This window comes from Salmo salar, chromosome 16, assembly GCF_965601325.2.
Source record: "Salmo salar chromosome 16, fSalSal1, whole genome shotgun sequence".
Lineage (NCBI taxonomy): Eukaryota > Metazoa > Chordata > Actinopteri > Salmoniformes > Salmonidae > Salmo > Salmo salar.
The window spans coordinates 24177340-24681488 of NC_138306.1; the positions used below are offsets into that span (position 1 = coordinate 24177340).

The 504149-nt window shown below is 45.0% G+C and overlaps 6 protein-coding genes and 1 long non-coding RNA gene across 12 annotated transcripts; 4 read left to right on the forward strand and 3 right to left on the reverse strand.

Annotated features, from left to right (window-relative positions):
- Window positions 1-5230: 5230 nt before the first annotated feature.
- On the reverse strand, window positions 5231-20621 carry LOC106573385 (dynein light chain roadblock-type 2). 2 transcript variants are annotated; one of them, XM_014148399.2, is made up of 4 exons: window positions 20503-20621; window positions 6124-6199; window positions 5668-5835; window positions 5231-5496 (listed from the first exon to the last, which is right to left on the reverse strand). In XM_014148399.2, the coding sequence occupies exons 1-4, from the start codon at window positions 20503-20505 to the stop codon at window positions 5453-5455; spliced, it is 291 nt and encodes a 96-aa protein (XP_014003874.1). In that variant the 5' UTR covers window positions 20506-20621; the 3' UTR covers window positions 5231-5452. The 2 variants fall into 2 exon arrangements, with proteins under 2 accessions (XP_014003874.1, XP_014003876.1); XM_014148401.2 differs by lacking the exon at window positions 6124-6199 and having other exon boundaries at window positions 20503-20620.
- Window positions 20622-20684: 63 nt separating this feature from the next.
- LOC100196677 (26S proteasome non-ATPase regulatory subunit 7 like 2) lies at window positions 20685-23541 on the forward strand. The gene is made up of 8 exons (NM_001141706.1): window positions 20685-20797; window positions 21251-21342; window positions 21500-21592; window positions 21701-21798; window positions 21949-22029; window positions 22169-22260; window positions 22440-22638; window positions 22757-23541. Exons 1-8 carry the CDS (start codon window positions 20724-20726, stop codon window positions 23009-23011), a joined length of 984 nt encoding a protein of 327 aa, NP_001135178.1. The 5' UTR covers window positions 20685-20723; the 3' UTR covers window positions 23012-23541.
- Window positions 23542-23725: 184 nt separating this feature from the next.
- Window positions 23726-34185, forward strand: LOC106573384 (hypoxanthine-guanine phosphoribosyltransferase). Its single transcript, XM_082962615.1, has 9 exons — window positions 23726-24551; window positions 26187-26293; window positions 28374-28557; window positions 28965-29030; window positions 29208-29225; window positions 29502-29584; window positions 30081-30127; window positions 32559-32635; window positions 32805-34185. The coding sequence occupies exons 1-9, from the start codon at window positions 24534-24536 to the stop codon at window positions 32850-32852; spliced, it is 648 nt and encodes a 215-aa protein (XP_082818741.1). The 5' UTR covers window positions 23726-24533; the 3' UTR covers window positions 32853-34185.
- Window positions 34186-52653: 18468 nt separating this feature from the next.
- On the reverse strand, window positions 52654-74445 carry LOC106573386 (nuclear factor of activated T-cells 5). Of its 3 annotated transcripts, none has more exons than XM_082962618.1 (12): window positions 74046-74445; window positions 65777-65905; window positions 63042-63678; window positions 62693-62876; window positions 60856-61046; window positions 60586-60758; window positions 60242-60376; window positions 60042-60094; window positions 59824-59956; window positions 59489-59670; window positions 57185-59276; window positions 52654-56901 (listed from the first exon to the last, which is right to left on the reverse strand). In XM_082962618.1, the coding sequence occupies exons 1-12, from the start codon at window positions 74116-74118 to the stop codon at window positions 56564-56566; spliced, it is 4320 nt and encodes a 1439-aa protein (XP_082818744.1). In that variant the 5' UTR covers window positions 74119-74445; the 3' UTR covers window positions 52654-56563. The 3 variants fall into 3 exon arrangements, with proteins under 3 accessions (XP_082818744.1, XP_082818743.1, XP_082818745.1); XM_082962617.1 differs by having other exon boundaries at window positions 59489-59673; XM_082962619.1 differs by lacking the exon at window positions 74046-74445 and having other exon boundaries at window positions 59489-59673; window positions 63042-64333; window positions 65777-65865.
- A 12599-nt stretch (window positions 74446-87044) lies between these two features.
- LOC106573387 (WW domain-containing oxidoreductase) lies at window positions 87045-343839 on the forward strand. The gene is made up of 11 exons (XR_006759697.2): window positions 87045-87577; window positions 89052-89764; window positions 90388-91034; window positions 93320-97896; window positions 101658-101760; window positions 123326-123338; window positions 133305-133361; window positions 149041-149075; window positions 151077-151251; window positions 160949-161198; window positions 343648-343839. It is a non-coding gene; the product is annotated as a WW domain-containing oxidoreductase (long non-coding RNA).
- On the reverse strand, window positions 338552-404596 carry LOC106573401 (transcription factor Maf). The gene is made up of 3 exons (XM_014148413.3): window positions 403165-404596; window positions 393210-393284; window positions 338552-344900 (listed from the first exon to the last, which is right to left on the reverse strand). Exons 1-2 carry the CDS (start codon window positions 404139-404141, stop codon window positions 393257-393259), a joined length of 1005 nt encoding a protein of 334 aa, XP_014003888.1. The 5' UTR covers window positions 404142-404596; the 3' UTR covers window positions 338552-344900; window positions 393210-393256.
- Window positions 404597-480769: 76173 nt separating this feature from the next.
- Window positions 480770-483930, forward strand: LOC106573404 (CD209 antigen-like protein A). 3 transcript variants are annotated; one of them, XM_014148421.3, is made up of 6 exons: window positions 480774-481016; window positions 481102-481191; window positions 481277-481384; window positions 481554-481696; window positions 483141-483241; window positions 483371-483930. In XM_014148421.3, exons 1-6 carry the CDS (start codon window positions 480905-480907, stop codon window positions 483519-483521), a joined length of 705 nt encoding a protein of 234 aa, XP_014003896.1. In that variant the 5' UTR covers window positions 480774-480904; the 3' UTR covers window positions 483522-483930. The 3 variants fall into 3 exon arrangements, with proteins under 3 accessions (XP_082818746.1, XP_014003896.1, XP_014003899.1); XM_082962620.1 differs by lacking the exon at window positions 481102-481191 and having other exon boundaries at window positions 480770-481016; XM_014148424.3 differs by lacking the exon at window positions 483141-483241 and having other exon boundaries at window positions 480780-481016.
- Window positions 483931-504149: the final 20219 nt, after the last annotated feature.

Genomic DNA, 504149 nt, shown 5'->3' on the forward strand with positions numbered 1-504149 from the left:
GTCTTTTCCTACTAGCACTGACTTTGCTGATAACTTCTTTATTGAGGGAAAATGTACTTACTACAACATGTGATATATGGTTGTCTCACTTACCTATCTTAAAATTAATACACTAACTCGGGATGGAGTGAAATGACTAAATGACTAAAATGTAATGTACTACTCGTGTCTACTCTACTGAACTAAACTCTACCATACCATATTGTACTGTACTCTACTGTGATGTGCTGTCCAAACTTGTGAAACATAGACGTCTATGATTGGTTCAGACTTGGACCAGGCTGGACTGACCAATTTGGGTCGTGTTCCCCTGCTCAGACGTTGCATGCATCAACCAATGTTTGCGTGCAACGTCATCGACTGTGCCGTCTAGCACCAGATTGCTATAACATAAACGTATGATGTGATTAGCTGAAACGTAAAGTTCTATCCAGGTGTTGTAAGATCTGGAATGCGTCAGCAACGTCTGAGCAAGGGGACACGATCTGTCTTGTTTGGGACGGAGCTCATTATAATAATACCCACCCAGTGTGCTTAGCGAGTGTTCATTTTTTAAGTTTACATTTTGGGCTTTTAGCAGACGCTCTTATCCAGAGCGATTTAGTCTGTGTATTCAACTAAGGTAGATAAACAACCAAATCACTCTCATAGCAAGAAAAATATTTCTGTAACTGCTAGCGAGACAACAGGACGTATGGTCCATCTCTAAAGGTATAGAGGCATGCATGCAGGTCAAAACCAAACAGAAGTATAAAAGCTTAGCAAACATTATACAAACAATACTCACTGTTGAATGGACTCACACATCACTCATCAACTTGACTAGGCCATCTCTGCTGCCGAAGTCTATACCCATTATTTCCCACTCTCTTTTGGAAACTCACCTGGCTGACGCACAAGAAAAGGTCGCAAGGGAGGTGATTGGCCAACATACGGGAGCAGAGATTGGATGACTGGCAGTGGCTTGTCAATAAATTACCTTAAAAGGCAATTGGCCTTTTTGACACGCTTTATTTGTGCTAGCTTACATTGGATCCCAGCACAGCAAATCAACTACTGCTTCTGTCTGAGGGAAACAAAGGTGAGCAGAAGTGATAAGGTTCAGCCTTATCCTTACCATCAACAGATTTAGCCACTGGTGTTTTGTAGAGGGTCTGGAGCCTGCTACTGGGAGGTAAGAGTGGAGCGGGGATGGCATTGATGTAGCCGTCTCATATAAAGGGATCAGCAGGAGAGGAAGTGGTAATGAGTGTTGGTTTGGAGGTAATGATCTGTCCTGGAGGTCGTACTGCTCTGCATCCAGATGCATTTTCTACCACAATAGTAGAGACTGGTATACCTACCATCCGTTGCTCCTGAGTAGGAGTATACCTGGTCCACAGGGCATGAACTCTGTCTTTTTACAGTGTCTCTGACACAAGGACCCTCCTCCAGAGTCCAGACCACATTCACTCAGCCCCTCTATCCAGGGTTTGGTTCATCTGTGATGATACTGACACCTATTGAGTGGTAACTAACAAGCACTTTGTAAAAAAAGCATGAACCTACAATGCGATTAAACTGTACTTGCCTATGTAACTGCTATGTAAATGCATAAGTATTGTGGAAACATTTTATTATTTACATTTGGAAAATGCCCTGATGACTTGGAAATAAGATTCCTCTACAAGGATGTAGACTTGACCACCTTGTGTCCTCATTAAAAATCTCCCACATATATCATACTCCCTACACCGGCAATATGCAGTGGTGGAAAAAGTACTCATACTTGAGTAAAAGTAAAGATACCGTAATAGAAAATACTAAAGTAAAATTGAGTCACCCAGTAAAATACTACTTGCATAAAAGTCTAAATGTATTTGGTTTTAAATGTACTTAAGTATCAAAAGTAAAAGTTTAAACTATTTCAAATTCCTTATTAAGCAAACCAGACGGCACAATTACATATTTTTTTTAATTGATGGAGAGCCAGGGGCACACTCCAACACTCAGACATCATTTAGAAATTAACAATTTGTGTTTAGTGAGTCTGCCAGATCAGAGGCAGTAGGGATGACCAGGGATGTTCTCTTGATAAGTGTGTGAATTGGACCATTTTCCTGTCAAAATATAACTTGCACTTTTGGGAGTCAGGGGAATGTAGTGAAGTAAAAATAGGCAAAATAATAAAAAGTAAAAAATACTTTAAAGTACTAATTAAGTACTTTACATCACTGGCAATATGTACAGCGAAGGATAAGTTCAGATGCTTTACAACTTACTCTATGCCAACATCTGGCCAAGGTTACCTTTTGCTGCCAAAACAAACCATAAATCTACCTTATCATATTACCTTGATTGTAATCATGTCACATATGAAATATCCTTCTATATAAGTCTAATAAAAATGAGACAAAGATTTGTTGTGAGCTTTCTGCATATCTATTCTCAGTCCAGTGACGGACCACATCCCTGACATCACGGACAGAACTAGGAAGCCACTACTACTCCTCAGCACAAACAGGAAAAGAAGGAAACTATGTGTCTGTTATTCTGCTACACACACTGTCCGTTAGTGCAGTGTTGTCAATTCCTTATTAAAACTGGATCCTGGTTCTCTTCGGTGGGGCACTAGATATTGTGTACTGTGCTTTCCACACAGTACACAGGGGGTGGCTAATTTCAAGAATCTGAAATATAAAATATATTTTGATTTGTTTAACACTTTTGGGGTTGCTACATGATTCCATGTGTTATTTAATAGTTTTGATGTCGTCACTATTCTACAAAGTAGAAAATAGTCAAAAATTAAGAAAAACACTTGAATGAGTAGGTGTCCAAACTTTTGACTGGTACTGTATATATTCCCATTTTTATTTGCATGCTGTCTGGGGTCCTAGTGAGAGCTGAGTCAATGGGCTGGTTAAAATTGCCCATACCCTCTAGGCCAGTGTTTCCCAACTCCAGTCCTCCAGTACCCCGAACAGCACACATTTTGTTGTAGCCCCGGACAAGCACACCTGATAAACTTCGTCAACTAATCATCAAGCGCTCAATGAGTTGAAGCAGGTGAGTTTGTCTGGGACCGGAACTAAAATATGTGCTGTTGGCGGTACTCAAGGACTGAATTTGGGAAACACAGGCCTAGGTGTTTGTGTAGATCAGAGAGGATTGGATAGGTACCGCAATATGGTAGTACACCGTACTATTTTACTCCTGTGCACGTGGCAAATAAACTTTGAATCTCGCTCCATCTGGTCTGAAAGGCCATGTGGAATTGATGTCATTGTGGGACACCTATCCAATTCTACCAGATCTCAAAAAGTTGCAGATGCTAAATGCCTTTACTTCTCAATCTTTTTCTACAGTTTTTTTTCTCTCTGTCCCCCCTGGATCTGAGGCCTTACCCAGGATCTCTGTCAACCAATTTATTTCATCATACTGTAAGTATAAACAAATTATGTCACAACTTCTGCCGAAGTCGTGCCCCTCCTTGTTCGGGTGGTGCTCGGCGGTCGACGTCACCGGTCTTCTAGCCATCATTGATCAGTTTTTCATTTTCCATTGGTTTTGTCTTGTCTTCCTACACACCTGGTTCCAATCCCATTCATTACATGTTGTCTATTTAACCCTCTGTTTCCCCTCATGTCCTTGTCGGTGATTGTTTGTGATGTTATGTTACGTGTGTTTTTGTATCGGTGTGCGACGGGTATATCTTACTCATGTTATTTTGTACTTTGGCTTTGGATTTGTTTTTTCATTAAATGCTCCAGATTAACCAATTTGGTTTCTCCTGCACCTGACTTCCCTGCCACCTACATACACGAATATGACAAATTAGGCATACATGCACTTCAATGGTGGAGGGAATGATTGTGAAGTGAAAGACTATTCAATGTCAGAGTGCAATACGGCTGAACTATTCCAGGGTAGTAATCAATTATACTTGATTATTAAGTATTTTGGCTTGGCTGTTGCTCTAATCAAAATGTGTGTATTTGGGACATTAGCAAAGCTTTAATGAAACTAGTACTTTATACTGTATGTTTGTGTGCCATAATGAATATAAGATTGTATTTTATATAATGGTTGTCAAATGAAGTAGAAGAACCATTTCATGAAGTGGAGGTACTTTGGTTCACATTCAGTGTCATCTATTTTGATTTCTATGTTAAATTGTTAGGTTTATCAATATCACTATACAAGATACTCTAATCTAAAGAACAATCTGTCTTAAAGGGATAGTTCAGCTAAATGACAAAATTACAGTTTCCTTAACCTATAATCCAGGGGTGTCAACTCACTCCATGCAGGGCCTAGTGTCTTCAGGTTTTTGGTTTTGCCTTTCAATTAGCCCTAGACAATCCAGTGTGGAGAGATCCTTACTAATTAGTGACCATTTATCAATCAAGTACAGGGTAGGAGTGAAAACCTGCAGCCACTTGGCCCTCCGTGGCATGAGTTTGACACCTGTGCTGTGTCATGAACTGGCTCATAGCACATAACAGAGGGAGACAACATGGAGATAAGGAATAACAAAAATATATTAACTAAAGTAAACTATATATAATTAATTGGTGTGTGTAGTCAGTATTCAATCTTTGAGTGGTTATATGCATAGATGGTGATAATGAGGGGTGTTGCAGTGCCAAAACAAACAAAAATAAGTGTCTGCACTGAGAGTCTAAATGAATGGGGGAAAGGTGTATTTATCCCCGGGACACACCCTAGCCCAGGTGTGTCCCATTTCTCTGACAACCCTCCCGGCTCCGCCCACCGACATCCTATTAAGGAAAACGAGAGCAGAGAGAATTCGGCAGACAGTAGGTGGGTCGTCACAGCTGTAAGGTACACTGTAAGACATTTCTGTAATTTCAACAGTAAAACACTCTAGAATGCACAGTAAAATACCATAAATGTGTTAATGCTGTAGATTGCAATGCATTATGGGTGAAATGCAGAAAAATACTGGTATTAACTGTAATTGGAAGTTTGCTAGCGAACTCAATCAGGCCCCAGGAAGCTCTTTAGAACAAACAGTTGAATGAAAATGAAACATGTCTGATACGGCTGCTCAGTGGTTACTCTGACCATACACCACAGCTCTGTCTCTGACACATTGACCTTCCTCAGTTCCTCTACATTAACGCAGACTGAATCTGAATGACTTTATTCTATCTACCCTCCTTACATAGACTATATTCATATCAACATACAGGGGTGGGCACGGGACATAGGACATACACAATGCTCCAATTGTTATGACGTCCTTGTTTCTTTATTTTTATTTTTTATTAATGACAATGGCTAAGAAGGAGAATGAATAGAATAAGGAAAACATATTGCAGAGTGGAAAAAGAAGAAAATGCACAAAGCAAAATATGTGGTCCAGTCTAACAAAACATATATTCTTAAGAGACAAAGATCAGTGTGTGAGGAGCTACTGCCTGACTCTCACAGGAACCTCCTGGGGCTATTCACTAGGGTTCTGGATGACTATCAATAGATACTCCTTGTCTGGAAAAGAGAGGGGAGGAGAAACTGTAAAATCCCTAAATGTGTTTCATTACATTTTAAATATTAACAATGAATCAAATGATAAGCACAACATCAACATGTCAGATACATAGATGATCTTCATGTGGCTGGGCCTCCCTTGAGAACCTAAACCACCTCTGCTACACTCACCAGGTGCCACCATGATCTCATGCTTCTTGGAGCGGATGCGGAGGAAGGTCAGGTCGTTCTGAGGGTCGATGTCTCGGACTGTGCTCCTGGCTTTCATAGTGAGCTGGTGCAGCAGGCCAGCATACTGCACCGTGGTGGAGTTGTCTAAGGTAGTTCTGATTGGGATACCTAAGAAAGACCAAAACACAGCATCAACTTTATAACAGAGAAGTGATGAGACTCTTACTAATTAATTAGCTTGCTACATAAATTCAAATAGTATGTCTTTGACGCCCAGGGGCTACAGATGAAAATTATCAATCTAGCTAAATCTGGTACAATGGCATGTTGTACATGGTCCCTGACAAATAAAAGTAATCCTCATGTTGTGGCTATAGGTACAGCTCCTATAAGAGGATGTAAACATGGGATTGTAGAGAGGGAGGGATGCTGTTACTTCAGTGTTGTCTTGCTTACCCTCGGCATTAACAACTATTGTTCCAATTACACCTTTGTGAGTTTGAATTCTCTTTAGTGTCTCTTCGACTTCTGCCTGTTTATGGAAGAAAATAAAGTGTGTCAGTACAGCAGCTTTGCCTCACTTGGGCTCCCGAGTGGCACAGTGGTCTGAGGCACTGCATCTCAGTGCAAGAGGCGTCACTACAGTTCCTGGTTCGTATCCAGGCTGTATCACATCCGGCCGTGATTGGGAGTCCCATAGGGCTGCGCACAATTGGCTCAGCGTCGTCCGGGGTAGGCAGTCATTGTAAATAAGAATTTGTTCTTAACTGACTCACCTAGTTAAATAAAATGTTTTAAAAAGTCTGACCAAGACAGCAAAGCAGCTGATTAGCTCACATTAACTAGCTATTCCTACTGACAGCCAATAGCATAACTAACATTAGCTAGCTACACTATATTTACAAAGGTATGTGGACTTAGTGGATTCAAATGAGTGGATTTAGCTATTTCAGCCACACTAGTTGCTGAAAGGTGTAAAACATAGAGCACACAGCCATGCAATCTCCAGAGACAAACATTGGCAGTAGAACGGCATTACTGATAAGCTGTGACATTCAACGTGGCACCGTCATAGGATGCCACCTTTCCAACAAGTCAGTTCATCAAATTTCTGCCATGCTAAAGCTGCCCCAGTCAACTGTAAGTGCTGTTATTGTCATGTGGAAATGTCTAAGAGCAACAACGGCTCAGCCGCAAAGTGGTAGGCCACACAAGCTCACAGAACGGGACTGCCGAGTGCTGAAGTGCGTAGCGCGTAAAAATCATCTGTCCTCGGTTGCAACACTCACTACCGAGTTCCAAACTGCCTCAGCACAAGAACTGTTCGGGAGTTTCATGAAATGGGTTTCCGTGACCAAGTAGCCACACACAAGCCTAAGATCACCATGCACAATTCCAAGCGTCGGCTGGAGTGATGTAAAGCTTGAGGCCATTGGACTCTGGAACAGTGGAAACGTTTTCTCTGGAGTGATAAATCATGCTTCACCATCTGGCAGACCGACTGACAAGTCTGGGTTTGGCGCAAGCCAGGAGAATGCTACCTGTCTGAATGCATAGGGCCAACTGTAAAGCTTGGTGGAGGAGGAATAATGGTCTGAGGCTGTTTTCAAGGTTCGGGCTAGGCCCCTTAGTCCCAGTGAAGGGAAATCTTAAATGCTACAGCATACAATGACATTATCTACGATTCTGTGCTTCCAACTTTGTGGCAACAGTTTGGGGAAGGCCCTCTCCTGTTTCAGCATGACAATACCTGGGTGCACAAAGCGAGGTCCATACAGAAATGGTTTGTTGAGATCAGTGTGGAAGAACTTGAGTGGCCTGTACAGAGCCCTGACCTCAACCCCATCGAACACCTTTGGGATGAATTGGAACGCAGACTGCGAGCCAGGCCTAATCGCCCAACCTCACTAATGCTCTTCGGGCTGAATGGAAGCAAGTAACGCAGCAATGTTCCAACATCTAGTGGAAAGCCTTCCCAGAAGAGTGGAGACTGTTATAGCAGCAAAGGGGGGACCAACTCCATATTGATGCCCATGATTTTGGAATGAGATGTTCGACAAGCAGGTGTCCACACTTTTGGTCATGTAGTGTAGTTACTAACATTTATCTATCAAGCTATCGTTAAAGCGGCAATCAGCAGTTGAAACGATAACAAAGCAAATAGTTGAAAACCTCTCAAGCTCCTGTTCACCTGTCCTGAAGTTTCTGTTGCTGAAATACCCCACTATATGCCGAGGGAATTCACATGTGTTATTACCACAGTTGTTTGCATAACGCCACAATCACACACCAAGGCGGCACTCATCGAACTGTACAAGATCATTAGCCAGCAGAATCCTCTCCCCCGGGTTTCCCAAGTGGCCTAAGGCACTGCATATCAGTGCTAGAGGTGTCACTACAGACCCTGGTTCGATCCCGGGCTGTATCACAAACGGCCATGATCGGGAGTCCCATAGGGCGGTGCACAATTGGCCCAGTGTCGTTCGTGTTAGGGGCGGGTTTGGCCGGGGTAGGCCGTCATTTTGTAAAATAACAATTTGTTCTTAACTGACTAAAATAAAACCCTGCATCTTGTCGTGGGTGACTTTAACCAAGCCCGTTTTCTTCCTATCGCCAACGTGTATCCTTCCCTACAAGAGGATCCGCTGTGCTTGACCATGTATACATAAACATCTGTGACGCGTACAAAGCCATCCCCGACTTCGGCAAATCAGATCACGTCTCTCTCTTCCTACTCCCCGCCTACAAGCAGCAACGAGAGAGAGAGAGAGGAGAGAGAGGAGAGAGAGAGAGAGAGAGAGAGTAGTGAGGCGCTGGACAGGGGTAGACTCAATTCCGCAGGATTGTTTGGAGAATACTGATTGGAATATGTTCAAAGATTCATCCACCCAGGACTCATCCATCAACATTGAGGAATATATACTGCTCAAAAAAATAAAGGGAACACTTAAACAACACAATGTAACTCCAAGTCAATCACACTTCTGTGAAATCAAACTGTCCACTTAGGAAGCAACACTGATTGACAATACATTTCACATGCTGTTGTGCAAATGGAATAGACAACAGGTGGAAATTATAGGCAATTAGCAAGACACCCCCAATAATGGAGTGGTTCTGCAGGTGGTGACCACAGACCACTTCTCAGTTCCTATGCTTCCTGGCTGATGTTTTGGTCACTTTTGAATGCTGGCGGTGCTTTCACTCTAGTGGTAGCATGAGACGGAGTCTACAACCCACACAAGTGGCTCAGGTAGTGCAGCTCATCCAGGATGGCACATCAATGCGAGCTGTGGCAAGAAGGTTTGCTGTGTCTGTCAGCATAGTGTCCAGAGCATGGAGGCGCTACAAGGAGACAGGCCAGTACATCAGGAGACGTGGAGGAGGCCGTAGGAGGGCAACAACCCAGCAGCAGGACCGCTACCTCCGCCTTTGTGCAAGGAGGAGCAGGAGGAGCACTGCCAGAGCCCTGCAAAATGACCTCCAGCAGGCCACAAATGTGCACGTGTCTGCTCAAATGGTCAGAAACAGACTCCATGAGGGTGGTATGAGGGTCCGACGTCCACAGGTGTGGGTTGTGCTTACAGCCCAACACCGAGATTGGCAAATTTGCCACTGGCGCCCTGTGCTCTTCACAGATGAAAGCAGGTTCACACTGAGCACATGTGACAGACGTGACAGTCTGGAGACGCCGTGGAGAACGTTCTGCTGCCTGCAACAGCCTCCAGCATGACCGGTTTGGCGGTGGGTCAGTCATGGTGTGGGGTGGCATTTCTTTGGGGGGCCGCACAGCCCTCCATGTGCTCGCCAGAGGTAGCCTGACTGCCATTAGGTACCGAGATGAGATCCTCAGACCCCTTGTGAGACCAAATGCTGGTGCGGTTGGCCCTGGGTTCCTCTTAATGCAAGACAATGCTAGACCTCATGTGGCTGGAGTGTGTCAGCAGTTCCTGCAAGACGAAGGCATTGATGCTATGGACTGGCCCGCCCGTTCCCCAGACCTGAATCCAATTGAGCACATCTGGGACATCATGTCTCGCTCCATCCACCAATGCCACGTTGCACCACAGACTGTCCAGGAGTTGGCGGATGCTTTAGTTCAGGTCTGGGAGGAGATCCCTCAGGAGACCATCCGCCACCTCATCAGGAGCATGCCCAGGCGTTGTAGGGAGGTCATACAGGCACGTGGAGGCCACACACACTACTGAGCCTCATTTTGACTTGTTTTAAGGACATTACATCAAAGTTGGATCAGCTTGTAGTGTGGTTTTCCACTTTAATTTTGAGTGCGACTCCAAATCCAGACCTCCATGGGTTGATAAATTGGATTTACATTGATTATTTTTGTGTGATTTTGTTGTCAGCTCATTCAACTATGTAAGGAAAAAAGTATTTAATAAGATTATTTCTTTCATTCAGATCTAGGATGTGTTATTTTAGTGTTCCCTTTATTTTTTTGAGCAGTGTACATTGTCAGTCGCAGGCTTCATTAGAAAATATGTTGATGGCGTTGTACCCACAATAACAATCCAGACATACCAAAAACCCTGGATGAACGGAGCTATACGTACAATGCTGAGAGTCAGTACCGCAACATTCAATGTCAGTGAAACAAACTCGGATAACTTGGTGGCATGTGACGCATAAAAGGCAAGCAGGTACACGCTCTGCAAATCCATTAGGGACGCAAAAAGACAATACAGACTGATCGACAACTCCGACTTAAGTCGCATGTGGAAAGGAAAATCCCTCCCAGAAGAGCTTGGCCGCGTTCTCTGAGTGTGTGCTGGCGGTAAACTTCTCTGACATATTCAACCCGTCTCAGGCTGTAGTCCCCACCTGCTTAAGGAGACCACCATCGTCCCAGTGCCCAGGAAAAAGGTGACATGCCCAAATGACTATCGCCCCGTCACGCTCACCTCTGTCATCATGAAGTGCTTTGATAGGCTGGTCATGGCCCACCTCAAGGCCAGTATGCCAGGCACACTGGACCCACTCCAATTTGCCTACCGCTCCAACAGATCCACGGAAGATGCCATTTCCATCGCTATTCACACAGCAGTAACACATCTGGACAAGAGGAACATCTATGTGAGAGTGCTGTTCATTGACTACAGTTCAGAATTCAACACTACTGTTCCCTCCAAGCTCGACACCAAGCTCAGAGCCCTGGTTCTGGACACCATCCTCTGCAACTGGATCCTGGACTTCCAGACAGGCAGACCACAGTATGTGAGGACTGGCAACAACACCACCTCCAGACTGACTCTTAACATGCCGCCCCCCCCCCCCCAGGGGTGTGTCCTCAGCCTTCTGCTGTACTCCCTGTTCACCCATGACTGTGTGGCTTTGCACGACACCAACTCCATTATCAACTTTGCTGACGACACCCCGGTTGTAGGCCTGATAACCAACAACGATGAATCAGCCTACAGGGACTGGCATTGTCATAACAACCTCTCCCTCAACATCAGCAAAACAAAGGAGTTGAATGTTGACTTCAGGAAGCAGAGGGAACATGCCCTGATCCACATCAATGGGACTGTAGTAGAGAGTCACGAGATTTAAGTTCCTTGGAATTCACTTTACCGAGGACTTGTCATGGACCAACAACACCACCACTCTTGTCAAGAGGGTGCAACAGCATCTCTACTTTCTAAGGCGGCTGAAGAAATCCAGCATGTCGCCCCGGGTCCTCTCCAAATAGTACCACTGCACCATCGAGTGCGTCCTGACCGGTTGCATCACAGCCTGGTACGGGTATTGCTCCGTCCACGACCGCAAGATCCTCCAGCGGTTGGTGAAAATGGCCCAGAACATAACCACCCATCCAGGACCTCTACTTGAAACAGTATTTGAGGAAGGCACACAGCATTATCAAGGACACCACACCCCAGCCACGAGCTGTTCTCTCCCTTACCACCAGGCATACGGTATTGGAGCATGAGGTCTGATACCAACAGGCTGAGACAGTTTCTATTTACATGCCATCAGACTGCTGAACACTTGAACTGGACTGATCACCTGCTCTGATTTCCCGCACCTTAGCACACATCACAACTGCTGCTACTAGACTCGTTATACTGCTCAATTTATACACCTGCCCCCATCTCCCCCTTCCCAAATACATGTGTAAATATTGTACTATAAATTATACCTTCCTGTATTCAGACCCCTTTACTTTTTCCACATTTTGTTACGTTACAACCTGTTACACACAACACCCCATGATGACAAAGCAAAAACAGGTTTCGAAATTTTGGCTAATTTATAAAAATAAAACTGATTACATTTACTTAAGTATTCAGACCCTTTACTCTGTATTTTGTTGAAGCACCTTCGGCAACATTGCAGCCTCAACATTACAGCCTCAAGCTTGGCATGTCTGTATTTGGGGAGTTTCTCCAATTCTTCTCTGCAGATCCTCTCAAGCTCTGTCAGGTTGGATGGGGAGCATTGCTGCACAGATATTTTCAGTTCTCTCTAGCGATGTTCGATCGGGTTCAAGTCCGGGCTCTGGCTGGGCCACTCAAGGACATTCAGAGACGTGTCCTGAAGCCACTCCTGCGTTGTCTTGGCATTGTGCTTAGGGTTGTTGTCCTTTTGGAAGGTGAACTTTCACCTCAGTCTGAGCTCTCTGGAACTGGTTTTCATCAAGGACCTCTCTGTGTACTTTACTCTGTTCATCTTTGCCTCGATTGTGACTAGTCTCCCAGTCCCTGCCGTTGAAAAACATCCCCACAGCATGCCACCATCATGCTTCACCGTAGGGATGGTGCCAGGTTTCCTCCAGACGCGACACTTGGCATTCAGGCCAAAGAGTTCAATCTTGGTTTAATCAGACCAGATTATCTTGTTTCTCATGGTCTGAGAGTGTTTAGGTGCCTTTTGGCAAACTCAAGCGGTCTGCTCTGACATGCACTGTCAACTGTGGGACCTTATATAGACAGGTGTTAGCCTTTCCAAATCATGTCCAATCAATACCACAGGTGGACTCCAAGTTGTAGAAACACCAAGGAAGATCAATGGAAACAGGATGCACGTGAGGTCAATTTCAAGTCTCATAGCAAAGGGGTTGAATATTTATGTAAGTAAGGTATTTTTTATTTTCATAAATTTGCAAAAAAAATCTAACCTGTTTTCGCTTTGTCATTATGGTGTAGATTGCTTTAAAAAAAAGGCTGTAACATAACAAAATGTGGAAAAAGTCAAGGGGCCTGAATACTTTCCCAAGGCACTGTACATGCTAAAAATGTGTTATTCTACTGCAATTATGTTTATTCTTCTTTTTACTATTTCTTACTGTTGCATTCTTGTGAAGGAACCTGCAAGTAAACATTTTGTTGGACCATGTATACCATGTGTATTTCATACAAGGAGGCTAAACAGTGTTTGTTGACATTTACCTTCTTTACAAACATTGGCGTAAAACAATGTATTTTGGGCACTGGTGGGGGCGGCAGCATAGCCTAGTGGTTAGAGTGTTGGACTAGTGACAGAAAGGTTGCAAGTTCAAATATCCATGACAAGGTAGAAATCTGTCGTTCTAAATTGTCAGTTGAACTAAGCTCATGAGGCACTTAAGTCATATTCTTCAAAAATCAATAGGTACATTTAATTAATTTTTGTACAAAAATTGATGTAGCAACTGCTGATTTGCCTCTTTTTAAAGTGCAATGGGTTCATAGCCACGAGAAGTACAGGTACTGAAGGTGCTGCAACACCTCCTGGTAGTGTGATGGCAAAATTGCAAGAATTTGTGTTGCAATAAACTATTAAACCATTTTTCAATTGCATTATTGATATAAATTATACTATATTTATATATGGGCCCCATTCTGCTAGGAGAGCTCTCAGCTTTGTTTTTGTTTGTGATACGCTCTTATCTGTTGTGGGGGTTTGGCGCCGGACACAAGCTCTGCTGTATGATAGACAGTTTGCGTTAAGTCGGTTCTTTCTCGCTCCCTCTTCCCTCACCCTTGTGGTGGATATCAAGTGATCTAGAGTAATGCTCGCAAGTTCTCCACATAATTTTCTATTAGTTCAGAATTCTAAACTTGGTAAAAAGGGAATGGGAACAATATCAAATAAGGAACATGGCATTCTCTCGCCCTCGGTTCGCAGGCCTGCTCTTGCCTATGTCAAACATGTAGGTGTACTAGCCCATTAGTCTAGCAAGCAACACAGTGAGTGGTGCGTTCCACCAGCTGGTGCTGGATCGAGGTGAGTGCTTTTCTCCGCGATGGATCGCATTGCTGTCCATTTGCTCAGTTTTAATAGGCACAATCTTGGTAACAACACTCCTCTCGTTATTTCTCTCACACACCTGTTGTAATTATGCAATACAAAGAAATGTGCGCTCTGTTGACGATGGTATATTACTAGCTGGCGCGCAAGTTTAGTTTGGGGAAGCTTACAATTTATCCTACCGATCTGCGTGGCAATTTTGATTTTCATATGTGCATTCATTTAAATATTTTTTTGTCAAGTGGTTACAAATACAAATCGGAATTAAAATGATACATCTAAAAGTAAAAATTCCACTAATGCTAGAGGACCAGCCTCTGCTATATGGACACAATGATTGGTGGCTAAAGAAATGAACGCATGAAACAAAGAGAGAGAGCCTACGTCAATGTATCAGTAGGCCTATAATTGCCAACTAAGTAAAAATACATAAAGCCGACAAATAAAAACAGAAAATATCCTGATGAATGAAATGATTTGTGGACTACAGGAAAAGGAGAAAGACACAGCATTCTGCAGCGATACGCCATCCCATCTGGTTTGCACTTAGTCCCACTATCATTTGTTTTCAACAGGACAATGACCCAATACACTTCCAAGCTGCGTAAGGGCTATTTGACCAAGAAGGAGAGTGATGGAGTGCTGCATCAGATGACCTGGTCTCAACCCAATTGAGATGGTTTGGAATGAGTAAATACTTTAACACTTTTTTTTCTTAACTGCATTGTTGGTTAAGGGCTTGTAAGCATTTCACTGTTTAACAGTGAGAACGGTAGAATGGTGAACTTACTAAATGAAATGAGAGTTTGACTGTGTGATAATAGGTTGCTTCTTGTGTAAATATTTTCTGTCTGGATTTTAATGATTTGTATACCTGTTGTATTCAGCACGTGACAAATAAAATGCAGGTTCTTTCAAATAGCATTCATCTCTACTATTCATCTCCCTAGGCCTGTCTGCCTTTTCTATCGGTCTTGAGCTATCCCTAGTGAAGTCAACCATTGTAGCCTATCAAATCTGGGTCCAGCCCAATGACTGTATATATGAAGGTCCGGCCCGACGCTGTCGCTAGAGAACTTGCAACGTTGTATCAACGAGCCTGTTCCGAGCTCTGTTTCCAGCACCAGTGAGCTCGCGACAGACATAGCTGTTTTTGCACAAAGGGAAATGTGTTCATGTATTTTAAGACATCACCATTCGATATAGGCCTATGGGATCCTCAGAACATGACATTTTGCTCTTTCACACCGATGCCTGGTGATTATGAAGGGGGATAGTGTACAGTCATGGCCAAAAGTTTTGAGAATGACACAAATATTAATTTCCACAAAGTTTGCTGCTTCAGTGTCTTTAGATATTTTTGTTAGATGTTACTATGGAATACCCCCTCCCGGATACGCACCAGGTTGTAAGCGCTCCTGAGATCACAATTTTGTGAAGAAGCGCGCCCCGTGCATTGACTCGATCGCACTGGCGATGAGAGGCAGCGGGTAGCTGTACCTCACAGTGATCTGATTGATACCCCGATAGTCAATACACGGGTGCAGACCTCCATCCTTCTTCTTCACAAAAAAGAAACTTGGAGGCAGGTGAAGTGGAGGGCCGAATGTATCCCTGCCCCAGGGATTGGGAGACATATGTTTCCATAGCCTCCGTCTCCTCCTGTGAGAGCGGATACATGTGACTCCTGGAAAGTGCTGGGGTGGTAATTGAGTCGCCCTCTTCTTACAGAAGAGCGAGAGCCAAATCGGCATATTCTGAGGAGATGCGCACGGTGGAGACCTGGTCTGGACTTTCCACCGTAGTCGCACCGATGGAAACCCCTACACACCTCCCTGAGCACTTTTGTGACCACCCCTTGAGAGCCCTCTGTTGCCACGAAACGGTCAATAAAATTCCCAGCTGCGCCTGAATCTACGAGCGCCTTATCCTGGGAATGCGGGGAAAACTCAGGAAATGTAATAAACATATACATGTGAGCAACAAGGGGCTCTGGGTGAGCCTGGTGCCGACTCACCTGGGGTGACACGATAGTGCCCTGCCTGCTGCCTTGACTCCCTGAGGAACCCCCCCCCCCCCCCAGCACCGACCAGCAGTGTGCCCTCTGCGGCCACAGACGGTGCAGGGAATGACCCCTCCTCCGGTCACCCTAATCACACCACTTCCCAGCTCCATGGGCGTTGGAGCGGAGTTGCTGGGGGATGGAACTGACAGGCCCCGATCCGGACATCAGCGGGTAGCCAGCAGGTTGTCCAGCCGGATGGACAGGTCCACCAGCTGGTCCAACGTGAGGGTGATGTCTCAGCAGGCCAACTCCCGACGGATATCCTCGCAAAGTCTGCACCGGTAGTGATCGATCAGGGCCCTGTCGTTCCATCCCGCGCGGGCGGCCAGGATCCGGAAGTCCAAAGCGAAATCCTGCGCGCTCCTCGTCCCCTGCCTCAGGTGGAACAGACGTTCACCTGCCGCTCGACCCTCAGGCGGGTGGTCGAAAACTGCCCGAAAGCGGCGGGTGAACTCTGCGTAATGGTCCAAAGCCGCGTCTCCCACACTCCATACGGCATTGGCCCCCTCCATGGCTTTGCCTGAAGGAGCCGGGTGGACGGCCGCCAGGTAGAGTTCCAGCTGGAGTAGGAACCCCTGGCATCCGGCAGCCGTCCCATCATACTCCCTCGGGAGCGCGAGCCGAATCCCGCTGGAACCGGGTGAAGGAGGGGTGGACAGTGGGGCCTGCTGTAATGAGGCTGGTGGAGGCGTTGGAAGACCTCCTTCTCTGTCCCATCTATCCATCGTCTGCAGCACGCGATTCATGGCGGTGCCCAGACGTTGCAACATGGTCGCGTGCTGCTGGACGCGCTCCTCGACTGCCAAAGGGGGGCCGTCTGCTCCTGCTGACTCCATTTGGTGGTGAGTGATTCTGTAATGCGTCTGTGTGTAGCTGGTGTAGATGAGTCAGGCAAAGGACAGCAGATATGAGTAATGTACGCAATTTTACTCAACAATAATCACAATACACGTCAAATAAATCCAAGGCCACAATAACGGACCGCAATATAATCACTCACAAACAAACATGGGGGAACAGAGGGTTAAATAATGAACAAGTAATTGGGGGATTGAAACCAGGTGTGTAAGACAAGGACAAAACAAATGGAAAATAAAAAGTGGATCGGCGATGGCTAGAAGGCCGGTGACGTCGACCACTGAACACCGCCCGAACAAGGAGAGGGACCGACTTCGGCGGAAGTCGTGACAGCAGTGTTGACCCTTCTTTTTCAAGACCTCTGCAATCCACCCTGGCATGCTGTCAATTAACTTCTGGGCCACATCCTGACTGATGGCAGCCCATTCTTGCATAATCAATGCTTGGAGTTTGTCAGAATTTGTGGGGTTTTGTTTGTCCACCCGCCTCTTGAGGATTGACTACAAGTTCTCAATGGGATTAAGGTCTGGGGAGTTTCCTGGCCATGGACCCAAAATATCGATGTTTTGTTCCCCGAGCCACTTAGTTATCACTTTTGCATTATGGCAAGGTGCTCCATCATGCTGGAAAAGGTATTGTTTGTCACCAAACTGTTCCTGGATGGTTGGGAGAAGTTGCTCTCAGAGGATGTGTTGGTACCATTCTTTATTAATAGCTGTGTTCTTAGGCAAAATTGTGAGTGAGCCCACTCCCTTGGCTGAGAAGCAACCCCACACATGAATGGCCTCAGGATGCTTTACTGTTGGCATGACACAGGACTGATGGTAGCTCTCACTTTGTCTTCTCCGGACAAGCTTTTTTCTGGATTCCCCAAACAATCGGACAAGGGATTCATCAGAGAAAATGACTTTACCCCAGTCCTCAGCAGTCCAATCCCTGTACCTTTTGCAGAATATCAGTCTGTCCCTGATGTTTTTCCTGGAGAGAAGTGGCTTCTTTGCTGACCTTCTTGACACCAGGCCATCCTCAAAGTCTTCACCTCACTGTGCGTGCAGATGCACTCACACCTGCCTGCTGCCATTTCTGAGCAAGCTCTGTACTGGTGGTGCCCCGATCCCGCAGCTGAATCAACTTTAGGAGACGGTCCTGGCGCATGCTGGACTTTCTTGGGCGCCCTGAAGCCTTCTTCACAACAATTGAACCGCTCTCCTTGAAGTTCTTGATGATCCGATAAATGGTTGCTTTAGGTGCAATCTTACTGGCAGCAATATCCTTGCCTGTGAAGCCCTTTTTGTGCAAAGCAATGATGACGGCACGTTTCCTTGCAGTTAACCATGATTGACAGAGGAAGAACAATGATTCCAAGCACCACCCTCCTTTTGAAGCTTCCAGTATGTTATTCGAACTCAATCAGCATGACAGAGTGATCTCCAGCCTTGTCCTCGTCAACACTCACACCTGTGTTAATGAGAGAATCACTGACATGTCAGCTGGTCCTTTTGTGGCAGGGCTGAAATGCAGTGGAAATGTTTTTGGGGGATTCAGTTCATTTGGATGGCAAAGAGGGACTTTGTAATTAATTGCAAATCATCTGATCACTCTTCATAACATTCTGGAGTATATGCAAATTGCCATCATACAAACTGAGGCAGCAGACTTTGTGAAAATTTATATTTGTGTCATTCTCAAAACTTTTGGCCACGACTATATGAAAGATTTTTCAAATACTGGGAGGAACTATTATCATTCACAATGGATTAAAAAAGGTAGAGGAAAAATTGACTGAAGTTCACCTTATTACTGGTGATAAGACAACAAGAAATCCCCAAATGGGCACTTTCCTACATTTGTGTGCAGCAGGCCAGTTAGCCTTCTATGCATGCTCAGGTGTAGAAGTAGGACAGAGAAACCACACATTCTCATTTGGAGTGCTCAAAAGAAAATACAATGAAAAAAATTGATGGTGTGAAATAAACCAAAACAAGTTTCTCACAAGTGTAACAGGTTGTGTACTCTGCGAACACTGTTTCCACTCTGAGAATGGTAAATGACTATAGGCCTAATTAATCCATGCATTAACAAATGTATGTAACCAAATGGGGATTAAGGGTAAATGTACTATTGTTGACATATGTAACGGGGAATTGACAAAAATAAAGGGCAAACAAGACAAAACAATGAATTTTCGAGAATTAGTGGGAGACAGCTCAGCGCATTGTGTAGGGTGTTCACTCACTGCTGTACAATGTAGAGAAAAACAGTGTAGAGAAAAACAGGGCAAATTCAAGAGGTTGCTACAAAATTAATGTCAAGTTAGTTTTCTTTGCCCCATGTCATTATAAATTACATAATTGTTCTCTACAATATTATAGCCTTAATGTACTTGACAGTGTTGATTAAATAAGAACGTTAATTTGCTAGTTTAGACTGCACTGCTCTTGGTTGTATCTCTTCTATATTTGGCATTGTGAGGTGGTACCGTTTAGGAGGTGTTTCCGCTCAGTGGACCAAACAAAATCAACTTGATACCTTCGTAATTTCCACCTCCAGATCTTGGCTTTCATTGCCTATATTGGTAATCAATCTACATGGATAGACATTTCTATGACGATTATAAAGGGAAAGACTCAAAATACACAAAGAAAACAGGAACAGATTGTCTTCGGGTAGGATGGATACTGAAATTCAGTCTCTTAGCATTGTAAAGAAATATATTTAGTCCCCATTTAGTTTTGTATTCAACGGATTTCATTTAGAAAAAGCCCATGTTTTTACTCACGAACCTGTGATGACATTACATTCACATGCTAAATTCTCAGAGTAAATCGTCTAACATTTTAACCATATATGGTAGAGGCATGGGGTTTGGACTATTGTTTTTCTGATGGAATTCTCTATTGGATGGATAAACCATTTGTATAAACCTTCAATCATTTTATGGGTGAACGCCGTACATTCTGGAGAGCTGAGAGCATTCTGGAGAGAGACATGCCAATATATTCGCCACACACCCCTCCCCTTCTTGTCTCAACATTTAAAAAAAAAAAAAAGTGTTCTTATTAAACTGACTTGCCTAGTTAAATAAAGGTTAAATTTAAGAACAAATTCTTATTTACAATGTCAGCCTACCCCGGCCAAACCCAGACAACGCTGGGCCAATTGTGCACCTCCCGATGGGACTTGCAATCACAGCCAGATACAGCCTGGATTCGAACCCGGGACTGTAGTGACGCCTCTTGCACTGAGATGCAGTGCCTTAGACCGCTGCGCTACTCGGGAGCCCAAGAGGCATTTTCACTGACAGCCACATCTCAATAATCAGCTTGGCCTATTGACATGCCCTCTGCCCAAATTGAGGTCTTCACAACTAGGCATATAGACCTACATGCTTGTGATTTAAAACAAGCCACAGCTTTAAAATAAGCTAATGATCCTCTGTGGCTAAGTCACACTCTCTGGTGACATACTTTCTGTGATTGTATTTACTTCCTCGGCACCCTACTCAAAACATCTTCCTGCGGCTATGAATGGATTGGTAATGACATCAGTCATCACTATTTGGTGTTCGGCCTGCCTGCACGTAACACTCCCTTTACATAACTATTATTGAACTAGCTAACTACATGAGACAAAACATTTCATGTTAATGAAATAATTATTTTTACCATATTTGCAGGTGCTGACTAACATTAGCTGTCAAATCAATGTTGTTGTAGTCTAGCAAACAGCTTCCAAAGTTATTCCTTCTACACTACCGTCGCGTTTTATTCAGTTGTTATGTTGCTACGTAGAAACGGAAGTAGCTACGATTCGACAGGAAGTAGCTACCTAGCTAGACAGCTAGCATCACAGAATTTGGTTGCATCCTCAAACACTTCACATAAAAATGCCGGAGTTAGCGGTAGAAAATGTGGTTGTCCATCCACTGGTGTTGCTCAGCGTGGTGGATCATTTTAATAGGTATGTCATTAATAATATAACTGTTTCCAAATCCTAGCAATTCGTTACATCTTTACTAACTTGCTACTTTTTGTACTAGATGATGTTGCAGCCAGGCCTAGCTAGGTTAGCTGGCCAGCTAACCCTGCTGAGTCAGAAACTCATATGAAGCTGTGTATTTGTTAGCCATGACAGTAGCATAGCTAACTAGTTCATTTTGGCTAGTAAATTGTATGTACAGGCCACTCACTACCTATTAGTATTAGCAAGTAACAACTGATTTCTAAATAATGGAACAATTGAAAAACAATCAGTCAGTTTCGTAGAGCACAACGTCATTATGTATCAGGGTAGCTAACTTATCTAGTGTCGGGGTAAAAGTAGTTATTTTGACTTTAGTCTTAGAGGAAATGTTAGATTTCCTCCAAGACATCCTATGGTATTGATTGTGTAAATGTTATGATGTTTTTACAGAATAGGGAAAGTAGGCAACCAGAAGCGAGTAGTGGGTGTTCTCCTCGGCTCTTGGCATAAGAAAGTCCTTGATGTGTCCAACAGCTTTGCAGGTGAGTTCTTCTCCTTTAATCTTGTAACGTTACTAAAATAACCTGTTATGTCATGTGGCTAGTTTATAACATTTGTGACGGCAGTGTAATTATGATGACAAAATGTTTAGCTATATAAGCCTGTAGTTGGAGCCAATATTGATTGGATTTTTTCCAGTGCCATTTGATGAGGATGACAAGGATGATTCAGTGTGGTTCCTGGATCATGACTACTTGGAGAATATGTACAGCATGTTCAAGAAAGTCAATGGTGAGAACACACTATACATTGGTACATTTTAACTATATAAATTCAGTCTCATTGACTTCTACAGTCATCCTATAAGATTATCAAACCTTTCCCTTCTCTTCTATCCAGCCAGAGAGAGGATAGTGGGCTGGTATCACACAGGTCCTAAACTACATAAGAATGACATTGCCATCAATGAACTCATCAAGCAATACTGCACCAATTCAGTAAGTGCTTTCAACCCTGTCAATATTCCACATTAATAAATACCAGTAAGACATATGTTCCATCTCCTGTTGAAATTATGAAATGGTATTGATAATGCAGCAGAGAATTTAACAATGACTGTGTTTTGTATGGGACTTTCTCCCTCTCAGGTATTAGTGATAATTGATGTGAAGCCTAAGGACCTGGGCCTGCCAACAGAAGCCTACTTTTCTGTGGAGGAAATACATGATGTAAGTGGAGCATAGACTTGTATGAGCCTAACTGACAAAATCAGTCTAACCCTGGACCAGCCAACACTGAGGTCTCTGGGCTGATTTTGGACTAGACATACAAGTGATCACACAAGTTCTTGTTACTTTACTTCTCCAGGACGGCACTCCGACCTCCAAGACGTTTGAACATGTGACCAGTGAGATCGGAGCAGAGGAAGCAGAGGAGGTGGGCGTGGAGCACTTGCTCAGGTAGGCATGATCTTTTAACTGGACCACACACACACACACGTTCCACATACCCATCTTTCTTTCTCTTTTACTCACACGTACAATAAAGCATTTCAGGGAGTCGTCTGACTTCCAGTTTAACGCCACACTGAATTCTACATCCTTTTCTATTCTCCTTTGATATATTCTCGTGTCCACAGAGACATCAAGGACACAACAGTGGGTACTCTGTCTCAGCGGATCACCAACCAGGTACATGGCCTGAAGGGACTCAACTCCAAGCTGCTGGACATCAGGTCTTACCTGGAGAGAGTGGCTGCAGGCAAGCTTCCCATCAACCACCAAATCGTTTACCATTTACAGGACGTCTTCAACCTGCTTCCCGACGTCAACCTACTGGTATGATGGGGTGTGATTCCTTGTTGTGCTGTATACAGATTCCTTGTTGTGCTGATCAAATCCGCTGTTTAGTTAATCATAATTCACAATGCCCTAATCCTGCCACTTCTCCATGCAGGAGTTCACTAAGGCCTTCTACCTAAAGACCAATGACCAGATGCTGGTGGTTTACCTGGCTTCCCTTATCCGCTCAGTGGTGGCTCTCCACAACCTCATCAACAACAAGATCTCCAACCGTGACGCAGAGCGGAAGGAGGGACAGGAGAAAGAAGAGGGCAAGAAGGAGAAGAAAGAGGACAAGGAGAAGAAGGACGAGAAAGAGAAGGAGAAGGGCGACTCCTCATCCAAGAAAGATGAGAAGAAGAAAAAATAACTGCACACTATTTTGGTGTGTGTCTTATAAACCACCCTATTCCCCTGGATAGTGCACTACTTTTGGCCTGAGCTACATGTCTGTGTATATGGTCTAGCAAAAAGTAGTGCTCTATATGGTGTCATTTGAGACTTTGTCATATCTGGCATAATAACTGTAGTGCTGAGGGTGAGAGGATGGTTATGTGTATTGGATGTTCTCTACAATGAGAATGTTTGTTCTGCACTGTCCGGGCTGCGTTCAGTAGGGCACAACGTTAAGGAACGCTCAGATAGAAATGCATATTGTAGAACCGACATGCCTCTGATGTGAGCAATCACATCAGCTCTATTCTGTTACTTCTATCGGTAACGTTCAGTAAATTCCCCCCTCCTGAATGTGACCCTGGTGGTGTGTGTCTCGTATGCGTGTATGTATGTATGTACGTACGTACAGAGACACACAATTGCCTGGGAGCTCTTATCTTTCGTATGGTGAAAAGGAACATTACATTTCTGTATCACTCATTAAAGTGGGGTCCTATTAAATAATTTTATGTTTCCAATTGGCAAATGTATATTTTTTGTTCCTTGGATGTGTTTTGTACTGTATAATATGTAATGTCATAGAAGCACACGGAGGAGAATTGTGATGTTAAGCTGCCTCCTCTGCAGTCATGCCAGGCATTTGTGTGGAAGACATAGGGCTTGTTTTACATTGCAGCCGACAGTGCAGGCGACTGACTAATCTACAAAGAACCTTGCATCATAAATAACAAATTATTATTTGTCAAAGTTTACCAATATACATTATGGTTTTGATCCTAACACAGCCATACATTCAAGGCTGGTGATGTACTACCTATTATGAATCTGTATCTAACAAAACACAGGCTATACCAAGTGAAAAGAGTGATTTGAAGTTTATTTTCCCATTTGGATTCATTGTAGATGAACTATTGATAGAATCTATACTGGGTTAATTGAGGACAAGCTTTCAGACAATGAACTAAATAGTAATGGAAGGCGCTGTATACAGATCATCATTGCGCAGCATGTCACTGACAGCAAGCCTCCCAAATGTACGATAATCCTTCATGGTGCAACTATAGGCGTAGATTTGGATGTGTGAATTTATATTATAACATACGATATAACGGACGGTGGTTTATGACAAAAATGCACTAGGCTACAATTATTTTCAGATTTCAGCTAATTCGACTATTGTACCAGCAATGAATACGGCGGTATTCTACAATGTGCAGCAGCCAGTGCATTAAACGCAGGTTGCGTCCGGTAAATCAGATTATTGGACGGTAAAAGGCTGGCTATGGTAAAATGGATTGTGACGTGATGGTTTAAAATCCCGGGGGAGGGAGAGCATCGCATGTCCTCGCCCACGGTAAAGTAGGTAGTCGGCTGACAGGGCACATACGACAGACTCACCACCTATTGCACTAAATAACATTCTTTCTTCACTATGTATCCAGGCATGGCTCCTCAAATATCACCCTAGTGAGGCGTGAACCAGCACGAGCGGTAACATGGCCACCTATCACCAGGTAAAGTGTACCCTATGTTCTATTTGCAATGTCAGTCAGACAGATTCCTCGTCTTGTCTGGACAGAATGATATTCTGCAGAATGGACGTTTCTGATTTATGTGTCAGTGTGGTTTCATAATAACATCAGGATCACGGGACAGGACCGGTGTGAATACATATCTGGCATTTGTTAGCTACCTTGTCAATTGACATAATTTCACAATTCACGCAGCCTGTCCAGTGGCGGTTCTAGACCATTTCAACAGGGGGGGGGCAAGCTGGGGCCAGTTGTACTGTTAGAGGGACCAGTTACATTAGACGTTATTGTTGTCATATCGTTTTCTTCACTGCATTGCAGACATTAGCAGGCAAAATACCATGTTCATAATCATCGTTGCCACTGTCAAATAACGGATGTAAAAAATAATGATAGCAAAAATTAGCTATGTAAAAATGATTTCATACTCCACATTTAGGGGGGCCACAAGGGGGTCCAAAATTGTTTACACGGGCACTGTCTTGTCCCCCCCCCCCCCCCCCCAGAACCGCTAGTGACCCTGTCAGGCCTAGTATGAAGTCCTGAAAGCGGATCGCACCCTCTATCTCGTTCACCCAGAAACAGGTGGTTGAAAGCAAGCTTAAATGTTGCAAGGATGACGTGTGTGTGCGTGTGTGCTTCAGTTTGCGAAGACATGGTCAACTCAATGAAGACTTGTGCCATTCTGTGCTAACATTTCAAGACCTTGGAACTATAACGTTATTTTTAACGTTTTTGTAAAAAAAAAAAAAAAAAAAAATGTGTTCGTCACATAATTTATCTTTAAATGGTTCTTCGTATGTATTTGATGTGATTTAAAAAATATATATTTTATTTTAAGTGAAACAAAAATGGAAAACGAGTAAATTTTGCATAAATTCATTTCAAATTGGCTGTATAAAGTTCTCTCTGCAATCCAATTACAAGTCTGAACAAATACAGACGGACCAATCAGAAAATGTCTTTGCCATGTCTCTCTAGGAATGGCGGAGTTTGTTTTTGTTGGCCGGGTGCCTCAGGTGGGTGGAGACTTCTCTTTAGGACGGATGGAAAGGTTTAAAATGACTGGGCCATGCAACATGAATTTGACCTGTGTTGTAGACTTGTCTAGCCAGCAATAATGGCACCCAAACAAACCACAACAATGTCAGAAATCTTAAAGTATATGTTGTCACATCGTTCAGTGTTGATAGTAATTCGTCTGATGATCATAATATATTTCTTAATGTATTTGATGTGTTCTGACTATCTTGGTCAAATAGTTATGTCATTTATCTATTCAAAAAGCTACAGTTTTCTTTACTGAATGTCTAATCCAGAAGTGTCAGAACCTTATTACTAAACCTTGATTGCATTTCAGAACTATAAGGTTCTATCTGTGATTGCACCCCCCCTAAAAAAACAGATTTACAAATGTCTCAGGATTTTGATACTCTGCAATTTAGGTACCTTTAAGGCGAGGCCCTTATGAAAGAAGAATTCACTACAAAACAGTTCTGACATCTGGGATGTGAGAACTTTGATGCTCAATATCTCAGAACTATGATTTGCACAGATAGAACCTTATAGAACCCAAGGTCACGATTTACTAAATGTTTTATCGCTTTGCTCCTTCAGATACCAGATGATGAGAAGGGGTATGAGTTGGACCTCTTCTGTGTCCCCAAACACTATGAGGAGGATTTAGACCGGGTCATCATCCCTCATGGACTGATCATGGACAGGTAAGGCAAACCATCACCACTGGACTGGTACTCTTGGAACCTGGGTAGGCTATTGTACTGTAACGTCATCATCAAACCCCAGGGCACTATGCTGCGTCAAGGTTATTATAGTAAACAAAAAATGAAACAAAAGCTAATCATAAAAAAACAATTTAGTAAAATGAAATACAATGATTAAGCAATCTGTTTGATAAACTAAAACTATACTAAAACTTTGACTCCAAAATGAGCTAAAATAAAAACCATCATAAATTGTGTTCAGTTTTAGTTTTTTCTCTTCTAATCTTTGGGCAAAAATCAAATGGGGATTTCAATAATTTTTTCCTCTAATAGGGTATTCAAGCTTCTGAATCTGGCAGGTAAATGCTGCCAGGAGATGGCGATGTTTCAAATAGGCCTAGCTTGTGCATCGCTAGCCATCTGGTCTCACTAGACAGACGGGTTGCCTTCCACAATGTTCCATCAAACAAGTCTGTACAAGTACCTGCGTCAGTTGGGATAGAGCGGAGGAGTAGGAACAGGGAAGCCCGTCACATCACCACCTTAGCCGCTTGTTGCATAAACAACCCCGCCGGACACAAAGTAGTAACTAGCTAGCGAGATGGAGAATGCGGAGGTTATTTTAATGAGTGCATTTTGCATCATCTACCTCCAAGCCAGGTTATGTCTGGCTACAGGCTACGGAAACTCATATTTGTTGAGAGATTTGTCTGAGGCCCCTCCCTGGGAACATTTTTTTTCCGAAATGTCCAAGAGAATCCGACATCCATCCCCAGACCAAGTGCTGTTTCTCTAGGTCTGGGATTTTCGAGACTACTAGCTATCACCAAAGATGAGCTATTATATTGACAAGCTAGTCGAGTGACTGCTCTAACAATGGAAATACAGGTCCACAAAGATGGAATGCAGGCGGGAGGAGGAAAGATCAGGTGGGATCATTCTAGCCGATGAGAGGGCAGATACTCATGTGAACAACAGGCACAACTCAGATAGTCTAATTTTCAAAGTTGCGGAAATGCCACATGTGTCCTCTTATCAGTGCATTCGTAAAAACCTAACCATTAAGAAACTTCTATTCGATCAAATAAGCCTAACGTAGCAAATTACTAATACAATTTTTTGTTGACCAAACTCGACACTCTCATACATTAATTCCTCACTTCCACTAGTTAATGCTTATTTTCACGCAGACAGATTTAGGGTTGGCGTCGACCCTCTCGCTTCGCCTTTTTCCTCTCTGTTATCACTAGCTAACAGAATTACCACCTACAACACATAAATGGCTCCTAGCCTTCCACACATAGGAGGCTACTTTCTGTCCCCAACACTAACACTAAAACTTAAACTAAATCATATAAAAACAAAATAAATGTTTTTATCTAAAACTGAATTTAAAAAAAACGAGTAAGTCAAGTTGGGAAACTAACAAACTGAATTTCAAAGAAAAAAAGAATAATACAAATAAAAACTAATATATAGCTAATAACCTTGTGCCTCATACAATAAATGGAGAGCAGAATATTATAGGTTTAACTCGTCTTATCAAGGTTACAGTGAGTTGTTACCAGAAATAGTCTCTCTCTCTCTCTGACACACACTTTCCTATTCCCTTGTGGAGTAAATCAGGACTCAACATTCTCACCACTCTGTGCCTCCATTGTTTTTTTAATTGACCCATGGTTGAAAGGCATATTGTGTGAAACAGCTCACCAACATATTTGTTAGACAAATCACTGTAAGGCATTCAGACCAGCAGTGATGTAACAGCCACCATCAATTTGCATTGCAGACATTATGAATGAGACCTGGGCAATCGGACTACCTGGTTGTAGAATGCCATGTTAAACCGTGTTCTGAATACTGTAGTAGGACTCCAAACAGAACATTTGGTTTGACCCAGGCAGCAACTTTTCATCAGGTGTCCACCTGGTCAGACTAACCACAAACCATTATTGTTTTCACTGACTAGATCACAAACCAACTGAAGATTGATGAGCCTGCACAGAAATTACAGGTCACGTGCCATTGTATCTTCTCTCTCTCCATGCCTTTTCTCTCTGTCCCTTCTGTCTCTCTCTAGGACTGAGCGCCTGGCTCGTGATATAGTCCGGGACATGGGGGGACACCATATAGTAGCACTGTGTGTTCTCAAAGGAGGTTATAAATTCTTTTCCGACCTGCTGGACTACATCAAGGCCCTAAATCAGAACTGCGATAAGTCTGTCCCGTTGACTGTGGATTTCATTAGACTAAAGAGCTATTGTGTGAGTGAACCATTCCACATTTATCTTCCTCCTTCAATAGCTTCCAAATCAGTTAGATACAGTAGATGGCAATCTTTATGTACAGTAAATGCTGGGTTACATGCTTATTCTGGGTATTGTTGTTGGAGAATTGTGTTGTCTAGGCTGGTCTTAGATCAGTTTGTGCGTTTAGCCAACTCCTTTGTTATCTGTTCTCATGCCAACAAACACGACACGGGTTGGCTAAAGCACAATCGGATCTACCACTAGACTCGGATCTGCTACTGATGCATGAGCAGATAAAACTGCCATTTGCCAACACTGTTATGAGGTATATTTAGATCACCACTAGATCACCTTATGATAGATTTAGACCATCACCCTCATCCTGGGTGAGGTGTAGTTTTACTGGTGTGTATTGTCCCCAGAATGACCAGTCTACAAACAGTGTCAAAGTTATTGGAGGGGATGAGCTCTCTACTCTAACGGGGAAGGTGAGATTTGATTGCTTGCCCTAACCACTGATCAAATATTCTACATCTTAGGAGTGAAATTGTAACCCTTTTACAGGCTCCGTATTTTTTTAAATAAATTATTCAAATGTTCTGATTATGTACATATTCATCAACAGTATATTTGTGTATTCAATTGTTTCCTCATTTCCTTTGCAGAATGTTTTGATAGTTGAGGTAAGACAATTTCCCTCTGTCTTTCTAGCACTTCATCTGAAATATTAAATCTTACTAAATGTTAAAACTGCTGTAAATAAATGTGGAGCATGCTAGCTCTCACATCAACCGTAGCAATATGACCAGGGCACAAATCACATTCACTCTTGGGTGTACCATCGCTATGGCTGTCCACATAAATATTTTATTGCTTGCCTTGAATTGTTGTAAGACTGCTTTGCACGCCTTGAATTGAAACCCCTTATCCAACGGTATCTGTCCTGCTGATTTGTTTAGGACATTGTGGAGACGGGGAGGACTATGGAGACACTGCTATCACTGCTGAGTGAATGCAATCCAAAGATGGTCAAAGTGGTCAGGTGAGAACCATTGTATACAGCAACCAGTACTCTCTTTCCTCCAATATCATGCCTACTGAACATTCTCTACAACTACTGTGTTTCCCTGATTTAGACAGAAGTGTTGCAGCTCAGAATGTCAGTCACTTTGCCAATCCAGACAGCATTGTGAATGACAGCACTCTCTGTCTACCCTAATGCTCTCTCTTCCCCTTAAGCGCTGATTTAGAGATGTTATGTGACTGGAGCAGCTTAAGAGTTCATCTATGTACTGTTAACTGATCTGTGGCAGGACGGGATAACCCTCTGCTATCAAAGGGACTATTTGACTCTAGTTTAGGTTGTAGATGGCAATGTTCTTGAATGCATTGTAGTACACTATATTATTGAGAGGCCATTGAGTGGATTGTATTTTTTGCTGTGTAGACCATGTCATTGAGAACATTCCATGCCATTAAGAGCATGGTTTGCCTAGAGATCCTATTCATTTCTCTGGTTGTATGCTTTGTCATTTCAGCCTTCTAGTCAAGAGAACACCAAGGAGCTCAGGATACAGACCAGACTGTGAGTTTTGCTGTGTGTGTGTTGGGGAAAGGGGATACCTAGTCAGTTGTACAAGTGAATGCATTCAACCAAAATGTGTCGTCCACATTTAACCCAACCCCTCTGAATCAGAGAGATGCAGGAGGCTGCCTTAATCGATGTCCACGGTGCAGTTGTTGGGGTGTGTGTGTGTGTGTGTGTGTGTGTGTGTGTGTGTGTGTGTGTGTGTGTGTGTGTGTGTGTGTGTGTGTGTGTGTGTGTGTGTGTGTGTGTGTGTGTGTGTGTGTGTGTGTGTACGCCCACTGATGTACTAGAAAGAGCCTCAGCCTTAGGCAGGATGACCATATATAATGTAGTTATATTTTCCACATGAGATTAATATGCTTATCTGAAAATCTACTTTAAATGTAATTGAACATGGTACTCTAGTACTAGGATGCTACACACACGGTTAGTGATTATGCAATGCTTTTAAGTCGGACTTAGCTAAGCTTTTAAAGATGGTGCTGCAGGGAAAGCTGTTTGCCTTAGACTTGCTCTATGTCCCTGGCAGCTAAAGGGTCAACCCCAGTCACAGACAACAGGAGTCAACCATCTAGCCTCCAGAGAGAGAAAAGAGCAACATACTTTATATATGTACAGTGAGGGAAAAAAGTATTTGATCCCCTGCTGATTTTGTACGTTTGCCCACTGACAAAGAAATGATCAGTCTATAATTTTAATGGTAGGTTTATTTGAACAGTGAGAGACAGAATAACAACAAAATCCAGAAAAAACGCATGTCAAAAATGTTATAAAATGATTTGCATTTTAATGAGGGAAATAAGTATTTGACCCCTGTGCAAAACATGACTTAGTACTTGGTGGCAAAACCCTTGTTGGCAATCACAGAGGTCAGACGTTTCTTGTTGTTGGCCACCAGGTTTGCACACATCTCAGGAGGGATTTTGTCCCACTCCTCTTTGCAGATCTTCTCCAAGTCATTAAGGTTTCGAGGCTGACGTTTGGCAACTCAAACCTTCAGCTCCCTCCACAGATTTTCTATGGGATTAAGGTCTGGAGACTGGCTAGGCCACTCCAGGACCTTAATGTGCTTCTTCTTGAGCCACTCCTTTGTTGCGTTGGCCTTGTGTTTTGGGTCATTGTCATGCTGGAATACCCTTACACGACCCATTTTCAATACCCTGGCTGAGGAAAGGAGGTTCTCACCCAAGATTTGACGGTATTTGGCCCCGTCCATCGTCCCTTTGATGCGGTGAAGTTGTCCTGTCCCCTTAGCAGAAAAACACCCCCAAAGCATGTTTCCACCTCCATGTTTGACGGTGGGGATGGTGTTCTTGAGGTCATAGGCAGCATTTCTTCCTTCTCCAAACATGGCGAGTTGAGTTGATGCCAAAGAGCTCCATTTTGGTCTCATCTGACCACAACACTTTCACCCAGTTTTCCTCTGAATCATTCAGATGTTCATTGGCAAACTTCAGACGGGCATGTATATGTATTCTTGAGCAGGGGGACCTTGCGGGCGCTGCAGGATTTCAGTCCTTCACGGCATAGTGTGTGACCAATTGTTTTCTTGGTGACTATGGTCCCAGCTGCCTTGAGATCATTGACAAGATCCTCCCGTGTAGTTCTGGGCTGATTCCTCACCATTCTCATGATCATTGCAATCCCACGAGGTGAGATCTTGCATGGAGCCCCAGGCCGAGGGAGATTGACAGTTATTTTGTGTTTCTTCCATTTGCGAATAATCGCACCAACTGTTGTCACCTTCTCACCAAGCTGCTTGGCGATGGTCTTGTAGCCCATTCCAGCCTTGTGTAGGTTTACAATCTTGTCCCTGACATCCTTGGAGGGCTCTTTGGTCTTGTCCATGGTGGAGAGTTTGGAATCTGATTGATTGATTGCTTCTGTGGGCAGGTGTATTTTATACAGGTAACAAGCTGAGATTAGGAGCACTCCCTTTAAGAGTGTGCTCCTAATCTCAGCTCGTTACCTGTATAAAAGACACCTGGGAGCCAGAAATCTTTCTGATTGAGAGGGGGGGCAAATACTTATTTCCCTCATTAAAATGCAAATCAATTTATACAATTTTTGATGTTTTTCTGGATTTTTTTGTTGTTATTCTGTCTCTCACTGTTCAAATAAACCTACCATTAAAATTATAGACTGATCATTTCTTTGTCAGTGGGCAAACGTACAAAATCAGCAGGGGATCAAATACTTTTTTCCCTCACTGTATGTTGTTATGTAATACTAATGCATATAGCTTTAAGGGACAAATGTACACTAAAACACATCCCATAAAGTCATGACATGGATTTCTTGATGTTCAGCATGCCAGGAACTAGAGACTCCTATCAATATGTTAATACGTGTTGCACATAGCTTTTTTGCATGTATTTGTAGAGTGATTTCTGTCTGTTTTGTGTTTCCGTCTCTCTGTATTTCCCAGACATGGGGTTTGAGGTGCCTGATTGGTTTCTGGTGGGATATGCCCTGGACTACAACGAGTACTTCAGAGACCTCAGTGTAAGTTGTCTGGGTTAGACATGATCCTGATATTTGGTCATATTCTCTATCCAAGATTCAGCTCGTTGAGTCTTAGTGAAGGACCTAAATATAAGATCTGTTAAATCAAGTCTGTCATTGGTGTATTCTTTCACACACACTTGTTACCATGTGTTTTTGCTCTGTGCAGCACATCTGTATACTGAACGAGAAAGCAAAGGTGAAGTACAAATTGTGAGCTGAAGAGGAGGCAATGGACAGATGGATGAACCACTTTGGATGAACCACTAGGAAAACTTAGATTTTTGGGCTTCTGAACCAAATGATTTTTTTTACTCATGGATCCTACTTACATATTTAATAGAGCCCCACAGTGGTGGTGTCATAATACCTATATAACCTAGAGGTCAATCAGAGAAATGGTTCCAATCGTTTTTCCACCATTCATTTTTTCCCATAGGGAATTTTAGAAACAATTAAAATAAGGGCTGTGTTTCGTGTAGGCCTACCCTGGCGTGATGTTTTGATAACCATGTAACTCCCTCTCAGACAAGGTGCCTTTTATCAATATATTTGGATCCATTTACTCTCAGAGAAATGCTAATTAGCATCAAAGTAGACATGCAAGATTACAGATCCCTGCAAGCTCGTGCAAGTCGTCTCTAGCTGACACCTTTGCTAACAGCTATTGTGTCCATTTAAAACTTGCACATGACAGTTCACAGAATTGTCCATTTAAAGAAAAGTAGTCAATTTATTAATTACTAAATTTGGCTAACATTAGATAAATTAATTCAGAGATTCTTACCTTTGCCTCAATTGGGCAGTCTCGTCCAGATCTTCATGGCATTTGTAGTTCTTTATGATAGCCACATTAACATCTAATTATCATTTCATTTTGGGGGGGGGGGGGGGGGAAATACTGCAAATATTTTGATGTCACTTTGTACTAGAGAGATTTACATGGTTATCAAAAAGTCAGGACAGGGTAAGCCTACACGAAACACAGCCCTTATTTTAATTGTGTCTAAAATCCCATATGGGAAAAATGAATGTTGGAAAAATGATTGGAACCATTTTTTTGTTTGACCGCTCGATTTTATGGGTATTATGACTCATACATTGGTACTCTATGTGAACACATGGATTGTGAATTCACTTTGCAAGATGCTCTTTGAGAAAACATTCTTATATTTAAAATGATTGTTTCCCTGGAAGGAGTGGGATGAGTAATGTCTTTTAAGTAGAGGAGGACTCTACTTAAAAGATGGTTATGTAAAGATGGTTATGGGAGATATTACACTATTATAATTTCTATTTATTTTATATATTATCTTGGGGCCTTGAATGCCTCTTAGTCTGATTACGTTAGTAATAGTGAACAGTGGTGACCTGTCATTCAGGGCAGGTGTGGCAGAGCCCCACCTGTTTTGAGCCCCACATTTTTAGGGGGGGATTGCCTGTTTTGCATGTTATTTTGTCATTGATATGTGTCACATCAGTTTGCAAACAATGTAAAAAAAAATGTTTTTTGTGAATAATCATTGAGTTAATAAAACCGCATACAAACATGGTCTCTCTTTTGCTTTCTTGAGTAAGGCAGCTCCAAAATGCAGGTGTTTCAGTCTAGCTCAGTGCTTTCTGTGGTGGTGGGGCAGCCAGCGGAAAATACAGAGCATAGGGTTGGTAATGTTCTCTAGTTGCGCTGTGATTGGCTCAGTGCTCTGTCACTCATGGGGACCCTACGTCACCGCAAAATCTACAAGGAGAGCTCGAAAATTCAAGCCCCTTGGGTGCTGCCATAGTTACATTGAAGTGCCCATCCAAGAAGGCTCAAGATCATTGGCCACCGACAAAATGGTGTCAAATCACGTTATATCTACAGTAGCTTTAATTGGACAGGTCAACATCATACTTTCAAAATCTTAGATAGCAGTCATCATGAATCAAGTTGGCAATCTACTGGGAAATCCTTTTTAATCCTTGTCATATCAAGAGAAATTATAGATAAATTGTATCGGTGCTCATTGGACATAAACATTACACAAGTTGGAAATCGCAAATTCAACAATGAGTGGTTTAGAATGAATCAGTGGCTAACTGCAAGCAGTGCAAAGCAATCACTAGCCTGCTATTCAGTGGAGTGGGCGTGTGGTCCAAGTCTGGGTTTAAGGGTCTCTTTTCCAAGCTTAAAAGGATAAACATTCAACATTGAACATGCTGTCAATCCAGCATGACTTCTGCCGAGCTCAAAACAACTGTTAACTCGGAACTGGGAAATCTGACTTCAGTGAGTTCAAGACTGGGAAAATACATTTTGAAAGGTCATCGAACTCGGAATTGTAGGTTGGGAACTCGGGCCTCTTTCTAGAGCTACGACCTGAAGATCACTGACTTCATCATAATTCGACCTTGTTTTTTCCCGAGTTCCCAGTTGTCTTGAAAGAACCATAAATCTAGGGAAAGTCAGACTTTGATGACAAAAGTTGCCCACGAAGGATGGCCGCACTACCATTTTCAAGTGAGCACAGCACAACAAGGTGAGTCCAAAAATGTATTGTATGCAGCTGCATAAATGATGTAATATGCCAAGGAGATATGTATACTGTAGCTAAGAAAGTAATACTAAGTGAATGATGTGTAGTAAGCCATTAGTAGCCCGGGTGCCTCACCCTAATCATTTGGTCAATTTCCCCTCTTAAATTCGCCTCCTGTTTTGACTTGGTGGTGCACATATAGCCTATAACCTGTTTTAGAAAAATGTAATCATTGAATATTGTAAGAACTTTCATTGTCTGCTTATATACCCAGTTTTTTTTATCCTATGGTTCTGATTTGGTGTACAGGGAGAACACTGTAAGAACGGCTCATGTTCAGAATTCTGTCGCTGTACATTTCAAAAGTGCTAAACAAATAGTTATTGACACGCTGACCTAGGAGAGCTGTGTTTTTCTGTTTATTTAGGTCAGGGTGTGATAGATGGGTGGGCATTCTATGTTTTTGTTTTCTATGTTTTGGCCAGGTATGGTTTCCAATCAGAGGCAGCTGTCTATTGTTGTCTCTGATTGGAAGCTGTACTTTGGCAGCCTGTTTTTCCTGTGTTGGTGTTGGTAGTTGTTTTCCGTTTTGTGAGTATCACCTGACGGAACTGTTGGCTGTCGTTTTGTTGTTTTGTTTAAGTGTTATCATTAAAAGTAAAGTATGAGCACTCTACACGCCGCTCCTTGGTCCCCTTTATACGACCCACGTTACAGAACTACCCACCATGATTGGATCAAGCAGTGTGCCCGGGCAGAAATGGACACCTGGTCAAGTGAGGAGTGGATAGAAAGGAGAAACTGGACTTGGGGGCAAGTAATAGAGAGATATCGGAGCCTACCGGGGAAGAACGGGAGGCAGCCCCCAAAATTGTTTTGGGGGGGCACACGGGTAGTTTGGCTGGGCCAGGACTGAGACCTGAGCCAACTCCCCGCGCTTATTGTGGTGAGCATGTGCCTGCCTCTCGCGCTCTCTCTCCAGTGCGCCTCGGTAGCCCAGTACGTCCTGTGCCTGCTCCTCGCGCGCTCCCTCCAGTGCGCCTCCATAATCCAGTATGTCCTGTGCCTGCTCCTCACACTCTCCCTCCAGTTCGCCTCCATAGCCCAGTACGGCCGGTGCCTGCTTTGAGCACTCGGTCCTCAGTGCGTCTTCCTAGTCCGGTGAGACCTGTTTCAGCTCCACGATCTAAGCCCCCAGTGATAAGCGATGGTCCGAAGCCTATAGAGATGATCCATGGCACGAAGCCTATAGAGATGATCCATGGCCCGGAGCCTGTAGGGATGTTCCATGGCACGAAGACTCTAGAGGTAATCCATGGCCCGGAGCCTGTAGAAATAATCCTTGGCAAAAAGCCTGAAGGGATTATAAATGGTCTGGAGCCTGTAGGGATAAACCCTGGCACGAAGCCTGTAGGAATAATCCATGGCCCGGCACCTGTAGAGATCATCCATGGTATGAAGCCTCCAGTGATGATCCATGGCGCGGAACCTGTAGAGATGATCCATGGCATGGAGCCAGCAGCAACGGTCACTAGTCCAGAACCGATAATGACGCTTCCCAGTCCGGAGCCTCCGGTGACGCTCCTCAGTCCAGAGCCTTCAGCGGCGGTCTGCAGCCCAGAGCCTTCAGCGGCAACCTTCAGCTCAGAGTCTTCAGTGGCGGTTGGCGTTTCAGAGCTTCCGGCGATGACCCATGGTCTGGTTCCTCCAGACACACAGAAGCGGGGGGATCAGTGGGCGGGGGGGTGGGGTTCTACGCCCGGAACCAGAGCCGCCGCCAAATATGGATGCCCACCCGGACCCTCCCCAATAGGTTCAGGTTTGCGGCCGGGAGTCCACACCTTTTTTGGGGGGGGGGGGGGGGGGGGGGTACTGTCACGCTCTGACCTAGGAGAGCTGTGTTCTGTTTAGTTAGGTCAGGGTGTGATAGATGGGAGGGCATTCTATGTTTTTGTTTTCTATGTTTTGGCCAGGTATGGTTTCCAATCAGAGGCAGCTGTCTATCGTTGTCTCTGATTGGAAGCCATACTTATGCAGCCTGTTTTTCCTGTGTTGGTGTGGGTAGTTGTTTTGTGAGTATCACCTGACGGAACTGTTGGCTGTCGTTTTGTTTAAGTGTTATCATTAAAAGTAAAGTATGAGCACTCTACATGCCGCGCCTTGGTCCCCTTTATATGACCCACGTTACAGTTATATTGACTACGTCCTAGCTCGCAACTTTTTTGTTGTTGTAATTTAACCTTTTATTTAACTAGGCAAGTCATTAACGTCTTAATCAAAATGACGGATTGCTTCTTATCCGCTTGTTGTCCCCTTATGCCATAGTTTGTACATCTCAATTGTCAGTAGATACCACATCTGTTTAAGCAAGTCAGACATATTAGTTATGTTTTTCAAAAGGCAGTAAATGAGGCTCAATGAACTGTTTCACTGCTAGACAAGGCTCCGCTGATAGTAAGGTGTAGCAGTGGTAAGGTATTGGGACAACTTTATGTAGTCGCTAACAGTTTGTTGGTACCGTTTGTCACCGTTATCGTGCAATGAATGTATTGTTTAGTGTTGTGTTGTGTAGGGACTTTGCTGGCATGCATCCCCCCACCAAAAATGTGTTTGCCCTACCAAGATTTACATGATAAAATCTCCACTGATAGTGAATATTGATTTATGGTCCACAGTGTCTCCACAGTGAACTCTGAGTCTAAAGTCATTGTTACTGGATACAGGTATCCTGTGTATGTATCCGGTGTGTGTTTTCTTGTCTCTCCTTCTCCCCTCACAGGTGACAATCATTACTCCCCAATCAGTCATCAATCAGTCCCCAATCAGAAGACACCTGTTCCTTTTCCCTCAACCTATCACAGCCCCTTTCCCTTGGTTTAAAAACCCAGTCAGTTGTTTTCTCCCCAGATCAATCTTTGTGTTCATTCTCGCTCTCTGTCCCTAGCGCTACATCGCTGTGTTGATCTCTTTTGTTTTGAAACCTCATGTCACATTTGTCCGGTAATCCTGTGAGTATTGTTTTGTTGTTTGTTTGGTGGGAAAAGGGGGTACCAAGACAAGTCGCCCATGGGCATACATTACCGGTAGGAATACTGTGTCTAAGTACCCTAGTTAGAACTGGGCGGACCACCCTCTGTATTTTTGGTTAGTTAACTAGCTGTTGTGGAAATAGGCTACTCTAGTTTAGGGGTGTTTTTGATTATTGTTTCTTTGCTTGGGTCTAGCTCAGCCCCTTTTCTCACACCCCTTTACCGTGTGTTTAAAATAAACCTTTTGAGTTTGACGGTAGATTTCAGTTGCATGTGGTTTTTGGTTCTCACTGTTACATGTCACGATTATAATTTGCATGATTTATGTTACGGGTCTCGTATCCATCCCCCCCTAGACCGCTGGGCCAAAGGGATTCGTAATAGTCATGTATCAAACACTTTTACTGCATTGAACAAACTACAAACCAATAATGGTAGAATGTACTGTAACATAATTTTGTTTAATATATATAATGGAAATGTGATGCCTGGTCTTTCACCACTCATTGACAGCAATATTATTCATCTTGAAACCTTGTGCTGGGGGTGTGTGTGTTTGTCAAAGCTGACTTCATGGTTTGTCTACAAACTCATTCCACGGCGGTAAAACGTAAATTAAACAGGAGTTGTTCAATTTCATAAACTCTTTGGTTAGTGTCAGTTGATCTCAAAAAGTATTTGTTTAGTTAGACAACCTTACATTTAAAAATATGAAATGAAATGATCATCTTCAAAGAATATTTTTGCAGGAATCTCCTTGCGAATGATTTTGCCGAAGATTGTATCTCCGCCGGCCTGGGCAACCTGAGCTTTTGCTATCCGCTCCTCCGTTGTACTTGATTGAGGACTTAAGGTCACTAATTAGTAAGAAACTCCCCTACCTGGTTCTCTAGGTCTTAATTGAAAGGAGAAACCAAAATCCAGCAGACACTAAGCCCTTCATGGAATGAGTTTGACACCTGGCCTACAGGGTTATGTCAGGGCCTGGCTTCCCTTTAGAGATGGAATTTAGGTTTACCAAGTTTTTTTTTTTTTTTAATGATGCATCTTTCCTCCAACTGCCTAATATGTAATGTGCGCTTCCCAAACTACCACGCAGAGAGAGCGGTCGCAAGGTGCGTAGTTGGAACGTGTCGATACTGACAGGATCAAAATAAAGGAAGCTCTTTTGTCAGCTTACACCATTAAATTCTCGTCTTTTTGACGTCATGAAGACATCTTCTTTTGGTTGAGATCTTGTTTTCGGTTGAAATCTGATAACTCCAGCCCAGTTATCTAAATGCTACTCAAGTAATAGAAACCAATTTATATAAACGTGCATAGTGTTTTTGGGCCATGCACCCATTGCACATAAGACACTAGATCCATTACAATTATAAACATACGTGTTAGTTTTCAGCAGGGTATGCATGAGCTCAGCACACTTGGCAAAAAACAGCTGGTAGAGCGTATCAAAGCAAGTTAAGGTCTCGTGGCATACTGTACCCAGTCAACACACTGGGCTCGAGCCTATTCTGTTTGAGACCCGGGCGCGGGTGGCTTCATGCGAGCTATTCCCAAATCCATCAGAATCATATTCCTCTGAGCTCCGGCTAATGGTACTCGGGTCGAGTACACATCAGCTTATCCAGCCAGATTAAACATTTTCAGGAGTAGGGCCATTTGAGGATTTTATTTGGCAGGTGATGAAAAGCCAAAAATCTTAGAAATTTGATATTTCAAGTCATCAAATTTACAAGGTAATTTAAAGCACAAATTTGTGACATCTCTGCGGTCCTGTAGCTATCAGATATGGTCCCTAATTTAGAGAATCTCTGATGCTATAAATGCTTTTACTTTTACTACAGGCTATGCCAGTGTTTTCTGTAGTTTGCCGTCCACCCAACTGAAAAGTGCACATTCACTTTCATAACATTTGTTCTAGGCTACCAGCATGTAAGATAAATATGCACAATAATACAGGATTCCCTTACAAAATGTCACTGCCATTAAAATGCAGTAAAACTGCTGTACAATGAGATAATGGTTGTTTAATTAATGATATCCTGGCTTCTAATCATATTATTTTCTGTTAGCTACTGTAATTGTACTGTTTATTGTGCTGCACATTTTCTTCTGTTCCACTGAATGCTGTTTTGATGTTCTATTATGACTTAACTACATTTGTTTTCAGAATTTAACAAATAACAAGCCTATGTCTTTTATTTCAATATCCTACTACAATCCACCAGGATTTACAAAACCCTATTTTTATCGCATTTATTTCCATCAATAATTAGTCCCAAATTATTGCACCTGAATTTTGCCCAGGATATATGACTTGTATTTTTCCTTAAAAATGTTAAGCAATTAACATAACGTGTGCAGTAATTGTATTTTAATTTCAGTAGATAAATAAGGAAGTAGGAGGTAGGCATATCAGTTCCAGCTAAAGCGAATAAATATTTTTTGTTTCACTAGCCCGCACAGTAGGTGGAGGCAGTACATCAATAGGTGGCGTCTGTGTTTCATGAGCAGCAATAGATCGAGAGCATCCGCCAACATTCTACATGGCAGTTGGGACATGGCTTCCTGTAAGCTACACAACAGCACAGCTGGAAAACAACAGTTTCTCAAAATGTACACTGTCGTGTAAACCAGCAGTTTGTTAGGGAGAAGAATGGTCAAGGAGAGATTTGCTAGCTAGCTAATTTAGCTGGCTAAGCATTGTCATGCAATCTAGCTATGTATCGTGTGTGTGGAGAGAGATGATTGGGATCACAATAACTTATACAAAAGATTGTCATTGTTTGTGTGTGAGAGATGGTGCATGAATACACAAAACACAGTAAGCTAGCCTCATTCTTGACACGTATACCCCCAATATGGATGTGAAGATTTTCTTGATTCATCAGAGGTCATTGTATTTTGTATATGACAATACTATACATTTTGCTTAACCTGCTCCTGCTCAACACATTCTAACGTTACACTTCTCAACTGCCATTTTAAATTCTTGAGTATCTTGTTTTGCAGGAATCTTCTAGCTTGGATGAAGAAGGAGTACAGAAGTTATTCAGCCTGCTGACTAAATGGCCTATGTTTTGCTGTCTAGCTTTCTCTATCTGCCTGACTGCCAGATTGATTGAGGGGCAACATAGTCAAACTGAGCTGGCCACCGGGCCAAGCTGAGCAATCGGGGGAGAAGGGCCTTGGTCAGGGAGGTGACCAAGAACCCGATGGTCACTCTGACAGAGCTCTAGAGTTCCTCTGTGTAGATGGGAGAGCCTTCCAGAAGGACAAACATCTCTGCAGCACTCCACCAATCAGGCATTTACGGTAGAGTGGCCAGACGGAAGCCACTTCTCAGTAAAAGGCACATGACAGCCTGCTTGGAGTTTGCCAAAAGGCACCTAAAGACTCTCAGACCATGAGAAACGAGATTCTCTGGTCTGATGAAACCAAGATTGAAATCTTTGGCCTGAATGCCAAGCATCACATCTGGAGGAAACCTGGCACCATCCCTACAGTGAGACGTGGTGGCAGCATCATGCTATGGGGATATTTTTTAGCGGCAGGGACTGGGAGACTAGTCAGGATCAAGGTAAAGATGAACAGAGCAAAGTACAAAGAGATCCTTGATGAAAACCTGCTCCAGAGGACTCAGGACCACAGACTGGGGCGAAGGTTCACCTTCCAACAGGACAACTTCCCATAGCACACAGCCAAGACAACGCAGGAGTGGCTTCGGGACAAGTCTCTGAATGTCCTTGAGTGGCCCAGCCAGAGCCTGGACTTTAACCCGATCGAACATCTCTGGAGAGACGTGAAAATAGCTGTGCAGCGACGCTCCCCATCCAACCTGACAGAGCTTGAGAGGATCTGCAGAGAAGAATTGGAGAAACTCCCCAAATACAGGTGTGCCAAGATTGTAGCGTCATACCCCAGAAGACTCGAGGCTGTAATCACTGCCAAAGTTGCTTCAACAAAGTACTGAGTAAAGGGTCTGAATACTTGTGATATTTCTTAAAACCTGTTTTTGTTTTGGATTATTGGGTATTTTTGTAGATTGATGAGGGAAATAAAATATTGAATCCATTTTAGAATAAAACTGTAACGGAAAAAAATGTGGGGAAAGTCAAGGGGTCTGAATACTTTCCGAATGCACTGTACTTGCCAGGCTAAATTTAACTTAGTGAAGACCTTAGGTAATGGCTAATCATGATTCGTCTGTCTTCACAGTTCCTGAAAAATGTAAATGACCTTATGCATGGCCTTTACAGCAGTGCTTGCCCACCCACTCAGCTACCAAGTGACCTATTCTGCCACATCCCAGTGAAAGGAGAGTCCAGAACCACCACTCCTTAAATCCATATTGACAGTATGTTGTGTGCAAAATGTTGTTTGATACTCTGATCTTTTAATGTGTATTGATTCCTACTAACCAGCTTGGTAAGAGCTAGGATTGCACTAGCTATGCTGATGATCATAAAAACATTGCCTCTGCATCACATCTCACTGAGACTGGATTCTCCAAGAGACATGCTATTCAGCTGCCCATGATTGATCTTACACTATTAGGAAAAAAGGTGGAACCTAAAAGGGTTAATCGGCTGCCCCCATAAGAGAAACTTTAGAAGAACCCTATTTGGTTCCGGGTAGAACCCTTCGGTTCCATGTAGAACCCTTTCCACAGAGGGTTCTACATGGAACCCATAATTGTTCTACCTTGAACCCAAAATGGTTTTGCTAGGAACAAGAAAGCGTCCTCCTTTGGGGACAACCCGGCAATCCCTTTTGGAACCCTTTTTTCTAAGAGTGGTGTAAGTAGATCCAAATGAAATAGCACCGCTTGTAATAATTTTAGATTGTAAAGCAAATTTAAATCCTATTTTAACTTCCCCCTTTTTTTTTCAGGTGCAAAACCATTGTCCTGATTCAACAGACTCCTCTCTTGGTGAGTTATGTGCCTCCCATGTCTCATGCTCATTCTCTGTCGCTCACTCAAACTCACACTAAGTGCAGTTGCAGAGAAAAGGAAGAGATTTGCAGATTACACCCATTTCTAACACTGTTTGTTGTAGGCATGATATGACAGACACCACTTTTGAACAATATAATATTTTGTCTCTTTATTGCAGTGGTCACCAACTGGGCAATCGACTGGTCGATCTTCAAGGCGTTCCTAGTCACATATCAGTTTGTCTCTGTGAATGGTTTGTCCTCTGACAAATCAATTGTAAATTTCGGTGTTCCTCAAGGTTCCGTTTTAGGACCACTATTGTTTTCACTATATATTTTACCTCTTGGGGATGTCATTCGAAAACATAATGTTAAATTTCACTGCTATGCGGACGACACACAGCTGTACATTTCAATGAAACATGGTGAAGCCCCAAAATTGCCCTCGCTAGAAGCCTGTGTTTCAGACATAAAGAAGTGGATGGCTGCAAACTTTCTACTTTCAAACTCGGACAAAACAGAGATGCTTGTTCTAGGTCCCAAGAAACAAAGAGATCTTCTGTTGAATCTGACAATTAATCTGGATGGTTGTACAGTCGTCTCAAATAAAACTGTGAAGGACCTCGGCGTTACTCTGGACCCTGATCTCTCTTTTGAAGAACATATCAAGACTGTTTCAAGGACAGCTTTTTTCCATCTACGTAACATTGCAAAAATCAGAAATTCTGTCCAAAAATGACGCAGAAAAATTAATCCATGCTTTTGTTACTTCTAGGCTGGACTACTGCAATGCTCTACTTTCCGGCTACCCGGATAAAGCACTAAATAAACTTCAGTTAGTGCTAAATACGGCTGCTAGAATCCTGACTAGAACCAAAAAATTTGATCATATTACTCCAGTGCTAGCCTCCCTACACTGGCTTCCTGTTAAGGCAAGGGTGGATTTCAAGGTTTTACTGCTAACCTACAAAGCATTACATGGGCTTGCTCCTACATATCTTTCCGATTTGGTCCTGCCGTACATACCTACACGTACGCTACGGTCACAAGACGCAGGCCTCCTAATTGTCCCTAGAATTTCTAAGCAAACGGCTGGAGGTAGGGCTTTCTCCTATAGAGCTCCATTTTTATGGAATGGTCTGCCTACCAATGTGAGAGACGCAGACTCAGTCTCAACCTTTAAGTCTTTACTGAAGACTTATCTCTTCAGTAGGTCCTATGATTAAGTATAGTCTGGCCCAGGAGTGTGAAGGTGAACGGAAAGGCTGGAGCAACGAACCGCCCTTGCTGTCTCTGCCTTGCCGGTTCCCCTCTTTCCACTGGGATTCTCTGCCTCTAACCCTTTTACAGGGGCTGAGTCACTGGCCTACTGGTGTTCCATGCCGTCCATGGGAGGGGTGCGTCACTTGAGTGGGTTGAGTCACTGACGTGGTCTTCCTGTCTGGGTTGGCGCCCCCCCCTTGGGTTGTGCCATGGTGGAGATCGTTGTGGGCTATACTCGGCCTTGTCTTAGGACGGTAAGTTGGTGGTTGGAGACATCCCTCTAGTGGTGTGGGGGCTGTGCTTTGGCAAAGTGGGTGGGGTTATATCCTGCCTGTTTGGCCCTGTCCGGGGGTATCATCGGATGGGGCCACAGTGTCTTCTGATCCCTCCTGTCTCAGCCTCCAGTATTTATGCTGCAGTAGTTTGTGTCGGGGGGCTAGGGTCAGTCTGTTACATCTGGAGTATTTCTCTTGTCTTATCCGGTGTCCTGTGTGTATTTAAACATGCTCTCTCTAATTCTCTCTTTCCCTCTTTCTGTCTTTCTCTCGGAGGACCTGAGCCCTAGGACCATGCCTCAGGACTACCTGGTATGATGACTCCTTGCTGTCCCCAGTCCACCTGGCTGTGCTGCTGCTCCAGTTTCAACTGTTCTGCCTGCGGCTATGGAACCCTGACCTGTTCACCGGACGTGCTTGTTGCACCCTCGACAACTACTATGATTATTATTTGACCATGCTGGTCATTTATGAACATTTTAACATTTTAACATCTTGACCATGTTCTGTTATAATATCCACCCTGCACAGCCAGAAGAGGACTGGCCAGCCCTCATAGCCTGGTTCCTCTAGGTTTCTTCCTAGGTTTTTGGCCTTTCTAGGGAGTTTTTCCTAGCCACCGTGCTTCTTTCACATGCTTTGCTTGCTGTTTGGGGTTTTAGGCTGGGTTTCTGTACAGCACTTTCAGAATATCAGCTGATGTACGAAGGGCTATATAAAAATAAATTTGATTTGAATTTGATTCCTAGTCAATCACCAAACATTTGTGTAGAAAACCCAACGATGAATGCTGTGACAAAGGCTTTCTTTTTTTGTGTTGCACTGATGGCTGTAGGTTAACTTGATTCAGAAGCCCTGCGCACTTATCCCACGCTGCTGCTGCAATGAAAGAGTAGCCAAGTATCAAGTGCCCTGCATTTTTATTATTAGCAGCTTGTCACTTTCTCTGGACGTTGGAACAACATGAATTTGTGCATGAGGCAGATGCGGTGTGACTAGAGTTTCCTAATTGGGTAGAAAACTCTGGTCAGTCTCACTGGAGGAAAGGAAGGAGAGAGTAGGAACCGTGAGCAACGTACCCTCTGTTCTTCTCTCCCTCCCTCCTGCTGACACTAATGCCGTGTTCAAAACAACTGGGAACTATGAAATCTTCGACTTCACTGCTTTATTGCCTATTTACGCATACTTACATTTTTGCATTTAACTTTCTTTTAAGACTGCCACACTGTCCTCAATTGGGGACCCTCTGTCCGGGACGTTGTCCTCAGTATTATGGAGCGGTGTGTTTTTATTAAAAGTTGTTTGAATATTACATGTATTAGGTGTGGCATACCGCCGACAAGCCACCAGGGGGAGACTCGTCGAGGCGTGGTGACAGATTCTACATCACGCGGCAGTGGCTCCCTCTGCTGGATGTGCCAGGTCTAGACAGGTCCTACGGCCAGGACTAATTGGGGCTGCTTTAGACTGGTGAGTAATCAAGGGTCTGGGTGGCCAGCTCAAGGAAAAGTCTTGGTGGTTCCAAACTTCTTCCATTTAAGAATGATGGAGGCCACTGTGTTCTTGGGGACCTTCAATGCTCCAGAATTTTTTTGGTACCCTTCCCCAGATCTATGCCTCGACACAATCCTGTCTCGGAGCTCTACTGACAATTCCTTCGACCTCATGGCTTGGTTTTTGCTCTGACATGCACTGTCAACTGTGGGACCTTAGATAAACAGGTGTGTGCCTTTCCAAATCATGTCCAATCAATTGAATTTATCACAGGTGGACTTCCAATCAAGTTGTAGAAACATCTCAAGGATGATCAATGGAAACAGGTTGCACCTGAGCTCAATTTCGAGTCTCATAGCAAAGGGTCTGAATATTTTTGCAAATAAGTTATTTCTGTTTTAATTTAATCCATTTTAGAGTAAAGCTTTAAAGTAACAAAATGGAGTAAAAGGGAAGGAGTCTGAATACTTTCCGAATGCACTGTATAGTGAGACGCAGTATAGGCAGTAGCCAACAAGTAGCAAAATACAACTCAATTGATTGAACATGAAATTCAATATGAGTGAATGGGCCTATAGCCTACTGTTTATATTTTAATGCAGTCATGTTGGTTTTCATTTGACATCTTTTTATACATTTGTTTGTATCAGTTGCAAAGACATTGGCAACTTTGTATTCGTAGGCAACATTGTTCTGAAGTGGTCACGAGAGAGAATCACATGGTTTATCCATGTTTGGTGGAGCTCTTCTGTGTACAAAGTGATGCGGGAGGGCAAAAAAGCATCTTACGTTCTACGTGGTCTGAGGCGTTAGATTACGAGCATTTTCAAGTGCAACATTAACAATGATTTTGGGAAACATTTATGAGATGTGTAACAAGGTTAGTTATGTTTCCACTTGCCACTGCAGAAATGTGTATTTAATGTTTAGGCATTTTAATTGATTGGTTCAAGTCAGATGCCAATAAGGTGTAATTTCATTGGCTACGCTTGCAGATAGCGGGAGATTGCAAACGTAAATTCACCCAAGGCTGATATTGATATGCAAGCGGTAGGTCACATTCTGAAGTGCATTCTATGTAAGTAATAATGCCCGAGAAGCTGGTGTTTGGAGGAAAAATTGGCATGGGGGTTGTTAGGTCCGAGACAAACCTTGTCAATATATCCTCCAAACACTGGCTTCTCGGGCATTATCACTTTTATACAACGGATTACCAACATATTCAAATAATGATTGACATATTTTCATAAATGTTATTTTGATAAATTTATTCATACTATTTCATCCTTCCACAAGATATTGTCCCGACACAAATCTAGGGTTGCTATCCAAGCCGGCTGGTCGTTTGATATATTGGTTCGGTTGCCAGAGACGCGACCCAGTCTTTCAGTCTTTTTGTTCTGTATCTATGGACGCGACCTAGACGTTCGTTCTAAATATTCCATTGCCATACTGGCTGGCAACGTTCTTATCCCTTGCTTGCTAGTTAGCCAACCACGGGTAACTTACAGTCAGAATAACATCAAAGTAGCTGCATTTGCATTTGTTTAAGCTGTTTTCTAGTGACATTTATTTGGATACACAATGATCTAATGAGGTGTGATTTCACCTGGCATAGAAAATGTGCTCACTCGTTAGGACACTGTTTTTCAGAGGAGCTAGCCAACAGCACAGCTACAATAACTTCAAACTGAAGATGGAAAGACTCCAAACTAGTTGCTCTTTGTTTCGTTTTAAATGTCAATTGACATTTCTTTATATATATATCCATAAAAATGATGCCAGCTGATTCATGATTTAGACTGGCTGAGAAACACTGCCTGCCTGTCTGTCTTGTCCCGACTCTCGACCCCTACACATTCATTACTATGGGACAGCTGGAGATCGAATTTGAATATTGAAGCAATGTTGCAAATGACAGGCGGCAAGGTTTATACAAATCTCCGCTGTTGAAAACAAAATGTTAGTCTAAAAAGAAATGTGAGATAATGTCTAGAATATCTAGATGCTTTTTATAGTGGAGATCAAGTTTATAAAGTGACTGGCTGGGCTGATGACAGTAGATTGTCAGATGGAACAGAGTAAATGGGCACTTTAGCAGCATAGATTTAGCTAGTGATCACTTGTGGAGTAGACACTGTCTGGAATGCGGTTTTAACCAATCGGCATTCAGGATTAGACCCACCTGTTGTATAATACCCCATAATGTCAAAGTGGAATTATGTTTTTCATCATTTATACAAATTAATTAAAAATGAAATGCTGAAATGTCTTGAGTCAATAAATATTCAACCCTTTTGTTATGGCAGTCCTAAATAACTTCAGGAGTAAAAAACCTTAGCAAGTCACATAAGTTTGAATGGACTCACTCTTGGTGCAATAATAGTGTTTAACATGGTTGTTGGCTCAACTTACACCAAGTCAAACATTTTGACTATATTAGCCCACACAGCTACAAGGATGTACTTTCATGCTAGGTTTAGGACCTCATACTGAAGCTTATAGAGACCCCAACTGATGTATAGAACAATCTTAAAGTATCTACTTTGGTTTAAATACAAGCATCATGAAACCTCCAACACGATACAATTATTTGGCCTGGACCTAACTTGCTTACCACTTTTTCCATGTGGTGTCTTTCTTCAGACATATTTTTTTACATTTACCGTTCAGCAGACGCTCTTAACCAGAGCGACTTAAAGTGAGTGCATAGATCTTTGTGCTGGTCCCCCATGGGAATCAAAACCACAACCCTTACGTTGCATGCACCATGCTCTACCAACTGAGCCACACGGGACCATTTGGTTAAAGGATACATTTTGTGTATGTTTTCCTACAAACAAGAGTGGCTCAACTTACCCAACTATTTTTCATGTACTTATCCTTTATTTAACCAGGTAAGTCATTGAGAACGCATTCTCTTTTACAATAAATGACCTAAAACATTGATAACAAAAATGGATTCACTTTTTTAATCAATGTTTACAAAACTTCATAGTTGAACTTGAGGATATTTCTTTTTTTTTAATATAAAATACAAGATGTAGGGACATAAGTAGGCCCAATAGTTATACATTTGAATCAACTATCTGCACAGGTATATAAAACGTTTGACACAAATTGTGTTAAAAAGTAGATACATCAGAAATATACTGTATATTTGAACTTTTGAGGGGAATTTCAGTCTCTTTCATGTAATTTTCATTGACTTCAACAGGTTAATTTCAGGTTGATCACAGCCGAGGCTCCTGGGTCAATGTAGCAGAATTCTAGAGAAGGGTTTTAGCCAAACCAGTCACTCTGCAGAGAGAAAGAACTGTTCTTTGACATGCTTTTTGATAGGCTAGTTACTGATAATACATTTTCTTTTGCTCTGTTCATCTTTCCCTCGATCCTGACTAGTCTCCCAGACCCTGCCGCTGAAAAACATCCCCACAGAATGATGCTGTCATCACCATGCTTCACCATAGGGATGGTGTCAGGTTTCCTCCAGACGTGACGCTTGGCATTCATGCTAAAGAGTTCAATCTTGGTTTCATCAGACCAGAGAATCTTTTTCAAGCAAAGTATAAGGGATGTATACTCCAGTCTAGTAGATGGCGGTAATGCAACATTTATTGGATGCCAACAGACATTAAATCTCATCGAAGAAGACAGCGGTTCCCAAACCCACAACCCAACCCCTCCCCGCTTTTCAACTGGTCTTTCAGTACACCGCCGTTTAGAACGTTCCAGGACGTAAAAACGTACTGAATGCAGCCCTGATCTTGTCCACATTTTGATTGTGCCCACATTTGTCAACAGGTGTAGACAATTAAAAGACGCATTGTGAAACAATTGTGACTAGATCTTCCTGACCACCTCCGGTAATGCAGGGATGTCAAACTCATTCCATGGAGGGTCTAGTAGTCTTCTGGTTTTTGTTTTTTCCTTTCAATTAAGACCTAGACAACCAGGGAAGGGGAGTTCCTTACTAATTAGTGACCTTAATTCATCAATCAAGTACAAGCGAGGAGTGAAAACCCGCAGACACTTGGACCTCAGTTGAATGAGATTGACACGTGGGTTAGTGCAACCCTAAACCTTACCTTAACCTTTTTTAAATGTAAATGTTTATGGGGTGACGTCAGAGTTGGGCTGTCCCAAGGATCACATTTATACTTTTCCCTTGTCAAAGACGCATGTTGATGGAGTTGAAGTAGCCTATCAACAAATCCTGACAACACAAGCATCTAAATTTGGCCAAGGTTACGGTTGTCCCGCCCTCTAAAAATAAAAATAAATCATACAGGGATGGTAGTAATTAGGCTATGGACAACTATACCTCTACAATTCCTCCAGAATTAAGATCATGGTCGACATTAAAAACCAAGCACCTACTACTGGCACTGCGGTCAGATGCCATAGTCCAATCGAGATTTGATAGGCTATTTATGAGAGATGTCGTCCCAAATGAGAGAGAAATGGTTCTCCTGATCCCCTGTCCAATGCCAGCGCAAAATAAAATATTTGAAAACATTGTACAGAAAGGCCAAGGACTGTAATAGCAGGCGTGGGAACTGGAAACCCAATGCCCATTGTATTCTGAGCTGGATGCGGTACTGGGTGACAATTCCACCACCTGCTCACCTTCATTCTGGACGACAGGCTGGGGAGCGCTGTGGACGATGGAGATATTGAGCTGCTTAGCGCTTTAGACTTTTTTTGTCATATGAATAGTTGAATTCAGCTGCTATATCAGCTATGAAAGTAATACAGTGGTATTCTATTATTGTCTATGGAAATGTTATACAAATGTACTCTGGTTAGATCTAAAGGTAGGCTACAGGTGGAACATTAGGCCTACACATTATACACACAATCCTTCCCATGCATCCTGATACATTTGTAGTTCAGTTTAAATTCTGTAATGATAGACTGATATACTATCAACCCTTGATGAGTGAAAACCCTTGTTCACACTACATTTAGCATTAAGGCCTGCAATGTTTTTTAAATCAATTTTCGACTACTGACTGTCCAAACAGCAAGTGACTAATTTGGATGTGTGTGTTTTCAGACAGCAGCATCTTCTGACAAGACTACACTAGTTGTCATAGTAACGACATGTGTGTGTGTGTGTGTGTGTGTGCAGTGGTGTAGGCTGATTGGTGCTTGTGCTTATGTAGCAAGCTAAGGTGACAATACTTGCCATGGATGTTTCCCAGTTGCTTTGAATGTTCAAAATCATAGTGTAAGAACACTTTTAAATTCTCAAAGGATAAGATGATCCAACTTTCAAAACAAGTCCTTTTTGGCTAGCTACAGCAGTCAACTACCTTCAGGCTCTGATCAGGCCCTACACCCAAACAAGGGCACTGCGTTCATCCACCTCTGGCCTGCTGGCCTCCCTACCTCTGAGGAAGCACAGTTCCCGCTCAGCCCAGTCAAAACTGTTCGCTGCTCTGGCACCCCAATGGTGGAACAAGCTCCCTCACGACGCCAGGACAGCGGAGTCAATCACCACCTTCCGTAGACACCTGAAACCCCACCTCTTTAAGGAATACCTGGGATAGGATATAGTAATCCTTCTAACCCCCCCCCCCCCCCCACAAAAAAATATATATATAGATGTACTATTGTAAAGTGGTTGTTCCACTGGATATCATAAGGTGAATGCACCAATTTGTAAGTCGCTCTGGATAAGAGCGTCTGCTAAATTATGTAAATGTAATGTAAACGTAACTAGCTATCTAGGTAGCTAGCTGTTTAGCTTTATGGCACATTCACTAATTTGTTTGTAAACAACAAGCTAGTTTTCTACCATATGTTCTTGTCAAACTGTCAACAGGGTAGCTAGCAAGCAACAAGATATGCAAAATAACAGTCTAAAAACCACTTGAGGGCAAATAAATGAGATTAGTAGACCGGTTCAAACCACCTAAGAAGGTGGTTTGAAATGTGGCTTGAAATATCCTATTCCATGTGCTTTTCAGCTGTTCAGACTGCAGGAAAATGAAACCATTCTAATCAGATGTGCAAATAAATAGGATTTGAGGCACTTCAAACTGCCAATGTGAACACGGCTAAAGAGACTCTGGCACTGAATTATCAATGATTTATAGGAAACCTAACATGGTCGTTCACCCAGCACGTCACATTTTTGTTCCTTTGGTAAAACTGTTTAGGCATACTAAATAAGAATTTGGCCCCTGGAATATAATGCAATTCTTTTAGATTTTATTCTATGTAGGTTATGTTATGGGGGGGGGGGGGGGGGGGTAGTGTTAGGACATACAGGTGACACCGACCAAGAGCTCATGACGGTGCTGGCCCTGAACTCAGCCTCGTCTCAGATCAACCCCCCCCCCCCCCAGGGGCACCTGAAATCAGCTATCCCCGGTTAATGCTTGATCTCGATGAATCTAGCCCTAAAGCTCTACAAAGAACAGCTGAACAGAGGAAACGTGAGACACAGGGTGAAATGTGTGAGTAAGCAAACTGACTGATAACACAGCTCACACTGTTCCAATAGCAGTCTTTATTATTACCACCTTTTCATCTCATGTCAAGCTCTTCACAGCAACAACAGTTATGCTGACAAACACACAGTTACGAGAGAATTCCACAACAACTGATCAGAACAATCTCCACCTCTTTTCCCTTTTACCTCACAATTATGAATCTCAACAGGCATGAAGTCGGGATACAAACAGGTATACAGTCGACGGGTTAAGCTGCACAAAGTTCTTGAGCAGTGGTTCCCAACTCCAGTCATTGAGTACCCAACAGCACACATTTTTGTTGTCGCCCCGGACAAAAACCACCGGACTCAACTCAATGAGGGCCTGATGATTAGCTGACAAGTTGATTCAGGTGTGCTTGTCCGGGGCTACAATAAAAATGTGTACTGTCGGGGGGTACTGGAGGACTGGAGTTGGAAACCACCACTCTAGAGTGAAAGTGATCACACTTTAGACTTGCAACCAGGGATGGATGAAATTAAAACACGTTAGGTGGTCATGTAATTAAAAGCAGAACACGGACACTGGCTAGACTGAAGTATGAGAAGTCAGATCATCTAGGGTAGATGAATATTAGACAAGGGACATGAACAGACATGACAAAGGGGATCTGGTAAACGTACTACACTGATGGTCTGTCAAGGCACACTTGAGAAATTCACAATAACTGATAACCCCCATCTCATATTTCAACATGGATATTAATGGGTTAATGACAAATAATGTAATGTGGAGAGCATGTGTCATATTTTGCCACCTTAAAGTTAACATTTTCAACTAGTATTTTCAAATGAATATGTAGTCATTCAAACAGTTAAACTAAGCAATAGATCAAGTCAAATAAGAGCGCTTGACCTTGGAACATGAAACCAGACAGAACCACAATAAAAACAATGTATTTCCACACATGTACAATGCACTGAACGTTCAAGATTAGGCTACCTCAAATATTTCCTCTAAAAACAGTATATATAGTATAAAGTTACATTCATCACACAGAGGAGATACTCAGAGGTTGGCTTTTTCTGTTTGTATGGCTTAGTGAGGCATCATGTGCTCTTAAATCCCCAATAAAAATGGAATGGACCGCTTGGACATCAGTAACGGAGGTAATCATCTATTGAGTTTAGGCCTAATTGATATTTTGAATGCGTGAAACCAAATGGGAGGTTCAAAATAGTCGACGTTTTCTGTGGGTGGTCTCCAAAAGTATGTGCCACCATCTTTGACAGGCTGTATCTCATATGGAATTATCTAGTCTATGCTTGGAACGGTATCCCTTGCATAAATTCCATTTATATGGTTTGCACAGAATGAGAGTATAATCTTGACTATTGGCCCGCGTTCTACATGAAGAGATCTGGTAGTAGACACATCCCAAAACTGTACACTGGATTTCAGTCCAATGCTTGAAAAATTATATACTACATGTATATAAAACTGAACATCTGTTATAAAAATACTATAATCTGACTCATGGGTAAGAAATAAGTAATCCTACTTTTTCAAGCCAGAATGTAAACATGAGCATATAGGAATCTGAGCAACACCCATCCGTTCGTGTCAATGGCTGCATTTAGACAGGCATCCCATTTGATGGTTTTTTTCCCCCACTAATTGGTCTTTTGACCAATCAGATTACCTCTGGAAAAGATTTGGAATGATTGGTCAAAAGACCAATTCGTGTGTGTGTGTGTGGACTCAGAATTGGGCTGCTTGCATCTAAAGCAAAGTAGAGCAACATGGTTTAAAATGCATATTCATTTGGATGGATATGACAGATGCAAAACTGTTGGGAGGAGAGTACCTTACACATGTACAGTGCTTTCCAATATTTGTATTATTTAAAGTTTGTAATTTGTACAAAAACAATGTTAATATTATCCATGAAAGCTGCATGATTTAAAATGAGTAAACAAACATCAGGATATTTAAAAAATGTAACAAATATGACAAGTTTGAAAACAGGACACAGTCCCCTCACACTGCCTGCTCACAGCAATTACTCCAGAAACACAACTCAGACTTTACCACAATATTAATATCAGTACTGTTGATGTGACATGAGTATAAATGTAAGTATAAACATCACATTAGAAGTGTCCATCACTGCTGCACATAGCACCATAGATAACTTGCCATAGAGATGGCTATTCTCATGTTTACACAGGCATCCAATTCTGAAATTTTTCCACTCACATCAGATCTTTTTCAGAGCTGATCTGATTGTTCAAAAGACCAACTACTGAAAAAATAGATCAGAATTGGGCTGCCTGTGTAAACGCAGCCTAAGTAACAGATTTTAGGCCACATTCCAATGTCCATACTACCATATCAGAGTACATGCCCAAAACATTGCTTTATAGTAAGTGGTATGGTCGTGTGGCTATTGTAGCAGAGTTTTTGTGAAGCGGTGAGTCCCTGGTGACAATGCACGGGACAGGTACTGTGTCTATTTCACAAAGCTCTGCCCTGAACGCAGACAGTAGTGGTTCAACATCTGTCAGTACATGAACCAGAAACCAACCACAAGACAAGGTAAAACACCATCTGTTAACTTACACAGATTGTAAAATACAAGGTAAATAGTAGGCTACAGATAGCAATGTGCTGTACATTCTTCATAAAAAAATAACACGCATAAATGTATCAGACCAAAAGAATATTGTGTGTGGGGGTGTAGGCAGAGATATGAAAGCCTATGAATAGTAGCTTGTTACAATCAGAGACACACCAAAACAAACTGTGTTCTCGCTATGGAAATGACGGTATTGACAGAGACTCTGAATGGACCACTCAGTATAAATAGGCTTCAGATGAACACAACACAAACAATCTCATATATAACTCCAAAAATATAGTGAATAAAAAATGTATGAATGCATGGTCAATGTGTTTAAATGTATACCTTGACAACTTAAAAAAAGTATTATTTTTAAATGGACATCAACAAGTACAATGTGACTAACCATAGAAAGCCTATGGATGGATATAAGGATTTGCTGGTCACACAAAACAGTTTATAAAGTGCTTAATGTTTAAAACCACCATTCTATTCACAATGAACTGGAAAGACTTCCAAGTCCAATTCTAAAATCTCCCCAAACGCAAGTCGCACGACATATGCAAATGCTTCAAAAACACGGAAAGCCTCTGTAACCACTTGTAACAATAAGACTAGATACACACTGACTGCTGTATGACCAGATACACACTGACTGCTGTATGACCAGATACACACTGACTGCTGTATGACCAGATACACACTGACTGCTGTATGACCAGATACACACTGACTGCTGTATGACCAGATACACACTGACTGCTGTATGACCAGATACACACTGACTGCTGTATGACCGGACTGAAGCTTTGCCATCACAAACAAGAACAGGGCGAGACACCTTTCTCTGGCCGCCCTTCTTCCGCCCCTTTCCCTCATTAAAATCTCACCATCTCTTCTGTCTTTCTCTCTAGGTCCAACTTTCTGTATCCCTCTCTCCTTCTCCCTCCCTCCACTCTTAGGCCATCAATAACACAGTACAGCATGAAAAAGAAGAACCACTGTATAAGTTAGACTGAGGGATACAGGAGTTACTTTCCTCTGATTGAGCAAAAGGCGCAGTCACTCAACCAACTCATCCCAGCGCCTGTCCGTCTGTATGAATGCATGTGCAATCACATCAAAATATGAGCCAAGGGCACAAGAGTACATTTGATAAAAATCTTAAAAAATATCATGACATGTTCTTAGCCTAGGGGGCTCATAGCATAGTCAGACACCTCTATCCCATTCTCTGCATCTGTGGGGGGTTGTACTGTAAACAGAAGACACAACCTGTCCCAGTCTAAGAGTGGGCAGACGTCACTAGAACCCCCAGCAATGTGTCTGTGGTCCCAGTAGTGATCACTGCTTCTGTAGACTCTCCAGCAGGTCCTCCATCTTCTCCATATTCTGGGAGGTGCTCATGGACGTCTGCATGTTGGTCTGTATGGCGGTCTGTAAGCTGGTCTGCATAAGGGTTGGCAGGCTCGTTTCTATGGCAGTCTGTATATTGGTCTGCATTGCAGTATGAGTGTTTGTCTGCATTGGGGTCTGTAGGTTGGTCTGCATGGGTGTGGCTGTCTGGGCCATGTCTGAGTCCAGTAGAGACTGGATGTGGTTCGCCTGCACAGGGTTGGCGTTCTGGGGTTGGCTCTGGGCTGACAGTGTTGGACCAGAGGACGTCATCAGCTGGGAGGAATCTGAGGAGAAAGTCACAAAGATTATTTTAACATTTAAAACAATTTATACAGTATATACACACACACACACACACATACATACATACATACATGTATGTATGTATACATGTATGTATACATGTATGTTGGATACATACATACATACATACATACATACATACATACATACATACATACATACATACATACATACATACATACATACACATATACACACACATGTAAATATTCCTCCATTACAGTCCATGATGAGTACTGATCCTGTCAGGTAAAGCAGTCTCACCATTCTGGAGGCCAAACACAAACAGGTTGGGTTGTCCTCCTGGCTGGCCAACGTTCCTGCTCACTCCCGTCTGGAACAGCTGCTCTGGGGGTCTCTGACCAGGGGAGGAGGCGGTACTCTGCAGCTCCACCACCCCCAGTCCACTCTGCATCACAAAGATGGTCGCAGCTGCTGCAGCCTGGTTTTCTAGTTCCTGCGTAGCCATGTTGCTCTGCAGACCAGACAGAGAACCCTGTGGCAGGAACAGCTCTACCTGCTGGCTGTCAGGGTCACTGCCTGAGCTGGAGCTCACCTGCATGGGCTGCTGGCCCTGGAACAGGCCCTGCTGAGGGGGATTGATGGAGGCAGTGGTCCTCCCTACTGTGGAGCTCTGGTCCTGGAAGGACATGGGCTCTGCTGGGTCAGACTGGGCCACCCCTACCCTGATCCCGACCATGGTGGGCTGGGAGAACAGGAGGGGAGCAGGGGTGTCCTGGGAGTGAGGGGTGCTGCTGCCCATGGCGGGGCCCTGGGTACTGAAGAGGAGGGTTGGAGGCAGAGCCTGGGGGTTGAGGGAGGCGGTGCAGAGGAGCAGGTCTGTGGGCTGGGGGTGCTGGCTGGAGGACAGAGTGTTAGTCTGGAACAAGGAGCCTTGCTGAGCCATGGGAAGCTGCTGCTGGGTTTGCTGTGGTTGTGTCTGCTGGGGGGACTGCTGTTGGTCCATGGGGGTGCTCTGCTGCTGCTGGGTCTGAGGCTGGAACACTGACACAGTCTGGGGCTCACTGGCTGAAGTCTCCATGGAGGACAGGAATGCTAGTTGCTGCTGACTACCCTGGCTGGAGAGTGTGTTGGGAGAGAGGAACAGCGTGGACCCCGTGACCTGCTGCTCATGATCTAGGCTACCACTGGTCAGCACAGTCAGAGTGTTCTGGAGCAGGGCGGCCTGGACCTGGTGCTGCGGGCTGGGGGTTTCCGACAGAGGCCTGGGGGACTGGAGGAGCTGCTGGGGGGGGGAGGTGTGGGAGGGCGGCTGGTGGGGGAAGCTGGAGGTCTGGATGGTGAGCAGCTCCCCAGCCTGCTGGAGGAGAGACACAGGCTGCTGCTGCTGGGGATGAGACAAGGAGTGTATCTGGGGCTGGAGGAGCTCTGCCTGGAGCTGCTGCTGGAAGTTCTCCAACACCTGCTGCTGCTGCTGTAAGTGTTGCATGTTGCCTACTGCTTGGTTTTGTTGTTGTAGGTTGCCCAGTACTTGTTGTTGTTGCTGAAGTTGTTGATCCTGTAGCTGTATGTTGCCTAGGACCTGCTGCTGTTGAAACTGTTGATGTTGTAGTTGTTGCTGTTGTAGGTTCCCCAGTATCTGTTGTTGATCCTGTGGCTGTATTAATAATTGTGGTTGTAGCTGTATGTTGCCAAGGACTTGTTGCTGCTGTATCTGTTGTTGCTGCTGTTGCTTTATCTGTTGTTGTTGCTGTATCTGTTGCATGTTGCCAAGGATCTGCTGTTGTTGCAACTGCTGTTGTAGCTGCTGTTGTTGTGTGGCCAGAGAGCCCTCAGTGCACCCCAGTCTCAGGCTGTTCATGGTGTCCTGTACGTTTTGCTGCAGGGAGTCAGTGGAGGGCGTGGGGCTGTACAACACCGAGTTGAGTTGCTGCTGAGCCACTGCTGCCTCTAGGACCTGCTGTACCAGGCTTCTGCCCCCAGCCTGGAGCTCCCTTACTGCCCTCTCCAGCTGGGCCACCCCGTCCTGCGGAAACAGGGGAACCTGGGGGGCCTGGGAGGGGGGCGCCATTCCTACTACCATCACCCCGCGGCAGGAGTTGGAGGCCTCTTGAGGCAGGCTCTCCTGGGGGTCCCGGAGGAACTGCTGGGGTACCTCTGGGGGGACAGGGGGGAGGGTGGTAGTATCGCTGGAGACGGGGAAGGAGGTGATGGGGGAGATGTCCTGCTTCTGGATGGTGCTGAAGGGCTCCAGGGAGGGAAAGACAGGGGCACGGGGGAGGTCCACGTCCCCAGGCTGGAGGGGCATGGGGACGGGGAAGGACTCATTCCTAGGCGGGGTGCTGGAGCTCAGCTCAAGGGTCTGCTGGACTAAGATAAGGGCGTCAGAGGGTGGCTGAGGGAGGAGACAAAAAGAGAGTAATTAAATAATTTTAAATAGAGGTATTTTCTAGAATCTACACACTTCCCTGCAAGTTGGCCAATGACTCTGGATCAAGATGTCTTCTTTGATTGATACAACTAATGAGTGATGTCCCAGCCAAACCATCTGATATAAATGTACATACAAGGATCCTTGGTTAAATATGACCTGTATATTGCTCCTACCTTGAAGAGTGCTGTGGATGGGTTATTGCTGGAGACCTCCATAGGGGTGACCTCCTGTCGTTTAACCAGTTCGCCAGCAGACTGGGCAGGGTCTGAGGCCGGATAATTGATCTGGTCATGGAAGGTGCAGGCCTTGGCCAGAGAAGAACCCTCTGTCTTCACAGACATGTTCAGGGACTTATCTGCTGTAGGATAAAACAGAAACACAGTGTACTATATATATATATAACACACACACACACACCATACCATTACTCAAACCCATCCCTCCCTTCTTCAACCCATCTCTTACTCCCTTCGATCCAAACACTGAAGGAAGGTATCAGCACACACACCTGAGTCTGGGGTATACGTGAAGGGCTGGATGTCATGTGACCTCCCGGCGTTAGTAGTGATGTAGACGCCCACGGAGACAGCAGAGGATACAGACAGGCTGTGGTACGGCGGAACCGTCACCACCACATGGTTCTGGAGGAAACAGAACATTGTCAGGATTAGATCAGTCAGCGCAGGGTCCGTATGCATTCCTCATGCACCAATATCAATCTGCTACCTGATGGAACAGCTCCATGTCAATCTCTGCCTCGGCCTGCCACGAGTCATCATCTGGAAAGAAAAGGAATCAATGTCTTCTCAACATGGTCACTGTGAGGAGACGTCACAGACACCACCGAGAGAGGCAGAAAAGGATGCGAACAAAAGGAAAAGAGGACTGGGAAGAAAGGAGGAAGACAGGCAGGTTAGTGCTGGTACCTGCTGGGTTTTCCTGGAAGATGACCTTGGTTCCTTTGAGGAAGTTCTTCCCTATGATGAACAGCTCCTCTCCTCCCCTCACTGAACAGCTGTGGAGACTCTTCTTCAGGATCTCTGGCACCCCTGCTGGCTGGGCTGGGGAAGGTCACGCACACAGCAGAGTGTGAAAAATTACTGTTCTCAAAACCCTACCATTGACACTACGTGGTTGGCCAGCTTTTGTTCCAGCCTGACAAGAATATACGGAATTTAATGAACATCAAACAAGCACATACAAATGTACTGTTGTCTGGGTAACCAGTTATTTGTGTTTGTATGAATAGGGCGATAGTTGGTTGACTCACTGCAGAGGATGGGTGACGAGGTGGTCTGTAGGGTTAGGACAGACCCATCAGGCTGGGGGATGTTGACCCTGAATGCCAGCCTGGCCCGGGTGCTCTTCTTCTTGGACCCGGCCACTCCTATACGAGCCTCCACGTCTGCGTTACGCAGCTTCAGGATCCCCACACAATCAACCCTGTCAAGATTCAACGTTCCAGAACGTTCAGATGATGAAACAAACAACACCACACTGATATTTCAATGTTCCTTAACTCAATGGATGAGTCCCTTACGCAAGTGACATGGCGCTGCTGGGCTCCAGAGGGACCTCTATGACGGTGGTTCCCTCGATGTCCACCTCCTTGCAGGCCGTAGTGTTGCGTCCTGTCACCCTGCAGGCCTGGTAGAACCCATGAGGCTTCACTCTGCCTGTGTCACTGGCCACAAACACCTGCAGCATCACCGGCTCACTGACACCCTCTAACTGGAGAGAGAAATGGGAGAAGATGGTGAGTACAGTCATGGCCAGAAGTTTTGAGAACGACACAAATGTTAATTTTCAAAGTCTACTGCCTCAGTTTGTATGATGGCAATTTGCATATACTCCAGAATGTTATGAAGAGTGATCAGATGAATTCCAATTAATTGCAAAGTCCCTCTTTGCATGCAAATGAACTGAATCCCCCAAAAACATTTCCGCTGCATTTCAGCCCTGCCACAAAAGGACCAGCTGACGTCACGTCAGTGATTCTCTCGTTAACACAGGTGTGAGTGTTGACGAGGACAAGGCTGGAGATCACTCTGTCATGCTGATTGAGTTCGAATAACAGACTGGAAGCTTCAAAAGGAGGGTGGTGCTCGGAATCATTGTTCTTCCTCTGTCAATCATGGTTACCTGCAAGGAAACACGTGCCGTCATCATTGCTTTGCACAAAAAGGGCTTCACAGGCAAGGATATTGCTGCCAGTAAGATTGCACCTAAATCAACCATTTATTGGATCATCAAGAACTTCAAGGAGAGCGGTTCAATTGTTGTGAAGAAGGCTTCAGGGCGCCCAAGAAAGTCCAGCAAGCGCCAGGACCGTCTCCTAAAGTTGGATCGGGGCACCACCAGTACAGAGCTTGCTCAGGAATGGCAGCAGGCAGGTGTGAGTGCATCTGCACGCACAGTGAGGTGAAGACTTTTGGAGGATGGCCTGGCATCAAGAAGGGCAGCAAAGAAGCCACTTCTCTCCAGGAAAAACATCAGGGACAGACTGATATTCTGCAAAAGGTACAGGGATTGGACTGCTGAGGACTGGGGTAAAGTCATTTTCTCTGATGAATCCCCTTTCAAATTGTTTGGGGCATCTGGAAAAAAGCTTGTCCGGAGAAGACAAGGTGAGCGCTACCATCAGTCCTGTGTCATGCCAACAGTAAAGCATCCTGAGACCAGTCATGTGTGAGGTTGCTTGTCAGCCAAGGGAGTGGGCTCACTCACAAATTTGCCTAAGAACACAGCCAAGAATAAAGAATGGTACCAACACATCCTCCGAGAGCAACTTCTCCCAACCATCCAGGAACAGTTTGGTGACGAACAATGCCTTTTCCAGCATGATGGAGCACCTTGCCATAAGGCAAAAGTGATAACTAAGTGGCTCGGGGAACAAAACATCGATATTTTGGTTCCATGGCCAGGGAACTCCCCAGACCTTAATCCCATTGAGAATGTGTGGTCAATCCTCAAGAGGCGGATGGAAAAACTCCAAGCATTGATTATGCAAGAATAGGCTGCCATCAGTCAGGATGTGGCCCGAAGTTAATTGACAGCATGCCAGGGTGGAATGCAGAGGTCTTGAAAAAGGGTAAATATTGACTCGTTGCATCAACTTCATGTAATTGTCAATAAAACCCTTTGACACTTATGAAATGCTTGTAATATACTAATATACTTCGTATTCCATAGTAACATCTGACAAAAATATCTAAAGACACTGAAGCAGCAAACTTTGTGAAAATTAATATTTGTGTCATTCTCAAAACTTTTGGCCACGACTGTAGAGTGCAACACAGCTCAACCCAACATAGCACAATTGTCTACGACTAACCAATGGTATATATTTATTTATTTATTTATTAAGTGTCTCTCACCTTGACCGTGGGGAAGCCCTGTTGGGTGCGGTCTTTGACAGAGCCGCGGCTGCCCTCGGTCAGGTAGCGTGCCCGGTGCTGGGTCTCTGGCTGCACCAGGATCTTCAGCTCCTTGCCCTCACTCTTCTGGGGACACTGACCTGACAGCAGGCCTCCCTTCAGCAGGCACCCAGCCTCCAGAGAACTGAAGAGCACACAACATACTTCACTCAGAGGACCGCTTTACTAGGTCTCCAGGTGATGACGCTGCTTTGCTTTGTGTGCAACAGAGTCAATGGTATGGCAACTTAAATCCTCATGCTCTTAGCAAAGGCACCTAAAAAGGAGACTAGCATTCTATTCAACCAACCTGGGTTTGGGGCTGGCCTTGTCTGGGCCCAGCTGAGACAGGACAAAGTGTGGGGCCGTGGCGCTGTCTGCATCAAACACGTCCATGCTGTCCTCTGGGGGTGCAGGCTTGGCCCCGGGCCGCTGGCGGGGGGTGCGTTTACGGGACTTGCGGGGCACCTCTGTGTTGTCGTTGTAGGAGCTGGAGCTGATCAGGCTGAAGTTGGAGGCCGAGTCGTCAGCCCAGATGCTGCTGCTGTGTTCTGAGTCTGGCCCTGCTGGCCCGGCCGGGGCTGGATCCTCCTGGCAGGACATACTGCTGTCATCAAACAGGTCCTCCGGAGGGGGGGAGATGCTCAACACTGGCCTTCGCTTAGAGGGGGTGTTCTGGGGCTGCTGCTGGGATCCCACCCCCCCTGCCCCTGGGTCTCCTCCTGTTCCAGAGCTGGTCCCACTGCCGCCTCCACCTTCAGGGGCAGACAGAGCTCCCTCCACCCCTTGCCTCTCTGATCCTTCTGGGGCTCCGGACCCCTCTCTGGGGGCCCCACTGGGATGGTGGTGGAGGAGAGGAGGCTGGAACTGGTCCATGGCTGAGGTAGAGGGGTCCGAGCTGGGGCCTCCCGTGGCCAAAGAGGATGGACAAGGGCTGGATGAGGTGGCTGGATGGCGTGTGGACCGATCACATTGTTAGTATGGATGTCAATACAGAGCAGGCTATTCACGCAGCTGAATTTGTGCATGATTTGTCCAGAGTTTTCCCTCTTCCCAACTCTAAATTCATTAGACGTTGTTTGTGTGGCTAAATGCCCTCACTGTGCATGCCAGAGTTCTCTGGTGTCAGGCAAATTTTCTGAAGTTAAAGTTGAGAATGGTACAAATAGGCCCCAATCGAATGCTCCGTAATCAAAACTTGCTCACAAAAGAAATAGTTAAAATCAGTGACAAAACAGACATGCTTTGTTTACTAAAAACTAAAGCAAGCTTTTAAAATTGTTACATACATTGCCCCAAAAAATAAAAACATCTGGTCAGTCAGACTTTCCTCTTAACAGACAAATTTGCAGATTAATGATACGGTGTCAAATTAAATGTAGAGGGGGGCTAGAGCAGTTTGTGCATACAATAGTAGGCCTATACAGCAGCTGGTGCATACAGCATTGGGCCTATACAGCAATCTGAGCATGCCAATTGGAGGATTGGGTTGGGACTGAGCGTAGCCATGGCAACAGAATAAACAAGGCTCTGACCTATGGAGCAGTGACCTGCAGGCCATTTTATATGCAGATGCCCCCTGCCTCAGAGGGAGGGAACTTCCTGCAATACAAATGAGACAGCCAATGAGCAACAAGAGAGCTGATCAGACATGACTCAATTTCCTGGCAATCAGCAAATTGGGTCAATTAAATACTGTGTGAGGATAGCTGATCCTTTTTATTTTAAGTGTCTTTGGATAAAATGATGATGCATGTAGTGCTTGCTCGGGCTAGCATGAAGCCAGCTCTCCAACTATGAAAGTGAGCTTCTGGTAGAAGCTGGCCCTAACCACAGATCTAGAATCAGATTACCCTAGCCTGTACATGTATGGCATGACAAGAGTCAGAGGAGCTGGCTAAAACACATATAGATCTGGGACCAGTCTACCCTACACCCAAATCCTAACAGTTACCATTAAAGGGGTTGAGAATTAACTGAGCCTCTACCAGTGGTTATAGGGTCAACTTCAACCTAATCCTGTGTCATTGTGCACAATGACAGCTGTCACATGACTACTGTGTTCAGTCAGTCAGCTTCCTCTGCTAAATGGTGTGAATACGTTATCTACTTCCTCAGAGTCAGATTAACTTGTGGATACCATTTTTATGCCTCTGTGTCCAGTATGAAGGAAGTTAGAGGTCGTTTTGCAAGCCAATGCTAGCTAACTACTGTTAGAACAATAACTGGAAGTCTATGGTATCTGCTAGCATGCTTGCTAATACCCATGGACTTCCAGTCATTGCGCTAACGCTAGTTAGCAACTTCCTTCAAATCGCATGCTGATGGAACACTACATATTGTTTTTCTGATCTAATATAAATGACATCTCTTGAGATATTTTCTTTATGCTGGTCTACATGGTGTGTGTAATCTCATCTTCACAGAAAGTCTATCGCAGACAGTTCAGATCCAGACAGGCGTGCTAATTCAGAAGTGCTAAAAGGACACAATAATTGCTTTGCTAATTATAGCCTAGCTCTTTTCACCTCTTCTCATCATCTAAGAATAAAATGAAAACTAACAATAGAAACTGACAGTAAAGGTTGTCTCTAGTGCTTGGGCTAATTTACATCGCTCCATCTAAGAGATGAAAATGTAGGACAATGGAAAGAAAACAAAACTATTTTTATTCCAATTTTGATTAGACACAAGAGACAGATTGCAAGCAAATACTAGCCTAATATGACTTTAGCTATAGGCTAATGTAAATAAAATGTTAGATTATATTTATATATAAATAAACCAGGGCCATGTTCGTTCATTCAAACAAAACAATATTTATTCCCAATCTCTCGCACCTGTCCTGACTACAGTAACCATGGCCCACAATTGAAGGCTCAATTTCCCAGAATACACCACCACTAGCACCAACTGCCCCACAGGCACTCAGCAGGAACGGTGGAAGTAGACTAGCGTGAAGTTGTCCACTAGACACTGAACTAAGGTCAGTCTTATGTTCTGCCCCCTAATGATCTAGGTGAGTATACAGAGTGAAGAGCTTACCTGAGGCCATGGCTGCAGAAGGGGGCAGTCCGGCCTCTCCCCCACTCTTCTGGCTCATGGTGGGTGTGTCTGTCTGGGAGGAGGACGACTGCAGCTGGAGCTCCTTAGGGAGGAGGTCATACACAGACTCTGGTGAGGAGGAGAGAAATCAGGGGTTTGTTAGTGCACCAAAAACCACCAGCAACCAACTAGTTACTGTTTTAATAGTGGGAGGTCACCTGGTTGCTAAGAAACACAACCCATAGACACCCTGACATGGATATCTGTCGTGAATGTGCAGTTTATCCATCCATCATATGCAGCCTATCAAGCAGTCATCTAATCTGCCTGTGATACAGTCATCGCCAACAGCATAGTGAGGACAGACACAATCTCTGGCTCTGGGATGTCAGCCCTGCTGCTAGAGAGACACACACACACACAAAGAGCTGCACTACAACCACTGCGGGAGGAGGGGGGGGGGGGGGAAACAAGGACTTCCAGCCAGCATACGGTACAGTACAGCACTCATGTTCTGCTTCATCCAATTAATTTTTCAAATGTCTCGACTACGCTCACGAAACGTACAACGGCCTACATTAGGATTAGCCTGCCTGCTACCGGGCAAGTGTGACTTTCTTGTAACACCACCACCCTCTGTGGTCATGGTCTCTGTTGGTATGTGTCTATTGTGTTCTGTTCCACTGAGTTGGCGTGAGAGAGTGGGCCTTTGTGAATGGTGATGGAGGGATGACCAACTAGCATGACCTCAGCCTTGTGTGAGTCACACTAACGACTGTCAGGTCAGGGCCCAGTGCAGGAGCTGCTCCACTGGCACTCTCTCATTTACTCTCGCCTACACTTCCACACTCCCCTCTCTCATTTACTCTCGCCTACACTTCCACACTCCCCTCTCTCATTTACTCTCGCCTACACTTCCACACTCCCCTCTCTCATTTACTCTCGCCTACACTTCCACACTCCCCTCTCTCATTTACTCTCGCCTACACTTCCACACTCCCCTCTCTCATTTACTCTCGCCTACACTTCCACACTCCCCTCTCTCATTTACTCTCGCCTACACTTCCACACTCACCTCTCTCATTTACTCTCGCCTACACTTCCACACTCACCTCTCTCATTTACTCTCGCCTACACTTCCACACTCACCTCTCTCATTTACTCTCGCCTACACTTCCACACTCACCTCTCTCATTTACTCTCACCTACACTTCCACACTCACCTCTCGTTTTCCATAGTAGCTGGGGTCTGCTAATTTTCTATGGAAATTAGACATTTGCAAAAGCCCTACTGTTTGCATAAGGCTAAGACATCAACAGGAAAAAAATGTGATTGGTGAAGATTTTGAAAGAGAGATCGGCTAAGCCTATTAATACACTACCCTACGTATTTATTTGGACAGTGAAGCTAAAATGTTTAATTTGGCTCTACTCCAGCCTTTTGGATTAGAGGTCAAATTTTTCATGAGGCGACAGTACAGAATGTCATACATATTTTGTTTTACCATTTAGAAATGACATCACTATGTATCTAGTCCACCCATTTGCAAGTGTCTTAAGTATTTTGACAGATTTACTTTGTGTATTAAAAGATCAAAAGGTTAGCATTTGGTCCCATATTCCTAGAACGCAGTGACTACATCAAGCTTGTGACTACAAACCTATTGGATGCATCTGCACTTTGTTTTGGTTGCGTTTTGAATCATCTTGCGCCCAATAGAAATTAAATGGTAAATAATGTATTGTCACATTTTGGGGTCACTTTTATTGTAAATATGAATAGAACAGGTTTTTGAATACTTCTACATTAATGTGCATGCTACCATGACTACAGATAATGATACATGAATCGTGAAAAATGAGTGAGAAGACATGCTAACCTTGCACCATTATCAATAACAGGGGAGGTTAGCAGGTCTTGAGGGTATGATATTTACAGCTGAAGTGGGAAGTTTGCATACACTTAGGTTGGAGTCATTAAAACTCGTTTTTCAACCACTCCACAAATTTCTTGTTAACAAACTATAGTTTTGACAAGTCGGTTAGGACATCTACTTTGTGCATGACAAGTAATTTTTTCATCAATTGTTTACAGACAGATTATTTCACTTATAATTCACTGTATCACAATTCCAGTGGGTCAGAAGTTTACATACACTAAGTTGACTGTGCATTTAAACAGCTTGGAAAATTCCAGAAAATTATGTCAAGGCTTTAGAAGCTTCTGCTAGGCTAATTGACATCATTTGAGTCAATTGGAGGTGTACCTGTGGATGTTTTTCAAGGCCTACCTTCAAACTCAGTGCCTCTTTGCTTGACATCATGGGAAAATCAAAAGAAATCAGCCAAGACCTCAGAAAAGAAATTGTAGACCTTCACAAGTTTGGTTCATCCTTGGGAGCAATTTCCAAACGCCTGAAGGTACCACGTTCATCTGTACAAACAATAGTACGCAAGTATAAACACCATGGGACCACGCAGCCGTCATACCACTCAGGAAGGAGACGCGTTCTGTCTCCTAGAGATGAACGTACTTTGGTGCGAAAAGTGCAAATCAATCCCAAAACAACAGCAAAGGACCTTGTGAAGATGCTGGAGGAAACAGGTTCAAAAGTATCTATATCCACAGTAAAACGAGTCCTATATCAACATAACCTGAAAGGCCGCTCAGCAAGGAATAAGCCACTGCTCCAAAACCACCATAAAAAAGACATACTACAGTTTGCAACTGCACACGGGGACAAAGATCGTACTTTTTGGAGAAATGTTCTCTGGTCTGATGAAAACAAATAACTGTTTGGCCATAATGACCATCGTTATGTTTGGAGGAAAAGGTGGAGGCTTGCAAGCCGAAGAACGCCATCCCAACCGTGAAGCACGGGGGTGGCAGCATCATGTTGTGGGGGTGCTTTGTTGCAGGAGGGACTGGTGTACTTCACAAAATAGATGGCATCATGAGGCAGGAAAATTATGTGAATATATTGAAGCAACATCTCGAAGACATCAGTCAGGAAGTTAAAGCTTGGTCGCAAATGGGTCTTCCAAATGGACAATGACCCCAAGCATACTTCCAAAGTTGTGGCAAAATGGCTTACGGACAACAAACTCAAAGTATTGGAGTGGCCATCACAAAGCCCTGACCTCAATCCCATAGCAAATTTGTGGGCAGAACTGAAAAAGCGTGTGCGAGCAAGGAGGCCTACAAACCTGACTCAGTTACAGCTCTGTCAGGAGGAATGGGACAAAATTCACCCAACTTATTGTAGGAAGCTTGTGGAAGGCTACCTATAACATTTTGACCCAAGTTAAACAATTTAAAGGCAATGCTACCAAATACTAATTGAGTGTATGTAAACTTCTGACCCACTGGGAATGTGATGAAAGAAATAAAAGCTGAAATAAATCACTCTCTACTATTATTCTGACATTTCACATTCTTAAAATAAAGTGGTGATCCTAACTGACCTAAGACAGGGATTTTTTACTAGGATTAAATGTCAGGAATGGTGAAAAACTGAGTTGAAATGTAGTTGGCTAAGGTGTATGTAAACTTCCGACTTCAACTGTGTGTGTCTAAAGTTCTCTAATCCTTATTCACGTTTCATTCATGACTGATTATCTGTAATCATGATAGCATCCACATTATTAATGTAGAAGTGTTCAGGAACATATTCAATTTGTATTTACAATTAAAGTGACTCAAATGACAATACATTACCATTAATTTATATTGGGCACAACAATAAATAAGAAAGTTAGAGGCATAAATATCATAAACCCCCCCCCCCCCCCAAAAACGCTAACCTCCCCTGTTATTGGTAACGTGAAGAGGTTAGCATGTTTTCGGGATATAATCTTTGTGCCTTTAACTTTCTCACTCATCATTATTCACAATTCATTCATGATTATCCATAATCATGGTAGCATCTAGATTAACTTTCAGAAACATATTCTATTACAATAAAAGTGACTCCAAAATGACAATACATTATTACCATTCATGTGTTTTGGGCACAACATAATCCGACACACAACCAAAACAAACTGCATATGCATCCAACAAGTTTGCAGTCACACGCTTGACGTAGTCCTTGTGTGCTAGGAATATGGGACCAAATACTCAACTTTTGACCAAACTTAATACACTATATGTGAATTTGTCCAAATACTTATGACGCCTTGGAGACTAGATACATAAAGTGCTGTCATTTCTAAACGCTTCACCACATAAGAATGAAGATTCCCTCAAATTAAAGCTGACAGTCTGCACTTAATCTCATACTCATTGTATCATTACCAAATCACACTGCTGGAGTACAGAGCCAAAAACAACAAAAACAAGCTGTCCAAATACTTTTGGACCTCAATGTATTTAGGGGAGTGTACTCTATGTGAAGCAGTACATTATAACAATTCTCTTCGATTAGCCTAGGCCTACAAGTCAGCCAAGTCCTGCATCCATCCCCTATTACAATCCGATTACCTCACCACATACTGTATGTTATGTAGCTGGCTACACACTGCTCACATTACGTTAGCTTTGAAGCTGTGCCAAGCCAATGGTCAGACTTATTGTTCGCAGCTGGCCCTTTGCTTTGATGACACAGAAATATGTTGGTCCACAAGCAGACGCCAAGAATCCACCACAGTCTCTTGCAATGCCCTGGCTTCTAACATGCATCCTAAACTCATAGGTAATCTTGCATGCTAGACTTCACAGCTACAGAGTATGCAATATTTAGACACACGTCTGGTTCTATGAGATTAACGCAGAGTAAAGACAAAGATCCCATCCACTCCGCAGTCTATACTTACATGGCAAAATCAAAGCCAGACATTGAAATACAATAGGCTGCCTATGTCATGGATAGCATGTCCTTGATCAATCCATGATGATGATATAAGGATGTAGCCAGTCTACAAACAGTAAACCACTAGAGATGTGTTCATTAGAAGTGTTTATGAAGCAGCAAGACTGTTATCGTCCTCAGCCAATTACTGTCATAAATAGGCTACACACACACGTCATCACGTCAGAGCAGCACCATATGGCCAGCTCCTGTTAGCATGGCATGCCCACTAATACACTGGCTCATTAGTGTAACACACACAGGGTCCGGGCAGATGTCTGAACCATTGTGTCAGGAGGCAGGTAGTCCATGCACAGAGTATCTGTGAACTCTGGTGAGAGACCAAGTTCAGAGAAAACAAAAATAAACATTTTGAGTGAAGCCTAAGTCAGCCTACATGTGGTGAGAAAACAGCAGTAGTGCTTCACTGCAAGCCCAGCTAGGCCTAGATGACTAGCCAACAACGAATAAGAGCGAGGTCCAAAACCACTAGCAAACCTCATGCACCAAGACAGCGCAGTGTACATTTTTACTTTATAGTTTTGCATGGCAGCCATATCTGCCACCTGTAGAAGGTCTTTAAACTGACCCCCCCAGGCTTTAATCACTTCCAGACACAGCTAGACTGAAAGAGTAGTGGACTGAGCAGAGAGGACAATGGAGCCTGTTCATAGCACAGTGTTGTCACAAGAGCAGCCATGACTCAGTCAGCACCAACCAGCCACCACATCAACTGGCCAAGTAGCTAGATAATATAGCTACTGTATCATGTCATATAACTCATTCTGGGTAGATCATGATTTAAACATTCCATCCACTTCACTCTACTTCACTTTTGACAAGGCCTGCCAATGAATTAAGGTGAACTTGGCATAAACACACCCACCCACACAGCATGTGCAAGCACACAAAGATTATTATTTTTTAGATGTGATACGTTTTATGACTGCTGCAAGATTAATTGCATCTCTGATGACATTCAAGTTCTGAATCTAATAAGGCCACTTTCACTCATCTGAAACAATCAGAACCAGCTTATAACCTGCTAAGTGCCCAAATGCTTGCCAAAGTTCTAGTTTGATTCTCAGTATTTGGTTTGCCTAAGGCAATGGGGGTGGCTAAGGATAGCAGCTAGCCAGCAGATCCAACCCGCTTGCTTACAGCTGCACTAGGGTCGGACAGACTTCCTGAGTAGATTAAGACACCTTTAGAGCTGGCGCGAGATGTCTCGGAAAATGTACATCAATCCAGGGATGAAAAATGCATTGTGCTGTAGCATTATCCTAACTGTTACATACTGTCCTTCTCATCCTCATACTAAGCGGGAGAGGCTATATGAACACGCCTGGTTCCCAAAATGAATGGTGTATGTTGCGCAGCTGAAAGTCGAGTTTGGAGACGAATAGATTCAGATCAGTCAATCGTCCTGATAAGCTCTTCCCAAGCTAATGTGTGTTGACTAGCTGACAACAGCAGCAGCATGGCGCTAGTTAAAACTTGCAAAAGAAAGTGATGTTTATTTTGATGGGCGAGGAAGAAATAACTGAAGTCACCATGTGGATTTGGTCACCATCTCCAATGTTCCATCCCACTTGATTTTATTTCAAATAGGATAGCAGCCTACACGAGAAATAACCTGTAATATTGGTAGTAGTCATCTAGAAGTCACCGTGATACAGTCTACACTGCTCAATGGGCAGAGTTTGCGCTGCAAGCCGACAACACGGGGGACAGTGTCCTTCGCTCCCGCTTGTTGCTGTAAGGAGAGGGAAGTTGCTAGATATTGTAGCCAATATCAGGCCAGGGTGACAGGTAAAGCACATTTATTATAGTGATCATCACCGAAAATGTATAACTACGGCATTAATGTCAAACATTGCTGATAAAAATGATTCTGAACACTCCCAAGTCCCAATTTTGGCAGACAAGTTTCAAATTCTTGAAGTTTCTAGACACAAGCCTGAACTAGCTAGCTGGGAAGGGCTCATGAGTATGACTGACTGAACTGACTGGACCGAATCCGTTCGTCTCCACTCTCGCTGTGCAACAAACGCCATCAATCTGGGCACCAAGCATGTCCGTGTAGCGGCAGCCACAGCAGAGATTTTGGAATGGCAGTGTCAGCCAAATCAGCTCCTTTGTTGTTCAACACCATGTGCCATTCAAAATGGCTGCTATGGCTTCTGCTATCTAGTACGAGGACGAAAACGGCAGTTTAATTAAACTAGCAGTCGTTCAGTCTCGGTGTAACAGTTGGGATAATGGGACAATTCAGATTACAATGCATTTCAACTTTTTCCAAGACATATCTCACGCTGGCTCTGTGGTGTCTTGGTGTTTTCACACTTGGTCCTTTTCAGCTAAATCGGTTCCCTTTTTAGTGCAATGTGAACACAAAACTGTCCAGATTCACTTGTCATTATTTCCACACCAAACACTATAGGCTACTGCAGAACCATTTCCCATGCCATAGGCCCTCACATTAGTCCCACAAACTAAAAAGTTCAATTAAAGCATGATTAATTATGCTATTATTCTTCTGCCATTTATCCGATTACCAGTCATTTATACATGTAAATATTATAATTTGATTCTAATTAGTATGTCTTATTTTGCAACTAAATGTAAACTATTACCTTCCAAAATGTATGAAGGTACATCCCTGGCTGTCCGATAACAGGTTCTGATGGTATGGCTTGTCCAGCACTGTGCATTTACCCAGAGTGCATTGAGTGAATGTTGAAAAAAGATCTCAGTTCCTTTCAAAACATAGCAAAGTGAATGCAAAGAGGACTGTCCACAAAAATGTTGAACTGTCAAGAAAATCCTAATTCAAAGGCAAGAGCAGTGTGAATAAAGTTTTTTTTTTCTTTTTTCCCCCCCCACACTCGAGTACACTTTAAAGAGGACTGAGATCAGTTATTTTAAAAAAGAGGACTATACCTGAAAACACCCTTTAATTTACACAGAAAGCCTGTCCGACGCTAGTGCAGCTGTATTCAAGCGGGCCGGATCTGCTGACTAGATGGCTAACTAAAACAGCTTAACTAAAGACTGCTAGCTAAATAGCTAGCGAACAATCGTGACAAATTCAGCAAGCAATCGAGGGGTTTGTGACAATGCAACCTGTACCTAACGTTTAGATACTGTAACCATGGCATAGTCATGGGGGAACCGAACCACGAGTGTACCGGGGGAAAACAATAACACAACACGCCTCCTGCTGCTCCCTAACGTTAGCTGCTAGTTGGTCCATCATGCACTCATTAGTTAACTAGCTAGCTATAAGCAAAACTAGCTGCTAGCTAACGTTAGCTATCTAGCCAACTAACGTGATCTATCCGTTCATCAGTCCTAGTCCAAAACAATGGCAATACAATACAAAGGCAGCCATGTCATAACATGTATAGAAGTCTTACCTTTAGAGTAAAGGGATTTGGGGGAATTAAGGTCGAGATCAGCGCTGAGGAGGGATATAAAATCAGAGGGCATCGCAGCGCTTCATGGAGGGAGGCGTAGCGGACGCCCTCTAACAGTACTATGGATCAAAACGAAGCCAGCCAGCTAACGTTAGTGAGCAATGAATAAAAATAAATAAAAAATGTCTACAAACAGGCAATATTGGGTCTGGGGGGGGGGGGGGGGGCAAATAGTGTTAAGCAATAAAAGTTTAATAGCCCCAGACAGCAAACGTGTTTCGCGCTAATAAACGGTAATGTTGTATTTTATGCCTAGACTCACAGTTGCTATGCTAATGCCGCGTTCACGTGTTATCGGAAATTCTCAGTTCCTACTGAGAAGGGGGAAGCTGAAGCCCAATATGGCGACCGGAGTACAGACACACAAGGCGAGGCGTGGCTTAACATGGCCACGCCCCCAAGATGGGACCAGAGATGGGGTACTCCCTTTACTCCCATGTAATTAATAATGTAATTAACCTAACTTTGGCATCATCCGAAGCAAACTACCAAAACTTTTGTCGTTTCAATAAACGTTTTCAGCAGCATCACGTATCGTTATTAACATAATTGTCTGTCACAACACATTATTTGAATTATACTTATTCTGCCACTCTGTGTTTCCTGACCTGCTGACACTGACAGTACAGCTGTCACATTATACTTGTCACTGTTTGTTTACCCCTAGCTTTTTCACCGGTTAACTTATGTTAGATGGCTGGCTAACGAGGTAAGTTAGTCTCGGATCTAATTCACAAGTCTTAGATATGTGACATAACTACTTCCAGTCTTTGCCTACCGTTGAACAGTCATTTAGAAAACTTGATTCGTGTTGGCATGCCTATATGTCCTTTCAACTTGCCGAAGACCAGTTGTGCAGATAATGTCCAAAGTAGCCTATGGCGATATCTACACCTACTTAGTAGAATCTCCAGGTTTATACGGGCAATTCACATAGCGAGTTAGATATAAACAAGTGTTAGCTTGCAATTTACTCTGAATTCAGTGCTTCGAACACACAAATGTATATTTTATTTATTTTATTTCACCTTTATTTAACCAGGTAGGCTAGTTGAGAACAATTTCTCATTTACAACTGTGACCTGGCCAAGATAAAGCAAAGCAGTGCGACAAACAACACAGAGTTACACATGGAATAAACAAACATACAGTCAATAATACAATAGAGAAAGTCTATATACAGTGTGTGCAAATGAGGTAGGATAAGGGGGGGTAAGGCAATAAATAAGCCATAGTGGTGAAATTATTACAGTATTGCAATTTAAACACTGGAGTGATAGATGTGCAGAAGATAAGTGTGCAAGTAGCGGTACTGGGGTGCAAAGGAGCAAAATAAATAATATGGTGATGAGGTAGTTGGATGGGCTATTTACAGATTGGCTATGTACAGGTGCCGTGATCTGTGAGCTGCTCTGACAGCTGGTGCTTAAAGCTAGTGAGGGAGATATGAGTCTCCAGCTTCAGTGATTTTTGCAGTTCGTTCCAGTCACTGGAAGCAGATAACTGGAAGGAAAGGCGGCCGAAGGAGGAATTGGCTTTGGGGGTGACCAGTGAAATATACCTGCTGGAGCGCATGCTGCGGGTGGGTGCTGCTATGGTGACCAGTGAGCTGAGATAAGGCGGGGCTTTACCTAGCAACGACTTAAATAAACCGGAGCTTTCCATCATCATCACGGGGTATAGCCTGAAACCATGAGGTTCGTTTAACCTGGTCCTTAGGTGGTTTAAACTTAATTTGTCTGTCTTTTCTCCTACTATTGTTCAAACACAGTATGCAACATCTTTTCGGCATCTTGGCTATAAAAGCGGGGTTAGATAGCTAATGTTAGTTAGCTGAAGAAAGTCCATTGGAATCGTCTCTTTGGCTGATAATCGTGACATACATTCTATGCGACAGTCTCAGTTCATTCTAACATTTTTACCTTTAGAATCAAAGTGATTTTAGGTATGATTTTGACTAGAAATAAAGAAATGCAACATGTGAAGTGTTGGTCCCATGTGTCATGAGCTGAAATAGAAGATCCCAGAAATGTTCCATACGCACAAAAAGCTTATTTCTGTCAACTTTTGGGCAAACATTTGTTTACATCCCTGTTAGTGAGCATATCTCCTTAGCCTAAATAATCCATCCACCTGATAGGTGTGGCATAACAAGAAGCTGATTAAACAGCATGATCATTACACAGGAGCACCTTGTGGTGTGAACAATAAAAGGCCACTCTAAAATGTGAAGTTGTCACACAACGCCACAGATGTCTCAAGTTGAGGGAAAGTGAAATTGGCATGCTGACTGCAGGAATGTCCACCATAGCTTTTGCCAGAGAATGTAATGTTAAATTCTCTACCATAAGCCGCCTCCAACGTCATTTTAAGGAATTTGGCAGTTTGTCCAACCGGCCTCACAACCGCAGACCACGTGTAACCACGCCAGCCCAGGACCTCCACATCAGGCTTCTTCACCTGCGGGATCATCTGAGACCAGCCACCCAGACAGCTGATGAAACTGAGGAGTATTTCTGTCTGTAATAAAGCCCTTTTGTGGGAAAAACTCATTCTGATTGGCTGGGCCTGGCTCCCCAGTGGGTAGATCAGGGCCTAATTTATTTATTTCAACTGACTGATTTCCTTATATAAACTAACTCAGTAAAACCGTTGAAATTGTTGCATGTTGTGTTTATATTTTGTTCAGTATAGTTTGTTGATTAAAATGACATGGAAGCATGTTAACGACCAACCAAGCATATCCAAAATGTTTATCAAATGATAAACAAAAGAATACAGCCATTGTCGGGTTATGAGTAAAGTAGGAAATTTAACATTGGAGTAAAAGGAGTACCCTACAGCTGTACCCTACGGCTGTACCCTACTCGTGGTGTGGTCATGTTAAGCCATGTCTTGCCATGTGTATCTATAGACAACTGGGTGTGTCGAAAGGAAAGGAGTGGGTTTGTCAAAAGGAAAGTAATGGGGTGGGGAAAGGAGTGGGTGTGTCAAAAACCACTGCTATTGCCAATGTTTAAAGGGTAGGTAGCATATACTTAACCATATGTAACATATGGATTTGCATTAGTATATGCATCAAAAAGTCAAACGCAAAGTTATACCTCACTTTTGTATCTTTTGAGTTATTACATGAAACTGATCAGAATTCCGAATATTATTATATATTTATTTTCGGGATGTGATGTAATATGGAGGACTCTGCAAGCCAGCCTATTCCCTATAATGTAAACTCCAGATTTTTACTTCAAATACAGTGCATTCGGAGAGTATTCAGACCCCTTCCTTATTACCACATTTTGTTACATTACAGCCTTGTTCTAAAATGGATTATCATCAATTTACACACAATACACCATAATGACAAAGCTAACAGATTTTTAGAAAAGTTTGCAAATTTATATTAAAAAAAATACATTTACATAAGTATTCAGACCCTTTATGAGACTCGAAATTGAGCTCAGGTGCATTCTATTTCCATTGACCAACCTTGAGATGTTTCTACAACTTGATTGGAGTCCACCTGTGGTAAATTCAATTGATTGGACATGATTTGGAAAGGCACACATATGTCTATATAAGGTGCCACAGTTGACAGTGCATGTCAGAGCAAAAACCAAGCCATGAGGTCGAAGGAATTGTCCGTAGAGCTCAGAGATAGGATTGTGTCGAGGCACAGACCTGGGGAAGTGTACCAAAAAATGTCTGCAGCATTGAAGATCCCCAAGAACACAGTGGCCTCCATCATTCTTAAATGAAAGAAGTTTGGAACCACCAAGTCGCTTCCTAGAGCTGGTCGCCCAGCCAAACTGAGCAATCGGGGGAGAAGGGCCTTGGTCAGGGATTTGGCCAAGAACCCAAAGGTTACTCTGACAGAGCTCCAGAGTTCCTCTGTGGAGATGGGAGAACTTTCCAGAATGACAATCATCTCTGCAGCACTCCACCAATCACGCCTTTATTTTAGTGGCCAGACGGAAGCCACATGACAGCCACTTGGAGTTTGCCAAAAGGCACCTAAAGCATAGTGAACCACTAGTTGGCCAAGAGTGTGCAAAGCTGTTGTCATGACGTTGGCCTCTTTTGGTACAGGGAGGACAGTTGACCCCTCCCTTTTCCACACAATCCACCCTGTGTGTAAAGGGTCGTAAAAACTCTAAAATTCCAGGAGAGTCTCTGGCCACATGGCCCATAGAGAGACACAGGCAATTCTTCCAACTCATAGAATTGGAGAGCCAAGCGACATTTTGTGTTCTGGAGAAGGTATGGAAGATTGGTGAAGAATCCAGCTACGAACTGATCCGCTTGGTACCATTTTGTGATACTCAGAAGAGACAATATAGCCATATTACCATAAAACTGTTTATATAATAGACTCAGTTAAGACTTGCATCATATGGGTGTATGGAATGTATTAATAAGGATAAAGCTTTTGTAAGACATTGAGATGCTATGTACTGATGTAATGTGATAGTTTTGCTTACAGAAATACAATTCTAACTCAGTCATAAGCACGCCCCCAGGGACCCATACAGGACCAGGCGTCATTTGACAAGCTGTTCTATGGGCACTATAAAACACCCCAGGATTTACATTTCTTCAGACCAGGCCTACACTCCGTTGGCTAATAGGTTTTACCTTCCAATTCCTCTACTGAAAGTGAACCATACCACGTGGTTAACTTTTAGACTATTGATACTGACAGAATAAGAACAAGTCTTTGATATTAATTATTAGTCTGCAGCTAAGTAAATTATATCATTGAACGCGAAGACCAACGAAACCAGCATTCTATGACGACATTAATGAATGTCGCTCTGAAAGATTCATTCTAACCGAGAGAGAGAGAGAACGCGGACAAAACTCCCCAACAGAACTACTCTCCAACAAGAATCAGAACGACACACTGAGCGTAAATATATATTGATTGCAATTGTTCCCGAATGAGTGAGCCTTCAATTGTCAATTGTTAATATTAATGAACCCTGTGTAACTTCTCAGCCGACCTTTTATGATCCATTGTTCAACAGGCTGACCTGCCTGTTTAGCCAGTAGGGCACATTCCGATACCAATCCTTTGTGACGATAATTACTGTTTGTATGTTTTTCTGTTAATTACTTAGTGTAGTAAATAAATGATTTTAAGACAATTGATGTATGGATGATTTTAGTAAAGACTGGGTTCGTGCAGATACAACAATTTACGACGTTTTGGAATGAGACTGGACTAGAGGTAAATACACCATTTAAACTAGAAGATAATCAACCTATACTATAATAGAATATAATATTATAGTACAGGAAAGTTATATTAGGAAAATTATAGCTTTGTAATCTGAATATTCTCCTTGGTGCCCCGATCTCCTAGTTAATTACAATTAAACGATTAATCAGTTTAATCGCGTGATAATAATTACAGGGAGCTAATTGATAAACATATCTTCAGTTTAATGGTACCCCAAAGACACGACACTGTCAAGGCAAAGGGTGGCTGCTTTGAAGAATATAAAATATATTTTTATTTATTTAACACTTTTTTGGTTACTACATGATTTCATATGTCTTATTTCATAGTTGATGTCTTCACTATTATTCTACAAATGTAGAAAATAGTAAAAATAAAGAAAACCCTTGAATGAGTATTTGTGTCAGAACTTTTGACTGGTACGGTATATATAGAATATGAGCAATGTTGATAAATGGCTAATCACTAACAGTCATGCTAAAAGCTCATGCATTCCAATGCAAAATGCTTACAATAATGCTAACGCTAGCGGGAGCACGAGCTAGCTAACAAGCGCAACATACAGTAATTGTACACAATAATCACAAAACTTAGCTCCACATAATATGACAGAGATCTCAAGGCACTTATGTTTAGATGCACGCAGAATTAAACATCAGACATACAGGGATTCAGTCCACAGGAGGAAAAGTTCAGCAGGAGGGAAACTGGAAGTGTTCATCAGGATGGGGAAAGCACGTTTCTGACCACACCAGCTTGCTGGGGTCATAGACTAACTGAAACTGAAGTCCCGGGAATCAAGGCCACTGATAGGCTGAACGAGATGTGGTGATACGTAGATGGTGTGACCTTGACCAATAAGACACTAACAAAAGTGGGGGTCCTCTGAATGGGAGACTAAACTGCCCGACTAGAACTAATCAGAAGGGATGGCTAGAATCAGCTGACTGAAGCTGGCCGTTTTAACAGCCACCCCCAAATGTGTTGTACAGATTTGTAATCAACAGCAAAGGGCTGCAAAGGCAGACAGTGACAGAGGAATGACGTGAATACTTGTCGTCATCCAGAGAGGCTGAAATGTAGACCAGACGGGCGACTGGTCCAACAGAAGGCCTGTCTTTAACCTGTTATGGCTAGGGGGCAGTATTTTCACGGCTGGATAAAAAACGTACCCGATTTAATCTGATTATTAGTCCTGCCCAGAAACTAGAATATGCATATAATTATTAGCTTTGGATAGAAAACACTCCAAAGTTTCTAAAACTGTTTGAATGGTGTCTGTGAGTATAACAGAACTCATTTGGCAGGCCAAAACGTGAGAAGATTCTGTACAGGAAGTACCCTGTCTGACCATTTCTTGAACTTCTTTGCCATCTCTATTCATTACAAAGGATCTCTGCTCTAACGTGACACTTCCTACGTCTTCCATAGGCTCTCAGAGCCCGGGGAAAACCTGAATGTCGTCATTCCAGCCCCAGGCTGAAACACATTATCGCCTTTCTCAAGTGGCCGATCAAGGGACTGTGGGCTTAGGCGCGTGCACTGGCCGCCCCCGTCTTTGTGATTTTTCCTCTGTTTACCGAAAAGGAGATTGCCGGTCGGAATATTATCGCTTTTTTACGAGATAAATTGCATAAAAATTGATTTTAAACAGCGGTTGACATGCTTCGAAGTACGGTAATGGAATATTTAGAATTTTTTTGTCACGAATTGCGCCATGCGCACGACCCTGATTTACCATTTCGGATAGTTTCTGGAACGCACGAACAAAACGCCGCTATTTGGATATAACGATGGATTATTTTGGACCAAACCAACATTTGTTATTGAAGTAGCAGTCCTGGGAGTGCATTCTGACGAAGACAACAAAAGGTAATCAAACTTTTGTAATAGTAAATCTGATTTTGGTGAAGGCTAAACTTGCCGGGTGTCTAAATAGCTAGCCCGTGATGGCTGGGCTATGTACTTAGAATATTGCAAAATGTGCTTTCACCAAAAAGCTATTTTAAAATCGGACATATCGAGTGCATAGAGGAGTTCTGTATCTATAATTCTTAAAATAATTGTTATGCTTTTTGTGAACGTTTATCGTGAGTAATTTAGTAAATTGTTAGTAAATTCCCCAGAAGTTTGCGGGGGTATGCTAGTTCTGAACGTCACATGCTAATGTAAAAAGCTGTTTTTTTGATATAAATATGAACTTGATTGAACAAAACATGCATGTATTGTATAACATAATGTCCTAGGTGTGTCATCTGATGAAGATCATCAAAGGTTAGTGCTGCATTTAGCTGTCTTCTGGGTTTTTGTGACATTATATGCTAGCTTGAAAAATGGGTGTCTGATTATTTCTGGCTGGGTACTCTGCTGACATAATCTAATGTTTTGCTTTCGCTGTAAAGCCTTTTTGAAATCGGACAGTGTGGTTAGATAAAGGAGAGTCTTGTCTTTAAAATGCTGTGAAATAGTCATATGTTTGAAAAATTGAAGTTTTTGTATTTTTGAGGAATTTGTACCACGCCTATCATTGGATATTGGAGCAGGTGTTCCGCTAGCGGAACGTCTAGATGTAAGAGGTTAATGCACATGGCCGCACCGTCACAAATGTGCTTGAGGTCACCAGACCAGGGCGAGTGATACTGTGGGGCCAGTGCAGGCTGTGAATCAGTTCTGTAAGGGGGAAGCCAACAAGATGCGATGGTGGATCTGGTGGCGGATGCCCCCTCGGCCCAGGAACAGGCAACAGGATTACCTCAACAGTGAGGGCTTGTAAGACCCCCAGGGGAGGAGCAGGAGTCACATTGACCCCTGATACGGTGTCAGCTGAGGACACCAGGACTGGAGACTGCAGAGCCACAGCGGCAGAACTTGACGAGGGTCTCAGGACTGGAGACCGCAGGGCTGCAGCAGAGCTCGACAAGGACCCTAGGACTGGATACTTAGGCGGCTGGAGCAACAAAGCAGCAACGGGCAGTGGCCACCGGACAGGCCGGACCCAGGCAGCGGGACCAGGTGAGGGTACCGGATCAGGAGGTCGGGCAGCAGAGCTCGATGATGGTCTCAGCGCGGCAGACGGCGGATGTTTGGCCGCAGGTCTCCACGAAGCTCTCAGGACTAGTGACCACAGGTCTGCAGCAGCATAGCTCAACGAGGGTCTCTGGACTGTAGATGGTGAGGCCACCCCATCTGCAACAGGAGGCCCAAGGAACAGGAGTTGGGGTTGGCTGGATCTCCACAGCAGCGACAGGCGAAGATCTCAGGACAGGAGACAGCTGCACACCTGAAATAGAGGGAGAAAAAGTCCCAAAGACGGGAGAGAGCTGAACCCTGGATCCAGGAGAGTGCCAGAGCTGTTGACTTGGAGCCTGACAGAGCTAGTGACTTGGGACCTGACTGGGCTACAGATTGTGAGCTAGGGGATGTTCGATCTATCAGGACAGAAAGCTCTGGGCATACTGGGATAGGAAACTGGAGACCTAGCTTAGCAGGAAACTGGGAAGCCCCAGTCCAGAATATCTTAGTCCTCATAAGATACTCTGGACCTACTTGGGCTATAGACTGAGGACCTAGTAGGGTAGAAGGTGAGATGTCTCCTACAAAAGGACATGGAACACCTCGGTCACAAGGGTCCCCCACAGGGATGTCAGGAGGGTCTTCCAAGGCTGGAGCGAGCAAGAACCCCAGGACTGAGACCGGCAGGTTCCACCAGGCAGGGACTGATGGGGCCTGGACAGCAGACACGGACCGAGCCACCGCAGCAGAGACTGGAGGGGGCTCCGAAGAAGGAGCAGGAGCCATCTTTGAACAGCAGCAGGCAGGACGTTGAAGGTAGGACTAGGCAGATCCCGCCAGACAGGGGTCGGAGAGGTCTGAGTTGCAGAACTTGGCGACTTCAGCGACTGGAGACAGGCTCCAGCATTATGGACCAACTGACATTCAGAGATGTCAGCTGGAGTAGGAGTATGGTTCTCCCTCAGGGTGAACTCTGATATCGCCTCCATCCATGGAGAAGGCTGTAGATCTTCCTGCTCGTGAATAGGTAGGGAGTTAAGGATTAACTAGAACAGGGGCCATCAGAACCTCTGTCACTGGAGACGGTGATCGCACCACTGTGGGAACCAGTTGAGACTCTGCGACAGGAGCTGGTTGAAGTACAGCGGTGGGAGTGGTGAGCTGAAGCTCCATGGCAGGGGCCAGTGTAGTAGGCCCCACTACTAACTTGAGCTCCATTGTCAGAACAGGCTGGATTTGCACGGCTGGGGTCGGCTGGAGCACAGTGGCAGGGTGCTCCACCAGGGTGAGCGGTGGTAGCTCCTCTGGCCCTGGAGAAAGCTGTACACCACTGTGAGGGACTCCACAGCACGGGTCAGATTCGAGACTGGGGCTAATGGTGAAGCTGATGTGGAACGGCGCGGCGTATCAAGCATCTTCTGACGTCAATGAGCTGGTCGCACTGGCACCGCAGAACCTCATTCTGGCACTTCTGGTGTAGTATCTGTTGCATGACAATCTCTAGGATGATGTCATCAACTTCTTGGGCAGCTTGGTGGCACAGGTCCCTGTTCTCCCCATCTAAAATGTCTTTCAGTTGTAAGAGGAGAGAACTGTTGAAGAACTGGCTGAGACAGTCAGGTGACAACTGGCAGTGTCCATCAGGTAAGTACTGGCGACGATGGTCGCGTGAACTGTAGGAAGCTTCCATCTTCCGGACTGCTTCAATGATCTCAATCTCGTCACACTGGCTGTGTAAACGCAGTGAGACCTTTCCGGTTGTCACTGGCGATCCACGCTCAGGTCAACGCTGATCACGGTGATCTCTGGTCGAGGTTTGATGCTGATCCTGAGGATCTCCGGTCGAGATTCAACATCGATCTTGGCGATCTCTGGTCGAGGTTAGCTTGAGATGGGAACCCGGTGAATTAGCAACCAATGAAAAGGCTGAGGCTCTGTCATCTATTCTGCTGATCAGCCTAGGTGGTGACTTGGACTGGTGATGAGTAGCTGAAGGGGGAAGAAGGCCACTTTGACTGCAGTATATCCCGTCTCAAGTGCTCAAGAAAACCGTCTTGGTGCGCTCTCTCATAGGAGTGGTATGTGGATGTGTGTGGTAGTCTGTGCCTTGACTCGTAGCCATCGCCATAATTGTCGAGATATTGTGGGAGGTGAGCTGGTCGGCGCGGACGGACCACATCTTGTGGAGAATCTTCTCTGTTAACTGGCATCCTTGGGCTGGAGCTGGATCCGGCTTGTAAGGACCATTAAAAATAGGGGTAGGTTTATAGAGGATCGTAGGACCATGAATATAATAACAAATCTTAGGTGCTGGCTTATGGCAACCATTACAGAACAAGGATAAGGCGGATGTCCCGGTTAAGGGGAGTTTAATGGAAGAAGATGTCCACATTCACACACACACACTAATGGTTCAGATAACTGAGAATCATGTCCAGTGAGAACTGGCATTGACTATGGTTCTGAAAGGAAAGAGGACTGCTATAATATGAATGACATGGCTATATAAGCTAGCACAGGTAAGTATATAACAGCAAGGGCTTTCACTACAGCAGGCATAGGCCTAGTCACATGGCAATAGACTAAACAGCCGATTGTGCTTGTGCACATGAAACTAAGGCAAATGTGCTCAAATAAACATTACAGTAATGTTGAAATGTATACATGATATAAATACAATGAGCGATATATATATATAGTACCATAAATGAGCAATGCTAATAAACGGCTAATCGCTAACAGTCATGCTAAAATGCTCATGCATTCCAATGCAAAATGCTTACAATAGTGCTAACGCTAGCAATTTGTCAGGGCATGGACTCTTCAAGGTGTCGAAAGCATTCCACAGGGATGCTGGCCTATGTTGACTCCAATGCTTCCTCCAGTTGTGTCAAGTTGGCTGGATGTCCTTTGGGTGGTGGACCATTCTTGATACACACGGGAAACTGTTGAGTGTGAAAAACCCAGCAGCATTTCAGTTCTTGACACAAACCGGTGTGCCTGGCACCTACTTCCATACCCCATTCAAAGGCACTTAAATATTTTGTCTTGCCCATTCACCCTCTTAATGGCACATATACACAACCCATGTCTCAGTTGTCTCAAGGCTTAAAAATTCTTATTTAACCTGTCTCCTCCCCTTCATCTACACTGATTGAAGTGGATTTAACAAGTGACATCAATAAGGGATCATAGCTTTCACCTATATTCACCTGGTCAGTCTGTCATGGACAGATGGTAAACGGTAGCAGCAGCGTATGTGATGAGTCAAAATAGTTAGTGCAAAAAGGGTCAATGCAAATAGTTAACCAAATAGCTACCTGGACTAACTATTGTTCAGTCTTATGGCTTAGGGGGTAAAAGCTTTTCAGGGTCCTGCTGGTTCCAGACTTGGTGTATTGGTATGGTTTGTCGTGCGGGAGCAGAGAGAACAGTTATGACTTGGCTGGCTGGAGTCTTGGAACATTTTTGAGCTTGGAGGGCACTATGGTGTTGAACGCTGAGCTGTAGTCAAAGAACAGCATTCTGACGTTGGCGTTCCTTTTGTCCAACTGGGAAAGGGCAGTGTGGAGTGCAATAGAGATTGCGTCATCTGTGCATCTGTTGGAGCGGTATGCGAATTGGACTGGGTCTAGTGTGTCTGGGATGTGGTGTTGATGTGAGCCATGACCAGCCTTTCAAAGCGTTTCATGGCTAGAGATGTGGTGCTACGGGGCAATTGTCATTTACACAGGTTACCTTGGCGTTCTTGGCACAGGGACGATGGTGGTCTGCTTGAAACATGTAGGTATAACAGACTGGGTCAGGGAGAGGTTGAAAATGATCAGTGAAGACAGGCGGCCAGTGCATGGGAGAGGACAACTGCCTGTGTCATTGAAGCCACAGAAGTTCAAGGCCAACCGCGGTACTGCAGGCTTTGTTAGCAGAAAGCAGTGTCCCCATTATAGTGAATGGAAAAAGTGCAATCTTTGATAAAACATTTTTAGAAGACAATTATGGTACCAATAACTGCTTCTAATACACCAGATGTACATCTTTGAACCGATTATTCAGAAGAAGAAAAATATTCACACAGAAGAAGTTATAAGGATAATTAAATTTAGTTGCTAATGGCAGCCTGCATTAACCCGGTCGGCCTTTAACTTGAGTTACTCAATGAGAGGGGGCAGCGCTGAGCTAGCCTGCAACGTCACTTCCTGGAGAAGATCAAACTGTGCATGTTATGGAAGATTCTCAATTGACAAAGACCGTCTTCTCTCCTCCGTGACCCAGAAACCGATGAGTGGTCGGTGAGTTTGTCAATTTGTTAGTAGGTAGACGGAAGTGTCCTCCCCTCCTTGAAAGCCACCTTTCATTGAGGATACTTATCTGTATCCTACCGCAGAAGAGTTTCAAAATCCGCCACACCCCCTTTGAATCAGTGTTTGTTTTGTCAGAGAAAAACATGCACACGTTTAAAAACAATATGCTTTTGTTTTGAGGCTTACTTCCCCGTGGGCTTTGAACGGGTCACCTGGCTCAACCCTAGGAGGCAGCCAATTCCAAAACGAATGCAATCACTTTTCCCCTTAGAAACTCCTCACAAATTGGTAACCCGGGGAAGATAATCGAATCCCCTCACTTTACTCTTGCAGGACTTCATTACCCAAACAACACTTCACAGACATGAGAATCGTCACAGTATTGTTGCGGAAGTGCTGAGGCAGGCTTATAATAACGTGAGTTTCGGTTTAAGGCTCCTTCGCTTCTGCAAAAATATAGATTGCCATTTTTTCTGTAACTCTGTATTCGTAAGAAACACGGGCGATGACAGCTTTAAAGTATGCTGGCATGGATGATAGACAGCGAGGATGAGTTGTCTCCAGGATGGGAAGAGAGATCTTCGAAGGATGGATGGGTTTACTATGCGAAGTAAGCTAAAATGAACTATTGCGCATAGTTTCAATGAACCAGTCCATTTCTACGGTCTCATCCACCACCAGCGCCGCTTGCTTTTATGGCAGTGTTATCCTTGCCATAAACCAGTTCTTGAACATACTAGCCTTATCGATTCAATATCGCCCACAGAGAAGAGCAGAGAAGCTTTGTTTTGATGCTGTTAGTAACTAACAGCAACAGTTAGCTAGTTTGATGGATCCCCCTCTACACAGTCATGAGGAAATGAAGACTGGGATCATCCCAAGACAGGGAAGAAGAGGCGCTGTGCTCTAGGTTTTGGGTAACTAACTGTCCAGTCTGACCCCATTCCCAACTTTTCTCTTTCTCCCACCCACCTCTTACTGTACATCCCCATTCAATAGGCTTTTTTGCAAGCGTGTGTGTAATTGTCATTACTTATGCACATTGGACCCAACTTAAGGGTGTTAACGGTTAACCTATTAGCAGCCGAAAATACATTGACCTGTAATGCTTATCGGTCTATAGGTTAATTTCCACAATTGTGTAGAATCAAATTGGCGCGTGGGTATTTTCGTTAATCATCACGCATTTTAGGTATCACGCGCACAGCATACAGAGCATAGTTTGCTACCATCTGTCAGCGTGAGAGTAACTACTCAAAAAGTCTGTAGGCTACTGGAGTGAAACCTGCTTTTGTAAGACCAGTCATTGCGCAGCAAATAACAATTTCAAATGCCATGATTAAAAAAAGTTATTTTTATTTCTCAACTCGTAAAGCGCGCCTCCCATTCGGATGCATATGCTATAGCCTGCCAACCGTTAACTATCAGCACGTCACCCACCACTTTGCAATGCGAGTTTGAGGCAGTATAATTGTTTGAAACCTGAACGCCTTACCTTGCGAAAATCCATCCATAGAAACGTGGAGGCAATTATTTTATAAAGACTTCTTGCAATTAACCAGCATTTCTCTCCTGTTCTATTGGTTTTCATATCAACTTTCTTTCGTTGTCCAGAAGCCAAAGGCACAATCCTTGTCATATTAGCAACCGATCATAGTAGTTGCTATTAGATTCGCCCTCTTTCTAAATTTAACGGAGATTTTCATCTCTGTCACATATGGAACTGCTCGCATTTGGTGCGCAGTTTAGAACCGTGTTTTCCGCGATTGCATTTGGGCAAATGTTTGAAAATGACGTCTTTTTTAGCGGCTTCATTACAGGAGTTACATCTTCAATTATAGCCTGTTGACAGTAAGACGATAGGCTTACTATTGTTGCATGTTTTCATTAAGCTCTTATTAATGAAAAATGCCCGGTCCTTGTATGCAGCATAGTATCAGAGAGGAAGAGGCGAAGCCAGAGGTTTCACTCGCCAATGCATTTCTATGGGTGTTTTTTGGGCCTACGCCCATTCTTAGGGCGGAAACATAAGCATCTCGTCATTATATACAGATCTCTGATAGTATTTTCTATTGGTGAAGTTATTTTACCGTTTGGTAAAAAAAAAATGTAACCGTTTGTTGACCGGTTAATGAGGATCAGCTAATCGGCAGGAAAATTGACCAACATTTGCATCCCTAGACCCAACCTAATGTGTACAAGACTCACCAGATTTTTCTTATGGAACTGGGTGCACTTGAATGTTCATAGTGAGAGGTTAAAACACTGATAAATATAATTCTGCGATTGTAGAGTTATCCTTCTGTTAGGATGGCACTCAGTAACAGATATTGATTTAATGGTATGACTCTTGCTTCTGAATGACTAACGGGAGGGTTTTCTTCCCCACAGATCTACCATATGGATGGGAGCAGGAGACAGACGATAAAGGACAGATCCTCTCTTCCTGATATCCTGAACAACTAGCAAGCTAAGGGGTGGCAGTAAAAAATGAAAATAAGCACTTTATTTGACAGTACATACATTTACCAGGCATTTACAAATAAATTACAAGGTAACATGATAATTACACAGTGACAACCTAATACTTGTTTGTTTCTTTGGGATTCATTCCAATGAGCACCATTTCATATAGGAATGTACCAGAAAGTAGCAATTGTTTGTGCATTTCCTGTTTAATACCAGGTAAATAGCAGTGGAAACTGCTGTAAAGTCTTTTGACCCATGGCTGTGAGCAGCCTATCTATGCCCCACTGCCTGCCTGCCTGAGACTGTTCATGAGGCCTTGTTTCGGTAGAGAGAGACCTCTCAGAGCATGCTTACAACCACTTAGCGTAATAGTTATCGCAAGTTCATACAACATCAAACTTACTCCCCGCTGCTCTTTCTCTCTCTCCTTCATGCTCCCCTCTCCCTTTGCCCCTTCCCTAACAGTCACATTAACAAGGGGAATACCTACTTTCACCCACGGCAGGCGTTCACGGTGGAGGATGTGCTGGTGAAGCCGACGTGTTACGACAGTAACACAGCAGCCCTGGAGATCCTGCAGGGTTGCAACCTCTCAGACAGGGTGGTCCTCATCACCGGGGGCAACTCTGGCATTGGTGAGTTTAGCACTGTGTGTGTGCAGTGCACATGTGTCTGTGTGTAATTAACTTACTGTATTTGTGCCTTGATAGTTAGGAAGTGCACCTTCATTATTTCACCAGTAGGTGGGGGTATTGCACCACAGTCCTTTTAGTCCAGTCCGGACAGTGCTTCTCTGTCTTCCCCCTGCAAGCCAAAGCTTAATTGTATCCCTTTATAACCAGGCATTCATCAACATTAACCTCCAGAATGATACACTTAGACTGAACAAATCATTCCCAACATGATTACCCAACATGATTGTATTGAAGTTCATTAACTGAGCTGAATTGTATGTCATTGTTAACTGTAATGAATGACGGCCATTTGTGGCGAGCAATTGCATGGCTCACTGTATAATGGCCCTGGAAACAAATGCATTTCCTCTTCATCTCTGTGTAAATTAGCACAAGTAGAAGCTATTCATCCACAGTCGCCGCTTCAGTTGCAGGGAGATAACAACAGAGCAAGGGAAATTAAACAAACATAAAATCGTTAATTGTCTTTATATTCAAATCATTCCTCTTCCTAAAGTTCTGGATTTGTAAATGGAGTGAATATATCACTAGAGATGGTTGTGAAACAGTGTTGTTGTTTTCAGATTTATAATGGTCAAGACTTCAGACTGACTGAACAGGAGAGGTTGAAGACTTTCTCAGCACTTAGCTTCCCACCCTTAATGGCATTTATATATATATATATATATATATATTACTTTGGGCCAGGGGTTCTGCACCACTGTCAAGTTTGTACCCGTTGTTCTAAAGAAGGAACAAAACAACAAGGAAAACATACAGTGCAGAACAAAATACAAAACTCTGGCTATGGTCCAAACACACCAAGACAGTCGTGAAGAGGGCACGACAAAGCCTATTTCCCCCTCAGGAAACTAAAAAGATTTGGCACGGGTCCTGAGATCCTCAAAAGGTTCTACAGCTGCAACATCGAGAGCATCCTGACTGGTTGCATCACTGCCTGGTACGGCAATTGCTCTGCCTCCGACCGCAAGGCACTTCAGAGGGTAGTGCGTACGGCCCAGTACATCACTGAGGCTAAGCTGCCTGCCATCCAGGACCTCTACACCAGGCGGTGTCAGAGGAAGGCCCTGAAAATTGTCAAAGACCCCAGCCACCCCAGTCATAGACTGTTCTCTCTACTACCGCATGGCAAGCAGTACCAGGGTGCCAAGTCTAGGACAAAATGGCTTCTCAACAGTTTTTACCCCCAAGCCATAAGACTCCTGAACAGGTAACCAAATTGTTACCCGGACGATTTGCATTGTGTGCCCTCCCCCTGCCCCCCTGCTACTCTCTGTTTATCTTATATGCATAGTCACTTTAACTATACATTCATGTACATACTACCTCAATTGTCCCGACCAACCAGTGCTCCCGCACATTGGCTAACCGGGCTATCTGCATTGTGTCCCACCACCCGCCAACCCCTCTTTTACGCTACTGCTACTCTCTGTCCATCATATATGCATAGTCACTTTAACCATACCCACATGTACATACTACCTCAATAAGCCTGACTAACCGGTGTCTGTATATAGCCTTGCTGCTCTTATTTTCAAATGTCTTTTTACTGTTGTTTTATTTCTTTTACTTACCTACACACACACACACACACACACACACAAACCTTTTTTTTTCGCACTATTGGTTAGAGCCTGTAAGTAAGCATTTCACTGTAAGGTCTACACCTGTTGTATTCGGTGCACGTGACAAATAAACTTTGATTTGACGTTGAAGTCATTGGAGGGAAACAACTTTTACCACGTAAGAATGGACTAGTCAAATGCAAAAACATATAGGCCTACTGTCACAAAATGCCTATTGTCAACTGGATAAAGCTGATGTACTTTATAGTCCTCTTGCCAAGACACTTTCCAGTGAGTGAGATGGTGTTTGTTTTTTTTCTCCACAAGAGGGCACAGAAGCTCTTTCAGATGGAATGTGGCGATCAGAATAGTACACTGAGCTTTACACACCTCGGTCCTTTTGTTTCTCTTAAAGGGGCAATCTGTGATTGGTACATCCATTTTTTGGACATATGAATTATTGATATATATACCCAGTACCTCTTGATGAATATAACTTATAATGCTTAATGAGCTTAGTTTAACTGTTGTACCCCATCAGAACCCAAAATATAAGCCTGTTTTTATTTGTTTTTGCTTTGTAAACAATTTAAATGTAAACAAACACTGTATGTCCTCAAAACATGGCTAAAACTATCATTTTGATATCATGAATGCTCAGTCCTTGTGTTCGTAGCTCTATCTATGAATTTGAGTGGTTACGTTTCTCTATCCCCATCCCTCAGCTGTTTACCAAATCAGTGGCTGGTGGCCTCATTGTTATTGTTCGAACTGCAGATTGCCACTTTAAGATACAGAATATCTAATTTATCAAAAACACACTTTGATATTTGAACTATAGGTTTCGCTGTTGGTCCATTGATTCTGATTAACTGTGATGCATTGCGCCCTGTCTCTAGTTTATGTTCCTCAGTGACGGAGGTTTTTGTTTTTCAGTTAAAATTATCAGACACAATTATAAACAAAATATCCCATTGATATTATTATTATTATTATTATTATTATTATTATTACTAATATTGTCTACAGTTAAATGTTTTTTCTGAAGTGTCAATGGCTAATGAACACACATTTACATGTACCTTTATCCTCCACTTTTCTCCCAGTGTACTGTATATTAATTAATCTGCTATAATGAACAGTATGCCAATAGTAATTGCCACCAGTAGCGAGCTCTCTTGACATCCCCATGGCCTATGTGTGAAATGTGCTTATGCCAATTGACTAGACACAGTGGGAATTTTAATTGCATCAATAGTGTCCATTCATTTGGTCAAGGGAATTGTTTCAACAGGCAATACAATGACATGTATTTTTCACTATAACGTTACCGGGCTATTATTTAAATGACATGTTTCCATTTTACTGTGTTAATTTAGCTCTTAATGCATGGGGAATGTACATATGAGGCCATTTATGCATGAAATGTAATGCGGTATGGTTTTGTGAACAGGCCTGAATAGGTGCTGGTAATATTGCTGGAAGGTGATACAGGACTGTGGTGCGTCTCATTAATGTGATCACTGTTCTGTATTCACAGCATTAGTCTTCTTTTCTCCCTCCCTCCTTTGTAATTTAAAAACTAGTAAGAACCCCTATTGTGTCTTTAATTGCAGTAATGGAAATGAATGGTCACTGTCTCTCTCTCTCTTTCCCCCTATCTCTCTCTCTCGCTCTCTCTCTCTCTGTCTCTCTCTCTCTCTGTCTCTCTCTCTCTCTCTCTCTCTCTCTCTCTCGTCTCTCTCTCTCTTTCTCTCTCTCTCTCTTTCCCCCTATCTCTCTCTCTCTCTCTCTCTCTCTCTCTCTCTCTCTCTCTCTCTCTCTCTCTCTCTCTCTCTCTCTCTCTCTCTCTCTCTCTCTCTCTCTCTCTCTCTCTCTCTCTCTCTCTCTCTCTCTCTCTCTCTCTCTCTCTCTCTCTCTGTGTGTAAAGGTAGTGTTCTCTAGCCCTCCGGTCCACCTGTATGTGTACCATTGATCCTGTAGTGACTGTGACCCTGACTCAAGCATCCCATCCATCCCCATTAATAGCCCTTGCTCTAGCCTTCATTATCCTCCATTCAACTAACTCTACACAGTTACTGTAATTACAGGCCAAGGCTCCACTGTACTGCTTGTCTTTAAATGCTAGGTAGCATAAACGTAACCACATGTAACATGGATTTGCATAGTATATGTAACATAGTATATCCATCAAAAGTCCCCATGCGAAGTTACACCTCACTTTTCTATTTTTCTAGTTATTACATAAAACCAAAGAATGCCGAAGTCATGCTGGGAAAATGTTTTTTGTTGGTTGTGACGTAATATGGAGGACCCGGCAAGCCAGCCTATTCCCTGTAATGTAAACTCCAACAGAAATAACTTCAAATATATAACTTCAAATTAAACTAAATCATTTGCACTTATTAGTACTAATGCTTTTTCACTTATTGCACTGTTTTCAATCAAATTGTCAGCCAACTTACAAGCGCATACTTTATGAATTTCTTGTTTCAAATCACCTTGCATGGTTGCTAGCCAACTAGCCTGGTAACGTTAGCCCTACTAGCCTGCTAACATTAGTCCTAACAGCATGCTAACGTTACTTTCACACTGCATGGGTCAGCCAGTTGCTTACCACTACATTAACATAAACCAACGTTTTGGAAATACATAACACCATCTACCCAGTTAAAACAAAATAATGCTACCAGTATATGCAGTTATCTTTGCCAGCCAGCTAAACTTAGTTATTTTAGCCTGCTAGCTAGCCTAGCCAGCTAACTAGCCTAGTTGGCCAACTACCATGGTTGACATAGCTACAGTTGAAGTCGGAAGTTTACATACACTTAGGTTGGAGTCATTAAAACTCATTTTTCAACCACTCCACAAATTTCTTATTAACAAACTATAGTTTTGGCAAGTCTGTTAGGACATCTACCTATCTAATTTTCCCAACAATTGTTTACAGACTCATAATTCACTGTATCACAATTCCAGTGTGTCAGAAGTTTACATACACTAAGTTGACTGTGCCTTTAAACAGCTTGGAAAATTCCAGAAAATGATGTCATGGCTTTAGAAGCTTCTGATAGGCTAATTGACATCATTTGAGTCAATTGGAGGTGTACCTGTGGATGTATTTCAAGGCCTACCTTCAAACTCAGTGCCTCTTTTCTTGACATCATGGGAAAATCAAAAGAAATCAGCCAAGACCTCAGGAAAAAAAATTGTAGACCTCCACAAGTCTGGCCTGAAGGTACCACGTTCATCTGTACAAACAATGGTGTGCAAGTATAAACACCATGGGACCACGCAGCCGTCATACCACTCAGGAAGGAGACGCGTTCTGTCTCCTAGAGATGAACGTACTTTGGTGCGAAAAAGTGCAAATCAATCCCAGAACAACAGCAAAGGACCTTGTGAAGATGCTGGAGGAAACGGGTACAAAAGTATCTATATCCACATTAAAACAAGTCCTATATCGACATAACCTGAAAGGCCGCTCAGCAAGGAAGAAGCCACTGCTCCAAAACCTCCATAAAAAAGCCAGACTACTGTTTGCAACTGCACATGGGGACAAAGATCGTACTTTTTGGAGAAATGTCCTCTCGTCTGATGAAACAAAAATAGAACTGTTTGGCCATAATGCAAGCCGAAGAACACCATCCCAACCGTGAAGCACGGGGGTGGCAGCATCATGTTAAGGGGGTGCTTTGCAGCAGGAGGGACTGGTGCACTTCACAAAATAGATGGCACCATGAGGACAGAAAATTGTCAATATATAGAGGCAACGTCTCAAGACATCAGTCAGGAAGTTAAAGCTTGGTCGCAAATGGGTCTTCCAAATGGACAATGACCCCAAGCATACTTCCAAAGTTGTGGCAAAATGGCTTAAGGACAACAAAGTCAAGGTTTTGGAGTGGCCATCACAAAGCCCTGACCTCAATTCTATAGAACATTTGTGGGCGGAACTGAAAAAGCGTGTGCGAGCAAGGAGGCCTACAAGTCTGACTCAGCTACACCAGCTCTGTCAGTAGGAATGGGCCAAAATTCATCCAACTTATTGTGGGAAGCTTGTGGAAGGCTACCTGAAACGTTTGACCCAAGTTAAACAATTTATAGGCAATACTACCAAATACTAATTGAGTGTATGTAAACTTCTGACCCACCAGAAATGTGATGAAAGAAATAAAAGCTGAAATAAATCGTTCTCTCTACTATTATTCTGACATTTCACATTCTTAAAATAAAGTGGTGATCCTAACTGACCTAAGACAGGGAACTTTTACTAGGATTAAATGTCAGGAATTGTAAAAAACTGAGTTTAAATGTATTTGGCTAAGGTGTATGTAAACTTCCGACTTCAACTGTATGTAGTAAGCCAGAGAACAACAGCAACTAGTATAGCACAGGTAGGAACCAACAGAACACACACTAAAAAAGCCAGCAGATAGAAACTATAGAGAGCGGAGACTTACCGATTGACGGCTAAATTAGCTACCAAAGAAGAGCCAAGGAGAGAGGGGTTTCAGAAGGAGAGGCCATTTCATAGGCCGAGGGAGAGTCAGCTAATCCAATATAGTGAGGTAAATCCAAAGTAGATTGATTCCAGAGGCAATAATCCAGAGGCGGCATTGGGCACAGGAAACGAGGGGAAGCATCAACAATAAGACAGAGATTGGAGGAAGGCTCCAGGCAGATGGAAATTATCACAACAGCACAGATAGTCAGCTACTGTAGCACGCCAGTACTAAGCCAAGGTTGAAAAACTCTGGTGGCCTATTTCACAGAGAACAGGCCAAAAAGTTGACCAAACAAATTGGAGGATGAAAAATAATCTAAGAGCAACCGAGTTACTAAACATTTAGAGCAGGCAGGAAAACATTTTCCACGTTCCTTTTGAGGCAAAGGCAAGCTTGCTGGTGCAGGAGAAGTCAGAGCAGCCGAGCAGGATCATGGGGCCTCCACGTGTGGGAAATCTAAATGGTTGTTTACATCACACCTCCTTGTGATTGGTGGATTGAAGCTCACCTCTGCCAACACTCGGTCTGCATGGTTAGTGGCTAACATTACCCAGCTCACTGATTGTTAGCATTATTTGTAGCGGTTCTGCATGGTCCAGGGGAAGGTAGTCTCCTCTGTTCAAATTCTGAGAGCCCATCAATATTGTCACCTTTTAAAAAAAACTTTTATTACAAGTTTTATTGTTAGTTCTTCATAATACCAAACCTGCCAACTGTCAACACTTTGTCCTCTGCATGTTCACACCTGTTAAGGCTATTCTCATCCATACTGAACAATGTGACAGGTTCTGTTTATATCATATCTTCACTACTGACAATAGAACATGTGAATGAGGCGAAGCATATATTTGTATGAAATATCTACATCCATTCAGAGTGTTATATGTGTGCGCTAGATACTCTGTAGGGCCTGTGTGTGCTCACGGGAGGAGTGTAGTTCTCTGGGGTGTCATGTTATTAACTTGATAATATGACATATGGTTTAGTAATGGTTAGTTATGGTCCTAGTGACCCTCTCTGTCTCACTACAGCAGGCCTACATGCAACCCATCCGTATCCATCAGGACGGGCTCCACAAATAAGACTTCTGTAAAAGGATTATTGAATTCTTATTCTTTTTTTTTATCAGTTTGATTCATTTATTTTTTATTAAGATGTACGTTTAATTTCTAACATTTGCTGAACATTTCATTTCACTGGGATAACCTAGATTTTTTTGTGTGCATGATTTGTGGTTTGATTTCAATTGGACATGAATTGTACGATTTTATAGAGGACATTTTAGATTGCTGGTTTACAGTTGTGGTACTTTGTCTAAAGTGTCTGAACAAGCTGAGAATTGTATCTAAATAGCTTTCCCCAGTCGTGTGTGTGTGTGTGTGAGAGAGAGAGAGAGAGAGAGAGAGACCTGGGAAAGCCCCCTGTCTCAGTCATGCTGTGAATTTCACATGGTGTTGGTGGTGGATCAATGTCACAGTAAGAAGCAGAGAAGAGTTAGGAGGGACAACTAGTGAATAACAAGGTATTAGGGACTGAAAGATGTAGCGTATATCTCTATCTCTGAACATCATTCCCTTAGTGTTTTAGGTCTTTAAATGTTATTTGTTATTCATTGTTCAGTGTTTCTGTTGATCCTTGTGTTGTGTGGATTATGAGCTAGGCCTGCTTTCTCCTCTCTCTGGAAGGACATATCACTAAACTGATGCAGCCAGTTGCGTAGCGGAGAGGAGGGAGGCTCAGTGTGCAGATTAAGCCCATAGTCAGGCTTTGTGATGGAGCATTAGATTCAGGCAGATTTGTCAAACATAACTGCCATTAAATTGGCAGCAAAGCCCTGGTATTTATTGCACCACTGCTGTTTGTGAATAAGGAACCCTTTGAGTGGCCCAGCCATGCGTTAAACCAACCGCTTGGTAAGGAGGGGATTCATTATTCATACTGGGATTGACTAGGAGGAAGTAGATGCATAAGAAGATGCTTCTGGAGACGGGGGCATGCAGCGCAAGTTTGTAATGTGTGTGTGTGTGTGTGTGTGTGTGTGTGTGTGTGTGTGTGTGTGTGTGTGTGTGTGTGTGTGTGTGTGTGTGTGTGTGTGTGTATACACTGTGTGTGCAAACAAGCTTGCGTGTATGTATACATCTTCACTGTGGGACAATCTCTTGTGTAAAGTCCTCTGTCTCCTCCTTGGAGATAACTGGTGTTATTCTAACGGAGGAAATGGAGTTTTACAACAGGAATTTCATGTCCTCTCTGAGGAAGATGTTTACTGGCTTCATAATGAGAACCAGTTATGGTTGGTTAGTCAAATTATTCAACTTTATTAACCCTGGACCAAATTCACAATGCAGACCCAAACCGGTGTAACGTGAGGAATTGTGCTGGAGGCCAGGAGGGTTCGATAATGATTACAGCTCTAATATCATTTAACTGGAATGGTTAGAGAGAGGATGGAATACATATATGTGCTTAAAGCCCCTCAGTGGAATCAAATGAAAGGCTACTGGGTTATTGTGTGTAGTCAAGTAGTTTATAGACCCATCGGGTTTACAGTGTGGGGATGATGAGATGAGAGCTACGGGAAGGGGAGGGTGGATTTTGATGACAGTGATGTGTGTGTGTGTGTGTGTGTGTGTGTGTGTGTGTGTGTGTGTGTGTGTGTGTGTGTGTGTGTGTGTGTGTGTAACCCGTTACCGTAGGGACAGGGTTGACCGGTGTTATTGGAGGCCATGATGAAGTCTGTCTGTGTGTGTAAAGGTAAAGGCTGAGGTGACCAGTGTGATGGGAGGCCTTGATGAGAGATTGCGGTGGGAGTTGTAGGTGGTCACAGGGGGAGTGGGGAGGGGGTCATGGAGGTGTGTGTGAAAGGCCATGCAATGTGGAGCATGAGGGGAGTGTGTGGGGCAAGGTGGGGGTTAAGAGGGGTCAGGCCAGGGGTAATAGAAGCACTCCAGGCCTCTCAGTTGGAACAACTCACCCCTGGGCTGTAATTACAAACCATACATCCCACTTTTGGGGTGACACCACCTCCCTGGAACTAATGGAAGTACTGCAGTTGGAATGGAGGAGAATTAGAGCGCTCATAAGAGCAGGTGTGGAGGAGGGGCCATTCTTTTTGAGAGGGAGCGAGAGAATCTGATTTGATTTTAGCTCTCTTTGCCCAAATCAACACAACTAATTTTACTTAAATGCTCCTTTGGACGCAGATGTAGAGTTGTTTTTCCATTTGCCAAATAAACAGGTTTACTGGTAATGATCTCATTAGGCTGAGCCAATACACCTGTGTACGGAGGGAATACGGACAAACAGAGCGTTAAATCACACTCATTATTGGGGATATCAGGATGGCCAGGATCCTAATGTACCATGCAGAGTATCCACCCACTGGTTGATAGAGATTTCACACTGATTATACAGTACAGTAGTAATACAGTATTATAATGATGGAGGCTGTGAATCTGAGCAAAGTTGCTGTAACTCTCTGGTCCTCATTTGCTGGTAGTCTGGATTATAAGCACTTTTAAGGAAACTTCTCCATTGAGAATGCTTTTTAATCCTGGAGTAGGCTTCATCTGGGTCTGGGTAACCAGCCTGAAAAATGTGCTTTGTGTTTCTCTAAACGCTTGCTGAGGAGTATTACATGGCCTCTTTTTATCCCTGAGTAGAACACACCTCAGCCTGACCTCCTGTCATGTTCTACAGTCTGGGTGCCACGCTAAATAACCTCCCCTGTTGTTCACCTGACCAGGAACTAATCTCGGCACCAAGGGAAACACAGGCGTGAGGGCGGGAAGCCTCTGTAAACCAACGTCATTCTCGTTATTTCACAATTAATGTCAAGTCCTTGTTATTTGTCATGAAGAAAACACAACTCCCTCGCCCATGTTGTTGTTGCTGCCAAATTCTCATTTGTACTCCATTATGGAAAACACTGGTGTCGATTAATTTCACTTTCATGCTTGGTACACACAACAAGTGAGTGTGAGGTGGCGTTGTTTACCCAGCTGCCAGTGTTCTTGTTCAATTTAGACAGGATGGAATAATCGTTGTTTAAGCTGTAGCATGCATGCCTGCCTACCCTCCTGTTCTGATTGCTGTTTATAATTTGTAAGTTTAAGTCCAACCTTGGGTTTGTTGCTTTCCGGTTCTTTGTTTAACGTAAATCAGATATTGGTTGAGAAACTTTCACATTTTATGTAATAATTCTCACGTTGTATTTTAACTGCAGGGGGGGGGCGGGCGGGGGGGGGGGGGGCATAGAAATAGAGTACACTTGGTATGTAAGTATGCCTGTTCAAACAAGTGTTTATCTACTATTTTTATCTAAATGTCAGAGTGCAACTCTTCCACTTCTTTCATGTTGTTATTATTGTGAGGGGACCATTAGCACGGACAGCTCTCTCTCTCTCTCTCTCTCTCTCTCTCTCTCTCTCTCTCTCTCTCTCTCTCTCTCTCTCTCTCTCTCTCTCTCTCTCTCTCTCTCTCTCTCTCTCTCTCTCTCTCTCTCTCTCTCTCTCTCTCTCTCTCTCTCTCTCTCTCCTCTCTCAGTAAGGTGTCATATGATTTAATTCCATGCTTCAGTTGTCAGAGAGCCCCTCCAATCCCACTCCAATTTACAGTTTTAATAGATATTACTATTTAACACTCCACTCACAATTAGGCCTCCTAGTTCTCCACTTAATGAAAATCAGATTAAGACCTAATCTAATTACCGGTTGGTTTTAATCCACGCTGGCTGTGATACTGGCTGTCTGCCGTGCCTCCTCTCAGCTCCTCTCCGCCACAACCACTTAGTGTGCACAAACCTGCCCTATCGGTCTGTCACTCACCACTCTACGCGTGTGTGTGTTTCTGTTTATTAAAGATGTGTAAATGAGTGGATACTGAACGGTTTATTGCACGCTGTTAATATCGACTTCTTAACAAGAAATAAATATATGATTTAAGGAAAATGTTATCTTGTAAATGAATTCTACCTCTGGGTTGAAATGACCCATTTAGACCGGCAACTTAGAAAATAACTTCCGTCTCTATCTTGGTTTTTTTGTTAGTTTTATCGTGACTACATGAGTTGGATAAATCCAGTTCCTATCAGAACAACTTTTGATGTCATAAATGTTCTTATCAGTCAGTCTTTGAAGTGCTAGAATATCACACCAAGGTTTGATATGAAAGTTCTTCTCAAGTCATTCGAATGGTTCTGATTTTCTAGTTGTCTTCTCTATAACTTCAGTTGTTAACCATATCATCAACATCATTGTTATTATTGCTAGTGTAATTGATACCGCATTACCACTCCAACCAATATGAATCTCCATGTTTCTCTCAGTACAGTCAGTGGGTAGTGATACCTTCTGAGATGGCTTGTGGTTGGTTTCCTATAACTGTATCGGGGACTAGCGGGTGAAGCCCTGAACCACATTAATTCAATCAGTGTCATCACTTCACAGAGACATGATTAACTTTCCCCAGTAGACCCTTTGGCTCCCTCCTCAGTGATATAAATTATATGCAACATAGATATGGATTCTAACCCATCTTTTACCCCTTCACAGTCAACTGCCCTGAGTATCTCTACATTATCTCCCAAAATAACTCATCTTTAAAGCATTACTCTGTCTCCCTCCTCTCCCTGTCTCTCTCTTTTCTGCCTCCACCCTCTCTATGTTGCTCCCTCCCTCCCTCCCTCCCTCCCTCCCTCCCTCCCTCCCTCCCTCCCTCCCTCCCTCCCTCCCTCCCTCCCTCCCTTCCTCTTCTCCTCTCTGTGTGTATGTTTTGAGACAGCCAAGTCGTTTGCCCTCCATGGGGCCCATGTGATCCTGGCCTGTAGAAACGTCTCCAAGGCCAGCAAGGCTGTCAGCCTCATACAGTACACACTGAGCTTTATTCACCTGCACATACAGTACACACGGAGCTTTATTCACCTGCACATACAGTACACACTGAGCTTTATTCACCTGCACATACAGTACACACTGAGCTTTATTCACCTGCACATACAGTACACACTGAGCTTTATTCACCTGCACATACAGTACACACTGAGCTTTATTCACCTGCACATACAGTACACACTGAGCTTTATTCACCTGCACATACAGTACACACGGAGCTTTATTCACCTGCACATACAGTACACACTGAGCTTTATTCACCTGCACATACAGTACACACTGAGCTTTATTCACCTGCACATACAGTACACACTGCGAGCTTTATTCACCTGCACATACAGTACACACTGAGCTTTATTCACCTGCACATACAGTACACACGGAGCTTTATTCACCTGCACATACAGTACACACGGAGCTTTATTCACCTGCACATACAGTACACACTGAGCTTTATTCACCTGCACATACAGTACACACTGAGCTTTATTCACCTGCACATACAGTACACACTGAGCTTTATTCACCTGCACATACAGTACACACTGAGCTTTATTCACCTGCACATACAGTACACACTGAGCTTTATTCACCTGCACATACAGTACACACTGAGCTTTATTCACCTGCACATACAGTACACACGGAGCTTTATTCACCTGCACATACAGTACACACTGAGCTTTATTCACCTGCACATACAGTACACACTGAGCTTTATTCACCTGCACATACAGTACACACTGAGCTTTATTCACCTGCACATACAGTACACACTGCGAGCTTTATTCACCTGCACATACAGTACACACTGAGCTTTATTCACCTGCACATACAGTACACACGGAGCTTTATTCACCTGCACATACAGTACACACGGAGCTTTATTCACCTGCACATACAGTACACACGGAGCTTTATTCACCTGCACATACAGTACACACTGAGCTTTATTCACCTGCACATACACTACACACTGAGCTTTATTCACCTGCACATACAGTACACACTGAGCTTTATTCACCTGCACATACAGTACACACTGAGCTTTATTCACCTGCACATACAGTACACACTGAGCTTTATTCACCTGCACATACAGTACACACTGAGCTTTATTCACCTGCACATACACTACACACTGAGCTTTATTCACCTGCACATACACTACACACTGAGCTTTATTCACCTGCACATACACTACACACTGAGCTTTATTCACCTGCACATACACTACACACTGAGCTTTATTCACCTGCACATACACTACACACTGAGCTTTATTCACCTGCACATACAGTACACACTGAGCTTTATTCACCTGCACATACAGTACACACTGAGCTTTATTCACCTGCACATACAGTACACACTGCGAGCTTTATTCACCTGCACATACGGTACACACTGCGAGCTTTATTCACCTGCACATACGGTACACACTGAGCTTTATTCACCTGCACATACGGTACACACTGAGCTTTATTCACCTGCACATACAGTACACACTGCGAGCTTTATTCACCTGCACATACGGTACACACTGCGAGCTTTATTCACCTGCACATACGGTACACACTGAGCTTTATTCACCTGCACATACGGTACACACTGAGCTTTATTCACCTGCACATACGGTACACACTGCGAGCTTTATTCACCTGCACATACGGTACACACTGAGCTTTATTCACCTGCACATACAGTACACACTGAGCTTTATTCACCTGCACATACAGTACACACTGAGCTTTATTCACCTGCACATACAGTACACACTGAGCTTTATTCACCTGCACATACAGTACACACGGAGCTTTATTCACCTGCACATACAGTACACACTGCGAGCTTTATTCACCTGCACATACAGTACACACTGAGCTTTATTCACCTGCACATACAGTACACACTGCGAGCTTTATTCACCTGCACATACAGTACACACTGCGAGCTTTATTCACCTGCACATACAGTACACACTGCGAGCTTTATTCACCTGCACATACAGTACACACTGCGAGCTTTATTCACCTGCACATACAGTACACACGGAGCTTTATTCACCTGCACATACAGTACACACTGCGAGCTTTATTCACCTGCACATACAGTACACACTGAGCTTTATTCACCTGCACATACAGTACACACTGCGAGCTTTATTCACCTGCACATACAGTACACACTGCGAGCTTTATTCACCTGCACATACAGTACACACTGAGCTTTATTCACCTGCACATACAGTACACACTGAGCTTTATTCACCTGCACATACAGTACACACTGCGAGCTTTATTCACCTGCACATACAGTACACACTGCAAGCTTTATTCACCTGCACATACAGTACACACTGAGCTTTATTCACCTGCACATACAGTACACACTGCGAGCTTTATTCACCTGCACATACAGTACACACTGCGAGCTTTATTCACCTGCACATACAGTACACACTGCGAGCTTTATTCACCTGCACATACAGTACACACTGCGAGCTTTATTCACCTGCACATACAGTACACACTGCGAGCTTTATTCACCTGCACATACAGTACACACTGAGCTTTATTCACCTGCACATACAGTACACACTGCGAGCTTTATTCACCTGCACATACAGTACACACTGCGAGCTTTATTCACCTGCACATACAGTACACACTGCGAGCTTTATTCACCTGCACATACAGTACACACTGCGAGCTTTATTCACCTGCACATACAGTACACAATGCGAGCTTTATTCACCTGCACATACAGTACACAATGCGAGCTTTATTCACCTGCACATACAGTACACACTGCGAGCTTTATTCACCTGCACATACAGTACACACTGCGAGCTTTATTCACCTGCACATACAGTACACACTGCGAGCTTTATTCACCTGCACATACAGTACACACTGCGAGCTTTATTCACCTGCACATACAGTACACACTGCGAGCTTTATTCACCTGCACATACAGTACAAAAACTGGAAACCCTTGAATCCCACATCAGCTAGAGTTACAGAAAACTCTGCAATGGAATGGCTGTTAGAGAGAGAGATAATTACCTGAGATTATAGCGGTAATATTTTAGCGCCTGTGACGTACCCCCAGATTTACTAGTGGAGGAAAATAAACAAGTGGGATGTGTCTGCTGGAGCAGAAAGAATAAGCCATTAGTACTGGGTTGATTACCGGGAGGGGGGGAGCAAGAGAGGGGGTGAAAGAGAGAGTGGGGAAAGAGCGAGAGAGCTCATTGCAGAAAGTGAGAGACAGAACAAGAGGGAGAGGGAGCATAGTGAGAGAAACTGAGAAGAGAGAGGGAGCGCTGAGAAGAGGGAACGAAAGACTGATAGCAGGATGTCAATCAAATTGTATTTGTCACATGCACCGAATACAACAGGTGTAGACCTTACAGTGAAATGCTTACTTACAAGCCCTTAACCAACAATGCAGTTTTAAGAAAATGTCATTACCAAATAATTAAAGAGCAACAGTAAATAACTATAATGGGGCTATATACAGGGGGTACCAGTACAGAGTCAATGTGTCAATGTGCGGGGGGCAACAGTGTCAATGTAATTATGAACATGTAGTTAGAGTTATTAAAGTGGCTATACATAGATAATAACATAGTAGCAGCAACGTGGGGGGAGGGGGGGGGGGGGAATGCAAATAGTCTGGGTAGCCATTTGATTAGCTGTTCAGGAGTCTTATGGCTTGGGGTTAGAAGCTGTTTAGAAGCCTCTTGGACCTAGACTTGGCGCTCCGGTACCACTTGCCGTGAGGTAGCAGACAGAACAGTCTATGACTAGAGTGGCTGGAGTCTTTGACAAATTTTAGGGCCTTCCTCTTACGCTGCCTGGTATAGAGGTCCTGGATGGCAGGAAGCTTGGCCTCGGTGATGTACTGGGCCGTACGCACTACCCTCTGTAGTGCCTTGCGGTCGGAGGCCGAGCAGTTGCCATACCAGGCAGTGATGCAACCCGTCAGGATGCTCTCGATGGTGCAGCTGTAAAACCTTTTGAGGATCTGAGGACCCATGCCAAATCTTTTCAATCTCCTGAGGGGGAATAGGTTTTGTCGTGCCTTATTCACGATTGTCTTGGTGTGCTTGGACCATGTTAAGACCTGCCATTTCAACTCAACCCAGATCTCTCTTCCTAAGACAGATTTGGACTTATTCACTTGTAGTGTATCAAACTAGGGGACCAAATGCTTAACTTTTGACCACTTTAATACACTATAAGTGAATTTGTCCAAATACTTCTGACTTCTTTCAAATGGGGGGACTAGATGCATAAAGTGCTTTCATTTCTAAACGTTAAAACAAATATTTATGAAAATACCCTCCAATTAAAGATGCCTTTCTGTACTGTTGCCTAATATGAAACAATCTCAAATCTAAAATATAGCCAAATAATAAAAAATAAAAAAAAGATTGTCCAAATACATCAAATACATAATATGGAGAGGAGTGTATACCATCACATTCATGTTTATTTAATATGTTCGTAAACCCTCATTCACAAAGTATTTTTACAATAGGTCAACGAGTACTTGAATTTGCAGTCTAAACAAGCTCAGTCAATGTGCTGAGAATTTGCAGTAAAATATATATTCCTTGCTAAAAGGAAGGCCCGTATTGCAGGTTAATGAATAAAAGTCACGATATCAGAATAAATCTTGGGAGCAAATTCTCCCCTCCGGCGACATTATTAATAGATGGAGCAGAAGAATGGAGAGGAGGATTAATCTGTCCTATGATGGATGTCTCTCCTCCTCTTCCCATGCACCTACGCTAAGGTCGTTGTGATAAGAGGATATATTTTGGGGTCTTTTAGACAAAAGGTCATGAAAAGGTAATCTACTTCCTGAGTTCAGTCAGGACTGGCAGGAGCTGAGCTGCTGTCCCGATAGCAGCTGACCCTGACCCCCCTCCCCACTTCCTGCCTGGACTGCTACACAGATTACAGTAGGAGTCTCTCTCTCTGTCTCTCTCTCTGTCTCTCTCTCTGTCTCTCTTGCTCTTTTTCTCCCCCTACTCTCTCTCTCTCTCTCTCTCTCTCTCTCTCTCTCTGTTCGCTCATAATAGGCTACTTTATCATAAGCCCAGTGTAGTGTTAGTAGTAGCTGTGTGATGAGTGCTGGGTCACGGGGTCCTGACAGTGGGTATAACAGTCAGGTGACAGAAGGATAATACCAGGGGTCAGGACAGACAGGCTGGAACACAGGTCAGGGGTCATATCCTGTTCAGGGAATCACACTCCTCTCTGCTATTCCTACAAACACACCCACACCACTGATTCTTGGAAGACCGGATTTGTGTAATTTTCCTCCTCTTTGTAAAGTTTGGGACGTACAGTATTCTGAAGAAGGCCATGATATCCTAACAATCAAAATGGTATCCGTTTTTGCACTTCAGTATTCTGCAATGCAGCTGGGACATATGTCTGTACCTTGACTGGTTGATGCACTGTCCACTCATCTCCTGTGAACTATACAGCTCCATACCACTGTGCCTCTGAAACAGAATCTGATATTCTACTCACAGTAAAGCAGGTTAAGCTTCTGGTTAAACTGCGTTGGCCCACTGATTTCTTTTTCCTGATTGCCTCTAAAATTCTGCTTATCTTTGGTTCCGCCGCCCCCCATGGAGAGGCGTAATGGACTCCCCTGAGATACCGCCCTCTGATTGGTGGGCCTACCAAGGCCCATGGCCGCTGTGCAGAATGTCACTTACACACTTTCTCCTTCCCCTCTGTAGGAAATGCTAATGAGATGTTTTGTGAGGATGTTAATTAGTCAGCTAGCCACTGATTGTCCTGTTCTTGTTGTTTACAGAGTGTATTTTACAGACGGGTGTGTGTGTGAACATGTGTGTGTCGGGGCATTAACATGGATGTTGGCGGCTGTGGAGGGTTGTGCTCAGGAACCAATTAGGGTAAAGCCTACTGTCCACCGGGGCTGCTGGGAGAAGAAAGCCCTCTGCCTGCAATGTCAAACAACCGCATTAACACCGGCCAGGGCCGGGGAGACAGGCAACAAAATAAGCACACAGACAGAATAGTTAGTCACTGAGGCTGTTAGTGTTGTCCGAGCAAAAGTAGTCCAGAGCAGGTGCAGTGAGAGGCTTCCCTTCAGCCAGGCAGGCAAACATACGTCAGTCATCCACAGACGAAGGCAGATTGAGAGGTACGGAGACGAGGAGAGAGAGGAGACAGTGCAGTAGTGTTGGGTGGTATCCAGATCTTCATACCGTTTCAGTACCATACCGGGGTATACGCTATTACTGAAAGTGCACACAAGGGCCGCTATAAAAAAAAAAAAAATCATATTGAAAATCATACTGACAGAATTTCAAAATACCTCAGTATACGGTATAAACAGTATATCGCCAAAGCCTAAGCAGTAGTAAATACCTCAGTATACGGTATAAACAGTATATCGCCCAAGCCTAAGCAGAGCTCTCCAGTCCTCACACACAGCATCAAAGTTCTACCGGAAAGTGTGTGTTTGTTTCTGTGTGTATGCGTGTGAGAGATCTTGTATGTTGTCATGTGAGGTTATACCTGTATGTCTGTGGTCATTAGTGCATATGTACAGTATGCACGTGCTATAGGCCGGTGTGTATGCCACAAATACTGTCATGGACTTTACTCTCAACTAGACCCTAACTAGTTTGCAGAGAAATGTGTGTGTGTGTGTGTGTGTGTGTGTGTGTGTGTGTGTGTGTGTGTGTGTGTCCCAGTGTGGTAACCTCCTGTGCCAGTCTTCCCCGCTGGCGGCCCTAGTGCCAAGCAACGCTCCTGCCGCACTGGCCAACAGGAAGTGACACATATGAAATGCTGACCTTGACACACACACTCACACACACACACCACCCCACAGGGCCTCAGGATGCCTCTCTTTTAGTTAGCACTCCAAAGACTGTCACCTCTCCCCTCTGTTCTCCTTGTGCCCCTCTCCGTTTTTTTTGTCTTTTCTTTTTAGTTAGTGCTCAAGACTTCCCCCTGTGTTCCTCCGCTACCCCCTCCGTTTCGCTTTCTTTTTCTCCGTTCCTTCCCAGAACTAGCGAGGAAATTGGACCTCATTTCCCAGGTCAGTGAGCAGGCCCATGTGCTCTCTCGTTCTCGCTCTCTTTGTTCATCTTGTTTTACACACTTGAGGTTATGCTTTTGCTTGCAGGTGGTCTTTTTACTCATTTTAGAATCATCAAATTATTGAAGAAAAACTATACTTTATTCTAAACAGCCCTCTTAGCACTTTGAAAATGTATTTTGTTGTCCATTCATAATTCATACACAGGGATAACAGTGTCTACTGTAGCTTTAGATGCATATACATGGGCCTACATAAGCTGGCCCAGAACCCCCTTTCAGATCCTCAAACCCCCATAAATACCCCTTACGTTAAAGCACACGGTCCTCCCTCCTCCTCCTCTCACCTCTCCTCTCGTCTCAGCTACATGAGCAGAATCATTCATGGGCCTCTGTCCTATTCCCACAGCGACACGCACTGCAAATTGGTCTGTTTCCTCACATATTAGTAGCTTGTCTCCTGTTCTCCAGGGACACTTTCACATCTCTCGCTTAATTTATTTACTTCCTGTTTACCCTTCCTGCTCAGCCATAAACACCCACCCATCCATGCATTAGTTTAGTAGAGAGAGAGAGAGAGAGAGAGAGAGAGAGAGAGAGAGAGAGAGAGAGAGAGAGAGAGAGAGAGAGAGAGAGAGAGAGAGAGAGAGAGAGAGAGAGAGAGAGAGAGAGAGAGAGAGAGAAGAGAGAGAGAGAGAGAGAGAGAGAGAGAGAGAGAGAGAGAGAGAGAGAGAGAGAGAGAGAGAGAGAGAGAGAGAGAGAGAGAGAGAGAGAGAGAGAGAGAGAGAGAGAGAGAGAGAGAGAGAGAGAGAGAGAGAGAGGCTTGGGGTGGCGTGATGTAAATGAGATGGGAGAACTCGCCTCGTCCTCTCAGCCCTCTTTCTTTCCCTGATCTCTCCTCAGAGCAGACACACACATTCACTCACCTACACTGGCCTTACCACCGTACTCTGTAGGGGATTTCAGCAGGATATAACACAGGGGCATAATATGGAGGAATATTGTGTAATATAACCAGGCTAGATATTATGGAGGGTTTTACAGAAGGCATTTGGATGATCGTGTGTGTGTGGACAAACATAACTGTGTGTGTGGCTGTGTACGTGTCTGTATTTGCGTGTGTTGTTCCGTATGTGTGTCTGTGTGAGTGTGTGTGTGTGTGACATAAGCGAGAGACTGTGGTGTTTGTTTAAAATGCTTGATTATGCATTTTACTTGGCTTGGGACATACATTCCTCTCTCCAGACTGCTAATAGAGTGGCCAGGGAGAAGAGGAGAGCCTAAATGAACCTTAAAGTGCCTCGCTGGCATTCTTCACTCACTCCCTCCACACAGGAGCGGACTGGACTGCATAGTTATCACGCGCACGCACAGTTAGCCGTCTTACGTCTGTCTAGTAAGAAGCCCCTCTGTCTTCTGAAGAGGAGAGGGCCGGGGTTTTAATTGCACTGACCACACTGAGCTATAGGAAAATGTTCTATGGAAAGAGCCGTAGAGGAATCATTTTGAATAAATCAAATAATATCTTGCTGGATATGCAGTATTTTTTAGGCCTGTCGTGAAGGTGTGTGTTTTAGAGTGATGGGTCACTAGCCAGGGGTCAGATGGGGAGAGTCTGGTTGATTTAGATGACTGACGCTGTCACTGTGGGGCATGGCTCAGACGTTATGGATATTACACCACCTGGCCCTTGTTGTCTGAACCCTATTAGGACTTCAAACTCTCTCTCCATCTGTGCTCGTTCTCTCTGTCTTCCTCCTTTCTCACCCTGGGAGGGTGCTCCTAAAGACGTCTTAGGTGAAAGGTTCCTCACATCTACAGTAGGCTTTTATCAGTAGGCTTTTAACTGCCGGGCCAGTCTTTATTAGTGCTGACTGGAGCAGAGCAGTGAAGATCCAGCCTGTCTTTAGAACACTACAGAGTCTGCTTTAATCCAGGAGGTGTTGGGCTTAGCCTGGCTATGGCTGCCAGTCTGTCTGCCGTTTGTTGTAGTCAACGTAGGGAACAAGGTGCCATCGTAGTGTTGTGGAATATGGAGACAGTCACACACCCACGCCATATTTCAAGTCTAACGGCACCACGACAATATTCTTTAGACATCTTCAAGGTCCGTTATCTTCATCTAAGGACCCAGGACAGACCATTGAAGGTCTACCAAGGACTAACACTATGATGTGTCTACATGTGTTCCAAGCAGTAATTAGACCTAATGAGATGTTTGATGTTAGGATAGTGACTGACTGTCTCTGTGAGCTCCATCCAGTCTGACGTTGTCTCTCCTCATCTCCTATTACCAGCACTGAGTCCCTCCAGACACCATCCCCTTCTCTGTCCTCTACCCTGGGTTTTTATATAGAGGTAAATAGGCTGTGTGTGTGTCAAATCAAATGTTATTTGTCACATTCGCCGAATACAACTGGTGTGGACTTTACCGTGAAATACTTGCTTACGAGCCCTTCCCAACGGTGCAGAGTTTAAAAATAATAATAATACAAATAAAATGGTAACACCAGGAATAAAATAAAAGACACAAGAATGCAGATATCTACAGGTAGTAGCAGGTCAATGTGCAGAGGTACGAGGTATTTGAGGTATGTACATAAAGGCAGGGTGGACTGATGTGTGTTTAAATAATCTTGCAGCAACAGGAAATGTGAATTATTATGTGGGTTATAATCTGAAATGACTGAAATCTGAAATTTCATAGTGGAAATTATAAACTTAAGAAGCCTTTTTAAAACTCGAATACACTACAAGTTTGAATTTCCTGCTGTGCAGGACATTTGTCAGCAAGAAAGGAGTGATTTTAAATGAAGATCTTACATCTGTAGGGTTAAGTGCCTTGCTCAAGGGAACATCGACAGATTCGTTTTCACCTTGTCAGCTCGGAGATTCAAACCAGCGACCTTTTGGTTACTGGCCCAATGCTCTAACCGCTAGGCTACTGACCCTGGCGCCCAGGTGAAAGGAGTTTCAGAGCAGCAGATTTCTACTAGAAGTGATGTATGATAGTACAGTGCATAGCATGATATACTGCTTGTAATAGGGCATTCAGGTATTATTCTAACACAGTAGCTCTGTATCTGCTTGTACAAATCTTAATTTGACCAGTTTCTCACAGCAGGAACATTTTATTTTTATTTTTTTAATTTCACCTTTATTTAAACAGGTAGGCAAGTTCAGAACAAGTTCTCATTTACAATTGCGACCTGGCCAAGATAAAGCATAGCAATTCGGCACATACAACAACACAGAGTTACACATGGAGTAAAACAAACATACAGTCAATAATACAGTAGAAAAATAAGTCTATATACAATGTGAGCAAATGAGGTGAGATAAGGGAGGTAAAGGCAAAAAAGGCCATGGTGGCAAAGTAAATACAATATAGCAAGTAAAACACTGGAATGGTAGATTTGTAGTGGAAGAAAGTGCAAAGTAGAACAAATGGGGTGCAAAGGAGCAAAATAAATAAATAAATAAATACAGTAGGGGAAGAGGAATGTGCTAAATTATAGATGGGCTATGTACAGGTGCAGTGAATAATAATTTGCAACAGGAAATGCTAATTCTTATGTGGATCATAATGAATGGGCATTTTTGTAGGGGTTGATACATTTTTCGTTAAGGCAAATCAAGTCTGACATTTTAAAATAGGCTTCTAAAGTTTGTAATTCCTTTTAAAACTTACTCTACAAGTTTGCATTTCCTGTGACCACCGAGTGATCAAACTAAGATAGCAGATCTGTCATCGGTTGTGTGTGTGTGTGTGTGTGTGTGTGTGTGTGTGTGTGTGTGTGTCTTTAACACACAATTTCTTGTCCACTAAATCTGTTTCAGAATGTGTATGATCCATAGCTGGGGGTTGCGGTGGTATTGCATAACCATGACAACAAAGTACTGTAGCACCATAGTAGCATCTGTATTCCAGTGACCCTGCAGTCACCCTGTGAGGAGATGAGAGCTGTGCAGGCTGTTAGTCTGTTATGGCCGTCAGGGAACCTCATATTTTTTTAGCAGAATCAGGGTTTTAATGGAGTGTGAAGCACCACTATAAAACGTTTTGTTGATCAGTGATGTTGTGGCAGCTAGGGCCTAAATGCAACTACAGTTCACATACACACCTCACCTACACAGTTCAGGATTTAGTATTTTACTGGTGTGTGTGTTTTTGTGATTGTTTTTGTGATTTGTTTGTATGTTTTTGTGATTGTTTTAGTGACTGTTTGTGTTTATATTTGAGAGATGTGTGCCTTGGTTCCCTTGTATCCTGGCTTTGTAATCCAAACTTGTGTGTGTGTGTGTGTTGGTCTCAGATCAGAGAACAGGTGTAATTTCCCCTGTAGTAAAACCCTACAAGCGGCAACATGGGAGCAGGGAAGATATTACAGGTTAAACTCTGCTCTGCTCTGGTCTGTTCCACTACTAGACTACAGAGATTACACAAACTACCCAGCACGCCACGACCTGTGACCACAGCCAGTCCCTCTGTGTGTGTGTGTGTGTGTGTGTGTGTGTGTGTGTGTGTGTGTGTGTGTGTGTGTGTGTGTGTGTGTGTGTGTGTGTGTGTGTGTGTGTGTGTGTGTGTGTGTGTGTGTGTGTGTGTGTGTGTGTGTGTGTGTCAGTGGGTGTGTGTGTGTGTGTGTGTGTGTGCGTGCAGAGGGAGGCTCAGAGGTGTCAGAGCTGTTTCCTTCAGACCGTAAGCCTTTATTAGGGCCCAGGTCTACAGGGGACCACAGGGCAATATTGCTTTATGTGTGCCAGCGGGGAGGTGTGTGTGTTTTGTTAGTGGATGAAACTCCACTAACTCTCCTGTGTAGCTCTTATGTGTTATAACTATGAACTTCTAACTCAGACTCTGTTTATGAATGAGGCATCGGGGGAACCATGTCTCATAAAGATGTCTACATAGGTGTTGACCTATGAACCCCAACATTGCCCTCTACTCTCATCCTGGAACACCAGGCAACAATCTAAAGTAGACCTGTTTTGGGGGACCTTTTTTCCCCTCCCTCTATCTCTGACTTTACGGTACAGGTTAATTGACTCCGCTCTGCCATTCTCAACGCCTGTATATGCATGGCAGTGAACAGTGACTTAATTGGTGACTCATCTCCCCTCTGAAGGGCACTGCTGTCCATACTGAGTCATGATGCATTTGCTGAAATAACACTGTGTGTGTGTCCCTGCAGCCCATTAATACAGTGTCATGATGAATTAGGCCAAATAAACTCTGGCCTGATGAGAGATGACCAGCTAACGCTCCCTCACTGGGATAACACAAAGCCAGAACAAAGGGGGCTTACACCCTGCTGTGTGTGTGTGTGTGTGTGTGTGTGTGTGTGTGTGTGTGTGTGTGTGTGTGTGTGTGTGTGTGTGTGTGTGTGTGTGTGTGTGTGTGTGTGTGTGTGTGTGTGTGTGTGTGTGTGTGTGTGTGTGTGTGTGTGTGTGTGTGTGTGTGTGTGTGTGTGTGTGTGTGTGTGTGTGTGTGTGAGAGAGAGAGATGTGGGATGGGGTGTGTGAACAGAGTGGGATAAGGCCAGGGGTCTAAAAGTGGAGCAGAACAGGGAAGGGGTAGCAGTCGGCCTTGTAACCTTTTTGTTACCAAATCTCCTTCAGGTAAGAACTATATGTTTCAGATCGTGACTCATTAAGCCCTCACATTGATAAAAGAGAGAAGGAGAGAGTGGAGGAGTAGAAGAGCGAGGGGAGGAGGTGAGAAGCAGAGGGAGAAAAGGGGAGGAGGGGTGGAGGCGATGAAGAGGTTCATCTATACATCCTGAGGCGTACTGGCAGACCACAGGTCGTCCTCAGGAAGACTGATGCCTAACCATCAGCTGCAAACTCCATCTCCCATAAATCCCATACATCGCTTGTGTCTGTGTGTGTGTGTGACTGATGGATCTGTGCCATAAAGCTTTGTGGCGTGACATGTGGAGAGCAACAAAGTGAACCCTGAGAACATAATGTACCAGTGCTCCAGGTTAATGTCAACGATCCCTGAAAGGGAGGGAGGAGAGGAGCGGCTTTGACATTACATTGGTTCAGCAGGCTATAAGTGTGAGGCTGACCCAATGTTGCCTGAAGTGCAGTCATTGAATAGTTATTGTCCTGTAGATTTATTGTCCCATGTATCAGAAATGTAGACATAAATGTACCTTTATTATGGCCCATTTGTCATTTGTCTTTTATCATTGCCAAACGTTTGTCAAAGGGTGGATATTAGTAATTTAGCTTCAGGGTGTGTGTGTGTGTGTGTGTGTGTGTGTTTCTGTGTATGTGTCCATGTGCGTGAGCAGTGCAAGACTAAGATGAATGGCGTTCATTACGTGGCCTAATCATAAAGCCCAGAGAGGAAGTGCAGACCTGGCCAGACAGGACCTGAAGACATGTGCACTTCCTCATTAACAGAATCCCATCAGGGTCATAAAGCACCAGCCCAAAATGCTCAATGAAAATGCACCGATAGGGAGGAAACTCCCAAAAGTAATTCAAGATATTAGTATGGCTCGGAGAGAAGATATTTGTATGATTGGGATGGTTTGAATATGGGGGAATATGAACAGTATTGATACTTGATTAAACTCCCAAGATGGGCTTTTGGAAATGGGCTTTAAGAGTGAAAAATAAGCTAATTTAGCACGCAAACGAAAAAGGGGTCAGACACAAGACCGGTGCCCCTCTCTCTTCTCTCCCTCCTCTGTCCCTTCTCCTTCTCCTCTCTCACCCCATGATCTTCTTGAGTCCCTGGAGTCCACTTCATTCATCACCTGTGTTTGATTCCTCCGTTCTCTCCCCCCGTCCTCTCCTCCAGTGCAGCCAGGAGAGGTAATAGTGCTGTGTTACCTGGGATCAGCAGGTTTGCTGTGTTGGCGTGCTGCTCGGCCATATGGTTACCCACTGGGTGAACACTTTGATTAATGTTACCCACAGCACACTTTCTACACTCATATCTGATCCTGAAAACAGAAACCCAACTCTCTCTCTCTGTCTCTCTCGCTAGCTCTATCTTTGTTTATATCCCTCTTAAACTCAATAATTCTGTTTGTTTGTTGGTAAACACTCTACTTTATGTGAGAGAGAGAGAGGCAGAGAGGAAAATACATAGAGAAACTGGTGGTAGATGTAAGTGGCCTGTACAGTACAGTTGATTAGGCCCCTGGTGTGTCGGTGTTATGGTAGATATCTCTATTAGTCGCCTCTCTTCCCTGGCCTCTCCTGTGTGCTGTGACTTCTGTCTGTCCCTGATGTGTACACACACACACACACACACACACACACACACACACACACACACACACACACACACACACACACACAGTCAGATAGGAGGCCGTGCTGTGGGCTAAGCAGTAACGAGGAGGTGAACAGATGCTGGCGTCACAATATCAATACGGCAGAGAGAGAGTGTGTGTGTGTGTGTGTGTGTTACCCTGGCAGAGTTCAGCCATGAGACAGCATTAACGGGACAGAGACCTCTCAGGTGAGCAATTAACTATCTGCAAATGATACTACATAACGCTCTCTGTTACACAGCTGCATAAGGTGTGTGGAGCAGCTTTACGGGGGGAAGTCGTTGCATTTGCTCCTGAGGAGCGGAGGGACGATGTCCCCATTGACACTGAAATGAACCATCCTCTCACAGGGTCAGAAGTTCATACCTGTTCTTCTATTATGGTATAATAAGACATCAACCCAGCAGAAACAATATGCAGACACTGTTATTGTGGCTCATCCTTTATCACCAGACAGATGCTTTGTTCTGCCCTCAGTTTTTTTTCATCTGCTCGATGGTTCTCTATTTTGGTCTTCCTACGTCTTGTTAAGTGCTGCCATTCCCCAGCTCCTGGATGAGGCCCAGAGGGCCCCTAGTGAGACCAGGGGCTGGGAATGGGCTGTCTGCCCCATCCGGAGATGCCCAAGGTGGGCCGTGAGGCTCGGTAAATCTCCCTGATTGTGCTGGGGGTGATACCACGGTGGCCAGCCCTCCACAGAGGCTGTTTGACATGCAAATGGTGACTATAACTCAGAGATAATGTAGACCTGAGAACACTGGTAACACTCTTCCTCCTCCTCCTTGTCCCTCCATCCTTCTGTAATTTACCACAGATTTAGGAGCTGAGAGAGAAGGGTAGAGTCTCATGGTGGTATAATAACTGTTGACCAGAGTATTATATAGGAATAGATTTAAGTGCCAATATGAGTTGCTTCAAAAGAAAGTAGCGCGACCTAAAAGGTGACGCTGCATGTCTAGTAGAAGTAAATCTAATACTTTTAACATTTAGCAGATGCTCTTATCCAGAGTGAGTTCCTTGCTCAAGGAAACATCAATAGATTTTTCACCTAGTCGACACAGGGATTCCAACTAATGACCTTTTGGTTACTGGCCCAACGCTCTTAACCCCTAGGCTACCTGCCACCCCATTCTTTACACCCTTTCTATATCCGTCAAAACAAATGGACACCGTGAAGTGAGGGAGGACGGTGGAGGAGAGGTGGAATGAACAGGGGAGAAGTAGAAGGAGTAATTGTGCAGTCCTTTGCTGAATTGTTCTGTGGAGGCAGTTTTAAATCCCTCCTATTATTTTAATCATCTGCCTTTTACTGCGTCTGCTCGGATCATTTGTTTGCAAACTGGGTTATTTGGAGAGGGAGGCTCACGGGTAATTTCATGCTACGGAGCATCTCTACCTACAAGTTAATGAGGAAAGGACTGTTGTTTCCACTAGTACAGGACGCTGCTAAGAGGAGACCAATTTAGTAGAGATTAGATGGATAGAAAAAAAAAAACTCTACATAACAAAGAACATGCACAATAGGAATCATCGACGATGACAATCAAGTCAGAAATGTTTTCCATTGGGATCCTGTATACTAAAACAGTGATGAGAGGTGTGTGTTAGTGTTTTCCTTGGGGGTGTTCTTTTGGTTAGATTGTGGTTGGGAAAATCAGTTCTGTATCAGGTTAAGAACTACAGTGCTTTCAGAAAGTATTCACACCCGTTGACTTTTTCCACATATTGTTGTGTTCCAAAGTGCGATTTAATATAGATTTAATTGTCATTTTTTGTTAACGATCTATACAAAATACTAGAGAGTGGTACTCAGTAATGTGTTGTATTTGCCTCAAACATAACACTTTGTATTCAGGACAAAAATGTAATTGCTTTGCCACATTTTTTGCAGTATGACTTTAGTGCCTTGTTGCAAACAGGATACATGTTTTGGAATATTTGTATTTTCACTTTGTCATTTAGGTTACTATTGTGGAGTAACTACAATGTTAAACCATCCTCAGTTTTCTCCTATCACAGCCATTAAACCCTGTAACTGTTTAAAAGTCTCCACTGACCTCATGGTGAAATTCCTGAGTGGTTTCCTTCCTCTCCGGCAACTGAGTTAGGAAGGTCACCAGTATCTTTGTAGTGACTGGGTGTATTGATACACTATCCAAAGTGTCATTAATAACTTCATCATGCTCAAAGCGACATTCAATGTCTGCTTTTTTAAATTGACCCATCTACCAATAGGTGCCCTTCTTTGCGAGGCATTGGAAAACCTCCCAGGTATTTGTGGTTGAATCTGTGTTTGAAATTCACTGCTCAACTGAGGGACCTTACAGATACTTGTATGTGTGGGGTACAGAGATGAAGTAGTCATAAAATAATGTTAAACACTATTATTGCCCACTGTGTGAGTCTATGAAACTTACACTACGTGACCAAAAGTATATGGACACCTGATCGTCGAACATCTCATTCCAAAAGTATGGGTGTTAATATGGAATTGGTCCCCCCTTTGCTGCTATAACAGCCTAAACTCTTCTGGGAAGGCTTTCCACTAGATGTTTGAACATTGCTGCAGGGACTTGCTTCCATTCAGCCACAAGAGCATTAGTGAGGTCGGGCACTGATGTTGGGTGATTAGGCCTGGCTAGCAGTCGGCTTTCTAATTCTTCCCAAAGGTGTTCGATGGGGTTGAGATCAGAGCTCTGTGCAGGCCAGTCAAGTTCTTCCACACCAATCTCGACAAACCATTTCTGTATGGACCTCGCTTTATGCACGGGGGCATTGTGATGCTGAAACAGGAAAGGGCCTTCCCCAAACTGGTGACAAAAAGTTGGATGCACAGAATTGTCTAGAATGCCATTGTATGCTGTAGTGTTAAGATTTCCCTTCACTGGAACTAAGGGGCCTAGCCCAAACCATGAAAAACAGCCCCAGACAATTATTCCTACTCCACCAAACTTTATAGTTGGCACTATGCATTCGGGCAGGTAGCGTTCTCCTGGCATCCATTCGTCCGTCGGACTGCCAGATGGTGAAGCAGGATTCATCAATCCAGAGAACGTGTTTCCTTAGGCTTGTGTGCGGCAGCTCGGCAATAGAAACCCATTTCATGAAGCTACCAACGAACAATTCTTGTGCTGATTTTGCTTCCACAGGCAGTTTGAAACTTTGTAGTGTGTTGCAACCAAGGACAGACAATTTTTTACACGCTACACGCTTCAGCACCATTCTGTGAGCTTGTGTGGCCTACCACTTCGCAGCTGAGTCGTTGTTGCTCCTCTAGCAGGGAAGAAATTTGACAAACTGACTTGTTGGAAAAGGTGGCATCCTATGACGGTGCCACGTTGAAAGTCACTGAGCTCTTCAGTAAGGACATTCTACTGCCAATGTTTCTATGGAGATTGCATGGCTGTGTGCACGGGTTCTAAATACCTGTCAGCAACTGGTGTAGCTGAAATAGCCAAATCCACTCAGGGTGTCCACATAGTTTTGTGTATATATAGTGTATTTAACTTTTTTTTACTCCAGAACTTATTTAGGGTTGCCATAACAAAGGGGTTGCGTACTTAATGACTCAAGACATTTTCAGCGTTACATTTGTTATTAATTTAAAAAAAGAAAAATGTAATTCCACTTTGACATTATGCGGTATTGTGTGTAAGCCAGTGACGACAAAAACGAAATTTAATCCATTTTAAATTCAGGCTGTAACAGCAAAATGTGGAAAAAGTCAAGGCATGTGAATTCTTTCTGAAGGCACTGTAGGTTACACTGTGAAATTCCTGTCCACATTTTACCACGGTCAACTAGCTCTAATTTGTGCTTTGCTCTTGGTCATTCTAAAATCAAGAATCGAATATCCTCTTTTAAAACGTTGAAAAGGATACCCGATCTTACCGATCTTTCATTATACAGTAGCAACATTTTTTTCAACATTTGAAAAATTATTTAGGGTAGAGTTCAAAATTGTATGAATACTTTGTTTCAGATCTTACAGATCAAGATGCGTGAATACCTTTACACAATCTCTCTCACTCTCTGTCTGTCTGTCTCCCCCCCTCTCTCCCTACCCCTCTCTCTGGGTATTGTTAGTCAATTCATGGCGTGCGGCCCAGCCCAACTCAATTAACATGGAGCCTGATTACATTTAGATGCAAGACCATAGACAGGCCTATCCAACTCTGCAACGCACCATACTGGGAAATAATAGCCCCTTTTAATGTAATTACACCTCTACTGAGGAGAGAGAGATGGAGGGATAGTGAGATGGAGGGGCAAGGTGTCGGTCTGCCTCTCACCGCCCGTAACCTCTCCTCCCTGTCTGTCATTTGTTCATTCGCTTGTCCCTCTGTTCCCAGGCAAGGTAAATTGAATTCGGGTGCATGAATTAAAACAATAACAAAAATTGTTGACGAGGCATGGCTTGTTCTCTCTCATACTCTGGTCCACTGACAGTCTGGGGCTGCCTGACCCCTGACCTTCGCCTGGGTCATGTGACGCATATATTACATTGTTCCATGAGCTCCTCTGTGGTTCACGACCAGGAGGAACACATGAGGAGAATACTTTTAACAAAAAACTCTATATAGCACAATCAGGTGTTGAGCTGCAATGGCACTAAATCAGGTAAGGAAATAAAGTAAGATTGTTTAACCCAAAGTGAGAGAGAGCGAGAGATTGAGAAAAAAGGAACACTTTTAAAATGTTATTTCCAGGCTAAACCCTTGTGACAATGGAAAGCACTTAGCAGTTTAGTTTAGAACGTTCCTAAACAAAAGAGTTTAATGAAAGTGGTTCCAGAACCCTTCTGAGAACATTCCCTCATCAAAATATAAATTATTACATTATTCAGATCAAAGACCTCCATGCATCATAATGGCCGGATCCTTTTCTTATTCAATTATGCTACACTTGTGTTTTTATGATGCACACGCAAAGCAGAGGAATAAACTAAATCAAAGGGACTTCATTTATCATCTGTGTGTGCGAGCGTGTGTGTGTGTTTGTGTTAGATTGCCAGCCCTTAAGTTACTGAGATGATAAAGTGTATTGGCCGCATCTTTTGGAAGAGGTAAAAAAAGATATAGCAACCCACTAATTCGGAACAAAGCAATCATGCGGCAAAAGAGCACTTGAAAAGAACGCATTATTTTGTATCTTCAGAAAGTGAGCTTATTTGCTGACACTCACAAATAGAAAGTTGTGTGAGTAAAGTGAAGTGGGGTCTTGTAGTTTGTGACTTCTTTGTTATCTAGCCCAGACATAATCAGCATCTAAAGCTGTGTGCCGTCCGCCACCCCATCACCAAAGCTCTCTACAGAATTGCAAAATAAGCTTGGTGTGAATATGTGATTGCTAGTGTTTATTGTGAGATGTGGATATTACAGAGCAATATGGATCACATTAAGACCCTGGTTGTTAGAGTATTGGTAACACAGAAGACATGCACGCCGGGAAAACCTGCACCGTCGGCATATCTTGCGGAAAGGGGAGGGAGAAGGATAAAAGGGAGGAGAGGGGAAAAGGAGGGAGAGAGAGATGGAGGGATACGAGGGCTGTGGGGAGAGGAGGATGAGAGGAGAGTAGAGAGAGATGAGGAGAGAAAAGAGTCAGTCGGGATGTCTGTATGATAACAACAGCACCTTATTTAAATCTCTGTCACTTTCTGATGCACATCTGATGCTGCACTGAAGTAGAAAGATGAATATGAGAGAAGGAGGAATATGAGAGAGGGAGGAGAAGGAGGAATATGAGAGAGGGAGGAGAAGGAGGAATATGAGAGAGGGAGTAGGAGGAATAGAAGAGGAGCAAAGGGCGTCTGTGCGCGTGATCTGTGCCTGAGGCCCCATGGCCCTGCTCTGTCTTCATCTGAAAAGCAAACGCTGCAATTATGATGACCTCTCTGTCCTCTTCATTTCCCATCTCTCTGTCTTTCTTTCTTGTGCTGTACTTTATGTTTTGCTAGAGGATAAAGAAAATCAGAGGTCTCTCCAAAAGACCTCTCTCTACTCAGACCTCCATTCCTTCCTCTGTCCAGAGAGAAAGCAAGACTTCTGTCTATTCTAAGACATACTAATAGCATCTCTCAGTCCTGATGTATCTTTCTCTAAGTGTCCTCTCCGAAGGCCTGTTCTCTTGTTAAAGTGACTGAAACAATTATAATGCGGTCGTATGTCATCTCCTAGTAGACTAGCCTAGGCCTGGTATATAGTGGTGATTATTCACCAGACTAGGAGCTGTAATCACAGGAACAGACACCAGTAAAACACACACTGCTCACACCACTTAACTTCCATGTCAGAGAGAAATAGGAAATATTTTTTTTCTATATCTAACTCTTCCCTTTTCTCTCTCTTCCTGTCTTTCTATTATCTCTCTCTCACCTTCACTCTCCACCTTCACTCTCCCTCGTCTCTCTGAGCACAGTTCACACCACTCGAATTAACACATTGAAGCTTTAATTAATGAATGTGTTTAATTAGTCGTAATTGCAGGGTTTACCAACAGGACCCTGTCTAGCCCTGATGCTAGACAAAATAAATTGGATTGTAGTTTAGGCCAGTGAAACACAAATGACAAAATACTCAAAAGAAATTCAAATGTAATTAAATACATCTTTCAAATACATGGAATAGAAATACTGCCTGTGCGTGTTTGTGTGTGTGTGAGCTGCTCTCCAGTGTTGAAAGTATCAGGATGTACAATATGTGCCTCATTCTCCATGTTCCTCATCTGGAAAATCATCCTGCGTCCATCCCTCATCTTTCCCATATAAGCTCAACAGTCGCTTGATTTGTAACTTGATTTCAGGAAAGGGAAAACCTGTAGATTACCCTGCTTTCATTAGGGGGGAAAACCCTGTCTGTGTCAGACAGAGAAGAAATCAATTTAATACAGACTTAACTGGAGGAAATTGCATATTCTGCCTGTATGTGCTGAACAGGCACTTTTCCCTTCCTACCAGAGACTGGCCTCACAATTAATTGTGGTGTGTGTGTGTGTGTGTGTGTGTGTGTGTGTGTGTAACTGAGAAAGGGAGCTCAGTACTTAGACTCAGATCCTAAGTAGAGACACAGCCAGGTGGAGGTGTGTGTGTGTATCTGTGCGTGTGTGCGTTTGTATGTATGCCTGTGTGACTCAGCCAGGTGGAGAGGAGATTGGTGGGTATTTATGAAGGAATGTCACATTTCTGACAGGATGATTTATGACCAGTTCACACTGCCGTTTCCCTCTTTCCCCTTTTCTCTTTCTACCCCAAATATATACACTGAACAAAATTTTTAAACGCAACATTTAAATTGTTTCATGTTTCATGAGCTGAAATAAAAGATCCCAGAAATGTTTCATACGCACTAAAAGCTTATTTCTATCAAATGTTGTGCACAAATGTGTTTACATTCCTGTTAGTGAGCATTTCTCCTTTGCCAAGATAATCCATCCACCGGACAGGTGTGGCATATCAAGAAGCTGAATAAACAGCATGATCATTACACAGGAGCACCTTGTGCTGGGGACAATAAAAGGCCACTCTAAAATGTGCAGTTTTGTTACACAACACAATCCCACAGATGTCTCAAGTTGTGAGGGAGCGAGCAATGTCCACCAGAGCTGTTGCCAGATAATTTAATATTAATTTCTCTACCATAAACTGCCTCCAACGTTTGGCAGTACATGAGTGCCCCATGGTGGTGATGGGGTTATGGTATGGGCAGGCATAGCTAATGACAACAAACACTATTGCATTTACATTTTAGTCATTTAGCAGACGCTCTTATCCAGAGCGACTTACAGTAGTGAATGCATACATTTCATACATTTTTTTCTCCATACTGGTCACCCGTGGGAATCGAACCCACAACCCTGGCATTGCAAACACCATGCTCTACCAACTGAGCCACACGGGACCAATGACAATTTGAATGCACGGTGACATTGTAACGAGATCCTGGGGCCCATTGTCGTGCCATTCATCCGCCGCCATCACCTCATCTTTCAGCATGATAATGCACGGTCCCATGTTGCAAGGATCTGTACACAATTCCTGGAAGCTGAAAATGTCCCAGTTCTTCCATGGCCTGCATACTCACCAGACATGTCACCCATTGAACATGTTTATGATGCTCTGGATTGACGTGTACGACAGCATGTTCCAGTTCCCGCCAATATCCAGCAACTTCACACAGCCATTGAAGAGGAGTGGGACAACATTCCACAGGCCATAATCACCAGCCTAATCAACTCTGTGAAGATGTGTCGTGCTGCATGAGGCAAATGGTGGTCCCACCAGATGCTGACTGGTTTTCTGATCCATGCCCCTACTTTTTTTTAAGGTATCTGTGACAAACAGATGCATAACTGTTTTCCCAGTAATGTGGTATGGCAACTGCTCGGCTTCCGACCGCAAGGCACTACAGAGGGTAGTGCGTACGGCCCAGTACATCACTAGGGCCAAGCTTCCTGCCATCCAGGACCTCTATACCAGGCGGTGTCAGAGGAAGGCCCTAAAAATTGTCAAAGACTCCAGCCACTCTAGTCATAGACTGTTCTCTCTGCTACCACACATCAAGCGGTACCAGAGCACCAAGTCTAGGTCCAAGAGGCTTCTAAACAGCTTCTACCCCCAAGCAATAAGACTCCTGAAAAGCTTATCAGATGACTACCCAGACTATTTGCATTGCCCCCCCCCACGCTGCTGCTACTCTTATCTATGCATAGTCACTTTAATAACTCTACCTACATGTACATATTACCTCGACTAACTGGTGCCTCCGCACATTGACTCTGTACTGGTACCCCACTGTATATAGCCTCGCTATTGTTATTTTACTGCTGCTCTTTAATTATTTGTTACTTTTATTTATGTATTTTTCTTAACTGCATTGTTGGTTAAGGGCTTGTAAGTAAGCATTTCCCTGTAACCTGTTGTATTCGGCGCATGTGACTGTTACGCACACCTCTTGGAGGGAACGCTACACCCTGCTACACTCAATTCCCCGTGGAGTGAAAGAGGTACGTGACTGTAGGTGGAGTGAAAGAGGTACGTGACTGTAGGTGGAGTGAAAGAGGTACGTGACTGTAGGTGGAGTGAAAGAGGTACGTGACTGTAGGTGGAGTGAAAGAGGTACGTGACTGTAGGTGGAGTGAAAGAGGTACGTGACTGTAGGTGGAGTGAAAGAGGTACGTGACTGTAGGTGGAGTGAAAGAGGTACGTGACTGTAGGTGGAGTGAAAGAGGTACGTGACTGTAGGTGGAGTGAAAGAGGTACGTGACTGTAGGTGCGGGTAAGTATGATAGAGACAGAATATATTACCGTTTACAGGGAATTTATTTCCTTCACATGGTACTTTGGGGAAAAGGGGCTGGATGGAACCAAAGAAAGTAAAAGTTAAAGAGCCCCCCTCTCCTACCTAACTAGCACCAACTGGCACACTAACCAAAATACAGGGGGTGGTCCACCCAGGTCTTACCTAATGTGCATAGACAGAGTACATACTACAGGTATATGTATGCCCACAGGCCTCTTGCCTAAGCACTCCCAAGGTGCCTTCCCCTTCCCCCCTGGGAACAAATGAAACAGAATAATACAAACTTAAAGTGAACAATTTCACTAATCAAAAACACAGTCCTATGGCGTACACAAACATCAGGACCAGCTACAAAATACTTTACAAAAATTCATGCAGACCAACAACAAAACACAGGACATACCAAGAAGCTCTCTCTTTCTAACAAAGGAACACTGACTTTTAAAGATGCAGAAGGAGTCGGTAATTGGAAACAGCTGTTCTCCTGACGAGAGGGCGGGGTCAGAGCGCCAATCTGCACTGGGGACGACCAATCAGCTGCTTTGGACTTCAGGAAGCCATTTCCTGAAATACACACCAACCCACAACAACACAGAAACTGGGGAACATAACAGTGACAAATTAAATTTGATTTGATTTTTGATTTAATGTGAAATCCATTGATCAGAGCCTCATGAATTTATTTCAATTGACTGATTTTCTTACGTGAACTGTAACTCAGTAAAATCTTTGAAATTGTTGCATGTTGCGTTTTATATTTTTGTTCAGTATATCTCTGATCAAATACAGTCTTAAAAGCTGATGACCAAGTGGAGTGGTCAGGAGAAGGTCAGGAAGGTTTTATTCTGGTTTGTTCTCTTCCCTCCAGTCAGGCCTGTTCTAGTCTCAGGCTGTGGCTGACTGAGCTGTTCAAAGCCAGCTCTCTTAATTGCTTTTATAAGGTGCCCTTTTCACATGGGAACTTCTCTGCTCACTCACTTTCACACATAGAACTTGGTATAATTTTACTTTCTGTTAACAGTATTAACACACAACATTACAATTGTTACTGAGAGTTTGCCTGTATGCATATAAACTGCTGATAAAATGTTACAACTACTTTGTTATGATGATTATATAATCCCGCTCCATCTCCCTTTCTCTATATCTCCCTATATTTCTCCTCATCCCCCGTCTGCATCCTTTTCTCCGTTACTCCTGATAGGTTGGGTTGAGGTGGGGGGGGGGGGGGTTTGATCTCGTAAGTGTCCTCAGTCCTGTGGGAGGTGGTTGGTGGGGGCAGGTGAGGTGAGAGGGGCAGTATGGGTGAGGGGGGTGAGAGGGAGCTAGTGCATTAACCCAGTGCATTATTTGGCCGTTCCACTCTTCTAGCTCCATTAGGGCTGGCTTCAACACTATTAAAGGGGTGTGTGTGTGTGTGTGTGTGTGTGTGTGTGTGTGTGTGTGTGTGTGTGTGTGTGTGTGTGTGTGTGTGTGAAGGGAACAGTAGAGTGGTCTAGTGTCTTATTGAACAGGAAGGGGCTCGGTCCCCTCATACCTCTTAATTTGATTGGATTGGATGGCCAAGTTTAGAATGATATTACAGCCGCCACCCCCTTTCCTCTCGCTTTCCTCTCTCTCTCTCCCTCTGTCTCTTAAATCTCTATGCATCTCTCAACACACTTGGGAGGAGGTGTGTGGTACCTGTGTCATTTGTCTCAGGTGTGTGGTACCTGCCTGACTTTACTTTCCTTCTCTGCTCATCTGTGTAATGCAGGAGGGTATGTGATTTTATTTTATAAGAGAGAAAGGATCCCATCATCTTCTTGTTATATTTTTGTGTATTTCCCCATCCTCTTTCTTGCTCTTTCCTCCCGATCTCTCTCTTTCTGTATCTCTCTAGTTCTTTTCTTTCTCACTCCCCCCGTCTCCCCATGCACTCTTTCTCTCTCTCTGTCTGTGGTGAAAGTCAGAAAGGTCACAGTGATGTTACAGACAGCTGTTCTCTGGGGGTGATGGGTGGGGCGGTGTGGGGGCAGGGGGAGGGAGTGGCATCTGAAGCTTGTGTTGTCATCATGGTGACCTTGTGCTTTGAGTCCCCACCATGTGTCTGTTTTTGCCGACAGACAGACAGACGACAGAAAGACCCCAGACCATCTTGCTCAGTCTGCTCCCAAATCCACCCAAAACCTGAGTGGAAGGTGATGCATTGACTTCATGATTCTGTTTTTAGTATTCAGCCAATCAATAGAACAATACTTTCAAAGTCTGAGAATTTAGCCAGAATTTGTATTTCATCAAAGTCAGAGTTAGTATCTGACAGAAGTCCAAGGTGGTATGTAGCCAGTAGCCATGTCACCACTCCACTAGCGTCCCCTGGTATAGACTAGTCAGCGTTAGTGCACTCAGTGTTACCAGAGCAGCTTCACTGGCTCTCACTTCCTCAGCGCCCTTCAGGAGACCACGACTTGTCAGCCTCCTCGTTAAACCCCTGAACAATTGCGTCCGCATGTTCGCTCTTGCTCTTTCTGCCTCTCTCCTTTTTCCCCCTTTTCTCCTTCTGAAACCTGGCCATCTGTCTAATTGTTCACCTCCATCGCTTTAATGCTTTTTACATGCTTTTCCCCCTCTTTCCAGGCAATAAAGTTTATTTTCTTCGCAAGACTTCAATCTGTATGGGGAGGGTTAGGAGGCAGGTGGAGGGAGGGAGGGTTAGGAGGCAGGTGGAGGGAGGGAGGGTTAGGAGGCAGGTGGAGGGAGGGCAGGTTAGGAGGCAGGTGGAGGGAGGGCAGGTTAGGAGGCAGGTGGAGGGAGGGTTAGGAGACAGGTGGAGGGAGGGAGGGTTAGGAGGCAGGTGGAGGGAGGGAGGGTTAGGAGGCAGGTGGAGGGAGGGAGGGTAGGCAGGTGGAGGGAGGGAGGGAGGGTAGGCAGGCAGGTGGAGGGAGGGAGGGTAGGCAGGCAGGCAGGTGGAGGGAGGGTTAGGAGGCAGGCGGAGGGAGGGAGGGCGGGTTAGGAGGCAGGCGGAGGGAGGGCAGGTTAGGAGGCAGGCGGAGGGAGGGAGGGTTAGGAGACAGGCGCAGGGAGGGAGGGTTAGGAGGCAGGTGGAGGGAGGGCAGGTTAGGAGGCAGGTGGAGGGAGGGTTAGGAGGCAGGCGGAGGGAGGGAGGATTAGGAGGCAGGTGGAGGGAGGGTTAGGAGGCAGGTGGAGGGAGGGAGGGCAGGCAGGTGGAGGGAGGGTTAGGAGGCAGGTGGAGGGAGGGAGGGTTAGGAGGCAGGTGGAGGGAGGGAGGGTTAGGAGGCAGGTGGAGGGAGGGCGGGTTAGGAGGCAGGTGGAGGGAGGGCAGGTTAGGAGGCAGGTGGAGGGAGGGAGGGTTAGGAGGCAGGTGGAGGGAGGGAGAGTAGGCAGGCAGGTGGAGGGAGGGAGGGTAGGCAGGCAGGTGGAGGGAGGGAGGGAGGGTTAGGAGGCAGGTGGAGGGAGGGAGGGTTAGGAGGCAGGTGGAGGGAGGGAGGGTTAGGAGGGAGGGAGGGTTAGGAGGCAGGTGGAGGGAGGGCAGGTTAGGAGGCAGGTGGAGGGAGGGAGGGTTAGGAGGCAGGTGGAGGGATTGAGGGTTAGGAGGCAGGTGGAGGGATTGAGGGTTAGGAGGCAGGTGGAGGAAGGGAGGGTTAGGAGGCAGGTGGAGGGAGGGAGGGTAGGCAGGCAGGTGGAGGGAGGGAGGGTAGGCAGGCAGGCAGGTGAGGGTAGGCAGGCAGGTGGAGGGAGGGAGGGAGGGTAGGCAGGCAGGTGGAGGGAGGGTTAGGAGGCAGGTGGAGGGAGGTAGGGAGGGTAGGCAGGCAGGTGGAGTGAGGGAGGGAGGGAGGGCAGGCAGGTGGAGGGAGGGAGTGCAGGCAGGTAGGTGGAAGGAGGGAGGGTAAGGAGGCAGGTGGAGTGAGGGAGGGTTAGGAGGCAGGTGGAGGGAGGGCAGGTGGAGGGAGGGAGGGAGGGTTAGGAGGCATGTGGAGGGAGGGAGGGTTAGGAGGCAGGTGGAGGGAGGGAGGGAGGGAGGGAGGGTTAGGAGGCAGGTGGAGGGAGGGAGGGTTAGGAGGCAGGTGGAGGGAGGTGGAGGGAGGGAGGGTAGGCAGGCAGGTGGAGGGAGGGAGGGTAGGCAGGCAGGTGGAGGGAGGGTTAGGAGGCAGGTGGAGGGAGGGAGGGAGGGAGGGCAGGCAGGTGGAGGGAGGGAGTGCAGGCAGGCAGGTGGAAGGAGGGAGGGTTAGGAGGCAGGTGAAGGAAGGGAGGGTTAGGAGGCAGGTGGAGGGAGGGAGGGTTAGGAGGCAGGTGGAGGGAGGGAGGGATAGGAGGCAGGTGGAGGGAGGGAGGGATAGGAGGGAGGGAGGGATAGGAGGCAGGTGGAGGGAGGGAGGGAGGGAGGGCAGGCAGGCAGGTGGAGGGAGGGAGGGAGGGAGGGCAGGCAGGTGGAGGGAGGGAGGGCGGGCAGGCGGAGGGAGGGAGGGAGGGAGGGCAGGCAGGTGGAAGGAAGGAGGGAGGGAGGGAGGGAGGGAGGGCGGGCGGGCAGGCAGGCGGAGGGAGGGCGGGTGGGCAGGCAGGCGGAGGGAGGGAGGGAGGGCAGGCAGGTGGAGGGAGGGAGGGTTAGGAGGCAGGCTGCTCACCTCCCTCTGCTAGATTTGCTCCAGTACCCCTCTTACCCCATACCCCCTCCATTCCTCCATCTCTCTCTCTCTCTCTCTCTCTCTCTCTCTCTGAGGATCTTCAGACATCTTCTTTGTCACTGAGAAACAGGAGTAGATCCATTTGTCATATTTTATTCATATTGAGCATTTTAATACATGTCCCAAATTGTTTTAACAGCAATCCCGGCCGAAACCCCTATAGATCAAGTAGAAATGAGTGGTCAGGAAAAACTCCCTAGGCAGGAGGAAACCTGTCTGGAGGAAAGCAGTCTCTAGTAAGGGAAGCGAGGGAGGTTTAGACCGTGTGTTTGTTGTGTGCCACTTTTACAGGGTTATTAAAGGAGCTGATCATACTCTCTCACCTGTGATTAATGCTGTGTGTAGATCATACGAAACATCCCCGATCTCCCTATAATCAGACATGTATAATGGCCATCATCACCTCCTTAACTCTGTGTAATAGCAGCCCTGGAATGGTATATCATAACATCAAGAGCACCATTCAGATTAGATCAGTCTACGCTGGCATGGTTTTACCCTTTTAGTCACCGAATTGAATATTTGCGTGTGTGTATTACGTTTGTGAATATGTAAATACTTATAGGGGCAGTAAATGCAATTGTAAACTCCTGAAAAATGGACCTTAAATATGAAGGAGCTGTTAACCCTTGGCGTGTTTGGCTTGGCTGGTGGGTATTGTTCCATGTGTCCTTGCTGTGGTGTCCTGTACAGTTACTCTCTACAGAGACAGCTGCATGAAGGAAAGACGCTCCCTCATGACGTTCCTGGGATAGAGATGAGATGTGGGAAAAGGCTGACGGGGGAGTCGGAAGCGGAGAGCGGAACATTGAACGCTCTTTCCTGGGGTAATGTGAGCTGACAGTGCTCTCCAGGGACAAACAGCGGAGGAAGTGTGTGTGTGTGCGTGCATCAGGAATAGCTGATATTCCCAATCCCAGACGGTGGAATCCCAGGAGTGGTGTTTTTCTCTGGCTTGAGGGATGAGTCTAACGGACCATTGGTCTGAGAGGAACACACGCTTCCCTGGTTCACGCTACACTCACACACAATCACACACTTCACACACCTCACACACCTGCACATGCTGAAGGTAGGGCATGTGCTCAAACCCAAAAAATGGCACCCCACCAAGGTATTGAGCATTTATTAAAAGAAGAGGGTAAGCAGCACAGTCTGATGAGTATAGTATATTGTATAGTATATTCTATTGTGAGTATAGTATATTGCAAAACTATTTTCATCTGGAATAAATGCTGCACTTAGTAACAATGACCACACAAATCCTGTCAAAATAGAAGATTGTCAGAAATACTGTCGCCTGCTATTACTATATTTAACACAACTCCATGCGTTGCCACTAACATGTACCCTAGTGGTTTTCAAACTTTTTAACTGGCTACCCCCAAAAAGGAGTTGTACAAAACTTGCGACCCCATGCATATGTACTGTAGCCTGTCATTACAGCCATAAATGTTGATGAATTTTCTAAAAGTAAGATAGGCTACAGAAATAAACTGCATTTTACACCTGCATTTGGAGCAGAAATGAATTCATGTTAGCATCCAACATCAACTAGCGATATATCATGTCACTTCTCTGGAGTCCAGAGCAAGCTAAATCATACAGTCTATTTGTAGCAGAGGTTGCAGGATCGGAGGGCTGCCTGCTTGCAGAGTGCCTGTTGCCAGCCGTTGTAGCCTTGTTCTTCCTTACCAATATTGTGATACATTCAGAATATGTCACATCTTCATCCTATAGTGTTGAAGGCAGTGCCATCAGCTGCTTATCTTTAGACATATAGCCAGTAGCCACCCAAACTAGGTCTATCTGAAATAGGAAAATGATCAATCAAATTGCCATGTACCCTGTTGTTGTTCTGGAAAAGATGCCTCCATAGTATATTTCTAAACGGTATTTTATATGGATAATATAAACGTAGGACTGCTCTGTTTTCGTCAGGCAAAACTGGAGGAAGTGAAACAAGTTTGTCTGGTCAGTAATCCGGACATGTGCGACAAAGCTGATGACTGGTCATTGGTCAACAATCAAGACACGCAACTTTTTGGTTCTGAAGCACAGATGAGAATTTAATGACAACTTGTGGGCAGTGGGTTCAAAACAACAACCAGAATTTTTTTTTATGCGAAACAAAATCTACCACCACTGAAAAGGCCACTTTGAAGACTGGAAGGGGAAAGGGGCATGTGCTCTGCACAGGTAGAGCCCTATCTGTGCACGTTCTGCCAAATTAATTATATCCAGCTCAGGGAACCAGCTATGCATTTGGTTTGCTAACTTGCTAGCTAAGTGGCTAGATGTCAAGATCAAGCTTCTTGGTTACAGCAGAGACAATCAAACCCCTCCTGGATCGTTTTGAATGATATAACGACCCTTGTGAGCACTGCCTGTAATGACGTATACCCCGGTATGGTACCAGAACGGTATGAAGGTATGGAAATCTGAATAACCCTACTTGTATGTTATATGGAGAGCAGAGGTCCTGAGTTAAAACACTAAGAACAAACGCATGACTGCTATGAGGGGACATGGCTGAGGATTGGGTTCTATACCTGGTCATGATAATACATCTCTGACAGGATCAGCTGTGTATGTAGACTGAATCCAGTCTGATAGAGTAGATGATGAGTAGTCTGTATTCAGTGTGTAAATGCAGCTATGGATTCAGCTCTACAGTAATCTATCTTTCACCGCTTAATCTCCTCTCCACTCTCCTCCTCTCCTGTCTACCGGCATATGGTGTGTGATGAACAACACATGCACGCACACTCTGGCAGCAGACAGACAGAACCGGCAGTACCATGTGAACCTGAGACGACATCCTGAGACATAATAGTGTCTGTCTGCTGTAGTTGGGCTGTGCTTATGATGTCTCATCAGATCTGCAGACATCTGCACACTGTCTGGTCTACCTCAACATCAGCTGATGTCAATCTAAATGTCTGCTTCTGATTTATGGGAGTCAGACCAGGAGCTAGTGTGTGTGTGTGTGTGTGTGTGTGTGTGTGTGTGTGTGTGTGTGTGTGTGTGTGTGTGTGTGTGTGTGTGTGTGTGTGTGTGTGTGTGTGTGACTGAATCTCAATATGCCGTGGAGTCATGATGAGGATGGCCATGATGATGTGTTGTGTTTGTTCTCTTTGCAGCACAAGGCCAGGGTGGAGGCCATGAGGTTGGACCTGGCCTCTCTCCGCAGTGTCAGAGTTCGCTGACTCATTCAAGGCCAAGAAACTGGAAGTACACAACTCGCCACCCCACCGCTCTCACTGTAAACCTGTCTGTCCCATTCTCCTACTCTGTGGTTGTTTTTGTTTATTCCAATACAAATCAGTTATACTGTAGCAATATCATCGTCCCAGGGGTCTTCAAAAACAGAAAGCAGCCTGATCGTCTGGTTTGGACCGCTAAGAAAATAAATCCATACTTAGGTTTTGATTAAATAAGATCATTAGTGTTTTTTTCAGAGCAGTTAACTCCCTCATGCTTGATACAGTATAGTACATGCCCAGATGAGTTAGACATAATGAAGTCTGTCATTTGATGAGGTCTGTGCATATCAGTCATTATTCTCCTACCTTTAGGGGTTTATCTCCCCGATGTTGCTGTCGATACACACGCACACACACAGTCTCCGTTGCCCTAATAACACTTTAATTTGGCATATTCCCTCTGCTCTCAGTGCTCTGATACACTCTGTGTCTGCCTGTCTGTGTGTGTGTGTGTGTCTGTCTGTCTGTGAGTGTGTGTGTGTGTGTGTGTGTGTGTGTGTGTGTGTGTGTCAGAGGAGATTAGAAAAGGATAAGTGTAAACGGAGGTTGTGTAACCTGAGCTACCCACAATGCAAGGCTCTTTGAGACCGAGCCACAGTTGATATTAGTTTGAGTCACCTACTCTCACACACTGTCACACCGACAGTCACACAGGACATCCTGACCATGGGCCTCTGTCGGACACCATATGGGCACGTACGTCCATGCGATGTGTGTGGATGACATTGCTCCACAAGAGACTTTGTAACACTTATTCTGTGGTGGTCAGCGTTTAGGGCGTGTGTGTGTCGTCACTCTGTTGCAGTCTTTGGGTCACGTTCTGTTCTGGCACCCATGCTCATATTCTGTGTGTGTGTCTGTGTGTGTTTACGTTTGTGCACAGGGTGTATTGCTGGTCCTAGGGGAGTTTTAGGGCTGTCATTGCCCCTGGCTGCCCTGGGGCAGGGTATGGCCATCCAGGCCATGTGACTTGGGCTGCAGCCAAACCCTTCCACAGCCTCCCCTTACCCCCTTATCCCCTGCCCACCTCCAGTCTCCTCAAACCCCCTCCTTATACTCTATTCCCAGCAACTCCTCCAACCCACCAAGCCGGTGTCTCCTGTTCCACACACCACATGCCCCCCCCCCCCCCTCCACTTAACCCTTGCCCAAGCACCCCCCTGCTTCCCCAGCTCTCCTGCACCCACAGCCTCTCCTGAAGTGGAGGAATGGGGACCAGACCAGTAGTAGTAGTGAGTGACCTGTCCTTTGCTCTGTGATCAGAGCGTGATGGTGCTTAATGGTAGAGGCAGATTAACCCATAAGTCAGGAGATGTCTGGGACCAGTGATCCATACTAAGAGAGAACCCGTCCCTTTTTCTTCTCTTTTCTCTTTCTCTCTCCTTCTCTTCATACCTCCCTCTATTTCCCTCTATGTAGCCCTTTTCTCTACCTCTTTTCTCTCTTTCTCTCCCCCTCTCCCCATCTCTATATCTTACACTCTCTCCCTCCCTGTACTCCTTCTTTCTCCCCTCCTCTCGTCCTTTCTCTTTGTACTCCCCCCTCTCTCTCCCTCAATCCTCCTCTTATTCTTACCTCTCTCCCTCCGTGTTTTTGGCCAGGCTGTATTTCTTCATTAGGGGTGGTGGTGGGGGTAGTGGGGGAGTCCCCGGGGGACGTCAGAGTACATTAATTCTCATCAGAACAGGAGAGCAGAGGGGAGCGGAGTGAAGCAAAGTGGAGGGTAGAGGAGAGAGAAGAGGAGAGGCTGTGAATGGCACAGTGCAGCTTTCTGAATGTACCAACTCTATTACAGAATGCTAGGCCATTCCAAGACATTTAAATGTTTCCCCTTAAACCACTCGAGTGTTGCTTTAGCAGTATGCTTAGGGTCATTGTCCTGCTGGAAGGTGAACCTCTGTCCCAATCTCAAATCTCTGGAAGACTGAAACAGGTTTCCCTCAAGAATTTCCCTGTATTTAGCCCCATCCATCATTCCTTCAATTCTGACCAGTTTCCCAGTCCCTGCCGATGAAAAACATCCCCACAGCATGATGCTGCCACCAACATGCTTCACTGTGGGCATGGTGTTCTCGGGGTGATGAGAGGTGTTGGGTTTGCGCCAGACATAGCGTTTTCCTTGATGGCCAAAAAGCTCAATTTTAGTCTCATCTGACCAGAGTACCTTCTTCCATATGTTTGGGGAGTCTCCCACATGCCTTTTGGCAAACACCAAAAGTGTTTGCTTATTTTTTTCTTTAAGCAATGGCTTTTTTTCTGGCCACTCTTCCGTAAAGCCCAGCTCTGTGGAGTGTACGGCTTAAAGTGGTCCTATGGACAGATACTCCAATCTGCGCTGTGGAGCTTTGCAGCTCCTTCAGGGTTATCTTTGGTCTCTTTGTTGCCTCTCTGATTAATGCCCTCTTTGCCTGGTCCGTGAGTTTTGGTGGGCGGCCATCTCTTGGCAGGTTTGTTGTGGTGCTATATTCTTAAATTTTTTAATAATGGATTTAATGGTGCTCTGTGGGATGTTCAAAGTTTCCGATATTTTTTTATAACCCAACCCTGATCTGTACTTCTTCGCAACTTTGTCCCTGACCTGTTTGGAGAGATCCTTGGTCTTCATACTGCTGCTTGCTTGGTAGTGCTCCTTCTTAAGTGGTGTTGCAGACTCTGGTGTCTTTCAGAACAGGTGTACAATGGGGCAAAAAAGTATTTAGTCAGCCACCAATTGTGCAAGTTCTCCCACTTAAAAATACCTATGATGAAAATTACAGGCCTCTCTCATCTTTTTAAGTGGGAGAACTTGCACAATTGGTGGCTGACTAAATACTTTTTTGCCCCACTGTATATATATTGAGATCATGTGACAGATCATGTGACACTTAGATTCCACACAGGTGGACTTTGTTTAACTAATTATGTGACTTCTGAAAGTAATTGGTTGCACCAGATCTTATTTAGGGGCTTCATAGCAAAGGGGTGAATACATATGCAGGCACCACTTTTCCATTTTAATTATTTTAGCATTTTTTGAAACAAGTAAATTTTTTTCACTTCACCAATTTGGACTATTTTGTGTATGTCCATCACATGAAATCCAAATAAAAATCTATTTAAATTACAGGTTGTAATGCAACAAAATAAGAAAAACGTGAAGGGGGGTGAATACTTTTGCAAGGCACTGTACACACACACACACACACACACACACACACACACACACACACACACACACACACACACACACACACACACACACACACACACACACACACACACACACACACCAGTAGCAATGCTTGGGTAAAATCATTGGGAAAACCTAGCCAGAAATAAAAAGCCATATTACAACCTATGTGTTCTGAAAATTGCGTTGTTTGCTCTTTAACCTATTAGTTCATATGCCTTGCCACCGTGATATACAGTGCCTTCGGGAAGCGTTCAGACCCCTTCCCTTTTTCCACATTTTGTTATGTTTCAGCCTTATTCTATTTTTTTTATTGTCCTCATCAATCTACACACAATATATTTTAATGACGAAGCGAAAAATAAAAACAGAAATACCTTATTTACGTAAGTATTCAGACCCTTTGCTATGAGATTCGAAATTGAGCTCAGGTGCATCCTGTTTCCATTGATCCTTGAGCTGTTTCTACAACTTGATTGCAGTCTACCTGTAGTAAATTGATTGGACATGATTTGGTAAGGCACACACCTGTCTATATATGGTCCCACAGTTAACAGTGCATGTCAGAGCAAAAACAAAGCCATGAGGTCGAAGGAATTGTCCGTAGAGCTCCGAGACAGGATTAAGTCGAGGCACAGATCTGGGGAAGGGTACCGAAAAATGTCTGCAGCATTGAAAGTCCCTAAGAACACAGGGGCCTCCATCATTATTAAATGTAAGAAGTTTGGAACCACCAAGACTCTTCCTCGATCTTGCCGCCCTGCCAAACTGAGCAACTCCAGAGATCAGAGTTCCTTTGTGGAGATGGGAGAACCTTCCAGAAGGACAACCATCTCTGCAGTACTTCACCAATCAGAGGCAGGGACTGGGAGACTAGTCAGGATCGAGGGAAAGATGAACGGAGCAAAGTACAGAGAGATCCTTGATGAAAACCCTTCCCTCACGACGCCAGGACAGCGGAGTCAATCACCACCTTCCGGAGACACCTGAAACCCCACCTCTTTAAGGAATACCTAGGATAGGATAAAGTAATCCTTCTAATCCCCCCCCCCCCCCTTAAAAGATTTAGGTGCACTATTGTAAAGTGGTTGTTCCACTGGATATCATAAGGTGAATGCACCATTTTATAAGTCGCTCTGGATAAGAGCGTCTGCTAAATGACTTAAATGTAAATGTAAATGTAAAACCTGCTCTAGAGCTCTCAGGATCTCAGACTGGGGCCAAGGTTCACCTTCCAACAGGACAACAACCCTAAGCAAACAGCCAAGACAATGCAGGAGTGGCTTTAGGACAAGTCTCTGCATGTCCTTGAGTGGCCAGCCAGAGCCCGGACTTGAACCGGATCGAACAACTCTGGAGAGACCTGAAAATAGCTGTGGAGCGATGCTGAGAAAGAGGGCCGATGTTTCGCTCACTAGTAGGCTTCATCCAGTGAGATACACTACCGGTAAAAGTTTTAGAACACCTACTCCTTCAAGTGTTTTCTTTATTTTTACTGTTTTCTACATTGTAGAATAATAGTGAAGACATCAAAAATATGAAATAACACATATGGAATCAGGAAGAAACCAAAAAAGTGTACAAAAAATGAAATAAATACTATATTTGAGATTCTTCAAATAGCCACCCTTTGCCTTGATGAAAGCTTTGCACACTCTTGGCATTCTCTCAACCAGCTTCATGAGGTAGCCACCTGGAATGCATTTCAATTAACAGGTGTGCGTTGTTAATTTGTGGAAGTTCTTTCCTTAATGCATTTGCACCAATCAGTTGTTGTGACAAGTTAGGAGAGGTATACAGAAGATAGCTTATTTGGTTAAAACCAAGTCCATATTATGGCAAGAATAGCTCAAATAAGCAAAGAGAAACGACAGTCCGTCATTACTTTGTTGTGTCTGACTATGATTAAATTATATGACATCCTATTTTATCAAATCGATTAACTAACGTTTAATTGATTACGTGATTGAATTAAAGCATGCAACAATTATTGCATTTATAACCTGGGGCACCACGGAAGCATTCATTTATATAGAGCGGTTATCTCCCGAATCCACTCTCTTAAAGATCTGAAGATCTTTTATATCAATAGCAGTCAATTATTAATTGTCCCCTCGATCGGTCTCATTCTGATTGTCGTAAGTACTTGGTTATCTGCATGAACCCTGGCTAATAAGTTCAGAATCAGCAATACACAAATTGACTTAATTATTTATTTACAATATACCTAAATAATCACACAGAATGACTTATATAAACACAGGATAGATCATACATCGATTACTAATCATGTCATGAAAAGCCCCTAGTGGGCTAACCTAATATGATGGCTGGTTACACAAAGGAAGGGGATTGGGTTTGAATGAAAGAGTGGGAAGACTGAAGGACAGAGGGATTGGGTCTCTATCGGACCTTGAGAAACTATACTACCGTAAATACAGTCTTATGCATTCTAATAACCTCCCATTCGGAAAAGGGAAATGCTATATATATATATATTTACTCTGAGCTACGCTTTGGTAGATGGGTCGAAGATGGAAGACTGGTTTACCCAGCAGAGATCGCCATTGTCCTTTGAAGAATCTTTCTGGTCCTAGTGTTGTAGAGTGGATACGTTAGAGTACCCTGTCGTTGTTCTGAGATTATCTGTCCTTTCCTAGGCCGCGTACATTTCCAGCTGCAGCTGATAACTCGACGTCTAGGAGGTATCACTTCTTCTTTAGTGAATAATTGTTCAAAGTTGCCATGGTCAGCTCGTGCTGTATTCTGGCTGGTCTAGTCGAAATTCACCATTCCAGCGTGGTGATCGTCACCTCCACGTTGAAATTCACCATTTTAAACGTTAGGACAGCAGTCCTAACATTTCTGGAACTAAATGTTAATTTCGTTAGGTTGTAGTTGAAATTAGCCCTTTTAAACATATGGACACCAGTCCTCACATCATCGGGAACTGAGTTTGACTTCCGTCAATGGGCTTTTGTACTGGGGAAGAGAAGGGTGTGTTTCATAGTTGTCAACCAATGTCTGTTCACTTGGGCGTGTCCACTGAGTGGGCCTACGTTTTACTATGAAACAATTATCTTATTTAGGAGGCAAAAATTACATTTAATCTTTTCACTAATAGTTTCATATTTAACAGTTTAAATTGCACAACAATTCCATGTGAATCTGATAACTAGAATGTGTCCACTTTCCAAGATACAATTTATGTCTTCCTAACATCAGATATAATGTCCCAGACAACTGATCTGACATCATATTATTTAAGTACCAACGGACACTTTCAACTGGTTGAGAAAGGGAAATATTGTTCCATTCCCCAACCTTTTCATACCATACTTTCTGTGGTAACACAGGGCTTTCCAAGAGTCCATTCTGTAGAGTGGAGAGAAAAGGGGGAAAGGTATTTATGGGGGGGGGGGGGGGGGGGGGATAAACTTCGCCCAACAGGGCAATGTCATGACAACTGTAAGACATGAAAGTCAGTCAATACTGAAAATGTCATGAACTTTGAAAGTTTCTTCAAGTGCAGTCGCAAAAAACGTCAAGCGCTATGATGAAACTGGCTCTCATGAGGACCGCCACAGGAATGCAAGACCCAGAGTTACTTTGCTGCAGAGGATACGTTCATTAGAGTTACCAGCCTTAGAAATTGCAGCCCAAATAAATGCTTCACAGAGTTCAAGTAACTGACACATCTCAACATCAACTGTTCAGAAGAGACTGCGTGAATCAGGCCTTCATGGTCAAATTGCTGCAAAGACACTTCTACTGAAGGACACCAATAATAAGAAGAGACTTGCTTGGGCCAAGAAACATGAGCAATGGACATTAGACCAAATTGGAGATTTTTGGTTCCAACCGCAGTGTCTTTGTGAGATGCAGAGTAGGTGAACGGATGATCTCCACATGTGTATATTCCACCGTAAAGTATGGAGGAGGAGGTGTTATGGTTTGAGGGTGCTTTGCTGGTGACACTGTCTGTGATTTATTTAGAATTCATTCACACTTAACCAGCATGGCTACCACAGCATTTTGCAGCGATACGCCATCCCATCTGGATTGGCCTTAGTGGGACTATCATTTGTTTTTCCAACAAGACAATGACCCAACACACCTCCAGGCTGTGTAAGGGCTATTTTACCAAGGAGGAGAGTGATGGAGTGCTGCATCAGATGACCTGGCCTCCACATTCCCCCGACCTCCACCAAATTGAGATGGTTTGGGATGAGTCGGTGCGCAGAGTGAAGGAAAAGCAGCCAACAAGTGCTCAGCATATGTGGGAACTCCTTCAAGACTGTTGAAAAAAACATTGCCAAGAGTGTGCAAAGCTGTCATCAAGGCAAAGGGTGGCTGTTTGAAGAATCTCAAATATAAAATATATTTTGATTTGTTTTACACTTTTTTGGTTACTACATGATTCCATGTGTGTTATTTCATAGTTTTGATGTCTTCACTATTATTCTACAATGTAGAAAATTGTAAAAATAAAGAGAAACTCTTGAATGAGGAGGTGTTCTAAAACATTTGACTGGTAGTGTACAGCACATTCAGCCTTTTTCGAATTGAAGGACAATTATGAAACACAGAGAGACGAAAGTTACATTATTTCGTTTTTTTCCCCTTTTTTATTGGTACATTTTTGGGGGATACCTTATTGCCCTTTGCATCCATGAGTACATGCCACTGACACACACACAAGCACACGCACATATGCACACACACACAATACACTCTAGTGTTGCACGGTACACCAAAACGTCTGTACTTTTTTGATACTAGAACATGAAATACGGTTCGGTACTAGGATTTTTGTTACTTTCAGAATTATCTGTCTCACGGATCAAGTCTGTCTATCATCACATCTGATGTCCCCTTTATAGCACGAAAGCACTGTGCCAGCTCAACTTAGCCTTATCCTTGGCAGCATCATGTTAGCTCCCCACTCATGCTGTCCCAAATGGAAGGGATTGTTTGTCATCTGTAGCCCCATGAAATCAGCCACTAATTAGCTCAATAACACAGTGCATTCACACACTCCTATTGAATATGCCGTCACCTGTATATAGTGAGTAGGCCTAGGCTACATCTTGATTTACCATACATCTTGATTTACCATTCAAATAAATTATTAACGTTATGTTGTTATGTAGTTAGATTGGTATAAACAAAGTCAAGGTGATTCTATGATTAATTTAATTGATTCATTAAGTTGTACATGGCTGTCTCTGAAAAATATTGATGTAAAAATTCCAATGAGTTAAAGTTCAAGTACCGTTCTGTGACTTTGGCTAATACTGTAAAACCTAAATTAATAGCCCGGGCGTTTATTTGTTTAAATCACTGAACACAACAGGGGCTTATTAGAAACAGGCTTCTATTTCAGCCAGGGGACTATTTCCTTAATGCACATAGCTTTTGCTCATTTGCATGTTTAATTGTTTAATTCCTGCATTCACTTACAGCATTTTAATCAATTTCTTCATTCCATGCACTAATGTGTTATCATTTACACATTGTGTCACATTTATTTTGTCTGAGTATGCCGAAAAAAAAGAAAGAAATTATAATAATCCTTGACAAATATTCCACGCTGTCTGTGTATTTTCTGTAGTCCTTACTTTCGCCACTAGAGGGTGAAAGTAAGTGCTGCCATTTCTAGGGTTCTGTACTCCCAAAGTTGTTGACTATTTTTTGTGCTTTCCTGTTAGCTAGCAGTTCTCAGCTGTTAGCAGCCAATGGCTAGCAGTTTCTTACTGGCGATAAAAATGTATGATTAGTGTAATTTTTTAGAGTCATTACTGAATTATTTAATGTAACAAATCAAACATTAAACCTCGTAACCAGTTCATGGTAATTAATGGTAACCTCATAAACAATTCATTTAGACCCAGCGTTTATTTGAAACAGGCGTTTATTTCCTGAAATGTGTGCCATTGCCCAGCTATTAAAAGGGACAGGCGGCTATTTGAGACTGCGTTTTTAATTGAAGTTTTACTGTATGCCTTTTTTTGCCGTGGTATCATTTTGGTTTCATTTTTTTATTGAGAATTGTGATGGTATCGAGAATCGGGATACTAAACCTAGCATCTGTATCAAAGTCAAAATTCTGGTATCGTGACCACTTACACACATTTCAACTGGTTTGTTCCTTTTTCTGTACCAGTTCCTGTCCCGGTATGGCCAATAAAGACCTAATGACCATTGGATAGAGCCTAGCTGCACCCAGAGCCAATCACCTCCTTCAGGCAGGTTATCATAGAGGTCAGAGGTCAGGCCAGAGGGGGCTAGTTACATTAAACAATTCACTCATCTCTCCCTCTTTGGTACTTAACACCCCCACTTGACAAGAGCTAAGATAGCAGTTAGGGCCAGCAGTAGGCCCATTAAAGACCTTCATTAGGGCTGTGGTTATGAAGATGAGACCCTGGGCTAGGAACTGATGTCTGCTCTTCTGAGGATGAGGGGCCCTGACCACTGAGAGATACTCAATAAGGACCAGTGGTCTCGCCTTAACTGCTCTTTAAAAAACGGAGGTATGGGGCTCCTGACCAATTGTGCTATTTTGTGTATTTTTTGGCGCAGATCTTAACTTTTTTTGTACGTATTGTTTTCGCCGTCGTTTCCTATGACCGAAAATAGCTTCTGGACATTGGATCAGCTATCACTAACCTCCATTTGGATGAGGACTTCTACTTCAATGAGTCGGAGGCAAAATATATTGATTATCATGGACCAGGTCCAAATCCTCAACACTTGGAGGAGACAGCGCTATAAAGTGAGAGGCACTGGAAGGGTTTGGCATCAGCCCAAGTCACATGTTCTGGATACCTGTCGAGACTATGTCAGATAGTGATAAATCACCTCTACCCTCTTCTATTGGCGAACGTGGAGAATCACTGGAGAATAAACTGTATGAGCTCGATTCGATACTATCCTGTCAATGTGATCTGAAGAACTGTAATATCCTATATTTCTCTGAGTTGTGCTGAACAAGGACATGATAAATATAAATCTAGCTGGATTTTCTATACATCGGCAGGACAGAATGGCTGCATCGGGCAAACTCCGGGGGGTATGTCTCTTTGTTAACAACAACTGGTGTGTCTCAAGGTTATGCTTGCCTGAGTTAGAATACCTCATGATAAATTGTAGACCACACTATTTACCAAGAGTTTTCATCTATATTTTTCGTAGCTCTATATTTACAGCACAAACCAATGTTGGCACTAAGTCCGCACTCAAAGAGCTGTATATTGCCATAAGCAAACAAGAAAATGCTCACCCAGAAGCAGTGCTCCTAGTGGCTGGTGACTTCACTGCAGGAAAACGGAAATCCATTTTACCTAATTTCTACCAGCATGTCAGCTGTGCAACTACAGGCAAAAAAAACTCTAGATCACCTTTACTCCATACACAGAGATGCATACAAAACTTTCCCTCGCCCTCCATTTGGCAAATCTGACCATAACTCTATCCTCCTGATTCCTGCTTACAAGCAAAAACTCAAACAGGAAGTACCAGTGACACACTCAATGCGGAAGTGGTCCGATGAAGCAGAGTCTAAGCTACAGACCGTTTCGCAAGCACAGACTGGAATATGTTCCTGGATTCATCCGATGGCATTGAGGAGTTGACCACATCAGTCATTGGCTTCATTAATAAATGCATTGACGACGTCCTCACAGTGACCGTACGTACATATCCCAACCAAAAGCCATTGATTACAGGCAACATCGGCACTGAGCTAAAGGCTAGAGCTGCCGCTTTCAATCCTTACGATTATAATAAATCCCGCTATGCCCTCCGATGAACCATCAAACGAGCAAAGTGTCAATACAGGACCAAGATTGAATCCAACTACACCAGCTCTGACACTCATCGGATGGGACAGGGCTTGCAAACTGTCACGGGTTACAAAGGGAAACCCAGCCACGAGCTGTCCAGTTACGCAAGTCTACCAGACGATCTAAATACCTACTATTCGCACTTTGAGGCTAGCAACACTGAACTATGCATGAGAGAGCACCAGCTGTTCCGGACGACTGTGTGATCACACTCTCTGTATTCAATGTGAGCAAGACCTTTAAAAAGGTTAATATTTATAAGGTCGCCAGACCAGATGGATTACCAGGATGCATACTCTGAGAATGCTCTGACCAGCTGGCAAGTGTCTCACTGACATTTTCAACCTCTCCCTGACCCAGTCTGTAATACCTACATATTTCATGCAGACCACCATAGTCCCTGACCCCAAGAATGCCAAGGTAAAGTGTTGTCGTGACATTACGGTTATTAATCTGATGACTGTTATTAATTTAATCCACTAACTATGTTTAATTGTTACCCGATTTAAATCAATCATGTAACAATTAACTCATTAGGATTTGGGGCACCACGGAATAAGTTGTTTAGAGCGTTACCTTCTCCCGAATTCACCTATAACATCCATAAAACAGTCAACATATTAATCATAACCTCTTATCAATTCTCATTCTGAACATCGTAACCTTCTTCGATCTGCAAAACCCCCAGCTTTGCTCATTATTCAGTAATACACATTGATTTAATGATTTATTTAATAACTAACTAAAAAGTAACAGAATACACATACACCCTTTACATGAGACAAAGGTCCATAGTGGACTGACAAAATATGACCGTTTATTACACTGAGGTGGAGAGGCAGAGACAGACAGGTGGAGGGAGACACCTGGATACAAAGACCAAAATAAATCCAGAGAGAGAGAGAAAAAGGACATTTATCATGGATACATTCTAGAACTGTCCTCACATTAATCATATACCTTGCACATGAACCGCCGCCCGTTTGGAATGAAAAATCATGATTGTATTTACGTGTTTGAATGCCGTTCGCTGTTTCTCTGTCTGAACTAGCCGTCCTTCGGAAGAATGTTTGTTTGGCCTTTCAGTGGCATGCTTGTAAGGCTCTGATTGTCCGAAAGAGGTCTCCCCTTTCCCGTCCTCTACTGTTGTTCACTCTGGAAGATAACCAGCCATGTTGACGGTTCCCATTGGTGATAGTAGGATAGTCGTTTAGATTCTCTTTTCTCGATATCTGACGTAAGACAGCTAATCAGCTGTCCCAGTGATTATCTGAGGTGAGCTTCTCGCCTCTTCCTCCTCATGTTGGTATTCAGGATTCGGACCATGATGGACATGAGCTGCAGCTCTTCATCTCTCTGATCTAAAGGAAGGTGAGTTTATTTCTTCACCTCGTTTTGAGGTTCAAAGCTTTAACCATTTCCAACATAACACTTTTCTGGTCTGAAGGTTGATTCCTCTTCCAAGCCTTTATGCACTCTTGGTAAAAAAAAAAGGTCATTTTGTCATGCTGACAAGCTCTCTGACCTCACTCGGGGCGTGGCTAGTAACTGTGCAAAGGATATCAAAAACGATTATCTCATTAGAAAACTAAAATCACATTCCAATCTTAAAATACTTTCATCATTTTTCACATTGTATTCACATCATATTGGATGAAAACTTGACAGATTAAGGGGTATCCTTTCCAAGTTACATTCATTTTCTACTTCTCCCCACTGACAATTTCCCACATCCCCTATGTTAGAATTATTGTTCCGTTATCCACTTTTGGACGTTAGCATTTTGGGCGGGCAAAAGTGTCTGAACAAAGATATTCCTTAGGTTGCTACTAAAGAGCAGAGAGAGAGAGTTCTCTCCTACTTAAATTTACGACCGAGTGTGTACGGTCGACCATCCAGCAGCTCCCCCTCTCTCCCATCCGATTTGTATACCGCCCTAACAGATCCACAGATGACGCAATCTCTGTTGTACTCCCCTCTCCCCTCTGAGAGAGAGAGAGAGAGAGAGAGAGAGAGAGGCCTGGTTACTGTCACCCACCCATCTGATCTGACCCATTCTGATCCTCACAGGACAGTCATGACACAGTCTAAATGACTATTGCCCCGTAGCACTTACATCTGTAGCCATGAAATCCTTTGAAAGGCTGGTCATGGCTCACATCAACACCATCATCCCAGACAGCCTGGATCCACTCCGATTTGCATACCGCCCTAACAGATCCACAGATGATGCAATCTCTATTGTACTCCACACTGCCCTTTCCCACCCGGACAAAAGGAACACCTACGTGAGAATGCTGTTCTAATGTAAGCATTTCACAATATGGTCTACACTTGTTGTATTCGGCGCATGTGACGAATAAAGTTTGATATGTTCATTGACTACAGCTCAGCGTTCAACACCATTGTGCCCTCCAAGCTCATCACTAAGCTAAGGACCCTGGGATTAAACACCTCCTTCTGCAACTGAATCCTGGACTCCCTGAATGGCTGCCCCCAGGTGGTGAGGGTAGGCAACAAATCATCTGCCATATTGACCCTCAACACGGGGGCCCCTCAGTGGTACCTGCTTAGTCCCCTCCTATGCTCCCTGTTTACCCACGACTGCATGAGGGCGCACGACTCACCATCATTAAGTTTGCAGACGACATGACGGTGGAAGACTTAATCACCGACGACGATGAGACAGCTTACAGGAAGGAAGTCAGAGACATAGCAGTGTGGTGCCAGGACAACAGGAAACGGAGAGCCGAGTACGCCCCATCCACATAGACGGGGCTGTTGTGGAACAGGTCAAGAGCTTCAAGTTCCTCGGTGTCCACATCACTAAGGAACTATCATGGTCCACACACATCAACACAGTTGTGAAGAGGGCACGACAACACCTCTTCCCCCTCAGCAGGCTGAAAAGATTCAGCATGGGCCCTCAGATCCTCAAAAAGTTCTACAGCTGCACCATTGAGAGAATCTTGACTGGCTGCATCACTGCTTGGTATGGGAACGGTTTGGCATCTGACCGCAAGGCGCTACAGAGAGTAGTGCGTATGGCCCAGTACATCACTGGGACCGAGCTCCCTGCCATCCAGGACCTCTATACCAGGTGGTGTCAGAGGAATGCCCTAAAAATTGTCAAAGACCCCAGACACCCAAGTCATAAACTGTTCTCTCTGCAACAGCATAGCAAGCGGAACCGATGCACCATGTATGGAACCAACAGGAGCCTGAACATCATCTACCCCCAAGCTATAAGACTTCTAAATAGTTAACCAATAGCTACCCGGAATATCTGCAATAACCTTTTTTGTACTAATATCTCTTTTGACTCATCACATATGCAGCTGTTACTGTTTATTATCTATCCCGTTGCCTAGTCACTTTATCCCTACCTACATGTACAGTACCAGTCAAAAGTTTGGACACACTTACTCATTCAAGGGTTTTTCTTTATTTTTTACAATTTCCTACATTGTAAAATAATAGGGAAGACATCAAAACTATGAAATAACACATATGGAATCAGGTAGCAACCAAAAAAGTGTTAAACAAATCAAAATATATTTTAGATTTTAGATTCTTCAAAGTATCCACCCTTTAACTTGATGACAGCTTTGCACACTTTTGGCATTCTCTCAACCAGCTTAAACTGGAATGCTTTTCCAACAGTCTTGAAGGAGTTTCCACATATGTTGAGCACTTGTTGGCTGCTTTCCCTTCACTCTGTGGTCCAACTCATCCCAAACCATCTCAATTTGGTTGAGGTTGGGGGATTGTGGAGGCCAGGTCATCTGATACAGCATTCTATCACTCTCCTTCTTGGTCAAATAGCCCTTACACAGCCTGGAGGTGTGTTGGGTGTAATTGCTGCAGAATGCTGTGGTAGCCATGCTGGTAAAGTGTGCCTTGAATTCTAAATAAATCACAGACAGTGTCACCAGCAAAGCACCCCCACACCATCACACTTCCTCCTCCATGCTTCACGGTGGGAACCACACATGCAGAGATCATCCGTTCACCTACTCTGCGTCTCACAAAGACACGGCGGCTGGAACCAAAAATCTCAAATTTGGCCAAATTTCCACCAGTCTAATGTCTGTTGCTCGTGTTTCTTGGCTCAAGCAAGTCTCTTCTTCTTATTGGTGTCCTTTAGTAGTGGTTTCATTGCAGCAATTTGACCATGAAGGCCTGATTCACGCAGTCTCTTCTGAACAGTTGATGTTGAGATGTCTGTTACTTGAACTCTGAAGCATTTATTTGGGCTGCAATCTGAGGTGCAGTTAACTATAATGAACTTATCCTCTGCAGCAGAGGTAACTCTGGTCAACCTTTCCTATGGCGGTCCTCATGAGAGCCAGTTTCATCATTGCGCTTCATGGTTTTTGCGACTGCACTTGAAGAAACTTTCAAAGTTCTTGAAAATGTCCTGATTGACTGACTGTCATGTCTTAAAGTAATGATGGACTGTAATTTATCTTTGCTTATTTGAGCTGTTTTTGCCATAATATGGACTTAGTCTTTTACCAAAGAGGGTTGTCTTCTGTATACCACTCCTACCTTGTCACAACACAACTGATTGGCTGAAATGCATTAAAAAGGAAAGAAATTCCACAAATTAACTTTTAAAAAGGCACATCTGTTCATTCAATTGCATTCCAGGTGACTACCTCATGAAGCTGGTTGAGAGAATGCCAAGAGTGTGTAAAGATGTCATCAAGGCAAAGGGTGGCTACTTTGAAGAATCTCAAATAAAAAAATATATTTTGATTTCTTTAACACTTTTTTGGTTACTTCATGATTCCATATTCTACAATGTAGAGTTTACAATGTAGAAAATAGTGAAAAAAAAGAAAAACCCTTGAATGAGTAAGTGTGTCCAAATTTTTGACTGGTACTGTACATAAGTACCTCAATTACCTCAATCATTACCTCAATCATAAATTACCTCAATCATAAATTCGGTATTGACTTGTACCTTGTGTATATAGCGAAGTTATCATTACTCATTGTGTATTGTATTTGTATTTATTAAGGATCACCATTAGCTGCTGCCACGGCAGCAACATTAAGGCAGTTATGTACAATTAAAAATATTACATGACATTACATTTCATAACACATTTCACAACACATTAAGTGTGTATTTATTCCTTGTTATTTTGTTCTACTTATTCCTTGTTATAATTCTTTATATTTTTCAACAATTTTTCTTTTTTTTCCTCTGCATTTTTGGGAATGGCCCGTAAGTTAGCATTTCACTGTTAGTCTACACCTGTTGTTTACGAAGCATGTGACAAATACAATTTGATTTGAACAGTTAAGACAGGAAAACTGCCTTTCCAAGGTGACTGTGGAATTCCCAGGCTGCAGCAGCAGCAGCAATCAGAGCCAATGTTTCCTGGCTGTGGTGATACAGAGGAACAGAGGCCAGGGCTCTGAACTTCATGCTTTATTAAACAGAGAGGAACACTGCCTTCTTATTTACCACCAACCTGTTCTCTGGCTCTGTTATAAAAGTTTGAATTTAAGGCTTGACTTCTAAGGCAGCGACGCTGGTTACATTTCAGGCAGTGGATTTGGAGTTGAATCTAAAGATGACTTCTTCATTTGTGTTTAAAAACTCTGGGTTCATAATTTTCTAATGATATATAGAAATTACAGTATGTAGTATTTATGAAGTGTATGATTTGCATACGTAGGCATTCGGTAGTTAGTGTGGAGTGAGTGTGACTCTCAGTAATGAACCCTGTGTGCGTGCATGTATGTGTGCGTGTGTGTTTGGAGGCCTGAAGGTGAACGTTCACTCCAGTCCTCTCTAACAGCGTTATGGGGAAGACTCATTAGAGCCAGGGATAACAATTCACACATTAATTTTCCAGCATCCAGTTTTTAATTAATCCAGCAGGCAGTCTTAAACACAGGGTACACAAACTGCCCTGGGCCTCATAATGAATTCTAATGGAAGAAATTAAAAATTGGTGGGGTGTGTTTGGATTGTTCGACTGTGTTACTGTGGTTTCGAGCTCGCTGGAGCGACGCTGTCACCGACAAGGATCTCTCACCGCTCAGGCCGACACGGCAATCTTCACTTGCTCACACAGCACACACACACACACAAGAGGGGGAGGCCCGAAAGACACATTCCCAGATGCGATGTGTATGTGTATATGGTGAGTTTGATTGTATGGAAGTGTGTGAGTGTATGTGTGAGTATGTATTAGATTTTTTCTCTCTCTCTGAGGTTGATATGATGACTATTCAAGGTGTTGGTTGTTTCTGTTGGCTGGTGTCGAAATGTATTCATTATCAGTCAGACCATGGGGGAGTAAGAGAGGAAGCCCTCTATACCGTATCACTAATACTGTATAGAGGGTCAGTAATACCCTGTCAGATCACTAATACCATGTCTCTGTCTTGGCCTACTGAGGCCTAGCAGCTGCACACAGAAATAGCACCCCTCTCTCCTTCCCTCCTTTCCTTCCCTCCTCTCTTTCCCTCTCTGCTCCTTTCCCTCTCCACCACTGTTCCCTTTTCCCTAGATCTCTGGTTACAGTATGGAGAATAGGCCCAGTGCCTATACCTTGTAATACTGGCCCTCAATGTATCATTGCTCTGTATGTCCCTCTCCTCTCCCCGTAGGCCACTCCACATCCTGATATGTAACGCAGCGGTGTGTACCCAGCTCTGGCATCTGACGGAGGATGGCCTGGCAGATCTGCCACCAAGGTCACTTCCTGTTGGTGCAGTGTCTACAGGAAGTGCTGCGATGCTCTGCCCCAGCCCGTGTGGTGGTGGTGTCCTCTGAGTCACACAGGTCCGTATTCACTGACTAAAAAAATATTATTTATAACCAGGGGTTGGAACTGGTTCAGGGAACAGAACCAGGAACGACAGTCATATATACTGTTCCGGAACAGAACCGCTATTTTAAAAGCATAGGAACCGGTTAATAATGTTATTTTACGTTCTGGACATTTTTTTTCAGTCCCACAAAAAACACAACAAAGCACCTATGCAATGCACTCACTGTCACTCAGAAACTTATTCCAGTATCTGCCTGCCAGCTGAAAATCTCTGCCAGTGTGTGCGTGTCGGCTACCTGCCCCTCCCCCTCTGAAGCATAGGCTACTGTAGCATACTGACGTTACAACCGTGATTCAGAAATTAGGGAGAGATTTTTAATTAGAGAAGAATGGATTAACCTTTTCAATGCTAGTTAAGGATACTGAGGTTATCAAGTGTCACATTTGATTTATTAACTACAAAAAGGTAAGACGCATTTTTATTTCTGGTGCCACTCTGCACACACAAGGTTGTTAGCTAGCTAGCTAGCTAGCTCTGGTCCAACATTAAGCAAACTCTCAGACGTTCAAAGACATTCAAAGTTCCTCCATGAAAGCCGCACCTCCGTAGGTATTCTGTGGGCCTAATTAGGATAATGCATGCCCTAAAAAGATGCCTAGAGCAGTAAGCCAATCCTTCTCCTCCACCCTCTCTCGCTTTCTCCCCACCTGCAAAATTTCAGTCACATCTCGCACCCTACACTTGTCTGTCCATCGCGCATGTAAACAACTAGGCTATAGCTTGCCTGCTCCATAGCAAGCTGCTCTATCTGCACTGACTGGTAAAGTAATCGATTTCAGAGGTTTAAAAAGGAACAGAAAGGAACGTTAAAAACTAGGCTGGGGCAATACTCCGGTATACGGTATAAACTTGTCATGCCCTGAACATAGAGAGCCCTTGGTTCTCTATGGTGTTGTAGGTCAGGGCGTGACTAGGGGGTGTTCTAGTCTTTTCATTTCTATGTTGGTGCTCTTGGTATGGTTCCCAATTAGAGGCAGCTGATGTTCGTTGTCTTTAAATGGGGATCATACTTAAGTTCTCCATTGTTCCCACCTGGGTTGTGGGGTATTGTTTTGTTGAGTGCTGATGTGCGCTCTGTTACTTCACGGTCGTTGTTTGTTTATTGTTTTGTTTAAGTCTCACTAATAAAAGATGTGGAACTCGAATCACGCTGCGCCTTGGTCCATCTATCCCAACAAACGTGACAGAATATCCCACCACACATGCACCAAGCAGCGTGCAACGGAGGGAAAAGTGAGTTGGACCTGGGAAGAGATCATGGGAGGACACGAGACCCTTCCTTGGCGGGAGTTGCAGAGGACTCAGGAAGGACAGTGACGACGTCGGGCACCGCAGCCACAGAAACCCCAAGATCTTTTTTTTTGGGGGGGGGGGGGGGGGCACGAGGGGTGGTCGGCCGAGCCAAGGAGAGAGCCAGAGCCCACCTGGGAGTCGATGGAGCAGTGTGAGGAGGGATATCGGAGAATAACTTTGGCGAGGAGTATGCTGCAGCGCAGGCGTGTTGAAGAGCGTGACACCAGTCCGGTGCCATCTGTGCCAACTCCCCGCACTCACCCTGAAGAGCCAGAGACCGTCAGGGAGGCGATGGAGAAGTTGGGGGAGAGAGAGAGGAGAGATGTTGGTCAAGTGTGTTCTGCTCAACATTCAACCTAAAGAGCCTGTCAGCAGTCTGGTGAAGTCTGTGCCGGCTTCACGCATCTGGCCTCCAGTGCGCCTCCCCAGTCTGGTACGTCCTGTGCCAGCTCCCCGCACTCTCCCTGAAGTGCGTGTCAACAGTCCGGTGCCACCTGTACCGGCTCCACGCACTAGGCCTCCAGTGCGCCTCTCCAGCCCGGAGCGTCCTGTGCCGGCTCCCCGCACTCAACCTGAGGAGCTTGTCATCAGTCCGGTGCAACCTGCGCCAATGCCCAGTCCAGGCATGGTGTCCAGTCCCGCTCCAAGGCCGGAGCCTTCCTCTGCACCGATGCCCAGTCCAGGCACGGTGTTCAGTCCCGCTCCATGGCAGGAGCCTTCCTCTGCGCCGGTGCCCAGTCCAGGCACGGCGTCCAGTCCTACTCCATGGCAGGAGCCTTCCTCTGCGCCGGTGTTCAGGCACAGCGTCCAGTCCCGCTCCAAGGCCGGAGCCTTCCTCTGCGCTGGTGCCCAGTCCAGGCACGGTGTCCAGTCCCGCTCCATGGCAGGAGCCTTCCTCTGCGCCGGTGCCCAGTCCAGGCACGGCGGCCAACCCAGCTCCATGGCCGGAGCCTTCCTCTGTGCCGGTGCCCAGTCCAGGCACGGCGTCCAGTCCTACTCCATGGCAGGAGCCTTCCTCTGTGCCAATACCCAGTCCAGGCATGGCGTTCAGCCCGGCGCCATGGCCGGATCCGGGGTCTGGGCGGGGGCGGCGACCCGCACCGGAGCCGCCACCGACACTAGTCACCCCCCCTACCCTCCCCATTTGGTTTCAGGTTTTGCGGCCGGAGTCCGCACATTTGGGGGGGGGGGGGGGGGGGGCGGGGTACTGTCACGCCCCTGGTTCTCTATGGTGTTGTAGGTCAGGGCGTGACTGGGGGTGTTCTAGTCTTTTAATTTCTATGTTGGTGCTCTTGGAATGGTTCCCAATTAGAGGCAGCTGATGTTCATTGTCTCTAATTGGGGATCATACTTAAGTTCTCCATTGTTCCCACCTGGGTTGTGGGATATTGTTTTGCTGAGTGCTGATGTGCGCTCTGTTACTTCACGGTCGTTGTTTGTTTATTGTTTTGTTTAAGTCTCACTAATAAAAGATGTGGAACTCAAATCACGCTGCGCCTTGGTCCATTTATCCCAACAACCGTGACAAAACTGTATATTACAAATTCAACCACAAAGAACAGGGAGATTTTCCAATGTCTCACAAAGAAGGGCACCTATTGGAAGATGGGTAAAAGAAAAAAGAAAAAAGGACATTGAATATCCCTTTGTGCATGGTAAAGTTATTTATTACACTTTGGATGGTGTATCAATACACCTAGTCACTACAAAGATACAGGCGTCCTTCCTAACAGTTGCCAGAGATGAAGCAAACCGCTCAGGGATTTCACCTTGAGGCAAATGGTGACTAAAACAGTTACAGAGTTTAATGGCTGTGATATGAGAAGATTTAAGGGTTTATCAACAACATTGTAGTTACCCCACAATACTAACTTAAATGGCAGAGTGAAAAGAATGAAGCCTGTACAGAATATATATAATATCCCAAAACATGCATCCTGTTTGGAACAAGGCACTTTAGTTATACTGCAAAAAAATTGGCAAAGAAAATGTTAACTTTTTTTTCCCTGAAAAAATCCTAAATCCAATACAACACATTACTGAGTACCACTCTTCATATTTTCAAGCATGGTGGTGGCTGCATCATGATATGGGTATGCTTGTTATCGGCAAGGACTAGGGAGTTTTTTAGGATAAATCATGTTATGGATATGCTGGTCATCGGCAAGGACTAGGGAGTTTTTTAGGATAAAAAGAAACGTCTATAAGCACTGGCAAAGTCCTAGAGAAAAACCTGTCTGCTTTCCAAAAGCAGGACAATAACCTTAAAAAAGGTCAAATCTATACTGAAATTGCTTACCAAGACCACATTGAATGTTCCTGAGTGGCCTAGTTAAAGTTTTGACTTACACTATCGGTCAAAAGTTTTAGAACACCTACTCATTCAAGGGTTTTTCTATATTTTTTAACATTTTCTTCATTGTAGAATAATAGTCAAGACATCAAAGCTATGAAATAACACATGTAGTAACCAAAAACAAATCAAAATATATGTGAGATTCTTCAAATAGCCACCATTTGCCTTGAAGACAGCTTTGCACACTCTTGGCATTCTCTCAGCCAGCTTCATGAGGTAGGTCACCTGGAATGCATTTCAATTAACAGGTGTGCCTTCTTAAAAGTTAATTTGTGGAATTTCTTTCCTTCTTCATGTGTTTGAGCCAATCAGTTATGTTGTGACAAGGTAGGGGGGTATACAGAAGATAGCCCTATTTGGTAAAAGACCAAGTCCATACTATGGCAAAAACAGCTCAAACAAGCAAAGAGAAACGACAGTCCATCATTACTTTAAGACATGACGGTCAGTCAATATGGAACATTTCAAGAACTTTTACATTTTCTTCAAGTGTAGTCACAAAAACCATCAAGCACTATGATGAAACTGGCTCTCATGAGGACCGCCACTGGAATGGAAGACCCAGAGTTACATCTGCTGCAGAGATAAGTTTGTTAGAGTTACTAGCCTCAGAAATTGCAGCCCAAATAAATGCTTCACAGTGTTCAAGTAACAGATACATTTCAAAATCAACTGTTCAGAGGAGACTGTGTGAATCAGACCTTCATGGTGAAATTGCTGCAATGAAACCACTACTAAAGGACACCAATAAGAAGAAGATGCTTGGTCCAAGAAACACGATCAATGGACATTAGACCAAATTGGATATTTTTGGTTCCAACCGCAGAGTCTTTGAGAGACGCGGTGTGGGTGAACGGATGATCTCTGCATGTGTATTTCCAAACATAAAGCATGGAAGAGGAGGTGTTATGGTGTGGGGGTGCTTTGCTGGTGACACTGTGTGTGATTATTTAGATTTCGAGGCACACTTAACCAGCATGGCTACCACAACATTCTGCAGCGATACGGCATCCCATCTGGTTTGAGCTTAGTGGGACTATCCTTTGTTTTTCAACAGGACGATGACCCAACACACCTCCAGGCTGGTTAAGGGCTATTTGACCAAGAAGGAGAGTGATGAAGTGCTGCATCAGATGACCTGGCCTCCACAATCCCCCTACCTCATCCAAATTGAGATGGTTTGGGATGAGTCGGAGCGCAGAGTGAAGGAAAAGCAGCTAACAAGTACTCAGCATATGTGGGAACTCCTTCAAGACTGTTGGAAAAGCATTCCAGGTGAAGCTGGTTGAGAGAATGACAAGAGTGTGCAAAGCTGTCATCAAGGGAAAGGGTGGCTATTTGAAGAATCTCAAATCTAAAATATATTTTGATTTGTTTAACACTTTTTTGGTTACTAGATGATTCCATATGTGTTATTTCATAGTTTTGATGTCTTCACTATTTGTCAACAATGTATAAAATAGTAAAAATAAAGAAAAACCCTTGAATGAGTAGGTGTTCAAAAAATGGACAGGTAGTGTAAATCGGCTTAAAAATGTATGGGAAGACTTGAAAATGGGTGTCTAATCAACAGTCAACTTGACAGCTTTTAGAATTCTAAAAGGAATAATAGGCAAAAATATAGTACAATCCAGGTGTGGAAAGCTCTTAGAGACATACCAAAGAAGACTCACAGCGGTAATCACTGTCAAAGGTGCATCTATAAAGTATTTACTCAGTAGTGTTAATACTTATGTTATTGAGATATTTCTCTATTTCATTTTCAATACATTTGAAAACAATTCTAAAAACATGTTTTCACTTTATTATTATGTGGTATTGCATGTAGATGGGTGAGAAGAACATATTTAATCCATTTTGAATTCAGGCTGTAACACAACAAAATGTGGATTAAGTCAAGGGATATGAATACTTTCTAAATTCACTGTACATCTCCTTTTATCATCAATGTTTATAACATGTCTAGGCCTTCCTCTCTGACCCCCTGACTCTAACTCTCCCTCGCTTTCTCCTCTCTCTCGCTCTCTCTCGGTCTATCTCTCGTCTTTATCAAGCATGTCCGTATGTGTACGGTGATCCCTGGCTGCTACAGTATGCTGTCCCGTGTGTATCCGAGGCAGTCAGTGTGCATGGGACACATTGATCCTGGCTACAGTCAGTCAGTCAGCTAGTCAGCCAATCACAATGATTGATTAGCCCCTAGCTCAGAGGGACTGGAGTTATTCTTGCAGATCAAACAGCAGTCATAGTACAGCCCTGCTCTGCTAGACATAATGTAGTGTAGTAGAGGCTGACGTGCATGAGAGGAGAGCAGTAGACTCATTGACAAGAGGTCAGCCCCCATACACTGACAGGGAGTGAGGAGAGTGAAGTGTGATTTGAAAGAAAAAAAGTGAAAACGACACCATATGATTGATACAGGGCCTATGAAGTTACAATTAGACCAGGCACTTTCCTCTCAAACCTGTTTCTCCTCTTTCCATCCCTCTGATTTCCCCTTCTCCTCCTCTTTTCGCTCCCCTTCTACCTATTTCCCCATATCTTTGTCTCTCCTCATCCACCCCCTCCTCTACCCCTCCCTCCATGTGCTTCCTCCTTAGTTTTGCCCTCCTCTCCCATCCCTAATCAATGGTGCCTAACCACTTCAAAGAGGGCTTAGCAGGCACAGAGAGAGTCAGTTACATACTGGTCCCAGAAGAGGGGATAGAGACCATATCTGATATTACATCTGCCATTCTGCCCGCTCCATTCCACACCTATATTGCATTCGTTGAAGTCGCTTACTTTTCGGTTTGTGTGTTATTTGCTATGACTTCCTGGTTATTTCACTTAGCCTCTCCCTCACAGGCTCTCAGTCTGACCCCTGACCCGGTAGTGGATTATACTCCCTAAGCCCCCTGTTGTAATGAAAAGCTGTGACCTACAGCATATAGCAGACAAGGTGGGAGGGATGGAGAGACGGAAAGGGAGAGGGATGGAGACAGAGGAGGAGGGATGAAAAGATGGAGAGACGGAAAGGGAGAGGGATGGAGACAGAGGAGGAGGGATGAGGGAAAAGGCTGAAAACTGTATCACCCCCCAACACCAGGGCCTGCAGTGTAATTGACACAATACTAATAGGTGAACTGTCTCTTACTGCCTTATACCTGCTCAAAGACCAGGAGAGCAAATGTATTATGAAATCTCTCTGTTACACTGTATCTAAAACCTCCTATTGCATGCTCTCTGAAAGGGTTATGGTTAAGGATGGAAATGTTTCTATTTGTGCTATTTTCGAATCTAAAAAGACAGACATTTTATATTACTAGAAACGTTGACAAAGTGGCATAGGTCACTATGAAATCAGAGTGTAGCTTCATTTACATCTGGACAGGTGCAAGTTAAAACCGAGCATATTGTGTTATCAAACATCAACAAACTTGCTTTGAGAGAAAGATTTGCATATTTCACTCAGCCAATTGATTTATCAACCCCACCACGTGCTAAAGCAGTTTCCTCACATGAAATATAAAGCCTGCAGATGTTGTAATTTAGCCAAGCAAGGATGTAGCCGAGACGGGACGGTAAACAAACGCCAAGCAGGCAGCTTGTAAAATCACAACAAGGAAACCAGGTGACATGTTGATTGGTGGTTTTCTAATGACTGGATTAAGAGGTGTCACACACACACACACACACACACACACACACCACACACACACACACACACACACACACACACACACACACACACACACACACACACACACACACACACACACACACACACACACACACACACACACACACACTTTGAGGGAGAAGGAGGGAGTGTGTTTGACTGCGGTGCGTCTCTGTGTTATTGTGACTGCATAATAACCCAGCGAGCGGTGTAATGTTCAAGGGCCTTGTCAAACATCTGGGCATTAACTGCTCTGTCGCAGGCAATTAAAGAACATCATATCACGCCCTGGATTTGTATTCAGTCAGGACCAAGCTGCTAGAAAAACTCTGCAGAATGTATTCACACACAAGCACACACATACATACACACTTAAATGTTTTACTTAAATGTGTATAGCCAATGGAGATTAACTCATGTGTACTTTCAATAAAGTTATCCTTGACTGGACTTGTTCCTGTAAAATGTAGACTTCTACACTGAACAACAATATAAACGCAATATTCAACATTTTCAAAGGTTTTACTGAGTTATAGTTCATATAAGTAAATCAGTTAATTAGGCCCTAATCTATGGATTTCACATGACTGTCAATACAAATACGCATCTGTTGGTCACAGATACCTTAAAAAAAAAGGTAGGGGTGTGGTTCAGAAAACAAGTCAGTATCCGGTGTGACCACCACTTGCCTCATTCATCGCGACACATCTCCTTCACATAGAGTTGATCAGGCTGTTGATTGTGGCCTGTGGAATGTTGTCCCACTCCTCTTCAATGGCTATGCGAAGTCGCTGGATATTGGCGGGAAGTGGAACACGATGTCGTACACCTCCGTCCAGAGCATCCCAAACATGCTCAATGGGTGACATGTCTGGTGAGTATGCCAGCCGTGGAAGAACTGGGAAATATTCAGCTTCCAGGAATTGTGTACAGATCCTTTGCCACATGGGGCCGTGCGTTGTCGTTCTGTAATGTGAGGTGATGGTGGCGGATGAATGGCACGACAATGGTCCTCAGGATCTCATCACGGTATCTCTGTGAATTCATATTGCCATCAATAAAATTTAATTGTGTTGGTTGTACGAAGCTTATGCCTGCCCATACGATAACCCCGCCGCCACCCTGGGGCACTCTGTTCACAACGTTGACATCAGCAAACTGCTCACCCACACAACGTTGAAAAAGGGATTAATCCGTGAAGAGCACACTTCTCCAGCTTGCCAGTGGCCATCGAAGGTGAGCAATTGACCACTGAAGTCAGGTCAACCCTGGTGAGGACCACAAGCATGCAGATGAGCTTCCCTGAGATGGTTTCTGACAGTTTGTGCAGAAATTCTTTGCTTGTGCAAACCCACAGTTTCATCAGCTGTCCGGGTGGCTGGTCTCAGATGATCCCGCAGATGAAGAAGCTGGATGTGGAGGTCCTGGGCTCATGTGGTTACATGTGGTTGTGAGGCTGATTGGATGTACTGCCAAATTCTCTACAACGACGTTGGATGCGGCTTATGGTAGAGAAATTAACATTCAATTCTCTGGCAACAGCTCTGGTGGACATTCCTGCAGTCATCATGCCAATTGCATGCTCCCTCAAAACTTGAGACATTTGTGGCATTGTGTTGTGTGACAAAACTGCACATTTTAGAGTGGCCTTTTATTGTCCCCAGCACAAGTGCACCTGTGTGATGATCATGCTGTTTAATTAGCTTCTTGATATGCCACACCAGTCAGGTGGATGGATTATCTTGGCAAAGGAGAAATGCTCACTAACAGGGATATAAACACATTTGGGAGCAACATTTGAGAGAAATAAGCTTTTTGTACGTATGTAACATTTCAGGGTGTCACATGGGTCGTCGAAAGGGGACTAAGGCGCAGCATGTAAAGTGCTCATATTTCCTTTATTTATGATGACACTTAAACAAAATAACAAACACGACAGCCAACAGTTCCGTCAGGTACATCGACAAAATGGAAAACAACTACCCACAAACCCCAAAGGAAAACAGGCTGCCTAAGTATGGCTTCCAATCAGAGACAACGAAAGACACCTGCCTCTGATTGGAAACCATACCCGGCCAAAACCTGGAAAACAAAACTTAGAAATAGAATACTAGAAAAAACCCACATATAAACAGAAAACCCCAAACCACCCAACACAACCACCTGTCACGCCCTGACCGCTCTACTATGGCAAATTACCTCTTACAAGGGTCAGGACGTGACACAGGGATATTTTATTTCAGCTCATGAAACATGGGACCAACACTTTACATGTTGTGTTTATATTTTTGTTCTGTGTGGTTAAACAAAGTTCATCTTGGTTCCTCCCTCTCCCAGGTTTACAGACCTGCTGGACCAGTGTGGTAAGATGGACCTGGCTGTGCTGTCTCCTCCTCAGAAGGACTACTGGTCCATGCTGGCCTACAACCGGGCCAAGCTGTGTAACCTCCTGTTCTCCAACGAGCTCCACCGACGCCTCGCGCCCCACGGTGTCACTGCCAACGCAGTGCACCCTGGGAACATGATGTACACGGCCATGTATCGTACGTCGTTCTTCACCCTGGCTTGCCCCTTCACCAAGTCAATGGTAAGGAAGCGGATAATTAAGACTTCTGGTGTTAAAAAGATGGCCATGTAGCGTGGCTGTCACTATGTGGGTTAAACTAGATATGAGTGAGTTATTTGTGTCATTTAATCTTGGCTTCTTGGTTATTGAGTCAGTTGTTTGCTTATGGCTACTGGAACTGACTGGCTGTTTTGGAGAGTGGGATAGATGCTACTGTTCATGGTCCTCATACTTTATTCTGTAGTCTCAACTGTCCCTCATTAGTCCAAATATTAGTCTTGGCATCTATCTGCGAGAGGAGAAGAGAGGGAATGATGGAGGAGAGGAAAGGGAAGGAGCAGATCTCTGGAGCAGTCAGGGTTCAGGGAGAGAGTGTGACTTTCACAGAGATGGCGAGAGAGAGAGAGAGAGATATTCACTGGCTTGTTTTTCTTTTCCTCTTCGTCCTGTCTTTGTTAGTTTAGCTCTGAGAGTGTCTGCTCTTCTCCTCGTGACGGTACATATCATAAACCATTACTGCTTGGAGACTATAGTGTTACGGTATAGTGTAGCTACTGCTCTCTTTTCATACAGTGCTCACATATGGCTTTCCAATCATATATGTTTTATCCATAACCAGCTCCCGAGTGGAGAATGTATTATCATCATTATAGGTTATAATGGCAGATTTGACACACCTCCTGTATATCCTCTCTCTTTATAGATATTATCTCCATATGTTCTATTACAACTCAGTCTCAATGCATGCCTTTCTTTGTGTAATGTTGATATGCACACAGGTGATTTTAAAGGGAAACAATGTATGTACTTACATACTTTTTACTTATTACTGTCATGGATATTTACAATGTCATTACTATGGTGTATGTGAACTATAAAATGTACCACTGTGATTTATCATCAACTACCCTACAGGCCAAACACACACACACTCCTGCTCTTCAAGACTTCTCTACTAATCCTGCTACGCTTGACTGTAGGCCGCAAGCTGCTGTTATATAGACTGTTACATCACTGCATTAGCCCCTCTAGTGTTTTCACTGCAGGCAGGATGGGATGTGGAGAGAAGCAGTGTTTTAGTGAATTGTGGTTGTGATGAATGATGTTCGATAGGCAGAGGGAGTCGGGCAGAGTGAGTCGGGCAGAGGGAGTCTCTCATCAGGTTTTACTAAACACTACTCTGTTCCTCTTGCTCAACTATTATCTGCAGCTACCTGATGGCTTGCTATGGTCCCCAATGAGTCCTGAATATGCAGCCTAGTTTCTCCTCCAGACCAGACCAGGGCGGGGGGTTTTCCTAATTAACTAACTAACAGTGGTGTAGATGTTTGTAAATATTAAAGGACAAAGGTAGCTAGCTAGCACTGGTAATTAAATCCTGGTGTGCTGACACAGCGCTTAGCTTAGCGTCCTGTGTCTGATAAAGACCACGCACACACCATATATACATACACACTACACACCCTTAAGCTAAGCATTTTGCTGTTATTTAAATCAGAGGTTGATAAGGCGTCTGAACGGGTACCCTCTTTAGCGCCCCAGCCTCTCCCCTCTTTCCCCACATTAAGGCTTAATAAAACAGCAATATTATTTCAGTTATTGGGAGCAGGGATATGAGCAGGGATATGAAGATGCTATCGTTTTAATTGCTAGCGTTTGCTTACGGGATCCGTGGAGATTGTTCCAGGATGCAAACATAAACAGAATGTCTACTCAAAAAAAACTATCCAAAAGCCCCTGTGTGTGTCTGTTGTGCAATTAACTGAGGCTTCGTTTAAAACACAGGGCTGATTTATAGGACCACAGGTGGAGTGGTACACACACACACACACACACACACACACACACACACACACACACACACACACACACACACACACAAGGTACAGACAATCACTGAAACACCTGGAGCTACATCTGTCTGAAAATATTTTATTTGATAGTTGTTAAAGCGGGTTAATGTCTTGGATCATTAGATTCTCTCACAGACTACTGTATAGACGGGTTGGTTGTTTAGCAACAAAACCGACTGGTGCGCAACTATGCTGCAACCAGACAGGGTTGGGGTTGGCTTAGATTATTGACAACATGTGAACTACAGTGGCAAGAAAAAGTATGTGAACCCTTTGGTATTACCTGGATTTCTGCATAAATGAGTCATAACATTTGATGTGATCTTCATCTTAGTCACAACAATAGACAAACATAGTGTGCTTAAACTAATAACACACATAATATGGTATTTTTCTTGTCTATATTGAATAAATCATTTAAACATTCACAGTGTAGGTTGGAAAAAGTATGTGAACCCCTAGGCTAATTGAAGTCAGGAGTCAGCTAACCTGGAGTCCAATCAATGAGACGAGATTGGAGATGTTGGTTAGAGCTGCCCTTCTCTTTAAAAAACACTCACAAAATTTGAGTTTGCTATTCACAAGAAGCATTGCCTGATGTGAACAATGCCTTAAACAAAATAGATCGCAGAAGACCTAAGATTAATTGTTGACTTGCATAGAGCTGGAAAGAGTTACAAAAGTATCTCTAAAAGCCTTGATGTTCATCAGTCCACAATAAGACAAATTGACTATAAACGGAGTAAGTTCAGCACTGTTGCTACTTTCCCTAGGAGTGGTCATCCTGCAAAGACGACTGCAAGAGCACAGTACAGAAGGCTCAATGAGGTTAAGAAGAATCCTAGAGTGTCAGCTAAAGACTTACATAAATCTCTGGAACATGCTAACACCTCTGCTGAAGGGTCTACGATACGTAAAACACTAAACAAGAATGGTGTTCATGAGAGGACACCATGGAAGAAGCCACTGCTGTCCAAAAAAAAAACATTGCTGCATGTCAGAAGTTTGCAAAAGAGCACCTGGATGTTCCACAGCGTTTCTGGCAAAATATTCTGTGGACAGATTAAACTAAAGTTGAGTTGTTTGGAAGGAACACACAACACTATGTGTGGGGAAAAAAAGGCACAGCACAACATCAAAACCTCATCACAACTGTAAAGTACGGTGGAGGGAGCATCATGGTTTGGGGCTGCTTGGCTGCCTCAGGGCCTGGACAGCTTGGTATCAGCAACGGACAAATGAATTCCCAAGTTTATCAAGACATTTTGCAGGAGAATGTAAGGCTATCTGTCCGCCAATTGAAGCTCAACAGAAGTTGGGTGATGCAACAGGAAAACGACCCAAAACACAGACGTAAATCAACAACAGAATGGCGTCAACAGAAGAAACTACGCCTTCTGGAGTGGCCCAGTCAGAGTCCTGACCTCAACCCGATTTAAAATGCTGTGGTATGACCTCGAGAGCGGTTCATACGAGACATCCTAAGAGTATTGCTGAACTGAAACAGTTTTGTAAAGACGAATGGTCCAAAATTCCTCCTGAACGTTGTGCAGGTCTGATCTGCAACTACCAAAAACGTTTGGTTGAGGTAATTGCTGCCAAAGAAGGGTCAACCAGTTATTAAATCTAAGGATTCACATACGTTTCCCACCCTACACTGTGAATGTTTCCACGGTGTGTTCAATAAAGACATGAAAACGTAGAATTGTTTGTGTGTTATTAGTTTAAGCAGACTGTGTTTGTCTATTGTTGTGATTTAGATGGGTTCACATCATTTTTCTTGCCACTGTATAATGTTTATTGAAAACATAAATACATGTGCACAATGAATGAGCACTTGTTGCCTCTACAATACAGTGGGGGGAAAAAGTATTTGATCCCCTGCTGATTTTGTACGTTTGCCAACTTACAAAGAAATGATCAGTCTATAATTTTAATGGTAGGTTTATTTGAACAGTGAGAGACAGAATAACAACAAAAAAATCAAGAAAAACGCATGTCAAAAATGTTATAAAATGATTTGCATTTTAATGAGGGAAATAAGAAATTTGACCCCTCTGCAAAACATGACTTAGTACTTGGTGGCAAAACCCTTGTTGGCAATCACAGAGGTCAGACGTTTCTTGTAGTTGGCCACCAGGTTTGCACACATCTCAGGAGGGATTTTGTCCCACTCCTCTTTGCAGATCTTCTCCAAGTCATTAAGGTTTCGAGGCTGACGTTTAGCAACTCGAACCTTCAGCTCCCTCCACAGAATTCCTATGGGATTAAGGTCTGGAGACTGGCTAGGCCACTCCAGGACCTTAATGTGTTTCTTCTTGAGCCACTCCTTTGTTGCCTTGGCCGTGTGTTTTGGGTCATTGTCATGCTGGAATACCCATCCACGACCCATTTTCCCTGGCTGAGGGAAGGAGGTTCTCACCCAAGATTTGACAGTACATGGCCCCGTCAAATGATGCGGTGAATTTGTCCTGTCCCCTTAGCAGAAAAACACCCCCAAAGCATAATGTTTCCACCTCCATGTTTGACGGTGGAGATGGTGTTCTTGGGGTCATAGGCAGCATTCCTCCTCCTCCAAACACAGCGAGTTGAGTTGATGCCAAAGAGCTCCATTTCGGTCTCATCTGACCTCAACACTTTCACCCAGTTGTCCTCTGAATCATTCAGATGTTCATTGGCAAACTTCAGACGGGCATGTATATGTATTCTTGAGCAGGGGGACCTTGCGGGCGCTGCAGGATTTCAGTCTTCACGGCGTAGTGTGTTACCAATTGTTTTCTTGGTGACTATGGTCCCAGCTGCCTTGAGATCATTGACAAGATCCTCCCGTGTAGTTCTGGGCTGATTCCTCACCGTTCTCATGATCATTGCAACCACACGAGGTGAGATCTTGCATGGAGCCCCAGGCCGAGGAATATTGACATTTCTTTTGTGTTTCTTCCATTTGCGAATAATCGCACCAACCGTTGTCACCTTCTCACCAAGCTGCTTGGCGATGGTCTTGTAGCCCATTCCAGCCTTGTGTAGGTCTACAATCTTGTCCCTGACATCCTTGGAGAGCTCTTTGGTCTTGGCCATGGTGGAGAGTTTGGAATCTGATTGATTGATTGCTTCTGTGGACAGGTGTCTTTTTTACAGGTAACAAGCTGAGTTTAGGAGCACTCCCTTTAAGAGTGTGCTCCTAATCTCAGCTCGTTACCTGTATAAAAGACACCTGGGAGCCAGAAATCTTTCTGATTGAGAGGGGGTCAAATACTTATTTCCCTCATTAAAATGCATATCAATTTATAACATTTTTCACATTTTTTGGGATATTTTTGTTGTTATTCTGTCCCTCACTGTTCAAATAAACCTACCATTAAAATGATAGACTGATCCTTTCTTTATCAGTGGGCAAACGTACAAAATCAGCAGGGGATCAAATACTTTTTTCCCCCACTGTACATTGCTACAGTTGCTACAGCAAATTTTTGCAATATTAGCATTGACATGATATCAGTCAAAACAACTCAAATCAAGACATGGTATCAAGAACAAGATAAAACTAGCTGAAACGAGCCACCTACGATTCCCCACATGGCAGCTTCTTGTCATTGTTGCAAGCTATCTAGCCATCCAGAATCACAACAACACACAGAATGCTGCCACACATAACCCATATATACAGTGCATTCGGAAAGTATTCAGACCCCTTGACTTTTTTCATATTTTGTTACGTTACAGCTTTATTCTAAAATGGATTCAATCGTTTTTACCCTTATCAATCTACACACAATACCCCATAATGGCGACGCAAAAACAGATTATTAGACATTTCTGCAAATGTATGAACATTTTAAAATGAAATATCACATTTACATATCGCAAGTATTCAGACCCTTTACTCAGTACTTTGTTGAAGCACCTTTGGCATCGATTAGAGACTCGTGTCTTCTTGGGTATGACGCTACAATGTTGACTCTACAATGTTCTCCCATTCTTCTCTGCAGATCCTCTCAAGCTCTCTCAGGTTGGATGGGGAGCATCGCCGCACAGCTATTTTCAGGTCTCTCCAGAGATTTTCGATCGGGTTCAAGTACTGGCTCTGTCTGGGCCACTCAAGGACATTCAGAGACTTGTCCCGAAGCCACTCCTGCGTTGTCTTGGCTGTGTGCTTAGGGGCGTTGTTCTGTTAGACTGGGGGTGAAGGTTCACCTTCTGAGGTCCTGAGCACTCTGGAGCCGGTTTTCATCAAGGATCTATCTGTACTTTGCTCCATTCATCTTTCCCTTGATCCTGACTAGTCTCCCAATCCCTGCCGCTGAAAAACATTCCCACAGCATGATTCTGCAACCAGCATGCTTCACCGTAGGGATGGTGCCAGGTTTCCATCAGATGTGACGCTTGGCATTCAGGCCAAAGAGTTAAATCTTGGTTTCATCAGACCAGAGAATCTTGGTCTTTAAGTCCCTTTTGGCAAACTCCAAGTGGGCTGTCATGTGCATTTTACTGAGGAGTGGCTTCCGTCTGGCCACTCTACCATAAAGGCCTGATTTGGTGGAGTGCTGCAGAGATGGTTGTCCTTTTGGAAGGTTCTCCGATCTCAACAGAGGAACTCTGGAGCTCTGTCAGAGTGACCATTGGGTTCTGGTCACCTCCCTGACCAAGGCCCTGCTCCCCCTGATTGCTCAGTTTGGCTGGGCGGCAAGCTCTAGGAAGAGTCTTGGTGGTTCCAAACTTCTTCCATTTAACTTTGTTCTTGGGGACCATCAATGCAGCAGAAATGTGTTGGTACCCTTCCCCAGATCTGTACCTTGACACAATCCTATCTCGGAACTCTACGGACAATTCCTTCGACAGCATGGCTTGGTTTTTGCTCTGACAACTGTGGGACCTTATATAGACAGGTGTGTGCTTTTCCAAATCATGTCCGATCAATTGAATTTACCACAGGTGGGCTCCAATCGAGTTGTAGAAACATCTCAAACATGATCAATGGGAACAGGATGCACCTGATCTAAATTTTGAGTCTCATAGCGAAGGGTCTGAATACTTATGTAAATAACATATTTCTGTTTATAAATTTAAAATGTTTTATAAAAACCTGTTTTCGCTTTGTCATCATGGGGTATTGTGTGTAGATTGATGAGAAAAACATTAATTTAATTATTTTTAGAATAATGCTGTAACGTAACAAAATGTGGAAAAAGTCAAAGGGTCTGAATACTTTCCGAATGCACCCTATATAGCCTAGTTCAGTGCACTATATGCACTGTTAGTTGATGTCGGCCCATACACTCAAATTAATGAAGAAATTCAGTGATCGTTTTCATTAAATATACAATATTCTTAATGTTTTCCTTATCAGTCAAGTGTTGTATTTTAGTGGCTTTAATATGTAGAGCAGTCATCTGAGGAGAAAGAATAACTAAATATATTCCTAATATTATCATAGCAGGGTATTGCAGCTCCCTCCCTCACTGTGATCAGAGTGGAGCAAGGCATCTATGAAGAGCCATGACATTTTAATCATCAGCCAGACTATCACTCACTAACATCATGTTCCACTCCCCATGCCTTCATCTGGCTTATCAGAGATTGTACGGCCGTGCCTGGCCCCCTGTTTCCCGCTAGTAGATAATCCAACGCCTTTAAAGTGGGAGTTTCACTCTGTCCTTTAGTGTGGTTATCACAACTGAATACTCTAGCTTGCAGTGGTGTGTATGTGCGAGAGGCTAAACACATCTCTTATCTCTAGCTTTATGATGTGAGGAAAAATGAATGTGGAAATATAGAGCATTCTGGGTGAGTTAAATCTCACACAGCACTCATGTTTACTCTCTAGCTCTATAGTTTAGGTCATATTGTGGTTGTGTGTGTGTGTATACGTAACCAGCGGTGTAAAGTACTTAAGTAAAAATACTTGAATGTACTACTTAAGTAGTTTTTTGGGTATCTGTACTTTGCTATTTATATTTTTGACAACTTTTACTTTTATTCCACTACATTCCTAAAGAAAACAATGTACTTTTTACTCCATTTTCTCAGACACCCAAAAGTACTCTTACATTCTGAATGCTTAGCAGGACAGGAATATTGGCCAATTCATGCGTGTATCAAGAGAACATCCCTGGTCATCCCTACTGCCTCTGATCTGACAGACTCACTAAACACAAATGCTTCGCTTGTAAATGGTGTCTGAGTGTTGGAGTGTTCCTCTGGATATCTGTAAATAAATAAAAACCAAGAAAATCGTGCCGTCTGATTCGCTTAATATAAGGAATTTGAAATTATTTCTATTTTTACTTTTGATACTTAAGTATATTTTAGCAATTACATTTACTTTCGACACTTAAGTATATTTAAAACCAAATACTTTTAGACTTTTACTCAAGTAATATTTTACTAGGTGACTTTTACTTTTACTTGAGTCATTTTCTATTAAGGTATCTTTTTACTTTAACTCAAGTATGACGATTGGGTACTTTTCCCACCACTGTATGCAACCTTTCATTCTTAAGACTTGTCTTGTCAGTCAGCAGTGTTGACATGTTTGCCTGACAATTTCTTGACTAGCATCTTCACTACTACTTCAGGAGCTTCTCTGGGTGGAAGTTGCACTTAGACAATGGTCTAGAATCAGCTTACCCTAATCAGATCCTAACCTCAACCATTAGGCATAAAACACAAGACCGACCTTAGATTAGTATCTAAGGGCAACTTCACTCCACTTTAATGGTCGGAGAAGAGGTGGGTTGTGGGTAGAGGCTCAGAGTCATCTCTCGGGTTCAATGTTCATTCCCTGGGGGGGTGTACATTCAGCACCCACTCCCAGGCTCCCTTAGCGATCAAGCATACTAATAATTACCCAGCATTCAGCCTGGGGTGCCAGCACACCTTTTCACATATGCAGGGCAGAACTTCTGACCAGGCGCCGTCCAGCACTCAGACAGTCGTATACTATTCAGCTCTGTTCTCTGAGTGACGACACAAGACAGGCCCTTTAACTAGCACCTCTGTGCTTTGCTCTCCACCCCACATTATATGAGGGAAAAAGTTTTTCATCCCCTGCTGATTTTGTACGTTTGCCCACTGAAAAAGAAATGATCAGTCTATAATTTTAAGGGTAGGTTTATTTGAACAGTGAGATACAGAATAACAACAAAAAAATCCAGAAAAACACATGTCAAAAATGTTATAAATGTATTTGCATTTTAATGAGGGAAATAAGTATTTGACCCCTCTGCAAAACATGACTTAGTACTTGGTGGCAAAATCCTTGTTGGCAATCACAGAGGTCAGACGTTTCTTGTAGTTGGCCACCAGGTTTGCACACATCTCAGGAGGGATTTTGTCCCACTCCTCTTTATCTGATCTTCTCCAAGTCATTAAGGTTTCGAGGCTGACGTTTAGCAACTTGAACCTTTAGCTCCCTCCACAAATTTTCTATGGGATTAAGGTCTGGAGACTGGCTAGGCCACTCCAGGACCTTAATGTGCTTCTTCTTGAGCCACTCCTTTGTTGCCTTGGCCGTGTGTTTTGGGTCATTGTCATGCTGGAATACCCATCCACGACCCATTTTCAATGCCCTGGCTGAGGGAAGGAGGTTCTCACCCAAGATTTGACAGTACATGGCCCCGTCAAATGATGCGGTGAAGTTGTCCTGTCCCCTTAGCAGAAAAACACCCCCAAAGCATAATGTTTCCACCTCCATGTCTGACGGTGGGGATGTTGTTCTTGGGGTCATAGGCAGCATTCCTCCTCCTCCAAACACAGCGAGTTGAGTTGATGCCAAAGAGCTCTATTTTGGTCTCATCTGACCACAACACTTTCACCCAGTTGTCCTCTGAATCATTCAGATGTTCATTGGCAAACTTCAGATGGTCATGTATATGTGCTTTTTTGAGCAGGGGGACCTTGCGGGCGCTGCAGGATTTCAGTCCTTCACGGCGTAGTGTGTTACCAATTGTTTTCTTGGTGACTATGGTCCCAGCTGCCTTGAGATCACTGACAAGATCCTCCCGTGTAGTTCTGGGCTGATTCCTCACCGTTCTCATGATCATTGCAACTCCACGAGGTGAGATCTTGCATGGAGCCCCAGGCCGAGGGAGATTGACAGTTCTTTTGTGTTTCTTCCATTTGCGAATAATCGCACCAACTGTTGTCACCTTCTCACCAAGCTGCTTGGCGATGGTCTTGTAGCCCATTCCAGCCTTGTGTAGGTCTACCATCTTGTCCCTGACGTCCTTGGAGAGCTCTTTGGTCTTGGCCATGGTGGAGAGTTTGGAATCTGATTGATTGATTGCTTCTGTGGACATGTGTCTTTTATACAGGTAACAAGCTGAGATTAGGAGCACTCCCTTTAAGAGTGTGCTCCTAATCTCAGCTTGTTACCTGTATAAAAGACACCTGGGAGCCAGAAATCTTTCTGATTGAGAGGGGGTCAAATACTTATTTCCCTCATTAAAATGCAAATCAATTTATAACATTTTTGACATGCGTTTTTCAGGATATTTTTGTTGTTATTCTGTCTCTCACTGTTCAAATAAACCTACCATTAAAATTATAGACTGATCATTTCTCTGTCAGTGGGCAAACGTACAAAATCAGCAGGGGATCAAATACTTTTTTCCCTCACTTTATCTCTCTCTCTCTCTCTCTCTCTCTCTCTCTCTCTCTCTCTCTCTCTCTCTCTGTCTTTGTTCAGGGTAACACAGGCTCTGCTCTGCTGCTATTAGGAGATGACTCAACAAGGTGGCCACTGACCACAGAAATACATAATGACCTGTCTGAGACACTCTGAGTGTGCGTGTGAGAGAGAGAATGTATACATCTCTGTGCCGCTACCGTACAGTAGCGCCTCACTGTCAGGTGTAAGGTCACACATACACACAGGCGGAGAGTTTAGCCCCATCACAGTAGCTCTGCTGTGGGCTGTGACAGCCTCTCTGTGCCGGTCTGTGTGGTGCTCAGCCGTGCAGAGAGAGAGAGATGGGGGGAGGGCACAGAGGTCCCTCCAGTCCCAGACCTCTACAGCTGTATTGGGGGTAATGAGCTGCCAGCTCCCTGGGATGAAGTCATTACAGTTGATTAGGAACAGCACAGGTAGAGAGCATCTTCATTCACACTGTAGAGACACTACAGTGATATAGAGCACTGGAATAGAACTACAGGCTCAAAGCAGGCTTACTTTAGCTGTACCTCTCGCCGCCCACCTCTAGCCTTTCTCTAGCTCCAGACACCTCAGGGAGGCCATTAGGACCTGTTGCCCACTAAGGGTGTATGTGTCTGGGCTTGGGCTAGGCTGAGGCTGGCCTAAATTACCCCCGACCTGGAGGTCAGGCCCGGACAGGCTGCTAAGACCCAGGGAGCCACTCTCATAAAGACCCAGATCAGAGAAAAGACCAGGCTATACAGCCCTGACCGCTTATATTTGCTCCTCTCTTCATCCCTCCACCACACTGCCAATATCTCTCCCTTGACCTCTTATATTTACTACTCTCTTCATCCCTCCACCCCACACTGCCAATATCTCTCCCCTGACCTCTTATATTTACTACTCTCTTCATCCCTCCACCCCACACTGCTAATATCTCTCCCCTGACCTCTTATATTTATTACTCTCTTCATCCCTCCACCCCACACTACCAATATCTCTCCCCTGACCTCTTATATTTACTACTCTCTTCATCCCTCCACCCCACACTGCCAATATCTCTCCCCTGACCTCTTATATTTACTCCTCTCTTCATCCCTCCACCCCACACTGCTAATATCTCTCCCCTGACCTCTTATATTTACTACTCTCTTCATCCCTCCACCCCACACTACCAATATCTCTCCCCTGACCTCTTATATTTACTACTCTCTTCATCCCTCCACCCCACACTACCAATATCTCTCCCCTGACCTCTTATATTTACTACTCTCTTCATCCCTCCACCCCACACTACCAATATCTCTCCCCTGACCTCTTATATTTACTACTCTCTTCATCCCTCCACCCCACACTGCCAATATCTCTCCCCTGACCTCTTATATTTACTACTCTCTTCATCCCTCCACCCCACACTGCCAATATCTCTCCCCTGACCCCATAGAGGAGAAAAGAGGAAAATCCTCACCTCTTTCTCTCCCCCCCTCCGTCCTCCATCTCCACCCTCTTTGTTGTGACACGGCGGCTGATGGACTATTCTTCAAATTGATTTCTAAAATGTGCATAAGCAGCGATCCCCCAGCCCAGATTACCTATTGATTTTTAATATGAAAAGCTCATTACAGAAGCAGGAAACTGCAACACAAAAAGCTAGCTAACCTTTGCATAAATCCTTTAATTGAATTTCCAGAGCCTGTGGTTCTACATGTTTTAATTAAATCCATTTCTTTTTTTCCTGCCAGTGTTGCTGTGTGATTTGCATGCTATGAAGTGGAAGCCGGCCCAGATAAAGTGCCATTGATCCTTATTAAGACTCACCTCTGGGCTCGCTCTAAACCACACACACAAATTAAATGTGTTCATGGTGCATACACTTATTGCCCACATGAACGGATTAGGGAGTGAGAAAGAGGGGGGAAAGCGAGGGAGAGAGGTGGGGAGAAGAGGGCGGTATTAATGCTTGTTCATATTAATGTAATATTTCACCTTAGCGTCTGTGGGTGTGTTTATAAAGTGCTTGTTTATAAATACAGTTTGGCCTGGATGCAACATTGGTTTCACATCAAACTCACCAGAGACCCACTGCTGTATTTGAGACTGGGAGAGACTCGTATGTTAAAATGCATAGGCATGCATATGTGATGATGTGTGACCTTTTATAATACACAAGAGTCTGTGTGTGTCCGTGTGTGTGTGCGCGCGTGTCCATGCAGCTCAGTGTGTGTACACGCTTGTACATCCCTGTGTGTGTGTATGTGTGTTAGAGATTTATCCTGTTATTTGTGCTAGGTGATAGCCAGCAGACAGAGAAGGCCTCTCTCCGATGCAGACTGGGAGAAGATCAATAGAGATGAACCTGTAACCTCTTCCACATGCTTCTCCCCTGCTCCTCTCTGTACCTCTGTGTTCCTCTATCTGTCATCAGGTCCTCTAAACACTACCTCACTTTATAAGGCACGCTCTGCTAATTAATAACACACATGTAGAGGCACTGACACACACACACACACACACACACACACACACACACACACACACACACACACACACACACACACACACACACACACACACACACACACACACACACACACACACACACACACACACACACACACACACACACACACACACACACACACACACACACAGGAAATAAAGGGCCAGCAGAGGAGAAGAGAGAGAGGGACTGTATATCTACTTTATAGTACAAGTATTGGAAATAAATCTTTACACTGTTCCACTGACTCTGTTAATATCTCTCTATCTCTCGTTCATGCTTCATTTTTTCCCTTTCTTGCTTCCTGTCCCTCTTTCTTACTCTCTTGCTCTCTTTCTCTCTCATTACAGCATCGACATGGCCTGATCAGTGTGATCTCACACACTTTACTCTGTGTAGTGTATTGTCAGCAGTGTGTGGTGGTATTGACACAGGTCTGTCCTCTCCGGTCCTCTGGTCTGGCATATTGTCTGGACAGGTCTCTAGACCTCCTCCTCTCTCAATCTGACCATGGCCACGGCTCTCCCTCTGTCTTCTCCTCCTCTTCGTCATCCTCCTCTTCTTTATCCATTAGCAACAGACACATACAATAGAGTATTGCCATTTAAACAAACACATCTCTCTATTCGATCTATACCACTTAGTCAGACATATGAATTAGGAGGTTTGTCTCATATCTAATAGGGGTTAGTAATATTGCTTCCCTGTGAGCTGAATAGAGTGGTCTCTGAGAGCTAAATGCTTTTAATGTGCACACACACATTTACATAAGTGTGTGTGTGAGTGGAGGGGTGAAAGGTCAGCAGCCACCTATAGGAGGCAGTCTATTCCCCAGGCTCACCTGGGTGGAATTATCACACCTGACCTCTGACCTCTGATAATACTGCTTATGTAAACAACTGCTAAACAGACAGACAGTGGGATGGATATTATGTGTGGGAATGTATGTGTTCAATTAGTTTGTACCAACTTCTTTTTATTTCTTGGTATCAATGTGTCTCTATCCCGTCTGTATAACTGATCAGTAGCCAGTAGATAGTGCGGAGCTGACCGTCACCTATCCTACCCACTAAGAACTAGGACCCTGTTTCCTCTGGTGGTAAACCACATTGGTTTAATTCTAAATGTTGCATTTTCATGAGCGGATTATAATCTAATACAATTTAAACTGCCCTTGTTTTCCTGCACCATTTCTCCAGTCTCCCCCACACACATTGGGCTCCACACTCCCCTCCTCCCCCCTCCTCCCACTGTAAAGACATGTAGATCAGGTGGTTCAGTATGGGGGACCCCCATGGGGCCAGCAAGCCACTCTATGTCTTATTGATTGTGTTGCTGTTACATGTTGGACTCAATCATGTGTGCAATGCGTCTAGTGCTGTCTGGCTCCCACCTGGGCTATTAGATTAGGCTGATGTATTCACGCATTGATTAGTCATTACACTCAGACATCATTAGCCAATCACCTACCTGGGATCTGCTTTACTTGACCTCTGATCTCCTAACTCTAGAACACACACACACAACACATTGTACTGCACGCATCCAGTCCGTCTGAGTTCACTAGTATCTACGGTACGCTGTTTGATATCAATATGATTTCCCCCCATACTTTTCTCAATCACATGCAACAAAGGACTATTGAGTTGCGATTGTCAAGTCTAGCAGAGCTGAGTCTGGGGCTAGAACTCAGACTTGGGCGTAAAGCTAGGCTGGGGCTGGGTCGACCAAGCTCTCCTGATGGACAATACACTAGGTATGTGTCCAGTCTAATCCAGACTTGGAGACTGTTTAACATGGAGAGTCTGTCTGTCTGTCTCAGAGGTGTGTCTGGCCAGCCAATGTCAGGGCTATCACCTTGAGAGCTGTGCTTAGAAAACAACACCTTTTTGCTTTCGCTCTCCTCCATCGTCCCCTCTCTCCTTCTTTTTTCTCCCCCTCTCTCCCGCTCCATGCTCCATCCCCCCTTTCTCCCCCTCCCCCCATATCGAGCCAGTGTGTGAGGGATAACTGTTTTAGGCACCAAGGCCATTGGTGTGTGTGTGTGTGTGTGTGTGTGTGTGTGTGTGTGTGTGTGTGTGTGTGTGTGTGTGTGTGTGTGTGTGTGTGTGTGTGTGTGTGTGTGTGTGTGTGTGTGTGTGTGTGTGTGTGTGTGTGTGTGTGTGTGTGTGTGTGTGTGTGTGTGTGTGTGGGTGGATTTGATTGAGTGGTATATGATGTTGTTATTGAGTATGATCTGGCTACTCCGTGCCTGTGCATTAAGTCTGTGCATTAAGTGTGTATTGGAGTGTGAACTAATGATTGGATAATGTCATTGATGTTTGTGGTATTAAACATATAAACAGAATGCTACTCTGAAGCATTGTGTGGGTGTTTGCCAGTCCATGTAAAGAGAGAGAAAGAAATCAATGTAATCTTGCTTCTTTAGACCTATGTATTTCTGCCCGATTTTTGTCGTCCCCATATTCATCTTACAAGAGCGCTGACGGATATGGTCTGCATTGCCAACATTGTCATGAAGATATATTTGAATATATCAAACTATTCTCAAATATGAATTTGTACCAGTGTTGTTTAGGTCCTTGGCCACATGGGACTGCAGTTTTAAATACAGTAGATAAGTGGGCTGTTAGATATTCTGAAATTATTTTCATGTGACTGTTTTTGAGTGTTTCCGTTACTTCCAGCACACTTTATGGAACCTTAATAACATTAACACACAGACTTATTCAGAATCAAATAGTTACAACTTTTCTACAACAAGAGGCCTTTGTGTGTCCACTCAAGAGCAGATCAGAGAGATCTGAGATGGAGGGATTCTGAATGGAGAAAATAAAACGAGGAGCACAGAGGAGAGATGTTCTTTGATGCAGGCTCTGGATGGAGGTTATATGCTACAGTATGTGATTATTACACATAGTTATAGTTAGCAGAGTAAAAGAGAGGGAGTGGGGGGAGAAAGGATGTGCTTTGTGATTATCTTACCTTCGGTGCAGAGGAGAATTACTGAATGCCATTTGGGTCAGTGCTTTTTATGAAACGACATCTCCCCCTCCCTTTCTTTCCCTCTCCCCCTTCCTTCTCTTTTCTCATTCCCTCCCCTCCACTCTCTCCCTCTCCCTTTCTTTCCCTCTCCCCTTCCTTCTCTTTTCTCATCCCCCCTCCACTCTCTCTCTCTCCCTTTCTTTCCCTCTCCCCCTTCCTTCTCTTTTCTCATTCCTCCCCTCCACTCTCTCCCTCTCCCTTTCTTTCCCTCTCCCCCTTCCTTCTCTTTTCTCATTCCCTCCCCTCCACTCTCTCCCTCTCCCTTTCTTTCCCTCTCCCCCTTCCTTCTCTTTTCTCATCCCCCCTCCCCTCCACTCTCTCCCTCTCTCTTACTCTTTCTCTCTCTGTCTTTCTCTCTCTCCCTGTCTCTCTCTCTCCCTGTCTCTCCCTCTCCCTGTCTCTCCCTCTCTTTAATTGTATAGCAGTAAAGGAGTGTAGGGTCAGTGGTTCTTCAAGGTGAGGCCCCATGTGTTTCTCTGTCTAATGGCCTCCTACCAGACACACTGAGAGAGACAGTAGGCTGCTGCTACATTCCCCCACACTCCCCATAGCCAACTATACCCTGTGTCTTACACGCACCCACACACAAAACACCAAACCCCTAGATGGCCCCTTTTTTACCTATTACCCCTACCTTCTTCTGTACCCCCCATGTCCACCCTCTCCTACCCTCAAGTCTACCTCTCTTACCTCCATGTCCCCCCTCTTCTACCTCCATGTCCCCCCTCTCCTACCCCCATGTCCCCCTCTCCTACCCCCAGGCCCCCTCTCCTATCCCCATGTCCCCCTCTCCTCCCTGTCCTTGTGCCAGGCTGTACAGCCAAAGGGCATATGGAGGGTGAGTCAGAGACCACAGCTCTGCCAAGAGAACCAGCAGGACACAAGTGCTGAGAGAGAGAGAGAGAGAGAGAGAGAGAGAGAGAGAGAGAGAGAGAGAGAGAGAGAGAGAGAGAGAGAGAGAGAGAGAGAGAGAGAGAGGAGAGAGAGAGAGAGAGAGAGAGAGAGAGAGAGAGAGAGAGAGAGAGAGAGAGAGAGAGAGAGAGAGAGAGAGAGAGAGAGAGAGAGAGAGAGAGAGAGAGAGAGAGAGAGAGAGAGAGAGAGAGAGAGAGATCAACGCTGAGGGTGAAGTCTGTGCCAAAAGACTCACGCTTACAGCTTTCCTACTATACATTTTTGCTGTTGAAAACTACTCTTCCCTGTTAGGGATCTTCTTTATGTTAAACACTCCCATGAATCCCCCTGCTCTTATAACTGGAATTCAAAAAAATATACTAAGTACAAGTCAAGTGTTTGATACCAGTAGGGGGCATTAGAGTTCAACTGAATGAGCTGAGAGAGCTGTGCGCTGACTGAGAGGCGAGCTGGGTCTGTCTCGGCTACGGAACAGGGGTGTTTGGGCTGCGGTCAGGTTTCTGCTCTGTGGTTTAAGCTCATATAGATGTGATGTTTGGTTGTTGTGTAACATAAATGAAAGCTTGAACATGTACTGTTTCTGCACATTAAATCTAGTATCATAATTAATTGATGGATTTATTCATGTATTTAATTGAGCGTTTTCCAGATGCTCAAAATATATTAACAAAAAAAAGAGAGAATAATTTATGATGAAGTTAGGGTTGTCATTATTGCTTCTCAGTTGATTCAGTGTTTGAAGTGAACTGATGAACAAGTTTAAAAAAGCAGTCGATGGCTCTCGACCTTCGCCTCTCCCGAGTCGGGAGTTGCAGAGATGGGACAAGACTGTAACTACCAATTGGATACCACGAAATTGGGGAGAAAAAGGTGTAAAAAAAAAAAATAATAATAACAAATAAAAAAGCCGTTAAGGGCGTTGGGCCAGTAATCGAAAGGTCGCTGGATCGAATCCCTGAGCCAACTAGATGAAAAATTTGTTGATGTGCCCTTGAGCAAGGAACTTAACTCTAATTACTCCTGTAAGTTGCTCTGGATAACAGCGTCTGCTAAATAACTCAAATGTAAATGTACTAGATATTTGTAAGAAGTAGCTGATGGAACGTGTGAAAGGGCTCCACCTTTTATGTATTGACTGTGATACGTGGTTGTCTCACCCAGCTATCTTAAGATGAAAGCACTAACTGTAAGTTGCTCTGGATAAGAGCGTTTCCTAGTTGACTAAAATGTAATTTAGCAGACGTGTTGTGATTGTGACACATCTATCACATCAGTCACCCTGTAGTCACAGAGCTCTGATAACCCAGGCCACTTCTCAGTGAGTTCCAGAGGACAGCAGTGGTTGGTTTAGCAGTGGTATTAGTCTAATGGGAGGGGGGACTGTATTACTGGTAGAAGGCTGTTTGGGGTGTGTATGTAACTGTTTTGATTTAGCTTCCTGTTTCCTTTGATGTGAGACTACAGAGCCTGCTTCTTAAACCCCCATGAGGTGCGTGCGTGCGTGTGTGTGTGCGTACGTGTGTGTGTGTGCGACTGTTTGTGTTTCTTTCTATCACCCTCTTCCTCTCTCTTATACGCACACACACATTCCTCCACTGTTACTAAATTGATTCAGTACATTGGCTGGTAATTCTGTATCCGATATAAAGAGGATTTTCTGTTCATATTCCACTCAGAGAGAGTTTGCCCTGTAGGTATTGTGTGGGACTCCATTGTTCAGGAATTAATTGTAGAGCCTGTTCCCTTTTGAAGGCTTTCCTCTGTGGAGTACCTTTGGAGTGCTGGAGAGAATTACAGCAGTGTGTGTCTGTGTGTGTTTGTGTGTTACTCTAGTGCTGTGTTTCTGCTGTAACTAAATATACTGATTGTTGTGTTTTAGCCTCTTGAGTGATACAGTGCCTGGCAGTTATTTCTGATTATAGTGGGTATTTATATTGGTAATAAGGAATTTTAACCATCAATTAAATAGTTGTAGTGCTATACTTTCATTTTCATATTTCATATTATAAGAAACAAACGAAGAAAAGCATCATCGTGATTTAGAGTGCCGATGAGTTGAGGGAAAATTGACAAATGCTTCCCAGTATAAAATGAGTTATTATAGTATTAGAATAGATGTGTTTTGAAAGTGTAATCCTAGACACATTTTCATGCCTCCCTGGCACACAGCTCAATGAATCTATGATCCATAATAATCTCCATACACAACAACCCAGGGTTTGTTTCTAAACCTATGTTTCTGTGTACAGGACTGGGCTCATCCACTGCCATTGACAGCCATTAGATGTATACTAGATCAAACAACAGCCAATATGGGAATTCAGGCAGGCCACTCAGAGCAGGAAGGATTTTAATGGCAGCTAACAGACATTAAAAGTCTATCTGAAAATAGACCAATTATTTTCCATAGATCATTGATTATGGGAAATCCTTCCCTTTCGGTCTCCCTTCATCTATCTCTCTAATCCATCCCTTTCTCTCACCCTTCATTCATCTCTCTATCGCTACACTCCTTTCTGTTTATTTATCTAGCTACATTTCCGCCCTGTCTCTTTCATTTGTACACTGTATATTTATTTCTCTGTCATCCTTACAGACTGCACTGCACCACACCATAGAGAAGACGTGACCAAGCCAACCCTCCTCCTATGGAGAGCTACCCTTCTGCAGGATTTTGTCCCAAACCTACTCTACCACACCTGATTCTACTAATCAGCTTCTCCTCAGGACCTTGATTAGTCGAATCAGGTGTGTTAGAGCATGGATGGAGCAAAATCCTGCATTACATTAGCTCTTAGCTCCTGCAATGCATGTTTGATTGAATGACACGGCTAATCTGTTTACCATAAGCATCATCCACTATCTGACGTAGCATCCCTCCTCTCATGTTCCTTGTTATTCTAGTTTAGTACTGCAATCAGGCAGGGTTTGCCAATAAAGTTTATTGTACGAAGCTAAGTGTCGATATCACACACACCTGGGGCACAGAGGTCTTTGTAATTAGAGAGAAGGAGAGAGGGAGCGAGATGGAGAAAGGGAGAGACAATAGAGAGAAGGCAGTGTGAAAGAAAACGAGTGAGCACTGTAGAGAATAGAGCGAGGGAAAGAGAGTGAGCCATTTGAATGAGTAGAGCGGGTATGACCAAAAGTGTTGTGTGCGCAATGGGAACTGCTGAGCAACAGGCTCACACAGGACCTCTATCCCTTTATATGATAAACACAGACACTCTGAACACTAAACTCATGCCTGAGGTCTAACTATGAGCATGTGTCTGTTCTCCTCTCGGTCTGAGAAAGAAAGGATTGACGTGTGTCGAAATCACTTACTTCACTCACTTTAAACGCACAACTTCCCTTCCTTTCTTTTCCCTCTTCTGTTCTACCCCTCTTCTCTCCTGAATTCTCCTCTTTATTGATTTGAAATCGTTTATAAAAGGTTGTTTTAGTGAGCTCTGTTGTGAAATCTAAACATCCCCTTTTTTTATTAGACACTCCCTGGAGAAGAGATGCACGCTGCATGCTTCAATCACACACCAAAACACAGAACAATTTCCTATTACAATACCTCCAGCTTACAGCACGATTAAACGTGCAGGAGCACTGGCTGATGGGAACAGGAGATAGTGCATATTCATTATGACAGACTACAGCACAGAGAGGAGAGGGGAGGGGGATAGGTGCGTGACAGAGAGGGAGGGCAGATGGAGGAGTAATTTGCGTGGGATGTCAGAGACAGGGAAACACGGGCGTGTGACAGTGCTGAGCGATGCGTCCCGTTCTGAAAAAAAATCAATTTGGGGCAGTGTGGGGGGGGGGGGGGGGGGGGCGCTGTGAATACAATAATTGAATATTACTGCTTACCGTCTGGTTCATATGCACCACTCCTCTGGCCACGGTAGACTACTGGAGATTAGAGACAGCAGGGGACTTTGGGACTAGAGGTGGGCCTACAGGAGAGGTAAGGGGTTTGGCCATTATATTAAAAAACTCGATGAAGGTTTTCTACAAGATGAAAAAAAATGCACTGCATTCAAAAAGTTTGTGTTTGTGTGCATCCCTGCGTCTCCCAGCCCTGACCTATCAGATCCATCAGTCTGGACCACATGACCTAATCAATGACCCAACTGTTAATCAATGAGGTTTTAAATAATCATCGACCCGGCTCACACGGTTAGCTCTGTCTATTGGTTTACAGTAGGCCAAGCAACACAATCAACCAGTCACAATAGGACTAACGTCCGTCGGTCTGAACAGTCTCTTAACTACAAGACCTACTGTACCTAGTCTAAAGATACATTGAAGAATATCCTCTCTCTTGTTAGCTGAAAGTCTGGAGGGCCCTTCTCTCAATCCCTTTTCTTAAACAACAGCAGCAGGTTGTGATGGAGCAGCGTTTAATAATCCCGGCATGTCATCGTGTACTGTATCATCATGGCTAATTATGAAACACTTCATTATCTTAATTACTATTTAAATGTAGCAGAAAGTTGATCACACAGCTTTATCATGAAACATCTGTTTTGTGTTTATTTTCCTAATAAGGAAGTGTGTGTGTGTGTCCTATCATAGTCGCAGCAGTAGTATTAGTCACTGTCTGATTTAATGTGTGCCATACAGGCTGGGGATCCTCTACATGTGTCTCCATTTCTTAATGGTATTTCATCAGCCCTCACACCACACACCGTTTCTCATTTTAATGACCGCGGAAACGACGTGTGTGTGTGTGTGTTTGGACTAAACAGCGTGGGTTGAGCCAGACTAATAAGCTCTTATTTAAAAACAGAAGTAACAGCTTTTGTGGAGTGGGAGATTGAGGAGGAGAGTATACACACACACATATGCACAGACAGTTCTGTGGTGACTACAAGATCTGACAATTACAAGAGAGGCTTTTAATCAATCTGGAATGTAGCTTAGAGGGGCGGGGGAGGAGGGAAGGGGGAGAAGGAGTGATTACTCTTTCTCTCTGCATCTCTCCCTCTTCTGCAATCTCTTCCAGACTTGTTGAGCACTTAATCTCCTCTCTCTATCCCTCTTTCCTCCTCTGTCTTCTCCCTCTATCCCTCTATCCTTCTCTCCCCCTGTCTTCTCCCTCTCTCCTCCTCTGTCTTCTCCATTTCTCCTCCTCCCTCTATCCCTCTCTCCTCCTCTGTCTTTTCCCTTCTCCCTCTATCCCTCTCTCCTCCTCTCTCTTCTCCCTTCTCCCACTGTCCTCCTCTGTCTTCTCCCTCTCTCCTCCTCTATCTTCTCCCTTCTCCCTCTATCCCTGTCTTCTCCTCTGTCTTCTCCCTTCTCCCTCTTTCCCTCTCTCCTCCTCTCTCCCCCCTTCTCTTCATATAGAATTATAGCAGACATTCTCCTGGGGAGTGTCTCTCTGCCTCGCCTAGTCTCATTCATATTTGATCAGCTTCAGGGAGAAGCTCAGCTCCTTAGCCCCGACCACAACTACACTACACAGCACTAGACTATACTGAACTGGGTTAGGCTGTGCTGGTGCTAGTTGGGCTCAGGCTGGGACTGGACTTGAGGTAGGCTGGGTTTAGTTGCTGTGGCTAGGACTGCAAAGGTTTACTGTTGGTTGTTTCCAGTTTGTTTCGGAGCTTACTTGGCAAACTGAGACGATGTGGTCTTTCAAGTAGAGTTTTGTCATTGAATAGTCTAGATCAGAGAAGCCATGGGGTGAATCCCTTGTGCCCCTCCTTTCTGTACATTGGGTGTTATTGTGAATGACAGACACCCTTAGATTACCCTCAGATTCCTGGCCATAGCCTTGAACTCCTAGGTCAGGGGTCGGCAACAGGCGGGCCACGGCCCAAAACCAACTTTTGTGGAGGGATTATTTTGGGCCCTCCAAAGTTTTTAGTTAAAAAATACTAATTATGTTGTGGCCCCCTGACCAGCCACTCAGCTGAATCTAGTTGTCTGCCCCTCCCTGACCAGCCACTCAGCTGAATCTAGTTGTCTACCCCTCCCTGACCAGCCACTCAGCTGAATCTAGTTGTCTACCCCTCCCTGACCAGCCACTCAGCTGAATCTAGTTGTCTACCCCTCCCTGACCAGCCACTCAGCTGAATCTAGTTGTCTACCCCTCCCTGACCTCAGTCCTGCATGCTCTTTGTGTCCATCCCCATTTCAAATTAAATCAAATTGTATTTGTCACATGCTTTTGTAAACAACAGGTGTGGACTAACAGTGAAATGCTAACTTACAGGCCCTTGCAGAGAGAAAAATACAAAAAAATAATAACGTGAGGAATAAATACAGAATGTGTAATGATAACTTGGCTATATACACGGGTACCAGAGCACTTTCACTATGAACTATTGTGTGTTTGTGTCATCAGGGGTAGCTGGTGTCAGATGAATGTTCACAAAGCCAAATGGTCCCGTTTTCTTTTGTCTGTGTTTGTCTGATGTGTTTAGTTTAGTTGTTGTGTGTTTTTGGCTTTGTGTGACTGTGTGGTCCTGCGTTCCACTGTGAGGGGCTGACAGCTGGTTCAGTCGAGTGGCCAGTCTGTTCTACAGGATTCAACTCCGGTGTTTTAGCAAATTCATAGACAGGCCTTTTATCAGTTTGTGTTCTGTGATCTCCTGCCCTCAGTTACATCACTCCTCTGGAGGACAGCCATGCTCTAGGTTACAAGTTTGGACCTGTTTATTCACTTTTTCTGATGTTTGGCTCAGTTGGTTATAGTTTGTGTGTGTATGCTTGAGGGCAGTGTGCGAGACCGCTGGGCAGACATACCAATGACTCCTGAGTCCTGAAGGACCTGCTGTTTCTCCCAGCAGGCCTAGCGGTGTCCTTGTGGCTCAGGGTTGAGGTGTGGTATGTGTTCTCTCTCTAAGGTGTGTAGAAGCTAATAGCGATGCATGCTAATCATAAGAAACATATTCAAACGTGGCTCTGTTCTGCATGTCATCCCTCACGTTAGTCGTTACACATCCACCACCCATTTAAAGGGCTTGCAGAAGTGTTTGAATTGAGTTGAAGGTATCAGGGACATATACTCTCTGTCCCTCTCCGCTCTCTTTCTGTACAGTGTGTGTGCTCATCTCTAGATGAGGGCTGCTATAGTTAAATCATGATGCATAGTCTACAGCTGCTCTTCCCACTGTCATTAATCAGGAGAGAGGGTGGGGCATGTATCTGCTTTTTATCCATCTCTTAAATCAGTCACTGCTGCTATCGGCAGCCCACACACACACACACATACACACACACACACACACACACACACACACACACACACACACACACACACACACACACACACACACACACACACACACACACACACACACACACACACACACACACACACACACACACATGCACACAGCCTCCCCCAGGGCCGCTGATTGAAGTGGCATTGTTTGGGAGACAAGCAACGCTCAATCAATAGGCAGTCTCACTAAATTACCGTTTGCATGAAAAATGAAAGCCACCCATCGGACTACATTCAGCAGGGAATGTGTGAGGGGCAAAGTTGTGTGTGTGTGTGATATGAAGAGGTGTGTGTGTGTGTGTGCATGCGCACGCCTCCCGCCTCCACAGGCCACCGTTAACATGCATTAGTATTAGTTCAGCCAGCGTCTACTCCTCTTTATGGTAATGGTGTGTGTGTGTGTGTGCGTGCGTGCGTGTGTGCGTGTGCGTACGTGCATGTACATATGGTAATAGATGGTCTCTATACCATGCCAGCCAGCTCATCATGTAAAAGCCTTGTCAACAGGAGAGGCAGAGAGGCATTATACAGTAATGGCCTGTAGGTTTCTATCATGTACTTGACCTAATACAGATGAAGAGGCAGTGTTCATATAAACTCAGCAAAAAAAGAGACATCCTCTCACTATCAACCACGTTTATTTTCAGCAAACTTAACATGTGTAAATATTTGTATGAACATAACAAGATTCAACAACTGAGACATAAACTGAACAAGTTCCACAGTCATGTGACTAACATAAATTGAATAATGTGTCCTTGAACAAAGGGGCGGTCAAAATCAAAAGTAACAGTCAGTATCTGGTGTGGCCACCAGCTGCATTAAGTACTGCAGTCCTCATGGACTGCACCAGCTTTGCCATTTCTTGCTGTGAGATGTTACCCCACTCTTCCACCAAGGCACCTGCAAGTTCCCGGACATTTCTGGGGGGAATGGCCCTAGCCCTCACCCTCTGATCCAACAGGTCCCAGACGTGCTCAATGGGATTGAGATCCGGGCTCTTCGCTGGCCATTCCTGTCTTGCAGGAAATCACTCACAGAACGAGCAGTATGGCTGGTGGCATTGTCATGCTGGAGAGTCATGTCAGGAAGGGTACCACATGAGGGAGGAGGATGTCTTCCCTGTAACGCACAGCGTTGAGATTGCCTGCAATGACAACAAGCTCAGTCCGATGATGCTGTGACACACCGCCCCAGACCATGACGGACCCTCCACCTCCAAATCGATCCCGCTCCAGAGTACAGGCCTCGGTGTAACGCTCATTCCTTCGACGATAAACGCAAATCTGACCATCACCCCTGGTGAGATAAAACCGTGACTTGTCAGTGAAGATAACTTTTTGCCAGTCCTGTCTGGTCCAGCGACGGTGAGTTTGTGCCCATAGGCAACGTTGTTGCCGGTGATGTCTGGTGAGGACCTGCCTTACAACAGGCATACAAGCCCTCAGTCCAGCCACTTTCAGCCTATTGCGGATAGTCTGAGCACTGATGGAGGGATTGTGCGTTCCTGGTGTAACTCGGGCAGTTGTTGTTGCCATCCTGTACCTGTCCCGCAGGTGGGATGTTCGGATGTACCGATCCTGTGCAGGTGTTGTTACACGTGGTCTGCCACTGCGAGGACGATCAGTTGTCCTTCCTGTCTCCCTGTAGCACTGTCTTAGGCGTCTCACAGTACGGACATTGCAATTTATTACCCTGGCCACATCTGCAGTCCTCATGCCTCCTTGCAGCATGCCTAAGGCACATTCACGCAGATGAGCAGGGACCCTGGGCATCTTTCTTTTGGTGTTTTTCAGAGTCGGTAGAAAGGCCTCTTTAGTGTCCTAAGTTTTCATAACTGTGACCTTAATTGCCTACCGTCTGTAAGCTGTTAGTGTCTTAACGACCGTTCCACAGGTACATGTTCATTAATTGTTTATGGTTCATTGAACACGCATTGGAAACAGTGTTTAAACCCTTTACTATGAAGCCTTTACAATGATCTGTGAAGTCATTAGGATTTTTACGAATTCTCTTTGAACGACAGGGGGACATTTATTTTTTTGCTGAGTGTATACGGGCCCAGACAGAGATGCTGAAGTGGTTTGTTCAGTTGAGTATCTCGATAGGGGGAATAGAAGTGATCTGAAAATGGTTTGACTGTTGAACCAGATGTGTTGGTCCTCCCCAGTGCTGATACCTAAATCTCCTCTGTCTCTGTACTGTGTGTGTGTCAGCTTGTTGTACTTTCTGTTTCCCTCTTATTCAGCTGTAGTTAGTGTAGGTCATAAAGGAGACGCAACAATAAGCTACTGTATACCTGGGCTCTGAGGCCACTTCTCTACATGATAGACTACAGTACACAAGCCCACTACGTAGGATTTATCATCCCAATAAAGCTGTCACACAGGCTGTAACACAAACACACAAGCTCAGGTGGGCGCATAGTCTCACAAACACATTTTCCACAGGACAGGAGTACCTTTTAAGATGGATGTTTAAATAAAAGTCAATTTGTTTAAGGAAAATACAACATACTTTGGCAATGAAAGCTTTCTTTAGGGTGTAAATGTAGACCGTGCCTATCTACTGGGGTGGGATCTGTGTATTCACTCACCCTGGCTGTGTTTACCTGTTTCATCAGCAACACCTTACCTCTCTAGTGGCCCTCCCTCTACATCACTGAGAGGAGACTGATGGACATTAGGAGGGGATAAAACAGTCCTTCCATTTGATGGCTGGGCCCGCTATTAGTAAATGACCATAATTTAACACCCACAAAACTGTGCGTAATATATTATGAATATATGTTTGTATGAGGCAGTTAATCGTGTGTGTGTGTGTATTGGTGCATCAGACAGCAGCCAGCTGGACCTTCATGTTACTCTTAATGATTTTCATGTTAAAGATTGGAGATTGTCATGTTTTCTTAGTGTATTTTTTCATAGTTGCCATAGCAACTGAATATAAAATAGTGGAAACACAGATTTGGCCTCTATCTTGATTTTGATAAAAATGTAAATTGGATGTAAATCCCAATATTTAATCTTTCACTTAAAGAGAACAGAATGGAAAAGGGAAAGACTTGATGATGTTTGTATTTTTATGTGCCGTCTGTTTTGGCCTCGATAGTGGCATTGATAAATAAACCGCATAGATAATAATCCAGAGTGTGAATCCCATTTTCATTCCAGGTATTTATTCAGTCCAGAGTATTCAAATATTGATTCAATTTGATGTTTTGGAATAAAATGCAAACAAAACAATGTACATATAATGCTTTTTTTTTTCTTTGCCAGAAAAGGTATTGTGGTTTATGTATGAGCTCTATTCTGCTCTATTCTGGGCCTGCACTGTGTTTCTACCTGCAGATACACAAATAGACTGTCTCTATCTGAGATTGGCAGCACACCACTGTCAGGGCTATAGTGTCTGTTGAAGTCAAACATTGTGCTGGGGATGTTGTTGTTGTCTGTAATGGTTTAAGGGTGAGATCCAGCCTGACAGGGAGGAGGAGCAGGAGGTATTGTTCTGGTGTATTATTAGACCTAGGTGCTTCAGTATCTTGGTGGTGCTAAAGGCATATTGAGTTGTGTACCGAGGCAAACTTTTCCCAGTATGGGATGCTTTTTCATGGTGACTGAATGGGGTGTATTAATATATTATATATATTAATGCTAATGTTCTATTTTCTTTAGTATGTGACTTAAAACTGCTGACACACACACACACACACACACACACACACACACACACACACACACACACACACACACACACACACACACACACACACACACACACACACACACACACACACGTCTGCATGTCTACACTAATTACAGTGCCATGCAAAAGTATTCATTCCCCTTTGTGTTTTTCCTATTTTGTTGCATTACAACCTGTAATTTAAATTGAAATGTAATTAAAATTTATTTGGATTTCATGTAATGGACATACACAAAATAGTCCAAATTGGTGAAGTGAATTTTTTTTTAAACGTGTTAATTATTTTTTTTTAAATGGAAAAGTTATGCGTGCACATATATTCACCTCCTTTGCTAGGAAGCCCCTAAATAAGATCTGGTGCAACCAATTACCTTCAGAAGTCACATAATTAGTTAAAGTCCACCTGTGTGCAATCTAAGTGTCACACGGTCTGTCACATGATCTCACTATATATACACCTGTTCTGAAAGGCCCCAGAGTCTGCAACAGCACTAAGCAATGGGCACTACTAAACAAGCGGCACCATGAAGACCAAGGAGCACTCCAAACAGGTCAGAGACACATTTGTGGTGTACAGATCAGGTTTGGGTTATAAAAAAATATCATAAAATTTGAACATCCCACGGAGCACCATTAAATTCATTATTACATTTTTTCAAGAATATGGCACCAGAACAATCCTGCCAAGAGAGGGCCGCCCACCAAAACTCACGGACCAGGCAAGGAGGGCATTAATCAGAGAGGCAACAAAGAGACCAAAGATAACCCTGAAGGAGCTGCAATGCTCCACAGCGGAGATTGGAGTATCTGTCCATAGGACCACTTTAAGCCATACACACCACAGAGCTGGGCTTTACAGAAGAGTGGCCAGAAAAAAGCCATTGCTCAAAGAAAAAATAAGCAAACATGTTTGGTGTTCACCAAAAGGCATGTGGGAGACTCTCCAAACATATGAAAGAAGGTACTCTGGTCAGATGAGACTAAAATGTAGCTTTTTGGCCATCAAGGAAAACACTATGTCTGGCACAAACCCAACACCTCTCATCACCCCGAGAACACCATCCCCACAGTGAACCATGGTGGTGGCAGCATCATGCTGTGTGGAGGTTTTTCACCGGCAGGGACTGGGAAACTGGTCAGAATTGAAGGAATGATGGATGGCGCTAAATACAGGGAAATTCTTGAGGGAAACCTGTTTCAGGGACAGAGGTTCACCTTCCAGCAGGACAATGACCCTAAGCATACTGCTAAAGCAACACTCAAGTGGTTTAAGGGGAACCATTTAAATATATTGGAATGGCCTAGTCAAAGCCCAGACCTCAATCCAATTGAGAATATGTTGAAATCAGCCCTTGCCTTAACAGGAAGCCAGTGTAGAGAGGCTAGCACTGGAGTAATATGATAAAATGTTTTGGTTCTAGTCAAGATTCTAGCAGCCATATTTAGCACTAACTGAAGTTTATTCATTGCTTTATCCGGGTAGCCGGGTAGTCTAACCTAGAAGTGACAAAAGCATGGATTCATTTTTCTGCATCATTTTTGGACAGAAAGTTTCAGATTTTTGCTATGTGACGTAGATGGAAAAAGCTCTCCTTGCTGTCCAAAGGGCTACACTGCCCCTGATGTGAATGTTAATGAGTGTTGGGCACCAGGCATGTTCTCAATGGGACAGGGTTCAGTGGAGTGGGGGAGACAGGGTTCAGTGGAGTGGGGGAGACAGGGTTCAGTGGAATTGGGGGAGACAGGGTTCAGTGGAGTGGGGGAGACAGGGTTCAGTGGAGTGGGGGAGACAGGGTTCAGTGGAGTGGGGGAGACAGGGTTCAGTGGAGTGGGGGAGACAGGGTTCAGTGGAGTGGGGGAGACAGGGTTCAGTGGAGTGGGGGAGACAGGGTGAGGGGAGTGGGGGAGACAGGGTGAGGGGAGTGGGGGAGACAGGGTTGAGGGGAGTGGGGGAGACAGGGTGAGGGGAGTGCTAGTGAGGAAGAGAGGAGGCACGCTTCATGTAATCTAAATGCAATTACCCCTAACCCCCTCTCTCCTAACCCCCTCTCTCTCTCCTAACCCCTCTCTCTTTCCTAACCCCCTCCCTCCCTCTCTCCTAACCCTCCCTCCCTCTCTCCTAACTCCCTCCCTCCCTTCCTCCCTCCTAACCTCCTCACTCTCACTTAATTAACCCCACTCCCTCTCTCCTAACCCCCTCCCTCTCTCATACCCCCTCCCTCCCTCTCTCCTACCCCCTCCCTCCCTCTCTCCTAACCCCCTCTCTCTCTTCTAACCCCCTCCCTCCCTCTCTCCTAACCCCCCTCCCTCCCTCTCTCCTAACCTCCTCCCTCTCTCCTACCCCCTCCCTCCCTCTCTCCTAACCCCCCTCTCTCTCCCATACCCCCTCCCTCCCTCTCTCCTAACCCCCTCCCTCCCTCTCTCCTAACCCCCTCTTTCCTAATCCCCTCACTCCCTCTCTCCTAATCCCCTCACACCCTCTCTCCGACCCATCCTCCTTATCTCCCAACCCCCTCCCCCCTCCCTCCCTCTCTCCTAACCCCCTCCCTCTCTCTCTCCTAACCCCCTCCCTACCTCTCTCCGACCCACCCTCCTTATCTTCTAACCTCCTCCCTCTCTCCCACCCCTCCTCCCTCTCTCCTAACCCCTCCCTCCTTCTCTCCTAACCCCCCTCCCTCTCTACTAACCCCCCTGCCTCTCTCCTAACCCCCCTGCCTCTCTCCTAACCCCCTGCCTCTCTCCTAACCCCGCTCCCTCTCTCCTAACCCCGCTCCCTCTCTCCTAACCCCGCTCCCTCTCTCCTAACCCCTCTCCCTCTCTCCTAACCCCTCTCCCTCTCTCCTAACCCCTCTCCCTCTCTCCTAACCCCGCTCCCTCTCTCCTAACCCTGCTCCCTCTCTCCTAACCCTGCTCCCTCTCTCCTAACCCTGCTCCCTCTCTTCTAACCCTGCTCCCTCTCTTCTAACCCTGCTCCCTCTCTTCTAACCCTGCTCCCTCTCTTCTAACCCTGCTCCCTCTCTTCTAACCCTGCTCCCTCTCTTCTAACCCTGCTCCCTCTCTTCTAACCCTGCTCCCTCTCTTCTAACCCTGCTCCCTCTCTTCTAACCCCGCTCCCTCTCTCCTAACCTCGCTCCCTCCCTCTCTCGTAACCCCCTCCCTCCCTCTCTCCTAAACCCCTCCCTCCCTCTCTCGTAACCCCCTCCCTCCCTCTCTCCTAACCCTCTCACTCCCTCTCTCCTAACCCCCTCCCTCCCTCTCTCCTAACCCTCTCACTCCCTCTCTCCTAACCCCCTCCCTCTCTCTCTCCTAACCCCACTCCATCTCTCCTAACCCTCCCTCCCTCTCTCCTAACCCCCTCCCTCCCTTCCTCCCTCCTAACCTCCTCACTCTCACTTAATTAACCCCCCTCCCTCTCTCCTACCCCCTCCCTCTCTTTCTCCTAACCCCCTCCCTACCTCTCTCCGACCCACCCTCCTTATCTTCTAACCCCCTCCCTCTCTCCCACCCCTCCTCCCTCTCTCCTAACCCCTCCCTCCTTCTCTCCTAACCTCGTCCTTCTCTCCTAACCCCCCTCCCTCTCTACTAACCCCCCTGCCTCTCTCCTACCCCCTCCCTCTCTCCTAACCCCGCTCCCTCTCTCCTAACCCCGCTCCCTCTCTCCTAACCCCACTCCCTCTCTCCTAACCCCTCTCCCTCTCTCCTAACCCCTCTCCCTCTCTCCTAACCCCTCTCCCTCTCTCCTAACCCCTCTCCCTCTCTCCTAACCCCTCTCCCTCTCTCCTAACCCCTCTCCCTCTCTTCTAACCCTGCTCCCTCTCTTCTAACCCTGCTCCCTCTCTTCTAACCCTGCTCCCTCTCTTCTAACCCTGCTCCCTCTCTTCTAACCCTGCTCCCTCTCTTCTAACCCCGCTCCCTCTCTCCTAACCTCGCTCCCTCCCTCTCTCGTAACCCCCTCCCTCTTTCCCAACCCCCTCCCTCCCTCTCTCCTAACCCTCTCACTCCCTCTCTCCTAACCCTCTCACTCCCTCTCTCCTAACCCCCTCACTCCCTCTCTTCTAATCCCCTCACTCCCTCTCTCCTACCCACCCTCCTAATCTCCTAACCCCCTCCCTCCCTCTCTCCTAACCCCCTCTCTCCCTTACTGCAGCCTGTCCATACTTGCTCTCGTGAAAAACATGGGCCCATTTCTAGATGTTACCCCACTCTGTCTGTCTGTGTCTGACAGGGTCCAGTGAAGATGATATGGGCCTTCTTCCTGTTATTATTGCCCATTATTTCCTTGGCAGAGCAGAGGAGTGGAGAGGGAGGAGGATGAGATGAGGAGGGAAGCTGCTGTACTTTAATAGCACACCTGAATAGGGGCTGTCACATAATCAATGCATACAGACCTGTATTACTGACTGTCACTGAGACTACATCAGAGGGAGAGAGAAAGCCAGAGAGAGGGAGAGGGGGGTAACTGAAAGATGCATAGTAAATGAGTATGTATGTGTTTGTATTATGTGCAATGGCATTCTCTGCTTCCCCCTGTGTCTCTGTTTCATCCTGCATCATGTCATGTCTCCCTCTCACTGGGATAAAGGAATAAAGGAGATGTGGTCCCTCTTATGCTGATGGAGAATCATAAGCCTCTCACTTTCTCTGACCAGTGGTGAGACTGTAACAGGTCTGGAATGTTGGTGGTATAACATATTGAAGGTGGTGTTATGACATATTTTAGGTGGTGATAAGACATACAGTGCCTTCAGAAAGTATTCATACCCCTTAACTTATTCCACATTTTGTTGTTAAAGCCAAAATTCACAATGGATTAAATACATTTTTTCTCTCTCACCAATTACACACAATGCCCCATAATGACCAAGTGAAAACATGTTTTTGAAATTTTAACAAAATTATTGAAAATGAAATACATAAATATCTAATTTACATAATTATTCAAACCCCTGAGTAAATACTTTGTAGAAGCATATTTGGCAGCGATTACAGCTGAGTCTTTCTGGGTAAGTCTCTAAGAGCTTTCCACACCTGAATTGTGCAACATTTTCCGCTGATTTTCTTCTAAATTCTTCAAGCTCTGTCAAATTGGTTTTTGATCATTGCTAGACAACCATTTTCAGATCTTACCATAGATGTTCAAGTAGATTTAAGTCAAAACTGTAACTCGGCCACTCAGGAACATTCACTGTTTTCTTGGTAAGCAACTCCAGTGTGGATTTGGCCTCGTGTTTTCGGTTCTTGGCTTGCTGAAGGTGAATTCATCTTCTGGTGTCTAGTGGACATCAGACTGAACCAGATTTTTCTCGAGGGTTTTGCCTGTGCTTAGCTCCATTCCATTTATTTTTTAATCCTTAACTCCCCAGTCCTTAACGATTACAAACATACCCTTAACATGATGCAGCCACCACTATGCTTGAAAATATGGAAAGTGGTACTCAGTAATATGTTTGGGGCAAATCCAATACAACATAACACTTTGTATTCAGGATTAAAAAGTAGAATTGATTTGCCATTTTTTTTGTGATATAACTTCGATGCCTTGTTGCAAACAGGAAGCATGTTTTGGAATATTCTTATTGTTTACAGGCTTCCTTCTTTTCACTCTGTCAATTAGGTTAGTATTGTGGAGTAACTACAGTGTTGTTGATCCATCCTCAGTTTTCTCCTGTCACAGCCATTAAACTCTTCAACTGTTTTAAAGTCACCATTGGTAACATGGTCAAATCCCTGAGCACTTTCCTTCCTCTCCGGCAACTGAATCAGGAAGGATGCCTGTATCTTTGTAGTGACTGGGTGTATTGATACACCATTCAAAGTGTAATTAATAACTTCACCATGCTCAAAGGGATATTGTGTGTCTGCTTTTAACATTTTTACCCATCCAACAATAGGTGCCCTTCTTTGCAAGGCAATAGATAACCTCCCTGGTCTTTGTGATTGCATCTGTGTTTGAATTCACTACTCGACTGAGGGACCTAACAGATAATTGTATGTGTGGGGTACAGAGATGGGGTAGTCATTCAAAAATCATGTTAACCACTATTATTGCACACAGTGTGAGTGCATGCTACTTATTATAAGCACATTTGTACTACTGAATGTATTTAGGCTTGCCATACTTATTGACTGAAGACATTTCAGCTTTAAAATGTTTAATTAATTTGTAACCATTTCTAAAAACTACGTTCCACTGACATTGTGGGGTGTTGTTCATAGATCAGTGGCATACAATCACAATTTAATCAATTTTAAATTTAGGCTGTAACATAGCCCCAGGAAGTAGGGGTGCTGAGTGTGCTGAAGCACCCAATAAAAAAATTGGGGGGGATAGAAAATGTATACAAAAATTAAAAACATTGATATATTGTTTTTCTTCACAAAAGTAGTGCACTGGGTCTTTAGTAGTACTATATTAGTGGACCGATGTAGCGCGGGCCAAAAATATTTCAGCACCCCACCCTTCAAAATACAATTAAAATATATACAAAAAGAATACAAGATATGCAGCACCCTCAAACTACTGTACTTCCCTTGGCTATAGGCTGGAACGCAACAAAATGTGGTCAAGTCAAGGGGTGTGAATACTTTACATACACTCAATTAGTATTTGGTAGCATTGCCTTTAAATTGTTTAACTTGGGTCAAATGTTTCGGGTAGCCTTCCACAAGCTTCCCACAATAAGTTGGGTGAATTTTGGCCCATTCCTCCTGACAGAGCTGGTGTAACTGAGTCAGGTTTGTAGGCCTCCTTGCTCGCTCATGCTTTTTCAGTTCTGCCCACACATTTTCTACAGGCTTGAGGTCAGGGCTTTGTGATACCTTGACTTTGTTGTCCTTAAGCCATTTTGCCACATCTTTGGAAGTATGCTTGGGGTCATTGTCCATTTGGAAGACCCATTTGCGACCAAGCTTTAACTTCCTAACTGATGTCTTGAGATGTTGCTTCAATATATCCACATATTTTCCTCACTCATGATGCCATCTATTTTGTGAAGTGCACCAGTCGCTCCTGCAGCAAAGCACCCCCACAACATGATTCTGCCACCCCGTGCTTCACGGTTGGGATGGTGTTCTTCGGGCTTGCAAGCCTCCCCCTTTTTCCTCCAAACATAACGATGGTCATTATGGCCAAACAGTTCTATTTTTGTTTCATCAGACCAGAGGATATTTCTCCAAAAAGTACGATCTTTGTCCCCATGTGCAGTTGCAAACCGTAGTCTGGCTGTTTTATGGCGGTTTTGGCGCAGTGGCTTCTTCCTTGCTGAGCGGCCTTTCAGGTTATGTCGATATAGGACTAGTTTTACTGTGGATATAGACACTTTTGTACCTGTTTCCTTCAGCATCTTCACAAGGTCCTTTGCTGTTGTTCTGGGATCGATTTGCATTTTTCGCACCAAAATATGTTAATCTCTAGGAGACAGAACTCGTCTCCTTCCTGAGTGGTATGACGGCTGCGTGGTCCCATGTAGTTTATACTTGCGTACTATTGTTTGTACAGATGAACGTGGTACCTTGAGGCGTTTGGAAATTGCTCCCAAGGATGAACCAGGCTTGTGGAGGTAAAAAAAAAAAATCTCAGGTCTTGGCTGATTTCTTTTGATTTTCCCATGATGTCAAGCAAAGAGGCACTGAGTTTGAAGGTAGGCCTTGAAATACATCCACAGGTACACCTCCAATTGACTCAAATGATGTCACTTAGCCTATCAGAAGCTTCTAAAGCCATGACATAATTTTCTGGATTTTTCCAAGCTATTTAAAGGCACAGTCAACTTAGTGTATGTAAACTTCTGACCCACTGGAATTGTGATACAGTGAATTATAAGTGAAATAATCTGTCTGTAAACAATTGTTGGAAAAATTACTTGTGTCATGCACAAAGTAGATGTCCTAACTGACTTGCCAAAACTATAGTTTGTTAACAAGACATTTGTGGAGTGGTTGAAAAACAAGTTTTAATGACTCCAAGCTAAGTGTATGTAAACTTCCAACTTCAACTGTATATACGTGTAGCCTACTTGGACACTCTGAACAGCCTGAGGCCTCAAGGCTCTTCTCACAGGCCTTATTTCCCAATGTGGGAGCATTACGAACCATAGGTCGGGATTTTTTACTGTTTACATGTACAGTGCCTTCAGAAAGTATTCAGTCCCCTTGATTAAAAAAATAAGAATCCTCAGCAATCTACACACAATATCATATAATGACAAAGCAAAAACAGGTTTTTAGGAATTTTTCTAATGATATCAAATAACTTATAAAAATACCTGTATATTCATACAGTACAAGTCAAAAGTTTTTCTTAATTTTTTTACTATTTTCTACATTGTAGACTAATAGTGAGGATGTCAAAACTGTGAAATAACACATATTGTATCATGTAGTAAACCAAAAAAGTGTTAAATAAATTATTATATATTTTAGGTTTTAGATTCTTCAAAGTAGCCACCCTTTGCCTTGATGACAGCTTTGCAAACTCTTGGCATTCTCTCAACCAACTTCATGATGTACACTTTTCCTTCAATCTTGAAGTATTTCCCACATATGCTGAGCACATGTTGGCTGCTTTTCCTTCACTCTGCGGTCCAACTCATCCCAAACCATCTCAATTGGGTTGAAGTCGGGTGATTTTGGAGGCCAGGTCATCTGATACAGCACTCCATCACTCTCCTTCTTGGTCAAATAACCCTTATACAGCCTGGAGGTTGTTGGAACCGAAACTCTCAAATTTGGACTCATCAGACCAAAGGACAGGTTTCCACCGGTCTAATGTCCATTGCTCGTGTTTCTTGGCCCAAGCAAGTTTCTTCTTCTTATTGGTGTCCTTTAGTAGTGGTTTCTTTGCAGCAACCATGAAATCTTGATTCACTCGGTCTCCTCTGAACAGTTGATGTTGAGATGTGTCTGTTACTTGAACTCTGTTAATCATTTATTTGGGCTGCAATCTGAGGTGCAGTTAACTCTAATGAACTTATCCTCTGCAGCAGAGGTAACTCTGGGTCTTCCTTTCCTGTGGCAGTTTTCCTGTGGCGGTCCTCATGAGAGCCAGTTTCATCATAGCGCTTGATGGTTTTTGCGACTGCACTTAAAGAAACTTTGAAGTTCTTGAAATTTTCCACATTGACTAACCTTCATGTCTTAAAGTAATGATGGACTGTCGTTTTTTCTTTGCTTATTTGAGCTGTTCTTGCCAGATTAAAGACCTGGTCTTTTATCAAATAGGGCTATCTGCTGTATACCAACCCTACCTTGTCACAACACAACTGATTGGCTCAAACGCATTAAGAAGGAAAGAAATTCCACAAATGAACTTTTAACAAGGCACACCTGTTAATTGAAATGCATTCCAGGTAACTACCTCATGGAGCTGGTTGAGAGAATACCAAGAGTGTTTAAAGCTGTCATCAAGGCAAAGGGTGGCTACTTTGAAGAATCTCAAATATAAAATATATTTTGATTGTTTAACAACTTTTTGGTTATTACATGATTCCATATGTGTTATTTCATAGTTTTGATGTCTTCACTATTAATCTACAATGTAGAAAATAGTAAAAATAAAGAAAAACCCTTGAGTGAGTAGGTGTGTCCACACTTTTGACTGGTACTGTATGTATTCAGACCTTTTGCTATGAGATTCGAAATTGATCTCAGGTCCATCCTGTTTCCTTTGATCATCCTTGAGATTTTTCTACAACTTGGGAGGGGGTGGAAAGGGATGGATTTGGTGTGGGGGAGAGAGAAGGAAGAACTTACAATTTTATGTTTTTTGTGACTTGCAAAATGAATGAGTTCTGGACAGTTTAGGAAATGATGTTGAATTATTATTATTCCTTGTTTATCATTATATTTAAGATTCAAAGTGTGGTAATTGGTGAGAATGGAGAGGGGCTTAGTTGGGGGATTGGGATGGGGTGAATGGGAAGGTATCAGACACTTCTGTTAGGTGGCCTCCACTCATCTTATTTCAGTCTCTCTGTGGACCTACTTTACCCAAGTAGACCCCTTCACTATACTTTCATTTAATTGATATGGTAATACAAACTGACCACAGTACTTAAGTTAGTCTTTTTCCAATGCGTATATGTGTATATATATTGAGGTTTTTTGTGGGACATTAGGAGAGGAGTTGGAGATTTAAAAACACCTTAAAAGGCCTCAAGTGCAAAGACGTCCTTTGCTTAGTTTTTTTGTTGTATTTTTGGTTAACTGTCAGCACAGTCCGCATGCCCAGACACACTATACAATGCATTCGGAAAGTGTTCAGACATCTTGACTTTTTCCACATTTTGTTACGTTAAAGCCTTATTCAAAAAATGATTAAATAAAACAATTTCCTCATCAATCTACAGACGATACCCCATAATGACAAACTGAAATTAGGTTTGTAGAAATTTTTGCAAATCTATTAAAAATTAAAAAAACAGATATCACATTTACATATGTATTCATACCCATTTCTATGAGACTCAAAATTGAGCTCAGGTGCATCCTGTTTCCATTGAACATCTTTGATGTTTATACAACGTGTTTGGAGTCCAGCTGTGGTAAATTCAATTGATTGGACATGATTTGGAAAGGCACACACCTGTCTATATAAGGTCCCACAGTTGACAGTGCATATCAGAGCAAAAACCAAGCCATGAGGTCGAAGGAATTGTCTGTAGAGCTCCGAGAGGATTGTGTCGAGGCACAGACCTGGGAGGCTACCAACAACTTTCTGCAGCATTGAAGGTCCCCAAGAACACAGTGGCCTCCATCATTCTTAAATGGAAGCAGTTTGGAACCACCAAGTCTCTTCCTAGAGCTGGCCGCCCAGCCAAGCTGAGCAATCGGGGGAGAAGGGCCTTGGTCAGGGAGGTGACCAAGAACCTGATGGTCACTCTGACAGAGTCATAGCATTCCTCTGTGGAGATGAGGACAACCATCTCTGCAGCACTCCACCAATCAGACCTTTATGGTAGAGTGGCCAGACGGAAGCCATTCCTCAGTAAAAGGCACACAACAGCCTGCTTGGAGTTTGCCGAAAGGCACCTAAAGACTCTCAGATTCTCTGGTCTGATAAAACCAAGATTAAACTATTTGGTATGAATGTCAAGCCTCACGTCTGGAGGAAACCTGGCACCATCCCTACGGTGAAGCATGGTGGTGGTAGCATCAAGCTGTGGGGATGGGACTGGGAGGCTAGTCAGGATTGAGGGAAAGATGAACGGAGCAAAATATAGAGAGATCCTTGATGAAAACCTGCTCTAGAGCGCTCAGGACCTTAGACTGGGGCGAAGGTTCACCTTCCAAGAGAACAATGACCCTAAGCACACAGCCAAGACAATGCAGGAGTGGCTTCGGATGTCTCTGAATGTCCTTGTGTCCCAGCCAGATCCCGGATCTCTGGAGAGACCTGAAAATAGCTGTGCATCAACTTTCCCGGCAGGTAACCTAGTGGTTAGAGCGTTGGGCCAGTAACTGAAAGGTTGCTAGATCGAATCCCAGAGCTGACAAGGTAAAGATCTGTCGCTCTGCCCCTGAACAAGGCAGTTAACCCACTGTTCCTAGGCCGTCGTTGTAAATAAGAATTTGTTCTTGCCTAGTTAAATAAAGGTTAAATAAAAAATCCAACCTGACAGAGCTTGAGAGGATCTCCAGAGAAGAGTGGGAGAAACTCCCCAAATACAGGTGTGCCAAACTTGAAGCGTCATACTGTCACACTCTGACCTAGGAGAGCTGTGTTTTCTCTGTTTAGCTAGGCGAGGGTGTGATAGGTGGGTGGGCATTCTATGTTTTGTTTTCTATGTTTTGGCCGGGTATGGTTTCCAATCAGAGGCAGGTGTCTATCGTTGTCTCTGATTGGAAGCCATACTTAGGCAGCCTGTTTTTCCTTTGATTTTTGTGGGTAGTTGCTTTCTGTTTTGTTGTAAGTACCTGACGGAACTGTCGGCTGTAATTTTTGTTATATTTGTAAAGTGTTCATTTTTGGCATTAAATTACAAGATGAACATATTCCACGCTGCACCTTGGTCTACTCACTTTGACGCCTGTGACAGAACTACCCACCACAAGAAGACCAAGCAGCGTGCATTCTCCAGGAGGATGAGCGGGACCAAGCAGTATGGCTCAGAGGAGTGGACCTGGGAGGAGATCCTAGATGGGGCAGGACCCTGGACAGGGCCTGGGGAGTATCGCCGTCCGCAATGGGAGATAGAGGCAGCGAAGGCGGAACGACGATACTCTGGGAGGCACGGCTAGGCAAGCAACAGGAGGCCGAGAGGCAGCGGCAAAAACATTTTTTGGGGGGGGCACACGGGGAGATTGGCGAAGGCGGGTTTAAGAACTGAGCCAACTCCCCGTGCTTACCGTGGGGAACGAGTGACCGAGCAAGCACCGTGTTATGCGGTGATATGCACTGTGTCGCCAGTGCGTACTCACAGCCCGGAGCGCTCGGTGCAAGCTCCTCACCGTTGCCGTGCTAGAGTTGGCCGGCAGTCAGGGAGAAGTGCACCGGCTCAACGTATCTGGTCTCCAGTGCGTGATCAATGGTCCGAAGCCTCCAGTGATAATCCATTGCACGAAGCCTCCAGTTATGATCCATGGCCCGGAGCCTGTAGGGATGATCCATGGCACGAAGCCTCCAGTGATGATCCATGGCCCGGAGCCTGTAGGGATGATCCGTGGCACGAAGCCTCCAGTGATAATCCATGGCCCGGAGCCTCCAGTGATGATCCATGGCACAAAGCCTCCAGTGATGATCCATGGCGCGGAACCAGTAGTGATGATCCATGGCACGGAGCCTGCAGCGAAGGTCCCCAGTCCGGAACCTACAGAGCCGCTCTTCAGTCCGGAGCCTCCAGCGACGCTCCCCAGTCCGGAGCCTCCAGCGACCCTCCCCAGTCCGGAGCCTCCAGCGACGCTCCCCAGTCCGGAGCCTCCAGCGACGCTCCCCAGTCCGGAGCCTCCAGCGGCAGTCTGCCTCCCGGAGCCTTCAGCGACGGTCCCCAGCCCGGAGTCTTCAGCGACGGTCCCCAGCCCGGAGTCTTCAGCGAGTAGCTGACTGAACTGTCGGCTGTCATTTTTGTTATATTTGTAAAGTGTTCATTTTTGGCATTAAAATACAAGATGAACATATTCCACGCTGCACCTTGGTCTACTCACTTTAACAAAGTACTGAGTAAAGGGTCTGAATACTTATTTAAATGTGAAATTTCAGTTTTTTATTTGTAATAAATTAGCAACAATTTATAAAAAACATTTTATGCTTTAGTCATTATGGGGTATTGTGTGTAGGTTGATGAGGGGAAAATAACAATTTAAACAATTTTAGAATTAAGCTGTAACATAACAAAATGTGTGAAAAGTAATGTGGTCTGAATACTTTCAGAAGGCACTGTGCATATTAACAACACAGCAGCTTTTCAGCATGTTTTTTTTTACTTCTCTATAACCACAAATCTACGACAAAGTTGGCTCTTTTTCACTGGGGGTCAATGGGAAAGAATGTTTGTTTTGAGTGACATTCCTTATTATTAAGTTAATATCGACCTGGAGTATCAGTTGAAAGAACGCAACATTTCTAAATTCCATGGAAGTTATTGCATCACAATACCAGCCAACCATTGAGTTTACCAGTCAAATTGCCAGGGTTAGAGTCTCCATACCTGTTCTATTCATTCTATTTCTATGGGTGAAGAACAGTGTTCTCAGGCTCACCCTCCATAACACTAATAGGCCTACACACCACTAATCCCACACACACACACACACACACACACACACACACACACACACACACACACACACACACACACACACACACACACCACACACACACACACACACACACGCAAATATGTAGTATCAGGAGAGAGAATAGAGACATAGAAGAGATAGAAGGATATACAGTATAGAAGGTATTGGAATATATGAGAGGAAGTCCATACACACCCACACAGTTGGGTAACTGCACCGCCCTTGCTACAGAGGGTGGTGTGGACAGCCCAGTACATCACTGGGGCCGAGCTCCCTGACATCCAGGACCTCTATATCAGGCGGTGTCAGAGGAAGGCCCGAAGAATTGTCAAAGACTCTTCACTCTGCTACTGTCCGACAAATGGTACCGAAGGATCGGCTCTCAGACCAACTGGTCCTGAGTCAACTTCTATCCCCAAGCCACAAGACTGCTAAATCGCCAAATGAATAGTACCCCAACGATCTGCATTGACTCTATCTTGCACTGACCCTATGCACACTCACTAGACGTTATATACACCCTCACTAGACTTTATATACACCCTCACTAGACTTTATATACACCCTCACTAGACTTTATATACACCCTCACTAGACTTTATATACACCCTCACTAGACTATATATACACCCTCACTAGACTATATATATACACTCACTAGACTTTATATATACACTCACTAGACTATATATATACACTCACTAGACTTTATATACACCCTCACTAGACTTTATATATACACTCACTAGACTTTATATATACACTCACTAGACTTCATATACACCCTCACTAGACTTTATATACACCCTCACTAGACTTCATATACACACTCACTAGACTTTATATATACACTCACTAGACTTTATATATACACTCACTAGACTTTATATACACCCTCACTAGACTATATATACACCCTCACTAGACTTTATATACACCCTCACTAGACTATATATACACCCTCACTAGACTTTATATACACCCTCACTAGACTATATATACACCCTCACTAGACTTTATATACACACTCACTAGACTTCATATACACCCTCACTAGACTATATATACACCCTCACTAGACTTTATATACACCCTCACTAGACTTTATATATACACTCACTAGACTTTATATATACACTCACTAGACTTCATATACACCCTCACTAGACTTTATATACACCCTCACTAGACTTCATGTACACACTCACTAGACTTTATATATACACTCACTAGACTTTATATATACACTCACTAGACTTTATATACACCCTCACTAGACTATATATACACCCTCACTAGACTTTATATACACCCTCACTAGACTATATATACACCCTCACTAGACTTTATATACACCCTCACTAGACTATATATATACACTCACTAGACTTTATATATACCCTCACTAGACTTTATATATACACTCACTAGACTTCATATACACCCTCACTAGACTATATATACACCCTCACTAGACTTTATATACACCCTCACTAGACTATATATATACACTCACTAGACTTTATATATACACTCACTAGACTTTATATATACACTCACTAGACTTCATATACACCCTCACTAGACTATATATACACCCTCACTAGACTTTATATACACCCTCACTAGACTATATATATACACTCACTAGACTTTATATACACCCTCACTAGACTATATATACACCCTCACTAGACTTTATATACACCCTCACTAGACTATATATATATATATATATATACACTCACTAGACTTTATATATACACTCACTAGACTTTATATATACACTCACTAGACTTTATATATACACTCACTAGACTTTATATATACCCTCACTAGACTTTATATATACACTCACTAGACTTCATATACACCCTCACTAGACTTTATATACACCCTCACTAGACTTTATATACACCCTCACTAGACTTTATATATACCCTCACTAGACTTTATATATACACTCACTAGACTTTATATATACCCTCACTAGACTTTATATATACACTCAATAGACTTTATATATAAACTCACTAGACTATATATATACACTCACTAGACTATATATACACCCTCACTAGACTTTATATACACCCTCACTAGACTTTATATACACACTCACTAGACTTTATATACACCCTCACTAGACTTTATATACACCCTCACTAGACTTCATATACACACTCACTAGACTTTATATATACACTCACTATACTTTATATACACTCACTAGACTTTATATACACCCTCACTAGACTTCATATACACACTCACTAGACTTTATATATACACTCACTATACTTTATATACACTCACTAGACTTTATATATACACTCACTAGACTTTATATATACACTCACTAGACTTTATATATACACTCACTAGACTTTATATATACACTCACTAGACTTTATATATACACTCACTAGACTTTATGTACACCCTCACTAGACTTTATATACACACTCACTAGACTTCATATACACCCTCACTAGACTTCATATACACCCTCACTAGACTATATATATACACTCACTAGACTTCATATACACCCTCACTAGACTTCATATACACCCTCACTAGACTTCATATACACCCTCACTAGACTTTATATACACACTCACTAGACTTCATATACACCCTCACTAGACTTTATATACACCCTCACTAGACTTTATATACACCCTCACTAGACTTTATATATACACTCACTAGACTTTATATACACCCTCACTAGACTTTATATACACACTCACTAGACTTCATATACACCCTCACTAGACTTCATATACACCCTCACTAGACTTTATATATACACTCACTAGACTTTATATACACCCTCACTAGACTATAAATATAAACTCACTAGACTTTATATATACCCTCACTAGACTATATATATATACACTCACTAGACTTTATATATACCCTCACTAGACTATATATATACACTCACTAGACTTTATATATACCCTCACTAGACTTTATATACACCCTCACTAGACTATATATACACCCTCACTAGACTTTATATATACACTCACTAGACTTCATATACACCCTCACTAGACTATATATACACCCTCACTAGACTTTATATACACCCTCACTAGACTTTATATATACACTCACTAGACTTTATATATACACTCACTAGACTTTATATACACCCTCACTAGACTATATATACACCCTCACTAGACTTCATATACACCCTCACTAGACTTTATATACACCCTCACTAGACTTTATATACACCCTCACTAGACTTTATATACACCCTCACTAGACTTTATATACACCCTCACTAGACTTCATATACACACTCACTAGACTTTATATATACACTCACTATACTTTATATACACTCACTAGACTTTATATACACCCTCACTAGACTTCATATACACACTCACTAGACTTTATATATACACTCACTATACTTTATATACACTCACTAGACTTTATATATACACTCACTAGACTTTATATATACACTCACTAGACTTTATATATACACTCACTAGACTTTATATATACACTCACTAGACTTTATATATACACTCACTAGACTTTATGTACACCCTCACTAGACTTTATATACACACTCACTAGACTTCATATACACCCTCACTAGACTTCATATACACCCTCACTAGACTATATATATACACTCACTAGACTTCATATACACCCTCACTAGACTTCATATACACCCTCACTAGACTTCATATACACCCTCACTAGACTTTATATACACACTCACTAGACTTCATATACACCCTCACTAGACTTTATATACACCCTCACTAGACTTTATATACACCCTCACTAGACTTTATATATACACTCACTAGACTTTATATACACCCTCACTAGACTTTATATACACACTCACTAGACTTCATATACACCCTCACTAGACTTCATATACACCCTCACTAGACTTTATATATACACTCACTAGACTTTATATACACCCTCACTAGACTATAAATATAAACTCACTAGACTTTATATATACCCTCACTAGACTATATATATATACACTCACTAGACTTTATATATACCCTCACTAGACTATATATATACACTCACTAGACTTTATATATACCCTCACTAGACTTTATATACACCCTCACTAGACTATATATACACCCTCACTAGACTTTATATATACACTCACTAGACTTCATATACACCCTCACTAGACTATATATACACCCTCACTAGACTTTATATACACCCTCACTAGACTTTATATATACACTCACTAGACTTTATATATACACTCACTAGACTTTATATACACCCTCACTAGACTATATATACACCCTCACTAGACTTCATATACACCCTCACTAGACTTTATATACACCCTCACTAGACTTTATATACACCCTCACTAGACTATATATACACCCTCACTAGAATTTATATACACACTCACTAGACTTCATATACACCCTCACTAGACTTCATATACACCCTCACTAGACTTTATATACACCCTCACTAGACTTTATATACACCCTCACTAGACTTCATATACACCCTCACTAGACTTTATATATACACTCACTCGACTTCATATACACCCTCACTAGACTTCATATACACACTCACTAGACTTCATATATACCCTCACTAGACTTTATATACACCCTCACTAGACTTCATATACATACTCACTAGACTTTATATATACACTCACTAGACTTTATATACACCCTCACTAGACTATATATATACACTCACTAGACTTTGTATACACCTTCACTAAACACACCCTCACTAAACTTTATATACACCCTCACTAGAATTTATATACACACTCACTAGACTTCATATACACCCTCACTAGACTTCATATACACCCTCACTAGACTTTATATACACCCTCACTAGACTTTATATACACCCTCACTAGACTTCATATACACCCTCACTAGACTTTATATACACCCTCACTAGACTTCATATACACCCTCACTAGACTTTATATATACACTCACTAGACTTTATATATACACTCACTAGACTTCATATACACCCTCACTAGACTTCATATACACACTCACTAGACTTCATATATACCCTCACTAGACTTTATATACACCCTCACTAGACTTTATATACACCCTCACTAGACTTCATATACATACTCACTAGACTTTATATATACACTCACTAGACTTTATATACACCCTCACTAGACTATATATATACACTCACTAGACTTTGTATACACCTTCACTAAACACACCCTCACTAAACTTTATATACACCCTCACTAGACTATATATATACACTCACTAGACTTTATATATACACTCACTCGACTTCATATACACCCTCACTAGACTTCATATACACACTCACTAGACTTCATATATACCCTCACTAGACTTTATATACACCCTCACTAGACTTTATATACACCCTCACTAGACTTCATATACATACTCACTAGACTTTATATATACACTCACTAGACTTTATATACACCCTCACTAGACTATATATATATACACTCACTAGACTTTGTATACACCTTCACTAAACACACCCTCACTAAACTTTATATACACCCTCACTAGAATTTATATACACACTCACTAGACTTCATATACACCCTCACTAGACTTCATATACACCCTCACTAGACTTTATATACACCCTCACTAGACTTTATATACACCCTCACTAGACTTCATATACACCCTCACTAGACTTTATATATACACTCACTAGACTTCATATACACCCTCACTAGACTTCATATACACACTCACTAGACTTCATATATACCCTCACTAGACTTTATATACACCCTCACTAGACTTTATATACACCCTCACTAGACTTCATATACATACTCACTAGACTTTATATATACACTCACTAGACTTTATATACACCCTCACTAGACTATATATATACACTCACTAGACTTTGTATACACCTTCACTAAACACACCCTCACTAAACTTTATATACACCCTCACTAGACTATATATATACACTCACTAGACTTTATATACACCCTCACTAGACTATATATATACACTCACTAGACTTTGTATACACCTTCACTAAACACACCCTCACTAAACTTTATATACACACTCACTAGACTATATATACATTCACTAGACTTTATATACACGCACTACACTGTCACTCCCAAACGAAATCTTCATACATTCACATAGATAGCATAACACATATCCATAACACACACACGCATACTGATGCAACACAAACACTCATACACACACTCACACACACTTTTACATCATTTGCTGCTGTTACTCTGTTCTTTATTTTACTCTTATCATCAATGATGATGCCTAGTCACTTTATCCTGCCTTCATGTTTTATTTTTTAAATGTATTTATTCAACCTTTATTTAACTAGGCAAGTCCGTTAAGAACAAATTCTTATTTACAATGACGGCCTACACCGGCCAAACCCGGATGACGCTGGCCCAATTGAGCGCCACCCTATGGGACTCCCAATCATGGCCAGTTGTGATACAGCCTGGATTTGAACCAGGGTGTCTGTAGTGACGCCTCTAGCACAGAGACGCAGTGCCTTAGACCGCTGCGCCACTCGGGAGCCCTGATGTACAGTAGATATCAATCTCAAATACGTCGTACCTCTGCACATTGATCTGGTACTGGTACTCCCTGTATATAGCTATTACCCCTGCACATTGATCTGGTATTGGTACTCCCTGTATATAGCTATTACCCCTGCACATTGATCTGGTACTGGTACTCCCTGTATATAGCTATTACCCCTGCACATGGATCTGGTACTGGTACTCCCTGTATATAGCTCCACATTGATCTGGTACTGGTACTCCCTGTATATAGCTCCACATTGATCTGGTACTGGTACTCCCTGTATATAGCTATTACCCCTGCACATGGATCTGGTACTGGTACTCCCTGTATATAGCTATTACCCCTGCACATTGATCTGGTACTGGTACTCCCTGTATATAGCCCCACATTGATCTGGTACTGGTACTCCCTGTATATAGCTCCACATTGATCTGGTACTCCCTGTATATAGCTCCACATTGATCTGGTACTGGTACTCCCTGTATATAGCTCCACATTGATCTGGTACTGGTACTCCCTGTATATAGCTCCACATTGATCTAGTACTTCCTGTATATAGCTCCACATTGATCTGGTACTGGTACTCCCTGTATATAGCTCCACATTGATCTGGTACTGGTACTCCCTGTATGTAGCTCCACATTGATCTGGTACTGGTACTCCCTGTATATAGCCCCACATTGATCTGGTACTCCCTGTATATAGCTCCACATTGATCTGGTACTGGTACTCGCTGTATATAGCCCCACATTGATCTGGTACTGGTACTCCCTGTATATAGCCCCACATTGATCTGGTACTCCCTGTATATAGCCCCACATTGATCTGGTACTGGTACTCCCTGTATATAGCCCCACATTGATCTGGTACTCCCTGTATATAGCTCCACATTGATCTGGTACTCCCTGTATATAGCTCCACATTGATCTGGTACTGGTACTCCCTGTATGTAGCTCCACATAGATCTGGTACTGGTACTCCCTGTATATAGCTCCACATTGATCTGGTACTGGTACTCCCTGTATATAGCCTCACATTGATCTGGTACTCCCTGTATATAGCTCCACATTGATCTGGTACTGGTACTCCCTGTATATAGCTCCACATTGATCTGGTACTGGTACTCGCTGTATATAGCTCCACATTGATCTGGTACTGGTACTCCCTGTATATAGCTCCACATTGATCTGGTACTGGTACTTCCTGTATATAGCTCCACATTGATCTGGTACTGGTACTCCCTGTATATAGCTCCACATTGATCTGGTACTGGTACTCCCTGTATATAGCTCCACATTGACCTGGTACAGGTACACCCTGTATATAGCTCCACATTGATCTGGTACTGGTACTCCCTGTATATAGCTCCACATTGATCTGGTACTGGTACTCCCTGTATATAGCTCCACATTGATCTGGTACTCCCTGTATATAGCTCCACATTGATCTGGTACTGGTACTCCCTGTATATAGCTCCACATTGATCTGGTACTGGTACTCCCTGTATATAGCCCCACATTGATCTGGTACTGGTACTCCCTGTATATAGCTCCACATTGATCTGGTACTGGTACTCCCTGTATATAGCTCCACATTGATCTGGTACTGGTACTCCCTGTATATAGCTCCACATTGATCTGGTACTGGTACTCCCTGTATATAGCTCCACATTGATCTGGTACTGGTACTCCCTGTATATAGCTCCACATTGTTCTAGTACTCCCTGTATATAGCTCCACATTGATCTGGTACTGGTACTCCCTGTATATAGCTCCACATTGATCTGGTACTGGTACTCCCTGTATATAGCTCCACATTGATCTGGTACTGGTACTCCCTGTATATAGCTCCACATTGATCTGGTACTCCCTGTATATAGCTCCACATTGATCTGGTACTGGTACTCCCTGTATGTAGCTCCACATTGATCTGGTACTGGTACTCCCTGTATATAGCTCCACATTGATCTGGTACTGGTACTCCCTGTATATAGCTCCACATTGATCTGGTACTGGTACTCCCTGTATATAGCTCCACATTGTTCTGGTACTCCCTGTATATAGCTCCACATTGATCTGGTACTGGTACTCCCTGTATATAGCTCCACATTGATCTGGTACTGGTACTCCCTGTATATAGCTCCACATTGATCTGGTACTGGTACTCCCTGTATATAGCTCCACATTGATCTGGTACTGGTACTCCCTGTATATAGCTCCACATTGATCTGGTACTCCGTGTATATAGCTCCACATTGATCTGGTACTCCGTGTATATAGCTCCACATTGATCTGGTACTGGTACTCCCTGTATATAGCTCCACATTGATCTGGTACTGGTACTCCCTGTATATAGCTCCACATTGATCTGGTACTGGTACTCCCTGTATATAGCTCCACATTGATCTGGTACTGGTACTCCCTGTATATAGCTCCACATTGATCTGGTACTCCCTGTATATAGCTCCACATTGATCTGGTACTGGTACTCCCTGTATATAGCTCCACATTGATCTGGTACTGGTACTCCCTGTATATAGCTCCACATTGATCTGGTTCTGGTACTCCCTGTATATAGCTCCACATTGATCTGGTACTCCCTGTATATAGCTCCACATTGATCTGGTACTGGTACTCCCTGTATATAGCTCCACATCGATCTGGTACTGGTACTCCCTGTATATAGCTCCACATTGATCTGGTACTGGTACTCCCTGTATATAGCCTCACATTGATCTGGTACTGGTACTCCCTGTATATAGCTCCACATTGATCTGGTACTGGTACTCCCTGTATGTAGCTCCACATTGATCTGGTACTGGTACTCCCTGTATATAGCTCCACATTGATCTGGTACTGGTACTCCCTGTATATAGCTCCACATTGATCTGGTACTCCCTGTATATAGCTCCACATTGATCTGGTACTGGTACTCCCTGTATATAGCTCCACATTGATCTGGTACTCCCTGTATATAGCTCCACATTGATCTGGTACTCCCTGTATATAGCTCCACATTGATCTGGTACTCCCTGTATATAGCTCCACATTGATCTGGTACTTCCTGTATATAGCTCCATTCCTGTGTAGTTTTTTTGTTCCTCTTGTGTTAGTTACTATCGTTAAACTCTGCTTTGTTGGGAAAGGTTCGTAAGCAAGCATTTCACTATAAAGTCTACACCAGTTGTATTTGTGTCTGTCTGTGTGTGTGTCTGCTCCATTGAGCCATGTAATACATTTTTTCAAACAAGTTCAGCCTCTCCTCAGTCCCAGAGCTGACCTCACCCTGGCCTGTTCATGGGACAACAGAGCTCCAGCCCCAGGTCACCCTGCCTCTCTGTAATAATGCGTTGTGTTGACTGTGTTGTGTGGAGGAGCTGTTTGTTCAGGGCCATGCCCAGGATAGGAGAGGGGACAACGGATACAGAGAGGCAGGGTGACCTGGGGCTGGAGCTCTGTTGTCCCATGAACAGGCCAGGGTGAGGTCAGCTCTGGGACTGAGGAGAGGCTGAACTCTTTGTGTCTATTGAATCAACTAAGCTCTGACATAGTGTCTCTATTGAGGAAACCTAAACGCATTCTGTGTACTTGTCTATTCCTGATTTGGTCTATGGGTTTATGGTTGTAATACAAATAGTTCTATAAATCTAGGGCGAACCTCTCACTCCAGAGGGAATACTGCAACTGTGCAACTCTCACGCCTGTCTTCAACTTCTGTATGTGTATTGTATTATTCAGTATCTTAGTTGTGATTTCTATGTAGTTCTGCGGAAGACGAGGCTTTATTGGAGATACAGTGGAATTCAAAGGGTGGATTGTGTAAGTGTTTGTTTATTTGGGAGTGAGTGTGTTTTCTCCTCTGCCTCCCATCTCTACACCACAGCACTGATCCCCTCTATCCCCCACCCTGGCCTTTCCTGATCCTGGGGCTAATGGTCCCGGAGGCCCGGTCCAGACAGGGACACTATCCTGCTGTCCTGCCCCAGCCTCCCCCTCTCTCATCTGGGTCAGTCCACTGAGGACAGGGCCTAGTATAAGATTAATGGAGCTCACCACTGGAGCAAGGTGTACAGTACGTGTGTGGGACATGTTTGTTTGTGTGTGTTTGTAGAGAGAATGAGTCTCTCTGTTTAAGGCTTCAGGGGTAAACTCTAATCTCTGGATCAGTGGTGTGGTTTGACCATATTGGACATTTTAGGACTGTGTGTGTGTGTGCGTGGATGTTTGTGTGGGTGTGTGTATATGTAACATATATACAGCTGACACACATGACCTTTATTTAGCAGGTAATTATACGCTCCCATGTGACTCTCTCTCTCTCTCTCTCTCTCTCTCTCTCTCTCTCCCTACTCCTTTCTACTCTCTGACTCTACCCATCTCCTTCTCTCTGCTTCCCCTTTCTCTTTTCTCTCTCTTTCCTCCCCATCTCATTCTCTCTTTACCCACTCTCTCCCTCCCCCCTCATTTTCCCTCCCTCCCTCCCTCTCTGTGTGAAGAGTGCTGTTTCAGCAAGGTCTTCTGTTCATTCTCAAGGTGTCCCCAGTCCGCCTCTCCTCTCCCCAGCTCTCTCTCTTCTTTTTTGAAGGCCCAGTTAATGGATTGGCCTTATATACCTTCCAAATGGAGCTCTCCCAGCCTTAATTCCCTTCCTGATAAAGATCCCCTTTTACCTTCCCTTTCTATAAGTCTCTACCTGATATCAGACACACTGGGAAGGGCAGATGAGCACCACATCCTACCTCTGTGTCCAGACCAGGGGAAAATGGACGTGGGTGAAAGAGAATCAATGTTTTTTCCATTCATGTGTTAGTAGGGGGAATGAGGGGTCTGTATGATGGTAAATAGGAGCTATCTGAGTCTTTACCATATATTGGCTGTATAGACAGACACAGTGTCTGTGGTGGGATTGGAGGCTTTCAGCAGCTTTATGGAGACAGGAGGTTATCAGGAGGATCTGGAGAATGGCAGGTATAGCTGTCAAAGCTGTCAGCTCCTCTGAACCTGCACGACCACAAAAACAAACAAACAAACTGAACCCCCCAGTAGATGATGTCTGGACTCTCTCCATTAGACTGAATACAGGCAGGTTGACCTGATTGGCTACTGAAGCATGTACTATTGTACTATATATGCTGCCTGGTGTATTTGTAAAACAACTGTAAAATACTTTTGGTAAAACTACAAATGAAACAACAGCTTACAACAGAAGTGCTTACATAGGGAGATTTTACTGAATAGAAGCTGGCCTAACATCTACCCCCCCCCCCCCACACACACATTCACACCTCTCTCCATCCTCATATTAACCTCCCCCCACACACACATACACACCTCTCTACATCCTCAAATTAATAACCTGTTATGGCTAGGGGGCAGTATTTTCACAGCCGGATAAAAAACGTACCCGATTTAATCTGATTATTACTCCTGCCCAGAAACTAGAATATGCATATAATTATTAGCTTTGGATAGAAAACACTCCAAAGTTTCTAAAACTGTTTGAATGGTGTCTGTGAGTATAACAGAACTCATTTGACAGGCCAAAACCTGAGAAGATGCCATGCAGGAAGTGCCCTGTCTGACAATTTCTTGCCCTTCTTGATTATCTCTATCCATTACAGGGGATCTCTGCTGTTACGTGACACTTCCTACGGCTCCCATGGGCTCTCAGAAGGCGGCAAAAAGCTGAATCGTGGCTTTGCAGGCTCTGGCTGAAAAAAAGTAGCGCGTTTGGATAGTGGCTGGTCACAGTACTGTGAGACTCAGGCGCGTGCCCGAGTCGACCCCACGCTTTGTTTTCTTTCGTCCGTTTACCTAAACGCAGATTCCCGGTCGGAATATTATCGCTCTTTTACGAGAAAAATGGCATAAAAATTGATTTTTATGATTTTTACGATTGACATGCTTCGAAGTACGGTAATGGAAAATTTTGAAATCTTTGTCACGAAATGCGCCATGCTCGTGACCCTTATTTACACTTTGGATAGTGTCTTGAACGCACGAACAAAACGCCGCTATTTGGATATACCTATGGATTATTTTGAACCAAACCAACATTTGTTATTGAAGTAGCAGTCCTGGGAGTGGATTCTGATGAAGAACACCAAAGGTAATAAACTTTTATAATAGTAAATCGGAGTTTGGTCAGGGCTAAACTTGGTGGGTGTCTAAATAGCTAGCCGTGATGGCTGGGCTATCTACTCAGAATATTGCAAAATGTGCTTTCACCGAAAAGCTATTTTAAAATCGGACACCTCGATTGCACAAAGGACTTCTGTATCTATAATTCTTAAAATAATTGTTGTGTTTTTTGTGAACGTTTATCGTGAGTAATTTAGTAAATTCACCGGAGGTTTGCGGGGGGTATGCTAGTTCTGAATGTCACATGCTAATGTAAAAAGCTGTTTTTTGATATAAATATGAACTTGATTGAGCAAAACATGCATGTATTGTGTAACATAATGTCCTAGGTGTGTCATCTGATGAAGATCATCAAAGGTTAGTGCTGCATTTAGCTGTGGTTTTGTTTTTTGTGACATTATATGCTAGCTTGAAAAATGGGTGTCTGATTATTTCTGGCTGGGTACTCTGCTGACATAATCTAATGTTTTGCTTTCGCTGTAAAGCCTTTTTGAAATCGGACAATGTGGTTAGATAAAGGAGAGTCTTGTCTTTAAAATGCTGTGAAATAGTCATATGTTTGAAAAATTGAAGAACACACACCTCTCTCCATCCTCATATTAACCCCCCCACACACACACACATCTCTCTCCATCCTCATATTAACCTCCCTCCCACACACACACCTTTCTCCATCCTCATATTAACCTCCCTCCCACACACACACCTCTCTCCATCCTCATATTAACCTCCCCCACACACACATACACACCTCTCTCCATCCTCATATTACCCTCCCCCACACACACATACACACCTCTCTCTATCCTCATATTAACCTCCCCCCCACACACACACACACCTCTCTCCATCCTCATATTAACCTCCCCCCCACACACACACACATACACACCTCTCTCTATCCTCATATTAACCTCCCAACCACACACATACACACCTCTCTCCATCCTCATATTAACCTCCCCCACACACACACATACACACCTCTCTCCATCCTCATATTAATCTCCCCCCCACACACACACATACACACCTCTCTCCATCCTCATATTAACCTCCCCCCCACACACACACAACTCTCTCATCCTCATATTAACCTCCCCCCGACACACACACACACACACACCTCTCTCATCCTCATATTAACCTCCCCCCACACATACACATACACATCTCTCTCCATCCTCATATTAACCTCTCCCCCCCACACACATACACACCTCCCTCCATCCTCATATTAACCTCCCCCACACACACACATACACACCTCTCTCATCCTCATATTAACCCCCCCCCACACACACATACACACCTCTCTCCATCCTCATATTAACCTCCCCCCACACAGACATACACACCTCTCTCCATCCTCATATTAACCTTCCCCCCCCACACATACACACCTCTCTCCATCCTCATATTAACCTCCCCCCCACACACACACATACACACCTCTCTAAATCCTCATATTAACCTCCCCCCGACACACACATTCACACCTCTCTCCATCCTCATTTTAACCTCCCCCACACACACATACACACCTCTCTCCATCCTCATATTAACCTCCCCCCACACACACACACACATACACACCTCTCTCCATCCTCATATTAACCTACCCCCCACACACACACACATACACACTTCTCTCCATGCTCATATTAACCTCCCCCCGACACACACATACACACCTCTCTCCATCCTCATATTAACCTCCCCCACACACACATACACACCTCTCTCCATCCTCATATTAACCTCCCCCACACACACACATACAAACCTCTCTCCATCCTCATATTAACCTCCCCCCCACACACACCCCTCTCTCCATCCTCATATTAATCTCCCCCACACACACATTCACACCTCTCTCCATCCTCATATTAACCTCCCCCCCACACACACACCTCTCTCCATCCTCATATTAACCTCCCCCCCACACACACATACACACCTCTCTCCATCCTCATATTAATCTCCCCCACACACACATTCACACCTCTCTCCATCCTCATATTAACCTCCCCCCACACACACATACACACCTCTCTCCATCCTCATATTAACCTCCCCCCACACACACATACACACCTCTCTCCATCCTCATATTAACCTCCCCCCACACACACACCTCTCTCCATCCTCATATTAACCTCCCCCCCACACACACATACACACCTCTCTCCATCCTCATATTAATCTCCCCCCCCACACACACATACACACCTCTCTCCATCCTCATATTAACCTCCCCCCCACATACACCTTTCTCCATCCTCATATTAACCTCCCCCCCACAAACATACACACCTCTCTCCATCCTCATATTAACGTCCCCCACACACACATACACACCTCTCTCCATCCTCATATTAATCTCCCCCACACACACATACACACCTCTCTCCATCCTCATATTATTATCCCCCCCACACACACATTCACACCTCTCTCCATCCTCATATTAACCTCCCCCCACACACACACCTCTCTCCATCCTCATATTACCCTCCCCCACACACACATACACACCTTTCTCCATCCTCATGTTACCTCCCCCCCACACACATACACATCTCTCTCCATCCTCATATTAACCTCCCCCCCACACACACATACACACCTCTCTCCATCCTCATATTAACCTCCCCCCACACACACACACCTCTCTCCATCCTCATATTAACCTCCCCCCCCACACACACATCTCTCTCCATCCTCATATTAACCTCCCCCACACACACACACCTCTCTCCATCCTCATATTACCCTCCCCCACACACACATACACACCTTTCTCCATCCTCATGTTACCTCCCCCCCACACACATACACATCTCTCTCCATCCTCATATTAACCTCCCCCCCACACACACATACACACCTCTCTCCATCCTCATATTAACCTCCCCCCACACACACACACCTCTCTCCATCCTCATATTAACCTCCCCCCCCACACACACACCTCTCTCCATCCTCATATTATTCTCCCCCCACACACACATTCACACCTCCTCCATCCTCATATTAACCTCCCCCCACACACACATCTCTCTCCATCCTCATATTAACCTCCCCCACACACACATACACACCTCTCTCCATCCTCATGTTACCTCCCCCCACACACATACACACCTCTCTCCATCCTCATATTAACCTCCCCCCACACACACATACACCTCTCTCATCCTCATATTAACCTCCCCCCACACACACATACACACCTCTCTCCATTCTCATATTAACCTCCCCCCACACACACATACACACCTCTCTCCATCCACATATTAACCTCCCCCCACACACACAGACATAAACACCTCTCTCATCCTCATATTAACCTCCCCCCACACACACATACACACCTCTCTCCATCCTCATATTAACCTCCCCCCACACACACATACACACCTCTCTCCATTCTCATATTAACCTCCCCCCACACACACATACACACCTCTCTCCATCCACATATTAACCTCCCCCCACACACACAGACATAAACACCTCTCTCATCCTCATATTAACCTCCCCCGCACACACACCTCTCTCCATCCTCATATTAACCTCCCCCCCACACACACACCTCTCTCCATCCTCATATTAACCTCCCCCCACACACACACATCTCTCTCATCCTCATATTAACCTCCCCCCCACACACACACATATACACCTCTCTCATCCTCATAATAACCCCCCCCCACACAGACATACACACCTCTCTCCATCCTCATATTAACCTACCCCCCACACACACACACATACACACCTCTCTCCATCCTCATATTAACCTCCCCCACACACACATTCACACCTCTCTCCATCCTCATATTAATCTCCCCCACACACACACACACATAAACACCTCTCTCATCCTCATATTAACCTCCCCCACACACACATACACACCTCTCTCATCCTCATATTAACCTCCCCCACACACACATACACAACTCTCTCATCGTCATATTAACCTCCCCCCACACACACATACACACCTCTCTCCATCCTCATATTAACCTCCCCCCCACACACACATACACATCTCTCTCATCCTCATATTAACCTTCCCCCCACACACACATACACCTCTCTCATTCTCATATTAACCTCCCCCACAAACACACAACTCTCTCCATCCTCATATTAACCCCCCCCCCACACGCACATACACACCTCTCTCCATCCTCATATTAACCTACCCCCCACACACACACACATACACACTTCTCTCCATCCTCATATTAGCCTCCCCCCGACACACACATACACACCTCTCTCCATCCTCATATTAAACTCCCCCACACACACATACACACTTCTCTCCATCCCAATATTAACCTCCCCCCCACACACACATACACACCTCTCTCATCTTCATATTAACCTCCCCCCACACACACATACACACCTCTCTCATCCTCATATTAACCTCCCCCACACACACATACACAGCTCTCTCATCCTCATATTAACCTCCCCCCACACACACATACACACCTCTCTCATCCTCATATTAACCTCCCCCACACACACATACACACCTCTCTCCATCCTCATATTAACCTCCCTCCACACACACACATACACACCTCTCTTCATCCTCATATTAACCTTTCCCCCACACACACATACAAACCTCTCTCATCCTCATATTAACCTCCCCCACACATACATACACACCTCTCTCCATCCTCATATTAATCTCCGCCACACACACACACATACACATCTCTCTCATCCTCATATTAACCTCCCCCACACACACATACACACTTCTCTCCATCCTCATATTAACCTCCCCCCCACACACACATACACAACTCTCTCATCCTCATATTAACCTCCCCCCACACACATACACACCTCTCTCCATCCTCATATTAACTCCCCCCCACACACATACACACCTCTCTCCATCCTCATATTAACCTCCCCCCACACACACTTACACCTCTCTCATCCTCATATTAACCTCCCCCCCACACACACACATCTCTCTCCATCCTCATATTAACCTCCCCCCCACACACACATACACACCTCTCTCATCCTCATATTAATCTCCCCCACACACACATACACACCTCTCTCCATCCTCATATTAACCTCCCCCCACACAGACATACACACCTCTCTCATCCTCATATTAACCTCCCCCCACACACACATACACATCTCTCTCATCCTCATATTAACCTCCCCCCCACACACACATACACACCTCTCTCCATCCTCATATTAACCTCCGCCACACACACACACATACACACTTCTCTGCGTCCTCATATTAACCTCCCCCACACACACACACATCTCTCTCATCCTCATATTAACCTCCCCCCCACACACACACATACACACCTCTCTCATCCTCATATTAACCTCCCCCACACACACACACATCTCTCTCCATCCTCATATTAACCTCCCCCCACACACACATACACACCTCTCTCCATCCTCATATTAACCTACACCCCCCACACACACCTCTCTCCATCCTCATATTAACCTCCCCCCCACACACACACATCTCTCTCATCCTCATATTAACCTCCCCCCCACACACACACACATATACACCTCTCTCATCCTCATATTAACCCCCCCCACACAGACATACACACCTCTCTCCATCCTCATATTAACCTCCCTCCCACACACATCTCTCTCCATCCTCATATTAACCTCCCTCCCACCCACACATACACACCTCTCTCCATCCTCATATTAACCTCCCCCCACACACACATACACACCTCTCTCATCCTCATATTAACCTCCCCCCACACACACACCTCTCTCCATCCTCATATTAACACCCCCCCACACGCACAGACACACCTCTCTCCATCCTCATATTAACCTACCCCCCAAACACACACACATACACACTTCTCTCCATCCTTATATTAGCCTCCCCCCCACACACACATTCACACCTCTCTCCATCCTCATATTAACCTCCCCCTACACATACACACCTCTCTCCATCCTCATATTAACCTCCCCCCCACACACACATACACACCTCTCTCCATCCTCATATTAACCTCCCCCACACACACATTCACACCTCTCTCCATCCTCATATTAACCTCCCCCACACACACACACACATAAACACCTCTCTCATCCTCATATTATCCTCCCCCCACACACACACCTCTCTCCATCCTCATATTAATCTCGCCCACACACACATACACACTTCTCTCCATCCTCATATTAACATCCCCCCACACACACATACACACCTCTCTCATCCTCATATTAACCTCCCCCACACACACATACACACCTCTCTCCATCCTCATATTAACCTCCCACCACACACACACATACACACCTCTCTTCATCCTCATATTAACCTCCCCCCACATACACATACACACCTCTCTCATTCTCATATTAACCTCCCCCACACACACATACACACCTCTCTCCATCCTCATATTAAGCTCCGCCACACACACACACACATACACACCTCTCTCATCCTCATATTAACCTCCCCCACAAACACATACACACTTCTCTCCGTCCTCATATTAACCTCCCCCCCACACACACACATGTCTCTCATCCTCATATTAACCTCCCCCCCACACACACATACACACCTCTCTCATCCTCATATTAACCTACCCCCACACACATACACACCTCTCTCCATCCTCATATTAACCTCCCCCCCACACACACATACACACCTCTCTCCATCCTCATATTAACCTACCCCCCACACACACACCTCTCTCCATCCTCATATTAACCTCCCTCCCACACACATCTCTCTCCATCCTCATATTAACCTCCCTCCCACCCACACATACACACCTCTCTCCATCCTCATATTAACCTCCCCCCACACACACATACACACCTCTCTCATCCTCATATTAACCTCCCCCCACACACACACCTCTCTCCATCCTCATATTAACACCCCCCCACACGCACAGACACACCTCTCTCCATCCTCATATTAACCTACCCCCCAAACACACACACATACACACTTCTCTCCATCCTTATATTAGCCTCCCCCCCACACACACATTCACACCTCTCTCCATCCTCATATTAACCTCCCCCTACACATACACACCTCTCTCCATCCTCATATTAACCTCCCCCCCACACACACATACACACCTCTCTCCATCCTCATATTAACCTCCCCCACACACACATTCACACCTCTCTCCATCCTCATATTAACCTCCCCCACACACACACACACATAAACACCTCTCTCATCCTCATATTATCCTCCCCCCACACACACACCTCTCTCCATCCTCATATTAATCTCGCCCACACACACATACACACTTCTCTCCATCCTCATATTAACATCCCCCCACACACACATACACACCTCTCTCATCCTCATATTAACCTCCCCCACACACACATACACACCTCTCTCCATCCTCATATTAACCTCCCACCACACACACACATACACACCTCTCTTCATCCTCATATTAACCTCCCCCCACATACACATACACACCTCTCTCATTCTCATATTAACCTCCCCCACACACACATACACACCTCTCTCCATCCTCATATTAAGCTCCGCCACACACACACACACATACACACCTCTCTCATCCTCATATTAACCTCCCCCACAAACACATACACACTTCTCTCCGTCCTCATATTAACCTCCCCCCCACACACACACATGTCTCTCATCCTCATATTAACCTCCCCCCCACACACACATACACACCTCTCTCATCCTCATATTAACCTACCCCCACACACATACACACCTCTCTCCATCCTCATATTAACCTCCCCCCCACACACACATACACACCTCTCTCCATCCTCATATTAACCTACCCCCCACACACACACCTCTCTCCATCCTCATATTAACCTCCCCCCCACACACACCCCTCTCTCTCATCCTCATATTAACCTCCCCCCCACACACACACACATATACACCTCTCTCATCCTCATATTAAGCCCCCCCCACACAGACATACACACCTCTCTCCATCCTCATATTAACCTCCCTCCCACACACACACCTCTCTCCATCCTCATATTAACCTCCCTCCCACACACACATACACACCTCTCTCCATCCTCATATTAACCTCCCCCCACACACACATACACACCTCTCTCATCCTCATATTAACCTCCCCCACACACACACAACTCTCTCCATCCTCATATTAACCCCCCCACACGCACATACACACCTCTCTCCATCCTCATATTAACCTACCCCCCACACACACACACATACACACTTCTCTCCATCCTCATATTAGCCTCCCCCCGACACACACATACACACCTCTCTCCATCCTCATATTAAACTCCCCCACACCCACATACACACTTCTCTCCATCCTCATATTAACCTCCCCCCCACACACACATACACACCTCTCTCATCCTCATATTAACCTCCCCCACACACACAGACACACCTCTCTCATCCTCATATTAACCTCCCCCACACACACACATCTCTTTCATCCTCATATTAACCTCCCCCCCACACACACACATATACACCTCTCTCATCCTCATATTAACCTCCCCCCACACACACACCTCTCTCCATCGTCATATTAACCTCCCCCACACACACATACACACTTCTCTCCATCCTCATATTAACCTCCCCCCCACACACACTTACACACCTCTGTCATCCTCATATTAACCTCCCCCCCACACACACACAGCTCTCTCCATCCTCATATTAACCTCCCCCCCACACACACATACACACCTCTCTCATCCTCATATTAACCTCCCCCACACACACATACACAACTCTCTCCATCCTCATATTAATCTCCCCCCACACACACATACACACCTCTCTCATCCTCATATTAACCTCCCCCCACACACACATACACCTCTCTCTCCATCCTCATATTAACCTCCCCCCCACACACACATACACATCTCTCTCATCCTCATATTAACCTCCCCCCCACACACACATACACACCTCTCTCATTCTCATATTAACCTCCCCCACACACACACAACTCTCTCCATCCTCATATTAACCCCCCCCCCCCACACGCACATACACACCTCTCTCCATCCTCATATTAACCTACCCCCCACACACACACACATACACACTTCTCTCCATCCTCATATTAGCCTCCCCCCGACACACACATACACACCTCTCTCCATCCTCATATTAAACTCCCCCACACACACATACACACTTCTCTCCATCCCAATATTAACCTCCCCCCCACACACACATACACACCTCTCTCATCCTCATATTAACCTCCCCCCACACACACATACACACCTCTCTCATCCTCATATTAACCTCCCCCACACACACATACACAGCTCTCTCATCCTCATATTAACCTCCCCCCACACACACATACACCTCTCTCATCCTCATATTAACCTCCCCCACACACACATACACACCTCTCTCCATCTTCATATTAATCTCCGCCACACACACACACATACACACCTCTCTCATCCTCATATTAACCTCCCCCACACACACATACACACTTCTCTCCATCCTCATATTAACCTCCCCCCCACACACACATACACAACTCTCTCATCCTCATATTAACCTCCCCCCACACACATACACACCTCTCTCCATCCTCGTATTAACTCCCCCCCCACACACATACACACCTCTCTCCATCCTCATATTAACCTCCCCCCCCACTCACACACACCTCTCTCCATCCTCATATTAACCTCCCCCCCACACACACACACATCTCTCTCATCCTCATATTAACCTCCCCCCGCACACACACATATACACCTCTCTCATCCTCATATTAACCTCCCCCACACACACACATCTCTCTCCATCCTCATATTAACCTCCCCCACACACACATAAACACTTCTCTCCATCCTCATATTAACCTCCCCCCCACACACACATACACACCTCTCTCCATCCTCATATTAACCTCCCCCCACACACACTTACACACCTCTCTCATCCTCATATTAACCTCCCCCCCACACACACACATCTCTCTCCATCCTCATATTAACCTCCCCCCCACACACACATACACACCTCTCTCATCCTCATATTAACCTCCCCCCCACACACACACACATCTCTCTCATCCTCATATTAACCTCCCCCCCACACACACACATACACACCTCTCTCATCCTCATATTAACCTCCCCCACACACACACACATCTCTCTCCATCCTCATATTAACCTCCCCCCACACACACATACACACCTCTCTCCATCCTCATATTAACCTACACCCCCCACACACACCTCTCTCCATCCTCATATTAACCTCCCCCCCACACACACACATCTCTCTCATCCTCATATTAACCTCCCCCCCACACACACACACATATACACCTCTCTCATCCTCATATTAACCCCCCCCACACAGACATACACACCTCTCTCCATCCTCATATTAACCTCCCTCCCACACACATCTCTCTCCATCCTCATATTAACCTCCCTCCCACCCACACATACACACCTCTCTCCATCCTCATATTAACCTCCCCCCACACACACATACACACCTCTCTCATCCTCATATTAACCTCCCCCCACACACACACCTCTCTCCATCCTCATATTAACACCCCCCCACACGCACAGACACACCTCTCTCCATCCTCATATTAACCTACCCCCCAAACACACACACATACACACTTCTCTCCATCCTTATATTAGCCTCCCCCCCACACACACATTCACACCTCTCTCCATCCTCATATTAACCTCCCCCTACACATACACACCTCTCTCCATCCTCATATTAACCTCCCCCCCACACACACATACACACCTCTCTCCATCCTCATATTAACCTCCCCCACACACACATTCACACCTCTCTCCATCCTCATATTAACCTCCCCCCCACACACACATACACATCTCTCTCATCCTCATATTAACCTCCCCCCCACACACACATACACACCTCTCTCATTCTCATATTAACCTCCCCCACACACACACAACTCTCTCCATCCTCATATTAACCCCCCCCCCACACGCACATACACACCTCTCTCCATCCTCATATTAACCTACCCCCCACACACACACACATACACACTTCTCTCCATCCTCATATTAGCCTCCCCCCGACACACACATACACACCTCTCTCCATCCTCATATTAAACTCCCCCACACACACATACACACTTCTCTCCATCCCAATATTAACCTCCCCCCCACACACACATACACACCTCTCTCATCCTCATATTAACCTCCCCCCACACACACATACACCTCTCTCATCCTCATATTAACCTCCCCCACACACACATACACACCTCTCTCCATCTTCATATTAATCTCCGCCACACACACACACATACACACCTCTCTCATCCTCATATTAACCTCCCCCACACACACATACACACTTCTCTCCATCCTCATATTAACCTCCCCCCCACACACACATACACAACTCTCTCATCCTCATATTAACCTCCCCCCACACACATACACACCTCTCTCCATCCTCGTATTAACTCCCCCCCCACACACATACACACCTCTCTCCATCCTCATATTAACCTCCCCCCCCACTCACACACACCTCTCTCCATCCTCATATTAACCTCCCCCCCACACACACACACATCTCTCTCATCCTCATATTAACCTCCCCCCGCACACACACATATACACCTCTCTCATCCTCATATTAACCTCCCCCACACACACACATCTCTCTCCATCCTCATATTAACCTCCCCCACACACACATAAACACTTCTCTACATCCTCATATTAACCTCCACCCCACACACACATACACACCTCTCTCCATCCTCATATTAACCTCCCCCCACACACACTTACACACCTCTCTCATCCTCATATTAACCTCCCCCCCACACACACACATCTCTCTCCATCCTCATATTAACCTCCCCCCCACACACACATACACACCTCTCTCATCCTCATATTAACCTCCCCCCCACACACACATACACACCTCTCTCCATCCTCATATTAACCTACCCCCCACACACACCTCTCTCTCCATCCTCATATTAACCTCCCCCCCACACACACACATCTCTCTCATCCTCATATTAACCTCCCCCCCACACACACACACATATACACCTCTCTCATCCTCATATTAACCCCCCCCACACAGACATACACACCTCTCTCCATCCTCATATTAACCTCCCTCCCACACACGTCTCTCTCCATCCTCATATTAACCTCCCTCCCACACACACATACACACCTCTCTCCATCCTCATATTAACCTCCCCCCACACACACATACACACCTCTCTCATCCTCATATTAACCTCCCCCCACACACACACATCTCTCTCCATCCTCATATTAACACCCCCCCACACGCACATACACACCTCTCTCCATCCTCATATTAACCTCCCCCCCACACACACATACACATCTCTCTCATCCTCATATTAACCTTCCCCCCACACACACATACACACCTCTCTCATTCTCATATTAACCTCCCCCACAAACACACAACTCTCTCCATCCTCATATTAACCCCCCCCCCCCACACGCACATACACACCTCTCTCCATCCTCATATTAACCTACCCCCCACACACACACACATACACACTTCTCTCCATCCTCATATTAGCCTCCCCCCGACACACACATACACACCTCTCTCCATCCTCATATTAAACTCCCCCACACACACATACACACTTCTCTCCATCCCAATATTAACCTCCCCCCCACACACACATACACACCTCTCTCATCTTCATATTAACCTCCCCCCACACACACATACACACCTCTCTCATCCTCATATTAACCTCCCCCACACACACATACACAGCTCTCTCATCCTCATATTAACCTCCCCCCACACACACATACACACCTCTCTCATCCTCATATTAACCTCCCCCACACACACATACACACCTCTCTCCATCCTCATATTAACCTCCCTCCACACACACACATACACACCTCTCTTCATCCTCATATTAACCTTTCCCCCACACACACATACAAACCTCTCTCATCCTCATATTAACCTCCCCCACACATACATACACACCTCTCTCCATCCTCATATTAATCTCCGCCACACACACACACATACACATCTCTCTCATCCTCATATTAACCTCCCCCACACACACATACACACTTCTCTCCATCCTCATATTAACCTCCCCCCCACACACACATACACAACTCTCTCATCCTCATATTAACCTCCCCCCACACACATACACACCTCTCTCCATCCTCATATTAACTCCCCCCCACACACATACACACCTCTCTCCATCCTCATATTAACCTCCCCCCACACACACTTACACCTCTCTCATCCTCATATTAACCTCCCCCCCACACACACACATCTCTCTCCATCCTCATATTAACCTCCCCCCCACACACACATACACACCTCTCTCATCCTCATATTAATCTCCCCCACACACACATACACACCTCTCTCCATCCTCATATTAACCTCCCCCCACACAGACATACACACCTCTCTCATCCTCATATTAACCTCCCCCCACACACACATACACATCTCTCTCATCCTCATATTAACCTCCCCCCCACACACACATACACACCTCTCTCCATCCTCATATTAACCTCCGCCACACACACACACATACACACTTCTCTGCGTCCTCATATTAACCTCCCCCACACACACACACATCTCTCTCATCCTCATATTAACCTCCCCCCCACACACACACATACACACCTCTCTCATCCTCATATTAACCTCCCCCACACACACACACATCTCTCTCCATCCTCATATTAACCTCCCCCCACACACACATACACACCTCTCTCCATCCTCATATTAACCTACACCCCCCACACACACCTCTCTCCATCCTCATATTAACCTCCCCCCCACACACACACATCTCTCTCATCCTCATATTAACCTCCCCCCCACACACACACACATATACACCTCTCTCATCCTCATATTAACCCCCCCCACACAGACATACACACCTCTCTCCATCCTCATATTAACCTCCCTCCCACACACATCTCTCTCCATCCTCATATTAACCTCCCTCCCACCCACACATACACACCTCTCTCCATCCTCATATTAACCTCCCCCCACACACACATACACACCTCTCTCATCCTCATATTAACCTCCCCCCACACACACACCTCTCTCCATCCTCATATTAACACCCCCCCACACGCACAGACACACCTCTCTCCATCCTCATATTAACCTACCCCCCAAACACACACACATACACACTTCTCTCCATCCTTATATTAGCCTCCCCCCCACACACACATTCACACCTCTCTCCATCCTCATATTAACCTCCCCCTACACATACACACCTCTCTCCATCCTCATATTAACCTCCCCCCCACACACACATACACACCTCTCTCCATCCTCATATTAACCTCCCCCACACACACATTCACACCTCTCTCCATCCTCATATTAACCTCCCCCACACACACACACACATAAACACCTCTCTCATCCTCATATTATCCTCCCCCCACACACACACCTCTCTCCATCCTCATATTAATCTCCCCCACACACACATACACACTTCTCTCCATCCTCATATTAACATCCCCCCCACACACACATACACACCTCTCTCATCCTCATATTAACCTCCCCCACACACACATACACACCTCTCTCCATCCTCATATTAACCTCCCACCACACACACACATACACACCTCTCTTCATCCTCATATTAACCTCCCCCCACATACACATACACACCTCTCTCATTCTCATATTAACCTCCCCCACACACACATACACACCTCTCTCCATCCTCATATTAAGCTCCGCCACACACACACACATACACACCTCTCTCATCCTCATATTAACCTCCCCCACAAACACATACACACTTCTCTCCGTCCTCATATTAACCTCCCCCCCACACACACACATGTCTCTCATCCTCATATTAACCTCCCCCCCACACACACATACACACCTCTCTCATCCTCATATTAACCTACCCCCACACACATACACACCTCTCTCCATCCTCATATTAACCTCCCCCCCACACACACATACACACCTCTCTCCATCCTCATATTAACCTACCCCCCCCACACACACCTCTCTCCATCCTCATATTAACCTCCCCCCCACACACACCCCTCTCTCTCATCCTCATATTAACCTCCCCCCCACACACACACACATATACACCTCTCTCATCCTCATATTAAGCCCCCCCCACACAGACATACACACCTCTCTCCATCCTCATATTAACCTCCCTCCCACACACACACCTCTCTCCATCCTCATATTAACCTCCCTCCCACACACACATACACACCTCTCTCCATCCTCATATTAACCTCCCCCCACACACACATACACACCTCTCTCATCCTCATATTAACCTCCCCCACACACACACAACTCTCTCCATCCTCATATTAACCCCCCCACACGCACATACACACCTCTCTCCATCCTCATATTAACCTCCCCCCACACACACACCTCTCTCCATCCTCATATTAACACCCCCCCACACGCACAGACACACCTCTCTCCATCCTCATATTAACCTACCCCCCAAACACACACACATACACACTTCTCTCCATCCTTATATTAGCCTCCCCCCCACACACACATTCACACCTCTCTCCATCCTCATATTAACCTCCCCCTACACATACACACCTCTCTCCATCCTCATATTAACCTCCCCCCCACACACACATACACACCTCTCTCCATCCTCATATTAACCTCCCCCACACACACATTCACACCTCTCTCCATCCTCATATTAACCTCCCCCACACACACACACACATAAACACCTCTCTCATCCTCATATTATCCTACCCCCACACACACACCTCTCTCCATCCTCATATTAATCTCCCCCACACACACATACACACTTCTCTCCATCCTCATATTAACATCCCCCCCACACACACATACACACCTCTCTCATCCTCATATTAACCTCCCCCACACACACATACACACCTCTCTCCATCCTCATATTAACCTCCCACCACACACACACATACACACCTCTCTTCATCCTCATATTAACCTCCCCCCACATACACATACACACCTCTCTCATTCTCATATTAACCTCCCCCACACACACATACACACCTCTCTCCATCCTCATATTAAGCTCCGCCACACACACACACATACACACCTCTCTCATCCTCATATTAACCTCCCCCACAAACACATACACACTTCTCTCCGTCCTCATATTAACCTCCCCCCCACACACACACATGTCTCTCATCCTCATATTAACCTCCCCCCCACACACACATACACACCTCTCTCATCCTCATATTAACCTACCCCCACACACATACACACCTCTCTCCATCCTCATATTAACCTCCCCCCCACACACACATACACACCTCTCTCCATCCTCATATTAACCTACCCCCCACACACACACCTCTCTCCATCCTCATATTAACCTCCCCCCCACACACACCCCTCTCTCTCATCCTCATATTAACCTCCCCCCCCCACACACACACATATACACCTCTCTCATCCTCATATTAAGCCCCCCCCACACAGACATACACACCTCTCTCCATCCTCATATTAACCTCCCTCCCACACACACACCTCTCTCCATCCTCATATTAACCTCCCTCCCACACACACATACACACCTCTCTCCATCCTCATATTAACCTCCCCCCACACACACATACACACCTCTCTCATCCTCATATTAACCTCCCCCACACACACACAACTCTCTCCATCCTCATATTAACCCCCCCACACGCACATACACACCTCTCTCCATCCTCATATTAACCTACCCCCCACACACACACACATACACACTTCTCTCCATCCTCATATTAGCCTCCCCCCGACACACACATACACACCTCTCTCCATCCTCATATTAAACTCCCCCACACACACATACACACTTCTCTCCATCCTCATATTAACCTCCCCCCCACACACACATACACACCTCTCTCATCCTCATATTAACCTCCCCCACACACACAGACACACCTCTCTCATCCTCATATTAACCTCCCCCACACACACACATCTCTTTCATCCTCATATTAACCTCCCCCCCACACACACACATATACACCTCTCTCATCCTCATATTAACCTCCCCCCACACACACACCTCTCTCCATCGTCATATTAACCTCCCCCACACACACATACACACTTCTCTCCATCCTCATATTAACCTCCCCCCCACACACACTTACACACCTCTGTCATCCTCATATTAACCTCCCCCCCACACACACACAGCTCTCTCCATCCTCATATTAACCTCCCCCCCACACACACATACACACCTCTCTCATCCTCATATTAACCTCCCCCACACACACATACACAACTCTCTCCATCCTCATATTAATCTCCCCCCACACACACATACACACCTCTCTCATCCTCATATTAACCTCCCCCCACACACACATACACCTCTCTCTCCATCCTCATATTAACCTCCCCCCCACACACACATACACATCTCTCTCATCCTCATATTAACCTCCCCCCCACACACACATACACACCTCTCTCATTCTCATATTAACCTCCCCCACACACACACAACTCTCTCCATCCTCATATTAACCCCCCCCCACACGCACATACACACCTCTCTCCATCCTCATATTAACCTACCCCCCACACACACACACATACACACTTCTCTCCATCCTCATATTAGCCTCCCCCCGACACACACATACACACCTCTCTCCATCCTCATATTAAACTCCCCCACACACACATACACACTTCTCTCCATCCCAATATTAACCTCCCCCCCACACACACATACACACCTCTCTCATCCTCATATTAACCTCCCCCCACACACACATACACACCTCTCTCATCCTCATATTAACCTCCCCCACACACACATACACAGCTCTCTCATCCTCATATTAACCTCCCCCCACACACACATACACCTCTCTCATCCTCATATTAACCTCCCCCACACACACATACACACCTCTCTCCATCTTCATATTAATCTCCGCCACACACACACACATACACACCTCTCTCATCCTCATATTAACCTCCCCCACACACACATACACACTTCTCTCCATCCTCATATTAACCTCCCCCCCACACACACATACACAACTCTCTCATCCTCATATTAACCTCCCCCCACACACATACACACCTCTCTCCATCCTCGTATTAACTCCCCCCCCACACACATACACACCTCTCTCCATCCTCATATTAACCTCCCCCCCACTCACACACACCTCTCTCCATCCTCATATTAACCTCCCCCCCACACACACACACAGCTCTCTCATCCTCATATTAACCTCCCCCCGCACACACACATATACACCTCTCTCATCCTCATATTAACCTCCCCCACACACACACATCTCTCTCCATCCTCATATTAACCTCCCCCACACACACATAAACACTTCTCTCCATCCTCATATTAACCTCCCCCCCACACACACATACACACCTCTCTCCATCCTCATATTAACCTCCCCCCACACACACTTACACACCTCTCTCATCCTCATATTAACCTCCCCCCCACACACACACATCTCTCTCCATCCTCATATTAACCTCCCCCCCACACACACATACACACCTCTCTCATCCTCATATTAACCTCCCCCCCACACACACATACACACCTCTCTCCATCCTCATATTAACCTACCCCCCACACACAACTCTCTCTCCATCCTCATATTAACCTCCCCCCCACACACACACATCTCTCTCATCCTCATATTAACCTCCCCCACACACACACACACATATACACCTCTCTCATCCTCATATTAACCCCCCCCACACAGACATACACACCTCTCTCCATCCTCATATTAACCTCCCTCCCACACACGTCTCTCTCCATCCTCATATTAACCTCCCTCCCACACACACATACACACCTCTCTCCATCCTCATATTAACCTCCCCCCACACACACATACACACCTCTCTCATCCTCATATTAACCTCCCCCCACACACACACCTCTCTCCATCCTCATATTAACACCCCCCCACACGCACATACACACCTCTCTCCATCCTCATATTAACCTACCCCCCACACACACACACATACACACTTCTCTCCATCCTTATATTAGCCTCCCCCCGACACACACATACACACCTCTCTCCATCCTCATATTAAACTCCCCCACACACACATACACACTTCTCTCCATCCTCATATTAACCTCCCCCCACACACACATACACACCTCTCTCATCCTCATATTAACCTCCCCCCACACACACATACACACCTCTCTCATCCTCATATTAACCTCCCCCACACACACATACACACCTCTCTCATCCTCATATTAACCTCCCCCCACACACACATACACACCTCTCTCATCCTCATATTAACCTCCCCCACACACACATACACACCTCTCTCATCCTCATATTAACCTCCCCCCACACACACATACACACCTCTCTCATCCTCATATTAACCTCCCCCCCACACACATACACACTTCTCTCCATCCTCATATTAACCTCCCCCCCACACACACATACACAACTCTCTCATCCTCATATTAACCTCCCCCCACACACATACACACCTCTCTCCATCCTCATATTAACTCCCCCACCACACACATACACACCTCTCTCCATCCTCATATTAACCTCCCCCCCACACACACACCTCTCTCCATCCTCATATTAACCTCCCCCACACACACACATCTCTCTCTTCCTCATATTAACCTCCCCCACACACACACACATATACACCTCTCTCATCCTCATATTAACCTCCCCCCCACACACACACCTCTCTCCATCCTCATATTAACCTCCCCCACACACACATACACACATCTCTCTCATCCTCATATTAACCTCCCCCCCACACACACACATACACACCTCTCTCATCCTCATATTAGCCTACCCCCACACACATACACACCTCTCTCCATCCTCATATTAACCTCCCCCCCACACACACATACACACCTCTCTCCATCCTCATATTAACCTACCCCCCCCACACACACCTCTCTCCATCCTCATATTAACCTCCCCCCCACACACACACATCTCTTTCATCCTCATATTAACCTCCCCCACACACACACATATACACCTCTCTCATCCTCATATTAACCCCCCCCACACAGACATACACACCTCTCTCCATCCTCATATTAACCTCCCTCCCACACACACCTCTCTCCATCCTCATATTAACCTCCCCCCACACACACTTACACACCTCTCTCATCCTCATATTAACCTCCCCCCCACACACACACATCTCTCTCCATCCTCATATTAACCTCCCCCCACACACACACATACACACCTCTCTCATCCTCATATTAACCTCCCCCACACACACATACACACCTCTCTCCATCCTCATATTAACCTCCCCCCACACACACATACACACCTCTCTCATCCTCATATTAACCTCCCCCCACACACACACCTCTCTCCATCCTCATATTAACACCCCCCCACACGCACATACACACCTCTCTCCATCCTCATATTAACCTACCCCCCACACACACACACATACACACTTCTCTCCATCCTTATATTAGCCTCCCCCCGACACACACATACACACCTCTCTCCATCCTCATATTAAACTCCCCCACACACACATACACACTTCTCTCCATCCTCATATTAACCTCCCCCCACACACACATACACACCTCTCTCATCCTCATATTAACCTCCCCCCACACACACATACACACCTCTCTCATCCTCATATTAACCTCCCCCACACACACATACACACCTCTCTCATCCTCATATTAACCTCCCCCCACACACACATACACACCTCTCTCATCCTCATATTAACCTCCCCCACACACACATACACACCTCTCTCATCCTCATATTAACCTCCCCCCACACACACATACACACCTCTCTCATCCTCATATTAACCTCCCCCCCACACACATACACACTTCTCTCCATCCTCATATTAACCTCCCCCCCACACACACACCTCTCTCCATCCTCATATTAACCTCCCCCACACACACACATCTCTCTCTTCCTCATATTAACCTCCCCCACACACACACACATATACACCTCTCTCATCCTCATATTAACCTCCCCCCCACACACACACCTCTCTCCATCCTCATATTAACCTCCCCCACACACACATACACACATCTCTCTCATCCTCATATTAACCTCCCCCCCACACACACACATACACACCTCTCTCATCCTCATATTAACCTACCCCCACACACATACACACCTCTCTCCATCCTCATATTAACCTCCCCCCCACACACACATACACACCTCTCTCCATCCTCATATTAACCTACCCCCCCCACACACACCTCTCTCCATCCTCATATTAACCTCCCCCCCACACACACACATCTCTTTCATCCTCATATTAACCTCCCCCACACACACACATATACACCTCTCTCATCCTCATATTAACCCCCCCCACACAGACATACACACCTCTCTCCATCCTCATATTAACCTCCCTCCCACACACACCTCTCTCCATCCTCATATTAACCTCCCCCCACACACACTTACACACCTCTCTCATCCTCATATTAACCTCCCCCCCACACACACACATCTCTCTCCATCCTCATATTAACCTCCCCCCCACACACACATACACACCTCTCTCATCCTCATATTAACCTCCCCCCCACACACATACACACCTCTCTCCATCCTCATATTAACCTCCCCCCACACACACATACACACCTCTCTCATCCTCATATTAACCTCCCCCCACACACACATACACACCTCTCTCCATCCTCATATTAATCTCCCCCCCCACACACATACACATCTCTCTCATCCTCATATTAACCTCCCCCCACACACACATACACCTCTATCTCCATCCTCATATTAACCTCACCCCCACACAGACATACACACCTCTCTCCATCCTCATATTAACCTCCCCCCACACACACATACACCTCTCTCATCCTCATATTAACCTCCCCCACACACACATACACACCTCTCTCCATCCTCATATTAATCTCCGCCACACACACACACATACACACCTCTCTCATCCTCATATTAACCTCCCCCACACACACATACACACTTCTCTCCATCCTCATATTAACCTCCCCCCACACACACATACACAACTCTCTCATCCTCATATTAACCTCCCCCCACACACATACACACCTCTCTCCATCCTCATATTAACTCCCCCCCCACACACATACACACCTCTCTCCATCCTCATATTAACCTCCCCCCCACTCACACACACCTCTCTCCATCCTCATATTAACCTCCCCCCCACACACACACACATCTCTCTCATCCTCATATTAACCTCCCCCCGCACACACACATATACACCTCTCTCATCCTCATATTAACCTCCCCCCCACACACACACCTCTCTCCATCCTCATATTAACCTCCCCCACACACACATAAACACTTCTCTCCATCCTCATATTAACCTCCCCCCCACACACACATACACACCTCTCTCCATCCTCATATTAACCTCCCCCCACACACACTTACACACCTCTCTCATCCTCATATTAACCTCCCCCCCACACACACACATCTCTCTCCATCCTCATATTAACCTCCCCCCACACACACATACACACCTCTCTCATCCTCATATTAACCTCCCCCACACACACATACACACCTCTCTCCATCCTCATATTAACCTCCCCCACACACACACACATCTCTCTCATCCTCATATTAACCTCCCCCCCACACACACACATACACACCTCTCTCATCCTCATATTAACCTCCCCCCCACACACACATACACACCTCTCTCCATCCTCATATTAACCTACCCCCCACACACACCTCTCTCTCCATCCTCATATTAACCTCCCCCCCACACACACACATCTCTCTCATCCTCATATTAACCTCCCCCACACACACACACACACATATACACCTCTCTCATCCTCATATTAACCTCCCCCCCACACACACACATCTCTTTCATCCTCATATTAACCTCCCCCACACACACACATATACACCTCTCTCATCCTCATATTAACCTCCCCCACACACACATACACACCTCTCTCCATCCTCATATTAACCTCCCCCCACACACACATACACACCTCTCTCATCCTCATATTAACCTCCCCCCACACACACATACACACCTCTCTCCATCCTCATATTAATCTCCCCCCCACACACATACACATCTCTCTCATCCTCATATTAACCTCCCCCCACACACACATACACCTCTATCTCCATCCTCATATTAACCTCACCCCCACACAGACATACACACCTCTCTCCATCCTCATATTAACCTACCGCCCACACACACACCTCTCTCCATCCTCATATTAACCTCCCCCCCACACACACACACATCTCTCTCATCCTCATATTAACCTCCCCCCCACACACACACATACACACCTCTCTCATCCTCATATTAACCTATCCCCACACACATACACACCTCTCTCCATCCTCATATTAACCCCCCCCCCACACACACATACACACCTCTCTCCATCCTCATATTAACCTACCGCCCACACACACACCTCTCTCCATCCTCATATTAACCTCCCCCCCACACACACACATCTCTCTCATCCTCATATTAACCTCCCCCACACACACACACCTCTCTCCATCCTCATATTAGACTCCCCCCGACACACACATACACACCTCTCTCCATCCTCATATTAAACTCCCCCACACACACATACACACTTCTCTCCATCCTCATATTAACCTCCCCCCACACACACATACACACCTCTCTCATCCTCATATTAACCTCCCCCCACACACACATACACACCTCTCTCATCCTCATATTAACCTCCCCCACACACACATACACACCTCTCTCCATCCTCATATTAACCTACCCCCCACACACACACACACACATAAACACTTCTCTCCATCCTTATATTAGCCTCCCCCCGACACACACATACACACCTCTCTCCATCCTCATATTAAACTCCCCCACACACACATACACACTTCTCTCCATCCTCATATTAACCTCCCCCCACACACACATACACACCTCTCTCATCCTCATATTAACCTCCCCCCACACACACATACACACCTCTCTCATCCTCATATTAACCTCCCCCACACACACATACACACCTCTCTCATCCTCATATTAACCTCCCCCCACACACACATACACACCTCTCTCATCCTCATATTAACCTCCCCCACACACACATACACACCTCTCTCATCCTCATATTAACCTCCCCACACACACACATACACACTTCTCTCCATCCTCATATTAACTCCCCCCCACACACATACACACCTCTCTCCATCCTCATATTAACCTCCCCCCCACACACACCTCTCTCCATCCTCATATTAACCTTCCCCACACACACACATCTCTCTCATCCTCATATTAACCTCCCCCACACACACACACATATACACCTCTCTCATCCTCATATTAACCTCCCCCCCACACACACACCTCTCTCCATCCTCATATTAACCTCCCCCACACACACATACACACTTCTCTCCATCCTCATATTAACCTCCCCCCCACACACACATACACACCTCTCTCCATCCTCATATTAACCTCCCCCCACACACACTTACACACCTCTCTCATCCTCATATTAACCTCCCCCCCACACACACACCTCTCTCCATCCTCATATTAACCTCCCCCCCACACACACATACACACCTCTCTCATCCTCATATTAACCTCCCCACACACACATACACACCTCTCTCCATCCTCATATTAACCTCCCCCCACACACACATACACACCTCTCTCATCCTCATATTAACCTCCCCCACAAACACATACACACTTCTCTGCGTCCTCATATTAACCTCCCCCCCACACACACACACAACTCTCTCATCCTCATATTAACCTCCCCCCCACACACACACATACACACCTCTCTCATCCTCATATTAACCTACCCCCACACACATACACACCTCTCTCCATCCTCATATTAACCTCCCCCCCACACACACATACACACCTCTCTCCATCCTCATATTAACCTACCCCCCACACACACACCTCTCTCCATCCTCATATTAACCTCCCCCCCACACACACACATCTCTCTCATCCTCATATTAACCTCCCCCACACACACACACACATATACACCTCTCTCATCCTCATATTAACCCCCCCCCACACAGACATACACACCTCTCTCCATCCTCATATTAACCTCCCTCCCATACACACCTCTCTCCATCCTCATATTAACCTCCCTCCCTCCCACACACACATACACACCTCTCTCCATCCTCATATTAACCTCCCCCCACACACACATACACATCTCTCTCATCCTCATATTAACCTCCCCCACACACACACACCTCTCTCCATCCTCATATTAACCCCCCCCACACGCACATACACACCTCTCTCCATCCTCATATTAACCTACCCCCCACACACACACATACACACCTCTCTCCATCCTCATATTAACCTCCCCCCCACACACACATACACCACTCTCTCATCCTCATATTAACCTCCCCCCACACACACATACACACCTCTCTCATCCTCATATTAACCTCCCCCACACACACATACACACCTCTCTCATCCTCATATTAACCTCCCCCCACACACACATACACACCTCTCTCATCCTCATATTAACCTCCCCCCACACACACATACACATCTCTCTCATCCTCATATTAATCTCCCCCACACACACATACACACCTCTCTCCATCCTCATATTAACCTCCCTCCCTCCACACACACACATACACATCTCTCTTCATCCTCATATTAACCTTTCCCCCCCACACACATACACACCTCTCTCATCCTCATATTAACCTCCCCCACACACACATAAACATCTCTCTCCATCCTAATATTAATCTCCGCCACACACACACACATACACACACCTCTGTCCATCCTCATATTAACCTCCCCCAACACACACATACACATCTCTCTCATCCTCATATTAACCTCCCCCCACACACACATACACACCTCTCTCCATCCTCATATTAACCTCCCCCCCACACACACATACACATCTCTCTCATCCTCATATTAACCTCCCCCCCACACACACATACACACCTCTCTCATTCTCATATTAACCTCCCCCACACACACATACACACCTCTCTCCATCCTCATATTAACCTCCGCCACACACACACACATACACACCTCTCTCATCCTCATATTAACCTCCCCCACAAACACATACACACTTCTCTGCGTCCTCATATTAACCTCCCCCCCACACACACACATCTCTCTCATCCTCATATTAACCTCCCCCCCACACACACACATACACACCTCTCTCATCCTCATATTAACCTACCCCCACACACATACACACCTCTCTCCATCCTCATATTAACCTCCCCCCCACACACACATACACACCTCTCTCCATCCTCATATTAACCTACCCCCCACACACACACCTCTCTCCATCCTCATATTAACCTCCCCCCACACACACACATCTCTCTCATCCTCATATTAACCTCCCCCACACACACACACACATATACACCTCTCTCATCCTCATATTAACCCCCCCACACAGACATACACACCTCTCTCCATCCTCATATTAACCTCCCTCTCACACACACCTCTCTCCATCCTCATATTAACCTCCCTCCCACACACACATACACACCTCTCTCCATCCTCATATTAACCCCCCCACACAGACATACACACCTCTCTCCATCCTCATATTAACCTCCCTCCCACACACACCTCTCTCCATCCTCATATTAACCTCCCCCCACACACACATACACACCTCTCTCCATCCTCATATTAACCTCCCCCCACACACACACACACACCTCTCTCCATCCTCATATTAACCTCCCCCCACACACACATACACACCTCTCTCCATCCTCATATTAACCTCCCTCCCACACACACATACACACTTCTCTCCATCCTCATATTAGCCTCCCCCCGACACACACATACACACCTCTCTCCATCCTCATATTAAACTCCCCCACACACATACACACTTCTCTCCATCCTCATATTAACCTCCCCCCACACACACATACACACCTCTCTCATCCTCATATTAACCTCCCCCACACACACATACACACCTCTCTCATCCTCATATTAACCTCCCCCCACACACACATACACTCCTCTCTCATCCTCATATTAACCTCCCCCACACACACATACACACCTCTCTCATCCTCATATTAACCTCCCCCCCACACACATACACATCTCTCTCATCCTCATATTAATCTCCCCCACACACACATACACACCTCTCTCCATCCTCATATTAACCTCCCTCCCTCCACACACACACATACACATCTCTCTTCATCCTCATATTAACCTTTCCCCCCCACACACATACAACCCTCTCTCATCCTCATATTAACCTCCCCCACACACACATAAACATCTCTCTCCATCCTAATATTAATCTCCGCCACACACACACACATACACACCTCTCTCATCCTCATATTAACCTCCCCCACACACACATACACACTTCTCTCCATCCTCATATTAACCTCCCCCCCACATACACATACACACCTCTCTCATCCTCATATTAACCCCCCCACACAGACATACACACCTCTCTCCATCCTCATATTAACCTCCCTCCCACACACACCTCTCTCCATCCTCATATTAACCTCCCTCCCACACACACATACACACCTCTCTCCATCCTCATATTAACCTCCCCCCACACACACATACACACCTCTCTCATCCTCATATTAACCTCCCCCACACACACACACCTCTCTCCATCCTCATATTAACCTCCCTCCCACACACACATACACACTTCTCTCCATCCTCATATTAGCCTCCCCCCGACACACACATACACACCTCTCTCCATCCTCATATTAAACTCCCCCACACACACATACACACTTCTCTCCATCCTCATATTAACCTCCCCCCACACACACATACACACCTCTCTCATCCTCATATTAACCTCCCCCACACACACATACACACCTCTCTCATCCTCATATTAACCTCCCCCCACACACACATACACTCCTCTCTCATCCTCATATTAACCTCCCCCACACACACATACACACCTCTCTCATCCTCATATTAACCTCCCCCCCACACACATACACATCTCTCTCATCCTCATATTAATCTCCCCCACACACACATACACACCTCTCTCCATCCTCATATTAACCTCCCTCCCTCCACACACACACATACACATCTCTCTTCATCCTCATATTAACCTTTCCCCCCCACACACATACAACCCTCTCTCATCCTCATATTAACCTCCCCCACACACACATAAACATCTCTCTCCATCCTAATATTAATCTCCGCCACACACACACACATACACACCTCTCTCATCCTCATATTAACCTCCCCCACACACACATACACACTTCTCTCCATCCTCATATTAACCTCCCCCCCACATACACATACACACCTCTCTCATCCTCATATTAACCCCCCCACACAGACATACACACCTCTCTCCATCCTCATATTAACCTCCCTCCCACACACACCTCTCTCCATCCTCATATTAACCTCCCTCCCACACACACATACACACCTCTCTCCATCCTCATATTAACCTCCCCCCACACACACATACACACCTCTCTCATCCTCATATTAACCTCCCCCACACACACACACCTCTCTCCATCCTCATATTAACCTCCTCCCACACGCACATACACACCTCTCTCCATCCTCATATTAACTTACCCCCCACACACACACACATACACACTTCTCTCCATCCTCATATTAGCCTCCCCCCGACACACACATACACACCTCTCTCCATCCTCATATTAAACTCCCCCACACACACATACACACTTCTCTCCATCCTCATATTAACCTCCCCCCCACACACACATACACAACTCTCTCATCCTCATATTAACCTCCCCCCACACACACATACACACCTCTCTCATCCTCATATTAACCTCCCCCACACACACATACACACCTCTCTCATCCTCATATTAACCTCCCCCCACACACACATACACTCCTCTCTCATCCTCATATTAACCTCCCCCACACACACATACACACCTCTCTCATCCTCATATTAACCTCCCCCCCCACACACATACACATCTCTCTCATCCTCATATTAATCTCCCCCACACACACATACACACCTCTCTCCATCCTCATATTAACCTCCCTCCCTCCACACACACATACACATCTCTCTTCATCCTCATATTAACCTTTCCCCCCCACACACATACACACCTCTCTCATCCTCATATTAACCTCCCCCACACACACATAAACATCTCTCTCCATCCTAATATTAATCTCCGCCATACACACACACATACACACCTCTCTCATCCTCATATTAACCTCCCCCACACACACATACACACTTCTCTCCATCCTCATATTAACCTCCCCCCCACATACACATACACACCCTCTCTCATCCTCATATTAACCCCGCCACACAGACATACACACCTCTCTCCATCCTCATATTAACCTCCCTCCCACACACACCTCTCTCCATCCTCATATTAACTTCCCTCCCACACACACATACACACCTCTCTCCATCCTCATATTAACCCCCCCCACACGCACATACACACCTCTCTCCATCCTCATATTAACCTCCCCCCCACACACACATACACACCTCTCTCATCCTCATATTAATCTCCCCCCACACACACATACACTCCTCTCTCATCCTCATATTAACCTCCCCCACACACACATACACACCTCTCTCATCCTCATATTAACCTCCCCCCCACACACATACACATCTCTCTCATCCTCATATTAATCTCCCCCACACACACATACACACCTCTCTCCATCCTCATATTAACCTCCCTCCCTCCACACACACACATACACACCTCTCTCATCCTCATATTAACCTCCCCCACACACACATAAACATCTCTCTCCATCCTAATATTAATCTCCGCCACACACACACACATACACACCTCTCTCATCCTCATATTAACCTCCCCCACACACACATACACACTTCTCTCCATCCTCATATTAACCTCCCCCCCACACACACATAAACAACTCTCTCATCCTCATATTAACCTCCCCCCACACACATACACACCTCTCTCCATCCTCATATTAACCTCCCCCCCACACACACATACACAACTCTCTCATCCTCATATTAACCTCCCCCCACACACATACACACCTCTCTCCATCCTCATATTAACCTCCCCCCCCCACACACATACACAACTCTCTCATCCTCATATTAACCTCCCCCCCACACACATACACACTTCTCTCCATCCTCATATTAACCTCCCCCCCACACACACATACACAACTCTCTCATCCTCATATTAACCTCCCCCCACACACATACACACCTCTCTCATCCTCATATTAACCCCCCCACACAGACATACACACCTCTCTCCATCCTCATATTAACCTCCCTCCCACATACACCTCTCTCCATCCTCATATTAACCTCCCCCCACACACACATACACACCTCTCTCATCCTCATATTAACCTCCCCCCCACACACACACCTCTCTCCATCCTCATATTAACCCCCCCCACACGCACATACACACCTCTCTCCATCCTCATATTAACCTACCCCCCACACACACACACATACACACTTCTCTCCATCCTTATATTAGCCTCCCCCCAGTCACACACATACACACCTCTCTCCATCCTCATATTAAACTCCCCCCCACACACATACACACCTCTCTCCATCCTCATATTAACCACCCTCCCTCCACACACACACATACACACCTCTCTCCATCCTCATATTAACCTCCCCCCACACACACATACACACCACTCTCATCCTCATATTAACCTCCCCCCCACACACACACCTCTCTCCATCCTCATATTAACCCCCCCCACACGCACATACACACCTCTCTCCATCCTCATATTAACCTACCCCCCACACACACACACATACACACTTCTCTCCATCCTTATATTAGCCTCCCCCCAGTCACACACATACACACCTCTCTCCATCCTCATATTAAACTCCCCCACACACACATACACACTTCTCTCCATCCTCATATTAACCTCCCCCAACACACACACATACACACCTCTCTCATCCTCATATTAACCTCCCCCCACACACACATACACACCTCTCTCATCCTCATATTAACCTCCCCCACACACACATACACACCTCTCTCATCCTCATATTAACCTCCCCCCACACACACATACACACCTCTCTCATCCTCATATTAACCTCCCCCACACACACATACACACCTCTCTCATCCTCATATTAACCTCCCCCCCACACACACACATCTCTCTCCATCCTCATATTAACCTCCCCCCCACACACACATACACACCTCTCTCATCCTCATATTAACCTCCCCCACACACACACACACACCTCTCTCCATCCTCATATTAACCTCCCCCACACACACACATCTCTCTCATCCTCATATTAACCTCCCCCACACACACACACACCTCTCTCCATCCTCATATTAACCTCCCCCACACACACACATCTCTCTCATCCTCATATTAACCTCCCCCACACACACACACACACATATACACCTCTCTCATCCTCATATTAACCTCCCCCCCACACACACACCTCTCTCCATCCTCATATTAACCTCCCCCCCACACACACACATCTCTCTCCATCCTCATATTAACCTCCCCCCCACACACACATACACACCTCTCTCATCCTCATATTAACCTCCCCCACACACACATACACACCTCTCTCCATCCTCATATTAACCTCCCCCCACACACACATACACACCTCTCTCATCCTCATATTAACCTCCCCCCACACACACATACACATCTCTCTCCATCCTCATATTAACCTTCCCCCCACACACACATACACACCTCTCTCATCCTCATATTAACCTCCCCCCCACACACACATACACACCTCTCTCCATCCTCATATTAACCTCCGCCACACACACACATACACACCTCTCTCATCCTCATATTAACCTCCCCCACAAACACATACACACTTCTCTCCGTCCTCATATTAACCTCCCCCCCACACACACACATACACACCTCTCTCATCCTCATATTAACCTACCCCCACACACATACACACCTCTCTCCATCCTCATATTAACCTCCCCCCCACACACACATACACACCTCTCTCCATCCTCATATTAACCTACCCCCCACACACACACCTCTCTCCATCCTCATATTAACATCCCCCCCACACACACACATCTCTCTCATCCTCATATTAACCTCCCCCCCACACACACACACATATACACTTCTCTCATCCTCATATTAACCCCCCCACACAGACATACACACCTCTCTCCATCCTCATATTAACCTCCCTCCCACACACACCTCTCTCCATCCTCATATTAACTTACCCCCCCCACACACACACATACACACCTCTCTCCATCCTCATATTAACCTCCCCCCACACACACATACACACCTCTCTCATCCTCATATTAACCTCCCCCCACACACACATACACATCTCTCTCCATCCTCATATTAACCTTCCCCCCACACAAACATACACACCTCTCTCATCCTCATATTAACCTCCCCCCCACACACACATACACACCTCTCTCATTCTCATATTAATCTCCCCCACACACACATACACACCTCTCTCCATCCTCATATTAACCTCCGCCACACACACACATACACACCTCTCTCATCCTCATATTAACCTCCCCCACAAACACATACACACTTCTCTCCGTCCTCATATTAACCTCCCCCCCACACACACACATACACACCTCTCTCATCCTCATATTAACCTACCCCCACACACATACACACCTCTCTCCATCCTCATATTAACCTCCCCCCCACACACACATACACACCTCTCTCCATCCTCATATTAACCTACCCCCCACACACACACCTCTCTCCATCCTCATATTAACATCCCCCCCACACACACACATCTCTCTCATCCTCATATTAACCTCCCCCCCACACACACACACATATACACTTCTCTCATCCTCATATTAACCCCCCCACACAGACATACACACCTCTCTCCATCCTCATATTAACCTCCCTCCCACACACACCTCTCTCCATCCTCATATTAACTTACCCCCCCCACACACACACATACACACTTCTCTCCATCCTTATATTAGCCTCCCCCCAGTCACACACATATACACCTCTCTCCATCCTCATATTAAACTCCCCCACACACACATACACACTTCTCTCCATCCTCATATTAACCTCCCCCAACACACACACATACACACCTCTCTCATCCTCATATTAACCTCCCCCCACACACACATACACACCTCTCTCATCCTCATATTAACCTCCCCCACACACACATACACACCTCTCTCATCCTCATATTAACCTCCCCCCCACACACACACATCTCTCTCCATCCTCATATTAACCTCCCCCCCACACACACATACACACCTCTCTCATCCTCATATTAACCTCCCCCACACACACATACACACCTCTCTCCATCCTCATATTAACCTCCCCCCACACACACATACACACCTCTCTCATCCTCATATTAACCTCCCCCCACACACACATACACATCTCTCTCCATCCTCATATTAACCTTCCCCCCACACACACATACACACCTCTCTCATCCTCATATTAACCTCCCCCCCACACACACATACACACCTCTCTCATTCTCATATTAACCTCCCCCACACACACATACACACCTCTCTCCATCCTCATATTAACCTCCGCCACACACACACACATACACACCTCTCTCATCCTCATATTAACCTCCCCCACAAACACATACACACTTCTCTCCGTCCTCATATTAACCTCCCCCCCACACACACACATACACACCTCTCTCATCCTCATATTAACCTACCCCCACACACATACACACCTCTCTCCATCCTCATATTAACCTCCCCCCCACACACACATACACACCTCTCTCCATCCTCATATTAACCTACCCCCCACACACACACCTCTCTCCATCCTCATATTAACATCCCCCCCACACACACACATCTCTCTCATCCTCATATTAACCTCCCCCCCACACACACACACATATACACTTCTCTCATCCTCATATTAACCCCCCCACACAGACATACACACCTCTCTCCATCCTCATATTAACCTCCCTCCCACACACACCTCTCTCCATCCTCATATTAACCTCCCTCCCACACACACACACACCTCTCTCCATCCTCATATTAACCTCCCCCCACACACACATACACACCTCTCTCATCCTCATATTAACCTCCCCCCCACACACACACCTCTCTCCATCCTCATATTAACCCCCCCCACACGCACATACACACCTCTCTCCATCCTCATATTAACCTACCCCCCACACACACACACATACACACTTCTCTCCATCCTTATATTAGCCTCCCCCCAGTCACACACATACACACCTCTCTCCATCCTCATATTAAACTCCCCCACACACACATACACACTTCTCTCCATCCTCATATTAACCTCCCCCAACACACACACATACACACCTCTCTCATCCTCATATTAACCTCCCCCCACACACACATACACACCTCTCTCATCCTCATATTAACCTCCCCCACACACACATACACACCTCTCTCATCCTCATATTAACCTCCCCCCACACACACATACACACCTCTCTCATCCTCATATTAACCTCCCCCACACACACATACACACCTCTCTCATCCTCATATTAACCTCCCCCCCACACACACACATCTCTCTCCATCCTCATATTAACCTCCCCCCCACACACACATACATACCTCTCTCATCCTCATATTAACCTCCCCCACACACACATACACACCTCTCTCCATCCTCATATTAACCTCCCCCCACACACACATACACACCTCTCACATCCTCATATTAACCTCCCCCCACACACACATACACATCTCTCTCCATCCTCATATTAACCTTCCCCCCACACACACATACACACCTCTCTCATCCTCATATTAACCTCCCCCCCACACACACATACACACCTCTCTCATTCTCATATTAACCTCCCCCACACACACATACACACCTCTCTCCATCCTCATATTAACCTCCGCCACACACACACACATACACACCTCTCTCATCCTCATATTAACCTCCCCCACAAACACATACACACTTCTCTCCGTCCTCATATTAACCTCCCCCCACACACACACATACACACCTCTCTCATCCTCATATTAACCTACCCCCACACACATACACACCTCTCTCCATCCTCATATTAACCTCCCCCCCACACACACATACACACCTCTCTCCATCCTCATATTAACCTACCCCCCACACACACACCTCTCTCCATCCTCATATTAACATCCCCCCCACACACACACATCTCTCTCATCCTCATATTAACCTCCCCCACACACACACACACATGTACACTTCTCTCATCCTCATATTAACCCCCCCACACAGACATACACACCTCTCTCCATCCTCATATTAACCTCCCTCCCACATACACCTCTCTCCATCCTCATATTAACCTCCCCCCACACACACATACACACCTCTCTCATCCTCATATTAACCTCCCCCCCACACACACACCTCTCTCCATCCTCATATTAACCCCCCCCACACGCACATACACACCTCTCTCCATCCTCATATTAACCTACCCCCCACACACACACACATACACACTTCTCTCCATCCTTATATTAGCCTCCCCCCAGTCACACACATACACACCTCTCTCCATCCTCATATTAAACTCCCCCCCACACACATACACACCTCTCTCCATCCTCATATTAACCACCCTCCCTCCACACACACACATACACACCTCTCTCCATCCTCATATTAACCTCCCCCCACACACACATACACACCACTCTCATCCTCATATTAACCTCCCCCCCACACACACACCTCTCTCCATCCTCATATTAACCCCCCCCACACGCACATACACACCTCTCTCCATCCTCATATTAACCTACCCCCCACACACACACACATACACACTTCTCTCCATCCTTATATTAGCCTCCCCCCAGTCACACACATACACACCTCTCTCCATCCTCATATTAAACTCCCCCACACACACATACACACTTCTCTCCATCCTCATATTAACCTCCCCCAACACACACACATACACACCTCTCTCATCCTCATATTAACCTCCCCCCACACACACATACACACCTCTCTCATCCTCATATTAACCTCCCCCACACACACATACACACCTCTCTCATCCTCATATTAACCTCCCCCCACACACACATACACACCTCTCTCATCCTCATATTAACCTCCCCCACACACACATACACACCTCTCTCATCCTCATATTAACCTCCCCCCCACACACACACATCTCTCTCCATCCTCATATTAACCTCCCCCCCACACACACATACACACCTCTCTCATCCTCATATTAACCTCCCCCACACACACATACACACCTCTCTCCATCCTCATATTAACCTCCCCCCACACACACATACACACCTCTCACATCCTCATATTAACCTCCCCCCACACACACATACACATCTCTCTCCATCCTCATATTAACCTTCCCCCCACACACACATACACACCTCTCTCATCCTCATATTAACCTCCCCCCCACACACACATACACACCTCTCTCATCCTCATATTAACCTACCCCCACACACATACACACCTCTCTCCATCCTCATATTAACCTCCCCCCCACACACACATACACACCTCTCTCCATCCTCATATTAACCTACCCCCCACACACACACCTCTCTCCATCCTCATATTAACATCCCCCCCACACACACACATCTCTCTCATCCTCATATTAACCTCCCCCCCACACACACACACATGTACACTTCTCTCATCCTCATATTAACCCCCCCACACAGACATACACACCTCTCTCCATCCTCATATTAACCTCCCTCCCACACACACCTCTCTCCATCCTCATATTAACCTCCCTCCCACACACACACACACACCTCTCTCCATCCTCATATTAACCTCCCCCCACACACACATACACACCTCTCTCATCCTCATATTAACCTCCCCCCCACACACACACCTCTCTCCATCCTCATATTAACCCCCCCCACACGCACATACACACCTCTCTCCATCCTCATATTAACCTACCCCCCACACACACACACATACACACTTCTCTCCATCCTTATATTAGCCTCCCCCCAGTCACACACATACACACCTCTCTCCATCCTCATATTAATCTCCCCCACACACACATACACACCTCTCTCCATCCTCATATTAACCACCCTCCCTCCACACACACACATACTCATCTCTCTTCATCCTCATATTAACCTTTCCCCCCCACACACATACACACCTCTCTCATCCTCATATTAACCTCCCCCACACACACATAAACATCTCTCTCCATCCTAATATTAATCTCCGCCACACACACACACATACACACCTCTCTCATCCTCATATTAACCTCCCCCACACACACATACACACTTCTCTCTATCCTCATATTAACCTCCCCCCCACACACACATAAACAACTCTCTCATCCTCATATTAACCTCCCCCCACACACATACACACCTCTCTCCATCCTCATATTAACCTCCCCCCCCCACACACACATACACAACTCTCTCATCCTCATATTAACCTCCCCCCACACACATACACACTTCTCTCCATCCTCATATTAACCTCCCCCCCACACACACATACACAACTCTCTCATCCTCATATTAACCTCCCCCCCACACACATACACACTTCTCTCCATCCTCATATTAACCTCCCCCCCACACACACATACACAACTCTCTCATCCTCATATTAACCTCCCCCCACACACATACACACCTCTCTCCATCCTCATATTAACTCCCCCCCCACACACACACCTCTCTCCATCCTCATATTAACCTCCCCCACACACACACATCTCTCTCATCCTCATATTAACCTCCCCCACACACACACACACACATATACACCTCTCTCATCCTCATATTAACCTCCCCCCCACACACACACCTCTCTCCATCCTCATATTAACCTCCCACACACACACATACACACTTCTCTCCATCCACATATTAACCTCCCCCCACACACACATACACACCTCTCTCCATCCTCATATTAACCTCCCCCCACACACACTTACACACCTCTCTCATCCTCATATTAACCTCCCCCCCACACACACACATCTCTCTCCATCCTCATATTAACCTCCCCCCCACACACACATACACACCTCTCTCATCCTCATATTAACCTCCCCCACACACACATACACACCTCTCTCCATCCTCATATTAACCTCCCCCCACACACACATACACACCTCTCTCATCCTCATATTAACCTCCCCCCACACACACATACACATCTCTCTCCATCCTCATATTAACCTTCCCCCCACACACACATACACACCTCTCTCATCCTCATATTAACCTCCCCCCCACACACACATACACACCTCTCTCATTCTCATATTAACCTCCCCCACACACACATACACACCTCTCTCCATCCTCATATTAACCTCCGCCACACACACACACATACACACCTCTCTCATCCTCATATTAACCTCCCCCACACACACATACACCTCTCTCCATCCTCATATTAACCTCCCCCCCACACACACATCACATCTCTCTCATCCTCATATTAACCTCCCCCCCACACACACATACACACCTCTCTCATTCTCATATTAACCTCCCCCACACACACATACACACCTCTCTCCATCCTCATATTAACCTCCTCCCCCCACACACACATACACACCTCTCTCATCCTCATATTAACCTCCCCCCACACACACATACACACCTCTCTCCATCCTCATATTAACCTCCCCCCACACACACATCACATCTCTCTCATCCTCATATTAACCTCCCCCCCACACACACATACACACCTCTCTCATTCTCATATTAACCTCCCCCACACACACATACACACCTCTCTCCATCCTCATATTAACCTCCCCCCACACACACATACACACTTCTCTGCGTCCTCATATTAATCTCCCCCACACACACACACATCTCTCTCATCCTCATATTAACCTCCCCTCCACACACACACATACACACATCTCTCATCCTCATATTAACCTACCCCCACACACATACACACCTCTCTCCATCCTCATATTAACCTCCCCCCCACACACACACATACACACATCTCTCATCCTCATATTAACCTACCCCCACACACATACACACCTCTCTCCATCCTCATATTAACCTACCCCCCACACACACACCTCTCTCCATCCTCATATTAACCTCCCCCCCACACACACAAATCTCTCTCATCCTCATATTAACCTCCCCCCCACACACACATACACACCTCTCTCATTCTCATATTAACCTCCCCCACACACACATACACACCTCTCTCCATCCTCATATTAACCTCCGCCACACACACACACATACACACCTCTCTCATCCTCATATTAACCTCCCCCACACACACATACACCTCTCTCCATCCTCATATTAACCTCCCCCCCACACACACATCACATCTCTCTCATCCTCATATTAACCTCCCCCCCACACACACATACACACCTCTCTCATTCTCATATTAACCTCCCCCACACACACATACACACCTCTCTCCATCCTCATATTAACCTCCTCCCCCCACACACACATACACACCTCTCTCATCCTCATATTAACCTCCCCCCACACACACATACACACCTCTCTCCATCCTCATATTAACCTCCCCCCACACACACATCACATCTCTCTCATCCTCATATTAACCTCCCCCCCACACACACATACACACCTCTCTCATTCTCATATTAACCTCCCCCACACACACATACACACCTCTCTCCATCCTCATATTAACCTCCCCCCACACACACATACACACTTCTCTGCGTCCTCATATTAATCTCCCCCACACACACACACATCTCTCTCATCCTCATATTAACCTCCCCTCCACACACACACATACACACATCTCTCATCCTCATATTAACCTACCCCCACACACATACACACCTCTCTCCATCCTCATATTAACCTCCCCCCCACACACACACATACACACATCTCTCATCCTCATATTAACCTACCCCCACACACATACACACCTCTCTCCATCCTCATATTAACCTACCCCCCACACACACACCTCTCTCCATCCTCATATTAACCTCCCCCCCACACACACAAATCTCTCTCATCCTCATATTAACCTCACCCACACACACACACACATATACACCTCTCTCATCCTCATATTAACCCCCCCCACACAGACATACACACCTCTCTCCATCCTCATATTAACCTCCCTCCCACACACACCTCTCTCCATCCTCATATTAACCTCCCTCCCACACACACATACACACCTCTCTCCATCCTCATATTAACCTCCCCCCACACACACATACACACCTCTCTCATCCTCATATTAACCTCCCCCACACACACACACCTCTCTCCATCCTCATATTAACCTCCCCCACACACACATACACACTTCTCTCCATCCACATATTAACCTCCCCCCACACACACATACACACCTCTCTCCATCCTCATATTAACCTCCCCCCACACACACTTACACACCTCTCTCATCCTCATATTAACCTCCCCCCCACACACACACACCTCTCTCCATCCTCATATTAACCTCCGCCACACACACACACATACACACCTCTGTCATCCTCATATTAACCTCCCCCACAAACACATACACACTTCTCTGCGTCCTCATATTAACCTCCCCCACACACACACACATCTCTCTCATCCTCATATTAACCTCCCCTCCACACACACACATACACACATCTCTCATCCTCATATTAACCTACCCCCACACACATACACACCTCTCTCCATCCTCATATTAACCTCCCCCCCACACACACATACACACCTCTCTCCATCCTCATATTAACCTACCCCCCACACACACACCTCTCTCCATCCTCATATTAACCTCCCCCCCACACACACACATCTCTCTCATCCTCATATTAACCTCCCCCACACACACACACACACACATATACACCTCTCTCATCCTCATATTAACCCCCCCCACACAGACATACACACCTCTCTCCATCCTCATATTAACCTCCCTCCCACACACACCTCTCTCCATCCTCATATTAACCTCCCTCCCACACACACATACACACCTCTCTCCATCCTCATATTAACCTCCCCCCACACACACATACACACCTCTCTCATCCTCATATTAACCTCCCCCACACACACACACCTCTCTCCATCCTCATATTAACCTCCCCCACACACACATACACACTTCTCTCAATCCTCATATTAACCTCCCCCCACACACACATACACACCTCTCTCCATCCTCATATTAACCTCCCCCCACACACACATACACACCTCTCTCATCCTCATATTAACCTCCCCCCACACACACACACCTCTCTCCATCCTCATATTAACCTCCCCCACACACACATACACACTTCTCTCAATCCTCATATTAACCTCCCCCCACACACACATACACACCTCTCTCCATCCTCATATTAACCTCCCCCCACACACACACACATACACACCTCTCTCCATCCTCATATTAACCTCCCCCCCACACAGACATACACACCTCTGTCCATCCTCATATTACCCCCCCCCCACACACATACACACCTCTCTCATCCTCATATTAACCTCCCCCCACACACACATACACACCTCTCTCCATCCTCATATTAACCTCCCCCCCACACACACATACACACCTCTCTCATCCTCATATTAACCTCCCCCCCACACACACATACACACCTCTCTCATCCTCATATTAACCTCCCCCCACACACACATACACACCTCTCTCCATCCTCATATTAACCTCCCCCCCACACACACATACACACCTCTCTCATCCTCATATTAACCTCCCCCCCACACACACATACACACCTCTCTCATCCTCATATTAATCTCCCCCACACACACACACACATCTCTCTCCATCCTCATATTATTCTCCCCCCCACACACACATACACACCTCACTCATCCTCATATTAACCTCCCCCACACACACATACACACCTCTCTCCATCCTCATATTAACCTCCCCCCACACACACATACACACCTCTCTCATCCTCATATTAACCTCCCCCCACACACACATACACACCTCTCTCATCCTCATATTAACCTCCCCACACACACATACACACCTCTCTCCATCCTCATATTAACCTCCCCCCACACACACATACACACCTCTCTCATCCTCATATTAACCTCCCCCCACACACACACACACACCTCTCTCCATCCTCATATTAACCTCTCCCCACACACACATAAACCTCTATCTCCATCCTCATATTAACCTCCCCCACACACACACATACACACCTCTCTCATCCTCATATTAACCTCCCCCCACACACACATACACACCTCTTTCATCCTCATATTAACCTCCCTCCACACACACACATACACACCTCTCTTCATCCTCATATTAACCTTTCCCCCCCACACACATACACACCTCTCTCATCCTCATATTAACCTCCCCCCACACACACATACACAGCTCTCTCCATCCTCATATTAACCTCCCCCCACACACACATACACACCTCTCTCATCCTCATATTAACCTCCCCCACACACACATACACACCTCTCTCCATCCTCATATTAACCTCCCCCCCACACACACATACACACCTCTCTCATCCTCATATTAACCTCCCCCCCACACACACATACACACCTCTCTCATCCTCATATTAACCTCCCCCCACACACACATACACCTCTATCTCCATCCTTATATTAACCTCCCCCCACACACACATACACCTCTCTCTCATCCTCATATTAACCTCCCCCCCCACACACATACACACCTCTCTCATCCTCATATTAATCTCCCTCCCTCACACACACATACACACCTCTCTCCATCCTCATATTAACCTCCCCCACACAGACATACACACCTCTCCATCCTCATATTAACATCCCCCCACACACACACACACATACACACCTCTCTCCATCCGCATATTGACCTCCCCCCCACACACACATACACACCTCTCTCATCCTCATATTAACCTCCCCCCACACACACACCTCTCTCATCCTCATATTAACCTCCCTCACACACACACACACATCTCTCTCCATCCTCATATTATTCTCCCCCCCACACACACATACACACCTCTCTCATCCTCATATTAACCTCCCCCACACACACATACACACCTCTCTCCATCCTCATATTAACCTCCCCCCACACACACATACACACCTCTCTCATCCTCATATTAACCTCCCCCCACACACACATACACACCTCTCTCCATCCTCATATTAACCTCCCCCCCACACACACATACACACCTCTCTCATCCTCATATTAACCCCCCCACACACACACATACACCTCTATCTCCATCCTCATATTAACCTCACCCCCACACACACATACACACCTCTCTCATCCTCATATTGACCTCCCCCCAAACACATACACACCTCTCTCCATCCTCATATTAACCTCCCCCACACACACACATACACACCTCTCTCATCCTCATATTAACCTCCTCCCACACACACATACACACCTCTCTCCATCCTCATATTAACCTCCCCCAACACACACATACACAACTCTCTCATCCTCATATTAACCTCCCCCCACACACACATACACACCTCTCTCCATCCTCATATTAACCTCCCCCCCACACACACATACACACCTCTCTCATCCTCATATTAATCTCCCCCCCACACAGACATACACACCTCTCTCCATCCTCATATTACCCCCCCCCCCACACACATACACACCTCTCTCATCCTCATATTAACCTCCCCCCACACACATACACACCTCTCTCATCCTCATATTAACCTCCCCCACACACACATACACACCTCTCTCCATCCTCATATTAACCTCCCCCCACACACACATACACACCTCTCTCCATCCTCATATTAACCTCCCCCCCACACACACATACACACCTCTCTCATCCTCATATTAACCTACCCCCACACACACATACAACTCTATCTCCATCCTCATATTAACCTCCCCCCCACACACATACAACTCTCTCTCATCCTCATATTAACCTCCCCCCACACACACATACACACCTCTCTCATCCTCGTATAAATATCCCTCCCTCACACACACATACACACCTCTCTCCATCCTCATATTAACCTCCCCCACACAGACATACACACCTCTCTCCATCCTCATATTAACCTCCCCCCACACACACACACATACACACCTCTCTCCATCCTCATATTAACCTCCCCCACACAGACATACACACATCTCTCCATCCTCATATTACCCCCCCCCCCCACACACATACACACCTCTCTCCATCCTCATATTAACCTCCCCCCCACACACACATACACACCTCTCGCCACCCTCATATTAACCTCCCCCCACACACACATACACACCTCTCTCATCCTCATATTAACCTCCCCCCCACACACACATACTCAACTCTCTCATCCTCATATTAACCTCCCCCCACACACATACACACCTCTCTCCATCCTCATATTAACTCCCCCCCACACACACATACACACCTCTCTCCATCCTCACATTAACCTCCCCCCCCACACACACACACATCTCTCCATCCTCATATTAACCTCCCCCCCCCACACACACATCTCTCTCATCCTCATATTAACCTCCCCCACACACACACACATATACACCTCTCTCATCCTCATATTAACCTCCCCCCCACACACACACCTCTCTCCATCCTCATATTAACCTCCCCCCCACACACACTTACACACCTCTCTCATCCTCATATTAACCTCCCCCCCACACACACACATCTCTCTCCATCCTCATATTATTCTCCCCCCCACACACACATACACACCTCTCTCATCCTCATATTAACCTCCCCCACACACACATACACACCTCTCTCCATCCTCATATTAACCTCCCCCCACACACACATACACACCTCTCTCATCCTCATATTAACCTCCCCCCACACACACATACACACCTCTCTCCATCCTCATATTAACCTCCCCCCACACACACATACACACCTCTCTCATCCTCATATTAACCCCCCCCACACACACATACACACCTCTATCTCCATCCTCATATTAACCTCCCCCCACACACACATACACCTCTATCTCCATCCTCATATTAACCTCACCCCCACACACACATACACACCTCTCTCATCCTCATATTAACCTCCCCCCACACACACACACATACACACCTCTCTCCATCCTCATATTAACCTCCCCCCCACACACACATACACACCTCTCTCATCCTCATATTAACCTCCCCCACACACACATATACACACCTCTCTCATCCTCATATTAACCTCCCTCACACACACATACACACCTCTCTCCATCCTCATATTAACTCCCCCCCACACACACATACACACCTCTCGCCACCCTCATATTAACCTCCCCCCACACACACATACACACCTCTCTCATCCTCATATTAACCTCCCCCCCCACACACACATACTCAACTCTCTCATCCTCATATTAACCTCCCCCCACACACATACACACCTCTCTCCATCCTCATATTAACTCCCCCCCACACACACATACACACCTCTCTCCATCCTCATATTAACCTCCCCCCACACACACACACACACATCTCTCCATCCTCATATTAACCTCCCCCACACACACACACATCTCTCTCATCCTCATATTAATCTCCCCCACACACACACACATATACACCTCTCTCATCCTCATATTAACCTCCCCCCCACACACACCTCTCTCCATCCTCATATTAACCTCCCCCCCACACACACTTACACACCTCTCTCATCCTCATATTAACCTCCCCCCCACACACACACATTTCTCTCCATCCTCATATTATTCTCCCCCCCACACACACATACACACCTCTCTCATCCTCATATTAACCTCCCCCACACACACATACACACCTCTCTCCATCCTCATATTAACCTCCCCCCCACACACATACACACCTCTCTCATCCTCATATTAACCTCCCCCCACACACACATACACACCTCTCTCCATCCTCATATTAACCTCCCTCCACACACACATACACACCTCTCTCATCCTCATATTAACCCCCCCCCACACACATACACACCTCCATCTCCATCCTCATATTAACCACCCCCCACACACACATACACCTCTATCTCCATCCTCATATTAACCTCACCCCCACACACACATACACACCTCTCTCATCCTCATATTAACCTCCCCCACACACACATACACACCTCTCTCCATCCTCATATTAACCTCCCCCCCACACACACATACACACCTCTCTCATCCTCATATTAATCTCCCTCCCTCACACACACATGCACACCTCTCTCCATCCTCATATTAACCTCCCCCACACAGACATACACACCTCTCTCCATCCTCATATTAACCTCCCCCCACACACACACACACATACACACCTCTCTCCATCCTCATATTAACCTCCCCCCACACATACATACACTCCTCTCTCCATCCTCATATTACCCCCCCCACACACATACACACCTCTCTCATCCTCATATTAACCTCCCCCCACACACACATACACACCTCTCTCATCCTCATATTAACATCCCCCCCCACACACACACATACACACCTCTCTCCATCCTCATATTGACCTCCCCCCCACACACACATACACACCTCTCTCATCCTCATATTAACCTCCCCCCACACACACACCTCTCTCATCCTCATATTAACCTCCCTCACACACACACACACATCTCTCTCCATCCTCATATTATTCTCCCCCCCACACACACATACACACCTCTCTCATCCTCATATTAACCTCCCCCACACACACATACACACCTCTCTCCATCCTCATATTAACCTCCCCCCACACACACATACACACCTCTCTCATCCTCATATTAACCTCCCCCCACACACACATACACACCTCTCTCCATCCTCATATTAACCTCCCCCCCACACACACATACACACCTCTCTCATCCTCATATTAACCCCCCCACACACACACATACACACCTCTCTCATCCTCATATTAACCTCCCCCCACACACACATACACACCTCTATCTCCATCCTCATATTAACCACCCCCCACACACACATACACCTCTATCTCCATCCTCATATTAACCTCACCCCCACACACACATACACACCTCTCTCATCCTCATATTAACCTCCCCCACACACACATACACACCTCTCTCCATCCTCATATTAACCTCCCCCCCACACACACATACACACCTCTCTCATCCTCATATTAATCTCCCTCCCTCACACACACATGCACACCTCTCTCCATCCTCATATTAACCTCCCCCACACAGACATACACACCTCTCTCCATCCTCATATTAACCTCCCCCCACACACACACACACATACACAGCTCTCTCCATCCTCATATTAACCTCCCCCCACACATACATACACTCCCCTCTCCATCCTCATATTACCCCCCCCACACACATACACACCTCTCTCATCCTCATATTAACCTCCCCCCACACACACATACACACCTCTCTCATCCTCATATTAACATCCCCCCACACACACACACATACACACCTCTCTCCATCCTCATATTGACCTCCCCCCCACACACACATACACACCTCTCTCATCCTCATATTAACCTCCCCCCACACACACACCTCTCTCATCCTCATATTAACCTCCCTCACACACACACACACATCTCTCTCCATCCTCATATTATTCTCCCCCCCACACACACATACACACCTCTCTCATCCTCATATTAACCTCCCCCACACACACATACACACCTCTCTCCATCCTCATATTAACCTCCCCCCACACACACATACACACCTCTCTCATCCTCATATTAACCTCCCCCCACACACACATACACACCTCTCTCCATCCTCATATTAACCTCCCCCCCACACACACATACACACCTCTCTCATCCTCATATTAACCCCCCCACACACACACATACACACCTCTCTCATCCTCATATTAACCTCCCCCCACACACACATACACCTCTATCTCCATCCTCATATTAACCTCACCCCCACACACACATACACACCTCTCTCATCCTCATATTGACCTCCCCCCCAAACACATACACACCTCTCTCCATCCTCATATTAACCTCCCCCACACACACACATACACACCTCTCTCATCCTCATATTAACCTCCTCCCACACACACATACACACCTCTCTCCATCCTCATATTACCCTCCCCCCACACACACATACACAACTCTCTCATCCTCATATTAACCTCCCCCCACACACACATACACACCTCTCTCCATCCTCATATTAACCTCCCCCCCACACACACATACACACATCTCTCATCCTCATATTAATCTCCCTCCCTCACACACACATACACACCTCTCTCCATCCTCATATTAACCTCCCCCACACAGACATACACACCTCTCCATCCTCATATTAACCTCCCCCCACACACACACACATACACACCTCTCTCCATCCTCATATTAACCTCCCCCCCACACAGACATACACACCTCTCTCCATCCTCATATTACCCCCCCCCCACACACATACACACCTCTCTCATCCTCATATTAACCTCCCCCCACACACACATACACACCTCTCTCCATCCTCATATTAACCTCCCCCCCACACACACATACACACCTCTCTCATCCTCATATTAACCCCCCCACACACACACATACACACCTCTCTCATCCTCATATTAACCTCCCCCCACACACACATACACCTCTATCTCCATCCTCATATTAACCTCACCCCCACACACACATACACACCTCTCTCATCCTCATATTGACCTCCCCCCCAAACACATACACACCTCTCTCCATCCTCATATTAACCTCCCCCCCACACACACATACACACCTCTCTCATCCTCATATTAACCTCCTCCCACACACACATACACACCTCTCTCCATCCTCATATTAACCTCCCCCCACACACACATACACACCTCTCTCATCCTCATATTAACCTCCCCCCACACACACATACACACCTCTCTCCATCCTCATATTAACCTCCCCCCCACACACACATACACACCTCTCTCATCCTCATATTAACCTACCCCCACACACACATACACCTCTATCTCCATCCTCATATTAACCTCCCCCCCACACACATACACCTCTCTCTCATCCTCATATTAACCTCCCCCCACACACACATACACACCTCTCTCATCCTCATATAAATATCCCTCCCTCACACACACATACACACCTCTCTCCATCCTCATATTAACCTCCCCCCACACACACACACACATCTCTCCATCCTCATATTAACCTCCCCCACACACACACACATCTCTCTCATCCTCATATTAATCTCCCCCACACACACACACATATACACCTCTCTCATCCTCATATTAACCTCCCCCCCACACACACACCTCTCCATCCTCATATTAACCTCCCCCCCACACACACTTACACACCTCTCTCATCCTCATATTAACCTCCCCCCCACACACACACATCTCTCTCCATCCTCATATTATTCTCCCCCACACACACATACACACCTCTCTCATCCTCATATTAACCTCCCCCACACACACATACACACCTCTCTCCATCCTCATATTAACCTCCCCCCACACACACATACACACCTCTCTCATCCTCATATTAACCTCCCCCCACACACACATACACACCTCTCTCCATCCTCATATTAACCTCCCTCCACACACACATACACACCTCTCTCATCCTCATATTAACCCCCCCCACACACACATACACACCTCTATCTCCATCCTCATATTAACCACCCCCCACACACACATACACCTCTATCTCCATCCTCATATTAACCTCACCCCCACACACACATACACACCTCTCTCATCCTCATATTAACCTCCCCCACACACACATACACACCTCTCTCCATCCTCATATTAACCTCCCCCCCACACACACATACACACCTCTCTCATCCTCATATTAATCTCCCTCCCTCACACACACATGCACACCTCTCTCCATCCTCATATTAACCTCCCCCACACAGACATACACACCTCTCTCCATCCTCATATTAACCTCCCCCCACACACACACACACATACACACCTCTCTCCATCCTCATATTAACCTCCCCCCACACATACATACACTCCCCTCTCCATCCTCATATTACCCCCCCCACACACATACACACCTCTCTCATCCTCATATTAACCTCCCCCCACACACACATACACACCTCTCTCATCCTCATATTAACATCCCCCCCCACACACACACATACACACCTCTCTCCATCCTCATATTGACCTCCCCCCCACACACACATACACACCTCTCTCATCCTCATATTAACCTCCCCCCACACACACACCTCTCTCCATCCTCATATTAACCTCCCCCCACACATACATACACTCCCCTCTCCATCCTCATATTACCCCCCCCACACACATACACACCTCTCTCATCCTCATATTAACCTCCCCCCACACACACATACACACCTCTCTCATCCTCATATTAACATCCCCCCACACACACACACATACACACCTCTCTCATCCTCATATTAACATCCCCCCACACACACACACATACACACCTCTCTCCATCCTCATATTAACCTCCCCCCCACACACACATACACACCTCTCTCATCCTCATATTAACCCCCCCACACACACACATACACACCTCTCTCATCCTCATATTAACCTCCCCCCACACACACATACACACCTCTATCTCCATCCTCATATTAACCACCCCCCACACACACATACACCTCTATCTCCATCCTCATATTAATCTCACCCCCACACACACATACACACCTCTCTCATCCTCATATTAACCTCCCCCACACACACATACACACCTCTCTCCATCCTCATATTAACCTCCCCCCCACACACACATACACACCTCTCTCATCCTCATATAAATATCCCTCCCTCACACACACATACACACCTCTCTCCATCCTCATATTAACCTCCCCCCACACACACACACACATCTCTCCATCCTCATATTAACCTCCCCCACACACACACACATCTCTCTCATCCTCATATTAATCTCCCCCACACACACACACATATACACCTCTCTCATCCTCATATTAACCTCCCCCCCACACACACACCTCTCTCCATCCTCATATTAACCTCCCCCCCACACACACTTACACACCTCTCTCATCCTCATATTAACCTCCCCCCCACACACACACATCTCTCTCCATCCTCATATTATTCTCCCCCACACACACATACACACCTCTCTCATCCTCATATTAACCTCCCCCACACACACATACACACCTCTCTCCATCCTCATATTAACCTCCCCCCACACACACATACACACCTCTCTCATCCTCATATTAACCTCCCCCCACACACACATACACACCTCTCTCCATCCTCATATTAACCTCCCTCCACACACACATACACACCTCTCTCATCCTCATATTAACCCCCCCCCCACACACATACACACCTCTATCTCCATCCTCATATTAACCACCCCCCACACACACATACACCTCTATCTCCATCCTCATATTAACCTCACCCCCACACACACATACACACCTCTCTCATCCTCATATTAACCTCCCCCACACACATACACACCTCTCTCCATCCTCATATTAACCTCCCCCCCACACACACATACACACCTCTCTCATCCTCATATTAATCTCCCTCCCTCACACACACATGCACACCTCTCTCCATCCTCATATTAACCTCCCCCACACAGACATACACACCTCTCTCCATCCTCATATTAACCTCCCCCCACACACACACACACATACACACCTCTCTCCATCCTCATATTAACCTCCCCCCACACATACATACACTCCCCTCTCCATCCTCATATTACCCCCCCCCACACACATACACACCTCTCTCATCCTCATATTAACCTCCCCCCACACACACATACACACCTCTCTCATCCTCATATTAACATCCCCCCCCACACACACACATACACACCTCTCTCCATCCTCATATTGACCTCCCCCCCACACACACATACACACCTCTCTCATCCTCATATTAACCTCCCCCCACACACACACCTCTCTCCATCCTCATATTAACCTCCCCCCACACATACATACACTCCCCTCTCCATCCTCATATTACCCCCCCCACACACATACACACCTCTCTCATCCTCATATTAACCTCCCCCCACACACACATACACACCTCTCTCATCCTCATATTAACATCCCCCCACACACACACACATACACACCTCTCTCATCCTCATATTAACATCCCCCCACACACACACACATACACACCTCTCTCCATCCTCATATTAACCTCCCCCCCACACACACATACACACCTCTCTCATCCTCATATTAACCCCCCCACACACACACATACACACCTCTCTCATCCTCATATTAACCTCCCCCCACACACACATACACACCTCTATCTCCATCCTCATATTAACCACCCCCCACACACACATACACCTCTATCTCCATCCTCATATTAATCTCACCCCCACACACACATACACACCTCTCTCATCCTCATATTAACCTCCCCCACACACACATACACACCTCTCTCCATCCTCATATTAACCTCCCCCCCACACACACATACACACCTCTCTCATCCTCATATTAATCTCCCTCCCTCACACACACATGCACACCTCTCTCCATCCTCATATTAACCTCCCCCACACAGACATACACACCTCTCTCCATCCTCATATTAACCTCCCCCCACACACACACACACATACACACCTCTCTCCATCCTCATATTAACCTCCCCCCACACATACATACACTCCCCTCTCCATCCTCATATTACCCCCCCCACACACATACACACCTCTCTCATCCTCATATTAACCTCCCCCCACACACACATACACACCTCTCTCATCCTCATATTAACATCCCCCCACACACACACACATACACACCTCTCTCCATCCTCATATTGACCTCCCCCCCACACACACATACACACCTCTCTCATCCTCATATTAACCTCCCCCCACACACACACCTCTCTCATCCTCATATTAACCTCCCTCACACATACACACACATCTCTCTCCATCCTCATATTATTCTCCCCCCCACACACACATACACACCTCTCTCATCCTCATACTAACCTCCCCCACACACACATACACACCTCTCTCCATCCTCATATTAACCTCCCCCCACACACACATACACACCTCTCTCATCCTCATATTAACCTCCCCCCACACACACATACACACCTCTCTCATCCTCATATTAACATCCCCCCACACACACACACATACACACCTCTCTCCATCCTCATATTGACCTCCCCCCCACACACACATACACACCTCTCTCATCCTCATATTAACCTCCCCCCACACACACACCTCTCTCATCCTCATATTAACCTCCCTCACACACACACACACATCTCTCTCCATCCTCATATTATTCTCCCCCCCACACACACATACACACCTCTCTCATCCTCATATTAACCTCCCCCACACACACATACACACCTCTCTCCATCCTCATATTAACCTCCCCCCACACACACATACACACCTCTCTCATCCTCATATTAACCTCCCCCCACACACACATACACACCTCTCTCCATCCTCATATTAACCTCCCCCCCACACACACATACACACCTCTCTCATCCTCATATTAACCCCCCCACACACACACATACACACCTCTCTCATCCTCATATTAACCTCCCCCCACACACACATACACCTCTATCTCCATCCTCATATTAACCTCACCCCCACACACACATACACACCTCTCTCATCCTCATATTGACCTCCCCCCCAAACACATACACACCTCTCTCCATCCTCATATTAACCTCCCCCACACACACACATACACACCTCTCTCATCCTCATATTAACCTCCTCCCACACACACATACACACCTCTCTCCATCCTCATATTACCCTCCCCCCACACACACATACACAACTCTCTCATCCTCATATTAACCTCCCCCCACACACACATACACACCTCTCTCCATCCTCATATTAACCTCCCCCCCACACACACATACACACATCTCTCATCCTCATATTAATCTCCCTCCCTCACACACACATACACACCTCTCTCCATCCTCATATTAACCTCCCCCACACAGACATACACACCTCTCCATCCTCATATTAACCTCCCCCCACACACACACACATACACACCTCTCTCCATCCTCATATTAACCTCCCCCCCACACAGACATACACACCTCTCTCCATCCTCATATTACCCCCCCCCCACACACATACACACCTCTCTCATCCTCATATTAACCTCCCCCCACACACACATACACACCTCTCTCCATCCTCATATTAACCTCCCCCCCACACACACATACACACCTCTCTCATCCTCATATTAACCCCCCCACACACACACATACACACCTCTCTCATCCTCATATTAACCTCCCCCCACACACACATACACCTCTATCTCCATCCTCATATTAACCTCACCCCCACACACACATACACACCTCTCTCATCCTCATATTGACCTCCCCCCAAACACATACACACCTCTCTCCATCCTCATATTAACCTCCCCCCCACACACACATACACACCTCTCTCATCCTCATATTAACCTCCTCCCACACACACATACACATCTCTCTCCATCCTCATATTAACCTCCCCCCACACACACATACACACCTCTCTCATCCTCATATTAACCTCCCCCCACACACACATACACACCTCTCTCCATCCTCATATTAACCTCCCCCCCACACACACATACACACCTCTCTCATCCTCATATTAACCTACCCCCACACACACATACACCTCTATCTCCATCCTCATATTAACCTCCCCCCCACACACATACACCTCTCTCTCATCCTCATATTAACCTCCCCCCACACACACATACACACCTCTCTCATCCTCATATAAATATCCCTCCCTCACACACACATACACACCTCTCTCCATCCTCATATTAACCTCCCCCCACACACACACACACATCTCTCCATCCTCATATTAACCTCCCCCACACACACACACATCTCTCTCATCCTCATATTAATCTCCCCCACACACACACACATATACACCTCTCTCATCCTCATATTAACCTCCCCCCCACACACACACCTCTCTCCATCCTCATATTAACCTCCCCCCCACACACACTTACACACCTCTCTCATCCTCATATTAACCTCCCCCCCACACACACACATCTCTCTCCATCCTCATATTATTCTCCCCCACACACACATACACACCTCTCTCATCCTCATATTAACCTCCCCCACACACACATACACACCTCTCTCCATCCTCATATTAACCTCCCCCCACACACACATACACACCTCTCTCATCCTCATATTAACCTCCCCCCACACACACATACACACCTCTCTCCATCCTCATATTAACCTCCCTCCACACACACATACACACCTCTCTCATCCTCATATTAACCCCCCCCCCACACACATACACACCTCTATCTCCATCCTCATATTAACCACCCCCCACACACACATACACCTCTATCTCCATCCTCATATTAACCTCACCCCCACACACACATACACACCTCTCTCATCCTCATATTAACCTCCCCCACACACACATACACACCTCTCTCCATCCTCATATTAACCTCCCCCCCACACACACATACACACCTCTCTCATCCTCATATTAATCTCCCTCCCTCACACACACATGCACACCTCTCTCCATCCTCATATTAACCTCCCCCACACAGACATACACACCTCTCTCCATCCTCATATTAACCTCCCCCCACACACACACACACATACACACCTCTCTCCATCCTCATATTAACCTCCCCCCACACATACATACACTCCCCTCTCCATCCTCATATTACCCCCCCCACACACATACACACCTCTCTCATCCTCATATTAACCTCCCCCCACACACACATACACACCTCTCTCATCCTCATATTAACATCCCCCCCCACACACACACATACACACCTCTCTCCATCCTCATATTGACCTCCCCCCCACACACACATACACACCTCTCTCATCCTCATATTAACCTCCCCCCACACACACACCTCTCTCCATCCTCATATTAACCTCCCCCCACACATACATACACTCCCCTCTCCATCCTCATATTACCCCCCCCACACACATACACACCTCTCTCATCCTCATATTAACCTCCCCCCACACACACATACACACCTCTCTCATCCTCATATTAACATCCCCCCACACACACACACATACACACCTCTCTCATCCTCATATTAACATCCCCCCACACACACACACATACACACCTCTCTCCATCCTCATATTAACCTCCCCCCCACACACACATACACAACTCTCTCATCCTCATATTAACCTCCCCCCACACACACATACACACCTCTCTCCATCCTCATATTAACCTCCCCCCCACACACACATACACACATCTCTCATCCTCATATTAATCTCCCTCCCTCACACACACATACACACCTCTCTCCATCCTCATATTAACCTCCCCCACACAGACATACACACCTCTCCATCCTCATATTAACCTCCCCCTACACACACACACATACACACCTCTCTCCATCCTCATATTAACCTCCCCCCCACACAGACATACACACCTCTCTCCATCCTCATATTACCCCCCCCCCACACACATACACACCTCTCTCATCCTCATATTAACCTCCCCCCACACACACATACACACCTCTCTCCATCCTCATATTAACCTCCCCCCCACACACACATACACACCTCTCTCATCCTCATATTAACCCCCCCACACACACACATACACACCTCTCTCATCCTCATATTAACCTCCCCCCACACACACATACACCTCTATCTCCATCCTCATATTAACCTCACCCCCACACACACATACACACCTCTCTCATCCTCATATTGACCTCCCCCCCAAACACATACACACCTCTCTCCATCCTCATATTAACCTCCCCCCCACACACACATACACACCTCTCTCATCCTCATATTAACCTCCTCCCACACACACATACACACCTCTCTCCATCCTCATATTAACCTCCCCCCACACACACATACACACCTCTCTCATCCTCATATTAACCTCCCCCCACACACACATACACACCTCTCTCCATCCTCATATTAACCTCCCCCCCACACACACATACACACCTCTCTCATCCTCATATTAACCTACCCCCACACACACATACACCTCTATCTCCATCCTCATATTAACCTCCCCCCCACACACATACACCTCTCTCTCATCCTCATATTAACCTCCCCCCACACACACATACACACCTCTCTCATCCTCATATAAATATCCCTCCCTCACACACACATACACACCTCTCTCCATCCTCATATTAACCTCCCCCACACAGACATACACACCTCTCTCCATCCTCATATTAACCTCCCCCCACACACACACACATACACACCTCTCTCCATCCTCATATTAACCTCCCCCCACACAGACATACACACATCTCTCCATCCTCATATTACCCCCCCCCCACACACATACACACCTCTCTCCATCCTCATATTAACCTCCCCGCCACACACATATACACACCTCTCTCATCCTCATATTAACCTCCCTCACACACACATACACACCTCTCTCCATCCTCATATTAACTCCCCCCCACACACACATACACACCTCTCGCCACCCTCATATTAACCTCCCCCCACACACACATACACACCTCTCTCATCCTCATATTAACCTCCCCCCCACACACACATACTCAACTCTCTCATCCTCATATTAACCTCCCCCCACACACATACACACCTCTCTCCATCCTCATATTAACTCCCCCCCACACACACATACACACCTCTCTCCATCCTCACATTAACCTCCCCCCCCACACACACACACATCTCTCCATCCTCATATTAACCTCCCCCCCCACACACACATCTCTCTCATCCTCATATTAACCTCCCCCACACACACACACATATACACCTCTCTCATCCTCATATTAACCTCCCCCACACACACACACCTCTCTCCATCCTCATATTAACCTCCCCCCCACACACACTTACACACCTCTCTCATCCTCATATTAACCTCCCCCCCACACACACACATCTCTCTCCATCCTCATATTATTCTCCCCCCCACACACACATACACACCTCTCTCATCCTCATATTAACCTCCCCCACACACACATACACACCTCTCTCCATCCTCATATTAACCTCCCCCCACAAACACATACACCTCTATCTCCATCCTCATATTAACCTCACCCCCACACACACATACACACCTCTCTCATCCTCATATTGACCTCCCCCCCAAACACATACACACCTCTCTCCATCCTCATATTAACCTCCCCCACACACACACATACACACCTCTCTCATCCTCATATTAATCTCCCCCCACACACACATACACAACTCTCTCATCCTCATATTAACCTCCCCCCACACACACATACACACCTCTCTCCATCCTCATATTAACCTCCCCCCCACACACACATACACACATCTCTCATCCTCATATTAATCTCCCTCCCTCACACACACATACACACCTCTCTCCATCCTCATATTAACCTCCCCCACACAGACATACACACCTCTCCATCCTCATATTAACCTCCCCCCACACACACACACATACACACCTCTCTCCATCCTCATATTAACCTCCCCCCCACACAGACATACACACCTCTCTCCATCCTCATATTACCCCCCCCCACACACATACACACCTCTCTCATCCTCATATTAACCTCCCCCCACACACACATACACACCTCTCTCCATCCTCATATTAACCTCCCCCCCACACACACATACACACCTCTCTCATCCTCATATTAACCCCCCCACACACACACATACACACCTCTCTCATCCTCATATTAACCTCCCCCCACACACACATACACCTCTATCTCCATCCTCATATTAACCTCACCCCCACACACACATACACACCTCTCTCATCCTCATATTGACCTCCCCCCCAAACACATACACACCTCTCTCCATCCTCATATTAACCTCCCCCCACACACACATACACACCTCTCTCATCCTCATATTAACCTCCCCCCACACACACATACACACCTCTCTCCATCCTCATATTAACCTCCCCCCCACACACACATACACACCTCTCTCATCCTCATATTAACCTACCCCCACACACACATACACCTCTATCTCCATCCTCATATTAACCTCCCCCCCACACACATACACCTCTCTCTCATCCTCATATTAACCTCCCCCCACACACACATACACACCTCTCTCATCCTCATATAAATATCCCTCCCTCACACACACATACACACCTCTCTCCATCCTCATATTAACCTCCCCCACACAGACATCCCCACTCTCTCCATCCTCATATTAACCTCCCCCCACACACACACACATACACACCTCTCTCCATCCTCATATTAACCTCCCCCACACAGACATACACACATCTCTCCATCCTCATATTACCCCCCCCCCACACACATACACACCTCTCTCCATCCTCATATTAACCTCCCCCCCACACACATATACACACCTCTCTCATCCTCATATTAACCTCCCTCACACACACATACACACCTCTCTCCATCCTCATATTAACTCCCCCCCACACACACATACACACCTCTCGCCACTCTCATATTAACCTCCCCCCACACACACATACACACCTCTCTCATCCTCATATTAACCTCCCCCCCCACACACACATACTCAACTCTCTCATCCTCATATTAACCTCCCCCCACACACATACACACCTCTCTCCATCCTCATATTAACTCCCCCCCACACACACATACACACCTCTCTCCATCCTCACATTAACCTCCCCCCACACACACACACACATCTCTCCATCCTCATATTAACCTCCCCCCCCCACACACACATCTCTCTCATCCTCATATTAACCTCCCCCACACACACACACATATACACCTCTCTCATCCTCATATTAACCTCCCCCACACACACACACCTCTCTCCATCCTCATATTAACCTCCCCCCACACACACTTACACACCTCTCTCATCCTCATATTAACCTCCCCCCCACACACACACACATCTCTCTCCATCCTCATATTATTCGCCCCCCCACACACACATACACACCTCTCTCATCCTCATATTAACCTCCCCCACACACACATACACACCTCTCTCCATCCTCATATTAACCTCCCCCCACACACACATACACACCTCTCTCATCCTCATATTAACCTCCCCCCACACACACATACACACCTCTCTCCATCCTCATATTAACCTCCCCCCACACACACATACACACCTCTCTCATCCTCATATTAACCCCCCCCACACACACATACACACCTCTATCTCCATCCTCATATTAACCTCCCCCCACACACACATACACCTCTATCTCCATCCTCATATTAACCTCACCCCCACACACACATACACATCTCTCTCATCCTCATATTAACCTCCCCCCACACACACACACATACACACCTCTCTCCATCCTCATATTAACCTCCCCCCCACACACACATACACACCTCTCTCATCCTCATATTAACCTCCCCCACACACACATATACACACCTCTCTCATCCTCATATTAACCTCCCTCACACACACATACACACCTCTCTCCATCCTCATATTAACTCCCCCCCACACACACATACACACCTCTCGCCACCCTCATATTAACCTCCCCCCACACACACATACACACCTCTCTCATCCTCATATTAACCTCCCCCCCCACACACACATACTCAACTCTCTCATCCTCATATTAACCTCCCCCCACACACATACACACCTCTCTCCATCCTCATATTAACTACCCCCCACACACACATACACACCTCTCTCCATCCTCATATTAACCTCCCCCCACACACACACACACATCTCTCCATCCTCATATTAACCTCCCCCCACACACACACATCTCTCTCATCCTCATATTAATCTCCCCCACACACACACACATATACACCTCTCTCATCCTCATATTAACCTCCCCCCACACACACACCTCTCTCCATCCTCATATTAACCTCCCCCCCCACACACACTTACACACCTCTCTCATCCTCATATTAACCTCCCCCCCACACACACACATCTCTCTCCATCCTCATATTATTCTCCCCCCCACACACACATACACACCTCTCTCATCCTCATATTAACCTCCCCCAAACACACATACACACCTCTCTCCATCCTCATATTAACCTCCCCCCACACACACATACACACCTCTCTCATCCTCATATTAACCTCCCCCCACACACACATACACACCTCTCTCCATCCTCATATTAACCTCCCCCCACACACACATACACACCTCTCTCATCCTCATATTAACCCCCCCCACACACACATACACACCTCTATCTCCATCCTCATATTAACCACCCCCCACACACACATACACCTCTATCTCCATCCTCATATTAACCTCCCCCCCACACACACACATCTCTCTCATCCTCATATTAATCTCCCCCACACACACACACATATACACCTCTCTCATCCTCATATTAACCTCCCCCCACACACACACCTCTCTCCATCCTCATATTAACCTCCCCCCCACACACACTTACACACCTCTCTCATCCTCATATTAACCTCCCCCCCACACACACACATCTCTCTCCATCCTCATATTATTCTCCCCCCCACACACACATACACACCTCTCTCATCCTCATATTAACCTCCCCCAAACACACATACACACCTCTCTCCATCCTCATATTAACCTCCCCCCACACACACATACACACCTCTCTCATCCTCATATTAACCTCCCCCCACACACACATACACACCTCTCTCCATCCTCATATTAACCTCCCCCCACACACACATACACACCTCTCTCATCCTCATATTAACCCCCCCCACACACACATACACACCTCTATCTCCATCCTCATATTAACCACCCCCCACACACACATACACCTCTATCTCCATCCTCATATTAACCTCACCCCCACACACACATACACACCTCTCTCATCCTCATATTAACCTCCCCCACACACACATACACACCTCTCTCCATCCTCATATTAACCTCCCCCCCACACACACATACACACCTCTCTCATCCTCATATTAATCTCCCTCCCTCACACACACATGCACACCTCTCTCCATCCTCATATTAACCTCCCCCACACAGACATACACACCTCTCTCCATCCTCATATTAACCTCCCCCCACACACACACACACATACACACCTCTCTCCATCCTCATATTAACCTCCCCCCACACATACATACACTCCCCTCTCCATCCTCATATTACCCCCCCACACACATACACACCTCTCTCATCCTCATATTAACCTCCCCCCACACACACATACACACCTCTCTCCATCCTCATATTAACCTCCCCCCCACACACACATACACATCTCTCTCATCCTCATATTAACCTCCCTCACACACACATACACACCTCTCTCCATCCTCATATTAACCTCCCCCACACAGACATACACACCTCTCTCCATCCTCATATTAACCCACCCACACACACATACACACCTCTCTCCATCCTCATATTAACCTCCCCCCACACACACATACACAACTCTCTCCATCCTCATATTAACCTCCCCCCACACACACACACATACACACCTCTCTCATCCTCATATTAACCTCCCCCACACACACATACACACCTCTCTCCATCCTCATATTAACCTCCCCCCACACACACATACACACCTCTCTCATCCTCATATTAACCTCCCTCACACACACATACACAACTCTCTCCATCCTCATATTAACCTTCCCCCACACACATACACACCTCTCCATCCTCATATTAATCTCCCCCCCACACAAACATACACACCTCTCTCCATCCTCATATTAACCCCCCCCACACAGACATACACACCTCTCTCCATCCTCATATTAACCCCCCCCTCACACACATACACACCTCACTCCATCCTCATATTAACCTCCCCCCACACACACACATACACACCTCTCTCCATCCTCATATTAACCTCCCCACACACACACATACACACCTCTCTCATCCTCATATTAACCTCCCCCACACACACATACACACCTCTCTCCATCCTCATATTAACCTCCCCCCCACACACATACACACCGCTCTCCATCCTCATATTAACCTCCCCCCACACACACACATACACACCTCTCTCCATCCTCATATTAAACCCCCCCACACACACACATACACATCTCTCTCATCCTCATATTAACCTCCCCCCCACACACACATACACACCTCTCTCCATCCTCATATTAACCTCCCCCCCACACACACATACACACCTCTCTCCATCCTCATATTAACCTCCACCCACACACTCATACACACCTCTCTCCATCCTCATATTAACCTGCCCCCCCACACACATACACACCTCTCTCATCCTCATATTAACCTCCCCCCACACACACATACACATCTCTCTCCATCCTCATATTAACCTCCCCCCCACACACACATACACACCTCTCTCATCCTCATATTAACCTCCCTCACACACACATACACACCTCTCTCCATCCTCATATTAACCCCCCACACAGACATACACACCTCTCTCCATCCTCATATTAACCTCCCCCCCACACACACATACACACCTCTCTCATCCTCATATTAACCTACCCCCACACACACATACACCTCTATCTCCATCCTCATATTAACCTCCCCCCCACACACATACACCTCTCTCTCATCCTCATATTAACCTCCCCCCACACACACATACACACCTCTCTCATCCTCATATAAATATCCCTCCCTCACACACACATACACACCTCTCTCCATCCTCATATTAACCTCCCCCACACAGACATACACACCTCTCTCCATCCTCATATTAACCTCCCCCCACACACACACACATACACACCTCTCTCCATCCTCATATTAACCTCCCCCCACACAGACATACACACATCTCTCCATCCTCATATTACCCCCCCCCCACACACATACACACCTCTCTCCATCCTCATATTAACCTCCCCCCCACACACATATACACACCTCTCTCATCCTCATATTAACCTCCCTCACACACACATACACACCTCTCTCCATCCTCATATTAACTCCCCCCCACACACACATACACACCTCTCGCCACCCTCATATTAACCTCCCCCCACACACACATACACACCTCTCTCATCCTCATATTAACCTCCCCCCCACACACACATACTCAACTCTCTCATCCTCATATTAACCTCCCCCCACACACATACACACCTCTCTCCATCCTCATATTAACTCCCCCCCACACACACATACACCCCTCTCTCCATCCTCACATTAACCTCCCCCCACACACACACACACATCTCTCCATCCTCATATTAACCTCCCCCCCCACACACACATCTCTCTCATCCTCATATTAACCTCCCCCACACACACACACATATACACCTCTCTCATCCTCATATTAACCTCCCCCACACACACACACCTCTCTCCATCCTCATATTAACCTCCCCCCCACACACACTTACACACCTCTCTCATCCTCATATTAACCTCCCCCCCACACACACACATCTCTCTCCATCCTCATATTATTCTCCCCCCCACACACACATACACACTTCTCTCATCCTCATATTAACCTCCCCCACACACACATACACACCTCTCTCCATCCTCATATTAATCTCCCCCCACACACACATACACACCTCTCTCATCCTCATATTAACCTCCCCCCACACACACATACACACCTCTCTCCATCCTCATATTAACCTCCCCCCACACACACATACACACCTCTCTCATCCTCATATTAACCCCCCCCACACACACATACACACCTCTATCTCCATCCTCATATTAACCTCCCCCCACACACACATACACCTCTATCTCCATCCTCATATTAACCTCACCCCCACACACACATACACACCTCTCTCATCCTCATATTAACCTCCCCCCACACACACACACATACACACCTCTCTCCATCCTCATATTAACCTCCCCCCCACACACACATACACACCTCTCTCATCATCATATTAACCTCCCCCACACACACATATACACACCTCTCTCATCCTCATATTAACCTCCCTCACACACACATACACACCTCTCTCCATCCTCATATTAACTCCCCCCCACACACACATACACACCTCTCGCCACCCTCATATTAACCTCCTCCCACACACACATACACACCTCTCTCATCCTCATATTAACCTCCCCCCCCACACACACATACTCAACTCTCTCATCCTCATATTAACCTCCCCCCACACACATACACACCTCTCTCCATCCTCATATTAACTCCCCCCCACACACACATACACACCTCTCTCCATCCTCATATTAACCTCCCCCCACACACACACACACATCTCTCCATCCTCATATTAACCTCCCCCCCACACACACACACATCTCTCTCATCCTCATATTAATCTCCCCCACACACACACACATATACACCTCTCTCATCCTCATATTAACCTCCCCCCACACACACACCTCTCTCCATCCTCATATTAACCTCCCCTACACACACACTTACACACCTCTCTCATCCTCATATTAACCTCCCCCCCACACACACATACACAGCTCTCTCATCCTCATATTAACCTCCCCCCACACACATACACACCTCTCTCATCCTCATATTAACCTCCCCCCACACACACATACACACCTCTCTCCATCCTCATATTAACCTCCCCCCACACACACATACACACCTCTCTCATCCTCATATTAACCCCCCCCACACACACATACACACCTCTATCTCCATCCTCATATTAACCACCCCCCACACACACATACACCTCTATCTCCATCCTCATATTAACCTCACCCCCACACACACATACACACCTCTCTCATCCTCATATTAACCTCCCCCACACACACATACACACCTCTCTCCATCCTCATATTAACCTCCCCCCCACACACACATACACACCTCTCTCATCCTCATATTAATCTCCCTCCCTCACACACACATGCACACCTCTCTCCATCCTCATATTAACCTCCCCCACACAGACATACACACCTCTCTCCATCCTCATATTAACCTCCCCCCACACACACACACACATACACACCTCTCTCCATCCTCATATTAACCTCCCCCCACACATACATACACTCCCCTCTCCATCCTCATATTACCCCCCCACACACATACACACCTCTCTCATCCTCATATTAACCTCCCCCCACACACACATACACACCTCTCTCCATCCTCATATTAACCTCCCCCCCACACACACATACACATCTCTCTCATCCTCATATTAACCTCCCCCACACACACATACACACCTCTCTCCATCCTCATATTAATCTCCCCCCCACACACATACACACCGCTCTCCATCCTCATATTAACCTCCCCCCACACACACACATACACACCTCTCTCCATCCTCATATTAAACCCCCCCACACACACACATACACATCTCTCTCCATCCTCATATTAACCTCCCCCCCACACACACATACACACCTCTCTCCATCCTCATATTAACCTCCCCCCCACACACACATACACACCTCTCTCCATCCTCATATTAACCTCCACCCACACACACATACACACCTCTCTCCATCCTCATATTAACCTGCCCCCCCACACACATACACACCTCTCTCATCCTCATATTAACCTCCCCCCACACACACATACACATCTCTCTCCATCCTCATATTAACCTCCCCCCCACACACACATACACACCTCTCTCATCCTCATATTAACCTCCCTCACACACACATACACACCTCTCTCCATCCTCATATTAACCCCCCACACAGACATACACACCTCTCTCCATCCTCATATTAACCTCCCCCCCACACACACATACACACCTCTCTCATCCTCATATTAACCTAACCCCACACACACATACACCTCTATCTCCATCCTCATATTAACCTCCCCCCCACACACATACACCTCTCTCTCATCCTCATATTAACCTCCCCCCACACACACATACACACCTCTCTCATCCTCATATAAATATCCCTCCCTCACACACACATACACACCTCTCTCCATCCTCATATTAACCTCCCCCACACAGACATACACACCTCTCTCCATCCTCATATTAACCTCCCCCCACACACACACACATACACACCTCTCTCCATCCTCATATTAACCTCCCCCCACACAGACATACACACATCTCTCCATCCTCATATTAACCTCCCCCTCCCCCACACACACACACCTCTCTCCATCCTCATATTAACCTCCCCCCCACACACACTTACACACCTCTCTCATCCTCATATTAACCTCCCCCCCACACACACACATCTCTCTCCATCCTCATATTATTCTCCCCCCCACACACACATACACACCTCTCTCATCCTCATATTAACCTCCCCCACACACACATACACACCTCTCTCCATCCTCATATTAATCTCCCCCCACACACACATACACACCTCTCTCATCCTCATATTAACCTCCCCCCACACACACATACACACCTCTCTCCATCCTCATATTAACCTCCCCCCACACACACATACACACCTCTCTCATCCTCATATTAACCCCCCCCACACACACATACACACCTCTATCTCCATCCTCATATTAACCTCCCCCCACACACACATACACCTCTATCTCCATCCTCATATTAACCTCACCCCCACACACACATACACACCTCTCTCATCCTCATATTAACCTCCCCCCACACACACACACATACACACCTCTCTCCATCCTCATATTAACCTCCCCCCCACACACACATACACACCTCTCTCATCCTCATATTAACCTCCCCCACACACACATATACACACCTCTCTCATCCTCATATTAACCTCCCTCACACACACATACACACCTCTCTCCATCCTCATATTAACTCCCCCCCACACACACATACACACCTCTCGCCACCCTCATATTAACCTCCCCCCACACACACATACACACCTCTCTCATCCTCATATTAACCTCCCCCCCCACACACACATACTCAACTCTCTCATCCTCATATTAACCTCCCCCCACACACATACACACCTCTCTCCATCCTCATATTAACTCCCCCCCACACACACATACACACCTCTCTCCATCCTCATATTAACCTCCCCCCACACACACACACACATCTCTCCATCCTCATATTAACCTCCCCCCCACACACACACATCTCTCTCATCCTCATATTAATCTCCCCCACACACACACACATATACACCTCTCTCATCCTCATATTAACCTCCCCCCACACACACACCTCTCTCCATCCTCATATTAACCTCCCCTACACACACACTTACACACCTCTCTCATCCTCATATTAACCTCCCCCCCACACACACACATCTCTCTCCATCCTCATATTATTCTCCCCCCCACACACACATACACAGCTCTCTCATCCTCATATTAACCTCCCCCACACACACATACACACCTCTCTCCATCCTCATATTAACCTCCCCCCACACACACATACACACCTCTCTCATCCTCATATTAACCTCCCCCCACACACACATACACACCTCTCTCCATCCTCATATTAACCTCCCCCCACACACACATACACACCTCTCTCATCCTCATATTAACCCCCCCCACACACACATACACACCTCTATCTCCATCCTCATATTAACCACCCCCCACACACACATACACCTCTATCTCCATCCTCATATTAACCTCACCCCCACACACACATACACACCTCTCTCATCCTCATATTAACCTCCCCCACACACACATACACACCTCTCTCCATCCTCATATTAACCTCCCCCCCACACACACATACACACCTCTCTCATCCTCATATTAATCTCCCTCCCTCACACACACATGCACACCTCTCTCCATCCTCATATTAACCTCCTCCACACAGACATACACACCTCTCTCCATCCTCATATTAACCTCCCCCCACACACACACACACATACACACCTCTCTCCATCCTCATATTAACCTCCCCCCACACATACATACACTCCCCTCTCCATCCTCATATTACCCCCCCACACACATACACACCTCTCTCATCCTCATATTAACCTCCCCCCACACACACATACACACCTCTCTCCATCCTCATATTAACCTCCCCCCCACACACACATACACATCTCTCTCATCCTCATATTAACCTCCCTCACACACACATACACACCTCTCTCCATCCTCATATTAACCTCCCCCACACAGACATACACACCTCTCTCCATCCTCATATTAACCTCCCCCCACACACACACATACACACCTCTCTCCATCCTCATATTAACCTCCCCCCACACAGACATACACTCCCCTCTCCATCCTCATATTACCCCCCCCCACACACATACACACCTCTCTCATCCTCATATTAACCTCCCCCCACACACACATACACACCTCTCTCCATCCTCATATTAACCTCCCCCCCACACACACATACACACCTCTCTCATCCTCATATTAACCTCCCTCACACACACATACACACCTCTCTCCATACTCATATTAACCTCCCCCCACACACACACACATACACACCTCTCTCATCCTCATATTAACCTCCCCCACACACACATACACACCTCTCTCCATCCTCATATTAACCTCCCCCCACACACACATACACACCTCTCTCATCCTCATATTAACCTCCCTCACACACACATACACAACTCTCTCCATCCTCATATTAACCTTCCCCCACACACATACACACCTCTCCATCCTCATATTAATCTCCCCCCCACACAAACATACACACCTCTCTCCATCCTCATATTAACCCCCCCCACACAGACATACACACCTCTCTCCATCCTCATATTAACCCCCCCCTCACACACATACACACCTCACTCCATCCTCATATTAACCTCCCCCCACACACACACATACACACCTCTCTCCATCCTCATATTAACCTCCCCCCACACACACATACACACCTCTCTCCATCCTCATATTAACCTCCCCACACACACACATACACACCTCTCTCATCCTCATATTAACCTCCCCCACACACACATACACACCTCTCTCCATCCTCATATTAACCTCCCCCCCACACACATACACACCGCTCTCCATCCTCATATTAACCTCCCCCCACACACACACATACACACCTCTCTCCATCCTCATATTAAACCCCCCCACACACACACATACACATCTCTCTCCATCCTCATATTAACCTCCCCCCCACACACACATACACACCTCTCTCCATCCTCATATTAACCTCCCCCCCACACACACATACACACCTCTCTCCATCCTCATATTAACCTCCACCCACACACTCATACACACCTCTCTCCATCCTCATATTAACCTGCCCCCCCACACACATACACACCTCTCTCATCCTCATATTAACCTCCCCCCACACACACATACACACCTCTCTCCATCCTCATATTAACCTCCCCCCACACACACATACACACCTCTCTCATCCTCATATTAACCTCCCCCCACACACACATACACACCTCTCTCCATCCTCATATTAACCTCTCCCACACACACACATACACACCTCTCTCATCCTCATATTAACCTCCCTCACACACACATACACACCTCTCTCCATCCTCATATTAACCTCCCCCACACAGACATACACACATTTTCTCCATCCTCATATTAACCCCCCCACACACACATACACACCTCTCTCCATCCTCATATTAACCTCCCCCCACACACACATACACCCCTCTCTCCATCCTCATATTAACCTCCCCCCACACACACACACATAACACCTCTCTCATCCTCATATTAACCTCCCCCACACACACATACACACCTCTCTCCATCCTCATATTAACCTCCCCCCACACACACATACACACCTCTCTCATCCTCATATTAACCTCCCTCACACACACATACACACCTCTCTCCATCCTCATATTACCTCCCTCCCACACACACATACACAACTCTCTCCATCCTCATATTAACCTTCCCCCACACACATACACACCTCTCCATCCTCATATTAACCTCCCCCCCACACAAACATACACACCTCTCTCCATCCTCATATTAACCTCCCCCCACACACACATACACACCTCTCTCATCCTCATATTAACCCCCCCCACACACACATACACACCTCTATCTCCATCCTCATATTAACCACCCCCCACACACACATACACCTCTATCTCCATCCTCATATTAACCTCACCCCCACACACACATACACACCTCTCTCATCCTCATATTAACCTCCCCCACACACACATACACACCTCTCTCCATCCTCATATTAACCTTCCCCCCACACACACATACACACCTCTCTCATCCTCATATTAATCTCCCTCCCTCACACACACATGCACACCTCTCTCCATCCTCATATTAACCTCCCCCACACAGACATACACACCTCTCTCCATCCTCATATTAACCTCCCCCCACACACACACACACATACACACCTCTCTCCATCCTCATATTAACCTCCCCCCACACATACATACACTCCCCTCTCCATCCTCATATTACCCCCCCCACACACATACACACCTCTCTCATCCTCATATTAACCTCCCCCCACACACACATACACACCTCTCTCCATCCTCATATTAACCTCCCCCCCACACACACATACACATCTCTCTCATCCTCATATTAACCTCCCTCACACACACATACACACCTCTCTCCATCCTCATATTAACCTCCCCCACACAGACATACACACATCTCTCCATCCTCATATTAACCTCCCCCACACACACACACATACACACCTCTCTCCATCCTCATATTAACCTCCCCCCACACAGACATACACTCCCCTCACCATCCTCATATTACCCCCCCCCACACACATACACACCTCTCTCACCCTCATATTAACCTCCCCCCACACACACATACACACCTCTCTCCATCCTCATATTAACCTCCCCCCCACACACACATACACACCTCTCTCATCCTCATATTAACCTCCCTCACACACACATACACACCTCTCTCCATCCTCATATTAACCTCCCCCACACAGACATACACACCTCTCTCCATCCTCATATTAACCCCCCACACACACATACACACCTCTCTCCATCCTCATATTAACCTCCCCCCACACACACATACACAACTCTCTCCATCCTCATATTAACCTCCCCCCACACACACACACACACATACACACCTCTCTCATCCTCATATTAACCTCCCCCACACACACATACACACCTCTCTCCATCCTCATATTAACCTCCCCCCACACACACATACACACCTCTCTCATCCTCATATTAACCTCCCTCACACACACATACACAACTCTCTCCATCCTCATATTAACCTTCCCCCACACACATACACACCTCTCCATCCTCATATTAATCTCCCCCCCACACAAACATACACACCTCTCTCCATCCTCATATTAACCCCCCCCACACAGACATACACACCTCTCTCCATCCTCATATTAACCCCCCCCTCACACACATACACACCTCACTCCATCCTCATATTAACCTCCCCCCACACACACACATACACACCTCTCTCCATCCTCATATTAACCTCCCCCCACACACACATACACACCTCTCTCCATCCTCATATTAACCTCCCCACACACACACATACACACCTCTCTCATCCTCATATTAACCTCCCCCACACACACATACACACCTCTCTCCATCCTCATATTAACCTCCCCCCCACACACATACACACCGCTCTCCATCCTCATATTAACCTCCCCCCACACACACACATACACACCTCTCTCCATCCTCATATTAAACCCCCCCACACACACACATACACATCTCTCTCCATCCTCATATTAACCTCCCCCCCACACACACATACACACCTCTCTCCATCCTCATATTAACCTCCCCCCCACACACACATACACACCTCTCTCCATCCTCATATTAACCTCCACCCACACACTCATACACACCTCTCTCCATCCTCATATTAACCTGCCCCCCCACACACATACACACCTCTCTCATCCTCATATTAACCTCCCCCCACACACACATACACACCTCTCTCCATCCTCATATTAACCTCCCCCCCACACACACATACACACCTCTCTCATCCTCATATTAACCTCCCCCCACACACACATACACACCTCTCTCATCCTCATATTAACCTCCCCCCACACACACATACACCTCTATCTCCATCCTCATATTAACCTCCCCCCACACACACATACACCTCTCTCTCATCCTCATATTAACCTCCCCCCACACACACATACACACCTCTCTCCATCCTCATATTAACCTCCCCCCCACACACACATACACCTCTCTCATCCTCATATTAACCTCCCTCCCTCACACACACATACACACCTCTCTCCATCCTCATATTAACCTCCCCCACACAGACATACACACCTCTCTCCATCCTCATCTTAACCTCCCCACACACACATACACACATACACACCTCTCTCCATCCTCATATTAACCTCCCCCCCACACAGACATACACACCTCTCTCCATCCTCATATTAACCCCCCCACACACATACACACCTCTCTCATCCTCATATTAACCTCCCCCCACACACACATACACACCTCTCTCCATCCTCATATTAACCTACCCCCCACACACACACATACACCCCTCTCTAAATCCTCATATTAACCTCACCCCGACACACACATACACACCTCTCTCCATCCTCATATTAACCTCCCCCTGACACACACATACACACCTCTCTCATCCTCATATTAACCTCCCCCCCACACACACATACACACCTCTCTCATCCTCATATTAACCTCCCTCACACACACATACACACCTCTCTCCATCCTCATATTAACCTCCCCCACACAGACATACACCTCTCTCTCCATCCTCATATTAACCTCCCCACACACACATATACACACCTCTCTCATCCTCATATTAACCTCCCCCCCACACACACATACACACCTCTCTCATCCTCATATTAACCTCCCCCCACACACACATACACACCTCTCTCCATCCTCATATTAACCTCCCCCCCACACACACATACACCTCTCTCATCCTCATATTAACCTCCCTCTCTCACACACACATACACACCTCTCTCCATCCTCATATTAACCTCCCCCACACAGACATACACACCTCTCTCCATCCTCATATTAACCTCCCCCCACACACACATACACACCTCTCTCCATCCTCATATTAACCTCCCCCCCACACACACATACACACCTCTCTCCATCCTCATATTAACCTCCCCCCACACACTCATACACACCTCTCTCCATCCTCATATTAACCTGCCCCCACACACACATACACACCTCTCTCCATCCTCATATTAACCTACCCCCCACACACACACATACACACCTCTCTAAATCCTCATATTAACCTCCCCTCCACACACACATACACACCTCTCTCCATCCTCATATTAACCTCCCCCACACACTCATACACACCTCTCTCCATCCTCATATTATTCTCCCCCCACACACATACAAACCTCTCTCCATCCTCATATTAACCTCCCCACACACACACACACCTCTCTCCATCCTCATATTAACTCCCCCACATACACATACACACCTCTCTCCATCCTCATATTAACCTCCCCACACACACACACACCTCTCTCCATCCTCATATTAACTCCCCCACACACACATACACACCTCTCTCCATCCTCATATTAACCTCCCCCCACACATTCACACCTCTCTCCATCCTCATATTAACCTCCCCCCACACACACAGACCTCTCTCCATCCTCATATTATTCTCCCCACACACACACACACATACACACCTCTCTCCTTCCTCATATTAACCTGCCCCGCACACACACATACACACCTCTCTCCATCCTCATATTAACCTCCCCCCCACACACACATACACACCTCTCTCATCCTCATATTAACCTCCCCCCACACACATACACACCTCTCTCCATCCTCATATTAACCTCCCCCTGACACACACATACACACCTCTCTCATCCTCATATTAACCTCCCCCCCACACACACATACACACCTCTCTCATCCTCATATTAACCTCCCCCCACACACATACACACCTCTCTCCATCCTCATATTAACCTACCCCCCACACACACACATACACCCCTCTCTAAATCCTCATATTAATCTCCCCCACACACACACATACACACCTCTCTCCATCCTCATATTAATCTCCCCCCACACACACACATCTCTCCATCCTCATATTAACCTCCCCCCCACACACACACACCTCTCTCCATCCTCATATTAACCTGCCCCCCCACACACACATACACACCTCTCTCCATCCTCATATTAACCTCCCCCCACACACACATACACACCTCTCTCCATCCTCATATTACCCTCCCCCCCTCCCCCCCACACACATACACACCTCTCTCATCCTCATATTAACCTCCCCCCACACACACATACACACCTCTCTCCATCCTCATATTAACCCCCCCCCCACACACACATACACCTCTCTCATCCTCATATTAACCTCCCTCTCTCACACACACATACACACCTCTCTCCATCCTCATATTAACCTCCCCCACACAGACATACACACCTCTCTCCATCCTCATATTAACCTCCCCCCACACACACATACACACCTCTCTCCATCCTCATATTAACCTCCCCCCCACACACACATACACACCTCTCTCCATCCTCATATTAACCTCCCCCCACACACTCATACACACCTCTCTCCATCCTCATATTAACCTGCCCCCACACACACATACACACCTCTCTCCATCCTCATATTAACCTACCCCCCACACACACACATACACACCTCTCTAAATCCTCATATTAACCTCCCCTCCACACACACATACACACCTCTCTCCATCCTCATATTAACCTCCCCCCACACACACATACACACCTCTCTCCATCCTCATATTAACCTCCCCCCACACACACATACACACCTCTCTCCATCCTCATATTAACCTCCCCCCCACACACACAGCTCTCTCCATCCTCATATTAACCTCCCCCCCACACACATACACACCTCTCTCCATCCTCATATTAACCTCCCCCACATACACATACACACCTCTCTCCATCCTCATATTAACCTCCCCCCACACACACACACCTCTCTCCATCCTCATATTAACTCCCCCCCCACACACATACACATCTCTCTCCATCCTCATATTAACCTCCCCCCACACATTCACACCTCTCTCCATCCTCATATTAACCTCCCCCCACACACACATACACACCTCTCTCCATCCTCATATTATTCTCCCCACACACACACACACATACACACCTCTCTCCTTCCGCATATTAACCTGCCCCGCACACACACATACACACCTCTCTCATCCTCATATTAACCTCCCCCCACACACATACACACCTCTCTCCATCCTCATATTAACCTCCCCCTGACACACACATACACACCTCTCTCATCCTCATATTAACCTCCCCCCCACACACACATACACACCTCTCTCATCCTCATATTAACCTCCCCCCACACACATACACACCTCTCTCCATCCTCATATTAACCTACCCCCCACACACACACATACACCCCTCTCTAAATCCTCATATTAATCTCCCCCACACACACACATACACACCTCTCTCCATCCTCATATTAATCTCCCCCCACACACACACATCTCTCCATCCTCATATTAACCTCCCCCCCACACACACACACCTCTCTCCATCCTCATATTAACCTGCCCCCCCACACACACATACACACCTCTCTCCATCCTCATATTAACCTCCCCCCACACACACATACACACCTCTCTCCATCCTCATATTACCCTCCCCCCCTCCCCCCCACACACATACACACCTCTCTCATCCTCATATTAACCTCCCCCCGACACACACATTCACACCTCTCTCCATCCTCATATTAACCTCCCCCCCCCACACACACACATCTCTCCATGCTCATATTAACCTCCCCCCCACACACATACACACCTTTCTCCATCCTCATATTACTCTCCCCCACACACACATACACACCTCTCTCCATACTCATATTAACCTCCGCCCACACACTCATACACACCTCTCTCCATCCTCATATTAACCTCCCCCCGACACACACATTCACACCTCACTCCATCCTCATATTAACCTACCCCCCACACACACACACATACACACCTCTCTCCATCCTCATATTAACCTCCCCCACACAGACATACACCTCTCTCTCCATCCTCATATTAACCTCCCCACACACACATATACACACCTCTCTCATCCTCATATTAACCTCCCCCCCACACACACATACACACCTCTCTCATCCTCATATTAACCTCCCCCCACACACACATACACACCTCTCTCCATCCTCATATTAACCTCCCCCCCACACACACATACACCTCTCTCATCCTCATATTAACCTCCCTCTCTCACACACACATACACACCTCTCTCCATCCTCATATTAACCTCCCCCACACAGACATACACACCTCTCTCCATCCTCATATTAACCTCCCCCCACACACACATACACACCTCTCTCCATCCTCATATTAACCTCCCCCCCACACACACATACACACCTCTCTCCATCCTCATATTAACCTCCCCCCACACACTCATACACACCTCTCTCCATCCTCATATTAACCTGCCCCCACACACACATACACACCTCTCTCCATCCTCATATTAACCTACCCCCCACACACACACATACACACCTCTCTAAATCCTCATATTAACCTCCCCTCCACACACACATACACACCTCTCTCCATCCTCATATTAACCTCCCCCCACACACTCATACACACCTCTCTCCATCCTCATATGATTCTCCCCCCACACACATACAAACCTCTCTCCATCCTCATATTAACCTCCCCCACATACACATACACACCTCTCTCCATCCTCATATTAACCTCCCCACACACACACACACCTCTCTCCATCCTCATATTAACTCCCCCACATACACATACACACCTCTCTCCATCCTCATATTAACCTCCCCACACACACACACACCTCTCTCCATCCTCATATTATTCTCCCCACACACACACATACACACCTCTCTCCTTCCTCATATTAACCTGCCCCGCACACACACATACACACCTCTCTCCATCCTCATATTAACCTCCCCCCCACACACACATACACACCTCTCTCATCCTCATATTAACCTCCCCCCACACACATACACACCTCTCTCCATCCTCATATTAACCTCCCCCTGACACACACATACACACCTCTCTCATCCTCATATTAACCTCCCCCCCACACACACATACACACCTCTCTCATCCTCATATTAACCTCCCCCCACACACATACACACCTCTCTCCATCCTCATATTAACCTACCCCCCACACACACACATACACCCCTCTCTAAATCCTCATATTAATCTCCCCCACACACACACATACACACCTCTCTCCATCCTCATATTAATCTCCCCCCACACACACACATCTCTCCATCCTCATATTAACCTCCCCCCCACACACACACACCTCTCTCCATCCTCATATTAACCTGCCCCCCCACACACACATACACACCTCTCTCCATCCTCATATTAACCTCCCCCCACACACACATACACACCTCTCTCCATCCTCATATTACCCTCCCCCCCTCCCCCCCACACACATACACACCTCTCTCATCCTCATATTAACCTCCCCCCACACACACATACACACCTCTCTCCATCCTCATATTAACCTCCCCCCCACACACACATACACCTCTCTCATCCTCATATTAACCTCCCTCTCTCACACACACATACACACCTCTCTCCATCCTCATATTAACCTCCCCCACACAGACATACACACCTCTCTCCATCCTCATATTAACCTCCCCCCACACACACATACACAACTCTCTCCATCCTCATATTAACCTCCCCCCCACACACACATACACACCTCTCTCCATCCTCATATTAACCTCCCCCCACACACTCATACACACCTCTCTCCATCCTCATATTAACCTGCCCCCACACACACATACACACCTCTCTCCATCCTCATATTAACCTACCCCCCACACACACACATACACACCTCTCTAAATCCTCATATTAACCTCCCCTCCACACACACATACACACCTCTCTCCATCCTCATATTAACCTCCCCCCACACACACATACACACCTCTCTCCATCCTCATATTAACCTCCCCCCACACACACATACACACCTCTCTCCATCCTCATATTAACCTCCCCCCCACACACACAGCTCTCTCCATCCTCATATTAACCTCCCCCCCACACACATACACACCTCTCTCCATCCTCATATTAACCTCCCCCACATACACATACACACCTCTCTCCATCCTCATATTAACCTCCCCCCACACACACACACCTCTCTCCATCCTCATATTAACTCCCCCCCCACACACATACACACCTCTCTCCATCCTCATATTATTCTCCCCACACACACATACACACCTCTCTCCTTCCTCATATTAACCTGCCCCGCACACACACATACACACCTCTCTCCATCCTCATATTAACCTCCCCCCCACACACACATACACACCTCTCTCATCCTCATATTAACCTCCCCCCACACACATACACACCTCTCTCCATCCTCATATTAACCTCCCCCTGACACACACATACACACCTCTCTCATCCTCATATTAACCTCCCCCCCACACACACATACACACCTCTCTCATCCTCATATTAACCTCCCCCCACACACATACACACCTCTCTCCATCCTCATATTAACCTACCCCCCACACACACACATACACCCCTCTCTAAATCCTCATATTAATCTCCCCCACACACACACATACACACCTCTCTCCATCCTCATATTAATCTCCCCCCACACACACACATCTCTCCATCCTCATATTAACCTCCCCCCCACACACACACACCTCTCTCCATCCTCATATTAACCTGCCCCCCCACACACACATACACACCTCTCTCCATCCTCATATTAACCTCCCCCCACACACACATACACACCTCTCTCCATCCTCATATTACCCTCCCCCCCTCCCCCCCACACACATACACACCTCTCTCATCCTCATATTAACCTCCCCCCGACACACACATTCACACCTCTCTCCATCCTCATATTAACCTCCCCCCCCACACACACACATCTCTCCATGCTCATATTAACCTCCCCCCCACACACATACACACCTTTCTCCATCCTCATATTACTCTCCCCCACACACACATACACACCTCTCTCCATACTCATATTAACCTCCGCCCACACACTCATACACACCTCTCTCCATCCTCATATTAACCTCCCCCCGACACACACATTCACACCTCACTCCATCCTCATATTAACCTACCCCCCACACACACACACATACACACCTCTCTCCATCCTCATATTAACCTCCCCCCAACACACACATACACACCTCTCTCCATCCTCATATTAACCTCCCCCCACACACATACACACCTCTCTCCATCCTCATATTAACCTCCCCCTGACACACACATACACACCTCTCTCATCCTCATATTAACCTCCCCCCCACACACACATACACACCTCTCTCATCCTCATATTAACCTCCCCCCACACACATACACACCTCTCTCCATCCTCATATTAACCTACCCCCCACACACACACATACACCCCTCTCTAAATCCTCATATTAATCTCCCCCACACACACACATACACACCTCTCTCCATCCTCATATTAATCTCCCCCCACACACACACATCTCTCCATCCTCATATTAACCTCCCCCCCACACACACACACCTCTCTCCATCCTCATATTAACCTGCCCCCCCACACACACATACACACCTCTCTCCATCCTCATATTAACCTCCCCCCACACACACATACACACCTCTCTCCATCCTCATATTACCCTCCCCCCCTCCCCCCCACACACATACACACCTCTCTCATCCTCATATTAACCTCCCCCCGACACACACATTCACACCTCTCTCCATCCTCATATTAACCTCCCCCCCCCACACACACACATCTCTCCATGCTCATATTAACCTCCCCCCCACACACATACACACCTTTCTCCATCCTCATATTACTCTCCCCCACACACACATACACACCTCTCTCCATACTCATATTAACCTCCGCCCACACACTCATACACACCTCTCTCCATCCTCATATTAACCTCCCCCCGACACACACATTCACACCTCACTCCATCCTCATATTAACCTACCCCCACACACACACACATACACACCTCTCTCCATCCTCATATTAACCTCCCCCCAACACACACATACACACCTCTCTCCATCCTCATATTAACCTCCCCCCACACACATACACACCTCTCTCCATCCTCATATTAACCTCCCCCTGACACACACATACACACCTCTCTCATCCTCATATTAACCTCCCCCCCACACACACATACACACCTCTCTCATCCTCATATTAACCTCCCCCCACACACATACACACCTCTCTCCATCCTCATATTAACCTACCCCCCACACACACACATACACCCCTCTCTAAATCCTCATATTAATCTCCCCCACACACACACATACACACCTCTCTCCATCCTCATATTAATCTCCCCCCACACACACACATCTCTCCATCCTCATATTAACCTCCCCCCCACACACACACACCTCTCTCCATCCTCATATTAACCTGCCCCCCCACACACACATACACACCTCTCTCCATCCTCATATTAACCTCCCCCCACACACACATACACACCTCTCTCCATCCTCATATTACCCTCCCCCCCTCCCCCCCACACACATACACACCTCTCTCATCCTCATATTAACCTCCCCCCGACACACACATTCACACCTCTCTCCATCCTCATATTAACCTCCCCCCCACACACACACACATCTCTCCATGCTCATATTAACCTCCCCCCCACACACATACACACCTTTCTCCATCCTCATATTACTCTCCCCCACACACACATACACACCTCTCTCCATACTCATATTAACCTCCGCCCACACACTCATACACACCTCTCTCCATCCTCATATTAACCTCCCCCCGACACACACATTCACACCTCACTCCATCCTCATATTAACCTACCCCCCACACACACACACATACACACCTCTCTCTATCCTCATATTAACCTCCCCCCAACACACACATACACACCTCTCTCCATCCTCATATTAACCTCCCCCCACACACACATACACACCTCTCTCCATCCTCATATTATCCTCCCCCCCACACACACAGCTCTCTCCATCCTCATATTAACCTCCCCCCAACACACACATACACACCTCTCTCCATCCTCATATTAACCTCCCCCCACACACACATACACACCTCTCTCCATCCTCATATTAACCTCCCCCCCTCACACACACCTCTCTCCATCCTCATATTAACCTGCCCCCCCACACACACATACACACCTCTCTCCATCCTCATATTAACCTCCCCCCACACACACATACACACCTCTCTCCTTCCTCATATTACCCTCCCCCCCACACACACATACACACCTCTCTCATCCTCATATTAACCTCCCCCCCACACACACATACACACCTCTCTCCAACCTCATATTAACCTCCCCCCACACACACATACACACCTCTCTCCATCCTCATATTAACCTCCCCCACACACACATACACACCTCACTCCATCCAAATATTAATCTCCCCACACACACACATACACATCTCTCTCATCCTCATATTAATCTCCCCCCCACACACACATACACACCTCTCTCATCCTCATATTAACCTCCCCCTGACACACACATTCACACCTCTCTCCATCCTCATATTAATCTCCCCCCACACACACACATCTCTCCATGCTCATATTAACCTCCCCCCCACACACATACACACCTTTCTCCATCCTCATATTACTCTCCCCCACACACACATACACACCTCTCTCCATACTCATATTAACCTCCGCCCACACACTCATACACACCTCTCTCCATCCTCATATTAACCTCCCCCCGACACACACATTCACACCTCACTCCATCCTCATATTAACCTACCCCCCACACACACACACATACACACCTCTCTCCATCCTCATATTAACCTCCCCCCAACACACACATACACACCTCTCTCCATCCTCATATTAACCTCCCCCCACACACACATACACACCTCTCTCCATCCTCATATTATCCTCCCCCCCACACACACAGCTCTCTCCATCCTCATATTAACCTCCCCCCCAACACACACATACACACCTCTCTCCATCCTCATATTAACCTCCCCCCACACACACATACACACCTCTCTCCATCCTCATATTAACCTCCCCCCCTCACACACACCTCTCTCCATCCTCATATTAACCTGCCCCCCCACACACACATACACACCTCTCTCCATCCTCATATTAACCTCCCCCCACACACACATACACACCTCTCTCCATCCTCATATTACCCTCCCCCCCACACACACATACACACCTCTCTCATCCTCATATTAACCTCCCCCCCACACACACATACACACCTCTCTCCATCCTCATATTAACCTCCCCCCACACACACATACACACCTCTCTCCATCCTCATATTAACCTCCCCCACACACACATACACACCTCACTCCATCCAAATATTAATCTCCCCACACACACACATACACATCTCTCTCCATCCTCATATTAATCTCCCCCCCACACACACATACACACCTCTCTCATCCTCATATTAACCTCCCCCTGACACACACATTCACACCTCTCTCCATCCTCATATTAATCTCCCCCCACACACACACATCTCTCCATCCTCATATTAACCTCCCCCACACACACATACACACCTCTCTCCATCCTCATATTAACCTCGCCCCACACACACATACACACCTCTCTCAATCCTCATATTGACCTCCCCCCACACACATTCACACCTCTCTCATCCTCATATTAACCTCCCCCCACACACACACACCTCTCTCCATCCTCATATTAACCTCCCCCACATACACACCTCTCTCCATCCTCATATTAACCTCCCCCCACACACACACACCTCTCTCCATCCTCATATTAACCTCCCCCACATACACACCTCTCTCATCCTCATATTAACCTCCCCCCACACACACACACCTCTCTCCGTCCTCATATTAACCTCCCCCACATACACACCTCTCTCTCATCCTCATATTAACCTCCCCCCACACATTCACACCTCTCTCCATCCTCATATTAACCTCCCCCCACACACACAGACCTCTCTCCATCCTCATATTAACCTCCCCACACACACACACATACACACCTCTCTCCTTCCTCATATTAACCTGCCCCGCACACACACACATACACACCTCTCTCCATCCTCATATTAACCTCCCCCCCACACACATACACACCTCTCTCATCCTCATATTAACCTCCCCCCCCACACACAGACCTCTCTCCATCCTCATATTAACCTCCCCACACACACACACATACACACCTCTCTCCTTCCTCATATTAACCTGCCCCGCACACACACACATACACACCTCTCTCCATCCTCATATTAACCTCCCCCCCACACACACATACACACCTCTCTCATCCTCATATTAACCTCCCCCCACACACACATACACACCTCTCTCCATCCTCATATTAACCTACCCCCCACACACACACATACACCCCTCTCTAAATCCTCATATTAACCTCACCCCGACACACACATACACACCTCTCTCCATTCTCATATTAACCTCCCCCTGACACACACATTCACACCTCTCTCCATCCTCATATTAATCTCCCCCCACACACACACACATCTCTCCATCCTCATATTAACCTCCCCCACACACACATACACACCTCTCTCCATCCTCATATTAACCTCCCGCCACACACACATACACACCTCTCTCCATCCTCATATTAACCTCCCCCCACACACACACACACACATCTCTCCATCCTCATATTAACCTCCCCCACACACACATACACATCTCTCTCCATCCTCATATTAACCTCCCCCCACACACACACACACACCTCTCTCCATCCTCATATTGATCTCCCCCCACACACACATACACACCTCTCTCATCCTCATATTACCCTCCCCCACACACACACATACACACCTCTCTCCATCCTCATATTAACCTCCCCCACACACACACACATAAACACCTCTCTCATCCTCATATTAACCTCCCCCCCCTCACACACACATACACACCTCTCTCCATCCTCATATTAACCTCCCCCCACACACACATACACACCTCTCTCCATCCTCATATTAACCTCCCCCCACACACACATACACATCTCTCTCCATCCTCATATTACCCTCCCCCCCACACACACATACACACCTCTCTCATCCTCATATTAACCTCCCCCCGACACACACATTCACACCTCTCTCCATCCTCATATTAACCTCCCCCCCACACACACACACAGCTCTCCATGCTCATATTAACCTCCCCCACACACACATACACACCTCTCTCCATACTCATATTAACCTCCGCCCACACACTCATACACACCTCTCTCCATCCTCATATTAACCTCCCCCCGACACACACATACACACCTCTCTCCATCCTCATATTAACCTCCCCCCACACACACATACACACCTCTCTCCATCCTCATATTATCCTCCCCCCCACACACACACCTCTCTCCATCCTCATATTAACCTCCCCCCCACACACACATACACACCTCTCTCCATCCTCATATTAACCTCACCCACACACACACACATAAACACCTCTCTCATCCTCATATTAACCTCCCCCCCACACACACACCTCTCTCCATCCTCATATTAACCTCCCCCCGACACACACATACACACCTCTCTCCATCCTCATATTAACCTCCCCCCGACACACACATTCACACCTCTCTCCATCCCCATATTAACCCCTCCCCCCACACACACACATCTCTCCATGCTCATATTAACCTCCCCCACACACACATACACATCTCTCTCCATCCTCATATTACTCTCCCCCACACACACATACACACCTCTCTCCATACTCATATTAACCTCCGCCCACACACTCATACACACCTCTCTCCATCCTCATATTAACCTCCCCCCGACACACACATACACACCTCTCACCATCCTCATATTAACCTCCCCCCACACACACATACACACCTCTCTCCATCCTCATATTAACCTCCCCCCCACACACACACCTCTCTCCATCCTCATATTAACCTCGCCCCACACACACATACACACCTCTCTCCATCCTCATATTAACCTCCCCCCACACACACATACACACCTCTCTCCATGCTCATATTAACCTCCCCACACACACACATACACACCTCTCTCCATCCTCATATTAACCTCCCCCCACACACACATACACACCTCTCTCATCCTCATATTAACCTCCCCCCACACACACACATACACACCTCTCTCCATCCTCATATTAACCTCCCTCCACACACACACATACACACCTCTCTTCATCCTCATATTAACCTCCCCCCCACACACACATACACCTCTCTCATCCTCATATTGTTCTCCCCCACACACACACACCTCTCCATCCTCATATTAACCTCCCCCACACACACATACACAACTCTCTCCATCCTCATATTACTCTCCCCCCCACACACACACACACCTCTCTCCATACTCATATTAACCTCCACACACACACACATACACACCTCTCTCCATCCTCATATTAACCTCCCCCCGACACACACATTCACACCTCTCTCCATCCTCATATTAACCTACCCCCCACACACACACACATACACACCTCTCTCCATCCTCATATTAACCTCCCCCCAACACACACATACACACCTCTCTCCATCCTCATATTAACCTCCCCCCACACACACATATACACCTCTCTCCATCCTCATATTAATCTCCCCCCCACACACACACCGCTCTCCATCCTCATATTAACCTCCCCCGCACACACACATACACACCTCTCTCCATCCTCATATTAACCTCCCCCCACACACACATACACACCTCTCTCCATCCTCATATTAACCTCCCCCCACACACACATATACACCTCTCTCCATCCTCATATTAATCTCCCCCCCACACACACACCGCTCTCCATCCTCATATTAACCTCCCACACACACACACATTCATACCTCTCTCCATCCTCATATTAACCTCCCCCACACACACACACATAAACACCTCTCTCATCCTCATATTAACCTCCCCCCCACACACACACCTCTCTCCATCCTCATATTAACCTCCCCCCCACACACACACACACCTCTCTCATCCTCATATTAACCTCCCCCCACACACACACATACACACCTCTCTCCATCCTCATATTAACCTCCCTCCACACACACACATACACTTCTCTCTTCATCCTCATATTAACCTCCCCCCCACACACACATACACACCTCTCTCATCCTCATATTAACCTCCCCCAAACACACATACACACCTCTCTCCAGCCTCATATTATCCTCCGCCACATACACACACATACACATCTCTCTCATCCTCATATTAACCTCCGCAACACACACACACATACACACCTCTCTCCATCCTCATATTAACCTCCCCCCACACACACATACACACCTCTCTCCATCCTCATATTAACCTCCCCCCCACACACACACCGCTATCCATCCTCATATTAACCTCCCCCCCACACACACATACACACCTCTCTCCATCCTCATATTAACCTCCCCCGCACACACACACCGCTATCCATCCTCATATTAACCTCCCCCCCACACACACATACACACCTCTCTCCATCCTCATATTAACCTCCCCCCCACACACACACACATAAACACCTCTCTCATCCTCATATTAACCTCCCCCCCACACACACAACTCTCTCCATCCTCATATTAACCTCCCCCCCACACACACACACCTCTCTCCATCCTCATATTAACCTCCCCCACACACACATACACACCTCTCTCATCCTCATATTAACCTCCCCACACACACACATACACACCTCTCTCCATCCTCATATTAACCTCCCCCCACACACACACACCTCTCTCCATCCTCATATTAACCTCCCCCCCACACACACACACCTCTCTCCATCCTCATATTAACCTGCCCCCCCACACACACATACACACCTCTCTCCATCCTCATATTAACCTCCCCCCACACACACATACACACATCTCTCCATCCTCATATTAACCTCCCCCCCACACACACATACACACCTCTCTCCATCCTCATATTAACCTCCCCACACACACACATACACACCTCTCTCCATCCTCATATTAACCTCCCCCCCACACACACATACACACCTCTCTCCATCCTCATATTACCCTCCCCCCACACACACATACACACCTGTCTCATCCTCATATTAACCTCCCCCCACACACACATACACACACTCTCCATCCTCATATTAACCTCCCCCCCACACACACATACACACCTCTCTCCATCCTCATATTAACCTCCCCACACACACACATACACACCTCTCTCCATCCTCATATTAACCTCCCCCCCACACACACATACACACCTCTCTCCATCCTCATATTAACCTACCCCCCCCACACACACACATACACACCTCTCTCCATCCTCATATTAACCTCCCCCCCACACACACATACACACCTCTCTCCATCCTCATATTAACCTCCCCCCCACACACACCTCTCTCCATCCTCGTATTAACCTCCCCCCTACACACACATACACACCTCTCTCCATCCTCATATTAACCTCCCCCCCACACACACACATCTCTCTCATCCTCATATTAACCTCCCCCCACACACACACACAACTCTCTCCATCCTCATATTAACCTCCCTCACACACACATACACACCTCTCTCCATCCTCATATTAACCTCCCCCCCACACACACACACACACCTCTCTCATCCTCACATTAACCTCCCTCCAGACACACACATACACACCTCTCTTCATCCTCATATTAACCTCCCCCCCACACACACATACACACCTCTCTCATCCTCATATTAACCTCCCCCCACACACACATACACACCTCTCTCATCCTCATATTAACCTCCCTCCACACACACACATACACACCTCTCTTCATCCTCATATTAACCTCCCCCCCACACACACATACACACCTCTCTCATCCTCATATTAACCTCCCCCACACACACATACACATCTCTCTCATCCTCATATTAACCTCCCCCACACACACATACACACCTCTCTCATCCTCATATTAACCTCCCTCCACACACACACATACACACCTCTCTTCATCCTCATATTAACCTCCCCCCCACACACACATACACACCTCTCTCATCCTCATATTAACCTCCCCCACACACACATACACACCTCTCTCATCCTCATATTAACCTCCCCCACACACACATACACATCTCTCTCATCCTCATATTAACCTCCCCCACACACACATACACACCTCTCTCATCCTCATATTAACCTCCCTCCACACACACACATACACACCTCTCTTCATCCTCATATTAACCTCCCCCCCACACACACATACACACCTCTCTCATCCTCATATTAACCTCCCCCACACACACACACACACCTCTCTCCATCCTCATATTAACCTCCCTCCCACACACACACCTCTCTCCATCCTCATATTAACCTCCCCCCACACACATACACACTTCTCTCCATCCTCATATTAACCTCCCCCCCACACACACATACACACCTCTCTCATCCTCATATTAACCTCCCCCCCCCACACACACACACACCTCTCTCCCTCCTCATATTAACCTCCCCCCCACACACACATACACACCTCTCTCATCCTCATATTAACCTCCCCCCCACACACACACCTCTCTCCATCCTCATATTAACCTCCCCCCCACACACACACACACCTCTCTCATCCTCATATTAACCTCCCCCCACACACACACATACACACCTCTCTCCATCCTCATATTAACCTCCCTCCACACACACACATACACTTCTCTCTTCATCCTCATATTAACCTCCCCCCCACACACACATACACACCTCTCTCATCCTCATATTAACCTCCCCCAAACACACATACACACCTCTCTCCAGCCTCATATTATCCTCCGCCACATACACACACATACACATCTCTCTCATCCTCATATTAACCTCCGCAACACACACACACATACACACCTCTCTCCATCCTCATATTAACCTCCCCCACACACACATACACACCTCTCTCCATCCTCATATTAACCTCCCCCCCACACACACACCGCTATCCATCCTCATATTAACCTCCCCCCCACACACACATACACACCTCTCTCCATCCTCATATTAACCTCCCCCGCACACACACACCGCTATCCATCCTCATATTAACCTCCCCCCCACACACACATACACACCTCTCTCCATCCTCATATTAACCTCCCCCCCACACACACACACATAAACACCTCTCTCATCCTCATATTAACCTCCCCCCCACACACACAACTCTCTCCATCCTCATATTAACCTCCCCCCCACACACACACACCTCTCTCCATCCTCATATTAACCTCCCCCACACACACATACACACCTCTCTCATCCTCATATTAACCTCCCCACACACACACATACACACCTCTCTCCATCCTCATATTAACCTCCCCCCACACACACACACCTCTCTCCATCCTCATATTAACCTCCCCCCCACACACACACACCTCTCTCCATCCTCATATTAACCTGCCCCCCCACACACACATACACACCTCTCTCCATCCTCATATTAACCTCCCCCCACACACACATACACACATCTCTCCATCCTCATATTAACCTCCCCCCCACACACACATACACACCTCTCTCCATCCTCATATTAACCTCCCCACACACACACATACACACCTCTCTCCATCCTCATATTAACCTCCCCCCCACACACACATACACACCTCTCTCCATCCTCATATTACCCTCCCCCCACACACACATACACACCTGTCTCATCCTCATATTAACCTCCCCCCACACACACATACACACACTCTCCATCCTCATATTAACCTCCCCCCCACACACACATACACACCTCTCTCCATCCTCATATTAACCTCCCCACACACACACATACACACCTCTCTCCATCCTCATATTAACCTCCCCCCCACACACACATACACACCTCTCTCCATCCTCATATTAACCTACCCCCCACACACACACACATACACACCTCTCTCCATCCTCATATTAACCTCCCCCCCACACACACATACACACCTCTCTCCATCCTCATATTAACCTCCCCCCCACACACACCTCTCTCCATCCTCGTATTAACCTCCCCCCTACACACACATACACACCTCTCTCCATCCTCATATTAACCTCCCCCCCACACACACACATCTCTCTCATCCTCATATTAACCTCCCCCCACACACACACACAACTCTCTCCATCCTCATATTAACCTCCCTCACACACACATACACACCTCTCTCCATCCTCATATTAACCTCCCCCCCACACACACACACACACCTCTCTCATCCTCACATTAACCTCCCTCCAGACACACACATACACACCTCTCTTCATCCTCATATTAACCTCCCCCCCACACACACATACACACCTCTCTCATCCTCATATTAACCTCCCCCCACACACACATACACACCTCTCTCATCCTCATATTAACCTCCCTCCACACACACACATACACACCTCTCTTCATCCTCATATTAACCTCCCCCCCACACACACATACACACCTCTCTCATCCTCATATTAACCTCCCCCACACACACATACACATCTCTCTCATCCTCATATTAACCTCCCCCACACACACATACACACCTCTCTCATCCTCATATTAACCTCCCTCCACACACACACATACACACCTCTCTTCATCCTCATATTAACCTCCCCCCCACACACACATACACACCTCTCTCATCCTCATATTAACCTCCCCCACACACACACACACACCTCTCTCCATCCTCATATTAACCTCCCTCCCACACACACACCTCTCTCCATCCTCATATTAACCTCCCCCCACACACATACACACTTCTCTCCATCCTCATATTAACCTCCCCCCCACACACACATACACACCTCTCTCATCCTCATATTAACCTCCCCCCCCCACACACACACACACCTCTCTCCCTCCTCATATTAATCTCCCCCACACACACATACACACTTATCTCCATCCTCATATTAACCTCCCCCACACACACACCCCTCTCTCTCATCCTCATATTAACCTCCCCCACACACACACATACACAACTCTCTCATCCTCATATTAACCTCCCCCACACACACATACACACCTCTCTCCATCCTCATATTAACCTCCCCCCCACACACACATACACACCTCTCTCATCCTCATATTAACCTCCCCCACACACACATACACACCTCCCTCATCCTCATATTAACCTCCCTCCACACACACACACATACACACCTCTCTTCATCCTCATATTAACCTCCCCCCACGCACACATACATCCCTCTCTCATCCTCATATTAACCTCCCTCACACACACATACACACCTCTCTCCATCCTCCTATTAACCTCCCCCACACACACAGCTCTCTCCATCCTCATATTAACCTCCCTCACACACACATACACACCTCTCTCCATCCTCATATTAACCTCCCCCACACACACACACATAAACACCTCTCTCATCCTCATATTAACCTCCCCCACACACACACACCTCTCTCATCCTCACATTAACCTCCCTCCACACACACACATACACACCTCTCTTCATCCTCATATTACCTCACCCCCACACACACATACACACCTCTCTCATCCTCATATTAACCTCCCCCACACACACATACACACCTCTCTCCATCCTCATATTAACCTCCCCGACACACACACATACACACCTCTCTAAATCCTCATATTAACCTCCCCCCACACTCATCTCTCTCCATCCTCATATTAACCTCCCCCCCACACACACATACACATCTCTCTCCATCCTCATATTAACCTGCCCCCCACACACACATACACACCTCTCTCCACCCTCATATTAACCTCCCCCCACAAACACATACACACCTCTCTCCATCCTCATATTAACCTCCCCCCACACACACATACACACCTCTCTCATCCTCATATTAACCTCCCTCCACACACACACATACACACCTCTCTTCATCCTCATATTAATCTCCCCCCCACACACACATACACACCTCTCTCATCCTCATATTAACCTCCCCCCATACACACATACACACCTCTCTCATCCTCATACTAACCTCCCTCCACACACACACATACACCCCTCTCTTCATCCTCATATTAACCTCCCCCCCACACACACATACACACCTCTCTCATCCTCATATTAACCTCCCCCACACACACACACACACCTCTCTCCATCCTCATATTAACCTCCCTCCCACACACATCTCTCTCCATCCTCATATTAACCTCCCCCCACACACATACACACTTCTCTCCATCCTCATTTTAACCTCCCCCCCACACACACATACACACCTCTCTCATCCTCATATTAACCTCCCCCCCCCCACACACACACACCTCTCTCCATCCTCATATTAATCTCCCCCACACACACATACACACTTATCTCCATCCTCATATTAACCTCCCCCACACACACACCCCTCTCTCTCATCCTCATATTAACCTCCCCCCACACACACATACACACCTCTCTCATCCTCATATTAACCTCCCCCACACACACATACACACCTCTCTCCATCCTCATATTAACCTGCCCCCCACACACACATACACACCTCTCTCCACCCTCATATTAACCTCCCCCCACAAACACATACACACCTCTCTCCATCCTCATATTAACCTGCCCCCCACACACACATACACACCTCTCTCCACCCTCATATTAACCTCCCCCCACACACACATACACACCTCTCTCCATCCTCCTGTTAACCTCCCCCCCACACACACATACACACCTCTCTCATCCTCATATTAACCTCCCCCCACACACACATACACACCTCTCTCATCCTCATATTAACCTCCCTCCACACACACACATACACACCTCTCTTCATCCTCATATTAATCTCCCCCCCACACACACATACACACCTCTCTCATCCTCATATTAACCTCCCCCCATACACACATACACACCTCTCTCATCCTCATACTAACCTCCCTCCACACACACACATACACCCCTCTCTTCATCCTCATATTAACCTCCCCCCCACACACACATACACACCTCTCTCATCCTCATATTAACCTCCCCCACACACACACACACCTCTCTCCATCCTCATATTAAACTCCCTCCCACACACATCTCTCTCCATCCTCATATTAATCTCCCCCACACACACACATACACACCTCTCTCCATCCTCATATTAACCTCCCCCCCACACACACACACAAACACCTCTTTCATCCTCATTATAACCTCCCCCCACACACACAACTCTCTCCATCCTCATATTAACCTCCCCCCCACACACACACACACCTCTCTCCATCCTCATATTAACCTCCGCCCCACACACACATACACACCTCTCTCATCCTCATATTAACCTCCCTCCACACACACACATACACATCTCTCTTCATCCTCATATTAACCTCCCCCCACACACACATACACACCTCTCTCATCCTCATATTAACCTCCCCCACACACACATACACACCTCTCTCATCCTCATATTAACCTCCCCCCACACACACATACACACCTCTCTCATCCTCATATTAACCTCCCTCCACACACACACATACACACCTCTCTTCATCCTCATATTAACCTCCCCCCCACACACACATACACACCTCTCTCATCCTCATATTAACCTCCCCCACACACACACACACCTCTCTCCATCCTCATATTATCCTCCCTCCCACACACACACCTCTCTCCATCCTCATATTAACCTCCCCCCACACACATACACACTTCTCTCCATCCTCATATTAACCTCCCCCCCACACACACATACACACCTCTCTCATCCTCATATTAACCTCCCCCCCACACACACACACACCTCTCTCATCCTCATATTAATCTCCCCCACACACACATACACACTTCTCTCCATCCTCATATTAACCTCCCCCACACACACACCCCTCTCTCTCATCCTCATATTAACCTCCCCCACACACACACATACACACCTCTCTCATCCTCATATTAACCTCCCCCACACACACATACACACCTCTCTCCATCCTCATATTAACCTCCCCCCACACACACATACACACCTCTCTCATCCTCATATTAACCTCCCTCCACACACACACATACACACCTCTCTTCATCCTCATATTAACCTCCCCCCCACACACACATACACACCTCTCTCATCCTCATATTAACCTCCCCCACACACACATACACACCTCTCTCATCCTCATATTAACCTCCCCCCACACACACATACACACCTCTCTCATCCTCATATTAACCTCCCTCCACACACACAAATACACACCTCTCTCATCCTCATATTAACCTCCCCCCCACACACACATACACACCTCTCTCATCCTCATATTAACCTCCCCCACACACACACACACACCTCTCTCCATCCTCATATTAACCTCCCTCCCACACACACACCTCTCTCCATCCTCATATTAACCTCCCCCACACACACATACACACCTCTCTCCATCCTCATATTAACCTCCCCCCCACACACACATACACACCTCTCTCATCCTCATATTAACCTCCCCCCCCACACACACACACCTCTCTCCATCCTCATATTAATCTCCCCCACACACACATACACACTTATCTCCATCCTCATATTAACCTCCCCCACACACACACCCCTCTCTCTCATCCTCATATTAACCTCCCCCACACACACACATACACACCTCTCTCATCCTCATATTAACCTCCCCCACACACACATACACACCTCTCTCCATCCTCATATTAACCTCCCCCCACACACACATACACACCTCTCTCCATCCTCATATTAATCTCCCCCCACACACACACATACACACCTCTCTCCATCCTCATATTAACCTCCCCCCCCCACACACACACAAACACCTCTCTCATCCTCATATAACCTCCCCCCACACACACAACTCTCTCCATCCTCATATTAACCTCCCCCCCACACACACACACACCTCTCTCCATCCTCATATTAACCTCCGCCCCACACACACATACACACCTCTCTCCATCCTCATATTAACCTCCCCCACACACACACACACCTCTCTCATCCTCATATTAACCTCCCCCACACACACACACACACCTCTCTCCATCCTCATATTAACCTCCCCCACACACACATACACACCTCTCTCCATCCTCATATTAACCTCCCCCACACACACACACATAACACACCTCTCTCATCCTCATATTAACCTCCCCCACACACACATACACACTCTCTCCATCCTCATATTAACCTCCCCCACACACACACATACACACCTCTCTCATCCTCATATTAACCTCCCCCCCACACACACATACACACCTCTCTCATCCTCATATTAACCTCCCCCACACACACATACACACCTCTCTCCATCCTCATATTAACCTCCCCCACACACACACCTCTCTCATCCTCATATTAACCTCCCCCCCACACACACACACACACCTCTCTCCATCCTCATATTAACCTCCCCCCACACACACATACACACCTCTCTCCATCCTCATATTAACCTTCCCCCCACAGACACACCTCACTCCATCCTCATATTAACCTCCCCCCAACACACATACACACCTCTCTCCATCCTCATATTAACCTCCGCCACACACACATTCACACCTCTCTCCATCCTCATATTAACCTCCCCCACACACACACACCTCTCTCCATCCTCATATTAACCTCCCCCCACACACACATACACACCTCTCTCCATCCTCATATTAACCTCCCCCCCACACACACATACACACCTCTCTCCATCCTCATATTAACCTCCCCCACACACACATACACACTTATCTCCATCCTCATATTAACCTCCCCCACACACACACCCCTCTCTCTCATCCTCATATTAACCTCCCCCACACACACACACATACACACCTCTCTCATCCTCATATTAACCTCCCCCACACACACATACACACCTCTCTCCATCCTCATATTAACCTCCCCCCACACACACACACATCTCTCTCATCCTCATATTAACCTCCCCCCACACACACACACACCTCTCTCCATCCTCATATTAACCTCCCCCACACACACATACACACCTCTCTCCATCCTCATATTAACCTCCCCCACACACACACACATAAACACCTCTCTCATCCTCATATTAACCTCCCCCACACACACACACCTCTCTCATCCTCATATTAACCTCCCTCCACACACACACATACACACCTCTCTCCATCCTCATATTAACCTCCCCCCCACACACACATACACACCTCTCTCATCCTCATATTAACCTCCCCCACACACACATACACACCTCTCTCCATCCTCATATTAACCTCCCCCACACACACCCATCTCTCTCATCCTCATATTAACCTCCCCCCCACACACACACACACACCTCTCTCCATCCTCATATTAACTCCCCCCCACACACACACACACACCTCTCTCCATCCTCATATTAACCTCCCCCCACAGACACACCTCTCTCCATCCTCATATTAACCTCCCCCCCACACACACATACACACCTCTCTCCATCCTCATATTAACCTCCCCCCCACACACACATACACACCTCTCTCCATCCTCATATTAACCTCCCCCACACACACACACACCTCTCTCATCCTCATATTAACCTCCCCCCACACACACACACACTCTCTCCATCCTCATATTAACCTCCCCCACACACACATACACACCTCTCTCCATCCTCATATTAACCTCCCCCACACACACATACACACCTCTCTCCATCCTCATATTAACCTCCCCCCACACACACACACCTCTCTCTCATCCTCATATTAACCTCCCCCCCACACACACATACACACCTCTCTCATCCTCATATTAACCTCCCCCCACACACACATACACACCTCTCTCCATCCTCATATTAACCTCCCCCCCACACACACATACACACCTCTCTCATCCTCATATTAACCTCCCCCACACACACACATACACACCTCTCTCATCCTCATATTAACCTCCCCCACACACACATACACACCTCTCTCCATCCTCATATTAACCTCCCCCCACACACACATACACACCTCTCTCATCCTCATATTAACCTCCCCCCCACACACACATACACACCTCTCTCCATCCTCATATTAACCCCCCCCACACACACACACACAAACACCTCTCTCATCCTCATATTAACCCCCCCCCACACACACCTCTCTCCATCCTCATATTAACCTCCCCCACACACACATACACACCTCTCTCCATCCTCATATTAACCTCCCCCCACACACACATACACACCTCTCTCATCCTCATATTAACCTCCCCCCACACACACATACACACCTCTCTCATCCTCATATTAACCTCCCTCCACACACACACATACACACCTCTCTCCATCCTCATATTAACCTCCCCCCCACACACATACACACCTCTCTCATCCTCATATTAACCTCCCCCACACACACACACACACCTCTCTCCATCCTCATATTAACCTCCGCCACACACACACACATACACACCACTCTCATCCTCATATTAACCTCCCCCCACACACACATACACACCTCTCTCCATCCTCATATTAACCCCCCCCACACACACACACAAACACCTCTCTCATCCTCATATTAACCTCCCCCCACACACACACACACCTCTCTCCATCCTCATATTAACCTCCCCCACACACACATACACACCTCTCTCCATCCTCATATTAACCTCCCCCCACACACACATACACACCTCTCTCCATCCTCATATTAACCTCCCCCCAAACACACATACACACCTCTCTCATCCTCATATTAACCTCCCTCCACACACACACATACACACCTCTCTCCATCCTCATATTAACCTCCCTCCACACACACACATACACACCTCTCTTCATCCTCATATTAACCTCCCCCCCACACACACATACACACCTCTCTCATCCTCATATTAATCTCCCCCACACACACATACACACCTCTCTCCATCCTCATATTAACCTCCGCCACACACAAACACATACACACCTCTCTCATCCTCATATTAATCTCCCCCACACACACACATACACCTCTCTCCATCCTCATATTAACCCCCCCCCCACACACACACACAAACACCTCTTTCATCCTCATTATAACCTCCCCCCACACACACAACTCTCTCCATCCTCATATTAACCTCCCCCACACACACACATACACACCTCTCTCCATCCTCATATTAACCTCCCCCCACACACACACACAAACACCTCTTTCATCCTCATTATAACCTCCCCCCACACACACAACTCTCTCCATCCTCATATTAACCTCCCCCCCACACACACACACACTCTCTCCATCCTCATATTAACCTCCGCCCCACACACACATACACACCTCTCTCCATCCTCATATTAACCTCCCCCCACACACACATACACACCTCTCTCATCCTCATATTAACCTCCCCCCACACACACACACACACCTCTCTCCATCCTCATATTAACCTCCCCCACACACACACATACACACCTCTCTCATCCTCATATTAACCTCCCCCACACACACATACACACCTCTCTCCATCCTCATATTAACCTCCCCCCCACACACATACACATCTCTCTCCATCCTCATATTAACCTCCCCCCCACACACATACACACCTCTCTCCATCCTCATATTAATCTCCCCCCCACACACACATACACACCCTCTCTCCATCCTCTTATTAACCTCCCCCACACACACACATACACACCTCTCTCCATCCTCATATTAACCTCCCCACACACACACACATAAACACCTCTTTCATCCTCATAATAACCTCCCCCCCACACACACACCTCTCTCCATCCTCATATTAACCTCCCCCACACACACACACACCTCTCTCCATCCTCATATTAACCTCCCCCCACACACACATACACACCTCTCCATCCTCATATTAACCTCCCTCCCACACAAAGCTCTCTCTCCATCCTCATATTAACCTCCCCCCCACACACATACACACTTCTCTCCCTCCTCATTTTAACCTCCCCCAACACACACATACACACCTCTCTCATCCTCATATTATCCTCCCCCCACACACACATACACACCTCTCTCCATCCTCATATTAACCTCCCCCCACACACACATACACACCTCTCTCATCCTCATATTAACCTCCCCCCCACACACACATACACAACTCTCTCCATCCTCATATTAACCCCCCCCCCCACACACACACATAAACACCTCTCTCAGCCTCATATTAACCCCCCCCCACACACACCTCTCTCCATCCTCATATTAACCTCCCCCACACACACATACACACCTCTCTCCATCCTCATATTAAACTCCACCCCACACACACATACACACCTCTCTCATCCTCATATTAACCTCCCCCCACACACACATACACACCTCTCTCATCCTCATATTAACCTCCCTCTACACACACACATACACACCTCTCTTCATCCTCATATTAACCTCCCTCCACACACACACATACACACCTCTCTCTCATCCTCATATTAACCTCCCCCCACACACACACACACACCTCTCTCCATCCTCATATTAACCTCCCCCCCACACACACACATCTCTCTCATCCTCATATTAACCTCCCCCCCCACACACACACAACTCTCTCCATCCTCATATTAACCTCCCTCACACACACATACACACCTCTCTCTCATCCTCATTTTAACCTCCCCCCACACACACACACACACCTCTCTCCATCCTCATATTAACCTCCCCCCCACACACAGACATCTCTCTCATCCTCATATTAACCTCCCCCCACACACACACACACCTCTCTCCATCATCATATTAAGCTCCCCCACACACACATACACACCTCTCTCCATCCTCATATTAACCTCCCCCACACACACACACCTCTCTCCATCCTCATATTAATCTCCCCCCCACACACACATACACACCTCTCTCCATCCTCATATTAACCTCCCCCCCACACACACATACACACCTCTCTCCATCCTCATATTAACCTCCGCCACACACACACACATACACACCTCTCTCATCCTCATATTAACCTCCCCCCCACACACACACCTCTCTCATCCTCACATTAACCTCCCTCCACACACACACATACACACCTCTCTCATCCTCATATTAACCTCCCCCCACACACACACACAACTCTCTCATCCTCATATTAACCTCCCCCCACACACACATACACACCTCTCTCCATCCTCATATTAACCTCCCCCACACACACACATACACACCTCTCTCCATCCTCATATTAACCTCCCCCCACACACACACACAAACACCTCTTTCATCCTCATTATAACCTCCCCCCACACACTTAACTCTCTCCATCCTCATATTAACCTCCCCCCCACACACACACACACTCTCTCCATCCTCATATTAACCTCCGCCCCACACACACATACACACCTCTCTCCATCCTCATATTAACCTCCCCCCACACACACATACACACCTCTCTCATCCTCATATTAACCTCCCCCCACACACACACACACTCCTCTCTCCATCCTCATATTAACCTCTCCCACACACACACATACACACCTCTCTCATCCTCATATTAACCTCCCCCACACACATACACACCTCTCTCCATCCTCATATTAACCTCCCCCCCACACACATACACATCTCTCTCCATCCTCATATTAACCTCCCCCACACACACATACACACCTCTCTCCATCCTCATATTAACCTCCCCCCCACACACACATACACACCCTCTCTCCATCCTCTTATTAACCTCCCCCACACACACACATACACACCTCTCTCCATCCTCATATTAACCTCCCCACACACACACACATAAACACCTCTTTCATCCTCATAATAACCTCCCCCCCACACACACACCTCTCTCCATCCTCATATTAACCTCCCCCACACACACACACACCTCTCTCCATCCTCATATTAACCTCCCCCCACACACACATACACACCTCTCTCCATCCTCATATTAACCTCCCCCACACACACATACACACCTCTCTCCATCCTCATATTAACCTCCCCCCACACACACATACACACCTCTCTCATCCTCATATTAACCTCCCCCCCACACACACATACACACCTCTCTCCATCATCATATTAACCCCCCCCCACACACACACACATAAACACCTCTCTCATCCTCATATTAACCCCCCCCCACACACACCTCTCTCCATCCTCATATTAACCTCCCCCACACACACATACACACCTCTCTCCATCCTCATATTAACCTCCACCCCACACACACATACACACCTCTCTCATCCTCATATTAACCTCCCCCCACACACACATACACACCTCTCTCATCCTCATATTAACCTCCCTCTACACACACACATACACACCTCTCTTCATCCTCATATAAACCTCCCCCCCACACACACATACACACCTCTCTCATCCTCATATTAACCTCCCCCACACACACATACACACCTCTCTCCATCCTCATATTAACCTCCGCCACACACACACACATACACACCACTCTCATCCTCATATTAACCTCCCCCCCACACACACATACACACCTCTCTCCATCCTCATATTAACCCCCCCCCACACACACACACACAAACACCTCTCTCATCCTCATATTAACCCCCCCACACACACCTCTCTCCATCCTCATATTAACCTCCCCCACACACACATACACACCTCTCTCCATCCTCATATTAACCTCCCCCCCACACACACATACACACCTCTCTCATCCTCATATTAACCTCCCCCCAAACACACATACACACCTCTCTCATCCTCATATTAACCTCCCTCCACACACACACATACACACCTCTCTCATCCTCATATTAACCTCCCTCCACACACACACATACACACCTCTCTTCATCCTCATATTAACCTCCCCCCCACACACACATACACACCACTCTCATCCTCATATTAACCTCCCCCCCACACACACATACACACCTCTCTCCATCCTCATATTAACCTCCCCCACACACACACACAAACACCTCTCTCATCCTCATATTAACCCCCCCACACACACCTCTCTCCATCCTCATATTAACCTCCCCCACACACACATACACACCTCTCTCCATCCTCATATTAACCTCCCCCCACACACACATACACACCTCTCTCATCCTCATATTAACCTCCCCCACACACATACACACCTCTCTCATCCTCATATTAACCTCCCCCCACACACACATACACACCTCTCTCATCCTCATATTAACCTCCCCCACACACACACACACTCTCTCTCATCCTCATATTAACCTCCCCCCCACACACACATACACACCTCTCTCCATCCTCATATTAACCTCCCCCACACACACATACACACCTCTCTCCATCCTCATATTAACCTCCGCCACACACACACACATACACACCTCTCTCATCCTCATATTAACCTCCCCCCCACACACACACCTCTCTCCATCCTCATATTAACCTCCCCCCACACACATACACACCTCTCTCATCCTCATATTAACCTCCCCCACACACACACACACACCTCTCTCCATCCTCATATTAACCTCCCCCCACACACACACACACACCTCTCTCCATCCTCATATTAACCTCCCCCACACACACATACACACCTCTCTCCATCCTCATATTAACCTCCCCCACACACACACACACAACACCTCTTTCATCCTCATAATAACCTCGCCCCACACACACAACTCTCTCCATCCTCATATTAACCTCCCCCACACACACACACACACACACTCTCTCCATCCTCATATTAACCTCCGCCCCACACACACATACACACCTCTCTCCATCCTCATATTAACCTCCCCCCACACACACATACACACCTCTCTCATCATCATATTAACCTCCCCCCCACACACACACACACCTCTCTCCATCCTCATATTAACCTCCCCCACACACACACACACCTCTCTCATCCTCATATTAACCTCCCCCCACACACACACACATCTCTCTCCATCCTCATATTAACCCCCCCCCCACACACACACACACACCTCTCTCCATCCTCATATTAACCTCCCCCACACACACATACACACTTATCTCCATCCTCATATTAACCTCCCCCCCACACACACACCTCTCTCTCATCCTCATATTAACCTCCCCCCCACACACACATACACACCTCTCTCATCCTCATATTAAACTCCCCCACACACACATACACACCTCTCTCCATCCTCATATTAACCTCCCCCCCACACACACATACACACCTCTCTCCATCCTCATATTAACCTCCCCCACACACACATACACACCTCTCTCCATCCTCATATTAACCTCCCCCCACACACACATACACACCTCTCTCATCCTCATATTAACCTCCCCCACACACACATACACACCTCTCTCCATCCTCATATTAACCTCCCCCCCACACACACATACACACCTCTCTCCATCCTCATATTAACCTCCCCCACACACACATACACACCTCTCTCATCCTCATATTAACCTCCGCCCCACACACACATACACACCTCTCTCCATCCTCATATTAACCTCCCCCACACACACATACACACCTCTCTCCATCCTCATATTAACCTCCCCCCACACACACATACACACCTCTCTCATCCTCATATTAACCTCCCCCCCACACACACATACACACCTCTCTCCATCATCATATTAACCTCCCCCCACACACACACACATACACACCTCTCTCATCCTCATATTAACCCCCCCCCCACACACACCTCTCTCCATCCTCATATTAACCTCCCCCACACACACATACACACCTCTCTCCATCCTCATATTAACCTCCCCCCCACACACACATACACACCTCTCTCATCCTCATATTAACCTCCCCCCACACACACATACACACCTCTCTCATCCTCATATTAACCTCCCTCTACACACACACATACACACCTCTCTCCATCCTCATATAAACCTCCCCCCCACACACACATACACACCTCTCTCATCCTCATATTAACCTCCCCCACACACACATACACACCTCTCTCCATCCTCATATTAACCTCCGCCACACACACACACATACACACCACTCTCATCCTCATATTAACCTCCCCCCCACACACACATACACACCTCTCTCCATCCTCATATTAACCCCCCCCACACACACACACACAAACACCTCTCTCATCCTCATATTAACCCCCCCCACACCACACCTCTCTCCATCCTCATATTAACCTCCCCCACACACACATACACACCTCTCTCCATCCTCATATTAACCTCCCCCCCACACACACATACACACCTCTCTCCATCCTCATATTAACCTCCCCCCACACACACATACACACCTCTCTCATCCTCATATTAACCTCCCTCCACACACACACATACACACCTCTCTCATCCTCATATTAACCTCCCTCCACACACACACATACACACCTCTCTTCATCCTCATATTAACCTCCCCCCCACACACACATACACACCTCTCTCATCCTCATATTAATCTCCCCCACACACACATACACACCTCTCTCCATCCTCATATTAACCTCCGCCACACACAAACACATACACACCTCTCTCATCCTCATATTAACCTCCCCCCACACACACATACACACCTCTCTCCATCCTCATATTAACCTCCCCCACACACACATACACACCTCTCTCCATCCTCATATTAACCTCCCCCCACACACACATACACACCTCTCTCCATCCTCATATTAACCTCCCCCCACACACACATACACACCTCTCTCCATCCTCATATTAACCTCCCCCCCACACACACATACACACCTCTCTCCATCCTCATATTAACCTCCCCCCACACACACACACCTCTCTCTCATCCTCATATTAACCTCCCCCCCACACACACATACACACCTCTCTCATCCTCATATTAACCTCCCCCACACACACATACACACCTCTCTCCATCCTCATATTAACCTCCGCCCCACACACACATACACACCTCTCTCCATCCTCATATGAACCTCCCCCCACACACACATACACAACTCTCTCCATCCTCATATTAACCTTCCCCCCACACACATACACACCTCTCTCATCCTCAAATTAACCTCCCCCCACACACACACACACCTCTCTCCATCCTCATATTAACCTCCCCCCCCCACACACACACACAACTCTCTCCATCCTCATATTAACCTCCCCCACACACACATACACACTTATCTCCATCCTCATATTAACCTCCCCCACACACACACACCTCTCTCTCATCCTCATATTAACCTCCCCACCACACACACATACACACCTCTCTCATCCTCATATTAACCTCCCCCACACACACATACACACCTCTCTCCATCCTCATATTAACCTCACCCCCACACACACATACACACCTCTCTCCATCCTCATATTAACCTCCCCCACACACACACACACATAAACACCTCTCTCATCCTCATATTACCTCGCCCCACACACACAACTCTCTCCATCCTCATATTAACCTCCCCCACACACACACACACACCTCTCTCCATCCTCATATTAACCTCCCCCACACACACACATACACACCTCTCTCCATCCTCATATTAACCTCCCCCCACACACACATACACACCTCTCTCCATCCTCATATTAACCTCCCCCCACACACACACACACCTCTCTCATCCTCATATTAACCTCCCCCCACACACACACACATCTCTCTCCATCCTCATATTAACCTCCCCCCACACACACACACACACCTCTCTCCATCCTCATATTAACCTCCCCCACACACACATACACACTCTATCTCCATCCTCATATTAACCTCCCCCCACACACACACACACTCTCTCTCATCCTCATATTAACCTCCCCCCCACACACACATACACACCTCTCTCATCCTCATATTAACCTCCCCCACACACACATACACACCTCTCTCCATCCTCATATTAACCTCCCCCCCACACACACATACACATCTCTCTCATCCTCATATTAACCCCCCCACACACACCTCTCTCCATCCTCATATTAACCTCCCCCACACACACATACACACCTCTCTCCATCCTCATATTAACCTCCCCCCCACACACACATACACACCTCTCTCATCCTCATATTAACCTCCCCCCACACACACATACACACCTCTCTCCATCCTCATATTAACCTCCCTCCACACACACACATACACACCTCTCTCATCCTCATATTAACCTCCCCCCACACACACATACACACCTCTCTCCATCCTCATATTAACCTCCCCCCACACACACACACACACCTCTCTCCATCCTCATATTAACCTCCCCCACACACACATACACACCTCTCTCCATCCTCATATTAACCTCCGCCCCACACACACATACACACCTCTCTCCATCCTCATATTAACCTCCCCCCACACACACATACACACCTCTCTCCATCCTCATATTAACCTCCCCCCACACACACATACACACCTCTCTCATCCTCATATTAACCTCCCCCCACACACACATACACACCTCTCTCCATCCTCATATTAACCTCCCCCCCACACACACATACACACCTCTCTCCATCCTCATATTAACCTCCCCCCCACACACATACACACCTCTCCATCCTCATATTAACCTCCCCCCACACACACACCTCTCTCTCATCCTCATATTAACCTCCCCCCCACACACACATACACACCTCTCTCCATCCTCATATTAACCTCCCCCCACACACACATACACACCTCTCTCCATCCTCATATTAACCTCCCCCCACACACACATACACACCTCTCTCCATCCTCATATTAACCTCCCCCCACACACACATACACACCTCTCTCCATCCTCATATTAACCTCCCCCCCACACACACATACACACCTCTCTCCATCCTCATATTAACCTCCCCCCCACACACACATACACACCTCTCTCCATCCTCATATTAACCTCCCCCCCACACACACATACACACCTCTCTCATCCTCATATTAACCCCCCCCCACACACACACCTCTCTCCATCCTCATATTAACCTCCCCCACACACACATACACACTCTCTCCATCCTCATATTAACCTCCCCCCCACACACACACACACCTCTCTCCATCCTCATATTAACCTCCCCCCACACACACATACACACCTCTCTCATCCTCATATTAACCTCCCCCCACACACACATACACACCTCTCTCCATCCTCATATTAACCTCCCCCCCACACACACATACACACCTCTCTCCATCCTCATATTAACCTCCCCCACACACACATACACACCTCTCTCCATCCTCATATTAACCTCCCCCACACACACATACACACCTCTCTCATCCTCATATTAACCTCCCCCCCACACACACACACCTCTCTCCATCCTCATATTAACCTCCCCCACACACACACACACACACCTCTCTCCATCCTCATATTAACCTCCCCCCACACACACATACACACCTCTCTCCATCCTCATATTAACCTCCCCCCACACACACATACACACCTCTCTCCATCCTCATATTAACCTCCCCCCCACACACACATACACACCTCTCTCCATCCTCATATTAACCTCCCCCCACACACACATACACACCTCTCTCCAGAACTTTTTTGAGTTTGTGTTGCAGGAAGCAAATTTCTGCTTGAAAAAGCTAGCCTTGGCTTTTCTAACTGCCTGTGTATATTGGTTTCTAACTTCCCTAAAAAGTTGCATATCACGGGGGCTGGTCGATGCTAATGCAGAACACCACAGGATGTTTTTGTGTTGGTTAAGGGCAGTCAGGTCTGGAGAGAACCAAGGGCTATATCTGTTCCTGGTTCTAAATTTCTTGAATGGGGCATGCTTATTTATGATGGTGAGGAAGGCATTTAAAAAAAATAACCAGGCATCCTCTACTGACGGGATGAGGTCAAAATCCTTCCAGGATACCCAGGCCAAGTTGATTGGAAAGGCCTGCTCCTAGAAGTGTTTCAGGGAGCGTTTGACAGTGATGAGTGGAGGTCGTTTGACCGCTGACCCATTACGGATGCAGGCAATGAGGCAGTGATCGCTGAGATCTTGGTTGAAAACTGCAGAGGTGTATTTAGAGGGCAAGTTGGTTAGGATGATATCTATGAGGGTGCCCGTGTTTACGGCTTTGGGGTGGTACGTGGTAGGTTCATTGATAATTTGTGTGAGATTGAGGGCATCAAGCTTAGATTGTAGGATGGCTGGGGCGTTAAGCATGTCCCACTTTATGTTACCTAGCAGCACGAGCTCTGAAGATAGATGGGGGGCAATCAGTTCACATATGGTGTCCAGAGCACAGCTGGGGGCAGAGGGTGGTCTATAGCAGGCGGCAACGGTGAGAGACTTGTTTTTAGAGAGGTGGATTTTTAAAAGTAGAAGTTCAAATTGTTTGGGTACAGACCTGGATAGTAGGACAGAACTCTGCAGGCTATCTCTGCAGTAGATTGCAACACCGCCCCCATTGGCCGTTCTAGCTTGTCTGAAAATGTTGTAGTTAGGGATGGAGATTTCAGAGTTTTTGGTGGTCTTCCTAAGCCAGGATTCAGACACGGCTAGGACATCCGGGTTGGCAGAGTGTGCTAAGCAGTAAATAAAACAAACTTAGGGAGGAGGCTTCTAATGTTAACATGCATGAACCAAGGCTATTACGGTTACAGAAGTCATCAAAAGAGAGCGCCTGAGGAATAGGAGTGGAGCTAGGCACTGCAGGGCCTGGATTCACCTCTACCTCGCCAGAGGAACAGAGGAGGAGTAGGATAAGGGTACGGCTAAAAGCTATGAGAATTGGTCATCTACGACGTCTGGAACAGAGAGTAAAAGGAGCAGGTTTCTGGGGGCGGTAAAATAGCTTCAAGGTATAATGTACAGACAAAGGTATGGTAGGATGTGAATACAGTGGAGGTAAACCTAGACATTGAGTGATGATGAGAGAGATATTGTCTCTAGAAACATCATTGAAACCAGGTGATGTCATCGCATGTGTGGGTGGTGGAACTGAAAGGTTGGATAAGGTAATATGAGCAGGGCTAGAAGCTCTACAGTGAAATAAGCCAATAAACACTAACCAGAATAGCAATGGACAAGGCATATTGACATTAAGGAGAGGCATGCTTAGCCGAGTGATCATAAGAGTCCAGTGAGTAGTGAGGTTGGTTGGGGTCACGGCAATTCAGACAGCTAGCCAGGCAGTGGGTAGCAAGCTGGCAGAAGATGGACTGTTTTTAGCCACCTCGTGCGTTTCCGTCGGTAAAATAGTGGGGTTCCGTGTGGTAGAGGGGACCAATCCAATTGGCAAAATAGTTAGTTATAGTGGCCCAAGAAAATTGTCCGATAGACCTATTCAGATAGCAGCCGATAAGACAGCTAACGATTAGCGGGCCGCAGATGGGCGTTCAGGTTACGTCGCGAAAGAGGGGCCAGTTGGATAACTCCCTTGGGCAGATAACATTAGTAGTCCAGTCGTGAAGGCCCGGTGGGGCTCCGCATCGGCAGTAAAACGGGTCCGGATAGGTGATTGTAGCCCAGGATTGGCTGATGGAACTCCTCAGCTGGCTAGCTCCGGAATAATTGATGTTTGCTCCGGGACCAACGTTAGCCAATAGACACTCGGATAGCAGCTAGCTAGCTGCAAGATCCAGGTGTAAATGTCCAGAGCTTGCGGTAGAAATCCGGGGATATGGAGAGAAAATTGATCCGGTATGCTCTGGTCTGAGTCGCGTTGTACAAAACTGGCGATAGCTTTTCGAGCTGATGACCGCCAACCGTGGTTAGCTGAATACTAACGTTAGCCAGTGAACTGGCTAACTTCTGGCTAGCTTCTGTTGTGGATTTCAGATTTGAGGTGAATAATACTTTTTTTTTTAAACATTTGGGTGAGGCGGGTTTCAGGAGAGTGTTTGGAAGTTGAGTTTTTAGAAAAACGTATATAAAAAAAGATATGCGAAGAAAATATGTAAATATATATACACGGGACAAGACGAGGACAAAGGACTTCTGACTACTATGCCATCTTGGATGCCAATAATGTTAATGTCGATATAGAACTCGTTTAACTGTGGATATAGATACTTTTGTAGGTAGGCCTTGAAATACATCCACAGGTACACCTCCAATTGACTGAAATTATGTCAATTAGCCTATCAGAAGCTTCTAAAGCCATGAAATAATTTTCTAGAATTTTCCAAGCTCTTTAAAGGCACAGTCAACTTAGTAAAAGTAAACTTCTGACCCACTGGAATCTGTGACCTACAGTGAATTACTGTGTCGTGCACACAGTAGATGTCCGAATCGACTTGCCAAAACTATAGTTTGTTAACAATACATTTGTGGAGTGGTTTAAAAACAAGTTTTAATGACTTCAACCTAAGTTTATGTAAACTTCCGACTTCAACTTTATCAAATTTACATAAGTATTCACACCGCTGAGTTAATACTTTATAGAAGCACCTTTGACAGCGATTACAGCTGTGAGTCTTTCTGGGTAAATCTCTAAGAGCTTTGCACACCTGGATTGTACAATATTAGCCCATTATTCTTTAAAAGATTCCTCATGCTCTGTCAAGTTGATTGTTGATCATTCCTAGACAGTCATTTTCTAGTCTTGCCATATATTTTCAAGCCGATCTAAGTAAAAACTGTAACGAGGCCACTCAAAAACATTCAATGACGTCTTGGTAAGTAACTCCAGTGTAGATTTGGCCTTGTGTTTTAAGGTTATTGTCCTGCTGAAAGGTGATTTTGTCTCCCAGTGTCTGTTGGAGAGCAGATTGTACCAGGTTTCCTTGTAGGACTGTGCCTGTGCTTATTTGCCTGTGCTTGTATTCCATTAATTTTTATCCCCCAAAAAAACCCTAGTCCTTGCCAATGACAAGCATACCCATAACATGATGCAGCCACCACCATGCTTGAAAATATGAAGAGTGGTACTCAGTGATGTGTTGTGTTGGATTTGCCCCAACATAACACTTTGTATTCAGGACAAAAAATTCCTTTCTTGGCCAAATTTATTACAGTATTACTTAAGTGCCTTGTTGCAAACAGGATGCATGTTTTTGAACATTTTGCGTTATGTACAAGCTTCCTTCTTTTCACTCTGTCATTTAGGTTAGTATTGTGGAGTAACTAGCTTTTCTCATATCACAACCATTTAAAATCACATTGATCATGGTGAAATCCCAGAGCAGTTTCCTTCCTCTCCGCCAACTGAGTTTGGAAGGACGCCTGTATCTAATCCAAAGCCTAATTAATAACTTCAGCATGCTCAAAGGGATATTCAGCGGCTGCTTTTCTTGTTTTTTCTTTTTTTTTCTTTTTTATACACATCTCCCAATTGGTGCCCTCTTTTGCGAGGCATTGAAAAACCTCCCGGTCTTTGTTGTTGAATCCGTGCTTGAAATTCATTACACGATTGAGGGACCTTACAGATGTGGGGTACAGAAACGGGGTAGTCATTAAAAACGTATGTTAACCACTGTTATTGAACACAGAATGAGTCCATGCAACTTATTATGTGATTTCTTAAACACATTTTTACTCATTTAGGCTTGCCATGACAAAGGGGTTGAATACTTATTGAATGAAGACATTTCAGCTTTAAATGTTTTATTAATTTCTAAAATGTTGGACAAACAAAATTCCACTTTGACATTATGGGTATTGTGTGTAGATCAGTGACACAAAATCAGTCTTAGAAATATTAGAATGAGCTATGTCGGGGATATAGTATTTCAAAAGGCACTCGCACATCTGAGCAATCTTTTTTGCAGGTGCATGGTATCAGTTGAACAAGATGATGGAAAAAGGAAACCACACACTGCTCTTGATAGTATCACTGATCTTTAATAAGCTTACGTATCGGCCTCACGGCCTTCGTCAGAGGATATAGTATTTGAAACGGGAAGTGACCAGTGGTTCAATGTCTCTATAACATGAGGGTGAGTGTGTGTGTGTGTGTGTGTGTGTGTGTGTGTGTGTGTGTGTGTGTGTGTGTGTGTGTGTGTGTGTGTGTGTGTGTGTGTGTGTGTGTGTGTGTGTGTGTGTGTGTGTGTGTGTTTGTGAGTATGAGGTGTGTGTGTGTTGTGTGAGTGAGTGTGCATCACCTGGTAGACGGCGAGTGATTGCTGTTCAGCAGTCTGATGGTCTGATAATAGAAGCTGTTCAACAGTCTGATGGTAATAGAAGCTGTTCAACAGTCTGATGGTCTGGTAATAGAAGCTGTTCAACAGTCTGATGGTCTGGTAATAGAAGCTGTTCAACAGTCTGATGGTCTGGCAATAGAAGCTGTTCAACAGTCTGATGGTCTGGTAAAGGAAGCTGTTCAACAGTCTGATGGTAATAGAAGCTGTTCAACAGTCTAATGGTCTTTAATAGAAGCTGTTCAATAGTCTAATGGTCTGGTAATAGAAGCTGTTCAACAGTCTGATGGTCTGGTAATAGAAGCTGTTCAACAGTCTGATGGTCTGGCAATAGAAGCAGTTTTTTTGTCTCTCGGTCTTGGCTCTGATGCACCAGTGCTGTCTCCGTCTGTCGGACGATAGCCGAGTGAACAGTGACTGAGGTCCTTAAAGATCTTTTTATCCTTCCTTTGACACTGTGTGCTGTGGATGTCAAGGAGGGCAGGCAGCGTGCCCCCGGTGATGCACCATACCAGGCGGGGATGCAGCCCGACAGAATGCTCTCAATGGTGCATCTGTAAAAGTTGAAGAGGGTCTTATAAGGGATGTAGACGTGGGAAAGAGAGGGAGTGACAGGGAGAAAGAGAGAGAGGTTAGAAGAGAAAGTGAGGAAGAGTGGGAGTAAGAGGGAGGGAGCAAGAGAGAGTGAGAGATCATGCCCAATAGAGCGTCCAGTCCTTTTCATGTTTAATTCAGCTGTTTTATAGTCCTACATGCCCCCATAGTGCCATTCTATGGAGAAACTCCTATTTTCCCATTCAGACCAGGCCTTTTAATCTCCTCCCTGTGCCAGAGCCCCTCTCTCTTTACTGCCGCTCTTTAATGAAGAGCTGTCCAATAAGGCCTTTTATTGTATTGGCATATGTTGCTTTTATTAGGAGACAATAACTAGCTGAAGCCCATCACCTCACAAGTCCTCTCCCAAGATAAAATGGAGTTTCACAGTCACCTCCCAAGTTCTTCTCACACTCATCGTTTCCCAACATCCTCCTTTCTTTTCTCCTCTCCTCCTTTCTTTCTCTTTCTCATTTTGTCCCCCCTTGTCTCATCCCCTTCTTCCCTACTCTTTTCTCTCCTCGCTCATTCTTACCTCCCTTTGTTCACCAGATAAGCATATGTTCCCACACCCCCCACACACACGCTGCAGGAGTTGGACGTGAGGAAGAGATGGCGGAGTGTGGCAAACAGAGAGGGTAGACGTAGGAGGCAGCTGTAGCGGGGGCTGGAGGTGTATGGTCTCTCCATTCTCTAATGTTCTTCAGATGGAGAGATGTGGAGACAGGGGGAGCCAGTGTTAGGTGTGTGGTCTCTCCATCCTGTCCCTAATGGCCCTCAGGGGAGTAGGCCGCCCAGGGCTCTGTATTACCCAGCAGGCCTAGGGGCTAATGACAGCTCTTTAATAGAGTGTAAAACATACTGAGGAGCAGAGGCCAGCGCCTTAGAGGGCTCCCCCATTAGAATGGCAAGAACAGCATTACACTGGACAGGCCATTTGTTTCCAGTGGTGGGGATGGCTGCGCTTATGGGTTAGTGTGCTGAGGTTATGGGGTGACTGTGGAGTCTTGAGGGGGACCGTTGGGGTGTTTTTAGAGGTCTGTTTCTGGTGTTAATCCCTCCCATCGCGGTTGGTTGGTCAGGCTGAATGGAGGGCCAGGCTGTTTATCTGACTGGACCGCGTTACCCAGGATTCCCCTCACAGCTGGACGGGCACGGTCAGATGGGCTGTCGGCTTGCAGAGGCTAACGCCGCTTAGGGCTAGGGCAAACACACACACCAGTGGCGGTCAGTGTCATTTAAGATGAGGGAGGACGATAAGGAGCATGGCCTTATTTCTATTACAGCATATTGGATGACTGTCATTCATATTCTATTCTCCCAGCTAAATGTAACATCGATAGGTTTAGGATACTACATGGTATTCAAAAAAAATTCTATACCCATCATGAGGTTGCTACAACCTAGCCTATGAATGAAAGTTTTACAATGTAGTTGCACAGGTCGAGAGAAGAATTAGAGTAATGAAGGTGAAAGACAGTTACACATTCAAGACCGCCTTGCACACTCTTGCCTGCATCTAGCTGATCTCATGTGTATTCATTAGTCCAACAGTTGCAAACAAGTTTCTATTGGACAAATTCAGGTATGTTTTTCCTCATTTGTTTACACATAAGAAACTTTTTTCAACAGAATCGTCAGAATGAATTCACCCCTTATCACACTGTTCACTTTCATAGCAGCCACACACAAACAGCATGATCACTTTGCTCGTTGTATAATTAATTCTCGCATCTACTCGCTCTCTTCCTCTCACCTTTTGCCTTTGCTTGTAGACTTCAGTGCACAAGATATCAGCTGTCTGTGACCAGGTGAAATAACCTTTCCAAGCCAAACCATATCATAACCGCTACACACAGCCTACATCGTTGTCACCATATTAGCTAACATCACCGTCAACATAACTACTAGAACTAATGCATTAATAAACCCGCTACAATCATGCAGTACAGTCAGCAATCAGTTTAGCAGTTACACCGGCTAGTCCTGGTGGCAATACATTTATAAAACCAAAAGCTTACCTTGACTTGGAAAAGTTCCAGTGTTGGATAGCCATAGCCAGCTAGCTAACATAGCATCCCGCTCTGTTTGTGCAGGGTGTTTTAGTAGGCTAGCAGCATTCGCTAGCTAAGTGAAATTGAAAGTGAAAAAAATACAACAAAATATAGCTCTCTCTCTCATGCCTCTACTCACTACATTTTATGCACTGTAGTGCTAGCTAGCTGTAGCTTATGCTTTCAATACTAGATCAATTCTCTGATACTTTGATTTGGTGGACAACATGTCAGTTCATTCTGCAAGAGCTCTGATACGTTGGAGGATGTCCTCCGGAAGTTATCATAATTACTGTGTAAGTCTATGGAAGTGGGTGAGAACCCATGAGCCTCCTAGGTTTTGTATTGAAGTTAATGTACCCAGAGGAGGACGGAAACTAGCTGTCCTCCGGCTACACCATGATGCTACCCCAGAGAGTGCTGTTGAGGCTACTGTAGACATTCATTGCAAAACAGTGTGTTTATTTTATTTAGTGACGTGAATATATTTAGTATAGTTTTATATAAAAATTATAACTTTTTATGTTTCTGAAATTCCCTTAGGAGGATGGTCCTCCCCTTCCTCCTCTGAGGAGCCTCCATGGCTTTGTTGGCATGGGAAACATTGTCAGTTACATTGCCAAAGCAAGTGAAATAGATAATAAACAAAAGTTAAATAAACAACACAAAAATTAACAGTGAAAATTACTCACAAAAGTTCCAAAAGAAAAAAGACATTTAAAATGTCATATTATGTGCAAATAATTAAATAATTAAGTACAAAAGGGAAATAAATAAACTTAAATATGGGTTGTATTTACCATGGTGTTTATTCTTCACTGGTTGCCCTTTTCTTGTGGCAACAGGTCACAAAATGTTGCTGCTGTGATGGCACACTGTGGTATTTCACCCAATAGATATGGGAGTTTATCAAAATTGGGTTTGTTTTCAAATTCTTTGTGCGTCTGTGTAATCTGAGGGAAATATGTGTCTCTAATATGGTCATACATTTGGCAGGAGGTTAGGATGTGCAGCTCAGTTTCCACCTCATTTTGTTGGCAATGTGCACATAGACGGTCTTCTCTTGAGAGCCAGGTCCGCCTACCGTGGCCTCTCTCAATAGTAAGGCTATGCTTACTGAGTCTGTACATAGTCAAAGCTTTACTTAAGTTTTGGGTCAGTTACAGTGGTCAGGTATTCTGGCACTGTGTACTCTCTGTTTAGGGCGAAATAGCATTCTAGTTTCCTCTGTTTTTTTGTTGATTCTTTCCAATGTGTCAAGTAATTATCTTTTTGTTTTCTCATGATTTGGTTGTGTTGCTGTCCTAGGGCTCTGTGGGGTCTGTTTGTGTTTGTGAACAAAGCCCCAGGACCAGCTTGCTTAGGGGACTCTTCTCCAGGTTCATATCTCTGTAGGTGACAGCTTTGTTATGGAAGGTTTGAGAATCACTTCCTTTTGGTGGGTTGTAGAATTTAACAGCTCTTTCCTGGATTTTGATCATTAGTGGGTATCGGCCTAATTCTGCTCTGCATGCATTATTTGATGTTTTCAAACCAAATCCAATCGTATTAGTCACATACACGTGGTTAACAGATGTTAATGCGAGTGTAGCGAAATGCTTGTGCTTCTAGTTCTGACAGTGCGGTAATATCTAACAAGTAATCTAACAATTCCCCAAAAACTACCTAATGCACAGAAATCTAAAGGGGTGAATGAGAATATGTACATATAAGTATATGGATGAGCGATGGCCGAGTGGCATAGGCAAGGTGCAATAGATGGTATAAAATACAGTATATACATATGATATCAGTAATGTAAGATATGTAAACATTATTAAAGTGGCATTATTTAGAGTGGCATTGTATAAAGTGACTAGTGATCCATTTATTAAAGTAGCCAGTGATTCGGTCTCAATGTAGGCAGCAGCCTCTCTGAGTTAGTGATTTCTGTTTTGCAGTCTGATGGCCTTAAGATGGAAGCTGTTTTTCAGTCTCTCGGTCCCAGCTTTGATGCACCTCTACTGATGCACTTTTACGTTGTACACAGAGGATAGTTTTGAATAATTCTGCATGCAGTCTCAATTTGGTGTTTGTTCCAGTCTGTGAATTCTTGGTTGGTGAGCGGACCTCAGACCTCACAACCATAAAGGGAAATGGATTCTATTATTCTATTATTATGTTTAATTGTATGTTCCTTTTGATGGCTTAGAAGGCCCTTATTGCCTTGTCTCTCAGATCATTCACAGCTTTGTGGAAGTTACCTGTGGCGCTGATGTTTAGGCTGAGGTATGTATAGTTTTTTTGTGCTCTAGGGCAACAGAGGGACTTTGTATTTGTGGTCCTTGCACCTGGACCTTTTTGGAACACTATTATTTTCATCTTACTGAGATTCACTGTCAGGGCCCAGGTCTGACAGAATCTCTGCCAAAGATCTAGGTGCTGTTGTAGGCCCTCCTTGGTTGGGGACATGTCATATGTTTTACCCCCATCACCACTTTCCATCAATTTGTATAGCAGAACCTAATGCCAAATTGACTCAAAAGCTTTTTGGAAATCAGCAAAGCATGAGAAGACTGCCTTTGTTTTGGTTTGTTTCTTTGTTAGTTAGGGTGTGCAGGTTGAATACGTGGTCTGTCATACGGTAATTTGGTAAAAAGCCAATTTGACATTTGCTCAGCACATTGTTTTCATTGAGGAAATGTACGAGTCTGCTGTTAATGATAACGCAGAGGGTTTTCCCAAGGTTGCTGTTGACGCATATCCCACGGTACTGTAGTTATTGGGGTCAAATTTGTCTCCACTTTTTTGGATTGGGGTGATCAGTCTTTGGTTCCAAATATTGGGGAAGATGCCAGAGCTGAGGATGATGTTAAAAAGTATAGCCAATTGGTCCATATATTTTATCATTTCATTTAGGATACCATCAACACCAAAGGCCTTTTTTTGGTTGAAGGCTTTGTATTTTGTTCTTTAGTTGCTTCAATGTAATTGGAGAATCCAGTGTGTTCTGGTAGTCTTTAATAGTTGATTCTAAGATTTGTATCTGATCATGTATGTTTTTGCTATATGTTCTTTTTTTTATAGGGCCAAACAGACTGGAGAAGAGGTTTACCAATACATCTCCTTTTTGGATAGATAACACTTCGTGTTGTTGTTTGTTTAGTGTTTTCCAATTTTCCAAGAAGTGGTTAGAGTCTATGGATTCTTCAATTACATTGAGCTGATTTCTGATGTGCTGTTCCTTCTTTTTCCGTAGTGTATTTCTGTATTGTTCTAGTGATTCACCATAGTGAAGGCGTAGGCTCAGGTTTTATGGGTCTCGGGGTTTTGGGGGAATAGGTTTCTCAATTTCTTTCTTTGGTTTTTGCATTCTTCATCAAACCATTTGTTATTGTTGTTAATTTTCTTAGGTTTTCAGCTTCAAATTTTTCGATTTGATAGGGAAGCTGAGAGGCAAATATACTGTTTAGGTTTTCTACTGCCAAGTTTACACCTTCGCTATTACAGTGAAACGTTTTGTTCAGGAAGTTGTCTAAAAGGGATTGAATTTGTTGTTGCCTAACTGTTTTTTTCGTAGTTTTCCACACTACTTTCCTTCCATCTATAGCATTTCTTAATGTTACTCAGTTCCTTTGACTTTGATGCCTCATGATTATGTATTGCTCTGTTCAAGTAGACTGTGATTTTGCTTTCCTCTGATAGGGGTGTCAGTGGGCTAACTGTGAACGCTCTGAGAGACTCTGGGTTGAGGTCAGTGATAAAGTAGTCTACAGTACTACTGCCAAGAGATGAGTTATAGTTGTACTTACTGTAGGAGTCTCCTCGAAGCCTACTATTGACAATGTTCATCCCAGCGTGCGACAGAGCTGCAGGAGTTGTGACCTATTTTTGTTGGTTATGTTGTCATAGTTGAGCCTAGGGGGGCATATGGAGGAGGGAATGCTGTCACCTTCAGGTAGGTGTTTGTCCCACTGTGTGTCAGGTTTATTTTTTTATTTAACCTTTATTTAATTAGGCAAGTCAGTTAAGAACAAAATCTTATTTACAATGACTGCCTACAGGTTCTTGTCCAGTTCTGGCATTTAGATTGCCACAGACTAGTACATGTTCCTGGACCTGGGAATTATTGATTTCCCCCTCCAGGATGGAGAAGCTGTCTTCATTAAAGTATCGGGATTCTAGTGGGGCGATATAGGTAGCACACAGTAGGACATTTTTCTCTGTTGAGATACTTTCCTTTTGAATTTCTAGCCAAATGTAAAATGTTCCTGCTTTGATTCATTTAATAGTGAGTTAGGTCTTCTCTATACCAAATTAGCACACCCCCTTCTGAGTCCCTTCCCTGTTTCACACCTGGTAGTTTGGTGGATGGGACTACCAGCTCTCTGTAACCAGTGGGTCCATCTCCTCTATGCCATGTTTCTTGTAGGATGACAATGTCTGTATTTCTCATTTCTTTGGTGAAGTCCACTTTAGGCCAAAGGCAGATGACCTCGCGCCTTGGATATTCCAGGATGAGATAGTGAAGGCTTTGTGTTCCATAAAGTGTCCAATGTTGTTAGTCGTGTGGTTTGGCCTCAGGCCAGTTAGTGTGAGCAGAGCCTGCTGAGCATCTGGTACATGCCATTGGCTTGGGCTAGTGTAAGAGTGGGGGTTGGGCCTGTTTGCCTGTTCACGGCCTGGGCGTGCGTATGTGTGACTTTCATATTGAGGCCCTCTTTGCGGGAGTGGGGGGCATGGGGTGGGCAGGAGGGGCATAGGTCTGATCTGAGGGGGCCTCTATATGTGTGTGGGAGGGGGGGTCCTGCAGGTCTGGGAGAGTCTTGCTGGTCTGGGCGGGGTGTCAGTTGATCTGTTGCTCCTGTGTGAGGTGTTGGGGCTGAAGTTGAGGGCAATGTCCTTTAGGGTCCTGGTGAAGGTGGGCACTGCTGCTTTGTAGAGGTGGACCTGGTCGTAAAAGCTGTTTAAGTCCAGGGTGGAGTGGTGGGCCAGGTAAACATTTGGTTTTGAGGCACAGTCAACGGGAAATACTTCCGTTTACCCACTGTATGGTAGCAGAGTGGAAGTCTTTTCGTGGTAGCAGGGTGGAGATAACCACTTGTGCGCCTGACTTCACTCCCTTAAGTGCTGTGGCCTTACTTTCTTGCTGTGTTCTTAGGTGGTTTGTGCCTGTGTGTGTTATTATGTGTCTGGGTGACCCTAGTTGGTCCTCAAACAGAAGGTCTAGGGCGCGCTGGGTGTTTGGACACCTGAGTTTAGACACTGTGTTTGGGAAAAAGTTCATTTTCTTGTATTTATTTCCCGTTTGAGTCCATATGGAGTACAATCTGTGACTTGTGTATGTCCTCAGTGGGTGTGTGTGGGGGGGGCTATCAGGGTGGCTGACAGAGGGGGTGCTCAGAGTGGATGGGATCCCCTGGGCTTGGGTCTGGGGTGAACTGTTCTGCTGTGGTGTCGAGACTTTGGTCAGGATCTGAGGTGGGCTGTTCTGCTGGCTTCTCTGTGGGAGTGGCCAGCTCTCTAATGGGTTGTTCTCTGTCACACGTCATCTGCCTCACCCTCTCCTCCAGCACTCTCCTCCACTCCTCTAGTCCTTTGTTCTTCTCCTGCCGATGTTGTCTCACCACAGTCCAGAGTGCAGACATGTCTCGCTCCACCTTCAGCTCTCCGGGTCTGGTTGAGGGGGTGTTGTTGTGCTGAACAACAATTTATATTTTCTCTCTCTCTCTCTCTCTCTCTCTCTCTCTCTCTCTCTCTCTCTCTCTCTCTCTCTCTCTCTCTCTCTCTCTCTATATATATATATATATATATATATATATATATATATTACGCAAAGACGGGCGAGAGACGACAAGCAAGCAGATGTGTTTTTGTTACAATGATAATTTATTAAATGTAAAATATCTTTAGCACAGATGAACAATCACACACTTCCATCTATTGTGAACGCCATGGGGTTGAAAATAAACATTCCACAAGGATCAACAAATGCACACAGTCCTGTTGGAGTCCTATCTTCTCCTTCATGGCATAGATAGAGCTTCATGTTAGATTGTTATCTCAGACAGGCTGGGTCCGAGGGCCGAGGCAAATCTCATATACTGGTCCTAGTTTCAGTGACCCGTTTATCATGAGAGCTTGTTCTGTAGCCTACACAGTTCCAATTCTTGATCTGTAAAAAAAGAACAAGACCACACCACAATCCATTTCCCGTCGGCTCTTCACCAGAGGAAAGGAGTATGCTCTCCGGCGATAGTTGTGGACGCAGCCACTTAACCAGGCTTTAGTTGTTAACACTGTACAGATTGGATTGCCTCTCTGCTTTGCTTCAACCCTTCCCACATCAACACAACTGAACAGAACCTTGACCAGAATGGTTCGACCACAGTAAGAATGACAGTTAAAGGAACAGAAGAGAACCACCCACAGGAATAAGAAAACTGTAAGACTTTACACGTTGTCCAGGATATCATCGTCTGGTTCTTTTTTATTATTCTCTTTTCATTTTTTTTTATTACTTTTTTATAGTTGATTTTCAGCACATGCCATATGAGAAGTTTGGGATTATAAAAGTACCTGAAAGAAGTGCTAGAGTGTCAGCATGCATAGCTGTTTGGTATTTACATGTTCTTATGTACAGGACCGGACAGGACGGGGTGGGACAAAAACAGACTGCTCTACAGTACTGGGTGTATTTACAGGTCAGGGGTCAGGGGTTAGAGGTCAATTACATAACTACAGACGTCTGGGTAAAGTGTCACGCATATTATCAGAGACAGAATGACAGAGCACAACCTTGATGAGGCAGAAACAAAACATGTTTTTTCCGACCTGTTTTTTTTCTCTGGTACAATACCCCTATGCTAACAAATAGCACAATGCTTGTTATATTATTGTTATAGTATACAAGCAGAGTGATTGGACAAGGTTAAAGATCACCACAGTAACATGTTATACTATGAAGACAACGCCAAATAACTGAGATACAGTGAACTGATTCAACACTAATATCTCTGTTCTCTCCCACCTTGCTTTTCAATACATTGAACTGTGGCTGTTTTATGAAGAAAAAAAATGTGAACCCCCTTTTCTCCACAATTTTGTGGTATCCAATTGGTAGTTACAGTCTTGTCCCATTGCTGCAACTCCCGTATCGGACTCGGGAGAGGCAACGCTCAAGAGACATGCGTCCTCTGAAACACGACCCCGCCAAACCGCACTGCTTCTTGACACACTGCTCGTTTAACCCGGAAGCCAGCCGCACCAGTGTCGGAGGAAACACCATACAGCTGGCGAACAAAGTCAGTGTGCATGCGCCCGGCCGTCACAAGGAGTCGCTAGAGCACGATGGGACAAGGACATCCCAGCCGGCCAAACCCTCCCCTAACTCGGACAACGCTGGGCCAATTGTGTGCCGCCTCATGGGTCTCCCGGGCTGTTATACAGCCCGGGATCGAACCCGGATCTGTACTGATGCCTCTAGCATTGTGATGCAGTGCCTTAGACCGCTGCACCACTCGGGAGGCCTGAATTGTGGCTGTTTAACCGTTAAATGTTGCACAATACTTTCCAAAGTATATTTTCATTATTTTGAAAATTGGAAGACATAAATGTGATCCGGGACCAGTTTCCAGAGCAGTGAGGGTTCTGGCCAGACAGGGTCAGCTTACTGCTGCTGATTTAGTGCCTGTTTTTTCAGCTCTTAAAGCATATAGATTCTCCATATGCAGAGGTTGGGTTTCTGTGTGTGTAAATGTATTGGAGACGCTCTGGTTGGCTAGGACCCTGCTACATTTCTAGCATATTGCGGGAGTGATTTTAGTCTTCTCCCTTTTCCCCCTTTTCAGTTGTGATTATTTGTGTACTGTCTCGGGGACAGTTGGTGAATACTCCGTTAACCCTCTCCTCTCCACTCACCAGTGTGTGGCGGTCAGTTCAGTCTAACAGGAACATAACAACCCTAAGAAAACTCAGCCATTTCTCTGTAAAACGATGTATTTCAGAATCAGAATTGACATTGACAAGATACTAGTAAAAAAACTGAAAGAGACATTGGTTGGTGGACGCCTAAAATGTAAAGGTATTATCTATAATTTACATGATTATACAATACATCTGTTGGGTTACTGTACATGTCTGGAGTGAATGAGTGGGTGTGTCTGTGAGAGTGTATAAGAGTGTTTCAATCAGAGAGCGTGTGCGTGCATGTGTGAGGTTTGTGTGTGCATGTCTTTGACCCAGCCCATTCCCCTGCTCTCTCTCTCTTCCTGTGACAGATAGACACAGACAGACAGACAGACAGGCAGACAGACAGACAGACAGACAGACAGACAGACAGACAGACAGACAGACAGACAGACAGACAGACAGACAGACAGACAGACAGACAGACAGACAGACAGACAGACAGACAGACAGACAGACAGACAGACAGACAGACAGACAGACAGACAGACAGACAGACAGACAGACAGACAGACAGACAGACAGACAGACAGACTGACTGGTGGTAGATGGTTCAGATTGTTAATGTCTAATCTCATCAGGCGTATCTATTACAGGGGTCACCAGGTCAAGTAGGTTGAGGGCAGCGCTAAACACCAAGAAGGTAACCCCTGTGTAGACACACACTCTTTCTTTCTCATTTCTCCTTCCCTCCCGTTCTGCCGTGTGTACAGTTTCCCTCAGAGCACACAGAGCACACAGCTGTGCAGTGTAGTATTTTCAGATCAGGTGTTAATCCTTCCAATGTATTGCTTGACCACCCTTTACCTAAAACAGTGTGAAAACGAGGACCCTGGAAGCAGAGTGAAATGAGCAGGCAAATAGATTCCATCTTCCAATGAGTTTGTGTGTAGGTTCTAAAGCAAATACCTTAACTGAGAGTTAGCTAAATGATGTGCCACCCTGCTTTTGAAGTGTGCATGTCTGGGTCTGGGTCTGTGTGTCTGTTAGACACTGAGTGACATTTGTAAGCCTTTGATATGCCAGTCCTGTGAGGTGTGTAGAGTTATCAGTGTGCTGGCAGGGAGGGAGACAGCAGAGAGATGCAGTTGTTTCATCTGCTGTTTCTAACTGCCTCAATCTGCTACTACCAACACTGAGTGGGAAGTTTGTTTAGTGTGTCTGTATTTCTCAATGAGAGTGTGTAAGTGTGCATGCACTTTATTCTGTGAATGGGTGTGTGTGAGAGTGTGTCTTTCTACATTTTAATGAGTGTCAGTGTGTGTGCGTGCCGGAGCAGTTTGGGCATATTTCAGTATGTGTGTCTATTCCTGTGTTAAGCTCTGCCAGCTTGGACTGCTGATGCTAAAATGAGTCTCAATGAGGCTGGGCCTTTGAAGTGGGTGTATATTAGTGTGTGTGTGTGTGTACAGACTTTTGCTGCTGTGCCAGTGCACTGCACTAAACTGTGCTCTGCAGTCTCATCAGTGCTCTCCACCAGTCTCATTTGTAGATAAATAGCAGTGAGCCAGGGATAACTATTTAATGTGTGTCTATAGAAGTCAGCTCCGGAACAGTCTCTTCTCTTCTCACAACGTCACAGCAGCTTTTAGCCAGCAGCAGGGCTATATGAAAGATCCCTCTGAGTGCCTGACTTCTGGCTGTAATTCTCTCTGACGTCTGTTTCTTCATATGCCTGTTTCAAACGCTGTGGAATCTCTCTTCCTGTCGCTCTCTCTCTCCTTCTCGTTCCCCCTCTCCGCTCCTAATTACCGACTGTGACGGTAATTAGGGAGGCATGTCTCAGTACAGTATGACTACAGACCACGGAATACTGGATTTGAGATGTTAAACAGAGAAATACAGAAGTCATTTCCCACTTAATTAGAGAGTATAGGGTAGGGAGGGTTGCCTGCTCTTTTTAAGAGAGAGAAGAGAGACGGGTAAGGGACAGTGGGGTTTACGTGTGTGTGTGTGTGTGTGTGTGTGTGTGTGTGTGTGTGTGTGTGTGTGTGTGTGTGTGTGTGTGTGTGTGTGTGTGTGTGTGTGTGTGTGTGTGTGTGTGTGTGTGTGTGTGTGTGTGTGTGTGTGTGTGTTTACAAGAGCACTATTCTCAACATATTACTCTTAAGGGGTGTATGTCTCTCTTTACCCTGGCTAACCTCTGAAATAAAAGCCAAATGTCTGACTTCCCTCATGAATCCCTAGATGATGTGAACATAAACAGATGTGTAATCATCACATATATACTGTATGTTCTCTTATAGAGTCTATTTATAGAACCCTCTGGCTCTCCACTCCAATGAGAAGAGCTGCTCCCTCCTCCCCAGTCTAGAACGCCGTGGGCCACATCTTCTGTCCAGAAAACCTCCACAAAATAACATCAAAATATTGCAGCTATAGAGATTGCAAGGCCAACATAATTTGGTGTGTTTTGCTTTAAATCTGAATGAACAGTCGTCACCATCCCATGGAGATTGTGACGTTCTAAAAATGTAGTATTTTTTTTTTGCGGAGATCTGTGCGGTTTTGTGGACAGTTAGCATTGTATTTACCACATATACATCAGCATGCACTCTGGATAGTTAGCAGTCCTGTTCACACACAATATAGAAATAAATATATGTATATAAATATATATACAGGGTAACACTATCCCATCATTATGGGCTGTGGCAGAGAGGGGTGTCTCTATGGAGTTTATCCTCTCTATCTATCTCTATCTGTTTCTCTCCATTTGTATGGAGTTCCTCCTCTGTCTCGTACAGATGCTCTGGGGTCATGCAGGAAAGATGGGGGGGGGGGGGGTTGCTGAGTCCAGATGTGTGTTTATTCTGGTGGAGGTCTTGGCAGCATCTTCAGGGTGGCAGGATCTCCTTTGTCTCTTGGCGGACGGGAGGGTCTCTGTGTATCTCTCTGATGGTCCTCTCCTCCCACAAAGCTAATGTTGATCAGGGTCCTACACGTTGACCTGTGTGTGTGTGTATCTCTCTATCACTCTTTCTCTCTGTCTGTGTGTTCACAGCAACAGGGGGCAGCCACCACAGTGTACTGTGCAGTAGCTCCGGAGCTGGAGGGCTTTGGAGGCATGTACATCAACAACTGTTTCCGCTGCCTACCCTCCCCCCAGGCCGAAGACCAGGCCACTGCAGCCAGCCTGTGGGAGCTAAGCGAGCGCCTGGTCTCAGAGAGGCCTTCGGGCCTACAGGCCGTCTGATGGACATTCCCACGGACTATCAATAGCCATATCAGGACTAGAGGAGCAAGGAGGACTAGCCAATCAGGAATGGAGAGGGAGGGAGTGGAGATGAAAACCAATCAAGTTTGCACATTGAGTGGACTGTAGAAAGCTGCCAAACCTTTGAACTGGACCCGTCACTTCACTAAGGACTAAAATACATGTACAAATACATCTTATCTAATAGCTACACTGTGGCTACAGGTTGAACTGTGGTCGTTTAACACTAAAGGGAGAGGAGAAGAGAGACGGTCCGAGTGGCAACACATCCCCTCTGACTGTCTTTGTGGCAGGGCAGGGAGAGTTCACCAGTTCCAGCCAAAGTGGGCCTGTGTTTTTCACTCCAGTGTGTTGCCACCTGCATCACACACTGTGTATCTTCCCTCTGTGTCCCCAGTCTCCTCCTGTATATATCTATTCTATGTCTGTCTACAGAGATATAGAGAGTGGTGAGTATCATTGTGCTAGTTTAGGGGGATTGAAGGGGGGTAGGAGAAATAAGGAGGTATAATGTAATGCCTATATACATAGAGGTATGGTTTCATGGCTATATACAGACGCAGTAGTTTTGTTTCATAAGAGGCCCTACTGTACATTATTTACATTCACATCATGCGCTAAATGGGACTCACTGTCATCGCTTCTCCCCTCTACAGTATCCGTCTACAGTTAAAGACCTCCAACCTACATATTATTACATAGAATACTCTACAAAATGCTATTTACAATGAGGAGGTACTGTATCTTTGTCATGTTGAGTCAGAATTGCGTCCGTAGCTACTGGTGATGTCAGAGGAAGAGGGAATCCAGGAGTTTTAGTAGTTGAATCAAACATGAAGTCTTTTTCTTGGGTGTTTAGTTTTGTTGTCATTTGTTTCTGTCAATAATCTCGTCATGACTGGGTCTGTCTGGACTTCTGTACAGGGACTGTTGGTTGGTTTCTGGGTGGTTTGGAGACGTTGTGTGGACGTTGTGCTTTGTCGCAGTCCGGTGCCATGGAGCGACGTTGGTAAGACATCACCATTCCTCTGTCATGGTTTCTGTAAAGAATAGGAAGAGAGAGGACTCATTAAAGACTGTTTGTTGAAGTATGTGTCTGTGGTCATTTCATTACTTGCACGGAGTTGACAGGATCCAACTGAAAGGAATCAAAACGAGTTTACATATCAGGGAGAAGGGGACTAATCAGAATTGGCCTAGAAAGGCTGCTTCTTGTGGTCAGTGAGCAGCACAGCGCCCCTTGACCCGGAACTACTCTCCACTCAACCCTCTCTACCAGGAACATTGGGAAGGGCCAAAGAGTGATTGACACATTGACCAAGCAATCACACGGCTGACCTGCATCATTCTCACGACTGGTTAGTCAGCTGATGCCTGAAAGAGTCCCTCTCACTGTTAAACACTGCTTTACTCCCTGCATGATGTTCAACAGCAGTTCAGCACTGTAGGGGAGAGTGGGGTAAGTTTAGCCATCTTTGTTTCTAGGCAACCATACACAAAATGTATCATTTAACCAAATATTTAGGAAGAGATGCACATTTTTAATGGAGTCTGTGAAGGAAGAAACCACATGGAAAAAGTGGTAAGCAAGTTCAGTCCCCAAAAAAAACATTTTCACTAAATCAAAGGAATTTGTGTTAGAGGTTAAATGGTGTTTGTATTTAAACCAAAGTAGATCATTTAAGATTGTTCTATATTTCAGTTGGGGTCTCTATAAGCTTCTATATGATGTCCTAAACCTAGCATGAAAATACATCCTTGTAGCTGTGTGGGCTAATAGTAAAAATGTTTGCCTTGGGGTAAGTTGAGCCAATGGAAAGTTGAGTAAATGTTAGTGTTTTCTTCCCAGGTGTAATGCAAGTCATTATCACTGGGATTATGAGGTAACAACAGGGCTTGTGTTTAAAGTGTACAAAAAAGTACAAAGTGTTTGTCAAGTGTTAAGCCTGTGTTAACAGTTGATTAAAATACAAAAAACTATTTGTGATTTTGTTGAATTGTGTTTGGCAAATAAAGAGACACGGTTTTAAAAAGGTAGTGGTGATATTTAATTCAGTACAATTAAATTAGTAAGTGGCTCAACTTACCCTGTCCTACGGCCCATACCCGCGGTAAATTGTGCCAAGAGACCACTTTTTTTGGACAAGCTATGTTTACATGAATTCTGATTATTTCCAGGGATACACAACAGAAATTTTTCTTTTTTTTCTTTTTAGGGTGTGTGGGGGCATGTAAGGACCGGCTGCAACACACACCACACACACTATCCTCAGGGAGAGAGGGATACTGGAGGACGAGGTACACCCAGTTATAGATCCAGCACCCCCTTCTGTGGGCCCTAGGGGCAGTAGTGCTACAGCTGAGCCCCTTGCACCCATCTTTCTCTGCTCTCGAACTGGTAAGGAGCAGCAAGCTGAGACTCTCTCTTACACCCCTCTCCCCCCTCTACACACACGCATGCACACACACACACACATACAGTACTGATCATTTGATTTGATTGATGCATGTCACTGAGCTCCTTCAGAGAAGAAGTGAGTGAGACATCAACAGCATATAAGCCCCTCGCTATAACCAGTCAATGACACAGAGAGAGAGTGAGATGCTGAGCAGAGAACAAACAAAGAGGAAACAGCATTAAGATGTCCTGTGGGAGTGCATCGCTGCCGTGGATCTATGATTGTGTTTGTTTGCATGTGTGGGTGTGGGTGTGGGTGCGTGTGTTCTGACTGTAGAGGGAGGTTCCTGCCTGGCTTTCATACAAAGTCTTATTGATCAGGCCCTATCGGAATCATCTGATAGTTAATCAATACATTACACTTCCTCCCAACGCTTAGAAAACAGAGGAAAGGAGAAGAGAGGAAAGGAGAGGAGAGGAGAAGAGAGGAAAGTATTTGTCTCTGAGGAGGAAGACCTTGATCCTTTGACTCACCCGAGGACCCTCAGTCTCTCTTTCTCTCTCCTCTCTCTCTACCTCTCTCTCCCACCATCCCTCTATTTATCTGTCATTGTGGTTGAATGCATGTTTTTATGTGTGATTAATAATTCAAACATGCTTGTGGGAATTCATCAATGTGTGTAAAAATATGATTTGTGTTTTACACATCCTTTACATTCATACACTGATCATGCTCTGAAATGTAGAATCATCATTTGCATTCATACACTGATCATGCTCTGAAATGTAGAATCATCATTTGCATTCATACACTGATCATGCTCTGAAATGTAGAATCATGAATCATCCTTTGCATTCATACACTGATCATGCTCTGAAATGTAGAATCATGAATCATCCTTTGCATTCATACACTGATCATGCTCTGAATGAAGAATCATGAATCATCCTTTACATTCATACACTGATCATGCTCTGAAATGTAGAATCATGAATCATCCTTTACATTCATACACTGATCATGCTCTGAAATGTAGAATCATGAATCATCCTTTACATTCATACACTGATCATGCTCTGAAATGTAGAATCATGAATCATCCTTTACATTCATACACTGATCATGCTCTGAAATGTAGAATCATGAAAATGAAAATACATTTTATAAATGAGGCCAAGATACTTCCCATCATGCTTCTGAAGAGTAGATGCAGATCAGAAGAGAATCCAATACATACTGAATATAAATATCATTTATACAATTAAAAATAGGAAACTAAAATATACCATACAAACATTTAGACATTAACAATTTGTTAAATGAATGTTTATCTATATTGCAATGTAATGTGTACTGGCTGACTGCTATTTTCCCTTTTCGTTTTTTTTTATTTCCCATAAGATGAATTTCCCCGCTCATATTTATGGGCGGATTGATTTGAATATGTCTGTGTTGCTTATATTGGTAGTGCTGACGTCTGGAACGTCATGCTGCCATTTGGAATGGATATATTTCATGATCACAATCAATGTTAAAGCCCTCTATGGACAAGACTAACTCGATACATATCTACTGAGATGGAGAAAATATACTGTACTCTCTCTCTCTCTCTCTCATATTAAAATGACTGATATTTATTAAGTGCTATTGTAGAGTAATTCAATTGTTGTCAATCAAGCAAGCCTCTGTATTTACACAAGTTTCAGAATATCCCGTCATCCCTGAAAATATTACTTTTTGTGAAAGTGCTTATTGGACAAAAACCTAATTTCATTTAACTCATGTAATGTTTAAAATAAAATATGCAATTTACAGCCATGAACCATAATTATGTTAAAATATCAACATGACAATATTGAATTGTGTAGTTGATTAAACAGCGTTATGAATGGTATAATGATGTTATGTTGGTCTTTATTTATCCTGCTGTCTGCACCTTTACATTCTGCTGATGTGTACAGAAAGCTGCCTCAGTAACTATAGTGTGTGTGGGGGGGTATGAGATAGAGATCTGGGCCGAGGCTGTGCGTGTGTCTGCATGTGCATGTGGCTGCATTTGTGTGTGTGTGTGTGTGTCTGTGTGTGTGTGTGTATGGGGCGTTGGCGTTTACTGCAGTGGGACTGTCCCCTGTAGCTCTGCCGGATGCTTTTCTCTCTGACATGTAAATACCTGAGGTGGAACAGCACATCACCAGCAAGACTTTAACCAGGCTCACACCACACAGTCACACACATACTATGTCAATACAAGGTCTCCTCAATGAAATGATCCAGTACAGCATTACCATGTTCTAGTTTTCGGAATCTAGCATGATCCAAAAGAAAGAGGAGAGAGAGGGCAAGAAAGAGCGTGTGTGTGAGTGAATATGCGCATGCGTGAGGTTGAGATTGGTGAGAATATTCTAGAGGAGCCCATATGTTTAGTCCCAGGGTGTTCTGGCACTCCTTGTACAGGCTGCGTTTAACACTGCTATGTGGTTGTGTGACTGGGGCTGGGTAATATTCTACAGAAATGAACATGTGACATTCAATACATGAAGACTTTCTTTCCAAAACGCTTTATCCACAAACTTTTCACATTTGTGTTCTTTCACCAGAAATGATTGCTTATGGGTACCTTCATGTGTGTGTAAAATATTACTGTTCTCAGATTATTTTCCCTAGATTTTAGCTGTGTATGAAAATGTTTTTTTTGCAAAACACTATATATCCATTGTTTAGCTGGAATGGAACGTTCGTGTCCCATATATTTGACTGATGTGGTTGTGTCACCTAGCTGTCTTAAGATAAAGGTATCTGGAATTTAAGGGAACATTCCTTTACTTAAGCTTTGAGAGCACCATGGTTATTTCCCCCTAGATATATTGCTGTGTGCCATCCAAAACTTCCTCTGTGTCACGCCCTGACCATAGAGAGCCCTTGGTTCTCTATGGTGTAGTAGGTCAGGGCGTGACTAGGGGGTGTTCTAGTTTAAAATTTCTATGTTGGTGTTTTGGTATGGTTCCCAATTAGAGGCAGCTGGTAATCGTTGCCTCTAATTGGGGATCATATTTAAGTAGCTATTTTTCCCACCTGTGTTTGTGGGATATTGTTTTGTGTTTGTGCATGTGCACCACGTAGTCACGTTTCGTTGTTCGTTTATTGATGTATTTTGTTTCTAGTTTCACTGAAATAAAGATGTGGAACCCAACACATGCTGCGCCTTGTTCCGCTCATTTTGAAGAACGTGACACTCTGTCTCTATATCTGAGGCTGAACATGGCACCTGGGAGGACATAGCTCCTGTAGAAACCCCCTGTGTGTCCTCACTAGACAGCATGACCTTGTAAACCATCAGTTATTCTATTCACCCCTTTGTATGAGAGGAATAGAGGGGAGAGGGAGAGAGAAATAAAGAGAGCGAGGGAGAAAGAGAGTAGAGGAAGGTGGATAGAGAAAGAACTGCTGCTTGTCACGGCTTTCAAACATGGAGAAAAATGAGCACTTGGGCTGAAGTACAATTATTAGGCCCTGTCTACAGATTCATCACACTGAATAGAATGAGGGAGGAAGAGAGCAGGGGAAGGAGAGGCTAAGAAAGAGAAGGTATAGGGAAAATTTACGACTTTGGAAAAATGTAGAGGAAGACAAACAAAGAATGAGGAAAAGGGGGAATAAGAGGCTGAGAAAGATGTCAGCAAGGCAGAAACATGAGGGAGAGAAAGGAGAACAAGTAAGTGAAAGTGGAATGGGGAAAGAAAGTGTGTGAGAACAGGAGAGAAAGAGAGAATGCAGGGGAAGAGGGAGAGCGGAGAAAGAGAAAAGTGAGGGAGAGAGGAGGGCGCGGGAGCAAGTGTGTTAGAGAGAGAGGTAGCGGGAGGGAAAATGAAATAAGAGGATTTGTAGGGGCTGTGGTCGGTGGCAGTAATAAAGCCTGCTAATCTGGAGGAGTACGCTTGGCTGCTCACACACCCTCTCTCCTACGCTCCACTTTACCAGCGGGCCAAGCCAAGGTCACACACGCAGTGTGTGAGACAAGCACAGGTCAAATGGGGGAACTAACACACTTCCGGTGGGAGGGGGGGGGGGGGGGGGGGGGTGTGTGTGTACTTTAAGTGATTTATATCAAAAGAAATCAAGGGGTTAGTTTTGATTATTTTTTCCTCTACCACTGTACCTTATTCACATAAACTATCCTCTACCACTGTACCTTGTTCACATAAACTATCCTCTACCACTGTACCTTGTTCACATAAACTATTCTCTACCACTGTACCTTGTTCACATAAACTATTCTCTACCACTGTACCTTGTTCACATAAACTATCCTCTACCACTGTACCTTGTTCACATAAACTATCCTCTACCACTGTACCTTATTCACATAAACTATCCTCTACCACTGTACCTTGTTCACATAAACTATCCTCTACCACTGTACCTTGTTCACATAAACTATTCTCTACCACTGTACCTTGTTCACATAAACTATTCTCTACTACTGTACCTTATTCACAAACTATTCTCTACCACCAAATCAACTTCTCATCTCTTCTCTTTTAGGTCACAGTTTTATTGTCGACCTTTCTCTCTCTTCTCTGTTGTGACACCAATCTTTTTATAAACCACCCTGCTCTCTCTCTCTTTTTATCCCTCCCTCCCTATCTATTTCCTTCTCTCTCTCTCTCTCTCTTTCTTTCTCTCTTTATATCTCTTTCCCCTGTTCTCTAGTTAGCAACCCGTTACCCTCGCTCTCTCGGCAGCCATGTTGCTTTTCAAAGCACATTTTTCTCCTCTGTTTAACTTGCTCCGCCGTGAGGATCAATATCTATCAAAACAATACATAATGTCATGGCCAGATAGCTGCAACACAGATATAATGTGCCTGGTTAAGGTTTCCAGTGGAGAAGAGATACGCTGTGCTCTGTGTGTGCGCGCGCGTGATTCAGTGTGGCCAGGTAGGTTGAGCGGTGAAAAAGAGGTTGTTATTGAGCCTTGGTAAATGATGCATAACCCTGGGCACCGCTTACTTAGCCTTACAAACAGCTTCAGCACTGGAGACGGGCTGGGCTGCGTGAGTGTGTGTTGTGGGCCTGATTTTGTTGTTTCTAAACCTTTATTTTCATTTGGATAAACTGATACATTTGAGTAGTGTAAGCTGATGAATCCCTCATGCTTCACAACACTCCAAATCCCGGTTCAACCCTAATGTAACCTAACTCTAACCCTAACCCTTACCCTAGCTTCTTGTGCACATCACATCCCGGTTCAACCCTAATGTAACCTAACTCTAACCCTAACCCTTACCCTAGCTTCTTGTGCACATCACATCCCGGTTCAACCCTAACTGTAGCCTAAACCCTAACCCTTACCCTAGCTTCATGCCCATATCCCGGTTCAACCCTAAGAAATAGGTTCTCATTCAATACTAAGGTTAGCTGTCAATATTTATATGGAAATAACTTTAAAAAAAATGATAATTTAATGATTATATTGAATGATCTAATTACTAAATTGAAGTCCCACTCAACAGCAGTTAGCTCCCCTCTTTCTGTCCTCAGAACTCTGATTATGTCTAGATCTCTTCATGCGCACCATGAAAACAATCTGCTGCTGCTGGACTAGATCAGTGACAATAATCAAATGGTTATTACAGAAAACAGTTGGTATCCAGTAGTGTGGGATAATCAGCTCGTTGGGAGAATCTCCCTCCTGTCTACCTCTGTACTCTCCCCATTACTACTGTATGTTTGATCACATAACGACAGTAGACCTAATGGTGTTATTGGCAAGAGACCACAACCTGTGTGTAAAGAAGACTAATGGAGCAAGATCCTAATAAATTAGTCAACAATAGAATATCATAACAGAGTTTAAATGTCTGTAAGCAGCAGTGTGAGAGTGACAGGCTGTGATTTATGCTGAGTGTGTGTGTGTGTGTGTGTGTGTGTGTGTGTGTGTGTGTGTGTGTGTGTGTGTGTGTGTGTGTGTGTGTGTGTGTGTGTGTGTGTGTGTGTGTGTGTGTGTGTGTGTGTGTGTGTGTGTGTGTGTGTGTATTGTGTGTGTGTGTGTCTGTATTTCCCAGTAAGCATGATAATACGATGTCTGAAGAAGAATTGATCACTTAAGAACTTAGGTGAGAGAGCACACAAAAGGGAAGAGCGGGAGTATAGAAAGAGAGAGGGCTCGATTCAATCCATAGCGCGGAAAAGAGGGGGACATAAGACTGTAAAAACACCAGCTCCAAGTGATTTTAATTATGGAAATGTGTTCAAGTATTCCCACGCTTAATGGAGAGACACATGATCGTATACAACTGGAAGCAAAGTTGAAATGATTATGTTTTAGTCCAACATTACATCGGTTTGGGCTTCTTGTGGTCAATTTGCAGTCTACAAATGATTTGTAATTATGTTCCCGGCACTCTGACCACCCACTCAAGAAGAAATTGCCACGCGGCTGAATCTGGTTGATGATCCCTGGTCTACATGATGTAATAGAGCTTTACGAGATAAACAAATAATTACCACAGAATACTGCTGTTTTAGTCCCTCTCTTTCTATAATTGGCTCTTGTTCGGGTGAACTTGTTTTACAGTAATAAAAACAAAACAAAAAAATACTACAAACAGACTAAAGTGAGACATTTACCCCAGTGGTTTCCCTGTAAATGGTTAGTTAAGCTCCCTTCCCCCTTGGAGACTGTGTGTGTCACTTGTTTATTTACAGTAAACAGTGACTGTCCCTGCAGCGATTCTGCTTCTCACAATGAGAATCAATTCCTCGTGTGTGTGTGTGTGTGTGTGTGTGTGTGTGTGTGTGTGTGTGTGTGTGTGTGTGTGTGTGTGTGTGTGTGTGTGTGTGTGTGTGTGTGTGTGTGTGTGTTTTGGTTTTTGTCCTAGCACTCGGGCAGGACCGAGTTAGGGGATAAAGGCTAATGTGTGAATATTATATGGTTTCCTAGTAGGGTCTATATGGCTAAAACACAGGGCCATTATTTCAAGTGTCAGACAGCCTCTCTATCTCTCACCCTTAGTAGTCAGTCTATCGTCAGAGCTTAAGTATGACTTAGACTTCTGGCTTTACTGTTTACCTGTTGGGACTAGAGAAGAGATTTCGCCCACAGATCTCAAGCCTGACAATGTTGTCTGCCCTCTTCTCACAGTGTGAGTGCACATGCGTATGCATGTACGTGTGTGTCCATCCCTTACACAGGGCTCAATGAAGGGAATCCTTTTAGGTCCCTCTGCAGATCTAGATTACAGGAAGCAGGGCCAACTGACCGGACTACCCAAAGCCTGCTGGGAGAATCACATAGTGAGACCAATAAAGACCAGGCCAGAGCTTTCGAATGTTATGGTGAGAAAGCAGAAGGGATGATTAAAGAACACAGTACTTCCTCCGTCCCTCTCCCCCTCTCCCTCCCTTCCGCCCTCTCTCTCTCTCGCTTTCTCTCTCCTCATCTGATTGGTGCATAAATCATGCTGTCATCAGCACTGGTGGAAGTAGGGCCGCACCTGCGCACACACACATGGGTTGGGTGCCGCGCACACACACACACACACACACACACACACACACACACACATACAGCGACCACTCTCTGCTCCGCTCTGCGATGATGATGATCGTGAGGACATAGGACAACAGATCCCCCTGTTATCATTCCCTGACATTTAAAAACCCATTAACATCACTGAGGCTCAGAGCTGTGTGCACTCCATATGGGAGAACACACGCGAGCGCTAAACGTTTACTAGCAGTATTAGAGATAATGAAGTGAAGCAAGAGCGTGTGTGTGTGTGTTTGACTGATCTCCCTGATAACCTGAGCCCAGATTGCACAGACAGTGGAGTAAATCAATCTTTAATAAGGCCTTCTCATCTGCTCTGGACTAGCAGGATTAAAGAGACAGAGAGCGCCACTGCCGTTAAGAGGGTACAGCAGAGCTATAACCCTCACCCAGCCTTGGAGCCAGGACCCTTTTAACTTTGATTTATTCAGTGCCCCTCGCCTCTTGCCTGACCATCACTGTAAATAGGAATTTGTTCTGGTTAAATAAAGGTTACAGATCTAAATAAGTTAATAAATAAAAACCCTGCTAGTCTCATCCCAGAAATCCTCTAAGAAAGAATGTAGAGTATATTACTATTACTCTATGTAAAAGTGATATAATACTAACTGACGAGGTTATTGTGAGCCTGGTGAGAGATCATGGCAGTGTTCAGTGTGATGCTACACAGTGGCAGTTGAGGATTGAGTGCTGCTGTGTGTGATAATTGTGTAGCCAGCCCACTCATAGACGTGTCTGCACTGTAAACAATCAGTACTTACTATTTACAGCTAGCTGGTCTGGCCACTGGATTAATTTATGGTCTATTATTGTAAAGCCTATTGTACAGTGTGATGAAAGAGGTACTGTACACATACACAGGCTGGGGGAGTAGGGGCAACACTGGTAATGTATGTATTAGACACACTGACACAACAAGCTATATGAAATACAGTCTATTTAATGACCTGCTCATTAACAGTTGTAGATGTGCTGGAGAAGCAGTTCATTGTGTAGTAATGTACAGAGTGTGTGTGTGTGTGTGTGTGTGTGTGTGTGTGTGTGTGTGTGTGTGTGTGTGTGTGTGTGTGTGTGTGTGTGTGTGTGTGTGTGTGTGTGTGTGTGTGTGTGTGTGTGTGTGTGTGTGTGTGTGTGTGTGTGTGTGTGTGTGTGTGTGTGTGTGTGTGCGTGTGTGTGTGTGTGTGTGCTCTCTGAGTCAGAGATTGAGAGTTTGGGGTTTAAGACTTTGGGGCAGCGGAGTCTGGCCAGTGGTTTAGAACTAAAGCAGGGTTGTGTTGGGTTGATAAAGAGAGATGAGGAGGAGCACAAGAAACAGTCAACTGTAAACCCTCAAGTCCCTTAGTGCCTGACTGAAGATGTGGACCTGTCAAGATGTGGACCTTCACTTTTAATACGGTGGGCCCAAAAGCATCAGTGACAATTTAAGTGTGTTTTGGATTAATTCACAAATAATTATCTCACTAGTATTATTTGTGTTCATGTTGATGTGCTACGTTTGTCTAAAACCAAATCGGCTAAACGTTTGAACCGCTAGTCTGGAAAATATGAACTTTATACTCCCTGAATATTGTATGATTTATTATTTCAGAGGATTATAACATTCTGTTACTTTTACATTCTGTCTCTCCCTGTCTCCCGCGCTCTTGTCTCAGACCCGCTGTCCTGTCTAGTCCAGCGTCACTATCGGGGCGATAGTTCAGACAGTCACACATCTATTAGAGGACCTATCACAGATCATCACACAACCACCTCCCACAGCTCCCAGTGACATAGTCCTGATACACTGGCCCACAGTCTAAAGGAGACTTAGACAAGGTCTGCTGCAGGAGGTATCAGACCTACAGCCGAGCCAGATAAAACCCTTCAGCTCTACTGTCACTACTAATGTCTGTCTATCACCTCCAGCATTAGAACTTGTCTAACGCTCTATCACTTGTATCACCAGAGCATAGTGGAACAGTGTGTGTGTGTTACCACTAGAACTTGTCTAAGCCTACAAGGATAATTTTTTTATGCACAGGCGACTACCTACTGCTGTCTCACCTCTTATCTTATCTCCTTCAACACTCTCCAACTCCCTGAACTCACTGACACCCTATCTGGGTGTTCATGTAGTGCCTACTGAGCTGGAGAGAGAACTAGAAGAGTACATGTCATGTGTTTAAAGACGTGAATAATAAGTAGGTCATGTGAAAGTGGTAGATATGAAGGTTGTATCAATATTATTCTGGGCCGATCTGAGGCAGAAACCCAATGGGCATGATGCAGGTGTGATAATGATCTGATAGAGTGTTTGGCATGGCAAAGGTGTGATACATTCAGCAATCGTGGTAATTAGTCTACGTAGAAATCCGTATGTCCGAAATCCGTATGTCATCAACTCAGTATTAATATTAGTTCAGGTATTTGTATGTCAGTACAGTGCCTGTGTGTGTTTGGTGTAAATACATCCCCTAGATCAGTGATAGTATTTTAGAATTGAGGGTATTTGTATGTCAGTACAGCGAGTGTGGTTGCGCCTATATATGGGCTGTGAAAGGCGGGTCACTAAGCCGTCTGACCTCCTGCCTCATTTGCATGTGCCGGCCCCCCTGCCTGAGACGCCTTGACCTTTAGTAACCTTTGTCAGCTAATTAAGAAACATAACAGAAAGAAACCTCACAGCACAGGGACACGCACGCATGCATGCACACGCTTCTGTGTCGTAATTCAAGACTCTCCTGTCTTTACAGAACAACCCTCTCTTAATCATGAGCGGAGCTGTGTTGTTGATCTCTCTCTGCTGGAATAAGAACATTAAATCTCTCTCTCCTGTTCTCTGTTTCTTTTAAGTGTAATAATTCTCTAGGAGCTCATCACATGCCCCTCTCCCTCTCAGGCTAGTGTGTGCATGTGTGCGTCTCACCACACACAAGTGTCACATAGTTTCTGTGTTTATTGTGAAATAGATGATCTGAGTTATAATCTGCGGCGTGAGCAGATTATCATCTGAAAACACAGTGGTTTGAAGGATTGTGCAATCAAAATCAATCCACTGCTACAGGCCCAATGGAAACACGCACACTTCACATGAACACCCTTTGAGATGCCAGTGTTTGACACACTCTATACAAACTATAGTTTCTTCTTCACTGAACACACACGTCCTAGCAAAATATTGTTTTTCCAACTTTTTCAAATGGTCCTTGACAACTTCCCTGACAGAGAGAGATAGACTGAATAAAAGGGGTGACAGTTTGAATGAAAAAAAGTGATACATATAGGGACAGACAACTGTGACCCTTCCGGTGCCTCAGTGTCAGTCTGTCTCTGACCCACTGACAGGTCTGCAGCACTGGAGAACACAGTCAGAACCGTCCAGAGACTGAGAATGCAGCTCAGTCTACCACAGCACACAGAGACAGACAAAAGCATGGGTTCTCTATGGGCTATGTACGCCTTTGAGCCAAAGGAGAACTGTTGTTTTTCTTTCTCTCTTTCATTCATTGTTTCTTTCGCTCTGTCTCTTTTCCTCACTGACTCTAGTCTAGACTGATGTCGAGGACTCAGGTTTTTATCCTCCAAACATTCCGGTAAACACCCAGACACGACGCAACACACTCAGAGGAGCCTCAGGCCAGAGCAATCAATCAGTGCGAAAACAACCCAGAGAACAGGCAGTTGGTTTCTGCTCCATAAAACCGCCTATAGAACAACAACAGCCGCAATGCCTGGGACTCTGAAATAATACTCTCTCTTCTATCTCTCGCTCTTGCCATAAAACTGTGTGATGTATACTGCACACTGCCTGATCAAAGGCAGAAACAAAATCTCACCTGAATACAAAAGCATACTGTACACTAGGAACACTGCTTCCATTTCATCAATAACAGCAACCACCATTTCCCAGAGGTGCTACAAACCAATCTGGTTCTTAGGTTGAATCCCAATGACTTCACAACTCTCCAACCTGGTGATATTATCATTAATATAAGGATCAAAGCAACACAAACACACCCTCTATTGTGACAGAGAGCCAGAGAGCCACTAGTAGCACAGAGACACACGCTTCCGTGTCGTAATTCAAGACTCTCCTGTCTTTACAGAACAACCCTCTCTTAATCATGAGCGGAGCTGTGCTGTTGATCTCTCTCTGCTGGAATAAGAACATTAAATCTCTCTCTCCTGTTCTCTGTTTCTTTTAAGTGTAATAATTCTCTAGGAGCTCATCACATGCCCCTCTCCCTCTCAGGCTAGGTGTGTGTGTGTGTGTGTGTGTGTGTGTGTGTGTGGTGTGTGTGTGTGTGTGTGTGTGTGTGTGTGTGTGTGTGTGTGTGTGTGTGTGTGTGTGTGTGTGTGTGTGTGTGTGTGTGTGTGTGTGTGTGTGTGTGTGTGTACGTTTTGGTTTTTGCCCTAGCACTCGGGCAGGACCGAGTTTGGGAACCCCTGGACTAGGGGATAAAGGCTAATGTGTGAATATTATATGGTTTCCTAGTAGGGTCTATATGGCTAAAATTTAATTTATTTATTTATTTTTATTGAACCTTTATTTAACTAGGGAAGTCACTTAAAAACAAATTCTTATCTACAATGACCCGGACGACGCTGGGCCAACTGTGCGCCGCCCTATGGGACTCCCAACCACGGCCGGTTGGAATACAGCTTGGATTCACACCTCTAGCACTGAGATGCAGTGCTTTAGACCACTGCACCACTCGGGACAGACTGCTGCACCACTCAGGAGATTATGACAGGGTCTATATGGCTGAAACACAGGGCCATTATGACAGGGTCTATATGGCTGAAACACAGGGCCATTATGACAGGGTCTATATGGCTGGAACACAGGGCCATTATGACAGGGTCTATATGGCTGGAACACAGGGCCATTATGACAGGGTCTATATGGCTGGAACACAGGGCCATTATGACAGGGTCTATATGGCTGAAACACAGGGCCATTATGACAGGGTCTATATGGCTGGAACACAGGGCCATTATGACAGGGTTGTAACGACTGTCGTCGCAATGAGACCAAGGTGCAGCGGAGGATGTGTATTCATATTCAAGATTTTAATAAACCGAAAATAGAACACTATACAAATAAACAAAACAAACGACAGCCGACAGTTCTTTCAGGTACTCACAATGAAACAGAAAGCAATCACCCACAAACCCCAAAGGAAAAACAGGCTGCCTATGTATGACTCCCAATCAGCAACAATGAACTACAGCTGTTCCTGATTGAGAGCCACACACGGCCAAACCAAAGAAACAAACCAACATAGAAAAATAAACATAGAACGCCCACCCATGTAACACCCTGGCCTAACCAAAATAGAGAACTAAAAACCCCTCTCTATGGCCAGGGCGTTACAAGGGTCTATATGGCTGAAACACACGGCCATTATGACAAGGTCTATATGGCTGAAACACAGGGCCATTATGACAGGGTCTATATGGCTGGAACACAGGGCCATTATGACAGGGTCTATATGGCTGGAACACAGGGCCATTATGACAGGGTCTATATGGCTGGAACACAGGGCCATTATGACAGGGTCTATATGGCTGAAACACAGGGCCATTATGACAGGGTCTATATGGCTGGAACACAGGGCCATTATGACAGGGTTGTAACGACTGTCGTCGCAATGAGACCAAGGTGCAGCGGAGGATGTGTATTCATATTCAAGATTTTAATAAACCGAAAATAGAACACTATACAAATAAACAAAAAAAACAAAAGCCGACAGTTCTGTCAGGTACTCACAATGAAACAGAAAGCAATCACCCACAAACCCCAAAGGAAAAACAGGCTGCCTATGTATGACTCCCAATCAGCAACAATGAACTACAGCTGTTCCTGATTGAGAGCCACACACGGCCAAACCAAAGAAACAAACCAACATAGAAAAATAAACATAGAACGCCCACCCATGTAACACCCTGGCCTAACCAAAATAGAGAACTAAAAACCCCTCTCTATGGCCAGGGCGTTACAAGGGTCTATATGGCTGAAACACAGGGCCATTATGACAGGGTCTATATGGCTGAAACACAGGGCCATTATGACAGGGTCTATATGGCTGAAACACAGGGCCATTATGACAGGGTCTATATGGCTGAAACACAGGGCCATTATGACAGGGTCTATATGGCTGAAACACAGGGCCATTATGACAGGGTCTATATGGCTGAAACACAGGGCCATTATGACAGGGTCTATATGGCTTAAACACGAGGCCATTATGACAAGTTGACAACTGGAAATAAAGATATTTCACTATAATATGTTTTCTGTCAAAAATTATACACACACTCATACACCAGAAACACACATGCACATGCATACAATACTTTGCCCTTTGTTGCTGTCTTGGCTCTAGCTGGTGTGGTGAGATTTGGGATATTTGTGTCACTGCTGTTTTTTTTATTTAGATTGGACAATCTGAGCCTCGCTCTATTTGACTGTTTGACTGTTTTTCTGCTTTTTGTTTACCGAACCAGAGACAGAGAGGAGGGAGGCATGAGGAGAAGAAGTAAACAAAGGGATGCTGAGGGATGAGAGAGAGATATCAGAAAGGAGGGATAGTGGAGGCTGAATGAAGGAGCGTATCAGACATACAGTAGTTCGTCTCTGAGGTCAGGTTTAAGACACATTCTAAACTAGCACAACAAACGCTTGGGAACCAGGCCGCATTGTCCTCGAACTGCTGAAAGAAACAACCGTACAGTATCTCTCTCTCTCCCTCTCTTTCTCACTCACACACACACACAGCGCTGCTATCTGGTGAGAGAATAGAGAGTGTCCTTTATTGTTCCCTGAGTGGTGCTGTGTGGTGCTGTGTTAGGGTTGATTGCTACTGGTTTACATAAGGGTATTAAACAGAGCCCAGCCCTATCTTTCTGTCTCAGCCAGTCACACAGATTTGTGCTGCTGCTGTTATTTCCAAAGAGGATTGGGATCCACTAGCAGAGTAGGAAATAGATAGCCTACTGATATTACAATATCCCACTTCCTCTGCCTTATGCAGAAACGGAATGTGTGTGTTTGAGTATTCATGTGACGTGTGTCTCGGTACACCTTCAGAGGGGTTGGAGGTGATGGAACAGAGGAGAGTCGATAACTCCATCCTCAACTCCTCTTTCTCTCTGTCTTTCTCTCCCTCTGTGTCTGTGTGTTCCTAGCCTCCTCTGGGATAGTGAGGGACAGACAGAGAGAACAGCAGCAGAACAAGAGAGAGAGGCCGTGTTTCATTTTCAGCGCTGTCCCTGACACGGAGGATCTAAGCCTGTCACACACACACACCCCGGGTCAGCACACGGATCCCCAATGAGTCAGAGAATAATAAGAAGTGAAACTTCCTCTCTCGCAGTCAGTCTGAGACAGCCAGTCCAGTCATGGCCACGGCTCAGCTAAATCAATACCACAATCCATCATCTTTATTCTAGGATGAAACACACATCTATCAGCATACAGTGATCATCGTCTCTTTAGCACAATGACTCTCCAGAGAACAACTGTAGAGGTATATGTCAGAGTTTGATGCTTTGTGTGTATAGCCCTGCTCTAAACTCCAAAAAAATGCTGGGTTGTTTTGTTGACCCAACTGCTGGGTTGCAGGCGTTGGACCTCTTAGTTGGGATGTTGTTTATTATTATTTTAAACTGCTAGGTTATTGATTCTGGGTTATTGGTTCTGGGTTATTGAGATATGACCCAGCAGGTCATACCTGTCACGCTGGTATAAAGGATTTGGAGACCGACGCAGGAATACACAATAGGGGTTTTTAATACACCCAAAACAAACATGTATACAAAAACACTTGGCTGTACCCAATCAAAAGAGCGAGGGTAAACCTTGTTGAACGACACGATACCCGTAATGCACAATATATATAGCACACAGCATAACAGCTTCACCAACGCATAGGTACTCACACCACCAACGGACATGGGAACAATAACCGACAAAGACCGAGGGAACAGAGGGCACATATATAACATACTAATCAGGGGAAATGGGAACCAGGTGTGTGTAATCAGAGAAGACAGTCCGGGGTTGATGATAATGAATCCCGTTCAGTGAAGCCTAGAAGGCTGGTGACGTTGACCTCCGGAACTGGTGAACAGAATGAGCAGCAGTACCGGGGGGATCCGTGACAAGACCAGAAGACTGGAGGTGTAGTTTAGTTGAGGTGTGGCTTTCAAATAGTTATTTTTAGCCACCCAAGAGAGTAAATGTCATTCCTGTTAATCTGTTCTGTTGTATAGTTATCACATGTTAAGGTCAAACATTTACATTTTTGTAGCTTCAATTGCGCTTACAGTTCCCCATTGTGGGGATACAGTAAGGTGGTATACCTTATTATAATACGTAATAAATCATCTTAATATTATGGAAGAATGTTTTTACACAACTGATGGTTAAATGGACCCATGTTTGGGACATCCCAACAACCCAACTGCCCCCTGAACGTTCTGTGCACGGCCCTGTACCCAGAGCTGAGTTACCAAATAACCCACATGTAGTACTTTTTGTGTGAGTAATGGAGGCAATACAACAGATCAGAGAGCTAATTCTATAAACAAACACATAATTAATTCAGTAGCCAATCAGAGGACTAATTCTATAGCCTATCAGAGAGCTAATTCAGTAGCCAATCAGAGGGCTAATTCAGTAGCTAGTCAAGTAGTAGGTGAGTCCAGTAGGGCCACAAAGGAGCACTGGTTGCCGTAGCGTCACATATCTCCCCCTCTGGCTCTCGCTGTCACACACATTATATACTGTCCTCATAAAGCCTACCATCAAACTGTTACTGCTCCACCGCTACAGTCCACTGCACCAATACAACCAACAAATTACCAACGCAGCCACTGTTTTTGTGTGTGGTGTGTGTGTGTGTGTGTGTGTGTGTGTGTGTGTGTGTGTGTGTGTGTGTGTGTGTGTGTGTGTGTGTGTGTGTGTGTGTGTGTGTGTGTGTGTGTGTGTGTGTGTGTGTGTGTGTGTGTGTGTGTGTTGTAGTGTGTAAGTACAGTGCGCACTTGGTTGTGTTTTCTGATATGATCCCATACTATATTTCACTTGGTTGTGTTTTCTGATATGATCCCATACTATATTTCACTTGGTTGTGTTTTCTGATATGATACCATACTATATTTCACTTGGTTGCTATTTATATTGACCCATCTCTTGCTCTCTCTCTCTCCTTTCTGACTCTCTCTCTGACTCGCTCTCCCGCTCCCTCTCCGTCACTCTTTCTCACTATAATATACTGTTTCTGTAGTAAGTTGTGATTCCATGTGTAGTTTCTGTCCCAGATCTATAGTGTTGCCTGTTCTGGTTTACTGCTGGTAAGGCATCATACCACTATACACTGCTGTGTTTGACCCTGGTTCTGTATGCTAGGTACAATATACTAATTACAACAGCATCTTCTCTGTATCAGCAGCATCGCTCACTAGGGTGATAATCTAGCTCTGTTAAAAAAGCTGCACACACACACACACCACACACACACACACACACACACACACACACACACACACACACACACACACACACACACACACACACACACACACACACACACACACAGATTTTTGGGGAGAGCACACACATATACAGTGAGGGAAAAAAGTATTTGATCCCCTGCTGATTTTGTACGTTTACCCACTGACAAAGAAATGATCAGTCTATAATTTTAATGGTAGGTTTATTTGAACAGTGAGAGACAGAATAACAACAAAAAAGTCCAGAAAAACGCATTTCAAAAATGTTAGAAATTGATTTGCATTTTAATGAGGGAAATAAGTATTTGACCCCTCTGCAAAACATGACTTAGTAATTGGTGGCAAAACCCTTGTTGGCAATCACAGAGGTCAGACGTTTCTTGTAGTTGGCCACCAGGTTTGCACACATCTCAGGAGGGATTTTTTCCCACTCCTCTTTGCAGATCTTCTCCAAGTCATTAAGGTTTCGAGGCTGACGTTAGGCAACTCGAACCTTCAGCTCCATCCACAGATTTTCTATGGGATTAAGGTCTGGAGACTGGCTAGGCCACTCCAGGACCTTAATGTGCTTCTTCTTGAGCCACTCCTTTGTTGCCTTGGCCGTGTGTTTTGGGTCATGATCATGCTGGAATACCCATCCACGACCCATTTTCAATGCCCTGGCTGAGGGAAGGAGGTTCTCACCCAAGATTTGACGGTACATGGCCTCGTCCATCGTCCCTTTGATGCGGTGAAGTTGTCCTGTCCCCTGAGCAGAAAAACACCCCCAAAGCATAATGTTTCCACCTCCATGTTTGATGGTGGGGATGGTGTTCTTGGGGTCATAGGCAACATTCCGCCAAACACAGCGAGTTGAGTTGATGCCAAAGAGCTCCATTTTGGTCTCATCTGACCACAACACTTTTACTCAGTTGTCCTCTGAATCATTCAGATGTTCATTGGCAAACTTCAGATGGACATGTATATGTGCTTTCTTGAGCAGGGGGACCTTGCGGGCAGGATTTCAGTCCTTCACGGCGTAGTGTGTTACCAATTGTTTTCTTGGTGACTATGGTCCCAGCTGCCTTGAGATCATTGACAAAATCCTCCCGTGTAGTTCTGGGCTGATTCCTCACCGTTCTCATGATCATTGCAACTCCACGAGGTGAGATCTTGCATGGAGCCCCAGGCCGAGGGAGATTGACAGTTCTTTTGTATTTCTTCCATTTGCGAATAATCGCACCAACTGTTGTCACCTTCTCACCAAGCTGCTTGGCAATGGTCTTGTAGCCCATTCCAGCCTTGTGTAGGTCTACAATCTTGTCCCTGACATCCTTGGAGAGCTCTTTGGTCTTGGCCATGGTGGAGAGTTTGGAATCTGATTGATTGATTGCTTCTGTGGACAGGTGTCTTTTATACAGGTAACAAACTGAGATTAGGAGCACTCCCTTTAAGAGTGTGCTCCTAATCTCAGCTCGTTACCTGTATAAAAGACACCTGGGAGCCAGAAATCTTTCTGATTGAGAGGGGGTCAAATACTTATTTCCCTCATTAAAATGCAAATCAATTTATAACATTTTTGACATGCGTTTTTCTGGATTTTTTGTTGTTATTCTGTCTCTCACTGTTCAAATAAACCTACCATTAAAATTATAGACTGATCATTTCTTTGTCAGTGGGCAAACATACCAAATCAGCAGGGGATCAAATACTTTTTTCCCCTCACTGTATATACCCCTTTGACAGTTTACTGAATGTATCACCATGTTCATTGCTTCTCTTCTTCCAGACAGTAACTGTGAATTAAAAATGATGACAATAACGACGATTTAGTTTGCTATTCCATTCAATTCTATCCTGTTTTTACTTAATTAGTTTAATTTCAGACTATTGTTATTACACTAGAGCAGAATCCCAGAAGTATTCTCTCCACTATGGCGGTGTGAAATACTAGCTAATGTTATCCTTCTCCAGTCCCCCAGAGTGGACCATTGATTTGCAGGTGATTTGCTGCTTTCTGTGCTTTAATTGTAATAAAGTGGAGACGTTGGCTAGGTGGCATCTATCAATAGGCCACTCTGTAGTTAAACTCTGGTCACTCTGGTCCCACAAATACACTATCTCAGAGATACTGGACCCTGGTAAGAACTGCATAGCTAAAATGATGTACCATATTTGTGCGTGTGCGTGTGTGTGTGTGTGTGTGTGTGTGTGTGTGTGTGTGTGTCACAACTTCCAAACCAATGTCGATGTTGGCATTAAACAAATTATATAGCTAGTGATATTAAAATACACACCTTCTTTTTTTTTACACAGCAGGACACACACTCACATGGAGAGATGAGACTGATGAGTGAAGAGCACCTTTTCCCATCGGTTTAATTATGGGAAACAGACTACAGACAAACATACTGTTTCAACAGGACCACAGCTGGACTGGACATATGTAGAGGGAGGAATGATAGAAAAACAGAATGAGAGAAAGCGAGTATGTGTGTGTGTGTGTGTGTGTGTGTGTGTGTGTGTGTGTGTGTGTGTGTGTGTGTGTGTGTGTGTGTGTGTGTGTGTGTGTGTGTGTGTGTGTGTGTGTGTGTGTGTGTGTGTGTGTGTGTGTGTGTATACACTATCACAGCTGCCTCCAGCAGCTGGATTCATACGGCTAGTCTATCAGTCAGTGTGGAGTCTCTGGTAGATGGCTGGAACTGTGGAGAGACAGAGATGAAATAAGACAGAGTATGGAGAGGGAGAAATAACACAGAGAATGTAGGGTGTGTGTGTGTAAAGAAAGACAGAAAAAGAGAGGGACAGAGAGAGAGCAAAACTATCCTGAGGTATGAATGAGTTTGATATTTTCATATGATATCCATATACTCATATCCCTACACCACCTCACCTCCCTGTTATTCATACTCTCAGTAGACAGCAAAATAAATTAAATCAGCATGCAATCTGCATACTACCTGAGCAGATATATTCAGTTATGAATCTAATTTGCAAGCATTAAAACAAACACACACACACACACACCATGCTCCTGCTGTTATTATTACTGTAGTTTTAAATGTGTTCCGTAATTAATTTGTTTTGATGCTGGAGACAAATCCTTAGAAATCCTCACATGGTAATTAACAATTATTGAGCATTTAATAAACACAGAGAGATAACAAACCAATTAGAGCTAACAAGGGTCTCCAAACCTCTGAACAATGAGCATAATTATGGTACAATGGAATTAAATTCAAACAGCATAATAACCAATATCATAAAACAAAGCAATAAACTTTTATTCACAATTATTTTATATTGAATAAAATGTGAATTGTATTATTCTGTAAACAAGCAGATAAATAGAGAATGAAGTATGCACTCTCGGTTCACTAACATTGTAATTTGCGTTGGAGTTACAGTGTTTGAAAGCTTTTAAATGTCAGGATTGTATTGGCTACACAGCAGAATTGCATGTCTTAATCTTTAATTGTTTAAGAATGTCCATATTAGCTATGTTGTCTCCCTCAGTCTGCCCTGAGAGAACGTCTCTCACCCCGAAGTGCTGACACCACTGGCTTTCTACACACACACACACACACACACACACACACACACACACACACACACACACACACACACACACACACACACACACACACACACACACACACACACACACACATTAACACAGGGGCCAATTAGTGGGTCCTGGCTTTCTGTTCAGGCATGTGTCAGGGGGCCTATATTGAGGGGGCCTGCAAGACTGAGAGGACCTCAGGGTAGACAGAGAATTACTGCTCCTCTCATCCCTCTGTCTAACGCACGCACACCAACACACACACTCTCATTACACACACCATCCAAATTGCAAACTAAAGGAAAACTCCAAGCCTATGCTAATAGAACAAACAAGGTGCTTTAGGTAAAGTAGTTGATATACTGTAGCTAATCAATAAGCAAATGCATAAGCATGTGAAATATGGCAGTTAACTATTATCCTTTGATCCCTGTAAAGGCCTGCGTTGTGTGTCTGCTGTCTACATGGTAAGAGGATAGCAGAGCTATCTGCCTACAGTAAACTCTGATCAATAGCCACACCTACACTGTACTACCTACGGTAACGGAGGATGCGCAAAGAGCACTAGGGAATGGACACGTTAACCTTATAGTAACGAGTCAAGCGCGTGTTTTAGGCTTGGGTGGTATACTGGGGTATTTGGAAATAGCCACGGGATGGTTTTTCAATACCGTCAATACAGTTTAAACTATTTCTTTGAAGTTTTTTTTTATATTTTTGAATATTTGTAGCTACTCTTTAAGTAAATAGTTGCAATAAACTTGTGCAATATGTTAGGAAATAAAGAAGATTGCGTTCTTCATTTCCCCTGTCACATCATTTTTCATTATGAAACTTACCGGTAGTCCCCAGTCACATGGTGTTTGTTTACAAGCACACAATGATGAGAGACCGGGGCCTTGTGAGTCTCTCACTGTGGTGCAGCACACACCAGGTTTGTATTAGTTATAATATGGAATTCACAACTAAATGTTTGCCTGCTGGATCTCTTATAACTATTAAGTTAACTGTCTAAAATGTGCTAAATGCTCAGCAGTTGTGCATTTGGTTTGCTAACTTAGTAGCTAGTTAGCTATTTAGCTAAGTGCTTAGCTTCCTGCAAAATCAAGCTTCGCTTAGTAACAGTAGACAATCGCCTCCTGGATCAAGAATCTTGCTGTATAATATTTGTTTTGTGCATGCAGCAAACTGAGTAGCATTTTCGAGTTACTTGTATAACTCTATGAGCTGGGATGTTTGTCCTGAAAATAGTTTAGGTCAGAGACTGTATAAAATGTTCCCAATGCGCTCGTTAGCATTTAGTTGCTATGGGATTTTACATGTACTTGTTAGCCTTACTAACTTCCGGATATCAGAGGCTCAGTGGGGTTTGAAAATAGCACCCCTTGTGTTCAGTGCCGGTATTACCGAATATCCCGGGATGTTACAAGGTCGATATGAAGGTAGGTCAATCTGGATACTGCCCAAGCCTCGTGTGCATTTGCGTTTGTATTAGCATGTACGCACAGTGTTCTATCCTGGGAGGACGGATCTAGTGATCTAGAGTTCTTGTGGACAGATTTAGCAGCACTGCTCTTCTTTCTCTCATATCATCATCCTTTCTTTTCTCTCATCCCTGCTGAGTGCCTGAAGGAGGGCCTGAGTTAGTGGACACACACGGTAAGTCCCCACCTAAGACAGATCCCCTGCTTTAGGCTCTGTCAACCACAGAGTAGAAGAGGAGAGGAGCAGAGAGGAAAAGCGGCATGACAGAACAGAACGAGTGGACACCTGTCTCTTGTCAGCTTTCTGTCCCAACTAGTCTTGGAAATCCCAGACCTAGGGCAGCAACAGCACTAGGTCTGGGATTAATGACAGATTTTCTTGGTAACTTCAAAGGACAACTCTCCAAACAAATCAAGAGTATTGGGTAGGCAAGGCTTAAAATGTGAGTGGGAATTGTCCTGTTTACGCTAAGGCAACAAGCAGATAAAGCCTTTTCCTCTATGCCAAGTGGACGTGGTATACTTTGACATTTAAGCTGGAACATTGGTAGATTGTGGGAGGCAACCAGTCTGTCTAGAGCAGGTGGATGGGCAACTTTGATGGGGTGGGGGCCACAAAATCTGAACTCATCATGAGGGGCCGCAGCGGCTAGCAGGTCTGCGTACCCATATCCATACCCCCCACCTACCTTGTGAGCAAAACATGTTAGCGACCCCCCTCTTGACAGGGGAGAGGCATTTTTTTTATTATTTTTATTTATTTATTTGTTTGTGCAATTCTACACATTTTGCCATGGAGCTTAGAGAAAAGGTTGCCGTTTTAAAGCACGTTTGCTGCATTCGAGGGTCTTGGGGGCCACCAGTTGCCCATTCCTGGTCTAGAGAGACTACTTCCCAACAATGAAAACGGTTGAATAAGACATTACTCTGCCACTATAGTGTGTGGTAGGACCAGAGACAGTGGCTGTGACCAGAGACAGTGGCTGTGACCAGAGACAGTGGCTGTGACCAGAGACAGTGGCTGTGACCAGAGACAGTGGCTGTGATAGGCTGTACTATGGAGGCAGTAGATAAGATAAGTGTTCTTTATTTCTGAAAGTCATTTAGCTCTGGATGAAGGGAGGAGAGGAGAGGGGGAGAGGAGAGGGGGAGAGGAGAGGGGGAGAGAGTTATAGTTATAGAGCTGTCTATGGTTTGGCAGTGTTTTTTTAAATGGGGTCTAGAAGAGCAAGGGTAGAGAGAGATATGAGGGTGAAAGAAAGAGAGAGAAAAATAATGGAAACGAGAGGGGCTTCTCTGACATTGCGGAATGAAAAATGGACAGAAGGAAAGAGGAGGATAAAAACCTGTTTCCTCTAAATCATGTGTTGTTTTTCTCTTAGTATAAGCCACCTACACCTTCAGTGTCTTTTCTTTCTCTTTCTGTATCTTTCTCGCCTCTTTTCTTTCTCATTCTTTTCTCTCTCTAGTCTGGCTTTAGATACTGATCAGCTGATAAGAGATGCATGCTGCAGCTTCATGAATGATAACCTCTGTACTCACTGACTCACTGACTCACTGACTCACTCACTCACTCACTCACTCACTCACTCACTCACTCACTCACTCACTCACTCACTCACTCACTCACTCACTCATTCACTCACTCACTCACTCACTCACTCCCATCAACATTAAAAACAATAAATACAATGATGTCCTGTCCCAATGTCAGATCATTATTTTAATCTCTTTTTGATAATTAATTGGGTGGAAAAAATCTAAATGTGAGGATTTACTGAACAAACGTCAGAGACCCTTATTACCCCTTTTACCCCTCTTCCTCACTGTCTTTTACCATATCCCCCCTCATTACCCCTTTTACCCCTCTTCCTCACTGTCTTTTACCATATCCCCCCTCATTACCCCTGTTACCCCTCTTCCTCACTGTCTTTTACCATATCCCCCCTCATTACCCCTTTTACCCCTCTTCCTCACTGTCTTTTACCATATCCCCCCTCATTACCCCTGTTACCCCTCCTCCTCACTGTCTTTTACCATATCCCCCCTCATTACCCCTTTTACCCCTCTTCCTCACTGTCTTTTACCATATTCCCCCTCATTACCCCTTTTACCCCTCTTCCTCACTGTCTTTTACCCTATCCCCCCTCATTACCCCTTTTACCCCTCTTCCTCACTGTCTTTTACCATATCCCCCCTCATTACCCCTTTTACCCCTCTTCCTCACTGTCTTTTACCCTATCCCCCCTCATTACCCCTTTTACCCCTCTTCCTCACTGTCTTTTACCATATCCCCCCTCATTACCCCTTTTACCCCTCTTCCTCACTGTCTTTTACCCTATCCCCCCTCATTACCCCTTTTACCCCTCTTCCTCACTGTCTTTTACCATATCCCCCCTCATTACCCCTTTTACCCCTCCTCCTCACTGTCTTTTACCCTATCCCCCCTCATTACCCCTTTTACCCCTCTTCCTCACTGTCTTTTACCATATCCCCCCTCATTACCCCTTTTACCCCTCTTCCTCACTGTCTTTTACCATATCCCCCCTCATTACCCCTTTTACCCCTCTTCCTCACTGTCTTTTACCCTATCCCCCCTCATTATCCCTTTTACCCCTCTTCCTCACTGTCTTTTACCATATCCCCCCTCATTACCCCTTTTACCCCTCTTCCTCACTGTCTTTTACCATAGCCCCCTCATTACCCCTTTTACCCCTCCTCCTCATTGTCTTTTACCATATCCCCCCTCATTACCCCTTTTACCCCTCTTCCTCACTGTCTTTTACCATATCCCCCCTCATTACCCCTTTACCCCTCCTCCTCACTGTCTTTTACCCTATCCCCCCTCATTACCCCTTTTACCCCTCTTCCTCACTGTCTTTTACCATATCCCCCCTCATTACCCCTTTTACCCCTCTTCCTCACTGTGTTTTACCATATCTCCCCTCATTACCCCTTTTACCCCTCTTCCTCACTGTCTTTTACCATATCCCCCTCATTACCCCTTTTACCCCTCTTCCTCACTGTCTTTTACCATATCCCCCCTCATTACCCCTTTTACCCCTCTTCCTCACTGTCTTTTACCCTATCCCCCCTCATTACCCCTTTTACCCCTCTTCCTCACTGTCTTTTACCATATCCCCCCTCATTACCCCTTTTACCCCTCTTCCTCACTGTCTTTTACCATACCCCCCTCATTACCCCTGTTACCCCTCTTCCTCACTGTCTTTTACCATATCCCCCCTCATTACCCCTTTTACCCCTCTTCCTCACTGTCTTTTACCCTATCCCCCCTCATTACCCCTTTTACCCCTCTTCCTCACTGTCTTTTACCCTATCCCCCCTCATTACCCCTGTTACCCCTCTTCCTCACTGTCTTTTACCATATCCCCCCTCATTACCCCTTTTACCCCTCTTCCTCACTGTCTTTTACCATATCCCCCCTCATTACCCCTGTTACCCCTCTTCCTCACTGTCTTTTACCATATCCCCCCTCATTACCCCTTTTACCCCTCTTCCTCACTGTCTTTTACCATATCCCCCCTCATTACCCCTGTTACCCCTCCTCCTCACTGTCTTTTACCATATCCCCCCTCATTACCCCTTTTACCCCTCTTCCTCACTGTCTTTTACCATATTCCCCCTCATTACCCCTTTTACCCCTCTTCCTCACTGTCTTTTACCCTATCCCCCCTCATTACCCCTTTTACCCCTCTTCCTCACTGTCTTTTACCATATCCCCCCTCATTACCCCTTTTACCCCTCTTCCTCATTGTCTTTTACCCTATCCCCCCTCATTATCCCTTTTACCCCTCTTCCTCACTGTCTTTTACCATATCCCCCCTCATTACCCCTTTTACCCCTCTTCCTCACTGTCTTTTACCATAGCCCCCTCATTACCCCTTTTACCCCTCCTCCTCATTGTCTTTTACCATATCCCCCCTCATTACCCCTTTTACCCCTCTTCCTCACTGTCTTTTACCATATCCCCCCTCATTACCCCTTTACCCCTCCTCCTCACTGTCTTTTACCCTATCCCCCCTCATTACCCCTTTTACCCCTCTTCCTCACTGTCTTTTACCATATCCCCCCTCATTACCCCTTTTACCCCTCTTCCTCACTGTGTTTTACCATATCTCCCCTCATTACCCCTTTTACCCCTCTTCCTCACTGTCTTTTACCCTATCCCCCTCATTACCCCTTTTACCCCTCTTCCTCACTGTCTTTTACCATATCCCCCCTCATTACCCCTTTTACCCCTCTTCCTCACTGTCTTTTACCATATCCCCCTCATTACCCCTTTTAACCCTCCTCCTCACTGTCTTTTACCCTATTCCTTCTTATTACCACTTTTACCCCTCTTCCTCACTCTTTTACTCAAACCCCTCATTACCCCTTTTACCCCTCCTCCTCACTGTCTTTTACCCTATCCCCCCTCATTACCCCTTTTACCCCTCTTCCTCACTGTCTTTTACCCATCCCCACATTACCCCTTTTACCCCTCTTCCTCACTGTCTTTTACCCTATCCCCCCTCATTACCCCTTTTACCCCTCTTCCTCACTGTCTTTTACCATATCCCCCCTCATTACCCCTTTTACCCCTCATCCTCACTGTCTTTTACCCTATCCCCCTCATTACCCCTTTTACCCCTCCTCCTCACTGTCTTTTACCATATCCCCCCTCATTACCCCTTTTACCCCTCTTCCTCACTGTCTTTTACCCTATCCCCCCTCATTACCCCTTTTACCCCTCCTCCTCACTGTCTTTTACCCTATCCCCCCTCATTACCCCTTTTACCCCTTTTCATCACTGTGTTTTACCATATCCCCTCATTACCCCCTTTACCCCTCTTCCTCACTGTCTTTTACCCTATTCCTTCTTATTACCACTTTTACCCCTCTTCCTCACTCTTTTACCCAAACCCCTCATTACCCCTTTTACCCCTCCTCCTCACTGTCTTTTACCCTATCCCCCCTCATTACCCCTTTTACCCCTCTTCCTCACTGTCTTTTACCCATCCCCTCATTACCCCTTTTACCCCTCTTCCTCACTGTCTTTTACCCTATCCCCCCTCATTACCCCTTTTACCCCTCTTCCTCACTGTCTTTTACCATATCCCCCCTCATTACCCCTTTTACCCCTCATCCTCACTGTCTTTTACCCTATCCCCCTCATTACCCCTTTTACCCCTCCTCCTCACTGTCTTTTACCATATCCCCCCTCATTACCCCTTTTACCCCTCTTCCTCACTGTCTTTTACCCTATCCCCCCTCATTACCCATTTTACCCCTCTTCCTCACTGTCTTTTACCCTATCCCCCCTCATTACCCCTTTTACCCCTCTTCCTCACTGTCTTTTACCATATCCCCCCTCATTACCCCTTTTACCCCTCTTCCTCACTGTCTTTTACCATATCCCCCCTCATTACCCCTTTTACCCCTCTTCCTCACTGTGTTTTACCATATCTCCCCTCATTACCCCTTTTACCCCTCTTCCTCACTGCCTTTTACCATATCCCCCTCATTACCCCTTTTACCCCTCTTCCTCACTGTCTTTTACCATATCCCCTCTCATTACCCCTTTTACCCCTCTTCCTCACTGTCTTTTACCATATCCCCCCTCATTACCCCTTTTACCCCTCTTCCTCACTGTCTTTTACCCTATCCTCCCTCATTACCCCTTTTACCCCTCTTCCTCACTGTATTTTACCCTATCCCCCCTCATTACCCCTTTTACCCCTCTTCCTCACTGTCTTTTACCATATCCCCCCTCATTACCCCTTTTACCCCTCTTCCTCACTGTCTTTTACCATACCCCCCTCATTACCCCTGTTACCCCTCCTCCTCACTGTCTTTTACCATATCCCCCTCATTACCCCTTTTACCCCTCTTCCTCACTGTCTTTTACCCTATCCCCCTCATTACCCCTTTTACCCCTCTTCCTCACTGTCTTTTACCATATCCCCCCTCATTACCCCTTTTACCCCTCTTCCTCACTGTCTTTTACCATATCCCCCTCATTACCCCTTTTAACCCTCCTCCTCACTGTCTTTTACCCTATTCCTTCTTATTACCACTTTTACCCCTCTTCCTCACTCTTTTACCCAAACCCCTCATTACCCCTTTTACCCCTCTTCCTCACTGTCTTTTACCATATCCCCCCTCATTACCCCTTTTACCCCTCTTGCTCACTGTCTTTTACCCTATCCCCCCTCATTACCCCTTTTACCCCTATTCCTCACTGTCTTTTACCATATCCCCCCTCATTACCCCTTTTACCCCTCTTCCTCACTGTCTTTTACCATATCCCCCCTCATTACCCCTTTTACCCCTCCTCCTCATTGTCTTTTACCATATCCCCCCTCATTACCCCTTTTACCCCTCTTCCTCACTGTCTTTTACCATATCCCCCTCATTACCCCTTTTACCCCTCCTCCTCACTGTCTTTTACCATATCCCCCCTCATTACCCCTTTTACCCCTCTTCCTCACTGTCTTTTACCATATCCCCCTCATTACCCCTTTTACCCCTCTTCCTCACTGTGTTTTACCATATCTCCCCTCATTACCCCTTTTACCCCTCTTCCTCACTGTCTTTTACTATATCCCCCTCATTACCCCTTTTACCCCTCTTCCTCACTGTCTTTTACCATATCCCCCCTCATTACCCCTTTTACCCCTCTTCCTCACTGTCTTTTACCATATCCCCCTCATTACCCCTTTTACCCCTCTTCCTCACTGTCTTTTACCCTATCCTCCCTCATTACCCCTTTTACCCCTCTTCCTCACTGTCTTTTACCCTATCCCCCTCATTACCCCTTTTACCCCTCTTCCTCACTGTCTTTTACCATATCCCCCCTCATTACCCCTTTTACCCCTCTTCCTCACTGTCTTTTACCCTATCCCCCCTCATTACCCCTTTTACCCCTCCTCCTCACTGTCTTTTACCCTATCCCCCCTCATTACCCCTTTTACCCCTTTTCCTCACTGTGTTTTACCCTATCCCCCCTCATTACCCCTTTTACCCCTCTTCCTCACTGTCTTTTACCCTATCCCCCCTCATTACCCCTTTTACCCCTCTTCCTCACTGTCTTTTACCATATCCCCCCTCATTACCCCTTTTACCCCTCTTCCTCACTGTCTTTTACCATATCCCCCCTCATTACCCCTTTTACCCCTCTTCCTCACTGTGTTTTACCATATCTCCCCTCATTACCCCTTTTACCCCTCTTCCTCACTGTCTTTTACCATATCCCCCTCATTACCCCTTTTACCCCTCTTCCTCACTGTCTTTTACCATATCCCCTCTCATTACCCCTTTTACCCCTCTTCCTCACTGTCTTTTACCATATCCCCCCTCATTACCCCTTTTACCCCTCTTCCTCACTGTCTTTTACCCTATCCTCCCTCATTACCCCTTTTACCCCTCTTCCTCACTGTCTTTTACCCTATCCCCCCTCATTACCCCTTTTACCCCTCTTCCTCACTGTCTTTTACCATATCCCCCCTCATTACCCCTTTTACCCCTCTTCCTCACTGTCTTTTACCATACCCCCCTCATTACCCCTGTTACCCCTCCTCCTCACTGTCTTTTACCATAACCCCCTCATTACCCCTTTTACCCCTCTTCCTCACTGTCTTTTACCCTATCCCCCTCATTACCCCTTTTACCCCTCTTCCTCACTGTCTTTTACCATATCCCCCCTCATTACCCCTTTTACCCCTCTTCCTCACTGTCTTTTACCCTATCCCCCCTCATTACCCCTTTTACCCCTCTTCCTCACTGTCTTTTACCATATCCCCCCTCATTACCCCTTTTACCCCTCTTCCTCACTGTCTTTTACCATACCCCCCTCATTACCCCTGTTACCCCTCCTCCTCACTGTCTTTTACCATATCCCCCTCATTACCCCTTTTACCCCTCTTCCTCACTGTCTTTTACCCTATCCCCCTCATTACCCCTTTTACCCCTCTTCCTCACTGTCTTTTACCATATCCCCCCTCATTACCCCTTTTACCCCTCTTCCTCACTGTCTTTTACCATATCCCCCTCATTACCCCTTTTAACCCTCCTCCTCACTGTCTTTTACCCTATTCCTTCTTATTACCACTTTTACCCCTCTTCCTCACTCTTTTACCCAAACCCCTCATTACCCCTTTTACCCCTCCTCCTCACTGTCTTTTACCCTATCTCCCCTCATTACCCCTTTTACCCCTCTTCCTCACTGTCTTTTACCATATCTCCCTCATTACCCCTTTTACCCCTCTTCCTCACTGTCTTTTACCCTATCCCCCCTCATTACCCCTTTTACCCCTATTCCTCACTGTCTTTTACCATATCCCCCCTCATTACCCCTTTTACCCCTCTTCCTCACTGTCTTTTACCATATCCCCCCTCATTACCCCTTTTACCCCTCCTCCTCATTGTCTTTTACCATATCCCCCCTCATTACCCCTTTTACCCCTCTTCCTCACTGTCTTTTACCATATCCCCCTCATTACCCCTTTTACCCCTCCTCCTCACTGTCTTTTACCATATCCCCCCTCATTACCCCTTTTACCCCTCTTCCTCACTGTCTTTTACCATACCCCCCTCATTACCCCTTTTACCCCTCTTCCTCACTGTGTTTTACCATATCTCCCCTCATTACCCCTTTTACCCCTCTTCCTCACTGTCTTTTACCATATCCCCCTCATTACCCCTTTTACCCCTCTTCCTCACTGTCTTTTACCATATCCCCCCTCATTACCCCTTTTACCCCTCTTCCTCACTGTCTTTTACCATATCCCCCTCATTACCCCTTTTACCCCTCTTCCTCACTGTCTTTTACCCTATCCTCCCTCATTACCCCTTTTACCCCTCTTCCTCACTGTCTTTTACCCTATCCCCCCTCATTACCCCTTTTACCCCTCTTCCTCACTGCCTTTTACCATATCCCCCCTCATTACCCCTTTTACCCCTCTTCCTCACTGTCTTTTACCATACCCCCCTCATTACCCCTGTTACCCCTCCTCCTCACTGTCTTTTACCATATCCCCCTCATTACCCCTTTTACCCCTCTTCCTCACTGTCTTTTACCCTATCTCCCTCATTACCCCTTTTACCCCTCTTCCTCACTGTCTTTTACCATATCCCCCCTCATTACCCCTTTTACCCCTCTTCCTCACTGTCTTTTACCCTATCCCCTCATTACCCCTTTTAACCCTCCTCCTCACTGTCTTTTACCCTATTCCTTCTTATTACCACTTTTACCCCTCTTCCTCACTCTTTTACCCAAACCCCTCATTACCCCTTTTACCCCTCCTCCTCCCTGTCTTTTACCCTATCCCCCCTCATTACCCCTTTTACCCCTCCTCCTCACTGTCTTTTACCATATCCCCCTCATTACCCCTTTTACCCCTCTTCCTCACTGTCTTTTACCCTATCCTCCCTCATTACCCCTTTTACCCCTCTTCCTCACTGTCTTTTACCCTATCCCCCTCATTACCCCTTTTACCCCTCTTCCTCACTGTCTTTTACCATATCCCCCCTCATTACCCCTTTTACCCCTCTTCCTCACTGTCTTTTACCCTATCCCCCTCATTACCCCTTTTACCCCTCCTCCTCACTGTCTTTTACCCTATCCCCCCTCATTACCCCTTTTACCCCTTTTCCTCACTGTGTTTTACCCTATCCCCCCTCATTACCCCTTTTACCCCTCTTCCTCACTGTCTTTTACCCTATCCCCCCTCATTACCCCTTTTACCCCTCTTCCTCACTGTCTTTTACCATATCCCCCCTCATTACCCCTTTTACCCCTCTTCCTCACTGTCTTTTACCATATCCCCCCTCATTACCCCTTTTACCCCTCTTCCTCACTGTGTTTTACCATATCTCCCCTCATTACCCCTTTTACCCCTCTTCCTCACTGTCTTTTACCATATCCCCCTCATTACCCCTTTTACCCCTCTTCCTCACTGTCTTTTACCATATCCCCTCTCATTACCCCTTTTACCCCTCTTCCTCACTGTCTTTTACCATATCCCCCCTCATTACCCCTTTTACCCCTCTTCCTCACTGTCTTTTACCCTATCCTCCCTCATTACCCCTTTTACCCCTCTTCCTCACTGTCTTTTACCCTATCCCCCCTCATTACCCCTTTTACCCCTCTTCCTCACTGTCTTTTACCATATCCCCCCTCATTACCCCTTTTACCCCTCTTCCTCACTGTCTTTTACCATACCCCCCTCATTACCCCTGTTACCCCTCCTCCTCACTGTCTTTTACCATATCCCCCTCATTACCCCTTTTACCCCTCTTCCTCACTGTCTTTTACCCTATCCCCCTCATTACCCCTTTTACCCCTCTTCCTCACTGTCTTTTACCATATCCCCCCTCATTACCCCTTTTACCCCTCTTCCTCACTGTCTTTTACCATATCCCCCTCATTACCCCTTTTAACCCTCCTCCTCACTGTCTTTTACCCTATTCCTTCTTATTACCACTTTTACCCCTCTTCCTCACTCTTTTACCCAAACCCCTCATTACCCCTTTTACCCCTCCTCCTCACTGTCTTTTACCATATCCCGCCTCATTACCCCTTTTACCCCTCTTCCTCACTGTCTTTTACCCTATCCCCCCTCATTACCCCTTTTACCCCTCTTCCTCACTGTCTTTTACCATATCCCCCCTCATTACCCCTTTTACCCCTCTTCCTCACTGTCTTTTACCCTATCCCCCCTCATTACCCCTTTTACCCCTCTTCCTCACTGTCTTTTACCATATCCCCCTCATTACCCCTTTTAACCCTCCTCCTCACTGTCTTTTACCCTATTCCTTCTTATTACCACTTTTACCCCTCTTCCTCACTCTTTTACCCAAACCCCTCATTACCCCTTTTACCCCTCCTCCTCACTGTCTTTTACCCTATCTCCCCTCATTACCCCTTTTACCCCTCTTCCTCACTGTCTTTTACCATATCTCCCTCATTACCCCTTTTACCCCTCTTCCTCACTGTCTTTTACCCTATCCCCCCTCATTACCCCTTTTACCCCTATTCCTCACTGTCTTTTACCATATCCCCCCTCATTACCCCTTTTACCCATCTTCCTCACTGTCTTTTACCATATCCCCCCTCATTACCCCTTTTACCCCTCCTCCTCATTGTCTTTTACCATATCCCCCCTCATTACCCCTTTTACCCCTCTTCCTCACTGTCTTTTACCATATCCCCCTCATTACCCCTTTTACCCCTCCTCCTCACTGTCTTTTACCATATCCCCCCTCATTACCCCTTTTACCCCTCTTCCTCACTGTCTTTTACCATATCCCCCTCATTACCCCTTTTACCCCTCTTCCTCACTGTGTTTTACCATATCTCCCCTCATTACCCCTTTTACCCCTCTTCCTCACTGTCTTTTACCCTATCCCCCTCATTACCCCTTTTACCCCTCTTCCTCACAGTCTTTTACCATATCCCCCCTCATTACCCCTTTTACCCCTCTTCCTCACTGTCTTTTACCATATCCCCCTCATTACCCCTTTTACCCCTCTTCCTCACTGTCTTTTACCCTATCCTCCCTCATTACCCCTTTTACCCCTCTTCCTCACTGTCTTTTACCCTATCCCCCCTCATTACCCCTTTTACCCCTCTTCCTCACTGCCTTTTACCATATCCCCCCTCATTACCCCTTTTACCCCTCTTCCTCACTGTCTTTTACCATACCCCCCTCATTACCCCTGTTACCCCTCCTCCTCACTGTCTTTTACCATATCCCCCTCATTACCCCTTTTACCCCTCTTCCTCACTGTCTTTTACCCTATCTCCCTCATTACCCCTTTTACCCCTCTTCCTCACTGTCTTTTACCATATCCCCCCTCATTACCCCTTTTACCCCTCTTCCTCACTGTCTTTTACCATATCCCCTCATTACCCCTTTTAACCCTCCTCCTCACTGTCTTTTACCCTATTCCTTCTTATTACCACTTTTACCCCTCTTCCTCACTCTTTTACCCAAACCCCTCATTACCCCTTTTACCCCTCCTCCTCCCTGTCTTTTACCCTATCCCCCCTCATTACCCCTTTTACCCCTCCTCCTCACTGTCTTTTACCATATCCCCCTCATTACCCCTTTTACCCCTCTTCCTCACTGTCTTTTACCCTATCCTCCCTCATTACCCCTTTTACCCCTCTTCCTCACTGTCTTTTACCCTATCCCCCTCATTACCCCTTTTACCCCTCTTCCTCACTGTCTTTTACCATATCCCCCCTCATTACCCCTTTTACCCCTCTTCCTCACTGTCTTTTACCCTATCCCCCCTCATTACCCCTTTTACCCCTCCTCCTCACTGTCTTTTACCCTATCCCCCCTCATTACCCCTTTTACCCCTTTTCCTCACTGTGTTTTACCCTATCCCCCCTCATTACCCCTTTTACCCCTCTTCCTCACTGTCTTTTACCCTATCCCCCCTCATTACCCCTTTTACCCCTCTTCCTCACTGTCTTTTACCATATCCCCCCTCATTACCCCTTTTACCCCTCTTCCTCACTGTCTTTTACCATATCCCCCCTCATTACCCCTTTTACCCCTCTTCCTCACTGTGTTTTACCATATCTCCCCTCATTACCCCTTTTACCCCTCTTCCTCACTGTCTTTTACCATATCCCCCTCATTACCCCTTTTACCCCTCTTCCTCACTGTCTTTTACCATATCCCCTCTCATTACCCCTTTTACCCCTCTTCCTCACTGTCTTTTACCATATCCCCCCTCATTACCCCTTTTACCCCTCTTCCTCACTGTCTTTTACCCTATCCTCCCTCATTACCCCTTTTACCCCTCTTCCTCACTGTCTTTTACCCTATCCCCCCTCATTACCCCTTTTACCCCTCTTCCTCACTGTCTTTTACCATATCCCCCCTCATTACCCCTTTTACCCCTCTTCCTCACTGTCTTTTACCATACCCCCCTCATTACCCCTGTTACCCCTCCTCCTCACTGTCTTTTACCATATCCCCCTCATTACCCCTTTTACCCCTCTTCCTCACTGTCTTTTACCCTATCCCCCTCATTACCCCTTTTACCCCTCTTCCTCACTGTCTTTTACCATATCCCCCCTCATTACCCCTTTTACCCCTCTTCCTCACTGTCTTTTACCATATCCCCCTCATTACCCCTTTTAACCCTCCTCCTCACTGTCTTTTACCCTATTCCTTCTTATTACCACTTTTACCCCTCTTCCTCACTCTTTTACCCAAACCCCTCATTACCCCTTTTACCCCTCCTCCTCACTGTCTTTTACCCTATCCCCCCTCATTACCCCTTTTACCCCTCTTCCTCACTGTCTTTTACCCTATCCCCCCTCATTACCCCTTTTACCCCTCTTCCTCACTGTCTTTTACCATATCCCCCCTCATTACCCCTTTTACCCCTCTTCCTCACTGTCTTTTACCCTATCCCCCCTCATTACCCCTTTTACCCCTCCTCCTCACTGTCTTTTACCCTATCCCCCCTCATTACCCCTTTTACCCCTTTTCCTCACTGTGTTTTACCCTATCCCCCCTCATTACCCCTTTTACCCCTCTTCCTCACTGTCTTTTACCCTATCCCCCCTCATTACCCCTTTTACCCCTCTTCCTCACTGTCTTTTACCATATCCCCCCTCATTACCCCTTTTACCCCTCTTCCTCACTGTCTTTTACCATATCCCCCCTCATTACCCCTTTTACCCCTCTTCCTCACTGTGTTTTACCATATCTCCCCTCATTACCCCTTTTACCCCTCTTCCTCACTGTCTTTTACCATATCCCCCTCATTACCCCTTTTACCCCTCTTCCTCACTGTCTTTTACCCTATCCCCTCTCATTACCCCTTTTACCCCTCTTCCTCACTGTCTTTTACCCTATCCCCCCTCATTACCCCTTTTACCCCTCTTCCTCACTGTCTTTTACCCTATCCCCCCTCATTACCCCTTTTACCCCTCTTCCTCACTGTCTTTTACCCTATCCCCCCTCATTACCCCTTTTACCCCTCTTCCTCACTGTCTTTTACCCTATCCCCCCTCATTACCCCTTTTACCCCTCTTCCTCACTGTCTTTTTACCCATATCCCCCCCTCATTACCCACTTTTACTCCCTCTTCCTCACTGTCTTTTACCCTATCCCCCCTCATTACCCCATTTTACCCCTCTCTCCTCACTGTCTTTTACCATATCCCCCTCATTACCCCCTTTAACCCTCCTCCTCACTGTCTTTTACCCTATTCCTTCTTATTACCACTTTTACCCCTCTTCCTCACTCTTTTACCCAAACCCCTCATTACCCCTTTTACCCCTCCTCCTCACTGTCTTTTACCCTATCTCCCCTCATTACCCCTTTTACCCCTCTTCCTCACTGTCTTTTACCATATCTCCCTCATTACCCCTTTTACCCCTCTTCCTCACTGTCTTTTACCCTATCCCCCCTCATTACCCCTTTTACCCCTATTCCTCACTGTCTTTTACCATATCCCCCCTCATTACCCCTTTTACCCCTCTTCCTCACTGTCTTTTACCATATCCCCCCTCATTACCCCTTTTACCCCTCCTCCTCATTGTCTTTTACCATATCCCCCCTCATTACCCCTTTTACCCCTCTTCCTCACTGTCTTTTACCATATCCCCTCATTACCCCTTTTACCCCTCCTCCTCACTGTCTTTTACCATATCCCCCCTCATTACCCCTTTTACCCCTCTTCCTCACTGTCTTTTACCCATCCCCCTCATTACCCCTTTTACCCCTCTTCCTCACTGTCTTTTACCATATCCCCCCTCATTACCCCTTTTACCCCTCTTCCTCACTGTCTTTTACCCTATCCCCCTCATTACCCCTTTTACCCCTCATCCTCACTGTCTTTTACCCTATCCCCCTCATTACCCCTTTTACCCCTCCTCCTCACTGTCTTTTACCATATCCCCCCTCATTACCCCTTTTACCCATCTTCCTCACTGTCTTTTACCCTATCCCCCATCATTACCCCTTTTACCCCTCCTCCTCACTGTCTTTTACCCTATCCCCCCTCATTACCCCTTTTACCCCTTTTCCTCACTGTGTTTTACCCTATCCCCCCTCATTACCCCTTTTACCCCTCTTCCTCACTGTCTTTTACCATATCCCCCCTCATTACCCCTTTTACCCCTCCTCCTCACTGTCTTTTACCATATCCCCCTCATTACCCCCTTTACCCCTCTTCCTCACTGTCTTTTACCCTATTCCCTCTTATTACCACTTTTACCCCTCTTCCTCACTCTTTTACCCAAACCCCTCAGTACCCCTTTTACCCCTCTTCCTCACTGTCTTCTACCCTATCCCCCCTCATTACCCATTTTACCCCTCTTCCTCACTATCTTTTACCCTATCCCCTCATTACCCATTTTACCCCTCTTCCTCACTGTCTTTTACCCTATCCCCCCTCATTACCCCTTTTACCCCTCTTCCTCACTGTCTTTTACCCTATCCCCCCTCATTACCCATTTTACTCCTCTTCCTCACTGTCTTTTACCCTATCCCCCCTCATTACCCATTTTACCCCTCTTCCTCACTGTCTTTTACCCTATCCCCCCTCATTACCCCTTTTACCCCTCTTCCTCACTGTCTTTTACCCTATCCCCCCTCATTACCCCTTTTACCCCTCTTCCTCACTGTCTTTTACCATATCACCCCTCATTACCCCTTTTACCCCTCTTCCTCACTGTCTTTTACCCTATCCCCCCTCATTACCCATTTTACTCCTCTTCCTCACTGTCTTTTACCCTATCCCCCCTCATTACCCCTTTTACCCCTCTTCCTCACTGTCTTTTACCCTATCCCCCCTCATTACCCCTTTTACCCCTCTTCCTCACTGTCTTTTACCCTATCCCCCCTCATTACCCATTTTACTCCTCTTCCTCACTGTCTTTTACCCTATCCCCCCTCATTACCCATTTTACTCCTCTTCCTCACTGTCTTTTACCCTATCCCCCCTCATTACCCCTTTTACCCCTCTTCCTCACTGTCTTTTACCCTATCCCCCCTCATTACCCCTTTTACCCCTCTTCCTCACTGTCTTTTACCATATCCCCCCTCATTACCCCTTTTACCCCTCTTCCTCACTGTCTTTTACCCTATCCCCCCTCATTACCCATTTTACTCCTCTTCCTCACTCTCTTTTACCCTATCCCCCCTCATTACCCCTTTTACCCCTCTTCCTCACTGTCTTTTACCCTATCCCCCCTCATTACCCCTTTTACCCCTCTTCCTCACTGTCTTTTACCCTATCCCCCCTCATTACCCATTTTACTCCTCTTCCTCACTGTCTTTTACCCTATCCCCCCTCATTACCCATTTTACTCCTCTTCCTCACTGTCTTTTACCCTATCCCCCTCATTACCCATTTTACTCCTCTTCCTCACTGTCTTTTACCCTATTCCCTCTCATTACCACTTCCCCCTTTCTCTACCCTCCTTCCTTTCCCTGTTAGCTCTTTATGTGAAGAAAAGTATTTATTTTCATTTATCAAAGCATTTCCCCCCTGAGAGAGGAAATGTGCAGTGTCTGCAAAGCGCTCGGGGGGGGGGTGTGTGTGTGTGTGTGTGTGTGTGTGTGTGTGTGTGTGTGTGTGTGTGTGTGTGTGTGTGTGTGTGTGTGTGTGTGTCGGGGGTACAGAGCGATGCTGGAGGTTATTATGTAGAGACTGGGACGTGACAGGAGATTCCTCTGATTGGGAATAAAATACCATCTTATCTATTTACATAAAGCCCAGTGCGATTGATCCCCCCCCACACACACACACACACACACACACACACACACACACACACACACACACACACACACACACTCACACACACACACACACACAAGTGCATACTGTAGCCATTAAAACACACAGACACACACACAGAGATGCACACAAGCAATACACACACAAGCCCTCACAAAAACTGCAGAAGCAGGCAAATACACTTGTAAACAAACACTAGAGGAAATTCACAAAGGGATTTGTCGTAATTAAATTGCAATGATCGCCCTTTTTAGATTTCACTTTGATGATGGAAAAAAAATAAAGTTAAAACGAAGACATTCTGGAAAACAGCTCTAATGGAACTTAAATTAAAAAGAACATGTAATTATCCACGCCTGGTAGAGGAGAGGAGCCACGGAGAAAAAACCCTGCTTTATTACATGTTGATGCTGAAGCTAGCAGCAGAATAACAATACCATTTATTTGTTGCAAACTTCAACTCTGCTGACATGCAATAAAATGATCCTTCTTCACAACCCTCACTGCCAATAACCCCTGCTTAGACAAAGACTGTGTCCGAAATCTGTCTTGCCTACTACTTACTAAAACAACATACTGTGTATTAATAGCCCTGCAAAGTATTTAGAATGTACTGTTTAGTAAAAACGTATGCAGTAAGAAACAAATATCAACATACTACTCATCCAAGGGGTCATCTAATGCACAATCCCACTTGATCCCCACCATATGTTCATTTATGTAAAGCACATCCCCTGATTATCAGCTGCTGTCAAACACATGAGTGTGATAAGACAATACTCTTCCTGAATAATGTGCAGCGACTTCTACTTGATGAAAAGCTGAAATGAGTATGACATCCTGGCATTTAAAGCATACTACATTTTACATTTATTTTTTCACATACCCAAAAAGCCAACTATTTAGAAAGTATGGGTATTTGGACACGGCCTAAAGCTTACATGAAAAACATCAAGAGGATATGAAAGAAACGTAGACTTTCTCTTTTGATTCTTATTAACCTGACCTATGACCTCCCCTCTGACTCCAAAGTGACCGCCCCATGTCCCCTGTGACCCCTTTGGGACTGAAGGCATGGAATGTGGACTTGACCTCTCAGGCTCCACTCTTCACAGCAGGAATTTGTGTGTGCGCGTTCGGTAGCGCGCGAGTGTGTGTGTGTCTGCAGATGGGAGCCCCATATGCTCTAACCCTAATGCCAGACCAGTGTTATCAGTCCCAGGTATTCACTAATCATATAACTACACCGCAAAACAAAGCAACAAAAACTGCATCAAATAAATGCCCCCCCCCCCCCCCCAGTCAATCTTTCTGTGATACTGCAAACTAAACCTCTTCTACAGACTCACACACACACACACACACACACACACACACACACACACACACACACACACACACACACACACACACACACACACACACACACACACACACACACACACACACACACACACACACACACACACACACACACACACACACACACACACACACACACACACACACACACACACACACACACACACACCTCTGCTCAGCAAGCTGTGTGGCCCTGAATCGAGCTGAGTACAGGTGAGATAGGTGGGATAGGGGAGGGACATGGTGTTGTCTAGCAGGTGTTCTTCTGTCTGTCTCCTGTCATGACTCTGATTGGTTCAATCTAACCCTGACAGCAGGTCAACACCCCTAAATCTAACAGCCAATCACTGGAGATCACTGGGGGAATGGAACTCATGGAGAACGTACAGTACAAGCCAATGTGAAGGACAGAAAATAACATACTGTATATGAATGTAAACAAATAAGTATTTCTCAGAATTTGAGTTTTTAGTGTAAATAAAGTGTTGTTGTGAGCAGGTGGTGTTCACTCCTGCTGGAAGTGTCTCACTTTCCTGTTCTAAAATAGACCTGTGTGTGTTTGCATATGAGAAATAAATAAATATAGTGAGGGAGGCAGGAAGATACAGATAAAGAGAGATCCCTCATGCACACCTCTCTCTTGCTCCACCTCCTGCGAGCCTCCCCCTCCCTCCCTCCCTCCCTCCCTCCCTCCCTCCCTCCCTCCCTCCTCCCTCCCTCCCTCCCTCCCTCCCTCTGTGGCGTATGTGTGTCAACCTTGACCCAGAGCAGTAGAGCACAGGAGCATTGAGTGGGGGAGGGAGCAGGGGAGAAAGGAGAGAGAGAGGGGGAGGCAAAGTGAGGAGGGCACATTGCCCTGTTTATGTAAGATTTGAGCACACTTCCAAAATGGCCACTAACAGAACAGTGAGAGTGGAGCAGAGAGGGAAAGGGAGATTTAACCCCTAAGTGTCTGTGACAACAGGAACAGTTAATGTAGCCTACTCAGTACTCTGAGCATGAGTACGTTGCTACTTTCTCTCTCTCTCTCTCTCCCCATCTGTATCTGTCTGTCTGATGTAGAGATTCCTCTGTGGCCTAGCGATTAGCAGCATGTTTCTCCTCCTCTCCTCCCTCCTTTTCTCACTGCATCCGTTCTCATTGACATCATTATCTGAGACATCGACAGAGGGGAGGACTGGGAAACCAGAGAGAGCAGATCTGCTGGGAATCACTTCCCCAATCATTAAAACTCTCTTATCCCTCGAATACCTGCTTGTTAAACACTGTGTGTGTGTGTGTGTGTGTGTGTGTGTGTGTGTGTGTGTGTGTGTGTGTGTGTGTGTGTGTGTGTGTGTGTGTGTGTGTGTGTGTGTGTGTGTGTGTGTGTGTGTGTGTGTGTGTGTGTGTGTGTGTGTGTTAAACAGGCTCAATCGGAGCATGCATTAAAGGTTTTGCGGTAGTCTATTAGGAGTGTGAATGTGTGTTCTCTACTCTCCTCTTCCATCACCAGAACCTGTCCTTTTCCTGTCATGAAAGTTTAATCAGCCATTTAAAAGCCAGTGACCAGGCTGAGTCTCTGTATGTACCCTGCCTCCAGGTTTGAAGAAACTGATACAGGCAATGCAGAGGTCAGCCCTGGTCCAGCCAGCCAGCCAGCGTGCCCTGCAGGCACTGAGTAGTAGCTTCAGTACATCAATTCACTGATTACAACTGGAACCACTTTTACCATGATAAATCAGGGCCAAGTGAGAATAGTCCAAATTAAAGAGACTATTTAGAGATAGACTAGCTTATATGGTAATGTACAGGTAGCTGTAAAATTTGGGATGCTAGCAGCAGAGAAGAGAGCCATCAGTTGAGAGCCATCCGTCAGTCTGTAGGTCTACTCTACTGTGTACAGGGAGGAATCCATCAGTCTAGCTAGCATGTGCTGAGGAGGGGAGAGGGGATACGTCAGTGATAAGTCAGTCTAGCAGGAGAGAGAGAGAGAGAGAGAGAGAGAGAGAGAGAGAGAGAGAGAGAGAGAGAGAGAGAGAGAGAGAGAGATGTAGACCACACAGCTGATATATAGCCTCTGCGGCTGGCTCACTCTCACTCACATCTATCTCTCTCTCTGTCTGTCTCTGTCTCTTTCTCTCTATAATTAATTTAGCATGAACACATAGCGGAAGCACATTAATATACAATAGAATAACGAAATGACTTACTATAGAAAAAAAATGCAAACGTCTATTATTTGCTGTTCTCTCCCTTACCCACCAATTTCTCTCTTCCTCCCTCTCTCTTTCTCTCTCTCTCTCTGTCTCTCCTATGTTCTACCTCTTTCTGTGAATGAGTGACTTATAGGGCTTAATTGCTGGCAGTGGTTCATGTGATCACATGGCCATGTCATGACAGCATGTGATAAATACAGCAGGACAGTTAAAACACTGCTTTATAGGGGAACCAAACACACACAAACAGTAATGTTAACCCAGAACTTGTCAAAGCCTTTTTGCTAGTCTGGAAGCTTTAACACACAGTGTGATGCACCAACTCCAGCGGGTATATGAATCCCTCTTTCTACCCCACTGTAAAACACTGAGACTGTGACAGAAGAGTCTGCAGGGTTTAGTCCATACATCTTGTTGTTACATGGAGCTAGATATCAGGGAGTGACCTTTTTATGCACCACACCATACATTGTTAAAATAATGGGGTGTCTTATAGCAGGATGCTCCATGCTGGGGTGGGGGGAGACGGGGGAGACGGGGGGGGGGGGGGGGGCAGAGAGAGAGACAGACCGTGGAATGGGTGGCCAAAAACAACTAACTGAAAGTCACACCCCCAATTAGCCACAAATATGACTGCATTGAGGCATATGTGCTTCCTTGGAAATACGAACCATGCCACTTTTGAGTGTGTCAAGAACTGCAACGCTGCTGGGGTTTTCACACTCAACAGTTTCCTGTGTGTATCAAGAATGGTCCACCACCCAAAGGACATCCAGCCAACTTGACACAACTGTGGGAAGCATTGGAGTCAACATGGGCCAGTATCCCTGTGGAACGCTTTCAGCACCTTGTAGTCTATGCCCCGATGAATTCAGGCTGTTCTGAGGGCTAAAGGGGGTACAACTCAATATTTTGGAAGGTGTTCCTAACGTTTTGTTCACTCAGTTTATATATGGGAACAGCAGAGTGTGTTTAGCACTGGCATCTCCTTATTTATCTCTGTGTTAGTTAGTTCCCTCGCAACACTTCAAATGAATGTCATCCTGAGGATATAGAGGGAGAAAGCTAGAATTCAGCAGTTTCCCTGCAGCCTGGTTATTTATCAAGATAACAAGCAGGAGAAGCCTCCTGTTCCAGCCAGGCCTAGGCAATATGTTCTCTCTCTGTGTGTGTGTGTGTGTGTGTGTGTGTGTGTGTGTGTGTGTGTGTGTGTGTGTGTGTGTGTGTGTGTGTGTGTGTGTGTGTGTGCCCTGCGAGAGGGAAATAAAAGGGTGTTAGAGTGAGGGGATGGACGGCTGCAGCTGGTTATGGATGCACTGGGACTAGTAGGTACATTTATATAAGGAGGGACAGGAGTCACACACATAAACACACAATGTTATGGATGCACTATATGCCAAGGTGAAAGATTTAGTCCGTGCAGGAATTTGCACACGCGCAAGCACATATCCAGTACAGCTAGGACGTCCCAGTACAGGGATCCATGCTCAATTATACTGAGGCAAATCTCTATTTAGATGTAGAGTGCTGCATTGTGTGGCTGTTCAAATGGTAGCTAGTTGGGTTTTTAATAAACATTAGCATCGGGGCCAGGGTGTGTATTGCAGCTAGATGGATTCTTCCTGTAGGACTATGTATTGAGATATATCCTGAGGAGTGTTGGTATTGTGCCATGTTAACAACTCTATAGCTTCAGCGCTAACACAAGGGCTGCTGGAGTTTAATTAGACACGGGGTGCAAAGCTAACGAGCTAGTGCTGGGGAGACACTGCAGGGAAGAGAGGAGAGGGAAGACAAGAGGAAGGAGAAGTGTGTGTGTGTGCGTGTGTGTGTGTGCGCACGTGTGTGTGTGTGTGTGTGTGTGTGTGTGTGTGTGTGTGTGCGTGCGTGCGTGCGTGCGTGCGTGCGTGCGTGTGAGGAGAGGATGAATCTAGAAGAAAAGAGGAGAGAGGGAGGAGATGAGGGAACGCTGTGGGCTACAGGAAGACCCTAAGGCTAAGAACTATGATAGTGTAATGTATTTCCCCTGAACTAACTCACAAGTAATCACTGCATCTCTCTCAATCATGCTGTGAACAGACATTCCCTACCTGAGGACAACAGTGTCTCTGCCGACCCCCCCCCCCCCCCCCCCCCTCGCAACACACACTCTACCAAAGTCTCCACCAAAGACTCATTAAAATACATCTGAATAAAACAGACTACATTTTGGCTCTGTGCACACAACTAGAAACATGGGAGAAGAGACACACAGCATTGGACATTAACATAATTTGAAAGGAGAAGAGGGGTGCTCTGAGACATTATGTATGTATGTATGTATATATATATATATATATATATGCAAGGATTTTTCTGTACCATAAGACAAATACTGTATTAATGAAGAAAAATACATATACTCACCCACATATAGTACCTCCCCACATACACACACCGTGATGTTGCTGTGTCTGTGTCCTTCCATAACAACCTGACCTGCCTGCTGGCAGCCTGGGAGGCACCACACACACACACACACGCACGCACACACACTCACACCCTGTAACGTGCTCTATAGCTTGAGCCTGCTTCTACAACCCCCCCTCTCTCCCTCACTCTGCTCCCCCTTCCTCCAACCCCCACCTCCCCTCTCCCCCAACCAGTGACCTCAGAACTCCTGACAGGCAGAAAATGCTGAAGTATGCAGGTGTCCTAATGTCGCAGCCACACACACACCACTGTCTTATATTGCACTGATCGGCTTTAACCCTGTCACTGCCACACGATTCCTTAGAGTATATATTTAACAAACACACAGAGCAACTGTGACGCTGATATTGATGCTGTCTTTGTTCAACATTTCCGGGGCTTTTCGGAGAGTTATTTCACGAAGTGGACACACACACTGTGTCTGAGTGTGTATGTGAGCGTTGTATTACAGTGGTGATGAGTCGTCAGGCTGTGAGGCTGCTATCTCAGACACAGTGATATGTGAGGGTGATACTCCACATTGACCAGGCCTTTAAATAAGCCCTTCGATCCTACTGGGACAACAGTAAGGTCACTGCCTGCCTCCGCTCTCCCTGTCTGCCTGCCTGTCTGGCTGCACCCACAGCCAGATCCCTCCATCCCTAACTCTTTTTCTTCCCTCCTCTTCTCCCTTCCTCCTTCCGCACGCCATCCTTCACTGACTGTCTGTCTGTCTGCCCCGATAGAGAGGTTCCTCCATCCCTCTCTCTCTCCCTCAATCTCCTCACATACTCCCACCCGTCCCTCTGTCTGTCAGTGTGAGAAGTGAAGTCTGTCCCCATGGAGATAGGAGACAGAGTCCCAGGGTCAAGGGTCAGCTGAGAGGTGAAAGGTCGTGACCCTATCCAATGACCACTAGGGAGCAGAGAGAGGGCATGTCACACCCCACCTGTCAATCAGCCTGTGCTGTCGGACACCAGACAGAGAATTGCATTCCGTCACAGACACAAGCCACAGAGACACGAGCCTGTCAAATATATGCTGTCACAATCCTCAAAGGATACCTTATGTACAGTCACTGTCCTCTGATTTCTGCATACTGAAAACTGAGGACTTTGTTGGGAGATTTGTATTGTAATTATCACAACATATAGAGCAGGGAACATCAACTAGATTCAGCCGCGAGCAGATATTTTCTAGAGTGGACGGTCAGGGGGCCGGAACATAATTCGAAATCATTTGTACTCTGCAAATTGATGCGAGCCGCCAGATGATGATCCCTGATATAGAAGGTGAAAGAAGTCCCAACAAGAAAGGCGTCCTCCTGAGCTAGTTGCCTGTCTGTCCTCTGGTCGCGCCGACCATTAAAATCATTAGCACTTAACTCTAATCTGTATGGAGCCTGTACAGCTACCGCTGCCTGCCTTCACAAGCAGAAATCTCAGACTATCAACACACAGCTTCACCAGAGGTATAGAAAACAGAGGCCAACCTATCGTCTGGACTGTCTCACTGTATAGAGACACATTCAGAGGTTACATACTGTGGTAATATCATCCAAAATCTAAACAAAATCAACACAGAAAAAAGTTCTGAGGTAAGGAAGTGTGTTTTTATCACTCTGAAGATTGTGAACAATTATTATAACATTTCTCAAATTAAATCAGCAAAGTCAACCCCTATTGAAATGTGCAAAATTATTTTGTAAAATAGTGAACCCATTTTTATAAGAGACACTAACAGTTACTTGATAAATATTTTTTAAAGACCATTCAATGATGATAATCAAAATTGTTAATACTATTAATATGTATATCCTTCAGTATAACTGTACAATTGTGCTTCATAAAATGCTAAATATGTATTTAATAAGTATCAGAAATAACAATAATAAACAAACAATAAGATGCAATTATATGAATAACTATTATATTAAACACAATACAGATTTTGTTGTGAATGTGTATACTTTTCACCTTTTCCAGAATTGTTTTAAAGCAATAATATAGCTAGCTTAAAAAAGTAATGTGTGTGTTATGAACCAGGTGATCAGTGAGCTGAGGAGGAGAAGGGACAAGATGGCGGATGTTACCTCAGACTCCAGGTCAAGGGGCAGGGGGCAGGGTTCAGGGGTCACTATCACAGATGGAGGAACTTTCTCGACGTCCTGAGGATAGAGATAATAAAAGCAAGGATTAAAACATAGTAGTTTCACTAAAACATACGCTAAGCTTCTGTACAATCTTAGGAAAAAAAGTGCTATCTAGTACCTAAAAGGGTTAGTAATCTGTCCCCATAAGATAACCCTTTAAAGAACCATTTTGGTTCCAGGAAGATCCCTTTTCACAGAGGGTTCTCCCTGAAACCAAAAAGGGTTCCAACTGGAACCCAAAAGGGTTCCCCTATGGGGAGAGCCAAAGAACCCTTTTGGAACCCTTTTTTTTCTAAGACTGTAGCAGGGAGGGAGGTGAATGAGAGAGAAAGAAAGAGAAAGAGCACATTAAAGCCTCTTTATACATATTTAAGCAACAATGAAAGACATTAATTTTTCCAGTAATGCCATTTGAGACCATATGGGCCATGTCCTGCTTAGCCAGGAGTTACCACTACCACACACCACTCTGAGAGAAAGCAGGATGGTAATGACACACACCCTGATCACTTTCTGTAGAGATTGAAGGTGCAGTAGCCTACTGAGTCCTGTTATGTGTACTGCTAATGTGTGCTACTGAGTGTGAAGTTGACCAGGAGCTGTAGAAATTGATATTCATTTGCAGACATTCTGCTGATAAATAAGAAGGTAGATATAATCGAAAGCAACACGCGTACAAACAGGTGCATGCACACCCATCAGTGGGGACACAGAGAGAATGCTAGGACATGGCACCAGTGGGTGAGGTCAGGGTCTTTCCCATGTACAGATAAAAGAGAGAGGAGAGGAGAGGAGAGAGACAGCGGAAGAGCTGAACAACACTTTGGGTCACCTTGTCTGGCTGGAGATCAATGTCTGTTAGACTGGTGAGTGAGTAGAGAGAGAGAGAGTGAGTAAGAGAGAGAGAGAGAGAGAGAGAGAGAGAGAGAGAGAGAGAGAGAGAGAGAGAGAGAGAGAGAGAGAGAGAGAGATAGAGATAGAGATAGAGATAGAGATGCTGCGCAGCCACTGCACAACAGCAGAACCTGAGACGGAGCTGCATTTCCTGACAAAATGTGAAAAATATAAAATAATTAGAGTGTCATTTCCCCAAATTTCAAACCCTTATTCAAGGTTTCAAAGACCTCTCTGATGAGAGTAGGCTACCCGTCCTGTTGGGGGAGGACGCAGAGAGCTGTGGGTTGGCAGCACACTACATTGCTGCCTGCCGTAAGATGAGGGACAATGTCTGACAGACCAATCAACCTGCACATTTTTTATTTTTTATTTCACCTTTATTTAACCAGGTAGGCTAGTTGAGAACAAGTTCTCATTTACAACTGCGTCCTGGCCACGATAAAGCAAAGTGTCCTCCACTATTGCTATTGTTCAATGTATGGTTATTTTGACCCTTGGTTATTGTTGTTACTGTTGTCTCATTGACAATTTTGATTCTTATTATTTTCATATTGTAAATATCCAAAGTGAGCTTTGGCAAAATGTACATTGTTACGTCATGCCAATAAAGCAAATTGAATTGAATTGAGAGAGACAGACAGACAGAGAGAGAGAGAGAGAGAGAGAGAGAGAAGAGGAGATGAGAGGAGAGAGAGAGGAAGAGGGACAGAGGACAGAGGAAGAGGGCGAGAGGAGAGAGGAGAGAAGAGACGAGAGAGAGAGGAGAGAGAGAGAGAGAGAGAGAGAGAGAGGAGAGAGAGAGAGAGAGAGAGAGAGAGAGAGAGAGAGAGAGAGAGAGAGAGACTGTGACTTCTGCATTCCTTGGGCAGAGAGGTACATAAAGGCGGTTGATTTAAATCAGTGTCTGACTGCAGTAGAAGGGTAAATCACCTCACAGCTTCAATGAGCTGCAGGTAAAACACACAGGGGTCGGGCTCAGCTCCAACTCTACACACACATGCATACAAACGCTTGCACACACACACACAGCAGACTCTCTGACCTGCAACTCAACAATCTGAAGGAATGTTTATCTGTGTTTCAGAAGACTATGCTGCTAAATTAGAACTCTATCATAATTAGCATTCATCTGTTGCCCTTTAGTTAATTATATATTCTGATCAGGAGGGGTTTTCCAGCAGATTCAAATGTGAGTGAAAGGATGCGCACAGTACACTCTTAGAATAAAAGGTGCTATCTAGAACCTAAAAGGGTTATTTGGCTGTTCCCATAGGAGAACCCTTTGAAGAACTAGTTTTAGTTCCAGGTAAAACCCTTTTCGGTTCCATGTAGAACCATTTCCACATAGGGTTCTACCTGAAACCAAAAAGAGTTCTCTCTGGAACCAAAAAGGGTTCTCCTATGGGGACAGCTTTAGAACCCTTTTTTCCTAAGAGTGAACAGTACTGCATGAGATGGATTGTAGAGCACATATTGCTAAATTATATTGGAAATTCATATTTTACAACAAATGTGTATGTATCACATGTATGGGTGATTTGGGTTTAGATAGATGTTATACAACCCGACAGTTTCAAACATTCACAAACACCCTGACATATCTGTGGCTATCCAGGAGCGCAGTCTCACCAAGCCAGTCGGCAGAGAGAAGGCAATACGACCCTGTATAAATATACAGCTTCCTCACCCTGCAGCCCGCACCGCGACAGGAGGGGGGAAATGCTAAATTATTAGCTTTTCAAATAAATGACACATAACTCAGCCGAGAGAGAGAGAGAGAGAGAGAGAGAGAGAGACTCCTGCATTCCTAGGGCAGTGTGATGGACGCAGTACAGAGGTACATAAACGCGGTTGATTTAAATCACTTTAAATGTAAATGTTTATCGCAACGCACAGAGAGATGCAGATGGGGAGTGAGTGGAAGAGATTGAAATTGTTTCCTCTTTTGAATGTGAATACTATATGTGTTTAACCCTTTGTGGTGTCATTGTAAGGGCAAGTCTGGGTGTGTGTGTTTGTGTGTGTGTGGGTGGGGGTCCTATTACTTAATATTAATAATAACATAATTGGTTTACAAAAGCAGCTTTCATACTGCATACAGAAACAACTAGAGGTGGTTACAACCTTTGCTCTGTTGCTGAGTCTCTTAAAGGAAAACTCCACCCAAAAACTATCTGTTGGTATTTGTTTCATTAGTCCATTGTTGACATAGTCCCAAAACACAGAAATCATCCCCGTATGATGCATTTTGCGTTATATGACGTAAAAACGCAGCATCAAATGATGAAAAATGCATCATACGGGGATGATTTCTGTATTTTGAAAGTTACATTTCTTGAAAAATTGATTGCTGACAAGCAAAACATTTTGGGACTATGTCAACAATGTACTAATGAAACAAATACCAAAAGATCGTTCTTGGATGGATATAATATGCAAGCGGAGGAATTGAGGGCGTTTGGATGAGCTCAGATTTCTTCCTAACAATGCATATATTGAATTAAATGCATTATAATAAAGGGAGAATGTAATCTGCTCATATAGATTGTCTACACTGAACACTCAATAGACAGACAGACTGGAGGAATGGATGCTTTGATAGACTCTCTCACCGCAAGGTCAAATAAAAGACGCAATGCTGGACATTGACTTCCTAGCACATCCACTTAGTCACACACACACGCACGTGCACACAAGAACACACACACACTTCCTGTATCATACTGATGCTAAAATGTTTATTCTATTCTACTGAGCCATTTACTTTATGTTCATATTCTTATATTTTCTTATCGCTTATTGTTGTTGCACTGTCGTTGGATGGTGTATACCATGTGTATCCAGTGCATACGACAGTTCATACGACTAATACAACTTGAAACACACAATGCACACAGAGCCATTGTGCCATTAATAAAGGCATTAAAGTGAAGTACATCATGTTGATTGAAATGTCAATAAGAATGCATTTCAAAGTGATTTCCCATTGTTGACCTCAGAGAGAAAGTCCAATATTGTGACAGGAGACAACTACATTATCTGTAATAACCTGATCATTGGACATAGTAGAAATGATCACAGCACACCAGTCAATATGCTGGGACAGAGAATGGAATTACACTTCATGCTGATTCAATTAATCCTAATATAATAACTGTAAGTGTGTGTGTGTGTGTGTGTGTGTGTGTGTGTGTGTGTGTGTGTGTGTGTGTGTGTGTGTGTGTGTGTGTGTGTGTGTGTGGTGTGTGTGTGTGTGTGTGTGTGTGTGTGTGTGTGTGTGTGTGTGTGTGTGTGTGTGTGTGTGTGTGTGTGAACGGTACATCTGTTGTGATGCTGAGGTGTAAAGAGGTACTAGTGTCCTCTCTGTTCTGTTCTGCCCTGGCTGCTCTTACACAGGAAGTCATCCGGTAACACAGGTGTAAAGAGGAAGTAGTGTTGTGTCCTCTCTGTTCTATTCTGCCCTGGCTGCTCTTACACAGGAAGTGATCTGGTAACACAGGTGTAAAGAATCATGTTGTGTCCTATCTGTTCTGTTCTGCCTTGGCTGCTCTTACACAGGAAGTGATCCGGTAACACAGCATCCTACCCCATACTGGTTCTGGCTCCCACACACACATGCACACATAAGCAGCAAAGACACACACACACACACACACACACACACACACACACACACACACACACACACACACACACACACACACACACACACACACACACACACACACACACACACACACACACACACACACACACACACACACACACACACACACACTTCAGTGGACAAACAAAACACAGACTCTGCAATAGGGGCTTAGCGCCAAGTTTGCACCAATACACAACCTGCCTTATTCCCATGGCCAAATTACAGAAATGTAATGAGTAAGAACACCGTAATGTGTAGAAATGTAGAAAAATAAATATGGTTTAAAATATGAAGTTCACCAAAATAGGATGAAAACTTGTTCATGATTAACATAGTTCTACTGAAAAATGCATCACACTGGCATTCCACACCAAATGTTTGAATGTATGATTTCATATGATTATTAACACAAGTAAGGTATATAGACTCAAGCTAATTTCCTGTACCTTGTGCCAGAGCCAGAGCTCCACTCACACAGCAAACCCCACTAATTCTATCTGCTTGTAGGAGTAAAGAGGTGCCATGAAATAAGTATGGTGTCTCCAGTTCCAGGTTAGAACACAAATGTAATTAAATAGCACACTGTATTGACTTAATCAGAAGGCAGGGCTATAAATGAATGGCACAGGACCACTAAAAGGCCCTCTCCTCTCTGCCTGAACGCTTCTCCCATCGTTTATCATCTTAAAGAAGCAAAAGGCCTCTCTCTCTCTGTCCCTCTCTCTCCCCCTCTCCCCCTCTCTCCCTCCCTCTCTCTCCCTCTCTCTCCCTCCCTCAGTCAAAGGGGAAATAGTCCGTTCTGGCCGGGGGAGGACCATGATATCCCAGCCTGCACCTCTCTGTGCTCTGTGTATGAGCAGCACCTGGGGGTGGGGAACAGACTACGGACATCTTCCCTTAAAGTTGCAGAGGTATCAAAACTAGAGAGAGATGGGGGAGGTATCAAAGTTAGAGGACAAACAGACAGAGACAGTGAGCTACGATGCAGTACACACTTATCTCAGCCATGCTGCTAACCCAGGATGTAAAGGGAAACCATCAGTTAACTGTTATCTGCTTAAATAGAATGAATTTGCTTTTTGAATATCTATTCCAAAGTGTTTCAAACTCATGCATGGTTAAAAAAGCTCACTCTCTTAAGCACCCTCATACACAACCTCGCACGCACACACGCAAACGAGCACCGCGCAAAAAGCAGGTGCAGTACGTAGGTGATCTCATGTGGAAATGTAGTCCATCTATGCCTCTCACTCTTTCCAAACCAGAATGTCTACAGATTAAGAAGTAATGATGCAATAAAAAGTGATAGCCAATAACAAAATCATTCAATGTCCCCATAGGTATTAGGTATGCTTCTGAGGACTGCATAGCCTTGCCTTCCTTTTAAGGCTCGCGCGTTCTGTTATAACATTATAGCATCTCCAATCCAAAATTATATCTAGAATCGGATTCCTATATCGCAACAAAGCCTCCTTCACTCATGCTGCCAAACATACCCTCGTAAAACTGACCATCCTACCAATCCTCGACTTCGGTGATGTCATCTATAAAATAGCCTCCAACACTCTACTCAACAAACTGGATGCAGTCTATCACAGTGCCATCCGTTTTGTCACCAAAGCCCCATACACTACCCACCATTGCGACCTGTACGCTCTCGTTGGTTGGCCCTCGCTTCATACTCGTCGCCAAACCCACTGGCTCCAGGTCATCTACAAGTATTTGCTAGGTAAAGCCCCGCTTTATCTCAGCTCACTGGTCACCATAGCAGCACCCACTCGTAGCACGCGCTCCAGCAGGTATCTCTCACTGGTCACCCCCAAAGCCAATTCCTCCTTTGGTCATCTTTCCTTCCAGTTCTCTGCTGCCAATGACTGGAACGAACTGCAAAAATCTCTGAAGCTGGAGACTCATACCTCCCTCACTAGCTTTAAGCACCAGCTGTCAGAGCAGCTCACAGATCACTGCACCTGTACATAGTCCATCTGTAAAAAGCCCATCTATCTACCTACTTCATCCCCATACTGTATTTATTTATTTATTTATCTTGCTCCTTTGCACCCCAGTATCTCTACTTGCACATTCATCTTCTGCACATCTACCATTCCAGTGTTTAATTGCTATATTGTAATTACTTCGCCACCGTGGCCTATTTATTGCCTTAACTTACCTCATTTGCACTCACTGTATATAGACTTTTTGTTTTCTTTTGTTCTACTGTATTATTGACTGTATGTTTTGTTTATTCCATGTGTAACTCTGTGTTGTTGTATGTGTCGAATTGCTACGCTTTATCTTGGCCAGGTCGCAGTTGCAAATGAGAACTTGTTCTCAACTAGCCTACCTAAAGAAGAAATATATATATATTTTTTAAATAACCTAGTCTTCATACCAGTCAGAACTGTACGTATGATTATGCGAACCAGAATTTAACAACATTAGCAAGTTGTAGATAATGTTATTATCTATTATTATGCAGAAGAAAGGGATAGTAAAAAGAATCAAGCATTGCGGGGAAAAAGGGACGAAACAGACACAGCACACAAAGACATGCACCACATGCTGGATTCTTCCATTTAAAAAACTGTCCCGCGTAGTCGTAACATTGTCAAAGTCATAACGAAAAATGTATTTTTTTCGTATACTCATTTGATTAGCCTATTTCAGATTTCAAAATAGAACGAAGAAATTTGACAAGAATGATAATGAAATGAAACAACCATTTACAGGTTCACGATCTGACTTTCCCTGCATTAAAAATCTTCCCGACTCCAAAAATGTTCATTTTTTTTACACTGGACTAATAGCCTATGTTCCACCATAAGCAAACAGTGAGCGATGTGTAGCCTAGTCGTTTAAAATGATTTTAGGGAAAAATATGCCATGTTGAACTTCGTTCTAGGCTACCCTCTGCCCATCAAGTAGCCGAATTCCCTTTCAATTGACCTTATGGTAAATATAGGGAACGTTTTTATTGAACTAAATACTAGGCTATATCTCCATGCCATATTTAGAATTTAACTTTTGAGTTAAAGGGTTCAGGGTCGAGTTTTTCGATTGCTACGGAGCAAAGAACAAACGTTTGCTTTTAAATTAATGTTGAACAAAATGGGACTGGGGACCTGTGTCCGGCGTCATGTGAAGTGTGCAGAAAACAATCCGCATATGTAGCCTAGGCCTAATGTCTAAATAAACTGGAATATTTAGTTTGGACTGTTGTAATTCTCTCTAAGCAATTAAGCAACAGGTGAAATAAATCTTATTTCTGTACAACACAGCGGAAGAGCTAAATACGACACGTTATTATAGCGTCTTCAACACAACATAAAGTTACTGTATGCTTTTATAAGCAAGATTTTTTTTTTTTTGCTTTAGGTCTATATTGTCCTCCTAAGATTTGTCTATAGCCTACAGCACAGCAGGGGGCAAAAGTGTATTGAGTTTACACGAAAGGTATAATACTAAAACACAGAAATTATAGGCCTATAGGCAATTCACCAATGCTTTTATGAAATTAATTTTTTACAAAGAATTAGGACTAATTTGGCTTTATCCACAAGTGTAGCCTGTTAGGCAAGTAAACCCGGTGATAAAGTCAGCATAACAACAATTTAAACATGCATTAATAAAAATGAACATTAATGAAAGTTTAAGTTTCCATTCATAAACATTTATTGATGAATGGTGGGAATTTGGATATTCCAGTTTGAACACTGTGTTGTCCAAACAATGTTTAAGTCATTTCCTTAGACACCAGGACATCTTTTCAGAATATATCCATAGTTTACCATGATTACATTTTATATAGCAACATTAAAGTTATTGAATATCACCTAATATTTCCAACAATTCCTAACAGTCAACAGTTTTCCGATCGGTTTATCCCCACGGGGTTTCGGGTAACATGCGTGCAATACAGTCCAACAATTCCTTAATTTTTCTGAGAATGACACATTTTCAGATGAAGAGATTTTCCCACCTCTTAATGGTGATTCGTCATAACACTTTTGATAAAGACACAAACCTGGTTTAAGAGTATGCATATAAGCCTATATCTGATTTGTCCTTTATGTAATTTCCTTCTTCGATACTTGTATCAAAGACAAGAAAAGAAGAAGGAAAATTATTTAGTGCATTTGGACAAAAATTATACAAAAGTATGCCTACATTTAATCTAAATAATCTTACAATATTCCAAAATGAAAAGCAACCTGTTGCGTAACAAAAACCACATTGACTGAATATTCACTGAATTAAAATATGCCTTTTAAAATGATAAAGGAATCCACAGGAATCCAGAAGTAGGCTACAAAATGCCATCAGATGAACAGTGGGCTACACACCGCTACATGCACCACGGTGTAACACACCGCACTCCGTTCAAGAGAAGATAGAATTCCAAATGTCCTGTCTGTCTTTCTCCAGGCATAATCCGAGCCTGACAAGTGAAAGGTAATGCGTCAGCGGCTTTGTGTGTAGAGAATGAGGCTCAATGTCAGAAGGGACGGCGAGAGGTGAGGAGGGGATGAGAGGTGAGTTGAGTTGAGGGTTGAGGAGACTGATGGAGGATGAAGTCCCTCACACTTTTTGGTCCCAAATCCCCCCAAAAGCGATGAGTCCATATAAATACATAACATGCGGTTGTCATCCAAGAAAACGTAACAAAAGTATTCCTGAAAGGACAGCAAATACCGCACATGACCTGCATGGTTGATTTAGGCTATATAACGTAGTCTCTATATTATGCCATAGGCCTACTGTTTGAATGCTCAAAACATGAAAAACATAGATTATATGAAAATGGGGTAAATTATAGCCTACAAAGAAGACATTAAAACAAAATTAATATTTAAGAGTTACCTTTCAGTTAAATTTGACTAAATGTACTGTAGGCCTAAATTTAAGATTTAGGCCGATTGAGCACGTTTTGTGCGCACAGATTATTAATGATCACTTGACACGTTTGAGGAAGATGCCCCACGAAACAAAATGCACACAAATGTTTTCTTTATCCTTTTTAAAATACAAAATAACGACGGCAAAACACAACGAATAAGATCTATACAGGCTATTTCTAACAATGTAATCCAGTGATCAAACTCTAGTAGGCCAGTTTATAACACTTATGTATTTACATTACAAACCTAATTTAACACGGAACATTTACCTAACCGCATTCTCATTAAATATCACCACAAAATGTGTAAAGAAAATGAAAAAATATGAATATGTGTCTTTGCTAATCCCCACCTTTACGCACGGAAACTTTACGATCCTGCCAAAATTAATAACCGTTCATTTTCCTCTTTTTTTAAAAAAAGTGACTATTTTCTAAACTGTGAAACTCACATGAAGAACTCTGGGGATGAGGGGGTGTTGTCACTGCCGGATCCGTTTTCTCGGAAGCCGTTGGTGATGAGCTTCTCGTACTTGTCCTTGTATGCGTCCCTCTCCCTGGCCAGCCGCGACATCTCCGCCTTGAGGTGGTCCACCTGCTGGACCAGCTGCGTCTTCTCGCCCTCCAGAACATGTCTCTGCTGGACCCGCTTGTAGCGGCATGACTGGGCATAGCCTCTGTTCTTTAGGGTCCTCCTCTTCTGTTTCAGCCGGATCACCTCCTCTTTGCTGACCCCGCGGAGGTGTCGGTTCAGCTCCCGTACTGACATGGTCACCAGCTGGTCGTCCGAAAACCGGTCGTCCAGGTCCAGGTGTCCCATGTGCTGGTGGCTGCCCGCCGAGCTAGCGTTGGACGGGACCCCGGTGGAGGGATGGTGTCCCCCGGCGTGGTGGTGATGGTGGTGGTGGTGGTGGGGACCTCCGTTCTGCGCTGCTGCTGCAGCGATAACAGCCGATACCACAGCGGCTGCTGAGCCCATCTCCTCCCCGGCCATGCCGCCTCCTGCCCCGGCCGACCCGGCAAACTGCTGCCCTCTAGCATAGCCATCGAAGGACTGGAGCTGGTGGCTGCTGCTGATCAGCGCCTCTACCGCGTCTTCGGGGCTGAAGCCCAGCGCTTCGGGATTCAGCTGCTGTTGGTAGCCGCTCATCCAGTAAAAATCCTCCAGGTGAGCCTTCTGCTCGCTCCCGGAGCCCGGGCTGGGCGCCGAAAAGCTTGGGGAAGGGGGAACCGAGCTGCAAGGCGTGCTCATCGGGGTGGAAGACAAGGATCCCCCGGTGATCAGACGGCTGCACTGGCTGATGCTGCGATCCGGCTCCACCGGCTCCTTTTTCACTTCAAACTTCATCAGATCGAAGTCATTAACATATTCCATGGCCAGGGGACTGGTGGGCAGGTCGGAGTTGCTCATTGCCAGTTCTGATGCCATCCTTTTACTGCTGCTGCTAGCAGTCCTCCAAACGGGTTGAGCAGCACCTGTCAAAGCGGGCTGCGGTGACACGCACTGAGCCAGTTTGATTTCTTTCTTTATTTTATTTTCTAAAAAAATTGGAAAAAACAAGGGGTTTTCTAGCCTAATTGTGCTGCGCACGTTTTTGGTTTTTGAAATTGGATCTTTTTTCTCTCTCTCTTTAACGCAGTGTTTGCACAGACGCACTAGAGCAGCGCGTGCGTCGCTCTCTCGTTTCCGCCCTCTCCTTGTCTGCACGCGGTTCTGTGTGTTTCTAACATTTAACACTTCATGCCTTCTTTTAGGATTAGTGCGCGAAAGTGAAGGAGGTTCACGTGAGGTGTCACTGGCAAATTCGTGCCTTGAAGAGAATAATACAACAACAAAAAACTCCACGCCAGGCTTGACGGAGAGAGATTTAAAAAAAAAAAAAGGGATCAACCCCCGCAGACGAGTTTAAATGCATTGCTGAGTTTTATAGGCGTCCTGACGTCAGGCTCAAATATGAAATGGTATTGGACTCACAGCCAATGGGCTATCTCGCTCTGAGGGACAATTAGCATAATATTAGATGATCCAATATTTTGGGAAAGGACCGAGCCTATCAGTTAACTCTCTCCCGACTAGAATTTAAAGACAGTAAAAACTAAATAAAGAAACACTACAATGCATAGCCTATTGGTTATAACGATTTTCAACAGGTATATGTTCATCTCGTTTCTTTCAATAAAGTTATCTATAAATACCAACATAGGCTATAAGCAACATCAAAAAGACAGTTAATTGTCTATTAGCTACCTTATCAATAGATTTACAGAAGTTTATGACACTATTGACGTTAATCAATCAAACTGTAGGCTATTTTTGTCAGCATAACAAAGATGTATAGGCTATACCTTTTAAACATTGGGGTTGTAAAACGAATATAAGATATCCAATTTCTTATAATATCTCGAAGGGTAGTGTTAGGTGGTAGTTAGTAGGCCCTAGGAATATTATGTTACGTGTAATTATTTAGAACTAATACGTATTTCATTGTGGAACGATGTAGATACATTAACGTAAACACTTCGCTTAATCTTGGAACATTTACCAGTCAAATTGCACTCACTTCTCTCAGCCTATGCGTGTATGAAACCTAATTCAGAGCTATTTATACAGCTCTGGCCTTATGGACATGTTCAATTATGCGTTCTATGTTCAACTGATAGCCTACGTATTTTCTTTGACGATTTTCATATTTTCGGGTAGCAGTTCTTGGTCAGGGAAGTCATTTGGGGTACTGTACACTTGTGTTTTTGTCGATAGGGTTGTGAAAGCATGGGTCCGGCCATGTGAATGGCTGTTAGCAAACCCAACAGCGCCACCCTTTGGAATAAGACAGTAGGCCTAGGTAACGAACATTAGTAATGGCAGGTGGGTGATATGATCCCTCTGAAGATGCAAGGGTTCTCTGTTTCTGTTTATCATTACTTTGTTTGACGATAACACATATTAGGGGAGATTGGGGTAAATTAAGTCATTTTTACATTCAGCATCACTCCGTCAAGGGAAAACAAGTATTCTTTCTAAACAAAGATATCTATATATATTTCAGGATGTTGTGTGTCTCTGGAAATAGTTAATGTAAACATTACAGTTTTGAAAACATAGCTTGTCCAAAAAAACTGGTCTCTTGGCAAAACTTACCCCAGGTATGGGGTAAGTTGAGCCATGGGACAGGGTAAGTTAAGCCACATACACATTTCTATACTGAATTAAATATTACCACACATTTTGTGTTTTCTAATTAAAAACACAAAATTATATCTGGTACACAATAAAGTTATGGTTCAACATGTAAATATCGCTCCAGTGTTGAAGCTTAGGAACACTTATATTCTTGATCTGACAGTTCTAATCGTTCCTGTGTTTGGGAGGTGCCGGAAAAAGGCAATTTAAAAACTGTCCCGTGACTCCTGCCGTGACATCCCCTAAACAAATAAAAACTGTCTCTCTGAGAATTTGTGCACAACTGGTAAATAGTCGCTTATTGATAGGCCTATGTCAGTCAGTCAGGTGGCTAGCTGCCGGCAGAGACTTCTATTGCAGTAACTTTGAAGGGCTCTGGCTAGTATTACTTAGCCAGCTAAGAATGAAGTAAGAAACTAACGTTAAACGGAGCCTATCTCAGCAGGAGCAAAAAATAGGCTACTACCATGAACAAAAATATAAACACATGTTAAGTTTCATGAGCTGAAATAAAAAATCCCAGAAATGTCCCATATGCACAAAAAGCTTTTTTTCTCTGAAATTTTGTGCACAAATTTGTTTACATCCCTGTTAGTGAGCATTTATCATTTGCCAAGATAATCCATCCACCTGACAGGTGTAGCATATCAAGAAGCTGATTAAGCAGCATGATAATTACACAGGCACACCTTGTGCTGGGGACAATAAAATGTGCTGTTTTGTCACACAACTCAATGCAACAGATGTCTAAAGTTTTGAGGGAGCGTGCAATTGGCTAACTGCAGGAATGTCCACCAGAGCATTTCATGTTAATTTCTCTACCACAAGCTGCATCCAACATTGTTTTAGAGAATTTGGCAGTACATCCAACCTGTATTTAACTAGGCAAGTCAGTTAAGAACAAATTCTTATTTACAATGACGGTCTACTCTTGCCAAACCTGGACGACGCTGGGCCAGTTGTGCGCCGCCCTACGGGACTCCCAATCACAGCCGGATGTGATACAGCCTGGATTCAAACCAGGGACTGTAGTGACACCTCTTGCACTGAGATGCAGTGCCTTAGACCACTGCGCCACTCGGGAACCTACCTCACAACCGCAGACCACGTGTAACCACGCCAGCCCAGGACCTCCACATCCGGTTTCTTCACCTGCAGGGTCGTCTGAGACCAGCCACCCGGACAGCTGATGAATCTGTTGGTTTGCACAACCGAAGACTTTCTGCACAAACTGTCAGAAACCATCTCAGGGAAGCTCATCTGCGTGCTTGTCGTCCTCACCAGGGTCTTGACCTGACTACAGTTTGGCGTAACCAACTTCAGTGAGCAAATGTTCACACTTGATGGCCACTGGCACGCTGGAGAAGTGTGCTTTTCATGGATGAATCCCAGTTTCAACTGTACTGGCAGATGCAAGACAGTGTGTAAGGCGTAGTGTGGGCGAGGGGTTTGCTAATGTCAACGTTGTGAACAGAGTGCCCCATGGTGGCAATGGGGTTATGGTATGGGCAGGCATAAGCTATGGACAACGAACACAATTGCATTTTATCAATGGCAATTTGAATGCACAGTAATACCGTGACGAGATCCTGAGGCCCATTGTCGTGCCATTCATCCGCCTCCATAACCTCATGTTTCAGCATAATAATGCACGGCCCCATGTTGCAAGGATCTGTTTACAATTCCTGGAAGCTGAAAATGGAAGCGTTTTCCAGTTCCCGCCAATATCCAGAAACTTCAAACAGCCATTGACGAGGAGTGGGACAACATTCCACAGGCCACAATCAACAGCCTGATCAACTCTATGTGAAGGAAATGTGTTGCGCTGCGTGAGGCAAATGGTGGTCACACCAGATACTGACTGGTTTTCTGATCCACGCTCCCACCTTTTTTTTAAAGGTATCTGTGACCAACAGATGCATAACTATATTCCCAGTCATGTGTGATCCATAGTGTAGGGCCTAATAAATGTATATAGACTGATTTCCTTATATAAACAGTAACTCAGTAAAACCTTTGAAATTGTTGCATATTGCATTCATATTTTTGATCAGTGTGTTTGTAGCTCGACTGAGGTGGATTAACCTACAGCAGCCAAGGTGATAATGGCTGGACACACTTCTACACCCACACATAGAGCTGGCCCACGATTGTTACCAGTAACTTACCTATGTAAAAATGTTTAGCTGACATGGCTAATTGAATGACTATCAGTGACTGACATAACAAGAGGAAAACTGCTGATGCACAACCACATTTTGAAATGGCACCTTGTGTAGTCTACTATTCAGTAAGTTGAGACCCCGACGGAGTACCTAAAAAAAGAAAATTGATCCGCATGGCAGCCAGTTGCCCATCCCTAGTTAAGATACAAGCATCATAAAACCTCTATCACAATACATTCATTTGACTTGGTGAAAACATGTTTTTTGGACCTAACTCGCTCTTCCCTACAGGTTCTGCCTAAATTCTACACATCCTCAAGTCTCTGGATGTGAGAGCAGATAAAGTGATCATTTCTTATTTTAAACAGAAGAAAAACAAGGCAAGAACACACACTAAAGAGGGTGTGTGGTCATAGGACCAGGACTTTTATGTCATATATGTCACTTTCACTATAAGCTCTTCATAACACACCATGTCAGCCTTCAGGCCATAAAATACTTCTCTGTCTCTTTGCTCTGATATGGAGGAATCCCCAATAGAGCCTGTTCCCCTTCTAATGAACAGAACAGGCTACTCCTCGGAGGAGTGGGCTATCCTCGGAGGAGAGGAGAGTAAATAACGTGGCTCTCTGTGGAGCAATTCTCACGAGGAAGCAACATCTAGAAGTACAAAGCCTCCAGCAGCACAGCACCAAGTCCCCTGTGCCTCAACACAAGTAAATATTCTCCTGGTCCCTGTGACTGTTCATGGGGACTTAACGCTAAACACAGAGGATAAACACACTGTTTTATTCATTAAAACACCAAACAGAGGAGTCTCTCTCTGAGGAGGAGTCTCTGATGGGTTGAATAAATATCAGAGAGAAGAGCTGTCCCTTCTGATGCCACTGTGCTGCTCCTGTGTAAACACATAGCTAGTCATCATTAGTTAGCAGAAGAACTGTAAAGTGTAATAGCGATAAACCTTTGTAAATGAAGTGTCTCATCAAACAGTCAAAAACATTTTTAAACAATGTAATTTAGACTAACTCGCTCATATAATCAACATGATATTTCTTTATCCAAGTAGTTTTTTACTACACAGTAATAGCTATAATACTAATGCACATGGTATTTCCTTCTAATAATGCAATTAGCAATAATGTAATTATTCGTTTTCAATAATGTGTATGATTCATATTGTTGCTGAGAATGGATGGACCATACAAAGCAGGAATATAAGATTCCATTGTTTTAACATTTTCTGGAAGCCATAGGTAGTCCTACAGATCTTCTAGGTCATGATATTTTCTCTAGCCGGGAATCCACACAGTGTATCCGTTCGTTTCACTGTTGTTTCCCTTCACTGATTCAGCCTGGGCCTGCTCCAATAGAAGGGCTCCTGGACTGTCCAAAAAATTGCCTGTCCAATCTGTGTCCTCTCAAAAACTGTGGGTGGGTTTATCAGAAACTATGAGCAGCTTTATCCCAAATACCCATAGTGTTAATGAGAGACAATATGACCTTTCTTAGTTCACTGCAGGAGAGCACTGATGTATCCTGGGTAAAAGTGTTCTCTTCAGGGCTGGCCTGTGATTTACTGTTGCTGTGACTTTACAAATGATTACATCCGTGCCCGGGTTCTCCTGATCGTATGAGCACTGCTTCATTTTGAAGTATGCTTAACTTTTGTTTTCCTGTAATGTTCCTGTTTTGTAATATACTGTACATCTGTAGTTGTGTTGTTCCACGGCTCTGGAAGGGGTGTGAGAGAGGTGTGTGCCTGTGTGGGAGAATCACTAACTATTCATCTGACAATACTGTGTGTCCACTTCACAGTACACTTTATTATGGCAGATAAACTCAATGTGACTTCAATAAACCCACATTAACTACATGTAAGGAATCCACCATTACTGAGCTTGTGCTTCATAATCTCTCATTATAGCCCCAATGGGAGGTTGGCTTCATATTAACTAAGAATCACAATGTAATGCCATGTATTAACTCTATTTAATATGTATATTAAATCCTAGTCTCACTCATAATGGGGAAGGACCAGACTGCTGCTGTTCCAATGGGCCTCATCAGATCTCAGACACTCATTTAATTAGCAGCAGAGAGAATGAAGTGTTTTGGGGGGGTTTTAACTAAGTGTTGTATCTTCTGTAATAGAATGAGGGAGCTGTGAATAGCTATTACAAGAATGGGTAACACACTTTTCTCTGCCAGTGTTTTATGAAGGGAATAAAGTAATGCATATTAAGATAATACGCTTCCACTCCACGGAAACAAAGTACCGTCTCTCTCTCTCTCGCTTGCTCTCTCTCTCTCTCTCTCTCTCTCTCTCTCTCTCTCTCTCTCTCTCTCTCTCTCTCTCTCTCTCCTTAATACTCCTCCCCTTGCACCATCTGTCTCTATTGCACTCTAATTCAAACCTTCATTCATCAGACCTCCGCCTCACCTTTTTCCTTCAGTTTATCTGCTTTGGACCAGTGTATTTACACACTTCTATATGAAATATGACAAACAGTATCCTAAAGTACAATGAGATGAGAAAAAAGTATGTGGGCACCTGCTAGTCAAATATATCATTCCAAAATCATGGGCATTAATATGGAGTTGGTCCCTGCTTTGCTAATAGAACAGCCTACACTCTTCTGGGAAGGCTTCCCACTAGATGGTAGAACATTGCTGCTGGGACTTGCTTCCATTCAGCCACAAGAGCATTAGTGAGGTTGGGTACTGATGTTGGGCGATTAGAGCTGGCTCGCAGTCGGTGTTCCAATTAATCTGTGCAGGCCAGGTCACTGTTGCCACAAAGTTGGAAGCACAGAATCGTCTAGAATGTCATTGTATGCTGTAGCTTTAAGATTTCCCTTCACTGGAACAAAGGGAAAGGGAAAGGGGAATACCTAGTCAGTTGTAAAACTGAATGCCTTCAACTGAAATGTGTCTTCCGCATTTAACCCAACCCCTCTGAATCAGAGAAGTGCGGGGGGCTGCCTTAATCGACATCCACGTCTTTGGCGCCCGGGGGTGGGTTAACAGTGGGTTAACTGCCTTGATCAGGGGCAGAACAACAGAGTTTTACCTTGTCAGCTCAGGAATTCGATCCAGCAACCTTACGGTTACTGGCCCAACGGGCCTACCCCGAACCATGAAAAACAGCTCCAGACCATTATTCCTCCACCATTCTTTACGGTTGGCACTATGCATTCGGGCAGGTAGTGTTTTCCTGGCATCCGCAACACCCAGATTATTCTGCCGGACTGCCAGATGGTGAAGTGTGATTCATCATGCCAGAGAACGCGTTTCCACTGCTCCAGAGTCCAATGGTGGCGAGCTTTACACCACTCCAGCAGACACTTGGCATTGCACATGGTTATCTTAGGCTTGTGTGCGACTGCTCGGCCATGATAACCCGTTTCATGAAGCTCCCGAGAAACAGTTATGTTGCTTCCAGAGGCAGTTTGGAACTCGCTAGTGAGTGTTACAACTGAGGACAGAGGCTTTTTACATGCTACGCGCTTCAGCACTCGGCGGTCCCATTCTGTGAGCTTGTTTGGCCTACCACTTCGCGCCTGAGCTGTTGTTGCTCCAAGACGTTTCCACTTACAATAACAACACTTACAGTTGACCGGGGGAGCTCTAGTAGGGCAGAAATGTGACAAACTGACTTGTTGGAAAGGTGGCATCCTATGATGGTGCCACGTTGAATGTCACTGAGCTCTTCAGTAAGGCCATTCTGCTGCCAATGTTTGTCTATAGAGATTGCATGGCTGTGTGATCAATTTTATACACCTGTCAGCAACTATTGTGGCTGAAATAGCACAATGCACTTATTTGAAGAGGTGTCCACATACAGTACCAGTCAATAGTTTGGACACATCTACTCATTCAAGGGTTTTTCTTTATTGTGTACTATTTTCTACATTGTAGAATAATAGTGAAGACATCAAAATTATGAAATAACACATATGGAATCATGTAGTAACCAAAAAGACTGTTAAATAAATCAAAATATATTTTAGATTTTAGATTCTTCAAAGTAGCCACCCTTTGCCTTGATGACAGCTTTGCACACTCTTGGCATTCTCCCAACCAGCTTCACCTGGAATGCTTTTCCAACAATCTTGAAGGAGTTCCCACTTATGCTGAGCACTTGTTGGCTGCTTTTCCTTCACTCTGTGGTCCAACTCATCCCAAACCATCTCAATTTGGTAGAGGTCGGGTGATTGTCGAGGCCAAGCCATCTGATGCAGCACTCCATCACTCTCCTTCTTGGTCAAATAGCCCCTACACAGCCTGGAGGTGTGTTGGGTCATTGTCCTGTTGAAAAACAAATGATAGTCCCACTAGGCACAAACCAGATAGGATAATGTGTCGCTGCAGAATGCTGTGGTAGCCAAGCTGGTTAAGTGTGCCTTGAATTCTAAATATATCACAGAAAGTGTCACCAGTAAAGGACCCCCACACCATCACACCTCCTCCTCCATGATTCACGGTGAGAACTACACATGCAGATATCATCTGTTCAGCTACTCTGCATCTCACAAAGACATGGTGGTTGGAACCAAAAATCTAAAATTTGGATTCATCAGACCAAAGGACAGATTTCCACAGGTCTAATGTCCATTGTTCATGTTACTTGGACCAAGCCAGCCTCTTCATCTTATTGGTGTCCTTTAGTAGTGGTTCCTTTGCAGCTATTCGACCATGAAGGCCTGATTCACGCAGTCTCCTCTAAACACTTCATGTGGAGATGTGTCTGTTACTTTTTGCATACATTTGGAATTTCTGAGGCTGGTAACTCTAATGAACTTATCCTTAGCAGCAGAGGTAACTCTGGGTCTGTCTTTCCTGTGGGGTCCTCATGAGAGCCAGTTTCATCATTGTGCTTGATGGTTTTTGCGACTGCACTTGAGGAAACTTTCAAAGTTCTTGAAATTATCTAAATTGACTGACCTTCATGTCTTAAAATAATGATGGACTGTTGTTTCCTTTTGTTTATTTGAGCTGTTCTTGCCATAATATGGACTTGGTCTTTTACCAAATAGGGCTATCTTCTGTATACCACCCTTACCTTGTCACAACACAACTGATTGGCTGAAATGTATTTAGAAGGAAAGAAATTCCACAAATTATCTTTTAACAAGGCACACCTGTTAATTGAATGCATTCCAGGTGACTACCTCATGAAGCTGGTTGAGAGAATTCCAAGAGTGTGCAATGCTGTCATCAAGGCAAAGGGTGGCTACTTTGAAGAATCTAACATCTAAAATATATTTTGATTTGTTTAACACTTTTTTGATTGCTTCATATGTTATTTCATAGTTTTGATGTCTTTGCTATTATTCTACAATGTAGAGAATGGTAAAAAATAACAAAAAACCCTTGAATGATTAGGTGTATCCAAACTTTTGACTGGTACTGTACTTTTGTATTTTTAGTGTGTTTTCCATGTGATTCCAGTGTAAATATGACTGTTGGTTGAAGTTTACACTCACTGCCGGACTATCAGAGAGATACCAAATTAGCTCAAAGGTATGATACATTCCAGTTCACCAGATATCACTTTTATCTCGAATAGTATAATATAATAATCTGTTTTTAATTGTGGACGAGAGCCATGCCTTATTTTAAAAAGAAAAGACACACGCACGCACGCATACACACACACACCTAGCTGTGAACCCTAGGCCCTGAGCTCATCCTTTCTCATTAGACACACACTGCTACATCATTAGGCTCATTAGTGAACCACACCATGTGTCACCCCATGTGTGTGTGTGCCTGTGTGTGTGCTTGCGCGGTTGCGTGCATGTAGAGAGGTGTAGGTAGTTGCTAACACTGCCCAATGCAGGAGAACATCTGAAAGGTAAAGTTAGTCCACACAGTCACTTTTATGTAAGGGCTTTGTACATGTTCGCAATGTGTATCCTCATATGCGATGTTTCCCTGTAAATATGGACATTTTTCTAGCTCTATGACACAAGTTGTGTTTGTGTTGCGACTATGCCTTATTTTAGCAGTGTAACATCAGAACTCTGGCCTCTCATCTACTATGATTCATATTGCAGGTCGAGGGAGGCCTGGGCTGGGAGCTGCTGTATATGTGGCTGCTAAATGACTCAAATGTATAAGTATGCTCAGTACGTGTGTGTGTGTATGTGTGTATGTGTATGTGCGTCCATGCTTTTGTGCGTGCGTGCGTGCGTGCGTGTGTGCATGCTGTTATTTATATGGTGTGTATACTGTAGGATATTATTTATGTGGTCGGTATACATATGAAGTTCCTCATTAGTCAGAGACCCCTACCTCTGTCATCGGGGGTGTGGGGGGTGGGGTGTGGGGGGGGGGGGGGTCTATGACTGCACTCTGCACCATCTGCACGGAGTGGGCAGGACAGGCCAAATGATGGCAAAGTACCCATTCCCTCTCTTTCTCTTTCTTTCTCTCTGTTTCTCATTCTGTAAACTGCAAGAACACTGTGGCTAATTCCAGTGGTTCAAACACATACAATGAGTCTTTGTGAGGCAGCACAGTACAGTAAAGTAGGCTACATGCCACCCTGTCTGCTATCGTATTTGGTTCAGATGTATGCATCAGTATGTGAATATTTTCCTTTCTTCTCACAAGTAACAGCGTACAAATGACACCTGTGCCCAGCCCAACCCTCTGCACTACTAACCATACTGCTTCCCCTTCAGAGAAAGAGAGGAGAGAGAGAGGAGCAGGCCTAATACAAACACCTCAACACATAGTTTCATTAAAGCTGGTGTTGCTCTCCCTGATAATTCCCTCATCAGTTCTTCTCATTTGAACATCATCCCAGTAGCTCTGTGATTGGAGGTGTGCGTGTGAGTCACCATACACACTAAACTCAGATTTCTCTGTTTCACTCTCTACTCCATCAGAGGGAGATAGAGACAATAGAACCCACAGGGGGCCTCACACAACCATCCATCAACACAGATAGCTACTACTCTCGGTCAATAGCAGACATTTTGATTTTATTAAGTTGTAGTTAAAAACCATGATGTTGAGGCCCAAAAGACCTTCATTGGACAGTTGAAGTGTGGAGGACAAGACATAGTAGGCTGGCGGTAATTAGGATGAAATGTGTGTGTGTGTGTGTGTGTGTGTGTGTGTGTGTGTGTGTGTGTGTGTGTGTGTGTGTGTGTGTGTGTGTGTGTGTGTGTGTGTGTGTGTGTGTGTGTGTGTGTGTGTGTGTGTGTGTGTGTGTGTGTGTGTGTGTGTGTGTGTGTGTGTTTGTGTGTGTGTGTGTGTGTGTGTGTGTGTGTGTGTGTGTGTGTGTGTGTGTGTGTGTGTGTGTATACTAGACAAGTAGGAGAGAGGAGGGCTGATCTGTGGTGGACGGTGGGATGAAGGAAGGCTGAATGATGAACAGAGCGGATGTAACAAGTAGACGTTTGATGATGGCGATATTGACTGTAGAAATGAGATGTCTGTCAGATGGGGTTTTGAAGGAGCGATTGAGTAGTGGGAGGGATTGTAAAAGGCATTCATCTGGCTGCTAAATGGAGAGTTGGCCATGTTGTTTCTGTCTGGGGAGCCAAGCAAAGTGTCTGTGTGTTCAGGGGGGGTGTGTGCATGTGTATATGTGTTTGCTCAGAAAATGTAAGTGTAAATGGTCTTAATTTCTGGGGAAGTTGCAGGAGAGAGGAGAGGGATTGATAGAGCCAAGTAAGAGAAGCTCCATTTCGGGCACACAGAGTGAGAGTCAAATTCAGAGAGAGAGAGATGGAGGGAGGATGAGAGATACAGAGAGTAAGAGAAGAGAAGCTCCATTTAGGACACACGGAGTGAGAGAGTCAGAGAGAGAGAGATGGAGGGAGGGAGGGTGAGAGCAAGTGAGTGTCAGAGAGAGAGAGAGAGAGAGAGAGGGAGGGAGGGAGGGTGAGAGCTAGTGAGAGTCAGAGAGAGAGAGAGAGGGAGGGAGGGAGGGTGAGAGCTAGTGAGAGTCAGAGAGAGAGAGAGAGAGAGAGAGAGAGAGAGAGATGGAGGGAGGGATGGTGAGAGCTAGTGAGAGTCAGAGAGAGAGAGAGAGATGGAGGGAGGGAAGGAGGGAGGGAGGGTGAGAGCTAGTGAGAGTCAGAGAGAGAGAGAGAGAGATGGAGAGATGGGTGGAGGGTGAGAGCTAGTGTGAGTCAGAGAAAGAGATGGAGGGAGGGAGGGAGGGTGAGAGCTAGTGAGAGTCAGAGAGAGAGAGAGAGAGAGAGACAGAGAGAGAGAGAGAGAGAGAGAGAGAGAGAGAGAGAGAGAGAGAGAGAGAGAGAGAGAGAGAGAGAGAGAGAGAGAGGAAAGTCTCTATAAGCTCTCGACTAAAACAGGCGAACAGTCTTAACCAGGGTTAGTCATGGCTCTTTGCTCACTCACTGTAGATTTGGATGCTCTTACACAGCAACACACACACCCTTCCTGTTGCTTATCCGCTTCCAACGCCTCACTTTGTATTGAAATCCCTCCCAGGGAATTATCCTAGCGCTAACGGTGAGCTTACTGAGCTCGGAGAAGTTTTCTCTCTGTAAGCTGCAGCGTCGTTCTCATTTTAAAAATGTGATTAGAATGGCAAGAGTTTATTTGGAGGGGGAAAATTACCAGAAATAGTTGATCATAGTTTCCGCTGTGCATGAAATCTGACTGGGCCTCATTCTGGCCATATCATTTGAGAGATTGAATAATCTTCCCCTGGTATATGACGAGGACAAGAGAGAAAAGGGAGAGAGAGAAAGAAAAAGCTGAAGTTGTCATCTGGGTAAATTGTGTGTGTGTCATATACTGTATCTAGGGCGGTGTGGTGGCAAGGGAGATCGCAGCCCAATTAGGTCCTGATAACTAATCAATAGGCAGCTTATTCCTCCAGCAGGAAGTAAAGGAGTGGGCCCCTGGGAGACGTAGTTCACATTAAACTCCCTTCAGCTCTCAACATGGGACAGTCACTAATGATACTAGAGAGAGGGAGGGATGGATGGAGGGATTCACAGAGACAGAAATAACAAGAGAGGGAGAGAGAGATGCATGGACTGGGATGTGTCATTCAGATCACTCACTTAATAATTATGGGAGAGAGAGGATAATAAAGAGGGGAAGGGAGCAGGAGAGAGAGGGGAGACAAAAAGCTGATGCAGGGACACAGCTCCCTGAATGAATGCCTAGACTTTAACTTAGTGGGCTAACCCAATATTTTATTCTCAAATTGTCAAACACAGTTGGACACATACTGTAGAATGTCCTATAGTGAGCACAAAGGAGAAAGAGGAGCGGTCACACAGTGTTAGCAGTTAGCACATGCATTAGCTGGGTTAGGAGTCCTCCTCTTAGCGAGCGTCCACCCCGTTGATGCTTGAAGGATTCTCCTGCCGCAGAACACAGGAACTATCCGTCCTCATTTCCTGTGACAGGCCATTCATAAAGGCGCTGCTATGTCACTGTCTCTTTCCCTCATGAAGAAATATGGCAGCAGCCTCTGTCCCCCTTGTTCCACCTCCTTCCTTTCCTCCACCCCTCATCTGTACCTTACACCCCTTCTGCCCTACACCTCCATCCCTGCCCCTCTTCACAATGACAATCTGACCTAACGCTGCATGGCCACTTCCCCCATCATCCCCTCAATGACCGTCCCCTCTCCCCCTAATAACCTGACACTATAGGGTCAATAGGGTATACCATGGAGTCAGGGTGCACAGAATACACACCACTCAAAACCAATCCTTCCCAAGTCAAGACCCACTTGAGTCAGGGCTTTAGCTTGGTTACCAGCTAGTGAGGAAACCCTTCTTTTTTTGTCACTTACTGAACCAGTAAGCAGGAACAATGTGAACTGAGCAGTTTGATTAGAGTGGAACTCATTCATATGAAAGGTTTGAGAGGTGTGAAATCATTGACGTCTATTAGTTCTCAGATCTCTGCTACTGATGTGCCAAAGCTGGCTTGATGGTGTTTCTAGTGCTCCAACAGCACTTACAGTAGAATATAGTCTTTGGCTGGTTTCAGAGAGGGTTTGGCTGGTATGGCAACAGTTTAGGAGAAAGTCAAAATCATCACAACTAGCTCTGATCAGAATTCTCTCAATCTGCCTGTTTAACTTCGTTACTCTCCTAAGAGCGACGCAACGCTCTAATCTGCTAGCTTTTATATGCTACGCATCTCTGCTATAAGACAATAGCACAATAGTACAATAGCCCAATAGCGCCTTCCATCTACTCAACTGATTTAACAGCAGCAGTAATTCTGGCTGCAGACTGAGATAAACACTCCATCCTTCCAACTTCATCACCAAATCAGCAGCATTAGACATCAGTGCTCAGCCCAGATCCAAAGTTTCACTGTGAGGAGAACAATGGCACGTTCCCCTTAAATCGATTGGTAATACGTCTTATCCTCTTGATGCCATCTCTAATCCATTCTGCATGGGCTCCTTTGGCAAGAAGAGGGAAAGAGAGGGAGGGAGAGAGAGAGGAGAGGGACAGAAAGGGACAGGAAAGGGAAAGGAGTAAGAGAGAATGCGATAGAGAGAGTTGGGGGGTATTGGCTAAGTGGCCACGTATTCTGAGGAATTTGTGTTCTGCGTTTTTCTGTTTTGGTGCTGGGTCTGCGTAGTTAAGCTGTTTAGTCTGCTTGGCCAATGCAATAGGGTTGGCAGGGTTACCGGGCTAAAGCACAGAGCCTAGTCAATCTCACTAAAACTACTGCCACTTCTGAAGAGAGAGAAGAGAGCGAGTGGAAGAGGGATGGATGGGATAGGGTAGAGGGGAGGGAGAGGAAAAATAGTTAAGGGATAGAATGAGAGAGAGAAAGAGAGAGGGAGAGTGATTGGGGAACTCCTGGCAAGGACCAAGCCAGACCTGAGGCTTTGCCAAGGCATATTGTGGCTGTTCTGGACTGGGCTCTGGTCTGAGTGAATCCCTCGTCAGTGAATTGCTCCAGCCACTCCAGCACTGGTTGTTCTCTTTGTCCGACGAGTTCTAAGTCCTCTAACGGCAGCTAATTTGGAAGATAGCTCTAAGGCTGGAATTCAATTGTAGATCGTGGATTTCCGGATAGCACGTTCAGAGGTGTGTTTGATTTGCGCAGCTACGTGTCCCGGATGGCGGGAGTTGACACTTGATTTGGAAATTCAGAACGCACTTCTGAAATTACTATTGGGAAATTCATTGAATAGCGGCTAAAAGGCTTTTGATTAGAGTTTGGCCAACCGTTGATGGAGAGAGAGAATAGAATAGAGTGAAAGATAGATAGCTCACACTTGGCTTGTAATGGCCGTAAAAATAGCAGAAGGTTCTTAACTAGCCATAAAAGCAGCAGAAGGAACATTGGGACATTAATTAGATTAGTTCATTCATGGCTCTGTGATTCTCTCTTCCGCTTCCATGCTCTATTTTGGGGGAGAGGTGAATATCAGATTAATTCATCTCATAAAAAAATGAAGTGTAACACAGACATACACAAGTAGACATACATGTGTGTGGAAATATAGGGTGCGGTGTTCAGTCCAAGGAGTTGATGATTAATAAGGAATCAGACAGTTTCAGTAGGTCTGCAGACCTGAGTCAAATACATGAACTAGACACAGTAAAGTAGAGAGACTTCACTTCCATGTTGTCCAATGATCTGTAGGTCTAGTTCACCATGCCTCACAGTGTAACCCTCTCTTACCCCGTTCTCCCCACCCCCTCCCTCTTGTCACAGTGGAACCCTCCGGGTGGGGGAGGGGCCTTCGTTTAGGATGCCCACCTCTGGTTGGCCGGTTGGCAGGGTGTCGTAGATGATGATAAATCAGACCAAGGTGTCACCTCCTCAGAGGCAGGTGAGGATTGATGGGATACAGGAGGACTATCCATCATCCCAGGCAGGAGGCACGATATCGGAATTTGGGAAATGTGTTCCCAATCAAAGACCTGCAGCGCGAGGCGGGGTACGGAGTGCTGTTTGGGAGGCGTTACTGGAAATCAATGGTAGCCACTCAAGGTCAATGTACTACTGTTAGAAAACTCCTTACGCTCCTCTGACGGATAGATCCCTCTCTCTGTCTCTTTCACTCTCTCTGTCTCAGAGAAGGAGTGTAAGGAGGCTTTGACAGATCTCTATTATCTGCTCCCCTGCCCCTCAGTTAAAGGGACGGGAGAATTCTACCGTGTGTCAAAGCAACTGTCCGAGGTGATTTGTGGTGCGGCTGTGATATGGCCATTCTCCACGTGGAACCTATAGCAGAGCTTTAGTTATTTATATGCCGGGACTGGGGCTCGGCTGGGGATAGGGCTGGGGCTGGGGCTGGTGTTGGGACTTGGGCTCGGCTGGGGATAGGGCTGGGGCTGGTGTTGGGACTGGGGCTCGGCTGGGGGATAGGGCTGGGGCTGGTGTTGGGACTGGGGCTCGGCTGGGGAATAGGGCTGGGGCTGGGCTGGTGTTGGGACTGAGGATGAGGCTGGGGGATAGGGCTGGGGCTGGTGTTGGGACTGGGGCTCGGCTGGGGAATAGGGCTGGGGCTGGGCTGGTGTTGGGACTGAGGATGAGGCTGGGGGATAGGGCTGGGGCTGGTGTTGGGACTGAGGCTGAGGCTGGGGGATAGGGCTGGGGCTGGTGTTGGGACTGAGGCTGAGGCTGGGGGATAGGGCTGGGGCTGGTGTTGGGATTGAGGGTGAGGCTGGGGGATAGGGCTGAAGCTGGTGTTGGGATTGAGGCTGAGGCTGGGGGATAGGGCTGAAGCTGGTGTTGGGATTGAGGCTGAGGCTGGGGGATAGGGCTGGGGCTGGTGTTGGGACTGAGGCTGAGGCTGAGGCCGGGGATAGGGCTGGGGCTGGTGTTGGGATTGAGGCTGAGGCTGGGGAATAGGGCTGAGGCTGGTGTTGGGATTGAGGCTGAGGCTGAGGCCGGGGGATAGGGGGATAGGGGGATAGGGCTGGGGCTGGTGTTGGGACTGAGGCTGAGGCTGGGGAATAGGGCTGGGGCTGGTGTTGGGACTGAGGCTGAGGCTGGGGGATAGGGCTGGGGCTGGTGTTGGGACTGAGACTGAGGCTGGGGGATAGGGCTGGGGCTGGTGTTGGGACTGAGGCTGAGGCTGGGGAATAGGGCTGGGGCTGGTGTTGGGATTGATGCTGAGGCTGGGGGATAGGGCTGGGGCTGGTGTTGGGACTGAGGCTGAGGCTGGGGGATAGGGCTGGGGCTGGTGTTGGGACTGAGGCTGAGGCTGGGGAATAGGGCTGGGGCTGGTGTTGGGATTGAGGCTGAGGCTGGGGGATAGGGCTGGGGCTGGTGTTGGGACTGAGGCTGAGGCTGGGGGATAGGGCTGGGGCTGGTGTTGGTATTGAGGCTGAGGCTGGGGGATAGGGCTGGGGCTGGTGTTGGGATTGAGGCTGAGGCTGGGGGATAGGGCTGGGGCTGGTGTTGGGACTGAGGCTGAGGCTGAGGCCGGGGATAGGGCTGGGGCTGGTGTTGGGACTGAGGCTGAGGCTGGGGGATAGGGCTGGGGCTGGTGTTGGGACTGAGGCCGAGGCTGGGGGATAGCATTGGAGGAAAAGGTTGGGACTGAGGGTCTGTGTGTGAGGGGTATTGGAGATCTAATAAAAGACTGTGGCGCCCGCCTGGCTCCTTATTCTTATAGATCATCTGTAAGTCACCTTGTCCCTGATACTGTAGGGGCTGGGAGTTGACTTAAGTTGCGTAAAGGCAGACTGTCACCCTGGCCTCATTGACATCTGCAAGAGTTCAAGCACAGACTGGGGGGAACACTGTCAATGATTCTAATCAGTAGCATCAATCACCAGTATTTCAGCTCTATTCAATTAGAATGATGATCATTACATTTTAGCAGACGCTCTTATCCAGAGCAACTTACAGTAGTGAATGCATACATTTCATACATTATTATTATTTCTTTTTTTTTTTTCTCTGTACTGGTCGCACGTGGGAATCGAACCCACAACCCTGGCATTGCAAACACCATGCGCTACCAACTGAGCCACACGGGACCATGTTTAAGAGTAGCAAATGGTACATTGCAAAATTGTCTCTTCATTGCTGTATTTATTTTTTCCTGGATGTGGGTAATTCCTCTATTTTTGTTTTTCATGTAAAGCTTTAATTTGGCATCAGCCACAAAGATCTACTGCACAGAATATAAATAAATCCCGTTCCTTTATGTAGAAGACAGTTTAGAGAGCATATTAGTCTAACTGCTTTGTTTGTTCAAAGAGCAAACAGGCCATTTATGTATAACCAGACAGTAAAGACAATACATTACAGTATGTCTTTGAAGTAAAGGGGTTCTGTTATTAATTAGGTGTTTATCAAAGACAGTGTTTACTTTCAAAAAAATCACATTCAAACGTCTCTATCATTCTCTTTCAAATGACAAAGTATGTTATTCCCACTTTTCTGAAAAGCACTTTATGTCTTTATCTGTTGTGGTCTAGTACTGTCTTTTTGCTAGCTAGGGCCATCTACTTTCTGTGCTGCCTGTCTTCCCAGTAGCCTACTTGGCATGTGAACTTCTGACTGCTCATAATTTGCAGATAGTTGTTGACACATCAACCAGGATCAAGGGGCAGGGCAATTTGTGACGTCTTATGCTAATCAGTGGCTGTATTGGAAGGGGAGTGGTTTCACCTCTCCTAGGCAATCAGCAATTAGTACAGGGTGGTATGCTCTCCACCTCTGCTAGGCAATTAGCAATTCGTGTTAGTTCTTCAGTCTCCCCGGTTTCTCAGCGGGAGCTGTAAGCGGTGGTCTTGTCGTAAAGCTAAGACCGTCGCAGAAGCAGACTGTTCTGTGGAGTTGTTCGAGGAAGGAAGGAGAGGAAGGCTCCACACCACTCTCTCACTTGACTATCTTACCTAGTTATTTACAGATGATCTCATTTTGCTCTTTTGTAGCGTTGTCAACTATGTGTGTTTTCTATACCTGCACACACCTCTCCCTGTAGGCTTTACAGACTCTCCCCACCCCTTGACTGCAACCTTTCTAATTTGTGTAGCCTGCCCACACAACCCATGTGGAATTGGGGTCTCTGACAATGTTTGGAATAGCCTATCTGCGGTCAAGTGTTCATCACAGCCTATGCTGCCCTTCAGTCCCTTGACTTTTTTGCCCTGATGGAGACATGGATCACCCCAGAGAACACTGCTACTCCAGCTGCTCTTTCTTCATCTGACTATGTTTTTTCTCATAGTCCGAGAGCATCTGGTCGTCACGGTGGTGGCACACTGCTACTCATTTCTCCTAAGTGGAGATTTTCTCTTTTCTCCCTCACTCACCTGTCCATCTCCTCATTTGAATTCCATGCTGTCACTATCACTTGTTTACTCAAGCTTAACGTTATTGTCATCTATCGCCCACCAGGTGCCCATGGAGAGTTTCTCAATGAGCTTGACACCTTGATAAGCTCATTTCCTAACGATGGCGTACTGCTCTTCGTTACTTGGCGACTTCAACCTCCTGACGTCTGTCTTCAATTAATTTCTTTCCAACCCTCTCTTTCTCCTCCTTGCCTCTTTTGACCTCACCCTTTCCCAATTCCCTCCAACTCACAAGGCAGGCAATACGTTGACATCATCTTTGCTAGAGGCTGCTCACCTACTAATCTCACTGCAACCCCCCTCCAGGTCTCTGATCACTACTTTGTTTCCTTTTCTGTCTCCCTTTCCTCCAACCCTAACCACTCAGCCCCTACCCAGATGGTCATGCTCATTCGCAATCTTCACTCTCTCTCCCACTCCTGTCCTCTTCTATCCTATCTTCTCTCCCTTCTGCTAAATCCTTCTCCCTCCTGTCTCTGATCTCTTTGACCCTACTCTCCCTCTCCGCATCCTATGACTCGCACGGTCCCCTTTCCTCTCGGCCAGGTTGACCTTCCCCTCCTGCTCTGTGGCTGAGTGACTCATTGCGAGCTTACAGAACAAGGCTGCGGGCATCTGAGCAAAACTTCTGGAGGACCTATCTTCCTTTCACTCCCTCCTCTCTACCTTCTCTTCCTCTGTATCCACTGCTAAAGCCACTTTCTACCACTCTAAATTTCAAGCTTCTGCATCTAACCCTAGGAAACGCTTTCCCACCTTCTCCTCCCTCCTTAATCCCCCCTCCCCTCTCTGCGGACAACTTTGTCAACCACTTTGAAAAAAAGCTTGACGACATCTGCTACTCATTCACAGCCGCAGGATCACAGTACACTGGGAAAAAAACACTAAGTCTCAAACTCACTCAGGAAACAAACGCACATGTCAACAACTCAAGCTTCTGCAAAGGACACCAGAAAACACACCTCTTTTAACAGGGAAATCATAATGAGTAATAGGACACACCTGAGTGTCATTAATGTCTCTAGAACGTCTCTGCCGCCCTCTGGTGACAGGTGGAACCATGGCAGTATCCCCCTTTTAGGAGAGTCTCTAGCCACGGAGCCAGGGCGACCAACACGTAGTTGGTTGAAGTCCCGAACAGGTCCCTGATCCAGGACGTCCCGGGCAGGCACCCACGTCCGCTCCTCAAGACCGTAGCTCTCCCAGTCCACCAGGTAATGCAGGGTGCCTCGGACCCGACGAGCCTCCAACAGATGGCGGATAGTGAAGGCTGGGCGGCCATCCACAGGTGGAGGAGGCGAGGGGCAGGTGTGGGGGGAGAGAAGGGACTGGTCCTTACCATCTTGAGACAGGAGACATGAAAGGATTACAGACCCTCATAGACCTGGGAAGCTGGAGACGATAGGTGACCGGGTTGATACGACTCAGTATCTTGACCTGGGAATACCTGGGAAGTTGGAGACAATAGGTGACCGGGTTGATACGACTCAGGATCTATGTAGCATGGAGCGAGCTTCCGCGAATCCACCTGTAAGGGAAGATCACGGGTGGCGAGCCACACTCATTGACCCTGTCGGAGGAGCCAATGAGGCCTTCAGTGTCGATTTGCCTGGTGTCTTGTTCAGGAAACAGGGGAGGGTGAACCCAAACTGACACTCGAACAGTGACAGTCCAGTGGACGAACTCGACAGTGTGTTTTGAGCATATTCCGCCCAGACGAGGAACTTGCTCCAGTTGCTGGCCTAAGTGTAGTCAAAACAGTGGAGGAACTTCTCCAGCTCCTGGTTGGCACACTCAGTTTTCCCATTAGCCTATGGGTGGAACCCAGAGGAGAGACTCACCGACGCCCCAAAAGGGAGCAGAAGGCCTTCCAATACTGTGTGACGAACTGGGGCCCACGATCTGATACAATGTCCTGGGGAAGTCTGTGTAGTCGAAAGACGTGGGTAATCATGAGATCAGCAGTCTCCTTCGCTGAGGGCAACTTGGGTAAGGCGATGAAATGGTCTGCCTTGGAGAACCGATCGACGACCACCAGAATAGTGGTAAGCCCTTGGGATGGAGGTAGCCCTGTGACAAAATCTATGGACAGGTGGGATCAGGGCGAGCTGGGGATGGGCAGACTTTGGAACAACCCAGCCGGTCGCTGTCATGAGGACTTGCTTTGGGCACAGGTGGAACAGGCCGCAACAAAGGATCTCACATCCTCATCATGTTGGGCCACCAGAATTTCCACCTCAGGAACTCCAGTGTCCGATTGACCCCTGGATGCCCAGTTAATTTAATGGAGTGTCCCATAAAGATCTGTTAGTGGACCCCCGCCGGGGTCAGGTTCTCGGGCCTGGGCTTGTCGTGCCGTGGTCTCAATACCCCATATCACAGGGGCCACAATGCCGGAGCTGGGGATGACGGGCTTGGAGTCCCCCTCTTCATTAGAGACATCGTGTTGGCGGCACAGGGCGTCCGCTTTCTGATTCTTGCATCCCGGGCGATAGGCGATGTGTGAAGTACATATCACGAAAGGATGAGGTGCCCCCTCCAACTAGTGTCTCCACCTCTCAAGGGCCCACTTAACTGCCAAGAGCTCCTGGTTGCCTACATCATAGTTGCGTTCTGCTGGCGAGAACTGCTTGGAGAAAAAGATGCATGGGTGTAGTTTCTTGTCATCCTCATCTCAGGACTTAGCAGAGGTGCAGTATGTGTTCCAGAAGGGTTTAGGAGAAGATCATGATGTCGTCGAAGTAAACAAAGTCAAACCGACTCAACATATCCCTAAGTGTGTCATTGACCAATGCTTGAAAGACTGCTGGTGAGTTCGATAGGGATGTTAAAGGCAGTTTCCTACTCATCTCCCTCCCTGATTCTCACCAGATTGTAAGTGCTGCGGAGGTCCAATTTAGTGAAAAATTTGGCCCCTTGGGCCAACTCTAAGGCGGCGGACATCAGGGGTTGGGGGTAATGATTCTTGATCGTAATCCGGTTCAGTCTTTGTAATCGATGCAAGGATGCAGGCCTCCATCCTACTTACCCACGAAGAAGAAGCCTGCACCAGCTGGGGATGTAAAGGGGTGAATGAAACCTGCCTCCAGTGACTCCCGGATGTAATTGTCCTTGACTGCTTTTTCAGGGGTCGAGAGGGAGTACAGATGGCCCCGAGGAGGAGTTCTATGGCACAGTCTTATGGACGATGGGGGGGAAGGGTGGTGGCTTGCCTCTTACTGAAGGCCTCCCGGAGGTCGAAGTATTCGGGAGGGAGAGCGGAGAATTTTTGGTCTTCAATGGATGCAGGAAGACACGGTGAGGCTCATGGTGGGGGTCTTAGACATTTAGTCTGGCAGTCCTGACCCCAGTATAGTAGGTGTCCCATGGACCAGGAGAATAGTGGGTTATGTAGCACTAGCCAGGAGTACCCTAGGATAAGGGGGTTCTCGGGAGTCGTGATTAAAAGAAAAATAAGAGTCTAAATGATTCACCCCAACCTGCAGTAGAATGGGCTTGGTCTGATATTCCACTTGGCTGGAGCAAATGGGGCATCCAGTGAGGGCTTGAATCTAGAGGGATGGGACATTTCACGCATGGGATTTGTAAATCTCTGGCGAAGTCTTGATCATTGAAATTTTCTGTGGCCCTGGAGTCCACGGAGGCTTGAATATGGTGCTGAAGGTTGTCCCAGTGGAGGGTTGTTGGTAGTGAAAGACGGTAACAGCACAGCTCGTCAGGGTCTGCCCTTGTCCTGGCGAGCCCTGCCGTTTCCCGTCAGCTCTGGGCATGTAGCTCGGGGATGGCCGAGACCTCCGCAATAGAGCAGTCTTCGTGGATGCGCCTGTCACGCTCCTGTGGGCTCAGATGTGTGTGTCCCAGCCGCATGGGCTCCTCAATGATGGGTTCGGGGGGGCTTGGGGTGCTCAGGAAACCAGGATACTGGGTTGGTGTCAAAAAGCCGCTGTCTCACGTGTTCTCGGAGGCGGTTATCGATTCAGATTTCCATCGTTATCAGGGACTCGAGGTCCTCTCCCAATTCGCGAGAGGCCAGTTCATCCTTGATGGAGTTAGACAAACCCTGGTGGAAAGCGGTGACAAGGGTCTCCGTATTTCATCCACGGCAAGGGTGCGGAACTCAATGGCGAAGTCAACCAGTGGTCTGGCCCTTTGTCTGATGTTGAACAGTCGGCTGGCCGCTTCCCGGCAATGAAGGCTAATATGGAGCTGCAGGATGGTGGCTGCTGTTCCCACACTGCCATTGCCCATGCCAGGGCCTTGCCCGAGTGTAAAGAGATGATATAGGTGATCATGGCCCGATCGGTGTGGAACAGGGAGGATTGTAGCTCAAATACCAGAGAACACTGAGTCAGGAACCCCTTGCATCCACCCAGATGTCACTAGGATGATCTCTGCTGCCCTCTGGTGACAGGTGGAACCATGACACACTCCTATTGAGTCCAATGGTCTCACTCACACAGAACTACCCTACGCCTTGACCTCTTTCTCCCCTCTCTCTCCAGATGACATCCTGTGACTAGTGAGGTCTGGCCGCCCGACAACCTGCCTGCTCAACCCCATCCCCTCCTCCCTTCTCCAGACCATCTCTCCCATTCCTCACTTCTCTCTTCAATACATCCCTCATCACTGGCTGCGTCCCCTCAGACTTCAAAAAGGCCTGAGTTGCTTCCTTCCTCAAGAAACCAACACTCGACTCATCTGACGTCAAAAACTACAGACCTGTATTCCTTTTCTTTCCAAAACAATTGAGCGTGCTGTTTCAACTTTCTCGTTATCTCTCTCAGAAAGATCTTCTTGACCCTAACCAGTCAGGAATCAAGACGGGTCAGTCAACCGAGACTGCTCTTCTCTGTGTCACGGAGGCTCTCCACACTGCCAAAGCTGACTCTCTCCCCCCTGTTCTCATCCCCCTAAATCTATCCGCTGCACTGTGAACCATTAGATCCACCTCTCCACCCTCTCAGGGCCGGGCGTCTCAGGCTCTGCACAACCTTGGATTGCATCCTACCTGGCAGACCGCTCCTACCAGGTGACGAGGAGAGGATCAGTGTCTGTACCACGTACTCTCACTACTGGTGTCCCCCAGGGCTCGGTTTTAAGCCCTTTCCTCTTCTCTCTATACACCAAGTTACTCGGCTCCATCATATCCTCACATGGTCTATCCTATCATTGCTATGCGGACAACTACTTTTCTCCTTCCCCCCCTTCTGACACCCAGGTGGCGACATGCATCTTTGCGTGCCTGGCAGATATCTCAACTTGGATGTCGGTCCCCACCTCGACCTCGACAAGACAAACTGCTCTTCCTCCTGGGGAAGGCCTGCCCATTCAAAGACCTCTCCATCACGGTTGACAACTCCACTGAGTCGCACTCCCAGAGTGAAAAAAACCTTGACATGACACTGGACAACACCCTGTCTTTCTCTGCAAACATCAAAGCAGTGACCCGCTCCTGCAGGTTCATGCTCTACAACATCCGTAGAGTACAACCCTACCTCACACAGGAAGTGGCGCAGGTTCTAATCCAGGTACTTGTCCTTTCCCGTCTGGACTACTGCAACTCCCTGTTGGCTGGGCTTCCCGCTTGTGCCATCAAAGCCCGCCTGGTTTTCAACCTTCCCGTGTTCTCTCATGTTATCCCGCTCCTCCTCCACTGGCTTCCAGTCAAGGCTCGCATCCACCACAAGACCATGGTGCTTACCTATGGAACAGCAAGACGAACTGCCCCTCCCTACCTCCAGGCTATGCTCAAACCCCACACCCCCAACCTGAGCACTCCGTTCTGCCACTTCAGGTCTCTTGGCCCTCCCACCTCTACGGGAGGGCAGCTCCCGCTCAGCCCAGTCCAAGCTCTTCTCTATCCTGGCACCCCAACGGTGGAACCAGCTTCCCCCTGAAGCTAGGATAGCAGAGTCCCTGCCCATCTTCCAAAAACATCTGAAACCCTACCTCTTCAAACAGTATCTTACATAATCCTCCTCCTCACCTCGACCCCTCCCCCCCAAAACACAACTTAACCAGCATTTGCACTTGACCCCTCCCCTCCAATATTAAGGAAAAATGTCCTTTCTATAACTGTGATATGTGGTTGTCCCACATCGCTATCTAAGATAAGTGCCCTTGCTGTGAGTCGCTCTGGATAAGAGTCTGCTAAATTACTAAAATGTAAATTTACTTTTATAATACAATATAAAACTGGGTTTGAAACCTGACCAGACATTAATAAACCAAGGTATTTTCCTAACCCATAGTCTCCCCTTGCAGTCTCACACTGTCAAACAGATATACTCATGGTTACATTTAAGCAGTGTAGAGCCAGACTCAGTAGCCTATGAGTCTCCATACAAAAAAAGTATTGCCTCTGCACTGGTCAGTATGAGTTAAGGTCTTCATTTTATAACACTCCTTATTAGGCCTGGGCGGAATATACTGTATACCGGGGTGTTTTGAAATACAGACGGGGGGTTAGGAGATGCGTGCTACGCCACTGCTTATAACTATATATTAACTATCTAATAAATTATCTCCAGCTCAGGGTTCGGAAAGAAAGAGTGCCCCTTGTGTGCACTGCCGGTATTACAATTTACTCCGTTATGGTACATGGATGGTATGAATGTATGAAAATCTGGATACAGCCCAATCCTACTCCTTACCTCCCTCTATCCTTACTTCTTTCCCCACCTATTCCCTCTCTTTCCCATCCCTCTCCTCTCTCTCCCATCCATCTATTCTCACCCATTTCTTTCTCCTACTCCACTCTTCCTACCTCCTTTCTCCCTACCTGTCTCCCCTTCTCTCTCCTCCTCTTCCCACCCATCTCCTCTGTCTCTCCTAGGTCTCTCAATCACTCTCTCCTACTCCTTCCCACCCATTTCTCTCAAGGTGACCTAGCCAGTCAATCCCCACTATCGGTCAATACGTAGTGTAGCGCTAGCAGTAGCTTTTTTATTAATCCTACTTCATTTGTCCCTGTTCTCCTCTCTATGTGGGCAGGACTTTATGACAGCACCTTACATGCTAATGAGCTCCTAATCTGAGGCACTTCCAGGTCTCTTCTAAAGACTCCTATCAGTCTTCCTGCTACGCACACAATGAGGGGAGTCCTGCCTCACACACTATAACCCAGAGAGATATTAAGAGAAGTACCATTCTGAATAGGCCAGAGAGATTCATTCAAATGTTTTTAGGCTCTGAAGAATCATGTCCTCTTTATGTTTTGTGAATATACATGTGGCCCAGTCGAAGTTCAAAGGATAAATTCTCACTGGAATGTAATATGAGAATGTTAGATTCATTGCAATGCATAGCAAAGATTAATTGAATGCATTTGACTTCATTCCCAGACTGAAGATTGGCAAAACTAGGACAGAAGAGGGAGAAGTGCAGTAATACATAATAAATGAATACTAAAAGGACTGAAGGATTTCCCAGTGTAATCCTCTAACCTTTACTGTGGTGCAGTGGCAGGGCAAAAGAGATGAGGCTGATGCTGACCCCGCTCAGGCTAAAACCACCAAGACCAAATAAGTGTATTTTACTTCCTGGTTCAAAAGTCGTAGTTTAAACATGATTAGTACATAATAGCAGGAGCACACAGAGGCTGTATGTGTGTGTGTCAGGGCTGTGTGCTGCTGGTGGAGAAGTCAGGTGCAGGAGAGCAGGAAGTATTGAACAAGCGCACACTTTATTATGGCAGAAGACAAAATAACAGAAGAACGCAGCTTCTTGAAAACCTCCAGCCCACAAGGCAAAAGTGTAAGGTGCGATAAATGTTCAATATAAGACACTGGAATACAAAATAAACAAACCGTGTGCAAAAAACACGGAAACATGAAAACCCAGTCGGGCACGTAACGATAACCACGTAACACAGAATAATTACATTCAAAGACATGGAGGGGAACAGAGGACTAAATACATGCAGTGTGATTATGGAATGAAAACCAGGTGTGTATGGAGCAAGACAAAACAAATGGACATATGAGAAATGGAGCGGTGATGGCTAGAAAGCCGGTGACGTCGATCACCGAACCCCGCCCGAACAAGGAGTGTGTGTATTCTGTATATGTGTGTCAGACTGACAGTCAGCCTCTTGTAAATTAGAAGAAAAAATTATCTGAGTGAAGGTTAAAAGCTCTCAAAGATGAGACCCTTCTCTATGGGTGTGTTAAGAGTGCATGGATAAAACTGGACAATTTTCTGCCTGGCTAGTTTATTCAACACAGAGTAAAAATAATGCACATTTTAAGTGAGTGTAATTACTAGTTATCTTCCCTGCCAGACTAGAATGGAAGCACCAGTCGACTCCCTCCAACAGGGCAGTCTTGATTTACTAACTACACAATGGAAAGGTAAGGTTAGCCAACCTTCAGCACACCATCCACTGTATTTGACCTGGCAGAGAAGTCTATTATTCACATGGGGGTAAAGGCTCAACTTCATACAGAAAGGAGAGGGAGGATGAGAGCAAACATGCAAAACATGGTGTTCCCCATTCGTTTCTGTGTGTGTATATCAGTGGAGGCTCCTCAGAGGAGGAAGGGGATGACTATACTCCTCAGTGAATTTCATAAAAATATTAAACTTTTTTTAGATAAAACTATACTAAATATAATCACGTCACCAAATAATGGATTAAAACACACTATTTTGCAAAGAAGGTCTACAGTAGCCTCAACAGCACTCTGTAAGGTAGCACTGTGGTGTAGCCGGAGGACAGCTGGCTTCCGTCCCCCTCTGGGTACATTGACTTCAATACAAAACCTAAGAGGCTAATGGTTCTCACCCCCTTCCATAGACTTACACAGTAATTAAGACAACTTCCAGAGGATGTCCTCCAACCTATCAGAGCTCTTGCAGCATGAACTGACATCAGATAATTAATTTAGTACTGAAAACATAAACTACAGCTTACTAGCACTGCAGTGTATATAATGTGGTGAGAGGTTGACTCAAAGGGAGAGAAAGACAATAGTTGAACAGTTTTGAACAAATTAATTTATTCAAAAATAAAGGAGAAGCAAAAGAGAAATAGAGAGAGCGAGAGAGTGTGATTTTTTTCACTTTCAGTTTCACTTTCAGTTTCACTTACTTAGCTAGCAAATGCAGCTAGCCAGTTTAGCCTACTGAAACACCTTGCTCAAACAGAGGGATGATATGTTAGCTAGCTGACTAGGACTTTCCAACACAATACTGGAACTCTTCCAAGTCAAGGTAAGCTTTTGGTTTTACAAATGTATTGCCACCGGGGGCCGCCGGTGAAATGTCTTACTGACTGTACACTGTAATATTACTGCATGATTGTAGCAGGTTTACTAACTTGCTACTGTTAGTTCTATTAGCTATGCTGCTATGACATTACTTTAGCTAACAAGGTGACAACGATGTAGGCTGTGTGTAGCGGTTTGGCTTGAAAAGGTTTTGTCACCTCAAATTTGTCTTTCGACCTCTGTGCACCTACGTTGTAAAGTTTCATTCACAGGCTAGGATGTAGCAACCTCATGATGGGTATATGGAAAATTAGAGTATGAAGGAGAAGCCTAAACCTATCGCTGTTACATTGAACTGGGTGAATGGAATATGAATAAGAGTCATCCAATATGCTGTAATAGTAATACGGCCATGAGGGGTGCCTCCCGAGTGGCGCAGCGGTCTAAGGCACTGCATTGCAGTGCTAGAGGCGTCACTACAGACAGGGTTAGATTCCGGACTGTATGGGTTTGGCCAGAGGGCCTTTACTTGGCTCATCGCGCTCTAGCGACTCCTTGTGGCGGGCCGGGCACTTGCAGGTTAACCTTGGTCAACAGGTAAACAGTGTTTCCCCCAACACATTGGTGCGGCTGGCTTCTGGGTTAAGCGGGCGGTTGTTAGGCAATGTTTTGGAGGACGCAGGACTCAACCTTTGCCTCCCGAGCCCGTTGGGGAGTTGTAGCGATGAGACAAGATCGAAATTAGGGAGAAAAAGGGGACATGCTCATGAATAAAAATCTTCCTCCCTCATCTTAAATGGCACTGACTGCCACTGGTGTCACACCCTGATCTGTCTCACCTAGTCTTTGTGATTGTCTCCACCCCCCTCCAGGTGTCGCCCATCTTCCCCATTATCCCTGTGTATTTAAACCTGTGTTCTTTGTTTGTCTGTTGCCAGTTTGTTTTGTTCATCAAACCTACCAGCATTTTTCCCCTTGCTCCTGTCTTGTCTATAGTTCCTGTTTTGACCTTTCTGCCTGCCCTGACCCTGAGCCTGCCTGCCGTCCTGTACCTTTGCCTGCCCGTGTTTGATTGAATAAACTTTTGTTACTTCGACACTGTCTGCACCTGGGTCTTACCTTCAAACCTGATGACTGGTGTGTGTGTGAGATATACTGTAAGTACACACTGCAGAAAGCATACCTGGGACAAGTAGAAGATAAACTTGCTATGAGACACACACACACAGACCATGCTGTGAGCTTACCATAATGATGTACTAATTAGCAGGGCATTAGTCCCTTACACATATCTATATAATAGCATAATCTATTTTAATCCTAATAGGTTGATAATGAAGGACTGTCTATTCCGCGGCCACACTAATGTCAGGTAACGGAGAGAGCACCTCACATATACACACCAAAACACACAAACACACACAATACCTGTCTGTCACAACTGTGCAACAGCATTACAGGGGTTTCTGAAATATATATACTAAGCACTCTAAAGGCAGTATAGGTTTATGAAATAGTAGAAAACCTCTAAAATTAAAAGGATTTGAAAGGATAGGTAGTTAACTGGGATTATTATAGGTGGGCTTGTGTGATTCTTATAGTCCAGACTTTCATGTGTAAAAACAGTCAGCATTCCCCGACCAGGCCTTGAGTTCTTTAATAATCAACCCAATGTAATTAACTGCATATATCAATGGAGAGACGTTATATTAGAATGCACTAAGGCGTGTTGTGTGTATGTGTTTGTTTATCTGTGTGTCCACGTACATGTGTATGTAATTCTGCTCTGGTCACTGAGTGAAGCTACGCTGCAGAGGACAAAGCTGTGTGGAACGCTGACTGCGACCGTAAGGCTTAACACCCGGCCCACTGAGCTCAGATCAGTTATTAGGATAAACCTGGCCAGTACGCTCACTTTAATTCTTCTACAGTGGATTTGCATTCTTAAAAATTTCATTAAAAGACTAATAATTTTGATAGAGGTTTTTGGTTTTAATATTATTTCAGAGCTCAGAAGGTTGTGATTTGCATGTGTGGATTATACATTAGAATTCCAGTTAGTTTCACCTTGCAATATAGGAGCAGGGGTCCTTTATTTGAACTCTTCTCACATGAGGCCTATCTGAATAATGGAATTATACTCTTTAAAATGACTGTAAAAATACTGTAAATACTGTAGTAAATACCACCGCAATAAACTATTTTACCTTTCAATTAACACAGCATTAACCACAAATAAGCTAATCGGACTCCGTGAGTGGCTCAGTGGTTACGACGGTCAGTGTATGGTTGGAAGACAGTCTGATCATAAAAGAGACCGTGGGTAAGTGGTTGAATGTGGTCCGTAGTGGTTCCGTGAGTGGTCGGGTAGTGTGAACCATAATGAAGCAGCTTAAGACTACAGGCTGACAGTGAGCTATAGTTCCCTGGTCTCTGCGCATGGACAAGGCAGCTCTGCTCTCATAATCACCTCACATAATGGATGATATGGGTCAGTGTGGAGGTGGGATATTTTTCATGCTCACTTTCAGCCAGCCAGCCTATCCTTCTACAGCAGCCTTACTGTACGTTAGAGAGGCAGACCAATGCTGAGTCTCACCATCCTGCTCTCCTCTACTCCTGGTTGTAACCTTGGCTTGGCTGCTTCGCCTCAAAACGTCAGAGAAAGGTCACGCTAGTACGGGACTCTGTGGGGTGGGCTTCAGTGAGCGATGCTTTACCTATGTTGTTACTATCTGGAGCTGGCTTACTGCTGGAGCCTATGTGTAGCTGTAGCTTGATGTACAGTACCAGTCAAAAGTTTGGACACACCTACTCATTCAAGGGTTTTTCTTTATTTTTACTATTCTGTACATTGCAGAATAATAGTGAAGACATCAAAACTATGAAATAACGCACATGGAATCATATAGTAACCAAACAAGTCTTAAAGAAATCAAAATATGTTATATTTGGAATTCTTCAAAGTAGCCACCCTTTGCATTGATGACAGCTTTGCACGCTCTTGGCATTCTCTCAACCAGCTTCATGAGGTAGTCACCTGGAATGCATTTCAATTAACCGGTGTGCCTTGTTAAAAGTGAATTTGTGGAATTTCTTTCCTTCTTTAATGCGTTTGAGACAATCAGTTGTGTTGTGACAAGGTAGGGGCGCATACAGAAGATAGCCCTATTTCGTAAAAGACTATGTCCATATTATGGCAAGAACAGCTCAAATAAGCAAAGAGAAACAACAGTCCATCAGTCAATTCAGATAATTTCAAGAGTTTCTTCAAGTGCAGTCGCAGAAACCATCAAGCGCTATGATGAAACTGGCTGTCATGAGGACGCCACAGGAAAGGAAGACCCAGAGTTACCTCTGCTGCAGAGGATAAGTTCATTAGAGTTACCAGCCTCAGAAATTGCAGCCCAAATAAATGCTTCACAGAGTTCAAGTAACAGACACATCTCAACATCAACTGTTCAGAGGAGGCAACGGGAATCAGGCCTTCATGGTCGAATTTCTGCAAAGAAACCACTACTAAAGGACACCAATAAGAAGAAGAGACTTGCTTGGGTCAAGAAACACGAGCAATGTACATTAGACCGGTGGAAATATGTCCTTTGGTCTGATGAGTCCAAATGTGAGATTTTGGTTTCCAACCACCGTGTCTTTGTGAGACACAGAGTAGGTGAACAGATGATCTCCGCATGTGTGATTCCCACCATAAAGCATGGAGGAGGTGTGATGGAGTGGGGGTGCTTTGCTGGTGACACTGTCTGTGATTTATTTAGAATTCAAGGCACACTTAACCAGCATGGCTACCACAGCATTCTGCAGTGATATGCCATCCCATCTGGTTTGCGCTTAGTGGGACTATAATTTATTTTTCAATAGGACAATAACACAACACACCTACAGGTTGTGTAAGCGCTATTTGACCAAGAAGGAGAGTGATGGAGTGCTGCATCAGATGACCTGGCCTCCACAGTCACCCAACCTCAACCAAATTGAGATGGTTTGGGATGAGTTGGACCGCGGAGTGAAGGAAAATCAGCCAACAAGTGCTCAGCATATGTGGGAACTCCTTCAAGACTGTTGGAAAAGCATTCCAGGTGAAGCTGGTTGAGAGAATGCCAAGAGTGTGCAAAGCTGTCATCAAGGCAAAGTGTGGCTACTTTGAAAAATCTAAAATATATTTTGATTTGTTAAACCCTTTTTTTGGAAACTACATGATTCCATATGTGTTATTTTATAGTTTTGATGTCTTATTTTATGTTTTATTCTACAATGTAGAACAGAGTAAAACTAAAGAAAAATCCTTGAATGAGTAGATGTGTCTAAACTTTTGACTGGTATTGTACATTGACTCTCCTTAGGGGAGGAAAAATAGACTTTACCAACTGGTCACATTATGAATTTATTAAGAAGCTTGAGAGAGATTAGGAAACTTGAGAGTTTGAGTGAGCAGGCATTACTGTAGTTGTCATAACTGGCATCTTTCTGCTGAGCTCTCTAAATCAAAATATAAGGCTAGGGGGTATTGTAAGTAAAGAGCCTGTCAATATGTACATGTTCTCAGATTAAACTATGCATGTATTACTGTTTCCTGAACGGGCGACACAATGAGCCATATGGAGGTTTTATTTGTTTCTGGTGAGGGTTTACTACAGCGAATGAAAGTAAATGTATAGACGCTTTATGACAAAGGGAATTACACCAGTGCTTTCATAAACCACGGTGGTTCAGGCCACTAAATGTGCCAATCAAATGGAGAGTGATGCAGCTCTATACCACACACCGCAACCATGGCCCTGTATGAACTATCCCATGTTTGGTTCACATTGTAATGACAGCTTTATTTCACAATCGTCTGTGAATATCTGACATAAGTAAAAAAAAAAAAAAAGTATGTATATATAGTTACAGGATTTATCTAGCAAGCTAAAAACGGAGGGAAAAATTGTCCAGAATCTGACTGAAGTGGTGGAAGGTGTAAGATCTGTACATGAGTGTGGTTCTATTACTTCCAGTATCCTACACCATAGAGCACCACGGCAGTCCCAGTCACTGCCACCCATCACTCACCACACTGTTCTCTAATGCACCTCTCAGTACTGATAGTGTAATACCTTTAAGGGCTTTTTGTGAGTGTGTTTCCAGTATCGTACGACCTGTGATCATAGTGATGATGATGAAGAATAACCTGCTTTCCTCCCCTCCATCTCCACCTCCACCTCCTCAAACTTTAATAGAGGCCAGTTAAATATTAATAACTGCTATCAGCTGGGGCTGCTTTACTGTTTCTGGCAATGCTGCTACAGTGACATCGCCCGACGCTCCATAACTGCTGTGTTGGGCCAGCTCCAGACACGCATGCACACACACACAGCTGGAAACACACATGCACACACACACCTGGAAGTACGCGCACGCACACATACACAAGTGTGCATGTGTACACACATGAGCAGTTTATAGGTTTTCATGTCATCTCCAAGCTTTACAAAAGCTTCAGACATACTGTCATCTCCCATTATGGCCACTGAAACTCAGATATATTTGTCTGTCAACACAAAGACGTCAAGATGCATTTCTTTATGTTTTTACCTACACACAGGTCAGGGCAGTGCAGCAGTCATCACACACACTCACAGCTGCAGGGGTTTAGGTGTATGTACCTCCACCAGTCAGCCTGACAGCTTAGCTGTGCAGAAAGCAGCCGGTTCTGCCCCAAGGCAACGTTAATACAGGTCAGTCCTCACACTCTATTACCTTAATTAAGACAGAAACTAGGCATGAGCATCCGCATAAACAACATATGATGATGAAGTTAGTCAACAGTACTTTAACTCAAGCAGTGTTCTTCATGTCTGAACTTTACTCCATCAGCAAAAATGAACTAACTAGTCTGAGATTGGGTGCTACTGTCAGAGCATTAATACTCAGATTTGGTTGATACGTCTGAAAAAATAAGTGAACTCTGACTGCGGTTGTGTGGCTAGAAAATCCACGTAAAGTATTCTAGAAAAACTAGAAAATCCACGTAAAGTATTCTATTCTATTCTATTTAACTAATAAATCCAATAGTTTTAAAACCAGGCAACTTCCTTCATAATACAAATCAAATCTGAGCCCATCCCCCACTTTCATCACATATATTTAAAAGAAGGAAAAAAACGGTCAAAAAGAAACACAACTGGGTATACACACTCAAACACATTTTAAAATCCCAAAGAGCTTTTGGCAATTTTTTTTAAATGTATTTAAGGAAAAAGGAGACCCCCTGCTATTACAGAGGAGTGGTTGTCAGCAGATTTTTCTCTCTTCTCTTCCTCTCTCTCTATCTGTTGTATTCTGTCTCTCCCGGGTGAATTGGACGAGTTAATGAGTGAAGTACACAGATAGAGTAATCCTTTATTTGCTGGATGAACATATTTGTTCACTCTGGGGTACTTAGAGGTAATTATACACTCGTATCTCTCCTACTAATTGCAGGTTTAATACAGTCATCAAGGTCTTCACAGTCAAATACTTCACAGGGATCTTGTTTTGTTATTTTTTTTATTCTATTTAATAAATTAGGTTGTATTTTCAAACAGGTACACCGATGTGAGAAATGAAGGCATTATTTTCTTAACACTGGTTCAATTCTTTGAGATTAAATGTTGATATTATGGGAAACTGTATCTTCCCGTCTCAGTAATTGTTTTCGGTAGCAATCACAGAAAATGATTGTACACTAACAATAAAAGTGACAAAAACATCCAACTACAAATCAAATTGCAGCTTCAACTCCAACAGTAAAACCATCGCTGCAAAATAAACGTCCAATCTCCAACTCTCAACCTTTCCCTGTGTCAGAAACTTCCAAAACTTCAAATGAATCTTTAGGTGAACCACAGTACATGGGACTTTGTTGACTAGCAGCAGCAGTGGTAATGACACAATTGTTGGTTAGCGTGTTCCCATACAGAGGTCATGGTGGAGGATAGTGTAGTGGCTAGTCCCAGCTCCTACTGTGCAGCAGAGAGGAGAGGAGGGGAGCAGTTTGGCTAATCTGAGACTTGGGGGGGATTAGGCCATAGTGTTATTGTCTGTTTGATGAGGGATTAAGTTCTGTTAATCCAGAACTTCATATGGGACTCTTCATTTAAGATAGCACCACTACCGACTCCACAGCTTAACCAGACTATCCTCCTTTCCTCAGCTTCCCTCCCCTTCTCTGTTTCTGTGTGTCTCTCTCCTCCCCATAGCTTCAACATGGTTCTGTCTCTGTCCAACTCTGTCTCTCTGTTTCTCGATTGATAGGGTTACAGCTAATGATCCCCCATAAATAAATAATTAACAAATAACATCTGGTATGTTACCAAGGCCTATTGAAGCAGTGACGTGCTGTTGGTATATATATATATATATATATATATATATATATATATATATATATATATATATATATATATATATATATACTGGATTATGATATGGTTTATTGTTACACTCTCCCTGCCTCCGTGTTTGTGCTTTTATTTGCAGATTGGGGACAGGTGGTGCTGATTGGGTCATTAAGGTGTCAAGTTGCACCTGGGTTTGGGATCAACTAGGAGATAAAAGTTCCTGGTGCCCAGTCCAGCCTCTCTCTCTCCACAAGCACCATTGTGTTTTGTAGTCTGGTTGATGATGTTTTTTGATTAGGTGCACCCTTCAACACTTACACACATTTTACCTTCATCCATGCATCTCCATTACACCCCTCACATGCCTACTTTCACACTTCACAGGCAAGTTTTACATTGTAGTTTTATACTTTTTAAGTTATTTAATAAATATTTTTGTTACTCCTTAACTGCCAATGTGTGGTCTCCCTTGTTTGTCACCATCTTGGAGCCAGGTTGTGACATTATGGAATCATGTTTTTCATACTTCTCAGTTTAAATATTTTTTTTTAATGATTTTCGTCTTTTTCAATTGAAAACAAAAATGTACATTAAGCAAGCGGAGTGGTGAAACAATATAATGCACAATTAATATTACATGAACAAGTATAGAACACAAACCATTGACTAACATGTTGAAATGGTGACTAAATTGTGACCCCAGTCAATATTGTACCAACCCAGGACAATGTTCCTCTTTGACTAGTCCAGTTTGCCCTGCTGGTTCAACTATTTGGTAAAATCTTATTAGTGGGTTTTTCTATTGATTTGACATCCTTTGGCCTAAACAAGGCAGCACTTTGCCCTTAACTGCACATACAGAACTAACATCAACAACATGCAGGCCAGTCTTTCCTGGTTGAGGGTTGACGAGAGATGAACTGTTTCAACTCTTGTTTTTGTGAGAAATATTAGTGTGTTGAAAAGTCCAAATCGTCTGTATGATCAACTTACATATAGCTCTGACAGACATACTTACCCCACCAGACATGCCACTAGGGGTCTCTTCACAGTCCCCAAATCCAGAATGAATTCAAGGCAACTCATAGTATTATATAAAGCTAAGATTACATGGAACCCCCTACCATCTCAAATTACTCAAGCAAACAGCAAAAAAACTAATAAAACAACACCTCACAAAACAATGCCTCTCCGCAATCTGACTTGTTTCAATGTCTATGATATATTTAAAAACATGATGTAATTTGTAAAGTATTTTTGTCTGTAATGTCTTTTCTGTTATGTGTCGGACCCCAGGAAGACTAGCTGTCGCCATTGGCTTCGGCTAATGGGCAAACCAATAAAATGAATCTAAAGCGTTATTTATTTACATGTTGTTTTCATTTATTGAGATGATGAGGATGACTTAGAGGGCAGAGAGAGCACGTTTTCTTATTCAGACCGTCTCGTTCTGTCTTTGACTTTCTTTTGCACACGCTGTACCCTCTCTCTCATTTTTTCTCTCCGTCTCTCTCTCTGTAGTTTACAGGTTTTAATTCCGTTTAGAAAATGTAAACGTACCATGCTATAGATATTGTTGTTCAACCCCATATTGACTCTGCCTACAATTATTTAAAGATTATAAGAAAATATGTTTTTTTTCTTCCATTTATTATAGAGAGTAAGGCATACCATGATCCCGTGGGACAAAATTATTTTCTAATTTCAAATATTTATGAAGTGTGAAATACAGAAATACAACTATACAGTCAGGTCCCAAATTATTGACACCCTTGAAAAGATGAGCAAAGAAGAATGTATAAAATACATAATCCAAATACTGAGCTAAATTGTATGCTCAAATGATGGGAAATGTGCATTATTTTATACTAATACAATTGCTCAGAGGAAGAGATTTTGTTTAACAAGTAATATATTTTTTTTTTCAAAAAGATAGGGGTCAAAATGATTGCCACCCCTGTTTTCAATACCTCACCTTGCTTGCATAACTGCACTTTTTCTAAAATGTTTTATGAGATTGCATAATGTTGATTTTGTGGTCAATTAATAATCTTTGTGGATTTTGACGTGTGCTTGAGGTTATTGTCTTGCTGGAAAATCCACTTGCGTCCAAGTTTCAGCCTCCTGCCAGAGGCATACAGGTTGATGGCTAAAATAGCTCTATTTTTATGTCATCCAACAAATGGAAATGCCTAGAGTTTTCTAAACGCTATGGGCACTTGGATTGGAACTGGTGCCATGGCCAGATGACATGAACATAGAGCCCTTTGGCCACGCACAAACAATGATGTACTGTAGCCTGTACAGTTTTTTATGGTCACACCTGTGACCTTTCCATAGTAGACTTGCACAGGAAAACACTTCACCCTATGGAACACTGTCATCTGACAGTTCTTGTTGATGATTGGACAAAATTCAACCATGACATCACCATTACCTTTTTGAGTGTTATCACTGTAATGGCTATGTCCCTGTGAAAAGTGAATATTATCAGTGTCCTTATTGGCTTTTGAACACTGCACTCTTTTACCTGAAACAGTTTGGAATAGAGGCTTCTATGTACTATGGGTCCATCCATACTTGCGAACATAAGAAACCGTTTACATTTAAACAGGTTATCTGGCACAAAATGCTAAATTGTAGCTGGTCCCATCAGATAACATGGCACACGTTAGCCCTATGCTAACCTCAACAGGTGGCACTGATTATATCCTGGCACAAATTCTCCATCAGCCTATCAAAGATCTTCGACTTTATGTCCACCAACCAATGGCATTTCTTAAAAAAGTTGAACCCTGGCCACTAGAGGGATATCTTAAACCTATTCGAGGTTTACTTTTGTTCCATTGGTCTGTAACAAAGAAAGAAATCTGTGCCAATATTGCATTGATGCATCCATGACTAAGTTACTAGCTCCTACATTTTTTCGAATATATGACAACATCCCATGTATATATTTATCTGTTTCAAACACATCAGTGTTTATACATGTGCTTTTACGGAGAAAATATAAATGAAGTCCTTACAAAATGTAAGTTTATCGTACATTCTTTATCGTAAAAAAAAAAAAACCTGAAGAGACTTATGGATTTGTCAAATAGGACTCATGTAGGCTATCATTATGATCAACACTGCTAAAGCGGTTAACTCAGAATTGATGGTTTAATCGGGGCTTTGAGCCACCCTCGCATCAAGCTTTTTTGTTCAGGAAAAAACGGTTCTCTGCCAATCCTTGACGCTCGATTCAAAACGCATGTGACGAAGTGGATGATTATAATAATGCATAGTTTATAAAATGTTGTAGACCTGCATGTCAGTGTAGCCTACATAAGAATTGACTAATGATAGCCACATTTCTTCCTACATTAAGAGTTTTTAAAAAAGAACTACAATACTGCCATATATAAGATGATAACGAAAGTGCAAACTACATTTCTACTGTACACTTTGTATCGCTCATCCTCCTCGAGTCAAATAATGCTTATGTGACAAAGCAGATGATTATAGAAATGCATCCAAAAAATTGTAGGCTTACATTTAGGTGTACACGTCCATGTAATATAGCCTAGATGCAATATGATTATTAGGCAATAGTAGTATGTTGTTTGCAAGGCTGAAGAAAGTGGTAGCTCCTTATTCAATTAATTCATAATCTTCATTTTCAAGTTGTTGGCTGTAGGCGTCCCATTTCAACCCACTAACACAATACATGTAAATTTACATTTCAAACGGGGGGGAAGAACTCATGTGAGATTCAAACCCTTGCCACAATCTGCGATAATACACGTGAAAGTTGCTTTGATGATGAGAATGTGCTGTTGGACTGAGGTATGTTAAGGATGCAGAGAACTTGTTTCAATTTAAATGGTTGCCTATGTTCGCAAGTATGGACCCATTGTTTTCTACTGTTAGGAAACATAAAAGGAATGTGGTGGAGCATATCAACATATTTAGATAAATCATCATTCTGTTGAATGTATTACTTTGCGCTCACCAACCCAGCTGTGTTGATAGAATTCTTATACCATATGTAATACAATACTGTATACAGCCATTACAATACAGTGTATACACTTGTTACAGGATGTGAACATATAACATCATCCAAGGCATTGTGAGTTGCACTATCAATACCAGCAAACACAGCAGTCTCCAGATAACCTTTGCACATGGCAATATAAAAGCAAACCAATAAACTTGTATTATTTATTTGATACCTAGTCACAGGCCAGTGTGTTTAATGTTTTGACACAAATCCTATAACGCTGAAACAGATGCATGTATAACACAGAAATATGTCTACTGCCCACGCCCTCTCTCCACTGTGCTGACATCATTACCCCTCTCTTTTCCTTCCCTCTCTTTCCCCCTCCCTTTTCTCCGCTCTGCTCTGACACCATTTAGAACAGTTGGCTTCATTAATGGGAAGGATTGCCTGTAAATTGGCAACAATGAAAAGACTAATTATGAGTGGCAGAGTGTTGGAGAGAGAGAAAGGATGGAAGGAGGGCAGAAGGAGGGGAGGGAAGGAAGGGGGGGATTTAGAGTATTAGTATAATTCCCCCCCCCCCCCATGGCTGTTTGACAGGACTGTTATTCTGAGCGAAGGCCCCGCTGCTAGAGGAATGAGAGGCTGTGGGTGTGTGCACGTCTGCACGTGCTGTTTGTTGGTCTGTTTGCAACTACCTATCAAATCATGATTTAACAGATGCCCAAAACTTTTGCCAATTACCCCAGAATGAGGTGCAATCCACAAAGTACCTTTAGTGGTACAGCCCAATAGTCTCACTGTTCAGAGTTGAGTGTGTGTGTGAGTGAGATGGTGTGAGTGTGAGATTAGAGTAGAATACAGCCCCAAATGTCAGGTCCAGTGACAGCCCCGTCCCTCACCTGTCCCCCGCAGCGCTATCCTGGGACCTCGTCACTCTCTACATGGGCGAGGGGAGCACCCGCAGACATCCCTCTTACACACACACTACTGTACCTCTGCCTTTGTTCACACTCCATCCAAACTGCTACTTATCTAATAATACGCATCCACTTCATGCTTGACACACTCACTTATACTAGGAGTGCACTCTCTCGCCTCTCTATCTCTCTCTGTCTCTCTCTGTCTCGCCCCCCCCCCCCCCCCCCCCCCCTCTCTCTCCTTCCACCCCGCTTTCTCTCTGCTTGCAGCTTTAATAAGCGGATGCCTGGAGACAGGTTTTAACCAGAGGTGTCAGCCCAGGTGCCATCTGACAGCTGGGGCTGATTAGCAGTTAGAATGTTGGAAGGTTGGCACTGGTCTCCATGGCGCTCCCCACAGCGACCAGAGAAGCCTTGTTTTCACTGCAACCGTGGCAGCTCTTAGGTTGTTGAGAGGTTCATCAAGGATCTCCATTCCCAAATAACAGCAGCTCAGGGGATAAGAGAGATTCACCCAGGGACTCCTACTGCCAAGGAGACTAAACTTTACCTTTGCTTTTTACTCTATATACACACAGAGATTCTCTCTCTCTCTCTCTCTCTCTCTCTCTCTCATACACCCCCTCTTCCCACCCTTGCCCTCTCCCTCTCCATATCTCTCTCTCTCTCTCACACATACACCCCTACACCCACAGTCACAACAGCCCCAGCCCCAGCCATGTGTCCCCTGAACTATTTACAGATACACACACCCCTCCAGAGGGCCTACTTACACTATCCATTGTCTAACATTCTTATTCTCCTCTCTTCATATCCCTACGTAAAGAGAGAGAGAGAGAGAGAGAGAGAGAGAGAGAGAGAGAGAGAGAGAGAGAGAGAGAGAGAGAGAGAGAGAGAGAGAGAGAGAGAGAGAAGTCAAGGCAGGCCTGTCCAATTATGTGTAATAGTGATCAGTGGGAGAGAGGATCTGTATCTACTGCTCCTCTGTTTCACACATGATGACAGGCCACCACAGGGTGACATCACTGCCTTTCACATACACACTTTTGAAAGGACCAAATAGAGAGACTCTAATGGAGAGTTAGTAAGTGTGTTTGGGCCTCCCTCTTTCAACTCTCATCTTTTATTTTCTGTGGTGGAAGGGGACCGGTAAGATTTAGATGCAACTGACTAATATAAATGCAATTGATTTTCCATCAACAGAGGATTGAAATTAATATTGATTCAAATGTGTTTACATTATGAATTTATTGTGGATAAAATAAAAATGTTAAGGTAAAGATCTGGGAACAAAGACAAAAATGACATTGAAAGAAGCGCCATAGATCAACCCAATATGACCTGCATGTATTCATGATACTCTTAGAGAGAAAAGGGAGTTTAAGACCCTTTAGGAGAAAAAGGCAAACTTAGAAAATGCTGCAGTAGGCAGAAGTGAAGTGGTGTTGGTTGGTTGTGAGTATTGTCTTGGCAGTAAAGAACAGGGGAATACTAGAGGGGACTAATTACAACTAAGATCAAAGGATCCCTGGTGGAGATGTTCCTAGACACATCCTGGAAAACCACTAATACTGTGCTTCTTTTCTGCCACCTCAGACATTTATATCCCCCCCAAATAGACAAATACGGTGAACTTTCTTTGTGTACATATTGCTAATTCATTATCTCAACACAGTTATCTAACATTAGGCTGCGGGGATAAAACAATACATGTCATTTCAGGTTGTTTCAGTTTAATAATCAACTGGCCTTATCAAACCAAGGTGTTAACAGTTTCCAGCACACGTGAGTAATCTTCTACGGCGCGGATCACACAGAGTTCTAATCTAATTTCTCTTCAGAAATGGTTAATGGAGTTCCGCTTCCGGTGGCATGCATTGAAACATGTGGGCTTTTCGTGGCTTTCTTTTGCAAATGATTATGAATCAACAGACTTGTTTCCTAAAACTTGTCAATGCTAAACATCATATTAAGATGTGGGACAGAAATAACTAGCAGGTCTATTATGGTCCAGAAGCTAGAATTGATCTGTCTGCAATTCTACTGTGGGAACATGGCGTCTCTCAACACCAGACAACAGAAAGAGCTGGCCACTACTATACATGAGGACCAGTGGAGGCTGGTGAGGGGAGGACGGCTCATAGTAATGGCTGTATTCGAGTAAATGGAATGGTATAAACCACATGGAAACCACGTTTGATGCCATTCCATTGACTCCATTCCAGCCATTATTATGAGCCGTCCTCCCCTCAGCAGCCTCCACTGGTGAGGAGATTACCTTTGCCCTCGACTTACAATTACAATTAAAACCAGTAAATGAATCATTAGCAGTGCTCACTGCTAAAGTAGATGCCTATTCAACCAAAGTGGAACGTCTGGAGAGGACAGCCAATGCGACAGAGGTGCGACCTGGAAACAGTGCTAGCTACACTATACAGTGCATTCGGAAAGTATTCAGACCCCTTCCCCTTTTCATATTTTTTTTAACATTATAGCCTTATACTAAAATGGATTCAATTGTTTTTCCCCCCTAATCAATCTACATACAATACCCCATAATGACAAAGCAAAAACAGGTTTTTAGAAATTTTTGTATGAAATGTGTGAAAAAACCCAAAACCCAAATATCTTATTTACACAAGTATTCAGACCCTTTGCTATGAGCTCAGGTGCATTATTTTTCAATTGATCACCCTTGAGATATTTTTACAACTTTATTGGACTCCATCTGTGGTAAATTCAATTGATTGGACATGATTAGGAAAGGCACACACCTGTCTATATAAGGTCCCACAGTTGACAGTGCATGTCAGAGCAAAAACCAAGCAATGAGGTCGAAGGAATTGTCTGTAGAGACAGGATTGTGTCGAGGAACAGATCTGGGGAAGGGTACCAAAATATTTCTGCAGCATTGAAGGTCCCCAACAACACAGTGGCCTCCATTATTCTTAAATGTAAAATGTTTGGAACCACCAAGACTCTTTCTTCCTAGAGCTGGCCACCCGGCCAAACTGAGCAATCGGGGGAGGTGACCAAGAACCCGATGGTCACTCTGACAGAGCTCCAGAGTTCCTCTGTGGAAATGGGAGAAACTTCCAGAAGGACAATTGTCTCTGCAGCACTCCACCAATCAGGCCTTGATGGTAGAGTGGTCAGACGTAAGCCACTCCTCAGTAAAAGGCACATGACAGCCCGCTTAGTGTTTGCCAAAAGGCACCTAAAGGACACAGACCTAAAGGACACAGACCAGGAGTGGCTTTGGGACAAGTCTCTGAATGTCCTTGAGTGGCCCAGCCAGATCCCAGAATTGAACCCGATAGTGTGTGTAGATTGATGAGGGAAAAAACTATTTATTCCATTTTGGAATAAGGCTGTAACGTAACACAATATGGACACCTCTTCAAATTAGTGGATTCGGCTATGTCAGCCTCACTCATTGATGGCTGTGTGTTCGATTTTATACACCTGTCATGTAATCTCCATAAACAAACATTGGCAGTAGAATGGCCTTACTAAAGAGCTCATTCACTTTCAATTTGCCACCGTATTAGGATGCCACCTTTCCAACAAGTCAGTTTGTCAACTTTCTGCCCTGCTAGAGCTATCCCGGTCAACTGTAAGTGCTGTTATTGTGAAGTGGAAACGTCTAGGAGCAAGAACAGCTCAGCTGCAAAGTGGTAAGCCACACAAGCTCACAGAACGAGACCGCAGAGTGCTGACACGGTTTCAACACTCACTACCGAGTTCCAGACTGCCTTTGGAAGCAACGTCAGCACAAGAACTGTTCGTCAGGAGATTCATGAAATGGGTTTCCATGGCCAAACAGCCACACACAAGCTTAAGATCACCATGCGCAATGCCAAGTGTCGGCTGGAGTGGTGTAAAGCTTGCCGTCATTGGACTCTGGAGCAGTGGAAACTCGTTCTCTGGAGTGATGAATCACGCTTCACCTTCTGGCAGTCCGACGGACGAATCTGGGTTTGGCGGATGCCAGGAGAACGCTACCTTCCCCAATGCATAGTGCCAACTGTACAGTTTGGTGGAGGAGGAATAATGGTGTGGGGCTGTTTTTCATGGTCCGGGCTAGGCCCCTTAGTTCCAGTGAAGGAAAATCTTAATGCTACAGCATACAATGATATTCTAGACGCTTCTGTGCTTCCAACTTTGTGGCAACAGTTTGGGGAAGGCCCTTTCCTGTTTCACCGGAACGCCGAATGTGAGCAAGGCTTAATAGCCCAACATCAGTGCCCGACCTCACTAATGCTCTTGTGGCTGAATAGAAGCAAGTCCCTGCAGCAATGTTCCAAAATCTAGTGGGAAGTCTTCCCAGAAGAGTGGAGGTTGTTATATCAGCAAAAGGGGGAACCAACTCCATATTAATGGCCATGATTTTGGAATGAGATGTTCGACGAGCAGGTGTCTACATACTTTTGGTCTTGTAGTCTAGGTTGGAAGGGATAACCAAACTCCTATAACAGTAGATAGAATCACTCGAAAATCATTCCTGTAAAATCACTGTACAGGACTTGAAACTGGTGTGGAAGCGGGCTAACCAACTTCCTTCATGAGCAAACTTTTCTATGAACTGTTCGGGCAGGAGAAGCTTGCCGCTGATAGTGCATCGCATGGGTACTCGTCAGAACAGATCTCGGTGTATGAATCCACAGCTTTGAAGTCAAGTGGCGAATTGTTGGTCTTGCAGCAGAATCCTGGAGACTGATCTATGCAGGAAACAGGATTAGCATCGTCCCAGACCTGAGTGCCGAACTGCGAAAACAGAGGGAGACCTACAGTGAGGTAAGATCCCAGCAATGCATGCTAAACCTGAGATGTGGCTTCATCCACCCAGTAAAACTCATCTTGACCTTCTAGAACACAACACACATATTTTCCACTGCCAAGGAGGCTCAAGACTTCTTTGAGAAGCACTTCAAACCCAACACACAAGGGGACAAGACGAGGGAGTGTCTTCTGTGTGGGGAGCGACCAATGGGCGATTTTCCCTGTGGGTCCTGCTTTTTATTTTATTTTATTTTACATTTTAGAAAAACAATGTCAACACTAGCTATTCTCTCATGGAATTTGAAAGGCCTTAATGTTGCTATCAAGCGTTCCAGCAGTCTTGAAAATTCTATCAAGAAACCATATTGATATAACAATGCTCCAAGAAACACACCTGCTCCAAAAGGACACATAGAATTGAGAACCATTTGTACAAACTGGCAGTTCCACTCTCCAGTTGATATCTGACCAGAGGTTATGAGTGCTCCTGACTGTTATGACTGGTGATGGGTCTGAGGGGAGACACTGAGCGCTTATTGAATAACAGTTAAGTTCACCTTAAATGCACTTCCTGTTCCCAGGGCTGCTCCGATTGGTCAAGACAGGTTCTACATGTGTAATGGTGTTCCAAGACGTGAGGCTGTTTGACGTGACAATGGCTGGGAGATTCTTTTTCATTCATAAATGATCATCTACCATAATCTATCAATGAAACCAATCAGAGGAAAACAATTGCACTCTATCAATGAAACAGTAGCATTACAGAAAGCAGTAGTTATATCTGTGGGACTGGAGGGCCTGATTTAGATTAAAGCAACATTATTCAGTGTGCAGTATGCAGTGTCTATAAACATCCTTTAACTGTTTCCCTCTCAAAGAAGTAATGACTTCTCTCCACAGTTTCACTTTCTCTCTCCCTCTTTAGCTCTCTCCCTCTCCCCCCTATCTCCATTCCCATGGCAGCCAGTTTAAGTCCCTGGGCTGTGGTTTACCCCCAAGCTAACATGTTGAAAGGCTTCACACTAGCCCAATGATCAAAGTGGCCCATTTGTTTGAACAGACTCAGACAGAGTCATTAGAAATGCATATTACACGACAGCTACTGCATATTAACGCTGTCCACCAGCCAATTAATCATTAGCTCATCAATATCTAATTTGCATAAAATTATTCTCTTTTAAGAGCCACTGTCTGGGGTGAAGGGGTGAGCCCATCGATAATGCTAATGTTCGCCGAGCATGGGAGAGAGTTGGGGGAGAGAAGGGAGAAAGAGTTGGGCTGGGGGACCTCATTTATGTCCCATTGTGCTGTAACACATGAAGTGAATGATCCTTTAGATCATATAAATAAAATGTAACATTGAAGTAAGGGATTCTCATATGAGATGACTGTTGAAACCAAAAATAAGTTATCTACAATGTGGACCTTAGAGTTGCAGTGAACTCATACACACACACAGGTGTAGGATCTTAGTTTTGATCACCCTGCACAGCATGAAATGCTTGTAATTTCCATTTTAGAAAATCTGACTTGATTTGCCCAACAAAAAAATAAATATTAACCCCTACAAAATTGTCCATTACTTATAATCCACATAATAATTCACATTTCCAGTTGCTGCAGGTTTATTTTCTGAAACTTGTCAAATTAAGATCCTACAACTGTACATACACACATAGCAAGGCTGGTATAGGCAAGGCCAAAGGGACTTGAATGTCTCAAGGTCGCTTGACACTCAGGGCACTTATGGATCACAGCCACAGCGTCTGTATACCCTGACCACACCGTGTATGTGTGTGTGTGTGTGTGTGTGTGTGTGTGTGTGTGTGTGTGTGTGTGTGTGTGTGTGTGTGTGTGTGTGTGTGTGTGTGTGTGTGTGTGTGTGTGTGTGTGTGTGTGTGTGTGTGTGTGTGTGAGACAGGGGCAGTAGATGGTAATGACAGCAGAGGGAGTGATTGTGTCCTCCTGTCCCCACTCCTGAGAGGAAGGAAGAAATGTGCCAAGCATGTGATCCATCAGGACATTGATTCCTAGAGAGGGAAGAAACTGAAAGAAAGAGAGAACGAAAGAAGAAGATGAAAGAAAAATGTAGAAAGAGAGATGAAAGTTGACAGAGGAAAGAAATGGATTTAAAGCTGCATTCTTCTCACATGATAACTACACTCTAAAACAATGAAATATGTGACACGTTTATAACCTCAACGTCAGTGTTTAAAAACCTCTACGGGATCGGTGTCCCTATTCTGGGACGGTTGTTGCTAACGTGCCCTAATGTGACTAGAATGACTTTATAAGCAACAACCAACTTTCCCTGACATAGACATGTCTTAAATGTGCAGAAAACATACATTATTGTTAATCTAACTGTACTGTCCAATTTACAATAGCTATTACAGTGGAAAAAAACATAGTATTGTTTAAAACCTCTTACATCTAGATGTTCCGCTAGCGGAACGCCTCGCCAATATCCAATGATAGAGCGTGGCGTGAATTACAAACACCTCAAAAATCCCAAAACTTAAATTTTTCAAACATATGACTATTTTTACACCATTTTAAAGACAAGACTCTCCTTTATCTAACCACATTGTCCGATTTCAAAAAGGCTTTACAACGAAAGCAAAACATTAGATTATGTCAGGAGAGTACCCAGCCAGAAATAATCACACACCCATTTTTCAAGCTAGCATATAATGTCACAAATACCAAAACCACAGCTAAATGCAGCACTAACCTTTGATGATCTTCATCAGATGACACTCCTAGGACATTATGTTATATAATACATGCATGTTTTGTTCAATCAAGTTCATATTTATATCAAAAACCAGCTTTTTACATTAGCATGTGACGTTCAGAACTAGCATACCCACCGAAAACTTCCGGTGAATTTACTAAATTACTCACGATAAACGTTCACAAAAAACATAACAATTATTTTAAGAATTATAGATACAGAACTCCTTTATGCAATCGCAGTGTCCAATTTTAAAATAGCTTTTCGGTGAAAGCACATTTTGCAATATTCTGAGTAGATAGCCCGGCCATCATGGCTAGCTATTTTGACACCCACCAAGTTTGGCACTCACCAAACTCAGATTTACTATAAGAAAAATTGGATTACCTTTGCTGTTCTTCATCAGAATGCACTCCCAGGACTTCTACTTCAACACCCAATGTTGTTTTGGTTCCAAATAATCCATAGTTATATCCAAATAGCTAAGTTTTGTTCTTGCGTTCAAGACACTATCCGAAGGATGACGCGCCGGCGCATATCGTGACAAAAAATGTCAAAATATTCCATTACCGTACTTCGAAGCATGTCAAACGCTGTTTAAAATAAATTTTTATGCGATTTTTCTCGTAAAATAGCGATAATATTCCGACCGGGAGACCTTGTTTTCGTTCAAACACTGAAAATAGAAAATGGAGTCTTCACATGCACGCGCGCACCAGTGTCATTGTTCTCAGAACAACCACTTTCCAAAACCCCTACTGTTTTTCGCCCAGGGACTGCAGAGAACTCATTCCACATTCTGGCGCCTTCTGAGAGCCTATGGGAGCCTTAGAAAATGTCACGTTACAGCAGAGATCCTCTATTTTTGATAAAGAGGCTAGAGAAGGCCAAGAAATGGTCAGCGAGGGCTCTTCCTGTATGGAATCTTCTCAGGTTTTGGCCTGCCATATGAGTTCTGTTATACTCACAGACACCATTCAAACAGTTTTAGAAACTTTAGGGTGTTTTCTATCCAAATCAAATAATTCTATGCATATTCTAGTTTCTGGGCAGGAGTAATAACCAGATTAAATCGGGTACGTTTTTTATCCGGCCGTGAAAATACTGCCCCCTATCCTAAACAGGTTAAGGAGAGTGCACAGCAACAAAAAACTTTTACCACGGCAACTGGTTTGATACATTCACCTCGGATGGTATATAATGTACTTACATTCAGTAATTTTGCTCTGATTTGTCATCCTGAGGGTCCCAGAGATAAAATGTAGCATAGTTATGTTAAATAAAATCTATTTCTATATTCAAATGTAGGAACTGGGTTCTACAGTTTGAACCCCTGCTGTTTCTGGCCCCACACTATTTCTGGCCCCACCCCGCCCGGCCATCTAGATGTGTGAAGGTTAGTGTCTTTCCTGTAGGGAAGCTAATTATCCATCATGTATGACTTTCCTGGGAGTGTGTAAACTTACATTTTTATTACCATATCATTTTTGTATGTCCTCTATAGTTATGTACTTGAAAATGTATCAATTGACCAATTCGGCACATTTGGGCAGACTTGATTCAAAATGTTGTGCAGTAATGTAACGCTTCACTGGATCAGTCTGAAACTTTGCACACAGACTGCTGTCATCTGTTGGCAAAAATCTAAATTGCATTAAACTCCTGTGTGATTTCATGGCTTTTTCGCTTGCATTTCAAAGATGATAAAAAAAGTATTTGAAAACGCATGTTTATTTGTTTGTATTATCTTTTACCAGATCTATTGTGTTATATTCTCCTACATTAATTTCACATTTCCACAAATGTCAAAGTTTTTCTTTTCAAATGGTATCAAGAATATGCATATCCTTGCTTCTCGTCCTGAGCTACAGGCAGTTAGATTTGGGTATGTCATTCAGGGCAGAAATTTAAAAAAAGGGTCTGATCCTTAACAACTTATTAAACATTAGGCATTTCGATTTGCCATTAAGCATTCTCATCTTAAACACAGGCATTTAGAATGCAAGATTAAACATGATAGTCAGCTTTTTCCAACCAGGAGAACACCTTTTTATTCTAAGTGTTCAGATTTTAAACACTTGTGTTAATTATCGCTCAGAGTGAAAAAGACTTGGGAGGGGCTTCATTATCATATTTCCCAGCATGCTTTGTTAAAAGTTTGTTTTAATATCTATGTTTTCTCATGCACGTTGACTTATTAATTGATCTTATAATTAATAAAGACAAATAACTTACATTTTACTAAGCTAATCCACCGTAGCAGTCGTTCTGAGTGCAGGATGTGGGTGATAAACTAGTCCAATTGTTGGATATCTTCCCTCTGGCTGGATTCCTACAGGAACTACTAATCAATTAACAAACCATCGTGTTGTGAATTGCAGGTGTGATGTGGCTCATCTGCCAGGATTTTTCAGACCACAATGTCAATGACAACTAGGGCATAACTAAAGGCCTTATGAAATGAATAATATATGGTCATAAAAGGTTTACACATTCACATAGACCAGTGGTCGCCAACCGGTTGATCGCGATCGACTGGTCGATCTTCAAGGTATTCCGAGTCGATCACCAAATATTTATGTAGAAAAGCCAGCGAACGATAAAGGCTTGCGTTTCTTTTTTTAAATTGTGTTGAGCTGTTGCTGGTAGGTGCACTTGATTCAAAAGTCCTGCGCACCGGTTAAGCAAAGTGTTCCCATGAGAAAAACTACGCCTACCCGGCGGACCGGGAAATCTGTGACTAATCCAGTGCACCTACTGCACTGCCCAATCGGACAGCTCAAATCACCGTGGCTGCAGAGTTTCCGGGACCCTGGCCACAGCCAAGTTTAATAGGCTACCAGCCTACGTAACATTTAATAACTTTTAAAACCATGACCACAGAGAGACTGTCAACGAATGCAGCAAAGAGCTGTATTCGTTGACAATAAATTCAGCACTGTCACTGTTTTTATTCAAGACTATTAAAAAACGCACTTCTCCGTACTTCCGCTCGGGCTGCAGCTGCAATGAATGAGTAGCCAAGTATCGATAGCTCTGTGTTTAATTATTATTAGCAGCTTGTTGTGTCGATTTTAATATTAAGGAATATTTAACTTTCTCTGGTCATAGGAACAACATGAATTTGTGCATGAGGCAGATGTGGTGCAACTCGAGTTTCGCCATCAGGTGGAAGACGGTGTCCCCTCTCTGGTCAGTGTCTCTGGAGGAAAGGAAGGAGAGAGCAGGGACCGTGAGAGGCGGTTGGGAAAAATAGTTTTGAACGGTCATCCAACTCGGGAATTCCAAGTCGGAAACTCGGGCATCTTTCTAGAGCTCTGATTTTTCAAGCTGAAGATCACTGACGTCATGATTTGACCTCGTTGACCATCAGACGCAGGTACCATCAGTCCAGTAAAATAAAAATGCTAATTATTTAAATTCATGCTCCACAGTGCCTCACAAGTGCTAAAAAAAAAATCGGGTTCATTATCAAAGCTTGAGTTTTGAAATATAATATGGTCTGTTTAACAATATTGGCAGGCCAATCATATAGCCAATATGCTGTGATAATGTATTAGGCCTACTGCCCAAACCTCGTTCCTAAAAAACTGTTTGTGTTGAGGTTAATGTAAAAAAATCCTCTGAGCAGTAGATCTCAGCTTGCTTTTTGACTGCGAAAGTGATCTTGACTCAGAAAGGGTTGGTGACCACTGACTTAGACAGTCACTTGGTGAAGCTTTCTGATATAAGAGTTTTTTAATGCAACTACCGTATCTCTGTCACTAACAAACACAGTCATCTCTCACATTCACTCGAAAGGCATGCTGGGAAATATGCAACTACGGCTTTACACCCTACAGTAGTGTTTAAAACCTAAATGCCTTGTGCTGAATAAATGTGTTTATGTATTTAAAAAGTGTTACCGCGAATAAACATGTTCTGATGTTTACAATCTAAACACTGACACATTTTCATTGAAATTCTAAATGCCTTGACACGCTAAAAAAGTGTTACAGAAAAGTGTTTAGTTATGTTCAGATCCTTAACACTTGTATTTACAGTGTACAGCTATTGCATCAAGTTGATATGTTTTACTGTTCTCTACTTTTCCTTTCCACTCAGCCCATTGCCCATAATTCCTTCACTCCTCTCTTGCACTCTTTCAGGCAACTCTCTTCCCAAACCAGTCTTTCTCAAAAAAAATCCTCCTTTCCTCTCCTCTCTCCTCCAGTGACTTTCCTGCTATCAGCTGATTACCAAACATGAAAAGGGTTTCCCAAATCCAAGACTTCTCATTGATTACCACTATCTTCCCCTTCCTTCTCCAATCCACTCATCCCTCCTCAGCCTCCTCTACATACCCAGAAATACAGAGAGAAGACACCCACGCCAAGGTTATATGCAGTATGATATAAAGTGACATAGGTCCTCTACTGCTACAGTAAGTTCACAGTGATCAACTAGGGCTGTATATATTAAAACATTCTCTAACATCACTATGAAAGCAGGGTTGAGGAATGCTAGCAGTAATATTGAGACAGGCATGATGATCAGTGGTAAAATTTAGGGGGTACACTAAGTACACTGAAGGCCTAATCAGTGGTGTGGTATAGCTGCATAGAGAGAGCTATCAAAGACACATAATGAACAACGCCAAATATATATGATATTATGGTTAAATAAAGGTTAAATAAATACAATTAAAATAGGCTAAGGATTCTAAATTACAGGAGGATCTCCTCCTACAGTTTTGGACCGATTTTCTTAATTTTATGCTCAAAAGAAGCACATTGTCCTCCCACATGGTATTATCCACTTTATATTCCGCTGTTTTGTATTTTTGTTTATTTTCCTGTTTTTTGTGTTTGGAATGACACGGTTACTATTGCAAAATGCTGCCAATACTAGGCTATTATGTCACTGAAGAAAGGAGTTTTCTAAATTCAAACCGTCATAATTATTGCATCATCATTTATCCCATGATGGTGTCATTCCTGCCCCCCTCTAGTCCTATAAAGGGACCCCGGCCCTTCTAAAATCATTCCTAGGGCTCTGTTTCTGGCTGGCATTAAGACAGTGCGAGTGTCAAATACACGTTAGTTTGCAATTTTGTCATATAAAAACTGTCGCACTGCCATTTTCCAGCCCCATCACCAGGTTTAGCTATTTACCGGTTATATCAGCTCACTTGCATTCAGATGTGCGGGGTACAAATGTTTGAGGTGTGTTCTTAAAAACATGATCCAAAGTGCTAATTTCAGGCAGCGCTGATAGGGAAACTTAAGACCAACCAAAAGTTGGTTTTAGTAGTAACGCAGTTGGTTAGGATGTGAATTTTGACAGCGGAAACTCAGCTTATTCAGCCATGATGCACAGTGCCCATGGAACAAGAGTAGCCTAATGTGCTTTTGGTGCCTATATACTTTGTATTTAGAAACATAAAAAATGAATGTTTTTCCTCATTTAGTTTTATTTGATAAAAAATGAAGGCTTTTTTTGTCTGCCCAATGCAATTGCAAAGTAGTCAAGACTGTTGATAACGGGTTTGGCTCCTGAGACCCATTGGAAATAAATCTTAATCCTCAAAGTTGATTTAAAATATAAAGTTTTGAGAGGAGTAAAACAGTGAGCTGACATTCCCTTTTTATCTATGTATTGTGGGCAGGCACACATTATTTTTTCTATGCAGGTCTCGTTTTGAACATGCATGAAACCCCCTCTATGATGTAGGCTACGTGTCCATGCCCATCATGAAACGAGAGATGAGAATCTTTGTGAATACCGGTGAAGATTGTATTTAGAAGTTATCTGTAACCTGTAAAAATGGCTTATTTTCCGTTTCATCTGTTCAAAACCCAAGCCCTCCCTTAGGAGGTAGCCTAGTGGTTAGAGCATTTGGCCTAACCGAAAGGTTGCTAGATTGAATTCCAGAGCTAACAAGGTAAAGATCTGTTGTTCTTCCCCTGAACAAGGCAGTTAATCCATTGTTCCTAGGCCGTCATTATAAATAAGAATTTGTCCTTAACTGACTTGCCTAGTTCAAGAATAAAAAGAAGCAATGTGTATTTTTTTTTATCCTGGCAGTTTTATGATATCATTACAGTTTACATGTATTTGTTGTTGTTTTTTTCAGATTGCTTGTTTTTCATTTAATTTTAGTACAACCAATCTTATTAGAATGATTCACCTTCTTGGTTTCATGGCGACAACATCCGTTTTATGGTGACAACGTCAGAGATGGCCATAAACAATAACTGGTAATGTTGCATAGTTTGGGGGTTTCATCTGGTTTTAACAAAACAACGTCTTTGCTTTCATAATCTATATGTATAGTATTATTGCAAAATTCAGAGTATTAATATAGTTTTTAATCTAAACGTAGGATGAAACAGCAATGGAGCACTTTCACATCGGTTCGGTGGATGCTAGCTTGTAACACAGGTTTCCGCGGCACTATCTTATCAGCACTATCAAAACCCTCCCCTATTCTGAAATCATGAACGAATGACAAACTAGCTAGCTAGCTACAGTATATATACTATGAATGAAGCTACAATAGGCTATTCAATCGGATGATTTTCCTTCACACAAAAGCTAAGGTAACATATCATCAGCGGGGAAAAAAAATTGTACTTCAGGTTACACTGTCTCTCTCTCGCACTTCAGATCTGCCACTACTGCCGACACCTTAGCTAGCTAGCTAGCTTTGTTTCTACTGACAGTATGTACTGTCAAGGAAGTACCAGTGACTCGCTCAATAAGGAAGTGGTCAGAGGACGCAGATTCTAAGGTACAGGACTGTTTTACTAGCACAGACTCTATTATGTTCCGGGATTCTTCCAATGGCATTGGGAGTCACTGGCTTCATCAATAAGTGCATCGATGACGTTGTCCCCACAGTGACCGTACGTACATACCCCAACCAGAAGCCATAAGATTGAATCATACTACACTGGCTCCGACACTCGACGGATGTGGCAGGGCTTGCAAACTATTACGGACTACAAAGGGAATCAGAGCCGCGAGCTGCCCAGTGACACGGAACTACCAGATGAGCAAAATAACTTCTATGCTCACTTCGAGGCAAGAAACACTGAAGCATGCATGAGAGCATCAGCTGTTCCGGATGACTGTGTGATCACGCTCTCCATAGCCGATGTGAGTAAGACCTTTAAACAGGTCAACATTCACAAAGCCGCAGGGCCAGACGGATTACCATGACGTGTACTCCGAACATGCGCTGACCAAGTGGCAAGTGTCTTCACTGACATTTTCAACCTGTCCCTGACCGAGTCTGTAAAACAAACATGTTTCAAGCAGACCACCATAGTCCCTGTACCCAAGAACACCAAGGCAACCTGCCTAAATGACTACCGACCCGTAGCACTCACGTCTGTAGCCATGAAGTGCTTTGAAAGGCTGGTCATGGCTCAACACCATTATCCCAGAAACTCTAGAACCATTCCAATTTGCATACCGCCCCAACAGATCCACAGATAATGTAATCTCTATTGCACTCCACACTACCCTTTCCCACCTGGACAAAAGGAACACCTACATGAGAATGCTATTCATTGACTACAGCTCAGCGTACAACACAATAGTGCCCTCAAAGCTCATCACTAAGCTAAGAACCCTGGACCTAAACACCTCCCTCTGCAGCTGAATCTTAGTCTTCCTGATGGATGCCCCCAGGGGGTAAGGCTAGGTAACATTACATCTGCCATGCTGATCCTCAACACAGGGGCCCCTCAGAGGTGCATGCTCAGTCCCCTCCTGTACTCCCTGTTCACCATGACTGCATGGCCAAGCACGACTCCAACACCATCAAGTTTGCTGACGAAACCACAGTGGTGGGCCTGATCACTGACAACGATAAGACAGCCTATAGGGAGGAGGTCAGAGACCTAGGTCAGAGACCTAGCGGTGTGGTGCCAGGATAACAACCTCTCCTCTCATTATTTGTTATATTTCTATATTTTTTTTCTTAAAACTGCATTGTTGATTAAGGTCTTGTAAGTAAGCATTTCATTGTAAGGTCTACACCGGCACATGTGACAAATACAATTAGATTTGATTTGACCGTTATTTAACATAAACACATTTAATATCTCCTGGCTTCCACACACACTGATGCAGACCTTTGGAACATCTACATTTTAAAAAGTTGAATAAATCCATGTAATATAGCCTACACCTTCACAATAAATCCATTTTTTATTTTAGACAGGTCTGAAGAAGCATGATACGAAGAAAATGTATTCTATTTCAGAAGAACAGAATAAGATCCTCTGATCTGGCTATGCCAAATGGCTGTGGGCTGCACTAGTTCATTTAGCAGACAAGATTTGCTTAGAATTATGTGGCATTATTTTATATTATTTTATAGTATAAAGAATACAATTGAACAATGCTAAATAAAATACAGTGCCTTGCAAAAAGTATTCATCCCCCTTGGCATTTTGTCACGTCCTGACCAGCAGATGGAGCTGGTGTAGTAGTTTGGGGGTCAGGACGTGGCAGTCTGGTGTGTGTCTTGTGACTCCTGATCAGGAACAGCTGGGAATCGTTGTTCCTGATTGGGAGTCACATATGTAGGAGTTGTTTGTCACTGGGGTTTGTGGGTAATTGTTTCTGTTTGAGTATTTTCCTCACAGGACTGTTTGCTGTCGTTTTGTTCATTTTGTAGTGTTCTCTTGTTTATTTGAATTAAAACTCTAATGATGAACACATCCTCTGCTGCACCTTGGTTCCCTCTTCAAGACAGTCTTTACAGAATTACCCACCAACAAAGGACCAAGCAGCGGAAGAAGGCTGGCGAGGTAAGGGAGACCGGGAGGCACCCCCAATAATTTTTTAGGGGGGGGGGCACAAGGGGAGTTTTGCGGGGCAAGAATGGAGCCCCAGGCCAGCTCCCTGCACTAGCATGGAGGTGCGTGTTCGCAATCTGGTACTACCAACACCACGCACCAGGATTCTAGTGTGTCAACCCAGCCTCGCCAGTCAACAGTCATCATCAGAGCTGCCCGCCAGTCAACAGTCGTCATCAGAGCTGCCCGCCAGTCAACAGTCGTCATCAGAGTTGCCCGCCAGTCAACAGTCGTCATCAGAGCTGCCCGCCAGTCAACAGTCGTCATCAGAGCTGCCCGCCAGTCAACAGTCGTCATCAGAGCTGCCCGCCAGTCAACAGTCGTCATCAGAGCTGCCCGCCAATCAACAGTCGTCATCAGAGCTGCCCGCCAGTCAACAGTCGTCATCAGAGCTGCCCGCCAGTCAACAGTCGTCATCAGAGCTGCCCGCCAGTCAACAGTCGTCAGAGCTGCCCGCCAGTCAACAGTCGTCAGAGCTGCCCGCCAGTCAACAGTCGTCAGAGCTGCCCGCCAGTCAACAGTCGCCAGAGAGGTCAGACTGCGCTGAACTGCCAGAGTGGCCAGACTGCGCTGAACTGCCGGAGTGGCCAGACTGCGCTGAACTGCCGGAGTGGCCAGACTGCGCTGAACTGCCGGAGTGGCCAGACTGCGCTGAACTGCCGGAGTGGCCAGACTGCGCTGAACTGCCGGAGTGGCCAGACTGCCCTGAACTGCCGGAGTGGCCAGACTGCCCTGAACTGCCGGAGTGGCCAGACTGCCCTGACCTGCCGGAGCGGCCAGACTGCCCTGACCTGCCGGAGCGGCCAGACTGCCCTGACCTGCCGGAGCGGCCAGACTGCCCTGACCTGCCGGAGCGGCCAGACTGCCCTGACCTGCCGGAGCGGCCAGACTGCCCTGACCTGCCGGAGCGGCCAGACTGCCCAGACTGTCCCGAGCTGCCAGACTGTCCCGAGCTGCCAGACTGCCCAGACTGTCCCGAGCTGCCAGACTGCCCAGACTGCCCCGAGCTGCCAGACTGCCCCGAGCTGCCAGACTGCCCCGAGCTGCCAGACTGCCCAGACTGCCCCGAGCTGCCAGACTGCCCAGACTGCCCAGACTGCCAGACTGCCCCAGACTGCCCAGACTGCCCAGACTGCCCCGAGCTGCCAGACTGCCCAGACTGCCCCGAGCTGCCAGACTGCCCAGACTGCCTGGAACGGCCAGAGCCTGAGCCGCCTCCAGGATAGGTGGGTTGGGGAGGGAGGGTGTAGCACAGTGCCGTCGTTGACGGCAGCCACCCTCCCTTCCCTCCCTTATTGTTTTAGGGTTTTGTTGGGGATTTTGTTTGTTGGTGGTTTTTTGTTGTTGTGGTTAGGTGCATTCCGGGGTCTGCACCTTGAGGGGGGGGGGTACTGTCACGTCCTGACCAGCAGATGGAGCCGGTGTAGTAGTTTGGGGGTCAGGACGTGGCAGTCTGGTGTGTGTCTTGTGACTCCTGATCAGGAACAGCTGGGAATCGTTGTTCCTGATTGGGAGTCACATATGTAGGAGTTGTTTGTCACTGGGGTTTGTGGGTAATTGTTTCTGTTTGAGTATTTTCCTCACAGGACTGTTTGCTGTCGTTTTGTTCATTTTGTAGTGTTCTCTTGTTTATTTGAATTAAAACTCTAATGATATACACATCCTCTGCTGCACCTTGGTTCCCTCTTCAAGACAGTCGTTACACATTTTTTCTATTTTGTTGCATTAAAACCTGTAATTTAAATTGGTGAAGTGAAATGAAAAAAATAACTTAAAAATAACTGGTGCGTGCATATGTATTCACCCTCTTTGCTAAGAAGCCTCTAAATAAGATCTGGTGCAACCAATTACCTTCAGAAGTCACATAATTAGTTAAATAAAGTCCACCTGTGTGCAATCTAAGTGTCACATGATCTGTCACATGATCTCAGTGTGTGTATATATATTATACACCTGTTCTGAAAGGCCCCAGAGTCTGCACAACAACTAAGCAAGGGGCACCACCAAGCAAGCGGCGCCATAAAGACAAAGGAGTTCTCCAAACAGGTCAGGGACAAAGTTGTGGAGAAGTACAGATCAGGGTTGGGTTATAAAAAATATCAGAAACTTTGAACATCCCACAGTGCACCATTAAATCCATTGTTCAAAAAATGGAAAGAATATGGCACCACAATAAACCTGCTGAGAGAGGGCCGCCCACCAAAACTCACGGACCAGGCAAGGAGGGCATTAACCAGAGAGGCAACAAAGAGAACAAAGATAACCCTGAAGGAGCTGCAAAGCTCCACAGCGGAGATTACAGTATCTGTCCATAGGACCACTTTAAATCAAATCAAATCAAATGTATTTATATAGCCCTTCTTACATCAGCTGATATCTCAAAGTGCTGTACAGAAACCCAGCCTAAAACCCCAAACAGCAAGCAATGCAGGTGTAGAAGCACGGTGGCTAGGAAAAACTCCCTAGAAAGGCCAAAACCTAGGAAGAAACCTAGAGAGGAACCAGGCTATGAGGGGTGGCCAGTCCTCTTCTGGCTGTGCCGGGTGGAGATTATAACAGCACATGGCCAAGATGTTCAAATGTTCATAAATTACCAGCATGGTCAAATAATAATAATCATAGTAGTTGTCGAGGGTGCAACAAGTCAGCAACACAAGAGTAAGTCTCAGTTGGCTTTTTCATAGCCAATCTTTGAGAGTATATCTACTGCTCCTGCTGTCTCTAGAGAGTTGAAAACAGCAGGTCTGGGACAGGTAGCACATCTGGTGAACAGGTCAGGGTTCCAGCAGGTCTGGGACAGCAGGTCTGGGACAGGTAGCACATCCGGTGAACAGGTTAGGGTTCCATAGCCGCAGGCAGAACAGTTGGAACTGGAGCAGCAGCACGGCCAGGTGGACTGGGGACAGCAAGGAGTCATCATGCCAGGTAGTCCTGAGGCATGGTCCTAGGGCTCAGGTCCTCCTCCGAGAGAGAAAGAGAGAATTAGAGAGAGCATATTTAAATTCACACAGGACAATGGATAAGACAAGAGAAATACTCCAGATATGACAGACTGACCCTAGCCCCCAACACATAAACTACTGCAGCATAAATACTGGAGGCTGAGACAGGAGGGGTCAGGAGACACTGTGGCCCCATCCGATGAAACCCCCAGACAGGGCCAAACAGGTAGGATATAACCCCACCCACTTTGCCAAAGCACAGCCCCCACACGACTGGAGGGATATCTCCAACCACCAACTTACCATCCAGAGACAAGGCCGAGTATAGTCCACAAAGATCTCCGCCACGGCACAACCCAAGGGGGGGCGCCAACCCAGACAGGAAGACCACATCAGTGACTCAACCCACTCAAGTGACGCACCCCTCCCAGTGACGGCATGGAAGAACACCAGTAAGCCAGTGACTCAGCCCCTGTAATAGGGTTAGAGGCAGAGAATCCCAGTGGAGAGAGGGGAACCGGCCAGGCAGAGACAGCAAGGGCGGTTCGTTGCTCCAGCCTTTCCATTCACCTTCACACCCCTGGGCCAGACTACACTTAATCATAGGACCTACTGAAGAGATGAGTCTTCAGTAAAGACTTAAAGGTTGAGACTGAGTCTGTGTCTCTCACATGGGTAGGCAGACCATTCCATAAAAATGGCGCTCTATAGGAGAAAGCCCTGCCTCCAGCTGTTTGCTTAGAAATTCTAGGGACAATTAGGAGGCCCGCGTCTTGTGACCGTAGCGTATGTGTAGGTATGTACGGCAGGACCAAATCGGAAAGATAGGTAGGAGCAAGCCCATGTAATGCTTTGTAGGTTAGCAGTAAAACCTTGAAATCCACCCTTGCCTTAACAGGAAGCCAGTGTAGGGAGGCTAGCACTGGAGTAATATGATACCATTTTTTGGTTCTAGTCAGGATTCTTGCGGCCGTATTTAGCACTAACTGAAGTTTGTTTAGTGCTTTATCCGGGTAGCCAGAAAGTAGAGCATTGCAGTAGTCCAACCTAGAAGTAACAAAGGCATGGATTAATTTTTCTGTGTCATTTTTGGACAGAAGGTTTCAGATTTTTGCAATGTTACGTAGATGGAAAAAAGCTGTCCTTGAAACAGTCTTGATATGTTCTTCAAAAGAGAGATCAGGTTCCAGAGTAACGCCGAGGTCCTTCACAGTTTTATTTGAGACGACTGTACAACCATCCAGATTAATTGTCAGATTCAACAGAAGATCTCTTTGTTTCTTGGGACCTAGAACAAGCATCTCTGTTTTGTCCGAGTATAAAAGTATAAAGTTTGCAGCCATCCACTTCCTTATGTCTGAGACACAGGCTTCTAGCGAGGGCAATTTTGGGGCTTAATTTTGAGGAACACCGAAATTTTCAGTTGATTTGTCAGAGGACAAACCATTCACAGAGACAAACTGATATCTTTCCGACAGATAAGATCTGAACCAGGCCAGAACTTGTCCATGTAGACCAATTTGGGTTTCCAATCTCTCCAAAATAATGTGGTGATCGATGGTATCAAAAGCAGCACTAAGATCTAGGAGCACGAGGACAGATGCAGAGCCTCGGACTGACGTCATTAAAAGGTCATTTACCACCTCCACAAGTGCAGTCTCAGTGCTATGATGGGGTCTAAAACCAGACTGAAGCGTTTCGTATACATTGTTTGTCTTCAGGAAGGCAGTGAGTTGCTGCGCAACAGCTTTTTCTAACAATTTTGAGAGGAATGGAAGATTCGATATAGGCCAATAGTTTTTAAAAATAATTTCTGGGTCAAGATTTGGCTTTTTCAAGAGAGGCTTTATTACTGCCACTTTTAGTGGGTTTGGTACACATCCGGTGGATAGAGAGCCGTTTATTATGTTCAACATAAGAGGGCCAAGCACAGAAAGCAGCTCTTTCAGTAGTTTAGTTGGAATAGGGTCCAGTATGCAGCTTGAAGGTTTAGAGGCCATGATTATTTTCATCATTGTGTCAAGACATATAGTACTAAAACACTTTAGTGTCTCCCTTGATCCTAGGTCCTGGCAGAGTTGTGCACACTCAGGACAACGGAACTTTGGAGGAATACGCAGATTTAAAGAGGAGTCCGTAATTTGCTTTCTAATGATCATGATCTTTTCCTCAAAGAAGTTCATGAATTCATTCATGCTGAAGTGAAAGCCATCCTCTCTTGGGGAATGCTGCTTTTTAGTTAGCTTTGCGACAGTATCAAAAATACGTTTCAGATTGTTCTTATTTTCCTCAATTAAGTTGGAAAAATAACATACACTCCACAAAGCTGGGCTTTACGGAAGAGTGGCCCGAAAAAGCCGTTGCTTAAAAAAATAAATAAGCAAACACGTTTGGTGTTCGCCAAAAGGCATGTGGGAGACTCCCTAAACATATGGAAGAAGGTACTCTGGTCAGATGAGACTAAAATTGAGCTTTTTGGCCATCAAGGAAAACACTGTGTCTGGCGCAAACCCAACACCTCTCATCACCCAGAGAACACCATGTGGTGGCAGCATCGTGCTGTGGGGATGTTTTTTATCGGCAGGGACTGGGAAACTGGTCAGAATTTAAGGAATGATGGATGGGGCTAAATACAGGGAAATTCTTGAGGGAAACCTGTTTCAGTCTTCTAGAGATTTGAGACTGGGACAGAGGTTCACCTTCCAGCAGGACAATACCCAAAGCACTGCTAAAGCAACACTTGAGTGGTTTATGGGGGGGGGGGGGGTGAATAGTTATGCACGTTCAAGTTTTCAGATTGTTTTTGTCTCATTTCTTGTTTGTTTCACAATAAAAAATATTTTGCATCTTCAAAGTGATAGGCATGTTGTTTAAATTAAATGATACAAAACCTCCAAAAATCTATTTTAATTCCAGGTTGTAAGGCAACAAAATAGGAAAAATGCCAAGGGGGTGAATACGTTCGCAAGCCACTGTAGAAAGGATATTTTCTCCAAATAATTTGAGGGAGTGCGCACATGCAGCTATTCTGTGTTGAGCAGCTAACACAGAAATAGGTACTCATATATGCTTCATTCACAGTTAGTGTTTATCAAAAAAAGTAGTCCTAGAGTTATTAATGTAACATTAGTTGTTCTACAAACGTAGGGCTATATGTTGGGATTTTAATACAGTGTAAGGCTGCATGATGCGTCTCTAACGATGATTTGAAAACATAACAGATCAGAACGTTTAGCTTAGAATATTGATAGACTATTAGGCTATTTCGTCACATTAAAAGCGCAGCAGGAACACCACACCAACCAAACATAAACACAAACAACATACTGCCCTGGTTACCGCTACCCCACTGCCCCAGCCAACCTCGTCCTCCCCAGACCTGAGCAACCTTTGTGCAAAGGAAAAAACCTTTAAGAAGAAAGATGAAAACGAGGACAGCAGGGGAGTGACTACAGTAGAGAAGTTCCTACAGAAACTACGGTAATAACCAATCATTTCCAAGAAACGCATAAGTTCCTTTTTAGTAGTTGGCGGTGGAAAAGCATCAATAACTACCACTTTAGCCAAAACAGGATGCCTTCACCCTGTCCAACCACCTTACCAAGGTACCTAACGGTCACCTGAGTAAACTCACACTTAGTCAGATTGATAATGAGGCGACCCGTAGCCAGGCGGTCAAACAAGGCTTGAATATGGGACAGATGCTCCTCCCAAGTATCTGCATAAACCACTACATCGTCCAGATAAACAGCGCATTTGACCAGACCGGAGACAACCCTATTCATAAGGTGCTGAAAAGTGGCAGGTGCATTACGCAGGCCACTCATAACCGAATACGAGTACAGACCGGAGCGTGTAATAAAGGCAAAGATGTCATGTGCCCTACTCATCAGTGGCACCTGCCAATAGCCCTTTAACAGGTCAAACTTGCTCACAAACTTTGCTGCTCCGACCTGATCAATGCAGTCTTCCATCCGAGGAAGAGGAAAACAATCTGGCTTAGTGACTTAGAGACAACGCCATTTATCTGAAGAAACTCTATAGAACCGCTGATGGATGGGGTCAGCATCCCCAATGTCAATGTCGTGTTCTATTAAGTTTGTATGTGTAGGTGTATCAGAAAACAAAACTGGAAATCTCAGAACCAGACCGACCAACTCGTCTCACCTATCAGCAGGTAGATGAGTGAGAAGGCTATCCAAAACATCCAGTGTCTCTGAATTTTTCAATCTACCTTGAAGTACACAATCGTCGGGACCAGGGACATCCTCCTCACCATGCATGGACCTAGCATGACAAAAAGAAGAACCCAGCGATGTAACAGTACCGGCCAAAAGTACAGGTTTACTGTTCTCTGTGGACGCCCATTCTTCGGCCCCAGAGGAACGTGCATAATAGGGTTTCAGCAGATTTAAATGGCACAAATTTACATTTCGCTGACGACACTCCCGGCTCCGCCCACCGACATCCTATTAAGGAAAACAAGAGCAAAGATAAAGAACTCAGCAGACAGAGTGGGATGGTCGTCACACCTGTATCCTCCTGATATTTTCTCTAGTTCCCGGTTTGTCCTTGGGGATGTCCCCAAAGATATTTTTAGGGCGTTCTTGGGATGTTGTGTCATGGTCCTCTGGATGTTAAGTCTAGTTCCCGGTATGTCCCGGGGACGTCAACAGAACGTCCTAAAAATGTCCTTGGGGAGGTTCCCGGGACCAACAGGAACTAGACAAAACATCTGGGGGACCATGACACAAAGTCCTGACCACTTTAGGCAACCATTTCGTGACGTTCCAGGGATGTCCTAATGACACATTGTTGTTTGCAGGGTCGTTACCTAGGAGCCATCATGCAACGTTCTAATGACTAGTAAAATGAAAGTTCTGAGAACATCCTAAAAATGTCCTGTCATGGTCATCAGTGACGTCCTGGTAACTTACAGGGAACTTGTCACGCCTTGATCTGTTTCACCTGTCCTTGTGCTTGTCTCCACCCACTCCAAGTCTCGCCCATCTTCCCCATTTATCCATTTATCCTCTTGAGGATACCCTAGGATAGGGGGCGCCACAGCGCATTTTGAAAAAAAATCGTTCCCATTTTCAACGGCCTACTAATCAAACTCAGAAGATAGGGCATGCATATACTTATTATATATGGATAGAAAACACTCTAAAGTTTCTAAAACTGTTTGAATGGTGTCTGTGAGTATAACAGAACTCATTTGGCAGGCAAAACCCTGAGACATTTTCTGACAGGAAGTGGATACCTGATGTGTTGTATTGAGTTTAAACCTATCCCATTGAAAAACACAGGGGTTTAGGAATATTTTGGCACTTCCTATTGCTTCCACTAGATGTCGCCAGTCCTTTCACAGTGGTTTGAGCCTTATAGAGTCAAAACTCAGTGAATGACAGGAGTTTGAAATTGGTCACAGGGGATGGGCCATCACCATTATGACGCCGGCGGCCATGTCTGCCCCCACCTTTGGAAACGGTTTTAAAGGCAATGAAATCATCCCCCTCGAATCTTATTGGCTCTCTTGGTGTTAGAGGCCCTGAACATTTATTTTATACAACGTTTGACATGTTTGAACGAACCTACATGCGCGAGGATTGCTTTCAGTATGAAGTGCAGAGCTGCGTTTGGAGAGAGCCATAGGACGCGCTACCAACATCAGGCTAATGGAACGTGAAGTATGGACTTTTTGACCGAAAATACATCTGTTGTGGACCTGGGATGCTTTCTGATGAAGACAACTAAAGGTAGGCGATTATTGACAATATTATTGAAGATGAGATGGTTCATACTGTTGCGTCCAAGATGGCGCCGAGCACTGTATATTAGCTGATTTTCTGAGTATCGCATCTCCTTTTATCGCAAAGTGTGATTACCCAGTAAAGTTAATTTAAAATCTGGTATGACGGGTGTTCTCAAGAGATATTCATCTATAAATGTTAGATTGACAATATACATTTAAAAAATCGTTATAGTATAGCAATTTATTGAAACGTAGCATTGTTTACCGGGACGCTTTTGAGGGGAAATTAGGTAGTCAACGTCAGACAGAGATGTAAAATGCTGTTTTTATATATAAATATGACCTTTATTGAACAAAAGAATGCATGCATTGTATAACATGATGTCCTAGGGGTGCCATCTGATGAAGTTTGTAAAAGGTTAGTGCTACATTTAGCTGTTTATTGATAATATGTGATGGAAGTGGTTGGTCGGAAAATGGCTATGAAGCTGCTTTTTACGATGGACTCATCTAATATAATCTAATGATTTGCTTTTCCTGTAAAACCTTTTTGAAATCGGACGACGTGGGTCGATTCAGGAGAGGTGTATCTATAAAAAAAAAAAAAAAAAAATTTTTATTTTTGTAAAAAATTATGCTAATTTTTTAATGCTAATTGGCGATATGATTTTTCGCTGGATTTTGATCCCGCTAACGGGATCAGATGCTCAAGAGTTATCCTGTGTTTTCTGTCTGTCTGTGCCAGTTCGTCTTGTTTGTTCAAGCCTACCAGCGTTTTGTGTCCGGTACTGTTACATCTCTTTTCTCGACCTCCTGGGTTTGACCATTGCCTGTCCTGACTCCGAGCCCGCCTGCCGTCCTGTACCTTTGCTCCACCTCTGGATTATAGACTCCTGCCAGCCTTGACCTGTCGTTTGCCTGCCCCTGTTATTACAATAAACATTGTTACTTCACACAGTCTGCACTTGGGTCTTACCTTGATCTGTGAAAGAACTAGACAAAGGTCTCCCAGACAGCGTTCCCTTGGGACCATCATGCGATGTCCCCTTGACCATCATGAAACGTCCCCTCAATGGCCTATTAGAACCAAATAGAAACCTTTTCACAGTGGTGTAAAGTACTTAAGTAAAAATACTTTAAAGTACTACTTAAGTTGTTTTTTGGTGGGTATCTGTACTTTACTATTTATATTTCTGACAACTTTTACATCACTACATTCCTAAAGAAAATATTATACTTTTTACTCCATACGTTTCCCTGACACTCAAAAGTACTCATTACATTTTGAATGCTTAGCAGGACAGGAAAGTGGTCGAATTCACACACTTATCAAGAGAACATCCCTGGTCATCCCTACTGCCTCTGATCTGGCAGACTCACTAAACACACATGCTTTGTTTGTAAATTATGTCTGAGTGTTGGAGTGTGCCCCTGGTTATTAGTAAATTAAAAAAACAGAAAATAGTGCCATCTGGTTTGCTTAATATACGGAATTGGAAATTATTTATACTTACACTTTTGGTACTTAAGTATATTTGAGCAATTACATTAACTTTAGACACTTAAGTATATTTAAAACCAAATACTTTTAGACTTTTACTCAAGTATGGAGACAGAGAGAGAGAGAGAGAGAGAGGTCCTGAGAAGCACTCCACATACAGGCACACACGTACACACGTACACACACGCATGTACGCACACACATGCACACACACACAAACACACACACGCAGCTGTATCTGCAGGCTGCTAATCAAGCCAAATTGAACTGCTCAGTAGTGTTACAGTACTGTAGCTTTCCACTCCACACAACAACCCATTAGCTTAGACAAGGGTGGATGGTTACATAGAGAGGTTACATGTGGGAGGTTTGCTTGGTTTTGTTCTAGTGTTGGTTCTGATATCGAGAGATAGTACAGTGTATCCCTAGGAGTCAGAGGAGGAGAAGCATTACCATGATGCTCTACTGACAGTGATCTAGTGTGTTCAACAATGACCCTGTTGACTCTACTCTGACTTGTTAGATTACCACATCACTATGACGATGGGTCATCTGTCATCATCGTCATCACAGGTCAGGACACTTGACCTCTCTCTGTCATACCATGTAAAAATCAGCCTTCCAAACACAGCTACAGTAGCTGATTAGATAGCAAGCCAGCCAACGAGCACACCACATCCCTGGTGCATGTAATGATGTACTGTATTTGACTTAGGGCTGTCAAACAATTAAACAAAGTAATTATGATTAATCGCATGATTTTCTGTAATTAATCGTGATTAATCAAAAATGTTTAATTAGCTAAAGTTTCTCCCGAAAGAAAGATTGAGTTACAGGCAGACTATGTTTTGACTGTAAGGGATGGAAACAAAAAATAATTCAGAAACAAAATTCTTCCAAAGTTTTAGGCCTACTCCCTCATCAATGTTCTTGAAGTTTAACACTTGCGTACACACTTGCGTACACACACACACACACACACACACACACACACACACACACACACACACACACACACACACACACACACACACACACACACACACACACACACACACACACACACACACAGCTTCAGGTATTCTAAATGAGTGTTCACGCAATTTCTGATTGGAGGCTTGACTACAGGAAAAAATTACTGTCTCTACGGATACAAAGAACAAAGAGCATTTAAACCTGTCCAACAATATTATGAATTCCACAGAAGACAATAACAACAGGTTTGCCAGGTCAGAGTTCATGTAATAGCTATTAGGTCTAGCATAGGCTACTAGAACATGAACTAGTCAGAAGCTGCTACTATTAGAATTGTGATCACATCCCTTGACTTTTTACACATTTTGCTGTGTTACAGCCTAAATTTAAAATTGATTAAATTGAGATTTTGTGTTACTTTTATGTCACACAAACATCCAACTGAAATGGCACCGATAGAAAGCCCCTAGGCAATTTAGCAGTATTTTGTTTTTTATGTGTTATTTCTTACATTACTAGCCCAGAAAATGTATTGTGTTATTACATACAGCCAAATAACTTTTGGATATCAGAGTGACGGTAACTCACCAGCATTACCAGCATTACAACCAGGATTATGACTCTCCCGAATCGGATCCTTTCTTCGTACCACGCAGGGCAATTGAACTGATTCCAGAGACCGATCCAAAACAATGCCAGCAGAGAAGAGGTATTTGGAGTGGACTTCTAGTCCGACTCAGGAGGCGCGCACACCACCCATCGCTTCCGATTATATTACGCGCTAATGTTCAGTCTCTGGATAATAAAGTTGATGAGCTCAGGGTGAGGATTTCCTTCCAGAGAGACATCAGGATTGTAACATACTCTGTTTCACGGAAACATGGCTCTCTAGGGTTATTCTGAGTCCGTAATGCCAGTTGGGTTCTTAGTCCATCGCGCAGACAGGAATAAATATCTCTCCGGGAAGAAGGGCATTGATGAGGGTATGTTTCATGATTACTACTCATGTTGTGATTGTGATAACACACAGGAACACAAGTCCTTTTGTTCACCCGATATAGAATCCCTCTCAATCAAATGACGACCGTATTACCTCCCAAGATAATTATTTTTGGTTATAGTCACAGTCGTGTATATTCCCTCTCAAGCCAATACCACGACGGCCCTCAAAGAACTTCACTGGACTTTATGCAAACTGGAAACCACATATCCTGAGGATGCATTTTTTTGTAGCTGGGGATTTTAACAAAGCAAATTTGAGGAAAACTTTACTGAAATTCTATCAACACATTGAATGTAGTACTTGTGCTGCTAAAACACTTGACCACTGCTATTCCAACTTCCGGGATGCCTACAAGGCCCTCCCCTGCCCTCCCTCAAAATCTGATCACGACTCCATTTTGCTCCTCCCTTCCTATAGGCAGAAACTCAAACAGGAAGTACCAGTGCTAAGGACTATTCAACGCTGGTCTGACCAATCGGAATCCTCGCTTCAAGACTTTTTTAATCACGCGGACTGGGATATGTTCTGGGTAGCCTCCGAGAATAACAAAGACGAATACACCGACATGGTGACTGAGTTAATCAGGAAGTATATAGGAGATGTACCCACTGTGACTATTAAGGATAACTTTGAGGATAACACAGTGCCCCCGACGCGGCCCGCTAACAAGGACTGTGAGCTCTCCTTCTCTGTGGCCAACGTGAGTAAGACATTTAAGCGTGTTAACCCTCGCAAGGCTGCCGGCCCAGACGGTATCCATAGCCACGTCCTCAGAGCATGCGCAGACCAGCTGGCTGGAGTCTTGACGGACATATTCAATCTCTCCCTATCCCAGTTTGCTGTCCCCACATGCTTCAAGATGGCCACCATTTTTCCTATACCCAAGAAAGTATAAAGTTAACTGAACTAAATGACTATCGCCCCGTAGCGCTCGCTTCTGTCATCATGAAGTGCTTTGAGAGACTAGTCAAGGATCATATCACCTCTCCCTTACCTGACACCCTAGACCCACTTCAATTTGCTTACCGCCTCAATAGATCCACAGACGATGCAATCTCCATCGCATTGCACACTGCCCTATCCCATCTGGACAAGAAGAATACCTATGTAAGAATGCTGTTTATTGACAACAGCTCAGCATTCAACACCAACGTACCCTCCAAGCTCATCATTAAACTCGAGGCCGTGGATCCTAACCCCGCCCTGTGCAACTGGGTCCTGGACTTCCTGATGGGGCCCCCCAGGTGGTGAAGGTAGGAAACAACACCTCCACTTCGCTGATCCTCAATGCTGGGGCCCCACAAGGGTGCGTTCCCCTCCTGTTCCCCTCCTGTTCACCCATGACCACGTGGCCACGCATACCTCCAACTCAATCATCAAGTTTGGGACACAACGGTAGTAGGCCTGATTACCAACAATGACAAGACAGCCTACAGGGAGGAGGTGAGGACCTGGGTGTGTGGTGCCTGGAAAAGAACCTCTCACTCAACGTCAACAAAACAAAGAAGCTGATCGTGGACTTCAGGAAACATCAGAGGGAGCACCCCCCTATTTACATTGACGGGACCACAGTGGAGAAGGTGGAAAGCTTCAAGTTCCTCTGAGTACACATCACTGATAAACTGAAATGGTTCACCCACACAGACAGTGTGGTGAAGAAGGTGCAACAGCGCCACTTCAACCTCAGGAGGCTGAAGAAATTTGGCTTGTCACCTAAAACTCTCACAAACTTTTACAGATGCACGATTGAGGGCATCCTGTCTGGCTGTTTCAACGCCTGGTACGGCAACTGCACCGCTCGCAACTGCAGGGCTCTCCAGAGGATGCTGTGGTCAACCCAATGCATCACCGGGGGCAAACTACCTGCCCTCCAGGACCCGATGTCACAGGAAGGCCAAAAAGATCATCAAGGCGACCACAATCACCCGAGCCACTGCCTGTTCATCATCCAGAAGGCAAGGTCAGTACAGGTGCATCAAAGCTGTGACTGAGACTGAAAAACATTTTCTATGTCAAGTCCATCCGACTGTTAAATAGCAATCACTAGCACATTAGAGGCTTGAAATCACTTGTCACTTTAATAATGTTTACAGATTTTGCATTACCCATCTCACATGTATATACTGTATTCTATTCTATAGTACTGTATCTTAGTCTATGCCACGCTGACGTTGCTCATCCAAATTTGTATATATTCTTAATTTCATTCCTTTACTTACGTGTGTGTATTGAGTGTACTGTTGTGAAATTGTTAGATATTACTTGTTAAATATTACTGCACTGTTGGAGCTAGAAACACAAGCATTTCGCTACACCCGCAATAACATCTGCGAAACACGTGTACATGACCAATAACATTTTATTTTATTTTATTTATTTGATAATGCCTGAGAAGCCGGTGTTTGGAGGATATATTGGCACAGGTGTTGTTAGGCTCGAGATGAAGTGCTGCATCAGATGACCTGGCCTCCACAGTCACCCAACCTCAACCCAATTCAGATGGTTTGGGATGATATGGACCGCAGAGTGAAGGAAAAACAGCCAACAAGTGTTAACCTGTTAGGGCTAGGGGGCAGCATTGACACGGCTGGATAAAAAACATACCCGATTTAATCTGGTTACCACTCCTACTCAGTAACTAGAATATGCATATACTTATTACATATGGATAGAAAACACCCTAAATTTTCTAAAACTGTTTGAATGGTGTCTGTGAGTATAACAGAACTCAAATGGCAGGTCAAAACCTGAGAGATTCCTTTACAGGAAGTGGCCTGTCTGACCATTTCTGGAACTTCTTTGCCATCTCTATCATTTACTAAGGATCTCTGCTCTAACGTGACACTTCCCACGTCGTCCATAGGCTCTCATAGCCCGGGAAAAAAGAGAATGTCGTCATTCCAGCCCCAGGCTGAAACACATTATCGCCTTTCTCAAGTGGCCCATCAAGAGACACTAGCTTATGCGCGTGACCCCGACCGCCCCCGCCTTTGGGATTTTTTCCTCTGTTTGCCGAAAAGGAGATTCCCTGTCGGAATTTTACCGCTTTTCTACGAGAAAAATGACGTAAAAATTGATTTTAAACAGCGGTTGACATGCTTCGACGTACGGCAATTGAATACTTTGAATTTTATTGTCAGGAATTGCGCCAAGCGCGCGACACTTCTTTACTATTTCGGATAGTGTCTGGAACGCACGAACAAAACGCCGCTATTCGGATATAACGATGGATTATTTTGGACCAAACCAACATTTGTTATTGAAGTAGACGTCCTGGGTGTGCATTCTGACGAAGACAACAAAAGGTAATGACATTTTTATAATAGTAAATATGATTATGGTGAGTGCTAAACTTGCCGGGTGTCTAAATAGCGAGCCCGTGATGCCTGGGCTATATACTTAGAATATTGCAAAATGTGCTTTCACCAAAAAGCTATTTTAAAATCGGACATATCGAGTGCATAGAGGAGGTCTGTATCTATAATTCTTAAAATAATTGTTATGCTTTTTGTGAACGTTTATCGTGAGTAATTTAGTAAAATGTTAGCGAATTCCCCGTAAGTTTGCGGGGGGTATGCTAGTTCTGAACGTCACATGCTAATGTAAAAAGCTGGTTTTTGATATAAATATGAACTTGATTGAACAAAACATGCATGTATTGTATAACATAATGTCCTAGGGTTGTCATCTGATGAAGATCATCAAAGGTGAGTGCTGCATTTAGCTGTCTTCTGGGTTTTGGTGACATTATATGCTGGCTTGAAAAATGGGTGTCTGATTATTTCTGGCTTGGTACTCTGCTGACATAATCTAATGTTTTGCTTTCGTTGTAAAGCCTTTTTGAAATCGGACAGTGTGGTTAGATTAACGAGAGTCTTATCTTTAAATGGCTGTAAAATAGTCATATGTTTGAGAAATTGAAGTAATAGGATTTTGAAGATTTTGAAAATCGCGCCACAGGCTGGCAGTGGATGTTACGTAGGTGGGACGAATTCGTCCCGCCGGTCACATAGAGGTTAAGCGTATGTGGGAACTCCTTCAAGATTGTTGGAAAAGCATTCCAGGTGAAGCTGGTTCAGAGAATGCCAAGAGTGTGCAAAGCTGTCATCAAGGCAAATGGTAGCTACTTTGAAGAATCTAAAATCTAAAATATGTTTAGATTTGTTTAACATTTTTTTGGTTACTACATAATTCCATATGTGTTATTTCATAGTTTTGATATCTTCACTATTATTCAAAAATGTATAAAATAGTAAAAATAAATAAAAACCATTGAATGAGTAGGTGTGTCCAAACTTTTGACTGGTACTGTAGTCCTGACACAAATCTAGGGTTGCTACCCAAGCCGGATGGTCGTTCGTTCTATCGACGCGACCCAGTCGTTTGGTCTTTTTGTTCTGTATCTATGGACGTTCGCTCTAAATGTTCCATTGCCATACTGGTTGGCAATGTTCCTATTCCTTGCTTGCTAGCTAGCCAATGACAGCTAATTTACAGTCACGTCAAACAATGAAGCCAGAATAACAACAGTAGCTGCATTTGCATTTGTTGAAGCGGTTTTCTCACCTGGCATAGAAAATGTGCTCTCTCGTCAGGACACTATTGTTCAGAGGAGCTAGCCAACAACACAGCTAACACAATCACTTCAAACTGAAGCTGGAAACACTGCAAACTAGCTGCACCTCATTGAAACAATGTTGCAAATTTTGGAGAAACAGACAGCAAAGTTTATACACATCTCCTCTGTTGAAAACAAAATGTTAGTCTAAAAGAAATGTGAGACAATGTCTAGATGCTTTCTATAGTGGAGATCAAGTTTATAAATTGCCTGGCTGGGCTGATGAGACAGTGGATTGCGTAGTCAGATGGAACAGAGTAAATAGGCATTTTAACATCATAGATTTAGCCGATGGTAACTTGTGGAATAGACACCGTCTGGAATGCTGTTTTAACCAATTAGCATTCAGGATTAGAACCACCCATTGTATAATACCCCATAATGTCAAAGTGGAATTAGATTTTTTGATTTTCTTACAAAATAATTAACAAATGGAAAGTTGAAATATCTTGAGTCAGAAAGTTTTCAACCCCTGTGTTATGGCAAGCCTAAATAATTTCAGGAGTAAAAATGTGCTTAACAAGTCACATATTAAGTTGCATTAGACTCACTCTGTGTGCAATAATAGTGTTTAACATGATTTTTCAATTACTACCTCATTTCTGTACCCCACACATACATTTATCTGTAAGGTCCCTCAGTCGATCAGTGAATTTCAAACACAGATTCAACCACAAAGACCAGGGAGGTTTTCCAATGCCTCTCAAAGAAGGGCTCCTATTGGTAGATGGGCAAAAATAAGAAAAGCAGACATTGAATATCCCTTTGAGCACAGTGAAGTTATTAATTACACTTTGGATTGTGTATCAATACACCCTGTCACTACAAAGACACAGTCGTCCTTCCTAACTCAGTTGCCGGAGAGGAAGGAAACCGCCATGAGAAACCGGAAACCGCCATTTCACCATGAGGCCAATGGTGACTTTAAAACAGTTACAGAGTTTAAAAACTTCTTTGGGATTGGCGTCCCTTCCACGGGATGGTTGAGCTAACGTAAGCTAATGCGATTAGCATGAGGTTGTAAGTAACAAGAACATTTCCCTGGACATAGACATATCTGATATTGGCAGAAAGCTTAAATTCTTGTTAATCTAACTGCACGGTCCAATTTACAGTAGATATTACAGTGAAAGAATACCATGCTTTTGTTTGAGGAGAGTGCACAATTTTGAACATGAAAAGTTATTAATAAACATTTGGGCAGTCTTCATACAAAATGTTGAACAGAAATGCAATGGTTCTTTGGATCAGTCTAAACCTTTGCACATACACTGATGCCATCTAGTGGCCAAAATCTAAATTGCACCTGGGCTGGAATAATACATTGTGGCCTTTCTCTTGGATTTCAAAGACGATGGTACACAAAAATACATAATGACGGTTAGTTCTTTCCTTGTATTATCTTTTACCAGATCTATTGTGTTATATTCTACTACATTCCTTTCACGTTTCCATAAACTTCAAAGTGTTTCCTTTCAAATGGTACCAAGAATATGCATATCCTTGCTTCAGTGCCTGAGCTACAGGCAGTTAGATTTGGGTATGACATTTAGGGCAGAAATTGAAAAGGAATGGTCCAATCCTTAAGAACTCTCATCTTTAATGGCTGTGATAAGAGAAAACTGAGGATGGCTCAACAGCATTGTAGTTACTCCACAATATTAACCTAAATGACAGAGTGAAAAGCTTGTACAGAATAAAAAGAACAAAATTAAAATATGGCAAAGAAATTCACTTTATGTCCTGAATACAAAGCTTTATGTTTGGGGCAAATCCAACATAACACATCACTGAGAACAACTCTTCATATTTTCAAGCATGATGGTGGCTGCATCATGTTATGGGTATGCTTGTCATCGGCAAGGACTAGGGAGTTTTTCATAATAAAAAGAAAAGCTATAGCGATAAACACAGGCAAAATCCTAGAGGAAAACTTGTTTCAGTCTGCTTTTCACCAGACACTGGGAGACAAATTCACGTTTCAGCAGGAAAATAACCTAAAACACAAGGCCAAATATACTCTGGAGCCGCTTACCAAGACGGTATTGAACGCTTGAGTGGCCTAGCTACAGTTTTGACTTAAATTGGCTTGAAAATCTATGGCAAGATTTGAAAATTGCTGTTTAGCAATGATCAACAACCAACTTGACAGAGCTTGCAGTATTAAAAAAAAGTATAATGTGCAGATATTGTACAATCCAGGTATGAAAATTGGAGACTTACCCAGAAAGACACATAGAATCACTTTTGGTAGCAATTACAGCTAATATGTACTGTACTGACTCAGGGGTGTGAATACTTATTTAAATGAGATATTTCTGTATTTAATTTTCAATGAATTTGCAAAAATTTCTAAAACATGTTTTCACTTTGTCGTTATGGGGTATTTTACGTAGATGGATGAGAAAATGTTTGAATTCAGACTGTAACACAAGATAATGTGGAATAAGTCAAGGGGTATGAATAGTTTCTGAAGGCATTGTACAACTAAACAGTAGCTAAATGGAATGGATGTCCTGTAATGATTAAAATCATTGTGGGAAGTTAAGAGTTAATGCAAGAGGCATTCAGCCATGACATTGTAAACATTATTTTGGTTAGCTAACTTTAGCATAACTAGCTAGCTACTTCTGTACAAATTAGGAACTCACCACTCGAAAATCACAAAGAATTCAGTTTAAAAACATGCCTCTCTCAATATAATGTTAGAGGTTCCTCAACCCTAACCAGAAGTTTTACTTTTGGTTCTCGTTTCTTGACAGTTTTCCGGAAATGTCAGTCAAAAAATGGGATGGTGAACGGACAGATACAGTTTTAAAACACTGTATAGACTCAGTATAACCTTTACCAACTGACACCATTGAGGAGGAACTGAAAAGTACTGATGTTATGGAGAAAATGTATGCTAATGTTAGTGCTGAAACCGTAAAGGTTCTTCATGACCCCAATATTGAGACCCAGGACGTCACCTCCAGTGGTATGGCAGGAAGGCAACAATTTGGTAAGATTAAAAAACAACACACACATCTTTCACAACCTGCTAAGCTGTACCACAGTAAGCTGTAAATCATGTCTTTGATCCTCAGCAAAGAGTAACCACCTCAAAGGTGCTGTAGTGTGTCTGGGGCTGCTGTGTGCTCTTTTACTGGCTGGGATCACAGGCCTTTGTGTCGACTGTGAGTTTACCCAGTTTTATATCATTGATAGTTATGTTGTTTTAGTGTGATTATTTTGGTCATTGCTTTTTATGTTTCTTTGCAGACAACAGAGTGGCAGGTGACTTTGAGGAGGAGCAGACTAAGCTATTGACAGAGACAGACCAGCTAAAGGGGGAGATAGATAACCTTCAAAAGAAATTATTGTTTATGGGTGAGTGAGTTATCCTTATCTGACCACACCATTTGGACTGGCTGGAATTCAGTCACACACACACCATAACAATCGCAATTATTATTGCCATTATTAGTGTTATTGGGTCCATGGGTTTACGAGTATAAAGTTGCTGCTTGAACATGTGTTCTCCTTTGCTCTTCAACAGAGCATCATTTTAAAATGGGATGGCGTCATTTTGGATCCAGTTTTTACCTCTTCTCCACTGTGGAGAAGACTTGGGAGCAGAGCAAACAGGACTGTGTAAGGAGTGGAGCAGACCTGGTGATCATAGACAGCAGAGAGGAACAGGTGAGAAAGACAGAGAGAGACTGTCACGTCCTGACCATAGTAAGTGGTTATTTTCTATGGTAGAGTAGGTCAGGGCGTGACAGGGGGTGTTTGTCTATGTTTTGTATTTCTATGTTTAGTTTCTAGTTTTGTATTTCTATGTTGGTTTTGTTTGGTATGATCTCAAATTAGAGGCAGCTGGTCGTCGTTGTCTCTAATTGTGGGTGAATATCTTTTGAGTAGTGTTTGTTTCTCTCTGCATCACGGTTTGTTGTTTTTGTTAGTTCAAGTATTTTGTGTATTGCATTACGTTTCACAAATAAATAAAGATGTGGAACTACAAACACGCTGCATTCTTCAAACAGCCGTGACAGAGAGAGACAGAGAGAGACAGAGAGAGGCAAAGAGAGAGAGAGGCAGAGAGAGAGAGGGAGAGGCAGAGAGAGAGAGGCAGAGAGAGAGAGAGGCAGAGAGAGAGAGAGGCAGAGAGAGAGAGAGGCAGAGAGAGAGAGGCAGAGAGAGAGAGAGGCAGAGAGAGAGAGAGAGAGAGAGAGAGAGAGAGAGAGAGAGAGAGAGAGAGAGAGAGAGAGAGAGAGAGAGAGAGAGAGAGAGAGAGAGAGAGAGAGAGAGAGAGAGAGAGGAGAGAGAGAGAGAGAGAGAGAGAGAGAGAGAGAGAGAGAGAGAGAGAGAGAGAGAGAGAGATTGGTAGGGCCAGCTGTTTTGGTGATATTTTTTTTTCTTTAACTGTTATTTCCAGCATTATCCACTAGGTTTGCTTCAGGTAAAAAAATGTCTTTAATCAATCGCCTGGGAAGGCGTAGCTCTACACATTTGAATTGCACAAAGCCTATTATTTGGCAGGGAATATTATTTGTAGATCAGTAATTCTACAGTACACGTCACTTCACTCAAGCTGATCCTCTCCAACAGACTTGGAAGTTGAAGCAAAACATTTGTCAATTATGAGCAGTTTAACAGGAGAGTCAATGAAACCAACTGTGGAAGTATATTGTAGCGATTTCAGAGGGTAGCCCCAACCGAGACTCGAACCCAGGTCTAGTGACTTTCAAGGCTTAGGGGATCCCCCCACCAAACACTCAAGCTTGTGTCATTTAACATTTCCTAGGATTTTCTACCTGCAGCAACCCTAGTGGATAATGATGGAAATATCGATGAAAGAAAAAACCCAGAAAACAACTGGCCCTAGTTATTGATGAAGGATTCAGTGAGTTTTGTTCAAATGAAATTTACATTTACATTTAACATTTACATTTAAGTCATTTAGCAGACGCTCTTATCCAGAGCGACTTACAAATTGGTGCATTCACCTTATAATATCCAGTGGAACAACCACTTTACAATAGTGCATCTAAATATTTTAAGGGGGGGGTTAGAAGGATTACTTTATCCTATCCCAGGTATTCCTTGAAGAGGTGTCTGTGAAATGTCTGTGCCAATACTTTAGAATTTTATCAATGGATTCAATGGGATGTTCTGGATTGGTCTGTCTGACATAGAGACAGAGGGGTCATGGAAATGGGTGGATGGAACACCACTGACCATAGAGTAAGACATTTCAATATTCTAATGTCCCATAACTGTACTTCATTTAAAGCCACAGGCCTCAATTTCTTTACATTCCATTCCATTTACTTTGTGTTTGTAAACTGAGGGCTGGGTCTTGATTGGTTACAGGTACTGGAAGAGGGGAGAGCCTAACAGTTTTGGCGGTGAAGAGGACTGTGCTGAGAGAATGTTAATTTATTCTAACATAGAGCAGAGCTGGAATGATGCACCTTGTGGTCAACTGAAGTTAGGGATCTGTGAGAAAGTGGCTTATCCGTAACTCAAACGGCATATATAACTGCATTCAAACTGCATTATTTTATAGGTTACATGGACCATCAAGTAATATACTGTATATGCTTTTATTTACAACTCCTGCTTGGACTATTGCATCAAATTATTAGATTATCATTTCAATTATAATTTTGATTAATTATATTTCCCCATTGTTTAAATAAATAAATAAATAAATAAATAAATATATATATATATATATATATATATATATATATATATATATATATATCAATGCCTAATTAGCTTAGTACAACTGCTATTACCCTATAATAACCCCAAAATATGTTATTTTATTTTGTTTTGTTGTCATTTGAGTCTTTTTATATCTTATACCAAAAGTATGGATGTATGACTCCACTTGTTTCCAGATTTCTAAATAAAAGAAGAATACACACCTATGCCCATCTGAATCATTCCACGGTGTCACATACAATGCTTTCTTACACGTCTAAACTCTTTGAATCAAAATGTTTTAAAACAACCAGCAAATCCCTTACAGCAGGAGAATGGCCCTCCACCAGAGGAAACAGAGAAGAAGAGAAGGTTTCTCCCGTTCTGTTCCTACATTAGCTTAAATCATCAGTGTGGCTGTAGGGTTAGAAGCAACCGGGGGGTGTGGACAATAATGAAGTGTGGAGCTAAGTAACTGTGGAGTCCCTGCCAAGGCCTAATTACACATTCATCCGCTGGCATATATCACAGTTACAGAATGTCAACAGGCTGCCATGACTCACAGCTGGCACTACAGGGTTTACAGATCAGCCCTGTGAGTGTGTGTGTGTGTGTGTGTGTGTGTGTGTGTGTGTGTGTGTGTGTGTGTGTGAGTGTGTGTGTAAGTGTGTGTGTAAGTGTGTGCGTGCATGTGTTGTTCCTGGCCTGAGGATATGGCCCCTGAGTTTTGATTATGTACTAGTGGCTATGATACCCAGAGGTGGTAGAGGAAACACCACCCTGGTAGAATAACACACTATTACACATAGTCCCTGGTAGTGAAACGCATCAACACAGTAATACACTACCACAGGTCTCATACAGAGATTGCTTGGCCCCTAGGAATATGGGTAATGTACAGTAGGCTCTGATCTCTGCTATAGAGGGCCAATGGGGGAATAATGACATGGCCTCACTGCCCTGTCCTGTCTACTCTTGCAGAAACAGTACTGGAGGGCTCAGAAACAGATTCATTTTTCAATGGGAAGTCATATAATATTTTGAGAGAGAGAGAGAGAGAGAGAGAGAGAGAGAGAGAGAGAGAGAGAGAGAGAGAGAGAGAGAGAGAGAGAGAGAGAGAGAGAGAGAGAGAGAGAGAGAGAGAGAGAGAGAGAGAGAGAGAGAGAGAGAGAGAGAGAGAGAGAGAGAGAGAGAGAGAGAGAGAGAGAGAGAGAGAGAGAGAGAGAGAGAGAGATCATATCTGCAATTTGGTCTAGTCCAGAGCGCTGATAAATTCTATCCCCTTTCTGTAGACAGAGATATGGAGCTTATATTATGTAGACACAGATACAGTGCCTTTGGAAAGTATTCAGACCCCTTGACTTTTTCCACATTTTGTTACTTTACAGCCTCATTCTAACATTTATTAAATTGTTAGTTTTCCTCATCATTCTACACACACTACCCCATAGTGACAAAGCAAAAACTGTTGTTAGACATTTTTTTCTAATTCATAAAAAATGTATCACTGAAATATGACAATTACATAAGTGTTCAGACCCTTTACTCAGTACTTTGTTGAAGCACCTTTGGCAGCGATTACAGCCTTGAGTCTTCTTGGGTATGACACTACAAGCTTGGCACACCTGTATTTGGGGAGTTTCTCCCATTCTTCTCTGCAGATCCTCTCAAGCTCTGTCAGGTTGGATGGGGAGCGATGCTGCATAGCTATTTTTAGTTCTCTCCAGAGAGGTTCGATTGGGTTCAAGTCCGAGCTCTGGCTGGGCCACTCAAGGACAATCAGAGACTAGTCCCGAAGCTACTCCTGCGTTGTCTTGGCTGTGTGCTTAGGGATGTTGTCCTGTTGGAAGGTGAAGCTTTGCCCCAGTCTGAGGTCCTGAGCGCTCTGGAGCAGGTTTTCATCAAGGATCTCTCTGTACTTTGTCCCTGCTGCTGAAACATTCTCACAGCATGATGCTGCCACCACCATGCTTCACCGTCAGGATGGTGCTAGGTTTCCTCCAGATGTGACGCTTGGCATTAAGGCCAAAGCGTTCAATCTTGGTTTCATCAGACCAGAGAATCTTGTTTCTCATGGTCTGAGAGTCTTTAGGTGCCTTTTTGCAAACTACAAGGGGGCTGTGATGTCGCTTTTACTAAGGAGTGGCTTCCATATAGGCCTGATTGGTGGAGTGCTGCAGAGATGGTTGTCCTTCTGGAAGGTTCTCCCATCTCCTCAGAGGATCTCTAGACCTCTGTCAGAGTGACCATTAGGTTCTTGGTCATCTCCCTGACCAAGGCCCTTCTCCCCCGATTGCTTAGTTTGGTCGGGCGGCCAGCTCTAGGAAGAGTCTTGGTGGTTCAAAACATCTTCCATTTGAAGGTTCTTGGGGACCTTTAAAGCTGCAGAAATGTGTTGATACCCTTCCCCAGATCTGTGCCTCGACACAATCCTGTCTCAGAGCTCTACGGACAGTTCCTTCGACCTCGTGGCTTGTTTTTTTTCTCTGAGATGCACTGTCAACTGTGGGACCTTAAATAGACATGTGTGTCTTTCCAAATCATGTCCAATCAATTGAATTTACCACAGGTGGACTCCAATCAAGTTGTGGAAACACCTGAAGGATGAGCATTGGAAACAGGATGTACCTGAGCTCAATTTCGAGTCTCATAGCAAAGCTGCTGAATACTTCTGTAAATAAGGTAATTCTGTTTTTTATTTTTTATAAATTAGAAGACAAAAAAAACAGTTTTTGCCTTGTCATAATGGGATATTGTGTGTAGATTGCTGAGGATTTTCTGTAATTTAATCAACTTTAGAATAAGGCTGTAATGTAACAAAATGTGGAAAAAGTCAAGGGGTCTAAACACTTTACGAATGCACTGTATAGAGGTAAAATTATGTGGATAACAATGTAGAGCTTATATTATGTAGACAGAGCTATAGAGCTAACATTACCACAGAGACATAGAGCTTATATTATGTAGATAGAGATATAAAGCTAACATTACCACAGAGACATAGAGCTTATATTATGTAGATAGAGATATAGAGCTATCATTACCACAGAGATATAGAGCAAACATTCCCACAGAGACATAGAGCTTATATTATGTAGATAGAGATATAGAGCTAACATTATCACATAGACATTGAGCTTATATTATGTAGACAGAGCTGTAGAGCTAACATTACCACAGAGACATAGAGCTTATATTATGTAGATAGAGATATAGAGCTAACATTAACACAGAGACATAGAGCTTATATTATGTAGACAGAGCTGTAGAGCTAACATTACCACAGAGACATAGAGCTTATATTATGTAGATAGAGATATAGAGCTAACATTACCACAGAGATATAGAGCAAACATTCCCACAGAGACATAGAGCTTATATTATGTAGATAGAAATATAGAGCTAACATTACCACAGAGATATAGAGCTAACGTTAACTCAGAGACATAGAGCTTATATTATGTAGACAGAGTTATAGAGCTAACATTATCACAGAGACATAGAGCGTATATTATGTAGATAGAGATATAGAGCTAACATTATCACATAGACATAGAGCATATATTATATAGACAGAGTTAGAGCTAACATTACCACAGAGATATAGAGCTAACATTACCATAGAGACATAGAGCTTATATTATGTAGACAGAGTTATAGAGCTAACAATACCAGAGAGATATAGAGCTTTTATTATGCAGATAGTTATAGAGCTAACATTACCACAGAGATATAGAGCTTATATTATATAGATACAGATATAGATATAGAGGCAATATTATGTAAAGGATTAGATATTAACTAAGATCCACTCTGACTAAGCTGATTCTCCCTTCAACTGAAATATTACTGGATTCTTACTGAGGCTCAGTTAATGGTCAAGGCTGATTTAACCTGTTAGGTCTATGGGGCAGTATTGACACGGCCGGATAAAAAACGTACCCGATTTAATCTGGTTACTACTCCTGCCCAGTAACTAGAATATGCATATAATTATTGGCTTTGGATAGAAAACACCCTAAAGTTTCTAAAACTGTTCGAATGGTGTCTGTGAGTATAACAGAACTCATATGGCAGGCAAAAACCTGAGAAGATTCTGAACAGGAAGTGGCCTGTCTGACAAGTTGTTGTTCATCTTGGCTCTTTTTATTGAAGACTGAGGATCTTTGCTGTAACGTGACACTTCCTACGGCTCCCATAGGCTCTCAGAACCCGGGAAAAAGCTGAATGATATCGAGGCAGCCCCAGGCTGAAACACATTATCGCGTTTGGATAGTGGCTGGTCAGAGTACTCTGAGACTCAGGCTCGTGCACGAGGGCACGAGATGTTTTTATTTTCTCTCTCTTTGTACGTATACACGCTTTCCCGGTCGGAATATTATCGCTTTTTTACGAGAAAAATGGCATAAAAATTGATTTTAAACAGCGGTTGACATGCTTCGAAGTACGGTAATGGAATATTTAGAATTTTTTTGTCACAAAATGCGCCATGCTCGTCACCCTTATTTACCCTTTCGGATAGTGTCTTGAACGCACGAACAAAACGCCGCTATTTGGATATAACAATGGATTATTTGGGACCAAACAAACATTTGTTATTGAAGTAGAAGTCCTGGGAGTGCATTCTGACGAAGAACAGCAAAGGTAATAACATTTTTCTTATAGTAAATCTGACTTTGGTGAGTGCTAAACTTGCTGGGTGTCTAAATAGCTAGCCCTGTGATGCCGGGCTATCTACTTAGAATATTGCAAAATGTGCTTTCACCGAAAAGCTATTTTAAAATCGGACATATCGAGTGCATAGAGGAGTTCTGTATCTATAATTCTTAAAATAATTGTTATGTTTTTTGTGAACGTTTATCGTGAGTAATTTAGTAAATTCACCGGTAGTGTTCGGTCGGAATGCTAGTCACATGCTAGTCACATGCTAATGTAAAAAGCTGGGTTTTGATATAAATATGAACTTGATTGAACAAAACATGCATGTATTGTATAACATAATGTCCTAGGGTTGTCATCTGATGAAGATCATCAAAGGTTAGTGCTGCATTTAGCTGTGGTTTGGGTTTATGTGACATTATATGCTAGCTTGAAAAATGGGTGTCTGATTATTTCTGGCTGGGTACTCTGCTGACATAATCTAATGTTTTGCTTTCGTTGTAAAGCCTTTTTGAAATCGGACAGTGTGGTTAGATTAACGAGAGTCTTGTCTTTAAAATGGTGTAAAATAGTCATATGTTTGAAAAATTGAAGTTTTTGCATTTTTGAGGTATTTGAATATCGCGCCACGGGATAACACTGGCTGTTGAGTAGGTGGGACGCTTGCCCATAGAGGTTAATAAACCTGGAGCTTAATATCCAAATTCATGTCTTTTACTAATTGATCCATGTCAGCTTGGTTTACTGTGCCGTTCAACAAAGTCAATCTAAGGTAATCTGCTACATCTCAACATTGGCTTTTGACAGTAGTTTACATTTAATAACACATATTTAAAACACACCTGTAATTAGATGAACATTCAGCTAACTTTCCGTCTAGAACGTTAGGACATGCTCCACCAGTGACAGAACGTCAAGAGGTCGTCAGACTTCCTCCTAATTAGACCTCACACACACTGAGCTGTCAACTGTGTCTGTCCGTTAGCCTGGGACAGGTAGTCACAGACAAGGGCCTTGGACGAGTAGGATAAGGGATGAACCCACGCACGCTGTATCTGAACTTTGATTGTATAGTGCATTAACTGAATTTCTGAACAATTTCATAAGTAACTGTGTAAGTTATTATTTTTGGGGTTGCGTTATGTGGTGAGTAGTGCTCTGATTACTTTCAAAGTCATTCCAAATTAAAAAGCAGGTTGTTTCCCTCCTACAAAGTCAGAATGTATGGTCCTCAATGTGATTTCGGTTCCTCAGCATTTTGCTCTTGGCCTTGCAAAATAACAGCTACTTTTGATGTCCCCTCTTTCTCTCTCTCTCTGTCTTGTCACTGTTGTTTATTTGCAGGTCGTTGGGAGGCATCAGAAGGGATGAGTGAGATGCGAACAAGGAGGAGGAGCAACCAGCCAACCAGGAGAAGAGGAGAGCCGTTCTGTCCCCTCAGCTGGATGAGATGGGCAGATGTCGGTGAGACGATCACACAGGAAAACCCCTGGAGGGAGGGAGGGGGGTAGGGAGGGGGTTAGCGAGAGAGGAGAGGGAGGAGATGGAGACATGGAGACAGAGCAGTTGGTGGGGGTAGAGTAGTGGGATGAGGGGAAAACAGAGGAGAGGGAAGAGGAGGAAGAGCGGGAGAGAGAGAGACAGGTGGAGTTGATAAGGCTAGAATCTTGCTGGTCCTCCAGCTCACACCACATCATTCCTAATTTGAGTCATGTCTCTGTCTGTCCGCCTGATGTTCCCCTCCCAAAACCCTCACTCCTCTCTACCTCTCTTGCCTCTCTCTCTTTCAGTGAAGACCCACATAGATTAGATCTGTGCTGACAGGTTCGGGCTGCGTGCATACCGTCTGACTGACTGCTCTTTTTGACTTTGTGCGGTCTTTTGTGTGTGCAGTCGAGCGTCTCTCCCTGCCTGGCATCTGAGGGGTTCATCTATGTGGCAGGTCTGTCATATTGCTGTGCCCACCATGCCAGATCAGTGCCAGTCCCAGCCAAATGGCAGCGCCTGACAAGAGCTCGCCGTGTGTGTGTGTGTGTGTGTGTGTGTGTGTGTGTGTGTGTGTGTGTGTGTGTGTGTGTGTGTGTGTGTGTGTGTGTAAGGGGGGTTGTTTGTGTGTGTATGATGCCTCGACATGACAGGAAATATTCACAAAACTAGCAGGCTAGCAAGCCACCTGACTGATGCAGACGGAGAGTGGCACTACAGAGTAGACAAAGGAGCACTGAGGACTGGGAGAGAAAGAACTGCTTTAAACTGTGGCTTCAGAGAGACAGAAACAGGAACACAATTTCACGGTTTCATGAAAGAGGAACACAGACAGACAGACGAACAAAAATGAACTAAGAGGAACACAGTCATTGACCTCTCTCTCTATGGATCTTTAGCAGAGCTGGCAGCCATATGACTCAGGTCAGAGCCAATGCAAAGAATTCAAGTCCAACACAGTTTCAACCAAAATACATGACACAGCAAATGCCTTACCTCACAACAACCTTCTCATAACTCCACATAAACATACAGGAAGAAGAGGTCTCTCTGCTCTGACTCAACACTCCCTCTATATTAACTTTAGCCCAGAGCTGAAGGTTATATCTACAGTAATATACCCTAATAGTGTATGGCTGATGATGGATTGGTCTAATGCATTCTCTGTGTTGTTGTTATGTCCTATAGAGGGATCAGAGGTTGACCACCTCACCACTTTAGACTCATAAGGGGGATTAAAAACTCTCTCTCTCTCACACACACACACACACACACACACACACACACACACACACACAAGTGGGTTAGAACCCACTTCATGAACCCACAAACATGTAGACAGAGAGAGACAGGAACAGAGACAGAAAAAGACAGACAGAGAAATGGTCACACAAAGCAAATAGATATAGAACCTACTAAAGTCTGTTCATATCTGGGAGTAAAGATAAGCGCTACTGGTAATATCTGCTTGGCTGTCAATGAACTGAAAGAGAAAACTAGAAGGGGATTTTACGCAATCAAAAAACAAATTCAAATTGACATACCAGTTAAGAGTCTGGCTCAAAATATTCAAATCTAAAATTGAACCAATTGCCTTATATAGAAGTTAAGTGTGGGGTCAATCAACATTTAAAAAAATGGGACAAACATCCAATTTAAATCCTGCAAGCATTCTTAGAGTACAGAGAAAGCCCCAAGTAATGCATGCAGGGCAGTATTAGGCCAATATAAATTACTAATTAATATCCAAAAAGTAGATATCGAATTCTATAACCACTTAAAAACAATCGACCCTTACTCATACCACTATAAAGCCCTTAAATGACAAGAGATGAACATAGAGAAAAGTTCCCTTGTTCAGCTAGTCCTGAGGCTAGTTCATTAACCACTACCAACACAACAAAGCCTCAGGACAGCACTCTGACAATCTGGCCCAAAGAAATTATAACAAACAAAAATAGAATTAGATTACCTATTGGGGAAACATAATATAAACTCTGAAGGTGAACTTGAATGCTATTTGGACCTAATCAGACAGTACATGGTGGCAGACTAGCTGTAGAAAGAAACAGAGGAAAATTGTACAATGTGCATAGCCTTGCTATTGAGAGAGGCCGCCAGGCAGTCTTGGCTCTCAAGAGAAGACAGGCTATGTGCCCACTGCCCACAAAATTAGGTGGAAACTGAGCTGCACTTCCTAACCTCCTGTCAAATATACGACGATATAAGATACACATATTTCCCTCAGATTACAAGGACCCAAAAAGGATTTTAAAACAAATATCGATAAGCTTGCGTATCTGTTAGGTGAAATATAGTTCATTCGGAAAGTATTCAGACCCCTTGACTTTTTCCACATTTTCTTAGGTTACAGCCTTATTCTAAAATTGATTAAATAACTATTTCCCCTCATCAATCTACACACAATACCCCATTATGACAAAGCGAAAACAGTTTTTTAGACATTTTTACAAATGTATTAAAAATATAAACCAGAAATACCTTATTTACATAAGTATTCAGACCATTTGCAATGAGACTTGAAATTGAGCTTAGGTGCATCCTGTTTCCACTGATCATCCTTGAGATGTTTCTACAACTTGATTGGAGTCCACCTGTGGTAAATTCAATTGATTGGACATGATTTGGAAAGACACACCTGCATGTCAGAGCTAAAACCAAGCCATGAAGTTGAAGGAATTGTCCGTAGAGCTCCAAGACAGGATTGTGTCGAGGCACAGATCTGGGGAAGGGTACCAAAACATTTCTACAGTATTGAAGGTCCCCAAGAATACAGTGGCCTCCATCATTCTTAAATGGAAGAAGTTTGGTACCACCAAGACTCTTCTTAGAACTGGCCGCCAGGTAAACTAAGGAGTCGGGGAAGAAGGGCCTTGGTCAGGGAGGTGACCAAGACCCTGATGGTCACTCTGATAGAGCTGCAGAGTTCCTCTGTGGAGATGGGAGAACCTTCCAGAAGGACAACCATCTCTGCAGCACTCCACCAATCAGGCCTTTATGTTAGAGTGGCCAGACGGAAGCCACTCCTCAGTAAAAGGCACATGACAGCCCGCTTGGAGTTTGCAAAAAGGCACCTGAAGACCTCTCAGACCATGAGAAACAAGATTCTTTGGTATGTTGAAACCAAGACTGAACTATTTGGCATGAATGCCAAGCATTACATCTGGGGTAAACCTGGCACCATCCCTACGGTGAAGCATGTTGGTGGCACCATAATGCTGTGGGAATGATTTTCAGCGGCAGGGACCGGAAGACTAGTCAGGATCGAGGGAAAGATGAACAGAGAAAAGTACAGAAACATCCTTGATGAAAACCTGCTACAGAGCACTCAGTACTTCAGACTGGGGGCGAAGGTTCACCCTCCAACGACCCTAAGCACACAGCCAAGACAACGCAGGAGTGGCTTCGGGACAAGTCTCTGAATGTCCTTGAGTTTCCCAGCTATGGGCAGTGACACTCCCAATCCAACCTGACAGAGCTTGGGAGGATCTGCAGAGAAGAATAGGAGAAACTCCCCAAATACAGGTGTGCCAAGCTTGTAGCGTTATTCCCAAGAAGACTCGAGGCTGTAATTGCTGCCAAAGGTGTGCAATGGAAATTCTTACACAGGGACACTTGAAGTCTATCTTAAATTAATCATTGCTTATTGTCAGTGCGCTGGAGAGGTTCCAACAAACTTCATGCACCATAGTGAGCATCTGTCAGGAGCTCTCTCGGGGCAGTCCTGTTAGTTATTTTATATACTTACATAGAAAGTAATATTTGTATGATTTAGCCTATTCATCATTCATTATTAATGTTTGCTTCATTCATGTGACGTCCAATACTTGGTCATGCATGTGACAGACCAATACCTCACAAGGCTTCTTCTCTCTAAGCTGAGACCTTGAAACTGAGATATCCCTTTTTCAAAACAAGGTTCTGGGCGTACTGCCAAATTGCAGACACTGATAGTGAGGATTCGTTCAATCAGTCACTTGCATGAACACAGAAAATGATTTATAGAAAAGCACAAACATAGAACACAGAAATGTATAAATAGAAAAGCACCAACATAAAATGTTCCATCACATTCCATCTTCTTATCACTTGTGTGATAATAATAATTACATTTTAATGTAAGCATTTAGATTTTAGCTTCTATATCAACATTTTCTATAGTCCTATTAAAGTAAGGGAAATCAACAGAGAAAAAACCAGACACTTCATAATTTCAAACCCTTCATTCTGGGTTATACAATGTAATTAGTATGGTAATACTATAATCATAATAAAGGTTATACTTCTATTAGCACACGCTGCAGCCCATTTGGCAATTTGGGATCCCCAACTTCCAAACAGGGATTCAAACCAGGCGTTCACTCTAGTTGTGGGGAATTATTCTTAGCAACAGTGGCAATGAATTCGGCAAGATCAGTCATATTAGAAGAGTGATCTGGGACAAAAGTTTAACATTCATCGCCAATGATTGCACAAGTGTCGTGAAGAGGGCATGACAAAACCTTCTCCCCTGCGGAGACTGAAAAGATTTGGCATGGGTCCCCAGATCCTCAAAAAGTTCTACAGCTGCACCATCGAGAGCATCCTGACCGGTTACATCCCTGCCTGGTATGGTAACTGCTTGGCATCTGACCGTAAGGCGCTACAGAGGGTGGTGCGTACGGCCCAGTACATCACTGGGGCCAAGCTTCCTGCAATCCAGGACCTATATAATAGGCGGTGTCAGAGGAAAGCCCATAAAATTGTTAGAGACTCCAGTCACCCAAGTCATAAACTGTTTTCTCTGCTACCGCACGGCAAGCGGTACCGGAGCGCCAAGTCTAGGACAAAAAGGCTCCTTAACAGCTTCTACCCCCAAGCCATAAGACTGCTGAACAATTAATCAAATAGCCACCGGACAGTTTCACACCAACCTTGATCAGAATGAGATTGGGGCAAGGTTAGCCCAAGCTACAATCTAGTGGCTCTCCTCACAATTTAGGGGCATAGCTCTGTCTCTAGAAGCCTTTCCAAATCGTAATTATAACTATTGATCAATTATCCAACCCAAATTTAGAAAGTCGGTCCTTAATGCTTCACGTTGGTTCTATCACTTTAATTTAAGACCCTCAACTTAGCACACACCGACACTGGCAGAATGTAAATTTACATTTACATTGACATACAATATATTCATCTTATATTTCTAGTAATAACTATTCTCATCACTTGTGGTAATGACAGATTGGTATCTCAATGCATTCTTAGTCTAATTACTATACATTTCACAGTGTGCAGACCTCCACAATCAACCTGATACCCCAAATAAACAATTTTAGATAAGCCTAAATCAATTACAGGCACGGTTGACCACCCCCCTGCATCCCGGCACTCATCCTTCTGGCGTTTCTTCATGTTCTTCTTCAGATAGTGTTTCAGTTCGTCCTCCCAATGGAAAATGTTCAATGTGGATGGCCCTTAATAATGTCTCTCACCTGAGCCGCCACTGTCCTTTACAGTGCATTATGTCTTGTCCATTTTTCTAACAGTACACCAACAAGTTTGGACGGGATCTCTCTCCATGCTCACTCCACGTGGACTCACGTAGAAAAGGCATGAGAGAAAAAGCAGTTGATAGCTTCGACTGGATGCTGTGTATAGGTTGCTGGCTCAGACTCAGGTCTCACGTTAGATGTGGTGAAGGACCATAGTGAACGCCATTGTTGGCCGTTGCTTCAGCCGGTTAGGGGGGGTTGAGGTTCACACTGTTCTTGGTCAAATGATCCCTTCCGTGCATCTAGACACCATTTGTGGTCACCTTCGCCATAACCTTGAGAGAAGACAACAGTTTAGTTTAGGTTATTTCTGATTCAGGTAATCCAGACAAATGATTTACTGTATGACAAATGATTAAACCACCTGATTCAGGTAATCCAGACAAATGATTTACTGTATGACAAATTATTACTACTACCAATATTCTTAATAGAGATTTCTAAGACAAATGTCTAAGAGATTAACAACACACAGTTGAAAGCATTTTTCCCCCCAAATTGGTTTATACTCCCCTATCATCTTGGCAATCTCACTGCAGAGTTACAGGGTCAGGGAGAGGGCTAATCCTTAGGGAGAAATCCAGAACATCCAACAGACCCAATCTGGTGAGATTTGTTATTGAAGAAAGACAAAAACAAAGTAAAAAATACACATATATCACTCGAGGTAGGGAAAACATCAATCCATTTGGAGTAACTGTCAACCATTACCAACATATATTTCTTCCTTTTATAGGCAGACATAAACAAAATCAATTTGCATATTTACCAAAGGCCCAGTGCCCCAGGGGACTGGTATTTTCCCCCTTGGACACTTGACTCACATCGTGATTCATGCATCCAAAAAAACAACAGCACTTCCTGTTAAATCAAAAATAAACTAATTAGAATAACAAATCAAATTAAAATTACAACTCTTGATAACTCAAAAAGGAAGTAATTGTATCCCATAAGGTAATGGTATAATAGACTAGAGACAGGTGTCCCTCATTCAGGGGCACTGCTCTCCCTCTGTCCTTCTTTCAGTCCAAATTTCAATCAGCTTATTATCCATATTTCAATCTTGTTATTCAAATTTCAATCAGCTTAATATCCACATTTCAATCAATCTTATTATCCAATCAGCTTAATATCCAAATTTCAATCTTATTATCCATATCCCAATCTTAATTGTACTAATTTCAATCCATTTATTAACCAAATTTCAATCTTAATATGTCATATCTCACAATTGAACAACTTTCACATCCACATTCACTTAATACTATTCCCAAACACACTCAGTAATCTCCCTTATTACCCATGTGCATATTCAACGATTCTCTTGTCATTACTTGCTATGCACCATATGTACTGTATCTCCTGTACATATTTAATAACACCACGTATTCAAAAACACCTTGTGTTATTTGTAGTGGCTTCAGACCACGTAGACATGTCTTCTAAATGCCTACAGACAGCTGTCAGCAGGGCTTTCCATGGTACCGTTACACCCTCGCTCTAGTCTTCTCAGAAGACTAGTCAATAGCTTTCTCTCTATAAGACTATGGGTACCTTTTTATGCGTTGCTCACCTTGATTTAATTTTTATCCAATCCACAGGTGCTTCAACAAAGAACAGAGTAAAGGGTCTGAATACTGATGTAAATGTGATATTTTATTTATTTTATTTTATACATTTGCAAAAAAAATGAGAAACCTGTTTTTGCTTTGTCATTATGGGGTATTGTGTGAAGATTGATGAGGGGAAAAAGGCTGTAACGTAACAAAATGTGGAAAAGTCAAGAGGTCTGAATGCACTGTACATTTACATTTTTGCTCTTATCCAGTGAAACTTATATGAGCAATTAGGGTTAAGTGCCTTCCTAAAAGGCACATCTACAGAGTTTCACCTAGTCAGCTTGTGGCATCGAACCAGTGACCTTTCAGTTACTGGCCCAACGCTCTTAACTGCTAGACTACCTGCCGCCCCATACATACAGTACCAGTCAAAAGTTTGGACACACCTACTCATTCAAGGGTTTTCTTTATTTTTCCTATTTTCTACATTGTAGAATAATAGTGAAGACATCAAAACTATAAAATAACACATGGAATAATGTAGTAACCAAAAAAATGAGGACCGCCACAGGAAAGGAAGACCGAGAGTTACCTCTGCTGTAGAAGATAAGTTCATTAGAGTTACCAGCCTCAGAAATTGCAGCCCAAATAAATGCTCCACAGAGGACAAGAAACAGACACATCTCAACATCAACTGTTCAGAGGAGACTGCGTGAATCAGGCCATGTTCAAATTGCTGCAAAGAAACCACTACTAAAGGACACCAATAATAAGAAGAGACTTACTTGGGCCTAGAAACACGAGCAATGGACATTAGACTGTTGGAAATCTGTCCTTTGGTCTGATGAGTCCAAATTTGAGATTTCTGGTTCCAACCGCCGTGTCTTTGTGAGACGCAGAGTAGGTGAATGGATGATCTCTGCATGTGTGGTTCCCATCGTGAAGCATGGAGGAGGAGGTGTGATGGTGTGGGGGTGCTTTGCTGGTGACACTGTCTGTGATTTATTTACAATTCAAGGCAGACTTAACCAGCATGGTTACCACAGCATTCTGCAGTGATACGCCATCCCATCTGGTTTGCGCTTAGTGGGACTATCATTTGTTTTTCAACAGGACAATGACCCAACACACCTCCAAAGTGTGTGAGGGCTATTTGACCAAGAAGGAGAGTGATGGAGTGCTGCATCAGATGACCTGGTTTCCACAATCACCCGACCTCAACCCTATTGAGATGGTTTCGGATGAGTTGGACCGCAGAGTGAAGGAAAAGCAGCCAATAAGTGCTCAGCATATGTGGGAACTCCTTCAAGAGTGTTGGAAAAGCATTCCAGGTGAAGCTTGTTGAGAGAATGTCAAGAGTGTACAAAGCTGTCATCAAGGCAAAGGGTGGCTACTTTGAAGAATCTAAAATCTAAAATATGAAATATATTCAGATTTGTTTAACACTTTTTTTGGTTCCATATGTGTTATTTCATAGTTTTGATGTCTTCACTATTATTCTACAATGTATAAAATAGTAAAAAGAAATAAAAACCATTGAATGTGTAGGTGTGTCCAAACTTTTGACTGGGACTGTATATACATATAGTCAAATACAGCAATTTGTTATCATCGCAGCAATAAGAAAAGGGCAACCAGTGGTGCTGAAACACAAGTAAATGAAACCTACATTTTAATAATATCTGATTATTTATTTTCCCCTGCCATTTGTATTTCTACTGTTCGCACATTGTAACAACACTGTACATGCAGTATTTAATATTAATATAAAATGTCAAAAGTCTTTCTCTTTTGAAACTTTTGTGTCTTTAATGTTAACTGTTCATTTGTTATTCTTTATTTGACTTGTTTTGGCAATGCAAACATTGTTTCCCCTGCCAATAAAGTCCCTTTGAATTGAAAACCTAAAATGGTTTCTGGCTGTCCCCATCTGAGAACACTTTGAAGAACCCCTTTTGGTTCCAGGTTGACCCTTTTGGTTCTAGGTAGAATCGTTTTGGGTTCCATGAAGAACCCATCCCCCAGATGGTTCTACATGGAACCCAAAAGGGTTCTTTCTACCTGTAACCAAAAAGAGTTATACTATGGGGATAGCTGGGGAACCTTTTTTCTGTAGACGCAGAGAAACAGACACTAGCCACTTATTAAATCTTTAAATTCTTCATTCACTTTCCCTCCCCATAACGAGACAGTCCCCATAGGGCTGTAATGAATAATCATTAGCTAAAGGTCCACAAATTATTGATGTAAAATAAGCAATGATATTTTTGGGGGGTTTCTCAATGTATTGCCATTAACAAGTAACTTGCAATCCAATAAATGTCAGTGTAGCTTTCAGTTAATTAAATGGCAGAATATTAGACTGTAATGCAGGGTGGCGTTTATATCTCAATTTCCACAGAACACAATTTATAGCCTGGACTTTATTTGAAGGGAACCACAAATAATGGCAGTTAAGACATCAGGGGGATGGACAGGAGATCACATTAATGAAATTAGATAGGGTAGAGCAGTGATATACACAGCACTCACACTGGGCAGACTCACATACGGGTGCATGGGTGGTGGATGGATGGACACAAATACACACACATCTAGAGAAAGGCAAACTCAACGACCGCATGCTGCCGTGGCATGCTCAGCTGCTCATGGGATGGAGCTTGGCTCATATTGTATATGGGTTGGCTTGTATTGGTATTGTGTGTGTGTGTGTGTGCTGCAGGATGCCATGGCTGGGCCTAAATTGGTGACCAGGGAGCATCCTCTCTCTCCTCCTCTCTCCCCTCTATCTCTTCTCCTCCCTCTTCTTCTGTATCCTTTGGTTGGCTGTACAGTGTGAGGACCTGTCACCTCATCAGGGAAACTTTCCCTATTTTGAGAACTTCTACACACACACACACACACACACACACACACACACACACACACACACCACACACACACACACACACACACACACACACACACACACACACACACACACACACACACACACACACACACACACACACACACACACACACACACCTAATCCCCCTGGTAACAGGGAGGTGTCACTTGGGGAGGCAGCTGCAGTCGTCTGGGTGACGGCTCTCCTCAAATCAGAAACGCTCGTACCTGTCAACAGCAACCAGGCCCCCAGGCTACCACTGTCACACACACACACACACACACACACACACACACACACAGACACACACACACACACACACACACACACACACACCAAACTCACCAGGGGATGGGGAGAGATGAGGAATGAGTGAGGGATGTTTCAGTTTTAGTCTGAACAGTGAGGCTGATTTCTGTCCCGACAGTGAGACCCAATTATGAGCAGTGACAGTTTGGCTGTAGTTGGTAATGTAGGTTAAGAGAGAGTGTGTGTGTGTGTGTTTGGACATATTTAACTATTCTTGTGGGTACCAGATGTCCCCACAAGAATAGTAAACAAACCGAATTTTGACCAACTGGGGACATTTTGTTGGTCCCCACAAGGTTAAATGCTATTTCTAGGGGGTTTAGGGTTGAGGTGAGAATTAGTGTTAGAGTTAGAGTTAGGTTTAGGGTTAGGGGTTAGGAGCTAAGGTTAGTTTTAGGGTTAGGAGCTAGGTTTAGGTTTAGGGTTAGGGTTAAGGTTAGGTTTTTGGGATAAGGTTAGGGTTAAGGTTAGGGTTAGTGTTAAGGTAATAGTTTGGGTTAGGTTTAGGGTTAGGGAAAATACAATTTTGAATGGGACTGAATTGTCTCCCCACAAGGTTAGCTAGCTGTACAAGACTGTGTGTGTGTGTGTGTGCGTGTGTTTGTGTGTGTGTTTGTGTGTATGTGTGCGAGACAGGGGGACATAGAGGTGCTGAACTGTTTTACTATGGCAGCTCTAACAGTACTTTAGAACACCGTAGGAATCACCAGCACTGTAATTGACTAGCATTAGTCATCCCAGATAAGTGGGTAGAGGCTCACACTGTCAAGTTCACTGTCAAAAGAGAGGGATAAATACTAAAAATAATAATATTACAATGTATCTCTCTGTTTCCAAGCACACTTGTTTAATGTATGATTACATTCAAAGTGCTCTGTCCGTCTGTCTGTCTGTGTTCACTCTGGAAGCAAGAGGTATGTTGCAATCAGACAAATTGCCAAAACCTCAGTCATGTGACAGTGGCTTTGTGTCTGTGTATGAAAGAGGAGTGAAGTGTTGTCAATACTGGCCCATTCTCTCCAATCTCCTCAAACATACACAACCAATACCATGGCAATATCTCTCGTCTTCTCATGTTGTCTCAATTACAAATACACTACACTTGAACATATTTGGAGAAAAACAACAACTTGTGTAAAAACAAAACAATCCGTTTTTTGGATAGCTCGTTCTTGCATGTTATAGTAAAACACTATGTAGAAAACTAAAACATAAGTTGTAGATCCTGGCAAAGATTTATTTTACAACCTGACTGTCTTTTTTGTGTGACATTTTAGTTATTTAGCAGATGCTCTTATCCAGAGCAACTCACAGTAGTGAGTGCATACATTTTGATTCGTACTGGTCAAACATGGGAATTGAACCCACAATCCTGACATTGCAAGCGCCATGCTTCACCAATGGAGCCACATGGAACCACTGTGGTCATAAAATCTAACAGATTCAGTTTTGATGTAAAATATTAGTTTTGATTCATATTTTGGTTATAGTGAAACATTACTCCTTAATATAAGCACAGTACAGCAAGCAACACACGATTCTAAAGTGTTCCGCAGTCTCACACACTGTCTGCCTAAAATGAGCCTCCCTTCATATAGGACGACACTGCCCTCCAGTGACTGGGAAGGGAAACAGTCTATGAAAAACAGTGATCACCAACCCTGGTCCTGGAGAGCAGCAGGGTGTGCCGGCTTTTATTCCAGCCCGGAACTAAAACAGCAGAACAATCTAAGTGATTTCTTATGTAGACCTTGATTTGTTGAATTAGGGTTACGGTTAAACACACTCACAGAGCCTCTCCCCCCCTCACACACACCCTCAGATAGAGGACTCCATCCATGTCTGCAGTATGAGAGATTTAACTAGTTGTTAGTATTGACAACGTCCCGTTGCTGTGACGACAGCCTATCCATGCACTCCAATCTGAGCTGGACATTTTCTATTGATCCCTGGCAGGACCTCATCGGCAGCTCTAAGATTTTTACGAACCTGTCACTCCCTGCCATCGATCAACATGTCCTTCATCTGATCCTTAATTATATGCAAAGATAAAAGATTTTCTCATTATTGTGTTTAATCTAATGAAAGCAGCGCGCTACGGCAGGGGCCAGTTCAGAGGTCCTGGGACTATTGGCCCCGGAGGGCAGTGCTACGGGGTGAAGTTTTTAATTAGAAAGAGTAATGGGATTCAGACAGAGAGACTCAGATGTCTTTAGAGCGAGAGGTTGGACAGGCATGGAAGGCTGTTTAATGGAACGCCCGGTCACAGCCTCTAACCTTTATTGACTACGTCTCACAGCTTATCACGGTTTAGCATCAGACTCGAGCATCAATAACCCAAAACTATGTAGGGACCAGAGAGATTGGAATCTATGCTCAGCTGTTCAGAGAGATGAGCACCAAACCACAAGGGATGTAGATATTCATGCTATGAAGGGGTCTATAGCCAATCATATTTCACTACTGGGGGGGGGGGGGGTTCAATTATTTAATGTACCACTATTAAAGAGCTGGCTTTTGGGGGGCCACTTTGAGTAGTTTCTCTCTCTCTTTCTCATTTTACATATGTATTTCTAGCTATATATCTCCCTCTCTCTCTTTCCCACTTTTCTTTAGTGCTCTCTAGAGTAACATTGACACCTTTATCCAGGAACTGTGTAAATTGATAACCATGCATAAGGCATAAAATCACTCAAAAGTGAGTGGCTGGTGAGAACATTTCTAAAGGCCATAACTGCGTTTTGGCCATACTCAATAATCTGAATGCTGATACATTTATTTGATGATATTTAACCTCCTGATCCTTAATTTTCCACAAAGGTTTTGTTTCAGTTTTTCATTAATCATCATTTATCCTGTCTAGGCTAGGCGGGACGAATTCGTCCCACCTACGTAACAGCCACTTGCAGCCTGTGGCGCGATTTTCAAAATCTTAAAAATCCTATTACTTCAATTTCTCAAACATATGACTATTTTACAGCCATTTAAAGATAAGACTCTCGTTAATCTAACCACACTGTCCCGATTTCAAAAAGGCTTTACAACGAAAGCAAAACATTAGATTATGTCAGCAGAGTACCAAGCCAGAAATAATCAGACACCCATTTTTCAAGCCAGCATATAATGTCACCAAAACCCAGAAGACAGCTAAATGCAGCACTCACCTTTGATGATCTTCATCAGATGACAAACCTAGGACATTATGTTATACAATACATGCATGTTTTGTTCAATCAAGTTCATATTTATATCAAAAACCAGCTTTTTACATTAGCATGTGAGTTCAGAACTAGCATACCCCCGCAAACTTCCGGGGAATTCGCTAACATTTTACTAAATTACTCACGATAAACGTTCACAAAAAGCATAACAATTATTTTAAGAATTATAGATACAGACCTCCTCTATGCACTCGATATGTCCGATTTTAAAATAGCTTTTTGGTGAAAGCACATTTTGCAATATTCTAAGTACATAGCCCAGGCATCACGGGCTCGCTATTTAGACACCCGGCAAGTTTAGCACTCACCATAATCATATTTACTATTATAAAAATGTCATTACCTTTTGTTGTCTTCGTCAGAATGCACACCCAGGACAGCTACTTCAATAACAAATGTTGGTTTGGTCCAAAATAATCCATCGTTATATCCGAATAGCGGCGTTTTGTTCGTGCGTTCCAGACACTATCCGAAATAGTAAAGAAGTGTCACGCGCTTGGCGCAATTCCTGACAATAAAATTCAAAGTATTCAATTGCCGTACGTCGAAGCATGTCAACCGCTGTTTAAAATCTATTTTTACGTCATTTTTCTCGTAGAAAAGCGATAATATTCCGACAGGGAATCTCCTTTTCGGCAAACAGAGGAAAAAATCCCAAAGGCGGGGGCGGTCGGGGTCGGTCGGGGTCACGCGCATAAGCTAGTGTCTCTTGATGGGCCACTTGAGAAAGGCGATAATGTGTTTCAGCCTGGGGCTGGAATG

Excerpts from the sequence above, each read along its gene's own strand:
- LOC100196677 (NM_001141706.1), top strand. The coding sequence starts at position 20,724 with ATGCCGGAGTTAGCGGTAGAAAATGTGGTTGTCCATCCACTGGTGTTG. Across the intron at positions 20,798-21,250 it reads GTGGTGGATCATTTTAATAG|AATAGGGAAAGTAGGCAACC; the intron begins GTATGTCATTAA and ends ATGTTTTTACAG. Across the intron at positions 21,593-21,700 it reads CATGTTCAAGAAAGTCAATG|CCAGAGAGAGGATAGTGGGC; the intron begins GTGAGAACACAC and ends TCTTCTATCCAG.
- LOC106573404 (XM_014148421.3), top strand. The coding sequence starts at position 480,905 with ATGGAGAAAATGTATGCTAATGTTAGTGCTGAAACCGTAAAGGTTCTT. Across the intron at positions 481,017-481,101 it reads GGCAGGAAGGCAACAATTTG|CAAAGAGTAACCACCTCAAA; the intron begins GTAAGATTAAAA and ends TTTGATCCTCAG. Across the intron at positions 481,697-483,140 it reads TAGACAGCAGAGAGGAACAG|AATTTTATCAATGGATTCAA; the intron begins GTGAGAAAGACA and ends CCAATACTTTAG.
- LOC106573386 (XM_082962617.1), bottom strand. The coding sequence starts at position 74,118 with ATGCCCTCTGATTTTATATCCCTCCTCAGCGCTGATCTCGACCTTAAT. Across the intron at positions 61,047-62,692 it reads AGGGCTTCCCCACGGTCAAG|TTAGAGGGTGTCAGTGAGCC; the intron begins GTGAGAGACACT and ends TTCTCTCTCCAG. Across the intron at positions 59,674-59,823 it reads CACGTATACCCCAGACTCAG|CAGATAAGTCCCTGAACATG; the intron begins GTGTGTGTGCTG and ends TTTATCCTACAG.
- LOC106573401 (XM_014148413.3), bottom strand. The coding sequence starts at position 404,141 with ATGGCATCAGAACTGGCAATGAGCAACTCCGACCTGCCCACCAGTCCC. Across the intron at positions 393,285-403,164 it reads TCATCCCCAGAGTTCTTCAT|GACGTCGAGAAAGTTCCTCC; the intron begins GTGAGTTTCACA and ends CTCTATCCTCAG.
- LOC106573385 (XM_014148399.2), bottom strand. Across the intron at positions 5,836-6,123 it reads AATAGTTGTTAATGCCGAGG|GTATCCCAATCAGAACTACC; the intron begins GTAAGCAAGACA and ends GGTCTTTCTTAG. Across the intron at positions 5,497-5,667 it reads TGAGATCATGGTGGCACCTG|ACAAGGAGTATCTATTGATA; the intron begins GTGAGTGTAGCA and ends TCTCTTTTCCAG.
- LOC106573384 (XM_082962615.1), top strand. Across the intron at positions 29,585-30,080 it reads AAGATGGTCAAAGTGGTCAG|CCTTCTAGTCAAGAGAACAC; the intron begins GTGAGAACCATT and ends TTGTCATTTCAG. Across the intron at positions 30,128-32,558 it reads CTCAGGATACAGACCAGACT|ACATGGGGTTTGAGGTGCCT; the intron begins GTGAGTTTTGCT and ends TGTATTTCCCAG.